This window comes from Apis cerana, linkage group LG16 (genome assembly GCF_029169275.1).
Source record: "Apis cerana isolate GH-2021 linkage group LG16, AcerK_1.0, whole genome shotgun sequence".
Classification (NCBI taxonomy): Eukaryota; Metazoa; Arthropoda; class Insecta; order Hymenoptera; family Apidae; genus Apis; species Apis cerana.
Window position 1 is genome coordinate 1 of NC_083867.1, and position 550000 is coordinate 550000.

Consider the following 550000-nt stretch of genomic DNA (forward strand, 5'->3'; position numbering starts at 1 on the left):
ATGTTATATCAGTATTGCAGTTTGTATCAACAAGTATTATTTTCGGTAATAAAATTTCTTAAAAGTACTTCAATTAAAAATATAATTCTAGCTTAACATGAAACATTTTTTTCATCAATTATTATTATTTGTCGTTTAGAAATGGAAATTAAATCTAAAATTTTTGACAAAATATATGCCAGATAAATATTATGTTAAAAGAAGTAAAAACAACTGTGATTTGCTACGAAAGTCAATACCAACAGCCCTGCATACTTAAATTAGATTGTGCCATGATTCTAATATTTGAAAAAGAGAGAAAATTGCAATTTTAGACATTCGCGTATTTCTCATATCGTAATATTAAAATATTTAATGCCGTCAGCTCTTCTACTTGTATTTATATAATGTCGTAGCTTTAGAATGTGAAACATCACCGCACAATTAATCAAGCACTAATCTCAATTGAATACCTTAAGGAATCGTGATTGAGTAGTGAAATATATCCATTAGTTCATTTAAAATTACTGAAAAGATATTCACGATCGTGACGACAATTTCGATCTCATGTAATACCATGATCTATATTTTGCTATAGGTAATCATTAATTTATTTTTATTTTTAAAAATCTAAATTTATTATTTTATATTATTTTATCAATCTTAATATAATAATGCATTAATTTTATAACTATGCAGACAATTTCCAATTTCGTTTGATTGACAAGGATAAAAGTATCTCGTACATATCAGATGAAAGCATAAAGAAAAAGAACAATTCTTCTTTTGATACAATATTTATTTTCAATTCAATATTTACTAATAATGTTAAAAATTAAAACCAATAAACTAATGATACCTCGCTGTTATTATATTCTTAGTATTTACTCTAAAATATAATATATCTTAAGAAATGATGTCTAATTCTGCAAAATTGAAATTTAAAATAATCAATTTCAATCATATCATTATACCAAACATAAGAAATGACGATAAATAATGCTATAAATAAAATCTATAAAAAGAATATATATAAATCATGTCAAATTTCATTCTATCACAATTTTTTTCATTACTTAAAAAGATAATGTTTAATTTCATAAAGGTTTAAACAGGAAATGTTAAAAGAAAATGAATAATAAATATTAAAATCATATTATAAACTGTATGAACACACTAGTAATTAATATAATAAACATACTTCCAAGATGCATTACATCAATATTACATCATGAAACAGTAAACAAAACAGGATAATCATAATTTCAATCATATCAAACGCAAGTAATACACAATTACTCTATTCTTGATAATTGAATTTGTTTCTGGACTGTATCATCAATACTTTTCATCATATTATTACTATGGATTTAAAGGACACTTAGATCAGTTGTTAAATTAGTTTCTCGTGGATTGAAACAGAAAATGAAACACAAATTTCATCAATATATTAAATAATGATAAATTGCTATAAACCAGCATTTATAATCAATAACTTTCTGTAAGATACACCACTAATACAAAAAGAGACTTTTTTTCTTTTCACTCTAGTTTCACTTTCTCCATCTAAAAATCTATTTTGTGCATTATTTGAAAGTGATCGCAATTTTTTTATTTTCGGTGATCTTGATTTCACAAAAGATAGCGATATCTTATCTTTCTTGTGCTAATATCAAGAAATTTTGCAGGACATTTGTGTACAAGTTCATCCAACTATTTCAACATATCGAATATTCTAAACAACATTCTGAGGATCCAGATAAAGACCATGTTTTGCAGAATCATAAATTATAATATATAAAATAATGATTATATAATTTATGAAATAATGTGCTATATCGTAATTGTTTTTTGATTCAAATATACATAGAGCAAATATCTCATTAATGATAATGATATGTATTAGCGAAGCATATTAAGTTTTTGGTGTCCATGTTAAAATTTCTGTCTTAAACGCCACAATTGTGTTCAAAAGCATATATTAAAATTAAATATAATAAACATATTTATAAAATAATAATTCTCAGAAATTTCTAAAAAATTATATAATTTTTATAATTTCATAAAAATAATTATATATAAATTTATTTAAATATTAATATAATATAATGTAATATAATAAATGAAGAATAATAAAATAATTTACGAAACTTTTTTATTGATTATATTACTTGATTTTTATAAATGTCTCAAATATTTTTACAAAATAACATAGTGAATAACATTAATAAACAAAATGAATGAATCAATGTAAACAATTTAGGACTTAGTGAGATGAACTTCTTTTACAAAAATAATATTTCTCTATTACTTCGTTATTTATTCATGTAAATAATTATATTTATTAATAAAAAAATTATATTTAATTAATTTTAAAAAATTCGTATTTCTTTCATAAATTATCAATTTCTTTTATTTTATGTTTTTTTTTTGCTATATAGAATTGCAAATTTTAAAATGAATAGGTTTATCTTTCGGCCTGTTTTTATAGTTTCCTTTGCATTTCATGATTATTGCGATACAAATAATCGTCGTATTATTCGAAATCGTATGTTTTCAACATAATTTTTCTTTAAGATCAATCGAATATCGCACGTGTCATTTCATTTACTTATTGACGAAGATACAAATTAATACGAAGAGTATAATTTTTTTTTTAAAAATATTTACTTCTAATTTTCTTTCAGATTAATTTTTCAAGCGTAATTAATTATGGATATTCTATATTATTAGATTAATAAAAATCAATACGTAAAATATTTCCCAGGTAAAATCTCTCATCAAAATGTCATGCATTGTAATAAGATTTATGAATGTTTTTTTGTTTATGAAGAATCGTGTTTTCTGTATGTTTTGATATTTTAATATTATGATTATGATATTTATTTTGATTAATATTTAAATGATATTTTAGGCATAAATTATTTTTCATATTCGCTTCATTTTTAATTTCTTTTATTTTAAAGATTTTGGATACAGTCATTTTTCTTATACAATAAGATTCTTTGAATTATGATAATGTTTTACTTTAATATTTTTATAGTATTACAGTTTTTAATTATGACTTTAATAACTTTATATTGATAAAAATTTTTGTTATTTTTATAGAAATTTTTTTCAAAGAAATTTTATATTATTTCATAAGAAAAATTATGATCATATATAGTACTAATTAATAATTAGTAATATTTTTTTTTTATATTTGGCGACTAATTCACGTCTCTTTTATTCTTTTTTATTTCACATCTAAATTTGAAAATATTCATCTTTAAATACTTTATATAACTATTCTATGATGTTACATCGTTATATTATATTATGATGTTATTATATTATTTTGATAGTAGATACTTTTTTTCTTGGTGTAAAATTTATATAATCTAATCTTATTGTGTATGATTTGATTAAATAATATTTTTCATTATACTTTATTTAGGGATATTTACTTATTTCATCGATTGCATTTTGAAATTTTTTTTTTTGCATTTTAGATGTTTGCATTATCGATTATTTATAGCGTGATTGAATTCTTGCAGTATTGCCATTGAATTTATTTTATTTTTTGTTTTAATGTCATTAATTTTGATTTATTTATTTCTTGGTTTCAATATGAAAAATTAAAAATAATTAAAAATAATTTTAAATATTTTTATATTTTTGCAGTATTTAAATAAAGTATTTACATATAGTGTAAAACTTGTAGAAATTGTAAGTATTACATAACAATTACAAAAATAATAAATATTACATAAAAATTGCAGAAATTATATGAATTTCTGAATTATCATATCATATCATAATTATAACAATTCATTAAATTTTTTAATCGAACAGAATGTTATCATGAGTTAAAGACATTTTATTCCACATTTCTGTAATGAATTTTTTATTTTTCATAGCTTGTTTTAGATTATCTTAATTTCATCATGTATGGATAGAATATAAATCTGGATTAGCTATAGTATTAATTATATTGATTTAAATATATATTGTAAATGTTCAAAAACAATGATTTTTAAAGGTATTTTTTTTATGGCAAATAAAAAAATATTTGATTTTTTTAATCTCCTATTCGTTTTCCTTTCCTATTAAAAAAAATAATAAATAATAATTTCGTTTGAGAATAAAAGATTGGGAATAGAAATATGATATTCACAATGATATTCATAATAATAAATTTTAAATAATTGCTTCACTTCTTTGTTACTTGCATTCAATTAATAATTGTCTTTCTTAAATTGTGTTTTTGTATTTGCTAGATATTTTTCAATTTACTTTTTAATTTAATTTTTTACCTTAATTGTTTGCAAAATATATTTTATTGATAAGATATTACAGATAAAACAAAATATTTTTTGTCTGATGACTAAATTATATTTGTAAAATTTATTTTCGTTGTTTGGGAATTTTTATGAGTATCTTCATTTTTATGTAAATACTTTTTAAATTAGTTTTTATTATCATGTATATGTTGCATAATGTTACATACATTAACACATACATACATTAATTGATAGTCATCCTAAATGTCACTTCTATATTTTTAACTAATATTATTAATAAATTTTCCCTTTCCTAGATATTAATTCATAATTTTTAATAAATTAATAAAAGGAAATATTTTTTTTCGAGTTATCTATATTCGAATTGTTTGCTCGAGTTGCTATATTGCATAATAACGTTATCTTGTTTGGGTACATTGTTGTTGTCTAGAGTTTCAAATTAAAGTGAAAGATTTGAATTGACATTTTTATGTAATTCTTTTGTATTTTAATATGAGAAATAGTGCTTTCGTTTTCTCATTGTATTTACTTTATATATTTACAGATTAATTTTATAACCTATATAATTCTTGACATTTTTAAAAAAGTTATTTTTCATTATTTATTTTACCTGGCAGTGAAGTCAAGAACATATTTGATATAACTTTTATCGAGATATTTTTGTTTCTAAAAATTTGAAAAGTTACTATCATATTTAATAATTTTTATTTATTTACTATTGTATTTATAATTGTTATTTCTTTATTGAAGGTTTTATTAGACATATTATTTTACCTTTTCTTTAAGATCAATTAAAAAAGAATTAAAAAAATATAATGATTGTTCTTTTTATATTTGATTATTTGTCCGTATTTATGATGATTAATTTTTGAATCTCTTAATTGTTTCATTAAATTTGTCTGAGAATATATTCCTCTTAATCAATTTAATTCTTTTTTAATTCTTTTTAATTGATAACTATGAAAATTTGCATTTTCTTTTAAGAATTAAAACTAATTTTGCTAAAAATCTTAGTGCTATTTACTGGAATTTTTATATGACTTTTTCTTTATTTGTTGTAAAGATTAAAATTTTTTGTTAATTATTTCTTTTTAATATTTCTATAAGAAATTTCAATAACCTAGACTTCAAATATATATAGATATTTTTCATTGTGAATTGTTTTTCTGATCTTTTCTTTCTGAAAGTTCTAAAAAGTTCATGGCCGGATCTCTCTCGTAACGTCGCAGAAGTTATCGGCCCGACACAGAGTGACGATATGTAAATACAAAGAACCGTGTCTATTTGTAGTCGATAGAACACGATCTCGCCTCATAACGAGAGTTGCTCTTTGCAGTGCTCCTTTCTCACCAATTGGGAGGATCATAGTTTTCTTTGTAGCACGATAATAACCAATAATATCGCAGTCAATGCCATATTCTGATACAATTCAAAGAATGACTTCTAGTGATAATAGGATGTTGCCGTTCAATTTTTCTTTCAGCCGTGCTCAAACCGAATATTATAAATAATTAATTCAGACTCGCCAATCGTACCAGCAGTAAATATTTGCGCAAAAATATGCTTTAATCTATAAGATTATAGATTGAAAGCGTTTAAATCTTTTGCAAAATAACACCATATGTATAAAGCATAAATTATAAAAACTTGTTGCTCAATTGTTTATAACAATATATTTTTCTAATCCTTACATTCATTTACATTCAATTAAAAATCTACAAAAATTAATCTCTAATGTATTAATAAAACAAAGCCGAATGGAGTTAGCAATCGTAACAAAGAAATAGATATAAAGCACCTTTACAAGAAAAAATTCATAAGGTAAATTATATTATCTAATCTCAATGCAATAATGATGGTACCAGATTATCTAATTTTTTTCTATTTCATTTAAAATTTCAAGTTATCTGGAAGTTAGTAATAATGTATATAGAAAAGGGTATTTTATCCTTCGCATTGTTATGATTTTTTTTTATTATTTTTACTGGATTTCATTTCTATCTTCAATCGAAGATAGAAGATAACAAAAAAAAGCTATATAATTTCCACTTGAAAATGAGATTATATGTCATACATAAAAAGATGGAAAAAACAATAACAAGCTTCAAAGAAGAATATCACTATTAAAATAAAATGAGAATTAATCAGTTTAGTATTAAATAATGAAATGTACGATTACACTAGACCACATTAGTAGCATTAGAAGATGCAAGAAAATATAAGAAACAAGCACCGTTGAAAGATCCAGGATTGCATATACAAGACAGCACACATATGGTATAAATAGTAGTCTGTAATTGTTCATAAACGGGGTGAAATTACATACGGCTCGAACATCATTTTTTGATTGAGCAATTTAAATTATACATTAACTTTGGATATTTATCGTAACAATTTATATCTTTTAGAATACATGTTACATTTGAGTTGTTAAAAATAAAAATTAATATGTTAAGTAGATTCTAGTGATAATAGTATCACTTTTCTTGTGAAGCCGTTCAATTTCTCTGAACAGCTATAACAAAAATATTACATAACATAATTAATTAATGCGTTCTGCCTAACAATAATAACAAATATTTATATTGACAAAATATTGATAATCAATTAATATTATACAGAATTATAGATTTCGAAAAATGTTTAAAATTCTAAAGTAATGATAAAGATCATAAGTATATTAAAAAGATAAATGGCATTGTTAACCACTGTTTAGAAAATATAATATGATAAAAAGTTTTCTCTTACATTCATTTGTACCAATTGTCTATAAATAATCTTCTATATCTTTCAAAATTATTAATAAAAACAAAAGATGAATTATGCAAATCAATCAACAAAAAGAAATAAAGGTGTGCCAATATAAATTATTTTTGGCCTGTCATAAGAAATGTTATAATTATGGTATTAATTATATTATTCAAAGATTTAACAATTGATAATGATAGCATATTACAATTTACAATTTAATTTTCAATATCTGAAGTAATAATGAATAATATTTCTGCATAATTATATTGTTATATTATAACTTTTTTATATCATATTTTTTAAACTTATTTATAATTATCTACTTCATTTCGTCATAATAATATTTAATCGATATAATAATATTTAATTTACATTTTCACAATATATATTTATTATATATATATATATATTCATATATATATAATATGATATTATACTTTCGTACATATACATAGTATAGTAAATAATAATGTACGTAGTTGTAATGATTTTGGATATAAGATAAATAGTTGATATTTGTATAATAAATAATATCCTTCGAAAATTCGTAATAAATGATATATTGTTCTTAAAATTGAATGGATTCTATAAGTAATTGTTCGCAGAGCGCGAGAGCAGGTCTGTTAAAAGTCTGTCTATTGGAGGACAGTCTTTCAGAATGTTGCAGCAACATAAATGTGCGTGTTCGACAATGAGAGCATGATGTATTCACAAACTACCTAATTGTCTGTCAATGTACGATTTGATCACAATAAAACTGTCTTTACAAATGAAGTTCATACCTCAGAAAATTCCTTCAATCTAGTTCAATTCAGTTTTCCAATGAGGTACGATAATAATATCGTGATTAGTGTCTGATTCGCCAGAATTCCAAGAGAGAAAATTCCTCGAATTTGGTTGGTGATCAGTATAGAAAAGATATCAAGATATCAAGATATTGATAATCAGTAATTAATTTTTTTTATAGATTTTCTCGAACTAGAATAATATTAATTGCCGTTGAGTTAACCGTATCTGGAATATATCACCATTAGGATCGATTCAATTGATTTAACATACGTCAGAAATATATAATTATAAATGTCGATTAAATTCACAAAGACAGTGTTCTCAAATAACATCATCCTTGGATTAGACTTAATAATGACCCGCGTGCGATAAGAACAAAAAGAGTTTTTATGTGAAAAATTTCTCCGAATAAATTGTTTATAAATTACACGATTAATAAATGTTGCAAACATTTATAATTATATATTATATATATATATATATATATATATACATATATATATATATATATATATATTATATAATGTATCTAAATGTCTTCTTTCAAGTTAAAATATTCGCATAATTTTATTTCTATAAATATTTTATATTCAAGAATTGAAGAATGTCGCTTTTTAAAAAAGATATATATATGTAGAAAAACTTAAAGATAAAACAATATAAAGAATATTACAAAATAAAAAAATTATTTTAAAAATTGATCTTTAAACATAAATAATAAGGTATAATATAATTGAAAATATTTCGACTCACTTCCAATACGAAAATAATAATAATTTTTTATTAATATAAGTTTTAATTTTAAAATATTAATTAATTAAAAATTAAAAATAGACTTCAAGTATAAGAACTATATTAAAAATAATAATAAATCATCATAAAATGAAAAATATATCTTTTGCTTTTAACAAAAAATAGTTAGAAATAGATAATATTTATGTGTCAATAAATTTTTCATAGCGAATGTACACACATGTATCAAAAAATTTTTAACATTAAACAAACCATTAGTATATTTTATATTTCTTTTATATATTTTTCGCTATTTTTAATATATATTTTATAATCTTCATACTTAAAAAATTATTCATAATTGTCAATTGTTAATTTTAAAAAAAAATATCTTACTTCCTAAAAAAAGTCCGAAAAAAAATAGAACTTGAGGTTTAAATTAAAAAGATTATAATTAAATTACCAGATGTACATACCAAAATCGTTATCATTATAACTTCGGTAATTTTAATTTTCATCATTTAAAAATTCTTTATTTTATTTTTATTTTATATTATATTATATAAATATATATATATATTTATATATATATTTATGTCTTTTAAAAGATCCATAGAATGAGCTTCTAATTCTTTCAAAGATCTTTCAAATTTAAAATAAATATAGTATAATATTGTTTTATAAATTAATTGTAAATTGTAAACTATCGTAATAAAATAAGTAAGTCATATAATAATTTTAATCTTAATAACAGCAAGAAAAATAGTCAGATTTATTTCTCGCATCAAAAATTTAATCCGTTCTTTTTCAATTTCGAATACAATTTTTCGTTATATAAAAATACATAGATTTTCGCGACTAACAACCTAATGTTTCCATTAAATGATTGCGATCACTTTTAAATATTGGTAGCTATTATTTTGATGATTGAGAATCACAATAAATAAAGTTAAGTTAGGACATAAGATGTAAAAAATAAAGATTGTATATATATTTAATACAAGTCTCAATTACAACATCAAAAATTATTTCTAAACTCCAAAATCTTCCAAAATTTCCAAATTTAAAAAATTTATAATCGCATGTCAAATATTTTTTCGTAATTGAACGTGAACTTTATTTACGATATTTTGAATTCTTTCCTTTTCAAATTTTTAGAATTGCAACAAAAATAAAATATTTTTTATATCTTGTTACTATTTTTCTTCTATTTTATTTCTGATTTTTCTCAATTGTAAACATTTTATTAAATAAGAAGAATCATCGATCTCAAAATTATTATTGTTTCGAATTTATGAGTGCTAAAGAAAAATTATTATATCGAAATAGATAGAAAGATAAAGATAGTAAATCTAATAAAATGAAAAAAAGTATATTTATATTAAATATTGAAATAATAATTTTAAACTTAAAATATTATATAAATAGATAAGAATTAATATTAAATTTTTTTTCCAACAATTTCTTTATTGGAATTATTATTTCTTTATTATATATACTTTGTTATTTATAAATTACAATTGATGTGTTATGAAATACAATAAGTAAATTATGATTTTAGCAATAATAAATCATAAAAGTAATCTTACAGGCTTTTGCTTAAAGGTTTCATTAAACTTGGCGACGAACTTATTTGTATTAATACAATCAAGTAAGAGATTATAGTACTAAAAAACTGAAAGAAAAATTTTTAAATTTTTAAATAATGAAATTATTAACATGACACTTGATTCACCATTATTGATAATCTATTGTTAAGAATATAACTATCAGCAGTAAATTTTAAGCGATGAAGAAAAAGTTGTAGTAAAATTGTTATACCTGAAATTATTGTTGTTATTAATTTTTATTCTGTAAACGTTTTTATAGTAACAAATTATAAATGGGGATTCAATGTTTTATATAAGTATAAAACATTTTATATAGTACATAAGAAAGAAAAAGTTTAAAAAAATATTCATATATCATATTCATATATTCACATTTCATAATATGTTTTAACATTTTAAAAAAGAAAAATGTTTAAATAAAATTAAAAAGATAAAAAAAGAAAAATAAATAAAAATTAAATTAGAAAAAAGAATTTGCTTGAAATAATTGTTATATTAATAATTAATAAATAATAAATATTATTATATAATAATTATTATTATATTATTACAGTACGGAAATATGTAAAGTGTAAAATCTGATATTTTCAATAATATTTGAATATGAACAATAGATTATTAGTAGAGAATAGTGGTGAAAAATGAAGGGAAATCTATATATACATATATATATATATATATATAGAATTATAAAAATATGAAACATCTTTAGACGATTCTACATATCAAAATAACAAAATAAATTTTATACATATGTTCTATAATAGTTTAAGTAATTAATTTTGGGTTAGATTGAATGAAATGATAATAGAATTAAAAACGCTTAAGTTGGTGACCTATATTTATCGTATCACAATATCGCTTTTATATTAACGAAATAATAATCTTATATTATTTTTTTAGATTATTTTTTTAATAAAATTTTAGTAATATAATATATATAATGTATGGTAGATAATTTATTATTTTTTTTATTTATTATTTATTTATATAATTTATATAAGAAAAATTTAATGCAAATAATTTATCGCAAATTGTATAATATTCAGTACAACATTGTACGTTATTTAAATTTATAAATTATGTACTATTTTATTTAAATCCATACATAATACTCAATCTATCTATTTGAAATTTATGGGATTCATATATACAATTCATATAATTTATTATATATTTCAAATTAAAAAATTGAATGTATTTTTTACAATTATTTGCTTCCTTTAATTATTTTCTAAAATTTTGCTCTAATACAAATTTGCTTGATTTATGTAATAAAAATCAATTGTACTTAAATCAGTTTCATAGATCATTAAATGTATCAGTGAATTAATTGAAGAGTGAAAAATGAAATATAATGAAACAATTATAATATATTAGTTTAATTTTATTTCTTTCATAAAAATTTTAGATATAAGATAGAGGTAAGTCTACATTATTTTCATGATATGATATGATATGATTTTTATGAAAGAAATAATAATCTGCATTTTTCTATTCCAGAATGATACAATTGAATATTCATTTTTTTTATAATATATTTTTTTATAATATCGACGGAATATCATTCATTGAATTTCTTTAAAAGATTTTAAATATAGGAATTAAAATTAAATTTCGAATGAATTATTATTATTCGATAAGCTATAAAAAATTATTATACTTTTACGAGAAAAAATTTGATTGTGATTTTTTTAAAATTTCATTGAAAATGATATATTGCAAGATACCATATATATAATATATTTTAAATAATCATATCTTGATATGAATCGTTTAAATTGCAAAAATAAAAAACTGTATAAACAACGATGTTATTCGGTGTTATCGGAAAGAATAAATGCAATAGTCATTTTTGTTATTCTCTTGTTTTTAATAAAAATCGATTTAGACCTATATACGCACTTACATACAAAAATATAGCGATTCATTTATTTTTCATTTTTCAAGCTTATGAATTAAGTAATCTATAAAATTTAATTAAGTTTCAGTTTCTTATATATTATATATTATATATATTATATATTATATATTATAAAAATATAGTTCAGAAAGAATGTACGTATATAAAAAATTGAACGTTATTTTCTAATGTTCTTATAGAACAAAGAGAAGAAAGAAATTTGCAAAAAGTTAATATTATTGGAAATATAGTAACTATATAAAGTAGCGGATACAGATACTGTTATTGTATAACATTTTTTATCTTTTTGATTATGATTATATATAATACATAAAGAAAAACAAAGTTATTTTTAATAACTAATATATTAAAAATAAAAAGATCTTGCTAAAATATATATGTATAAATTTCTTTCCTCTCTCTCTATTCTCATCTAATATATCAATCCAATATTTAATAAAAGATAAAAATGTATAATATAAATTTCTCTATTTGTAATTAAAAATTCAACAGAAATCAGCATCATTGAAAAAGTTTTATTTATTATTAAAAACGAACAATATTTATTTTGTTTTTTTATATCATGGCATAGTTATTTGATTAAAATTTTAGTTAAAAACAAATTTAAAAAATTATTAATTTTTATTTATAACTATTTTAAATACATAAATAATTAATAAATGTTTTACTAGGATTTACAATTATTCTTTTAAAATGAAATATTTGTTTGAATAATTTTTTCTATTTTTTATAATTTATAAGAAATAGTTATAATAAAGTCGAATTTAATAAAGATTGATTAATCATCTTTAAATGATTTTGGACAGCAAAATAAAAATTGCATAATACATACTTACATAAATATTACATATCTTTACAGTTTCATAGCTTTTTGAATTTCCGAGTTGAAGAACTTTTTTATAAATAATAAAAAATAAATTTCAAATAGGAAAATAAGTAAACAATTAATATGTGATATAAAATAAATAAATATTTATCAAATATATTTATTTATTGTAATGTACAATATTATATATGTACTGTAAATATAAAAACTAGAAAACTATTATTAAGTGCTTAATATATTTATTTCATTCATTTATAGGTTCATAAGATATAAAAAAAATTAGCAAATATATTTTAGTGTTACTGTATATTTTCTTGTTATTAATATAATATTGGAACAATGAATATTTATGATAGTTTTATTGAAATATATCTCGAAGAATATTATGTTTATTATGGTCTAAATTGTTGTAAATTGTTGTAAAGTATAACAAATTGTTGTATTTACAAAAAATTGTTACTATTACTAAATTGAATTTTGATCATCCGTCTATAATTAAAATAATATTACAATATATGCATATATATGCATAAATATATGATTGCTATCTATTTCTCTTATAAACATATAATCTACAATATTATCGTATCATCAAATATATAAATCGATAAATATATTGCACAAACATTATGACTATGTTAACAAATATATAAATATAAAATGTAAGATCATATTTTTTAATAAATATAAAATATTTTTAATAAATATAAAATAATATTTTAATAAAAATAAAATAAAAATAAATATATAATTTTAATAATTATTCTGTTAATTTCGGATAATACACTGTACTAATATATATATCACAACTAAAATATAATATTTCGAATCCTGTCTTTATTCCATTCACTTTAAAATTTCGATATATATATATATATATATATATATATATATATATATATAATGATTAAGTTATATCATCACAACTAAACTTGGGAGAGGGAAATTAGAGGAGTTGAATGATATCGTAATATCATTATAAGTTAATATCTATATTTGTAACATTATTTATTGCAATTTCAATTTTAAAATTGTTTTTATTTATTTTTGCATCCGAAGAATTCATTGAAATAAAATCTCTATGAACAGATACTAAGAATAATGATACATTTATATATACATTTGCATTTATATAAACAATTGAAATAGTGACAGAAATATTTTATTACATATATTCATAATCTATATTAAATTCTATAATCTTTACAATTTCATTTCGTAAAAAGTTATTTTATAAAAATGTATATTCTGTAAATAAAATAAATTTAAATAAATATTTTTTGTAAGAGAACAATACATTTGAAACTCATGATTTCTTTGAGACTGTTATTTTTCATGATGAATTTTACGACACAATTGTAAAATCGATTTTACAATCACTTTAAACAGATTTTTACCGATTCAAAGGTATGTAAAATCTTCTTTCAAAATCAATATTTATAATTAAAATTAATGACAATAATTTTCATATCCTGTATAAGAATAATTCAATAACACAATATATAATATTTTTATCAAAATAATTCAAAATTTTATTATTATAAATTTATTATTATGGATTAAAATTGATTACATATGAAAAATATTTAAAATGATAATTTTTAAATATGTTTTAAAATCATGAAAATCAATAAAAAGAGACTACATATATAGATATAATCTTTGGCAAAAATAAATCAAGGTAAATTTTAATTCAATTTATTATATTATATTAATGTGGATCTTACTTTCTCTCTAATAAAGTTATCTAAGTAGTAAATACCTAGTTTTTGAAACAAATATGCTGTTACATCTATCTATAAAATTTTAGCATCTGAATATTAATTCTTACATATTATATATATATTAATTCTATTATATAATTCTTCATTATAATGTACAAAAATATAATCTTACTCATGATAGAATTTAATACATTGATTATTTATATAAATAACTTTTGTATATAAGTAAATCCATAAAAAGAATATAAGTAAATCCATATTAAAATTTTATATTTTATTTATCTGATAACCCTTCTGAGAATATATATTTATTATAAAATTTATTACAATAATAATGAAAATTTTATTATTAACTCAAATAGAATTTGATAAATATATGCTTGATTAAGTTCAAGCGAAAGTTTTAAAATCTCAAAATAAACATATCTTTAATAGATAAAAAAAAATAAGTTAATAGAAAATAATATAATATTAATATTAATATAAATATAAAATAATATTAATATTATTTTATTTTCGTTATATTATCATATTTATTAATATAATCGTCATCAATAAGAGAAAGGAAATAATCAGATACTTAAAATACGCAAAAAAGAAGAAAAAAATTATACTTGTTAGACAATTCTAGATATAATTTTCAATTATCTTTTATGTATTCCTACATACATAAAATCATCACGATAATAATATAAATATGATACATAATATATAATACATAAATATGATATTTGCTTATCATTCATACGTCTAATCTTTTTAATTGTATAATATTTTAATTTTTATTTTATAATATTTTTATAACATTTCTTCACAAAAAAGGCATTGTATCTCATACTAAAAAAATTTTTAGTTTAAATTTTTATTTTATTATGACACTTTTTACATAAAATGGCAATTTCTTTTATAATAAGTTCATCCTTAACTGAAAAGATTAAAATTTCATTTTTGTAAATAAAATACAAAATTTTATTTTTAAAAATAATAGGTAAAAACAATATTTTAATTATTTCAATATTTTTATATCGCATGTTATATTGCTCGTTGACGCTATTGGATGTTTAAATAGAAATTCTATGGAAATATTGTAGAAAACTGTTCAGAAGAGAATTTATAGAAAACTAATCAATAAATTTTGATCTTGAATTATCACATGAAAAGAAAAAATTTATGAAAAGAACTATGATATCGCTTAATATATTACGATTTAAAAAACAAATTCATTTTGTGCTATTTCAAGTCTAATAAATTTAATAAATCTTTGAAAATATTTGATTTTGTCTTGTAACATGATATAGATTCTTAAAAATTCTGATTAATTAAATCTCACCCAATATCTTTGCTATTAATTTGTATAATATGAAAGAATATTAGTTTTATATTAAAAATTATAAAATATATGAATATATGAATTAAAATCATTAAAATATATAATAAATATAAAATCAATAATATATAAATATATATAATATAATTGATAAATATATTTAATAAACATTGATAAAAATTGATATCGGTAATATCAATTTCAATAAGAAAATAAATTAGTTTGATTAGTTTGATATGCATGTTACAATTATTTTGAAGAAATTAAAAATATCTAGATCCACTCTGAAGTTTCTCAATTCAATAATATTATAAAATTCCATACATTATTGTGATCTCATTTTGTAACTTGAAGGAAATGTTGAACAAAATATTGTAATAATAATTATATAAATTTATGCAATGTAATTGTGCAATATGTAATTGTATCTCATATCTTATATCAATATTTGTCGTATTTTATAGTTCATATATTTCTTTTATAACCTTGTTCATCTTATACAATTTGTCCTGTAAAATACTTTAAAAAATTTAAATAATATAATTTTTAAAATAATAATAATTGAATCATAATCTTAAAAATGATTAGTATTATAAAAAAATATAACTAATTTAAATTAATTCATATTTTTATAATTTTCAAGAATGAAACAAAAATTCTTATTTATTTCTAGAATATGATACAAAAGAAAATTAGAAAATAAAACGAAGGAACAAATTTTTTTTCATGTAAATTTAAAAACAAAATTTTTTTTAAATTATATTTTAGTGTATTAGTGTATATGAAAATATAACTTAAAAATATAATTTTAATATTTTTAGGTTTAGTATTTTTATATTTAATATTTATTATTAAATATAATTTTATTTTTATATATTGAATTTATATTGAAGAATAGAAATATCTATAATTAAATAATTTGAATTCAATTATTGATACATATTGATCCATTTTCGGTTAGATTACTTTTTTTTTTTTTTACGATTCTTTACATTAGCAACATGATAAAAGATAATACAGTAAAATTTTACTATAGTTACGATCTTGGTAGATTTTTTTATCTCTTTTATCATGCAAAAATTTTATATAATTATTGCTATTGTATAATATAGTCTATAAATTATACAAAACCAGTGTTATTTTCATTAATTCGAAGAATATTTTATTCAATAATAAAAATATTCATCATAAAAAAATATTTGTATTAAAATTTTATGTTATATATGTATTTATATATGATATTGAATGGAGATGATAGAAAAATTTAAATAATTTAATTATTAATATTTGTGATTATTTGATCATAAATTATGAAAAATAAAATAAAAAATTTAATGAATATTAAATGTAAAGATTAAAATTACATATTGATTTTATCACAATCTAAAATATAACAAAGAATATTTCTTTTTCATTTAAAAAAAAAAAAATTTTTTTCCATATTTCTTTTCCCCATTTTTTTTGTATCGAAATACAGAAACACATAAATAAGTTTTCTTTCATTTTTATAAAAATTGTAATAATATAAATAATTTCATAATTACTTATAGTACATTATGGAATATGTAAATAATAAATATAAAATACATTATAGCATTATTTTATATCTTTCGTAAAGATCTATAAACAGTACGTGAAAATGACTATCAAAATTATTTTCGCACGCATTTTTATTTATCAAATTCTTATTGATCCAAAGATATAAAAGTCAGATTATAATCATCACGTTCATTACACGTACTTTTTATATATTCTGTATATAAGAATATACAATTTTTGGGAAAAATACAAATAAACTTGTATTAATATAAAATACTAATAGTGAAGTTGTTCATGAAAATAAATATTTGTTAAATTTATCAGTTATATAATATGACAATTAATAATTACATTACCATAAGTTATGAGAAATTTAAAACATATCGTTACATACATTTGAAAAAAAAAAATATAATCTTAAATTCAGTAAAATATATATTTTTTTTATTCAATTATTTTTATTAGCACTTTTCTCTTATATATAATTTACCTTATAAATATTATGAAAGTAAAAATACATAGTTAACTTTATTATATAGCATATATGAGCGAATAGGTCGATTTAAATCGAATTTTTCTCTTTCTTCTTTGGAAATAATAAAACAAATTTAGTAAAATCATATTTATCATTAGCTGTGTTAGGATATAATTAATACTTCGTATTATTTGAAAGAATTTCGTAATCTTCACTCATGAATGATTTTTAAATATTGTCTATTTGTTCACATTTTGTAATAATTTGAACGCTACAATGAAAAGAGAAAAGGACAAAGAAATATAAAATTTAAGAAAGTTTAGAAATCAAAAATATAATATTAGAATCGAAAAGTGACATACAAATACATTAACATCTAATATTATATATTTTTTGATTTTCTAAACTTTTCTTAAATTTTTATATTTCTTTATCCTTTTCTCTTTTTTTCATTGTAGCGTTCAAGGAAAATTATTACAAAATGTGAACAAATAGACAATATTTTAAAATCATTCATAATTGAGAAAAATTACAAAAATTTCTTCCAAATAATACAAATATTAATTATATCTAACACAATAATGATAAATATGATTTTACTAAATTTGTTTTATTATTTCCAAAGAAGAAAGAGAAAAATTCGATTTAAGTATTCTCATATATATATATAATAAAAGCAACTATGTATTTTTACTTTCATAATATTTATAAGGTAAATTATATATAAGAGAAAAGTGCTAATAAAAATAATTGAATAAAAATATATATATTTCTGAATTTAAGATTATATTTTTTTCAAATGTATGTAACGATATGTTTTAAATTTCTCATAACTTATGGTAATGTAATTATTAATTGTCATATTATATAACTGATAAATTTAACAAATATTTATTTTTCATGAACAACTTCACTATTAGTATTTTATATTAATACAAGTTTATTTGTATTTTTTCCCCAAAAAATTGTATATTCTTATATACAGAATATATAAAAAGTACGTGTAATGAACGTGATGATTATAATCTGACTTTTTATATCTTTGGATCAATAAGAATTTGATAAATAAAAATGCGTGCGAAAATAATTTTGATAGTCATTTTCACGTACTGTTTATAGATCTTTACGAAAGATATAAAATAATGCTATAATGTATTTTATATTTATTATTTACATATTCCATAATGTACTATAAGTAATTATGAAATTATTTATATTATTACAATTTTTATAAAAATGAAAGAAAACTTATTTATGTGTTTCTGTATTTCGATACAAAAAAAATGGGGAAAAGAAATATGGAAAAAAATTTTTTTTTAAATGAAAAAGAAATATTCTTTGTTATATTTTAGATTGTGATAAAATCAATATGTAATTTTAATCTTTACATTTAATATTCATTAAATTTTTTATTTTATTTTTCATAATTTATGATCAAATAATCACAAATATTAATAATTAAATTATTTAAATTTTTCTATCATCTCCATTCAATATCATATATAAATACATATATAACATAAAATTTTAATACAAATATATTTTATGATGAATATTTTTATTATTGAATAAAATATTCTTCGAATTAATGAAAATAACACTGGTTTTGTATAATTTATAGACTATATTATACAATAGCAATAATTATATAAAAAAATTTTTGCATGATAAAAGAGATAAAAAAATCTACCAAGATCGTAACTATAGTAAAATTTTACTGTATTATCTTTTATCATGTTGCTAATGTAAAGAATCGTAAAAAAAAAAGTAATCTAACCGAAAATGGATCAATATGTATCAATAATTGAATTCAAATTATTTAATTATAGATATTTCTATTCTTCAATATAAATTCAATATATAAAAATAAAATTATATTTAATAATAAATATTAAATATAAAAATACTAAACCTAAAAATATTAAAATTATATTTTTAAGTTATATTTTCATATACACTAATACACTAAAATATAATTTAAAAAAAATTTTGTTTTTAAATTTACATGAAAAAAAATTTGTTCCTTCGTTTTATTTCCTAATTTTCTTTTGTATCATATTCTAGAAATAAATAAGAATTTTTTTTCATTCTTGAAAATTATAAAAATATGAATTAATTTAAATTAGTTATATTTTTTATAATACTAATCATTTTTAAGATTATGATTCAATTATTATTATTTTAAAAATTATATTATTTGAATTTTTTAAAGTATTTTACAGGACAAATTGTATAAGATGAACAAGGTTATAAAAGAAATATATGAACTATAAAATACGACAAATATTGATATAAGATATGAGATACAATTACATATTGCACAATTACATTGCATAAATTTATATAATTATTATTACAATATTTTGTTCAACATTTCCTTCAAGTTACAAAATGAGATCACAATAATGTATGGAATTTTATAATATTATTGAATTGAGAAACTTCAGAGTGGATCTAGATATTTTTAATTTCTTCAAAATAATTGTAACATGCATATCAAACTAATCAAACTAATTTATTTTCTTATTGAAATTGATATTACCGATATCAATTTTTATCAATGTTTATTAAATATATTTATCAATTATATTATATATATTTATATATTATTGATTTTATATTTATTATATATTTTAATGATTTTAATTCATATATTCATATATTTTATAATTTTTAATATAAAACTAATATTCTTTCATATTATACAAATTAATAGCAAAGATATTGGGTGAGATTTAATTAATCAGAATTTTTAAGAATCTATATCATGTTACAAGACAAAATCAAATATTTTCAAAGATTTATTAAATTTATTAGACTTGAAATAGCACAAAATGAATTTGTTTTTTAAATCGTAATATATTAAGCGATATCATAGTTCTTTTCATAAATTTTTTTCTTTTCATGTGATAATTCAAGATCAAAATTTATTGATTAGTTTTCTATAAATTCTCTTCTGAACAGTTTTCTACAATATTTCCATAGAATTTCTATTTAAACATCCAATAGCGTCAACGAGCAATATAACATGCGATATAAAAATATTGAAATAATTAAAATATTGTTTTTACCTATTATTTTTAAAAAATAAAATTTTGTATTTTATTTACAAAAAAATGAAATTTTAATCTTTTTCAGTTAAGGATGAACTTATTATAAAAGAAATTGCCATTTTATGTAAAAAGTGTCATAATAAAATAAAAATTTAAACTAAAAATTTTTTTAGTATGAGATACAATGCCTTTTTTGTGAAGAAATGTTATAAAAATATTATAAAATAAAAAATTAAAATATTATACAATTAAAAAGATTAGACGTATGAATGATAAGCAAATATCATATTTATGTATTATATATTATGTATCATATTTATATTATTATCGTGATGATTTTATGTATGTAGGAATACATAAAAGATAATTGAAAATTATATCTAGAATTGTCTAACAAGTATAATTTTTTTTTCTTCTTTTTTTTGCGTATTTTAAGTATCTGATTATTACCTTTCTCTTATTGATGACGATTATATTAATAAATATGATAATATAACGAAAATAAAATAATATTAATATTATTTTATATTTATATTAATATTAATATTATATTATTTTCTATTAACTTATTTTTTTTTTATCTATTAAAGATATGTTTATTTTGAGATTTTAAAACTTTCGCTTGAACTTAATCAAGCATATATTTATCAAATTCTATTTGAGTTAATAATAAAATTTTCATTATTATTGTAATAAATTTTATAATAAATATATATTCTCAGAAGGGTTATCAGATAAATAAAATATAAAATTTTTAATATGGATTTACTTATATTCTTTTTATGGATTTACTTATATACAAAAGTTATTTATATAAATAATCAATGTATTAAATTCTATCGCGAGGTAAGATTATATTTTTGTACATTATAATGAAGAATTATATAATAGAATTAATATATATATAATATGTAAGAATTAATATTCAGATGCTAAAATTTTATAGATAGATGTAACAGCATATTTGTTTCGAAAACTAGGTATTTACTACTTAGATAACTTTATTAGAGAGAAAGTAAGATCCACATTAATATAATATAATATAATAATATAATAATTAATATAATAAATTGAATTAAAATTTACCTTGATTTATTTTTGCCAAAGATTATATCTATATATGTAGTCTCTTTTATTGATTTTCATGATTTTAAAACATATTTAAAAATTATCATTTTAAATATTTTTTCATATGTAATCAATTTTAATCCATAATAATAAATTTATAATAATAAAATTTTGAATTATTTTGATAAAAATATTATATATTGTGTTATTGAATTATTCTTATACAGGATATGAAAAATTATTTGTCATTAACTTTGATTATAAATATTGATTTTGAAAGAAGATTTTACATACCTTTGAATCGGTAAAAATCTGTTTAAAAAGTGATTGTAAAATCGATTTTACAATTGTGTCGTAAAATTCATCATGAAAATAACAGTCTTAAAGATCATGAGTTTCAAATGTATTGTTCTCTTACAAAAATATTTATTTAAATTTATTTTATTTACAGAATATACATTTTTTATAAAATAACTTTTTTTACGAAATGAAATTGTAAAGATTATAGAATTTAATATAGATTATGAATATATGTAATAAAATATTTCTGTCACTATTTCAATTGTTTATATAAATGCAAATGTATATATAAATGTATCATTATTCTTAGTATCTGTTCATAGAGATTTTATTTCGTGAATTCTTCGGATGCAAAAATAAATAAAAACAATTTTTTAAAAATTGAAATTGCAATAAATAATGTTACAAATATAGATATTAACTTATAATGATATTACGATATCATTCAACTCCTCTAATTTCCCTCTCCCAAGGTTAGTTGTGATGATATAACTTAATCATTATATATATATATATATATATATATATATATATATATATATATCGAATTGAAATTTTAAAGTGAATGGAATAAAAGACAGGATTCGAAATATTATATTTTAGTTGTGATATATATATTAGTACAGTGTATTATCCAAGAAATTAACGAATAATTATTAAAATTATATATTTATTTTTATTTTATTTTTATTAAAAATATTATTTTATATTTATTAAAAATATTTTATATTTATTAAAAATATGATCTTACATTTTATATTTATATATTTGTTAACATAGTCATAATGTTTATTGCAATATATTTATCGATTTATATATTTGATGATACGATAATATTGTAGATTATATGTTTATAAGAGAAATAGATAGCAATCATATATTTATGCATATATATGCATATATTGTAATATTATTTTAATTATAGACGGATGATCAAAATTCAATTTAGTAATAGTAACAATTTTTGTAAATACAACAATTTGTTATACTTTACAACAATTTACAACAATTTAGACCATAATAAACATAATATTCTTCGAGATATATTTCAATAAAACTATCATAAATATTCATTGTTCCAATATTATATTAATAACAAAGAAAATATACAGTAACACTAAAATATATTTGCTAATTTTTTTTATATCTTATGAACCTATAAATGAATGAAATAAATATATTAAGCACTTAATAATAGTTTTTCTAGTTTTTATATTTACAGTACATATATAATATTGTACATTACAATAAATAAATATATTTGATAAATATTTATTTATTTTATATCACATATTAATTGTTTACTTATTTTCCTATTTGAAATTTATTTTTTATTATTTATAAAAAAGTTCTTCAACTCGGAAATTCAAAAGCTATGAAACTGTAAAGATATGTAATATTTATGTAAGTATGTATTATGCAATTTTTATTTTGCTGTCCAAAATCATTTAAAGATGATTAATCAATCTTTATTAAATTCGACTTTATGTTATAACTATTTCTTATAAATTATAAAAAATAGAAAAAATTATTCAGACAAATATTTCATTTTAAAAGAATTATTGTAAATCTAGCAAACATTTATTAATTATTTATGTATTTAAAATAGTTATAAATAAAAAATTAATAATTTTTTTAAATTTGTTTTTTAACTAAAGTTTTAATCAAATAACTATGCCATGATATAAAAACAAAATAAATATTGTTCGTTTTTAATAATGAATAAAACTTTTTTATGATGCTGATTTCTGTTGAATTTTTAAAAATAGAGAAATTTATATTATACATTTTTATCTTTTATTAAATATTGGATTGATATATTAGATGAGAATAGAGAGAGAGAGAGAAAAAAGAAATTTATACATATATATTTTATAAGATCTTTTTATTTTTAATATATTAGTTATTAAAAATAACTTTGTTTTTCTTTATGTATTATATATAATCATAATCAAAAAGATAAAAATGTTATACAATAACAGTATCTGTATCCGCTACTTTATATAGTTACTATATTTCCAATAATATTAACTTTTTGCAAATTTCTTTCTTCTCTTTGTTCTATAAGAACATTAGAAAATAACGTTCAATTTTTTATATACGTACATTCTTTCTGAACTATATTTTTATAATATAATATATATAATATATAATATATAAGAAACTGAAACTTAATTAAATTTTATAGATTACTTAATTCATAAGCTTGAAAAATGAAAAATAAATGAATCGCTATATTTTTGTATGTAAGTGCGTATATACGTCTAAATCGATTTTTATTAAAAACAAGAGAATAACAAAAATGACTATTGCATTTATTCTTTCCGATAACACCGAATAACATCGTTGTTTATACAGTTTTTTATTTTTGCAATTTAAACGATTCATATCAAGATATGATTATTTAAAATATATTATATATATGGTATCTTGCAATATATCATTTTCAATGAAATTTTAAAAAAATCACAATCAAATTTTTTCTCGTAAAAGTATAATAATTTTTATAGCTTATCGAATAATAATAATTCATTCGAAATTTAATTTTAATTCCTATATTTAAAATCTTTTAAAGAAATTCAATGAATGATATTCCGTCGATATTATAAAAAAATATATTATAAAAAAAATGAATATTCAATTGTATCATTCTGGAATAGAAAAATGCAGATTATTATTTCTTTCATAAAAATCATATCATATCATATCATGAAAATAATGTAGACTTACCTCTATCTTATATCTAAAATTTTTTATTAATGAAATAAAATTAAACTAATATATTTATAATTGTTTCATTTTATTTCATTTTTCACTCTTCAATTAATTCACTGATACATTTAATGATCTATGAAACTGATTTAAGTACAATTGATTTTTTATTACATAAATCAAGCAAATTTGTATTAGAGCAAAATTTTAGAAAATAATTAAAGGAAGCAAATAATTGTAAAAAAATACATTCAATTTTTTTAATTTGAAATATATAATAGAATTATATGAATTGTTCCCATAAATTTCAAATAGATAGATTGAGTATTATGTATGGATTTAAATAAAATAGTACATAATTTATAAATTTAAATAACGTACAATGTTGTACTGAATATTATACAATTTGCGATAAATTATTTGCATTAAATTTTTCTTATATAAATTATATAAATAAATAATAAATAAAAAAAATAATAAATTATCTACCATACATTATATATATTATATTACTAAAATTTTATTAAAAAAATAATCTAAAAAATAATATAAGATTATTATTTCGTTAATATAAAAGCGATATTGTGATACGATAAATATAGGTCACCAACTTAAGCGTTTTTAATTCTATTATCATTTCATTCAATCTAACCCAAAATTAATTACTTAAACTATTATAGAACATATGTATAAAATTTATTTTGTTATTTTGATATGTAGAATCGTCTAAAGATGTTTCATATTTTTATAATTCTATATATATATATATAGATATATAGATATGTATATATAGATTTCCCTTCATTTTTCACCACTATTCTCTACTAATAATCTATTGTTCATATTCAAATATTATTGAAAATATCAGATTTTACACTTTACATATTTCCGTACTGTAATAATATAATAATAATTATTATATAATAATATTTATTATTTAAATAAAAAATAAAAAATAATATTTATTATTTATTAATTATTAATATAACAATTATTTCAAGCAAATTCTTTTTTCTAATTTAATTTTTATTTTTCTTTTTTTTATCTTTTTAATTTTATTTAAACATTTTTCTTTTTTAAAATGTTAAAACATATTATGAAATGTGAATATATGAATATGATATATGAATATTTTTTTAAACTTTTTCTTTCTTATGTACTATATAAAATGTTTTATACTTATATAAAACATTGAATCCCCATTTATAATTTGTTACTATAAAAACGTTTACAGAATAAAAATTAATAACAACAATAATTTCAGGTATAACAATTTTTACTACAACATTTTCTTCATCCCTTAAAATTTACTGCTGATAGTTATATTCTTAACAATAGATTATCAATAATGGTGAATCAAGTGTCATGTTAATAATTTCATTATTTAAAAATTTAAAAATTTTTCTTTCAGTTTTTTAGTACTATAATCTCTTACTTGATTGTATTAATACAAATAAGTTCGTCGCCAAGTTTAATGAAATTTTTAAGCAAAAGCCTGTAAGATTACTTTTATGATTTATTATTGCTAAAATCATAATTTACTTATTGTATTTCATAACACATCAATTGTAATTTATAAATAACAAAGTATATATAATAAAGAAATAATAATTCCAATAAAGAAATTGTTGGAAAAAAAATTTAATATTAATTCTTATCTATTTATATAATATTTTAAGTTTAAAATTATTATTTCAATATTTAATATAAATATACTTTTTTTCATTTTATTAGATTTACTATCTTTATCTTTCTATCTATTTCGATATAATAATTTTTCTTTAGCACTCATAAATTCGAAACAATAATAATTTTGAGATCGATGATTCTTCTTATTTAATAAAATGTTTACAATTGAGAAAAATCAGAAATAAAATAGAAGAAAAATAGTAACAAGATATAAAAAATATTTTATTTTTGTTGCAATTCTAAAAATTTGAAAAGGAAAGAATTCAAAATATCGTAAATAAAGTTCACGTTCAATTACGAAAAAATATTTGACATGCGATTATAAATTTTTTAAATTTGGAAATTTTGGAAGATTTTGGAGTTTAGAAATAATTTTTTGATGTTGTAATTGAGACTTGTATTAAATATATATACAATCTTTATTTTTTACATCTTATGTCCTAACTTAACTTTATTTATTGTGATTCTCAATCATCAAAATAATAGCTACCAATATTTAAAAGTGATCGCAATCATTTAATGGAAACATTAGGTTGTTAGTCGCGAAAATCTATGTATTTTTATATAACGAAAAATTGTATTCGAAATTGAAAAAGAACGGATTAAATTTTTGATGCGAGAAATAAATCTGACTATTTTTTCTTGCTGTTATTAAGATTAAAATTATTATATGACTTACTTATTTTATTACGATAGTTTACAATTTACAATTAATTTATAAAACAATATTATACTATATTTATTTTAAATTTGAAAGATCTTTGAAAGAATTAGAAGCTCATTCTATGGATCTTTTAAAAGACATAAAATATATATATAAATATATATATATATTTATATAATATAATATAAAATAAAAATAAAATAAAGAATTTTTAAATGATGAAAATTAAAATTACCGAAGTTATAATGATAACGATTTTGGTATGTACATCTGGTAATTTAATTATAATCTTTTTAATTTAAACCTCAAGTTCTATTTTTTTTCGGACTTTTTTTAGGAAGTAAGATATTTTTTTTTAAAATTAACAATTGACAATTATGAATAATTTTTTAAGTATGAAGATTATAAAATATATATTAAAAATAGCGAAAAATATATAAAAGAAATATAAAATATACTAATGGTTTGTTTAATGTTAAAAATTTTTTTGATACATGTGTGTACATTCGCTATGAAAAATTTATTGACACATAAATATTATCTATTTCTAACTATTTTTTGTTAAAAGCAAAAGATATATTTTTTTCATTTTTATGATGATTTATTATTATTTTTTAATATAGTTCTTATACTTGAAGTCTATTTTTAATTTTTAATTAATTAATATTTTTAAAATTAAAACTTATATTAATAAAAAATTATTATTATTTTCGTATTGGAAGTGAGTCGAAATATTTTCAATTATATTATACCTTATTATTTATGTTTAAAGATCAATTTTTTAAATAATTTTTTTATTTTGTAATATTCTTTATATTGTTTTATCTTTAAGTTTTTCTACATATATATATCTTTTTTAAAAAGCGACATTCTTCAATTCTTGAATATAAAATATTTATAGAAATAAAATTATGCGAATATTTTAACTTGAAAGAAGACATTTAGATACATTATATAATATATATATATATATATATATATAATATATATATATATATATATATAATATATAATTATAAATGTTTGCAACATTTATTAATCGTGTAATTTATAAACAATTTATTCGGAGAAATTTTTCACATAAAAACTCTTTTTGTTCTTATCGCACGCGGGTCATTATTAAGTCTAATCCAAGGATGATGTTATTTGAGAACACTGTCTTTGTGAATTTAATCGACATTTATAATTATATATTTCTGACGTATGTTAAATCAATTGAATCGATCCTAATGGTGATATATTCCAGATACGGTTAACTCAACGGCAATTAATATTATTCTAGTTCGAGAAAATCTATAAAAAAAATTAATTACTGATTATCAATATCTTGATATCTTGATATCTTTTCCTATACTGATCACCAACCAAATTCGAGGAATTTTTCTCTAACTTGGAATTCTGGCGAATCAGACACTAATCACGATATTATTATCGTACCTCATTGGAAAACTGAGATTGAACTAGATTGAAGGAATTTTCTGAGGGTATGAACTTCATTTGTAAAGACAGTTTTATTGTGATCAAATCGTACATTGACAGACAATTAGGTAGTTTGTGAATACATCATGCTCTCATTGTCGAACACGCACATTTATGTTGCTGCAACATTCTGAAAGACTGTCCTCCAATAGACAGACTTTTAACAGACCTGCTCTCGCGCTCTGCACGAACAATTACTTATAGAATCCATTCAATTTTAAGAACGTATATCATTTATTACGAATTTTTCGAAGGATATTATTTATTATACAAATATCCAACTATTATCTTATATCCATTAAAATCATTACAACTACATTACATATTATTTACTATAATAAAAAAATATGTATATGTATAAAATATAATATATATATATAAATTTGTGAAAATCTTCTATCTTCGATTGAAGATAGAAATGAAATCCAAATAAATAATAAAAAAAATGATATAAAGAAAGGATAAGAAAAATATATATACGAAATACATTCATTAACTTCCAGATAATTGAAATTTAAATGAAAGAAAAATTGAATAATATGCTCTATCATTATCACATTGAGCTTGAGATAATATAATTTTACCATGTTATGAATTTCTTTCTAAATAATTTATATTAACTTTTTGCTATTTCTTTGTTGATTGGTTTTTTAATTCATCTTTTGTTTTTATTAATAATTAAGATTAAATTTTTTATAGATTTTTAATTGAATGTAAATGAATGTAAGGATTAGAAAAAGAAATATATTATTTATAAACAATTGAACAACAAGTGTTTATAATTTATGCTTTATATATACTTATGATCTTATTTTGCTAGAATTTAAACATTTTTTCAATCTATAATCTTAATATATATTAGATTAAATTATTTTTGATATAAATATTTAGTTATTATTGTTAAAACAGAACACATTAATTAATTATTTATAATATTTTTGTTTAGGAAACTGTTCAGGAAATTGAACAACTTCACACGTGATACTATTATCACTAGAATCACTTAACATATGTTTTATCCAATGTACTCGTATCGTAATTATTCTAAAATCTATAATACACGATAAATATCAGTTTTATAATCTGAAGCTAATCTAAAGTTGATATAATTTACGTACTATGAATTATTTACGTTTATGAATTACGTACTATTTAATTATATTATACATTATCTTTCAACAATTATATTATATAAATTCATCAATGCCAAAATTAAATATTGGTCTCTATCACTGATACATTTCATTGTTGGTTACAAATATTTCAAATTGAATATTTTTTTCTTCTTTAATTTTATTGTTTTTCCATCTTTTGTGTATGATTATATAATTTTTCCTTTTTTTTTTGATTATTTAATCATAACAATCTAAGTATATTTTCTATATACATTATAACTCTTATAACTTCTTTATTGAATAATTCTTCTGGTACCACTTATTGCGAGATTAACCGCAAAACAACTTACTCGCAGCTTATTCACAAAAATTCTTTATATGGAAAACTTTTTCTATTATTTTTGATTGCTAACTTCCATTCAGCCTAAACAAAGAATGGTGTTATTTAAAAAGATTGCCGTTTTAATCGACACTTATATATACATATATACACGTATATTTTTGACACACTTTAGTCTGATTGAAGCGGAGTCTGATTCCAAAGCTAATATATTCCAGACACGGCTGACTTAACAGCAACATCATTCTAATTTGAGGAATTTTCCTCTAACTTGGATGTATCGAGAATATGGCATTGACTGCGATATTATTGGTTATTATCGTGCCCTACCGGAAAACTGTGATCCTCCCAATTGAATTGAGAAAGAATTTTCTGAGAGCATTCACAAAGAGAACTCTCATTATGAACAGATCGTATTCTGATTATCGATACAAATAGACAGTTCTTTGTATTTACATATCGTGTTCTGATTGCGGATACGATTACCGTTGCGACGTTATGAGAGATCCAGCCATGAACTTTCAGAACTCTCAGAAAGAAAGAAAAAAAGATCAGAAAAGCAATTCACAATGAAAATATCTATATATATTGAAGTCTAAGTTATTAAATTTCTTATAGAAATATTAAAAGAAATAATTAACAAAAATTTTAATCTTACAACAAATAAAAGAAAATCATATAAAAATTCCAATAAATAGCACTAAGATTTTTAGCAAATTAGTTTTAATTCTTAAAAAGAAAAATACAAATTTTCATAGTTATCAATTAAAAAGAATTAAAAAAGAATTAAATTGTATTAAGAGGAATATATTTTCAGACAGATTTAATGAAACAATTAAGAGATTCAAAGAAATTAATCATCATAAATACGGACAAATAATCAAATATAAAAAGAACAATCATTATATTTTTTTTTAATTGCTATTTTTCATTGATCTTAAAGAAAAGGTAAAATAATATGTCTAATAAAACCTTCAATAAAGAAATAACAATTATAAAATACAATAGTAAATAAATAAAAATTATTAAATATGATAGTAACTTTTCAAATTTTTAGAAACAAAAGAAATATCTCGATAAAGGTTATATCAAATATGTTCTTGACTTCACTGCCAGGTAAAATAAATAATGAAAAATAACTTTTTTTTTAAAAATGTCAGAATTATATAGGTTATAAAATTAATCTGTAAATATATAAAGTAAATACAATGAGAAAACGAAAGCACTATTTCTCATATTAAAATACAAAAGAATTACATAAAAATGTCAATTCAAATCTTTCACTTTAATTTGAAACTCTAGACAACAACAATGTACCCAAACAAGATAACGTTATTATGCAATATAGCAACTCGAGCAAACAATTCGAATATGGATAACTCGAAAAAAAATATTTCCTTTATTAATTTATTAAAAATTATGAATTAATATCTAGGAAAGGGAAAATTTATTAATAATATTAGTTAAAAATATAGAAGTGACATTTAGGATGACTATCAATTAATGTATGTATGTGTTAATGTATGTAACATTATGCAACATATACATGATAATAGAAACTAATTTAAAAGTACTTACATAAAAAATGCAAGATACTCATAAAAATTCCCAAACAGCGAAAATAAATTTTACAAATATAATTTAGCCATCAGACAAACGTTAAAAAATATTTTTGTTTTATCTGTAATATCTTATCAATAAAATATATTTTGCAAACAATTAAGGTAAAAAATTAAATTAAAAAGTAAATTGAAAAATATCTAGCAAATACAAAAACACAATTTAAGAAAGACAATTATTAATTGAATGCAAGTAACAAAGAAGTGAAACAATTATTTAAAATTTATTATTATGAATATCATTGTGAATATCATATTTCTATTCCCAATCTTTTATTCTCAAACGAAATTATTATTTATTATTTTTTTTAATAGCAAAGAAAAACGAATGGGAGATTAAAAAAATCAAATATTTTTTTATTTGCCATAAAAAAAGTACCTTTAAAAATCATTGTTTTTGAACATTTACAATATATATTTAAATCCAATATAATTAATACTATAGCTAATCCAGATTTATATTCTATCCATACATGATGAAATTAAGATAATCTAAAACAAGCTATGAAAAATAAAAAATTCATTACAGAAATGTGGAATAAAATGTCTTTAACTCATGATAACATTCTGTTCGATTAAAAAATTTAATGAATTGTTATAATTATGATATGATATGATAATTCAGAAATTCATATAATTTCTGCAATTTTTATGTAATATTTATTATTTTTGTAATTGTTATGTAATACTTACAATTTCTACAAGTTTTACACTATATATAAATACTTTATTTAAATACTGCAAAAATATAAAAATATTTAAAATTATTTTTAATTATTTTTAATTTTTCATATTGAAACTAAGAAATAAATAAATCAAAATTAATGACATTAAAACAAAAAATAAAATAAATTCAATGGCAATACTGCAAGAATTCAATCACGCCATAAATAATCGATAATGCAAACATCTAAAATGCAAAAAAAAAAATTTCAAAATGCAATCGATGAAATAAGTAAATATCCCTAAATAAAGTATACTCAAAAATATTATTTAATCAAATCATACACAATAAGATTAGATTATATAAATTTTACACCAAGAAAAAAAAGTATCTACTACAAAATAATATAATAATACCATAATATAATATAACGATGTAACATCATAGAATAGTTATATCAAGTATTTAAAGATGAATATCTTCAAATTTAGATGTGAAATAAAAAAGAATAAAAGAGACGTGAATTAATCGCAAATATAAAAAAAAATATTACTAATTATTAATTAGTACTATATATGATCATAATTTTTCTTATGAAATAATATAAAATTTCTTTGAAAAAAAAATTTCTATAAAAAATAACAAAAATTTTTATCAATATAAAGCTATTAAAAATCATAATTAAAAACTGTAATACTATAAAAATATTAAAGTAAAACATTATGATAATTCAAAGAATCTTATTGTATAAGAAAAATGACTGTATCCAAAATCTTTAAAATAAAAGAAATTAAAAATGAAGCGAATATGAAAAATAATTTATGCCTAAAATATCATTTAAATATTAATCAAAATAAATATCATAATCATAATATTAAAATATCAAAACATACAGAAAACACGATTCTTCATAAACAAAAAAACATTCATAAATCTTATTACAATGCATGACATTTTGATTAGAGATTTTACCTGGGAAATATTTTACGTATTGATTTTTATTAATCTAATAATATAGAATATCCATAATTAATTACGCTTGAGAAATTAATCTGAAAGAAAATTAGAAGTAAACATTTTTTAAAAAAAAAATTATACTCTTCGTATTAATTTGTATCTTCGTCAATAAGCAAATGAAATGACACGTGCGATATTCGATTGATCTTAAAGAAAAATTATGTTGAAAACATACGATTTCGAATAATACGACGATTATTTGTATCGCAATAATCATGAAATGCAAAGGAAACTATAAAAACAGGCCGATAGATAAACCTATTCATTTTAAAATTTGCAATTCTATATAGCAAAAAAAACATAAAATAAAAGAAATTCATAATTTATAAAAAAAATAAGAATTTTTTAAAATTAATTAAATATAATTTTTTTATTAATAAATATAATTATTTACATGAATAAATAACGAAGTAATAGAGAAATATTATTTTTGTAAAAGAAGTTCATCTCACTGAGTCCTAAATTGTTTACATTGATTCATTCATTTTTGTTTATTAATGTTATTCACTATGTTATTTTGTAAAGATATTTGAGACATTTATAAAAATCAGTATTATAATCAATAAGAAAGTTTCGTAAATTATTTTATTATTCTTCATTTATTATATTACATTATATTATATTAATATTTAAATAAATTTATATACTATATAATTATTTTTATGAAATTATAAAAATTATATAATTTTTTAGAAATTTCTGAGAATTATTATTTTATAAATATGTTTATCAGAATTTTAATATATGCTTTTGAAAACAATTGTGGCGTTTAAGACAGAAATTTTAACATGGACAACAAAAACTTAGTATGCTTCGCTAATGCATATCATTATCATTAATGAGATATTTGCTCTATGTATATTTGAATCAAAAAAACAATTACGATATGGCTGGTACATTATTTCATAAATTATATAATCATTATTTTATATTATAATTTATGATTCTGCAAAACATGGTCTTTATCTGGATCCTCAGAATGTTGTTTAGAATATTTGATATGTTGAAATAGTTGGATGAACCTGTACACAAGTGTCCTGCAAAATTTCTTGATATTAGCACAAGAAAGATAAGATATCGCTATCTTTTGTGAAATCAAGATCACCGAAAATAAAAAAATTGCGATCACTTTCAAATAATGCACAAAATAGATTTTTAGATGGAGAAAGTGAAACTAGAGTGAAAAGAAAAAAAGTCTCTTTTTGTATTAGTGGTGTATCTTACAGAAAGTTATTGATTACAAATGCTGGTTTATAGCAATTTATCATTATTTAATATATTAATGAAATTTGTGTTTCATTTTCTGTTTCAATCCACGAGAAACTAATTTAACAACTGATCTAAGTGTCCTTTAAATCCATAGTAATAATGTGATGAAAAGTATTGATGATACACTCCAGAAATAAGTTCAATTATCAAGAATAGATTAATTGTGTATTATTTGCGTTTGATATGATTGAAATTACGATTATCCTGTTTTATTTACTGTTTCATGATGTAATATTGATGTAATGCATCTTGGAAGTATGTTTATTATATTAATTACTAGTGTGTTCATACAGTTTATAATATGATTTTAATATTTATTATTCATTTTTCTTTTAACATTTCCTGTTTAAACCTTATGGAATTAAACATTATCTTTTTAAGTAATGAGAAAAATTGTGATAGAATGAACTTTGACATGATTTATAGATATTTTTTTTATAGATTTTATTTATAGCATTGTTTATCGTCATTTTTTATGTTTGGTATAATGATATGATTGAAATTCGATTATTTTAAATTTCAATTTTGCAGAATTAGACATCATTTCTTAAGATATATTATATTTTAGAGTAAATACTAAAAATATAATAACAGCGAGGTATCATTAGTTTATTGATTTTAATTTTTAACATTATTAGTAAATATTGGAATTGAAAATAAATATTGTAACATATCAAAAGTTGAGCGTGATCGTAAAATAATAGTTATCGAAGAATTGTTCTTTTTATGCTTTCATCTGATATGTACGAGATACTTTTATCCTTGTCAATCAAACGAAATTGAATTATTGTCTGCATAGTTATAAAAATTCTCTAATGTAACATTATTATATTAAGATTGATAAAATAATATAAAATAATAAATTTAGATTTTTAAAAATAAAAATAAATTAATGATTACCCTAATATATGAGATATAGATCATGGTATTAATGAGATCGAAATTGTCGTCACGATCGTGAATATCTTTTCAATAATTTTAAATGAACTAATGGACCCTGTACTTATACTCAATCACGATTCTCAAGGTATTCAATTGAGATTAGTGCTTGATTAATTGTGCGGTGATGTTTCACATTCCAAAAACATTATATAACACAAGTAGAACTGACATTAAATATTTTAATATTACGATATGAAATACGAATATTACGAATGTCTAAAATTGCTTGAATTTTTTTTCTCTTTTTCAAATATTAGAATCGTAACATTAATTTAAATTATGCAAATTTGTTGAAAATTATTTGACTTTCATGTAAAAATCTAGATTCTGTTTTTTAGAATCATTTCTTAACATATATTTATCTCTGGCATATATTTTGTCGAAAATTTTTAAATTTAATTTCCATTTCTAAACGATAAAATTGAAATAATAATAATTGATGAAAAAAATTTTTCGTGATTCAAATCTAAATTATATTTTTAATTGAAATTATTTTTAAGAGAAATTTTATTACGAAAATGATACTTGTTTATTCTAAACTGGAATACTTTATTATAACATTAATATAATTATATGGCAATATAAACATATTGAAAAATTTATTGACTATTGTACTATTGTATCGATACTATTGTAGATTTCTTTAGAATCATTTCTTAGTGTCAGTTCTTAACACTTTCATTCCGCCAAATTAAACATTTAGAAAAAATTATATTTACAAAGTCTTATTAACATTTCTGCATTTTAAATTAGAACATTCCACAATCACAATTATATATATTCATAATTTAACATAATTTGCTAAATTTTTTGTTGGATGTCGCATTTCTGTTTTTTCGAATTCATTAATTTTTTTGTTTCTTGGAAAAGAATACAACTATGAATGAAGCTAATTATGCTTTAATTTTTATACGTTCTTGTTTTTCCTAATTTAATGAGCTTTTGTATTTCTTCTCTTTTTTATATTATTTTTTATATATTTATATAGTTTCTTAAGTATTATTATTTTATTGCGTCTTTAATTCTGTTTAATTTGATTACAATTTTTATTGGTAATTAATTTTTATGTTTATTTCTTATTATATTTTTTCATTAAGGGACATTCATAAGATCTCAATGTACAGAAAACTAAAATTAATATTAACTTATTTAATGTTTCAAGTTTCGCGCAGTTAAGAAAATTAAATTTACATCGTTTCAGCTAATCAAAAAGTCCTAAGTAATGAAACCTATAGCGTATAATGTGATTCTTTTTTTGTAGAAAATCATCGTGACAAGATATATTACCGGTGCAAATGATATCTCAATTACGCGGTAAATACTTCATTCCATTTATTCTTACATTATCGTGGAATTTATTAGTAGAACCTATTAAATATTGTGACAACAAAATTAATTAATATTTTGATTTTTTTATGTTTTTTCCTTCGATCGATAGTTTTATCGTTTAAGATTATTGTATTATTCGTATTGCAGATATTAGTTCTATAGTTAAGATTTCAATCAATATTTTTTATTTTAATATAATTTTAATTTATATATTTTAATATTATATATTTTAATAATTTATATAACAGTTATAATAATCTATTGCATATGAATAATCTATAATTGTTTTCCACGTAAAATGATATTTATTATTATTATTATTATTATTATTATTATTATTATTATATTATTATTATTATTACTATATTTTATATCAATTATTATATTGTATATATAATATTTACGCTTATCGTATTTCTAGTTATTATATTCTTCATTAATATATTTGAATAAAGAATATTATTTACATAATATTACATTATACAATTTATTACACTATAGATAATAATGCATGAAAGATATGAAAAAAACATTCTAAAAATATATGTAAATACTTATGAAAAATATATCCATTCTATGTACATATTATTATTTTTAGTAAAAATAATAAAAAAGTATCAGAAATAATAAAAATTTCACATGTAAGTTGTACGATATTAATAGGAACATATTGTAATGGTATTAAATTAAGTATTAATTTAAGTATTAATAATGGGATAACTTTGAATTATTCTATAAAATGGAAATTTTTTTTTACATTTTTTTTAAATTTTTAAATTTTTAAATGAAATTCTATTTTTTTATTATATATTTTTGTACTATATATTGAAACATATTCAAAATATTACTTACATTTTTTTTTGTTGATTTATTAATTTTCAAAATTTATATGTACGTTACATTTACATTTTACATATAAATTTTGCTGAATTGAAAATAGTTTAGTATGGTCAGTAATTTCTCCAGATTTTTGATCATACAATTTTTTTAAGATAAGATTACAATATACAATACAATATACAATATACAATGTATATATTGTATATACAATATACAAGAGTACAATATAAATAGTTTTTAATATAAATACTTTAGAAATACAATGAGATTAGAAAAATTAAAAAATAATTAATACATATGAAGAAATAATATTTAAAATGTTAAAGAAAATGAAAAGCAAATTAAAGATATATTTTCAATAATAGAGGACGTTGAAAAATAGTCTCTTTTGTTTCTCATCTATTAATATTTTTGTTTCTCATTTTTGTTACACAAAATTGATTTTTCAAAACTATCACGATATATAAATTCGATAAAGCAATCGAAGTGTAATATTAATGATAAAAGCACAAATGTTGCAGAAAATTTGAAAGTTAAATAATTTTTTAAAACGTTTCACATCAATATAAAGATACATAATAAAATATATAGAATTCTATTTAAAAATTTAAAGATGACTTTTACACGATAATTCAAATTCAAACATTTATTATCATAATACATGTCCATCGATATCATAATTTTGTCTCAAACATTTTATTGAATTTCTGATATTAACAAAAAAAATCGTATTTATATATCTAAAATATATCCGACATATTATATATTCGAAAAATATTTATGTATAATGTAATAATGTAGAACATAAATATTTTAATACAATGCATATTTATTATATATTTAGTCGAATCGTATGTAATTGATTAAATTTATAATCTCTATTGATCGGCGATTTTACGTGTATCACAGTATATTTAATTAAAAAATAAATATATTAAAATGTTATACATTATATGTAATAAGTATACATGTATTTCAACATATATGTTTCAATATATTAATATAAATGTTTTAATATATGTTTCTAATATATTGAAAAACACGAAAATATTAATTACATATGTATATTTTAGATTATGAATAAAATGGATATTAGAATTAAATGGAGCATAATTTATACTTGCGAACTATATTATAGTAGAAATCGTGAAATACAGAAAAATTCGTCTTGACTTATTTTAGAAAATATATAAAATGATCTATTCTTCTAATTCTTTTAAACAAATAAAAAGTCTTCTAAATTAATAAAATGAATCATAGTTTGCAAGCCGTCAGTTAACCAAATCTGTTGTATAGTTATATATATTTTTATAAATAATGTAAATTTTATAATGTAAATTGTGTAGTTTTATAAAGTATTTATTGCGTTTATGATGTCATTTTTCATATGTTTTGTATGATTTGCAAATATATTTATAATTATATATATATATATATTTACGCATAATGATATGAGCATATGTTTGAATTATAAGACATAGGCTGTTGTAATTCTTTGTGTTAAATGATCCGTAAAATGTAATCTTCTTTTTTTATTTCACAATTTGCAGTTATGAATTTAAGATAAATTTGGTATATCATCGTTTATAATATACCGTATACAATAATATATCCATTTAAAATAGTTTCAAAATTAATATACAAAAATATATTATATACAATATATTGAAATTTATTTATTAAATAATTAAAAGCAATTTAAATTTTCGTTGGATGAAAAAGCGAAAACAATATAAAATAAATACAAAGACAAATAAAAAAATCTAAAACAAATTTATATAATAAATAAGACTTAATAAACTTTTGTATATTTATGTCTAATTTGATTTTAATGTTTATTTTGATGTCATCTTAGTATATTTTTTGAGAGAATCATACAATAAATGTATAAAAGCGAATATCAAATCGATATTTTTTTCCAATTTCTTTATTATTTTTTTATTTGTAAATGTAACAGCGATGTATTATGAAATACATAATAGATAAACCATGATTTTAGCAGTGGTAAGTCATTAATCTTCAAAGCTTTCTAAAGGTTTCATTATATTTAACGATGAACTTATTTGTATTAATAAAGGGTGTCCCAAAATTCATTCAAGGTTTGAATTTTGCGCTATTTGTGCGATAGTGTTGCCAACGAAAGAAATAATATTATAATAAATATTGAATAATTCGAATAATTATTGAACAATTTACCTTCATATAAATTCGCATTCACAATTACTGTCTGATGCGAATTTTGAACTGGAAGCATCGAACCATTTTATATTCATCGAAAATGAGGCTGATCAAACAATAGTAGTTAATGGTGCTCGTTATCGCAACATAACAATCCAGTTTTTCAGCTTAAAATGCAAGATATGGAAATGAACGATATGGTTTCAATAAGACGATACAGCCCGAAAAACAATTACTACATGAGTTATTTCCTGGTCATAATTTCCCGTTTTTAATCAGAATTGGCCAGCCAAATCGTGCGATTTAACTTTTTTCTTGGGATTTTTGAAGTTTAAAGTTTATATTATGGCCGACAAGCCCACCTACTCCTTGAAGGAGAAAATTGAACGCTGTACCAATGAAATTCAGCCACATTTATACAAAACAATCATGGAAAATTTCAATAAAAGCGTGTGTATGTGCCAGCAAAATGTGCGTGAAGACCGTTTATCCGATATGCTATTCCATACATAATCCTATACTGTATATTTCATGGATCAATAAAAAATGTACAATTTTTATTACAAACCTCTTTTCTCAAAATTACTTCTTGCATGAATTTTGGGACGTCCTTTATAATCAAATAAGTTACAATTATAGTACTAAAAATTAAAAGATGAATTAAATTTTTAAATGAATAGTTTTATATTTGTTTGAGATAGCATTGATAATCTATTAAAAATATAATCACCAACATTAAATTTTAAAAAAGAAGTTATAATGAAAATTATTGAATTTGATATTATTATTATGTTTTTATGATAAATTATATTCAAATTATAGTAAATCGAATAAATGGAGATTATTTGTATTCGATATAGTTTTTGGAATGAAAAAAAAAAGTTTGAAAAAATTCATATATCATATATTTAGAAGAGACTGAAAATTGACATATAAGCAGATTTGAAACATTTTTATATTTCTTTTTACGTTAAAAATAAAAAGAAGCGTAGATTATATCATATCACTTTATATCTTATTATATATTTGTGTAGATTATATTAAGTTATGATTACTTTAAATAATTTTATTATCTAAAACTATCTTATTTTATTAAAGAAATTATTTTTAGTGCTGAAAAATATAAATATTTATTTTATTTATATAAGATTTTTATCATTATATAGCGATATATATAATGATTTTTATAAAATATTATTAATTTTATACGAAAATACAATATTATATGCCAACTTTTGTTAGTTTCAGTAAAATTAATTTCAGTAAAATTAAATATTGTTATAATTACTATTTTAAAATTCTGTATTTAGAGAGATATGAGGCATATAGTCAAGGAAAATTTGGTACATATATTATACCTTTCTAAAATAATTTAATTTTGCATAATCTATTCAATAAATATTCTTATATAAAGGAATAATGATAGAAATTTATATATTTTAATAAATGTCGTTTGAATTGAAATTTAAAAATTGTCGAATAAATTCACTTAATCATATATTAAAAATGCTATATTGAAAGTTATTAATGAAAATAAATTAATAAGAACAAAAAGCTTAAATATATAAAATTAATAGAATAACATTATCTGGATATATAATTAAATATAAAAATAATAGTTTCTTATTCAAATTTCATAAGATCTACGAACTGAAGAAGAAAAATTATTAACGAAATATTTATTAATTTCGATAAATCATAATTATGATATTTGTCATATTGTACGTTTCTGTTAAGATAAATGAAAATAATATAAGTATTGAGAGTATATATAGAAAATAAAAATCTTGCTTTAAAATTTTATATTCGAAACTAAAAGCATTGGATTTAATATCAAATATATTTCAAATAGTGGCTCATATAATGTGCTAGTATAAGCATTCGAACAAACATGTTTTATTATGAAATTTTTAGAAAATAAACTATTTTGTTTTTCATGCTTCTCACAAATTTATCGATCTTCTGATAAGTGAAAACGCTTGAGACATTTTACACTGTTTATGAAAAAATCTTTTTTAAACACATTTTTTGGTTAAATTTAAAAAGTTTATATTTGTTTTTATTAAAGAATAGAATATTAAATGTAAATGTGTAAAAAGATCAGAAAAATTTTATTTAATTTCTTTTATGCAATTTTTTTCAGAAATATTAATTCTTACCAATTTCTTTTATATATATATATATTCTTATTTATAGCATTTTCTTCAATATTTTATAAAAATGAAAAAAAAATTGAATAAAATCAAAATATAAAACGAACAATCTAAATAAGATCAAAATAGAAAAAATAATTTATTTTAATATATAATTATTATAGTGTACAAAATATCTGAGTTAAATGAAAAAAATCTAAATATATACATATACATATATACAATGTTTATAAAAAATATTCTTGGACGATAAATTCTAAATATCAAAATAATGGAAAAATTCCTATATGTTCCATAATGACTATATTTACCATAATGATTGACCATTATAACCATTTCAGATAGAATGAAATGACAGTAAAGCTTTTTAGTGTGATACATTTACATTATAATATTGCAATGTATCAATGAAATAATAATCTTGTATTTTTCATACATTATTTATATAAAATTTTTGTGAACTCTATTATAAAATATCTGTTACTTAACAATTTATTGCGAAAAATTACAGCAAACTTTATTATGTAATACGTTTTCTTTAATAAGCAAATTAAAAAAAAATTAATAGATAAATCTTTTATATCATTTTATTCAAATCCACAAATAAATCGTTGAATGACATTCAATCTGACTATATGAAATTTACAAAATCCTATATTTCAAATTAAAAAGTTGAATATATTTTTTTTACAATTATTTACTTGTTGGGTAGTGAAACTAAATAAATAATAATGTTTAGTATGAGCTAAATGAATATATTTAATTATAATAATTGCATAATATCTATCTACAAAACATTTGAAATAAATGTATTGAAAAAAAATAGGTATCAATTATGAAATTGTAATATTGCTGGCAATATTCAATAATAAAATCACAAATAAAATTTCAGTGAACTTTAAATTCTATAACAGTATATAATTATTTATTTAACTTATTTCTTCTTAATATTTTTACGAAAATGAAACAAATATTGAAAAATTGTTGGTATATATTTTATAATGTGATACAAAAAAAACAAGAAACAAAAATTTCTTTTTAAATAAAGATTGAGGAGTATTTTCTTAAATTTTGTACTTTTTGGACTGTGATTAATGTGTAATTTTAATATTCTTACATTTAGTATTTAATATATAATTATTTTCTTTTATTTTTGATTGTTTGTTATTAAGAAATCACAAATATTAGTAATTAGTTATTAAATTAATAATTACTAATACTAATAATTAAATTATTTTTATTATTTAATTCAAGAGAATTTTATGTATTTTTTTAATTTTACAATATGATTTCTAGCTTTTTCTGATTATAAATTTTTTTATAAGAAAAAAGATGAAATTTTCAATGTTATCAATAAGGATTTAATGTTTGTAATGACAATGAATTCACTCCAAATTTTTTAATCATTTAAATCATTTTTTTTTTGAGAATATATATTAATAATGATATCTCCTCAAAAAAGTAGTTTTCTCATTTTCTATCAGTATTATAAATAATATCAAATATTTTTATTACGTTATAGTTATCTTTATTTTGTCAATTTTATAAACAATATCAAATATATTATTGATTTAATTTGAAATGTGACTTTTGAGTGAATGCAGAGTCTGACAAATTAAATATCAGAAATTATTATAACATGACTTTTTATTTTCTTCTAAATCAATAATTATTATAATTGTTATGTTCATTTGATTAAATTTTTTCTTATCATTAACATAAAATATTGATACTACATAAATATCTAATGCTTCATTTTTCGATACAATTTTTAATAAATTTTAATTTTACTATGTTATGGTATTTAAATTTTTTAAAATAATAAGTTTTCTATTTTTTCATAGAATAATCATAGAAATGATTTGATTACAGTGATTCATATTAAATCATTTCATTTACAACTATTTGTTATCATTTATGACCTTAATAAAAAATAAAAGGATTCTTATTTAGCAAAATATATTTCTATATGTGCACTATCCTTAATATAAAATTATTTAAAGAGTTTGTAATTGATTTTTGAGATAAAAATATAATCTTATATTATAAATTTTTATATTAAATTATATTTTTATTTCAATATTGCATCAATAATCTAATATTCTGATAATCAAATTTTATAATTAGGAAAAATTAGAAATTCATAACGTTAAAAAATTATAGAATCTATTTAAACAGAAATGATAAATGAAACTTTGTCAGTAATGCTTCAATCTCACTTCAATTACATCCAAATAACGATTTTTGGAAATAATGTTTAATTGGAGCAAATTCGATGTTACAGATAATCACTTAGATAACAATATTCTTGTGATATTTTTGAAATTATGTAATATAATTATATCGTATTTTTTTGATGACTTCATTTTTCTTCGTGAATTCATATAAATCGTATTTTACTGTCACTAAATAAATGCATTGTTTTGCATTTTATTTTGCGAATTGTGTTTTGTTTTTCGAATGACTATGAATGAATTGAATTTGAAGTGTGAATTTGACGCTAATTTTAAATTTATCCAAAAAGAAAAGTTTTGACACATTTAAGATCTTTTGTCCATTTGTTCTATTCATTTCTTTATGTGTTATATTGAAAAGACAAGAAGATTTAATATGTGTAAATGATAATTCTATTTTTTCGAATTTTTTTTTTTTTTGAGAATGAATATTTTAATAGATAACAATCTGATACATTATCAATAAAATATTTTGGCAAGTTCAAGATTTATGGCACAGTGTAGAAACTATATCATTTAATTAAAATTATCCAAAATTCTGATGAATACAAATGAATGAATATTTCACAAAAATAACGATTGTTAACGTGTTAATAATAAACATGGTCTGACGACACTCGTAATATATAGTTTTCAATATTTAAACTTGCTCAAAACTAGACTGATAATAAATGAGTTTTCTGATATTGCCAAGAAATATTTATGAAAGTTAAGAAAGTTCTGAAATGTTAATTAAATATGATTAATAAAAATTATTAAAAATATGAAAAGTATGAAAAGATATATGTATATATTTCTATATACGAATATAGAAATATCGTCCAAATAACGATACTTGAAATTATTTTATAAGTTCGGACTTGTTGAAAAAAACTGAATATATATTATAATGTAATATAATATTATAAATATATATAATAATATAAATATATAATACATATAGTAATATTGTAATATATATACAAAGTAAACGTATCTCTCGATTTACTATTATAAAAAAAATGTATACAATGACAAGTAAATTATTAATATTTTTTTTAATTTTTACATTGATACATATATATATATTAATAAAATTTTAAATGAATTTTTTTATTTTTTAGATTCTCATCGAATTAATGAAAATCAACGATGGTTTGTGTCGCCGATGATTTGTAATCGCCGTTCTATAATGACAATAATTACAAAAAAAAATAGGATAGAAAAATTTCTGAAATAAAACCATAACTGTAATAAAATTTTATCATATTATCGTAATACAGAACTTATTAATGGATTAAAATCAATAAATAAATATATATATATATATAATAAGAAATATAAAAAAATATATATATAAGGATATTAAAATCACACATCGAATTTATATTTTTCTACATATAAAATGCTAAAATTCTTCTGAAAGAATTTTTTTTTCAACAAAATTTACAAGAAAAAAACTTTTGTTCTTTCATTTCTTTTTCTTATATTTTTTTTTTTTGCATATTATATTATGGAAATAGAATTTTTAAAATCTTTTTTATTCATATGAATTAGTTTATATTTACTCATAACAATGTATTTATTTTAAAACCATATTATTTTTTTAATCTTTGTTATCATTGAAGAATTTTTGAATAAGACAAATTGAATAAGATAAAAAAAATTATTAAAAGAAATACATCAATTATCAAGTACAGACGAAATTAATATATAACATAAAATGCAAACTTATAATTATAATGAATTCTTATAATAAAGACTATTTTTTTCAACATCAATATTTTTTTCTTCAAATTACAAGGTATTTGATACATAGCAATATATAGAATTCTGTAATTTTGTAAAATAATACTATATAATATAGAGAAGAAATATAGATCGTTTCATATAGTCGATAGCTATAGATATTATTAATATAATATAATCTAAAAGTAAATTTTGAAATAATTGCAAACAATTTCGTGAAAAAGTACAACATTTTAATCAAAACGAACAAGAAATACGATTATATTCGAGAAATATTTTTATGAATAATATAATACAATAAATATAAAAAATTGTAAATGTTAATGCATCAAGTTTATATTGGTATTATTTTAAGTATATGCGTATATAAAAGATGTCCCAAAATTCATGCAAGAAGTAATTTTGATTGAAAATATAGATTTACAATTAAAAATTGTAAATTTTTCATGTATTTTTCATTTATTGATTCATAAAGTGTACAGTATGGGATTATGTATGGAATAGCATATCGATAAATGATCTCCACGCTTTTGCTGGCACATATGCACTCTTCTGGTGAAATTTTCCATGATCGTTTTGTATAATGTTTGAATTTCATTGATACAGCATTCAATTTTCTCCTTCAAGATGTGGGTGATCGTGGGCTTGTCGATATAAATTTTAGACTTCAAAAAATCCTAAGAAAAAAGTTCAATCGTTAAGTCGCACGATCTGGATGGCTAATTTTGATTACCAAAACGGGAAATTACGATCAGAAAATGATTTTTACAGTAATTGAATTGTTTTTCGGATTGCTTGTTGAAACCATATGTCATCCATATCCATATCTTGCAATTTATATCAGGTACAAAAAAACTGGATTATCATGTCGCGATAACGAGCACCATTAACTGTTATTGCTTAATCAGCCGCATTTTCGAAGAAGAATGGTTCGATGATGTCTCTAGCCCAAAATCCGCACCAAATAGTGACAAGTTTTGAATGCATTTGTTTCTTAATAATTACTCGTGGATTTTTTGAACTCCAAATACGACAATTCTCTCATCATCAATCAAAAATGATTTTGTTCGAACTATAGCTGTCAAACCTTTATTATTTTTAAAATTTTTAAAATAATTTATAATTGCTCAACAATAAAAACGCGTTATTTTTTCGGATAATGTTTCATTTTTAATAATCCTAAACTATCAGCTGTCTCGCTGTCTTTTTCTTTTTCTGTCTTTTTGACAATACTTTACCGCACAAATGGCATAAAATTCAAATCTTGCGTGAATTTTGAAACACCCTTTATTAAAATATGATTAGCGTTATTATTATATGTTTGTATAAGCACAGAGTATAATATAGTACATGATATTTTTTCTCCAAATTTATTTAAGAAATATGTATTTCGTATTCATTTATAATAAATTAGAAACATCGTCAAACTTGTTAGAAGCGTCAAAGAAAACGTCAAATAAAAAAATTATAAGATATTTTATATAGGCTCTTTTATATTCTACAAAAATTATTTTTATAAATAACTACTATATTAACTTCTATCGTGAAATAAAATTATTATATTTTTTATATTATATATATAGATTATTATATATTATATATATAATATATATATTATATATATATATATATAATTTATATAGATATTTATATATTATATATATATACAGAATATATAGATTCATATGTAATATTAAGATTTTATAGTTAGAAATAATTATTATATTTGCTTCGAGAATTAGATATTTGCTACTTAAATAATTCCATTAGAAACGAGATAAGATCAATATTAATATATCAATTATGTTAAAATTTATTTTGATTTACTTTTATGAAAGATTATTTTTATATATTTTTTTTATATATTATTGAATTCTGCATATAAAGAAAAATTATGAAAAATTATTTGTCATTTTAATTGTTGATTTGACATTTGATCATTGGTCTTGCGACATAATATTGCATTTTCAGTGGAACAATCATTAAAAATCATTATCAAAATTGAATTGGAGCACAATTTTTAAAATCAAAATATTTTTTTATTCTATTATATAATATGCATTACGAAAAGATTAAAAAAAAATTGGGTCATAAACGTACTGTTTTTTAATTTTACGTTTATTTAAATTCATTTTATTTATAGAATATCTCTTTTTTTATAAATTGCTCATTTACAAAATAATTTTTTTATATTATATTTTATATTATATTATACATTTTTTTATATAAATATTATTTTTAATATATATTTTTTTTAAAACTATTTAATGATTTTTAGAATTTTCAAATCTATTTCTTAATATTATTTATAATTAAATATTCTATTGAAAAAAAATTTCTATGCTTATATTATAATACATTATAATATATATATATATATATATATATAATATAATATAATATATATATATATATATATATATATATAATATATATATATATATATAATATATATATATATATTATAATATAATATAATATATATATATATTTATTATATCTATGGTGACAAAATTTCTATATAATAAATTTTATGACAAAAATTAGAATATGTTCATGGATTTTCATCACAGATTTTAATCAAACAATAACATATAAATTTTTTAAAATGTGAACACAATCAATATAAAATGGCGATATTTTTTTTTAATGCGAAGCAAACTTGATATAAATAATTTGGTTATTAAAAATTGCATTGAACTGGTATTAAAAATCTTGTATATAACATGTTTCTTTTATTACGATATATATAATGAACTCAGGAAGTTCTCTTCTATCAATAGAACTAGATTTATCAATAGAACAGATTTTAAAATTAGAATTAAGAAAATTCATTTATTTTGTAAATACATATTTAATAAAAAAATCATCTTGTAAATTTGTAACATACAAAGAAATATATTCTATAAATATGTGTCTCACAATAAATCATTCTATAAACAAGAGTATTATTAAAATATAAGTATTCTCTTTTTTTTTAAAAAAACGACACATTTATAACTTATGATTCATTTTAGATTATTGTTTTTTGTAACAAAGAAAAACAAAAAATTGATATTAAAAATTACATATAAAATCAATTTTGTAATTATTTTCTTTAAGGGATCTCTACCGATCCGAAGAAATCATCTATAATCATCTATAATATATGCGATTATAATATTTTTTTTTCATAGTTTAATAAAGTATAAATAAAATGTTGAATTTCTCAATTTTTGAACATAGTTAAATATATTTTTTGATATTTTGATAATCTATTTTAATTTAATTTATTCAACTCAAATTCAGTAAAAAATCTAATAATTAAAATAATATAATGAAACAAAAATTTTTGTTTTATAGTCTTATGAATTAATTTTAATTAAATTAAATTAAAATTTGATTGCTTATACTGTAATAATTATTCATCTAATTATTTATTCAATTGTATTTACAAATTAAATTTATTAATTACTTTATTAATTTATTAATTATATTTAAAAATATGAACTTTACAATTTATATGTAATATAATATGTTTTATATTGTAGAAGAATATGCAATATAAGAAAAGATATTATTATATTCATATAAATGGGCAAAATTCAATTATACAATATCAAAATTTTTTGCGAATAATTTAAAAATAAAACTTTTCCAATTACATTAAAAAAAGGTTATTTAAAATAATTGTAGAAAAAGTATCTTCTCTTTAATTTCGATATTCTTATATATAGAGAACAAAATTTGGGATAATAATTTTTTGGTACAGTAATATAATAATACAAAGATTCTCATATCTATACTTTCTATTATCCGAATATTTTAATATACGGACGTTCTATTATCCGTATGTTTTCCATACAACGTTTTGTAGCAATGTTTAAATATAATATACTTAATTATACTTAAATTATAAACACAATAACACAATTACAAACATAATAACAAATATAAATATAATAAATATAATAAATATAATAAATACTTTCTTGTGTTCAACCAATTAAATGTAAACATATCAATTCTGAAGCAGAGAACGATATCACAATAGCAAGTAATCGAAAACGTAGTTTTAACTATTCAACAAAAGAAATACAAAATAATTAAAAATCTTGAAAGTGGTGAAAGTGCAACAAATTAGCAAGAATATATAATATTGGGAAATCTGGAATCACAGATATTAAAAAATAGAAAGGCAATATTGAAAATTATATACAGAATATAGATTCGATGGTTTGAGGCGCAACAGAAATGTAATTCCTTACGCAGCTGCTTGTAAAACATTTATGTGACTTGCCTGCTAAAAAGATATAGGATCCTTAGATGTTGAAAGAAACTATCAATTTTTTTCATTTCTATTTGAATAAATAATGTTTAATGCAAAAGAAAGTAATTGTTTTATTATACGAAAATTCCACTATCCGGTCTCTTTGCGATTACAGGAGTCTATTGTATACCGATATATATAATTATTTTCTGTATATATAGTTGGTATTCATTTTACAATAATTACAAAAATGATTGCTATTATTATATAGAAACCTGTTTATTTTATATATATATATATATAAAATATGTATTAAAATATTAACATTTCTTTTGTTTACATAATGGATCAATTAATATCATTTTCAATATTTATTAATAGAGACTAGATATTTTATAAATCCTTCGAAATTGCAATGAACAATGTAATAATATTAGTGAAATAAATAAATTAATATTGTTATTATTGGAAATTCAGTTATTATAATTTTGAACTTTTATACATTATTTTTGTATTTTATATATTTAAAAATTTCGCAAATAAAATGCACAAAATGTGATATTAGTTTTATTAACATATATTTAATATATATATATATATATATATATATTAAAGTACATATATATATATATATATATATAATTGCAAAGTATACGGACAGTAAATAAGCGATTATACATTAATATTATCACAAACGCACACACGGTCGTAAATAAATAGTCAAAATTCAATAATAACAATAATTTTATGTAAATATCTGAAAAAATGAATTTAAAATAATTATGATCACAATCATTATAATCATTAAAATTGAGACATAAACTTTCGATCAAACTATCACACATATTGTGCTATTATAATAATCAATTTCAAAAAAATGTAACACTAAAATATATTTGTTAGTAATATTCATCTATAAATTTATAATAAATGACGACATAAACATATTGAGGATATAATAATTTCCTTTCTAATTCTTATATTTAATTGCATAATATTTTATAAATATTTATTTGTTAATATATTCCAATTTGAAATTTGATTATTATTACTCAGTTAATACAAAATTTATAAAATTTTTTTTCTTTTTTTGCAATGGAAAATTAATATTTTCCATATCATTTCTATTAATAAATGCGTCATTTTTTACAAGAACGTTATTAAGCATGCTACTATTTTTTCATATTTCATTTTATAATATTCATTATATTCTAAAGTTATTATTGTCATTTTATATCTAATTATATTTCTATCCATATCATATTTTAATTTGAATGAAATATCCAAATAGTTTAGCTTTCGAAAGCTAATACTCTGTTATTTTCCACATTATTTTCCACAATTATTAGTAAGGAAAAGCATATTTTCATTTAATGCTTTAATAATATTACTTAATATTAACTTTAATAATACTTTAATAATATTAACTTTAATAATATTACATTCATTGATCTAGATTCGGTTACATTTTTGATACTTATCTATTGAATTTTAAAGATGTACGCTTTTGTTTATGTTCGCATCCGCAATAATAATATTGTAATGGTTTTAGTGAATGTAAACTAATAGTTGAAAATGCCTTTCGACAGATTTGCAACAAATATATATTTCTTAAAAATGAATGGACTGTATAAGTAGTTCTTGCGTCAATTAGAAAATTGGGTTTTTCATAAAATCGTAGCAAATAATTATATTCCAGGATCAGAGCACAGTGAAATGTTAGAATGAAACTAATGTAACTGTATCCGGCAGTCGGACTATGATGTGTTCACAATGAAATCTTCTTAACGAGACGTGCGTGCCTTCAGAAAAATCCTTTTTTAATTTAATTGGGTCAAAATTTCTCGGTAGAATACACCAATAACTAATAATATCGCTGCCGATTCGCAATTGATATCCATCAAATTCAAAGAAATTCCTCGCTTGCGCGGTGATCTGTATAAAAAGATTTTATGATAAACAGATCGGCGCATCTCTCTTATTAGATTCGCGGAATTAGAGCAATATTATTTGTTTTGTCTTTGAATCAGCCGTATTTGAAATATGCTATCGTTAGGATCGGTTCAGCTGGTCTGAAATATGTCAGAAATATACAATTATAAGTATTGGCTAAATTCTCAAAGACAATCTTCTCACATCACATCGTTCTTGTTTAAACTCAACAGAGACTCGTGCGCGGTAAAAACAAAAAGAATTTTTATATGAAAAATTTTTCCGAATGTAATGTTTATAAATCTCGTGAATAAGGCTCGCAAACAGTTTATATTTAGATGATTTCAGAATATTTTCATTTTCTTTATTCTATGCATTCTATTCAGTTATTTTATCACATGTTTTATCATTTCTAATTCTATATCTTTTTATTTTCATAATCATATTTTTTTCGAAATTCTTTTAATTTGCATTTTTATATTATTGAAAAAATAATACTCGATTCATTTTTATTTGTCTTTAAATCTATTAAGCGATTTTGAATCTCTCATTATATCCCAGTGTAATTTCTTAATTTTGTTATCTAATTTTCATTTACGTTCTTTTAAAATTTCTAAATATGTTTTATGCATAATTTAAATATATTTAAATGCATATAATTAAAATATGATTTTATCAAATATCAAATACATAAATATTCACGATATCTTATGATGTAATAAATAATTTGTTTTATAGAAAAATTGCCGTTATTATTGTTTCACCTCAATATTTTTGTCATTTTTTTTTTTTTTGCTGTTCCATTCTGTTACAGTGAATTCCACTTTTATTCCTTAATTCTTTAAATAATTTATTGATTCATCATTAATATACTTCTTTTCTTTATATTCTATAGCTAATTAAATGGCTTTTAATTAAATTAATTAAACTTTTTTTTAAACGCCATATATATTTTTTAACGTTTTTACATACTTTCGATTATATGCTAATAATTGAATTTCAATACATCCATTAAAATCATTAATGGATACGTATTTTTTTTATTGCTTGAATTTATTTGTATCGCATTATAATACATCAAAGTGCATTATATCGAGTAAAGTTCTTAAATTTATTTGATATTTTTATTCTTTTTTGAATGTCATATCATAGTTTTCAATTTCTGTTTAACATTAATCTTTTTAATTATTCTGCACATAATAATCCGAATTCTTTTTCTAATTTTCTGTACTATTAAGGAATGTATGCAATTGTTTTTGATTGTGCATTTAATATGTTAACGTTTTGTTCATTCATATATTTATAAATTATAAATTATTTGATCTAATTTATATAAATAGTTATTGCAATTATTATCACTAAACTTTATTTCGAAATGATCAATCATTTTTTTAACTGATAGTTAATTTTCGTATAATATTATACATAATGTTATATATTTTACTGTAATAATGTAATAATAATTCTTCCTACATTGAATTTATTTAAATATTTAATACTACTTATATCTTCTAATTGTGATCGTTTTAATACTTGTTGCACTATTTATAGAAAATAAAAAATTTTTTATTTTATTTGTCAGGTGACTTATTCTTTTGAATCAACATATTATTCATTTGACGATTATATACAAATTTGCATTGAAAGAAAATTCACTGTTATTATCTTTTTCTTTATTTCTTTATCTTTTCTTTCTTTTGCTTTCAGATTTTATATTTTCTCTTTTACAAAAATAATTTTAGCTCGAATGAATTTTCTTTTCTTGGATTAGAACTAATTTGTAATTTCTTTATACTATATAAAAATATGGTAACTTGTTTCAGATAATTCAATCTATGATATTCGTTCTTTATTTTTTCTTTAATTTAGCATTGAAAAAAATTTTAATTTTTGTTCGAGTTTGTTTTTAAAAATATTTATTAAATAATTATAAGATTCCGATAAATTATACAGCATTATCATGAAAAAAAGATATTGATAACTTCTTCAATTACTTCTAACTGATTATATAAGTCGATTATATTTTTTTATATTTCCGAGAGTTTTAGATTTTGAATATTTTTGAAGAAAATAACAAACCTTACTTTGATAGATTCTTAATGTAATTTTACAGTGCAATCTAAATCTCTTTTTCTTTATTGGTTATGAAAATATACAGAATATCTTTCATCAAGAAACTGTGGTTTTAATTGTTATTTTTAATTAGGATTCATTCATTTTAATATCTCTAATCGATTTTGATTAATAAAATCCTATACTTTTTTTTATTTAATAACAATTCTATTTTATAATCTATGATTGGTAATGATTGGCTATTTCCATTTTCTTTAAAGTTTATAATTTTTTATATACTTCTTGAATTGTATACTATATAATAATATTATAATATACAAGAAATTGAATTTTAATTAAACATTTTACCGAGTTCTATGGTAATCTCTTGAAAATTAAAGTTTTTTTTAGATTCTCTTTTAATATCTTTATTTTTGTTTTTGTACGTACATGTGTAGATCGACGAATGGTATTTACAAAAGCAAATAGAATAACAAAGATAGTTCTTTCACATTAATTTTTTTTTCATAATATCGGATGATATTGTCAATACATTTAATTCTTACTTTTAAATACATTAAAATGTGACCAATTAATATAAATAAATATTTGATATTTAAAAAAATTTTTAAATTATTATATTATAATCTATCTTGTAATTTTCCTATCATTTTTGATGATGAAATTTAAAATACAGAAATAAACAATGCTCTTTGTGCGCAATTTTAGTATAAATAAATAGCAATATAATAATAATACAATAGTCAATAATAATATTTTGAGAATATACCATGAATATTAATAACAATAACAAAAATATTAATTATTATATCTTTATAAAATTTGATTTGCTCATTTTTCTTTTTAGAAAATAAAGACTATTCTATTTTGTTTTTGATTTCATTTTCAACAATCAACATATTCTTTAAATTGCAAGGTATGTTTGATGATTTTACAGCAATATATAAAATTTTGTAATTTTGTAATATTACTTAATAAAGATACCTCAAATAATAGGTAACTCTCAATATTTTTAATATTTTCTATTATCTATAAAGAATTATATGTAATATCATATATATTAAGCAAATTGCATATAAAATTAAGTAAATTATAAATATAATAGTAATATTATTAATATACTCATATTAATTTTTATCAACGATTATTATTAAATGTTCTATTAATTTAAATAACAATTCAACATATTTTAAGACTTATAAACATCATTTGACAAATTTTTATTTATATTATATTGGCATAAAATTGACAAAAGATGAAATTAATATTTTTAGATATTTTTAAGAATCACAAAATAATTTTAAAAACATAAAATTAAATATCTTTTAAAATTAATAAATTTAATAAATCAATTAGATATAACATAAAATTTTAGTATTCCCGAATTTAAATTCTTTGATCCTGTGAATCGTGATTATATTTAGCGACATCGGTTCTTTATCGATCAATGATTGATATAGAAACAGAATTTACTTAATTTTTATATAAATACTTTAATATAATACTTCAATATAATCTTCTATTCGATTAATAATTTTAATAAGTAATCTTAATCTTAATACAATAAACTATTGCCATTTTTGCATCAATATTAAAAAAAAACATTTAATATTTTAATACGAAAAAGTGAAATTTTAATATCTATTTCAATTGATGATGAATTTTTATAAAAAAATTGCTACAAAAATATTTTGAAAAAAAATTATAAAATTTTTTTAATGGAAACGAATATTATAAAACACGATGTATTCTTTACGTAAAATATTTTCGAAAAATTTAGTATAATATAATACATATAAAAATGAACAATTGAGTGTACAAATATTGATATTTATATTATATCACATTATTCAGATATTTTTAAGTTATATTCGAATACGCAAAATTATGTATACGATATATATACGTTAAAAATTATGTTTAGGATTACCTATTTTTTGATTGTATGTATCATTTTCTGATTGTATAAAGATTTACACAATCTTTACACAATCAAATAAATTAGAAAGTTTTTTTATATATTTGTTTTCTGAAAGAAAAGTTTCATTATAGAAAGAAAATTTATAGATTTCTTTTTTGTGTCATTCAAATATTTAAAATTTTTCTCCTATTATTATCTATAAGTTATTGATAAAAATAATATTGATGTTATTTTATTTTTTTTTTTTATCTATTAAAGGCACATTCATTGTGAGATCATTAAACTTTCACATGAACTTAATCAAGCATATACTTATCAAATTCTATTAGACTCAATAGTGGAATTTTTATTAGTACTTTATAATTTATATTTTTATTTAAAATCATTCAACATATCAGAACCATTATCAAATAAGAAATTATAGGATGTTTAATATGGACTTTTCTCAATTTAACAAAAATTATTTTTAAATAAATAATCATTGTACTAATTTGTATCGTGAGGTAAAACTATACTTATTTACACTATATAAAGAAAAATTAATATAAAAATATGTATATAATACTAGAATTTTATAGGTATAAATAACAGCACATTTACTTCGACAATTGGAAATTTGCTATTTAGATTAATATTAATTCTATTAGAGATGAGATAAGATCCATTTATAAATATTAAACTTGAATTTAGTATGATTTACTTCTGCCAGAGTAATTTTATATTCCTCTCTTTTTATTAATTTTCATAATTTTGATATATATAAAAATAACCATTTTGAGTGTTTTCTTCACACATAATGAGTGAATAGCTTTAATTTTTTAATCATTTATCAAATACTTTTGATATTATATTATTGAGTTCTATTTATATTAGTTTATGTTAATAAATTATTTGTCGTTGACTTTACATTGGTTACATTACATTTATGCAGATGATTTATAAAATTAATTATAAGATCTATTTTCTGATATAATATAATCTAAAAACTATTTATCAATTAAAAATAAATTTGCTATAAATTTTGCATATAATAATCTTTTCATATATTGCAATATATTTCACGGGCAAAAGTTTCTTACATCAATAGCAACATTGAAGAAAATTTTATATCTTAAAAAAAAATATCAATTTGTAAATTAACATTCATTAAAAAAAGTCATTCTGTAGTATTCTAAAAAGGAATTATTTTGTAAATAAGTATTCTATTTAAAAAAAAGATGATATTCTCTATATAAATATTTTAAATAAAATGAATCAGAGAAAAATTTATTTATAATCTATGGTTTCTTTGAAATTTTTCTTTTTTGTAATGAATACTATATGAGATAAAAAAAAATTTGAAAATCATAAATCAATTCTGCAATTATTTCTTTAATCTTTTATCGATTTAGAACTATTTGAAGATAAGAAATTATTTTTCAAAGCTGTGACAAATAATTTTTAAACATTATTTGCATGATGCAGTTATGATAATTTATAATTGCACTAATAAATGTATAATAATAATAATAATAAATAATAATATATACAACATATATATGATAAATATATATATTTATAAAAATATAAGACATTTTGAAGATTGGATATCAAAATGAAGATAATTCATATATATCTAAGATTTAATTTAGTTGTAAGCATTTTAAGTTTACATTATATAAAATAAAATAGTTGAAGAACGAAAACTTTCATCTAGATGCAGTAGTAATGTCTCTCATATATATATGGCAATATCACTTACATAGAACTTCTTAAAAAAAAGTAAATATATATAATATAAATAACTCTTTTAAATGTATATAGAAATGAATATTTCTAAGTTTTAGTAAAATGTAATATACAATGATCATAATATACAATGATCATAAATATTATTATGAAATATATTTATCATTAAAAAAAATTTTATGATTTTTAATTATGCAATTTTACATAATTTGTTATTTAACTTATTTAAGATTTATTTCCAAAAAATATTCAGAATTCAGTACGATGATTATATAACTTCGTTTACTGAGTAAACAAAAATGTGATACGTTACTATTGCGCATCTTTTATTTTATCAGTATTCTATCTAACACAAAATTAAAATTAAGATTTCTAAAACCTTATGAAACATTTATAATTCATTAATTAAATTATTCTGGATCACTAATTTCGCCGTAACAGCGATTTTTCTGTCGAGAAGTTATAGTTTTTCATTTTTTCAATTCAACATTTTTCATCCAAATTGAATTTTCATGGAAAAATTTAATCATAATCAATGCGAATTTGTTGTGTTGGATTAACTAACGTCTCTCTGATCATTTTCTATCGCCAATTCGCCGTAACAGCGATTTTCTTATCGAAAAGTTTTAATCAAAATCAATTTTTCATGTCAGAATTTGACATAATTTGCTAAATTTTTTGTTGGATGTCTTTATTTTCGAATCCGAAATCGCTGTAACAGCGGTTTTTGCGTCGAAAAACTACAATTTTGATGAAAACCGAATTTTTATATCGGAATTCAACGTATCTATGAGAAATCGTTAGTCAATGATATCAAAGCAAAATACGTCTTCAAATTTCTTGTGCAAAAGCTGCGTGACTTACCGAAATTAATTTTTCGTTCCATAATTTGCTATAACTAGGCGTTTTTGTATTGGATAAAATTTCTTGGGTCATTTTCGATGAACAATTCTCCGTATTAACGGTTTTTGTGTCGAAACTTTGCAAATCCAATCAAAATCAATATCCGAAATCACTATAGCAGCGATTTTTACGTCGAAAATCTTCAATTTTGTTGAAAACCGAATTTTCATGTTGGAATTCAACATATCTGTGAGAAATCATCATTCTCAATTTTCATGTACGTAAGCTGCGTGACTTACTTATCGCAATCAATTCTTCGTTTAATTTGTTGTAACTGAGCGTTTTGTGTTGGATAACGTTTCTTGGATCATTTTCAATGGACATTTCTCCATAATATCGCTTTTCGTAACGAAATTTACAATTTCAATCAAAATCAATATTTCCAGACAGAATTTGACATAGTTTGGCTCGTTTTTGTACCATATCGTATTTCTGCTTACTTCGAATCGAAAATCATTGTAGCAGCATTTTTTACGCCGAAAAGCTATAATTTTGATGAAAACCGAATTTTCGTGTCGGAATTCAACGTATCTGCGAGAAATCGTTACTATCAACGAAATTAAAGCGGAATAAGCCAAGCCAACAGAAAAACACAGACGCCTACATCCACACACACACACACACACACACACACACACACACATGTATCTAAACAAAAAGAATATATACAAACCAAAACGCAATTTTATTGATTATTACACGTCAAGGTGTTTATAATGAAAGCGTATGAAGAAGAGGAAATTTTAAAATCTTTAGATTTGGGCACTATTGAACCGACTATAAAATATATATAAGAAGTAAATATAATAGTACATATATATGTAAGAAGTATATATAAGAATTTTCTTGGCTCATTCAAGCAGGAAATATTGCACATTACATTCAATTTTAGCTGATTACTTTTCTACAAGCGGTTCATACGCTATGGTCGAATAAAAAAGTGGAAATTTTAGAATATCTTGAATAGTGCAACATTGAAACAATTGTATCTCCGAAGATAACAGAGATACATATTGTTTCCTCCGCTCATTGCAAGCAGGAAACATTGCTCTTTATGTTCGATTATAGCTGGTTACTGTACGAAAAGTATTATATGCTATGATATATTTTTATGTTTTTTACGTTTCATTTGTGCATTTTCCAAATAAGATACAAAATTGTCAGAAGAATTTAGTTCCGAATATTAATTCAGATCAAAATGATTTAAGCGTATCAAAAGAACATTAACGTAACATGTAACAGGATGAACAAGATAAAATAATAAGCATTGGTAAGAAGATTGGTATTAATTTTTCATGAAATATTCATTTTACTTAAATAAAATTTTAGATCTCGACAATCTAACTACGGATGATGAAGATAGACATGCTTCGAAATGATACATTAACAATTGAAAGTTTAGATGGAAATAGATTATATTTGGATTCAACGACTCAATTCAGAATCTACAATTTTACCACACAATATAATATCTATATGATATATTTTTATATATTTAATATATATTCAATGATAGGCAATAATAGAGATTGACATGGTGAAATTAGATAGAAGTTTGAAAATGATAAACGATACGTAATTGAACAAATAAGATCATGGAAAAAAGTTGAAGATAAATTTGTGAGCGAAAATAAATATAAATTTAATGATATTTTCGTTAACATGCGTATTTCTACGCATTTAGAAGCATTGAAAAAAAAAGAAGGAAATGCAATATGGTAGTAACAATTTGAAAAGTAATTTGACAGATAAGAAAGAAAACAGATCAAAAAACTAAAAAAACTGATTGAAACAAACGTGTGTGTGTGTGTGTGTGTGTGTGTGTGTGTGTGTGTGTGTGTGTACACACACATTATTTATATATATTTATAACATTTATATATATATATATATATATATATATATATAAACGGGTAGTATACATTAAAACTGTCATATTTCACATAAAACAATAATAAAATAATAATATAAATTATTGGATTATCTAATAAATTAAATAAAAATATTACACACTTAGAATACTGATATTACTATTATTAGTTTGATTAATCGATTAATTTTACTTGTAATTTAATCTATAGTCACAAACCTTTTTTTACTATCTTAATAAAGAAATTGAATTATTATGAAAGATTTGTTTTCAATAAAAACTTATATATAGTAAAAGATTAAAATATTATATATAAAACAACTTATTTTTAAACAAAAAATTTCTTTGAGTATGTGAAATCAACTCTCATTTTTCCATGTTTTGCATTTCTTCTAGAAATATATTTTGTTCTATCTTCGATGATAGAGTTAGAATTCAATATTTCATAATTTGAAATTTTGTTTTATCTCGAATCATTACGAATTGAAGGTATGTAAAGAAAAAAAATAATATTGAAACTTGAAAAATTGATTTCACTACTTTGAAATGTTCCATAATAAAAAAAAATGGTTTCATATTATTATACTCACAATATTTCATAAAAAAATTATCGTCGATTTCCATTGAATTGAATTTGTATAAAGTATACGAAAACTTCTGCGACCAACTATATATATAATGTTTTTATTAACAAGTTAATAATGAAAAAGAAAAATAAATTTTACACGAAGTGGATTATCTTTAAATTAAAAAAAATATTTTATTTCGACATTTTATCTAAATTAATTTAAAAAAATTAAGGTTGATTTTATTTTCTGTGTTCATATATATATATATATATATATATTTAGTATCCTTTTACAAAACTGAAAATTCAAGAAAAATAAAGATTTTTGATACTATAACTAATTTATATATTCTTATGAAAAATAGTCATATATTTCGTCTGATAATATTAGTATTATTTGTTGATAAATAAATTCAAAATACCATATATTTGATAATTAATTAATTAAAATTGAATATATATCAAAATTATGTTAAATTAATATTGTTAACAGGTGTGATACATTATTAATTTATAACAATATGATCGATATGATGTAAATATATATATATATATATATATATATATATATATAATACTTTAAATCGAATGCTGTTGTAAAAGATGTAAAATATGTTTAGGTTATTTGATCTAAATATCGTTTTTTGCCGTCATGTTTAATTATTTTGTATTAGATATTCTGTGAATTTATATTTTGTAAATCATATGCGTATATATGCATATGTACACATATATTAATAATATATTTAAAAATACGATATAAAATATAAATTATAAATATATAAACATCAAATTTAATGCATCATTTTAAAAGATAGTTACGAATAATGCGAAATAACACGCAACCTTAACGATTATAACCTATACGAAAGTTGAAAATTTGACAGTAAAAAGAAATAAAAAAAGAAAATGATTGGTTTGAAATAATAAATATTTTAATAAATGCTTTACGTTGAAGTGTTTTAGTTTTCATTAGTTTTTTTTATTTATTTAATTTGAAAGTGTAAATAATTTAACTGTTTTCCTGTGGAATACTTTTACCAATTATAAAATTAACAATTATTTATATAATAGAATTTTAGAATATAAGTAAATATAAATCTCACATATATATTTCTCTCCAATCTTAATATTTATAGTTTTGTTATTTTGAAGATTATATTTTTTAAAATTGTACGATATAATTAGAAGAATTATAATAATGCAGAAATATTTAAATTCATAATAATTTTTGTGTTTAAATATATTTATAAACATTCGTAATAATAATAATAATAATCCATTTTAAATATCTTGTTCTATAATAAGATTTAATTGTCTATATTATTAATGTCTATATTAATGTTATTTAACTATATTACATGGAAATCGACAATATGGAATTTATAATGGTCTAATCTCGTGATTTGTGTTATAAAAACAAATTTTATGATGCAGTGTTTAAAGAATTTTGTGGAAAAAGAAAATTCATCAATTCGAAACACATGTAATCTTATTACGGGCACGATTGCTTGATTTTTTTCTGTAGAAGATGAAATCGAGATAAAGGTCCAAAGGTCCGATATGGTATGGATTTGTTAAATTCCTATTAATAAATGCAACAATTTGTAATGATAAAACAACACTGGTTTCATTAGAATCCACTGCATTGTGTTTTCTTGTGAAAGTGCTAAAGCAAGTTTTGACTCTAATGTTCTTAAATATCGTGTAAGTTTTCCTAAGATCATAAAATTAAAAATTAAACTCTATATATATTGAAATAAGACAAATATTAACGTCAATGACTTTTATGTAATATAATAAATATATCAATATTTCTTTGTTTTTTTTTATAAGGAAAAAATTCATCCAATATGCCTGTCAACGTACACAGTCATCCTTAAGATGTTATGCAGAAGCAGGATTCCTTATCATTGCTGATCTCTTCAGGAAAGAGAAACCTACATGATTCTGCAAAACATGGTCTTTATCTGGATCCTCAGAATGTTGTTTAGAATATTCGATATGTTGAAATAGTTGGATGAACCTGTACACAAGTGTTCTGCAAAATTCCTTGATATTAGCACAAGAAAGATAAGATATCTTTTGTGAAATCAAGATCACCGAAAATATAAAAATTGCGATCACTTTCAAATAATGCATAAAATAGATTTTTAGATGGAGAAAGTGAAACTAGAGTGAAAAGAAAAAAAGTCCCTTTTTGTATTAGTGGTGTATCTTACAGAAAGTTATTGATTATAAATGCTGGTTTATGGCAATTTATCATTATTTAATATATTGATGAAATTTGTGTTTCATTTTCTGTTTCAATCCACGAGAAACTAATTTAACAACTGATCTAAGTGTCCTTTAAATCCATAGTAATAGTGTGATGAAAAGTATTGATGATACACTTCAGAAACAAATTCAATTATCAAGAATAGAATATTATTTGTGTTTGATATGATTGAAATTATGATTATCCTGTTTTGTTTACTGTTTCATGATGTAGTATTGATGTAATGCATCTTGGAAGTATGTTTATTATATTAATTACTAGTATGTTCATAGCAGTTTGTAACATGATCTTAATATTTATTATTCATTTTTCTTTTAACATTTCCTGTTTAAACCTTATGGAATTAAACACTACCTTTTTAAGTAATAAGAAAAATTGTGGTAGAGTGAACTTTGACATGATTTATAGATATTTTTTTATAGATTTTATTTATAGCATTGTTTATCGTCATTTGTTGTATTTGGTATAATATACGATACGATTGAAATTCGATTATTTTAAATTTCAATTTTGCAGAATTAGACATCATTTCTTAAGATACATTATATTTTAAAGTAAATATTAAGAATATAATAACAGTGAGATATCATTAGTTTATTGGTTTTAATTTTTAACATTATTGGTAAATATTGGAATTGAAAATAAATATTGTAACATATCAAAAGTTGAGAATAATAGCTACCGTTCTATGAGGAATTGTTCTTTTTATGCTTTCATCTGATATATATGAGATATATATCTTTGTCAATCGAACGAAATTGAATTATTGTCTGCATAGTTATAAAAATTTTCTAATGTAACATTAAGATTATATTAAGATTGATAAAATAATATACAACTTTAGATTTTTAAAAATAAAAATAAATTAATGATTATACCCTAATATGTGAGATATAGATCATGGTATTAGTGAGATCGAAATTGTCACGATCGTGGATATCTTTTCACTAATTTTAAGTGGACCCTATGCTTATGCTCAATCACGATTCTCAAGGTATTCAATGGAGATTACTGCTTGATTAGTTATACGGTGACGTTTCACATTCCAAAAACATTATATAACACAAGTAGAGCTGACATTAAATATTTTAATATTACGATATGAAATACGAATATTACGAATGTCTAAAATTGCTTGAATTTTTTTTCTCTTTTTCAAATATTAGAATCGTAACATTAATTTGCATTAATTATGCAAATTTGTTGAAAATTATTTGACTTTCATGTAAATATAATTCTAAAAATCTAAATTCTGTTTTTTAGAATCATTTCTTAACGCTCCCTAACATATATTTTGTCGAAAATTTTTAAATTTAATTTTCATTTCTAAATTATACGATAAAATTGAAATAATAAATTGATGAAAAAAACTTGATTCAAATCTAAGTTATATTTTTAATTGAAATTATTTTCAAGATAAATTTTATTACGAAAATAATACTTGTTTATTCTAAATTGGAATATTTTATTATAACATTAATATAATTATTTTGCAATATAAACGTATTGAAAAATTTATTGGCTATTGTACTATTGTATTGATACTATTTATTGATACTATTGATACTAGATTTCTTTAGAATCATTTCTTAGTGCTTCTTAACATTTTTATTTCGCCAAACTAAACATTTAAAAAAAATTATATTTAAAAAAATTTAATTATAAAGTCTTATTAACATTTCTGCATTTTAAGATAGAACATTCCACAATCACAATTATATATACTCCACAAATTTGCTAAAAAATTTTTAAGCCATTGAAAATTATATACACAATATTCCCTAAAATTATCCTTTAGTGCTCTAGAATTCTTCATATAGAAACAACTTAATTAATCCTTTTTCTCTCTCTCTTTCGTAACCAATAAGAACCATGGAACTGATCGATCCACATTTCGTTTAGGATACGTATCCAAGACAGAAAGGTGTAGTCATCTACGTATTCGATACAGCCTCGAAAACCATCCTCGTCTACGGCATGACTTCCGGTCGAAGTCAGCGTGTCGTTCTATCTCAAATCGTCTGTATGAATTACATTAAGAGAAACGTCTTTTATCTTCTCGAACATTCAGATGGCAGTACTTGCCTAATTTTTACTTATTTAAGCAGATTATATTATAGCTCAAGATTATATTCTCGATAAGAACCTTGAAATGAATTCATAAGAAAGAAGATTCATGATTTCGGTATGAAACCGAAGAAAATGGTTATCTTGGCCGTGGACAACGGAAATATTCTCTTCTTCCAATATGAGGATGAGGCGGATATTTAGATGGAATGCGATCAATCCTTTCGATCCAAGGTGTTTCAAGCAGATGTTCACAAACTCAGAATGGAACATCATCACTTACGTTGCCGATTGTGCGAGGGAAAGTCACAAAAATCGAATTTCCCGGATTGTACATAAGATACAGTCGAATGCGGTGCCACTCAAATTTTGAACATTGTATGTGTGATGTTAGGATAGTGTTTTGGAATTGAATAAATTAATTAACGTGAAATAGTTTTTCTTTCACAAAAAAAGTTAACATAATTTAACAATAAATATTGTTGAAAAATTGAATATTTTAAATATTTAGAATACACATTACTTTTGTCGATAATTACTCGTAAAGTATTTCTATCTTTATAATTTTAGTTGCAAATTAAAAAATTATAAAATATAAATTTATTTTTAAACTACTGCAAGGCTATAATGCAGGAGCATAAATGATTTCATGAGGTTGGTCGTGTGTATTCTGTATCTCGAATATAATTTGGCAAAAACCTTTTTGTCTTACAATATCTTGTTCGTTACTTCGATTAATCTATAACAAATTGTTAAATCGATACAGATTGAATGAGGTAAATATGATAGGATTTATTTTATATCAATAAGTGCAAATGGAATTATCCGAGGTAGAATTTTAAGTAAATATTATATTTATATTTTAAATTACTTCTATATTTGGTATCTGCGACTTATTGCAATAAGATAATTCTTCGTGACAAGAATGACAAAAATTAAAATCGTATTCCGTTTTCTTTATGTCCGAAAAACAGGTTAAACAAATTAAACAAATCTATCGTGTATTGAGTTATTTAACATCGTAAAATCATTTTACGTTTAATTTATAACATAATTATCACATAATTATTATTTAAGATTCGCAAAATTTCGATACATTTCATTTATTAGTACAATATAATATTTAAATTTGAAGTAAAAATTTTAATGTTTAAATTATAATAAATAATCGGAGCGTTTTATTTATCAATCTTTTCTATTCTTTACTCTTTTTATAATTTTCAATAAGTATTTTTAATTCTCAAGTATATTTAATTATCTTGCAAAATTAAATTGTAGCTTTCTTTTATCTTTAGTAAATTTAATTTACTAACTATATCATATATAGTATATTCAATTTCACATTTCCAAAATTTTAAATTTCGATATATTATGTTTGAAATTTATATAATAATTTATATAATAATTTAAAAAATTAGACTTTTTAATTACTTATTTATTTTTAAGTACTCTCTCACTTCCTATTTTCTAATATTCCAATGAGAAAAAAGATATTTGGTTATAAATCCAAAAATTTAAATGGTGATTTTTCAAGTCAGAGTCAAACAAAAATCTCTAGATCCCTTGAAATAATTCTTTCCATTAATCCTGAAAGTAATCTTAAAAGTGCGATCTTCTTTTTTTACAATAGTGAATTAGTTTGTGTTAAATTATTCCATTATGAAAAACAAAATGTATTAAATATTACATACATTATCAATAATTTAATTAATCGTAACAATATTAAATTTGATTCCAAACAGTTTATAATTTTATAAAATATTCAAATAAAAGTTATTTATACCTTTAATAAATATTAAATCATTCTATAATCTTTCCCACAATAGTTTTAACAACTATCAGTTTTTTCCATTAATTAATCATGGAACATGTTTCTATTTATTAACACGTTCATTGATTTTCCCAAGAATGATAATTAAATGATATAAATAGGCATTTAATATCATAACACAGGAAATTTTAATAATAATAGTTGTATTCAATTAGCAATTATATGAAATTATATAATTTAATTTCTACTTATTTTCAGTTAGTTTAGTTCAATAAAATTACAAAAACTGAATATTGAGAATATCTGAAAAGCGGAAAAAATTAAAATGTTGAATTATAAATATATAAAATTATATTTTAAGCAAAGATTCATATTTTATTGCAATTAAATTTTATGATAAAAAAATATTTTACAGATTTATAGATTTTTATTATTGATAATTTACACGAATCAGATTATAAATAGTAATACGAAGAAGCCAAAGAATTTTAAATATGTAAGAATATATCAACCAAACTTTCATGAATCATTGCCAATCAAGAACTAAATTCAATACTGAATATTAGACGAAATTAATTGCCTTTCATATTTAAAAAAAAATTATAATGACCAAATATAAAATTTAATATATATTTTATGCTAAGTATAAAAGCGTAAATAATTGAACTACTTTTCTGTGGAATACTTTTACCAATTTATTATAAAATTATTTTAAAATTAACAATTGTTTATATAATAGAATTTTAAAACATGAATAAATATAAATCTCACATATAGTTTCTCTCCAATCTTAATTTTCATAGTTTCATTATTTTGAAGATTATACTTTTTAAAATTATACGATATAATTAGAAGAATTATAATAATGCAGAAATATTTAAATTTATAATAATTTTTGTATTTAATATATTGATAAACATTCATAATAATAATAATCCATTTTAAATATCATGTTCTATAATAAGATTTAATTGTCTATATTGCTAATTAAGAATAATATTATTTAACTATTACGTGGAAATCGATAATATAAATAATCGACAGTATAAATATTCAACAATGTGGAATTTATAATGGTCTGATCTCGTGGTTTGTGTTTAAATACTATTATGCATGTATTTAAAGAATCTTGTGGAAAAAGAAAATTCATCAATTCCGAAGCATATGTAATTTTATCGGCACGATTGCTTGATTTTTTTCTATAGAAGATAAAATCGAGATAAAGGTCCAAAGGTCCGATATGGTGTGGATTTGTTCAATTGCTATTAATAAATGCAACAATTTGTAATGATAAAACAACACTGGTTTCATTAGAATCCACTGCATTGTGTTTTCTTGTGAAAGTGAAGCAAGTTTTGACTCTAATGTTCTTAAATATCGTGTAAGTTTTCCTAAGATCATAAAATTAAAAATTAAACTCTATATATATTATTGGAATAAGACAAATATTAACGTCAATGATTTTTATGTAATATAATAAATATATCAATATTTTTTTGTTTTTTTTTATAAGGAAAAATTCATCCAATATGTCTGTCACTGCACACTGTTAACGTACACAGACATCCTTAAGATGTTATGCAGAAGCACGACTGTTAACTTATTCTATTTCATCATCTTTAAACGTAAGTAATGAAACGAAGCAAGAAATTTGGTTACTAGATATAGGAACTTTTGGTACAACTTTTGGTGTATCTAAAAATATAATGGCAGTAAAATAAAAAGCTTGGACTATATATATCCATTAAGTTAAAATATTCATCTTTCTCCTTCTGTTGTTAAAATTAAAATAGATAGAATCTAACATCGTTATTTTTGTTCTTTTTTTCTTTTTTTAAAATAAACGTGGAGATAAAAAACAATATTTATTTATAGTTAAAAATATTATTCGAAATGGAATTAAAATCATATTTAAATATTAAGGAATAAGTGTGAGAGAATATGTAAAAAAAAGCAATTTGTTTCACTACTATCATTATTATAGCTTATATCAATCGATTTATTTGACTCTTCAAACGAATGATATTCACGTAGACCAGCATGAAGTTATATCGGCATTGTAATCGAATGCACGATGTCTACAGGAAGGAGTTAGTAGTTAAAACACTACCAGAGTCGGATTACCATTTGCGTCGTCTTTCTAACGATACGCAAGAAGGAACTAGAAATCATTTTAGAACTACCGAGATTTAGAAGATCGCATTCGACATACAGAACCTATCTTAGATCAATTGGTATTCAAAAATATCAATCGATAAGAACGCGGAACTTTGATCGGAAATAGAGCACCAACCCGATAAATTCTTGCAATTGTTGCTTGACGATTGATGGACAGTGATTCGAATTAGATTTGAAGATATAAATTTTCAAATTAAATTAACGAATATTGCAGTTATATAAATATCCTCATATAAATAATTGAACTATCGAATGAATAAATAATACATATTGAAAAAAGTATCAAATTTAGAACAGAAATAAAGTATATTATTAATAAAAAATAATTTTTTATAAAAATAAATAAAATATTTTGTTTGTTTAAAATATATTATAAAACGAAGAAGATATCAATTTTTTGCAATATCCAATTTTAATTTTTTAAATTTCTAAATTTTCAAGTTTAGAAAAATTTAATACAAAACTAAATATATATTGTTTGGTTATATATAATTGAATGATAGAATTAACACGTTATTTGATTATTTATATTATATATTTGTATCATTGAAATATATTGATATAATATTATAATATCTTTATATTTAAAATCGACCAAAAGTGTTTGTTTACGAATATTTATTACTCACGAGATTTATAAATAGCTTATTCGGAGAAATTTTTCATATAAAAAACTCTTTTTGTTTTTATCGCGTGCGGATCTCTATTAAGTCTAAACGAAAGATGGTGTTATCTGAGAAGACTGTCTTTGAGAATTTAGCCGACACTTATATTGTATATTTCTAACGTACTTCACTAACTGAACCGATCCTAACGATGATATATTCCAGACGCGGCTAATTCAAAGACAAATAACATTGTTCTAGTTCGAAAAATGTATAAAAATAATTCTGTTCTTGTTTATAAGATTTTTGAATACAGATCACTAAGCGAGGAATTTCCTCGAATTTGGCGGGTATCGCGAACAGGCCGCGATATTATTGTTATTGGCCAACAAGAGTTATGTCCCAACAAGAAACTATTCCAATCGAATTAAAAAGGGATTTTTCTTTAAAAAGGGCACGAATGTCACTACTAAAAAAATCTTGTTGTGAACACGTCGTAGTCCGATCGCCAAAGATTATTAATTACAGTAGTTTTGTTTTAACACCTCATCGTACGATTATGCTTTGCTGCGATTTTGTGAGAAACCGTGCTCTTTAATAGACACGCTCTCCACGTGTGTAACTATTTATACCACTCATCATAATCCACTCATCTTTATGAAGTATACCATTTGTTGTCGAAGAGAATTTGACAAATATCCAGGTATTAGCTTATATTCATCAAAATCGTTACAATACTATTACTGTGGATACGAACAATCGTAAGTATATTAGTCCTTTGTACTTATTTTAATTTAACTTATTTTAATTTATTATTTTATTTTAATTTATTTAAATTAATATATCGTCAATTATAATAATTAATATTAATATTTCGTTATTTTAAACGATCATCCAATGTAAAACTGAATAACTATTAAGTTAAAATTTTAATTATCTCTATCAACATTATCGTTTAATACATAATGCACACAAAATAATTCCCCTACATTTGTGAAAATATCCCAGAAAGTCTAGAATGATACTGATTTTTATTTATTATTTGGCATTTATATTTTTGAAAGTTCATCTTGCAACATCTATTTTAAATTAATAAAATTCATACGATATATATTAATTTTTCAAATAACTAATCATAAAGAATATAATTTAATAACTGAAAATATATCCGTAAATTATTCATCAATAAATCTCGAATATCTGCATATGTTGATAACAGTTTGTTTACAGAATAATCATTGGCATTCGATGTAATATAATGTAAAGACATGAAAATATGTTTCGCGAATCAACAATCCCGAAAATAATAAAGTTAAGTATGAACAGAAGGTGTAACTTCCGTTGTATATTCGGTTTTTAAGAAGTTGATGAGAATCAATATTTCAAAAAAGTGATTTTCACATCTATGATGTGTGATTATAATTATCAAAATTAAGATTTTAAGATATGAATTTTAGAGAAAAGTATTATATTATTTTCTGTAATTAAATATTTAAAATAATTAATATTTTATTATAGAATATAATTATAGAATTATAAATAAATCTCATTTTTAATTTAAAAATTTAAATTTAATAATTTAATTAACATTCTAAAATAAAAAAATAAAATCAGTAGGATTCTCTATTGATTTTTTTAGAAGTATTCTAGATTTACCGAAAATATTAAAATCCTAATATCAATATCAAACACTTTTAATATTTTCTAATATTTAAAAGAACTTAATATAAAACAAATTTTAGTGAAATAATGAAATAATAATTTTATTGAATATTATGTAATTTTTGAGCATTCCAAATTATCTTATACAAAATTCTGTATAAAAAAGATTAATCAAAAATAATTAAAAAATTTAAAAAAAATAAAAAAATTTTTAAACTCAAAGTTATTTTTTTTTGTAAAAATTTTTTTAAAAACTATAATCAAACTTCATTCAATTAATATCCATTTTTCTTTAATATTCCGAAAATTAATTCTGTACATAAAATAGAATACGTTAATTGTTTATTCTTGAAAAAATAACACAATGGTAGGAAGATTATTTAGAATCATGCAAGAAGCAAAATTATTAAACAGTGGTATCTCGTGGCTACAGACCGGATTTTCCGGTAAGTAAATTCTATGAAGTCAGCATCTATACGCATACATGTAAATACAAGGTATGTCTAATGCATCGCGAACTACGTATTAAGATGCATAGTGAAAAATTATTTTATATAATTATTATATATAAAAATTATCTGTATCAAATGATCGCAACAATTTTCTAGATACGTGTGCACACATGATGAGCATTAATCCGTTGAAAAAATAATATTTAAAAATTTTTAAGTAATTATTTATTAAAATATTTAAATAACATTTATTCGTAGCTATTATTTGCGATTATTATTAATTTATTAAATTATTGAAATAATTTATCGAAATAACTTTATTCGTAAATATTATTTTTCAAATTGATTGTATTATCAATTAATACTGGTGAAATTTTTATGTTTTGATATCTCAATCTCAGTTTTTCATTAAACAGATTTTTAATATCTTAAGAAAAACTATAATATAAAATTGAATCCAGAAATCCAGAAGAAAAAGAAATTTTTAAAAATTTTAAATAAAAGTACATCTAAAAATATATAACGAAGTTAAAGAAAATTTTATCAGTCTTATATCATCATTTTTTTTATATAAAATATTAAATAATATCGTGTTGAGCAACCAATTTAGATATAATAATCAAATAAAATCAATTCTATATAATTTTAAAAGTGCATAATCTAAATAAATATAATTTACAAAAAAAATTTTAAATTTATCATAATCTATCACGAATCCATAACGAGAAAAGACGAAATTAGAATGTGACAAATCTAGTTTATATATTTTTTATATATTTTTATATTATATTTTATAATTGTATTTAAAATAGAATGTTATATAAATGTTTATTTTATAGCAACACAAAATAGAGGAAAAAAATGCAAAAATTGTAATGAAAAATTATGATTTCTTACTGAAAGTTCTCGTGATGGTACATTACATGGTATAGAAAAGTCACGAGATCATACGAGATCACGAGATCAATTACGATTTTCAAAATATTAATAAATAATTTATCTGGAAATATTATCATAACATTATTTTAAAACAGAGAACATGATTCAATTCTTTTGAATAGTACTAATTTCTTTCTTCGTCATAATTGATATTAACATGATTTTTGTAAATGAAGGTAAGATTTATTGTAAAGTAAAATGCATCCAAAATATGATTCTTTTCTCTCTTTCTAAGAGTTTTTTTTTATATTGCATATTATATAAAGAACTATATGAAATATAAAAAATAAATATAATTGCATACAATATATTAAAAAGAATATCAAATATTCTTGCCGTAAAACTTTAATGATTTTTTGTCAAATAAATTAGCGTGACTTTTTGTAATTGTATTTAAAATAAGTCAAACTTGTAAACTTGTTTGAAAAATTGTATAAATTAATTCTGTAAAAAAAGATCCAAATACATATATTATTTAATATATATGATTTGCTGAACTTTTTTTTTTACTGTATTTATGAAGAACTGGACTTCCATTCTTTAGTTTCAAATGATGATATAATGTAATTTCGATTTCACATAAATTTGTTATTATATACAATGAAAAATGTAAAATAAACATATTTTTATTTTTGAATATTGGTTGTTATTAATGATATAAAAAAAATCAAATTAAATTTGTAGAAAAACTTGAAGCATGAGGCTCTTGTGCGGCGAAGCGATCTATAGGGGGACGCTAGTGACCTATATGTATGGCTTTTGCTATGTGTACTTGTACGATTGAACATCAACTTTTAGCCTCGAGCGATCGGGCCTTTCTAACACCTAAGGATATATAAATCCCTAGGGCGTACGGGCGTGTCGAATAGTTCTTGGTGGCTTGCAATACGACACGTTTCGTATGATGAGCTTTGAGTTTGTAAAAGTGAGAGAAAGGAAACGACGTGCGATGTTATTGTAACACCACGTTGTTAAATAAAACACAATATTATATTATATTTTATATATATGATATTGTGAAGTATGATTCTTGAAATTATGAATGAATGATATATGATGGGGGGGGCATATTGTGGAAGTGCTGATTACATTGGGATATGCCTCAGCGTGAATTTATATTACGCGCTTTATGAAATTAAATTTTTTTCAAAAGGTTACCAAATGTTTAGCATACTTGATACGTGCTCGAATATTTATAAAGACCTATTGTAGTCGATCGGTGAGGGGGCACGGACGACGGAAAAATATATATATGTCAAAATTGGCAAAATATATTAATAATAAACTAAGATCCCTGGTTGATCCTGCCAGTAGTCATATGCTTGTCTCAAAGATTAAGCCATGCATGTCTCAGTACATGCCCAATTAAGGTGAAACCGCGAATGACTCATTAAATCAGTTATGGTTCATTAGATCGTGGACACATTTACTTGATAACTGTGATAATTCTAGAGCTAATACACGCAAACAGAATTCCTCTCAGAGATGGGAGGAATGCTTTTATTAGATCAAAACCAATCGGTGGCGGATGGCTCGTCCGTTCGTTCATCGTTTGTTTTGGTAACTCTAAATAACTTTGTGTTGATTGCATGGTCATTTAGCACCGGCGACGCATCTTTCAAATGTCTGCCTTATCAACTGTCGATGGTAGGTTCTGCGTCTACCATGGTTGTAATGGGTAACGGGGAATCAGGGTTCGATTCCGGAGAGAGAGCCTGAGAAACAGCTACCATATCCAAGGAAGGCAGCAGGCGCGCAAATTACCCATTCTCGACACGGGGAGTGACGAAAAATAACGATACGGGACTCATCCGAGGCCCCGTAATCAGAATGAGTACACTTTAAATCCTTTAACGAGGATCTTGGTGGTAGTAGCAAATACTCCAGCGAGGCCCTGGAGGACTGACGTGGAGAAGCGTTTCGTGTGAACAGCCGTTGCACACGAGTCAGTCGATCCTAAGCCCTAAGAGAAATCCTATGTAAATGAAGTGTCCTAAGATCATACACACAAACATATAAAAATTGAAATATGAAACCAGAAACATACCCATTGGGCGAAAGGGAATCCGATTCCTATTCCGGAACCCAGCAGCGGAACCGCATACCATTCGGGCCCTCGTAAGAGTGTTCGTCGAGATAATCCAAAATGACCTGGAGACACCATCGGGAGATCCGGGAAGAGTTTTCTTTTCTGTATAAGCGTTCGAGTTCCCTGGAAACCTCTAGCAGGGAGATAGGGTTTGGAACGCGAAGAGCACCGCAGTTGCAGCGGTGTCGGATCTTCTCCTCGGACCTTGAAAATCCAGGAGAAGGCCACGTGGAGGTGTCGCGCCGGTTCGTACCCATATCCGCAGCAGGTCTCCAAGGTAAAGAGCCTCTAGTCGATAGATTAATGTAAGTAAGGGAAATATAATAAATTAATGTAGGTAAGGGAAGTCGGCAAATTGGATCCGTAACTTCGGAATAAGGATTGGCTCTGAGGAGCGGGGCGTGTCGGGCTTGGTCGGGAAGCGGGTTTGGCTGACGTGCCGGGCCGTCCTCTGTTCCGAACATTTTCTTTCGAATGCAGAATTCGCCGTAGGAGCGTTTCTCGTGACGAAAAGCAACATTTTTCGTCCAAATTGATTTCTCGTGGAAGAATTTAATCATTCAACAATGCGAATTTGTTGTGTTGAATTAACTAACGTCTCTCTGATCATTTTCGATCCCCGATTCGCCGTAACAGCGATTTTCTTGTCGAAAAGTTACAGTTTTAATCAAGATGAATTTTTCATGCCAGAATTTCACATGATATGGCGAGTTTTTGTTCGATGTCGTATTTCTGTTCGCTTTCGAATCCGAATTCGCGGTTTTTAGCGTTTTTGGCGTCGAAAAGCTACAATTTTGATCAAAATCGAATTCTCGTGGCAGAATTCGACGTAACTCGCGTGTATCAGGTTGAAAACGTAACTCTCAATGATATGAAAGCAGAATTCGCCGAAACTGCGATTTTCGTGCCGAAATGCTATTACATTCTAACTTCTCAAATTAATTTTTTTTCTCATAAATTTGACGTAACAGTTCGTATTTGTGGTTTATAGCGTTTTTCTTATCTTTTTTCTTGTACAATTTTTCTTTATAATTGTGTTTGTAATTGCTTCATTTTTTTCATATTTGATTTTTCTTTTTGGAATTCTTCTAATCATTAGTAGTAATTATAGAACCTTATTCTCAATTATTTCGTAATGATAGTCGACCCTAATATTTGTACACTGGTTTTAATATTCTAATGATTTTACAATTTTTTCATGTTTATACGTTTTGTTCAATATTATGAAACCTATTGTTGAGAGACTCTATTATTATTCTATACAAGTGGTAAGAAAATTATGGTCCTCAGAGAAATGGAAGTGTTATAATCTTTAGAATTGTGCACTATTAAAATGACTATATCTTCGAAGATAAAAGAAATGCACATCATTTTCTGAATTTCTGCATGTTGGAAACATTGCTCTTTACACTCAATTTTATTCAAAAAGTTTTAGTAAACTCTTAATTCTATAATTCCTCTCATTATGTGTATATTATATATAAAAAAACATATTAGATAGATATCATATTTTCCTCTATATGGAACGATTATATCCAATTTCAAAATTTTCACCGATATTGAGTGGTAAAATTGTAAATTCTAAATTTGTCGTTGAATCCCAATATAATCTACTTCTATCTAAACTTTCAAATGTTAAACTATCATCTCGAAACATGTGTATCTCCATCATCCTTAATTAAATTGTCGAGATTTAAAATCTTATTTAAATAAAATGATTATTTCATGAGAAATTAATATCAATCTTATTATCAAAGCTTACTATTTTAACTTGTTCATCCTGTTATGTGATATGTTAATGTTAAAGTACTTTTGATACTCATAAATCATTTTAATCTAAATTAATATTCACAATTAAATTTTTCTGACAATCTTATATCTTATTTACCAAATTTAATAAATGAACCATAAAAAGCATAAAAATTTACAATAGCATATGAACCGCTAGTCATACAATAATCAGGAATAATACTACTTCATAGTTGGTATGTATTTTTTTTTCTTGGATACGAATACTTCAATTGTCTGTAAACAGATACACGGAATTACATATAATCAAATATTTAGCTAAATCCATACATTTTATATTTATTATTTTCATTGCCCAGTCAACAGGTTATGGCCTAGATTACGAAAGATACTATAAATAATTAAAAAAGTATAGTTAATTTTAAAAAGTACGTAGATCAAATGTGAAATATGATCCTAATAATGATGGAGTATGAATCTATTCGTATTAATAAGCTGAAAAGATTGGAAAATTGGACCTTATGGAAATTTTAAGTGTGCGTTACTTTGAAATCCTGTAGTGCACGGGAAATAGTTATAAGTGAATCATTTTTTTTGTAGCAGGAGATAATGCGGCAAATGCGCTGCCTGGATAAAACTCGACAGCATAATCGCTAAATCAGTGGATGAAAAGCCACTTTTGCATATTATCAACTGTGAATCGGCTAAGAATATGGAAAAAGTTGGAGTCTGTTTACGAACAAAAAACTTATGCTAGTGTGCACATAGTGTTGCAGAAATGATACCAGAAGGAACCGAAGATGTCTCTACTCACTTCGTAAAACTCGAGAATCTTATACATCGTTTATAAATTCTGGGCGAGAAACTTTCAAATCAAATAATTATTATTAAAATACTCATGACATTGCCTCTGTCATTCAAATACTTTATGTATCGGAATCTCAACTTAGTGAAAGAACTCTCACAAATCTTATTTCAAGACTCATTTTTGAGGAAACAAGGACGAAGAAAGGGCAGAGATCATTTCTTTTATTGCCAGTAAGTATAAATATAAAAAAAAAATTTAAAAAAGATTAAATTATTGCATTATTGCCATAAAAAAGGGCATTGGAACAAAGGATCTGAAAAGAAACTAAAAAGCAGCAACATTAAACGAAAAGTACACAGAAAGAAAAGTAAAAGCATTCATTGGAGCATTCATCTGCAGAATATAATTTAGAAATATCCAGTGATGCATGGCACATGGATTCGGGTGCGACTGAATCAAATCGTCGCGAGTGGTTCTCGTCATATAAAAAATTTAACACGGTAGAGATATTAAAATTATTACATAAGATAGGCGATGGAAAATGTATTCAAGCAATTGGATCAGGAGATATTCTGACATTCTTGTTTTCAATGGAAAAGAATGGGTGCAAAAATATTTTAGTAATGCTTTTCACGTATTAGAATTGCGTTTCAATCTTTTTTCGGCGGGTGCAGTTCTTGACAAGGGACTATACTGACAATACTCCGACGAAAAATGCATATTCATGAAGAATGGAAATATTGTTGCAGTGGAAGAAAGAAAAGTTATTCATAATAAGTTATTCATAATGAAATTTAGACGAGCATCAGGCAAATGTGGCAGGGTGGCAGGAATCTTTAAAAAATTCTTTTTTCTCCTGGCAGAAATAAATGGTTCATCAGAATGTGGATCAAGTGAAGAAAATTCTAAGATTCGAGAAAATCATTTTTAAGGATCAAAAGTTTTGTTCCGATCTGTCCTTGATATATAATAACAAAATTAATTTATTACAAAGTTCTATTTTAAAACGATCAAGAGCAAAGTTTATATGTTAATAAAGATTTATGTTTATTACTGAATTCTCAAGGTTCTATTCGTTCGAAATTACGAAATTCAAAAGTTCGAAAAATTGAGATACGTATATAATATAATATAAATAATTTTTTTTTCTATTTTTTCTTCTATTAAAATTGCTATAGAAAGATTGTTTTGATCTATCATTTAAGTATCACAGTATAAGATCGTATTTGAGATAATAGCATTTTAAATTTTAATATAAAACAAACATATTATATTTGTTTTATACTTAATCTTTTAATGATAAATTAGTTTTATCTGTTTTTTTATTATTATATATTAAAATCGTGTAAAATATTATTTATAAATTGCTTAATATAATAGTATTATATTAATATTATACATATAATATAAATAATATAAATAATATAAATAATTTTTTTTCTATTTTTTTTGTCTATTAAGACTGCTATAGAAAGATTATTTTGATCTATCATTTAAATATCATAGATAAGATTGTATTTGAGATATAATAGTATTATATTAATATTATACATATGTATAATATTTTTATACAAAATATTATGTTATATTATATTATATATTATTTATGTTTAGAAAAAGAACTTCGATTATTCGAATTGATTATTATCAGTTATCCAAATTACAAATTCAAATATAGAATGAATAATTTAATTTAGTGTATTTTACAATGTTTAAGATCCAGGATACATATCACCATATTAATTATTGTTTACTATATTTAAAATTTTTCTTTTATTAAATGAATATTTTTTTATGTAATATTTGAAAGTTATGTAATATTTGATTTCTAGTTATTTTACGATATGTTCACAAATTTGATAAAAATACTTCTTAACCGATTATTTGAAAATCTGCATATTTGAATGGATTTCTTTCTCAGTTAATCCGAATAATCGATATTTTATTGTTAATTTTCGATCGTGGGAATCATTATTTGATATTTGATACTATCATCAAATAAATATCGAATATATGAATATTTGTGCAATTTTTATATATCATATATATAAAATATAAACAAAATTTATTCAAAATAATATATTATGATACCAATAGAATATAACATATAACATAGAATAGTGTATAATATATATATAATATATAACATTATATTATATAATATTTATCACTACTATTTGTAATTTGCATTATAATATCTAATAATAATATTTTTTATGTTTCAACTATCAATTAATATATTTATTTAATTTTAAATACATTAATGTTGAAAATTTTCTCTCAATATCACAAACTTTTATTTTGAATTCAATATTTGAATCAATTAATTAAAGTATTATTAACTATTATTTAAATAAATATAAATATATTTAAATATATAATATACAAAAATATAATACATATATTTATAGATACTTTATAATAAAGTATATTTAGATAATTTAAATATATTTAGGTATATATTTAAATATATTTAGTTATAATAAAGTATTATTTAGATAATATTTCGAATTTTAAAATATATATTATATTATAATATATATAATATATAATATATATAAATATATTTTATAATATTTATAAATTAATATATTTATTTATTACACATTTTTTTATTGCAAATATATACAAGTATTATTTTCAAATATTTGTAATTTCAGATTTCATCATTTTTTATGATCACATACTTCTCACATAATGAACACTATTAATCAAACTATTCACTTGAATTTCATTTTATTACCAACAATCTTATGTAATTGAATATTGTATAATAATATTATATTAAAAAACAATATGATTTTGTATGAAATCAATTTCATGTATATATATATATTTCTTTTTAAAATTTATATATTTAAAATAATTTTTAAATGAATGTGCATGTGCGCGTGTGCGTGCGTACATATATGTTATGATTCACAATGATATCATGCAAAAATATGATAATCTAATAAAATTTTCTAAATGAGATAAATAAGTATTAAAAATTATTATTTAATTGTACTAAAAAATACATATTATGTAAAAAAAATACGCAAAATAAAAAATATATTTTTAGAATCTTAATCATAATGTAAATTCTTGTCTTGATCTCATTGATTTATCTTATACATATTTTGTCTATTAAAATACATATTTACATAAACATTCGCAGTATAGTAATATACTTTATAAACAAAATTTAATAAAATAATTTATTTAAGAATATGAATAATAGTAATTTATAGATCATTATTATTTATATTACATGTTAGATCAAATGACGGATAATTTTGTGATGTGATTGCTACAGGGTTTTTGGAATTTGTCAATTCGAAGATTTATTTTCAAAAAATTACCAATTTTAAATTTGAAAGTTTCCTAATTCATAAATTAGCAATATGTCACTATAAGATCAAATGACTAAGTCCAAATTACTTGTGAATCTTGGTAATTATTCATGTATGGCTAACCTCATATATTCCTTTTCCAAAATACATTCCATAATAATATTTCGTACAATAAATTTATTTAATGAATTTGATTCGTTTTTTTATTTCTTCAATCCTTCCAGCTAGTTATTAAAAAAATCTTAGTTACTCTATGTGTTAAATCAAATCTTTATAAGCCAATTTCAAAAAATCTATGGGATTGAAGAATTAACACTATATATAACATATATAGATTAATTGAATGAAGAATATTTTGTTGCTATTTATCGCTTATATATTCCAGACATTCAAATTTTATACATATAAAATGTAAATATAAGTACTATATGTACATAGAAAATATTTTTTCCTTTATAATAAAATAAGATTTGGTTAATATTTTTGTTAATTATTTAGAATAAAAGATTTTTGTCGATATAATAATTCTAATTTTAATAATTCTTGAATATATTGTAAAGAAGAAAATTTTGAATTTTTTTATAACTAGATATTAGTTTTCGATTTTAAAATACATTTGTTAAAAAGTATTATGCTAAAAAATATTCATAACTATTTATAATTATTAAATTGGATATTGCAAATATTTTTATAAAAAATAGATTTATGATAAATATTTATTTCGTGATTCAAAACTATATTTTTTATTTTGCATATTTAACATATTGTATATTATATTGTATATTTTTTTCATGTTGTGCGCATTTTTTGTATTTATTATATCAAGTATTAATAATATAATAATTTTTATTTATCTTATCGATTATAAAATAACTATCTCGCTTAGAAATTTAACCATTGTAAATGATAATATATATATATATTATAATATATAAATATATAAATAATATATAATATAATATATATATTATAATATATAAATATTGATATTTATAAGAAATATAAATATATGTTAAATATCAGTATATTTACTTTCATCGAAAACCTTTGCTACGCAAGCGACATTGTAATACGATACAGTTGCCCACCTGTGTTCTCGCTCTTTTACTGTCTCGCTCTATCTAATAAAAAATTTAAAATGCTTATAACTCGTTAATTAAGCCGTATCGGAAATATGTATATATATCGTTTCTTTTTTCATCGTTTTTATATCTAAAATCCAAAGGTGTCAAACATTTTTATTAACACCCTATATTTTATATTACATATCTAATATAAAATATATATAATATATTTGAATCAATAATTATAGAAGTTATTAATAAACGAGTTTATTAATAAAAAAAATATATATATACATATACACATATATTTAGATACATATATATTATACATAGATATTTATATATTATATATAAAGATTTCCATATTCTTCATATTTTTTCAAATTTCAAATTAAAAATATCTAATATTTAAAATGGAAAAAAATATCTGGATTATAATAAAATAGTCATTTGTTGATAATTTGTTACATTTAAAATAATATCTATTATATTTAAGTAATTGTTTGTTATATTCTAAGATGTTTAAATAAGATGTTTAAGAATTTCATATTTTTATTAGGTATTATTAATTTTCTTTATTCCCAGAATATAAAAGATAAAATATTAGAGAAAATTAAAATATTTTATCAAATTCTTTTTCATACAATAAATTTTAAAAAAGAAATGGTTTTTCATGAATAAATTTTGAATAATTGGAACTAAAAAAATTTGAACTAAAGTTAAAATCATTTGATTTATAATTATGTAAATTATAGAATGAGATATTATTTTTTTTTTAAACATGGGTTCCGTCACATTTTGCACAGTTGTACACAGACACCTTACGCAACCGATCGTGATATCTTGGTCTCTTGTTGCAATCTAATTATTTATCTTTCGCAATTGATCAATTTTTGAAAATTATTCAATTCACTTATAACTTGAAGAACGATAAGTGATGCAGTAACCATACTTTTCTCATTCGAAGAATTCTTATGAACATCTTGGTGTGTATTGGTTGCATGAAAATCTCTAAAGTACTATATAAAGGCATCTTAAGGGCATGTTGTCGAGACTGCATTAGAGAATTGATCTGCATTGATGAAATAATCTCTGATGTGAAACAATACGGTGCAAAATTATGACTTTTTAATGATTCGTAAATATTTATATTATTAGGATTATATCAAAATAATAAGGTTTATCCTACAGTATATAAAGAATTATTTCTTTTTAAATATGAAAAAGTAATGATATTGAAGATTGATTATATTTTATTTAATTATGATTGTCGATCATTATGAGATATTTTCGCTAAAATAAGAATATTTTTTTAATTTATAAATATTTGTGATATAGAATTTTTAATTAAAAAACGAATAATTAAACTTTTTACAATTTTAACATATCATTAATTAAAAATAAAATTATATATGCATATAAATATAAATAGATATTTTATTTATTAATATTATTTTATTTCATCTGATATTATAATAAAAAATAAAAAAAATAAAATAACGAATTATTTTTTATATTATTTTTATACATATTTTATTACTATTTAATATAACAAGAAATATTTTTCATATTCATTCACATTAATTTTTATTGTTATTATTATAATATCGAATATAATCACACACATACACACACATACACAAACTATAAAATATTGTAATCATTTTTAATAATTTTATTCAACATAATATTTCTATTCTCTACAAATATTAAGATATATTTTGATTATATTGATTTGATAAATATCATTATAAATATTTCTTCTCAATAAAATAAAAAAAAATCAATTCTCTCGAATTAAAAAGACGAAAAATTTCATTTGAATTTTCTTTTCCATAGCAAAGATAACTCGAAATTCATAAAATTCATTGACATAAAATGGATTGCGTAGATATATTAAGAAACAACAGCAGGTTACTAATCTCTTGGCAACTTCATTTCACGACTTTGCAAAATAATTCGTGCAACGGATAGAAGTTGATTATATTTAGTTAAACATGTGCAGGTATAATTTATGCAGGTATACACTTAACGTCTACGAAACAAAACAATCTGCATTTTATTTTTGCGATCTTTTGATGTCTCAAACAATATTCATAATTAAAACATAAATGTTGAAAAATTTTTAAAAAATTGATTTCGTAATTTAATGTAGAATAAAAGAATTTATTTAAAGCGATAATGTTTTAAAAATATACTTCAAATTACAAAAATTAATTTATGAATAAAAAATATTTTGTTTAAGATATTAAAAATAAAAAATAAAGATGAGGAGTGAATTCGTAAAATTGAAAGATGAATATCAAATATTTTCAATATTTTTTTTAAAATGATTATTAAATGAAATAAAAAAAAATATATACTATAAAGAAAATATATACTACATACAAAAATAAAGAAGAAATTTACGTATGTATATCAATCAAATGAAAATTAAAATGAAAATTAGAGATAGAATTATGTTAATAGAGAAAATATTTAAAAAAAAAATGATTTGGTAGTTTTATTTTTTAAAAAATTTGTAATAATAAAAAGTTATAATGACAAACAAATTGTTATTATTATTTTAATATCAAATATGTTAGTATTATTTTATTTATATTTCATGAATCAAAAATTTAATACAATATTTTTCTAAAATGTTAAATGATTATCATGTAATCTTTGTGTTTTCTTATTAGATATAATAAAGTTAAGTAATAATCACAATAAATTATACTTTTTATTTATATTCCAGAATAGCTTATTTAATTTAGCAATTAAATTTACTTCAAAGAGAGAGAATAATTTTGTAACTAACTTAAATTCAAGTGTCTAAATCTTAATATTAATAATAATTTTCATAAAAAATAAAAATATGATTATTTATCTCATATTATCAAAATATTTATTATATCAAAAAAAAATCGAAATTTCTTAATGAAGTTTATTATAATATGTATTAGCTATAAATTTTATTTTAAAATAAAAAAGAAAAATCGTTTTCGATCATTTTGCGATAATTCATGTAATTCATAAATTATAGATAATTGAATAAATAATCATTTAATTAATAATAACGATATGAATATAATACATAACGAAATTATATTGTCAACTAAAATATCATATTGTAAAATAATATATACTAATTAATAAACTCACCATGAATTTCCGCATGAATAAATCCTCAGCAATCTTGTTGCTGAATAAACATAAAACTGATAATTATAATCGATAGAATAGTTAGAAATATGCAAAATTTCTTTTGAAAAACTGGGAAAATCAAGACTAAGCAAAAATGAGTAAAACAATGAGTATCAGATGCGAGTATGAGATTTCTATATTTCACATAAAATTGATATTAAGATAAAATCACGGGGTTAATAAAGAAAAAAATATAACAAATGCAATTATTTTTGATAATTATAATAGATCATGATAAATTGTAATTATATTACAAAATAACAATAATAAAAGAAATATATAGAATTTATATTCGTAATCGAATTTTATAAAATAATATAATAGAAAACTTTTTCAAACTTTTACTAATAAGATATGGATCAGAAATTGAAAAAAATTATTTTTAAATATCATATACTTGATTTGAAATATTTTTTAATCAATAGTTTAAAAATATTTTAAACTAAAATATTTACGAAATAGATACAAACAATTTTTATTTCTTCAAAGTTATTGATAATTAATATATTTAATTATTTTACTTTTACTATTTCTCAATAAATCGATAAAAAAATAGAAATTAAACTCATTAGAAATATTAAATAAAGTTATAAAGATATCAAAAGATATATTGAAAAAAAATCAAAGTTTTGAAATCATCATGTTCGCAAGTATTTATTGCTCGCAAAATTTATAAACAGTTTACTGTTTTCTGCTATTATTACTCGCAGATTTATATTAAGATTTATATAAACAAAGGATGATATTATCTGAAAAAACGTTTTTGAAAATTTAGTCATATTTATAATTATATATTTTGACACACTTCAGCCTGGTTGGAGGAAATCCCGATTTCAAAGATGATATTCCAAACATGGTTGACTCAACAATAACCAACATTATTTTAATTTGTTTGAAAAATTTTCCTCTAATTTGAGATATCAGGTACTAATCACAATATTATTGGTTATTATATACATGGAGAAATTGAGATCTTTTTAATTGAACTAGGAAGGAGGACATAAGTTTCACTTCAAATAGAGTTTCATTGTGAACAAATCGTTTTCTGACTGTCAAATAATTAGATAATTTGTGAACACATCGTGCTCTATCTGTGATATGATTATCTATTATCTATTTATCCGATTATCGTCAATTATCGTCACATACATATTTACTGGACATTATGAGAGACTCAGCTCTTTTGCAGGCATATATATCGCATTTATAATCGCACTATATCATCATGAAAAAAATACATCGATAGTAAGCAATTTCTTCATATAACATAATCTCGGAAGAGTATTCGACATATGTATCCATGCAATATATATCCATGTATCTTAGCAATCCATTATAATTTTATTATTATTACTGCGGGGACGAACATATCACAAATCATATTGTTTAAGATTCTTTTAGAATCTTTTCTTCTTAAGAATTTATATATTTTCAGAGATTTTTTTCCAAACAAAATTTTAATATTTGCTAGAAATTTCAATATTTTTATGAATTTCAATATGATGTAAGTTCTATGATGTAAGTTATTGATTATCACGAATTATGTTTTCGTAAAGTTTTTCATTTTTAAAGCATTATGATTATTGATAGTTTGTTTGAAAAATTAAATTCTTATAAATTTTAATATCGTATCAATGTGAAAATTTATTAATATTATAGAATAATAATTAATAATAGTAAATTATTATAATAGAATAAAAATAAAACTTTTATGATTAAATCAAGACTAATGTAATTTGATATATTTCACTATATTTGATATATTTCTTTATTTAAAATTTTTTCAATTTGTTTTCAAAATAATTTATTTGTCAAAATTATCGTTTCTTATTTATCTAACAACTTATTTTCTAGAATTATTTTATCTTGATAAAATGTATTTTAAAATATTCAAAGCATGAATATGTATTAAAATTATAGATATATTTATAATTATAATATATTTCTATATTTTCTTTGTTTCACTTTCTAATATTCTATTCAAAAAATCTTTCTGCATATATTGTACGCTATATACAGAAAAAGATGCAAACATGCAAGAAATCGATGACTAATAAATAACCATCAATCGAAATATTATCAAAGTAATATATACAATTGATATTATGCTATCGTTTACCAGAACTATTTATTACATGAATTATCATACGATAGTATTTAATATTTAGTATTTAATATTTTCTCGGCTAATTAATTGTCTCTTGGCTTTCTAGACTTCAAATGAACTGATAAATTTGTGTATTAAAAGAAAATAATAATTCATGATAATAATTTTATGCTTTTGATTGTTTGTCTCATCGATTCTATAATAACGATAATCCGCTAAAGATGCGCGCAATGATGATATTTTATTATCATAATTACAATATTATCATAATATAGTATTGATTGAACTTTGCACCCTCGATTATCTCGAGTTATATTCACTTCATTTGAATCGCTTAGCAACAGTTAGATTATTGAATTTTTAAACAAGATAATGTTTTTCTTTTAAAATCAAAATTTCAAGTTATTTAAACGCAAAGAATAATATTTTTATATTATAATGAAAAATAAAAATTGGAGATTTATTCCATAAATATATATTAAATTTTTTGAAGAAAAAAATTAATAATAAAATATATAAAATAATTTTAAATAATTTTATATTATATATAATATAATATAATATATCAATAAATCTAAATATTGTTTGATAATAAAATTACAGCGCGATTGGAAACTTTTGCGATTGCTATATAACTTTCATATAACGATTCAATATTTAAATCATATCACATCATTCAATAAGAAAAATTAAAATATTTTTTAATATAAAGAATATTAGAATATATAAGTTTTAAAAATAAATCATTTTTACGAAAAATAATCTGATTAATAAATCTATTTTGAAATTAATGTTACTTTTTCATTTTTTACAATTTCGAATTTATTTTTAAAAATTTTTGTAAATAAATATTTAGAAAATGTATAAAAATTAAATTTGTTTTCTTAAATTATGTATTTTTTAATATACTAATTTTTAATATACTATTTTTTAATATACTAATCAATATTATAATGATATTACTGAGCTATTTAGTCAAAGATTATTTTAAAATATATTAATAAAAAATATAGTATATAACTTAAAATATATAATACATTTATAATTCGTATTTTTCATAAAAAATTCAAGCATGAAATCTTGGATTCTTTACATTTGGAAAGTATGTTAAACGGCATTTTTTAATTGCGCTTTTTTTTCTTCTTGTTTGTGATTTATCTTTGAGTTAATTATATATAGATCAATATCGAATCTACATCACAATGCATGCTTAATTTCATAATTTTTATAAATACTCGATTTTGTTTTTATTTCTTTCATAATTTTTTTTTCATTCGAAAATTGCGATAAATTATATATTACATTATATGATTATATACAACATTATATAAATTATATATAACATTAATAAATAATATTATCTATACGAAACTACTTGTTTCTCTTTTTAGTATTGATTGTAGTAATAATTTGATTTATTGTAATTCATTAAATATATATCAACAATTGTGGGATATGTATATGAATTTTAATTTTATGCCAAGATCCTAAATTTTTTTATATTTCAGTTTATAAGATTTATTTTTTATTTTTTTTTATTATATAAATTAAATAAAAACCGAATTTGTAAAAAGATATTTTATATTAAAAGAAAAATTAAATATATTGACAACTTTTTATATTTTTCTTTGTTTGAAATTTTGTATACTTTTTCTTTGTTAAAATATTTTTTAATGATGAAAAATATAATTATATATAATAATGTATATTTTTTCTTTATTAAAACATTTTTTAATGATAAAATATAATTAATATATATAATTATATATATTAATATAATTAATTTTTGAAATAGTTTAAAAGATAAAATATTGCTTAGATTAAAATTCCAATTTTTTTTTATTTTAATTCTATATTTTATAATCATTTCAAAAGAAATTTTTTTCTTTTTCATCTTCCTTTTTTTTCATTTTATTAGTAATATATAACATAATTATAACATAATAATTTAATTTAAAATTATTTCTTGTTTTGTATCTTTGAAATTGACGTTAAAGACCTATAAAATAACTAAAATTTAATTCCTTTTCTTCTTTTTATATATATATATTTTATATATATATATTATATTTTATATATATATATTTTATATATATATATATATATATATATATATATATATATATTTTATATATATATATATTGTTTCTCTAAATCTAATCTAAATTTAAAAAAAATTTAAAATTTAAAATAAATCGTGTTGAGATCATTGCACATTATTGATCGTTGTATGAATTTTTCGTTCATAATAATTTATATATAGTTTTTCACTTAGATAAGAATTTCGTATCATTAATCTATTTCTTCTTGTAATTATTTTTAATAAGTGCGGTAATCAGCATGAAACTGTATTAAATACGTTCTATAAATCAAAATCTTCTAATCTCTTCTTAGATTTCCTGTAATCCTTTTTTATATATATTTTTTACATATAATTTATTAAATATAAAATATAAAAATTATAAACATTATTGAAATTATAATTGTTTTTTATTGAAATTTGTTCTAAAATTTTTTAGTTTTATCTCTTTTTTTTTCAATTCTTTTTAACAAGAAAAAATCCCAAATTCGGTTGAAAAAATTATGAAACTTTGGAGATATATCCTTATATATAATTGAACAATTTTTTTCCTGCTTGAAATTACTTCAAGAAGGAAATGAACTTAAAAATTTTATTTTTAAATTATTTTTCGATTTTATCTTAAAATCAAACTATAAGATATACGAAAAAATATTTTCAAATAAAAGTTTTTTTTCATAAGAACATCTGATAAAAAAAGATTTTATACAATTGTTATTTTTTATTATACAATATTTTATTATACAATTAATTTAAAAAATTATAAACAAAAAAATTAATTTTTTTTAACTTGTTTTTCAATATAAAATTTTAATTAATAGCATAAATAATTGTGATAATATAAAAAAATATTTTTCTTTTTTAATAAGTATTTTGGCATGTTGATTTTTATTGCTAAATTTTTAAAAATAGAAAAATTTATATTATATACTTTTATCTTTTACTAAATATCGAATCAACATACTAGATAAATGTTAATAATTATTTTATGAGATCTTTTTATTCTTAATATAATCAGACTTCTTTATTTTTTTGTAGATAATAAAGGGATTCAATAACGAGTAAATAACAGTGAAGTGAATAACAATGAACATACAAGTAATATAAATAATATTATGAATTATTCTACATGAAAATAAAATTCTTTAGAAAAGTGTTGTAATAGAAATTTATTACCATGCACATCGTAATAACATGATCAGCGTATATTAAATAAAACGGTCATCCGAAATCTTGTTACAATGAATTCTAACGAATTTTTAAAATTATTTGATTTTTCATCATCATATGTTTAATCATGCGTAAGTAAATACTTTATAATATTTTTAAGACGATTAAATTGATTATAAATAAGAAACTATAACTTGATAATATTATTTCATGGATATAGATTTATGTTATAATTATATAATATAACAAGATAATAAAATTTCTATATAAAATTCTTCTATATGTATATAAGTTCTCTATATGCAAAACCGTATTAAGCATATTAAGCACATTACATATAATTTTTATAATTTTCTCGATATTATAAATATTTCTATATAGATACTATTTTGTAATGTAAATGGGCAAAAACCAAGAGTTTAATAATAAAACACTTTGAGATCCCGTATTTAAGATAGATAAACATTTGTTAATCATTTATTAAATAGTTTTTTAAAATTAATTATTAAAGATATAAAGACATATCATCTAACATAAATTTTCTATAATTGAAATAAAGATTGTCCTACGCATAAATCGAAATCAACATTTTGTTCTTTTAGAACAATAAAAAGTAAAAAGAGAAATTTGCAGGAAGGTTTATTGTAACACTTTCTGATAATATATGATATATAAAAAAAAAAAAATAAAGAAGTTAAGTATTAGGATGTCCCATAAGTTTCTTTCTTTTTCTAAAATTGTTGAGGTTTATTTGAAAAATATTCCTCGAGGTACATTTTTATTTTGCTTATGGAATCATTTATTATAGAGAGAATTTTTTTAATAACAAAAATAAGTAATATTCGGATAGAATAAGATCTAGAGTACAGAAGATGCAATAAAATATCAAACTGTAACAGCTTTTTTCTTACAGTTAATACAACATGCGGCTTTGTTATAATGACTTCGTTGATTCATTAATTTTGGCCGTTTTTCTGCTATAGAGTTTCAATTTATCAAGCTGATTGCAATATATTCCAAAATTGATAGTTTCACTTTGAGAAAGAAACTCAGTAGTAGAAACTCAATCCCACAAAATGAATAAAAGAACTTTTTTTAAGTGAAATCCAGGCTTCATAATAGTTAAAGGTCTATTGTCCTTAAATCAAGTACATTTTCGATGCATATTTTGATCTAAGTTTTCTAGTGACAAGTTTCTTTAAAAAAGAATTTCTTTCATGTCGGAAAAGGAAATTGTATGTAAAGACGCGGTCTCTGTCAATAGCTATGGAATTTCAGCTTCACATTGACATATCCCATCTTGATCAGGTAATTATCTACCGTTTACCTGAAAATGTTAATGACATCCACTATCTTTTGCACATTATATTGCAGATTTTCAGCGAGTATGGCTTTAAAGTATTCGTCGTTGCTAGGCAATCTTGTTGTAACCTGTTATTACAACCTTCATTTTTCAAGTCAAAATTGTCAATTCTAAACCTTTTAAACCAATTGCGAATGGTTGTAATAATTGTAGCATCACTTCCGTAAACAGTATAAATTTTGTCTGTATTATCATTTGCATTATTATCTTTTTTTAAAGTAATAAAGCATATACAGTTAAAATCATTCCTAGCGTGGTGCGAAAGAAACTTATGAAATATAATATATTAAAAATAAAAAGTATAATTAATATTTTTAATAGTATTTAATTAATATTTCTTATAAAAAATTTATATAAGTTTTTTTTTTTTCTATTTTTATGTAATATGTTGATCTAATATTTAATAAAAGACAAGAGTACATACTATATATAACTATATATACTACTACTATATATATATACTACTACTACTATATATAACTATATATATATAAACTATATATACTACATATTATATATAAATATATATTTATAATATATATAATATATAATATATAACATAAATTTCTTTATTTTCGAAAATTTACCAACGAAATACAGCAATAAATAAAGCTATTTATTAAAAACAAAATTATATTCAATATTTATATTTATATTCAATATTTCCATATATTATTACATAGTTATTTAAACTATTGATTAAAATTTTATATTAAAAAATTTAAAAAAATTTTTTATTTTTAATTTTTTGTTTATAATTTTTTTAATTAAATAAACAATTAAGAAATATTTTATCAGATAATAATTATTAATTATAATATTAATTATTAATTATTATAATAAAAGAAACTGTTTTTTTGTATGAAATTTTTTTTATATTTTTTTCGGAATTATAACATAAAATCGGAAAATTTTTGAGGATTGATTTTATCCTTTTAAAATGATTTTAAATTAAGTGATTGATTTTTTTCATTTCGACTTCATCAGCTTTTAAAACATTAAATAAATTAATAATTTTTTTAAAATTCATTAAACAAAAGAATATAACATAGAATCACTGATTAAAAAAAATTTTTTAATATATTAAAAATATTTAAAACGTGATGATAAATAAAAATTAAATATTCAATTTTAATATTATAAAATTTTTATAAAATTTATAATTAGATTATAATTACATTACTAAATATTTTTTTTAATTATTATTTTAATTTTTTAATTTAAATTTGTTAGTCTTTTGTTATTTTTAAAATAATATAAAAATAAAGTAAAAATTTCTTTTAATATTAAGCAATAGTATTGAGACAAATTTTTTGTTTTCTAGTATTTAAGGAATATAACAGTGTGATATTTGTGGAAAAGTTGATTGACTAAAATAAGCATAGATTAATAAAAAAAAATATTATTTATTAAGTTCTAAGCAATTTAAGTTTATATTAGATGAAGTGAGATGGAAATAGAAAAGAAGAAATCGAAAAAAGACTTTTTTATTTGAGACTTTTTTTCAAATACACAGAATTCAAAAAGTTATCAAGTACAAGCGAAATTAATTATTTCTATATGTGAATTAATTGATAGAAAACAATTCAATATGTGAAAATAAATAGAAAACATAAAATAAATTTTTTTCATTTTCAAAAATAAGTTTTCAAGAAAATTGACTTTGAAAATTTGTTAGTATGACTATAAATGTTCCATCTCGATTTTCACAAAAAGAAGATTTAACTTACTCATTCGTATTATTGAAAGTTTATTTGTATATGAAAAATTTTCGTACTTAATTTGCTCGAAAACAAAACCTCAAATTTATATTCTGCATTATTGAAATTACAAAAAAAAAAAACATATATGAAAAAGAAAAAAGAGGAATTATAAAAAAATTGATTAATTAAAATAAAAGGATATGTTGTATCGCCACAGCTAGTTCATTCAGCTTTGGAACCCAAAATACATGAAAGTTAATTTATAATATGACTGCGATAAAATTTTTTTTGAGTAAAAATTTTTTAAAATGTTTTTTAATAATAAACCAGATATCTCAAGATATCTCCGTTTCTATATTCTATATAAATTTGTAGGCTATATAAATTATATTAATAATTCTATATTAATTTTTAAATTGTCATGACGATTTCGAAATTTCGCGGATTTCATTTTGGACATTATCCCACTCTTTCCATTAGAAATATTCGACAAGGACCTCGAAAAGGACCTCGAAAAAAACCTCGAAAATAACTTTGATTGATTTTTAAAAAAAAATCAAGATCATCAATCAGGAATGCTATGAGACAAACGAAACGAACGAAATTTGCAATGCAAAAATAAAACATATTCAATTATCGCAAAAACAAAATCGATTAGTATCATTCGCAAAAAAACTCATTTCAATATCAACAGCACTTATTTCTTATTAATAGACTGCCATTATTTCAATAAAATTCAGCATCGCTAAGTTAAAATTGAATTATTAAAAGCGTTACATCAACATACATACAATTTGAACCTTTTTTAACAAAATATAAAAATTTTCTTTTTATATTTATTATTTTATATTTATTATTTTCGACTTAATTTTTCATATAAAATCATTTCTTTCATGATTGTATTACTATCCGTGGGATAGCTTTTATAATTAAATAGTAATAATAGCTTTTTTATTAAATAGTTTATAATAAATTACTTTTTTATTTTTGATATTTATATATTGTACGTTATATATATATTAATACGTTATAAAATATTTCTGTTGATTCATATATACTTAAGCATAGAAATCAAAATTATACCTGTGATTTATAGTTTTTCGTTATTCATTAATATTTATTAAGTTAAAAATCACATTAAATAATGTTTACTTTGAAACGAAATAAATTTTATTTAAAATCTTTTTTAATACGTTGTGAAATAATTAAATAAAAACTTTTTAGCTGATGGTTTGGAAGATAATTATAATTAAAAAGGAACAAATATTCTATAAGTATAATATTCTTTAAGTAGATAAGACATATTTTTCTTATTTGTTTAATAATATATTGTTCGACTAATTAAATATTCCATTAGCTTCTGTTATTAATTTATAGAAAATTGTGTAATCAATCGTTTCATTAATTATATTATCAGGATAATTCATCATTACTTCATATGACAATTTAAATAACTTTTTTAAAATTTTTTTTAATATTAGTAAAATTTATTTAACTAATATATATATATAAAGAATGGAAATATTAATACAGTTCTTCATGAGTATAGTAAAAAATATTCAGCAAATTGAATATAGCATATTAAATAATAACATTACAATATACAATACATATACAATAATAACATTAATATATATTCCATTTACATATATTCCAGAATTTTGAAGAAATATAAAATTTTCTGCTTTTATTCGTAAGTTCCGAATGTTGTTTGATATCGTAACAATTTATTTTGTGAAGAATCTATTATAATTCTTATGAAAGTATTTCTGTCTCTTGTTTCACAGAAGGCTTTAAGCAGGCCTCGAAGATATCTATCCATTTACATATTCAATTTACATATGAACCATTATCTATGTTTCTAAGCTAAAGAACTCATTTTTACATGAATCTTTTGCATAAACTCAATAAAACTTATGAATATACACTACATTTATGATTATAGAATATAATGATGCGTTAAGCAATGATTCATCTCATCAAATAAGATCGATCAAACGATATAAGTTAATTCAAACGTTTTACATAAATCGAGTTTTGTGATCATAAATGATTGCAAGTAATTTTTTTATTTTTCATTTTATATTTTGATATTTGCATATAATGATCTAATATATTAATTTAATAATAATATTATGGTTCAAAAAATATAAACTTATTAAAAAGAATGATGAAATCCTGAAAAAATTCAATGATATGCAAAAAATAATGATACAAGTTGAAAAAGAATGATTCTTTGTACAAAAAATATAATTTTAGTATAAAATTTTTTTTTTTAAAGAATGAAGTATGAAGTTAGTGTTATATATAATATTTTCAAATATTTATTTTATAAAAAAATATTATAGATTACTATATACATATGTATGATAATATAGTAATATAGTATATGTATATAATAATAACAGATCTTAGTGAGTGATTGCATTGTAATTATATGATTTGGATTTCTTTTGTTTTTATCCTGTCTTTAACGATGAATTGAATATATATTAGTACAAATATTTATTTTATCGTTTTTTTATAAAGACATTTTAAAGAAATATGTATGTAAGAAAGAATATTCTGATACATAAATAAATCACAATTACGTAAACGAATTATATATTCGATTGCTGACATAAAGTAAACTATTTTCTCTTGTAATTGACTTTCAGTGATTTGAATGATTTTATTATATATTTTTTATATCTTAAAGTGCTTTAACAAGTAAAAGATTATATCATTTTTAAAAAAAAAGGAAATTGATTTTTCTATGATCTACATATCTATCAAAAATTATTTATGTTAAATTATGTAATATTTAATATCATGTTTCAAGTTTTTCTTAAAGTTTGATTTGATTTTTTCCTATTATTAATAATAACCAATATTCAAAAATAAAAATATGTTTATTTTACATTTTTCATCGTATATAATAACAAATGTATGTGAAATCGAAATTATATTATATTATCATTTGAAAATAAAGAATGGAAATACAGTTCTTATAATAATATATAAATGAATATAAATAAATATAGTAAAAAAAATTCAGCAAATCATAATCATATTAAGTAATATATGTATTTAGATCTCTTTTTAGAGAATTAATTTATACAATTTTTCAAACAGGTTTATATTTACAAAGTTACCTTATTTTAAATACAATTTCAAAAACTCACACTAATTTACTTGACAAAAGATCATTAAAATCTTACGTCAAGAATATTTGATATTTTTTTTATATTGTATACTATAATTGTGTACTTATTTTTTATATTTCATATAAAACTCTTTGTATAATATACAATGTAAAAAAAAGATTTTTCTTAAAAAGAAAGAAAAGAGTTACATTTTGGATGCATTTTATTTTACAGTAAGACCATACCTTTATTTATGAAAATCATGTCGATTATGGCGAAAAAAAAATTAGTACTATTCATAAGAATTGAATTGTGTTCTCTGTTCTAAAATAACATTAAGATAATATTTCCAGATAAATTATTTATTAATATTTTGAGATTGATTATTAATATCGTGATTGTCTCGTATGATCTCGTGATTTCTCTATATCACGATATAATGTATCATCACAAGAAATCATAATCTTTTGTTACAATTTTTGCATTTTTTCCCTCTATTTTGTGTTTCTAGACATAATAAACATTTGTATAACATTATATTATAGATATTATTGATAATCCTAGCTATAAACTAGGTTTGTCTTATACTGATTTCATCTTTTCTCGTTATGAATTCATGATAGACTATGATTTAATTAAAAATTTTTTTTTATAAATTTATGTATTTAGATTATGCACATTTAAAATTATATGGAACTGATTTTATTTGATCGATATATATCTAAATTGATTATTTAACATAATATTTTATATAGAAAATTAATTTAATATAGAAAATTATATAGAAAATTAATTTAATATTATATAAAATTAATTTAATTAATTTAATATAATAATATAAAATTAATTTTATATAGAAGAAAATGATGATACAAGAATAATAAAATTTTTTTTTTAAAAGCTTCGTTATGTATTTTTAGATACTTTCATTTAAAATTTTAGGAAATTTCTTTTTTTCTGGATTTTTTGATTTAATTTTATACTAAAGTTTTTTTTAAAATATTAAAAATCTGTTTAATGAAAAACTGAGATTGAAATATGAAAACATAAAAATTCTATCAGCATTAATTGGTAAAGAATATAATAAAAATCAAAAATCTATTTTATTTAAAATTTCAATAATCTTTTGAAATCTTTTAACAAAAAAATTATCTTAAATTATATTTTCAATATTTACTCTTTTCCTTGTTATAGTATCTTTTATCTAATTTTCTCGATTCCAAAATCATGTAGAAAAGACAAGAATTTTAAGAATTTATAATTATGATTTATGGGTAGAAGAAAGATAATCACGTTTCTTTGAATTCAATTCAATTCATTATTGATCGGAACTGTAATAATTTCCCATCGTATCGTAATATGGAACACCGAATAATTCGTGAGCTAATAAATCGTAATAATCCTGATATGTCGGTGTAGACGTATAGAAAATATCGTTAATGTGAACATTAGATAGGAACAAAATACAAGGACTCGTGCTTATAATACAACACATCTGAATCTGCGTTCGTGTGTAGATTAATACACCTGGCATACCGAAAATCTCTTTGAATAGACTGATCCTTTTAAAATACGAATGCATATTCATACATATTCCAGCATCTAACTGATTATTTGTTTCACATACGAATTGTACTTTGCATGACATGTTTATCACAGTAAACGCAATATTTTAAAATTTTTCAAAATTCAAAATTACAAATTTATATTTAAAAAAATTGAAAATTTGAAAAAATTATTCAAACCAAAATTTAAATTTCGAATGAAAATTCGAAACTTGATAAAATCAAAATATCAAAAAATTTGAGATTTCGAAAATCTAAAAATTAAAGTACTTCAAAAATAAAAATTAAGTTAATTATTTAAAGAATATTTTAATTTCTTCAATTTTTTTTTAAATGCTTCATGATTAATAAATAGTTAATAACGAAAAATATCAATAGAAAATCAATTAATTGAAAAAAAGAATAATTAAGTATTATATAAATATTATCAAAACTGAATATTTCTTGATGAGATGATCTTGATGAGATGAAATGATGTTCAGAAACATAGTTTATTTAAATTATTATAATATAATGTGAAAAAATTAAAAATTAAAAAAAGAATAAAAATAGAATAAAAATAAAGATTAAAAAAATAACGCATCTAAAAGTTAATGATTAGAGTCGCTCAGTGATAGGCAAAATTTAATAATTGAAGTTAAATAATAAAATTATTTCGAATAAAATTACTTCAATAAATTACTTCAATAATTTAGTGTTCAAAACACATCAACTATAATAGTTACGAATAAATGTTACTTAAATATTTTAATAAGTAATTACTTAAATATTTTTAAATAATTATTTTTTCATTATGTGTACATATATTAGATTATCTAAAAAATTATTGCGATCATTTGATAAGTATAATTTTTATATATAATAATTATATATAATAATTTTTCACTATGCATCTTAATACGTGAAATAATCTGCAATGCATTAGATACATCCTGTATTTGCATGCATGCGTATAGATGCTGACTTTATGGAATGTGCTTACTGCCGAATATATGTAGCCACGGGACAGCACCGTTCAGTGATTTTGCTTGTGGCATGATTTCATATAACTTCCTAATGATCGTGTTATTTTTTCAAGAATAAATAATTAATTAATAAGAATAAATTAATTATTTTATTTTATGTACAGAATTAATTTTAGGAATATCAAAAAAAAATGGATATTAATTGAATGAACTTTGGTTATAGTTTTTAAAAAATTTTTTATAAAAAAAAATAACTTTAAGTTTAAAATTGCATAATATATAGTAAAACTTGTTTTATATTAAGTTTTTTAAATATTAAAAAATATTTAAAAAATTATTTGATATTGATATTAGGATTTTAATCTTTTCGGTAAATCTACAATGCTTTTAAAAAAATTAATAGAGAATCATCTAATGATTTCATTCAATAGTAACATTGTAACGATTTTGATGAATATGAGCTAATAGCTGGATATTTGTCAAATGTCCTTTGATTCCCAACGAATGATATATTTCATAAAGATGAATGGATTGTATAAGTGGTTACACATGCGAAGCGCGTATCTATTAGAGAGTACGATCTTTTACAAAATCGCAGCAAGTAATCGTGTCCACGATCAGATATGATGAGGTGTTAAAACAAAATTAATGTATTTATATCTAGCGATCGGACTATGATGTATTCATAACGAAATATTCTTAGCAAGTAATAATTTACGGATTAATTACGTGCCCTCAGAAAAATCCCTTTTTGATTCAATTATGAAATCATAATTTCTCGTTAGGATACCCCAATGATCAATAATATCGCGACCTATTTGCGATACTCACCAAATTCGAAAAAATTCCTCGCTTGGTGATTTCTATTCAAAGATCTAAAGATAAACAAAAACAGATCGGTGAATCTCTTTTGGATTCTTCGAACTAGATTAATATTATTTGTCTTTGAATTATCCGCGTTTGGAATATATCACCATTAGGATCGATTCAATTAGTCTGAAGTATATCAGAAATATATAAGTTGGCTAAATGCTCAAAGACAGTCTTCTCAGATAATATCATTCTTTGTTTAGGTTTAATAGAGATCCGCGCATGGTAAGAACAAAAAAAATTTCTTATATGAAAAATTTTTCCGAATAAGCTATTTATAAATTTGGCGAATAATAAATACTCGCGAACGGACACTTTTGATCGATTCTAAATGTACACAAAATAAACACAAAATTGATATAAAAATTGATATAAATTTTTAAGTTTATTTTTTTTGAGGTTTATTTATTAATGAATTAATAATTTAAATTCATTAATAATTTAAATGAATAGCGAAGCGGAAACAGAAAACAACAATCATAATACAATCTCTTATTATTTGTCTCTAAAGATCAATTTCTTGTAACTTAATAAATAAAGTTTGATATTTTTGTATTTATTTGGTTTCTGGAATTGACTCTTCAAAGTTTTGTAAATATAATTATATTAATATATTATATTAATATAATATTTTGTATTGTTAAATTTACCATTATAATAAAAATTAAAATTAAATATTGCAAAAAATCGATATCTTCTTCATTTTATAATATATTTTAAACAATCAAAATATTAAAAATTATTTTTAATAAAAATTATTTTTTATTAACTTTATATTTTATTTTTATTCTAGATGAATTTTATACTTTTCTCAATATATATTATTTATTTATTCGATAATTCAATTGTTTGTATGAGAATATTTATACAATTGCATATTCGTTAATTTAATTTGAAAATTTAAATTTACAATATATGAAGGCATACAAAGGCTCCAGATATTTTCTTTAATTTTTCTTTCAAAACAAAAGTTTTAGGAAATTTTTATTAATGCTATATATAAAAGGATACTATAAAAAAAATCTATGCTATTAAGTCAATGTTTATACGTGTTTATTTGGAGAATATATATATATTAACATTGCTGACCAGTTCCTATTATAGGTCTGTAAAAGACCAGTAAGTGTTTATATAATACATAATATATAATATATAATTATATAATATTACACAATATTATTATTTCAGTTGGTAATTAATTGCTAAATCGCAAAATAATTCAAAAGATATGCGTTGAAGCATGAAAAATTTTTATAAAATTATCTTTTACTTATCTTGTGAAATTATAAAATAAAAATCAATTGTGAATGCAAAAAAAATCTATCAATATTGAATTATAAATTATAGTAGGAAACTTTGTTAATATTACTAATAGAAGTATAGAGATAAAAAGGTTATATAAAATTATTCGCCAGAGTTAGTGTTAAAAAATCATTGATTAATAAGAAAAATAAAATAACTCGATTAATGTTTGTCAAAAAAAATGATACTTTTTTAAAATCTAAATTCAATATTTTTGGAAAGGATTATATATGATAAATATTATATACAACATCCAATTGACAAAAAACAATATTAAATCAGATACCACTTATTAACCATAGAGAATGGTTAATGATTTGGGCAGTTTTCTCCGTTGAAGAAGTTGATTTTATAAAAATTAAAGATATCATGAATAATATCATATATATATATATGGAGATTCTAGAAATTATTATATATGCTGAATTATTATATATTATTATATGCTGAAAGAAAAATGTCATAAAATTGAAACTTTCAGCAAGATAATGACTTTAAACATGCATTGAAAATTATAAAAAAAATAAAATAGAAGTTTTTGATTAATCTTTTTAATCTACAGATTTAAATCCAATAGAACGTTTTTGAGAAAAAATGAACATCGAAAGATTCTAATAATACAGAATGTTTTCAAAATTTAGTACAAAATGGAATAAAATATACACATATTATATTACTCGGTTAATTAAATTCATATTTTGTCACTATACTGCTATAATTATCATAAAAGACATAATTACAAAATATTAACAATAACTTTTGCCACTGTATGTATATAAAGTTCTCGGCCAGATAATTTCTTCAATTTTTTTTCCAAAATAAAAGCCTTGATAAAAATTTTTATCAATATCATATAGAAAAATATATTTCGTAAAAAGATATTGTAAAATAAATCATATTATTATTCATATATGTTTGTTTGAAAAATATATAGATAATATTTCTCGGCCTATTTAACAAGTAAAATATTTATTTTTCATTGTGTACATATGTACATATATGTATGTGTCAGGCACCTAATCTAACTTATAAAAAATCAACTCTACATTAACAAACATAATAAACTGAACAAATTATTAAAAGTAAATTAAACACAAAAATTAATACATTATTTTATATAAATATTATGTAATATTAAATTATATAAACACTATAATAAATTTCATATATAATTTTATTTATAATTTTTAATATTTCATTTTAAATAACAAATAACATAATAATAGTATAATAATTATACTTTAGCATAAAGAATATCATTCACATATTTCGCTATTATAAAACCGATAGAATAATATGTAATTTAAGCCATGAATTATATAATCGTTTAAGCGATTTCATAATGCAATGTAATTGAGAATAGATTAATGATTTTTAAAGTATATATATTCAATTGCTTGGATATCAATAAAATATATAAGATATAATATTAGTTTTTATATTTCAGAAAGTTATATTGAATATTTTAATTTGATATTATAAATAATATAATTGAAAATATATTAAATAAATAATTGGATAGATTATTTATTATTATTTAAATTAAAAATTAATTTATTAACAATTAATGATTTGAAGTATTTTTTTCATTGAAAAAAGTTTATAATTATATCAATTAAAATATAAAATTGACTCTTTGAGTAAAAATTTATCATATATATATATATATATATATATATATATATATATATATATATATATATCAATTTATAAAATTTATTTTCAATTATGATTAATAAAAATATTTATATTATAAATTAAAAAATGATTAATGCAAAATATATAAAATTTGAAAATAGAAAATTCAAATTCTTTTAGAATTTTATGAGTTTTGTATTTTTGAATTAAAATTATCAATAATAAATATACTAATAAATAGAGAATCAATAAACATTTCATTTGCACTTATATCTGTTTAAACTAATATATTTGTAAATGAAAATTATTTATGTAAATTTATATAAAATTTATATAAATGTAAATTTATATAAAATATATTTTCTTTCAAATTTTCATATCTAAATGTATATGTATATTATTTAATATCTTGATTGAATCTTCAATCTATATATGCTATATATAATATGCTATATATAATTTTATATTATATAGATACTTTTATACTATCACAAAATTATTAATTTTATAAACAAATCATAATTTAAATTTCATTGTTGTTATAGTTATATCTTTGTTATGCTTATGAAAATATCAATTAAAAAAAAATATTACTAATAATTAATATTAAAATCTTTTGATATTAGCCATTTTCATTTTCTTTTTGTTTTTTTAATTTTTATATTTCAGCATTTATAAAGTTAATCACTTTTTGTCCTAATATATCCAAATATATAACTAAAAATAGTTAATAAAACTTAACTCAAATCATTACATATGAAAAAATTCTTGAAATTCTAATATTAATCTTTATGAAATGAAACTTCTCCTCAATAAATATATATATTTATAGATATATATATTTATACATATATCTTTTTTAATTTCATATTATAAATCCATGACTAGTGATGGAATCAAATTACTATATAATATATAGTATGGATATAATAAATATAATCTATATATATAAACGTGTTTTAAATCCATATTATATGTTTGACCTCCTTAGAAGTACTCATAAAAACAAAGTGTATTAAGTTCTTGTTGACTCTATTTGAACTTATAACTTATATACTTTAACAAATATCTATATTCAAATAAAATAAAATTTGCATAAAATATATTTAAATTTCATTATAAGGACATTATTAATTCTTCTTATTAATAAAAAATATAATAAATTGATTGAAAAATAAAAAATTATTAAGTTAATGTATACAAAAGATGATATAATAATATAATGTTTTAATTGTTTCATATTTATGATTCATATTTGTTATATTATATATATATAATTATATAATTCAATAAAAATATATCTCGGATAATAATGGGATCAATATATACTTATAAAACCTAATCAAATCTAATAAAAAAAATATCTTACATTATCAAAACAAAGAAATTATTTGAATATCATACTAACATAATATCCACTGAGAGAATATTTTCAAAAACAACATGATAAAAACAAAAAGTAAAACAAATTAATAAAAAAAATTTATAAACAAATTATTTTTTTAAATAATTATATTATAATAGTTTTATATACATATATATTCATACATGCATTCAATTAGTTTGATAATATTTATATTTTATTTATATATATATATATATTATATATGTATTACATATATAATATATATAATATATATAAAATATTACTTGTTATTATTTTAAAATCTTTCTATCAGAAATATAGTATTTATTATAAATATATAATTTCAATATAATTTTCTAATAAAAAATTTTTCTAATAAATCATATAACGTTTATAGCAATTAGAATGCAATAGTAACAAATCGTCTCTCTATTTAATTTATAACTTTTATGTTTATAACTTAATTCTAGCGAAATTACGATCATTCCAAATTCAAATATTACTTTTGAAAAATTTAAACTATTCAAAGAAATATTAAAATATTTATAAATACAAGTACATTTATATTCTATAAAATAACCTTTTTTTATTAGATTTTATTAGATTTTATAAGTATATATTGATCCCATTATTATCTGAGATATATTTTTATTGAATTATTCAGGGAAATTCATCATTTGTAGTTGTTTCTATTTCACAAATTCAACAATAAATCAGGAAACATTTTTATAATTATGATGAAAACTTAAGCCTTATAATAAGCCTAAATAATAACTATTAGTACGGATATTTTCTACTGTACATATATAATTAGATATGACGTAAACGTATGAGAGCAGTAAGAAACCTCAATTATTAGATATTTCTGATTTCTAAAGATTTTACATAAATATAACAAGAAAAAATTTGAAATTTTATTTTCAAACTAAAATATGTTTAATGATTTCTCATTACGATACTTTTGTGAAGATTTCCTAATTGTGATAAAAATATTAAAATTTAAAAAATTCTCCTATCTGATTGATGTCACTGCCCAAATCTCGCGTACTTTTCATACTTTTGAATTGATCACCTCTTATATTCTTTATATTCAAGATATTCTTTAAATCATCATCCATGAAAGCTCCAACTGCTGTTGTTCCTTGCTTCTTCTTGTTTTTCTTTTTCTTTACTTTTCTTTACTTTTTATTAAACAGTTGTTTTTTTTTGCTCATCGTATTGCTCTTCTTTACTACCTTTTTCTCGTATTTCTTATCCGCACCTGACGGTAATTTCATGGTAACCGATTTTAATGTATCATTAGTATATTTATCATATTTTCGTTTCTTGAGAGGTTTTCAGTTTTATATTATTTTTCATGTTTGATAAATTGTCTTATAACAAAACTTTTGTCCTTAAATTCGATTTGTTCTCTTCTATCGATTTCTTACTAGTTTGTAAACATTTTCGATCCCGGAATCAGTTAAACGATCCTTTCGATTAAAGTTATTAAACTAAACGATGTTTGCGTTCAGTAAGCGTTTTGATGTCTTGCTAGATGTGTTTTGACTTATCATTATTGTGATAAGTTCTCGATTTTGTTGGATTTTTGTGGAATGGTTCTAATCGTCCAATAATCATTTTCACGCCTTAACTTATTCTGCGTTCAAATTGTCGAAATAATCCAATTGATTGCGGGATTTTCGTAAAGATTTCTTTGAATCTTCGTCCAATTTTCAATGTTCATAAAGTTTCGTCATATTGTCGTAATTAAGATTCTAGATGAGTTTCGTAATGGATCAAATGGTCGTAATATCGGAATTGTATTATTTATTTGTACTAAATCTACTTGAATTATATCCTCCGCAATCGATGCATATCCTCGACTGAGAACTATCATAATCATCGTGAATCAAATTCTTGCTATTCGTTGAGTCATGCGCGTTTCTTTGTAGTATTTTGATTCGAATTGGCTACTCGTCATTTGAGATATATCGGTAATCGTTGTTCTGTCCTTCGTATAATCGTTATTCTGTACAAGTATCTTTTCGTAAACGTTCTCTCCGCCCGTTCATAATGGGACTATCTAAAAAAGACCGACAAACATCTCTAGTTTATATAATTTATGTGCGATTTAGTTGTATATTCACTTTTTACAGCTTAGATTCGTGAATTCTCATTTCATGCAAACATTATATTTACTTATATCGGATCAATTCAAAATTCTTTTTCTTAGGGAGGTACTCATCTCTCGATTGAATATCTTTATTTGAAAAATCATTGCTTTTTATAAATTTTCTTTTCATCATGATGAATTTTTTTGCGATTATAGGCAAAGAAAGAAAATTGTTTTCCTTGGATTCGGTTCGAAAATGATAAATAACGATGATTTTTTCGGATTAGGTGGCTTATAAGAATTAACAAAAGTTCTACATAAATAATGATTTTCTGGATTGGTTTTATTTCTGTCATTAAGAAATGATTTGAAATCATCCGCATAATCTTCGTACGTTCACGTCTCAACAATATATCTTTTTCTATATTTATTAGTTCTCGTTTCGACTGTACTCATTTCGCGATTTGGTATGGGTATTCCATCTGATGGAATTTTATTGGTAATCTTTTTTTTGTATTCGTACGATTATTGTCTTCGTAGATCTTTTTTTCAAAAATATAGTTCTTTTCATTGTTGTTGCTGCGTGATGTACGTATTCATGCAATGTAATTAGACGAGACAACGTGATTTGGAGTGATCGAAAATGGAACGATCTTGTGCTCAGATTTCTTCGGCATGTTATTTTGTATGTTATTTCGTACTGTTATTTTGTCCGCGAGCTTCGACTTGAATCTAAATTTAAAAAGATTTCGTCTCGTGCTTAATTCGAATGTCTTACTTGATATTCTGCTCAGAATCATCTAGTAGAAAATTCGTTATTATTTTGTTGTCTATTCATTGTCTAACAGTTATACTATTGGCTCTACCGTGACCGAAAATATCTACAAATACTATGGATGTATACTTTTTCAGGTTTGTCATATGGACGCCTGTTATTTAATTCGTGGCGTCGTTTCGTGTGTTTCTATTCGCGTAATTTCTCATTCCAACGTAATGATTGATGAATTTATTTTTTTCATATTTAGATTTGAACATTAATTTCATTATTACATTGCAGTTCATTATTACAAGAGAAATTCCATTTTACAATATTCTTATTCGGAATATTTTCTTTCAAGATTAATCTTTTCTTTCAAGACCCTTGTCGTTATCCGAAATGACTTCTTTACGCCTTTTTTCTTGTCGATCTATACTTGAGCGTAAATCACATTTACGTTTTGCAAAGATGACATATTACATATTCGTTAATCGATGAATCATTTTACGTATCGTTGATTCTTCAGTAAATCGTTGTTGGAAATCGTATCAGTTGATATGCAACATGCTCTTCATATCGATTTTGTCTACTTCGTCGAATCCAGTATTTTTTACGATTGATAAAGGACCAGTTGTCTTTTCTTTTTCCTTTTGTTCTCTCTCCTCCTCTTTACTTTTCTTATCATTCACCTTCACTTGGATAAGTATATGTCGATTCTTTTATTTTTTTGACGATTTTATATTAGCTTTCCGATATTCATATCCTTCTCTTTGATCTTTTTTCTCGATATATTCCGTCATTTTTTCAGTATTCCTCTTGTTTCCTCTTCTTTGATTCCGATCTATTCTCATCGTTTTAAATCTTCAAATCGAAATGAAAAGATTGTTAATAAGGAATAATTGCTTCTTCACTCGATTATTCTTCAAATGCGATCTTTCGCTTTCGTTACTGCTCCTGTTGCGATGATCATAATTTGTTGGCCGCATCACTGACGACTAACTGACTTATGTTTCCTTTCTAACTTCAGAGAAAGAAACTTGAATGGACTTCTTAACTTTTTCATTTTATATCGAGCAGTAGTTCCGCCCTTTTTTTGTTACGATACAGTGGCAATTTACTGAAACAATCTAGCAATCATCTGTTGTCGTGGATAACACAATGAAGATTGCCCTCTTGTTGAAGCACTAACATCTCCTAGAATCCTTCTTGCTCCTTGATGCTATGTTCTGCTAATGGATCAAGATGATGATCAACCTGTCTTCGCCATCTCCTACCAGAGTCACGGTCATGCGGGATACTCCACGTCCTGAAACAATTTAATTAATAAGTAATTTAACCGAAGATTTGTAATAAGTATAAATAAGTATAATTAATATGGGAAAATAAATAAAGTTTTAAAATTATGAGTATAGTATAATATCATAAACTTTGTCATGATTTTGTAGAGTTCCACAGAAAAAGGAACATAACTATATTTTCCTCAATTATTGTTTCTCTTTTTACATTGTTTATTAATTTTTACTCATTAATAAAATTTTATTTATTAGTATAGAATTTTATAAAGAATTTTATAAAATTAAATAAAAAGAATAAAATTATTAAAAGTAATTTATTAATTTTTCAATTAATTTAATAATACTTGGTAATTTAATAATACTTACTATTTTGTATAATTTTGTATAATTTTATATCAACTTTATTTAATTAATTATCTATCAATGTGAAAAAAAGGAATCTATTATTTCTAGAAATTGTTTTGATATTACTATTAAATAATTTTTTGGCTAAATTTCATTTTTTTTAATATATTAAATGTATATATAATATATATAAATATATAATATATATATAATAATATAAATAATAATATATAATAATATATATAAAAAAATTTGTAGTAAAAATAAAAGTTCGAAAATTGTTTTCAATCGAATATTATATTATTTATAATATACACGTAAAATAATTAAATAATATTAGAATTAAATATCATATGTCTAAAATAATTAAGTAAAGTTCAAATAACAAAATAAACTTTCTAATTATGTTACATTAAATTATTAAAGAAATTTTCATGATTCTTACTAATTTAATTTTTTTAACATTATATGAATTACTAAAAGGAATCTTTTAGATTATTAAAAATAATAAATAATAATTTAAGCAACTAAAAAATTAATGCATTCCTTCATAGTTTTCTTTGTTAATCTAATAATTTTCATATTAACTTATAGAAAATCATTTAAATATTAATTGTCATTCTTATGAAAATATGTCAATGATTTCTATATCCATATAATCCTAATTATATTATGATTATGCATGATTTCATTAACAATCAAACGATAATGTTATGTTTATTTCAACATAATCAATTTATTAATAATCTATAATGAAATTTAAAGAACATCATTATAATTTCCATTAATGTATAATTAACATTTTTTCTTGTCAATTTATAGAAATTTTATTTTTGAACAATGAGTTCGAAATATATTTTATAGGATAATAAAATAAACATATTTATATAAATAATCTAAAATTTCTTTCAAAATATTAATTAATTTAAAAGTTTAAAATCATGAAAAAATTAATTAAAATAGATTCCAAAATACTGTAATATTTTTATAAAAGATTAAAAATTAGTAAATTTAACAAAATATTATATTTATTATAATTTTAAAATTATTAGAATATAAAAAAAATTGGAATTAAATTTCTACGAGTTTTGCGAACAATTCAAATCTATCATTTATGTAAAAAAAAATTCGTTCAAATATTAAATTAGATTTAGATTATTTATTAAATTAGATTAGAAAAAAACTTCATTATTTAGAAATTATTCTAAATGTAATCATAATAATAATTCAAATATGATGATTAATTTTCTTTTGTATTTTCTTTTTATTTCTTTTTTATCTCTAATGGATAAGATTAATCTTGCAAGAATTGTAATTTAACGAAAGAACTCTAAGTATAATTTTAATTAAATGACAATGATTGATTGAAGACAACGTTCATTAATAAATAAAAAAATAGCGTGAATTCTACTAAGAATAATGGATTATTACAGATTTATTATTAGATTATTAGATTTATAAATTAGTGATTTTATATTAAATAGATTGGACTGATTATTAACAATTAATTATTAAGTTTATTTAAGTGCTAGTTGCTATTAAAATAAATAAAATAATTCATTATTCGACAAAATATGTATTTTCTTTTTATTTCTTATTTATAAAACGATCGTTTCGTTAAATCGAAACAAATATTGTACTATAATAAAAATTGTTCTATCATTCTGTAATATTCAAAGAATATTTAGATATATAGATGAACTAAATAACATGTTCGTTTTTAATGATCTTGTTTTTTAAAAATATAATAATAGATCTTTTATTTATTATTTGATAATTTAAAATAAATATATGATCTATATGAAAATCACATTCAAGGTCACTTTAAATCAATTAAGATAAACATTTTTTAAATATAAATATATTCTTCGAATATATTTATATTTTTTTTTTGTTATTTTTTTTCTAATACAAAAGTTACAAAACAAATAATTTTAACATTTGATCACTACATTAGGAATAATATTCTTATAACAAATATTCTGCAGATTTGACATCTCTTATTTCTAAATAATTCATATAAAAACATGTAAAAAAAAAATTATTTTATAATATATTTAAATAAAATTTATCATATAATATTATCCATATAGTTTTATTTGCAATTGTTTTAAATCACATATCATTAATTTGAATACTTTTATTAATAATAGACCTATATTAATGAATATTTATATATTTTATATTTCGTATTGAAACTATCAAAGTATTAAAAAAATATCTTTTAAACAATATTATATTTTATTTTAATTTTTAATTGATTTTAAATGATTTTCATCTTTTATTTGTTTTGAACTGCATTATGCATATATAGAAAAACTATATCAAAGAAAATTGATCTTTATATCTTCTCCATGCTTATAAAATATATATATCATTATAAAATAAATATATCATTATAAAAATAATGATATTAGATTTTCCCTTATCTGTCAAAATTGCAACTTTGATTCATTCAATCTATTTTTTTTTATCAGCAAAAACTATCATCATCTAGCGAATTATTCAAATGATTTATTTTAAATTTCTATTCTATATAATCAATTGATTATTATTGTAATTACAAGTTTTAATTAAGAATCAATTATTAAAATCTGCATAATGATGTTTATTTCTTCTCTCTCATTCATTGTTTTATCTTATATTTTTTATTCCTCAATGAATAAGAACTTTAAATTTTTATATGATTTTTGAAATGTTTATATGAAATTTAAAAATGTTTTAAATATGTAGTACGATAATTTAATAATTTAATAATTATCTCTATATATGTATAAAAGAACAAATTTTTTGCTTGTAATTATATAAAAAATAAGAAGTCTTTTTTGACACAAAATGAATATAACTCTTTTTTTGGCATAAATAAAATATATAATAAAACATTTTACTTTCAAATGTTCATATATTCGTTTTCCAAGTTTTAAAAAATAAAAATAAATAAATATTAAATCTAATATTAAGATATTAATAAATATATATGAAAATTTTTATTGAATTAAAATGCATTTATACATTTATAAAACAAAGTATGAATAAATATATCTACATAATATAGCTATAATACTTATTATAATTTTTAATATCATATATCTACATAATTTTAAATATCATTTGCATGTGAAAATATTTTAATTTTTAATTATTATTATTAGTCGATTGATTTTTTAAATTAACTTTAATTCATTTGAATGATCTTATTAAATATATCATTCATAATTCATAAATAATAGGATTATTATATTTTTCGATTTTTTAAAATAGATAATAGAAATCATAGCTCAGTTTAAAATGTTATCAGTATATACATTTTAATACGCAATTTAATTTTTTCAATGTATATCTAAAAATTTGATTTTAATTCAAATTATTAATTAGATAGAAAGATTAGATAGAAAGAATATAAAATCACTTATAAAAACCTTTATATTTTGCTAAATAAAATCATATATTATTTTGGATAATGTTTTAATTAAAAATAAACTATTGTATCTTATATATTACATTTAGTTAATTTAGTTATTGTTTCAAATTTAAAAATTTAGATTTGAAAATTCAAAAATTTTAAAAATTCAAATTTTTTTATGAAAAATAAAAAATAAAAATAAAAAATAAGTTAGTTTAGAGTTTCTTTAAAAAATAAGTTAGCTTAGAGTTTTTAAAATTATCAATATTCAAAAACATTGAAGAGTACTTTTTTGAAATGAAAATTATCTATAAAAATTCATAAAATGTTTTCGAATTTCGTAAGATATAACTAAAGATAAAAGAAGTTCAAATTTGGTAAAATTGTTTAAATCAAAAATGCATGTTTAGTTGAATATTTCTTTTCATATTACATATTCACATAAAATATATAAGTAAGGAGAATCATTCGATTCTCCCAACAAATATTACTATTGACTTTTTTAAAATCAGATATCTTCTATATAAGTATAATATAATATGTAAGTATTCATTTATTAATGACAGCTTTTTTTATGATATTCACTTTAATGTATCAGACTATCGAATAATTTTCACATTATTTTAGTTTAATTTTAAATTTTCATGAAATTGTTAATTAAAATTCAAAAAATATGGTGCATAATAATATAGATTTATCATAAATAATGATTTTATCAATAATAATTTAAAAGTTTGAAAAAATATTAACAAAATATAATCAAAATTATAATAAATAAGATAAAAAACATTTAATACAATAATTTTGGATTTATCTTTTAAGAAACTTTAAATGAATAATCTGTTACTTCCTTATTTAAAAAAAAATATAATTTATTATTATTTTAATGCGAACATAAAAAATATATATATATAATGTAATATAATGTAATGTAATGTAATGTAATTTAATATAATAATATAATAATAAATATAAATAATAATAATAATAATATAATAATATAATATATAATAATAATATAATATAATAATAAATAAATATTCAAAAAATAATATAATATAATAATATAATAAATATAATAAATATAATAATAATATAATAAATATTCAAAATTTTTGCAAGATTTTCATTTCGATTTAGTTTTAATTTAGTTCTTCAAATGATTCAATTTTTTAACTATACTTTTATATACTATATACTATTCTATATACTATATACTATATACTTTTATATATTTTTTAACTATATATTATATATTTATTGATAATTTTTTAAAAGGAACTTGTTATAAAAATTCATTATTTTTTTTAGTTACTTGCTTTAGTTTTCATTGGTTATTTATTTTTTTAGCTTTTTATTTTTTGAAATAAGCTATATTTCTAAATTAAATTGATAAACGTTATTTAATTAAATAATAAAAATTCTTTCATTTATTTTCATTAATGATTTTAATTAATCAGATCGATCAAAATCTGTCTAATATAAATGCAGTCTTAAACCAACTCTACAAGTTAAAAAATCTAATTTGAATGCAATTTCAATTGCATAGTCAACAAATAAATACAATGTAAATAAAATCTTATAGAAGATAGTAAGAACTGTATTGAAATGGATTCAGTCTTTATTCAATAATATTTTTCCACTGACTGAGACCTGCTTATGGAATTGTTCATTTGTCATTAATAATGAATTATGAATGACTGTGAATCTTGTTGTGTACTGTATGATGAAGCGCTGAATCTACTTACAACAATCTATCTCAATTAGATTTTTTGTAAAATAAGATTATTAGAACTCAATGCAATTCATTCAAAATAGTTCTGCGCCGAATATCATGTCTATTCTATCGGATCTGTTGAAATGCGGATCTGCGAATTTTAATTCAGATGGCATTAATTTCTCATTTAATCGGAATGATGATCTTGATATATTTCCAATTATGTATGGTAAAATAAAATATGAAATGTTGCGACGAAAATCATTATAACTTTAAACGCATGCTATTGTATTGTACTTTGCTATTTTTACAATGGAATCCATTATTCCCACAACGCATATGTCCGATTCGGTGCAAGATAAGCCAAATTTCTTTACCATTGCACTATAGTTATAAAATTTAATTGAAAATCTGAACCCAATATTACTTTGCATTTGTATTTGAGTCTATATTGATCTTTTACGATTATTATTGCCGTGGACAAAATTATTATTCCAGCAGTAATAGCAAAAAATATGATAGGGCTATAGATATTTTGTCTTATATTGCTTCTTATTCATTGTTCCTTTGTCTGTTGTTGTCGGAGATACAATCAATGTTACAAAATCAATTAGTATTCTATTGTTCAATATGCAGAAGAATATTATGTTTCTTGCCGCAAGTTCTGCAAGAATCATGCATACATTCCTTGTTTCGGTTTCCATTACTCAATTAAAGCACGTGTCTATTTTTTGTATGTATTATGCGGCTATAGTAGTACTTTTATTGTATTTAGTAAAAGAAATGGATTAGTAAAGATAGATTAAAATGATCAAGACGATATCATTCAACTGATATGTCCGTTATATATTGCGTGAAAATATCCCAGAATTCGTTCATTTGCAGTTCAAGAGAAAGAAAGTGTCCTTGAAGTTGAATATCTGGCAGATACTGAGTAAGATGATGTACGGTAGTAATCTCAAAGATGTTGAAGTTTTTGAATTGCTCTAACAGCACAACAAATTTTTACAGTAAAAATTTTATACTTCACACCTTATAAATTCTCGGTTAATGTCTCAGTATTTGGCTCAAAGATTGAAAAAAATATTAATAATAAAATATTAGCTTCAATCCATTCTTAGAGATATGATATATAGTAATAAAAATTATTACAAAGTTCGCTTATAACAAGTTCAATTAATAAAATAATCAAAAGCAAAATCCATATGTTAATGACAGTTTATGTTATCACTAAGATTGCGAAATTACAAATGCGCAAAAAGTTCTTAAAGAGGATTCTAAAAGTTCAAAAGATTCAAAGATTCAGAAAGTTCCCAAAACGCTAGTATCTTCTAAAGCCTCCTATATTCATTTCGCTAGCTTGCGGGTCTTCAGTGGGATACACTATCCAATAACACAGTGGATCAACTCTCAATCCAAAGAAAATTCCTAAAATGAATTTGAGGGTTTTTCCAGCATATATTTCCTCTCAGATAGGATGATACTGATTATCGATGCTGTTTGAGATTGGCATGATTGAAAGTCTCAAACTCCAGGATTACATTGATATTCCAGCTATATTGAATTGTTTTTAAATATACAAAGCGAAAAATTATTAAATTTTTTTCTCAAAAATAGCATTGCCCTTGTAGTATTATCTTGTGCTACCTGTTCAATGTTTCAACAATTGTATGTATTCAATGTTTGAACAATTATTACTGTTTAAGATAAAGAGAAATGAAGAAAAAAATAACAACAAAATGCAATTGGATGATTTCTATATTTTTTTTATTTCTTTATTCCGTTTTTTTATTAATTTATCTATTTTGTCTAAAGTGTATAAACAATTATATTTTACATATGATTCTTATATATAATATTCTAAATTTAAATTTTATTCGTTTCTTTTAATTTTTATTTATAAAATTCGATATATGGCTAATATGATTAAAAATAATATTTCAATTTTAATATTTTGATATATTAATTAACACCATATGTAAGCTAATAAATAAAATAAAACGTTTTCTATTCCTATTTTATTCTATTATAATATATATATATATATATATATATATATATATATATATATATATATATCGATTATCGAATTGAACGAAGGAGAAGATATACATATAATTTAAAAAATCTTAAGAAATAAAAAGTAAAAAAGATGAAATTCTAAATTGATGAAAAATATTCAATGAAGATAATTACCTCTTCACGTAATCGATAATTGCATTAATTTTAATATATATTCGAAACGTAATCAAAAATATTCGAAATAAGAATGTAATTTGTTTAATCTTTTCTATTTTTATTATAATATTCTTAACAATTCATCTATATCTATTATGAGTTATTTATCAAATAAACATATATTGTTACAATAAAAAATAATAATGAAAAAAATAAAAATGTATATATTTTTCATATGAAAAATCAAATGTTACCGCTTATTTGATTAATCATCGTGTTGAACGATTGTTGAAACGACTATTCATATTGAAATTTCTTTTTAATAAATAGTAAACTACTAATAATAAACTAATAGTAAACTAATAATTTTCAGAATAAATAATAAAATTTTTAGAATAAATATATAAAATTTTTTTGGAAATATTTTAATATAATTGTGTTAAAATAAGCCAATAATGAAACTCAAATTTTATTTTAGAAATTGATAATATTTATTTCATGAATAATTTTAACAAGGTAATAATTTAATAAAAAAAATTGAATAAATTATTTTTTCTGAAAGAATTAACAATTATAATAATATAATATAATATAATAATAAATAACATTATAAATTATTTAATAAAATAAACAACAATATATAGGAAAAGTAAAATAGTCAGGGAATATAATAAAAAGAAATTACGTGATAAATTAATCATCTGAAACGAAGCATTACGATTTTTAGAAGAATGATATCTAGCACTGTAATTTCGATTATCGAATTGGACGAAGAGGAAGAAGATATACATTGACATCAAATCGAAATATATCGAACGATGTATAGTCATGAATCATCAATTATCTGAAAATAAAATATTTTCTATCTTGAACATAATATTAAAATAAATATAAAAACGATATATTTTATTCTCTAAACAGACAGAATTATTATAATTATTAAGAAACATTCTCAGCTTTAAATCGAATGCTAAATAGAAATTATTTTAATTATTTTATTATGAGCATATGTACGAAATTTTAGTATGAAAATATATATCAAATTGATTGATAACAATCTCGTCTTATTACTTTTATTTAATTATTTTATATATGATTAAAAAACAAGAGAAATTAATAATAATTATTATCTTCTATTAAAATAAATCAAATCTTATCATATTTACATTAAACTTGTGATGCATAACCTATTACATCTTTGAAATCATTCTATTAATTATTTAATTTTCATTATTTAATTAAACGATAATCTGCATAAATATAAATAAAAATTAGAACCGTAAAATCAATTTTAGATTAAATAATGTTAAAATAAAACAATAACTAAATTCAAATCCGACGTCGAATGTTTTTAGTATGGATTATTGATTACAACGAGAAAATCAATTCAATTTCGATGTAATAATACTTGTAAAAAATGATTTAAAATACATATTAATTTAAAAAATGCACTAATGATCTATAAATTATACCATTAAATCCAGTAAATATCATATATATATATATATCATTATATAATTCCTCTCTACGATTTTTGACAAATAGACTAATGCTATAAGTACTGATTTGTCTAAATGTTGAACTTTAGCGATTTCCTGATTAGCTGAGTGAGGATTCTTATTCACTTAAATCACGTGAAAATTGAAATATAATTCAATTAATAATAATAATGAATAATAAATATCAAAGTTTAAAAAAAAGATAAGAAATTCATCATTAGAATTAAATTCATAAGAAATAAAATTTAAAATATAGGATAAAAGTTCAAAATAAATTAAAAACAAAACAAATAAAGCAGAAGAAAAGCATAAAATTATATTGAATAAACTGAATAAAAATTATTATATATTAAAATAATATAAAAATTCAGTAGGCTTTAATATAGTAAAAATTAGAAATTTTATTTTATCATATTGTGATTATTTTCGTTTGGTTGGCGATTTTAATTTATGATTATAATTACTTTTAATATTAATAAATAATATTTAAAATATTTTAATGTAACTTATAAATTAAAAAAAATAATGTAAAATCATATTTAATTTATATTTGTAATGCGTAAAAATATTAATTTGAATAAGAATTTTATAATATTAATTTTTAAATGTATTATTGTAATAGAAATTAAAAACAAAAATCTAACAATAATTAAATTGAATTATAAAAGAAAATTCATTTTTTGAGCATGAATTACATGAGATAAAATACATTCAAATCCAATCATTATTATTTATGTATTTAGGTATTATTTAGGAATCACTTCCTCCATCAATTTTTGTACGAAATTTTTGTACGTTGAATTCAATTTTTATCTAAATTTAATTCTTAGTTTGTTTTAATTTTTAACTTTTAATTTTATTTCATTTTTAATTTTTAATTTATTGATTAACTTTTCATTTTATTTTTAAACTTCTTAATTACTTTAAATATTAATTTTATTTTAATTTATTCTTCAATTTTTAATTTATACTAATTTTTAATTTTTAATTTTATTTTAACTTGTTAATTAATTTCTAATTAAATTTAACTTTTAAATTTATTTTTATTTATTACTTAGATTTTAATTTAAATTTCAATGATTAATTTTTATCTTAATTTAATTCATAATATTTTTTTATTTAATTGTCAACTTTTAATTTTATTTCAATCTAATTTTTTATTTATAATAGCTTATTCGTAATTATTATAAAATTATTGTTCTATTTATAGGAAATTTTTTAATAAAAATGAATTTATAATTTTTGTAATCCCGAAGTAAATTTTATATTATATATTACATTTATATATTATAATTATTATTTCAGTATATATATATATATATATATATATATATATATATATATACATTAACTGAAAGGTGATTTTAGGATTTAGTAAAAAATCGAATGAAGATCTGAGGAAAATATAATATTAAAATCATGTTTAATCTCATCAGTCAATTACATGTAGATTGATACGAAAAGTAAATTTCATAAATGATTTAGATATTTCAGTAATAAAATAAATACTACATGATATTTGAATTTTAATTTAAATTCAATTGCAACTATTTTAGCAGAAATATTTATTAGCAAACAAAACAAGAATTATTCTATTATACTATTATACTATACTATTATACTATATCATTTACAATTCTTATTCACTAATTTTTATTTCATATTAAAATTCGTTATTTTCGATTGATCACTATCCATCATTTTAATTTATGGCTCATATAAATTATCTTTAATTAAAAATTCTCATATAAAATATCTAAATTTAAAATATCTTAATAAAATTATAATTGAATAATTATAATTATAATTGAATCGAAAACAATTTGAAATCTAAAATTTAGCTTTAGTTTATAAAAATATATCAATTATTACGTTTACAATTATTGTAATAAATTGTTAAAGGCGCGATAAAACGATAAAAATAGTAAAGATACATCAATTTTTTATTATAATAAATTATTACGATGTTATAAATTAGTAATAAAAGTTAAAAAATTGAATTATTCGTCAATGTACTCGATAAATCAAATTTGGAACAATCAGTAAAAACGTATGTTTTCGTCTAACTTCATGACAGTGGCAGCGATCTTCTACCTACGATGCGATATTGCGGTCATTTCTCAATGAACTTACGTGTCGAGAAGATCGATGATGTTTTAAGTAAATTTTTATAATATCGAGAACATTTTTTAATCATTTATCATAAATAATGAAATAAAATTTATTTAACATTATTGTCGTATATTATTTTATTTTTTAATTAATATTTATCGCTTCATTTATTCATTTGAACATTCATTTATTTAAACATTTATTTTATAATACATTTTCTAATTTATAATTTTCACACATTTATTCACTTATTCTTTTACCTATTTATTTTGACATTTACTTACTTTTTTTTTTAATTTATATTTTATTTTTTTAATTTATATTTTATTTAATTATTCATTTATTGTTTTATTTATTTATTTTTAAATTTATTTCTTGATTTATTTTTTAATTTATAGATATTCTCGAATTTATAGATATTTATAGATAAGTCTCGATATAATTACTTCTTCGCTGATAAAATTAATTAGCATCGATTATCAATTCTTTTTTTCAAAATTTTGTCCACGTAAAAAGAAAATATTTCATTAAAAAATTTCTAAAATACTTTAAACTTAAAAATATTTCATCATTTATTATAATGGCAAGCCAAGAACTACGCGTACATGCACTCCAATTTAAATCTTGCATGATTAATTATTTTTCTCAATTATTACACTGGATTGCATGTAAAATTTGTACATTATTTTGAGCTCGCTCTTACTAAGCATTCCAATTTTTGATAGAAATAAATTATATAATTTCTTTTTTTCGCTTTGTGAAATGAAATGAGAATATTCCGATTACGCGTTATAAATTCAAGATTTACATTACTATTAATTATAATAAATAAATTAAGATAGAAAATAATTGTTGATTGTAAATAATATTAAGATATAAATTAAGCCTCGTTGTTGTCACAACGTGGGATTAATTGCTAGCGATAAATTACTATTGTAAAACTTTAATTTAAATAATATTTCATTTCGAATTAATTTTTCTTTTCAGATTTAATTTTTATTTCTTATTTTTTCTTCTCCTATTTTTTTCATAATATTATTTAACATTAATTTTATTTAATATTAATTTTATTTAATATTAATTATTAATCATAATTCATTTCAATTATTTTATTATTTTTTTATTATTATCGATTATTCATTCAATTATTTTTATTTTACATTTATCTAATTCATTTATATTAATTATTAATTTTAACGTTTCGTATTTTATTTATGTGTTTTCAATATATTTAACTTTTGTTGCATTTAATTTTTTAGTGTTAGATGTGTTTCGATGCACTTCCTCGTGGTGAATTTTGATAATTGTTGGCATCATTTTCTAAAATTTCTCGTTTTAAAATTTTTTCTTAAAAAGAGTATATAAAAAATATTTTATTAGAAAGATTCAATAATTTTCATTAGTAATTTTTTTTTCTTTGGAAAAAGTGTTAAGGTAAGAATGCTTTGATCCATTTTTCTAGTTTTTAATGAGCTTTCGTATTTTTTATTACATTTTTTATATATTTATTTAATTTTTATCTTAAATTATTTTATTGTGTTTTTAACTCTTTCAAATTTGATTAATTTTTATCGGTAATTAATTTTTATGCTTAATTCTTATTATATTTTTTATAAATGAATATTCATATATGATATATATATATACATAACGCATGGTATCATTTCTTTTCTGTGGAAAATCATTGCGACAGAATGTATTTCCAGTGTAAATATTCTGTCAATTATGGGATAACTACTTAAATCTATCTATTCTCACTTTATTGTGGAATTTATACTCTATTAAATATTGTAATAACAAAATTATTTAAACTTCTATGTCTTTTTATGCTTTTTCTTTTAATCAATAATTTTAGGGTGTTAGATTGTTAAGGTTATTGTTATTATTCCTATTGCACGTATTATTAGAACTTTTCAGTCAAAATTTCAATCATCATTGTTTATTATAATATAATTTTAATTTATAAAACGGTTATAGAACATAACATACAAATAATTGTATTTTGTTTTTCATATAAAATGGCATTTAGAATATTTTAATACAATTATAGTTAAATAAATCGAATATTACAGAATTTAAAATTTAATTTTCGTTTATAAAAATATTATTACGTTTACTATTGTAATAAATTGTTAAAGACGCGATAAAACGATAAAAATAATAAAAATCAATTTTTTATCAAAATAAATTATTACGCTATTATAAATTAGTAATAAAAGTTAAAAAATTGTTGAATTATTCTTCATTGTACTCAATAAATGATTTAGCTTAATCCGTAAAAAACGTACATTTTCATCGAACTTTGTGATAGCAAATTTGTCAGTACGAGGAACGATGCGATGGAGTGGTCATTTCTTAACATATCTTAACATAAAATATTTGATAACATTAATAATTGTTCTGTATTTGTATATATTGTATATTTATATTGTATATTTTGTATATATAAATATGTAATAAGATATGTAAAATATGTGTAATATTAAAGTATAAAATTATCTCTCTTGGTCATTTTCATATAAAAACATACTAAATAAACTTTTGGTATCGATGAATCTGAGTAATACTGAAATTAACAGAAAGAATTAATAAAAGAAACGTGCTTCTCATTTTATCATTAAATATATAATTTTTCTGAAATTATATGTATTGTACGCTGAAATCGTTTCGGTAACCTACCATTTTCGAGTGATAAACACATGAAAAAACTTGGTAGAAGTTATAATAACACAATGGTATGATACTAAGTAAATAGTAGTTGCGTTAAATTTTTTGGAAATTGGAAAAATAGATGTCTGCAAAAGATAGGATAAAATTGAAAAGAAATATATTGCACTCGAATGACCAGAAGCTATTCGAGTTTACAATCAACATATGGGAGAGATCAAGATAGATTTTCTGATCACAATTTATCGCACATTCATCAGATTGCGAAAGAGAATACTTCATATACTTACTCATGCAATCAATATTGCATTTGTAAATGCTTGAATTATGTACAAGAAAAAAACATCGTAATTAGATTCCTAAAAATAACTTACTTAATTTGTTTCACTTTAGGTCAAGTATAATTGAAGTACTTTCAAAAATAAACAAATAAAATTTTTTGTGCAAAATGTAACATTCAAATATTTGTTTTGATAGAAATTGTTTTTTTGATTATCATACGTTTTCGAAAGTTCAATAATTTACTTTATATATAGTCAATAGCTAAACTTTTATAACACTTATATAATTTGATGAAATAAAATCCTTTTGAATTTGAATTTTTAACTTTTATTGCACCTATTTGAATATAATATCCTTACATGGAGACGCGTTACATTCCTTTTCCTTGGGGAATTTTTCGGAGATATTTTATACAACTGAAAAATCATAATTTAATTTAATGAACTGCTTAGCAAAGCCATGATTTTTTTCCGGATTAAATAATTTCTGAAAAGGTAAACTTGTTGGTGATTATGTTATTAATATATTAATATATGAGATTAGATATAGAGTATTCATTTTTATTCTAATAGGCGGTGTGAAAAGAAGAATAGTTTTTATAAAGTATTACTTTTTATTTATAATTATTTAATATTAATTTTTTTACTAATAAATTACAATAATATATTATGAAATATATATATAAATATATAAATATATATATAAATCATAATTCTGATAATTATAAACACTATTAATGACTTGAAATATGGGACAAGGATTGTATCAAATTAGGAGTTGAACTTATTTGTATTAATACGATCAAATAAGTTGCTATAGTACTAAAAAACTAAAACAAAAATTAAATTTTTTAAATAATTAAATCAAACATATTCATTTACTAATTAATGCTTACCAACATTGATAATTTATTGTTAAGAATATAACCTCCAGCAGTAAATTGTAACGGATGAAGAAGTAGTTGTAATGAAAATTGTTGTACCTGAAATTATTGTTGTTATTATTTTTTATTCTCTTTTTTATAGTAAACAGATTTTTATTGATTTGTGTACGTAATAAGAATACATTTTCAAACATTTCAAATAAGATTAGAATATAAAATTTAAGGAATAATTTATCTGAATATTATAGCAGATATGCAAAATTAAAAAAAAATAAATTTTTTTTAAAAAATATCTGAATATAAACAACATCTGTTTATAAATAAAAGATTAAAAATCAATTGGAAATATAGATATAAATTACGATTATTTCTTTATATTATTCTGTAATATGTAAATAAAAATCATCCTTCTGTGAGGAAGTTATGTGTAGCGAAGTGAAAGCGAACGAGAGATCCAGCATTCACCATTCGCAGTGGAGGAACGGAAAAAGAGGTGGTCCTTTCCCTTCTCCGAAATAATAAACAACACAGTGGATTGAATCACGGGCATCGGCTCGTGAAAGCGGTTCCCGAGAAGTCTTGCTCCACACTCATGTCAGCAAGGATTGCGGGACCATCATTGACACGGATGGGAGTTTCGATTGGATGCTGGTCCATGGAGGTAGCGGCCCCAATATGGCCTCGCCGAAAAGCATAATTCGGGCACTATGTGACCCCCCCCTCCCATCTCAAACCATGCCTTAACGAAATAGATGTCACGAGGAGAATAGTAGAAATGTTTGCTGAGGGTTCCTAATACTTCCCGGGAACATCAGAGAAGACCACTGTGGGAGTTTTGGCCGGCAAAAGTCTGGCTAGTTAGAGTTGGAATGTCTTATGAGAATTTCCTCCTCCATAAAAGAAATATATAGATAAATCAAATAGAAGAAGAAAATATTCAAAATTTTTATAACTTACATAAACATTGAAAATATAGTTTTAAATTGTGTGATATTTTTAGATGAATGAATATTTCTAATTCAATTATTAGAGTATTCAGTTTAAATAAATGAATATTATATTATTATATTTATTTTATTATTTCATGTTTATTATATCATAAACATGGCTTTGTGATATATAATTCAATAAATCAATAAAATATTATATTATCAATACTACACGATTTTAAGTTTATTCATAACTAAGTTTATTCATAAATTAAACTAATTGATAAGAGAAATATCTCATATGTTAATAGGACAAACAATAAATAAACACACTGATTTGGCTGAATACATGTTTAATAAAACGTAATTGAGCCTGGTTATTACAATAAATGAAAAATATAATTGTGAAAGAAAACTAATACAGATTAACTTAAACATGAAATAATGTCAATATTCAATAATTTAATAAATCATTGTTTTTCGATTAAAAAATGTTTCGAGACTATTCTAAACAAAATTAAAAATTGTGATAAAAGAAAAATGCTATTTCATATTTTCATGTCTATTAATTATCTATTGAATCATCTGAAAATCTTCGACTATGAGTATCTATTTCGAATACCTAAAGAAAGAAGGACCAATAAAAAATTTAGTGCAACAATGAAGAATAAATGTATCTTTATTGATTACGAAGAAATCTGAAGAAATTATTGGATTTGATTATCAATAGAAGTAAATAGCATAGAAGTAAGCAATATAGAATTTCGTAAAATTTTGATTTCAAAAATTCTGATAAAACTGAATTATGAAAAAATAGAAAAATATTTGCTATGGTGTAATAATGCAGTAATAACTTCTATTCAAAAATAGAAGAATATAATCGTTCAAAAAACAATAGAGATGATATATTGAGAAGAAATATTTTAGGATACGACTTGAAATAAAATTGAAATTTCAATAATATATGAATATTAAATGTTTGAATATAAGTCAAACTTCTATACGGAAAATATATGTTCTAGATTTTTCTTTCTAAAAGAAAAGCTAGATAATCATTCATTGCTTTAAAGCAATGAATGAAAAGATAAAGAATATTTTCTGACGAAAAATAAAATTTGGAAGCTAATCGAATTTGAAAAAAGAATATCTACGACTATTATTGCAAAATGATCTATTATATGAAGCTAAAGTCGGAGAAATAGGTTTAAGGCTTGTTCGAATTCGGATGAACTGAAGATTAATCAGTTCTGAATGAAATCTTAGAGAATATTATATTTTTTAATCTCAATAATGAATTCATATATATATATGCGAACTGGTTCGGTGTCTATATAAATTTAAATAAATGGAATCAGAAATTAAAAAATTATAGAATGTTTAAAATCCATAGAATTTAAATGCAGTGTTTATGATCTTTGCATATTCGTTAAGTGGTACAACAATAATATGATTATTGCTATTTATATCAACGATGAATTGATTTTTGACATAAGATTCAAAGACAAAATAAATTACTGGAGTGATTATAGCGTTAATTTGAAATTATTATTATGATGAAATCATTCATTTCCTAATATTTTTGGATAGATTGTTTAAAAAATGGAAAAATAGTCTATGTTATCAGAATTTGAATACTGACTAACGTACATAACGAAATATTCATATATTTAATTTAATGACAAAATCTAATTTCGCATTTGAAAAATTATTTTGGCTTTCAAAACCGATAATTGCTTTGGAAATTCATAAAACGCATAATAAGATATTTAAAAGAAACTATGAGTTAACATGAAAATAATTTACAGGATGTATGGCATATATATCAATGTTAGTTTAATAACAAAAATATGTAGCATAATGATACATATGCAGCGGTATCAATAACTATTAAGGAACTCTTTCTTAGAGAATTTTAATTCAGAATTTACTGGTGATATATATATATATATATAATTGAATTTCATTAATAATAAATAGTTAAAATAAGAACTTATTTAACATAAATAGTTTTTACATTAAAAACAAAGCATATATTAGCAATTATGATTCTATATATATGGAATTATTTAATAAAAATTCTGAAAATCATTTTATTATTAAGATACAATTAATTAAGAAATAGTCAATGATCTGTACGTTCTTTAGATTTAATATTTATGAATTTTTTTTGTCCAAAAATTTTATTTTTTAAAATTAAAATAAGTAGAGAACAAATTATTAACAAAGAAAATATGAAGGAGCATAAAGAGGAGCTTATTGAATCGAATAAAAATTATCATATAGTAGTCGCTACATCAATACTTTAAATCATATATGATTGTTCCAGATTCACATTTTGAACATTTTTAACATTAATTATAGAGTATAAAAACTAAAATAGTATAAAAAGTGTATTATAATATGATTCTAAATTTCTAGAAGATTTATAAATAAAGATGTATGTATGTAAAATTGATTTCGAAATTTTTTTTATTGCATTGTATTTTACATATTACAAAAATAAAAAGACTAAAAAAAAATCATAGATCACAATTTAATCGTTCTTTTGAAAAAAAAATACTATATTTTCATTAATTGATAATTTTCACGAATCTATTGATAATATAAAATCATATTATAATGTTCTTTATGTAATGCATTATGTATGTAAATATTATATATAAGTCAAATGACTTTTATAATTTTTAAAAGTAATTTATGTTTCATATATCATTATAGTAATTATTCTTAAACTCAAAGAAAATATAAAAGAATATATAAGAATAGCTTAAGCAAGAATTTTTTTTATTGTTATATTGTATATTGTATATATATTTATATATTGTATATACTATTTATCATGAAGAATAAAGGAAGAAACTATAGAACGCAAATATACTGTTTTCCTGAAAAAGAATGTTTAAGTTTTACGATTATTTAAATTTACTTTATTTATGGAATGCTTATAATTTTACAATGTTTTTTTTTGTTTTCTTTTTAATGCACATTTACAATATAATTTTTTAAAATATTTATTAATATATATATATTTTTTTACATATATTTTTACATTTATATTAAAATTTCTATTAGATATTCCATACAGGGAGGAAGTAAAATTTACAAAAGGAAACTTCATTTGAACTCAAAATGAAATGTATTGAAAATCGTTATGTCTAAGATCAATGCGATTTTTGATTGAACAGCAGTTTCGAGTCATATTACAAAAATAATAATTTAAGATATAAAAATAAACAAATAGTCATTTGCTTCTATTTGTTTCTTATATATCATATTAATTTTATTATCTGATCTTATCATATTATCTGATCTATATTAAATATTATATATTATATATATATATATATTTCATAGTATAATATTATATAGTAAATTGATACAACATTATTTTTAATTATTCAAATTATTCTTAGGAAAGTTTTCGATTATACAAAATTCAAACATTTCCTCTAAATGACAATATTGTTTGTTTAATATTTAACAAAATTTTAGATTGTGAGAAAATCTATCATAATATTTCACATATAATATGATTTCGAATTTCTCAAGAATTAAAAATTATATATTTTAACTATTAAAAATTACATTGATTTGGAAGCCAATCTTGAAAGTATTAATTATAGAATAAATTTTAATATATCTTATAAGTGCAGAAAATTTTCTCTTTTAATAGTCCTCTATTGGTGCACATATATAGTATTTAATGTAGATTTAAAAATTCTGTAAAAAATTTTTAAATAAAAAAAAATAATTTTGTAAATATTTATTTTATAAAAAAATGTCATTTTATAAATATTTTGTAAACTTACAATTATTTGCAATTTTGTAAATTTACAATTATTTTGTAAAACAGGTATTTTTTAAAAATATATTATAAAGAAATATTTTATAAATAAAATGAATGATCATACAAGATTAATATTTTTTTTTAAAAAAACGGTATATAATTTTTTTTATTCATTGTGAATATTATATTAGTATATTATATATAGTATTATATAGTATTATAAAAAAATTGATTTTAAAAATCATATTTAAAATCAAGTTTTATAGTTATTTTTTAAACAAATCACTGATGTGATGAAATCACAGAATTATCTCCCAAATTCATAATAAATAATTTATGACATTCATTTGATAATATGCTACACAATAAGTATAGATTGAATAGCAAAATTAATATTTTTCATTTAATTTTATTTTTATTATTTTTTAATTATAAAAATTAGTTATAAAATTATACTTTTAACGCGCATTTTTGCAATTCTATTTTTAAATACAATTCTTTTTTTAATAAAAAAAAATACATAATAGCACATTTTTGATACTATTATTAATTATAAATATTAATTTAATAATAAAGATTTTTTGTGAATACTTTTTATATGTTATATTCATATTAAGTAAAATTTAAAAAACTTATTGCGGTACTAATAATTGATAGAATATTTAGCTTATGTCATATCATTTATTTGATAGAAAATATAAAATATAAATTTAATAGAAAATATAATAACAAATGACTAATTAATTTCATTCCACATTTTTTTATCAAATTTTAACGCTAAAGATAAAATTTGTTCTATTAATAATTATAATAGTTTTATTAATGGATATCAACTTTTAAATTTAATATTAAATTAATTATAAATTAATAATAATAAATAATAAATTTATTATTGTTGAATTCATGAATTATGAATTATGAATTTCCTTATAGAGGAAAATATAATAGATATTTATTTATTTAAAATCTTATATAAATATAATTATGTGTATCAATAGTATATATCAAATATTTTTATATAATAGGTAGAATTGTGGTTTGTAAGAATTCAATCGGATTCAATTTATTTGTGGATCGGTTAAATGGATTCCACGTGTAAATTGCATAAAGATTTATATATTGGATTTTTGTACGTAATTATGCCATAAAAACATGATATACTAAGATATGTGTTTTTTCTATCACCCACAAATGCATTGTTAAAATTTAGAACACGAGAATCTGAATCAGATATTAAAAATGACAAAAGTAGTCTTATTGATATCCAATAAATGAAAAAAATTGAATGACTTTTTAAAATAAAGAAATTTACTAAATTGTTGAATTTGACTTGATTGTTTATAATCATTATTTTTATTAATTTTAGACATAACATTTAGTATATCAGTAAGTTAAGTTTTAGTAAACGAGGTAAATTTTAGATAAACGATTTTATCTATTTACAGTATAAAAGTAAATATTTATTATTTTATTATATTTATTATTTAATTATTTTTATATTAAATTATTTATATGAATATATCATATTTTGAATTTTAAAACAATTTTTGATTAAAATTTATTAAAATCAAATCATTCGATGTAGTTTACTGGATATAATTATTCAGAATAGAGAATTCTTCACTGATTTTAATAATTTTTGCATACGTTGTAAACAAGATTTTTTAATAAATTTTTCCTGCTGCATGCTGCTCTGCTTCAGATTCAGAAGCATTTATAAAAAAAAGATTGCTATTATTAAATAAAATTTTTTTTATATGTATATATGTCCATAATTGCGTATAAATCTGTGTCTATTATTTATTATCTATATATTGCAGCGGATGACATTCAAAATATATAATAAACTGTCAAAAATGGGCTTAAATCTCAAATCCAATTTTACACATTCTGCGAATCTTAAGGATTCTGAATCCTGCGAATTTTAAGAAATCTTAAGGATAATGAATTCTTTATGGATTATAACCATAAGAATATTAATAACCATAGGAAAACATCAAGAATGATGCTAATATTCATTATAACTTCGATTGTTTAAAAGTTGATCATATTATATTATGTTATTTTTAACAATTATATTATTATATTATTATATATTTATATTAATATATTATTATATATTTTTATCTTTATATTATATATTATTATATATTATTTTTATATTTTATTTATAGATCTCGGTATTGAATTTGACATATTTTAAACCGTAATTTATGAGCAAGTAGATTTTTGTCTAATTCCTATTATATGCTTAAGTGCTTGCTGCCGTATTTATTAATAGAGAATAAGAAATACGATTATATATGTATATAAAACCAGAAGTATAAATGAAATTTTATAATATAATAATATATAAGAATAAAATGAAATTTTATTTATACAATTTTTTGTATAATAATTTTTTGTTGCAAATATTTCAAAAATTAAAGTCGCGTGGTAATTATAAATAAAATTAGAAAAAAAATGATGAAAATGTTGATTTTTATAATATATTAAAAAATCATCCAGATTGGATATAAGGATTTTTCTATTTCGAATTTACCGATTATTGATATCTTACATCTGATTGATACATTTCTATTACAAATCTTGTTACTTGTAGAAAAAAAAATATTGAGATAAATACGCAAAGAAAAATTTACGAATACATTGATTTTATTGCAAAATTGCATCGTTCACATATATCATTTCATTCATTCATTTAGCCATTTAATATCGTATTAATTTAATAATGTCGTATTAATAAATAATATTTAATAATAACAATATGTAATTTATGACAATACGACAATATATAATAAGCATAGTTTATTTTTATGTTTTAATTTTAACATATTCGCTGTTATTTTTAACATATTAGAACTTAGTAATGATAATCTACGTATTATCTGTCGACAGTGCATGGATCGATGAATGAATTATTATTATAAACTTACAATTGCAAAATACTATTTTTTAAATATATTCACTATTATTATTGAAATATCATTGATGAATAACAGAGATTATCAAATGTTATATTTTGATAATGATGATGAATAATTTTATATCGAATAACGTAATTCTTATATAATTTATCTACAAATATAGAAATAAATACTTTTTTAATATTTTTTTGATTGCAAATGTGTTCATATATTGAAAATATGATGTTCAGATATTGAATAAACGGTATAGGATAATGCTTCAGAACTTTCTGAATTCCTGAACTATCAAAATTTTAAAAAGCTTTTTAAGTTTTAGAATTCTTCTGAACTTGTAATCTCGAACATTATGAATTCAGTGATAAATGTGAATCTTCATTAGCATATTAATTTTGATTTTGATCTTACATTTTGGGAGAATTTTTTAAACGATCAGAACTTCTAAAACATTAGAACTGCTAGAACTCGAAAATAACCAGAACGGTCAGAATTTTCAGAAATAAATCTTTTAGAATTTTCTAACCTTCAAGAACTTTTTGAATTTAGAACTTTATCGAATTTGTAACTCCGAATTTTAGTGATAACGTAAACTTTGCTTTTGATCGTCTTAATAGAATTTGTTAACAGTGAATTTTTTTTATAATTATTTTTATTACTATATTTTTATTACTATAGTTCCAGCAACAAATTAGAACTAACAAAATATTAAAATTCACTTGTCAAAATCATATTTAATCAATAACTCATTAGCATCATAGATTAAAGAATATAAGTAGAAATATCAAGATTTTGACCTGAATAGTATAGTATTAAAAGTTTAATTATAGATATAATGTATTATTATAATAATTATGGATCTATCACGATTATGTGGATCAAATATATGATATTGCAAAAAAAGTAAATTATTTGTTTAATTACGATTGTTTTATTAAAAATAACTTTGTCATATTATTATCCAAATTTGTATTTGTTAGATTTTATCTTTATTTAAAAGAAATAAAAAAATTCATAATATTTATGCATTATATTGTACGTGAAATTCTTCAAATTTTTTCACTTAATTTTTCTATTTATTACTATTTTGAAACTTTTTACATAAAACATTCAAATTCCTAGCAAAAAAATGTGATATCATGTTAAGTTATTGTTATTAAATAGATGCATTTCTATTAAAATTCATGTATTATAATTAATGTGAATAATGCTGCGATATACTGATTAATTATCTCTTAATTTAATGCTTTCAAATGAACAACAATTTATAATTCAAATAGTCATTTTTATGTTATCTAAGATATGATTTGTAATAGCATAAAAGAATAATTGCAAACAATTATTAGATTTTATATAATTTTTAATATTTTTCAACATTAAATTATAATAGATTAAAATTTATTATTAATTATAATAAATATATTATATCATAATAGATTTATCATAATAGATTTAAATTTAATTAATATATGAATGTAAATCTTACCTCGTCCTTAATAGAATTATCCAAATAACAAATTTCTAATTCTCGAAGCAAATGTGCTGTTATTTCTACCTATAAAATATGAGAATTATATATTATGTAATAATTTTTTACTTTTATATTAATTAATAATTTTATATGTTAAAAAATAATCTTACCTCATGATAGTAATTATTACAATGATTATTTAAAAAAATAGTTTTTGCTGAACTTATAAAAATCCATAATAGAAATAATAAATTTTCTTTATTTGTTAACAAATCTGTTAACTTTAATGTAAAGGAAAAATATATATTATAAAGTCCACACGTTATTAATGTAAAATGCACTGCTAAGTCTAACAAAATTTGATAAGTATAGGCACGATTAAGTTCATGTGAAAGTTTAAGAATCTCAAAATGCATATATCTTTAATATATAAAAAAAAATAAATTAATAATAATAATAATAATAATAATAAATATTTTATTTATATTATTGCGAAATTATTAAGTAAGTAATACCTCATAAGTTGGAGAAAATGCCGAGTAAAATGTTTTGTATTATGATAATCCATTACAAGTATAAACTTATATGCAATGTGTGATTGTATTTTATATCTTATTTTAATATCATTTATATTCGATAATTCATACACTTTTTTTATAATCACATTCATTTTGTGCAATTTATCTATTAAAATACTTAACAAAAATTTAAAAATATAAAAGATAAAAGAATTTACATAAATGAATATATAAGTTTAGAATAAAAAATATTTATGAATTATATATTTAGTTTTTTATGAGAATTATAATATATTTTTTGGATTTAATAGTAAGATACTAGAAATTATTATTATATCTATTAAATTATTATATATATTTTCCTGATCAATTTCATGATAATTCATGAATATTTTTTTTTGTATAATTTACCTTACGAATATAACAAAAGTAAAAATCTCCAAATAAATAATTGTAATTGGCATGTATATTAAAATATACGCATTTTCATATGTGAACCAATATATATTTAACAAACAAAGGCTTGACATCATTGTGCTCCATATAATTAATGATTGTGTGACAAAAAGAAAAGTTTTCCTATAATTTTTTTTAATACCGAATGATTCTAAAGTATTGTCTATTTCTTCACATCTCGCAATAATTATTCTTGAATGCTATAATAATCAGAAAAAAAGAAAGTAATAAAAACTGTACAAATTTTATAAAAATTTTATATATATATATATATATGTTATGTATATGTTTATTTATTTATTTGTTAAGTTTTAACTTTTATTTTTCTTTTATAATATTTTCAATTATAATATTTCGAAATAAATGATAAATTTACTTAAGTAAAATTTTATAAAATGAAATTATTTTTTTCTATGTTTTTATTAATAAAGATATACAATAACAAATAGCATTTGAATTTTGAATGAGATCTAAACTACTTTATATTTAAATTTATGAAAAGAACTGATATCTGTTACTTCATTTAAGAATATAATAATTGATTTTCTTATTAAAGAACTCGAAGTTAAAACCATAAAGCAATGAATTTTTGAAATTAAATTCAAGTTATTGGGATTTGTAAGTTCTTCTCCTGCATTTCCTTCTAATTACAGAAAATATAATTAATAAATAATTATAACAATAAATTAAATAATTAATTAAATATAATTATAATTAAATAAATTAAATAATTAATTAAATATAATTATAATTAAATAAATTAAATAATTAATTAAATATAATTATAATTAAATAAATTAAATAATTAATTAAATATAATTATAATTAAATATAATTATATACATAAAATCGTTTCTATAATAAATATTATATATATGTCTTTATTATATTTTATTTTTTATTTTCTTTATGATATTATTTTTAATAATAAAGATAATATTTAAAATATTCTTGATATTTAAAATTCTTTTCAATCATTCTCAATCTTCATTCTTAACCAAATTAGATAATAATGTAATATAATTATAATATATAATATAATATAAATGTAATGTAATATAATATAATATATAATAATATAATATAAAATAATTAACGTAAAAATCCACTCAAAATTGAATTTTTCACCTATATATATATTTTTTTATTAATATTTTTGGATATAATGAATACATCGATTATAAATCATTAAAATAATCAGTAAATACTCCTAATACATTTATATCTACTTTTTTATTAAATATTCGAATATTTAGATTATACATAAATAATTTATAATACATATAATTATACATTTTAGATGAAAATAAAAATTATGATTTTATGATTTTAATAACGTTAATAACGTTAAAAGACTTATAGTTCAAAGTAATTAATAAAAGTTTTGAGCAGTTTAAAATAACAACAAAATATTAGAGTAATAAAATGCTATAATATTATAACTTATTATATAAATATTGTATTATATATATTATTATATATTATATAAAAATATTATACGTTTTTCAAATATCTAAAAAAAAAGCTTGGTATAAGATATGCAAATAATGATAAATTTATAATCTGTGCGATGAAGAAACTATTAATGAATGTTCACATGCGAATAATTATTTAAAAAATAATCAAAAAGGATTTAAACATAAGGAATAATAGGATATATAAGAAATAAGGATTATATCGTTTTTAATGATTATACATATTCAAAAAAATTATGATTTCACAATTCACAAAACATTTTAAATTTGAATGAAATGACAATAAGATTCATTAATTTCCTGCTTCTTCGATCTACGATACAAAAATTTGTAATATGAGACATTCGATGTTAGAGAAGTAATTTATAAAGAAATAAAATATTTACTTATACTTGAATTTGAGGATTCATTTATACATTATATATTATTCTATAAAAAAACACAATAAAAATTACGTAAAAAAATTGCTCTTGAGTTTTCATAAGATAAAATATCATTCATTGAATAAAATCGAAATTTCCATATTGGAATTAAATATATTCGAAAATTTCTGAAATTTCCAAAAAATATTTAAGAATTCCAGTAATCTTGGCTATATCGAACAATGTGTTGAAAATATTATAACAAAAAAAATTATAAAATTAAAAATTAAAAAATTATAAAATTATTATTTTATTTTCTAAAAATGTTAATTTTATTTTTTTTCAAAAAAATCATTAATATTTTGTTTTTTTTTAAATTAATAATTAAATGTTAATAATTAAAATATCATAATATTTCTTATTTTTATCTGAAACTTAATAAATTATGTTTGTATCGAAAATTATTTACGTAAAATTTAAATTTAAATGTTAGGATATTTAATTAAAAAATAAAATATAAATATATAAGATATTGCACGTGAAAGTATTTATTTCTATACATGTGTACCTGTATATATTTCAACTACTCGTCTATTTGTGTATTAAAAAGTAGACGGATTAAAAAACATAAATATATTAACTACTACAATATTAACTATATAAGTATATTAACTATATATATTTTATATATATGAAATGAAGAAAAGAAAATGAAAATGATTAATGATTATTAAAAATAATAATTAAATTTTTCGATGTTTTTTTTTCAATGCAATGACTGAATAATAGATTGAATATTTAAGCTCTTAATTTTAATTTTAATCTTGTATTTTTAATTTATCTTTCTATTATTATCTTTTATTTATTTTTAAAATATTAAATATTGTCATAAAATATTATTAAATATATAATAAATATATATATAAATAATTATAATAAATATATTATAATTATAATAAATATATATATTAATAAATATATTATTTTCATAATAAACAAAAATAACAAAATATTATTATATATATAAAAATAAAAATATTATTATTTATTAAAATATTATTATATATATAAAAATAAAAATATTATTATGTATTAAAATATTATTATATATATAAAAATAAAAATATTTTTATGTATTAAAATATTATTATATATATAAAAATAAAAATATTATTATGTAATAATATAGATAGATTTTCTTTTTATTTTCACGATTATGAAATGATCGGATATGAAATGCAATTAAAATTTTTTCGATCTATAAAATATGCATATACAAGATTGAAAAAAAATAATATTGTCAATTTATCAATTGCTACAAGTCTTTTTGATATATCAATTTGATATATCAAGTATGTTTTTTTTTCATCTAGTTATAATACATCAAATATATTTTCTAATTTATATATATGAATATTATTGTACAAAAATTTTTTTTATTGAACTATATATACATATATATAGTACATCAAATACAATATAAAACAATACAGCAATAGATAATTTGCGAATATCGAAAATTATTAAAATTTAAAATAATTTCACGTCATAAAATAGATAAGACATCTCTATGACTAAATAATAATTGATCTGATATTATAAAATTATCTAAAAAATCATAATAAATAAAAATCATAATAAGTAAATTTGAATACTACCATCTTTTACAACGTGAGATTGGTTATTTGCTCTTTATTATTTATTATTAAATAATCTTTTATTAGTAATCATTGAACATTTTTTATCTATATTTATTATATATTATAAAAAAGAATTACTTTTATATTATTGTTTTTTTTTATTATAAAATTTTTATAGAGAAAATTTTTTCAGTTGTAAAAATAACATATTAATCTACTACCTAATAGTACTAACATAGGTAATCTAATATTATTCAAATATTTGCTTTATTTTATATAAAATTTATCTAGAAAAAGTTATATATAAAAAAAAAGAAATAAAATACATTGATTTTTATTTAATACAATCAAATCTTTATACGTAACTCAAAAACTTCTGTGAGATTACATTTTACTCTCTTCATTTATTTCTATTCATTTTCTTGAAAAATAAAAACTTATAAGTAAAAATATAAACTTTGATTCATTTGCTGTTTTATATATAGATTATTGATTATTGATTGAATTGAATCTCAAAAATGTAGGAACTGAAGATTCTTGATGTAATTTCAACATTTTTTTTTTGCAAAAACTTTCATTATGATTTCTTAATAAGTTATTAACAAAAAAAAAAAGTCTATTCGAGCCGTATTCGCTACGTCATATAGCGTCGTCTTAATCGATTGAACACAAACAAATCTGAGAAATATATCTAAGAAAATATGTTGAATATTATAATTTATTCATTATTATATGATACAATTCAATATAATTTTATTGATAAAGAAATATTTATTATATTCAGTTTCTTGTTAATAATTTATTAATGAAAGTTTTTGCAAAAGAAAATGTTGCTTGAAATTAGAAATTTTTAGATAATATTTTTGGAATATTGTGTATAATAAAATATATTATCTATAATAAAATTCAAAATATTTCGATTTCCACAAATTTAATCATATCTACAAATCAAATTAAATCAATTTTATCATCTACAATTGAAATCAATTATGCGTGACAACATATGAGTTTTCTATCTTGTATTATTTTGAATATTCGAAAATAAAAAAAATTAAAAGCTTTTCCTTCTTTAAATCTTTAAAATTAAAAAAAATCGTTTATATAATTTTATAATAATAATATAAAATAATATAATAATAATATCAAATTTTTATTTGTTAAATTGTTAGCCGAAAATTTTCTTATTATAATTTCTCTTATTATAATTTGAAAATCTTAGCTGTTTTTTTGAGATTCAAATTATCACACTGAATTATTGTACATATTACAACACAGTATATATTATGTAATATTTCAATAGAATACTATATAATGATTTAATAAAATAATTTAGAAAACAAGTGGAATTTTTATATTTGTTTGCCTCAAATATTCATCAAATCCTAGCTAACAATATCACCATATTTTTTTAAGAATAATTCAATATTTGTTTAAAAATCCAATTTTATTATCCGATTCATTACTAAAAATTATATATTGTTACATATTCTTTGTTTCACTTTCTATCATCAACAAAAATGAATTTAGAATAAATTTATTTTTCAATAAAAATTACATTTCCGTTTAAATTTTTATTTATTTTTTAACACGATTAGATAATTGAAAATTAATTATTCATTTTTTTGTTATTTTTTGTAGAAAAATGATTCTATAATATATTCGATATTCATCCGTTTTTTAAGAATGAATAATAATTAATAATTAATAATGAATATAGTCATTTCTATATAAACATCCTTTTATTTGCTTTAAAAAATATATTTATTAGAAAATTAAAGGATGATAAAAGATATTAATTATAAAAAAATAAAATGTATGTTTTTGAAAAAATTGTACCACATCCTTTCTTGGTTACATAAGTTTTGTCTATAATACCGAGTTAATCCTTTAGAATGTTTATAAAATCGTTAATTTTTATTTATTTCTATTTTTTTTCTGATTGACTTATGACTTCATGCTATATATCTTTCAATTAGAGTATAATGTTCAATTAATAAAGTTATTGGCAGTTTTATTAATATTTTTATCAATAAGATTGATTTATTTTTCAGCATATCTTCTGCAAGACCGCCTATAATAAGATATTTTTTATTCATTTTAATATAAACATTTTATTTTATTTACTATATTTGATTCAAACAATATTATTGCGAATTTATTTATTTATTTATTTATATAAATTTATTTTTATTGATTTTTATTTTCATTATAAATTAAATATCTACTAATAATTTTCCTTTTATATTTCTATTTGCTATGGAAATAAAATCTGATTTTTATTTATAATTTAATTCTTTTCATATTTATTTTTATTCAAAATACCTTGCTAATTATTGTTAAATATTGCTTATTATTATTATTATTATTATTTATTTATTTATTTATTTATTTATTTCTTTCTTTCTTTCTTTCTTTCTTTCTTATGAAGAAAATTTATGAGATTATGAAGAAAAAAGTTAGAAATGTCATAAATTAAAAAGTCATAAAATAATAAATTAAAACGACTTAAGAACGAATTAAAAATTAAATGTAATTACAAAAAAAAGATTATTATAATATATTTGCATTTGTTTAAAATTTAAGTCTCTTCATTATTGATGTATAAAGAAAAAATAATTAAATTTAATCGATATTTCTATGCATACAATTATATAACAAATATTAGTATTCTACTATAAGATCTTGTATAATAATTGCATCAATTTTAATATTTTCTTTATTAAGGTTAAATGTTTATCTGTAAAAAGCATTTTTTTAATAATGTGAAATCATTTAAAAAATCTGAATTTTCCATTCTTTAAAGATTGTTTTTCATTAGAAGTTAAAAAAATTTATATTAATAAGCAAGAATGTGAAAAACAATTCGTTCCGAGAATTTTCGAGAAGCAAAGATTGAGAATTATTCCATATATATATAAAATTGTACGATATATATATAAATCATTTTTATTAAAATCTAATATAAATCACAAATTTTAATTATATTAATATTACTTTTGGTTTTGTTAAAATAAGTAAATTTTAAATAGGAGTCAACTTTAAATAAATATTTGCTTTTTACTAGATTAAAATATTACTCATTATTAATTGTAATCATAAAGATTTCTTTTATATCTATAGTTACATTATATTTTTTTATATTTTTTTATTATTAGAATTATTTTATATAATACATTTATATAATAAATCAAATAAAATTAAAAATAATTATGTGCACATTATAATAATCGAAAAGTGAATATTTTCATATAGCATTTATATTTTGTTCAACAATCTTATAATATTCTTACTATATTTTATTATTATAACTTTAGACATACTTACTTTTGTATTCATCATTCCAAGAATTATAAAAATCATAACAACTGTGACAATAATGAATAAAAAAAATTTAAAAGTGATCTCTGCATATGCAGGCCAATCTTCGTAATTCCTTCTCAATGCTGTATAAAGATAAATAATACATAGAATGATGCCTATACCGGCATATATTATACTATAGCCATATCGTAAATTTCCTTTTGATTCAAATATACGTAAACTAAATATTTCATTGATTATAATCAAAGGTGCGAGCGAAGCATATTGAGTTCTTGGTGTCCATATTAAGATTTTTGTCATAATCTTATCAATTATTACGTCTAAAAGTACAACAAATTTTGGAATTATGATTAAAGGAATTATAACAAATAATTAGCGTGATAAGATGGATTTATAAGAATCGGAAATATAAATTATAAATATTTAATATAATTTTACAAGTATTCAATATTTTTTGTTTAAATTCATGAAATAAAATTTTTTTCAAAATTGTATAAATACAATCTATAAATTAATATGGAATAAATTAATATGAAAACAAAGAAATAAAATTTTGGATAAAATAAATCAATGTTTAAAACCGTCGAAGTAATTTATTTAAACATAATATTTTTTTATCATTATATTTCTTTATCATTATATATTTCATAATTAAAGATTAAATTTCATTGCATAAAAAGGAATTCCACATATATGATATTTGCTTACCTTTCATATTTTTCTTATTTCTGTTCATATAAATAATAATACTTAATTTATATATAATTATCTCTTTTTATATTATAATATTATAATTTTCTCTTTTTTACTAATTATCTATTTCGTTTTTTTATGTTTTTACTAAATTATATATTATTCCAAAATGAATAAATGCATCTATTTATATGCTCATTATAATATTTTTCTCATTTCATTTATGATTAATCTGATTAAAGATAATCATGTTATTTGGAGTTACAATATATTTATAATTATATATTTTCAAAATAATTCTTCTTTAAAAATAATCAAAGATCATATGTCATTTCATATTTATCGATAATAAAAATGATACAAATTAAAATGTAAAATATAATTTTTTTTTAAAGAAAATGTTAAGCTTAATCTAATCTTCTTTCAAGATTAAGTTATATAAGTTTTATATTATGAGTGATTAATGAGAATTAGAGTGTTTTCCATTAGAAATTCCTTGTAAATATTATGTTTTATTTATGATAAAATTTTAACGCATCAATTCTTTTTTATTGAACCATATCGTTGATTACTTTCATATGAGTAATAAAATAATAAACTATATAAAAAAATAATAAATAAAATACATATAACACGTAGAAATATAAAGATGAAAATATTTTTTAAATAATCTTTTAATTTATTGAATATATAACTAATGTTATAACTAATAATATATAAAAAAAAATTATTTACATTTGTAAAAAACATATAAGAAAAATGATGAAAATTAACATATATAATTAAATTAAATCAAATAGAAACAATTTATTAAAATAATAATACATGATATATTACTACAGAGTACTTCAAAAGTAATATATAATAATTTATAAACAATAATATGTCACTAGCCTAACGAGTCATATAAATGACTCAATTAATCAATCTTTCTATTTATTTTTTCAAAAAAATATATACGTTTTAGTTAAGTGATTTTTCTATGATAAACTAATCAGTATGATCAGTAAAACAAAATATATGAAATATAATTCTACGAGACAATTAAAAAGTTATTATACATATTATATAATTTTCATGGACAAATAAAGAGGGATAATTAGTTTGCAAGTTGACTAAATCTCAATATAAGTGATAAAATGTACTTCATATTGGAAATCAATATTTTTTTCTTTATAATATTCATGGAAACAACTCTTATGTTTTTATTCTATTATCTATAATAGAAGTTTATAAAATGCATATTTATTTAAATAAATAAAATAAAATATTAATAAGATAAGATATTAATAATTGTACATACATTTGATGTCGTTTTTTTTTCAATATGGCAAATGCGATATATTTTTCTTGTGAAATTATTATGGTGTCTTAAGTTTCTTTTGCATCACGCTAAGAATGACTTTAATTGGCTATTTTTATATAAACATGCAGGCTTATTTATTATGGCATCGGTTTCAGTCTTCCCAAATCTCTTTAAAGTTCGTTTCATTAGTGATACAGTTTCTTACGCTTAAAAAATTTTTTGAGTAAATCTTATTATAGTATCTCATTTGATGTGAATAATAAATACAATATTGTCTGCTTAAATTACAGATTCCCATTATTTAGAGAGATGTTCTTGGGTTGTTTAAAAAGTAGTTTCGTTTTTTTATGACAATAAAATATATTTTTTAATAGTATATATATATATATATATATATTTTATTTAATTACATATTGACTATTGTGGTCTAATACATGTCATCTTTTAGGTAGTAACATGATTCCATGCTCGTAAAACTTTTGATCTTTATTTGCAAAAAATTGATTCAAGTGATTTTTGACATTTAAAATATACTATCTGCTTTGCTATCTGAAAAATTCTGTAAAGATCGAAACAAATGGCAATCCGATGATGCCAGATCTGGCGAATATGATGGATACAGTAGCATCTCTTATCCAAGTTGTAACTTCTGGCGAATCATTAAACTCATGTGAGGTCTAGCATAATGAAATACCACATATTTTTTGTTAATTAATTCAAGTCTCTTTTGTTTGATGGAATCCTTTAATTTGTCCAATTAATTGCACTATACTTCCGAATTAATTGTACAATCATCAGATAGAAGCCCAAAAAAAAAAAAAACAATTCCCATCAAAGAGAGAGAGGATCACTTTTTTCTGATGAATATTAGCTTTGAGCTGGTTCATTTCTACTGATTCTTGATCATTTTTGTTTAACATTATCGTAAACAATTTACTTTTCATTTCCAATTATGATCCGCTTTAAAAATGAATCATTTTGTTTATGTTTAGTAAATCACAAATATCAATACGAAGAATATGTGGAACCTAAATATTCAGAATGAAACAAAGCCGTTTCATGTGATCATGAACAATCGAATTCAATAAATTCAATCTCATAACAATTTCTAATAAATATTATTCGTCGGTTTGTTTCAATTAGTATCTTTATTTTGTCTTCATAAGCTTCAATTGGTCTTCCAAAACACATCTTTAATGCCGAAATTATCGGCACGAAATTTTGAAAACCAGTTTTGATACTGATATACTGTTAATACATATATCTTCTCCATAGAGAAGATATCTTCACATAACTTTTTTCTTGTCTGAACACCATACTTATCTTTTCAGTAATAAAAAAATAAAATATGCCGAAAATGCTTTTTTTAGTTGTTACAACCAGAAAAACACAACCGCACAGAATTAAACGAATTTTTCTTATAAATAAACCATGAAATGGTTCAATGGTTTAGAATAAAGTTGGCTGGATAAATATTTATATAGCTAGCGATATTAGTGTAAAAAAATGAAATTACTTTCCAAACAATCCAGAATCATGTGATCAAAATTATATAGAACTATTATAAATATTTAAAGTTCATTGAAATCACATTACAATTTTATTTGTAGTTTTATTACTGAAATGTTACTAGCAGAACTATTTCATATTTAAGTTGGTAGTTAATTGGTTTTCACACATTGGTTTGAATATATTGTAAGTACGCGCAATTACGTTTTATTAAACACGTGTTTATTCAGTCAAATCAATGAGTTTATTTATAGTTTTATTTATATTTTTTTTTTGTTTTCATTGCTGTCAACAAGAATTATATATAATAATATAATTAATAATATATAAATCAAACGATTAAAACAATTAGCGTGAATTATAGAAGCTTAAACAATACTGTAATACTGTATTATTAAATGTATTATTAAATGAGATATGACAAGATTCACTCCAAAAAAATTTTTATACATTACTATGAATACGAAATAAAAAGAATAAAAATTGAAAATATTTGATTTCATAAGAAATAATGAATGATTTCATAAGAAAAATATATCGCATTTGCTACATTAAATAAAAGATTGATATTAAATATTAATGTTTAATTTTTGTCAATAGAAAAGAAAGACATTAGAAGAATGATTAGAAATTGGACTAAAAATATCCAAACATTAATGTATAGACCAACGAATATATTAGTATATAAAAACGAATATATTAATGAAAAAAATCATAGAAAAATGCCGAAAAAATACAATTTTTAAAAACTCGTTCCTTTCTATATGAAAATATAAATTTTTAATTGTGCGTTAATATTAGAGAAATAAGCATTAGGCAACCTATATTAGATTTTTTAAAAGAAAATATCATAGAAATTTGCGGTGTCGAATTTCATTACAAATCATAATTGACTTTGGAGATTTAAAAAAAGATATATGAATATTAATTGACAAATATATTTATATAAACAACTAATATTTTTTTTATTAATTATAATACATTTTATCTTTGTTTTTATTCTTTCTAAAAACATTTCCAAATATTAAGACGAAATTAATTAATTTATATAAATTTATATTATGATATAAAAAATTATATCAATTTAAATTCATTTCATAAAACTAATATAACAAAATTAAATATTTACAATTCGAAATTAGAAATTATATAGCAGAAATTATTTAAATCGTAGAGAGAAAGAATTTATATTGAAACCAGAAAAAATCGACAATATCATTTCGTTTATTTTAAATTTCGTTTATTTATATGGAATAATGTTCAATTTATTCCGTAAACATATATTTTAAGATATTCTTTACATTATTATAAAAATTATGCAATTATAACGTGTAAATGTAGTTGTAAAACTAAATTTGAATTAAAAAGAAATGTTTAATATTTTTTAAACTTCGAGGATTCTATTATAAATTTTGAAATTTATAATATGTCCTATCCTTTTGAATTTATTTTTATACGAATTCATTCTTACAAAAATTCCATATTTATAAATTTTCTAAGATTATTAAAAGTTTTACTATCTTTCTATAAAATTATTCTTTCATTGATAGATAAATATTTTCTAATTTATAAGTAGTCTGAAATTTATGTAAAATAAATTAGCTTTTGAATTTTGAACAATCTCTCTAAATTAAATATTTTTTTCTTAGAATTAGAAAAATGTAGATAAACAAATGTAAAAACACTTTATTGTTCCAATTTGATATATTATGAAAAAAATCGAATTATATTTATCACTGAATTCTTATATTAATAATAACTTTTTTTATATAGTCTATTATAAAAGCAAAAAATCTTTTCATTTTTTTAATTAACAGAAATAATTCGCAAATTGTTATATCGTTACATTTTCTTAATTTCCATCAAATATTGCTTTCTTTATTAATATCATCATTACTATACTCATAATATAATGGTAAAAAATTCTTTACATATTAAAATATATATTTTTGATATATTTGATGAATAATAATAGTAATCGTTTTTTCTAATAGCTGCCAATTATATTATCGCGATATATTAATCAATATTATACTATAATACCGTAATATCGTATAATATCTTACATTAATCAATATAGTAATAATATCGATTATGTCTTATATTTCGAGCACAGTTGTTATCACTATTTTATTTGTATTACTTGCGAATATAATCATCGAATTATTATCAAAAACATTCAAATTAAAAAAAATAACAATAATCGAATTATTTTTCTTTATTTTATATTCTATATTCTTTAATTAAATAGCATTAATTATAAAATATAACACTTCTATTGTTTATGAAGTTTATTAGATTATTAAGATAGTATGTAATGATGGATAATATTTGATGAAATAAATATTTTAAATATTTTAATATTTTTTAATATTTTAAATTTTATTCAATTTATTTCTATTTAAAAAATTATTTTAAATAGAATGTAAAATTTAAATAAATAAAATATTTTATTTTATTTTATTTTTATTAAAATATTGTAATCAACATAAAATAAAATACATTAATTTTGTTTAAAATATCCAGTCATCTTATAAGGATGCTGTTTTTTCAATTTTTGGATTGAAAGTTAAAAAATTTTATTGTTAAAATATTAAAAGAAATTAGTAGAAACAAATTATAAATAATGATAGTAAAAAATATTTTTGCACAAAAAATCATCTAGGCAATACTATAAATTTCAGTATAAAATATATAAAAAGAAATTTATAAACTTAAAAATATATTGAATATAAATCATATTTCCGGTAATAATATTTAAAATAAAGGAAATAAATTAAGATAAATAAAGTATTTAAAAAAAATTCAAATATTTTCAATAAATAAATTTCTTTAAATAAAATAATATTTCCAAATATTATTTTAAAAACTTGTTATATCAAATATTTTTTATAATATTCCATTTTCAAAATAATACATATATTTTAAAATAAATAAAATTGTTTACTATTTATTATTTAAAAATATTTTACCTTCTGATATTATGTCATAATAAAAAATATCATTTGATTATTATTGCTTATAATAAAAAATAATATGATCTTTTGCGCGATATCATCCATAACGGAAACCAAGTATATATATATTAATGTAGTATCTCATCATTCATCATTAAAAAGTAATATTTTTTCCATTTCAGTTTATAAAGATCTGCGTTTTCATAATATTTCATAGATAATCTTTTAGAATATTTAATTTATCTTTCATCGTTTTTATATACAAAGTTTTGTTAAATATAGTTATTTTCTTTTATAACATGAAACATTAATTATTATATTTTATTTTGAAATTTTTGTAATATTTAAAATTTAATTTATTTGTATGACTCCATAATTGTAAATCAGAAAATTATGTAAATTTTGACGTTTTATATAGAAATTTTTCTTTCATAGGGATTTTTATAAAAATATAAGTTTAGTATTTTTTTATATATAGAAAATATATAATATAATTAAATAATATATAATATATAATATATAATAAAAATATATTATATATCTCATAAAATATTATCATTTTGAATTATGTCATTATTATTATTTGCAGCGAGAAATGTTTTGATAAATATTAAATAGTTTTAAGAAATATATATATTGATATTATTATTATTTTTTTTATAAATAGACGCGTTAAAACATATATCAATTTTCATTTTTTAAATAGAACGGTATATTTTTTGATCAATCGATGCAATTTTACATTTGTTATAAAAACATTTAATCTAAATGTTTGACTGTTTTTAAACATTTTTAAGTGTTTAAAAAATTATCGTGAAAAAAATCTTTTCGATATAAGATCGATTTCGACAAATAAAAATGCAATTTTAAATAAAATGCAATAACTAAATGAAATTAAAGTTTTAACTGCGGTTATATTAAATCCATTTTTAAGTTATCGTAAAATTAAAAAACAATCAGAAATTAATCGAACGAATATTATACGCATTCTATTGTCAGTACAAATTCCATGTCATTTATTTAAAGTTCAAAAGTTGATTAATAATGATTTTCATTGTTCATATAGAATTTTGAGAATGGGTTCTCTAAAATTTTTTGATTTTCTTAAAAATGTTAAATTCATAGACGAAATTTAATAATTATGATTATATAAATTTACGGAATATTTTTGATCGCCATAAAATTTTTAGACGAATTGATCATCGATATTAATTTCTCGATCGGTATACTAAGTAATTATATTATATATATTTTATTGATTGTTGAAATCAAAATATATTAATTTTTTTACAAATATTAATTTTTTTCACAAATTTTTCCAATATTTGGAAAATGTATTACATATTTGATTTACGTGGATTGAACAGAATGCTCTATATATTATGCATTAACAAAAAAAATATTATACATCAGAACAACTTTATCCAAATCGGATATGTATAATATGGCAAATCTATTAATTTTCCGGCATCATCTTCTAATTTAATTCGATTTTCTTTTATGTAGTTGCTTAAAAAATAAAGTTTATTATACAAAAATTCTGATTACATTGCTCGATATGAAAGAATAGATATGAAGAATCATAAACATGAATATCATAAAATATTCTCTGACATGTTAGAAATATAAAACGATTATTGTATTATTTTCAAAAATATCGAAATATTAATGGACATTATTATATTAAATTCTTTTCATAAATAATTAATAAATAAATATACTTATTATTAATAATAAATACACTTATTAATTATTATATATTTATATACATTTATACACAATTTATATACTTATTTATATTATTAATAAGCGAATAAAATTTGTTTAATATTTACATCAAAATATTTTCTAAATTAATTATTTTTCGAGATACATAAGTTTCTATTTTTTTTATAGGGAATTAAAAATTGCATTGACTGATGTATAAAAAAAATATATTCTATTTCAAACATGAAAATTGAACTTTTGTATGTCCTTAACGCATTTATCTACAAAAAAATAGTCAATATATGCATTGATAATCAGTAGATGCATCTTTTAAAATCATTCAATGTCCATCAAAATATTTCTCGCTGCAAATAATAATAATGATATAATTTAAGATAATAACATTAAATGAAACATCTTGTATAAATTTCCCATTTCAATTTAGAGCTGATTCTAAGTAATTCTAAATAGTTTATTCTAAAGAATTGATATAAAATAATCATATAGTAATATAGTTTAATTAATATAAAATAATTATATAGTAATATAATTTAATAGTATAGTATATTTGCATCACTATTGTGTGTGTGTATTTGTATGCACGCGTATATATATTTTTATATTATTTAATATAATCAATTATTATTTTTTTTCTTTATAGTACAATTAGTTTTCATTTATGAATTTTAGATTTCTTTTTTTGTATTTTAGATTTTGTTTCTTGTCTTTATATTAAAAAATAATTGTATTAAAATAACAATATTAGCAAATATTGTTTTCTTTTTATTATATTTTATAAGAACAAGTTCATTATTTGAATATTCACAAAATAACAACATATATTATTATTATTAAAATGATGAATAATAGTTTGTCAAAACAAAATATTTAATAACGATAAATATACGATAATAATATAATATTTGATAACAATAAATATAATATTCATAATAATAGAAAATTAAATTGATGTAAGAATTTGATAACTGGAATTACTTTGAATCAAAATTGTATGCTATAATCTCTTTTTATCCTTCCATATAACACGAGAGAAAATTATTGCACATACTTTGCATAATAATATTAATTTATTTTTGTTCTTGAATATATAATAAAATCTCAATTTCAATAAAAAAAGAAATTGTCTAATTCTTATCGAATTCTTCAATTATTGTTTTGTTTTAGCATCGAAGCTCACTTTAAAGTTGATTTTTTAAGTTTTTAAAATATCAATATAATTCATCATCACATATACTCATCTATAAGTTAATTTATTTATAGATTTATAATTAATTCATGAATTAAATTTTTAATCTTTTATTAAAAAATAACTGTATACAATAATATATGTACCATTTCTTTTTAGAATTTTATTTGATTTTATGTTTAATATGTAAATTATTTTTCATTATTTTATATAACTTTTTTTCAGAATAATAATAACTTATTTTTTTTAATAAAATTAAAAAATTTTGTATATTTTATTATTATATATTACTATATTATAATATTATATTGTATTAATTAATTCCAATTTTTTATGAACTAAAAAAATTAATTTCTCAATTTATTTAATTGATTTTCAATTAATGGAAAATAACTTTTTGTTAAAAAAATCTTAATAATTCTGTTAATAAAATTTTTCTTTTTGTTAATAAAATATAGCTTTAGCATTATTTTTCAATATGTTTTAAAATACAAACAAAAACAAAAAATATCTCTAATTTATTTTATCTATTTCTATGAAATATTTCTAACATTATTGTAGCTATAATTAAATTTTTTCAACAATAATAAATCGTTAAATTATTCATTAATATTATTATTAGTATTATTAAATAATGGCAAACTTGAACTTTTAGAGATAAATATGTAATAGATTTCAATTATTATCTAATTATTATCTAATATAAAAAAAGATAGAGTAGATAATTAATTGATATATTTATAAAAGTATGTAGCCAGTAGTATCAATACTGTTAATATATTGTTTTCATATGTTGTTGTCATACATAACATAAAATATTTCACAAAAATATTAAAAAATATCTAATTTTTTTGTTTTCGTTGTTGGATACCATTTCTTATTTTAAAATAAAGCAAATTTACAATTTTTAATGATATTGAGAAGTTTTTTGTATTTGAACGAAACAAATGAATATCGATAATAATTTGGATAACATAATGGCAAGAATAACTCTCGATTTTTGCAAATATTAAAATAACTAAAACATTATGGATCGTTATAATCTTTAATCTTTTCAATTTCTTCCATTTTATTGCAGTAATATATGTTAGCTTCTTGAAATTAAAATTTTATTGTATAATAAAAATATAATGATAATATGATTCTTTTACATAATTTTGATACAAATCATTAGACTTTTCAATATAAAGTTTATATATTTCATGCTTATTTAAATCCAAAAATAAATATTTTTTGTTCAAATTATATTATTTAATGTAAGAACAATTGAATTTTGGAAAATTATCAATATTTTCATTTGTTTTTTAAAAAAATTAATGCAATTACAGAAGTTTTATTGTTCAATTTATCTGTTTATTGTAGCAATGTTGATTGTTTTTTCTTCATCAGAGTATTATTATTGACATTAATCATTTGACATTAATATAGTATAAGAATTAACAATAAAAATAAATAATTCGCAAACACAATGATTTTTTAAACTAATATTTGAAAAAACACAAATCAATCTAAGAATTAGATTTTATGAAGAATTTATGAGAATACGGAAAATCAAAAAATTTTTTTGTTTAGATATGTTAAATTCAATATAAGAATTTAAATATGATTATCTAAAATTATGCGATTCCTAATTATATATAAAATATATTTATATATTTTATTCAAAAATATTTTTTTGGCTTCTATATTGATAAGAATGCTTATAGATAAATACAAAGCTTAGCTTTTTTTTCTTTTTCAGGACAATTAATATTACAGTTTTCAGATTTTCGTAATTTTTTATGTTTATTTTTTTGCGACTATTTAGTACCAATTTCTTGAAATAATTTATGGCTTCATTATTATTAATTTTAAATGATTTTTTAAGTATATCATTTAATTCGCTTTACTTTACTATTATTATAAATATATTATTATAAAATACTTTTATTATTACTACTATTATTATAAAATACTTTATTATTATAAAAATAAAAAAGCATAACATTTTATTTTCAAAAATAAAATCCTTATAATTTCTCGTTTTCAAAAAACTATTTGTATTAAAAAATCGTTGATATCACATTATATGAAGGAAATTTTGAAATCAAAAAAATTATTTAACTTATTTTTTTATTTCAATTTTAAAAGGCGAATGATGGATTGTTTGTTCTATTCGTTTTATATTCACTCTATACTTTAACAATTTATTTTATATAAATTATTATGTAATCTTGAAATTGATTTTAAGTATAGTTTAATACTCATTACAAGAAATAAAAGTATCACATAAATTGCAAATATACAATTTCTTTAAAAAAATTTACAATTAATGTATAATAAATTTATATTAAAATTTTATAATTTTCTCAATTCACTTTATTTATAAAATGCTTTTTTATAGAATACTTAGAATTTTTTTATAAAATATATATTATGTAAATATATTTTTATATTTAATTATATTCAAATATAATTTTTTGAATAGTTGATACATGAATACTTAATTATAAACTAATTTTAAAAATATCAGTAATTTTAAAAATTTTAAAGTTTGTATCAAATATTACGTGTTATTTACAAAAGGAAATTTTATCTGAATTTATGAAATATATTAAAAATCGCTATGTTGAAAAGTGATACAATTTTTAATAATTGGAGAGCAGTTTCAGCATCATATTAAATTAAAATATCAGAAAATATTTTATCAGAGAAATCAATTTCATAATTGAAGTATAAATAGAATAATTTTTATATCTTATATATTATCATATATTAAATATTGCTATATAATATATAATATTATGATTATATATTATTATGATATATAAATGCAATGTTATTTATTGAATTTGAAAGCTTTCGATTAATATAAATATTAACAAATTTAAACACTTTAATCAAACAATTATATAATAATAATATATATAATAATTATATAATAATTATTTATTATATAATTAATGTTAAATAAATTGTTGAATGTTAAATAAATGAAACTCACAATATTTTAGATATAACTTGATCTTCAAATTTTGCCAACTATTAAAAATTTCTTAAAAAATTAATTACATGCAATTTGAAGATTAGTTTTGAAAATAATTTTTAATATATTTCATGAACTTGAAAAGTTTTCTTTTCTATCAATATATTTAATGTAGATTTAAAATTCTGTAAAAAATTATTTTATAAATAAATATTAAATAAAAAAAATCATTTTTAAAATGTGTATTTTATAAAAATTTTATAAAAATATTTTTTTTATAAAAATTTTTTTATAGAATGTTTATTTATAGAATAATATTTATAGAATAATATATATAAACAAATATTTTATAAAATAAATTTAAATGAATTTTACAACTTAATTATAAAACTTTAACATTTTTTTTAAAAGTATGATACATTTGAATTTTTTCAAAATTTTTATTCATTTATATATATATGATTTATATATATTATATATATAATATATATTATTCATTCATTCATTCATATATATAATATATATTATTCATATATATATTATGTAGTATAATATAAAAATTGATTATAAAAGTCATCATATTGATAATAAAATTATTTTTTTAACAAATCTTTTCCGATAAAAACATTTTCCAATGATAAATAATTTTTAATATCTTATTAAACATTCATTTCATAATTTTTATTGCGCTACACAATAAATGTAGATCAGATAGCAAAATTAATATTTTTCCTTTAATATTATTTTTCTACTATTTTATAATTATAGATTTATATTTTTGACATACATTCTTATACTATTTTTAAATAGTGCACAAACATATAAATATATGTTTATATATAAATATATGTTTATAGATTATTATATAATTTATAATTAAATCGTAATTTAATAATAATAAAAATTTTTTGTGAATTTTTTTTTATATTATTTCATATAAGAAATTAAATAAAATAAAGAAAATTATTGCAGCCCTAAATTGATGACATAAAACTTGTACTATGTCATTTATTTGATAATTTTTTTGATAAAAAAAATAAGAAATAATAGAACTCGTTATACATCTCGTTATACATCTACTAAATTTTTACAATAAAACTTATCTATCCTACTAATAATAATAATTACAGATACCAACTTTTTAGCGGATCTTATAAACATCTTATAAAATTTATATTATAAAATAGATTTTTATTTAAAACCTCACAAATATAATCACATGTATCAATCCCATTTTTTTGGAATTGTGAGCAATATTATTATGATTTATAAAAAGTCAGATATTAATACATACAGCTTATAGGAGCAGACTTTATATGTTGCGAATTGCAAAAATTTATACTCACGTCTGTGGCATCATGAGTCTAAAACAGAGAAACACATTTTTGCTATCGCTTGCAAATATATTCCCAAAAGCTAGAACAAGCTAGAACAAAAGAATTTGAATTGAATATCAAAAGTAGTGAGAAATATGATCTTTTCATTGTTCAATAAATAAAGAAATCGAAAAAATTTTTAAAATGAAAAAATCCGCCAACTAAATATCGTAATTTTAATCATAGCATTGAATGTATTATAAATTATATTTTAATTAATGAATTTATTCAGCAGCATGAAATTAATATAATAAATTAATATAAATATAATATAAAATTAATATAAATATAATAAAACTAATATCAAATTAGTATCAAATATAATATATTATATTAAATAAATATAATATATATTATATTATATAATATAATAATATATCATCTTATTTTGAATGTAAATATTTTATATACTTTTCGACATAAAATCAGACTATTCATATATCTATTATCCGATTGATACGTTTCTATCAAAAAAATGATAGCCATTTGAAAAAAAATTAACAAAGAAAAATTTACAATTGGCTTAACTTAATTACAAAAAATGCTAGATATGTCTCCCTTTCTTTTTCTTTCTCTCATGTACACTTATTAAAATTTTCTATAATATTGTATTATTAGATTAATAATATGATATATGAAATATGTAATAAGCATAGTAAAGCATAAGAGTTGTTTTTGCATCTTAACTTTAATTCATTGTTATTTTTAATATGTTAGAGCTTAGCTAACTGGTGGTAACTTATCCATTAATAATAATTCAACAATGCATTGATAAAGATTATCATTATATACTCATAACTATGAAAGAAATATGAAAGAAATAGCTATTTTTTTATACTCATAACTATGAAAGAAATATGAAAGAAATAGCTATTTTTTTATATATCTATTATTATTATCAAAATAATATAGTAGTCATCAAATGCTCTATCGACAATATTGCTTTGATAATGACAACAATTATAATTTTATATCATCTTCTATGACATCATAACCATTACTGATGAGATTGTATGTAAATACATGTTGTTATTTGATATTTAAATAATTGATTAAATAAAATGAAAGAATGGGAAATAAATTAAAAAAAGAAAAAATAAATCATTTTCTTGTAAAAAATGATTTATTCTTTTCTTTTTTCTTTTTTTAATTTATTTTTATTCATATTCATATTTATTCATCTAAAAAAAGAAGCAATTTTTTAAAATAATGTTCCTCTAAAATATATTTCTGTATTATTTAATTTAAAATCCGAATTAAAATAAATATAATAGATTTTAAAATAAATGTAACTAAGTTATAGATTTATCGAACAAGATATATGTGAAGAGTAAAATTTTTTTATGGAATAAAGTACAAATTCGATTGTATATTGTTTTGAAGTAGAAAATTGTAAAAAATTAAATTGCAAAATATTGAACTTGTGTTGTCTAATTAATAAAAAACTGTAATATATTTAATTATAATATATAATTCTAAATAATGAAAATCAAGATGAAACTAATAACTAATAATTCAAGATAAACTAAGATGAACACACTTTATAAACTATGAGATTCGACCGATGAACATTATAATTAAAGAAGAAAATTGAAGATATCTAATGAGACGATATTAATTTTATTAAAAAAGTAACATTAAGACAATTTTTAAATTTGAAATCTGAAAAAACTCTTAAATGTATCAAATAAGTAGACATAAACTATGAATAATGAAATGAATATTTTGCGGCACCAGAATGAATCATTGATTGAACCTTCAAAAATAGAAATGTTACTGATACAAAATATATCAATATTTAAAATTAAACTAATATAAAGCTAGATCGGTAGTACATTTTAAAAAATATGAAATAGATTATTATCAAATTTTCAATTATTCAATTTTATTAAAACAATTCTTGCAGTTACAATATCTAAGAAAATGATACTGCACCATGATAATATAAATAATATAAAATATGATATAAAAACAATATTCCATTGTTATTAAACTTAACTAAATAGTTTATATAAAAAAATTTATATTTTAGAAATAATGTTTGCAAATTAAATCATAGCGTAAAATATTGGACAAAATACTTTAAAATGCTTTTATTTTAACTTAACTTTTGAAAAATTTAACTTAAAAAAACTGTTGCAAGTTTAGATATTTACGAATTCAAACAAAAATTTGCAAGTTATTCTAATCATATGTATTATTGATAATTGAAAGTAAAAAGAAGAAATTTTAGAATTAAAAAAATCAAAATTTTGATTATCATGATCAGTAAATCTAATTATTTTCTGGATTTACAAAGAGAACAATATAGGAATGATTCAATTTTTTTACATCAAGAATTTTATAATCGAATTTTATAACTATTAAATCCATTTAATAGATAACAAATTGCATTAGCATTTCTAATAATAACAAGCAATGGATTATCAAGAAAAGGAAGAAAAAGTTATCAAAGCTATCATATCATAAGTAACAATTTATATTTATTTATTAAAACAAAATCTGATATTTATTTACAATAAATCATGCAGAACAATATATGCAAAAAATCTTCTGGAAATTTATTGAATGCTATATAACGAATTCTCAAATATTTAGGGATATAAAAGAAAAAAACATAATAAAGACATAATATCTTGTTACTTTTCAAATTGTAAAGTAACTTAAACTAATAATAAATAAAAAATTTTATAATCTTTTGAATTTTGATCTTAGCAATTTAATTGATGATTAAAATGATATTAGATTTATAAAGAATTTCATCAAAAGATTAAATATATTGATATTATTTTATATACGTGTATAAAGAAAAAATATGATGCTGAGATTTTTGTTCTGCATGTCGTCTCAGAGAAACAAAAGACAAATTTACTAACAAAACTATTATCAAAGATAGCAATTATTCAACATTAAAGAAAAATGTTCTAAATATATAGAGTTGTTTTATTTTATTCATTTGATCAAAATGGAAATATTAAATATTAAAACATTCAAATAAATCGGATCAAATAAAATAAAAAAATAAAAGGAAAATATTAAAAAAAAAAAGAAGGGATTAAATATTAATGATAATTTTAACTCTGATGAACAATTACTAAGAAACACTTTTCTCAATGAAATATAAAGAAATATATATATAAATAATTATTATAAATATTATATATATATATTATATATATAATATATTTATATATATATATATATAATTAAAATTTACTTTTATAGCAACAAATAATTATCTTTTTTTTATTTAATGATCAATTATAATGAAAAATTTTTAAGCATCCTTATTTAATGAAATTTACTTTAGTTTATTTATTTTTTATTATAGTTATCTTTTAATGAAACAGAAAAGATGAGTTTATTATATTATCATAATTATAATATTATCATAATTATATATCATATTTAATATATTAATTTATAGTGTTTTTGACTGATTAATAAAAACAGGTAAAATAATTTGATAGAAAATATGAAATACGTAAATAATAGTATAACTAAAAAGATTTTAATTTTTTTATTATGTTATATTATAATTATAATGTATCAAAATCATTAATTATGAACTTATTATGATTATACGAGTCAAAATTTGCATATTATGAGAACACAATTACATATATAATGCTAAACTTTGCTTTACTGTAAAATAAAATAAATTGTTTGCCTAATTCTAATATATTTTTGCTATATTTGATATTATTTATTATGCTTTGATAAAATTTTATATTAATAAAATTTTTTCATTATTGCCTTAATACAATTTATTTCAATTAATTCATAAACTCTCAAAAGCAATTTCATATTATTCTCAGAAGTAATATTGTATTATTATTATATGTATTGTATTATTATTATATGTATTATTATATTATATTATATTATTATATAGTATTATTATATGTATTGTTATTGTATTATATGTATATTATTATCCGAATTCATGTTCGAATTTTATATTCATTTAGAAAAATTAAAAAATTCGAAATTCTATAATAGACTTATAATATTTTTGTAATATATATTGCATATAGAATTTTTTAAATTCTTTCTCTTGATTTTTTTATCCATAGTTCTATCTTATATATTTTCTCTTCTATTCATTATTAAGGTTTGTTGAATTAACATGACAACAATAATAAATAATAATTTTCAATTGTTTACATATTATTAAAACATCACAAATATTGTATCGAAATAATCATAATATTGTACAAAGAAATGCTTAATACAAATCAGATATTCTATTTAATTTCTTTTTGTTTTTGAATAAAACGAGAGAAAACGTAAAATATAAGGTACTTTAAATAAGACCAAATCATAAAATTACTACTCGAATAATAATATTATTTTAAAGATTATTATTCTATTATAATATATAATCTTATTCTTACTTTAAATGTTTTTCCAAACTGTATAAAGATTCACGATTTTCATAGGCTTCTCATTTGTTTTCCGATCTATCTCTTTACAACTAATTTCAAACAAAGTGAACAATGCAATAAAGTAAAAAATATATTTATTTCAAGCAAAATTGCTATTACTCATTTCGGAACAATATTATTTCATAATAAGTTAAAGTAAATATATATTTATGTTATTACGCAAACAAGCGATTCATGAGCAAAATATTCAAATTGCCAATGAAAAAATGCGCTATCATAATGTATCATATAATTGTACAAAATACCTAAATGAATGCATATTAAAATATATATATAAGTTAATGCAAATATTCCGATCAATTACTGATCAATTGTTTAAATATGATTTTTATACAATTGAAACAAGTTTTTGTGTTATTTATGATTTGCAATAATATAAAAAAAATAAAAAAACACGTATACTAAATTTAGTGATTTTAATATTTTTTAAATATTTTTAACAAAATTAAATCATAATAAATATATTATATCATAATAGATATAAATTTAATTATTATATTATATTATAAATGTAAATCTTACCTTTTCTTTAATGGAATTATCCAAATAGCAAATTTCTAATTCTCGAAGCAAATGTGCTGTTATTTTTACCTATAAAATAGGATAATTACACATATCTATATATTATGTAGTTTTTTATTATATTTATATATTTTAGTTATATAACTTTATGTTAGAAAATAATTTTCTTACCTTCTGATAGAAATTATTACAATGATTATTTAAGAAAATAATTTTTGAAGAAGATATGAAAATCCACAATAAAGCTAATAAATTATTTTTATTTGTCAACGAATTTGTCGATTTTAATATTATAAAAGAAAAATATATGTTATAAAATGAGTATATTATTAATATAAAATTCACCATTAAGTTTAATAAAATTTGACAAGTATAAGCCTGGTTAAGTTCACGTGAAATTTTAAGAATCTCAAAATGGATATGCCTTCGATAAATAAATAGGAAAAAATTAATTAATGATGATAATAATAAACATTTTATATATATTGTTATGAAATTATTAATTATACCTCGTTATTTGGAGAAAATGCTCGATAAAATATTTTCTGTTATAATAATCCATTATAAGTATAAATTTACGTGCAATATATGATTGCATTTTGTATCTTATTTTAATATCATTTATATTCGATAACTCGTTCACTTCTTTTATAATCACGTTCATCTTATGCAACTTATCTATTAAAATACTTAAAAAAAATTTAAAAATAAAAAATTAAAAATATAAAAGATAAAAGAATTTACGCAAATGAATATTTAAGTTTAAAAATATAAAAATATTTATAAATTATATGTTTAATTTTTTGTAAGAATTATAAAATTTTTTTCGATTTAATAATAACAAGAAATTGAAAATTATCATATCTATTTTTATCATTTCGTTTATTGTTAGTTAATATCATCGTTAATATTGTTAGTTAACATTCAGTTTATAAATATTTTTATTTTTATTTATTTTTATAATTTACCTTACGAATGTAATAAAAGTAAGAATCCCCAAATAAATAATTGTAATTGATATATGCATTAGGAGATATGTATTTTCATATGTGAACCAATATATATTTAATCCAAAAAGACTTAACATCACTATACTCCATATGATTAATAATTGTGTGATAAAGAAAAAAATTTTCTTATAATTTTTTTCAACGCCAAACGATTCTAAAATATTATCTATTTCTTCACATCTTGCAATAATTTTCTTTATACGCTATAAAAAAATTTAAGAATTGTAAAAATTTTTTTTTAAAAGATAAATAAAAATAAAGAAAATTGTATAATTTATATATATATTATATATATCGTATATACATATATATACGAAAGAATAATGTAGAAATTATTTTTAATGTAGTATTTATTTTTATTTATTTATTTGTTATTGATTTTAACTTTATATTTTATATTATAGTAATTTTATATTTTTTTAATGTTATAGAATATTATGATGCAAATATTTTATTTTAAATATATATTATTAAGTTCTATAAGTATAAAAATGTTTTTATTTTTGCATGATTAAAAGTATGAAATGCTATTATATAGAAATTATCATTTTTTTTATTCATATAGTATATAATATCTGAGTAAATGTTTCGACAATGTATTTTTTTAAAGTAATTTTATAACATAAAATAAAGAAGAAGTCACTATGATATAATAAAATTATTTTAGAAATCAACAAATATAAATTTCAGCGATCCAATGATTCCGATATTGCATGAATACAAAAGACTTTTAATATCATGTTGAATATTTACTACAATTATATGATTAAATATTTGCTCTTATCAAATAATTATCAAATAATCTTCTTTAGGGATCTTAGGGATTATTGACAATTTTGCATTTATATATAATATAAATTATAAAAAAGGATTATTCATTATCATATTATACTATTATAAACATAACTATTATAAACAAAGTTTCTTCAAAACTTTAAAAATAACATGTATCATGTAATCAAAATTGTTGCTTTATTCTGCGAACAACTTAAAACAATTTAATAGTTTTTATTAACTATTTGATGTTTATATTATTATTTACGAATGCTTAATAAATTATATGATATTGCATAAATATACAATATAACAAATATGAGCTTATCTCGTTCGAAAATACATAATATGATTTTATTTATATTATTGAATCATTGTCCACAAAGATTAAAATTAAATAATTTTATAACGAATATGGAAACATCATCTGACACTACAGTAACAACTAATAAATATGAATAAATATGAACAAAAAAGCAATTATTATAGCTGAGAATATAATTGAAGTCATAACTGATTGTCTGTTATCTATCTGTAGAGCAAAAACAAATCATCCAATTTATATTTTCAATTCTTACTTTATTTTGAAAGTAAATCGTTCAATTCTTAATGCTTAACTATGTAAATTATGTATGGCAGTTAAGAATCGCAATAAAATTAGAACCCTAATAAGATCATTAGTTATTTCGTCCCAAAAAATAATTTTTTTATATATCTAACGAATTGAATTGAAAAAAATTTGTCTAAAGAAAATGACTTTCAAATTAAAATCTGCGATTGAAGAATTAAGATTTAATCATGATATGAATGTCAGAAGACAAATTTATGTAAACTCTAAAGGTGCACCAAAAATTCTTTTAATTACATAATAAATAATGTGCATATTTACATCTGTAGGAAACATGAAACGCTGTATTAATAAGCAAAAAAAAGATGCAATAATATATTATAAAAAATGATTTTCCAAATACAGCCACTATAAATCCAAATACAGGAAAAAATTCGGAAACTAACAAAATAATAAATTTAAATTATAAGTAAAAATCTTTGCTGAATTAAACATGCAACTTTCCAGCCATTTCAAAACCATAGGAGTTACATAACAAATTATTTTTAGATAATAAATAATATGTTACAATTCATTTCTTTAAATTTTTTTGGATAACAATATTCATATCATATTATAACAATATATACAAGCATTCCAACAAACATATATATATTAATTAATATATTAGACACAATAAAAGCAGATACTGAAAAATAATATAACTAGAATATCATGACAATATAAAATAGGATATATAAAATCATAATAAATTCAATAAAAGATAAATAATCCATTAATAGATAAATTCATAATAGATAAATAATCCATTTACAAAATATCCACTAAATTGAATATAATTAACAAATTTTTAAAAAAAAATACTATCGTTCCAAAAAACTCTATAAATATAGCATAAAATTATAAATAATTGGACATTGTTAATTATATGTTAATCATAATCCGTATCTCTAAACGAAAGAAATATAAAAAATAGAATCAGTAAAATAATTAAAAAATTAAATATCAATGTACCATTTTAGTTCACAATAGCAGATAACATATCTCAAAATCATTCCAAATACATTGGATTAAAATGAACGATAACGAAGGAAATAATTATTGTTTCAATTTTATAGTGATTAAATTTAAATAATTTTTTTTCTTGATGACAAGTATCATTAGACATATATTAATTAAAAAGTATTATTAAATGTAGTATATCTCCAAGAAACAAATCTAAAATTTTAATAGATGAAATTTAAAATTTATAGAAATTTAAAACTTAAAAAAGCTACGGTATTAATAGATATTAACGATATTAATTCCTAATACTTAAATGAAGAAGTAATATTAATTAATTTATAAAATAAACATTAATAGTTATACAATTAATATTATATAAAGATCTTAATTTCATCCAATATGCAAAATTAACTTACATATCATCTTATAAAAATATACTAGAAATATACTAGAAAAAAATCTTAAAGAAAACAATATTAAATTATAAAAAATATTTTTCAACAATTGATGCCAACTTATTTCAGTGTAGCAAATAAAATAAATATAATAGATATTATGTACAATTTTAACATAGCATACAAGTGTAAGTGTCATATTAAAATATTAATTAATTATAACAAATTATAACGATATTTAAATATTTGAATTTATATAATATATATTTATATAAAATATACTATATACTATTTATATATATTCTAAATAAATATAACAATGATTATTCTCTAATATTAATAATAAATAAATATTAATTATTGTATTAATTGTCTCAAACTCAAATAATAATGTATCAATTGAATATTAGAAAATGCAAGCTTAAGAATTGATTTATATATTCACATTCAAAAAAAAGAAACATAAAAACTTATAAAATATTTCCTCCAAATGTATAAGAATTAAATTTAAAAACATTCAGAATCTTGATTATCGAAAACAATATTTCAAGGCTTGTACTAAGTATCATCTTATTTTTGTTATTATATTTTTGTTATCAATAAATGGAATTGACATAATTATCGATAATTAGTAATTCAATCAAAATCTGTTTTTTTGATGATCTTATATGTATATATATTTCTTATAGGATATTCTAAATAAATTGCATAATTGGAAAATGAAAAATTTGGAAAATCAAATTAAGCTTCAAATTTTTAGAAACGAAAACTGAATACATAAGTTTTTTCAAAAAATAAAAACTACTAAAAATAAAATTTTATTTTAAAAACTCAAACTTGAAAAAATGAAATGTATCAAAATCTTAAGCATGATATGAAGACTTACAGCAAACACAGCAATTACAAGCCATTAAAAACAACATACAATATAATATAATATATTTTTATAAATATACTAAAAGTAAAAGACATAAAAACATAAACACATTAATAAATCCATCATTAAAGTTAAAAGAGCTCAATAATTTATTATCAGTTGGCAAAACTATTTTCAAGAAATTAATTTCAATATAACGCAACGTATTATAATTATATAACGAAGTCGTTTAAGACTAGTTTCAGCTTTATATTTTCCTCATCCATATTTCCTCAGCATCAATTATGTAAAATAAAATAAAAAAATACCAATTATTCCGAAAAAACATATATACTTAATCTTTGATACATAAAAAATATACTGCACTAACACAGAAAGACTTTATATTAATTTATAATTCAAAATAAGTATGCAAAATTGAATTTAGAATTATAAAATATTATCCCAAAGAAATCTCAAGTCCCGTCCCGGAAAATTTACTCTATTGAAATAAATAAATCTAATATTATACCTAAAAGCTAATCCAGAAATTTTGACAACTAATTGTTAATCATTGTTAAAGATTAAGGCTCTATTCACATTTTCACAAATAACTCAAAATCTATTTTTGTAATAAGATATGCAGTCATTATTCCATATTACATTGTTGAAATTAAAACCATCGTCAATTTTTCCAATCGAATTAATAATCGTTAATAAAATTTCTCAAAAATTAATAAGCAGTTTATAATACCAACAAATAAATAAATAACTATAATAAGTTTACAAGATGAACATAAAGGGGGTTTTAATGTATCAATTTCAACAAAAACTTCGAGAACTACAAAACTGCGAGAACTGTTCAAATTCTTAAACTTTCAAGAATCTTTGAACTTAAAATTTTTTTCGAACTTTTAACTTTTAGTAAACTATCATTAATATATGGACTTATTTTTGATCGTCTTAAACGAACTTGTTAACAGCGAACTGTAATAATTATTTTTATTACTATATACTACAGCTCCAAAAACGGATTGGAGCTAATACTTCTTATCTTGAAGCTATTCTATCTTCTATTCAAGAGATGAATATATAGAATTAAATGCGGTCTTATTCAAATGCGGTTGATTTTTTCTGAATCGTTTTGTACCATGTGATCTGTGAATGTTTTTTGCTTATATTTAATATAAGATAGACAGTGTATAGTAAATAATAGTGTATAATTTTTATTCAGTTTCCCATTATAATATTAACCTTTTTTCGTTTGTCATATCGATATAGTTACATATAATGGAATTTGTAGTTTTTCTCGCAGCTTCGTTTGATTTTACAATTCTCTTTTATTCTCATGAATCCATGTGATTTTCATATTATTTTTTTTTTTAATTATTTTTTCATATTATGTTTATGATTTGTTGAATATTATATGATGAATAATTGCTTATCGCTGCTATTGCATTCTTTGAGTCAATGAATATTGTGGATTAGACCCCTAATTGAACAATATCCTCAATTTGAAGAAAATTTCTTAGAATAAGTTTGAGAGACTACGCCATTCACAAATCCGTTATTTTTCCAGGAAGTTATTCTACACGTGTTTGCAGTAATTCTTAAATTAGGTAGGATGATCCTGATGAAATTAGCATGGCTGGAAGTGTCGTCTCAGGCCCCAGGACTGTATTGACACTCCAGCCACGTCAAATGTATAAAGCGAAAGGTTACAAATTTTTCTCTTAAAAATGGCAGTCTTCTTGCAGCATCACCTTGTGCCATTTATTCATGACTAGACACCATCTTGTTTAATGTCTGAACAAGAAGAATGTAATATGTCAATATTTATTTATGTTAAACTATTTTTTTGCATTACCTAAAATACGAAGTTTCTTGATTGAAATACACATTGAAACTTTTCATCGAAGAATTAAGAAAATATGAAATCTTTTTGTTAAAGTTTCTAAAGAACCAACTATTCAGAATATTATAAATTAACTCCCAATAAATTTTCTAATAATTGTATCTTTATCATCTTAATGCGATTTTAAATTTTAAAAGAAAGGAAAAACTTATTAAAAAAAAAAAATTCTAATTAAAATTTAAAATTTTTTATAAATTATATAAATTAAATTTCTCTATATCAATTTTTTATTAATCGGAATTTTTTATGATACGAAATGTTCATAATTCAAAGATCTTAAAATATAATAATATAATATAAACTATTCTTAAAATTTGAATTACTATGAATTATTCATTATATATACTGTATATATTACATAATTAAATGAAATAATATGATTTAATAAAATAATTTAAAAAACAGAATTCCCACATTTTTGTGTATTTATTATCTATCGATATTCAAATTCAATTATTACTTGTAATATTTTATCATAGATATTTCACTATTTATCTACAAAATTAATATTCATTATTAAAAATTTCTTATTGTTTATTTTATTTTCTGCCATTAATAAAAGTGAATTTAGAATTTAGATATTTTTAAATAAGAGTAAACTTTTATTTAAATTTTTATTTATTAACTCGATTTGATGCTGAAAATTGTTTCTTCATTATTTTTTTATAGAAAAAATTAATTTTATATTCAAAAACGACTTAATATAAAATAATTCTACTGTAATAATTTATTATAATAATTAATAATTTGCAATTAATATTACAAATTTTTTGAAATATCTATATTTTTATTCTTTTATCTATTTTAAAATTAGAATAGACATTTATGAGAAATTTAAACAGTAAAATTTAAATTGAACGGTATTAATTATAAAAAAATAAAATATATATTTTTAAAAAACTTATATTGTATTCATTTTATAAATATTTTTTGTTACGCTCTTAATAACTATTAAACATTTATCACTCCTAATTTTTATTAATCTTTATTTCTCTTTTTACATGATTTATGTTCTTATTTTATCGTTCAATTAAAGTCTTATGTTTAATTAATAAAAATTTTAATGATTTATATTTTTTTAATTTTTAATAAGATTAATTTATTTTTCGCCAGCGCTAGGAGACCACTTATAATAAGTTATTTTTCTAGTCTTACTAAATATATTCATTTTGTTTTATTTGTTATTTGATTTTTAGTTATAATAACTTGATTTTATTTTTTCATATTTATTTATTTCTATTTTTTAAATTGAATATTTATCGCTTTTCCTTTTATATTTTTTATAAAAAAAATTTATAAGATTAAAAACAAAACAAAAATTAATCTCATAAATTAAAGTCATAATTAAATATACAAAAGTGATAATTGATAATTATAAAAAAAGTTTTTGATATATATGTTCAATCAGGTTTGAATTTTTTTATTATTAAATATTATTAAATTTTTTTATTATAAAATAAGAATATTTGATTTTTTCGATATTTGTAAATACGTAACAATATATAGATATGAGATTCTATGAGATTTCTTATAATAATTTTTTAAGTTTTAACACTTATAATTAAGAATAAAAAATTCATCGGTATACAGAATTTTATTAATAACGCAAACTAAAAAGATTTGGTTTTTTGAGGAATACTATTTTTTATTTAAAAATTAATAAAAATGCGAAAAATAGCTCAATTTTTAATAAGCAAATATTGAGAATCATTACATACTTGTATATCACATTACTATTAAATTTTAAGTCTCAAAATAATCAAAATTATTAAAATTATCAAATTATTAAATTATATTGCTTTTCATTTCATCAAAATAGCTTAATTTTCAAAATAGATAAATATTAATTATTTTATTTTTTTTAACTATAAAATATTGTTTACTATATACAATTATATAAAATAAAAATTTCTTATTATTTAAAATATTAATATTTTTTTATTTGATTAATTATTTTGATTCAAATGTGTTAATTGATATGAATATTAAAAATATTTATATTCATCAAGTAAATAATTTTCTTATAGTACTTATATTTCATTTAACATTCTTATAATTTTTTTATTATATTATTATAGTTTTAGAAATACTTACTTCTGTATTTATGATTCCAAGAATTATAAAAATTATAATAACTATGACACCAATAGATAAATAGAATTTAAAAGTGATCTCTGCGTATACAAACCAAGCGTAATCTTTTCTCAGTATTTTATAAAAATGGATAACATATAGAACGATGCATATGCCGGCATATATTATTTTGCATCTATATCGTAATGTTTCTTTTAATTCAAATATATATAAACTAAATATCTCATTAATTGCAATGAGAAATATTAGTGAAGCATATTGAGTTTTTGGTGTCCATGTTAATATTTTTGTTTTTTTTTTGTTTTCATGTATTATGTCTACAATATATAATAATATTAGAATTATTATAAACTGTAATAATAATTTCGAATGAAATGGAACAAATTTTTAAAAATAAAAAATATATAAATTCTACAAATCTACAAATTTAATATATTTGTATAATAAAGTTCTTTTCTAAATTATGATATGATCTCTATAAATTAATATGAAAATAAAGAAATAAAATTTTAAATAAAATAAATGAATATTTAAATAATTAATGAATCATTTCAATAACAATCATATTTCTCTATCTATTATTTTCGAAAAAATTATTTTATTATATAAAAATATAATATATTTGTTTACCTTTCATATTCTTCTTAATTTTATTCGTATAAATAATTATATTAATTCACTTATTCTAATTTTTATTTTTTATTTTTCTATGTTTTTTTAAATTTATTATATACTGTTGTAAATTATAAAATGAATAAAACTAATCTAATTTGAAAATAGTCATATTGTCTAAAACTACTATATGCACTTATAATTATATATTTTCAGCATTATTATCTTTTTTAAGATTAATCGAAGATAACACGTTATTCATTTATTAATGAAAATGTGAATTAAAATGGAAAATATAATTTTTTTTATGAAAATATTACATATAACATATAATATATATAATTTAATCTTCTTTCAAACAACAATTCTATTTTCTACATTATAAACGATTAATGAAAATTAAAATATTTTCTATTGGAAGTTTCATTAAATGTTATGCATTATTTGTGATAAGATCTTAACATGTCAACTCCTTTTTATCAAGTCATATAATAAAGAATAATCCATTAATAATAAATAAAATACATATAATACATATCTAAAAATGTGCTCTGACATTATTTTTTTAAATAGAAGGATGCAATATATGATTAGTTCTAAAAAAAGATTATTGTTCATAATATAAATGGTAAAAAATCTATCTTTTTTCAATAATTTGAAATTTTACATGATATTAACTTTAAAATATAATATTTGGAATTAAATTGTATTTTTCTAATTATTTCATGAAAATGCATACTCAAAATACAAATCAATTAAAAAACTAATATCATATGCTTAACATTATAAATTCAATAGAAATCATTCGTCATTCATTTCTTAAGATTCGAATGAAATTTTTAATTTTACTATTTTTTATAATATTAGCCATAATTCATATTTATATAGACAACTACATTTAAAAGTATAACAAAGTACAAAACTTTTTGACACTTCATATTGAGTTCATATATGTAAAAATGAGACTCACGTCTTATATATTTGTAATATTATATAAAATAATAATATAAAATATTTTATTATGTATTTATTATATATATAAATTATCATTGGACGACAGCGATCGCTGTTTCGAAACAAGATTTTATTTTTTTCCCTTTTTAAATCGCCATATGAATGCAACATTGTGAACTCAAAATAGTAGAACAAAGATATCTATATAATATAGTTTATTTTATTTCCTTTATTAAATATATTTAATTGCTGTATATTTTTTATTTTATTTAAATCATTTCATAAACTCTTCCTTAATAGATTATGAATCCAGTATTTTCTGTTATCCTGATTTGAAAGAATAATAAGAATTATACTGCTGAAGTTTTGAAATTTAGTGTGAAGGTGTGTTTTATGTCTGTTAAAATTAAAATTAAAAATAAATTAAAAATAGGTGAAGCAAAACTGTATCATGAGAAAAATTATCTCCTATAGAAACGACAAAAAAAAATTTACATGATGAAGTATAAATTGAAAATATATATCGATAATTTGATTCTTGAAAATGAAGCGGATATTGCATTATGGATTCAAAAGGATGCTGAAGCTCAAGCCTTTTTGATGAAAAAGAAATAAGTTAATTAAAACATTGGACTGTTCTATTGCTGCACAAATGCGGACAAGATTGCGAACTATATACATTGAGAAAAATGATCAATTGGTACAAGAATTTTTGGATTAATTTGTGAATGCTAAAATGGATCCGAAAAAACCATTGCAAACCACATTTCGAAAATAGTCGCTGATACAAAAACCTAAAGATATGGATATGAAACAAAAAAATTTTATTATTATCGCAAATTAATCAAGTTTCTTTTAACAACAAAATATGATAATGTTCGCATAGTCTGGTATGGTATATCATGAGCGGAATTGAATTATTAATATCATTTAATAAACAAAAAAATACTTCAAAATGCGAAATACAAAAATGCGAGTAAAAAAATCTATTAAATAGACTACGATATTGAAAGAATTATATTTACCATGATTCTCCTGCTTCCCACGATTCTCATGATTCTGAAAGTGAACAAACACACACAAAAAAAACAAATGTTATTTCTGTAGAAAATTTGGATATTGGGCTCGTGATTATACATATACATTAAAAGAAAAAGATAATTTTTAATAACTCAAAAGAATGAAAAAGAAGATAAAAATATTAAACATTTTAGTTCAACTGAATTGTTTAATATATAAAATATTCCATAAATGAAATATGAAGATATATGATTTGTTGATTCGAATACACATATCTTTAAGAAAAGAATGATTCAAAAATATATTTAAAAAATATATATATGATTCATGATGGAAATACATTAAAGATAAAAAATTACAGTATTGATGATAAAAAAAAACATTGATGAAAGTAGTAAATACTGACAGAATATATATGCGTCACACAATTGATAGAATATTACATATATCATAATTAAAGAAGAATTTGTTGTCAATCAGATATGTTTCTAAAAAAAGAATGAAAATTTTTTTTTGAAAACGATGAACAAAATGCATATTTTTACAAAAACAATAAATTAATTGGTAAAGAAAGTAAATTTAATAATAGATTATATAAATTAAATTTCACATCTTGTGGCAGAAACAAATGTTAATAACTATTACATTTACATTACTATTAGAATAGTGGCATGAAAGATTAGAACACGTAAATTTTAAAATTTGTGACATATTCAACAAATTCAAATTATGCAATAAATTCAGAAGATTTAAAAATTGACGTAAAAGATGATATGTTTTATGAAGAATATGTCAAGCAGCAATATCTTTTTAAAAGGACAATTTGCCAGAACCAAGTATGCTGTTTCGTAACGATCTATAATGATAAGCTAACTATCTATTAGAGGATTGTATTATTTCTTATCATTGAAAGACGATTACTCAAAGTATTGCTATTTTTATTTCTTAAAAGAGAAAACAGAAGTTCTCAATTATTTAAAACAGTTTTATGCTAACGTAGAGCGAACATAATATAAAAAGATTATGGTAACAAATTTTGTAATAAAACGATCAAAAATTATTTACTTTCAAAAAATATTAAATATGAGACAACAGCACGTGCACTGGAACAAAACGGATTTATCAAGAACTAAAATAGAACAATTGTTGACTCAACGAAATTTGTGTCGCGTGCAAAAAGTTATCACTGTATTTGTGAATTGAAACGACTTCGGATTTTTACATTAAAAATCAGATAGTTATGGAAACCGCCAAAGATCAATTGCCTTATATAAAATATAATATATAAATAAAAATTTGAAAAGCGATCTTACAAATTTACAAATACAGCGTATTTACAAATTTTTAAAAGTAATGTGATACCCATATCCCAAAAATCAAAGAAATAAGTGAAAGATAAATTCAGAAAAATATTTGATGATAGCACATAGCGAAGAAATAAAAATAAAATATATCGTTTATTCAATCTTGCTAAGAAATATTACATTTATAAAAATGTTTTTAATAAAAAAATCTAAATATGAATCTATAGAGACAATTAAGTTTATGAATAATGAGATAAATAAAATAGTGCAGAGAGATAGTGACATCGATAAAGAATTAATGGATATTATTATTAAAGAAAGAAAACGAAAAAATTCTTAGCAGCCGATTCAAAGATAGATCCATATCTGCTTCGTGCAAAATATTCAACAGAAACTCATTTTGATATAGCTTAAACATTCCTTGTCATTTGCGAACTACAAACAGTTGAAGAAGTATTAGAAATAGAATATTCGAGTAAATGGATAGAAATGACCAATGAACAATTTGAATTTCTTGAAAATAGAACATGAGTTTCTAGTTCCAAAATCAAACGATGTTAATATTGTTTAAATCGCTAGATTTTCAAAAAAAGAAATATATTAAACGAATTTTCAAAAAAATATATATTGAACGAATGAGATAATTTGTAAATACAAGGCTAGGCTCGTTATAAAAGATCATGTATAGAAAGATTACAAAAAAAAAATTTTTTTCCGGTCATGAAATATGGCATTATTAAATTAATATTATCAGTCGCTGCTATAATGAATCTGGAATTAATATAATTTAAAGGCTGCATTTCTGTATGATGATTTAGAAGATAATATTATATTATTTACATGAAACAATTAGTTTTGAACTAGCTTTGAACTGATGATTGTGTATAATAATCATTTAAAAATGAATGATTTACTTTCAAATCTCAATGTTAAAAATAAAATATTCTAAAATTGAATATTTTATTGGAATGCAAATAGAAAGAAATATAGAATTGTGAATTGTGAAAGTATTTTATAAAAAAACTTATGCAGAAAAAATACTAATAAATTTAATCATATAGACTATTCTTTAGTTGTAATGATGTGCTGATTCCAATGTTAAGTTCATTAAGACCATTGATACAAATGAAAAAGACGTTGAATTATTTTCTTATGAGACGCTATCAATTTATTAATGTTTTTAATGTATAAGATCTAGCATTCATTGTAAGAATATTGAATTAATTTGCAGAAAAACCAAATAAAAATCATTGGAATGAAGTTAAACAAGTATTTAAATATTTATAAGAGACGATAAATTATGGTTTAGTTTATGGTCAAGTGTCAAAAAATTCAATTTTAATTATTGTGATTCTAATTGGACAAACGACATAGATATCAGAAAAAGCCCCATTGGATGGATTTAAATGGTGATCCTGTAGCGTGATTGTTATATCAACAATCAATGATTGCTGCCTTAGTAATTGAAACGGAATTTATAATTTTCTATTCGGCAACGATATAAATAACACAGTTGAGACGAATTAAATTATATTTAAAATTTATCAACAATTTATTGTAATAATTAAACTACAATTATTTTGATAAAGAATCTTGAGTCATGTAAAAGATCTAAATGTAAATATAGTACTCATTTTACTTGCGAAAAAATATAAAATATTTTAGAGAAATAAGAATTAAATATATTAAAACTAATAATTAATCGATCCATTTATGAAAACATTATCAAAGCAAAAATTTCAAAGTTTATTATATCTCAAAATAATATTAAAAAAATTAAATATAGTATTAAATATGATTTGTCCGATACGAATGTATAATTTCACAAAGATATTTATCAAATGAGAATGTTGAGTTTATATATGTAAACATGCGACTTATATCTTGTATATTTATGTGTGAATTGAATATCATCGACATTTATTTCGATTCTGTTTTGTCTTTTCTTCTTTTTAAACCATCGCAGCTGCAAATCGTGGAAACAAAAAGGCAATTCTTTTTTGATGTGAACAATAACTTAGCAATATGAACAATCATAATATGGAATTATTTTTTAAATAAAATTTATTTTAAAATAAAAACAAATTGAATATTGAATAACTTATTATATACACATAAAAATATTTATTTTATTATAATTATTATTATTATTATTATTATTTTTTTTACATAGTTATTATTGACTTAATTACATTTTTCATAGCACTTTTTTCACTTCTTTAACATTATTTTTTAATTCGTTATCACTTATGATTTTTGTGATTTAAGTCTAAATAATTACAAAAGTTCTAAATTTTTCATGAATTGTTCATCCACTTTTTCAATCAAATCATAAATATCGATAGGCAATCTCTATACTTTTTATTATGAATGTTCATTTATTTTTAAAATAAAAAGTACCACTATTTTCGTTTATTGTCATTTATAAAAATCTATCTAAATTTTACTATTAACAACTAATTCATTATTAATAATATTATAATTTACATAATAGAGCTATGCAAGCAATTTAAAAATGGATCTTATTTAAAAAAAGTTATACTTTGTAATTGTACTTTCTAATATAATATTATTTTTAAAAGTTATTTAATATTCACATTTTTATTATTTAAAATTTAAAATCATTACAATATCTTTATGAGCAATGATATATCAATACAATATATCGTTCAATTAGTTTTTTTAGTGGGAGAATTACATATTGTATTATCGAATGAAATAATGCAAGAAAACATTAATTATGATACAAATTTAAATATAATAAAATAACAGCTTCGTTTTGGAAATGTTGATGTTTTATAGAAGATTATTAAAAAAAATATATAATAATTGATTGATTATAGTAAGTGATTAATTCATGATATAAACACAATAAGATTATAAAAACATCGATATAACATCAACTTGTCATTTAATCATTGAAAACTTAATTATAATATTAATAAAACATTGAAATGAAATGTCTATTGGATTGGTCTAATTTAAAACTGAAGTAATCAAATTAAAATCTGAAATCTGTAAGAAATGTATTTGATAAAATATATTCATAAAATATATTGTAAATTTCACATAAAATTTACTTATATATTTACTTATATTATTTATAAAATAATAATTTTTTATAAAATATGAGATATGAATTTAGCAAAATAAATATTTTCTATAAAAATATTTCTATATTAAAAATATCTACATTTTTCTAATATTTTTACAATTTTTTTTCTTTTTGTATTATAGTGTTCAGAAAAAATTATTAGAAGATATAAAAAAATAATATCATAGATAATATCATTTGATGCCGAAAAAAATTATAGAAAAATTTTTCTCCAAATTATAAAAATATTAATTATATGGAGAATAGTAATGATGCGCAATTTCGCATTCAATTGTTATTAGTTCATAAATAATGGTGTACAAATCTTTTATTTAAATATGCTAATATTATTCCAATAATAATTATATATTTAACAAATCTTACCATCATTATATTTATAAGGTTTATTTATAAATTATAGAGAAAAATTCAGAAAAAATTAAAATAAATTAAATTAATTGAACAAGATAAAAAACAAAGATGGATATTATATTTCTTTATTTAAATCAAGTTTTTTTTAAAAATATATAATAACATATTTCTGTATTTTTTATAATTTCATAATTATTAATAATTAATTAATTCAATAATTAAATTATAAAAGATATATCTGATGTTCATATCTTGATGTTCTTACTATTATTATTATAATTATTTTTTTTTTAGGTTTATATTATGAATTTCTTATTCGTATTATATTATAATTTCTATACTCGTAGTAAATATGTTTCAAATGAAAATTGAATTATTGAGAAGAATATATTATGATGGTTTATTAGTTTATTTATTTAGTTTATTAGTTTATTATTTTATTTTATTAGTTTATTATTAGTTTATTAGTTTATGATAGTTTATTATTATTTTTACATGAATAGATATATAAAAGTCATATGAAAATTTACTTTTTTTTAAATAGATATTATATATATATATTGATTATATATTTTTGATATATTAATCAATGCAATTTGATATTCTTTATATCTATCTATCTATATAATCTACCTAATATATATATATATATATATTATATCTATTATATATATTATATATATATATTATATTATATTATTTATATTATATCTATTATATATATTATATATATATTATATTATATATTATATATATATATTATATTATATATATTATATCTATCTATACAAAAAAAAATATTATGTTATGTATGTGTAAAAATTAGTTCAGAAAATATTTTGATTTGAATTTTGTAAAATTTATTATATGAAAGACAAAGAATATGTAAAATGATATTTATCTGTTAATTGATTTTCTTTTTCTTTTAATTTCAGTAAGTGTTATAAAATACAAATTCAAAATTCAAATATCTTTAATTTTATAAATAATAATTTTTAGGTATATATGAATTAATATTTTTTTATACAGAATATCGAGCTGTATCGATCAATATATTAAAAAATATATAATTTCTTTCAAAAAAATAAATGAATTTCATTTTCATATGACATTTAAGCATGCATTTTTAAAAGAAATAATAAGAATTCAATTTAATTTTAATCTGAAACTTTAACTATTTAATTTTAATTTAAAAATTTTCGTTACGAATAATAATATTGAGAAAATTAAGATATCAAAATAAGATAAAATATTCTCTTTATATATTAAAAATTAAAATTTTTTCACAAAAAGTTAATCAAAATAATGTAATGTTATATTTTTGTAAATTTTTATAATATTTATATTATTATAATATATTTATAATATTTATATTATTTTAGTTAACTTTTGCTAGTTTACATATACTATAATATTTCTTTTTGAATTATGAATATTATTTGAATCTTTGTTAATCTTTGTTATTTAAATATTTTACAGAATAAGTTGCGTAATGAATGAAATTATAAGGAAGTATATTAATTATTAAGAGTAAATAATATAAGATATAAAATGCAATCACATACGTTTATAGTTATGATAAATTTTTATAACAAAGAACATTCAACATTTTTTTCAAGTTACAAAATATAAATTTTGATAATTTCACTAAAATTATTTACTATATTAATGATAATTCTTAAATTTAGAATTCTAAAAAATCTTAAATTTAAAATTTAAGAAATGCAAAAATAATATTACTATTTTATTTATTTATTTTAAAATTTTCAAATTTTCACGTGAACTTAATCAAACATATACTTATTAAATTTTATTAAACTTAATAATGCATTTTATATTACTAAGAGATTCTATTACACTATTATTTATATTTCAATGTAATGTAATTGAATTTGTCAAAATTGTTGTTAATAGATAATGAAGATAATGAAATTTTATTTTAATATGACTTTTTTTGAATTTTGCAAAAATTATTATTGCAAATCATCATTGTAATAAGTTATAGGTTAAAAATTTTATAAATAAAAATAATAGCACAATTACTTCAAGAATTAAATATTTGTTATTTAAATAATTATAATAGAGATAATGTAAAATTTGTGTTTATACATTCACTATATGTATATAATTAAATTTAAATTTATGATTCACTTATATCAAAATGTCTATTTAGATGTAAAAAATCTATTGTAAAAAAATTTGTCGATATGCTTTTTCTTCATTTTTATTATTTTAAAAAATATAACAAAGCTTATCATTTTAGTCTTATAAAAACACTTCATTTATATATAATATAATATATATAATATATATAAGCTTTAATTTTCGAGTAATTCGTAAAATAATTCATTTATATAATTATGTTTATAAATTAAATTATATAAATAAATAAAAAAATAAATTGTTAATCCATTACTATTAAGTGAAGAAATTTTTATTTTGTTATTTTAATTTATTTTTTTAATTTAGTCTATTTCAATTTATTCTAATGAATTCATTCAATAAAACTAACATTCATTCAATAAAACTAAATCTAATTATAAGATTTAAAAAAAAGATTTTCTATCTCATTGTTTTATGAATTAGTTTTATTTAAGCTAAATCAAAATACCATTATTTATATCATTTTAGTGATAGTGAGGAATATCATTGGCATATAAACTTTATCATCTAATGAATCGAATTTGTCAACAGCGAACTTCGTAATAATTATTTTTATTACTATATTCTATAGTTCCAGAATGGAACGGACTGGAACTAATAAGTTATAAAATATGAAGAAATGATCTTAATATGATATAAATGATATAATAAAAATAATTTTATTACATTTAATTACATAATTTACATAATTTTATTATATTATTACATTCACATTGATTTTTACATTGATTTTATTTTTATTTATATGATTCTTATTATCTCTATTAATCTTTATTTTGTAAAAAGATGTTATTCATATTTAAACATTTTTGATAATATCAAATTTTGTATTTTATATATTTATATAATAAAGTACTATAATAATTATATATTTAAATTCTTTTTTTTATTCTGATCTTATTTAGAAAATTTGTTTTATTATTTGATTTTATTTGAATGTTTTCTTTTCTATTTATTTAAAATATTAAAAGATAAATATGAATATATGAACATATAATATCAATTTTTTTAGATTTTTTTAGATTTTTTTTTTATATTAAAAAACATATCGAATATAAATAATTCCCATAATTTGGAATTTTATATATATTATAAAAACGTTTAGAGAATAAAAGTATATTTATTAATAACAAGTATATTTATTAATAATTTTAGATACAACAATTTTTATTACAATTTCTTTTTCATTTTATAAAATTTATATTCTTAACAATACATTATCAACAAAGGTAACTTAAATATGTAACGTAAACTTAAATAAATGAATAATTTTTTTTAATAATAATTAATTTATTTTAACAATAAATATTATTATAATTTAATTCACTTAAAATTTTAAAATATATAATTCACTTAAAATTATAATATCACTCTCTTTCAGTTTCTCTCTTTTAGTAATATAATCTTATTTAGTTGTATTAATATAAATAAGTTCAGTGTCTAGTATATAACTATTATATAATTTTTCAAATTTTGGAAAATTGTTTATTATTATTAAAATTATAATTGGTGATTATCTATTTTATCTTATAACATTATTGTAATTTAGAAATAAGGAAATAATGAAAAATTAAAATATACATGGAAGATTTTAAAATTATAAAATAAAATAAAAGAAAATAAAATTAAGATGCACATAGTGTATATTAATATTTAATGAATTATATGAATGCATATTTATTGTATATTTATATGCGTATTTATTGTATATGTATGCATATCTTATTTATTTTTATTGAATCAGAAAAAGATTCAATTTCATTAACCGTTTTAATTTTATTGCATTTCCCAAATAATTTTTCAATATTTCTATTGTTCAAATTTGTATTCTTATTTTGTTTTTCTTTTTTCTTTTTTTTTTCTTCTCTCTTTAACTTAAGCTAATCTTATTTTTCATTATTTCTTTTCTACTTATTATTATTATTTTCTATTTATTTTTTATTTTTTTGATTATTATTATTATTATTATATATTTTCATATCATTTTATTTCTTCTAAATCTAAAATATTTAATTTTATTTGCAATATTATTTTAATGAATAAAATATTAAAAAAAGAAAGTATGTAAAAAAAAATGAAATTAAAAATATGAATTAAATAAAAAGATCAGAATTGATTTATAAACTGTACAACAATAGCTTTCTCAATAACTTCAGAATACTTAAGAATTTTTCTAAAATTCCAATTTCTTAACAATAATTTATAAATATAAATTCCTATATTGTTCTAAAATTACCAATAATATTTGATAATTAAACAATAATATTTGAAAAATTAAAATATAATATCAATGATCCTTTCATAACTCACTTCTCCATTAGACACTAAATATCTTACATTCAATTAATGGAGAAACAATCTTAACCTTTATAAAACGCAATTCTATAAAAGTCCATTAAAAAATATTGTCTAATATAAGCATTTTTTTTTCATTTCTGTTCAATTACATTTTTTTTAAAAATAATTGATTTGGTGCAAGAATCAAGAATTTGCTATGGTTTTACAAAATCAATTAATACAGAAAATAATTAAAAATCATTCAACTATTATTTAACAAGAAAACAATTAAATTTTAATTAGTTATTAAAGAACTTACTCAGAAGTTAATTAATTATCAGTTTTTTAATTATATCAATAAGAAATCAGATATCAGAAAATCTTCATGCAAAAATGCAGAATAAATATAATAATTAGACCTACAATAATGCATAGTTTTTCGAGCGATAGTAATGAATTTAAATATTCCTTTTGTATCGTAATCAAATAAATTTTAATAAATAGCACTTATTATTTGTTTAAAATGGAGAACAATTTGAAAACATGCTATGAATCAATAAAAAAAATTAAATGAAATGAAAAAAACTCTTTAGAAATCGTATCATAAATAAAATATAAACATAAGGAAAATACTAGAATTAAAAATTATTAATAGAAAATAATCTAACATCATCATTAATCTTATTATAACACGAAAATAATAATACAGAAAGTATATAATTGCTTTATTATTAAAAGACAATTAGACTAAAATTAATATTTTCTTTAAAAAGAATATCTACTCTTCATTTTAATTTATATTTTCAATAAATAAAAGAAATAATATTCGCTTATTATGTGTATTTTAAGAATATGTATATATAAGTGCATTATATTTCCAGATAATATGCTGATTATTTTTAATTATATTCATAAATAAGATAAGAAAAAAATTATGATAGATACAAATAAATGCAATTATTTATTTCATAATTTGCATTTATTATATAGCAATTTAAAAAAAAACATAGAAAAACGTTTAAATAATAAAAAATGATAAAATAATAAAAAAAGTGACAATTATATTTTTATTAATATAATATATTTTAATATAATATATAATTATAATATAAATGAAATAAATAAACTGAAAATAATTATTTATATAATTATTTATTTAAAATTAAAAAGAATATGAAAAATAAGCGATTTATATATATATAATATATATATAAAATCTTTTCTCTAGTAAAATAATTTTTTTGATAAAAATTTTTGTTAAAACGATCCATTTTCTAAAAATTTTATTTTTTTCTTTTTAATTAATTATGAAAATATCATGTCATAACTTATAGATTTAAAAAAGAATTACAATTTAGGAAAAAATTTCTCTATATGAATTATTATATGAATGAAAAGTAAAATTAAATACTTTTAAAATTCAAATGTATTTATGTTTGAGACATTTTAAAAGATATTTTCTACATTTCTTAGAATTTACTTTATTTGTTATAGTTCTATTCATCATAATTTTAATATGTATTATATTGCTTTTAAATATAATTGCAATAATTAAAGAAAAAAAATCAATATACTTCGCTAATACTTTTCATTACAATTAATGAGATATTTAGTTTACAAGCATTTGTATCAAAAGGAAATTTAGGATATAGTTGAAGTATAATATACAACGGCACATTTATTGTATACATTATTTTTTTTGATGAACTATTAAGAAAGGATTATAAAAATTGATCTATATATTTAAAGATTAGTTTTAAATGTTATTTATATATATTACTGTCACGGTTGTTATGATTTTTATAATTGTTGGAATCATGAATACAAAAATAAATATTTTTAAAATTAATTTAATAATGTAATAATTTTAATAATATCTATTTTAATATAATAATAAATTCTATAAAAAAATATTTATTTTAATGATTAAATATATAAATAATTATTTTCAATAATGAGTTTTACATTAACATTTTTGAAAATAATATAAAAATAATTAAAAAATTAACATTACTAATGAAATTTATTATAATTACTAATAAAATTTTTATTTTATAGTTATAATTGATGACAAATAATGTATTATAATCTAACAAAAAAAGAATTAATAACATATTTTACATACAACATATTGAAATTTTTGCGATAAAAAACAATATACAAATAATAATATAATTCAATTTAATTTAGAATTTAGTAACAATCGTTTCATAAAAAAATAAATAATCCTTTCTATTTGTCGTATTCTTTAACTTAATTCGAATTTGTTCTTAATTTGTAATAATCAAAATATTATTTATATTACAAAATTTTTTAACAATAAATAAACATATTTAATTTTTTTCAATTAATATCTCTTGTTTAATTTTTTAATTTGTTTAATTTCTATTTTAAAATAAATAAAAAAATTGATTGTAAATAATTACGAATATATTTTTTAAATCATTTTATTAAGTCATTACATACTATTTTTGAATTATTATGTGTATAACATGCAACCGATAATTCGGCAATTCGAATCTAAAGAGAAGAGTTAAAATTTCCAAAAATTATTATAAAGACTATTATGAAAAATCTTATGAAGATTCTATACATTTTATTAAATTTACTATATTTAAATCTTATTTAATTTATTAAAATTTAACAAAGGTTTAACAAAAGAATTAATTTAAAGGAAAATTAGAAAAAATATATATAATTATATATACATATATATAAAAGCATCATGCAAATAATTGTATTTTTTTAATTTTAAAGATTTTAAAAAAAAATTTGTAAATTTGTATTCGAGATTTCTATGATTCGAAAGAAAGAAGACAGTATAAAATAATCGATTATTCACAAATTATGATATAATTGTTTTCAACTGTCAAAGATAATAAAAGTTTGATTTAATTTGAATTGTTTTAAAATTGTTTGAAAATTGGAATATTCTGAATTTTATTTACAAATATATCTCTGTCTAATATAACAGTGCTTTATGATGTTAGAAATTCTTATATATAAATTCGTCAAAGAAATTGAGCTACTTTTAATAGAGAACATAAAAATATGTCGTTTTTAATCAGCAGTTCTGTCATAAATTAAAAAAATAGATGGATTATGTATGATTTGTCAAGAAAACGATTAGAGAATTAGAGAATTACTAAAATATAGTTCTCGAAAAAAAAATAAATTCCAGAAACTCGATGATGAACAAATATATAAATATATAAAAAGAAATTAAATTTTATATTAATAATAAATTAAATAATAAATTAATTTTTAAATTTAAATGTTTTGGATATATTTATATATTCATATATAAATATTATATAAAAATTTATATATTTTCTAAATATTACACATTTTTTTCATATCTTTCATATATATGCAATATAATTATAAGTCTAAAAACTTTTTTGCTAAAAATTAATACATATTATTTACATGAATATTAAAAATATAATAAATATAAATGCTACTTTCATAATATTTATACATAATAATATTTATATTCTTAAAAAATAATAAATTTATAAATTATTAATGTTGGTAAGTTAAATAAATATAACATTTGATTAATTATGTAAAAATTTAATCTTTATTTTAGTTTTCTTATAGTATAGTGACTTATATCATCTAATAATATACAATTCTTGTCCCACACTTTAACAAACAAACAATTCATAATATATTTAGTTTAAAACTGTCACAATTACAATTTGTGTTTATCTATATATTTCATAGCATAGCACTGTAATTTATAAGAAAGTAATAAGAAGATGTTATAAAAAAAATTATGTAATTTATAATAAATTATAATAATATATAATAATATATAATAAATTTAATTTTTTTTCATCATCTATGAAAATAAATATGTAATCTATGTAATCTATTTTTTTAATCTATGTACAAATATGTTTTAAATATAATACTCACTTAATCTAAATATTATCGTGGAATTTTTCTTTAGAAAAAAGATGTTTTCTTTAAAAAATTAAAGAAAATGATTAAATATTATATTATATGAATATTTCCAAATATAAATGTTAGATTATTACACATTGTAACATGAATGACAAAAATATAAAAAAAAAATTTTAAATGAAACGTAATAATAGCTTGTTTGAAAATTTATTGTAAATATTTAAAATAAAATGAAGTTTAAGAAAAAATTTTATCGATCTTTTATTAATAATATATAAAATCATATATCTATAAGAAAATGTACAATAGTTTCATACAGTATGCAGAAACAATCGTAAGAAAAGAAAAAATAAAAAAGAAAAAATAAATATCAAGTATGTTGAATAAAATGAAATATAATTAAATTTGATTATTTAATTTTTTCCAATTCATAGATAACTTTTTTTTCTTTTCTTTTTTTTTTTTGAGATAAATTTATAAAAGTCGTCCAAATTTTCGACTCAAACTACAATTATTTGAACAACATATATTACAGCAACTACTATTATAATTATTTTTAATTGCAATATATAATATATAATTTAATTGCAAGTTACTATATTAACATATTTAGATCAATTTTAATAATATAATATATAATATTATAAAGAGAAATGTTTAAAATAAATTGTTTAGAAAGTAATTTTGTTTTTTTAGAATGTTGCTAGTTGTTCAACTGTCTAGCCAATGTCTAACCAACTTCATTTTAAACTGTTATTATATATTTTATATGATTGAGAGTTAACATTTCTAACGTGGTTTATTTATAAGAAAAATTTAATTCTGTGCAGTATGTGTGATAACAAAGATGCAAGATCAAAAGAAGCATTTTCGGCATATTTTATTTCTTTATTATTGAAAAAATAAGAATGCTGTTCAAACAAAAAGAAGTTATGTCTATGAATTAATAGTACACCAATGTCAAAACTGGTTTTTAAAATTTCGTTTCAATTCGTTTTAATTTCGACATTAAAAATATCGAAATTGGAAGATCAGTTGAAGTTGATGAAGATATTGTAAATTAAAGATATCGAGTTGAAGCAAATCGATGAATAACATCTCGAGAAATTGTTATGAGATTGAATTTATCGAATTCGATATGTTCATGATCATATGAAACTTTGTTTCGTTTCATATGAAGCTCGATATTTGGATTTCACATATTTTCAAAGAAAGAGATTTGCTCTGTCTCATTGATATTTGTGATTTACTGTTCAAACAAAGAAAAATAATCCATTTTTAAAAATCATAACTGGAAATGAAAAGTGGATCGTTTACGATAATATTAAATGAAAATGATCAAGAATCAGTAGAGAAAAACTAACGCAAAGCACTTTAAAAGCTAATATTCATCAGAAAAAAGTGATGTTTTCTATTTGGTGGGATTTCAAGTAAGTTGTTTTTTTTTTTGAACTTCTACCTGACAATTGTATAATTAATTTATCATTTGGAAGTGTACTATAATTAATTGGAAAAATTAAAGGATTCAATTAAAGGATCAAACTAAAGGATCAAATTAAAGGATCAAACAAAAAAGACTTCAATTAATTAATAGGAAACGTATGATGTTTTATTATTATCACGCTAGATTTCATACGAGTTTAATGATTCATTAAAAGTTGTGATAATTTGGATGGGAGGTGCTACTGCACGCACTATATTCACCAGATCTGGCATCATCTGATTACCATCTGTTTTGATCTTTACAGAATTCTTTAGATGGCAAAAAATTTATTTCAAATGAAGATGTCAAAAATCACTTTTTGATCAATTTTTTGCAAACAAAGATCAAAAGTTCTACATAGAATCATGCTAAAAGACAAAATGTATTAGACCACAATGATTAATATATAATTAAATAAAATACACATATACTATTAAAAAATTTTATTACCATAAAAAAAGAATGAAATTACTTTTTTTTATTGGAACAATCCAATAGTACCTATTATATTGTTAAAGTATCATCAAATATTTATTTCATAAAAAATATATTAAAATTACAAATGATGTTGATAATACATAATACTTTTACTACATAATTATTTTATGTCTTTTTAAAATAAAAAAAACGCGAAATAGAAAAATTGCACGATATTTAAATTATTATAATTCTGTAAAAATCATCTTATAACAGTCTCCTCAATTCATTTTAAAAAGTCTATTTGCATTTTTTTATATATTTGAGCTTAATTTTTTCGATAATTCTTTTTAATTGTAAAAAGAAGCGCAAAACAAAAATTACTTTTTTCTTCTTAAATTTTGAAAATTGAAAAATTGAAAATTTTTAATTCTATATTTAAATTTTTTATTGGGATTTGTTTTTTAGTAATGATTAATCATTAAAATGATATTTTCCTTAACAAAACTACTTTTAAATACTTGATATTTTTTTTTCATTATTTTATATATATCTGAAAAGTAAAAATTAAGCAATAGTTTATCCTATATTATAAGAATTTATGAGCTATAATTACAACATTAATATATGCTGTATATACATTAAATATATATACAATTATTTCTGTAAATATCAAAAAGTAGTTATTTCTGAAAATATCATAAGATAGTTTCAAAAGTTATTTATAATATTAAGATAATATATATATATAATAATGATAAGTTTGAAATTTTAACTTGGAATAATTTTAAAATGTATTCTGTGATTCAGATTTAAATTTTGAAATTGAATAAAATCTTATATTTTGTACTATATATCTTTGTAAACTTATACCGAAATGTTTTCAAAATATTATTTATTTTATTTTATACTATTATTTTTATTATTATATATTTATTTATTTTATACATGTATATTTTTAAGATATTATTGAGTTAATAATTTTCAAAATTTATTATTGATTCTTTCAGTTTATTAACTAATTAGTTTTCTTAATTTTAAATCGAATATGGCCAATTGACTATTATCATTGTGATTTTCTATCATATGATTTCTTCTATATAAAACAATAATTTTCTTGGTTGAAAATAGAATTACATCAAAAAAATAACTAATAATAATACAGAAAAATAATAAAATGTGAAATATTATTTTTCTATAGGTAAAGAAATAGATAAGTAATTTTAATACAAATTATAAAAATGTATTTTCAATAATGATCTTTAATAATAATATCTTTAATAATAATTGAAAGATATTTCTGTAATCTGCATTGAAATCTTTTTCTCTTTTTTCTTGTCTCTCTCTCTCTCTCTCTCTCTCTCTCTCTCTCTCTCTCTCTCTCTCTCTCTCTCTCTCTCTCTCTCTCTCTCTCTCTCTCTCTTACATACATACATACAAAATCGTTTTTTTTTAAATTATCATGATGTACAAAATTCGATTGAATAACTTTTTTGTGATAAATAATAATATAATAATATATATAATGTTAATGCTGGCAACATGTAAAATTTGAAAGATAAAAATTAAATAAAAGTATAAAAAGATATAATACATTTTGAAAACATCTTAAATTAAAAAAATATAGGAAAAAAGAAATATAATAAAAAATATAGGATTTCGTTTAAAAATTTGAACATCATATAAAATTCAAAATTATCCTTATATATAAATAAATATTATAAATAATATATAAGTTCTTATCATTATAATAAATAATGTGCTTTAATAAATAGATTTAAGAAATTTAAGAAATGCATAATATAAAATAAATAAATAGATAAAATAGACATATAATCACAGAAATATAATAATACAAAACATAAAAAAGTTATTCATTTGCATCAATATTTCCTAAATAACTAGCTATAGTCTACAATGTAGCTTTAAATGATATTATTGAAATCAATTCTAACTTATTATCAATTATAACACATCGATGATTAAAAAATATAATAATTAATTAAAAAAAAACTTCCTTAGAATTTTTTAATATTATAAAAAACAAGATTTTGAACTTTTTCCCATATAATTGTTATTTGTCCTTAGTTTTTTAATTTCATTCTATTTTGGATAATTACTATACTAAAATATAAAAGTTAATACAAAAAAATATCAAATGAGATTTATTTATTAAATTCTAACAATTTATAAATTTACCTTAAATAAAATAAAATGTCGAACTGAAAGTGTTTTGTTTTTAAAATTACAGTTTTCATACTTCGTGATCACAGTTCCTCATTTCATCTAACATAAACTTGAAATATTTATAACTTAAAGCTTTAATTAACATTTTTGTATACCAATTTTTGTTTATTTTAATTTCTAAAATTAAAGAGTTATAAATTTATTTCTATAAATATTTTTATTTTATTTTTTTTTTTATATTTTATTTTTTAAACATTTTTATATTTTTCATATTTTTTTTTACATTATAGTGTTCTAGGAAAATTATTGCAAGATGTAAATAAATAAGCAATACCTTGAATTCATTTGGTATTGAGAAAAATTATAGAAAAATTTGTTTTCAAGTTGCACAAAAATTAATTACTTATAACACAATAATAATAATAATTATATTTCATTGTTATTGGTATATTAATATATATGAACAAAATTTCTATTTGAGTATTTTTACATATATCAATATATACCAATAACGATTATATATTGAGGAATTTTTACTTTCACCATATTTATAAAATAAATTTAAAAAAAATGCTTATTTGGTGAATTTATAATTTTATGAATTTAAAATTAATAAAAAGATAGATATTTATAGATAAATTTAAAATCAAGTTTTTTTAATAATATATTTTTGATTTTCTTAAATATTTTAATTTATAATATTAATACTAAATTTATAATAATTAATACTAGATTACGTAATTAATAAATTTAAGAAATATAAATTTTCATAAATAACTTAAAATTCATGAGTATTATTTTACTTCAAATTTACGTATATAATAATTATAATTATGAATAATTATAATCATTTATATTTTTACAATTTTTAAATAAACAAAAAATAAAATAAAAATAAAACAAAAATAAAACAAAGAAAAATTATATAGTTCCATTATCTGATATAAAAAATGAAAGGAAACAAGAAACAAAAAATTTTGTGTCAAAAATTTGATGAAAAAAGGAATATTAAAATTATATTTTAGAGCATCATTATCTTCATCAATTTTCTTCTTTTACTTTTGACTACATGTGATCAATAATGAACAACAATAATAAACATTAATAATTAAATTATTTAAATTTTTTCTAATTAAATAATTTCTATTTTTCAATTTTTATCTTCAATGAATTTATAATTGTCCGAGTGTTGAATAATAATAAAAATAAATATATGATAAATGTTAAAATTATAAAAAAGATATATATATATATATATATCGATATATACCATTATATAATGATAAATTTTTATATAAATAAATTAAATTATTAATATTATGTTCTTAATTTTTATATTAAATATTATATTAAGAATTTAAATATTTCATATTTTTATATATTATAAAAATTATTATATTATAAAATATTATAAAAATTTTAATGTGATATTTTTTTTTAATTTTTAAAAAAATATTCATTAATAAAAGTCAATGATAACTGTATAATTATCATTGTATAATGAAAGAGTTATAAAAGAACAATCAAAATGGTAATTATAGTAAAATTTTATTGCATTAAATTTTATTATATTATCACAAAAAATTCATAGAATGTATTAATGAATCAAAAGAGATAAAACTAAAAACGAAGTATGAACGAACTAAGGGTTGATATGGATCGAATCATATTAAAATAAAAATAAGACGAAGTGTGTTATAAATTCATCAACATATCCTTGAGTAGTTTGGAAAAAAACTAAATAGTTTTTTTATCTTATGGTTACATTTTTGTGATACTTCTAAAATTTTTACTTATCTTAGACTTTATTATTGCTAAACCATATAATATTAAGAATCTTTTGAAATAGAATCTTTATCGCTGAATCAGACTATATTAGCCGTAAATTTTGTATTTTATTTAGAAAATTTAATTATTTTGGCATCTTACCGATGTATCGCCATTCATATCAATATTATCATAGTTTATTATTTAAAAGCAAATTTAATCTTCTTTAAATCATAAGGAAGTCTTCTTATTTTTTTTCAAGATAATGAACAGCAAGATAATAGTGCTTCAATATAGAATCGCATCTGAAATCAGAAAATATTTTTTATAATTAATACAGAATGAAGTTGAAAATCTTATTTTTGTTTTTCAACAATTAATTGTAAATTAATAGAGAATGAACATCATTTCAAACACAACTATTTTATCCCAAGAGATCATTAGCATCTATCTTATAATAAATAAAATGCGACAAGTCAAAGTCTAGCTTTTATCATTTTATAATTGATTAATGATCAATCAGGTTCGAACAATAGTGGTGTACATTACAAGAGATCATCAACACTCAACATCAATAAATAATTCAGAATCTATTCTTTCCTAGATCATGGATAGTTGTTTATTTGTATAGACAATACTAAGTATATTTCTAAGACACAACGGGATGCAAAGAATAATAACAGTAGCATTCTTAAATCACAATGTGAATATAATTGAATATGAAATATTTGATCGATTTAAGAGATTGATAATTTGAATCAAATACAAATTATTCAATTACTAATCAATTGCAATTTCTATTAATAAAAAATAAAGAAAAATTGAAAAAAAAATTAAATACAAAGATATTAAAATTGAATTTATATTTTTTTTCACATTCTAAAATGCTATTTTAAGAAAACATTTTTTTTTCAGATTTATGAAAAAAGAAATTTTTGTTCTTTCATTTCTTTTTATTTTTGCATGTATGTTATATTATAGAAATACATAAGATTTTCTTAAAATCTTTATTTCATTCTTATAGAAAATAAAAATATGAATAAGTTTATAATCATTCATAACATTTTTTTTTGAATGATAATATTTGGATTTTTGTTAAGTATTTTACAGGACAAATTGCATAAAATGAACAATATTATAAAAGAAATACATCAACTTTCAAATATAAATGACATTAATATAAGATATTGCAGATAAATAATATATAATTATAAAGAAATATTATAACAAAAAATATTTTGTTCAATATCTTTTATATATAATTATATATAATTATATATAATAAATAATATATAATAAAATATATAAAATATAAAATATAAAATATATAATAATTATATATAATAAATAATTATATATAATTATAAAGAATAATAAAGATATAAGATATTGCAGATAAATAATATATAATTATAAAGAAATATTATAACAAAAAATATTTTGTTCAATATCTTTTTCATATTACAAGATATGTTTAATAATTTTTCAATATGTGTAGAATTTTGTAATTTTATATAGTATAGGAGAAAAGTAATCAGTCGCAAATCGTGAATAGCTCCGTACATTTATATATATATATTATATATATTATATATCTTGACTAAGTTTTAAGTTTAGTTGTGTTTAAAAACAATTGCAAATTAGTAATAGCATACATATTAAATATTATAATTTTGTTATAACTTGTGAAGCCATCAGATAATTTGAATTTTATTTTCAACAGTTCGAGTATTTTCAATAGTCTAACAGTAATTTATTTATAATTTATATTAGTAGATATAGTTCCTATTTAGATCTTTAATTTAAAAAGAGATATAGTTATAATTTAAAAAAGACAATAGCTAGCAATAGTAGCTCATAAGTCACACTTGCGCATTTAGTGTCTTGCAACGAAAATGAATGTAAAGATCTTGATCCCATATGTTGCGACGCGATTCCATCCAATGGAATTCCTCTAATTTCCTCTTAGTTCGCATTTTCATGGAAAATAATAATTGGAAAAAAAATTAAAGTCCATGACAGTCTTTTAAAATCATCAATTAGAATAAAATAAAATTCAAATCAAATAGAATGCAGCAATATAATTCATATTCAAAGTACAAATACAAGTACAAGTCAATTAGCAAATTAAAGTAAAACACCATTTTAACATCATTCAAAACATAATATAAACAATTGTAAAATCCTACAACAGTAAGTGAGCCTTTGAATAATACCATCAGTTCAGGCACATTCATCATATTCAATTGCAATATTTAAAATAATTCAATTTTAGAAGAAATTTTCTTCTCATTGAAAATGACATTACTGAGAAAAAAAAATTTTAATCAAATTTCATCAATGTTTATTGTTATTATATTAAATTCATTTTAATATTAACAATTCAATATATTTTAAAATTTTTCAGTATTTAATTAATTTTTTTTCATATTCATACAAATATATATTGATAACAAAAATATTAAATAAAGTTAATCAGAAAATACTTCTATAAACTCAAATCTGAGAAATCATAAAATTAAATATTTTTTAAAATAAAAAAAAAAATTTCTTTAAAATTTTATTATTGATTATTCTTCCTTTTTTTATTTTATTTAAGTGTTCGGAGCTATTTCTTTTTTCCTATATGATGATATTAACGATAATATTGTTTTTGAATTTATAGAAATAGTAATATAATATATATCCAATTATCATATTATTATTATTTTATTTTATAAAAAAATTATTAAAGGCATATTCATTTTAAGATTCTTAAACTTTCACGTGAACGTAATCAAACATATACTTATCAAATTCTATTAGATATAATTTTACAATTTTTATTATTATTATGTATATTTTATAACACATATTTTTATTTAATATCATTAAATTTGTCAGAAATATTTTTAGATAAAGAAATTTCAATATCTATTATATGGATTTTTCTGCTTTTGGCAAAAATTATTCTTATAAATAGTCATTGTACTAACTTTTATCGCAAAAAATGTAATATCATAAAATTTAAAAAAAACGAAAAAAAACACGAAAAATTAATAATATAATAAAAATTAATACACATACATAAGTATATATATAATATTAAAGTTTTACAGATAGAAATAACAGCACATTTGTTTCGAGAATTAGATATTTGCTATTTAGATGATTCCATTAAAGATGAGGTAAGTTCCATATTTATGTAATTAAATTTAAATTCACTATGATTCATTTTTGCTAAAAATATTAAAAATAAAATCTAGAAAATCTAGATTGAACTTCTTTATATGTTCTCTTTTCAATTTTAATGATCTTAAAATATATTACAAAGAACTATTACTTTAAGTAAATATTTCCTTCCATATATATATAATTTTAATTTTTGAATTATTCGCAAAAAATTTTTATTGTATTATTGAATTCTGTTTGTATAAAGTATTGAAAAATTATTGTTATGATTTTAAAAAATAATTGTACGTTTTTTGGATTAATAATCATATATTAAATAAAATACAAAATTGATCTTGATCATGATTTTCAAGATCAAATTATTTTTTTAATGCATTTTATATAATATTCGTGACAAAAAAAAATATTTTCATAGATTATAAATATACTGTTCTCTTAGAAAAAAATATTTAAATTTTATATTTAAATTCATTTTATTTAGGAAATTATTATATCAATATTTAAAAAATGATTATATTTAATAACTTAAAAAAAGTTTCTTTATAAAATCTATCAGAATAGTTCTTTATAAGATCTCGTTTCTTTTACAAAATGCATGTTTAGAAAATGAACTTTTTATAGAATGATTATTTATAAGCTAATTATTTTATAAAATTTTACATTATCTACATCTACATCAAATACTGCGTAATTAAATACTATAGCGAATATGGAATATATTAAAGAATATTTCCAAGATTAATTTCAAATCAATATAATTTTTAATAGATAGAATATATATAATTTTAAGATTATGTTATATTTGAAATATTATTGTGGAAATGTGGAATTTCTTTGCAATTTATTTAACTATATTTATTTATCTATCTCTAAAATTTTCAATGAATAAAATCATTTGCTTAAACATATTCAATTTTATATAATCATAGATCTTTTTCGCAGATTTTATCTCGATAAGTAAAATTGTTTAATCGTTTTGAAGAATAAGCAAAGTCATAGATAATATCTTGTTTTTTTATTGTATCTTAATTACGAACTTTACTTGGTTTTTATTAAATTATAAATCTCGAAATTATTTATTCAATTATGGAATTTCTTTTGAAAATACTATTAATCATTATCAATCTTGTGTGTAGCGCAATCTTTTAATATATTGTGATATATTTATATTATGATCTTACTTAATTGTTTTCTATATTATATAATAATATTTATAATTATATAATATTATATAATTATCCCCAGAATTTGGAACAGATTTTAGTATTCTATTAAAAAATGAGCTTGAAAGCATTTCATAAAAAAAATCATTTTTTATACATTAAAAAAAAATAATTTCTTTTTAATTAAATATTCAATAAATAAATTCAATAAATAAAAAAAAAAATAATTGCATTTTATAAATAAAATAAATTTAAATAAACATAAAAATGATTTACTTATTTTTTGTGATGAGTATTATACAATATAGAAAATAAAAGAATAATTTAAATTGAAAATCGATATCCAAAATCATTTTTTTACCAAATTTCTACCAATTCAAAAGCACTTCCTTAAAATATAATAAATAATAATATTTTATAATAATATTCAAAAATATATAATATATATGCCCTTATGATACTATGACTATATGATATTGTATAAGCATTTTTTTATATGATTTATATAAATTATATAAAAAATTCCTAATCTCTAGACATAATTCAATGTATAAATTATGTTTTAAAATTTTAATATAGTCTTAATTTTAATCTAGTTTCATCCAATATAAAAAAACATATAATATAACTAATAAAAGATCTCATTATAAATAAAAAGCAAGCAAAAACTTTTGTTTCTTCTTTTAATGAATAAATTATAGTTAAGTTAATTATAAATATGATTATTCACATTGCAACAGAAAAATTTCTTCTTTTAATTGTATTTAAAAATTCAAAATCTTATCTATTTTATAATTTATATAAATATCATAGAAGAATATATAGCATAATGAAATATCATATTATTTTTTATTCAATATTTATATATATTTATTTATTTTTATTTAAATATATTTTTTTATACTTGTATTGTAATCTTATTTTTTTGTCTTAAAAAACAATCTTTTTTGGCATTATATTTTTATATTCTCTTTAAAAAAATATTAATAATCTTAGATGATTTTAAAATAGATTATATTTAAAAATTATAAAGTTTATTCTAAATATTTATAAATCTCTATCCATTCAATGGATTTTTCTATAAATTATATTTGCATTCTTTTTAACAAATGACTTAATTTCAAAAAAAAAATAACACATTAAAGCACAATGAGAATCTTTTATTTTAATTTATTAAAAATCTTACATTACAAAATCTTACAAAAAGAAAAAATTTTTAAAATTCACAATACATAATAGAAAGAATTGCTTAGATTTTCAAAATCATAATTCAAACTTAAAGATTAATGGTTTAAATAGAAGTAATATGTAATAAATAGTATTCAAATGTAATAATGCGAAGAATTAAGAAAAATTAAATTTAATTTTCGACAAAATTAAATTCAACGAGCAACAAATATATTATATTGTTTTTTTATGTATTATTTTTCAGTAATGTTTTTAATTAATTTATTTTCAATTAATTTCATGTTAAATATTAATTAAAATCATAATTTATGATTATCTTTGACATATTATTATAGTTTATGAATAAGAAAAAAAATTATAATATTCGCCATAATAAATTTATTGTACAATCAAATAATATATTTCTTTTAAACAAGAATTTTATAGTAAATAAATTTTTATAATATATAAGAATGCCTCTCTGTTCTCTTCTTCCTTTAATTATTTATGCATTAATATATTTGTAAATTAATTAGAAGATTTCAGAAATCAATACAAATAAAAATTAATAAATGTTATTGACTAATTTATTAAATTAAATTAAAAGCAATTTAAGTTTTCATTAAATCTTTATCTCCGTTTTTATTCCTTTTTATCCTGATCATATTATTAGTTAAAATTGTCCCTAATGAAAAATTTTAAGTAATTATAAGATAATAAATAAAATAAATTTGATATTAATTTTAACTTGAGAAAATAGAATTGATTATTTAATTATATCATTTCGAACAATAATCCATAATCAAATTCATGATCCATGAACAAATTGAAATGAAAGAAATAGAAATAAGCGATCACATTACTGACATCGACGCAAAATCCTGTAAATTAAAGCAAATAATATATAAGCAAATAATTCAATGTAACAATTATAAATACATTTATAAATTCTAAAATGACATTATAAATAAAATTATTTCAATATAAAGATATAAGAATATAAATATACCATATACTTCTGAATTGCGAAAACATTACTGTATAAAAACAAGATTTTGAATTTAATTTCATTCTTATATTTATTTCGTCTAAGTATCGAGATAATATCGGAATTTGAATCATTCTTTTCTTTTTTTTTTTAGCAATAATGTGTATATAGATATCGATAAAGCATAAAAATATATAATTATGATTTTTTTATATTAATTATTATTATTATTATTTGTAATAATATTTAATTATTTTAAAACATGGGCAAATAAATGTCGAAATTTATAAATATTTACAAATTATATTAAATCGATATTAAAACGATATAGGGAACGAAGAAACGGCGAAATCTGTATAAATATAAAGGAATTAGTTGATATATGAATCGGAATCCAATTGTTTATTCTCATTAAATTATTATTATTTTCTTTAATTCTTTTCCATTATTTTATCTTTAATTATTTTAATTAATTTTATTTATATGTTTTAATAGTTTAAATTGTATAATTAGTGTAATTTACGTTTTAAATAGTTCGATAACGAAAGGTATTATGACTTAATCCGATTACATGTCTTAAATTAGACATTAGATTAAATCTTAATTAATCTAAATAATTAAATTTTTGATTAATTATTTTAATTTCATCGTTCACACGTTTTAATAATCAAATTAATTTAATTTTTATACATTAATTACTCGATTGATTGAACTAATTGTTTTTGTTAGTCAACAACAAATTATATTAATTCGATCTTTTGTGGATCACAAAGTTACGAATATTTTTCGAGGTCAATTTCCATTTGACCAAATGGTCAATTCTGTTTCCATTTGCTTTAACGCCGACACTCTTCTTCTATTACCACCTTTTTGAACTCGACACCTTTCTGGGCTATTAAGCTATTATATTATTGTGAAAGTACCAGAATTTATACGTTAACCGTGCTCCAAAAAAAAGAAAAATATTAATCGATTTAATTATTTTAATTCCCACACATTCATTAGTGCAATTAGTTTTTAATTCGAATTATTCCGCTAAATAAGTTTAATTAATTTTCGATTTGTTAATTTTAATTACTTTAATCAATTCGTTTCGATCATTTTAATTAATTCGAATTACTTGTCTTAATCAATTCAATTATTTTAATTAATTATATTAATCAATTCGAATTATTGGTCTTAATTGGTTTAATTATTTTAATCAATAAATCTTGATTAGTTTAATTATTTTAATTGGCATAATTAGTATAATTAATTCCAGTTATTCGACTTTCATAAACATCAATTTTAATAATTTAATATCTTAATAGTTTAATTATTTTCATTCGCGTGTTAATTATTTAATTAGTTAAATTACCTTTTTATTTATCAGTCTTAATTAGTTTAATTATTTCGAATTATTCTTCTTGATTGTATTATTTATTTTAATTAACTCGTCTCGATTAGTATAATTAATTTTAATTCATTAATGTTAATTTATGTAAGTAATATGAAAATAAAGATATATTAATTTAATCGCTTTCATTAACGCATCCTAATAATTCTCGATTGACTTAATTAGTTTAATTAATTTTTAGGATTAAGTTTCATAGGTTAGGTGCGCGCTTCCCACAGGAGTTGTAATTGATTAACTACAGTATGGATTTGACGTATCCGGGCGTATTTGAACTCTATTATACTTAAGCTTATGGTCATATTTCGCAGGCACAAGATTCTTGCCTTAACTTGCGTTGGATTGCGAGAACAACTTCTATAAAATATCCCTAACCCCAAGATATGGGGCGTAGCGAAGACACTATTGAATCGAGAACATTGAAGGATCGGTGTACCAATCGTTGCACTAGTCAATCCGGAAGTATCTGGCACATCCTTCCGCGATGTATTTAGCCTTGTCTGAGTAGAATAGCTCTGCCCAGGTGGACATGTTTTTTGATCATCTTGTGTGATCCATTATGCTGAGTCCAGTTTCAATAAATCCAATTTTAACGAAGGAAAGAAAAAAGGGGCGTTGGAAAAGAGAGAAGAAAAATAGAATCATAATCCCGCTTTGTGCCGGAATGTATTGCAAATCGATACAGCATGCCTAGACTCCTTGAGAGGATTTTTTGAGAAGATGACACTCACATCGTCAATATCTGGTATATAAAGACGAAGCCAATGCTTCTTTGGTATCAATGTTTCGTCTACGATGGCGACATATATGTAGACTAGAAGTAAACGATTATAAAAAAAAGAGTGATGGATCCATTAGATCCCTCGAGATTAAAACAAGAACACCACATCTAGCAAAAACACGGCCTTGACAAATGTTAAGTATCACTTAATAGAATCAAACTGGAGATAGAGGCTATGAACAAACTAGCAATCACTGAATACATTGGTAATCGGAAACCGCCATCCTGTTCGAGTCTTACTCTACCAAATGAACGATTTGTATTGATTCTACTATAAAATTGGAGTTGGCAAATGCAGAATAAGATCCAAAATGGAGGATCTCAGATACGAACTTGTAATTCTGAGATTGCAGAATTCAGCTGTGAAAAAGATTGTAAAAATGTAAAAATGATCTGCACTTCTGCCGCCGTGACTTTGAAATCGCCATTTTGCGAGTACGAAGAAAATCGCGTATCACCTCGCCATAATCTCATAGATAGCAGATTTTAAAAGACAGTTCACTAATTTGGATAATGGGTAATGGTTGCGGGAACTGATAGATGATATTGGGAGAGAAAAAATGGCGGAAGCTATTCGAATTCCTTTACTAAAAAGACTTATCTACTCCACCGCGTCGACGGACGACAATGGCAAATGAATCCGTCCAAAAAAAAGCCTGAATTAAAATCCTAAATAGGAAAGATAGGGAAAAAATTAATGGCTCTAATAGGACTTTCTCGAAAAGATGAAGCAAGAAAAGTGAAATCTGCGAAAAGTCTAAGAAGATGATACGATGGCATCCAGCCATGATGAATCGAAGAAAAAGCTAAAACCAAAGGAATAAGAAGAAAAAGGAAAAGAAAAATTTAGAAAAATGCCGCAAAGAAAATCGCAGTAGTTAGTAGAATCAAAAGAATGGATCTCAATGAGAATGAAGGTACTGTAACGATAATTCCAATATATTCCAATTGCTGTTTAGGAAAGGATCACGTTAATGCAAATTGCACGAATAGTATTCACTGCCTTTATGAGCAGATTGTGAGGTGCATGCTTTTATATAGTGTTCTTCTGCGGGAAAATCAAAGTTTTATGAGAATTTCTCCCATAACCACAGTCGAATTACCTATCCAAGACCGACAAAATCATCCGTTGACGCGCTGACAAAATTGTAAAGCTTATCTTCCCACTTTGCTCTCGCCGCGAGTTGGGTTTGACGCTTTGCAACTTGTATCAAGTCAAATATTTTGACAGGATTGCTGCTTTCCGCCAATAGATAGAAAGACAGTGATCCTGCCAATATCATCGCCGCCGCATATAAGACCGTACGATATTTCCTTATAAATCTGATGGCGAGCCAATGCTTGTCGACTCTTCGCCACAGGTCAGTCGCTCACACAAGGACATCATATAAAGTCATATTCCACACGATCCCCACGTAGAGGCGATAAACGTTCACCTCGGATTTCTCTATGTTTGGTAATAAGTGGTCGCTATCTTCTTGAATCGGAGGATCAAATGGCCAAAATGAAACTTGGACATCAAAAGGACTGTCTAGGTAGAGACCAAAATATTTCAGTATATCCTTAGATCCGTAATCACGATTGGAACGGGCATAACTTGATATCTTCTCGAATAAAACCATATGGTTTTCGTTTTCTAAAGCACCACATTGAATCCCAGTCGATGGATAGCGGAGATTACTCCCAGTTTTGCAAGACAGATAGTTTTCTTAGTGTCCTCGTTGGCGACGCTTCCGAAGCATGGCCATGTTACAAACGTCATAGCATCCCGAAACCGAAAGGTTTCGTTTTCCGTATTTCTGACTTCCTTCTTGCTGATATCTGGTACAACATTCTCCGGCACAAGATCTTTTTTCTTCCATCTGATCCATTTTCTTCGCTGAATCGTTGCTGATCTTCTTTGCTTTCGTTGTCTTTCGTTGGTTCTTATTTCTATTTCTGTTTCTTTTTGGTGTCTACATTTTTGGTGTCTACAGGAAGTTTACATTTTTGAACATCAATTCATAATATTGTCAAAAAGTAACATTTATGATATACAAATTTTACGATAAATGACTAATGATTTTTTATATTAACACATCGTAATAAAATCTTATTTTTTTCTTTAATATAACTTTAACATAACGATTTTAATGTAACAATTGAATCGCGAATTATAATTAATATCGATATCGTTGAACAATTATTCAAAATAGATGAAACGAGCAATGAATTCTTTGATGTAAGAAATGACATATTCTCGGAATATAGGACGTCAACAACGAGATACGAGTTACACGTAGACGGATCATTAAATTTCTTTATTGCACATTTATCTGCTCATAATGATGAAATTCTCGAGTCACAATAAATGAACCGTAGATATCATTTGAAACAGATAAGTGATTTAACTTGATAACAACTTTGATAATTCTTTGTACAACGTCAATATTTCTTCGTTAGTGGATTACCTTGAAGTTAAAATATTTGTAATTGAAAGAATTTTTTTAATTTATATGGTAATATTTGGAATAATTTTAATTTGATAATAATGATGATGATAATGACGATGATGATGATGATGACGATGACGATGACGACAATATCGATAATAATAATAATAATAACTGTGATTCTTGTATTTGAAAACTACATTTTTAGAAAAAATTCCATTTTTCGAACTAAAATTCTACATTGCACGTCAAAATTGGACTTAAAAACGAAATTCCTGTTGTTTAGAAATAAATATATAGTTATAATAGCGCTTTTTTTTTATTTAGAAACCATAATTTTGATCAAAATCGGTTATACTAGTCAAAATTTGACATAATTCGGCATATCTATGCATAAAATATTAATAATATAAGTATGTATAAAATCTTTTTAATTATATTATATTATATATAATATAATTATATTATATATATATATTATATTATATTATTTATATTATATTATATATATATTAATTATATTATATTGATATAAATAAAATATTATTCAACAATATTGTTTTTTGTAGCAATATAGGAAAGATTTCAGCATAATGTGAGATAAAATCAGATTTTTAAAGCTTTAGATGTATAAGGTATCAGTGACATCAAATATATATAATCCAAAAATATAAGAATATCTAAAAATTTCTGAGATAATTTTAAACTTTAATTTTAAATTTTCATTTGCAAAAATTTTTGTTATAATTTTTATTAACAAGTTATTAATAAAAAAAACTGGCCAATCACAAAGCACATAGTTTGGATGGCTAATTCTTATCCAAGAAAATTTAGTAATGTTGTCACATTTTTGGAACACTTTGTGAATACATATAATGTATAAAAATCTTGAAAAGTATTTATAAAATTCATATTTTAAAAAATGGGAGATATTAATATTCTATTTTCATTTCACGGTTTTTTATTAATAATAAAAAAATTACTAATAAACTTATTAATATAATAAGTTAATAATAACTTATTAATATAATAAAATATTTGAAATTTCACAGTTGCTTTTTATATAGCAGCTATTAAAAAATTAAATCTGTTTCTAATGCATTTGATTTGAATGATTAGGAACAGTCCTGAAGAAGTTGATGCAAGTCGATCTAAAATCGGTTATAGTTATTCTATGTATTTTTAATCTATTAATTTATTATTAAAAAGAATTATATTTTGATTTCTTATAAATTTTTTTTAGAGATATCTATAATCCCTTATTTATGCAAATTCCAAAAATCGATATAAAATAATATATATCAGTAGAAAAGTAGATTTACAAAGATTATTTACATCTCAATTTATCAAAATTTACTAAAAAGAAAGAAATTTTGTCGTAAAAAATAACATATAATTTGATTATTATAATATAAAATATCCAATATACAATTTCAAGTAAATAAATTAAAGCGATTATTCTTCTATATAGAACAAAAAATACTTAATTATACAAATTTTGTAAATATTTAATAATTTATCTACTAAATAAAATTTCTTAGTTAATATTCCTGTGAATTCAATTTTATCAAAATCATTTAAAAGTCATAATGTTACAGATTAATCTTGACATTAACTATCATATGGTGAAATCAAAAATACATTTATTTAAAGAAATAAAAGTGACTTTGGTTTTTGAGAGAATTTTTTGCCAATTATAAATATTGCAATTTGTAACTTGATCATCAACTTATTGAAAATATTTTTTTTTTTACATTAGAAATTCTTGAAGTATTAGAAATATTTAAAAAATCTTACGTTATTACATTGTTAGATATTTGATTTTATGTGCTATTAATTTAAAATATATGAATCGTCATACTAATATATATATATATATTATGTACTATACATTTTTACTATATATATTTATTATTTTATATCGTTTATAGAAACTTTCAATGCTTAAATTAAATGAATTTAATTATATGAAATTATTTAAAACTTATAATTTAAAACAATTTTTTTATTTATTTCTTTTACTAATACTGATTTTTATTTATTAGAAACTTACAATTCAGAGTTCGCATTTTTGAGTTATCAATAAAACATATAAAAAAAATTCAAATCAGGAACGAAATTATAATTCCTAATTTAAAATCCAATGAAGTCTATTTTTTTAAATGCATCCAAAGTACATAAATATTTATTCGTCATATCTTGTACTAAAAATGATATATCTTCCACTTTTTATTTTTCAAAACATTAAAAATAAATCAATGTTAACGTGTAATTATCAATTAAATGAATGAATTAATTAATTAATTAATATACTTAAAGTATATTAATTAATTCATTCATTCAATATACTTTATCTTACTTTAAATAAAATGATTAATAATGATAAATAATGAATAATGATGAAAATTACTTATGTACTTCAAATTTCAATATTAAAAATAAAATTAAGAATTATCAAAAAATAATGAAAATTCAAATTTATGAGCAGATAATAAAATAAATTTTGTTATTTATACAAATTTATATTTTACTTATAAGTAAATGTACTATACTTTTATGTTTCTTTTTCTTGTCAATATATTAAAAAAAAAATTATTATTATACATAAATTATGTAAGTTTTATTAAGAATATATCCTAAAATCTGTATAAAAATTCATTATTAAAAAAATTCAAATATATCAAAATTGTCAATGGTTATTATTTTCTATATCCCTCACAAAAAAGTACAAAATTATTTCATTTACATTTTTAATAAAACTTAAATATATTCAAATATAATAAATTAATATTTAATAAATTTTTACCTTTTCCCAAAGGTAGTTTGATATTTGTAGCTTTTCTTTTATAATTTATGCCTCTTCCTCCTATGTAAAATAATGAAAAATAATTTTAATAAAAAATAAAATGTAAAAAAAAATTAGAAATTTAATCATTATATACACTTCCTTTATCAAAAATATAAGATATAAAAAAAGAAAAGTAATTATAATTATTAAAAATATACAAATTTTATTACAAGATTATGAATCTTTAAAAAATATTAAATAACATTTATTTAAAGTTAAATGATAATTAATGCTTACTGTTAAATGAAAAATTCATTTAAAATTATTTTTCTACTTAATTATTCTTTTTTTAATATATATAATATAGTTTGAAATATATTTAAAATTAATTTTAAAAAATAAATACCTTACCAATTGGTGGGAAATCAATACATGGATCAATATTTTCTTGCACCCCAATAAGAGTTTGGGCTGAAATAATTACAAAATAATTTTTATTTAATCTTATTAATTATTATTTTTTTAAATTTATTATTGATCTTATTAATAATTATATTAATTATTAATAAAAATTTTATATATTAATTTATATTAATTATATATTACATATAATATTGTTTTAGATATATAATATAAATTTAAATATAAATATTTATAAACATATGTATAATGCTTACGTATTGTGTTTGGTATTCGCATTGAACATGTTGATATATTTAACTAAAAATTTATTTTCTTATTATTTCGAAATTAATTCAAAATTAGTATAATAATAATTAATGCTTACTGTTAAATTATGCGAAGTAGATGTACTAGCTTTACAATGATCAATTATGTCTAATGGTTTAATCTCATTACATTGTCGTTGATCATTAATATAATTTTGTTTAGATGTATTGTTCTTGTATTCTTTAGATATCTATAAATTATAATTAGAAAATATTCAGTAAAATATGAAGTAATATTACCTAGATAATTTTATGTGATAAAAATCAATAATTTCTAATTTATTTCATTCATTTCAGAAACCTTGTCATTGATGTTCAAGTGTTTTATATGAATGTCAATATTAGTAATTTCTTGTATACTCGTATCTTGATCAGTAGATTGTAGAAATGATGTTTCTTTTGGACAGTGCACACCTTCAATCAATTCTATATTCAGATATTGACAACAATAATCACATATTGTGAAACCCCATCTTTTTACTATAGATTTGCTACAGTATTGAGACATATCTATAATTTTATGAAACTATACCAAAACATATATAAAAAAAATTATTATATTATTGAATTATTATATTAAAAAAAGATTAAAAAAAGATATAATTTATTAAAATATTTTTCTTCTTTTTCTTCTTACATCACACTCGAAGCCACGTATATTACATAAAAAGTCTTTTGAAAATTCATTTTCAGCAACAATGAGAGGAATACTACGATTGTCTACTTTTTGTACTGCAGCATTTCGCAGTGCTCCAAATAAAGCTTCTATTGAGTAGATTAAAAAGTCATTAACCGATCCATCTGAAATATAAATACAAAATATTAATAATATTTCTTATATCTTTTTAAAATATCTTAAAATAATGTTTATTCTTACTATTAACTTCAACCATTTTTATTAATAGTGATTCCACGACAGGAATTAAATTTTTTGTAGTGAATAATGGAGGAAATTTATTTCCAGTCTTGTTTGTTTCTAAAAATTTAATTAATTCGTTAAACATATATGAAAAATCACTTTGTCCCTCTTCTAATTCTATGGGAATTTGATGTGTTTGTTGACTAATTTCAATCGCATCTCTTTTCCATCCTAATGGTATTTTCATTTTTAATACTTCATGATAAATGTCTTCAATACCATTTTTAAGACTAAATTGTGCAACTGCAAATTCCGCTGGACAAAATTCACATTTGTTAATTCCTATTTCCTTTTTATAGAACCAATTTACATGTATAAATATAAATTTTAATTTTTGTAAATCTGTAATAAATAATAATTATTTAATAATCAAATATTTATATAGTATTTAATAATTATTTAATTATTAAATGAATTAATCAAAATCTTTCGAAAAAATAATTTAAAAAATTTAATATAAAATATATACTATTATGTAATAAACCCATAGATATGACAGAGTTTATGTATTCTAGCATTTTTTGTTGGAATTCTTGTTCTCTTTTTGCATTTAATTCCATTTCAGACAGATCTTCTCCAATTGTAGTTTTTTTACATCCTTGAGCTTTAATCTTGCTATCTTTTGCTTTGGCAATATAAATTTCTTTATCTTGTGGTGAAATATTCTATATAGAAAATTATAAAAAATGACTATAATTTAATTAAATTATTAAAAAATTATCATAAAAATTATAAATTTAATATATATTTTTTAATTCTATTTTAAAATTTATATTTAATAAGACAAAAATCTTAATTTCTTATTCAGTATTTTACAGTTGCAATAAATTTATAAAAATATCGATATGTTAATATAATATTAAAAGTTTTAATAATAAAATACATAAATATATAATTTTTTAGAGTAATCACTATTCTAAATAAATAATCGAATTAAATTAAAAATTATTTAAAATTATATTAAAAAAAAATTATATAAACTCTTACCTTCCATTCTTCACTACATTTTGGATCCGCTGCAACATCTTTTAAACTCTTGAAAGTTTTACCACGCCATTGTTGTCGCTTTTGCCAATCGAGCATAAAGAAATAAAATGCGGTTTTTGACATATTGTATAAATTATTGTAGATTGTTGAGGTTGACCATATGACTGTTGACTCTTTTGAATTTAATCGACTTTTATAGCCATATATCACTTAATACTTATTAATAGTGCCATCTTCAATTCGAAGAAACAAATATTTTCGAATTCAAATTTTAAATTATGGTTTTAATTTTGAAAAATATATTAATAGCAAGATAAACTTTCATACATATGTATATTATGAATAAAAATTTTGTGTAATTTTTAAATATGAATAAAAAGAATAAAGTATAAAAAACATAATATATTATATAAAACTAAAAAATAAAAACATAATTAATGGAACGCCATAAAAATAATGAGAATACTTTTATTTCTCTTCTACTTCTTCATTGGCTGTAGAAACATATAACGTAATATTTTACTTGAAAATATATCAAAAATAAGTTAAATTTAGATTTATTTGTTTAGACAATCTTTACATTAGACAATTTTTACATTATAAATGATCTAAGAAAATAAAATAATTGATGGAAAAAAAATACATATTTTATTTCTGCAAGTGTGTTTTTAACCTAATTAGTTAAGTGAAATCGAGAAGCATAATTCCTGTAATCTTTTTATGAGTTTTTAATGTCTTATAACATTAATTTGTATATATAATTTTTCATATAAAACAGATTTATTATTTTATTGCAGATATTTCTTTTAAAAAAATTGAATATAAATATTTTTCAAGAATGTTATTTTAAATATCATTTCATTAAATAATTTTTTTTTAATTTGTATTTCTTTTCCATTCTTATGATGATTTTTTTTCATTTTAATCAATATATTTCCATTATTGTTAAAGAATGATCAAAAATATAAATTATAAAAATATTCTTTTCTACTAAAAATATTTTTATGTATTTTGTTTTTTTATGTGATATCGTATTTTATAAGGTTATATAATATATATATATATTATATATATATTATATAAGGATATGTAATATTGAAAAAATATTAATTAATTATTTAATTTAATATAAATTTCAATTATTAGTAGATTTACATAAGATAGTAAGATTAAAGCTCAAAGAAATATGATTAAAAAAAAAGATTATAATTGAAAAAAATTTGAAAACGATCTGAAATGAAATTAAATGCAAAAAAAGAAAAGTTTTCAAAAGTTTTAAGAAAAAAATGTTATAATATATAGAATTTATTACATAATAGTATATAATATATTTTATATTAAATTTTTTAAATTATTTTTTTTAAAAATAGTAATTAATTATTTGATAACATTGCTATTCATTATAAAAATTAAAATTTATATTTATGTAGATTGGCTCTATAAAAGGAAAATAACAATTAACAAATATGAATTTTATTAAAATTTGCAATTTAGTCTTGAAAATGATATTGAGAATATCATGAAATGCTGAAACTGGAAATAAAGTTGAAAACAGATATAATTAAAGATAAAATAATGTATCAAATCTTTAAAGCACGAATTAGAATTAGAATTAAAAGAAGAATAAAGTGACTTTGTATATATATGTTTGAATTGATTAAATTTTTAGAATTAAAAAGATTGAAAATAAAAGACTTGTTAACAACAATTTCATAGAAACTGCTATTAAAAATAATAAAAATTGGAAAAAGAGTAAATATCTTTAATTGATATGAAAAATATCAGTATTTCTAATTATTAATATTTTTAAATTGCAATTATTTATTATATTTTATGGATTATTATAAGAATTTATTTGAATGAAATTACAATAATGTAAGAAGTTACAGCAAAGATTATGTAACTAATCTAAAATTAGAAATTAACAATAAAATCAGTATATCTAATTGAACAATTAAATATTAATATTATATTAATATATTAATTATAATAATTTTAATATGATATAAAAATAAATTCTTAATTAAATGTGTCAATATTTATTGTGTATATTAAATCTATTTTTTTATATTTTTAGTAACTTTAGTAGATATTATACTTATTAGCATCATTATTGAAATCAATCTATCAACAAATATCAATTCAATATTATTCATATTATCTGCATAAAATAAAAAATAAGAAAATATTAATAGCTTTATTGCAAATAGATAATTTCTCAGCAAATTATATATTCCTTCTATTATTAGAGTTTTCTTTATTAAGAGTTTTTAAATTTATTTAATAAAAATAAATTTAAAAAAAGATTATAATTATATTTAATAATTAAAATTGTGGAGTTTTCAATGTAAATAGTAACTTTTTTTTTTGTTAAAGTATTATCACTTTACTATACTTTACTATACTTTATCAAAGTTGATAAAGTATTATCAACTCTCACAATTTTATAACCAGAACTAAAAAAATATATTAGATGAAGCTAAGTTTTTATAATAAAAACATTAACTTAATTGATGTTTTGCAGTAACCAGAATTAATTTGGTTTTAAGAAACAAACCTGAATTCCATAATAATATTTTATTAATTTCCATTCTAAGTTTATCAAAAAGTATTCAAAATGAAAATTGATTATCTTCAAAAAAATTTGTAATTTCTCTAATTAACAACATTCTTATATTCTCTTTGTTTGCACAAAATATTTAATTGTATCAAACAAGTTTATTCATTCATTTTTATAAAAGATCAAGATTCTTGAAAATCATAAAAAAATGAATTTCAATATTTTTGTTGCTCATGTTATAAAAGTGACATGTAAATATACATTTATGTATATATATAAAGTTTTCTATTTATGAAATTTTTAACATAAAAAATCTTATCTGAAAGGAAATGAAAATTATATAAATTAATAAATAATAATGAATAATAATAAAAATAAATTATATAATTACAATAGAGCAAATAAATTAATTAAAGCTTGTTATTTATCGTATATCATAGCTCTATATGTTTTTGGAATTATTTTAATTGTGATATATTATATGAAATAGTATGTATAGAATACATGAAAATTTCGAATCTTTATAACTTCGCTGTTACTAAATATGAAGTGTAATTATTAACGCACTGATTCAAATTTAAAATAAAATCAAATTGTTTTTTATACATAAGTAAGTAATACATAAATTTAATAATACATAATAATATATAATAATAATACAAATTTTTCGGTTGTCATTTTTTTAATAATAATAAATGAGAAAAATATTTATTTTACGTATTCCAATATTCTGTTTTTGATAACATTATATATCATTTCTTTATATCAGTATCTCGAATAGTTAACTTACAATTAAAGATACATCTACAATTTAAATTGTTATAGAAAAATTACTAACCTTCGATTATTTGAAATTAATTAAATTTAATTTAAAGTTGAAAAACTCTTAAAATCTTAAATTTTTTTAAACAATAAAAACACATTAATAAAATTTATTAATAACAATATTTTTTAAATTTGAAAAATTATTTAAATTATTTTTTAAAAAATGTAATTTCTAATGTATCAATTTTTTTAAAATTTTAAATAAATTTATAATACTTATTATGCTTTGTAATCCTAAATATCAATCGATATCAATAGATTCGTTTAATTGTTTAATTGTTTATTTGTTTAAAAGAAAAATATTATGTTTAAGTTCTATATCTATATTCTTCTACGATGTTGTTTCAATATCAGTTAGAATAATTTCGATTTTTCTTTGTTATTGTTGTTTTCTCTGTTATTGTTTTAAGATCTCTATTGGATTGTATTTATTCTTGTTACTGTTTTTTATTTTTATATTTATTATTATTATTAATAATATATTTATTATATTTATTATTATATTTATTAAAAATGGTTCAAAAATTATTAACATGGTTAACTTTTTACTAAATTATTTTCTAAAAACAATTTTCTTTTTGCTAATAAATGAAAAGTTTTAAAATATTAACTTAAAATATTAAAAAATTTTCTTTGGTCATGAAATTGACTAAATTTTGTTGTTTAATTAAGTTTATTTTAAGTTCACAAATCCTCTTCTTTCTAATTATAGATAGATAGATATAATAATTTAATTATAAATATAATAATTTATTCAAAAATTTATATTAAAGTTTTTATAAATAATATTAAAGTCTATTTATATTAGATTTTGTAGGAATTGCAATTTTTACATCGTATGATAATTTCTCTTTAAATAAGTATAATCAAATTCTTCTTCTCACACAATGTTAAAATTATATATATTTGTCTTTTTATTTATATAATTTATTATGCATAAATAATATAATAAAAATTACAATAAAATCATTAGAAATAAAATAAACAATGATAATCATTATAGATAAGAATTTAAGCTACTGTAAAAATCAGATTCTTTATTTCGATCTTTTTTATTAATTTTTATTGCAGATCAAATTATTGCAGATCAGAATTTCATAAACCCTTAACCGTATTATTATTGTTTAAGTTTTCACGGGATATCGAAGTGTTTGTTTCTTTTACTTTATTTTGATTTATCTTTGTTTTATTTTTGTTTATTATATTTATTGCAATAAAAACATAATTTAGTATAACTGATAATATAATTATTGATAATATAATTATGAAAATGATAATATAATTATTGATAAAGTTTTATTTTTTTCTTATTTTCTCATAAGAAATTATTTTTCAATCATTTGATACATTATTTGGTCACACATTGCTTAAATTTATCTGCTTGCATCATAGAATTTATAAACCATATATTAATAATTGATTTAGAAATTGCAAATAAGAATTTATCCTAGATTAACAATTGTACAAGTAATTAGCAATAAACTTAATAGATCGAATATTTTGGTAAGATAAAATTGTTTATTTTGCAATTTTTGTTTCAATATTAAGATTTAGCAAATTATTTCATATTAATTATGTCAAAAAATTTGACTTGATTTGATTGAATCTATGAAATATTTTATGTAGATTAAATTTTTCAATTAGAAGTTATGGTTCGTTTATCAAATATGTAATTCATCAAATTTCGTTCATGTTAATTCATCATTTAATTTTATAAATCTATTTTTGATAAATTTTTATTCATCGGATTTAATAATTATATATATATTATACCATATATATGGAATTTTATAAAAGAATAGTTTTTTGGGAAAAATACATTCATGAAAAAATATGAAAGATTAAAAATGCTTTAATACTCAAAAATATGGAATACAAAATATAAAAAATAATTTCTTGATAAAAATAAATTTTGAACAGCATTAAATGACTTCAAATTATCCTGAAAGATTATATAGTATATAAATCAATGAATCAATGAATTTCAGAATATGGCTATAGATTAACCTAAATAAAATTTTTAATATAAAATATATACTATAAATAATATAAATTTAAATAAAATAATATAAACTCTTAATATATTTTTATATAAAATAAGCATCATCTTGAAAATTTCGAAGCAGAAAAATGATATATTATTATCATAAGATATCTTTCAAATAGAATAAGTTTTATTTGAAATATTTTTTATAAATAATAATGAAATTATAATATATTAAATAAATAAAATATTAAATAAATTATAGTTTGAAAAATAATTGTATACGAAATTTTAAATATATATGTGAATATATTATTTTTATACATTTGTTATATTATGAATTATTATTATAAAAAGAGAAGTAAATAAAATATTGATATTGAGTTTATATTTAAATCTTGATTTAAAAATAAAATAAGAAATTTTATTGATAGAATAAAAATTAATTACTATAACTAAGAAATTATCGACAAAATTGAAATTAATTTACAATATACTTATAAGTATTTCATCAGAAACTTAGAATATTCCATAGAATTTTTATTGTCATTTAAAAAATAAAAGAACAAAATAGTTGGTAGAAAAATCATGATTGGAAATTAAATGTCCGCAAAATTTAAAAAAATATTATGTTTATATTTTAGGACTAGCATTTATTTATAAATATAAATAATAATATTTGTAAATTTGTAAAAATGAGAGAGATTGATGAAAAAGAATGAAATCTAAGAAGATTGAATTTTTATTATAACTAATTTTAGATAATTATAAATTATTAAATTAAAAATCTTAAATTAATTATTACGTTTTATAAATAAAATTTTTATATGAATTTTATTCTGTGATATTAATAAAAAAAAATAATTAAAACACATTACGATTCAATAGTATCAAAAAAAATGTAACTAATTTTTAGTAAATAAATGAATTCAATATTTTTTTCCTAACAATGTAATTCGATATTTGCGAATAAAACATGTAAAAATATCATATTTGTAAATAAAATTTGCAAAATTATTACATTTTTAAATAAACGTACATATCTAAAACAGTTAAGAATAAAAAATATATATTTCAAACATGATATTTATGCATAAATTAAATAAATGTTCTCAACTTTGATATATTCATACTTTACAACGATTAAATACTTATATGATATCATAGCTTGACTAGTAAAATTAAATGCAATAACATATTAGTAATGGCATAGGTAAATAAATAGTTATTTACAATATTTTTTCATTTTATTTTAAAATTTAAATTCATCGATATTTTTTTCTATATTGTAATTTTTTTTATAATCCGTTTCTGATGCTTTTAAAATGTTAAGTTCTTTCTTTCACTCAGTGTTTTCTGTATATATTGAATAGCGAAAAGATACTATACCTATAGAATCTAATATTATATAATATTAAATTGTAATATAAATTCATTGAATAAAGAAAAAACAAATTATGATTTTTGTGTTAATTGAAAACAATCAAATATAGTGTTGATTCACGAAAATATGGGTAGGAAGAAAAGTATTAATGTATATGCCATTATCTGATATGTCTATTTTATCATATGTATTTTCATATTAACTGAAACTGTCTATCTATAATATAATATAATATAAATCGAAAAGTTTGACAAAAAAAAAAGAAAAATAAATAATGAATATGACTGAAACAAAATAAGACGTGATGATTTTAAAATATTGTTATAGATTTATTACATAATTACATATTAGTGTTAACAATTAATAAAATATAATCTCATAATTTATAAGAATCTTACTAATATGCCAATATAAAGATTATGTTAGTTTAATAGTATAATCAGATAAACCAAACGGAGATTTTCTGCTTGTTTTCATTTTCGTTAGCCATTGTAATTTCGATAGCGACATTTTTTTCATAAACGAACAATATCTATATTTCCTCAATTCATTTATTTTCTCTTTATTTTTCAGTGTATAATATAAAAAATATGTGGAAAAAAAAAAAGAAAAAACTATTGGTACTATTATAGGTAAAGATATATTGCTTAACAATTTAATACATATCTATAATTATTTCATATTATTACATATAGATAATCTTGATATTTTATAAATTGTATTCTATGAATTGTATTCTATGAATGTTTTGATATTTTTTTATTAAAAAAAAAATATATAGTTTTATATTATTTAATAAACTAGAGAAAAAAATTAAATAAAAAAATAAGTATAAAACATAAAACTGTATTAGAAAATTATATTTTAAGAAATAAAATATTTAATAACATGTCACAATGTTTGTAATAATTCATGTCTAATAATGAATTTTGTAATAATTTATATTTTTGTAAGCTATTTAACAGAATAACTTTTTGGAAGTCTAATAAGAGACATTACTATATTTCTAAATCTTCGTAAACACAATCACATCTTGAATTGTTATTTTATTTGCTTCCAAATAAAAAAATAGCAAGATGATAATGATTTGTTCTATTTGTTCTATTGGTTAATAATAATAATTATGAATTCATGTATAAGTTCTTTGTACATTAAAATTACATTAAAATACATTAAAATTTACTGTTATTTTTATAAAATAATATCGAAAAAAAATTTTCATATTTATTTATCTCCGAAATTTCTATAATTTTTTTTTATTTAAATTATATTTGTATTTAAACACTTCGCAATAACTATTAATAAGACGAATCTATCCTTTACATCTATATTTGAACTTAAGAATTTAAGATCGGGACATTGATCGTTTGATTTTTTAGGATTATAATAGATCAGATATGAATATTTTATGCTAAGAAGATTTATTGAATATAATATTTTGTATTCGAATATTTTACATTAACTACAATCTAAAAAATGTATTTTTGTTTTTTCAAGCAACAATATATATCAACAAGACTTAAGATATAATTTGCAAGATTTCTGCAACAGTCAATGCATTTTATTTGTTTATTTTTATCTTTATATTTGCAAATCATGGAAAGATGATTACATATCTTAGTGTTATAGGACGGCACTTTTTTGTATAATTATACTTTTGACATATTTTGCATTTAGCTATTTCTTTTTTAATGATGGTTTAATAAAGATTTTAGTGTTTTTATGTTTCGCAAATAATTAAATGTAATGTATACATAAATTTGAAGATAATGCGATATGTTTAACTATATGAAACCATTGTCTTTCATAATAATTCACAATGATCATATTTAATGATAAGGATTTACATAATATTATATACTATCATATCAATATAATAAATATTGTCAGTACAAATTTTCAATTCAAATTCTTCAAAATCATATTATCAAAAATTAATATCCAAAGAAAATATTCAATTTAAAAAATTCATGAGATATATAGTATCAATAATATTATGAATATTTTACAATAACTCTTTAAGTAATTATGAAACTTAATTCACTTAATATCTTTATATTTTTTTGGCGAGTATCATACAAAAATATGTATTCAGGATCAGATCCATGCGTGTTTATCTGTTATCTTAGTAACTTGATTATTAATTATAAACTCATATACAAAATTAAAGAATCGTAATTAGATTCCGAATGTTTATGCATGATATATCAAAATAAGCAAATATATGCAAATACAATATTTAAAAATATATATAATATATATCTATATATTTAAAAACATAAAAAAAAAACATAGAATATAAAAAAAAATTTATATATATATTATATTAAGATTGTAAAGATATATGAATTATTTTAATATTACTATTTATCATTTATTATAATCTACATATAACTATAATTTTTTATTTAATTTTAGCAATAAATTTTTTATTACTACTATTTAGCAATGATTAATTTATTATTAATTTCAGCAATGAATTATTTTATTATTTATCATTTATTATAATCTATATATAACTATTTTTTATTTAACTATTTTTATTCTATTAACTATTAACTCTTCTATTTAACTATTTTTTATTTACTATTTCAGCAATAAATTTTTGTTCAGAAAAATTAATTTATAGCCAGAAAATTTTCATTCAACAAAACATGCATATATATATTTGTTTCAATATTATTGTTCAATTTTGTTTGATTAATAATTGCTTTTCAAATCATATAACGTAATTTATCTAATTTTTTGTGCATATATTTATATTTTGTTGTTTTTTTTATTATACTCATTGGATACCAGTTGTTTAAAATTTTCATTTATATCTGTAACTAATTTAATAATATTTGTAATAATATTTAATGATAATATTTTTATCTTTAATTTTTTTAATTCTTTTCTTTAAATTGAGAATGAAATATTTAATAATTTGTTATATATTATATGTTATATAATATTTAGTATTATGTGAAACTTTCAATATTTCGTTTATTTTATAGAAGATCTAATATATAATATATTAATATATTAATTTATAATTAATATATAATTTATTAATATATTAATTTAGGATATAATATATTAATTAAAAAAATTACAATTATTTCCTCTAATATTCTATGTTATACATGTTATACATAACATATTATTAATGGATAAAATTTTAGTTTTTTCCAGTTTTTATCGTAAACGACATAGTACCGGTTATTAATTATATTTTTTCATTAAATAGCAAGCATTTTTCTTAAAAGTAAAAATATATCGCTTGAACTTATTCGGTTGATAATACATAACTAATGATATTGTCATGGTTTGGTTAGGCTATGCGTCTCATGATTAATCACAATATTTTTTGTTAATAACTCATTAAAAAAACCGTAACGAAAGTTTCTGCAAAAAAAAAAATGTTGCTTAAAATTACTTCAGGAATCTTTAATTTACGGATGTTCCAATTTTTAGAACACTCTAGTATACACTCTATTGCATACTTAACATCCACAGTCAGGAATAAATACAGTATGAGGAAGTGAATAAGATATCAATATTCGCAATACAATATTAATATGTTAAAATGATTAATGATTACTCTCAAGTTTCATTTAAAATGCTCGAAGCTCATTCTAAGATAATAATAATAATCATTATATTCAAGAATTAGTGAAGATAGCCATAAATTTTATACGAACAAAAATAATTTAAAAGATACTTAAATGAACAATAATGTATAAATATATTTATTTATTTAATATTTGTATATTTATAAAGGAATGGTTTTTTGAATCTTAATCTCAAGTATTTTAAAATAAAAATTTTAATTTAACATATAATCTTATATTGAAAATAAATAGCAATATTATAAAAAAACGAAATGCATAATTTCAAAAATACAATATAATACAAAAATTTAATACAAAATATTAATATATAAATAATATTAATATATAATATATTAATATATAAATGTAACTAAACTAAAAAAATAAAAATTTTTTTTTTTTATTTAATTTCTTGCTCTATATTTAAATAAGATATTTTTCTATATTCTATATTCTATTGTTAAATAAATTATATTAACTTTACTCTAACTATATATATGTACTATAAAAATCAAGAATGAATATAGACTAAAATATAATAAAATAATATGAAAGAAAATAAAAATGAAATAGAGTGAAATAAAGTAGTATATATTAGAATAAAATAAAATAAAAATAAATCACCACATTAAATCATTAAAATAATCACAATTCAACAATATATATATATTATAAAAAAGTTTTAAATGAAATTCAAACATTGCTCTTTTTTTATAGAATGTGTATGGTTTAATTCCAAAATATATTTGGAAAAGAATTATGAATTACATAAAAAATAAAAAAATATTTAAAAAAAAAATTATATGATATTAAGAGGAGCATATTATGTTTCTATTTGATCTTGTATAAATACGAAATATTTTGTTTATTATGTGAAAATGATATTAATAATGATATTAATTTTCAATTGAATTCTCTTTTTTTTATTTTATATTGTAGCTAGATATCTTTAAAACAGTACCAATTTGTATCTTTTACATTACTGAAATATGAAAAATAAATTCAATATGTTGCCAATATTAGTATTGTTGAAGATACACAATGCAGAAGTTGATTAATAAAAAGAATCATTTATTTTTGATTTGCTGTGACTTTATTTATGTGCTTGTATACGTATGTATATTAATTATATCACGATCTACAATTTCTTCTATATTATACATTATCGAAATTATACATAACTTTATTATATTTGAAAATTGATAATTATTTACTTCAAAGAATAGATTTCATAAAAAACTATTTATAAAAAATATCTGATAAAGTATTTATTAATTATTTATACAATTAAAAATAAGTTATAAATGAAAGAATTAATAATTTTTTTAAATTTATTTTCTAATATAAAGTTTTAATCAGCAGTCTAAATACTATATGATGATACATTAAAAAACGGAATGAGTATTTTTTGTTTTTAATAAATATAGTTTCATGTTGTTGAATTTTTACAAGTTGGAAAATTTATATTATGTATTTTATTAAACTTATATTATATTTTTTATCAAACATTATGTTCCAAATGTAAATAGAGAGAAAAAAAAACTTATACATATAATTATTTTATATTAAGGTCTTTTTATTTTTAATGTAATCATTAAGCTTCTTTATTTTTTTATATATCATTTTATATATCATATTGTCAAAAGGACAATAAATACAATAATACAATTTGTAACTATTTCTATACATAAACTACACTATATTTTCAATAATATTAGTTTTTGATAAACTTCTTTCTTCTCACTTTTCATTTCTAAAGGAACAATTTTTATTTTAAACGAAATGTTTATATAGCAGTTTTCACATTTAAAAGTTAATTAAAGAATTGTTTAGAATGATAATAAATAATTATCTATTGAATATTGGATCTTTAAATTTTATTATTAAATTTTTAGACTGATTATTGCCCATTATAAAATAGCATATTCTAATCAATATGTTATTAGAAATATTTATCGAAAAAAATTACAGGAATGATATCACGTATACGTATATGGTAATAATATATGATATTTTTTATATGGAAAAACAGAAATTTTCCAATCTTGTTATATTATATAATTATAACAATAATCTGTAATCAAAATAATATCATTAAATTCTTATTCATGATTAATTTCTTCATCAAAGTATTACGATATATTGCATGAAAATGCATCAATTGATAAAAAATTTCAAATTTTAATAAAATTTTTGACATAGATATCACTGACATGAATCTATAAATTATATTTTTAAAAATTTTTTATTAAAATTATTTAAAAAAGTTAAAAAATGTTAAAAATAATTTTTATTATTTTCTTTGTGATTCCAACTAACTTTTCTTATATTTAATAAATTAATTCTTTCAATTTCTCAAAATAATTATGGATGTTGAATCTAATTTTAGAAAAATTTTCATGTTTTAAGTGAAACATTTTTGATTATGTATTAGATTTTTGAATACCTATTTCTTATAAAAATATGCATTGAATAAACATCAATAATCTAAATAATTTTTTGCGAATAATATTTAAATCTATAATATATGTTCATAAATATTTTTTTATTACAATGGAATCTTTTTAGAAAATTCAAAAAAAAATTTTTTTTTTGAGACAAATATTTTTTTAATTAGAATGGAATATTTTTGGGAATATTTAATAGTTATATAAAAAAATTTCTGAAAATAACTTATAATAATAAATGTTTTACATCTAATGAATGTCAAATTAAAAAATTTTTAGTATTTTTAGTATATAAATTTTTTCATATTTAAGAATAATCTAATTTTCATTAAATATTTCCACGCTACTGATAGTTATGAACTACATTTAGATGTTTCTCATAAGTAAAAATGCAAAGGATTTAAAATAGAAGACGTGCAGGAAAAACATTTAGTATTCTTCTATGAATCAATCAATTATGGTAATTTTTATCAAAATATTTCTATACTTTAGAAAATAAGAATTATCGAATCTATGTTTATATAATATTTTTTCAGCGAAAATACAATACCGAATTTTGACTATTTGTTTCTTTGTTATCTTATATAGGTATATATTTAATAATATACATTTGAACTTATATTCATTATAATTTCGTAAAAAAATCATACTATTTGGTGGATTTATTCCAGTGGTAAAAGCCTTCTTTTTTACATTTTGTTCTTTTATTGTTTTATTTTGTGCTTAATTTTATTTCTTCATTTTTTTCAAATATGTTTTTATTTTAATTAATAGATAAAAAATAAAACAATTTTTTTCAAATTTTGCGTTTTTAAATGAAAAAAGAAACAATTTTTTTTAGAATTTATATCTTCATTAAAGCAAAGTCTTTTTATAACGATTTGAAGAAACTTAATATATGATTTTTTCTGTTATTTTATGTAATTTTATATAACAAATATCATCGATATTACAATAATTTAAAGAAAATTATATTTAAATCAATATTTATATGTCACGTATAATGTTTAATATACATTATGTAACATATGTTTAATATATGTAATATGAATAGTATATGTAATAATATATGTAATAATATATGTAAAATATTATATGTAATATAGTTAGAAAATAAATATATCATATCATAAATATATATGAAATAAATATATCAATATAGGAAATTATTATGAATCTTAAAAATAAAAAGAAAAACATCAATTGCAGACAACTGTTCAGATATGTAGAAATTACATTCAGTTAAATTAAATAAATAGTTCGGACAAAATAAAAAGATACATGTTAAAAATTGTATTTGTTCTTGAAGATAGCTATTTAATCTACAAAAATCTATTTCAATTTGAATTTTAGCAAAAAAGTCTGACTTTCGCCAATTATTTGGAAATAATTATTCGTGTATGTAGATTCAAGAAAGAAAGATTGGACAAAGATTTATTAATAAATTTGTCAAAATGGCAAATACAATCATTTCAGATAATGATTTATACTAAAATCATTACAAAGCCAAGCGTAACAATAAGATAATAAATTATGCTAAAATTTTAACAGTAAAGAATATGTATTGAGATTGTAACTATTGTTGCAAACTGTTAGATTTTTTCTGTAATTTCAATAATTTTAAAATATAAAATATTATAAAATGTTTTTTTCAAAAATTTTATATTTTAACTTTAACTATTATTTTACTTTACTTAACTTAACTTTTATTTTTTACTTTTTACACAATTGCAACAATTATATATTATAAAAGTACTATTAGTAATTTCAATAATTGTATATGATTCAACAATTCCCAAATGAAACTTCACACAATAATATTTAGTTAAAAAAAAATTCAATTGTAATTACGAATGTGTCTCTTAATACAATCTATTTTTCATGAATATTATTGAAATTTTTATTTTGTAATGACAATTAGTATTGGTTTGAATGAGATATTTATATGGATGGAATAATATAAACATAATGTAAACAAAATATATAAACATAATATAAATAATATAAATAATATAAATAATATGAATTAAAATTTATAAAATAAATGTATTTTAAATATTAGCTATACAATATTTGAATGAATGTTGTGCAAGGGAATTAATGTCGAATAATTCCATAATTTGGTTATAAATTTCAATAGAGAATTATTATAATATATAATAATTTTGATATAATTATAAGTTATATCAAAAATGATAAAAAAGCGAATAAAAAATAGATGTATCTTACGTGATAGTTCAAATAAAATTATCATCAATGTTATCAAAAAAAAAAAAATAATTTATATGGATTGTAAAAGTGATAATAATTGTTATTATTCCAATAATTAGTAGTGAAGAAAATAATAATCTCAATAATATTAATAATAATATTAATAGTAATGTAAATGATAATAATGAAGATTGAATAAATATATAATAGATATATAATAGATAAATATAAATATCATTTCTATCACATCTGCTTATAGATAAATAATATTAAAATAAATATGACATTCGATTTTTTAATACAAGATTTGCTTTTTCTATTATTTGATGATATAATATAATAAAATATATTTGATGATATAATATAATATAATATAATAAAAAAAATGTTAAATTAGATAAATACATGACATTCTCATTCTATCTTTTTGACTATTATTCAACGAATTGAATATTTTAGAAATTATAGAAAAAAAATTGAAAATGATTTTGATTGTGCATAGGAAATGTTCAATATGTACAAATTATATATGTGAATAATTTTTATAGTACTATTTGATTAACTTTCAATTTTTATACAAATAAAACGTATTTTTCAGGAATATTAACATTGTATAATATTTAATAAATAATAATAAATAAAATCATAAGGAATTGTAATTGAAATGAAGAAAATTTATTCTTAGAAAAAAAAATATTTAATGGAATGAAAAAATAAATGAGATTTTTCATAAAACGTTATTCACATATATCACGAAGTTTTCATAAAAATTAGAAAAACAATAAAATCAAATTTTAATTATTAAGTTAATAATTATAGATTGCAACATATTAATATTATAGAAGTAATGAAATGATCTCATTGTATTATATACTCATATTATATTATATTATATAGTATGAAAATTGATGGAAAAATTTTATTCATTTATTTGATATAGAAAATATAATATGAAAAAATTGCGGACTAGACTAGATTGCTATATAATAAATATAACATTTTTAATAATATTTATTAATAATATTTTTTACTTACAATATTAAAATGGTAATTATAAAATTATTAAATTTAAATAAAGATATATTTTTACATATACATATTTTATACATAATATAAATATATAAATATAATTCGTTAATAAAATTATATAAAAAACTATATAACGAAAGTTTTTGCAAAAGAAAATGTTGTTTAAAATTACTTTAGAAATCTTCAATTAAAATAGATGTTCTTACATTTTTAAAATATTCTAATAATACATATAATATAAAACAAATCGATATTTGGAAAAAAATAAAAAATTAAGACGCTATATCAATATTCAAAAAAATAGAGAAAAGTGAAATTTATAAATTAAAAAATAATAAATTAATTTGTGTATAGATGAATGTTTTAAATAATATCATTGTACAATGATCATCACATAAAAATATTATATATATCTTCAAAAAAATTTCTTTTTTATCCTCTTTATTATTTGAATTTAATTCATTTTTTTTATTTTAGTGCATACGCTATAGTGTTACACTATATGTATAACGTATAGTCCACAACAAAAAATAGTCTATTCACAGTCTATTACACATGCAACATAAAAATCATTAATTATTTATTACATTTGTAAAAATAATTGCAATATTCAAAAACAAGTACGATATTAATTTTATATTTTATTTCTGATAAATAACTATTTTTTTTTAAGCAATAATAGTGAATGTGTTAAGTAAATTTTTGAGTTGAATATTTTATATTTATTGCAACTACTGCAATATCTCATTAATTTTATGGTTTCTTAAGTGCACTTGTGGTCAAAATACAATATCAAAAATGATCATTAATATTTTTAGTATAAATTTTTTTAGTTTTTTTTATATTAAATCTTTTCTTAATATTTTTATTTAATTGTATGTACAATTACATTGAAAGTAAATTTTCAATGTTTTGTTTTATTGTGTTTAATATGGAAATAACGATTAGTATAATTTTATTTTTCAAAACTCAATCATTTATATAAACTTCAAGTCTCTTCGTATTCATATTCTGAGCAATGAGATTTTTGTTCATTTCTTCTATTGTTAAAATAAATTCTTTATACATATAGAAATTTTAGGATGAGTAATTCATTTTAGTGCAAGCATATATCAGATGATTTATAATCAAAATATAATAAATGATTATACAATAAAATTGAATACTTAGAATATTTGATTACAAAAGATATTATATCAAAATTGATGTTGAGTTTATTATGAATTTTTTAATAGCTAAAAATATACATATAACTGTTCATATTTTTGGAAGTTTATTGAAAATTTTATTATTATTATTTTGTTATTACAAAATTTTTATATGATTTACTTAAAAAAAAATCAGAATTTAAATTTATTCAAAATGATTTGAAATATTAAAATCAAAGTACCAATTTTAGTCATTTATAAAATATTTATAAATAATATATATTTGTGATCCGAATTACATTATAGTATCAGTTCAATGGATTTAGATGCTATTCTTTTCCAACATAAAAATGATTTAAAGTTTCATTTATTAATATATTGTTTTAAACATTAGAAATAAATATCATAACTTTAAACTAAAAATTTATAATATTTATAATGATTAATATTGTATAAATATTGAATTGATTTCATATTTACTTACAGTTAAGTTTTTAAAAGAATTATTGAATGTAAATCTTTGAAGATTAAATAAAAAAGATATAAATCTGAGAATTATCAGATGTGTATTATAATAACAATAATTATGTATGGAAACATCGAAGTGATATGTGAATGAAGCATATGAGCTTAAATCTATGTGTGATTAATATTGTCGTCATTGAAAATAATCCTTTTAAGATATATATTTATCATTATCGGAAAATCAAGAAATTAAAAAATTATAAAAATAATTTGAAAAACAGAAATATGTTTGAGATACGTAATGCTTTAATATATATATATATATATTAAATATTTAAAATATATTCTTTTTTTATCTATAATATTGATAAGTTCTCTAAATAGTATTTATGAACATTATCGTTCACAACTTTGCACATTTTTTTTTGTAAACCTATTGATCAATGTAAAAAAAATATATATATATTTTTATAATAATATTTATATAATATTATTTATAATAATGTTTTTATTTAATGTTATTATTTTTAATTATTATTTATTATCATAGTGTTATTATTTATAAAAATTTCTCAAGTTATATACTATCAAAATAATTTCTATTAAAAAAATGATTAATTTAAATTAATTTTTTCATATTTGTTTTAAGCTAAAGCTTGTTATTTTAAATGAATTTAATATATTTTAGTAATATTTTAAGGATTCAAAAAATTTTAAAAATTTCTTAAATGATGTATAATATTTATTAATTAAATTGTTATTGGTTTATCGCAAAAAAGTGATAAAATTAAATTATAAAAGGTTATTATATCTATAATTACCTGTAATAAAGAATAATAATATTAATTAACAAAATTATTATCTGATGTCAAATATCTATTCAATAATATAAAACAACTGATGAAATTTTTTTTAAATTGTTATTTGATTTGAAAAATTATCTGATCAAAGAATACATCGAAGAATATTATTGAAAGATTAATAGGAATTTGAAAACTAATAGAGATTAAGTGAATATATTAATAATGTAATGTAATGTATTATAATGAAATTTAAATATAAATGTGAAAAAAAAAAACAAAAAAAAAAAAAGAAAACATTATAATAAGGTATATTTTTTCATCATTAAGTTTATTTCAATATCTATAGTGTATATATGTATATTATATTTTATGTATATTCAAGATTACACTAATATCAAAATTGATCTATAAGATACAAAGTTAATACTAATTGTATAATAGCTAATAGAGTGTCAGGAAAAAAGACATTAAGATATCAAAACATTAAGAGACACATTGAATATACAAATTTTTACAATATTCGATTAATATTAAAAAAAAAATTGAAAATTCTGAATTAATCAGATAATAGAAAAAGTATTCAATATTTATGAAAAATTATAAATGATAATGAAAAGTATTTAAAAAAGAAGATATAAATAAATAAAGATATAAATTATTTTATTTAATTTAGATAGAAATAATATAATGCACAATAATGATTGCTAATTATCGATTGATATTGACATTTTGAAAATTTGATTATTAAAGACGAAATCGAAAATCATAATGACAAACAAAATGCATGGGAATGAATGTATAGGAAAAGTTTAATGAACATTAACATTTTCCTATATTAGAAAAAGACATATTAAAATATTTATTTAATAATAATCTATAAATAGAATATTTTTTCTTTTATATGATATATTATATATATTATATTTTATATGACAAAGAAATAATAAATCTATTTGTATTTGAAACAAATAGATATGCAAAACAAAAATGAAAAAATCCAAACTAATTATAACTTGATATATAAATTGATTAATTAATTTAAAAAAATTTGTTCTTCAATTTTTTGAAAATTGTTCAAAATGCAGATATAAATTTTATAATTTTTTAATTTTAAAAATGATCAAGAATTTCGCGTTAAGAAAAATAATAAGAAAATCAATCTAATATTTTATTGTATAAAAATAAATATACAATTATTTATAAATATTATATATATATATATTTATTGATAATATTATATTATCAATATATATATTAATGATCATTTGTATTGTATATATATAGAATATTTATAAATAATTGTATATTTATATATAATATATAATATATAATATATATAATATAATATATATATATATATATATATATATATATATATATATATATATATATACTTAAACATTAACATATGCTTAATTTTATATTGCAAATTTATATTATATTATATATTAAAGTATCAAAGTAAATTAACAAATATTATGTGCATAAATTTATAATATTCTCATATAAATAATTGAATTATCGAACAAAAAAATAACAATTTATATTAAAAAAAATAAATTCTAAAATAAAATCTAAAATATAAATAATAAATATATAATAAATATAATAAATTGTTAATAAAAAATAATATTTAATATCTTAAACTAATCAAAATATATTATAGAATAAAGAAAATATTATATATAAAATATTAAAATCATTCAAAACTAATACTTAATTTTTATAAAAAATTGATATTTTAATTATTTTAAATTATAAATTTTTAAATAATTCGAATATTTTTGTGATGAAAAATGATTGTTATTAGGGAATAAATTTAATTAATTAATAATAATAATAATTAAAATAAAAAAAGAATACATTTAATAAAAGAAATAAGAATAAACTACATTATATAGATGTGGGTTGTGCCGATGTATTTATTTTACTGAGCTCACTATATCACATCGTTTTACAGCAATTCAAAAAGGAATAGCAATCACGGTCTAATGACACGTAAATATGCAAGATTTGCATATTGCATTTTTATACATATAAACTCAATTCGATGAACAATTTCTTCTTTAATTATAATTTTAAAATTATATTCCTGTCATATCTATATTTTTTTAATATTATTCTGAGATAAATTCTGAAATTTTTGTTTTGGTAATACTTCTATAAACGGATATATTAATTATGTATCAATTTTAATATATCTAATATCTATTTCATTTATTCTAAATTTATTTAGAATAAGAAAAATAATATTATGTATTTATATGTTTAGTTCTTTTACACGAATATGGATTTTTTACCAAAATAATTATATAATTAAAAATAATTATCACAATAAATCGATGTTGGCAAATTTTAAAAGCAATTAAACTCTGCAAGAATTCATTTCAACCATATTACTTTTTTTATTACCAAATACAAAACTATTAAAATTCTATCTCAATTGATATAGCAATCGTTGATTATTTACATAATAATCACAGTACAAAACTATTGTTTAAATGATAAATCCATTATCCATTATTACATCCAAGTGATGTTCTTTCTGATATTTATGTTGCCTGCAATTAAAATTGAATTTTTTGACTAAAATTGAATAATTTACCTTTTCTTTAAATATTTAAATATTTGTTTAATTCTATTTCAATGATTTCTATTTGATTTTACAAATTGACTTAATACAATGAATAGATCAGATTTCATCATTAAACATATTAATAATCATTCTTAAAAATATTAATGAATTGATAGTTTTTTTGTAAGGAAATGATTCAATATTCTTTTCATTTGTATTGTATTATAATCTTAATAAATTTAACATTGGGATCTGCAGGCAACCGGAAAATATCTATACAATTAGATTTATTTAATACTTTTTTTGGATAAATCTTTTGAAATATTTTCAGAATTCGCAATTCACTATTTCTTTCTATTCGCATTCCAACAAAATATTCAAAATATTTTACTTTGAACATTCAATTGAGATTTGAAAATGAATCATTCCTTTTAGTCTTTTTTAATGACTATTAAAATAGATTATATCATTAACATATAATATTACATAATTAAAGTTTATGAAATCATATAATACATATAGGCATCAGTTTTAAATTGTGTCATACTCACATATAAATTCATTAATTCTTTTATTTCACTGTTTTGCACTTTTTTTTATTTCGTGTAAGTTTTTTCGTAATACACAAACATATTCGAAATCAATTAGTTGTTATATATAAATAGTTTCTCTTAAATTACCATACAGAAATGCAATTTTTATGTTATATCATTTTTAGATCTATCTACAGCAGTGAAAACATCAATCTAATAATATCATATTTCACGACTGCAGAAAATGTTTCTTTATAATCTTTTTCTACATAGTCTTTCATGATGAGTTTGATTGTCTTATCAAATTGTCTTATTATTTTATATTTTCTTTTGAAAATTCAGCGATAGGAAATAATATTAACATTATTTGATTTCGGAACTAGAACTCATATTTCATTTTCTTCAAGAGATTTAAGTTCTTCATTGATTGTAGATATCCATTTATTTGAATCTTCTACTTCATAGATTATTTGTGAATCGCAAACAGCAAGGAATATTTCTATTATTTCACGATGAACGATTGATTCTTAGGGTGCTAGCATCAGTTCAATTATCATTGATACCGAATATCTTCCACAAAACAGATAAGAATTTTATTGAATCAGTCGAAGATTTTTTGTTTTCTTTAATAGCGATATCGATTTATTCTTATCGATTTCACTATTCGCTTTCATATTTGTTTTATTTATCTCATTATTAATAAACTTAGTTAACTCTGTTAATTAATTATTAATTAACTCTGTTGATTAAATTTATTAACTGATATCTAGATTTCATGTTAAAATTAACATCTCTACGAATATAATATATTTTTACAACAAATTCAATCGATTGAATAATCGATAAAGTTATTATTTATCTGAATTTATATCCCATTTGCTCCTTTAATCATAAACATGAACGTAATAGTTACTTTCGAAAATTCATACTATTATTCTGGTGTAACATTCATTAATATATTTGTTTCTGTCATAAATAAAATTTGACGTAAACTTTAATATATTCTAATCACATATTTATATCAAGAATCATGAGATTCCTGGGAAATATGAGAATTAGGAGAAATATAATTCTTTCGATATTCTTTCGCACAATATTTCTCCTATCTTTTCATAGGATATTTGTATTTTGCATATTTAACAACATTTTTATATAATATAATTAAATATAATAATATAATATAATTATTATATAGTAATATAATATGTTCTACAACAATAGATTCTTAGGATATTAACATCAGTTCAATTATTACATTTGTGCAATATTCAAAGTTATTTAGTTTAAACTCTAACAGAATATAAGAAATATATTAAATATCTTAAGAATAACACCTAAAAGAATATATCAAAAAAGTTGATTCATGAATTTTCTTAAATCCGTACATATGAAAAGATATGTATACGTATATGCTAATAATGTTTATTTGTTATTGATATAAGATGTTATGCGAGCATTAGATTAATTATAATGAACATTGCAAATTCGAAAAAAAATTTAGTATGACTTACAATTATTATACGATTATTAAATATTTTAATACGATTATTAAATATTTTACGAATTATGAATTATTTATGATTTGAAGTGATGAGCTGTAATATTTTTTTTCAAATATTTGTTAACATTTCTACAATTAGATGTAATTCCTACAAATCTAGCGTAATTAATAAATTCTAAGAAATGAAGTTTTCTTCATTTTTGTAAAAAGATTAAAAGTTTAAAAAAATAAAGAAATATTAATGTAGTGGGATTGGAATTCAAATTTTATTATTGAAATTGATCCAACAATAGAAAAATAAAATGTAGAAAAATATGAAAACTAATATATTATATTAGATGTAAAATCGTATATTTAATGGTATTAAAATATTTAAATGTATAAAGTGCGCATTGCAGAAACAACTTACTTGTATAAAAAATGTAATTATATGAAAAATTATATGAAATGAGTAATTTTGAAATTCAAACAATGAAAAAGAAAATTAATTCTATGCAGATTTATGAATTAAATATGAATGATATATGAATGATAATCATTGATATATCTTAGAAAATATTAATACATGAATGAATTAAATGAATTAATGAATTTAACAAAATATATGAATCAATATACAAATAAATCAATGCTTTAAAAGAATTATTTAAAAGAGTGCTATAATTTAAATTAAAAAAATTAAATAAAGATCTTTTACAAATTTAATAATAAAAGATATAATTATAGAGATTAGAGAAGATTATATAATAATGATATAATAAAATCGCATTTATTTTATTCTGAGGATTAAAAAGAATTATTAAAAAGTATATGATCATTAATTCTTCTATATATATTTTATTGCATATTAATAAAAAAAAATATTTTTACTAATAAAAAAAATGAATAATATATATAATTAAAACAAGAAAATATTGAAACTATTTTATAAAAACGATTCATATAATTTGTAATTTATTGATTATATAAAAATACACATTATTATGATAAATCAGTTAATATTCTCTATCAAACAATTTTTTTAAAAATTGAAATAAACAAAAAAGTTAAAAAATATGTACCATTGGAATTTGTGTCAACAATACAAAACACATGGTTTAAAGTAATATAATTCTATGTTAAATATTTCTGAATTATATATGATTTGATTAAATTAAAGATGTTATTAAGAAATGTATCGATTATATATTACCGATGACGCCTTAATTTTGTTTCAAATTAATTAAATTAATGATACAGTGTTCGCGCCTGAAATAATAATATTATAATGATGATGGTGGACGTAATAGCTGAATGTTTTTAGAATGCTTTTCAACAAATATCGAAACAAATGATGTATTTCTTAAAGATGAATGGACTGTATTATTGATTATATACAATATGCGTATCTATAAGAGAATTGGATCTCTCACAATTTTATATATAGCTAAACGTGTCCTTTGTTAGAATACAATATATTCACAAACTATTTAATTGTTGTATTCGGCGGTCAGATGTGATCCGATCAGATGATTACGATGTGATCACCATGAGATTCTCGTCATCAGTAAAGTTTGTATTTTTAGAAAATTCTTTTTCAGTTAAAATCGGAGGATCACAATTTTTCGCCCACAATCTATAATATCGCAATCAATTATCATCCAACCCGCGACATTCCCAAGTTAGAAAAAAATTTCTAGCGTGGTATAGTGATCTCTACATAAAGATCTCAAGAACAATTAAAAACAGTACATATCTCTTTTACAATTTTCCTCGAATTAAAATGATGCTAGTTGCGAGTCAACCATTTCTGGAATATGTTTCCACTAGGATAGATCCAGCCAGATATGAGTTATATCAAAATATACAATTACAAGAGTCGAATAAATTCTTAAAAACGATAGATTTCCCAGCTAATTATTCCTTATTCAGGCCCAAGAAAGTGTCTGCGTGCGATAATAATAGAAAGAAATTTCTATAATATAATAAACTGTTTATAAATTTTACAAGCAACAAGTGCTCGCGAACACAAAGTTTTATTAAAATATTTGCAATTAATTAATATAAAGAATTTTTTTACTATTTTGTTACTATTTATTGATGATGGATATCTTGCTTTTAGTCGTTTTGATTTTGATTTTCGGAATTTTTTCGCTTTGTTTCACTATCAAAATATTATTATTTAATAAATTAATATTTTTTGAAATAATTAATGGACACATTCATGTATGATCTTGTATTTCAAAATCTTTTTTCGAATAAAGACTTCAATTAAAAAAAATTCTTTAAAAAAAAAAGTTCGATTAAGAAAAAACTAGTTATTCTTTAAAAAAATCTAATTTAAAATATATTTTCGATTATTGAACGTAAAAAAAATAAATTTTAAATTATAAACATTTATTATTATTAATTTTTTAAAAATCTTTTTTAAAAACTAACTAAACTACTAAAAAATTTTTAACTCAAAAATAATCTTATTATATTATGAATTTTACGAATTCTATTGAATAATTTTTGAATGCAGTGATAAAAACAACAATAAAAATATATATACAATATTTGTCTATAGTAAATCATCTTAAATGTAGATTCTAAAAGAATAATCATAATTAATTTCTATATATAATGATAATGTTTGCTTATATGCATATATATATATATATACTATATTCTAGTAAGAATATGATTGTTTATGATTGTTTTATGATTGTGTTCTATCTATAATGATAGATTTTACCAAGATTTGTATTCACCTATGCTGTTTTTATTATCACTATGGATAATATGATCTATAGATTGCAATTTATAGATTTCATGGATTGTTGCAATATGAATGGCATATTGTTTTAATTAAGTTTTAATTATAGTATATGGAAGATTGTTCTTTTGTTATTATTGTTATATTATTTGTTATATATTCATAACAATATCATATAAAAATCAAATTTTTATATATCGCAAGTTTTTATAAAATATGATTTCTTTCAGGAAAATAGCATTTTATATCCTTCTAAGAACAATTAAACCGAAATGTGGCTGAATATAAAAAGTAATGATAGATTTCGAATACATTGGATTTTACGATTTTTGATTTGTATGGATAAGAAACTTGTTAAGAATCTTAAAAAAGTACATCAAAAAAATTGATATTTGTGAATTTTCCTGAATCGTTAAGATGTATGAATGAATATGTTCCAATACAACATTTGTCATCCAAACATTTGTTTACTATTAGTATAATCGAAAAAATATTAGCATTGGTTATATTTATATATTATATATATAAGCATCAGAAACAATTATATGTTATAAATTTTAAAAAAAGAAATTTGAAAAATTTGATTCAAAATTAATGAAAACGGACTTTCAATGGACAAAATATATACGAACACAGGTGAGTAATTTACGACTAATAAATTGATTGACAAATTTAACTAATCAAGATTCGTATAAATATAGTAAGTAGTAAGTACCACTGATAAAATTTTGAAAATGTCGATGAATGAAAATTTCCAGTGCATGTAGATATCTTGAGCGTCGAATTCATTGGTGTGATTCACAAGCACATTTATAATTTATTTTTATCTATTTTTATTTTCATTGTCAAAGAAAATTAAGTCAATGATAAGCCGTAACGAATTTTTCATATCATTTCTCATATTTCAACATCGAGAGATTTGAAATTTGCATTGTTTGAAATTTGTATTGAAAGTAACTGCCTATATTTTGAAGTTGCTGGCAATTACTATAAAGTTGAAAATTAAATACAAGAATATTAATAAGAATATTAAACCAATATGAGTATATTATTCGAATTATTTCAGATAATTATCGATAGATGCAGTGAATATATTGAGGAATTGATAAATAACTTCATTATTTATATATAATATTTATATATATTATTAAGGACAAGACTTGTGAAATGATCAAATAACTTAATTTATATTTCCAACAGTTCAAATACCGTTAATAGCCTGACAATAATTTATGAGCGGATATAGTTTTCCTAACGTTTTCCAGATCTTTAATTTAAATAAAGGTATCATAGCAACGGCCATCTCACAAGCCACGTTTGGACGCCATGCGATGAACCATCGTGGAAGCGAATGCGAAGATTCTGACCCCCACGCGCTGCAATGCGATCCCGCGACAGCCCATTCTTCAAGGCTGTCCTTTAGCGCGACTGGTTCCTCCAATCCTTTCTTTGTGTGCATTTTTCCCGAAAAGCAAGAATTAAAGAAACCAAGAAACCAAAGCTCGCAACAGTCTTGCAATAGAATTGATATAGAAATAGAAATCAGATAGAATTCGACGATGACACAATACACATTAAAATACAGTTAGAATCATAACAGTTAGCTGCAAAGAATCAAAATATCACTATTTTTCACTCAGAACTCATAATATAAACGAATATACAGTCCTACGGTAGTAGATGATCTTTCGAGCAGTAATATCAGTTTAAGCACCTTATTTGTGTAATATTCAAAGTTTAAAATCATTTCAGGAACCTCTTAATTAATGAGATATTTTTTAAATCCATTTACTCATATTTATAATAGATCATTTAAGGAATATCGTAATATCATGTATCGAATATCGTAAAAGGAATAATATTGTAAATTTTCATCTAATATATTAACAGTAACAATGAATCATATATTCAAAAATTATATTTATCCATTATATATTATGATCTTTGAGTCATATCACAGTGCTAGGAATGACTTTATCTGGTTAATTTTATATGAACATGCAAATTTATCTATTAATCATTTATGACATCAGTTTTAGTCATTCCAGAGCTCTTTTAAAGTACGCTGATAACGCAATCTCTTTTTTGTACACTATTCAATGAATAAGCAAAGGAAAGCTAATATTTTTTCGATTTGTGGCATGTTATGCTTTATTGCTTTAAAAAATATGATAATGCAAATAATATTGCAGACGAGATTTATATTGTTTACGGAAAAGGTACTACAACGATCTAGGTGTTACTACGATCATTCGCAATTAGTTTAAGAGATTTAGAACTGGCAATTTTGACTTGAAAGTTGAAGATTGTAGCGACCGCTCAGCAATAACGAATACGGACTTTATCAAGGCCATATTTGTTGAAATTCGCGATATAATGTGCAAAAGATAATAGACTAATATTTCCAGGAAAACGATAGATAATCATTTAATTAAGATAAGATATGTCAATCGATATGAAGTTGAGTTCTATAATTATTGATTTTATGAATCGCGTCTCTACATGTGATTTTCTTTTCCAACAACATAAAAGAGATCCTTTTTTAAAGAGACTTGTCACTGGAGATGAGATTTGGATTTTGTATTAAAATATGCATCGAAAACGCATATGTTTTAAAGACAATAGATCTTCAACTGTCGCAAAGCTTAGACTTCATCCGAAGAAAATTCTATTATCTATTTAATGGGATTGGAAAAATGTAATTTACTATAAGCTCGTTTCTCAAGGTGAAACCATCAATTTTGGAAAATACTACAATCAGTTAGATAAATTAAAAGATGCCATAACAGAAAAACGGTCAAAATTGTCGAGACCACGACAATATAAAACTGCATGTTGCATTAATTGTAAGAGAAAAGATGTTTGATTGATATTCTATCGCATCTTCTGTACTCTTAGATTTTGCTCTATCCTATTACTTGTTCCTGTTATTAAAAAAATTCTCTCCATGATAAACGATTCCAATCCGTAAGCGAAATAAAAAGGCACTTCAAACAATATTTTGTAAATAAACTCCAACAATTTTGGAAAAAGGGAATAATAAAGCTTCCTGAGAGATGAAAGAAAATAGTGATAGATATACAGATAGAGCAAAATTTCATATATGACGTAATAAATTAACCTTAAACAACAAATATTATGTATTCATTTCGTATCAAAAAGAGAAAGAAATTTATGAGACACTCTAATAGAATTATGTAAAGAAGTTAAAAATATAATTCGAACGAAATATGCGACTAAAATTAACAATTTATATTATCAATACCATCAATACCATTTTCTATAGATATTACATATATTAGATATTACATATAGATAAACAAAACAATATTGCAGAGAATTATAGAATTTATGGAAGGATTTAGATCACTCACCTGTGTAATTCTCACATATTGTACAAAGGAGCTAGAGTGCATCATGTTTTTAACAGCTATCGTGTATATATCAATGACATGAATAAAGAACATTACTATATATATTACAATAACAAAAATAAATATTATAAAGACTTTTTTCGCAAGACGATAAAACTTTTCTAGATTATCGTGTCAACTTACTACATTAAAAATTTACGCTTGAAAAAAGTCTGAAAATTTTTTTCAAATATCGAGACCGCTGACATGAACAGTATAAAAAATAAAATCCGCATTGATGATTTCTCAATACATTATCATTTTTTTATATCTATTAACAATTAAAATCATTCTCAACTTTAGGATTTTGCTAACTTATATTATATTAGCAAATCTGCAATTTCCGATATTTTCCGTGAATGATTCACACGATATAGGAAAGAGTTAATTTTGTAATTTAGAACGAAAATTCTTTAAATCATATGCAAAGAATAGACTATCTTCATATGATATAATTGTAAGTTTTTATCTATCATAATGAAGAGATTAATCACTTATGATCGTCAAACTTATGCATTTTTTTGTTAAAGAGCCATAAAAAAATATGTGTAAATGTGCACAAGAAATATAAAATATGCAATAATTAAAATGATGCCTCTTACATTTACAAAATCTAATTTGCATCAATAAATTTGAAATAATATGAAAGCTAAATTATAAATATGCTTAGGAACAAATCTATTTATATACATAGGAAAACTTTAAAATATGATATTAAATATGATGCGTTGCAAGTTAGAATATTGCTCCTATAAATTAAATTAGAATGGATGTATTACGATCAATGGATTTTCTGCAGACTAATCGAGGTAGAAATAGTAGTTTAACTAGAAATAGTATTCAGCAGAATATATATAACCTCTATCTTCTCTGATATTTGTTTGATATCATTAATATTTGTTGTTACATATTTAATGTGCGAAAATCCTTCGATCTTAATGAATGAAATTAATCTGAATTGAAATCATATATAAAAGATTATCTGGCCAATATTTATACTTTATACTTTAGGAAAGAAAAGAGTAATCATTACTCAATCTAAAGTTTGGATTAATCCTGGATCGGATTATTCAGATATTCATTCAATAAAGATGACATAAATATTTCAACATTATTTATAATGTGATACTTGGATTATCCTGTTTGTTTAAAATTCAATGTTGAATGAATTTAAAAGATTATTTTTCAGTTCCAATATCAGCTTGGATTTCTTTTTGAAAGACATATCCGAGAAAGTAATCCCATTAATGTAATGTCCGAACTATATATAATATTGTTAATACGGAATTTAATAATACTATTATATATATATTTTTTTATTTAAAAAAGTATATCTGGCAGAAAATATGAAGCATTCTATCATCTAAATTGAATAGAACAATTTCTAATATTGACAAAAAAGACCATTTTTCTTTAGTATTAACAATAATGAAAAGGAAGTCATTTCTAAGTTTAGAAATGAAGACTTTAGATTTTATATAGTATTTCCAGAAGGATTTATTGCACGCGTTGGCAAGAGACCATAATATACTAATCTCCTTATAGATTTTTCCCATCAAAAACTCTCGAACATGAAATTAATGAACATACAAGGTGACACTGGATTAAAAAGATTAATAAACGAAATGAAATTTAGAATACTGAAAAATATAAAAAGCATATTTTATCATCTGATAAACTAGACCAATATATTAATAATCTTTTTTTTGAAATATATTAATAATCTTTTTAAATTTAAAAGAAAGATTAAAAGTATATAAATCTTCTTGGAAAGAATATTGAATACTTCTAGTTAAATTGATTGGAAAAACAAGAAAAACAATTTCTCACCAAAAAATTTAATTTAATTATTCTAATATTATATATATTATATATATAATATTAATATATATTATAAAAAATTATTCAGAAATTATAAATGATAAAAGCATATAGATAGAATTAATGAGAAAGAAAAGAAAAGATAATAAATGTTCCGAGATATTTCTTGAAATATTCTGTGGTGCAGTTCTTTTTAGAATGTTCTTAAAATAAAAAAAGATAATAAATAAGATTCTGATTCAGACAATCTAAACAACTCTAGTAAGCGACAACGATATCTCAATATCTAATAAAAAAAAATAATATCTTTTGTATAAATCGTAAAGTACATAAATCTCAAAAAAGAAAATAATATAAATTTTATAAAAAAACTATTTCAAAATATGCTGAAATAATGAAAAAAAATAATTGAGATCCTTTAATAAGAAAAACAAGAAGAGGAAAATTATTGTATTACAAAATTATATCATTTCATCGTATAATGAATCTTCTAGAATATCAGGTAATGATAAGAATAGGGCAAGATGCCAGAAAAGAAAGAAAAAGAAGATGATTTCTAATACAATATTATCAGACAAAAGTTCGATTAAAAAAATCCAAACTATCTAAATTAATGATAAATTAAATTTATATTATTAATTATAATATTATTAATTAAATATATATCAAAAAATAACTAGATGTTTTTAATAGAGATATCAAAGAAATATTATTATTTTATCTTTTATAAATAGATAATGGATAAAATATGAAGTAATGAAGTACAGAATATCCAAAGTATGAAAATCGAACATATCTTTTTTGAATTAAATAAATTTGAGAAATGACTATTATGGCACAAAATAATTAGAAATAATCTCTAATCACCTCTGTTGAATTCTAAAATCCAAAATAATTCTGGACAATTAGAAATATTGATCCAATTATAAAGAAACCGGGATTAATAAAAAAAATTTATATAAATTTTAAAATAATTTAAAAATAATTTATATAAATTAAGATAAATATGCAAAGTACATTAAGGTACAGTAAAAATGACACTGATTAAAATATAATATACAATAATATTAAAAATATTAAAAATGATGTCATCTCAAAAAATATGTTAGAGTTAATCTTAAAATATTCTCTAATATTATTAATAATAATTATTTATTATTAATATTATCGATGTTAAAGTTATTACGATGCACTTAGTCCTAGTGATGTCGTCTCAAAAAATATGTTAGAGTTAATTTTAAAATATTCTCTAATATTAGTAATAATAATTATTTATTATTAATATTATCGATGTTAAAGTTATTATGACGCACTTAGTCCTAGTTGTAAAATTAAGAAAAGAAATATAGTTTCTTCGAACAATATATATAAAATTAGAATAAGAAATGTAAATATTATATTTACATGCTGCAAAACAGTATTGTTTGTTGAAAAAATATCTCGTGGGCAATATAAGGTTAGGAAAGATTCTTTCTATCTCCATTTAATTTATTGATGTTAAAATCAAATGTTAAAATTTTAAATAATCATGAATAAAGAGATTTTCTTATATAAATAAAATATAATTTTAATTAGATATTCAATTATGAAATAATCTCGTTATTTGTCTTTCTCTGTCATATAATCAGATTAATATATTATATGTATTACATATACCTACATTAACAAAAGCAGAAACAGAAATGTGTGTGAAAATAAATTTCCATTATGATCAATCAGATCCGCATTTTTTCCTCAGAATTTTTTTCCAACAATAATCGCGTCTTTTTATCTCATATGTAAAGAGAGAGAATAAAGGCGGCAAGAACGAAAATATAAATTTAACTATCTTATAATTAATTTATCTTATAAATTAAATTATTTAATTAAACTCTTTTTAATTATTTAAGTTATAATGCATCGTGAAAATTTGTTATTACAAAAAACTTTTGAAGGCCAATAAAGTAATTGTTTCTATACTCATGATTCTGTAATTTAACAGAATTACATAACGAGCAAATAACGAGCTTCAATAACTTAGACCGCATCTATAGTATCTCTATGTTACTATGGATTTAATGAGTAGGATCATTATTAATAATTATTGTTTCATTGCAGCTTTATTTTTATACGTGAAAGATTTCGAAAAAGAAATAAATAAGAGCATATTTCTAAAAGAATTCGTTATATTTGACGATTTTAATCTTTAAATCCTTAATTTAGAGAGGTATTAAAATATCTGAAGAAAATACCATTCTTTAAGAAATATGCATAAAAAAAAATTTGACTCCAGAATAATTTTCAGAAAAATTTATAAATATTATATGATATTATAAATTATATATAGATATTGTACGCTGAGAAATACATTGATAAAGAGTACATATTATTCATAAATTGTACTATTTTTGATTATTTGTATGTTTAATATAAGATTTTCAGATGAGAAAAAAGATTAAAATAATGATAAATATCCATATTAGGAATTTCGATGAAAAAGAAATTTTAAATACATATAACAATTTGTAAATCTCTTTAAAATAGTGATTTAAAAATCTATCTGAAAATATTGACAATTATTTTGATTTATTATTTATGCAATTTTTTCTTTAAAAAAATACAACACTTTAAAGAATAGAATATCAGGCTATTGATGAAATATTGTAGATTGAAAGAAAAATTTTTAAAATAAGAAAAAAAACAATCAAGCTCAAAAAAATATTGTTAAAATTCTCTTCTTACATAAATTTAAGATAATATGTATTATTCAAAGATATGCACCATGTTTAAAAATGACCAGCTAAGGAATAATTATTGTCAATTTTTAAATAAATTAATAATTTCTAATAAATCATCTTTTTTGTTAATTATATAAATATTTAATTTTCCAATCTATAGATTTGATTTGCTAACATATTTCTTCGAAGAGAATTTTATTTTTTTTCAAAAAGATTTATTCTTATTGCAACAGCGAAAATAAACGGTTCTAACATTCCAAATAATAACATGCAACAAAATTTATATTAAAACTATATATTTAAAACTTAAATTTCCTGAAACAAGTTCAACTTTATTATTAATATTCTTAATATTCTTAAGATTCTTAATATTCTAGCGGACTTAATGTGAAATTTTAGCACAAATTCACAACATTGATAAAAATCTTTACAAAAATTTACAACTTTTTTAATTATATCTTAATCATATTAAAAAAAAAACATTTATAATATTTAGGTGCTATCAGTTTACAGATCCAGTTTACAGATATGTGATAATAAATGATAAAATATTTGTATAAAATAATTACATATATAAAAAATAATATTAATTGAATTTGTGTTAAATCAAAATGAGCATGATCTAAAAACAGAAAATATATAACTCAAGAAATTGCTTTTAAAGATAAAAATGCTTTGATTTCGCAACTTATATTCTATCATTTAACTAGTAAAATTTAAATTGAAATTTTAGAATGAAACATATTTTATTGACATTGTTTTGTAAAATCTGGATATATTTTCCAACGAGATAATAAATAATTGATAAACATATGTTCTGTATGAAAACAATAAATTAAAAATAAAATAATATTTTTTGATTTTATGTTTTGTTTTTAAAATTAAAATTGTTTTAAAAATATCCAATTAGACAATTCATAAATTATATACTTTTAGTCATTATTAGAATTATTGTGACTATTGAAAAAATATCGATATTTTTTATTTTCAAATGCAATTTTTTTAAAAATGAGATTTCAAATGGGAAAAATTTATTCTATATTTTTCCATAAATTTTTGCATATAATTTATAATAATTTTTTAATCTTTTAGAGACATATATAATAATATTATTATTGCGGAAATAATATTTAAATATTAAATATATTAATATTTTTATTATTTATATGCATGGATAATATTTTTATTACTTATTATATATAAAATATAAAATAAATATTTTTTTTTAAAGAATAATTGAATAATTGAATATTATCTATTTAATCAATTATCTAAACAAATTTAAGAAATAACCAATAATTTTCAGTTTCCTTTTCTTCAAAAACGAAAACCTAATCGTAAAAAAAATCTTTATTTAATCTTAAATTACTTTTTCTCAAGTTCGTCAGATATAATAGAATATTTCTATTATCATAAGTAAAATTAATCGAATTAAAAATGAACATGAACATAAACATGAACATAAAAAATGAACATAAATTAAGCATTTATTAAGGTTTTTATGGAATATTTGTCATATTTAACGATTAAAGTTACAGATTGTTCTTGATTTGTGATAGAAATAACTAACCTATGGATAATGATAATTATATTGATAATTATATTTCAAAATCCTTCAAATTCATTTAATCGTTAAATACAACGAATATTTCATAAAAATGATATGGATGAACATGGATTAATAAAAACAAAATATTTAATATCGATTACAAAATATTTTAATAATTAACAATTAAAAAAATTTAAATTTAATCTCCATAGATGGACAAAATTAAATTTTTTTTTAAAATTAAAAAAAAAGTTACTTTAATAAATTTCAATAATTTAAAGACACAAAGAAAACAACTGTTCAAAATATCGAATAATGAATTACTGTAATATTACAAAGTTGAAATTGTATCACTAGAAATGGATCAACTATAATATTTATGAATAAATATTATTCAAACATTTTAATAAATAATTATTTAAAATAACTTTTGTGAAATTTTTAAATAGTTATTTTTTGGATTATATAATGGATTAATGCTTTTTGTTAAGCTTTTAATTAATTACACATATAATACATTATAATATTATAGAAAATTAATATTATAGAAAATTTCCCTAAAATCATAAATAAAGGAATTCTATTATATAAATAAAGTACGCTAGTTTGAGATATATTTCACTGTTTCAAACTTTATTATTCTTTTCGCACAATTAGATTAGTATATGTGTCTATAAATTTATCCATGTATGTTACAAATAACTTAAAGCAAAATGTCTGAAATGCAATTTTATCATGTTTGTTTTTAAAATTAAAAATCATTTCAATGTCATGATTCAAACCTATATTTATATTTTTTCATATAATAAGATGCAATAAAAAATACATATTTTTATGTAAAAAATATCAAAGATCTTAAAAAAAAATTAAAAAAAATTACTTGATAAAAATTTCTTTTCTTTTAAATTATTTTTTTTCAAAACTATTAATAAAATAAAACTATTAGTATTTTAATAATGTTAAATTAAATTAGCATTTTGATATAATAAAATACAAATTTTTTTATATCAAAAAACGAAATATATTTAAATGATCTGGAATATCTTATATATAGATTACGTAGTTTTATTATGGATTACATTTATAATATAATATATATATATATATATATATATATATATATTATTTATTTGTATTATATTTTCGTTTTTATTTGTAGTATATATTTGTTAATTCCATTTTTGTTTTTTTATAATATACATATTTTATTTTATTTTTAAAAAAATTTATAGTTTATATTACTTTTGTTCATTATTGATTTACGATAACAATAGCGATTTTTATATGCATGGATAATATTAACAAATAATTTTTGGCATCATGTAATGATAATTTCAAATATGATGAAAAAATCAATGTACTTTTGTATCTAAAAGAATTGAAAAAAATTAAGAAATTAAAAAAGACATATTATGACTAGAGATTATACAAAGATTATTATGTAAAGAAAAATTATTAATATCAAGATTTAGTATTCCAATTTATATCTCTCAGAAAGGAAAAAAATATTCTTCTATAATTGATCAAATCCTTTTAGAATTAATAATATATTAAATAAATATCTATCAAATTATTCTACTTGACTTACAAATTCGAACGAATAAATAAAATATATAAATAGCTAAAGTAAACTAAAAATTTTTTTAAAAAATAATATTGTTAACTAAGATAATATTCCTGTTTCAAAATCAAACAAGAAAACAAATCTATATATTACTATTCATTTCGCAATAGCAGAAAATTTTAAAACAGCAGAATATACAAAATAAAATATACAATATAGAAATTTTATATAATAAATTTTTTATATTTCAAGAAAATTAATATTTTATTGACAAACTCTAGTAAAAATAGTAACAATATAATAAAATATAATAAAAAATTAAAATTTTTTTTAAAATATATAAATTTTAATAAATTATTTTTTTATTATTAGATTAAAATAAATAAATTTTAATAAATTACATTAAATAAATTACTTTTTTATTATTAGATTAATTTTTTATTTCTTAAAGTCGAAGAAAGATAATAAATATTAGACGATTTTTCATTCTTATATTGAATGAATGAATTATTTTTATATCTTCTTGTAAATTTCGTAAAATATAATATACGTTCTTTTACTATATATATATATTAACTTCTTATATATATATTAACTATATATAACAGACTATATCCGAATAAAACAAAATCAATTTTATATTTTATATTTTCATGAAAAATTAGTCATTGTTTATTAAATACATACGAATAAAAAAGAAAAAAGAAATATATCATTTATTTTTTAGTTTTAAATTAACTTTAAAAAACTATAAAAAATATTTTCTATCCAGAATTAAACGAATATCTAATGCATGAGATATAAGAAAATATTAAAAATACTATAAGGATCTTTGAAATAATGAAATTAATTGAATTATTACAAAAAGAAACGTAAAGGTTCTTCAATAAATAAATAAAATAAATAAATTCTCTCTCCGCTCCTCCGTAATTTTTGTTTTGAAAAAGATAAAAAAGATTACTGCTCGTTGACAATTATAAAAAAAAAAAATAATAATAATATTAATATATTGTAAGTTTCAATTTAATTACATAGAACAATATTACATAGAAAACATGGCATATTCTATATATGCATCTAAATTTGAAATTCGTTTTGTGGATTTTTATAAATAAAGCATTATTCTTTACATGCAATTCATAAGAATGTAATTTCTATAGTTTTGTTTCAAAGACAAAAAAATTATTCAAACTATATCAGAACAAGAATTAATTGTCACATAATACAATATGGCATTGGCTTCGAAAAATTGACTAAAAATCTTTTTAAAAATTTATTCTTAAATAGTATGGCATATAATTAAGCATATAATTATAAATCATTATATTTTTTTTTGCCATTCAATTAGAAAAATGTATATTTAAACTTATATATATAAAAATAAAAATAAAAAATCATTCAAGTATATTTTTATAATTATTATAAAATGAATGTTTATGGTATATTTTACTTTCACTTTGCATCGAAATAAATACATCGCAATTTCAAATACAACAAATATATAATCGCATAAAAAAATATTGACACATTCTTAAAACATGATACCTTTTTAAAATTGAATATAATGATTTGAATTTTTTTGAAAAGTTAGACGAATTATTTTAGAAAATGATAAAATGTAAAATAATTTTGAAAAAATTATAATTTATCGGAATCGCAAAGAAAATAATGAAAAAAAATTTTTTTCAATTTTTTCTTAATCTGATGAAAATTTAAGTACTATATTATGTTCTTCAGTTAAAATTGATTCATAAAAAAATAAGCAAATATGGAAAGATGTAAAAATCTTCAGATATTAGACTAAAGTCATAAAAATCTACAATTTTTACTTTAATTGTACATTTGTAACTCATAAACATTAATTGATTTCAATAAAGTTTTCGAATTAAGTATATATTGATATTTATAACAATGTGGGACATCTTTGGAGATTGGATTTTAGATATCAAAACGATAAAAAAAATTCATATACACATATGTCCGATAAGTCTTAATTAACGAGTTATAAGCATTTTAATATTAGATAAAGCGAGATGAGAAAGAACGAGAATGTTCAGCACGATAATACCGTATTGCAATGTCGCTTTTATAGCGGAGCCCTTCAAAGAAAATAAATATATTGATATTTTTTTTATATACAATTGATTATTTCATATAAATTTCAATATAAGATAATATACAATGTACAAAATAAATATCGTATAATGTAATTATGCAATTATATCATTTAAAAAAATTCTTTAATTATGTAAATTAAAATCTAATAATTATTTAACAAAAATTATTTAACAAATTATTTAACAAAACTTAAAACTTATCTCAAACAAATTCCACAATATTTGGAGTTATATGATGATTATACAATAATTTTTTTAAAATCGTAGATGAATCATTGTATTTCATTCAATCTGTCGTACTTATCAAAATCCAAAAAGTAAATCAAAACATTTCTATAAAATTTCGAATTAGAAAGATTCAATGCATGTGTTCTTCTATACACAATTGTTTTTTAAATTATTTCACATGTACAAGAAAGTCCGAAATACTAATGATATTTGAATCAATTTGAATTTCAAATTATTAAATTATTTAATCAAATCACTGATAAATATTTATCTTTATTTCTTACACTAAATATTTTTCATTTTTATGCAGAGAGAAATAATAATCAATTTGATATTATTTATAATATGAATCAATATTACATATCCATTACATTAATATTACATATCCATAAAAATGCATACATATCGCAATTGCATTTTTTTATATATGCTTGAATGAATATTATAAATTTATCAATTTTTTTTCAATTGATATTTCAATAAGTCTATAAATTTCAAATTGATTCAAATTTGATGAAAAAATATCACTAGTGATTTTCTTATAAATATAGGATAAGCAAGTTCATGTGTAAAAAAATATATTCAACTTTTCTAATCTGAAATCTTATGAGAGTATGTTTTAATTTACTCCTATAAATTTCGGTAAGTAAGCAGATTGAATACATCATACAATTATGTATGATTTAAATAATATATTTATACCATAAAATAATTTATCTATGAATTTATATAAAATGGTGTATTGTTAATTTTCTGTTATATTAATTTACTAAAATTTATCCAATTTTTGTTAAACAAGAATTTACATAATAATATTACATTATATTACATTATACTGAAAGTCATTTGAAATAATCAATATTATATAAAAAAGTATCAATATATTTACTTTCATTGAGGAGCTCCATTATGCAAACAATATTGCAATACGATACCGCGCATCCAGCTCTAATGTAAAAAATAAAAATAACTAATCCATTCTTGTTTTATCTAATATAAACTTAAAATGCTTATAACTCATTACTTAAGCCTTATCGAATATATGTGTACATGAACTTTTATTGTTTTGATGTCTAGAATCCACCTTCCAAAAGCGTCCCACATTTTTATAAACACCCTAGAGATCCAGTTCTCCCGTTATAATCGAATCTGGTTTTGCCCAAGATAAAGGATTTACAGGAGAAATTACAAGCAAAAACCAATATTTGACATCAGTGCAATGATTTTTAATATTATAAAAGAAGTCGAGATCGTGGTTTTTCGTGAGCAAAACATCTCTAGGAGTCATGCATGCGTCTCCAAATGGCAGCTCTCACTTGAAACGACGACAATCTCAACTGCAATAAAGGATAGCAACATGAATCCTATTAATTCGAAGAAAGCTTGGACTGGCGCGGCTTCATCTTTAAAGGCTGGAACTGTACCATGGGCGAGCAGAACGAAAACTAAGAACGAAAGAGAAGTCCGCATTGGAAGAACACCTCGATATCGATTATGGCTGATCCTAGCAACAGGATATATCGTATGTTCAAGCTTTCTTGCCAGATCCAAAATAAAGAACGAAAATCAAAATGGAAAAGATCTATCTGTTGTACTCCATAATGGGCAACAACGGATATTATTCTTGAGATTTCTGGAATCAGATGAATGTTTTAGGAAGGCCCTCAAAGAGATGGAAATGAAAATTACGCCCAACAAAAAGATGGAATTTCATCTGTATGAATCTGTCACCGTCGCCAAAGTCATGGCAGTGATAAGAAACAAGAAATATTTCGAATAGACCGGAAAAATTAAATCCACCAAGAAGAAGCTGGAAACCATTTGAGATCCTCAATTTCTTCCGCTAAAACAATAGCTACTTTTGAGCGGTAGTTACTGCAACTCATGTGATCCATGCAATTGGCAATAACATGATTTCTCGCCAAGCAATAGAAACATTGGAAACAATACCTTTGGTATATCCATTCCACCTTTTCATTACTACATTACTTCATTACTAGCCTTTACGGCGGCTGTCAGAGAGCGCACTTATTAGACTTATATTAGACAGTACCAAGTTTTCTCTCTATTATCTTAATTAGTCTAATCTGAACTTCGGTGAAGTTTTCCACTTTGGTTACCGTTGATACGATGTTCGGCACGATAACAGTGTCATTTAGATCATTCAATATAGTTATCAATCATAGTTCTGTTGTTTTGATGGGCAATTCCGATCCCGGAGTCCCGTAACATGTTTCTTAAGTGACCGGCCAAGGCATCTGCTTTTGTGCCGGCCTGAAGATTTGGGATTTCTAAAATGATACTCTTTTTGAATATATCTCTTGAACTCTAATTTTAGCCACTTCGATTTTTTTTTGATTTTCTTTACAAAATGTCTTTTTGCTTTAGCTAAAATATATAGTTCCTCAATAATAAGGGATTTTCCCCTCTTTCTCGTCAAAATTCGATAGATTTTGTCGAGATTAGCGAGCTATCATTTTTGACATTTTAATCATTGATTCCCAACATGCTTGATATTGTCGCAATTGACCCATCTGCTTCTTCGAAGCACTAATTACATTGTAGCAGATGAAACGGCTCACTCCAATAACACAACTGGCTAGTTGAAACAATAAGCGGGTTTTCTTTGCATAAAAGGATTAAGTCTCGACTCCTCGCTTAGTTCTTTTACTGTCCCTGTCCCTTTTTCTTGGTTTTTCTATATTTGAATTTAAAATATTTATATCAGATCCCATCTGAACAGATCAAGCTGAACAACAAAAAGTCCATCCGAGCAGAACCGTTTTAATCCGATGGAACTCGTACATTGAAAGCAGAGGAACAGATATACAGATTGGCCTCTTGCAATCTGTGTAATTTCCAATATAATTTCCAGAGTTCTCGATTGGAAAGTGCCCTCTTCGCCGCGCGCCATAGCTTGGAACTAAGAATCTTTTCTAAAGGTTGCCATCCTTGAGATCCGACCAATTGACACAAGAATCCGTTCCTGCAAAACATGACCACAGGCTTATGATATGCTGGAACTCGGATATCTTGGATACGCTAAACCCATATTGTTGTTTTTGGGAAGAAAAGAATAATTTAAAACTTATGAAATTTTATACTTATATAACTTATTTATATTCTTTTTTTCATAAGGAAATGACAATAAAATATAAATTCTATAATAGACAAGTATAATATTATAATATAATATTATTAATATAATATTATTAATAAAATAATATTATAAAATTATATATAAAATTATAATATAATATTATTAATAAAATAATAATAGACAATAATTCTATAATAGACAATAAAGTTTGTAATATACTTACTTATAATAACAAATTCAATGATGAAATATTATACTTACAAATTCAAAATATATGAATAGTGAACTAGTTCAAAAAAATATAAATATCGAAAACTAACATTTTGATTTATTAGGTATATTTATGGATTAAAACATTTGAATGCTTATTTTACATTAGTTGCTGCTTAAATATTTAAAAAATAGCAAACAAGAAATAAAAAAGAAAAAACAGATTTAAAGCAAAGAAAAATTATATAATAAAAATAAAAAAATAATTTAAAAAAAATAGGGTTAATTATCAAAATCAGATTTTGGTTTAATTAATGAGAGGAATACAGCGCGTAAATTTTTAATAACAATGAATTATATAATAATAATATAATAATAATTTATTACAAATTTTATTACAAATTTTATTGCCTAATCATAATATTAATATAGAAAAATTTATAAAATTTTGTTATAGCACAAGAAATTTATATTTACATTTGTACATATATATAATATGCCAGTAACATTGCACAATTTATTTTATCATGCAAAAAGTATTGTTCAATTTTTTATATTTCTGATTGATCAAATATCGGAAGAAATACAAGAAGTGAAATACATAATGATTTTCATAGATTTCGAGAAAAAATATTATTTATAAAATGACAAAATTATATACAAATTTGATTCAACAATATTACTAGTAATTTCTGATCCATTAATAAATAATTTTTGACAATTACCAAAAAAGAAAAAAAATTAAATTCGTTAAATCAAGATCAGAAATTCATTAAAAAGAAATATAGATAAAGAAAAAAAATTAATATATATTGATGAAGATGATAAGAAATTATCGGATTTAAATTCAAATAAGGAATAAAATTTTTCATTGTATACATATTTTTAATGTTATAATCCATATTTAAAAAATTATAATTTTGTTTTGTTCTTTTCATTTTTGTTTAATATTTACTAATTTTTTTCTATTTTATTTTGAATTATATTATATTTTTTATTTTTCTATATATTTTTATATTTGTATTTTTTGTATATTTGTGTATTTATATATTTATATATTTTTATTATTTTTTATATATTGATTATGACGTATTTTTTTATTATTCTATATTAATAAAATGTAATGTTAATTTTTTATATATTTAGTTATATTTTTGTTATTTATATATTTTTAATGAAATGATAAATTATAATAAAAATTAAATCACCATATAAACTTAAAATTGGAAAAAAATAATTTTTTTCAGATAGTTTCTATTATTCGTCACTATGGCGAATTGTGTATCATTGAGAGAATTTAAAAAATTCTTTAAATAAAAAATGATAATCAATAATAAAAATTTTTTGTTGGAATATTTAAAAAAGGATAAGAGGCATAAGATGCTTTGTATGATAAATATATACATATATACGAAAATTTAGAATAAATTGTTGCAAACATTGAATAAGAATAATGCAGTTCATCGCTATGATTTGTTAACTTTCCAACTAACCAAATGTGGACACCGTTACATTCTATGATCGAAATAAAGATTGTTTTATACATTGAAATTAACAAATGTTTCTTTAAAACAATAAAAAAAAACAAAAAAAATATACAGAAAGTTCATATTAGAAGAATAATATAATTATATATAGTAACATGTAAGATTGTAATATTGCTGAAACATTTTTTGTTCTTTTGTTAATATATATATTACATAAAAAAATTTAGTAACTATTAAAAATAATTTTATAAAATAATTACATGTATTTTTTTCTTTCTCTTTATTTTCATTTGATATTGATCCAATGTTTAATAACAAACAAAAATATATAATACAAACTTTCTTACTTTTGAAAATTGCAACAAAAACCCACAAGAAATTATATTTATTAAAAACAAAAAATGTTTTTTATATTATAATTATTTAAATTGTTGAGTAAAATTTTACAATGAAAAATAAATTTTTAAAAAATTACTAACTATATTTATAACTTTCTTTAATTATATAAACAATTTATCTTTAATTATTAATTATTAATAATATATTATTATTTAATCTTTAATTATTAAATTTTTATTAGATAATTATTAAATTATTAGATAATACTAGTCGATATAAAAAGAATTTTTGTCTGAAGATTTGTTATATTTCTTATATTTTGTTAAACTACATAACGTAAAATCGAAAAATAGCCGAATTTTCAAGAATTGATTTCGTTCTCTTTCGGTTAATAAAAAAATTTCATAATATATTCCTACATAAGCATTACATTTTCTATCAAAATTTCATAATTTTTTGAATTTCTAATTAAGAATTTTTCCTTGTAAGTAATGATTTCGCAATCCATTATGAAATACATATATTATTGTATTAAATTTTTATCTCTATTTTTAATTTAATTTAATTATTCTTAATTTAGTGCTGCATATTGTTATTAGTATATTAGGGTGCCCCATAAATTTTTTTCGCAGCACACTAAGAATGATTTTAATTGGCTATTTTTATATAAGTACGCAGGCTTATCTATTAGCTGTTTATAGCATCAGTTTCAGAGCTCTTTTGAAGTACGTTCTGTTGGTGATACAATCTCTTGTAAAACTTTTTTCTATGCCGTTTTAGTGAATAGTTCAAAAGGACTCATTTACATGTCATGCTTCATTGCTTTAAAAAAAGATAATAACATGCAAATATAAATAATATTGCAGATGAGATTTGTACTTTATGGGAATGGTGCTACGATTCTTACGATCAATCCGCAATTGGTTTAAGAGATTTAAAGCTGGGAATTTTGACTTGTAAGATGAAGGCTGCTCAATAGCGACGGATCTTATTAAAGTCATGCTCGATGAGAATGTTAATGGATGCCATTAACATTCCCAGAACAAAGATACATAATTATCTGACCAGGATGGGATATATCAATTGATGTGAAGTTTAGATCCACACTTATTGATGGAGACTGCCTTATGAACTGCGTCTCTACATGCAATTTGCTTCTCTAGCGACATGAAAAAGATTTTTTCTTAAAGAGGCTTGTCATTGGAAATTAGATTTGTATTTTGTATCAAAATGCACTTCCAAAATGCATTAAAAATGCACTTGATTTAAGGACAAATACCTCCAACTGTTGCAAAGCCTGGACTTCACTCGAAAATTCTTTTGTCCATTTGGTGAAATTGGACAATCTATTATAAATTCCTTCCTCAAGATAAAATTAATCAACCAAATTATCATCAATTTTACGTAATATTGCAATCAGCTTGATAAATTGAAAGCTGCCATAGCAGAAAAATGGCCAAAATTGGCGAATCGACGAAACCACGATAATGCAAAACTGCATTATGTTGCATTATGTTGCATTATATGTTGCATTAACTGTAAGAGAAAAGGTGTTACAGTTTGATTGACATTTTATCGCATCTTTTGTATTCCCAGATTTTGTTCTATCCGACTATTACTTGTTCCTGTTATTAAAAAAATTCTCTCCATGATAAACGATTCCAATCCGTAAGCGAAATAAAAAGACACCTCGAGCAATATTTTGCAAATAAATCCCAACAATTTTGGAAAAAGAAAATAATAAAGCTTCCTGAGAGATGAAAGAAGGTAGAGATAGATATATATAGATAGAGCAGAACAGTTCACATATAACGTAATAAATTAACCTTAAACAATAAATATTCACATATTAATATATTCATTTCGTATCAAAAAGAGAAAGAAACTTATGGGATATTTTAATACATATATTAAAATATAAATTTAACTTAATATTTTTTAATTATTATGTACTTAGTGTTTATTTTAATTTGTTTTATTATAATTAATATTAATATTAATGTTTTATTATAATTAATATTAATAAAATGAAAATATATTTATACATGAATTTTTTATTATCAATAGTGAAAAAAATATATACAAAATTTATAAAATGCAACATTTTAAAGAATATATAAGATATTCCATGATAAATATCATTAAATCAAATTATTAAATGATAAATAATAGGATAAAAACATAATGTGACTTTTAATATAGAATGACATATTTAAAATGATACTTTGAAAGAAATTTTTGTTATCTCCATTTTTTTTAAAGTCATACTAAGATCATTTTGTATTTTGTATTTAAATAGAATTTTTATTTGGTATTATGAAAGTAAAATAGAAAAATTTAGAAAGTACAGAACAAATTTAGCTTATATTTTTATAAATGAACTTGAAGCAATTTAAAAGGACAGAAAAGATTTTAAATAAATCAGAATTGATATCTGTGTTACATAAACACAATTGTAACTTATTGTTTTAATGAATTTGATTGCAAAAATAATTGTAATATTATAAACCGTTTATGAAAATTTACGTAAATTAACGACTTTTTTCAGTCGTCTATTCATTTTATCATCAATTTGTCAATCGATTATTGTAAAGTATCAAATATTCATTAAACTATAATTAGTAAGAGAAAAATGATGATACTATTCTAATATTTCAACACTATAATGAGAATATTTATACAAAAGCAAAACTATGCGAAATATATTTAAATAGGAATGTACTATCAACAAGAACAATTGAACGAATTTCTATAGGAATTTTCCATAGGAGATAGAATTTTTCTTGCCTATAGAATTCTTATAAAAACATTCTCTGAAAAAAATAAAATAATTGTGTTAGAAATAGCAAAACCTTAGATATAGATAATAAGAGATAATGAGAACAATAGAGATTTATTGAAATATAATTCACAGTGTCTTACAATCATCATAAATTTCATCTTTATAATAATAATCTATATATAATAAAATTTATTATATAATAAATATATATATATATATATAATAAAATTTATTATATAGTTTATATAAATATATATATATAATATATATATATATAATAATAATCTATATAATAAAATTTATTATATAGTTTATATAAAGATTTACAATAACATGATTTTATTATAATTAAATATAATTGAGCTAATAAGAAAATTATTAAAAACTTGCTATTTTTTAACAACATTCTATTCTCCGATATAACAATTTTTAAAAGCGAAAACAGTATTAATCCAATGATGACTTTCTAATATTACTTGGGTTAATGCCATAACTCGAAAAGTAACTTTTTGGCATCACGTAGATTAATGCGGCAACTTGAACGACTACAATATTTATTTATATTTGACTTTTTTAGAATATCGTTTCATAAATATATTATTAAGCTCTTTATCTATAATCCTATGAAATGTAAAATAAAATATTGTCGAATGGCTAGATTTTTTTATTTCAAATTAAATTGTGATTATGAGTCGGACTTCTTTGGCGTTAATCCGAGTTTGACAGTCGTAACAAATATTATTTTTAAGTTTTTGAGTTTTGTAAGCATGGAATTAATTCAAATGAAAATAAGTTTGATTTTTCGTTATTGAATGACGAAATTATTTCTATTCATAAAGAAATTAACAATAGAGAAAGCAATGATGAAAATGGAGATGAAATAAGAGGTATAATAAGGGGAAAAATAAGAATAATGGATAGAATGAATGCGAGAATTGATGTTCAAATGAAAATATTCCAAAAGACATAGAAAATTTCAAATGTATAATATGCATAGAATCAAAAGATATACTGCAAAGAATATAATTTGTATCCAGCAAAAAATCCGCAAGTATCTTCGAATATAAATGAACTATTAAATTTTTAAAAATTTTTTTCACTAATGAACTTATTAATGAAATAGTGCATGAAATAAATAATTATACAATAAAAAAGTTAGAAAGAAAAGTACTATCATTGCATTGGAATGAATGCATATGGCGAACTTGACATATGATTATCAAAGAATTTTTGAGATTTATTGAAGTTATAATAACTATGCTTTTGGCAGATTAACAAGAATATTAGTCACGAAATAACATTAGTTATATCCCTTTTTATTCAAATATATTTATGAGAAATAGATTCAGATTTTTTGAATGCTTCATTTGAAAACAATTTCAACACAATATACAAATCCAAGAATATGTTTGCAGTTAAATTGCTTATTTTTTATAAAATTACATAAATTCAAAATTTTTAAATTATTTTATAGAGCAAATTTATATAGATGAATCCATTATTAAATTCAAAAATCGGATATCATTTATTAGCTATAATTCAAAAAACCAATCAAATGGGATTATAAGGATGTATACGATGGCAAATTCGAATACTGGCTATAATTGTGGTATTCTATTCTATTACGGATATTTACAACAGAAAAATTAATAAGACCATTTTTGGTTTTAACCAAAATTCCATCATATCTTTACAGAATGTTAGATAAAATTCCTAGCGCTCCTAGGACATCATATGTTTACAGATCGATATTACACAAGTTATATATTTTAACTGAAGAATTACGCAAATTGAAATGCCACTTAACAGGAACGATTTTAACAAATAGAAAGAACTTGCCAAATCTAATAAAAAAATTGAAATTCAACAAGAAATCCACGTAGCATATCGCAAAAATGATATTTTAATTGTAACATGGAAAATAGAAGGATTGTCATACTTTTGACAACTTGAGATAATACAGGAATAATACCTGTAAAAACGATGTTACAAAATTGTTGAAATTATTATAAAAAAACCTAATATCTTTATAAATTATATAAAATATATGGAAGATGTTGATTGAAGAGATCAGTATGCTTCAACATATTGTATATAAGGAACTCATTGAAATAATGAAAACTGTTCTTTTGGGATTTAGAAATATGCTTGATCAACTCATATATTTTACTCGTAAAATAAATCAGTAAAAAGCAGAGAAATGAATAGTCATTTATTCATTTATAAAAACTTATATATTCAATATATAAAAACTTTAGTTAAAAAAATTGATGAAATTCTTTTGAATAGGAAATTGTATGTTAATTGTTATGTTAATAGGAATTAAGAAAGATTATAAAGTTTGTTTCCAATGAAATAAGAAAGGTAAAAGACATCAAATTTTATTATAGAGATTTTATTATAATACTTTTCCTGATAAACCGAGGATATATCTTGTTAATGGCTTTATAAAATATCACACAAAACAAAAATATAGATTTTAATATTCAATAAATTTTCTTTCTTTATATCTAAAGATATATAAAGAAAGAAAGAAAGAAAGTGGACCAATAAATTGTCCGGCAAGGTTACAAGATTCATAGATTAGTTCTTCTGAAATACATAAAAAAAAAAATAGTTTATAAAATACAACAAAAATACGAGAAGAAATGATTGTATTTATAATCAATCATTCATTTCGCAACAAACTATAGCAATATTTAAGAAATGGAAGTAGATATTTTGATCAAATAAAAAACACATAAATAAACAGAAACATTAATTCTGGTCTATTTTAAAACTTTTTTGTTTTCACCACTTTAAATTGCGTCAAGATCATTTTAAAGACATACATTGAATTGTATTTTTTTTTGTTCATAATAACAAAATAAAAATATAGAATTCCATTTAAAAAACATGATACACATTTCAAAAAATGAAGATAAAAAATTTTGACAGTGTTATTCTATTTTATCATGTCATTTATCATGAGATATATATTATAATTTAAAAAATGAATGGCACATAAACTTTATGAAGAAAAAAACTTTTTTAATTATTTTAATTATTTTTAATTATTAATTTAAATTTTTTATTAGAAGTAAAATAAAATAAAAAATCTTTATTAGAAAAAATAATGAATACTTACATTGAATCATTTGTAATAAATGATTTTTAATTTTTCTCATTATTTCATTCTTTTAAATTTATTTCATTTATTTCATTCTTTATTTCATTTTTTTAAATTTATTATATATGATTTCGATTACATTGTAAAATATAATGACTTATATTACTGAGAAATATTTACTTATGAAAAATGAAATAAACAAATTGAGAAAGGAAGGATGATTGAGAAAGGATGAATAATCTTTTTAAAAATGAACATAACTACAAAGTATAATAAATCACTTTTAAATATAAATATATATAATATGTATAAAAATCTAAATATATGCAATACAATATTATATAATATATGCAATATAAAACAAAAATTTTATTACATTTATTTATTTATTATATAATTTTTATACAATACATTTTTATTACAATATAAAATGAATAAATTTTTGTACATACATATTTTTATACATACATTACTTATCAATCTCAAAAGAAAAAATTCAATCAATCAACGAATCAATCTGAAAAAAAATTGAAACTATTTTAAAGAAAGAAAATTTGAATTAAGAAAAATCAAATTTATATTACAATAATAGATAATGGACGGAATATTTTAAAAACTATATAAATATTTCCAAACATATTTTTTATAGAAATTGATAAAGCAAAAGAATAATTCAATATTAATTAGTAACTATAATAACAACAAAATGAAGATATCATACAAAAATAGAAAATATCAAATAAAAATTTGGTATATTAAAATTTTATTGCATTTGATAGACATTTGATTTTCTATAATTTTATTTTCTTTATTTATATATTTCTTATTTATTTAATTTTTATTTAATTTTTTAATTTAGAAAAAATGAAAAAATTTTAGTTCGTGTTTCGAAAGCAATTTCATTAAAATCAATTTCAAATATTAATCACACAATCGATACTGTCGTTTCTTATTTATGATTGGCATTGACCATAATGTTCTACATTAGCTTTTACATTAATATTTGTAACATTATTATTTTAATCAAATATTTAGTTATTACAAGTAAAATTATTATTATTTATAATTTTAAGGATTATTTAGTGAAAAATAAAATTGAATTAATATGTTATGTTTGTCAAATTCTTAAAATATTAAGAATATCATTTAATAAAAAATAAAAAGAATAAAAAAAAATAAAACAAAAAGTTTATTATTATTAATAATTACTTCATTTATATGGTATTACTTTTTTAAATATTTTTTACAAGAGAAAATCATAAATAAATGTTTTAACTTACTAGAATTCGATATTTGAAATATTATAAAGACTCTTAAAACATAAAAATTTTTACAAAAAATTTTTAAAGATTTTTTAAAGAAGAATGAAATGAAATTCAAAAGCTAATATCAATATTAATATTTTTGAATGAGACATCTATAAAAATGCAATTCAATTTTTGATTTTTAATTATAAATATTAATTGAATTTGAAAATAAAATTACAAAAATAAAATCGATACCGTATGAAATTTTTGGTAAAGTTAGATGATAAATCGCAGTTACATTAATTAGATAATAACGGATAATAACGGATTAAATATCAAAATATTGATATCATAAAATGTATTAAATTAAAATATTTATTAAAAATTCTAATTTTAAGTTGTACATATACTGTGAGATATATTATTTATAAATTATGAATCAAGTATTCTTATATATATTATATACAAGATATTATATACATATTCATAAAAATATGGGATACTTTTGGAACATGGATTCTAAACATCAAAACAATAATATACATTATGATTAATTAAGCTTAACGACTTATAAGCATTTTAAGTTTGTATTATATAGAATGAGACAATGAAAGAGTGAAAACGTTCAGATGAATGCACAACAATATACAGCAATATCGCTTGCATAGGAATCATAGGAGTCTCAATAAAAGTAAATACATCGTTTTTTTATACACAATTAATAATAAATTTCAAATAAATTTATAAATAATATACAATGTTCATATTATATAACTTTTTGTTTAATAAAAATGATTTACTGTCAATGAATTTCAGAACCGAATTTTTATTTAAATTCACAGATATTGTTCACTACTGAAAAGAATCTCGCGGAATGACACAGGAGCAAAAGGAGCATTGTTAAAACTATCTATTCCCACTCGAGACACCTTATTAATACTGACAATTATATATACTATATAGTAAAAAAGATATAATTTGAATATTCAAAATCGTAAAAATTATTTTCATTTATGAAATAATGTTAATTATTTAAAATTGGAAGCTAAAATATTTTCGAAATTAATTTTGATATGATACTAATATATCTATAATATGTTTAATTTATTTGTATATATTATCTTAACTAATTTTTTGGAAAGTAATTTTTCATAATAATGAAATACATATTTTAATAGCATATATATATTTTATTTAACTATATATTGATCATTGCGGTCCAATACATATTTTAAGTAGTACTATAATTTCAAACTCGTAGAATTTGAAATTGAAGAAATGAAAGGTCAAAAATTTGATCTTTGTTTGCAAAAAACTAATTCAAAATAATTTTTAACATCTTCATTTGAAGTAAATATAGTTTGAAGTAAAAATAGTTTTGCTATTTAAAAAATTCTGTAAAGATCGAAACAGATGGTAATTCAGATCTGGCAAATATGGTAGTGGGCATGGTAGTATCTCCACTTCTGACGAATCATTAAACTCACGTAAGATCTAGCATGATAGTAATGAAACGTTATATGTTTCCTATTAATTAATTCAAGTCTTTTTTGTTTGATGGAATCCTTTAATTTTTCCAATTAAATCTCCAAATTAATTGTGTAAAGTATAAAATTAATTGTCTAGTAGAAGTTCAAAAAAAAAAAAAAAACAATTTATTTGAGCAGTAAATCACAAATATCAATGAGACGGAGTAAATTTCTTTGAAAATATGTGGAATTCAAATATCGAGTTTCGAAACGAAACAAAATCGTTTCATATGATCATGAACAATCGAATTCGATAAATTCAATCTCATAACAATTTCTCGAAATGTTATTTGTCGATTTGCCTTCAATCAAAGCCTTTATTTTGTCTTCAACTGATCTTCCAGTTTCAACATTTTTGATATCAAAATTATTGGAACAAAATTTTGAAAACCAGTTTTGACATTGATGTACTGTTAATATACCTTCTCCATAGACATAACTTTTTTACATTTTTTTACAACTTTTTTACAACTTTTTTCTTGCCTGAACAACATTCTTATCTTTTCAATGATAAAAAAATAAAATATGCCGAAAATGCTCCTTTTGATCTTTGTTATCAAAAAACATGATTATATAGAATTAAATTTTTCTTAACAAATTTTTTTATAAATAAATAATGAAATGTTAATTCTCAATAATATAAAATATATAATAACAAAATGATTTAAAGTGAAATTGGCTATAAACATCCAGCTAGCGATATTCATCTAAAAAAACTACTTTCCGAACAATCTAATATATATCTCTAATAAAGATTATTTTATATAAATTTGATCTTGAAAAATAATCTTGATAATAATTTCTTGAATCGATTATATACACAAAACAATAATAGTCAGTCAAAAAAATATAGATGACTTTTAATATGTTCTCAATGTATCTTTTTATACAAGAAATATTTATACAACATAATATTTTTTCCATACCAAACAAAATATATTTGTTAGCTCCAAGCCGTTCCTGGAGTTATGAAATATAGTAATAGAAATAATTATTATGAAGTTCACTGTTGACAAGTTCAATTTACCAGACGATTAAAGACAAAGTCCATGACGTTTCACACTATTATTAAAGTTCAAAGTTCAAAGAGTTTTGAAGGTTTTTGTTGTTTTTGATAGTTCTTGCTTTTATAATTCTGCCGTTTTTGAAATTCTCGCACATTTTTAAGGGTTCTCCCCAAGATGGGTACTCTGAAGCCCCCGCTATATTCAATTCGTGAGCTTATAAATCTTCAATAAGCTACACAAATGAGTTACAATAACGCTGCAGATCAATCACTTGAGCGACATCTCGGTTCAAAGAAAATTCTCTAGAATGAGTCTGAGAGGCCATTCACAAATCCGTTGTTTTCTCAAGCTGTTCTGCACGTGTCTGCAATAATTCTTTTCAAGTAGGATGATGCTGACTGCCATTGAGACTAGCATGTTGTTTCAGATCCCAATATCAGATCCCATATCGAATTGTTTTTAAATGTACAAAGCAAATAATTATCAAATTTTTCTCTCAAAAACGGCATTGTTCTTATAGCATTATCCTAAGTCATTTGTTCCTGTTTGGACACTATCTATTTAGTGTCTGAACATGTCACCTGCCTTGAATGCGTTCAATCACATATATAATGCAAATTGACAGTTCGATAATAAATACGCGAAATCAATTCATACAATATGTTGTAAATTATAACACATAATTCTAAAACTAAATAGTTTTAGAATTAGTACATTGATTATATTAACAAATATTATAAACCTATTGAGTTAATTCTTATGTTTTTTTGTTTGTGCATTCTGAAGTAGTTACAGCATCTTTGTCTATAGGTAAAATACAGACCTTGGTCATCGATCTTTTAATTATCCCCTTAGCTGTTTTGATTGTTATTATCCTGCCGATTTTGTCCTTTCCAAAATGCAATTCCAAGATTTGTCCTAATCGTCATTGCAATGGTAGAAGATTAGTGCAGTATTATCGTCCTGGTAACCTAGTAGTACCGGTACTATAGTACTATAAGTCCGAATTTATTAGCTGACATCGCACGCTATTTGTTGCATTGTTATAGTTAGTGCAAATATTCATTTTGTCAACCCAAAATTGTCCTCCAAAATTATTGTATGCTTTTTTTAATGATCTGTCCGGTCTGTTCATTATATTTTATAAATTATATTATGTTATATTATGTAGATAATATATATGTATTTTGTAAATAAGGTGCAAGAACGACGGAGCGACCAAAAAATGACCAAGTATCAGGGAAGTTAGATCAGGGGCCATTATCATCGGGATCGGATACATTATCTTTCGGTAACTTTTTGATAGGAATCTATTTGTGGCCATTGCATGTAGTCCTGCAACAGCTATGTTGGTCTATTCCATCACAGCATTGTCATATGCAATTCTGATGGGAGAAGACGAGAATTTATATCAGCTGAGTTTTGACTCGTTGGAACATAATTCTAAATAATACATTTTAATTGCATTGTTACAATTTTATTTACGAATGAAAGATCCTTCATCGTAATGGTGATGACTTAATGCAGAAATATGCATATTACAATCATATAATCAGCTTAGCAGAATTTTTGATTCCAATCCAGCACGTTTTCCATAAGTTGAGCAAGTAACAAAACATGGTAAAGTTCCAAGCACGGTAGTTTTCCTTAATGCCACTTTCAATTTGATACACAAGAGTTATACATACCATTGCCTATTGTCATTGTAACTATAGATAAATGCAGGCATTACATATCTTTTTTAATTATAAAATTCATGTAATTCGACGATTCTGTGGTCAATTGTGGTTCGTCTAAAGATTTCAATATTACTAATTAAGTTTAATTCAATCTGAAAATTTATCCGTGAAGTATGAATATCTTGAGGAAGAGATTTTTAATTAATTTTTAATTTTTAATTGCCATAATTATTGTAATAACAATTTCGCGTGTAGAATAACTGCTTCCAATAAACCTAATGGATCAAATATTTGTGATATATCAGAGAAGATGGTACTTTTTATTATGTGAAATCTATTGAAGGGTCTTACAAAATAATATAATTTATCTTGATGCGCATTCCAAAAAAAGTCTCAATGTTTTTGCTTCCTTTTTCGATTTTAACTTTGACAACTGATCTTTTACCATAATTCAATGATTTAGTGTTATTGATAGTCCACTTTCGAAGTGCATAAAATCTGCAATACATAAAACTGTGATCCTTATTCGTTCTTATTCATCCTTAAGAGTTTGTACACGTATTAGAGAGTCTATTCCTGTTAGCAAGTCATCGACATAAAAATCTCGAATAATAACCTGATTGCTATTAGGCAAGTTATGATTTTCATCCAGTTATCGCAGAATTCAAGTCGCTAAAAAAAAGGTATCGATATAGTTCCATAAGTTACAATGTTCAATTTCTTAAGTATTTTTGTTTTGTGTGATCTCCAAAATATGCATTGGAAATGGCGGTCTTCTTTATTGATAAGTATTTATTGATGCATTTTTTCAATATTAGCCGACAAGATATAATTATGTTTACGAAACTTAACTATTATTGAAAATAAATTCTGTTGTATTGTTGGTCCATATATATTGAGCGTCATTAATAGATAGACCTAATGTGGTCTTAGCAAAATCATCAATACAATACAATGTAATTTAAAAGTAATAGTAATTTTAGTAGTACTAAATTGCTTAAATATGATTTGGCAAAAAGTATATTAATTTATGGAGTTCAGAATTCCTGATTTCAGACATATGTCATTATTTCGTATTCTACCATGAATTCTGTGTACTGTTTTCAGTTCCGGATGTTTGCTGAATTTTTATTCAAGTAAGAATTTTTTGTGTGTCTGGTTTTGAGAATCCCCTAATTTATTTATTGTTTTTTTAAATGAAATTTTTAACAAAGTGTCCGTTACTATCACGAATAGTACTCTGTACCAAATATTCTTCAGTTAAATTATTTACAAATGAATTTACTCGATATGCTATTTTCTATATCCCAAAATTTGACCTGCTTATGGAGTTGTTCATTTATCACCAATAATGAGTTGCATAATGACTGTGAATCTTGTTGTGTACTGTATAATAGAACGCTGAATCTGTAATAATCTATTCCAATTTGATTTTTTTAAAATAGAATTATTAGGATCCAATGAGAGCTTACTAATACATTAGAGATCCCAGAATAGTTCTGCGCCAATTATCATGTACATTCTATTGGATTTTATTCTATTGGATTGAAATCCAGATCTGCGAATTTTAATCTAGACGGTATTAATTTCTCGTTTAAGCGAAATGTTTTTGGTATATTTCTAATTATGTTTGATAAAATGAGACGAGAAAATATTAAGAAAACATTATATTTCGATGCTATTTTTAAATACATGCTGTATTGTATTTCGCATATGGAACCTCTAATTCTCAACATATGTATCTGACTTGGCATAAGTTAGATCAAGTTTTTTTGTCAGTTTATGGTGCTTATAAAATTTTTCAATATTTGTCAATGCGTCGTTATAGTGTATCAATAATTCGAACGTATTTCTAAACTTTATGTAAAGATTATAATTTCCGTCAAAGATCGGTAATTTTATTGTTGATAATTTTATTCTAGAATGTATGTTAAAATTATTGTTTGAGATTGTAGGTATAAGTACGGCAGACATAATCTGAACAGGAAGTTCTCGTCATTAGACTATAAAAAATAATAAAAATAAAAAATAATTTCTCGTGGCAGCATCAATCTCGCAGTTTTCAAATTCATCTCATATTACAGTATAAATTGCTTCAAATTCTATATTATCTATTTTTTTATGGGCCTTTGAATTGCATCAAGACTTTAAAGATTAGAACTATTTTGTTTAATCGAATAAAAGTATGAAAACATCTAAAATTTGATTGTAAGTTTTGAAATATGACCTGAAGTCAATACAGATTTGTATAAAGCACATTCTCTAATGAAAAATTTCAATGCAGCCTTTATATTGTCTTACTAAAAGAGACATAAAGATGGATTAAAATGATCAAGACGATGTCACTCAACTGGTACATTTCTTGTATATTGTGTGAAGATATTCCAAAGTTCGTTCATTTGTAGTTTGGCAGAAGACAAGCAAATCCTTGCAGGTAAAGTATCTAATAGGTATCAGGCAGAGTAATGTAATTGATTACGGTAATTGTTGTTACAGTAGTTTTTAAAATTCCTATGTTGCAATAACAGTACGACAACTTTTACAAATTTTACACTTCACAAGTTATAAATTCATAAATCGCTGATTCAAATTCGAAAGACTAAAATGTTATCTCCAAACCGTTCGTGGAGCTATGGAATATAATAATGAAAATAATTATTATGAAGTTCGCTGTTAATAAATTCAATTCACCAAACAATCAAAGGCAAAGTCCATATGTCAATGACGTATCACACTATCATTAAAGTTCGAAATTCAAAAAGTTCTTATTTTTTAATAGTTATTGCTGTTTTTGTAATTCTGCTGTTCTTGATGTTTTTAAAGGTTCTTCCTAAAAACCCTTTGAAGCTATCCCGCTGAAGTTTAATTGAGTTTAACTGAGCTTGAAGGTCTTCAATAGGGTACATAAGTAGCCAATAACGCTGCAAATCAACCTCCTGATTGAGTGGCACCCCGGTTCAAAAAAAGATCCCTAGAACGAGGAGTTTCATCACTCATAAGTCTGTTGTTTTCCCAGGAAATTTTCCATACGTATTTACAATATTTCCTTTCAGATTGAATAATGCTGATTGCTGTTGAGACTGGCATGGCTAGAAATGTTATCTTAGGTTCCAACACCATATTGACACTTTAGTCTTGTCAAATTGTTTCTAAATGTGCAAAGCAAATGATTAAAAAAATTTTCTCTCAAAAACGATAGTTTTTATAGCACTATTTTAAGCTATCTGTTCATGTTTGGACACCATCTGTTCAATGTCTGAACAGGCAACAATAGAACAAAACATTGAAGTGATAAATATGAAATTTATCCAGAGACAGAATAAAACAATTGTTAAATTAATCTATATTGCATGTAAATAAATTACCACTATATTTATGGGCTGAGGCGATGGTTACAATTATTTATGTTAAAAATCGAATAGATACGGAAATCGTAGAAGGATTAACGGTGTATGAAAAATGATATAGCGAAAAGCTATTTATAGCGCATTTATGCATTTTCATAAGTGATTGTTATATTTATATACCAAAAGATCAAAGAATAAATGGGAGATAAATTAAGAGAAATATTTAATGATAGATTAAATACGATGAAAAATCGATATTTATATAATTAATACGATAATTACGATGAAAAAAACAAGTTACCAGTTATTCGGTCTATTGCGAAAAAATGTTATATTCGTTATTTTCAACGAAAAACCTAGATGACAATGATTACAGAGACAATTGCAGATAATTTAATTATAATAAGACAAATAAAACAAATATTGAAGCAAATATCTATGAATTAATATTGTTATTGAAAAAAATGAAAAATCCTCGACAGTTGATTCAACGAAATCCTTATCTGTTTCGTGGAAGGTATTCATTGTTAAGAAATTTCTAAAATAACTGAAATTATTTACTACTTGCAAGTCACAAACATTTCAGGAAGCAGAAGATTCGAGTAATGGATAAAATCAATGAAGAATTTGAATCTTTTAAAGAAAATAACATGAGTTTTAATTTCAAAATCAAGCAATGTTAATATTACTTTAAATTATTGAATTTTCAAAAGAAAATATAAAACGGATGGGATAATTTGTAATTACAACTTGTTATAAATCAAACTTGTTATAAGAAGTTATAAGAAGTTATACACAAAAAAATGGAATTGATTACAAAAAAATATTCTCTGCAGTCGTGAAATACGACTTTATTAGATTAGTATTGTTGCTGTAATAGATTCGAAATTGATACAATTCAACATAAAAACATGGTGATTTAGAAAAACTATTTACATGGAGTAACTGGCTTTGAATTAAATGATTATATGTGTTTGTTATAAAAAGAGTTTTATGGATTAAACAAATATAAAAACAATGAAATCAATAAATTTATGTGTAAACATAGTTTGATATAATCTAAAAATGATGCCTGTATGTATTATTTGATTTCAGAAACTTTAATTATGTATGTAGTACTCTATGATGATGATGTATATGTATATAATTTATTGTAATAGTTGTTTAAAAATGAATGATTTACTTTCAAATCTCAGTTGAGTATTTAAAACGAAGATATTCATCGAGTAGAAACATTGAGTTTAGAGATGTGAAGATGTGATTTATATATGAATTGAGTGTTATTAAACGCTGTTTAGATTCTATTTTATCTATTCCCTTTTTGAATTGCCATGCAATATATAATGAATTCAATAGAATAATATAAAAAAGCCGTTTTTTTTATATTGGAGAAAAAACAATTACAGATGATTTTTATTGGAATAATGCAAATGAAATAACTTAAAGAAATTTACAATTTTTTTTTTCGAAATTTGTATCGAAATTTGAAATAAAAATTATCAACTCATATAAAATTAATATATTTATATTTTTTTTTACATTCGTAAATTATCGTAATTTAAAAATCAATAAATTTTCAATTATATAATAATAAAATATAATAATAAAATATAATGATTTTGATTAAAATTTAATATCAATGTATTTGCAAATTCAATTCAAATTCATGCAATCGCGAATTAAAAACAAATGAAAATCAATAATTTATCACGAGAGATGATTTATCTATAATAATTTACGTATATATATATATCTACGTAATTATATATCTACATAATTATATATCTAAATGTTAAATTGCTAAAATATTAAATTAAAAATTAATTGCACATATGATACCATTAGATTTTTAACATTTTAATATTTAGTTAAATATTCCAGTTTTTATGATGAATGAAAGAAAATTAAAAAAAAATTATGAATGTACAATTTTTATTTCATGAGATTTTATTTTATTTTTTTTTTTTTAATTAATCGTTATGGATTTCGCTATTTTATTGATATCATACTACAAACTATTAATTTATTTTTCAATACTTAGATATCCAAATATCATTATACTTTCAATTTTCGTTCATAATAATATTATATTATATAAAATCAAAATATAAGATTCTGTTTCGATCTATCTTCTCAAAAAATTTAATATCACAAATATATCAATATCGATTTAAAGATTGGTGAAAAATATATGAAGAAGTAATAACTTTTATTATATTAAGTTATTATATTGTTTTGCTTCTTTATACTTTATTAAGGATAGCATTTGTAAAACGATAATCTGGTTTTTATTTTCAACAGTTCGAATAATAACCTGATAATAATTTATGAGAAGGCATGGTTTTCTTAACACTTTCCAGATTTTTAGTTTAAACAAAAATACCATAACAATGGCCATTTCACTTGCATGCTATGCGATGAACTATCGTGGAAGCGAACGCAAAGGTCTTGACCTCCATGTTGCGACGCAATCCCGTGAGAGCCCTTCGAAATCGCCCTCCAACGCGACGATTGTTTTCTTCAATTCTCTCTCAAGTGTGCATTTTCCCTGAAAAGCAAGAATTAGAGAAAAAACCAAGACTCGCGACAATCTTGCAATTGAGTTAGAATAAAAAACTAGATAGAATTCAGCAACAATACAGTTTACATCAAAATACAGTTAGAATTATTACACTTAGTCGCAAAGACTTAAAGTACTATCACTCAGAGCTCATAATATAAATGAATATGTAATCCTACGATAATAGATGGTCTTTTAGTAGCATAAGTAGCATAAGTTTAGATATTTCGAATATTTCGATTTTCATAATAGACTTTTATTAATCCTAAGAATTTCGAATCACGAGATATTTTTAGAAATTTAATAAGATCCTAATGAATTTTTAACTTAATTCGATTCGACATTTTCGGATTCTCACACATTTAATAAATTATTTTGCAATTATTTCGGCATATATTGTATCTTTCAATTTTATAGAATTAGCATTTTAGTTTATTCTTGTATTTAATTTAATATCTTCTGCATTGATTTCGCAATTATGTATATTTTACATTCATTATTGTTCAATGTTTCAATCTTATATATATGTACACATTTTCGATTTTTTTATCTATCTTTATCAACAATTGTAATTATTGCATTATATTTACAGAATATACTTTTGTATATTAATCTATCACATTTAATACATTCTTTTTGATAATAATTCACTTTTATTGGTATTTTAGTTTAATTTTTTGCAATTACTATTAGTTTTATTTTAATTCTAACAGATATGTTATTTATTAATAAAATTTATTTCAAAGTTTTAATATTCTAGATAAAAAGTTCAAATGTAGAGTTCGTGATTAAATGAAATATATGAATTTACTGAAGTTTCAAATTCTAAGTTCGTTAAGTTCAAAATTTGAAACTCCGATTTGTTCGAGATTAGCAAACTTTAGTTCGAAATTTAATAAAATAACAAGTTCTAATTAATTCAAAAATTAAAAAGACAGAATTTAATAATAAAATTCGAAGTGTAAAAATATTTCCGATTGGTCTGAAATTTAACATTTTTCTGATTTTTCTTAAATTTATAAGAATATTTGTATTTTTTGAATTTTTTTCTACGTTCATCTTGAAGGATTATGCTTTCTACATAACAGACAATGAAACTACCAATTAGTCCTTTAATAATACTATTCTTCTAAATTAAAAAAAATTCTTTAAATTAAATTAGAGAATAATACTGCATAGAATATTGTTTTGAAAAAAGCCGATCTGTGAATATTTGTATACTGACTATATGATGATGCTAATTATCATTAAAATTGACATAATTAGAAAATATTATTTTAAATATTATTTTAATTTAAATATTAAGATCGTTTTTTATTCCAGCTATACCGAAATTTTTCGTCGAACTATAAATTTTTTAAATATTTTTCTTAAAAACAACATTGCCTTGTTATCTTAAATATCTTAACAATTTCTTTATTTTGCTTCTTTTTCTTTCAATTTAATTTTAAGTTTATCAAATAATAGCATTATCATTATTGTATTACTATTCTCTATAGTTATATTAAATATTAAATGTTTTGTCAATAAAAATAGTAACATGATAAATGATAATTTTTCCAAAAGCTTGATCAATTTTCTCGGTTTGTAAATTCAATTTATTATATAATATATTTATTATATAATATATATTATATATTATATGCTGCTTTTTTTTATTGTTTTGTGCCAATTCGAAAACTTTTTTTTAATTCATTTTTCATTTAAATTTTTATCCTCATATTTAAAATTTATTGATTAATCTATAATTAATCAAATAATTAATTAATTAAACATCAAATTTTTATTTTTCTATATTTGCTTGTTCCATTTTTACTTACTTGTTATCAATATATTCAAAAATCATAAATTATAATAAGATTTTTTCTAATTATCCTCTTTTTTCTTTTTTAAGATTTCGAAATTGTTTGTAATAGCTTATACACTTTTACTTTTATTTTTCTTTTATTATTTTATAATAAATTCATTTTTAGTGAATACAAGAACTTAGAATATTTTTAGTGAATCTGAACTTGTTAGATTTGGATGATTAGAATTCTTATGTATTTATTTTGAAATGAATTTACATATAAAATATTAACACTATTACTAATCAACATTTTTTTTGTAAATAATATTTTTTGTAGATAATTAATTAAAATAAAATATAAGAAAGAGATTTGTTTTGTATCATAACATTGTATATATTAATTACTTCAATATCTGCAATATTTTTCAAGAAACAAAGGTAATTATAAATGCTTTTATATTCTGTAAACAATATTTCAAAATAAATTTATTTATGTTCATAATCATAATTTTCAATCAAGAAATGAGATTTCAAGAAAATTTAAAAATAAAAGAAATATTTTGAATAATACTAAAAATAATAATATCTTTGTACGTATAAAGTGCATAAAAAAAATTAAATAAAAGGTACATCATCAATAAGAATTTATAAATAAATCGTGCAAAAGTAACCACTTACAAGAATATAAACAAATTATAAATAAAATGAATTCAAATCTTTTAAAAAATGAAATTTTAATATTTTTTTTTCAAAAGGACGATTGAATCTGATTCAGTATAAGAATAGAATAAATAATGAAATAATAAATAATAATAATAATGAAATAAAAAAATTTTGATTTTGAATTTCATTTTTACGTGAATTTTTATTTACACGTATATGAATATTTATTTATAATTTTTATTTATCTTCCAAAGAAAAAACTGTAATACTTTTCACATTAATTTTTTATATATTCAATATATGTATTTCTTAGTGGAAAGATTTACCTCGTTCGATTACTTTTTTTTCTTTATTGATTCATGATCAAAACTATTTGAGAATTATATATTTATTGTTGATTTTATTGTTATAAAATAATATAACTTCATAAATAGTAATTGTGATAAATATATAACTTCATAAACTAGTAAAGTATTCAATTCAGTGATATTCTAAAATAATATTCTACTTTTATCACTATTCCATATAAGGAAACCAAATATGATGTAAATTTATTATAAATGAAAATAAAAAACAAAAAATGAAATATTGAAAAAAATTCGGATATTCAATTAAATGAAATTATTTTATTTTATTTGCAAAGTATTCAAAAGAAACAGGGTTTTTGCAAAATCAATTTCATCATAGAAAATTTTTTCTAAAGAAAGAAGTTAGAAGTTCTTTTATATTTTTTAAAAAACCCGCACGATTAAAGGATAAATTTATTTATGTAATAATATTTTACATAGATAAGTGTCATTTTCTTAACCATTGAATAACAGAAATCATCGAGAGATCAAAAAGAAAATACAAAACATGCCATGCCTTTAATTAAGGATCACAATCCGAAATACAATCATTATTTCTAATCGATTAGAATCGATTTTTTCCTATATTGATATTCTGGATCAATGGTTTTCCACAATTTTCATAAAATCGTTAACAATCAATTGTTGAATTGATTTCTGTCTCTAATCATACACCAATATATTAACTTGATCTTTTTTAAAATATTGATTTAATCTTATTTAAAATAGCATACTTATTCAAATATAAATACAATCTACATAATATTTAAAATATATTGATTTATTACTTAATATCAGAATGCAAATTTAAATCACAAAAGTTTTTTAAATCTATATTTGCTATAATAATTGCATGAACTATCTATAAATATATATCAGTATTCTTTTAAATAATATAATTACAGCATAGTATCAGTATGTTCAATCTTTATACTGAAAAATTAAACACAATTTTGTTATTATATTTTGCAAATAAAATACCTTATGCAATTTCTGTATACATATCATCAATTATTGGAAATTATTACAAATTTGTAAACTGAAAAATTCTTTTTTCGAGTATTATCACTTTTATCAAATTTGTTTATTATTATATTTATTATTATATTATTGAAAACATTTAAAACTATTATTTTTTTCTATGTTTAATAATTAAAAGTATTTAAAAACAGCTACTCAAATTTATTGCTTGAATCTTAATAAATATATGATGATTTGAATTATAATAATCGATAATTAATACATTTCACATGAAATTATAATTATTCAAACTATTTTAAATATTTTTTAATGGTTAATGTATAAGAAAAAAGATAATTCCCTTGTTATTGTTTATAACTTCATGCATCACATAAACATATAATATAAAATCATAAAGTCAAAATTTCTAATTTGTTATAAATATATTTAACAATATTGCTTCTACTTAGATTTTGTATAGAGAAAATAATTGTCTTTTCTTTTTTTTCCAAACTTTTTAGTTTAGAATGATATCTCAAAAGTGATGTTTTGAAAGTGATATTTCAATTATATTAATTTGTTCAAAAAATTACAAATTTTCGGTTCCATAACATCAATAACTTCAATACAAAAAATTGTTATCATGTTATGATATTTTGTTATTCATTCAAAAAATCTCTATCACTATTTCATATCGTAAAATTAAAAGATATTGCGATATAGCAACGCAAAACAATAAATATTCTAAATTTTACTAAGCTTTGACAAATTTTCGATTTAAAATTGAAAAGTTTTCACATTTAGTAATTCTCACAGTTTCAAAAAATTAAAACTTACAGATTTATAAGAATTCATCATATCTATCATGAGAAAAAATGCTCACATATTAACAAAAAAAATTTGCAATTAACTAATATACAATTCTTGTGAAAATAGAATTGATAAAAATTTCGAAAATTCTATACAAATGATACAAATGATAGATTTCCATAACATAAAGAAATTGTAATAACATAATTATATTATATTTTATAATATTATATATTATATTTATAAATTATAAAAACATATAAGTTATTTATATAGCAAAAACATTATTTGATGTTATCAATTCTACAGATAGACAAATGTAAATAAATAAAGTGAATTTTTAAAAAAAACAAAAAAAATTTTTTAATTTGCAATCGTAAAACAAACATAAATAATAAATGTAAATATTAAATTATACAATATCTATTATTAATATAAATCATAATTAATAATGTTACTAAATTCAACTAAGAAAATCCGAAATCTATTTTTTTAAGAAATAATAAACAAAAATCATCAGATAACAATAAAAAAATATTTTGTAATAATAATAAATGTAATACACGTGATCTTATTAATTCGCAAAATCTTTTAAATTTCATTATTAATTTAAAAAAAATTAGTCTAAATTCAATTGTAATTTCTCTAATTCAAATTAGAGTTTATTTAAATGCAGTTGCATAATTATTATTAGGTTAAATTTTTCATTTTCTTTAGAAAATCTATTCATATATTATATGAATAGATTTAACTGCAGAGTATATTAGGAAATCAGTTATAAAAATCCCATTTTTAAATGTTAAACATTACATAATATTAAACAACATATTCTCTTGCAACAAATTTTAATAAAATCATTTTTATACATATATATATTAAATACATATTTAGAAACAATAGAATTTTGTGAAAATAGATTTATTAATTGAAGATTATATATTCAACATAAAAGATATGGAAAAATATAAAAAAACAATCATACATATATTTATAAATTTTTATACCACTTTATAAAACAATTCCTAATCATATAAAATTCAATTGTATATTAAATCAATTTAAAATTTCAAAAATTGCGATTTATTTATATTATTTATAATTATAATTATAATATTAATAGATATATTGATACAATTACAACATTCTGATATATAACATCGATACAATTAATTATATAACTTATATACATTATAACACATCACAATTTAAAATTTTGAAATAATTTCAACAGCAAAATAAAATAAATATTTTAAAGAAATGCTTAAAGAATAAGTAATAAAGTTTAAGTAATAAAACAAAAATTATTTACTTGCAGAAAACTTAACAATAAATTTTTCTGTAAAATTGAATTTATCATAATTAAAAAATATAGAATAGCTTAAATTAGATTTATAAAAAACTTATATATCTTCAAGCATAAATTATGATTCGATATACAGAAATTATCATTGCGGATTATATCATCTATAATATCGACAAAATATCTTTAATTATTAATCATCTAATATTCATCTAATATAAATAATATAAATATATTATACATCATAAAAACAAAATTCACGATGAAAATAAATTGAAATTGAAATAAAAAAAATTCTAAAAAAAAAAATAAAAACAAATTCGAATATATTGCAGCAAAAAATAAAAATCTCTGTGAGGCTATGTTTTTATTATGTTATACTTGTTCTATATAAAAATTTTATAGTTTATTAGATTATAATAAATTATAATAAAATTATTATTAGTTTTTAATTTATAATTTATATTATAATTTATTAATAAATTTATAGTTTATATATTATTTTATATTATTAAATTTACATATTTTGTACTTATATATGTAAAAAGAAACAAATATTGTAATCTAAAAACATTGTAATTAATAGTTTTAATTTTAATAAACAAGAATAAAAAGAGAGAAAATGTATGAAATCAATAAGTAAATATTATGTCTGTGATCGTGCAATTGAAATATATAAGATATTATAAATTTTATAAAAAATAATAAAATTTTAAGTAATGATTTGGAAGCAAATCTCATTTGGAATTAAATCTCTTAGAGTTTCTGAAACAGAGAGGCATAAAACAATATAATATTCACATTTAAGAAAGTTTACAATACAATATAAAATTTCTTGTTAAGATAACTCAAACGATCGAATTTTGATTTTCTTCCTTGAAATTGAAAAATTATCTTCTTGAAATCTTCAAATTATGTTCTAAAAATAAATACAAATTTAATTCCAGAGGAAGAATAATATTATGTGATACAACTAATAAAAATATTGTAAAAAAAATAAATCATTTTCTTTATAAATATTCTCGAAAATATAGAAAAAAATCGATATTTTTCATCCATTTAATTACTAATGTGATAGACAAATTTTATAATTAGATTCAATGAATATTTTACGATACAATAATATTATTAAATGTTTATTTAAATTTAAAGAAATAATTAATTTCGTAAAATTGAAAGATATATTGTATGTAGATATATTTTTCCCGATTTGCGCAATAATTTTGTATCAGTATTAAAAGTACAAATAATAATTACATTTAATAAGCAATAATTCGATAATAAGATAATTCAATAACAAAATATAAAGATTTATGTAATTGAGAAACAAAAATGCGCTTACGAATAAAAATTATAATGTGAATTCAGAAATTTGGGCATATAAATATTATTGTTTAATAATTTAAAAAATATGAAAAATAATTATATGATTAATATGAATTTTAAATTGAAAATAAACAAAATTAATATTATCAGATTATTCTTACAAAATATAAAATGCATGTTTTGCCATTTAAATCAATAACTCAACATGAGAAGAAATTAATATTTTTAATAAACATTTTTATTTCCGATAAATCGCTCGGCGATACAAAATATTTTGTTATTTTTATTTACTTCCGAATTTTTCAATAGTATAAAATACATTTATTTTGAAAAAGATTCTAATAAGTTTCAAAATTTAAAAATTTATAAAAGAAAATTTAACAGTCAAACCAGTAAAGAAATTATACGGAATAGAATATTTATAAAAAAATTTTAATAATTTTCTTAAAGAAGAACAGATTTTATATTAATTAATAAATATTAAATAAATTTCTGAAAAAAAGCGAAAGATATAAATCACTGATGAAAATAGCAGAAAGCAAATTTTCCTGTAACCTGAAACATTAATATATATTCAAAAAATATTAGATTCTTTAAAACTATTAAAACTATTGAATAATAAGATAAATTTAAACCTAAAAAAGATAAGTATAGGGAATATTATTCAAAATCCAAAGCGGTTTTAGAAATTAAAACAGTTATTAAAATTCATAAAGATTTATATTTAAAAAGAAGATTAGATGTCCTGAAAAATAATCGAAGAATATTTTACCGTCCTTGTTCTCTTAGTTATATTTTTATTTCAATTATTACAATATTAAACGAAAAGAAGAATGAAAAAATGAAAAGAGTTGAAAAAATGAAAAAAAAAAAAAGATGATTTATGCAATCTATGAGAAAAAGAATTCGAAATAGAAATTGAAACGATTCTGAAAATTATTATTTTAAATTGTTACATATTTTGTTTTCATTGAAATAATTTCAAAAATTATAATATATTATAACTGTTATAAATAAAACAATTATTTCCTATATCGATTTCAATTCCAATTAAGATTGATATATCGATCAAATCTTTTAACTATTATTTTTCAATTCTTTGTTTACGATTTAAAAAATATATGATTTTTTTTAAAACTGTATGTCGAAACCAACTTACGTAATATAATACACATAAATCAATAATAGAAACCAATAGAATTAATAGCATTTTTATGATAATATATAGTAGTATATTGTGTTCGCAAAAAAAAGTAGAATTTTACAATATTATAATATTATATTTTAATATAATTATATTTATATATAATATTTATATATAAATAATATTAATTATATATAATATTTATATATAATAATAAATATTAATAAATAATAATTATATATAATAATATATAATAATAAATTATATTTATATATAATTATAATATAAAACATCGAGATATGTGATTTTAATAATGTTATAATGTTAATAATGTTACATGTACATATAAATATAAATATATATATATAACAATACTGCATTTATATTAATGATTTAATATAAATATTGAAATATATTTTTTTATATAGTTTTGATTAAAAAATATATTTTTTTAATCGATAGTTTAGTTAGCATTGTTCATAATTAATTTTAAAAATTTATTGCTTATAACAAACGGATCCTTATTTAGATATAATATGTAAGAATATAATATATTAAAATATTCAAGATGTATGTAAATATATGTAATAAATATATGCAAAGTATATATAAAATAAATATGAAATATATACAAAATTTCTTATAATTTAAATTATAGTTTTAAATTTAAAAAAATTTAAAAAAATTTAACTTAAAAAAAATTTTAATTTAAGAAAATTAATTAATTAAATTTTAAAAAATTGTGCTGTTTGTAGATTTTAGAAAGAACCGATTTTTTTATGATAAGTAAAGTTCAATAATTATCCTTTACTGTAATACAAATTTCTTCTCATGTACAATATCTTTTTAAATATTGTAACATTCCAATGTTAATATTGGATATAGTAACATATATTTTTTAATTATTTCCTCTACTGATGTTGATGAATAGCGATATACCTCATTTTTTTAAATATCGCCAGAAAAAATCTAAGAGATTCCGTTGTTCTAATGAGAATCACACTATACAAATTGCCGCGGCTATTTAATTTATTTAAAAAAATTTTATTTAAATAGGTCTAGATATTTCTTGCGTCATATAACTAGTACTCATTATGTTTGAAGAGAATATTTTTTTGGATTTCTAATGGAATTTCTTCCAAAAGTTTTTAGAAGAATATTTTCCAAAAATACTGGATATGTGAACCATCTAACTTATCAAGATATCTATCTATAAACAATCCAATGAGCTAAACAAAATCAGCAAACTTGTATTCTAACAAAACACGAATCTAAACGAATTTTCTTCGCTCAAAAAATTATAGCGATTATAGTACTCTTCTCGCATAAAAAACGCTTTATCTTCATGATATATATATATATATGCAGAACAAAAGATTCCATTCCATTTTCTATTGTTCAATAGCCATCTTGAATATATAAGTCGTTGAACATAATAAAAACGCAAAATTTGCACCAAAATTTGTACAAGTACCACTTATTATGCTTTCTGAGAATGCAATATACTATTAACTCTAGAACAAAATGAAGACATTTATTATTAAATAAATATTTTTTAAATTAATTAATAATTAATTAATAATTAATTAATAATTAATCATTTAATTCGAATAGTTGAATTCAAATAATTCAAAAATGTTGTGAATGCTAATGATATTTAATCTAATGATATTTAATACTCTTCTTTTACTGTCGACAAAACATTGTTAACGATCCATGATGACCGCACATCCATCTTGTATCTATGAGCATTAAATTTTGTGTTGTATGCACAGAAAATTAATGCTCGAAATTCCTTACTATTAATATAGTGATTTGAATATAATTCTTGATATTATTGAGCTGCAGTTGTTGCGTTTCCGTCGCATTGAGCTAATATCCATATAATTTAAAATATTTCATATAAATTTATTGAATTTATGAGAAAATTCATTTTTGAAAATTTTATTTGATTTAAATAATTCTAAAGATTCAAAGACTAAGCTTCTGATTTTTTTTATTTTTCTAAATTTATAAAAAATTAATGTCATTATGAATTCTCCTATGTTTATCTCGGTAAATCGCGATTTTTTGATAGGAAACATGATCAATCAACATCCCGGAGCTCTCTTGTTGTATGATATCCTAATATATTTATACATATATATTTAGAAATATATTTTATAAATTTGGTCGCAAATAATTATTTCTATCTGATAAAAATTTTGAGTTTTTCTTTGAAATAAGCCAATTTTTCTTTTCATAGTTAAGATATTTAATAAAAGATGTAAAATGATGCTATGTGAGATCATTTTTCGATAGAATTATTTAGAAAATTGGCAAAATTCTACATTTCTTAAAAACATTTCATCTCTGTTGGAGTATGAATGAAATCTTGGCACTTAAGATGATGTTTTACAATCATACTAATCTCAACAGTATTTATATCATTCTACATTTGAGGAAATTTATTACAAACATTTACGGATGAATTTTTTTGAAAATAAGGAATTCTGCAAATTTCTTCCTATTTTTTTCATTCGTTTTTCTATATTCCACATTATAAATAAAATAAAAAATACTACCAATTATCTTCATGATACAAACAAAAAAGAAAATTTAAATTTAATACTAGACTCATCGAATATATCATTTTAATCTGTATCTGTATCTCAAATTTCATAAAAAAAAAATTACAAAAACCGTTTATATTTCTTTTCTATCATGCTAACTTTTATCCAATTAACAAAATAAATATATTTCCGAATTTTCTTTTAAGCTTTTTAATTTTGAAAATCTATATGTATTACTTATCTTCGTGTTTCATTTTTTGACATTAATAACCGTTCCCAAACAGTCAGATCTTTCAATCTTACGCTCGCTACATTCTTTCTCCTCAATTCTGATATCTTTTTCAATGTTTCGAACCTCGTTTTTTCTCAAAATCTTCGTTCGTTATTTATGACAGTGTCTTGTTATCTGTTCTAAAATTTTATCCGGCGACAGATCTCTAATCATTTTTCGGACATTCAAGTAATCCAGAACAGAAACTCCGTGTCCAATTCCGGGAGAATTACTTACATGTTTTTACTGATAACTTGAAGATGAAGTCCATGTCAATAGTTTCAAACGATTCGTAGAAAGCACTTGAAAAACTTCATATCCCTTTCATTGGAAATTCATTATTGATGATTATCTGAAGAAAATTTGATGCTTATATATGGTGACTGCAATGACGCTTACATACTCTAGATAGAAATAAACGGGAACACATATTCGATCATTCGACTAATCATTCAGTTTTAATATTAAGTTTTAATATTAATAATATCCGCGTATTTATTTATAGCTAATTTAAATAGATAGATTGTTTTCGTAGACGTTCCAGATAGATATACATTATTGTGAAATTAGAAATAGAATAAATAATAATTATTTATTTCTTAGAAAACAATTAATTATTGATATTTTTTCAAAAATATAGATTCAATTTTACATAAATTTTTTTCATATAATGAATATTTCTGATTTGCAGTTAATATATGTTACATTATTAATATTTAATAATTTAATATTTAATAACAAAATGTTTTATATATTTAAAAAAATTTTTTATATATAATATATTAAAATATATATTTAAATAAATATATATTATAAAAAAATCATAAAATAAAATTTTTTTGTATATAAAATATATTTAAAAAGTTGAATGTATAGTTAAAAATAATGAAAAATATTAAAATTAAAAATATAATGAAATTTTTTTAACAAAAACATTGACTAACATTTATTCATATTTAAATATTATATTTAAATATTATCCACATTTTAATTTCAAATACATTGACTTGTTATATGGTTATTATTTTTCCATTTAATTTATTTTATTTTGAAATCATAGATACATATTCTGACTTTTCTGATTTTTTTGACTTCAAATGTTCGGGTATTAATATGTCCTTTAATTACAGGCAGAATTTGTACAATATTGACTATTATCACTAGAAACATCTTTGATTTATTTACTTATATTATTATAAGTACTTATATTATTATATATAGGTTTGATAATGATAGAAGTAATTAGATCTATAGGAAGTTTTTTTGAATTTTTGATAAAATTTATATAGTTATCTTTGTTTTAGGATTTATATACCAATTGTTTTCTTTTAATGTGTTTTTGTAAATTTCTTAATTTTGACGATGGATCTACTTCTTATTGTTCCTTATATATATATTGTTGAAAGATTTAATTTTTTTTATTCAACTTTATTATATATTTCATATGTATAATATATATTATATTATATATATTATATTATATATTATTAACTTTATTATATATTATATATTCCAATCTTTCATTATTATTATCCCATATATTCAAATTGGTTTTATTATTGTCTTAATTCTTATCTTAATTATTATTTTCTTAGATTAATATTTTATTATCTATATTTAATTTTTTTCTATAATCTTGTATATAAATTTTTTCATCTTCTCATATTAATTTTTTTCTTATATATGATTTTTTCAATTCAATTTATGATCTGATCCAAAATAGTTAATATAATAAATTTTTCTTTAAAATTTTCTTACGTTTAACAACTTAATTTTATACATTTTTAGAACAAAATAATGCGAATAGTTATTTAACTTTTTTGTTTATTTGAATTTTTTATCTAGTTCTCTATATTATATAAATAGTTCTGTAAATTTTTTATTGCTATTTCAATATACATGAATACTATGAATTTATAGATGTATCATCTATGAAGGTGTGTTTCTAGCGTTTTTATTGTCTACAGAATTAGATGTCTACATATTTAGATAGAAATAAAATTCTAGTATGAATTTCTTTGAGTAAACATATTACTTTTCAAATTTTAAGATAGAAATATTTGTTTGTAATATAAAATAAAATATATCTAATTTTCTTATATTTTAAAACGAATAATTTGTTTTATTTGTTCTTTTATATTATAAAGTTATTATTGCTTAATTTTTGCACTTTTGTTTTAATTTTGTTTTGTTTATTAATTTGATATTTGCATTGTGTTTTTTATCATTTTAATGATATAGTATTTACATGTTTGTTCCTGAATAGATTGTCTTAAATTACACAAAAAAATAACGTAAAAGATGAAGTAACTTAATCATAAAACAAATCTTTGTATATTCGAAAATAATATATAGTTTCTTAATCACGACAATAATTGAATATATTAAATAAAAGATTTGCATTAAATTTTATTAATAATTTGGATATTTGTTCCGAAATTATTAATATGATTTACAAAGTATAATGATTCCATATAACATACTTCCTTACGTCTTTTATTGAGAATATATGCTTTTGAAATCTCTAAAACTTTTTCTTGTTTTCTACTAATAATCAATTTCTTTGTCTACTATGAAGATATATTTCTAAGATATCGATTATAATAAATGTATACATATTTATTTTTTATATTGTCTTTTTTTATTTTTAAAGATAACTTATTGAATATTTTTTCTTCTATTATTATATATTTATTGAATGTTTTGTTCTATGAATCCATGGATAAGCATTTGGCGAGATATATTGATTAATTTTTTATCTTCTAATTTGCTGCATAATTGCTTTCTATTTTGTAAAATATTATTAGGTATTATAAAGAATTGCTATTCACATTGTATAATTTTATTATATATATTTAAAAATTTTTCAAATATATTTATGTCATTTATATTTTCTGGTGTTTTAAATTTTAATTTTAAATTCATTTTGTCTTCTATCTAAATTGATCCCAATTATTTGTTTATTTATTATATTTTTTTTTTTGTTAGTATTGTGTGTAGTCTTATTTTATTTATTATCATGGTGCTTATTATAATTATAAATGGAATATAATCTGACTTATATATATTATTCAATAAAATTGTCTATTCTATATGAAATAATATTCTTTTTAATTCTTTTATAATGAAGACGTCCAAGATGTCAATTTTGTTTCTGCATATTGACAAGTGAATTTTAAATCATCAAGCATTAGCATTTCAGTCATTTCTTTCTATGAATTTTGGTCTTAACGATGTAAGAAATGCATTATTCTTAATTTCATTATTAGATTTATTTATAAATCTTATTTATTTATAATAAATCGCAGAAACTGTAAATTTATTTGATCTGATAGCAACTTGTAAGTAATCTTTCTTCCTTTCTTGTGATGCTTAATTTGTTCTTATGTAAGAATTGCACTTTCTCTGTGGATTGTGCCATTTAAATATTTTATAAATATGTAATATTATATTACATAATAATAAATACATAATATTATTAAGTTTTACAAATACATAATATAACCATGAATTTTAAAATTAATTTTTGAATAAAATTTGCTTTTGATATAAACATTATATTTACTTTTTGTTAATAAAAATTGTTATATTAGAATAATTCCATTAATACAATATTGTCATTCCATTAATATAATAATTAGACTATTAATTTTAATTTTTCTTTTGAGTCTTTAGAAGAAATAATCTTTTATTATTTTTTTAAATATTTCTACTATATTCTTAATAAATTTATTCTTCTTTTTAATATTTGTTTTTAATCTATGGATATCTCCATTTTTGTAGGTTTTCTAATTATTATTTGCGAAAACAATAATTCATTAGATAACAAATGTAGTTCTATTTTTCTATTTTTTGATGGAGATTTTATATTTACGTAGTATTTTTATAACTTTTTGTAGAATATATGTATTTCATAATTTGTTAAGTAATTTTCATAGTTTATATATTTTTTTATTAGCGTATCTTTGAATTTTTGGTTTTTAATTTTGTTTCTATACATACTTATGCATTTATTCTAATTACAATATGCGATTATTCTTAGCACTTTTTGCAATAAAAAATTTTTAAATTTTTTGTAAGAATTCTATTTATGTATTTATTTATTAATATTTTTACTTATTTTTTTACTTATTTAACAATTTTTATATATTTCTTACTTCTTTTATATTTTGGCTCTAAATATACGAAAAATAAATTCAGCTTTTTATTCAAAATATTTATAATTTTTCTTACAAAGAATTCTTCTAATGCCTCCTTAATATCACGCTTTTCTACTGTATGGATGTGTCATAATACTGCTTTTAAAAAATAGAATATTGAGGAAAGTTAAGGATTTTTATTCTCATGCTTTTTCATCTTATTTCTGTTTTTTTATTATATATTTTATTACATTTTTGTTCATATTATTCTTGACTTTTCTTCTTAATATTTTATGATCTTAGTTCTTCTTCTTCATCAATATTTATATTCTAATAGGAAGCAATAAAGAATATAGCTTATTGCATTTTAATTTATTATTGATAAAATTAATTATTGATAAAATTATCTGTAAAATATGATTTAATATATAATATTACGTAAGAAAGTAAAATTACGATTAGAATTTTTTTAATCTTTAATTATTCTGTATATCATTCTTTATTGAATGCCAGAAATACGTCCAACAATATGATAAAATAATATCTTTTATCATTCACATTACTGGTTATTTTCTATACTTATTCAATATGTTTATTATATGTTATTAAACCTAAATTGATCTTCTGAAAATAATTTTCTCGTTTATTATGGATTTCATTCTGTGAAATAATAATTTTTCAAACTTTGATTGGTGTAAATTTATTATAGAAAATTCTGATTTGTAGATTTTGTGATTAATATTATTTGAACTATTTTCACAAAAATTGGAAAATAGTTTAATTCAAGTATTACATTTCACGCATTTAGAAGTTTTAATTCAATATTTTTACCGTATATATTATATCTACATTTTTAATATCTTTTTTTAACATTGTATTATTTCTATTTTCTATCCATATTCTATTACTATTTTGATATTTTAAAATTTCTCTATAAAATATATTTTTTTTATGTATTAGATTTATATAGAAAATTGATAGATTTTTTGTGGTTGTATATTTAAAACATTATATAATAGTTTCGAGATTTAATTACATTGTTTTTCTTTTGTTATTGCTTTATTCGGGTTTATTATAGGATATAGATTTCTGATTAATATTTTGAATAGTTTGTCTTTTTTTAGTTTCTTCTAATGTATTGTATTCTACGTAATTGTTAATGTTTGTCTTATTCTTTTATGTCCACATTATCATGATGTATTCTAACGATATTATTTTCTTTAATTTTATATGTTATAATTAAGTTCTGATAACATTTCAAATAATGTTTTAATATTGTTAATGTTAAATATTATAATCGATTATAGTTTTCACAGACTTCAATTTTATATACATCATATTATGATCTATTATATTTCATAGAATTTCAAATTTATATGTGTAGAACATAAAATATCTTTTGTCGTCGTAGAGATATTTGAGTTATCAATTGTAACAATATTTCTGAATCGTCGAAGATTACTTCGGTGATTGCTTTTCTTAAATTTTATTTTTGATAAAACATATTTCTTTGATAAAATTGTCTTTTCTCTTAAATTTAATATTTTTCTAATTATTATTTAAAAATCTTTTTTTTAAATATTAACTAAATGTAAAAATAAAGATAATATATAATGTATATCGATGGAATTATTGTTTGACTAGTTACAGCTGATAAAGGAATACTGAACATAGATATAGATTTTATATTGCATTGAATTTGTAATAATTAATTTTTTCTTTATGTGAAAATGAAATTATAAATGCTGATATTGGCTTAGAAATAGAATTGACTCAAAAATTAATGATTGAGTTTATATATAATGTCTACATGAACATACTTTTTGCCACTAGCTAATAAATAATTTTTTTGTACATAATTGCCATTATGATCGACTATATTTCGTAAATAATGTTTCGTAATGTTAATACTTAGCAATTTAACAAACTTCAATTATAAATCTATATTTAATATTAAATTTGCAAAATTATTTGAAAAAATTATCTTTAAATTAATATTTATTATCAGGAATTTCATACTGGTATAAAATTTCATACTATATTATAACATGAATTTCTATTTACAAAAATCTACATTATTATTAATTTATTAATTATCAATTATTATTTATTAATTCAAATATTTAATAGTTTATATTAATTTATATTGATTCTAAATTTTATATCGTCACGTTAATATTGTAAACAAATTAAAAAGCTTTTAATCATTCTTTATTCATTAAACTGCATAATTTTGGCTTCTAAAATGTTTTATTTTTATTTTACGATTTTTATTTTATACCATTAATTAATAATATTACATTTATGTTAGAATTAAACATAAATTATTTGAAGATAAAGCATAATGTTCACAATATGATATGTGCTATTCATATTTTAATAATAATAATAAGATTAATAAAATTTATTAATAAGATTTATAATAAAATTTATTAATAAGATTAATAAAGTTTATAAGTCCTTAGGATTTATTTTTATTTTAAAGATTTTAAAAATTTCTGTATTCTTACAACTCTTTTTAATTTTTTAGTTCTTTCATATTTAGATATTATGCTAAATTAATATGATCTTCTTCATCAAAATATATATATCCAATAGATAAAAGAAACTAAATATAAATTCCTACAATTTCTTTTGCGTGTAGTTAAGTTGAACAATCTATATTCAACTGCATAAAATGAGTGATGCTATGAATAAAAATTCCAATGTTAAGAATCTTGCAAACAAGGATCATCTTGGAAATTAAATCGATATAACTTTGGAAAAATCCGAGCTAAACAAGGATTTTTGCAAAGTTAGGAATCAAAATGAAAAAAAAAAATTTTACAAAATTAAAATTTAAAAGTAACATATTTCAATTTCTATATTTACGAAAGAGAATAAGAGAATAAGATGATATGAAATGATATGAAATTGGATTTGATCTATATAATATCTATAAAGATATTACCCGACATAAATATTATTGATATTAAAATATATTTATATAAGCTATACTAAATTAAAATCTGATCAAAAATAAAAAATGTGGCATACTTGAACATGTCATACAAAATTGTTATCCTATGACTTGTTTTCGCAGAAGGTTTTTGAATTAAAAGCAAACATTGTAACGATCTCTGAGTCATATTTCAGTTTCATGTAAATTTTAAATCTATACGAATTTTAACAAATAGAAAATCAAAATATTATATCATTCATAACATATAAGATAAATAAATATTGCTTAAATCAACAATGAAAAGATTTCGATCTAAAAAGATTTTTAATTGAGAAAACTTCTGTTAATATTAATTCTAATAAATATTAATTCTAATAAATACTAGTTTCATTCCTTCAGTTCTGTTTTAATTTCTTAATTAAAACAAATCATCTTTTATAATGAAAAAAAATGTGAATTTTATAGATTATGATTTTTATTTTTATTTTTAATTAATATATATATTTAATCATAATAGTTGCAAGTATATATCATAGCATAAATGTATTGTAATATATATATTATTACATATGTATTATAATATGAATATTTCAATAATTTTATAATTGTGGAATTGCAATTACATTGTACATTACATTTTCTTCTTTTAATCAAATAATCTTATTCGCAAAGATTCTTTTTGTGCATTTTTCTATTTATTTTTATATGATTATTATATAATTATTTATTTAAAAAAAGTAAAGTCATATAAAAAAAGTTTTTAATGTATACTTTAATAAAAAAAATTTTAAAAAAGAAATTAAAAATATTTCCAATTCTTATTTTTAATAAGTAAAAAAAACCTGATATTCCTGAAAAATATAAAAAATTAATTAAAAAAAAATTCGTCTATTCTGAATTAATTTATTTACTAATGAGAAAAATTACCATATTGCATAAATTTAAAATAAAATATTTTAAATGATTGAAACCAAACTTTATAATTTCAAAATATTTATACATTGATTTTGAAATCTCTACAGAAAATTTTGAAAATTTTATAATAATATTTTTTTATTAATTTAATTAATATATTAATTATATATTAATATTTGTATTATTTATATGCATCTATAGCACTTTTATTAATTATTATATATAAAATTATTTACAAAATACAAAATGAAATGATTTCTTTTAAAATGAAAATTCTTTTTAGAAATGAAATACCTATATAATATATAATTGTTTTTCTTCAAGTTCGTCAGATATAATGAGATATCCCTATCATAAATAAGAATAGTTAAAAGAAAAAATTAATAGTAACAGAAAATTAAACATTTGTTAAGATATCTGTTATTTCTTGATAAGTTTCAATTTGTAGTAGAAATAAATAATGCAAATAATGCAATCTGCAAGATTTTTTATGATTCACACTGATTTTTAAAATTCTTCAATTTTATTCGATCATCAAATAATAAATATTCGCTACGAAAATAGGAACATAAATAGTGAAAATAATCAATTATATAATATTGAAAATTTCAATAATAGATAATTATTAAAAATATTTAAATTATTAAAATATTAGAAAATTAACTAAATAAAATCAAATTTTACTAAGTATAATAAATTAAATATCAAATCATAATTTTGTAAATTCAAATTCTATTTAATATATAAAACACAAAATATATATTACAACATTATTTAACATTGTTTAACGAATTCTATATTGTATTTCAATATTGTATTATCATAATTAAAAGACACGTTTCTAGACCCTTTTTAATTTAAATTTTTATAATCAATTTGAAACACAAAGAATTGATAATATTTAAGAAAACAATTACAACAAATAATTATCAAATATATGTCTCAAACAAAGACGACGCATTGAATAGTTGAGATGAAAAAGATATTTTTTCTCTAATAAAAGTATACAATTGCATATATAGCTATTTTACGATTTTAAAATGAATCTAAAGTGAATTGCAACTGGATTTGCCAGAAAAAGCAATTGTATTTATACTCTTATTTTGAAAATTTGCAACGCATTTTACACATTACGTATATATATTATAGATGCAACATTTATCGTGTACATATTTATATTACATTACATCTGACTATCGTCAGAATTTTTTCTTTCATGTATTTTCGTCTATATTTTATTTTTTTATATTTTTATATCTTTGGTGTTTATGTTTATATATTTTTATATTTTTATTTTTATAAGTTTTCTTAATTTTTTAATTAAATAAAGATCAAGAAATTATAATTCTTTAAAATAATCTTATGAAGATATTTGTTTTCTACTTAACATCAATTAGCCAAAGCAAATTTTAAATTTTAAATTTCCTTTCTTTATGTTTTTTTTATTTCACATATGCATATTTTGACTCAAGATATTTCGTAAGAATTATTATTTATTTCAATTGTTAGAAAAGATCAGAATTATGTGTTATTTAAAAATTTCGATATACAAAATACTTCAAAAGCGATTGTTAATTTAGGAATGATGATTATTAATTTATAAATATGGAAAAACCAATTATAATATATCTGATAAAGTATCTTTCAAGTAAATTCTATAAATATTTTATTAATTCGCTCATGTTAATCTACTATTTTTTTCAATGTAGCTAAATTTAATCTTTTTTCGAAGAATAATACTCTCAATCTAATGAATCCATACAAATACGCTCCATTATATATCTTAAAACGAATTCTAATATTTTTAAATTCCAATTTCCAAATTCTATAAATTTTTATATTTTTGATTATCAATCAGCAAGAATATTTTTATTTAACTTTATCATTAACTTTATAATATCATCCATGATACTTCAATTTTATTATTATAGAATTTTATCGCAAATCACGGCATTAATAATCGTAAAATCATATCGAAAATTTATATCCTTATATCTTTATCCATTCTACATTTCTTATAATTCTAATATATTTCGATATTTTTATTCTAATTGCATAATGGAAAGATATAAGATATAAATTGCAATATTACATTATTTACATGCATTGCTATGAAAAAGCAATTTTTAATAAAATCTTGTTATCAAAGTAAAATATTGAAGCAATTCATTACTGGAAAAATATTTAACCTACATAAGTTACGATGAATTGAAAATAATTCAATAATATAAAGAAAAGAGAATTATAAATAAATCGCTGCATTACATTGTTTTTCCTATTTATCAAAATCCATAAGAAAGTTGGAGATCATTGATATCAATTCCTTTTTCCAATGCATGCAATTAGTCCAGAAGATAAATATTGCCAAAATTTATATAAGATAGCAGTATAATATAAAATAAGGCGAAAATTATCGAACGAATTTTCTTTCTCCATTTAAATTACAATGTTTCATTAACGCAGCAGAAATTGAATAAACAGAAAAAAATTATCTTAAAATTCGAAACAAAAATTTAATTTTCATTGCATTGATTAAATATATATTGACTAATATTTTCGTATCAATTAGAATAAAAAAATCTCATATAAAAATTATAATAAAAATGAAAATTTTTTAGAAGTTTACAAAATATTCTAATTATATATTATAATTATTATTTATTCCAATTTTTTACACAGATAATTTATATATTTATATTATATAATTATTATGTAATTATGTAATTATGTAAATTATTATGTAATTTATATCTTCAAATTATAGTACTATTATTAAGTACTAATATACTACTATTAAAAACTAAATCAAATAATAAATATTCTATCTGAAAATCTGAAAAAATATAAATTTTATTTTGAAGCAATGAGGATAATTGTATATATTCATATATATAATTTTCTGAAGTAAGCAATCGCTGCAAATCGACTATATTAGATATTATATTCAATTAGAAAATTTCGTTTTCGAATGAGATGAAAGATTTAAAATAATACTAAAATAAATTATTAAATTGTAAACGAAACAACAATGTTATTCTTCAGAAAAGAATAGAAAATCAATATTTTCTTTCACTCTATCTGTTTTTTTTTCTCTCAAATAGATATAAAAATTATAATTTATATATTTATTTATAATTATTTTATTATATTATTTATAATTATAATTATTTTATTTATATTATTTATATTTATTTATAATTTCTCATTTTTACGGATTTTTTATTTACTATATTTATTTATTATAAATAGAAAAATATAGCAATTTTTTATTTCGAAACGGAAGATAAATGTTTACTACGAATTGTATAACATATTTTTTAAATTATTCATGCATTTAGCTTATGTTAAATCTTTTTCCTATTTATAGTTAGTATAATATATGTATTTTTTTAAAGGAATCAATTAGGACTAATTTTTCAATCATAAATATCTCATGTTTTATTTATTATCAAATTAATATTTGTATTATGCATTGTTTATATATTTTATATAGATAGTTTTAATTTTTGAAAATTTTTATTTATAAATTTTTCAAGTTAGGAAGTCTCAAGTCTCAATAAAATCTCAAGATCTAAAAATCTATCATTATTTAAAAAAATTACCATATAAAACAAAATACTATATATAATCTTATAAGCCATTGTCATTTGTCAGAAATAATTAGAAAAATAAAATCTATCATTGCATCAAACAAGAAACATGCTAGAAATATAATCATCAAGAATGGTATTGATTTTGAGAATATTTTAAATCAATAGTTTTTCAAGTTAAGTGAACAGAAAATAATGATTAATTATCCAACACTTAAAAAAAGCTAGCGATTATATATTTAAAACAATGATTGATTTTTGGTAGAAATATAGTAATAATATCAAATTCAAAAAAGAATGACAAAAAAATAATACTGATAAAAACAGAAGAATGACACTTCAATCTACCTATTTTATTTCAAATATTTTGTGCGAATGATATCTACATTATATTGAATATAAAATATCTAATATTAATAAAATATTTTTTTATCTATGCTAAATGATTCTCTACTATTTTGTTACTTACAATTATATCACTGATGCAATGGAAAAACAATGGATTACATTATTGTATTACATGTATAGAATCAATATAAATAATAAATTTCTTTTCCACTACGAGTCAATTACTTTCTCAATTTGTTCTTTCTTTCATCAAAGAAATTAGTTTCTTTTTTGTCCATCTTCTCTTTTCGAATTTGTCATAACTATGTGAATTATATCTATCTTTCTTCAACGTAGCAGTTAAAGTGAAGCTAACAATGCATATATATATACACATAAAACAAAATTTTATCGCAATTATATGTGAATTGAAATTTTACTTGTTATTTTAGCAAGTATAATATCAATGTCGACTGATATTTGATAATTTTCATTATAAAAAATATATTGCCATTAAGAATGTCATAATTTCTGTTATAATTTCAAACATAGAATATAATTTCTATAATTTCTAAAAATAATAATAAATATTTTTCTAAAAATAATAATTTTTTAATTTTAATTAATTTTTACTAAGAAAAGATTTTCGTAAATTCAAAAAACTTTGGATATATATAGAATATATGTAGATATATATTTCACAATTTTTTCTTTCTTTTTCTTTTTTTTTCTATTATTTCATTTACTGTTATAAATTTTGAAAAGACAAAATTTGACTAATTTTGAATTCTGTATTATAACTCCCGAATTTTAAAAGTAAAGAAAAAATTTTCGGATAAAAATTATTTCTTTTAATAAAAACTATCTATAAATTGTTTTTTTAAATATTATAAGTTTAATAAAAAAATTTATTAATTATTTATATAATTAGAAAAAAATTATGAACAAAAAATTTAATTTTTTTTTAATTCATTTTTCACGCGAAATTTTAACCAATAGTTCTAATAATTATAAAACAATATAAAAAAAATTATTTTATTTTCTATTTTAAATACAAGTAAATACAAGTTTTGTTGTATTGCTATATTTTATTTCATGACAATCTTGAAGAATTTTAGATCTTATCATTATATATAATATATCTGTTGTATAACAATCTTCTTTTAATATGATATTACATAAAATAATTTATATTAGAAATGAAAAATATGGAGAGTTGTTTGATATAACTGATCTTTACCAAATTTTTATTTTTATCGTTTTTATTTTCGAAATAAGTCAAATTATATAGAAATATAATAAATGATAAATTTAGTTATATATAGTTATATATAGTTATAAATAATTTTGAAAATATACGTATATTATCCTTTACAATGATGAAATTTTGCAAAGAAATGTTAAAGCTAAAATGTTAAATGTTAAAAATTTATCACATCATATACATTATATAATAGCATGATTCACATGTGAAAATGTATTTAAAATTTTATTATAAAAAAATAAAATCTACCGGATTTTTAAAATTATTTTATTTTTTCAGAATTTATCCATATAAATATTTTTATCATTTTATCATTTAACAAATACATAATAATTTTGATGAAAATTAATTATGATTAAAGAAAATAATTTAATGATATTGCTATCATATCTATATAAAATTAAATCTCAAGAAATTTTATATAAAATTTTTCCATGTATAAAATTATATATATAGAAATATATATATATATTCCTGTAATCAGTAATCATTCTTATAATTTTTTTCATAATTATGAATATTTCAAGATATCGATTATACTTGTTTATATAGCTAGACTTATTAATATAGCTAAACAATGATTAATTCACAAGTTCAATATTAAAATGTTCTTCTATATTTAGTAAAAACGTATTTGTTAAAACATAATTCTTGATTAACTTTTCAGACATACATATTGCATGACACAAACAGATTTTTATACAGATTTATATAGATTTATATGAAAAATAAACAAAATAATCAATCTGTACGTAAGAATATGATTCAAAAATTTTTTCATAATAATAATATAATAAAGCTTGTATTTGAAATAAAAAGAAAAATATTCGTTATATTTCATAATTATTAATTAAATTATTAATTAAAATTTTGCGCGAAAAAATAAATTTAAAAAAACAGATTATAAATTTTTTGTTTTTTTAATTCTACATCTCTTTTTTCTAATTATACAAATAATTGATAAAATTTTTACTTTTTTACTTTTTTAAACAATAGTTTTTATTTAGTAAATGAATTAAATTTTGTTTCTGATATTTCTTACTGATTTGCCATCACCAAAACGCATCGATTCGCTCGAAGTTCTGTTGATTCCTTGAATTCGTCTTCTATTTTGTAATATGTTTGATATATCATGCTAAAGAATTATTACTAAATACTTCATCAATCACACAAAATATAGATATTAATATATTTTGGCATTATTCTAAACAATTTAACTGAATTGAATATTAAATATTACTACAGAATACTAAAGCTTTCGAAAGATAAATACGGAACGTTGAACACAGCAAAATAAACAAAATTATAGTAATAAAGAATAATCCGAACAGTATTTTATAACGTTCGAGTGATTTGTTTATATTCTTGTTCTGGACTATAAGGTCATATTGAAGCAAACAACACAAACACAATTATTACGATTAACATTCATCGGTTTAGAAGAAAGATTAAAACAAGAAATAAAGAATGAATATTTTCCATCATTATCAAAGTAATATTAATTATATTAATATATTGATTATGTTTGATATTAATATTTTTATATTATGTTTCGCTAATATTATCGATAACTAAATTGACAACTTTGATTTAAAATTTTAAAGTGGATGAAAAAATAATTAAATGATTATTAACTTTATTCGAAATATAAACATTATGCAAATAAAATAAAAAAAAACAGTAATAAAATTTTCTTTTTATTATTCATTTTCCACAAGAATAGATTATTTATAATCCGTAAAAATTTTTGAAACTTTTTATCTTTGTCAGTATCACACGTAATCAGTAAAATACGATAAGAATAAAAAAATTTGACTTTGAAATTCAAAGTGATAATTTTTATCAACAAATTCAAAGGTACAGAACATTAATGATAATCAAATCTTTCTTTTTATTTTGTACACTAATACAAATATTTTTGTAAACTCATTACAAGAAAACTAATGAAGTTTTCTCTGTATCTTCAAAATGAAATAAAATACAAAACATTTTACTTATAAATGTATTTCTTTTTTATAAACATATCAAATATAAATTTCCTGCATATAATTGTCAATATTATTTCGAACGAAATTTGAAACTTGATATCATCAATAATATTCGATCAAACACAACTCTTGATGTTCTTGTGAATTCAAAATTTGAGATTGTTCTCTACTAGCTTCAGATTTGGTCTTTTCAGATTTTTTTTTTTTTAAATTGAAGAAAATATTCAAAAGTATTTATTTTACAGATGAAATTAAGGTAGCATTTTCAAAAACATTAGGAAGAGGCCAGAATTTTTCATTAATAGGATAGGAAAATTTATCAAATCTTTGAAAAAATATATTGAAATCAATAACAATCTCGTTTCGAATGATAATAAATAAAACGTATTATAAAAAATAATTAATTAATTAATTATTGTAAGTAAGTTCTATGTATAGGTTAATGATTATTAAAATTACAATAAAAAAAATAGATAACCATAGAAGACAACAATTATTATTCCGCATGAATATTATTAAATACTTCGAATGAAAATATTCAAATTTGGAGAAAAAATAAAAAAAGACAAGAAAAATAATAAAAATAACGGAAACTTTCAAAATAAAAAAAAATATCCCAACACAAAACCAATTTGATATTTGATGTACAGACAAAACATGAGCAATAAATACAAATATCAAGAATTTCTATCAATCTATTACAAAGATTATCTATTACAAAGATGCATTATATTTATCAATGCAAATATTATTATGCCTCTTATTAAAACATTTAACAAAACAATCATTAATCAATTAAAAAATTTAAAAATAATGAAAATCAAATTAAAATTCATTCATTCTCTTCGGAAACGTATAGAAACATAATAAAAAATTGAAATTCAAATTATTACATATTCCAATATAGAAATGGATATAAAAATTTAAAACTATAGTCAAAAGATTATATTATTTACTATTTACAGAAATTATAAAAACTAAAATTAGAATTAGAATCATTTAATCACAAAATACTCAGTATAATCTAATAAATAAAAATAATCTAATTAATAATCTAATTAATAAAATAATTATATATAAATATATATATATATATTTCGAATAAAATATCAAATTTGGAGAAAAAATAAAGAAAGACAAGAAATATAATAAAAATAATGAAAACTTTCAAAATAATTAATAAAAAAAGATATTTCAACACAAAACCAATTTGATATATATACTAATAAAGTTTTTCAAAATCATGAACAAAAATAAATGCTAAAATATATTATATATGCAACTATAGTAATAAATATTATAGATATTTATTAAATGTATTCAATACAATTTAATTGTACAAATTGTATACAAATGTATTGAATACAATATATTCATACGATGCAACAGAATTCAAAAATTCATTTATATCAAATTGTAAAAATTGTACAAAGCATATTCGATTAATAAATAAAACTAAATCTTAAGTGAAGGTCAACCTCCCAAATAGTAGACTCAAATTAACAAATGGAGATCTTATCTTTAAGATCTTATTCTTTTTCAAAAGAATCTAATAAGGAGACACAAATGATGTAAACACAAACTTTGAAATAATTAATAATATATTTTTTATATATAAATAAACTAACCAACAAACTGCTTTTTATGAAACAAATAACGAATCAAATAAATATATTAATTATTCTTAAAAAATATAATTAAATTTATAGAAATTATAATTACAATTAAATTATAATTAAATTTGTTTCCTATGAATAAATTAAAAATTATGATAAAATAATAAAGAATTACAAATAAAAATTAAAAAATTATAAACATTTCTAAATATTCATAATATAAGTATATAAGTATATAATTTAAGAAATATACGAAACAAAAACAAAAGATAGATGGTAATTAAAAATCAAATTACACATATCCTGTTTTAAGATATTAGTAAAGAAAAATACAATTAAAACAAAAAGACCAGAAATTTATTACAACCATCTCGTATTATATTTCTCCATTATTTTTATTGAATAAAAATATTTTTCATTCTCTTATTTAAAAAGAAAAAAAAATAATTTTAAACTTTAATGCAAAGTATTCTTAAAATTTTAGAATAACAACAACAAAAAAATAATTAGAAAAATAATCCAGATTTATAATTTACAAATTATTTTATAGCAATTCAGAACAACTTTATAAACATTAGATATACAACTATATATTTATTATCAAATAAAAGTAGATGATCAATTTTCTGATCATCTACTTCTATTCAATTTTCTGATTTCAATAAGTTTAATCATAAAAAGCATATAAATATCAATAGCATTAATATAAACATAAATTCTAATTGAAAAATTTTTCAGAAAATAAATAATAATTATAATTAAAAACTATATTCATAAGAAATTGCTTTAGAAGATTTTGTAATTCAATCAACAGCTATATTCCAGTCAATAAAAAATTAGCCTACTAAATAAAATTTTAAAAGAGTTATTAAATATACCATATAGATGCAAAATGAACTATTAGAAAGTGAAAAAGAATTAGATACAGAAAAAATAAAATATGTATCAATCAATTAGCTCATCAAATAAAAAAAGTTCTCGATCACAAGAACAAAAAATTTTTCGCATTTATAAAGCATATAAATATTATAATAATATAAAGGATAATTTAAAAAATTAGGAGACCAAAGAATCATTGTATTTTCTTATTCCAAATTTTTTCTAAAATATTTGAAAAAAATTATATTAAATATATATACTCGATTGTTTCAGAATATATAAGATATAATTTCAATTTGATTTTAATTTAATTTCCAAAAACAATTTGGAATTATTGAACAAATAAATCATATGAACTGGTATATAATCAAATTTCAAAAACTTACAATAATAAATATTATGTATTTCTAAAAATTAAAAATATTTTATCAAGAAAAATGTTTTTTGACAAAATTATACAAATTTAAAAGAAAAAAATTTCTTTGCATATGCTTTCAATCCTTATTAATTATTTAATTGAACATTTCGCAAAACAAAAATTATTATAAAATAGAAATTTTCCAAAAGATTAATTTTATTCAATATTTACATGACAAATTTTTCTTAATAAGAAATAATTTAACTGATTATATTTATATATTCTAGTTTAGATGAAAAAAATTTTTTAAAATTAAAATATAAGTTATCAAAATAAATTGATGGCGAAATAATTCATCTTTAAATTTAAAAAATTGTATGTTACTAAAACTTGTATAAGATCATGGTTAAGCCCATTTGGATTTATAATATTATCCTGTATATTACATTAGTATTGCCACTAAATCAAAGGTAATTTAAAATAAAGAAAAGCAATGAAAATAATATTAAATGCATAATGATATTCGAAATGAAGAAAACATTTGAACTAAAATCCGTAAAACAAAAATTAAAGATTTAAAAAAATTAAAAATATCTATTAGAAGAAACATCAACTATAATAGAAATTCAAATTTAATTATATAAATTTTTAGAAATTCTTTAATAAAAAAAAAGTCAATCAACGTGAAGTTTAAACAAATTTCGACATGTTATAGGAAATACAATTGAAACAAAAATCTATTTAACTTTTACACATAAGATATATTTTACACAATAAATCGAAACTATATAACAAATATGAAAATCTTATAACAGAAATAATATAAATAAAATAGTAAAATAAAAAAATTGATATCAAATTATTATATTGAATTATATTGAAAAATAATGGGGTTATGTTGAAAAATAAATATCCTGTTTTTTAAAAATCATATTTTTATTTTTATTTCGTTTCATTTCCATAACTTCTTTTATTATACAAATACAAATTCATTTTCAACCAGTTCTCGTATTTACCATTTGTATAGATTAAAATTGGTTATTAATTTGTTATTAATTTTGTTATTAATTTAATTTTGTTAAGTTTTAGTTTAAATGAATTTTATATATTCATTTATAGTAACAAATTTATTTAAAAAATCTTAAATGTTTCGAGAAATTACTTTCACTAATTTCAACATCTCCAGTCAAGTTTTTTTGAGATAAATTATTAGATTGACTGTACATGTTATAAAAACTCATAAAAACTTGAGCAGATTTACAATATACAATTATTATTTAGCAAATCTGTTATTTTTTATTTATAATCTGGATTTTTTAATTTTTAGAATTAAATCTATTAAAATTTTCGTTGCTGATATATTCTAATTAGACATTAATTTATTAATAACAACAAATTGATATCTTGAGTTTTTTTCAAAAAACCTTATTAGAACATTCCTTCATTCTTCATCTTAAAAACTAAACATTCAAAGCGAATATCAATTATTTCTTCGGATATAGAATTTTTTTTCCATCAATTAAAATTTTGATTAACGAGAAAAACAAAGAAATCAAAAAACATTGTAGAACAAAATTTAAATCAAATCTCATTAGAGAAATATATTTTCAACCAATATATCTCAAAATTTTATTTTGTTTTCATATATTTAAATAAAATTTAAAAATAAAATTTGAATTATTTTTTAGCAAATAAGAATTTCATATTTTTCTTACATATTTCTTATATGTCACATTCTATATATAGCACATATTGAACTTGCAATTTTAAGTTGTATACTTAAAAAAAGTAAGAGCAGCTCTGTCCTTCCAATGTTACAGAAAAATCTTTTGTATTTCAAATAATCAATTGTTTTAAAATCATTGAAACATAAAGAAAAAGTTAGATAATATTATTAAAGTTTCTAGGAAAATAACTTGTGTCATTTTACGCAGAATATGTATAATACATATACAAATAATACATATACAATTATGCAATTCCGTAATATTCAATTTCAATTTTCATAAAAAAAAACAAATAACAAAAATTTTATTCTATATTTTTTGTTTATTTTTATAAATAAAATAATCATCAATAATGTATTTGAATTAAGAATTTGTAAAAATAGAATAAAAAATTTTCAAATTTAAATTAATGAAAAACAAAGTTACAAATAAAAAATTTTATTCTACAGTTTTCATTTATTTTTTTCATATAAAATTATTCCTTTCACGATTATATTAGTATCTATGAGATATCCTGTATACTATATACAGAATGTTAATATATTTATATCCATAATAATTATTTGAAAAGTGAATTCTAAAAGCAAAAATAAATATAAAAATGTACATAAATATATAAATATATAAAAATTTTGATTAAAATTTATTAAATTATAATCAATTGAAATTTGCAAGTTTAAAATGTTATTAAATAATGAGACGAAAAGAAAATAAAATAGATTTGTTTCAGGTTACTGTTCCTTATTATTTTATTTAATTTAAATTGTTTATATTTTAATAAATAAGTCTTGATATTTTTATATTAAATATTATATTATTTTTATATTTTTATATAATTTTTTTATTTATTTTGAATTCTAAAAACGATTCCCGAAAAGTATTGTATGAATATATTAATATTCTCATTATATGTATTATAAACTGTATAAATTATATATATAATGTATAAAAACATTATGTACACTACATAACATTAAATATCATATTGAAGATATTTATATAAATATGAAATATTTTTAAAAAGTAGATTCTAAACAAATCTACATCAAAACAAATTGAAATACTCGTCGCGTCGCAATGATAAAGTAAGAACGTTTAGCAATAATGCATATATCATAGTTACTTGTGTAGCGGAAAAAATTATAAATATATTTTTAAATAAAAATTTATCGAAACTATAAGCATGAAACTATAGCATAATATAATATATAACATATATATTATATAATTTCTATATTTATTGTTTAACAAAAACTTATTTTGAATGACAAATTCCCGCAGTTTTAGCATTATTTAGTATTATATAATATCTTATTATTAATATTTAAATCCATAAATGAACCATTGTATGAATTATTTATTTTCTGAAATCTATAGAAGCAGAACAAGATTTCAAATTAAAAAAATTAAATGTATTTTTTAATAAATTTGCTTTTTTAATTATTTTCATATATATTACATAAAAAAATCTAATAATATTTAAATCAATTCCATGGGTAAGTATATCAGCTTTTTTAAAAAAAAGCTTTGTTATTTATTTACTTGCGATAAATACTTTCTATTCTGATATAAGATTACTAAACCGAAAATAAATAATTGAAATTCAATATTTATATTTTGATTATATCATATTAAAACATATCTTATGTCCATTAAAAATCCGTATGAGAATAATATTTTCGTTCTTACGTTATTATACGTTATTATAATACATTATTATAATATTACATTATTATAATATTTTTATTTAGTATTTTCTTCGAATAAAATTATTTTAATGATCAAATATTATTCATTTATTTTTTTATAAAGATTACTCAATTAAAACTTTATTTTAAATGTGTACTCGAAATTATTTTATATATATATTTTTATATTATATTATTTTATCAGAATCTGAACTAGAGAATTATACAATTCAATGTGTTATTGAATTATTATATACATAATATATATTATTATTACTGAACCAATTGAATGCTAATCGAGAGAAAATAAATGTAGATAAAAAGAAAAAATATAATTATAAAACAAAATTCAATCTTATATTTATACTAGATATAATAATGCAAAAAGTTTATTCAATATTTCTAGTTATCAAAACACCCTTATTTTATCTTTGTTTAAATTCATTTATGGATATGTATCAAAAATAAAAATGTAAAAAAAAAAATTAATAGATTTATAATGTGCATTCAAGATATTTATAAAAAAAACAATTGCAATGTATATTTCTAATGTCATATCAAAATACTGATTCATTATTATTAAAATATATAGTATTGAGTACATTTTTCTTTGATTGAATATATAATATATATAATAAAATAAGAAATACTGAATAAAATAAAAATAAAAATTCATCAATTAATTTATTAACTTATATTTAATAATTAATAGAATTCAAATTGATTAAAATATCTATAATTTTTTTTATATGTATGGAAATAATTTAAAAAAAGCAAATTTATATTAAAAATATTTCTTAAATATAATTCAGCAAAATCATTAATAAAATCATTACTAAACTAATGTTTCTTTTATATCATAATAATATTTCAATGTTTCATAAAATTTTAAGAAAAGTAATCTTTAAGGAAAGTATATAATATTGAAAGAAAATTTAAAGAAATTAATTAAATAAATAAATATTTTATATAAATTTTAATTTACGTATATAATTTATTCTTTAAATTATTATTACATTTATTTCTTTACTCATATTTTCAATTTATTTCAATTCTATGTTAATGTAATAATTATATTATAAATTGCGTTGTATATAAAAATATTTAAATAACTAATAATTTTTATATATCATATTTTATTATCAGAAATATAAAAGTCATTCTTACATTTGAAAAATTAAATCATAAATACAATAGTAACAAATATATTTGATTTATTTGTGAATAAGATACAAATTAAATTACTTTTAACTAATTAAATTTAGCCGTTATTATTTCATTCATAACTGTGATATTCTGTATTAGATGAGTTAAATTGACAATTAAATACATTACATGTTTCTATACATTCTTGATAGTGCAAAATAATTAAAAAAAATACATGTTGTTCATAATTCATAGAAGTTTTTTGAAAAAAAATACGGATCTGATTTCGATAATGTATTCATAAAAATAAAAACATATGTTAGTTAAAAATATCACATTTATAAATAAAACTACATAATACCATGTATCATTCAAAAAAACGAAGGAGAAACAGATAAACAAAATTTTTCTTATTTCTGTGCCACAAAAGATTACTCATCAATAACAAACGAAAACATTTATTGGACATTTACTGGACTAAGTAATATTTATTAAATTATTTAAATATATATATAAAGATACAAATAAATAAAGTAAGAAATATAGTAATATAAGAAAAAAAATGATTTTAATATTAAAAAATTAAATAAACAAGAAATAAATATCAAAAAAAAATAAAATTTCACAGAAGAAATTACTAAAAAGATTCCTGATATCATACTTATAAAAGATACTTATAAAAGATAAATTATAATTTCAAAATATAAAAAAAGACTAACTAATCTTATAAAAATAACTGACTCCTAATATTATTATAAAAATTTATAAATTTTTATTCTAATATCATGAAGTATATCCATTTGATTTTTAATATAATCAAATCATTCTAATAATCAGTTATAGAAAAATTTTTTTTTCTTTGTAAAAAATTATATTATTCCAGTTTATAAAATAAAATTATAAAATAAATTCTAAAAGTCTGAAAACAATAAACAATTTTAAATAAAAACAAGAAAAATCATATGTAAAACTTATTTATTAACTTATTTATTGATAATTTATTGATATTGACTTATTTATTAATAAACAAATATATTGAAACAAAAACAAGAATGAAATCTTAAATGTTTACAATATTCAAAATCATCTTTAAAAAAAAAATTTTTGCTATATTACAAAAATTATCTTTAGTTTTGTTTACTAATAAATTTGCTTTAAACAAATTTTATATATCATATTTATTAACTTCTTATCTATAATATTCTTATCTATAATAGTTGTCAAGAATATTATCGATAACAATTGTTTTCATAATTACAATAATAATTCTTTAATTAATCTAAAAATAAGATTATTTTCATACTTTTGAATATATAACAAAATATGTAAATAACAAAATATATAACGAAAATATATCATATTTTAATTAAATATTTTATATAAAATATCATATTTTATATAAAACAAAATAGATTTCGGACTTCAGACTAGTAAAAGAATAAATTATTAATTTTTGAAATAATAATAATAAGATAAATAAACTTTTAATTATTTTAAATTTTATGATTAAAATATTGAAAGTTTTTAATTTAAGAATTTTAGAAAAAAATATTTTTTCAAGTGATTATCATATATATTATCTTTATATTTCTTGAAATTTACTGAAATTTGAAAAAAAAATATTAATTAAATATAAATAATATAATTATATATGGATAAATCAATATTATACATATATATATATTTCCAAAAATGATAGTTTAAATTAAATTGCATGCTTTTATAAAATTTTTTGATAATTTTTCTGAATTATAAAAATTGAAAAGACAAATGAAAATAAATTAGTATGATTTATTATGATTCTGATATAATGGGATAATTATAAATATAATTAAATAAATATCATTGAAAATAAAAAGCTTTTATCTTTGCAAAAAATTACATTATACATCTATTACAATTTTACCTTTATCTTTTATAATCAATGATTTACAAACATTATAATTTAATATTCTAAAAATAGAATAATGTATTTTGAATGAAATATATTTCATAATCAGATACAATTTATTATTTTTAAGAACTTATTTATATTATTTATTAAGGTTTTTACAAAAGATTTAAAGTCACACAGAAATCTATTATTAAATATAAAAAAAAATCTTTTCTAAAAAAAACATTTTCTATAAATTTTGGACCTTAAAATAAAGCATTTTTAATTAATTCACCAGAAATTATAATTTTCTTCTAATATTATTATGAATGAAATACTATACATAAAATATATATACTATATACAGAATATTTTGCAAGAAATAAACTTTTTGCAAGTTTTCATTTCTTATATTAAAATACAAAAATAGTAATATAATTGATCAATAATTTTAAAATGTTTTTATAATTTCATCTGCAATAAAGGATAGAACAATACGATATCATTATTAATTTGAATAATTAAAAAAATTAGATATTGCGTATGTACATATTTGTGCGTATGTATATATGTATTTGTACATATTAAATAATAATTAATTTATAATTAATAAGTAATAATTATAATAATAATAATAGCAAACTAAATAATTACTCGAAATAAATATTCACCGATTTTTATGTGTATTATAAAAGATAAGATTTTAAACAACTTTTTTCTTTGGATGTATTGCTAGTCGGCTTTGTTTTCAAACATTTGCAAAAAAAAATTACTACTATTTATAAAAATTTTTGTTATATGTTTGGCATAACATAAGATCGCCACTTATCTATGTTTTTAAATACATCGTAGCAGACTATGTAAATATAACGAATAAATGGATAAAAAATATTTTTCTTTATGAATTATGATGACTAAATGCACAGAGGCAAAACATTAGCAGTTAAAGTCAAGAATAAAGATTCAATAATTTATTATTCAAAATATCAAATAATATAACCATTTATTATGCCTTCCTCTCAAATCATTCCGAATAATTATTGTAAATTAAATTAGTTAATACATGTTAGTAGATGTAAAAAGTTTAAACCAAAAATTAAAAATAATAATTAATAAATAAATAAAACTAAAAATAAAAATAATAATTTTTTGTTTTTTAAAAAAAAATTTTATTTTAATCTTTATTACAAGCAATTATACTATACATAAAAAAAATAAATAAATATTTAATATAAATAATATTTACATACATTATTATTACATTATTATTATAATAAATTGATTAATTAAAATGATTAATTAAATTGATTAATTAAATCATATCAATTTATACTTATGTATGTTTGATTTATCATAAAATAATTAATTGTTAATTATAATAAAATGTTAATGAAATATATTATTATTAATAACAAACATTTAATAAAACTATAGATTAATAATCTTTAATAATTTGTTGATCACGCGAAGATTAAAATTAAAATTCATTAACAGATAATATTAATTAAACTAGATTTATTATTATATCTTATGGTTAAAAAACATTTATTTTACGATTACATTTTTTTAACATTCAATTTTTACATAAAATAATATCTAATTTCTATTTCTATATAATATTATATAATTTTTTTATATAATATTTAATATTTTTATATAATATATAATATTTTTTATATAACATTATATAATTTGTTTTTTAAACGTCATAAATTCTACTAAGAATTTCTTATTTCTTTCTCTTCTTATTCGTGCCTAATTATGCGCATTAATATCACATGTAGATAGGTATATGATATATAATTATATGAAAAATAACAATGATATATTGATATTTTAGAAACAACGAATATATTTTTAATCGATATATTAATATTTTTATTATTAAGTATCAAAAAAAAATTCACGCACAGCGAATATTGCTTATTTATATATGTTTATACACGTTTATATATGTTTATTTATATATATATTTATAATATTACATTTCAATTAATATATAAAAGAATTTATTTATGACTATATATTTCATTTTGAATCTATTCAAAATCGACTTACATGTGATATGTATATATGTATGTACATGTATATGTATATATGTACATGTAAGATATATAAACATATACTTATAAATTCAAATCAACTAATTGATAATAATTAATAAATGTAATATATAAAATTGTATTTTTTTAAAAATTTATTGAAATCTTAAAAAATTCATTTGATTACTAATTGATTGATAATATAAATATGAATATATAATACAATATATATAAAAAAATATATACAAAAAAATATATATTTTTGTAGAATCAAATAATAATAATTTAGACGATAAATAAAAAATTGATGATTTAATCTTAGAGTTATAATCATCAACAACATTATCATTATTATTATCAATAACATGGAAAAAAAAAACATAACAAAATAACCAAAGTATTTAAAGATACAAAGAATTAAACTCTTTTTATATGTTAAAAAAATAAATTTTTTTAATATATTTTTCTTTCTACAAAAAATTTTTTAATTATAATTTTATAAATAAAAAATTTACAATAGAAAAATTGAATCACTACTATATTTTATTTATAAAGACTCAATGCCATTTACATTAATGAAAGTCAAATAATTTAAAATTTTTAAAAAATATTACTCTTTTGTATATTTGTCTTTCTTGCAATATATTATTATTAAAATGTTACCAAAATATAAAATTTTGTTATATATTTTGAAAAAAAACTTAAAAAAATAATATTTCAGAATAAATTAATATTTGGATTGATATATTTCAAACAAAAAGTTTCGTGAGTTTTCATTTTAGATGCTATTATATCAGAGTTGATATCATTAGATATTATTGAAATAATATAGCAATATATACAGCATTACATAGAGAAGATTAACATTAAAAGATTACAAATTTTATTTTATTCTGTATATTGCAAGAAAGACAAATATAGAGCAACATTTTTGAAAAATCTTTTAAACTGTTTGATTTCCATTGAAATGAAAATGGCATTGAAAATTTTTGTTTTTCTGTTTCTTTTTCTTTAGATTTGGCTTACAAAATGGAAAATTGAACAGTTGATAATTTGAAATAATAACTATAAATAATGAATAAAATATGTGAATAAAATATTAAATAATATAATAATTAATCATTTATTTCAAAATGATAAACATATTTTCTATTTTGTTTATACTCTATATTTAGCAAAAAGTATTACAAAAAATACAAAATTCAATAAATTTTCTAAAAAAAAAAATAAATTTTAGTGATGAATTAGAAAGATAATAAAAGTTATAGAAAAAATATGAAAATTAATGAAAGTTAGATAAAAAATTTATATTAGATAAAATAAACTTATTAATAATTAATTATTTTAATAGATAAGACTTTGAATTTTTTGAGCTTGTAGTAACAAGATTTTAATTTTGAACCTGATTTTTTAAAAAAATTAATAGATTTATGAAATCATCATAATAATTTTGTTAAAAAATTTGTAAGTAAACAAATATAATTTTCAATTCTAATTAAGTGTGGTAATAAAATAATTATTAAATTATCATAAAATTTAATAAAATATATCAAATTATTTATCATTGAAAGTAGCAAATTGCTTTTTTTTTAGAAAATAGTTAGAAAATATTTTCTTTTTATTCATATCTTAAATAAAAATCTATTTGAATTGTAAGAAATTAAATTAGTTTGTATATATTTTGTATATATATTGTATTTTATTTATGTATATTTTGTTTTTTCTCTGATCATATGAAGCTGATCATATGCCAGCTGAAAGATTATTTTTAAAAGCTGGATTAACAATGAATATTGATTATAATAATATATTATAATGAATTAATAAAGAAATCAAAAATAATTACATAATGTAATAATACATTAGCTGATAAATATTATATAAATAATGATAAATAATAAATATTAAGTAATTTTTAAAAAATTTATATATAAATTTATATATATTATTTATTTATCTTTTTTTTTTGAAAACAATAATGATATCGATGATGAACATATTTAACTGCCAATATATCAATGACCATTGATGATAATAAATTGATATTAATTATATTGATATATTATTATACAATAAAGAAACATCAGTAATTAAAATACTTCAATTTTATAAAATTTGGCACAAATGTTAGTCTTATGTAAAAAGTCAAAGATAAAGATAATTTTTAAATAAGGTAACATTTATGTGAAATTAATATAAGTTAATTTATTCATTTTTTAAGATTATAAAAGATTATAAAAGATTATAAAAGAAAAATCAATTCGTTTAAAAATTTTTTTAAGATCTTTGAGATTAATCTAATTAAAAACTTTTATGAAAAAATGATTTTTTTTACAAAATGATTTTTTTTAGATTTGCCTTTTTTTAAAATTTTAATTACATTGTGCAAGATTTAAGTTTAAAGTACTAAATTTATCTATATATTTTATATATTAAATAAAAACAAAGTATGAATATATATTGTTTTATTAAAAAGTTATAAACAAATATACGAAATTCAAAGAAAAACAGTTAATATTTACATGTAATTTTATATGAGTTATGAATTATCTATAATTATTAAATTAATATTAAATTTTTTAATATTATTATTGCTATTAAATGTAATAATGTTACAATTATTCTATTTTAAATATAGTCACCATTCTTAATATAATATTGATAGCAATTCAAAATAAAATTTATTTCTATAAATTCATTTCTATTTTGTTTTATTAAATGAATCATTAATATTAAAGTCGAAAACTGATGAACGACGAATATTGCATAAATGCCTAAACTAATGTTACTGCTTGAAGGACCACTTATTAGGACTATATATTCTTTATATTTTGAGCTCTAAGTGAACGAATGGTAATGATGACTCTTTGAGTCTTTGCGGCTAATTGTCTAATTCTAATTGTATTTTGATGTACACTATATCGTCGTCAAATTCTATCTGCCCTCTTTTCTATTTTTATATCAACTCTATTACAAAATGTCACGATCTGATTTTTCCTCCAATCCTTGCTTTTTAAGAAAAATGCAAAAGAGGGGATTGGAAAGACCAATGGTCGCGCTGGAGGACGGATGAATCCTCGCGAGATCGCGTTGCAGCGCGTGGGGATTAGGATCTTCGCGCTAGCTTCCCATCGTATGGCGTATAAATATGGCTCGTGAAGTAGCCGTTGCTGTAATACTTTTGTTTAAATTAGAAATCTGGGAAACATTAGGAAAACTATGTCCGCTCATAAATTATTGTCAGGCTATTAACAGTACTCGAATTATTGAAAACACAGACCAAGTTTCTCGACCGCTTCGGTAGCCCTGTCCTAATAATTAAATCTTTATAAACAATTAATAATGCTTACCATTAAGTAGTTTATTATGAAGACTTAATTTATTTATAATGAATATAAATAAATTTAGCTAAATAAAAACAATAAGTGACATATAATAGTTGATAACTTGCAATTGAATGTAAGAAGGAAATAATTGAATGATTAGAAAATGGAAAAATATCCGACATTACATTATATTACTAAAATGAATAATATTATATTTGAAAAATTTTTGTCTTGAAGAAGGAAAAATTAAATTATTTTGTAAAAAAATTGTATCGAAGTACATTTATTGCAAATTTTTTGTATTTTTATAATTATTTTCTGATTTCTAAAAAAAATTTCGATTTATTATATACAGTAGAACTTTCATTATTTAAATAATTAATATGAGAGAGACCATTCAGATAAAGAAATTTTCGGATAATGAAATTCTTATATGAATTTTTTCATATTTTAAAAATTACATGTTTCTTTAAAACGAAATAATAGTATTAAAAAAAATAGTTATTATAAAATTAGAGATCTCAGTTTTTTAATTGCCAAATTGCACAAAGTTTTTTAATATGTATATTAATTTTAATTAATGGAATGTGTATCTTAAATAATTTCATCTTTATATTTTTTAATTTTTTATATTATTTCCCAATATTATATATTTTTATTAATTTTTGTAGTATTCTCATTTTTTTTTAATTTTTAATTATTTCTAATTTTAATTAAATAAATTTAGTTAATACATTATATAATATACAAATATCATATGCTCAATATTAATTTTAAATTAAATTTTTTTTTCTGATAAGGAAGGCTATCTATTTAAATTGTTATTAAGAGATTGTATATTGAGTTCGAATAACGAAATGTTCAATCAAAGCAAAAAATTTGATATTAAGATATTTAAATAATGAAATTCTATTGTATTTAAATTTTTTAAAAAAATCATTTATTATTTCTATATTAAAATTAATTATAATTTTTCAAAGATATTAATTGTTCTTAATCATATCTTATTTTTTTTTTAAATAGTTAAAACTATAATGATGATCTCTTCATTTTTAAAACATGATAGGTTTAAAAAGTTAATAATAAATCGATTTTATATAATATGATCTTATTCGATTCTCCAAAATCATAAATTTAAAAAAAAAATCACTAATCTTTTTTCATCCACTTTTTCTTTAACTATTCTATAATTTCTAAAAATAGCACATAATAACAATAAGCTCATAAAGTTTACAAATATGATATAAATTGTATTTTTTAATTAAAAAATATTAATTAAAAAATTTCTTGATTTTCATTTTTATTTTTTTTAATTTTAATACAAAAATTCATTAATTTTATTGTTGTGTAATCCATTGCATTATCTCTTATTTCTGACTTCTATTTTTATTTTTTATCTAATTTCTATATTCTTTCTTCTTAAAAAATATTATATTCATAACATTTTTAAAAAACCATGTAAAAGAATATTTTTACCTATTTTTCCATTCTTTCATTATTTAAAAACTTTATATCTGCTAATAATCATAATATTTTTGCCAAAGTACTATCTTTGAATTTTTTTATTATTGTAATGGAAGGCTAAAAGTAAGCGATACATTAAATAAATAATGAATACATACGTGCATCTACATATATATATGTATGCATGTATATGTCATATTTTTTATCTATCGAATTTCGCTTCATCATATAATGTTTAATTTTAAATTCTAAATTTATGTATCTTAAAAAATTTCTTTTCAAACCAATTTTTTAATATTAGAAGAACAATCATTTTGAAATTGTATCATGTATTTTTATAATTCAAAAAGAATTATCTCTATAAAAAATATATTATCTCTATAAAAAAATGATTTCTCAAAATTTATAAAAAAAAAAGTTTTATAAAAATCAGAACATTATATTGCATATTATTACTTTTTCTGTATTATAATTATTATTAACTTTTATGAATTAGTATTAATTTTTTTTAATTATTATAAAGACAATTAACGGATAATAATTCAAATAATACCTTCTATAATACGATAGAGAGAGGGGTTATGTTTCAAAAACTTAATAAAAACATTTTTTTTTAATTCCATATAAACAACTTAATTTTTATTAAAAATATAAATGTATGCATAACACAAAATAAAAAGAAATAAAAAATATTATTTTCATTTGCGATTTTAATTTAATAAATTTCTTTTTCATCACTGCTCAGTACAATCAAACGAGAACATTTTATCGGAACGATATCACCTTCATTTTCAGAATCTTTTTCTTCATTTATATTTTTTCTTTTATTCTTTTTAAAAAATCTGTAATTTTGGTTTGTTTGCTAGTTCTTAGAAAATCATAGTAGATTTTACGGTATGAAGATAGACAATTTTACAGCTCGTATTTGAATTTTCAGCTTCTTTCGCGGAAAGATTTACGTTCAAGAAAAATGATTCAAAATTTTCAGCTAAATTTAGATCTTCTTGTAATTTTTTTAATGTTAAATTATTAACTTCACAATCTTCATCAGTGTTATTATCCTCAGAATCGATTTGATTTACAGCTTCGGTTTCCGTTTCCATCATACGCTTCGTCAATTTTTTCTTCCACTAATAAATCCTGAACGTTAATAGTCACGTTCTCAATAGTCACAAAAATATCCACAAAAATCTTCGCTTCCAATTGATTTAACAATTATGCCATCAATTTCATTTTCTGATTCAAACTCGTTTTCTATTTTAACTGAAGATGACTATATCTTCTTTCAACATATATTTAACGTTGATGTTTTTAGTTCTTTCAGCGATAAAAATGTCGATAAGAAGTGCTTGAAAATTGAAAATTGCTTCCAAACTTCCATTACATTAATTGATTTCGAATTGGTTACGTCTAAAATCCACTGTAATGTTTTTCTTATGTAATAAGTTTTAAAGATATAAATAATAGCTTAATCTAATAATTGGAGCAATGAAGTAATGTTAAGTAGTAAGAACAGAATTTTGACGTTGGGATGATTCAAATTTTAGGTGATATGAACATTATCTAATAGTAATAGCGTCTTAAAACTCAAATTTTTTACTTTAAATAATTTTCAATATTTAGCACAAAACAATTTAAAAAACCAATCTTTAAATAAATTTCCAATTACCCAGTTGCTCTTGGATTTACTTTCCAATATACCGATAATGTTTTTATTTACACCTTTAAGTGCACGAGGATTTAAAGATCTATAAACTAGCAAGAGTTTTATCATAAAATCCTCCGATCCACTACTGCACAAAAGCGTTATACGTATATATTTAGACATTTTAAATCCGGATTTTTCCTTTTTTCGATATAAAAATTCTATTGGGCATTTTTTCCCACCAAAACCCAGTTTCGGCATTGAAAACTTGATTTGCTCTTTTATATCTTTGCTCTTCTATAATGTTTTGAATTTTTTTTGGATACGTTCTGATTCGTTTGGATTCAATTTCATGATCAATCGATTCTCCTTGAATTCTTATGCTATGAATTGCAAAACACTTTTTGAATTTTTCGAATCCACCTTTACTTGTCACAAAATTTGAATTGACAGAGGATTCATGTTCTTTAAACTGTTTGTAAATTTTAAATGCTTTTTTAATTTTATCATCCAATGGGATTCTTTTTGACAGTTATCATCAATCTAAATGCTGAATGCCTTTTCCATTTTTTCAATTATTAGCGCCCGCGGACGAGGATTTTGCAGATATCGAAGATTCTACAATTATTTCTTTTTCTTTTTTTTTAATAGTCCAGTCATGTTGCTTCATTTAAATTAAGACTTTTCCCAATGTGAGATGCTTTTTCTTCTTTTAAAAGATGATTCAAGATTTGTGTCTTTACTTTTAAAGAAATTTCCTCTTAAACATTGTTTTTTATTATTATCAGACATGGTTTGAGATTGAAAATTAATTTTCCAAAAATTAGTCTTCCAAAAAGATGAAAAAGTCATTCTTTAACACATCGTAGTTCAACGCAGACTGCTGACCAGTCATTTGAGATTTTTATCTCCAGACCTTCCGTCCGTGGAAATAAAAATAAAAAAAAAAAAAGAAAGATGTTTCGTCCGTAGATCCTCGGTAGCAATTGCATTTTACAACAGATCGAATGATATGACGATATTGCATTGCACTTTATCCTTTTAGATACGGTGGCACTTTGCGCAACATTATTTCTGAAACGATAAATCTCGCCGCAGATGGCGTGTAAATTGTGCATGATGCTTTCCATTACGACATCGGAATAGAGTTATAAATGAACAAATTATAATTTGTTTATATATTTTCATATAAAGCCACTATAGTTCATTATTCCTTCCTCGTCATTATTTTAAGATAATTTAATTTTTAAATATGTTAAACAAAAATCATGTTATTTAGTGCTATAGAAGTACAGTGCTATAGAAGTACAAAAGTTTTAACAATTTTTTTTCGTATTAGAACAAAATCGTATTACAGATTGCAGTGTTATAGTTTTATTTTATCCTGTTATCGTGTTTTATCGTGTTAGAACGAAACTATGTTGTAATATATTGTGCTAAAAGACTACATGTATATGATAATATTTTCATCATTTTAATGTTTCATCAATTAAAATATTTATTCATTATATTTAAAATATTAGTTAAAATTTATATTCATTAATGAATTTATTATATTTTAAAATTTATATATATATATATATATATACTTATACATTTAAAAATTCATACGTTATTTTTTCCACTTCTTTATTTAAAAAAATTTAAATATTTTATGAAAATCAATTTAATTAATAATATAAAAATTATTATAATATATAAAGTAATATATAATTAAGATTATAAAAATCTTGAAATATATAATTACAATGAAGAAACATTTACAAATAGAAAAAAGATTGAATTGATAAATAATATTGTTAAAATAATATTGTATAAATAATATTATAAAATTTAATTGAGCTATGTACACAAATATTATGTGTGTGCATAAAATTGTAACAGAAATTAATATTTGACAATAAAATATAATTCATTTTATCCATTTTTTTGTTAAAAATGAAAAAAGATTTGAAATAAATTTCTATAATACCGTAAGAATATTATACATTAGAAGACTCGTTATTGTTCATTGAACAATAATACTGACAATAATAATGTTAAAAGCATAATGTTAAAATATAAAGAAAAAATTATCTACTGAAAAAATAGAAAAAAAGAGATTTTCGAAGACTGTTCAGAAAAAGTTTAATAAGTTAAAAAGTCGATTTTATTTTATTTTAATTGAGAGAAAAAAATAAATAAAGAAACTTATTTCGACAAGTTCGGACAATTTCAGAAAAAACAATATAAAAATTTATTTAAAATTTAAAAACATACACATATTTAATATTAATATTAGAAGGAATAAAAAATAATTATTCATAATATATTAAGATATAAAACGATAAGTCGTAATCGAAGAATAAATTTAAAAAACTTTCATATATTATGAAAATTTAAACATAATTATAACATATTATCAAGAAAAACAACAAAACTTCTTATTCTGCACCATACTAATAATAGTTCAAAATTTTGTATCAATATTTAAACAATATTTTGAAATTCATAGAAAAAATAATACTAATATTTTATAATAATGATTTCTAATAATGATTGGAAATATATATTGGTAGAATACTATCATGCAAAAATGAAAAAAAAATTAGTATTCCCTATTTTAATCATATAATTTCTTTATTATTATTATTTATAGATATCTACAATTATACAATTTAATTCATATTCAATTTCAATAAATCATCAATTATTTTTATTATTTTTTATTGTTTTTAAAAGAAGCGAATAGTTGAATATTCAATAAAATATATTCATATAAATAAAAATGACAAAACTTAGAAGAAAAATTTATAAAAGTTGTTCAGAACATAGCCATAAAATTTTTTCCAATGTTTGTAATAAAGTAATTTTATTATTATTTAATTCCTAATAAATATAGCAAAAAGATTATATAATGATAAACAATTAATATTAATATATTAAAATGAAGTAATAATATTATAAAATATTAACAAAACATACAATGCTATTTATTTAATTAATAAATTATGCAATTTATATTCTTGATGTATATCTTCATTTGTAAAAATTTTGCTCGCCAATTATCAGATCTAATCATTAAATATTATTTTTCAATATTATAATTAAATATACTGATTTACATTCGATAAATATGATTAAAATGAAATTATTAATTCATAATCAATTATTAATAATAATCATTAACAATAATGTTTATTAATTTTTATTAATATTAATAATAATTATTATATAGAATGTATCGTTATATTTATCATTCATGAATAATCATACAGAAAAGTATAGAATTCTGTTTCATAAATTTCCTATAAATTTAATCCTTTGATATACACATTGTATTTTTCTTTCATATATTTTTAAATGTTCTTGATTTAAAAAATATTTATATTTTATAAATTTTTTTTTTAAATTTTCATTAATACGAACATTATATATTACTGATAAAATCTATAATGTTGGTGAAACTCAAAGATATATATTTTTTATGAAAATATTGTATGATGTAGTTTTTATGAAGATATTTTTTTATCGGTAATTGTAAAAATTAAAAGAATAAAAATTATTCGTAAAATTGACGATAAAATTAACATTTTTTGGTCAGTATCGGAAAATTTTATTATTAATAGAATAGTTATATAAATTAATAAAATTAATGTTTTTGAATAATGAATTTGTATAAACTATTTTGCAAAAATCAATTTGCTTAAATAATACATTCTTAATTTTAAATTAAATTTTCTTAATTTTAAATTAATTTTTTAAATTAAATTTTATTAACTTTTGTTTAATATTTATCTATTAGAATCGTATTAAATATAAAATGATCAATATATAGATATATATTATGAATTCTAAATATATATAACATATTCGAAAAATAGGAACACTGATTGAAAATTTTTGAGATAATTTTAAGTAACATTTTTCTTTACAGAAAATTGCTATGACTTTATTAACGAATTATCAGTAAGTTATAAATTAAGTTATATATTATAAATTAAATTATAAGTTATAAATTAAGTTGAGCGATAGTAGCATTATCTGAGGCTGACCGAACACGAATATAAACAACACATATTTGCTGAAAACATGTATAAATATATTAATAATAAAACAATGATCACAAATAATGAATAAATTAATTATTATTTATATAAGAAGAATAAATCGAATTTATGCGTCATTCAAAATGAATATCATCATTCATATTAAATTTAAAAATTTTAAAAATTAAATAAATAAAACTTTTAACAAATGAATTATAAATATATATATTTAATATAGAAAAAAACTATATATTAAATTCTATAATAAATTTAAAAAAAAATTGATCAAATAAATAAATAAAATCAGTCATCAAAAATTTAACTTGAGGTTTGGAGGAATTATTTCTTCTAGATTTTTTTTTTAAATTAACAGCTTCCATTATTAATTTTTGACAGATTTACATGTAATATTAAACTATTAGAGATTAGAGATAAAATATTGAAAAATAACATATGAAGACTAGATATTTTCAAATCAATCTATCTATTATTCACTTTACTGCATAATCAAAGCTACAATCATTTGAAAATTGAAACTATAATCCAAAATGAGAATTGAATTTAATTTTTTCTTAATTTTTTTTCTATATATATAGTATTAAACATTTTTATTTAAATCTTTGTGTTTACGAAATTCGATGAATGATAGAATATGAATACATGCGTAAACTAGATTGTCTGACTGAAATTGAATAAATGAAAAGATAGAATATTTTTCGATCTTATAAACAGAAATACTATTTTGATGAGTGATTATGAGATTTAGGCGTGATTATAAATTTATTTAATACTATCTAGGACGATTAAGTATTGACAAATTTCAAATTCATATCTAAGTAATACCCATGAAAAACCCTCCATAAATTTGGGAGATTTATTGCATAGCACATTATATAATTAGTTTTCTAATAAAACCAAGAAGAGTTCCTCAAATTAAACGAGATGAGTATTGCGAAGACACAGTGCTGATTCGCATGTGTTTATCATAAATTTCGGTAAAGATAGAGTTATGTTAATAATCATTGAAGTTGCCGTGACTGCAATATATCTTCACGTTACTCTATATAGAAATAAAAAATATTTAATTTCAAATGTTACCTAAATAGTATTCATAAAAACAATACAACATTCTAAACTTTGATCTCAGACCAACGAAACTAACCTTTCATTGTAAGTTTAATAGGAACTGATAATAGGAAAAGATTTCTGTGGAATAGATAAGTCATAAATTTTACAATTATATCATTAATCATATCATATTTTTCGCAAATACTTTGAATTTTAACTTTGGAAAGTTTTATTTAAAAAATATTAAAATGATTTCAATTTTTTATTCGAATTATTATCACAGTTCGACTAGTTTATGTTGCCCCATGAGTGTTCTTTTTATTAACAACTCATTAAGAAAGTTTTTATAAAGGAAAATATTACTTGAAAGTATCCCTAGTTAACGATTATGATATATATTGATTATATTTGAAATTTTTTCACTTCATGTTTCTTATTTATAAAAATCATGAAAAAAATTAATTATAATTGTAATTTACTTTATTTTATTTACTTTTAGTAGTAAATAGTAATAAAGTAATTTTATTTACTTTAATTTTCGAAGTAGACATTAGTATTTAATATAATGTTTAAAATAAATAATATTCCTAAAAAATTATTTTCGATTCCTTTGAAAGTTAGATTATTTATGGCAAATTAATAACGTTCTTCTGATCTTCTATTACTCGACTATTATTTATAAAAGAAATTTTTATTTTCAATGTACGAAGAAATTTTTTATTACATCAAATCAGTTATTTATTTAAAAAATTATAAGTTTCGATCAATTAAAAGAAAAGAATCAATTTTATGTTTAATTGTTTAAAACTAAGTAAAACAAATAGAAAATCTTCATAGAAATTTAGATCATAAATCACAATTCTATATGTTTGATAGAATGAATAATATTTTTAACAATTTCTATATAATAAAACAATAAAATATCGCGAATTAATATTTTGTTTTATTTTCAATTAGCATGTAACTAACTAACTAGCATGTAACTATTCTTTTTTATTTTTAACTAGTATAATATAAATGCTAAAAGAGTAGGATAAAACGAGATACATTATGTCAAGACAATAAATGCAAATCTTAATAAAATAATTTTATTTTATATTTTTAATTTATTTTTAATTAAAATCACTCTCTTTCCAGTATCATTATTCAATTATCGATCACATTATATTTGCATAACATTTTTCACATCTAGGAGAAAATAATTGATTAATGATTTGCATTTTTATATAATATTTATATAACATTATTTTGTAACAATAATATTATTTTTTACATTAATTGTTAAATCTAATATCTTTTTTGCAAAGTTTTTTTGTAGAACTCATAGAAATTTAATGATTATATCAATGATGTTATGTTTTTTTGATTGTTTTAAAGATTCTAACGTTTTTTTTTTTTAAATTGCATTCTTTATCAATTTTTCTTCCAAATCATTTCAATTAAAATCAGAAGAAATAAGAAAATTTAAGTTTTAATTTTATGGTTTAGAAAGAAATATACTTATACTATACTATACTAATTAACCATTTCCTTAGCAATTTTTTATTTAATTTTCTCAATTTAATGAAATTTTCAAAGCTCCAATGATGAAATTAAGAAAGTTTTATTTTGATTCTTGTTTCTTTTAATATATTAAAGAGAAAAGAAAGTAATTTATTTGCTGATACAATCTGTTAATGAATTATGTATTATTAATATTAATGTTGATTCAATTATTGCACATATCTCTCTTTCGCTATCTTCTATGAGAAACATTTATAAGTTTTAAAGATAATACTCATTAAAAATATCCAATCAACATAGACCATATAATAAATTCTTCCGACTTAAAATCGATTTTTATTATTAACATTCTATATCGTAAATAAGTTTTTTTATAATACATTGAATATAAAGAGAAAAATTGATTCAAAACAATATTAATTTAAAATTTTCAATTATTACTAATATTAATAAAGATTACTTGCGATATTCGTGAATAAATTAAAAATTTAAATTATTAAAATCAGACATAAAATATATATTTGTTATTTTCACATTCGATAATAATAATAAACAAATGTAAATTGACAGAATATATCTCTCCTTAATATTTAATATTAAATGAATATTTCATTTATGTATACAAAATGATAACAATTTTGCAATAAAAAAATTCTTGACAAATTGTAAATACAATTATATTATAGTAAATACAATTAAACTTCTTAATTAAGAAACATTATTCGGAATTTATATTTTGTTCTAATTTTATTTGGATTTGTTTTCATTACGGTTCTTGCAACAATATATCCCAAATATCTTATTTCTTTTAAAGAAAATGCATTTTTTCAAAATTATGAATGGATTCTCTATTTGGCATAAGCAGAGGAATCCTTTTTTCAATCCTTTTTTATTACTTCTTTTTCAAAGATAATTACATTATTTATATATAACAAACAGATTTTTCAAATGAGATTTGCCAACACATTATATATTAAATATTCAAATGTAAGGGCATTACAGAATCTCAATATTTTATTTGCTATAATCCAGTTCTCATATAAAAAACAATTTTTCTCTTTATCCTTTTTGATGAACGACAACATCGAGATTTGCCAATAATTATTTTAGAGATTAATGATAAAAAATTGGGCAAAATTAAATACGCATAAGCAATTTTTTCTAATTTAGAAGATGAATAAAAATAATTAAGAAGATGAATAAGATTCTTTTTTAATAATTCTACAAGTAATCAACAAAATCTTATACTATATCCTTTTTTTAATAAACTATCGAAGAAGATCAAAAACAATTTACTTTTTCTATTGCTTCAATATCTTCTTTAAAAGTTCATTACTTTCTTGCAATGATTAAAGAACAATTGTCATGATGCTTGTTTTTCAATCATGATTTTATATGATTATAACGATGTCGTATTTCGCAATTTTTTCTAAGTTCTTTTCGTAACTCAAATTTCAAAATTCAATTTTTTACATTTTATCAATTCTTTTGCACATCGATTATACATTTTTTTAAACATTTAAAAACCTTTTCTTTATTCTGATTTTTTTCTTTTTTGAAAAATAATGTTTTTTTCATCAAAAAATATATTTTCTTAAAAAAAATTGATTAAAAAATCAATTAATGAACATTTGTATTTCTTAAGAAAATTAATGTTTCAAAACATAAAGAAAAGGATAAGATCTTTCACAAATAAAAATAGAGCTGCAATTAGTGAACAATAATTATTAATGATAATCCTATTCATTAAATCCATAGCAACGTAGAGACAGTACAGATCCGTATGATCTAGGTTAAGAAAAACAAAAACTCGCGGTGATTAATTACAAGTAGAATTACGAATATAGAAATAATTACTTTATTGGTCCTCAAAAACAAATTTTCAACATGCATCATAACTTAAACAATTTAAGAGAATTTAATTAAATAATTTAATTTATAAGATAATTAAATTCATATTCTCATACCGCTTTTATTCTTTTTCTTTATATATAAAATAAAAAGACTATTGTTAGAAAAAAATTCTGCGGAATATTATATAGAATTTAAAATCCTTTCCAATATTCTTTCTAAGCTTAAAAAGGACTTCACCTTCATTGTTGCTAATATTTAAAGAAAAGTGGTCTCTTTGTCGGTATCAGAAATTGTTTTATTCAATTTAGAGAGTAGAATATATGCTCCATATTCTTTTGCTAAATGTTCTTTTTTTAATAAAAAAATTATATATATAATAGTATTATTTCGTATTAACACTATTATATATCATTGGTTTGAGCATTATATTAATGAGGCTACTTTTTCGGATATGTCATTCTTCAAAAAAAAAATCCAAGCTATTGATGTAGAAACTGAAAAACAGTTTATCATGTAATTAATTCTACAATCAATTCAATATTGAATCATTTTAAATAAATATGATAGCTTATGTACCACATCATAGATGATGTTGAATTTTTACACCATCTCTATCGAGTAAATATTTAAGTAATTCGATTCGGGATTTATTCAAACTTCAAAATAATAATTATTTTTTACTAAAATATAAGTATAAATATTGACCAGATAATTCTCCATATACAATTTCAATTCAGATTAATTAAGATCGAAAGATTTTCCTACATTAAACATGCAATCTAACAAAACCATAACCTAATCTACCAGAGAAATATCAAGAAAGAGAGAGATCAAATACATCACATTTTATTGAGGAGTACTATTTTTAATCAAGGCTATTATTTCTACTTCAATTAGTCTTCAGGAAATATCCATTGACCGTAATCCATCCATTCCAGTTTGATCTATAGAAGCAAAGCAACTTACAATGCATCATATTTAATATCACCGTTTGAAGTTTTCCTATATGTCTTTATGCATTTTTCCTATATGTCTAAATAGGTTCGTTTCTAAACGTACTTATAATTTGGTTTTCATATTATTTCAAATTTGTTGATGCAAATTAAATTTTGTAAGTGATAGAAGATATCATTTTAATTATTATATACTTCATATTTCTATATATTTACATATATTTTTTATGTGTAAATATACTTTTCAACAAAAAAATGCATAAATTTAATGATCATTGATTTATTCATTATGATCCGAATTTACAATTCATTATATAGCGTGATTATATATTCTATATGAAATTAATCTATTCTTTGTATATGATTTAAAGAATTTTTGTTCTAAATTACAAAATTGATTTTTTCCTATCTATTTTTTCCTACAAATCATCCAGTCCAAACATCCAGGAAAATATCAAAAATTGTCGATTTGCTAATATATTTAATAACCTAGAATATATTTAATAACCTAGAAATCCTAAAATCGAAAATGATTTTAATCGTTAATAGATATAAAAAAATGATGTATTGAGAAATCATGAATGCGGATTTTACTTTTGATACTACTCATGTCAGCGATGTTTCAATATTTGAGAGAAATTTTCAGATTTTTTTCAAGCAATAAATTTTATTTGTCATAAATTTTTAATGTACTAAATTAACACGATAATATATAGAAAAGTTTTGTCATCTTGCGAAAAAAGTTTTTATAATATTTTTTTATATTTATTTTTTTTTGGTATAGTAATGTTCTTTATTGATGTTTTGTTTTTTATGTTATTGATATATGCAGGACAACCATTAAAAATATGATGCATTTTAATTCATTCGTACAATATGAAAGAATTACGATGACCGATTTTTCTTGCACAATTGTTTGTAATATTGTCTTTGTAATATATATTGTTTCAAGGAAGTAGATTTAAATTGACGAATTCTTGAAATGATTTTAAAAATTATTAATGAAATTATTTATCATTTGCCGAATCTATATATATAAATACTGGGAATAATCCAAATAATATATTTATATTGGTTTATTAATATTTTCGTATCATTCAGTTTTCGTGATAGTTACCAGCGATTTTAAAAAATAGGCAGTTTTTCCTTTCGGATGCAAATAATAGGTTTCAGATAATAGAATCTCTCAATATTGATATGAAATATAAGAGATTCGTTATGATTTATCATCGATTCAATTTTCTTTAACAATGAAAATAAGAATAAATAGATAGATTTCTCAGATATTGGAGATTTTCAAATCTTACCAATAAATTCGACACTCAAGATGTTTGTGCGCGATAAATTTTCTTTAATCATCATCAATAATCCTTGCTATGTTTATACGACTCTTGATTTGTTGCAAACTTGTCAATCGTAATAAATCATATTCGTTTGCGTTCACATATATTCTGTCCGTTTCTTGAACATCCGCTTTTATTAATTTTGAATCAAATATTCCAAATATTTTTTTGAATTTGCAACATACAATCGTAGCCTAATATTTTTATAATGAAATTAGTCATGAGTCATTAAAAATGATCAGATGCTAATATTTTTTCGATATTAACAATAAATAAATATCATCGGCATATTCGTATATCTTAACGAATTCAGAAAAATTCAGGAATATCTATCAATTTTTTTGATATTCCTTTAAAATTTTTAATAAATTTCTTATATATGTAAATCAAAAACCATGAAATCGAATATATTCAAATGTTCTAATTCTTATTCATTTTCTAAATTGATAGTCACATTTCAATTCAATTGTTTCTTAAAATGCTAAAATTTCTGAAAAAAATCTTTATAAAAACTTGCGATACATGAGACTTTGATGTCTTAATATTAACTAATTCAATAATCATAATCTTTTCATGAATTTTGTTTTTTTTAATTATTTTTTAATTATTGTTATCATTTTTGACTCGAATATAATGATTTTCATCCGAATATAATGATTTCCTCGAAATATGTATTATTTTTTTCTAATCTTTCCCTATTTTAAATAAACATTCATGGAAATCTTTTTCTTAATCAATTAGGAGCATCGCGATTTTCTAATAAAAAAATATGAGAATAATCTATAAATCAGATCTTTGATTTGGGATATTCTTATACTTAAGAAAAATTCTTGAATTAGATTAGTATCGCACATACAATATAACATAATATAATACAAAGTGTTATATTTAGGAACTGATTCATATTTTCTAATTTTCGAATTAAGAATGAGCTTGCTGCGTTATTGGGCTATATTACATTAATAAGATAAAATGTTCTAAAAATTATATAATTCAAAATCACTTCTTTCAAAAATAGTATTATCTAGCAATATAATTCTAGACGTTTTATTTTAAACTTAAAAATCAGCATTCAATAATAATGATAAAATGTTTATGCACTGCGAAAAAAGCATGATATGTCAAATTCATTTCGTATTAATTCATATATTTTGTTAGAAAATTTATTTATGTATTATTATTTAATGTTTTTCAAAATATACCAATGACCATCATAATTCATAAATCTAAAATTAATTTTTCTTTTCATAACTTGAATTCCAAAATTACTTATTTCATATAAGTTATATTTCGTATAAGTTAGCTGTTTCTGCAATGCACACTTTATAAATACATGTAAGAATGATGATGAGAGCCGTTGCATATAGTGGTTGATTGTACATAATGCGAGAAAGGCAAGGTGAAAGAAAAACGTTCCATGCCTCTAAACAAATGAATATAGAAAGGATGGAATACGTCCTGATCAGAAAAAAGATAAGTCGGAGTGCGATATGTGTCGAAGAATGTCTGATATGCGACCATATTTTATATTTCCTATATTATTGAACACATTTGATACTAAATTTTAATATTTTATGTAAAAAAACAAAGAAGAACCAATCTACTATGTCTTAATCCATACATCTAAATATTTACATATATATATATATATATATATATATATATATATACATAATTTTATATATTATATATTATATATTATATATTATGTAATATATTACATATTTTATATTATTTTATATTATATATATATATTTATTACTTTTCATTTTTATCTTTTTATTGTTGAATTAATTTAATTTAACGAAATTTGAATTTCAATCTAATTGCATTAATGCTTCTTTATTTTTTTGAATTTTTAGCATTTTTAAAAAATAAAGAAAACTTCATTTTTTATTTACTTATAATTTATTTATAATTATATTATTATATTAGATTTATAGGAATTACATACATCCAATTGTAGAAATATTATAGGATGTTAAGAAGAATTTATTCTCTGAGTAAAAATACGAAGTATTACAGCTGATTTGAAGATCCATATGTCAAACAGCACCGAATACTTTTTCTGAATGACGATCTTCAAGTATGTATAAAAATTTTTCATACCAATGGGGTAATGTGAGACAACTATTTATCAAAAGTTTATATTATTTCTTATTATTGAAGAATGATTACTCGAAATATTTACATGTTTATTTCTTAAAAAAAAAAGTTCTCAATTCTTTAATACAGTTTTGATATACATGCAAATACATCAAAGATTGAGAACTTTGGTAAAGAATTTATATTAGAGCAATTAAAAATTATTTATTTTCGAGAAACATTAAATAGAAAAACAACATCGCATATACCAAAACAATATAGATTTATCAAGAAACAAACAATCGTTGAATAAACAAAATCTATGTTACATACAAAAAAATTATTTGTATTTATGTCAAAACTGACTAAAACAGGCTACAAGTGTTTACATTGTAAAATTATACAATTATAAAAATTATACAACTAGAAGGATAGAAGGATTAAAGCCATATGAAAGTAGTATTACAAAAAGCCATCCGTAGTATACTTACGAACTTTTGGAAGAGATTATTATGTTTATGTACCAAAAAATTAAAAGACCAAATTGTAAATAAATTTAGAAAAATATTTTATGTATTATAATAGGTTATAGCAAAGGAAACAAAATTTATCAGTTATTCAATCCTGATATAAAGAAATGTTACATTCAAATAATTAAGTTTATTGATAATGAGATAAATAAAAAAAATGTATAGGCGAATAATTAGTGAGATCCTGCTTCATGGAAGATTTTCAGTGTCGACAAAAGCTCATTGTAAAATAATAGAAAACAAAATAACATTTTTTGGTTCTTGTAATCCACAAACAGTCCAAGAAGTAGAAGATTTAAATAAATTGATAAAAGCAATCAATGAAAAATCTTGAAAAAAATAATAATATGGAGATTCTAGTACCGAAACCAAGTAATGTTAACATTATTTCCAATCACTGTATTTTCAAAAAAAAAATATAAAACGGATGAGACAGTTTATAAACATAAGACCAGATTTGTCGTAAGAGACTATGCATAGAAAAATGATATTGACTACAAAGAAAAGTTTTCGGTTGTGAAATATGATAGTTAGATTGGTATTTTCGATCGCTACTATAATGGATCTGAAATTGATACATTTCAATATGAAGACTGCATTTCTGATTTAAAATTAAAATTCTTCCCAATTTAAAATTAAACTAAAATTAAACCAATTTTAAATTAACAGACTATTATTTATGTAAAACAATTAATTGATTTCTATTTGTTTGTATATTATGAAGAAACTTATATGAATTAAAGTAAGCACCAATGGAATAAAAAAATAAATGAACTTATATATGATACAATATAAAATTGATATGTATTATTTGATTATTTAATTTGATAAAAAACTTTAATTATGTATACTTAATATTATATATTCATAATAGTATAATCTATTGTAATAATTATTTAAAAATGAATTATTCATTTTCAAAATTCATTCGAGTGGTTAAAATAAAATATTCTGAATATTTTTTTCGAAAAATATATGTATATAAAATAGAGAATAAAAAAAATAGAGAATTGCGAATTCTGAAAGTTCAAAAAGCTTATAATGCCTGTAGATTCTATTTAAATTTACTAAAATTGTTGATGCAAATGAAAAGAATATTGAATCATTTCAATTACAAAACAGCTATCGATTCATTAATATTTTTAATAGTAACACGATTTGATATATTCATTGTAAGAGTGTTAAGTTAATTTTCAAGAAAACCAAATAAAAATAACTGAAATAGAATTAAACGAATATTTAAATATATAAAAGAAATGATAGGTTTAGTTTATGATTAATGGTTTAATTTATGATTTTCAGAAAAAGCAAATAAAAATAACTGAAATAGAATTAAACGAATATTTAAATATATAAAAGAAATGGTAGATTTAGTTTATGATTAAGCATCAAAAGATTCAATTTTAATTATATGTTATAACTTGAACAGACGATATAAATAACAGAAAAAACACTTGATGCATTTGTCATTTATATAGTGATTCTGTAGTGTAATTATTATGTAAATAATTAATTATTGTTATTCCAGCAATTGAGAATTTATAATCTTATGTTTGATAAAAAATAATATGGTTGGAAGGAATTTTTACGGAGTTTTTTATTTTTAAAATTTGTCAACGATTTATTGTGATATTCAACTGTAATTATTTCGATAATCCCGAGTCTTGTAAAAGATTTAAATATACATATAGATACATAATATTATTTTCATTATAAAAAATTTAGAATAATAAAAGTAGATATTAAATATGTCAAAATTAATATACAATTAAGCTATATGTTTACAAAAATATTAGCAAAGAAAAAAATTCAAAATTTATATAATTTGTTATGTCAGAATAATATTAAACAAATGTAAATATGACCAACAGAAATGAAAAATTTTACAAAGATATTCGTCGAGTGAAAATGAGTTTATATGTATAAGAATAAGATATCTTGTGAGATATCATATCTTACATATTTATTCTTGTGTCTTTATCCGATTCTTCTTTATTAATTTCATTTTTATCGATTTTTTATCTTTTCTCTCTTTTTTGAATTGTCTTGAAACGATACGACATAATGAGCTCAGATAATAAAATAAGATAATAGAATGAAAATATCGGCATGACCTATATCTATATAATATAATTTATTCTTATTTCTTTTATAAATATATTCCTTTTTATTGTTTATATTCATTATAAATAATTAATATTTATTATTAATCAAATTATTCCACAATCTATTTCCTAATGACTATTTTTCGTCATAAAACTATTCGAATTATTTAAAAATTTATAATAATTTAAAATAACTAATATAATAACTAATATAATAATAATATAATAATATAATAATTTAAAATAACTAAAATAAGAATTTTTTATAAAAAAATTAAAATAAAATAAAAATTATTGATTTTGATACTTTTTTTATTTTAACATATTTTGAATAATTTAAGATATTAAATTTATTTAAGATATTTAAGATATTATTTTTTGTTAACAATTTTTATTATATTTATTATATATTTTTTATATTTTTGTTTTAGACAAATTTATTATTTTTTTATATATATATTACTGTTTTTTATTCGATGATTATTTTGCAGAATGTTCATAAAATTATATATATATTTGTTAATTTAGTTTGATAATTTAATATATAATATATAATCAATATTCAAATATTCAAATATTTTTGGATTATTGTATATTTATTTTTATAAAATAAAATGTTAGATTGATTTTCTTGTTTTTTTTTCTGGCATGAAATTTTCGGTTATTTCTAAAAAATTATAAAATTTATACTTGTATTTTGAACTATCTTCGACGACCAGATTTTTTTTAAATTAAGTATCTATATTTATCAAGTCGTAATTTATTTGGATTTTTTTAATTTTTGCTTTGCATATCTATTTGTTTCAAATACAAACAGATCTATTATTTCTTTGTGAATTAAAAAAGAAAATATTTTACTATGGACTATCATTAGTAAGTATTTTAATATGTCTCTTATTCCTGTTCATAGAATAAATTTCATTTCCAATATATAAAAATTTTTTTTGACAAAAATGAATATTAATGTTCATTAAACTTCTTTCATATATTCAATTACATTTTGTTTGTCATTATGATTTTTGATTTTCTCTTTAATAATCAAATTTTCAAAAAATCGATATCAACTATTTTATATTGTATTATTCACATATGAATCAAATAAAACAATTCTATTTATATCTTTTTTTTTTGAAACGTAAAATTTATTATTATTATCATTTATTTACAATTCATCATTTACAATTTATTATTATCATTTTATAAATAATGAACATTACTTTTTCTCTGTTGTTTGATTCATTAAAAATTTTCAATTTTTTTTCAATATTATATTTAATATCAATTCATTCATCAATATTGTAAAAGTTTTTATGCACAATCTGTCTCTTGATGTCTTAATCGTAAGTTATTTCATGACGCTTTACTAACAATTATTGTATCTAAACTTATATTATATCTACTTATTATATCTATAATTAGCATCAACTTTACATTTTACAGATCAATTCCAATATTAGTCTGATCTCAGATATAAAATATAAATATAATATAGATACAATCAAATCAAACAAACTTAATGATGAACAAATATACCTTATTATAAAGTTTTCTTTTTTTTTTTAAACATTCATATTTAATTTATCTATTATGTATTATTAATATATTATATTATTCATTCACTTATAGTTTATATATTAGTTTTTAAATTTCTATTGATCTTCCAATAATATTCATCAATGTATTCTTTCATAAGGCAATTCCACTTTACAGATCAAATAACAATTTGAAAGAAATTTCAACATTTATATAAAATTGTACAATATATATTCGACATAACATCAGATAATAATTTCAATAAGTATTATTTTAATTATTTTCAAAAATAATTATAAATATAATAACCTTTTGTAATTTAATTTGATCATTTATTTATGATAAACCAGTAACAATTTAATGTTATATTCTATTATTTAACAAATTTTTAAAATCTTTTGAATGTAAAATATTTTATTTAAAATAATAAGCTTAAAACAAATATGAAAAAATTCATTTAAATTAATTATTTTTAATAAAAATTATTTTATGTATATAATTTGAGAAATTTAAAACATTATTATAAATAATATATATTTCTTGCAATGTTGATCAATAAGCCGATAATAAAAAATGTGCAAAATTACGAACGATAATGTTACCTTCAAATATACTATTCAGAAAACTTTCAACTTTATAGACAAAAAAGAAAAATATTTTAAATATTTAATAATTGTCTGTGTGTGTGTGTGTGTGTGTGTGTGTGTGTTATATAATATAAATTCTGATCAATTTTGTGATATATTAGCATTACAAATATACTCCTGTTTTTTAAATTATTTTTGTAATTTTTTAATTTTCTGATTCTTTGAAATGATAAATGTATTTCAGAAAGATTATTTTCAATGATAAAAATATCATACGATTTAAGGCATCTATATGATTTATTCACATATTATTTCCATGTTTCCATATATAATTTTAATTTTAATTATTACTATAATGCGCATCTAACAATTCTCGGATTTATGTCTTTTTATCTAATGTCATCTTCAAATTAGATTAGAATTATAATTAATAATTATTTCAAGAATTATACTCTGTAAGTAAATATGAAATTGTTTTAACAGTTATACAATAACTAACATTAGTAATTCAAAATTGTGATATTTATTTTCTATTTCTTATGTATACTTAGAAAAGTATTGGATAAAACTTTAATGAAACTTTATTCTTGTATTGAAGAAAAAAAGTCACTGAACTAGCATTATAATGTAATTCAAATAATAGAGATTATAAATGGCTAAAAGTAGAGATATTAATTTTGATTTTAACGAAAGTCATGCAAGTCATTTTGATTAAATTTAAATTCTGAATTTTTTCTAAGTAAATCATATAAAATTTTTGCAATAATAAAGCAACAATAACAACGATAACAACAATACCAACGATAACAACAATACCAACGATAACAATAATAACAAAATTTTCAGTAAATTTCCGAAGATATTAACAACTTTATTTTTTAAGCTAATGGAAAATTCATAATAAACTCAACCATTCTTGATATAAGCCTAATATTTTCTCTGAATATTCTAAATAGTCAATATTCTTGTATAATTATTTATTTTTTGATTATAGATCTGATACTTGTACAAGATGAACCATAAAATTCCTGTATCTATAAAAAATTTATTTTAATAATAAAAAAAATGAACAAAAATCTGATTGCTCAGAATATAACAAATAGATTTGAAACTATATAAATAATTAAGTTTTGAAAAATAAAATCATAATCACGATATTGCTATTTTTATAATTAATGCAGTAAACATGTTAAAACAAAATAAGTATTCTTTGTATTTACATACAATAAATAAAAATATTAAGAAAGTATTTAATATAAAAGAAACTAAAAAAATTTGTATTAATAATTATAATATATAATTTGTATTAATAATAATGAATTATTTTTAACATTGTATTTTAATCACAATTACACTTAAAAAACTACACTTCAAATTAATAAGATATTGAATAATGGCAATTAATATAAAATTGTTTAATTCGAAATAGAAACTTTTTATATGAAAATTTATTTAACACCTTCGTTGTTTAAGTAAAGAATAGCTATTAAAATATAAAATTAATATTGTATTTGTGTTTACATATGAATTATCAAATGTAATAAAGAATTTTTATGGTGTGTATTGGATTATAATTATTTTTTATTATAAACTATATGTTATACATATAGTATGTATTAGAATAAAGAAAATAAATTATGTTCAAATAATGAAGAAGAAAATTTAAAAATGTATATAATATTTTTATTCTTAAAATATTTATCTATACATAAATCTATTGATTTATTATTTTTTAATTTATAAATTTCACTGTATTAGATAACTTTTTTCTATTTTCTTGAGCAATGCAGCATTTTAATTTTTTATTTACTTTTTCAAAATATCGATTTATATTATATTATATATGTTATTAGGATATCCTAAAAATGTAAGAACATTCATTAATTGGAGATTGGTGAGATAATTTTTTAAGGAACATTTTTTATTAGAATTTTATTAGAATCTTAAAAAGAATTGATTTCTTGACTATGGAACTATTGATAGTATTCATGTCAATTATTATAAGTTTATTTATTTCTTCATAATTTATGAAGAAATCTTATAAAAGATCTTCTTTATGAAGATCTTATAAAAAGTATAAAATCAATGTCTTTTCTATTTGACTTACAATTATAAGAATCTTATTATAAATATAAATAATATAATATAATATCAAAGAAATATTACAACTAAATTCTATTTCAGACAAATAAAAGTATTCTTGATATCTAGTATTATTAAATCTTATTTGAAAATTTGTTTATCATGGCAATTATGTCCATGATTTTTTACCTTTTCTGAAATTAAATTTGTCCTAGTGAAAAGAATCACTATCAATTTTGCTTGTCATTCATTATTTTTATTGTAATTTATTAATTATAAATTTTATATTTTATTTTTTAATTAATAGATTATTAATAGAACTTTATAAACAGAAACTTAAACTTATACATATAAAACCGAAAAATTATTAAAATTTTTTTCAGGCTTCAAAATTATTTTCCAACTCGGAGATACTTTATCTAAAATATAATAAATAGATTTTATATATTCATTTTTATTAATTATGAGATTTTTTATTATTTAAGATAATTTATACATAATATTAGATTTAGAATCGGAGTTTTATTCAGTTTTTCTAATTACTATAAATATGGCTTGTTTCTAGAGATATAATGTACAAGTAATGTAGTAATTGAATTAATGTAGTTTTGAATTAACAGAGTTTATCAACAAAAATATCTTTTAATTAAGTTTTGCAAAAATTCGTCCTATTTCATTAAAAATCATTAAAATTCTAATATTTCTCTAGTTTTTTCTTGTTTTCCGAACTGAAGATTTAACTTAATTTAAATCTGTAGCCAAAAAAATCTTTTCTTAATAAGAGTTATCTTCATTTATTAAATCTTGTTTGAAAATTCAGATTCTGATTTTGAATAAAATAAATTTTAACAATTCTAACATAAATTCTAACAACGATCAATAATAGCCTTTTCCAAAAATATATTGGAAGAAATGGACCATTCGAGCAGTTTTATATCATGTTAAAAATGTTGAGAGTTAAGTTGAAGAGTTGAGAGTTGAAATCATTGTTTTATTGTAATATAATTAAAGCTTAATATAATTAAAGCTATACTTAACTATAATACTTAACTATTTTCAATTTATATAGCAAATTAAAACTAAAAATTGAAATAGATAATACTTCATCCAGCAAGTAAATTTGATTCATTTTGATGAATTGACTTTTTATCTTCGCGAGAATATTTTGAAGTGTTTTTCTAAAAGTGCATTGATTTATTAAAAAGAATAATTTATTAATCAACTTTGGAAAATTATATACTTTTCCGTATATTTACTTTTGAAAAAAGACTGCTGAAAAAGATCTACCGAGATATCTGAAATTACATGAGATCGAATTTTTCGAAAAAGTCATAATGTTTTTTCAGGAAAGGTTTGTTTCAAGGTTTAGCATCCAATGTTATTATAAATTATTACCACATAACTTTTCGGAAGTATACAAGTAATAATATAATATTTTTGCCATCGATTGCTTTCATCTTTTAAACATAGCTCTAAGATAAAATTCCAATATAATTACGAAGTCAAAGTAAAGGATTTTTAATTAATGAAAAAATGATTGGATATTGGATTATTTAGATCGATTTAGGCAGAAACAGAAATTAAAGATTGGAAAGTTAGTAGCTTTTATCTGATTAATGAAAATGAAAAAGATTTCATATGAAAACAATTTTCTATTAATTATCCTATTAATAATATTTGATAAATTTGATCATTGTTTTTTAGTTAGCTTCAAAATGAAAGAATCAAGGAATATTAATATCATAAATATCAATTAATAGTTACCCGATTAATAATGACTATTTAATTACATTTAAATATTTTGCGTGAAAAAGACGAATAGTTTCTTCAATTTTTTCTTAGCATTTACTATGTGTTATTATTGAATAGAGATTTATCTATATATCAGTTATATTGTATAAAAAATAATCTGTATAATCACTGTATAGTGATTAAAAATATATAATGTAATCAAGTTATATTACTTCAATATGCACTGCGCGCGTCTCAAAACATACAAAGCATATAAATAATCTTAATTTTTGTGCGACTTCGGTGTAATATTTTTTTAATAAATATCAGATCACAAAAATTAATATCGATGAAGAATCAATTTTGTATAACGCATTGATCAGATCGATCATTCATTACATCTTTATCAGTTTATTGAAATATTTATATACCTAAATAAGTATTTTATGCATTTATGCAATATTGCAAATTATATTTCGTTTTTTTAAATCCAAAATTTTTGCCATACAATATTAAACATTGTGTGCTTTTGAAAATTATTAACATTACATATATCTGACGTTTGTTCTTCCATTTTATTTTTGATACATTAATTACAACTAATTAATTTATAATTATTCACACAATATTAATTAATTTATTATACAATATAATACAATACAATATTCTTGAGAAAACCAAAGAACAATACATTCGTTTCATTTCATGACAAGATACAAGACTGTTAAATTGATGTTTTTAATTTCAATTGATAATATATGTTCTGTCATCTTGTGTTTTCCACATTCGTATTATGTTCATGTTTTACATAATTTAGTAATAGTCCAGTGACATTTTGAATAATATAAGATGTTTGGAAATTTAATAAAATTTTAATTCGATAATCTACTTTATACTCGCAATATTCTATTGCTGTTATTAAAAAGACACAAGATTTCTTATCAATTGTTTTAATTTCCTATCAATTGTTTTAATTCTTGAATTTCATATTTATATTTTTTTCTCTGAATTATATTACTTGCTCAACTTTATAAATTTTTGCATTTTTAATAGCCCAGATTGCTTTTCTTTGGTATTATATTTAAAACGCAATATGTAAAGCTGTTATATACATTAAGGATTATAAAAGGAATTATAAAAGGATTATAAAAGGAAAATCAATCATCTATTCATTTGTAGCAATGCAAATAAATAAATTCATTGCCAGTTCAGATTTCAGTCAATCAATATCATAGAGAAATTTCATGCTTAGTCAATTATTAAAAAACTATATATATCCGGAAAACTATAATTTTATATAATTTTATATAAATTATGATATCAAATTTGCATTATATATGACATATCTTCCTGTTCATATTCACCGATTGAATGTTAGCGATTCAATGGAAAAGACTTTAAATATGTTAAGAGAAATTCAGATTTAATAAAGTATTATTATTGAATCAGATCAAAAAATAATATATATTGATGGTTAATGTAATTTGTCTTAATGCAAACATCATATTATTAAATAATTTAAATAAGTAAATAAGTAGAGCTAAATTTAATTATGGGAGTAACTGATTTTAATAAAGCAATATAAGATTTTGATACGATTTATATATGACAATTGTCGTGTTCATCAGAGTAAATATATGTCTATGTCGTTTCTATTATAAAAACCGTACAATTAAATGGATATAGATAGTTTTATATATAATGTTTACTTGAATATCTCTAGAGTATATAATAGATGATGACAATATGTGAGTCATTCAATATATATTTTCATTGATAGTCATTGATTTATATCATCATGTTATTTTCAATTTTTACAATTCTTTTGAGATTGAATTATAAATTTAAATAAATCAAAAAAATCGAAAATGCTATCTGGAATAGAATTATGTGTTTAAAAATATCTGATATCTTTGATGATATATATTATAAATAAATAAGGAATTCTTCAATATTAATCATAACATAGTTTCATTAAGATGATCTCGTTTCAAACATATTATAAAGAATCATATTTCAATATGCCATGTTAAATTCTTTAAATATGCTGTTATTTTATTAAATTATATATCATGATTTTATTTTATAATTTTACAATTTTTCAAATGCATAAGTTAAAAAACAGAAGAAGTTAAAAATAAAATATTCATTCAAATTGATACCATTGACATGCATCATTGCATAAGATTCGGCAGTAATTTCCTTGCACGTTCAATCGATATTCAAAATATATTTATTTTATGAATTTTAATTTATATTATTTGTTTATATTATATCTAATATATTATTCCATATATTATTCCATATAAATGTCTCATTTAAACCAATACTAATTGTCGTTACAAAATAATAATTTCAATAATACTTGCCAAAAACAGATTCTATTATATACAGGACGCCATCACGATACATCCGTTTTTATTTATACAATTGAACTCCTTACCTTTGAATACTAAATTTTATTGTGTGAAATTTTATTTGAAAATTGTTAAATCTATATATGCAATTCCTAAAACTACTAATAGTATTTTTGATCATTGTTGCAGCATAAAATATAGAACTTAAAGTTAAAATATAAAATCTTTAAAATAGCAATATTTTGCCTTAAACAAGTATTATTGTATATAGTATACTATGTTTGCATTAAACAAGTATTATATTTCTCGAATATTAAAATTACAGACAAAATCCAGCAATTTGCAACAATAGTTACAACTCAATACATATTTTTTAATGTTAAAACTTAGCGTGATTTATTATTTTATTGTTACGCTTGTCTTTATAATTATTTTATTTTTAATCACTATCTGATATAATGATTATATTTGCCATTTTTCTAATTTTTAATAATTTTTTAATCTCTGTCCAATTTTTCTTCCTCAAATTAACAACAATAATTTCCGAATGATTGGTTACAGTCAGACTTTTTTGGCTAAAATTCAAATTGTAATAAATTGGAATGAATATCTATTTTCAACAATAAACACAACTTTTAATACGCGTCTTCTTACTTTTTCCGAACTATCTATTCAATTTCAAAGAAGTTCAACCGTATTAATTTATAAATTAAATCGAATTGGATCAAAAATCGTGTTGTTTTTATATTATGAAAGTTTTGATTTCTTCACAATGAATTAGTTTGATTGCCTCGAATTTTATTCATTGATTTATTATCAATAATTTCTATAAAAGTTTGTTCATAATTTGATGCTTTTCCTTTTATTCTTAAGATTCATAATAATTTCTTGCTGTTTCAATATAATTATTTTCTAATTATAAACTTATATTAAGTATATTAAATATACATTATATAGTATATTAACATTAAACATATATTATATATATTATCGATGACATACAAGCATTGACTGTGTAATTTTCTTTGAATTATTGTAATGCCATACTTTTTATGTAAAATGAGATAAAATGACGAAAAAATAAAATCATATATTATGTTTTTTCAAATCATTGTAAAAAGATTTTTCGAAGCTTTACGAAAACACAAATCCTAAAAGATTGTTTTTTTTATTTATAAATGCAATTTTAAAAAATTTTTTTTTATTTTTCATTTGTTAATTAAAATAAAAATATATCTGAAAAAAATTATAGTGAAAAAGAAAGCTTCAAGCATTCGAATGAACAATTTTTTTCACGAAATTATAATATATATATTATAACATATATAATATAATATTTTGATAAAAATTACACTAATAGATGGATTGATAGAATACTAAATGTCTTCTATTTTAATCCTTCTTTACGTATAAGAAATATTTATAGTACTATTATCTAAATGTTTATAATATTATTAGTAACGTGGAAACATTAAAAATTAAATTATTAAATATGAAAAAATTCATATAGTACAAATTTTTTAATATTTTTGATATTTATTATTTTGATGATTGCATTATCGATCTAAAATATATATTATTACAAGTCATTTTCAGATTTTTTTTTAATGAAAATATTAAATATTTCTAAAAAAATCTATCTTAATAAAAAAAATATTTATGTTTCAAAAAAAAAATTTTTTTGAATTTCCTAAAAAGATTTTATTTTAATAAAAAAATGTTTATCTTATAAAAAGAAAAATTTATAAACTTATATAATATTTTTTTTATCTTAGAAACAATAGAAAATAGTTTTTTTTTAATTTAACCAAAATTTAGTTATCAATTTCCATGATATTTTGTATAAATATTAAAATTGTATAATTATTAAATTTGAATATAAATTATAGATTTGAATAGCGATTATTATTTCGCTATATTATTATTAATTATTATGCTTAGATCACTAATGTTTATACAATGTATATTTTTATAAGAAATGGATATTCAAAAATGAAAATTCAAAAATCTAATAAATAATCAAAAATGTTGACTTATTTAAAATGTGATAACTTTTCTAAAATTAGATACAATGTTTATAATAAATTATTTTAAAAAATTAAAAGAATTATTTTAATAGATATAAAAAAAATTAGAATCGCAAAGAAAGTAATAAAATCATTTTTGATAACTTTTTAACTTTTGACAACTTTTCTTGACACTTTTAATGAAAATTTTAAAAAAATATAGTTTATAGATTGATATTCATGCTAAAAATTTTACTAAAATTGATTAATTATTGGTTAATTATATGTTATATATAATATAGTTATATATAATATATATAATTAATTAAAGATGGTGAAAATTATTTTTCACGACTTTCGATATAAAATTTTGATATCTTTCGATGCCTATTTTTTGTTTCAAGATATTTGAATGAAGATTTCAATTTATATAATATATATATTTATAAATATTTATAAATACCATATATTTATAAAAATGTGAGATACTTTTAAATGATAGATTTTAGATATCAAAATATATAAAAAAAATTCATATACATATATTATATTCTGTTATCGAAGTATTACACGATGTATATAGACATAAATGATCAAACTCCGCGTAATTCACAAACTCACATTAATGTATTTTCACATCAATTAAACGATACAAAAATATAAATGGAATTTATTTTTTCTATTTTTAAAATATATCTGTGGAAAATTTGTGTTCTCAGACTACAAACAAATTCCAAGTTTTTTGTTTAGTTATTCTGAATTTGGAAATAGTTAACTCAATGGCGAAGAAAAAATATCAATTATATACTATTGTGCAAAATTTTTATCAAAACAATTTACATGAAAAAGAGATCAATCTTTTCATAATATCATCGAAATTTAAATAATGATTAATTTTTTTTTAGAAAAATAAATATAAACTATTGTAAAGAAAAATGAATATAAATTAAAAATAAATAAAAATAATCAAATAAAAATTTTATTCTTTAATTCAGACAAATTTCTAGGAAATTAAAAATATCTTTAAAAGTATTTTAGTATATTATACTGTTTGTATTGTAAATTTAAAAGAATCATACCTTATCTTTACTTCTTTATATTACAATTGTAATTATAGAATTAATTATATATATATTAACATATATTAACAATTTCAATAAAATAAACTAAAAATGAATAATAATTCCAAGAACATTTAAATACACAATAAAAATACACAAATTACAATATTTTAAAAATAATATTAAATTACATTTAAAACTTACTATTAACATTATCTAATCTGAATATCTAACTATAAAACAATTGATACATATAATACGTTTCAATCTAAAGTACACAAAGCAAATAAAGTATTTTTTATATTTTTCTTTCTATTCTATATTGAGAAACGAATATATATATACATATATTAATATGTAATATATCTACATATAGAACTAACAAAGAAACATAAGAAAAAAATTCTTATTTTCCACAGAATTAAAAATTATTGTCTTAGAATTGAAATAAATTCTATAGATTGTACTTGCAATTTTAATATTACCAATAATAGACCCTTACCCTCTTATAATTAAATTATAGCTGTTGTCCATCACTTGTCACGCGATATATCAATATTATTACTTTTTGATTTTCATAACGATCGAGCATATAGAAAATATTGAAGAATAGAAAAAATTATGGGAATAGCGTTCAGTTGTCTGGCTGCCGTTCAAATTTCATAAAAGAATGGACTTCGAAGGTAGTCAATATTATAATATTAATCGAATTCTTATGATCTGTGTTGGTCTTTGGCCATTCGAAAGAACAATATATTCGAAATTGATAAATATTTTCATTTTTTTACTTTTGAGTACTGCGATATTTATACAGGTATTTCCTTTAATTGTTATAATTATTAATAATTATGTAATTGTAAATTAATTACTTTATTTTATTTAAATTAAAATATTAATTTAAATTTTTCGAGAAAAAAAATTCTATTTTAATTTTAGACAATGTCATTCATAACGTTAAAAATGGACATGAATCTAATATTGACTTCATTATTCTATACCTTATGTACTTGTATTTGCATTATGAAATATTTCAGTTTTTTATTTCATATTAAAGATGTGAGTATAGAAAAAACATAAATGAATATTAGTTATTATATTGCTGTCAAAATTTTGATTTGTTTTGTATTGAAATTTTCATTTGAACTTTTTATTTTAAAAATCTTAAGATTCTATTTTTCATAAATATAGGTAAAAGCTCTTTTAGATGAAATTAAAAAAGATTGGAATTCGTTAAAAAATACAGAAGAACTCCGAATCATTCATGAATACTCTAAAACCATAAAAGGAATAACAATATGTTTCATTAGTAAGCGAAAATTTTTTATTTTCTCTATGATCATTTCATAATTTCATATAATTGAAAAAAGAAAATTGTTGTGTTATTCGAATTATCGTATCATTCAAATTCTTATTATATCATAAATATTAAAATATAAAATATTTTTTATTAAATTATCCGAACACATATTATATCGATTGAATCAAACAAGAAATAATATTAATCGTTCAAGCAGAAATAACGAAATACTAATTATCTGTAAATTTATATCGATTGCGCACACAGTAATAATTATGAAGAATTGATCGAACGTTCGCAACATATTAGTCGTATTATACATTCATTTATAAAACGTATTCTCATAAACATCATTGTTTTCTTATCTAACATTATTTTTATCTAATGTCACTATGAAAAAGTAATGTACAATTTATTTTTATAATTATTAATAATTAATTGATAGTTTTATTTATATTTTCACCAAATACATAAAAAGTGACATAATACTTTTTTATTTAATATTTTTATATACATAACATTTTTTTTATAACATTATGATATTATGATTTATGATTTTTGTATTTTGTATTTTGTATTTTTGTAGATATTTTTAAATATAATAATTGGTTAACGCGTAATATTATTACAGTTATTATCGTGCCATTACAATTGGTATTCTTTTTGAGTATATTCGGTAACGATATCCTAGATATTTTGATTCCTTTAAATCACACTCGCTTGCGGACAGTTCCAATTGTAATTGATTATTTCGGCGATCAACAAAAATTTTTCTATATTTTTGGTATGCATTTGAACCTTATTATCAGTTTCGGAGGATTAGGAATTATAGCTACTGAAACAACATCTATGGCTATAATGCAACATCTTTGTGGATTGTTAAAGATTGTTAGGTAAAAAAATTAAATAATATAAATCTTACTAAATTAAAAAGTGAATTATTTATTTTAAACATAATATAGATAAGACATAAATATTATTATTTTTATAATATTATATATTATATAATATTATATAATATATAATATATGATATATAATATATAATATATAATAATATATATTAATTATAATAATATATTTTATATTAGTTAGAATAATATATGAGTTAAAAATTTAATAATTATTCAATATTTATGAATTAACATTTTTACTAAGCATTGAATTGTTTAAAAATCGTCTTTCGATTAAAATATATTCAATTAATATATATATAATATATTTATATAATATATAATATATATAATATTTAATTAATATATAATTTAATATAATATATAATATATTTAATTAATCATTAAATACTATTTCATATTTTCGGTTATTATATATTTGTTTAATTTCAATTATTTGATTTATCTATTGTAGATGTGATTTCTCTTAGTTTTTTTACAGCTTTCGTATAACTAATACATTTGTTGCAAACATACCAAGAGTATCTTTTACAGAAAGAAATATAATAATTCGCAAAAAAGTGATATCAATCGTATATTTACATGTAAAAATCAAAAGGTTAGTATTCTAATATCAAATGATAATCATAAACAAGTTTCCTAAAACATAATAAAACTTTTTTATAATAATATTAAATTTTTCATTTATTTCCTTTTATAATTATTTTCATTAAAATCTTTAGAGATTAATTTTGTACAATTAATGAAGTTGTTTTTTTTTGTTAAAGTTATATCAATTGGATTCAAGAAACGATAATAATATCCTATAACTTTTTAATGTTATTTGGTTTGATTCAATTTAGTATTTCTATGTATGAAGTAAGTATCAATGATACAAGTGATTAGTCACAATAATTGATAATCTTAATTATTTTCTGTCTTAGCTTACTAAATCAATAATATCTAATAATACAAATGAATTAATTTCATCTCTATTCTTCATAATTTGCATTGCTATTTATGGATTTATTCCCAATCATTTTGCGCAAAAGATAATAAATCACAGTTCTAATATTTTTATAAATGCGTGAGTATCTTTAACTCATCCATATGTTGAAAAAAGATTTCAATAATAATATATTAATAATTTCTTAATCATTCATTTTAGTAATGAATTAATTTTAGATACAATACAGAATGGTACGAACTCCCAGTGATAGAACAAAAATTAATATTGTTTATCATGCAGAACAATTTAAAAAATTTTCATTTCGTGTTATTGGGTTCTATGGTTGCATCTTATGATGTATACGTAACAGTAATGAAAATGATTAAAATAATAATAGTTAGTTTCATTATATGTAGCCGTTTATTAAAACAAAATCATTTCAGATACTACGTACGGCATTTTCGTATTTTATGGTCATTTATACTATTGATTCTACTAATTGAATTTGACAAAACTGATGAATAATCACAACTGATTATAAATAAATATTTGAAAAAATTTCTCTTATTCTATTCTCTTATTATATAAGTTTCAAGATATTGATCACATCTTAGCAAAAAAGAAAATAAATGAAATATTAATAAAATATTAAAACATAGTAAAATATTTTTTATTTAATATATATTTATAATCAATATTTTTTCCAGCCAATAATTGTAATTTTTTAATTTAATAATTGTGATTTTATTTTTTTTTTTTATTTTAAGATTCATTTTAATATTTTAATATTCAAGATAAATTTTTGATTATGTATTTTACGGAAGAAGTAAGTTTAATCACTTTGACTTTGATGTAACGATCATCAATCATAACATTATTTTGAATAACTTTTCCTTATAATTTAATTGATAGTATTTTATATTTTTTGCAAAAAATAATTGTTATTAAGTTAAATTTCCATGATATAATACATCATAACTTATTTAATTCAATATCAATTTCATATTTATTTTTAAATTGTACATATATAATTTATGTAAAATATTATATTTTTATGATTAGAATTAAAAAAATTAATATATAAAATATTAATATACATATAAACGTAGAAAATATTAAATAATGTGAAGATAATATTTAAAAAAATTAAAAGTTTTTAATGAACTATAAAATCAATTATATCAGCAAGTAAAAAATATATATATATATATAAATTCTAATAAAAAAGAAAATTGTATCCAAGAATGATGAAAACATAAAATTAATAATTGTAAAACAGAAGAATTTAATAATTAAAATATTGAAAATTACATATTACATTTGTTTTCTTTATTTTAAATAAAAAATATATTGATTCATAAATTAATATTTTTTATTGTATACAATACTTTTTGCAAATATATTAAATTTATTTTATTTTTTCGAAATTTTCATTAACAAATAAAATCATTTTATATTATTATATATTCATACCATGTATATATATGTGTATATACAAATCTAGATCTATCTTATAGTATATTATATATCGTTTTTTGAAAAACTGGTAATTCAATTTCGTAACTCGCTCATTGTTATAAAGGAATTATAAAAACTATATCAGAAAAATAAAAAAACGCAAGATGGAGAAATGTCATAAATTAACATTGTTATTTGGAGCTGATTTTGTAAAATTGTATGAAACAAAGTTTATTAGAACGATATCTTATAACGCATTTATTTTTGATATAAAAAACATATTGCAATAAAATACATAATATATTTTTTTGTAAAATTTTCATCACTTATCTTTTTAAAAATATAAGTCTTATAAATAATAACACATTTGTGTAATATTTTTGAAGAATTAATCCAAAAGACATAAGATAGTATGCAAAAATATTGATTAAAACGTTTAAAAAATTTTAAGATATTTAATAATATTAGTATTAACTTATTTAGTTATAATTTATTTTATTTAATTATAATTGAAATTTGCGTTAAACAAAACAATAAATATTTCTATTTCTATTTGCTATTTAGCTTTTATTTTGCTTCATTTTCAATTATTAATTATGATTTAATAATACTGACATTTTTGTAAATCAAATTTTGTGTATCTATTGACTGGGTAGTGAAAACAATAAATAAAATGTATGGGTTTAGCTGAATGAATATATTTAATTATATATAATATATTTAACATATTGCGCATATCTGTTTACAAAACATTTGAAGTATGTGTATGAAAGAAAAACTAATAAATACCAACTAATAGTGGTGTTGCTGGCAATATTCAATAAAAAAACTACAAATGAAATTTCAGTGAACTTCAAATTCTATAACATTCCCACTAAAAGTAAACTAAAATTTGTTTAGTGTGTATATTTATTATGTTTTTTTATTATGAGTGTCATAGTTCTGTGTGCTTACTGTCTTTGATATTCTTGATATTCAAAGATTTAGTTAATTTCTTTGTACTTCAAATACTGTTTTTCTCAAAGATTTTGTTAGGTCTTCCTATTGATCCTCCGATGCTATATTTTGCAGCAGAAATTCTTTCTCGTTGAATTTGTTTTGTATGAAGTGATAACATACGTTAATGTACTTACTTCTTCGATGAAATTCTGGGTTTTTAATAATCTTGATTGCGCTCAAATCCAAATAAAGAATCGTAAGGTTCTTGAACATAGCTAGATCATTGATCATATTTTTCATCCATAATTTTTTTCATAGTTTGACTTGCTGCTATGTACTCGGCTTCAGTAGTCGATAGAGCTACTGTTCATTGTCGTGTTGATCCCAAGCAATTGCAGAATTTCCTAATTTTAATACAAAACTAGTAGTGAACTTGCTGGTTTTAATTAATTAATCATCAATTCAAATATTTTGACAATTGGTGCTTTCGTGAGATAAATCGGCATCTCAGAATATTTGTAATGAGTCTAAGAAACATTAATCGAATTTAGAATTTTTACAATATATTGCCGACGGAAGTATGATGAAATAGATTTTACGATGTTTTTCAATGGACTTCGCATATATAAATACATACATATATATATATACTTAAAAGACATAATGATCTGCCTAATATATATATCGCATATCGTATTATCTAGATGATTAGTCTGGACATTTAAAGGTATGTGTAACGAATTATGTTGGCAGAATTGATAAGCAAGATATAGTTAGCATATTACTTTTGCGATCGAAGTAACTTTTGAACTAATATAGTTATATTCACATGGATAATCAATGAAAAATATTCATATTAAATATAAAAGACTTTATGAATTAGTGTGCCTGCTCCGAAGAAAAACCTAATAATCTCTTGTCGTGAACAGTGCTTTACAAGAAGAATGCTTTACAAGAATTTGCTTTACAAGATTCACGTCTTTGATGAAATGATTATTGGAATTATATATTATCGCAATGAATGGCCTGTCAATTCAATGCCATTAAGCTTACTGAGGAACGAACTTCAATTTACATTAACAAGACAAAATTCGTCGCCTTCAACAAACATTCAAATTATATGCAATTATATAACTAATACAGATAATCGTATATTGCTTAAAGTTTTATTGCCTGAATTAAGTCAATAAAAATCGCAAAACTTTACAGTATTATCGATTTGATCAAATCTCAACTTCTTCAGTATGCTTGACTTTGATTTCGCGAAGAACTATTTTATGATAGGATCGTCTAGATTCGCGCAGATGATTGTGAATATAAGAATGCAAAAAAAGAAATTACACGTTTAAGCATGTTATGATGTTTAAATATCATAAACAAGCAAGAACTTCTCAGGAACGAGCTTAATAGAAGAAATATGATGTATGATTAGCTGCATCTTATTATATTGCAGAAAAAAATTTTATTACTAAATTATATTACTTATTTAAATTTTATTATTTATTATACGTTGCATGAAAATTGTTGTACGTCAATTGCGAAATGACTATCTATACTATCATCAATATTGATCACTTGTTATTAGGAGCATATACTGTATATTTGCTTTATATAATGCAGATAGTATATAAACATATATATAAAATCTGTCTGCATTATACAAGGCAAATATATATAACTGGACAGAATTCAAAAATACAATTTATTTAAAGACAGCTAGAATCTGAGTTCAAATAATTAATTTTATAACATATTTCTTTTAGCATTGAATATGCCATATTATTTCTCATCAAGAAGTGAACAAGTATATAATAAGATAACGACAAAAGTCTATTTTATGTTTGTTTACTTGTTTACTAACTACCAAGGAAATTCAGTTTAAGTTAATAATGGCTCATAACGAAGTTTTTTTTTAAGTTATTTGAATAGATTTCTTTCGCGTTCTAGTCAGTACCGCGAAATTTATTCGAATTATGGAACAAATTTCATAAATATGAAATAAATTGCAAAGAGTTCGCAAATTTTTTTAGAGAAATCAATAAATCAATTATTTTATCGCTGAAAATATTGATTACAATTCATATATATTTTTATAGATCGCGAGAAACTGCCAACATCCATGATAGATCCATTATAGACGAAAAACTCATTTTTGTGCAACTGTTCACAATATTGAAGGAAAAGATTTATATGAATTCTCGATTATTATATCCTGTCTCATCTGATCTCAAAAATTTCAATCTATTGATTCCCAAATATTTTTTATTTGCAGATTAAATAACCAATAAAACAAATAAAGATATTGTATTTGAAATATTTAAATATAATAATAAATAATGAAAATTATTGCGATTAATTATGCACTGTGAAAATTCATGCGAGAAAAGAATAGTGTGACATGAATAGCGTCAATCAAAATATATACTTTCATCAGAACTTTCACCAGAAAAATGCATATTAAAAATTTGCATTTTATCGATAGAAAATTCGAGTTTACCTTATAGAAATCAAAAGCGAATTAATTCACTCAGAAAATAGTAATGTGATTCAAAAATTACAATCATTAATGTTATTAAAATATTAAATAAGTTAAATAGTATAATTATTAATTATAAACGTTCATTATTGAAAATCCAATATAAAGCCAAACGGAAGAATATTCTAGATACAACTAATTCAACATCATCCTGTAATCCAAAAAATTTATACAAACATATACTGATTATCATTCAATTCCTGATTATCATTGAATCTTTGTGTGATATTTTATTGAAGAATTATTGAAGAATACCAGTTATTTGAAAAATTTTCTCAAATTTGAGAGTATCAAGTAAAGAAATTGATTATTTTAATATTGTATTCCATTAGGAATTCGCGGTTCTTACCATTAAACTATAAAGAGGATTTCCGTTAAATACAATTTTTCATTAAAAATTAAGAAAATTAATTAATAATTAATTCTTCATTGTGAAAATATTGTAAACGACAAATAGATTTTCTTTGTAATTATACAATGTACTTTGATCAACCGACACTTCACTCACTGACATTAGATTATTTATTATAGAGAATTTAATTGCCATATAAATATGCATACTGCATACATAATACATATAATACAACTGGTGTCGGCCATGCATCGCCGGAACGATATCGCCGCTCTCGAGGTTATATCAACTTAGCCCGCTTGAATGTTGTTATATTTCCAATTGCATTCCTGCGAGGGGAAGCAGATATCTTGTCTAAAGACTCAGAAAAACCCTGTCCTCTTTCGTTAAGCAATACGGAGCAAGTTGGATCTATCTTTCAGCGAAATGACTCGTTTAATTAGCTGGGTTCGACCACTACTATGTAACAGAGACCACGAAAATAAAGCCATCACGCGATGCAGATTAATTTTTACTATTGAACCTCAATCAATACTTGTATATTACCTGCTAGCACATATAATACAATCCATTTATTGTTAAGAAAATATCACTTGCTATATCTGAAAGATCATTGAATTTCTACTCATCGCCAATATTAAAAAAGTTAATGTTAAAATTACATCATATTCTATTCAAATTACTAGATACAGAAAAGAATAAATATCTACTTTCGATTACTTGTATGTAGTGTGCAAATAAAATCTTTGAAATCATCTTTTATAAATAGAATCTTTGAAATATTACGCATAAATTTCTGATTTATGGGAATTCTCAGAACGAAGGAGATAATATTGCATAATTGAAAAATAACTAAGAAATAAGCTTTTTCATTTTCAATTTACATTCTTATATTTCTAAATATTAATAAATATTGGAAAAAAAAGACTTATATATATTTATATAGACTTATATATAGACTTATATATATAAAAGACAATATAATGTCCATTAAATGATTTATAAAGATTCTTATGATCTTAAAACTTGAGAGAATTGAAATATCACTTTCAATGTAAATATAGATTTAAAAAAAATAATTTATAAAAAAATAAATAATTAGCATAATATTAAATATAAAATTATAAATATGAAATATTTTTTGAAGAGCAAAAAATATTTTATTTTAAGAAAATTTTATTATTAGAAAATAAAAAAAAAACACTCAATCTTATGACATAATAACAAATCTTATAGACATAAATTATTCAAAAAAATTATTATAATATATTATTATAAAAACATTCTTATTTTATGAACATTATAACTTAAATATTATTTATTTATTTTACTTGAATTCTTGAAATAATTATATAAGTTTAAATATCCAATGATAAATGTATGTAATTATTATCTTATTCAAAAAAATATAACTTTTGTTTTTGGAAATTTTTTTAAAATGTTTAATTACTACAATTCACAAGAATGATTTTTTAGAGTTAAAAAATGAAGAAAAGAACGTGTTCATAAATATTATTTTTTTTATACACAAACTTAATTAACAAAATACTAACTAACCATGTTCAATTTTTTTCCTAAAAGATATACTTTTTTTAAATTCTCAATGGCAAAGAGTATACGATATATAATTCATAAACTTTTTGAAAAAATTATTAAAGATAAGAATTAAATTCCATTAAAATAGATATTTTATTAGATAAAAATATATAAATTTGTTTGTCATTTTATAATATATAAATTTCTAAATCTCTAATTTATAAATTTCTTTTAATTAATTAATTAATTAATTAAATTAATAATTTACTTAAATAATTACTTAAAAAAGTATATTCAAATAATTGATTAAACATATATATATCATATTTTTTTCAGAATATCTTTCTTAATCACTAAGAGTTTCTAAACTCTTTAATAATGCTCTCTAATAATTTTTTTTATTTTAATAATAATTCTTTGGTTTATTAACTTTATAAATTGCTTATAATGTCAATCATAATTAAAACAGTAAATAACAATTATGAAATTAATTATATATATATATCATATTTTTTTCAGAATATCTTTCTTAATCTCTAAGAGTTTCTAAACTCTTTAATAATTAAGCTCTCTAATAATTTTTTTTATTTTAATAATAACTCTTTGGTTTATTAATTTTATAAATTGCTTATAATGTCAATCATAATTAAAACAGTAAATAACAATTATGAAATTAATTAACGAAAATTTCTAAAAATTTTCTATCGATTTATGCATATATATTTATTCATATATGTTATTAATTAAAATAATATTAATGTATTTCTATCTTCATCTATATATATTCATAATAATTTTATTCTGTATAATTTAATTTGCTGATCAATAATATTTATCTTATTTTTTATAATTGCAAATGGATGTTGAATTTTTTTTACTAAGTAATAAAGGAATAAAAAACAAACTTTAAATTTAAATATTAAAGTTTTAAAATTTCATAAAATGAAATCATCTTTTATAAAAGAGATTATTGAAAAGATAAATGAAATTAATAAATGAGCTATTTATCAAATATTATGCATATATATCTCACATAATATTCAATATCTGATGTCTATACGAATGATCAAACATTGTTTAGAGTTTATGTATGTAAAAAATAACTTTATGAAAATTATATTCAATTTCTATCATAAATTAATTAAAAGTAAAACTTTTATATATATTAGGCTTAACTAGTCACTTTCGATGTTTTTTAAAAATACTCTAATCATTTATATATTTAGATATTAATAATTATATTTATATATTAATAAGATTGTAAAAACAATTGATATCAAATCTTTTTATCTTCTGTTCTCCAGAGCACCAATTTTTTTTAAGTAAATATAACAATATAATATAACAACATCGAATGATTTCAAAATAATTTTATAATATATGTAATATAATATATGTAATATATGCATAATTTCATTTATAATATTTATATAATATAATTTATAATATTTTATCTCTATTTTTAATATTTATAATTTATTATTTGATATTATTTAAAATCAATCATTTATATATAATTTTAATTTTATTTACTTTATTATTCAGAATATTTTGTATTAAAATTTATTGTAATTTTGTTATTATTAAGAAAGAATGTATATAATTTATGTACAAATAGAATTAGTAATATACATAGTTTTACATATAGTATGTATTAATGATTAAACGCCATATAACATTGTGGGAGGAAAAAAAGAAATATGATTAATTTTATTCGTTGACCAATATTCTTGAATATTTGTTAATGGTATATTCATAATAATTTCAGAAATGTACATAATTCTTTTTGAATCATGTCATTTATTACATTGATGATTTAAATTTTTTCTTCACATAATTATTTGTTTTTATATATTTTTAAATTTTTTCATCAAAACGAAACCATTTTTTTTTTCTATTTTGATCTCTAATATTTTATCTATATTACATATTACATAACCTATATCTTATCTATATTTTCTTCTGTTTCAGTTTCATTTTCACTATCATAAATTTCACTGTCACTATTTATTATTCTGATTTTCCATCTTTTTGAAATAATTATTTCATCCGATCTTTGCTGCTAATATTCTTATAATTATATTACTATACTATGTTTCATTTTGAATATTATCAGGTTATTCTGTAAACATTAAAAAATCAAATTAATCTTTAAATTCGCTAAACTCATTATATAGTTATTGTTATATTTATTGTTTTTTTCATTATGGTTTTATTGTTATAACATTACATTACATTTCTAAAATAATTCTTAGCATTGTTTTTATTCCAAAATATTCATCTTGACTTTTGTTTGTCATGCATTAAAATCCAATATAAAGTGCATGAGCCAAGCATGCTCCATAAATAGATACCGATAAATAAAATCACTCAAATTATTATGTAGAAACGAATGGAAATTTTTAAATGAAAATTCTTAATGAGAATTTTCAAATGCAAAAATATTTTAAAATCATATTTATATTAATTTTTCTTATTTAATATATTGTTTAAAGTTAATATGATCTCGAAATAATATTATTGATTTTTTAAAATTTGTTGATTTGCAAATATTTCATTAACTACATTAATATATTGAATTTATATATACAAGAATGTGGGGTCATATATTGTATATTTGCATAAATTAGATGTCACTGGACGCAATCCTTGTTTTAATTGTTTCATCTTTTTAAACCATCATATAATATAACAACGAATTTAGTATATAGAATAATAGTATAGTACAGTATGTAAAATAGTAGTATAATATAGAAAAATAGTATATAGAACAAAGAATATATCGACACAACTTACATATATATGATATAATTTATTTCTATTTCATTAAATATATTCTTTTCTAATATATATTTCTTTATTATTAATCAATTCTATTTCCTAATAGTTATGGACTTAATATTTTCTATTATTATATTGTGAATAATTTGATACTGAAAGAATAATAAGAAGTGAATTGCTATGAAATTTTATTATTCAATGTTAAAATTAAAAATAGAAATAGCTGTTAAATAGAAATAAAATTGTATTATCTTCATTATTTTAACGGACAAAACTATTAGTTGGAAACGATAAATAGAAATTTACATAGTTGAGAATAAAATTGAAAATGTATATGATAGTTCGATTTCCAGACTTGAAAGTGAAGCAAATGCTATCATGGATTCAAAAAAATCCAAGAAGCTTAACCTATTTTTGATGACAGTTCTAAATTAGATCAATTTAAACATTTATCAGATTGTTCTACATCAGACTATTGCACAAATGTAGACGAGATTGCATATCATATATGCTGAGAAAAAGTGATCAATCAGTATTTTTGGATCAATTTATAAATACAAAAATAAATAAGAAAGAATCCATCGCAAATCACATTTCAAAAATAGTTTCACTAGCACAACAACTAAAGACTAAAATTATGAATATGGAACAAGAAGATTATTGCAAAAATTTTATCAAATTTAATAGCAATAATGTTCGCATAGTTTGATATATTGTATCACGTGGAACAAACTATTAAGCAGATAGCAATTAACACATTATTTAAATAAAGAAATGATGTTAAAGATACGAAACATGCAAATATCTTGTGAATAAATAAAAAATAACCTATCATACAAAAGAACTTCGAAAAAATTATATTAATTCTTATATTTCTCTTAATTCTTATTCTCGTTCTGATATAAATATTTTTATATAAAAAAAAAATAATATATAATTTTTATAGAAAATCTGGAAATTGAGCTCATTAAAAAAGAAATATGGAAAAGGAAAATCATTGATAGCTCAAAAAAAACAAAAAGAAAATAAAAATATTAAATATTCTGATTCTGCTGACTCGAATGCTATGGAATATCTTTCAGAAAGAAATTATTCAAAAATATGAAAATATACGTAGAAAACACAGTTCGTATGGTAATATATTGTGTTAAAGGTAAAAAATATCAATATTGAAGTGGTAAATACTGATGAAACATATAGGCATCATACAATCGATAACAAAATATACTGCAATTAAAGAAGAATTTATCTTTTGAAAAAAGCATGAGAATTACTTTTAAAAATAATTAAGTTTATTTATTATAATGAAACAAATAAAATAAATAAACATATGAATAATGAGATCGATAAGAATGAATCGATATCATTATTGAAAAAAACAAAAAATATCGATAGTCAATTCAATTATTATCTATTTATTTTATGAAAGATGCTTAATATCACAAAAATTTGTTTTGAAATTACAGAACAGAATTATTCCTTGCTGTTTGCGAGCTACAAAACAGTCTAAGAAGCATTAGAAACAAAAGATTCAATTAAATGAAAAGAAGTAATTTTTAAAAAATTATTTATTTAAGAAATTATTTTGAAAAAAATAAAATTTGGTTTTTCGTTTCAAGAATAAATAATATTATGATATCTTATTCAGTGGTCAATATGGGCATTATAATCGATATGGCCAAATGAACTTTTTAAAAGAGCAACATTCATCTCCATCGAGAATAAATCTCAATGAGGCAAGATACAGGAAATACCAGAGATCTTTGTCAAGAATTCTCGTTACTCTCTGAAATGGAAAGCCACTATGAACGTTTTAATAGATAAAAATCCGGCAAAATTCTGGCTTCCTCCCTTCAACTTAAATGTTTTATGAGGATTTTTCCTACGTTAAAAAAAAAAGAAGCAATGTAATTATTTCAAATTGCTGAAATTTCAAAAGGACATACAAAGCAGATGGCACAATTTGTAAAAAAACAGATCAAATTCATCATAAAAGCCTAAGTACAGAAAAATAAGATTGATTACAAAGAAATATCTTCGATCATGAAATAAGACACTATTAGATTGATGTTGCGATATTATGAATATATCACTGTTATAATGGATTTAAAAATTATATAATTCATGAAAATTGTATTTCTATATGATTTAGAAGATTATATATGGAGCAACTAGGAGATAGATTGTATTTATTTGTTACGAAAAAGCTTGGATGGATTAAAACAAACACTAAGAAATAAAAAGCTTGTATGGACTAAAACAAATACTAAGAAAATGGAATAAAAAAATCAATAAATTTATATATAAATAAACTTTGATACAATTTAAAATTATATGTGATGCCTGTATTATTTGATTTCAGAAACTTTAATTATCTCTTTGAGTGTTATAGATGCATATATGCGTACAGCGAAAATTATTTGTGACGTTATAGATGCATATATGCATTTATTAATTTTGTTGATTTCTATCGTGTTTAAGATTATTTTATTAGTATGAGATGATATATTTGCATTTCTTAGCAAAGACAATAAACAAAAAAAATAAAATTTAAAAAATTCAATTCAAATTCATGATCTGATATTGATATCAGATCTAAAATATTAGTCTTTTTAATATTATATTATTATTTGTATCATTTCCATCTATCACTATATATTATATAATATTATTAATATAATATTACTAATATATAAGATTTATGCTTAATTAATTTTATTGAGCATAATTTTTATTTCTTATTTTTTCGCAAATATTATTTCGCTTCACTCTGAAGTAATAATCTAGATATAAGTAATAAACTAGATTTAAATTGGGCAAGCAAATAGGAAATGAAATTTCCATGATCTACAATTTTAAGCATTCGAATATCCTTTAAAATTTATAAATTTTCACATCTTTCAATAATTATTTTCATCATTGCTTATTTTTGCGTCAATTGATTTTAATAAAATTTTTAATATACATATAATTGACATAAATCTACAAAATGTATAGCTTAATATTTTATTATTCAGGCTTAGATAAAAAAGTTATAAAAAGCGATTTCACGATTCTAATCAATTGAATTTTTTCAAAAATTTTTTTTTCATATCATCTAATAAAGTTTATAATTTCTCAAGAAAAGTGAAATAGTTAATTCAATTTTGTTATATTTTAAAGGATGATTAAATACTTTTCAAAAGATGATTGACTACTTTCAGGAATTGTATTCATTTATTTATAAAAAGTTCAAAAACTAGATTTGCAATTCAATTAAAGTATAGTACTGTATTATTCTATATAAACGTATGACATTAAATGAGATATTTGTCAACATTAAATTTAAATCTATATATAAGAAATTTATTTAGAATTAATAATTTCTTAATCTTATAAGAAGAAAGAAAAATATGATTAAATTATCACTTATTGTTCTCGCCTATACATTTAGACTAAATTGTTATTGATACTTCAAAAAAATGATCGTATATGGATTTTTTTCAAATCAATTATGAAAATTATGAATTTCGTCTCTAGCTTCAGTTTTTTTTTTAAATAAATAGTATATTGGATAAAAAATTTTGATGTTAATTAAGCATTTTGAAGAAATTAAATATAAAAAATTATTTATAAATAATTCAAAATAAATATATGTAGTTCCAAATTTAAATATAAAAATAAATTTCCAAAAATCCATACCAACTACATGTAATATGAATATAATTGCTATTTTCTTAATGTTTTCGATATACACATTTGTTTTTTATTATTGTTGTTGGAATGTGTTATTTTCATTATTTCTTTCAATGATTAAAGATTTGTTTTTCTAAATCTGTTCATTTCCAATATTTCTCTTCCATAAAGATTCAAAACAAACATCATAAATGATGTATTCTTCTGTTTCATTAGTCTAAAAATTCACATGAGAAATATCAATAAAGGAGAACTTACAAAATAAAATTTATATAATATATTAAAATTTATTTTATATTTATTAGTATTATTAGTAAATAATACTAGATAATATTAGATAGTAAATAATAATAATATTAGATGTAGTAAATAATACTAGTAAATATTATTAGCAAATATTAGTATTATTATTAATTTATTAGTAAATAAATGAATGGAATGAGTTCAATTATTTTCATTATTCGATAGACTTATACTAAAATAAAAAATAAGGCCGAATTTTTTGTTCATAAATCAACAGATAATTGAATCATGCTAAAAATTAAATCATACTAATATTTAAATTATTATAACTTTATGAAAATTTATAATAATCCATCTGGATTATTGAATGAAACTTCTTCAGAATCTTTTTTTTCTATGTTTTTTTCTATGAATATATATATATATATATATTCTGTTTATATATCATAATGAAGGAGAGCAAAAGAGAAAGATTGAAGCTTTTTCTTCGAAAAATTGAGTCAAAGATATAATTTCTTTAATCATTCTATTGAATTTTGAAAATTATGCCATAAATTCGATCATCTTATATCTATAATACATAATTACTTATATCAATACGATCACGATTACTAAATTGACTTGCGATGATTTGCAGGGAGACTGATATCATTATTTTACTCATCATTATTTTCTTCAAACAAAATATTTTGATATATATCTAAACAGACCAATTAAAATGATACCATAGATTTGAAAAATCTTTCTTTTGTTTCCTTTTCAAAACTAAGTATATACGATCATAATGAATATTCGAAAAATGAATATTCGAAAAAAAAAATTATTTATTCGTTTTAATATTATTATTCATACAAAAGAAGAATATTTTTTTAATGTAATTACATTAAAAACTGAAATTTTGAAATCAACAATCTATCTTAGTCAAAAACATTTAATAAATAAATAAATTATTTATTATTATTATAATATATTATAAACTGAATAAATTGAATTTATTCATCATTCAAAATGATATCAAATTCAAATTGTGGTAAAAAAGAATCAATATAAAACTTTTCTAATAAATGAATAATAAATAATATATATTTGGAATAAAAAAAATAAACAGTACATTATAATCTATTACAGACGATAATTAAATTAAAAAACAATTCATTAAATAAGTAAATGAAAATTCAACTCGAGCTTTGAAATCATTGGACCATTTTTCATCCTTCCTTAACATTATTAAAGATATTCTGATATCTTTTCTTAACATTAAACTAATTTTTAATAAATTTCCATCTAACATTAAACTGATTATAAATAAAATCATCGAAATATAATACACATGAAAACAATATATCATCAAATTATGTATTTGTCTGTTTTAGTTCGATATAAGTCACATTGTAACACTGATCAATTATAATTATTTGTTCAAGTAATTCGGGTATTGAGAATGTTTGAGATTATTCGGAAATGTTCAAAGTTTGTAAAAATTTTGCAAATTTTATTACTATTATTTGTTTTAAAATCAATCGAAAGATGATATTTTAATTCTCAAAAATTAGATTATAAAATTTATTCCTTTATTTTTGTATTTTATTTATTTAATTTATTAATATAAAGTTAGAAAATGAAGAGAAAATAATACAGTAAATAATAAGTAGTAATAAATAATAAGTAATAATTTATTATTTATTTATATTATATTAAATATTAATATAATATAAATAATATTATAAATATTAATTATATTAAATAGGAATATGTTATTTTGAGTTTTAAAAATTTTTCTAGATTTTTAGATAATAGTCTTATGCTATTCGATATGATTATATTTTCGATTTTGAAAAACAATTTTTCAATTTGTTATTGGCAAGAATAACTTTGCTGTTTTTACTAACACAAAAAATTTTTTATCAATTTGTTTACTTTTCAGCATTTTTAATACTACTTTCAATATATTATCTTCTAAATATATTCATATTTCTTTATCTTTATAAAATAATAAAATAATTTATAAAATAAAATAAATATAAAATAATAAAATAATTTTAATAAAATAATATTTTTCTTGCTATTTATACTTTATTATTTCTTCTTTATTAATATATTCTATATTATTATTTTTTTAATTTCAAGTTTATCTTAAAAAATATTAAACAATTTTGATTTTTTCCTATAAAAGAAAATATTTAAATAAATGCATTTTAAAATTTCTAAAATTATTTTTACATTTTCAAAAAAATACTATTATAACCATCATTTTGCTAATATATATTCATTAATATTAGTATTATTAAGACATTGAAGAAATCTTTTCCCATCAGAATTGCATATAATAACTATAGAATATATATATATATTCTATATATATATAAAATGGATTAACATGGCTGTTGCAAGATTACATGCAACGACTATGAACAGATATATTGACGAGCTTCCAGAAAAAAAATAATATAGCCATAACTTTTCGATTGAAGATAAAAAGATAGAACTTTTTTAAAATTTTCATCTTATAATCAACGGTTATACGTATATAGCTATATACGGTTATACGTATATAGCTTACTTCAACGCTTATTATTTCCAATTGATTGAAAACATACAAAATAGACTAAGGAAAATCCATTCATGAATGATTCGATACATTTATGTCATTAACTCTGTACATATGAATTCATATATGTGAAACACTGATCAAGATAATAATCACAATAAATACATTTTAAAACAAAAATTCAGAACTTAAAAAATAATTTTAAAATTCTGAAAGGCAATGCATTGCACTCGTTAAATCTATTTTTAAATACTTTTGAATTTTTCAAAATAAAGGCAATAAGTAATATTCCAATTAATTTTGAATAAAAATATCGGATTATTATTCATCTAGAATATAAACTAGATTATTTATTGTCCACAAACATTTGGTTGCGGATTATTAAACTGTAATTTTTTCGTTGCGCAAAAAATTTTAGATGCCATTTAATAAGATTTATATACCATTTAATAAAAAACATCATTCGGAAATGCTGAAGATGTTTTCAAGTGAAGTCCAACGCAATAACACAAATAATGGGTAATTTATCTACCACTAGATTTATTTAGCCGATGAGATTAAAAAATCCATAACCAAGGCTTATTCTAATTAGATGTGAATGTCGCAATGCGTCCAAAATATACAAATCGCAAGGATCGAAAACTTAGCTCAAAACTAGACTCATAACATTTTTTTAATATGATTAATATAAAAAATTTATTCATTTATATTTATATATACTTATAAGTATATTTATATATACTTATATTTTATCAATTTTACTATATTGGATTATAATTTTCTGTGATCTTGTCATAGTAATTATTTATGTAGTGATTATTTTATGTATATTAATAAATTTTTATTAATCTAGTCGTAAATTACTTAATTTTAGAATTATGTATTTACTGTAATTTATATTGTATTATATTTATTGTATTTATTTGTATTATATTTATATAAATACAAATATAATTTGAATTATATAAAATAAATTGAATTTATGTATCTTTTGGTACAAATTGTTTGATTATTGTTATGCACAATACTCCTTCTCTTGAATAAATAATCTATAGTATATAATCATGAATAAATTATATTTCTATTAATGATCTACTAAAAATCTTATGATCAAAATTATGATAAAATAATTGAATAATGAATGTTACTTATCTAAAATAATAGGAATGATGGGATATTATTCTCCTGTAATTTTCTTCCTGTAATTCCAGAATTTTTCTTAATGTGAATGAGAGAATACAAAATACATAATTCAAAAAACTGTGAAAAGTTTTCTGCAAAATTTTATAAATTCAAATTTATTTCTTACAAATACATATATTTATATAATGAATTAAATCTAAAAAAATCTTTCTGCATTCCAATCTGAATTAATCAATTTTATTTCGAAGGAATTTGACAAATTTTAAGAGAGAATTAGATCATGGATGAAATATTCATCATTAAATATCAAAAACAAAAATATAATCGAACACTAAATTGAATATGATAAATCAGTTCTGAAAAAAAATCAATAAAAAATTAATTTAGAAAAAAAAACAGTAATTCAGCATTATAAAGAGATAACCTAACCCAGGAGTCGAATCTGTATACAAAAATAAAAAGATTAAATTAAATAATGTAGTTCAATAGAAACCATATTGCGAGTTCAATAGAAAAATGTTTAGGAATATATGAAGATGAATTTTGAAGAAAATGAAAAAAAAATATTAAATTATTTGGATAAATATGAATATTGGAAATCTTTAATTTAAAAATATGCAATTATGTTAATCGAGAGTGTATAATCATTGTAATTTTAAAATTTTAATGATCGATTTAGTAAAATGAAAGTTACATTATATTATTTTTATATATTAAAATTATAATAAAATAAAAATAAAAATAATAAAATATAATATAATATAATAAAAGAAATTATGTAAAAAATTTTTATTACAAATATGTATTAAATTATAATGATCACTCTTATTAATAGATTATACATTGTTAATTATAACATTAATTATAAACTGCATCATCGAATTCATGAAAAAAAAATCATAAAAAAAATATATTTTTTTTAAAATCAACATTATTGTATTTTCTTAATCAAATTTAATGTATATTAATATTAATATCGTATATCTTAATCTAATTTATTACCATATATACACAAAATGAAAAGTATAGAAAGAAAAATAAATGATATTTTTTTATTTTTATAAATTAGTTGGGAAGTTAAACTTGTTGAATCATTGTCTATATTTAAAATGATTGTTTTAAAATTATTAAACTTTCTATATTTTTAACTTTGACATATTAAAACACTTTTATAAAATATTAAAGTATTAAACAATTTAAAAAATGCAAAAATCAATAAAAATTTTAATTTTTAACCCTATCCTTGTATTTTTTCAAATATATTTTTTTTAAATATATTAAATATATTTATATATTTTTAATATATTGATTTATATATATGTCATATTTCTTTGTTTGATTTCTCTTTTTTTGATTTTTCTCTTTTTAGAATCAATTTTTCAAAAATGTCTTACGAATGTAATATTATTATTTATAATATATTATATTGCACTATGTATATAAAAGATTTAATCAATTATTTACGAATTATTTTTTATATTGATTTTTATAACATTTTTGAGATTTTTATTAATATAATATATTAAATTATCTATTTAATATATTAAATAACTATTTTATTATTATTACAGATTTTTAAAAAACTTTAAAAAAAATATATTTTATAAAAAAAAATATGAGTAAATATAATTTGAATGCCTTTTTAAAAGTAGAAAATAAAATATTGTCTTGTTGATATCTAAAGATTATGCTTTTATAAAATTTACAGAAATTGTTTCATTTTTTTAAAAATATATTATCCAGTATACAAATATAAATCTTTAATTAAATTATTATTATTATATTTATTATTAATAATATATATAGAAAAATTAAAAAAAAAAGAAAATATTTTTTTTAATAGATTTATGTTTAAAATTTGTTTAGCTGCAAAAAATTATATTAAAAAATATTATTTTTGTTCTTTGAAATATGAAAAAACATCATATTTTGCAAAGATATAAAAAAACATATTTTAATTTTAATAAAAAAAAGAATTATACTTTGTCATTTGATCACAAAAATATTGACATATATTTCTTTCTTATGTAATGAATAATGTATGTAATGTATATGTATGTAATGAATAAATTATATATATATTAACATGATAATATAATATTAATACGATTACTAATATTAATAAATATAATAAATTTTATCGCTATTTGAATAATATAAAAAAAAATTTTCTCAAATTAAGAAATAATATTGTAGCTAATATTTAATGTATGAATATTTAACTACTTTGTTAACTATTATATTTTTTTATTTAATTTCAAATAAATACCTATCTTAGGATTTTTCAATTTAAATTTTTTTTTTATTTTCTATTCCTTATTATACAATTTGATTCTTATCTTACAAGTATTTTTCAGTATACTAATTCCACAATCACAATAAACTATAAGATTATTTTAAAATTATTTATTGTGAAATTTTCATAAAGCTAACAAATATCTATCTTATAATATTAATGAATACTGAACATGATATATTACAGATTGATATTGAGGATTATTACACATCATATATATATTTATCTTTAATAAATTGCAAATCAATTGAATTTAATTATCATCATTTATAGTAATATATTTAAGCTGATTTACTTGTTTAAATTGTATTTTAGCTTTTCATTATATACAATTTAATAATAACTTTTAAAATTTTTATATTTTCATCTTAAATTATATTAGATAAACCAAATTAATAATTATAAAATTTTTGATTACAAAATAAAATTTATTAGGAGTTTCGATGATCGTAATATTATTATTAAAGAGTTTTCAAGTATTATTTGGCTAATGATATTATAACAAATGAATGGCATTCACATATCAAAAACTCGGCGATTTAACGATTCTTTTATCGATTCAAATACATTTTCAATAATCTGTTGTTAATCTATTATATTATCAATAATTTAATTTATTTTCAAGATTGAAAATTAATTATTGTGATTATATAAAAAATTATTCATTATTTATTCATTCAACATTTATTCATTTCATTATTACAAAATCGACAATAATGTGGATATTTTCATTTTTTCGTAATTTCATTATATCAGATCAAAATAACTTTATATAATACATTAATTTTTTTTATTTAAGCTCATTTAAATCTTCATTATTTATTACATTTTTAAATTTATTAGTAAAAAATATATAGAATCTGGAGAAAATCTATAATATATCTAAAATAATGAAACAAAAAATAAATTATCCGATTATTCTGTGACTGTTTTTATTATTCTGTTTACGATAAATATAAAGTTACTAATATTTATTTAAAGAATATTATTTTATACAAGATGAAATAGTCATTACGAAAGTAAACGTACAACAATCTTAGTATTCAGTCAAATACATCAAAATATCTGTATATGATAAACTATTAAGATTTTTTAAATAATAATCCATCTTTATCATATTTATCTAATTTGTTTATATAGATTCATATTCTTCAATTATTCTCTTCAATTATTCTATTGTTTTTCTATTGATTCCTTATCATTTATATAATCAAGTTAAATCTCAAGTTAAATTATATAAGAATTTATTACATTTATGACATTCCAACAGAATGTATCGATTATTTTTTGTCTTTTATATGTACAAAGTGGACATTATAATGAATACCATCTTGAGCATAAAATTAATAACTACATTATTCTCATTAAACTAATCATATTTGTAATAATTTTATTTTGGATTTTATTTGTAATAATTTTATTCTCATATGAAAGATCAGAAAATTTGATATAATGATAAGATTTTATCTTCTTGAAAGAAGATAAATAACAACCCAATATTGATGAAGTTCTAGCGATTTCTAAAAATAATGCGTGTCTTTTTTATTAAATTATAAAGTAGCCAAAATAAACTAAATATTAATTTTGATATTTAATTCATTTGATGCATATTTTACTTCCTATTTAGTAATATTATTTTTCTTGCAAATAATAATTATTTTATAATAATTTTATATTTAAATAATAATAATAATAATAATTACATTCTTAGTTTTTAATAGGATCCGTATAAATCTATATATATTTATAAATATAGCTATAGATTCCTTACATTTAACATGATTAATTATATAATGAAATTTAATTTTGTGCTTCTCATAATATGTAACGTTATCAAATTTGTTGACCATTAAAATTTTACAACTATAAATATTTGACAATAATATATTTATTTCATAATTCACATATATTAAGAATTAAATTTATTGATAACATATTTAATCATTAATTTTAAAAATAATATTAAATATATTTATTACATTATTTGTGCTTATGATTATTTTAAATAATCATAATAATTAAAAAATTTTAAAAGAAGCATCAATTTTTAATATAAATGTATCAATTAACAATACACATTTCATCTTCATATGAAATACCACATAAAGATATAAATATATTTTGAAAGCTCAAGATTAAATATTATAATAATATAATATTTATTCATATTATTTATTTTAATATTTTTATGAATATATTTCTTATGAATATATCAATTTATTACTTAATGATATAATTCAAAAATTTAATCTTATATTATTAATATAAAAATAATTCTCTTTTTCTTTATATTTGTATATATATATATATATATATATATATATATATATATATATATATATATTTCAAAATGAAAACTCCATATATACATATATATATATATAATAATAATAATATATGGAGTTTTCATTTTGAAATTTTAATATATTTTTATAAGATTTCAAAACATTTAAATTTATTAAAAATTTGATTTTTGCGTTATTTTTTATTTTTATAGTAAATGAGCTTCCGAAATTTTTCCTCCAATTCTTTAAATTCTCAATAAAATAAATAATATAATAAAAATAAGAATAATAATATAATATAAATAATATAAATAATAAAAATAATAATTATAATACAGGATATCACTGATTTGATATAAACTGTATATATAATACTTATCGCAAGGAAGTAAATCAACATGTAAAAGTAAATATTCAGATATAAACATAAGTAAGGTCATATGAAAACATATACACATTTCAACAAAAATATACAAGTCTTCAATGATTTATTCGGAAACTAAATCTTTTTTTTTTGTATCATAAAACGATACTCATCATTTTTCATCCGCTATTAGACCACTACATGCGAATTTTGTTGTGGATATATACTTTTTCGAATCCGAATTTAAAAAAGACATCTCAGCGAAAGAATCCGATTTTCTCATTGAAGCTATTTTTTTTATAATCGAAAAGAAATCATCATCAATAATGAGAAATATATTTTAATATATACCCTAATCTTCTGTGAAGAAGCGATTCTCTTCTTAAATAAGATCTATTTCTGTCAAGTCAAATTGTCAAATCCTCTTTTTATTTTTAATTTTCATATTTTATCGATTAATGTGAATAAGTTTACATCTTGTCGAATATCAAATGCGATGAATTATATCGTTTATTTTATCTATAATTATATAAAATCTTTTCAAATCCAATTATAACTTCGTACATTTTTCTTTCATTTGTAATTGATGCAGTCATATCTTCTTTTCTGAATTAAATTTGTAGCATAAACACAGCAGTTATACTATATTTTTATTTTCACTGAAATTTCAAGAAATTGTTAATTTCTTCCTTATAAATTAATGAATCTATTTTTTATTTTCCATTTTTTTTCTTATTTTTTCCATATATTATGGCCTTTTTTTTTATAAGAAGAAATTTCTCTCTATAAATATATGAACAAACATAATATATATATACGTCTTGATCCCATATTTTCTAATAATATTTCGCAATAGACGAAAATTATATTATATTTTGCCAGATTCTTATTTTGTTCTTTCTTTTGAAAAATGAATTTTATTTCTTCATCTTTCAATTGAGTCAATTTTCAATTTTCTAAATTTTGAACTTACAAAGTAGCTCGAAACAATTCTTTTCTTCTATGAACTTGTCTTTTGCTTCCTAACATAAACATTTCTTGTGATTTATTTCGGATCAACGTTCTTTTGATGTTGCGTCGGCTTTCTCTATTCAATATTAAATTTCGAAATTTTATTTTTATAAATGTTTTATTCAATAAGTTACTTGTTCCACAGGATTTTTATTCTTGAAAGACATTTACAAAGTAAAACTGTGTAGTCTGTTTTACAAAAACTTTGTCTAACAAAAACTTTTCATTCATAAAGATAATAAAAATTAATAATCCTTTACAAATTATATAGTAATTGATTTGTTTTTTATAGGGATTTTTAAAAAATAGGCAATGATCATTTCCTGCCTGTTTTTGGGATAGAATCGTTCCGCAAAATTTGATGCATCTGTATTCAAAATAAATTTTCTTTCTTCTGAAGAATACACTAAAATTATACTAATTTTATCTTTATTTCTTGAAATGCCTTTTGACAATTATTGATTCAATTTATATTAAATCTTATTTTCAATTAAATAATATAAAGATTTTACAATCAATGAAAAATTCGTAACAAACTTTCTGTAATAAATACAAAAGTCCAAAAAACTTCTTAATGAGAGACATTTTTCGGAATTTTCCATTTCCAAATCTTATCTAATTTTATTTATTTTTTTTTTTTTTTTGTAATTTCTGCGATTATGTTTCAAGTTTTTTATTTGTTTTGTAAAAGTACATTTCTTTGGATTCATAAATAAATTTATTTGATAAGAAAAATATTTTTTTAAAATTATTATCTCTTTATCTCTTTTTCAAATATTTTTCCATAGATAGTTACATTATACAAACAGATTTTCCAAATAAGATTTGTCAACATAGTATCTATTAAACGTTCAAATGTAAAGAAAAAAGAATAGTACAAAGTCCGGATGACATTATTTAAATTGCCATAATTCAGTTTTTTCTATGCAAAAAATAGTTTTTTTTATCTTTTTCATCCATTTACTAATAACCACTTTGAAAATCAATAAAACCAAACAGAATCAAATAAAATATCAAGAATTTCTTTAATCTTTGATAATGGATAGAAATTTTTTTTAGTAATTTCTGTACTCGTCTGTAATCGATGATATAAATTCTTGTGCTACCATCCTTCTTTTTAATAAATGAGAAAGATCAAGAATTCAATTTTTCTATTATTCTTTTTTTTAATATTTTCTTTAACAATTCATTCATTTATTCGCGACGATTATAAGACAACCGTCGCAGTGTTTGTAATAAAAATAAGACGATATTCTTCATTATAAATTTTATGCAAAAACATTACATTTTCCAACTTCTTCTGAATTTTTGCAAATATATCATGGAACTCAATAAATAACTTTAAAAATTCAACTTTTTACTATTCTATCAATTCTTCTTCACATCGATTATAAAATTTCTGTATGCTCAGAAATTTTTTTTTTATTCTCGTTTTTTTTTTCTTCTTTTTATTTTAAAATTTTTCTTTTTTTTTTCTTTTCGGAAAATAATTTTTTTCTATCAATCAACATATTTCCAATTAAAATATCTAATCAATATTTATATTTTTTGAGAAAATTAATATTTAAAAAACTTTTTCAGATCGACTAGTAGGAACTTTTTTTTATTATTAAAATTTTCTATTTTTAATGAAAATAATAAAAGAAAAAATGACGTCTTCCATAATTTCGTAACTTTTTTCTAAGAAAACATTTTCGATTTTAATTCCACTGCCAAAATTTTTTTGAAACATGATCTGTATATATATTTTTCAAGATATAAATTTGAGTCCGTGTTACTAATTATTTTGATTTTCTTATTGTTAGTGGTTCAATCGATTTCATTATATCTTCAACAATCTAAAGATTTTCAATATAATGGACAATAGAAATCGAAGATTTTTTTCTTTTTCTTCATTTTACAAAATTTTTTTTAGAATATTTTTTTCATAATATTTCTAGAAATATCTTTATTTGCTGCATATCCAATATAGCTTATTCCTTTTTCATTTCTTCTTTTTATCTTGTTTTCAGAAAGAAAAATGTATTTTGATTTTGGTTTATTTCTCTCAGAGACATAGTCTATTTTTAAAACTCTATAAACAATAAAATCTAAAAGATATGAAATCTAAAAGATATGAAACCAAAAATAAAATACTTTTTAATTAATATACTGAATATATAATTTGAATATCAAAAAAAAAAAATAATATATAAATTTTTTTACAAGAAATCGTATATTTAATGGTCAATCAAATAAGCAACATTGATTTATAAAAATCTGTCTCTATTTTATTTCAATGAAACGTTCTTAAAAAAAAATAATCTTTAAGAATTTCAATAGATTTATAAAAATATAGATTATAAAAAATTATAGCAATTAGAAAATTGAAAAATAACGCAATCAAATACAATATGAATATGCATCCAATACTATTTTTTTCTGTTATTTTTTTGAAAACAGGGTTGTTTTAAAAAATAACATTTAATGTATAAACTATTAAATAAAGTATTAAACTTTTTTTTATGTCTTTATAATTTTATTTTTTCGCAAAATAAAAAATTGTAAAAATATATATTTAGTTTTATTAAAAATTGTTATGATTTTTTAATTAGATATATGCATTTATAATATATATATATATTTGAATATATATTTGAAATATTTATATACTTGAAATTGAAATTTTAAATATGTGGAGCGAAGAAACGTAAAATATGTGTCGATTCTTAAATTTACGAATCTCAAGTTTCAAATTCGGAAAATAAACGAAAGTTTTCGAAAGTATAATTGTAAAGAAAATTAAGATTCCAAAATTATCCAATTGTATTTGAATGAAGCAAAATCCCGAAAATTACTACATAACGATGATTATATCAGTTCATATATGTGATTTCATGATATAATAAATATCAAGATCCTAAAATCTTTTATTTTATTATTAATATATAAATATGTATATAATATATATAATATATATATATAGATTATGTATAAAAATGTATGTATATAAAATCATATAAAAATTATATATGTATATATATATATATATATATTAAATTTATAATTTAAATTATAATGAAAAAAAAATAATAATTTTTGAACATGTTACAATATAGCAAAATAAACATATACTTAAAATTTGTTTGCTGAAATAGACAGAAAATTTCTAAATATATATTTTAATTAAAAAAGAAAACAGCTTAATCAATTTTCACCAATTTATAATATTAATTTTTCCTAGTTCTTTCGTTTCGTTTGACATACACTTATATTTTTAGATATATTATTTTCGTGATATTATTTATTTTCTGTAATTTTTAATTTTGTTTTAAAATATTGTTTCAATTTTAAGAAACATCTAGAAAAAAGCAATATATAACAACAATAATAAGAACAATAGTTATAATTTATTATATAATAATAATATTTATTATTTTATAATTCATTACTTACTTTTATTATTATTTAATGAACATGATATAAATAAATTATTTTTATTTTGATTTGATTTCATTAAATTTTTCAATTTTTCTAACACTACAATCCATTCATTTTCTATTAAAAAACCGTTGGGCACGCTGGATAAAATTAACAACGAAATAAAACAGATAATCAAACAAATACTGCACCTCCATCCGTCCACAACGGACGGAGTAATATATAGCGAAAAGAGCCACGGAGGTCTGAGTGTCCAACGAGTGGCCAACATAGTAAAATTGGCCAAACTAAGAAATAATCTGCAAATGATATCGCCACTAAGAGAGCATTCGACGGGCAAGAGGTGATTACAAGGAAATACGCTGCGTCGATGGGCCTATCCTGGCTATGCGAAATCGAGGAAATCGAGGCTACGCGCAAAAAATTAAAGAAGGCGGATACAAGCAGATGGAAGTCCTTCGCCTCGCAAGGACAAGGAGTAGAAGAGTTCTTCGGGGACAAAATCGGGAACACTTGGCTATATAACCCCGAATTACTGAAGCCGTCCCGATACTTGGACGCACTAAAATTAAGAACTAACACATATGGAACGAGAGCAGCACTCCGCAGAGCTAAAAAAGACGTAGATATAAACTGCCGAAGGTGCGGCGTCCAGGTTGAAACTCTAGAACATATTCTGGGACTTTGCACACATATTAAAAATAAAAGGATGAAACGACATGACGAAGTATGCGAGCTCATCGCAAACAATGTATCAAAAGAGTACGTAATATTCAAGGAGCCGGAGATAGAGATCAACGGTGACAGACGGAAACCCGATATGGTCATAAAAGACCATGAAAAGGTTTACGTCGTCGACGTCACCGTTAAATACGAAAACAAAACGACTCCCTGAGGAAGGCATACAAGGAGAAATGTAAGAAGTATGAAAAAACGGCCGAAACTCTCAAGCAGAAGTTTAAGGCCAAAGAGAGCTGCGTTATACCAGTGGTTATCGGGTGCAGAGGGGCAGTGCCCCGGGCAACTGTGGAAAGTCTCAGAATCCTGGAGCTTCAGACGAAACACGCCCTGACGGTCTCACTAATTGCCCTCCGATCGTCGATCGAAATGGCGAACGAATTCTTGGACTACGATCTCATAGCGTGATCGTTTAAAACTTATTTATAAATTTATTTATTGACTCTTATTTATTTATTTATAATCTTTTAAAAACTGACGAAGCCGCAAGGCAAATACTACAATTTCTAAAAGCGAACGAGACTACTGGTCGATACACGAAAAGACGAAGCAGTTGCCAGTTGACGAACAATTTAGCCCGTCTCGGCCTTTTACACCGAGCGGTGCGAGTCCTGACGCACTATTGTACGTCGAGGGCGCGGGGCAGATTCCACTATGTTCGCATAGTGGAATCTGGGGCAACGCCTCCGCGAGGCACTCCCTGGACAACGCACGCTACGGCGCACGGCTAAGTGCGCCTCCCGAAAGGGTCCCTGTTCCTAATTTTTCCAAGCTCGCGGGCAGATTCCTTGGCAACACCGCTAGGTGTTTTTAATTTTAAAATTTAATCTCATTGCAATAAATCGTTTTTTATAAAAAATATAAAATATTATATATATAAATAATATAAATTTTTTACTACAAATAAATATATTCATTCTTTTGTTTTTGTGTAAAATTAAAATTAAAATAAGAAATTTAAATTGTTTTTAAAAAAATTGAAATCTGTCAAATATCTTTGAAAATATTGATTATTTTATTTTGTATATTTAATATATTAATAATTCCGAAATATAATAGTAGATATATTAAAATTTAATACGTATATAAAATTAAATAAATCTATTATACTTATTATATTTGTTTAATTGATTCTAATAATTAATAAAATTAATTATTTTTTCTACAAGATTCGATTCATTTTTATTTAAATTTTATAGCACATTATTATCTTGTAAAATTATATTTAAAGATTTACATAATAAATAATAAATAATTTTTCAAGCATGTATAGAATTCCATTTATGAAATTATTTAGTTATTTTCTCTTATGATATTAAATAATATTAATAATTAATTAAGAATAAGTAATTTTGTTACAAATTGAAAACACACTATTAATGTTTTATATAACATGTTCTACTATATAAAATGACAATTTCTTTTATGTATAAAAAAATAATGTATATTGTTTATCAAAAATAATCAATTTTCTAACATTCCTAGAAAATATATGGCGAGTTTCGCAATTGCAGATTTTTCAATCTATTATTTACAGAACATTACAAACTGATAGTAAATAGCTATACCACTATATATCTATATAGGAATTTTTGCCAGTTGACTTTCAGAAACGATTACAATTTTGTGAATAATACATTCAAACAAGAAGATGTTTCCTTTGCATTAAAAATAATATAGACAAAACTATCTTTAGGAGAGTTTTTAATTTCCGTAACAGTATATTTAGACATGAGAAAATCCATATATTTTGTGATAAACAACTTTTCAATATCAGTTTCGATGTAATATCTGCGCGGGAATTTATATGATATATGATATATTCGGATCTTATATTTTATCAGAAAGACTAAATGCATCTTCGTTTTAAAATTTTTTAAATAACATTTTACCAGTTCTTTTAGAAAAAGTTCTGCTCTCTTATCGTTAATATATATAATTCCAATTAAATGGCTGTCCGACACATTACGTGAAATCTTTGAGAGAATGATTAAATGAACATTTTCATGAAAAATAGATTGATCGAGAGAGATACATTGCACGACTCTCAAGATCGCCAGATTTTTACTATGGGGAACAGTGAAAATAATTGTGTATCGTTTAAACATCAATTCGTAGCAAAAACTAATAGGAAGAATAATAATAGTATATTCACTGAACTAAAGCAAGATAAAGATAAAATTCGGAAAGTGATAAATTCAAATTTCTCTAAGATGTCAAGGTTGTATTCGTAATGGAGAACGGTATTTTGAAATAGAAATATAAATTTCTTTTTAATGTAATATAGAGTGATAATAAAACGTTTGCAAACTTATATTTATTATTAACATTATTTTCTTATTTTTACTAAAACATATTGGTGCAGTTTGATCATTTAATCGAGGGACACTATATCAAGTCAAAGATCCAGGACAATTTTCTATATATTTTAAAAATATATTATGCTTTTACAAATACCTAATTACGATGACATCGAAAAAAATATAATTTCTTGTGTCCATAAAAAATTAAAATTCTATTTTCTGATATGATATAAATAATCAAATTCAAAAATATATAAAGTATCAATAGTAGCATTTAGATTATAAACTATATATCTTGCTATTTGTTATTTTAATCAATTAGTTCAGGAAAAACATCGATTTTTACATGCCATTAAAATAGTTAAATGCACAATTTCTAATAGATAATATTCTCACAGGAACAACGTGAAAACATTATGGAATAATTTGATATAAATTCTCAAACTAGCCAATTTAAATTAGACAATGGACTTCAAATGACAAACAAATATTATATATATTAACTATAAGAATCAAATTAACAATACTCAATGAATCATTTATAATAAAAACTCTCGATATCATTTAAAATTTTGCAACTGCAAAATATCAATTAAAACGTTATAAATGAATAGAAATTGACTATAAATTTTATATAAAATATATATATTGCTGATTCAAATAAAATAATATTTAAATTCTTAAATCTAATATTTAATTCTTAAAATCTATTGCTTTCCTTATCCTATTATATTATTAAACTTCTTCCCTTATTTCTAATCATTTTTTAATTAGTATTCTCATTATCGAATCAATTTAACTGATATCCAAATTAATCAGCTCAATTGACATTAATTCAGCAAATATTCTAGTATTTCTAGCAACAACAGCAAAAGAAGTATATACATTTTTTGTACCAAAAATACAATTGTTAGTGTTCTGAGAAAATAGCGAAAGCGTTGATCATTATTAAGAAATAACTTTCTCTTCCTCCTCCTTTCCTAATGGAATCTAAGCATAATTGTGGTATTATATTCCGGAGGAAATAATATCAAAATAATAATTGTAAATATCAGAATAATAATATTTATCAAATTTATCAAATGATGTTCAAATGTCTCAAAATTTTATTACCTATAGATCATAATACAGATTCCGCATAAAATACAGATTCCGCTCTTTTAAGCTTACAATCAATGCATTAGTTTATTTTAGAATAGAATTTTAGAATTGTTAGGAATATCTGTAGATCAATTAATTCATAGACTCAACACAACTTTGTTTTTAGCATTTATTTAATTTTTTTCTCCGAGAGCATCAATATTTATTAAATAAAAGATTTATTATAAAATTTTGAATGATTTATGATACTATATCAAAATATTACCTAAGTTTTTATTGTTATCAATAATGAAAGCTAATGAAAATGAAAGTTAATAAGATGAAATCATAAAAACTTAAATTTCGATGTAATATCGTTGTAAATTTATTAGAACAAAATTTATATGAACAAAAAGTATCATATATTCTTTAACAATTATTTTAATATATTATTGCTTTAATTAAAAATTTATATTTTAAATGCACACATTTAACGAAAACTGTAAGAAAGAAAAACATATCTAATGATTTAGAAAAGTTATTACTATTGAAAAATATTAGTGAAAATATTTTTGAAACAAAGAAATATTTTTGTATGAGGATGTGAAAAAAACAACAACAAACCTTGTATATTCTATTAATCAAACGCTAAATGAAAATATAATTGTTTTATTTTTATTAATAAATAAAAAACATAAATCAAATTATGTATTATTAATTTTATATTTTATAGGGAGAGCTAGTGAATGTGATAAAATGTATATAAGAAAAAAATTATATTTACAAAAATTATATAACATAATTTCTATAACATATGTATATATAACACAGAATTTAATTAATATCCAATTTTTTTTATAAGGAAAATATTGAAACAATGAATTTAGAACGCATTTAGAATTTATGTTAAATATTTTTTTTGAAATAAAACATGAATAAATCTAAAAAAAAGCAAAAAACAATTTATTATTAATGAAAAAAGAACATTTGATTTCATGAAATTATTAGAACATAATCTAAAATAATATAAGATTTATAGCAATAGGAAAGGAATGACGGTATTAAAAAATCAATTTACATATAATAAAAAAGTAAAAAAGTAAATAGTAAAAAATTCGTCCATTGACAAATAAAAATATTAAATAACAATAATAAATGGTTTTTTATCCCTTATATATTTACATTTATTAAATACAAGTAAATATAAAAATAAATAAAAATTAAAATATAGCATGAATTAAAATGGAGATTCGATATCGTACTGATTCGATATCGTAGTGATTCGATTTATTAATATAATTTGTAAACAGTGCAATCGCATTAAAATAGCTAAAATATTATAGAAATTGACATTTCTAATAACTTTTTTTTATATAAATTTTTTATATAAATTTTTTAAAATATTTGCAAAAAAAATCAATTTGTAAATTAATTATTATTATACATATTCCGTCAATGTATAAATCAGTATGTAATTTTATCAACTATATTTTTAAATTTTTAATTCACAAATAGAGGAAAATGAGAAAAAAATGCAATTAAGCTGAAAATATTAAGTTTATGAAAATATTTAGATTATTTAGATTATTTAAATTATAAATTTCCATATTATTGTAAAAAGTAAAAATGGACATTACAAAATTAAATTATATAAATTTTTAAATATATATAATGATTACTATGAATTAATAAATTGATTTAAATGAAATTAGTAGATTGAATATAATTAATAAAGTGATTCGAAATATGGAAATGAAATAAAACTTTGTAATTCTTTAAAATTCACTATAGAAATTTTATATTATGAACAAAAATATAAAATGTATTAAATAAAATTTTAATTCTAATATTAGTACATATTCTAATATTTGGTTATAAATATTCACTATCTTCTTTGAATTATTTGTTGTTACAAGATATATCACATTATTTTAACAATCAAGTCGATACAATTTTTGCACAATAAAATGACGCGTAGTTATAGAATAAGTTGCTTATTCTTTTGGTAATATTTGTTTCTTTCACTATTTGTTTACTTTATATTACAATTTAGTTTTACTACTTAATTTATCACAGACAGTGAATATACAAATAAAACTTTGTTTAATTGAAATTAAATTGAATTATGAAATTATTTCTAGATACAATTCTATTTATAATTTTTGAAATATATAAATAAACTATTTTAATTAACGTATCATATGAATATTTAGTAATAATAGTAGTTTTTGCAACCACTTTTGGTTATCTCAACATAAACATAGTTTCTATCAGTATTAGTATTAATGTCATACATTTATAATATAAATTATTAGAATGAATTCACAGATAAACCAACACCAAATAGATCTCTACAAGAATATCTCGATTTCAACCTAATTGAAAGAAATTCAACTTAAAAAGAACTTAACAACAATAAATAAAAAATAAGTCATAAAAACAAGTCATAATAATAATCCAAGTAATTAACAATATGAATATCAAAAAGAATATTGCAATAGAAAAAATTGCGGGTATGAAATAGAAAAAATATCTGAACAGAAAACAATAAAATCTATCTTAAGAATATTGAATAATAAAATATACATATGTTTAGACAATAAATCGCAAAATAATAATTATTAATAAAAAATAAAAATAAGACCCATGTTAACATTGCAATCCTCCAATGACTCCAATGCAATCCTACCGAATGTTTTCTCAATTATATCAAATATAGAAATTGAAAATATATTTACAAAAATATTCGATTATACTCAAAAATATCCCCATTAAAAGGAAGAATGATGAACTCAAAATACATTCACATCCTAAGTTTTAGAAGGCAGATGTATGAATCTGAGAATGCCAAAAAAAATCACATTCATTTATTTAGAATAGAAAGCACATCTTAATTCATCACCAACTAAATTGTTTCATATGTAAACAAGAGAAACATAGATTGCCTCAAAACAAATTTAATCAGAAACAATAAAAATTCAGTCAAAGTTCTATCCAAATATTCAAACTGAAATATTCAAACTATCATTAAATAAAAAATTCATTGAAATAGATACAAGAGAGATCTCAAGCTATGGACATAATTATCAAAAGAACATTATCTCAAGCATCAGATAACTTTAATAATAATTTCAAATCAAATTATATAAGAAAAAAAAATAAAAGATATCAAATTCTATATTCCTATATTAGCAAACTTTCCTAAAAAAGCTATTAACTAGAAAGAAAAAAAAATAATTCAAGCGATATCTTCAGTGATAAATCATAAAAAACTCGAAGAAATGCTAATTCCAGTCCAAAAAAAGCTTGAAGTATAAAATCCAAATTCAAATTATATACTAAATTATACACAATTAAAGAAGCTTTTTAAAAAATTCCTTTGAATCCATACTTAACTAAAATAAATAAAAACTACAATTATATATCTGTTCTCAATGCTTAAAAAAATCTATCTCCTTCTGAAAGATGAGATATAAAAAACAAAATCCACAGATTCTGTAAAATGTTATAAAAACGTTAGTCATGTTTTTTAACATGTTTTAATGAAAAAAAGGATGTCATAGGATGACACAGAAAAAAAGATGACAAAAAAAAACCTTTGCAAGAAAGAATCGTATATCCCCACTTTAGACGCTGTTAATACACATACTACATAGAAAAGTTCTATAATTTGAGTATTCAAAATTGTAAAAATTATTATCATTTATGAAGTTATATTAAGCTAATCATCTAAGACTGGAAGCTGAAATATTTTCGAAATTACTAATTATTTTGATATAATATTAATATATGTCTAGCTTATTTGTATACATACAGTTATTATTTTAATTTGAATACAAAATTATATTTATAAATTAAATTATTGTTAGAAGTAATAATTAGCCTATACGTATAAAAAATGCACATATTATAAAAAATAAAAAAATTTTTATATTATATTGATAAGAAATATTTTGGATTCTATGCCTACGCTAATATAATGAAGTTTAAATACAGATCATTATTTTGGTAGACTTTTTCTGTCACAATCAGTATACAGATTAGTATATGTAACAAATACCGTGGTAGAAACAAAAATGCATTTAAAAATAGATGTTTCCTTCCACATTAATAGATAATTAGACCTACATTTTTTTCCACAAAATATGTTTCTAATAGTGAACAGTATATATAACTCTCCGAAAAACTGGATATTAAATATAGATATTACATAATTAGTGTATCAAATTAATGTATCAAATACCACAAATTATAATATATACATTATGCATACCCATTATGAAAATATTAATAATTCAATGAAACATAAATTACGCACATTATGAACAATTATAAATTATCTAAAAATTACATAATTCTATGCTTACAAGAAATAAACTTCAAATAGATCTTAATTAATGTAAAAATATATATGTGAATATTCAATTATAGAGTTGGACTACGATATGATTTGGAAGCTTAAAATTATTAAAATATTTTTCAAATCAAATGGTACTAGATATATATATGCTAACTTTCATAATAAACTTCCTACAGATAAGTCCGCCTAAGTTAAAATAAACGGAACATTCTTGATCCTAAAATAAAAATAGAAAATTATATAATTATATAATATAAAATATAAAATTATAAATTATTATATTATATTGGAGTTACCCAAGAGTCAGTTATGAGTATTTTATTCCTATTTAGAATCAATGACATTATAAATAAAAGCCCTAATTAAAATCGAGTATTCGCAGACGACAATCTATAATGGAAACAACTTAAATTTCTTAAGGAATCATCTATAATCATCTATAAATCATTTCCAAGAATAGCCAAATAAGGCCTAAAATTCTCTCTCTAAAAAACCAAATGCATTCTATTTACAAGAAAAAGAAAAACCTGCTAGATCTTGGCTGGACGGATCAAAACTACAAATCATAAACAGCATTAGATCTTTAGAATTTCATAGATAATAAATTAATTTGGATCACACATATGAAATATTTGAAAAAATCTTGCATTAAGAGATTAAATATATTAAACATACTAATCAATAATAATTCAAAACATTCTACTTGAGACATATATAACAATAATACAAAAATTGAACTAGAATTCAACAAAACATCATACCTTAAAAATAATAAAACTAATACAAAACACAGCTTTAAGAATATACATCACAGATGCCCAATAAATGGAATTTTCAAAGAAGTAAAAAGAAAATTCCTAAACTTAAAATATGTTATGAAAATCTTTATTTTATTTTAACCAATTCTATCTTCAAATATATCTTCTTAAACAGATACAGAATATTGTACAACAAGAAACTTAAGCTACCAATCTATTTTATCAGATTCTAATTTTAATTTCATTCATAATTGAAATCATCCCCAGAACGAAAACAAACAGAAATAGTCTCCTATAATAAAAGAAAACCACAAATACTAATCTGGAAGATTTCCTAAAAAAATTCGCAAAACAAAATAGAATACAGCATGAGATTCGTATAATTAAATAACTATTATATCGATTTTAAAAATAGTTTTTACAGACATCAAAATCAGATTTGAGGATTAGGATATATCATAGCAAATAATAAAAAGAACTTTACACAGAATGGCATTTTCACTGCCTATGCTATTTTAAAATACGCGAAATAGTAGCACGAAATAATAACAAATATAAGAGACTTATACAGAATTATTCGAATTAAAACATAGATACAATTATCATTTGGATATATCAAAGAATATCGGAAAATAAAACAACTTTCAAAGAATTACCAAAAAAACCATTAACTTTCCATTGAATGAAATAGTTATTCTATTTTCTTATCAAGATAATTGTTAACTATATAAAAACAATCGCAAAAAATGAATGGAATATAATATGCAAAATCACTAGAATTATCTAAATAGAAAAGAATATTATCCAGATTGAGAACAGGCCATATTAAAATAAATCATGAATATTTAATAAAAAAAAATAGAATCACTCCTCTGTAAGTTATGCCAAAGTCAAATATAATTAATCATATATTGTATGAATGCAACAAAGCAAAAATACAACGTAAAACCAGATTTAGTAACAAACGAGAACCACATATGAAACACAATAAATTATCTTAAAGAAATAAATTTTTTAAAGATATAAATCACCTAAATCAAATTATCACTCATAATTTCGTAGTAAATGCGACAAAAAAAATAATACATTCAATTGAATATAATTTTTGGTAAGTTTATTTTTAAATTTTAAAAATTATTGTTATTTTTTATTATTCATATTAAAGAATTCGCTTTTTTGTATAATTAAACTAATGTGAAATTTTGGAAGGAAATAATGAAATTTTTTAAATTAAAAATGGATATTATTATTTCATCTCTTGTCATAATTTATATTTAGATGTAATTTTAATAGAATTAAAATTATGCTTTTAAAAATAATTAGACATATAAAAAAATCATCACCGAATGATGACATAATGAAAAGTAAATCATTTGTAATTCGTATTATTAGATAAAAATATAACTTATGAATCATTAATGATCGACTCGTAACGTGTTAAAATAAAATTGAAAATTATTATGATTTTGCTTCTTGAAGTTTATGAAAAACGTTTATTCTAAATAATTGTATTATGAAAAAAACTTCAGATATCAGTTATATCTTAAATTAATATCAGTTTTTATATCAATTTTTATACCAATTCTTGAATTAATAACTATTAATACAATGAAAACTTTACATTCATCAAAAAATAAATCGAAAATGTTAAATAAAATATTTTCATATAAGACTTTCGAGAAAATATTCATTAAATGAATATAAATATTTAATTATTTCGAATTGCTATAGTTTGTTACTTTGATTTAGATTTATATATAAATTATATATAATTGTTGTGTCAAAATTATTAGAAGATATATCTTTTCTAATAAAAAGAAATTTAATTTTTACAAAATCAGCACATTTTATTTATCAAATGAAAAATTTTTTGAATAAAAATTATTAAAATTAAATTGAATATTATGCTCTCTTGATTTCACACTATTTCGAATTTTATTTATGGAATCACATCAAACCGATTGTTTATTCATAAGAAATTAGGAAGTTTTGATCAATAAAAGAAAGAATCAATTTTGCGTTTAATATAAGATGGAAAATATAAAAATTAAAAAATATTCAAAAATTTAATATCATTATAGAGAATAATTGTGTATTTGACAGAATATATCGTATATGTTGTCAAAATTATCTAATTAATTTATTTATTATAATTCTATATAATCTTACTTCATGAAAAAGTTCAATAATTATGTTAAAAATAAAAAATTCTAAAATGAAAACATTAAACAGTTTTTTTTATTTCTTTCATTCTTTATACTATAAATCTTTTTATCAATAAATACTAAAAAAAATTATCATGTATGTGTAACATACATGTTATAAAATGAAATTTAGAAGTTTTTTTTTTAGATTATCGCAAAACAAAATACAATAAAATATAATAAAGTTTCTATTTGAAATAAAAGAAAAAATTTATTTTCTTTTTTATTCTGTTTCATAATTGAAACTATTGATTAAAATTTCACATGAAATATTGGATTAAAACAAGAAAAATTATAAATTTCTTGTTTAAAATAAAAAAAACAATTTATTTGAAAACTTTTTCTTTCTTACATTTTTATGAAAATGTGAATTATAACATAAAATTAAAAAAAATAATCAAATTTTCATAGATTAATTTTATCACTTTAAAAAGAATTTAGATATCAAAAACAAAAAATTATAATATACATATTCTCAAATTTCAAAAATTTTTGAATTTGATTAAAAATATTTCCTTCTATATTTTTTTTCTAAATATGATATTAATATTGCTATCATTATTTTCATCATTATCATTTTCATATTTTCATATTATTTTTACGTCATGATTTAGATTTTATGAATCTTATTACGTACACTTTTAAATAATTAATATTATAATAATTAATGATATAAAAAAAATTAATAATATAAAAAAAGAGCATTTCTTACTCTTCTCTAAATAATAATATTTTCTATATCAAAAAAAAAAATAATTTTAAAGAAATTTTTTTATTTTTATGAAATATAAAATTATTATCAATTTTTATTTTAATAGTTAAAATATCTTTTGCATCTTTAACACTGAGTGCCAATATATTTTCTGCGAATCCAAATATTAACATGCATTTGAAGAACATTTTATAAATTTTTAATTTTTATAATACCTATAGTCTACAACATATTTTATATGAAAAAATAATACCTATAGTTTAATTTTTTTATTTTATATTTTATATAACTTTATAAAATATTGAAAAGACAGAGAATAAATATAATTAGAAATATCGAATGTAAAAATGTATTCAATGAGAATAATGATGAAAACAATGTAATTCCAATAAAACAGAAATACAAAAACAGCATTATATTAGATTTAAATTCTGATCAGAATGGATTTGGAGAACATAAACTAAGAAAACTATAAAACAACATTCAAGAGCTTTTGGATACGCTTGAATTAGATAAGAAAGCAGAAATAACAAACAATATAATGAAATAATATTAATTGGAAAAATTTGAAAAAAATAAAAAATCATTTTCTCTTATAGAAATCAGTAAATTAGAAAACTTACTGGCTATCATACAAAAACAATGTTTTTTTTGTTTATAAACTTCTTTATAAATAAAAGAAAGTAATAAATCTCTTCATAAACAAAATAAATAAATATATCGAAATTAGAAATTAAAAATTAAAAAAGAATAATTTTTTGCAACTTTTCAGTTATAAATCAATGGATAAATCAATCGATAAATAAATAAATCAAGAAAAAAATAAAGATATTTTTATAATTGATTATATGGATATGATTTACTTATCTTGTTTATCAAAATATTAGTCACAAAATGCATTGTATAATAATATAAATTTAAATTTAATTATGTCACGTAATGGATTTCAATTTTTATTAAATAATATGCATATTACTAATAATGAATATTGATAATATTACAGATTTATCAAGATATTATCTTAATCCAAATCTATCATTTCAATAGATCTCTAACAAAGTTATGACTCCAGAAAAAGATTTTGTAATTAAGGAAATACTGATTTTATGACAAGGCAAATTTATTTTGACAGTACATCACAAATAAAGCACACAAATATAGTATTAAAATTTTTTAAATTAAGTACAAGAGATATACATAAACTATGAAAATTTATTCAGAAAAATCGGCAAATGATATAAAAGAAATCGGATTATCACGCATATTTATTAACTAATTAATTTATTTATTAATGTATTAATAATTAATTTATTAATTTATTATTTATATAAAAATTATTAGATACGGAATAATATAGACATTTTTATACAAGTTAGTTATTCTTGAATCGTAAAACTCATTCCGTTAATATTAAAAGAACGATAAGAAATTTTTACACACAGAAATTACAAAGCATCAATATAAGAAAGATGAAATGATATTTAGAGAAAACAACAAAAATATTATTTTTAAATATCGAGATATTTAAAATATAATTGTGTGACATATTATAATTTTTATATTCTCAACTAAAAAATTCATATTGCCAATTCAAAATAAAATATCTTGTTTTCTTATCCTTTTATATATTTAAATATGCATATTATTTCATTTTTTATTTTTTTTATCTTCTCAATATTTGTAATTATTAAAATATTATTTATAAAAATGAATAATAAATAAATATATTTAAAATTGAAATTGATAATTTCAATTTTCTATACATTATATATTTCTATTTCTATATTTTAATATTTTATATGAATGAAGAATAATTGAATAAATATAATAAAAATATTAATATATTGAATATTCATTAAGTTCTCAAAAGGTTCAAGATATTCAAGATATTCAAAATTTTTAAAATGATTAAGATTTTGAAGACTTCCAAGATTTTCAAATTAATCAAGAATTTCAAAAATTTTTAATTTTCAAATCATATACAAAATGATTTAAATAAAAGATAATAATTGTAAAAATATAAAAATTATAAAAATATATTGTAGATATAATTGTAATTAAAATTTATAAAATACATTAATTCAACTACTTAATTCAAATATTAATTTTTATTCTCATTTAGCTTTACAATAATGAATATGAAAATATTACTAACATTATTCCTTTAAGCAATATTATAAAAATTAAATTTAAATATATTTTCCAAAATTTTATTTAAAAATAAAATATATAAATTTCAAAATAACAACTATTATTATTATTACTATTGAATATAAAGTCTTAAATGTTATAAATGATTATTAATTTTTTTATAAATTTATATTTATAATATCAAAAAATTTTATACTATATAAATTAGTACATTGTATAAATTCACAATTTTGGCATTTTTGTATAATTAATTTATTTAATTTTCTTAAATGGATATTATTTATATCAGAATTCAATTCACAATTCCACTATTCTAATATTTCAAAATATAATATAAATATATAAAGAAATTAAAATATAATGAAGATATATATTAATTTTATTAAATTTAAAATATAGTAAACAATCCTTTCTAAAAATAATTATTATATATTTGAAATGTAGACAATATTAAAAAAAATGAATCTATATTTTCATTATACAATTCATAATATTTTATTTAAACTATTTTGTAATTATTTAAAAATATTGCAACTTTTTAACAATTGAATATAAAATAAAACTAAAAAATATATATATATACATATATATATACATATTATACATTTTTATATATATATAATTTATAAATAATAAAAAACATAATAACATAAATTAATACATTTTATAATATATAATAATACAATTTAATTTAATATAAGTTTATATTATTTTGAATATTAAAATATTTAATCGAAATTTAATAAAATACAATTAATAGAAATATATATAAAATAGAACATATTTTATATTATATTTAGCATTTAGCATTTAAATATCTTTAACATTTACTATAAAATATAAAATTATTATAAAATGTGAATATGTGAATATTAATATTTATTAAGAAAAAAATATAATGTAATTTCATATAATTCAGATTTTAATATCATAAGTGGCAAAGATTTGAATTTATTATTATTATAATATAAAAAGAAACTTATTGAATATTTGAATGTTATTGAATCAATTTTATTCGTACAAGAAATTTATACTATAAAATAAACAGAATTATTTGTATTCTAACAATAAAAGTAATAATGTATAATATTTTAACAATCAAAAAAAAGAACAATTATTTAACATTTATTTTATATTATTTTATATATTTTCAATCAGGATTTAATGAAAGAAAAATGATTAATATCAAATTTTATTCATGCATGTAAAAAAATTAAGTTATATATAAATTGAAAAAATATTTAAAAAAATAAAAAATAATAATTTGAAATTGTAAGAATACAAACAAAGAAAAATTTTTAAATATAAAAATTTACTATTTTACGATGTTTTATCTGCAATTGATTATTTTTATATTACATATTATATATATTATTAAATAAAGTACTTTACCATTAATTCCATACGATTAAACATATAATATATATTTAGCAAACTATCACATATTTGTTTACATGGAATATTTTTGTATGGAATATTAGAAGATTATTACTTTTTCACTAAATAATTTCCTTTATTTAAAATAAGTTAATAATTTATTTCAAACTTTTCACTAAATATTTTATTTATAAGATTACAAATTAAAGTTTTTTAATATTATATCACAACTCATTAATTTTACAATTTTTAATAATAAACATGATCAAAGAAAATTCTATATTCAACATCACATTCACATTAAAAGAAAAAAAAAAACAAGAACCTAGAGAGGAAATAAGATGACATAATTATACACTGCCTATTAGAATGTTAAGATACGTTTTCATGTAACAATTGTGAATTTTATTATTTAGAATCACAACATTAAATTTTATAATTTTTGAAATCAATTAAATTTGATCATGACATATAATGTATTATACGATGTTACAACAAGAAAAATCATACATACATTTAATACAAATTTATTGAAATTATCAAAAAATAATAACAAATACAGAAAAAAATTAGATTGATAAAATCTTATTCATATAATTGCTATTATATATAGATATTATTTATAATGATAAGATAAAATTATTAGTACAACATTATTAGAAATGCAACTTGGTACACAATAGCAACTTATGTTTACGTTATGCTAATATAACTGAAATATATATAATAGAAAAATTAAAAATTCTAAAAATATTAAATATTATTTATTATAACTGAATGCAAAAATACATACTTCTTATTAAATTAAAAAGTTTGATGAATATTCTGAGGATATTTGTACTTCAATTTTAAGAGAAAATAAATGCTTTAGATTGTTAATAATTTAAACTATCTTAATTTTATAATTACACGGAATTGATGAAATATCCGGAATAAGCGAAGATTTTCTTTTATAAAAACTGTATGAAAAAAATAATGAAATTTAATAATAAAATTATAAATATAAAATTAGCTCAAAATATATTGTCGAATTTTTTTCTTAAAAAACATTGATATGTTATATAAAATTTTATATAAAAAATATTAATATATTTTATATATTTTATATATATAATATAAACTTTGAAAATTGTTATTCTATTTTTCATATCGCATCACAAACAAAATATAAATGGATTTAAAAAAATGAATTTAAAAAAATGGATTAAAAAAATATAATAAATTATTATAATTTTAAAAAGAATGAATGTTCTATATAAACTGTCATAAAGATACTCATAAATTTATTTCATCCGTCATTAATATCAATAATATCATTATCTATACATAAATATACATATATATATATATTTATTATATGACAAATAAAAAATCCTACAGAAGATAAAAATACAAATGAGAAGAAAAATATTTTTAAGAGTTAGGAAATTGACAAAAATATAAATAAGTAACTATAAAAACAACTAAAAAAAAAATTGTGAAAGAATTAGAATTGATAGGTCAAAAATGTGTTCGATTTTGAAATAATACTAAATATGTTAATGCAGATAATTATGAAAAATTTAAAATGAAATTATATTTGTAACATTCATTTTATATAAAATCTTACAATTACATGTAATATAGAATAAATATTTTTTTTTATGATTCATAATTTTTTTAGAAATATAACGAAAATCTAAGTATATATAATTTAAAATCAATAGATTATATAATAGGAATTACATGCCTCAACTTGAGTAGTCATCAATATGTAGTATATTGATATATATACAATAGTATAATATCGATTAAGAAATCATGAATATATATTAATGAAATAACAATATAAGTCAAAAATAACTTTGACACAAGACTCTGGAATTGCAGAATTTGAAAAATTATTTTATTATTCTTTTAAATTTTAAGTAAAAACATGAAAATGTTGAAAAATATGAATTTTTAATTTTTGAATGAAGTTTTTAATTTTTTTATCACAGACTATATTTTACTTTAATTTAATTTATTTTAATTTTTTAATTATTAATTTTTGTTTTAAAGATATTCTTTTTTTATTTATTTATTATTTTTTTAGTACTTTCATAATTATTAATTGATAATATAATTGAAAATAATTCTATCTCATAAAATAGGTTAAATAGGTTAAAAAAAATAAGAAAATATAGAATAAAATTTTTTTGCATAAAATTTTGTTTTCAAGAAAATCGATTTTAATTAAATATTCATCGATAATATTTGATATTCGATTTAATATATCTAACTATAGCTCTTTCAAATTTATTTATGAATATTTTTAGTATCCCGTTTTATAACATTGAACATTGAGAGATTTTTTAAATGAAAAATATTAAAGTTTAATTAAGTGGAAGATTAATAATTAGACATTAAGTTTTTTAGATCTCATATCACTTGACTTTTATTTACAAAATCATATTAAATCAATTTTACATTTAATTAATTAAAACAGCAAAACATATTCATAGAAATTTTTTTTGTAAAATATAATTATATATTTACTATGATTATGATCATTTCTCTAAATTTATTGTAAATTTAATATTTTGTTTTATTATATATTCTTCATTATTTATAACAAAATTAGAAAAAATAAACTATAAGATTATTACATACATTAATATACATTAAATCATAGTCAAGTATATCTGACGATTTAAAATCGATTTTAAAATCGAAAACAAAATCTACGAAAAAAATTTATTCTATATTTTCGACTTATTTTTTTATATAAAATAACTTTTCTAATTGTAAGAGATTCTATATTAAAATCTAATAATAATATTTTTTTTATAATTTTTATAAAAAAATTATAAAAAAATCATAGTTCTGCTGTTTTTTGCCATAATCTAAATTTTATGGAATTGAATAATATATAAATATATAAAATCAATGTTTTACAACAATATTTTTTTTTTGTTTTTAAACAAAACTGACAGATGGTGATACCAGATAATGAGTATTTTTAGCAATCCAACAAAATCAATGTTGAGAACAATATGTGTTTGCTATTGTAAAAGTTTATTTTATGTGTTATAAATATATTATTTTATTATTTATTATTTTTGTATCTTTATAATAAGTTTTCTAGATTTACAATAGATTATGGATCCAAATCTCGATATATAATGACTAACAATAAAAACATTGTAAAGTGACAAAGGGAATTGAAATAACGATAAAAGTGCACATTTTGCAATTCAAAAATTAAATAATGACAATTATATTATAAATTGAACTTTTTATTGATTAAAGAAAAATTATAAAATATATAAAAGAATATGATAAAAGATGAAATATCTGATCCAATGATTTCCTTATGATTGCAAAAGGATAATAAAGTACATGTTACTATTAGATTATTATGGAAGACAATTAAAAATTACAATACAGGAAAAGCAAGGAAAATAACACAAGAGGAAATTCTTTGAAAAATTATTAACAAAAAACTACATTAACACACAATGTTAAAATGTTTATATAGAACATTATATAGAACAAAATGCTGCAAAAAATAGTGATATGGAAGAATACATTATTAGAATAATTTTATTTTGAAGAATTGGCGACTCTTGAAAGTACCAGATAAATTTATGGCAATAATGTTACTATTTTTTATTATAATTTAAATTAAATTAAATATTATTAAAATTCTATAAAAATGTATAATGTATAATGTATATCATTGTGCATTGAATGATCAAGAACTATAATGAAGAAGAAAAAGTTAACTTCTTCGTGGCATTCAACAAATTAATATTCGTGTAACAGATTATATTGGTTTATTCATTAAATTAATTAATAGAATTTAAAAGAAAAATTCTAAATTCTGTAGATGAAAAGTTAATATCTCTAGGAAATAAAAACCAAGAAAATGAAAGAAAAAAGTATTACATTGTTCTAAGAGATAAAATCACAATAAGGAATATTCTTTATAATTTTTACAAAAATGAACCAAAAAATTGTTTTCATTTAAATAAAAAATGAATAGAAAGATAATATTTTTATAAAACAATAATAAAAAAAATTATTTTTTATTTTTAAAAAATTATGTACTAATTTTTTCATATCATATCAATTTATTTTCATTAAACATTATTTTTTTATAATCTGTTTATGAAAAAATATTTTTTCGGAATCTTTTTTTTTTTTAATTTCTTTACAGTAAATTCTTTTCTTCACAGCTTTTTCATAACTTCATAACTTTTTTTTGTTTCAGAAACAAATAGAAAAAAAATTAATGTCAAATGTGAACTATACGATTTCAAGAAAATGACTTTATCATAAACAGATATAAGTAAGTAAATATAACAAAATATATAAACTATATTGATGGTGATCATATAAAAAAATAAGTATGTAATTTTAAAAATAAAGAATAAAGAATTTTTCTTATTTTTTTTTCAAAATATATCTTATTAATTGTGTATATATATATTTATATTTTACTTATTTTAATATACTAAAAAATCAAAAAAATGTACTGTCATATAATAAAAATGGCATAAATGTTTTAAAAAATATAAATCTCTCGCATCGTTATATAATTATCCATGTTAAATGACAAAATCAATCAAAGGAATCTAATTAATTTTCAAGGCAAATTCCCTAACTGATTACCAGATGAATGCAAACTTTCAAAAATTCATCTCAAACATTTTAAAAATTTTTGTGAAAAAATCATCTGTGATAGATATATAATGCACTGTATTAGTCTATTTTCGTAAATGAAACATCTTTGAAATATAAAAAAAAAAATAATTTTTTCATTTGGAAAATATAAGAAATATGAACAATTCAACTTAATTAAATGAAATAAAATATGAGAAAAAACATTTTAATTCAATGAAATATTAAAATTGTGATATATTAATTACATGATATATTAAAATTGTTATTTCCATATATATATGAGCTAAATCTTATTAAATGGATATAATTAAAATGAAAAATAACAAAATCCTTTCATATTAATTATATATTTCTACATTAATTTATGTAATGAAATAAATCACAAAAATTAACTGAAAAAATTACTTCTATGATATATAAAAAAGAAATCATGTAATATTTGTACTAATAGAAATATCCTAATAGAAGTATAAAAGTAATATAATAAAAGCATCCTAATTAAAAAATGTCCTAATAGAAAATAAAAATAAAATACTAGAAAATAAAAAAGTCTAAATAAATAGTAACTTAACAATAAAAGAAAATAAATTTATAATAATATATATAATGCCAAAGTGAAAAAGTGCATATTAAAATTAAATATGAATTAATACAAAAATTGTTTATAATTAAAGTTAATATGATGAGATAAATATATATAAATATAAATGTAATTTTTTTTATTTTCTAATATAGTATGGTTGCATTAAATTGTTACAAATGAAATAATGATTGATTTCACAAATCTATTAAAATAATTAAAATTTAAGATATAATAAAATATAAAATATAAAAATAATATAAAATAATAATATAAAAATATAAAAATAATATAAAAATATAAAATATAAAAATACAAACTATAATTAAAATATCATAGAATAATATTTGTTCCATATTAATTTAAAATTTGAAACTATATAAATAGAATTTTAATATTATTATTTTATCAATTGTCTTATTATAAAGAAGTAAATTGTTCATTTTAAAGAATGATGTACTTCAGAATCAAATTGAAATGTTTTCTTATGTATTAATAATATAAGTATTTTCTATATATTTAAAATGTAAATAATATAACATATAATAATAATAACATATAAAAAATCATTTTGAATGTTAATAGTTCTGAAAAAAATTACATTAAAGGAAAAAATAAATGAATCAAAGTTTAATAACAATCAATTAAATTAATTAAAACAAGTAATATAATTAATAATTTATATAATAATATTAAATAATTTTATATAATTTTGATCTTTTTATAGGCAAGAAGTATTGAGTCAAATTTTAATCAATATTATTTTTAATAAAATTATAAATGTCAATAATCTTATTAAAAATTATTTCATAATTTTATTACTTCATTTAAGATTATTTCATCAACATTTGAATATATTATAATATATTATAAATTCAATTAATTATAATTCAATAATAATTCAATATAAGTACAATTAATTATTTGTTATAAAAATCAATTAAATAACTATATATTTTATGTTCAATAGAATATATTAGAATATATAGAATGTAATATAATATATAAGTATTAAAAATCAGATATGTAATAAAATGTAATAATCAGAAATGTAATGAAGATATGAGTACATATATTAAGAACAATAATGAATCAAAGTATATTACAAGAAAAATAAAGTGAAATATTAATAAGAACATTAAAAATACTAAATAAAATTGAAAAAAATTATATATCTATGACTCTAAGAGATTGAAAGAGAAATTATGACAATAATAATTAAACACATTAAACAATAAAATGAATCAAATATAAAAAATAACAAAGAATTCAAAAAATTACTATGTATTTTGCTTAAAAAAATAATGAAAAATGAATAATTTATACAACTTAATGTAATTTATAAATATAAAAAATCAATATAATTTATGATTATAATAGATAATTTAAATTTATTTATAAATAATACTTATTATGTATATAGTAAGTTTTATTATATATATGTATAACTATTTATATAAAAGAATTTTAATAAAAATTATTAATGTAACAGTATTGAATTATAATTCATAAAAATGTATACAATGTAATTATATACATATATACATATAATAATAACATTAACAAATTAATACCAAAATAAGAAAAAGTTCTAATTCATGTCAAAGAGAAAATTTATATCAAAAAATTACTAATAAAAAAATGGTATTTTTTAAATTTATTTTTATTTGTAAAATATCTTTGTCTGATTGCATTATTGCATTCGGTATAAGAAATTTCTTATATATTTCAATATATATTTATTTTATAATATTTTTTATTGTAAAAATATAAAATGTAATATAAAATATTATAAAATGAATAATGAAATGTTTTTTGTCAAATAATAAATTATTCAATTAGAATATTAAATTACATTTTATTATATGTTATTACATTTGATATTATTATAATTTTATTATTATATTCACATAAATAAAATCTGATATATTTTCTAAAACTATCAATATCATTTTGCGCATATATATTTAAATTATAAATATATATCAAATTATTTGTATCAAATATAAAATATATAAAATAAAATAACATATTTTAAAATAAATTAGATTGAATTTCATTTTGGGATATCAAAAATTGTTGATTTTCATACTTCTAATATTTGACAAATAGGATCCAAAAATCTAATTTAAAGATTTAAAAGTAATTTAAATACTTTTAATTTTAAATATTTACAAAATTTCATTTACATATTAAAACGTTTGATTTTTATTTATTACACGAATAAAACTTATTTGCAATAAAGATTATTTAAATATGATAAATTCGATTATAAATATAATACATATTGTTTTATACATATTTGATATAAATCGATTTGATAATGTAATAAAAAACAACTTGAAATAAAATATCGAAGTAATAGTCATATATTAGCATTACTAATAATATATTGTGATCGGGAAAAAAATCTATTTCAATAATATTTTAAAAATATTATTTAATATATTTTAAATATCCATCATTCACGTCCAAACTTTGCTCAGTATAGAAGTATAGATAAATATAATATTCTTAACCTATTAAATAAACTGCTTAAAATTATTAACTTTACTTTTTTATTATTTCAATAACTTAATCAATTTGACTTTTTGATAGATTTCTGAATTTAAAATTAAAATTTTTAGATTTCATACATTGAAAATTTTTAGACAATAAAATTATTAAAATAATTGTTTTCTTTATATATATACTATATATATATTTCAATAATTTTTAGTAGTTAAAATTAATATTAATCTTAAATTATCAAGACAAATTATAAATTATTAATTGTTAATCAAATCGTTAATTATTAATAAAGAAATATAGAATAGATATCTTATAAAATTTGACTTGATTCAGTAATTTTATGCATTAATAACTCATTCAGTAATTATATGAGCACTAGGTTTTATTTTAATTACAAACTTTTTAAAAAGACGATTTAATTCAATAAGTTACTAAAACGATTAATTTAATAAGTTACTAAAATGATTTAATTGAATAAATTTATTTTGTAAGATTTTTTTTAGTAGAATAGGCTTTTTATACTACTTGCTAATAATTTAGTAATAATTAAATTTATTCAAACGTATTTTTTTATTATAATTCAATTTCAACTTTTATTTGAAATATATTTTTTTATACTATTAGAAATAATTAGAAAGAATATACATTATTATGCTAAACATTCATATGTATATATATTAGACATTTGATTTTATATTATGACATAAGATATTATTAATTTAAAATGTATGAATCGTCATATGTTATATGTATATTTACATTATATGTTTAATATGTTCTATATTTATAATGTATATTTATTATCAATACATCGTTTATAGAAACTTTCAATACTTAAATAAAATTCAATTTAAAATTATTTAAAATTTATAACTTAAAAACAATTTTTCTATTTACTTTTTTTATCAATTTTGATTTTTATTTATTTAGTAAGAACTTATAGTTTAATGTTTGCACTTTCAAATTATTAAACAAAAAAATATACGCAAAAAAAAATTCAAATTAGAAACAAAATTATAATTTCTAATTTAAAGTATAATAAAAACTATTTTTTTAGGGACATCCAAATATATGAACATCTATTTTTTGTATATATTTTCTATAAATAATATTATATTTTATAAAAAATAATGTATCTATCTTTCACTTTTTATTTTTCAGAATATTAAAAATAAATATTCAATGTTAATGTGTAATTATCAATTAAATGAATTATATCGATTAATTCGATACATTTTATCTTATTTTAAATAAAATGATTAATGATGAAAGTTATTTATGTATTTTTCAATATTAAAAATGAATAAAATATTGACAGGACAGTAAAAACAATAAATAAAATGTTAATCTTAAACGGATATAGCTGAATGAATATATTTAATTATAATTGCGCGTATCTATTTACAAAACATTTGAAGTATGTGTATCGAAGAAAAACAAATAAATACCAATTAGTGTTGTTGTTGATAACATTCAATAATAAAACCACAAATAAAATTTCAGTGAATTTCAAATTCTATAATATAAAATTAAGGATTATTAAGAAGTAAAACTCAAATTTAAATATAAATAAATTTTATTATTCATATAAACTTATATTTTATTATATAAATATATATAATATTTTTTTGTTTCTATTTCTTAACAATATAATAATAATAAAAAAAAGAGAAAAATATTGTAGTTTCTTATTAAAATTATTATACATAAATTTTATCTATAAGAACATATCTATATAAAATCTACATAAAAATTGTTATATTAAAAAAATTTAAATATATTAAAATTGTCATTGCTTACTTTCTATCTTCCACAAGAAAAATATTTCATTTATATTTTTAATAAAATTTAAATATATTTATATAAAATTTAAAATTTAAATATAATGAATTGATATTTGATAAATTTTTATCTTTTCCCAAAGATGAATTTTTATAATTTTTTTTTTATAGTTTATTCCTTTTCCTCCTATAATGAAAAATAAAATATAAAGAAAAAATCTAACCATTATATATCCTTTTTTCTTTATCAAAATCAAAAATATAAAATATAAAAAAAGAAAATTATTGAAATTATTGAATTCAATTATTGAAATAATATAAATTAGATAAATCATGAAATCCTTAAAAAATTAAAAATATTAAATAATATTTTCTTAAAAGTTAACTAAAAAACTAAATTAAAATTATTTTCTACTTAATTATTCTTTTTTTGAAATTAATTTTTAGAAATTGAAAACTAATTTTTACAAATAAATATCTTATTAATTGGTAATTGATATTAACATGGATTAATGGATCAATATTTTCTTGCACTCTAATAAGAGTTTGGGAAATATGAAATATTACAAAATAATTATTTATTAATTTCATTAATATAATTATTAATCTTTTTAATCTATTATTAATTTCATTAATAATTACATTAATTATTAATAAAATTATTTTATATTAATTATATATTACATATAATATTATTTTATTTTTATATAACATAAACATAAATATAAATATATGTATTTACGTATTGCTTGATGTTCGCAATGGACGCAATTGATATATTTAACTAAAAATTATTTATTTTCATATTATTTCGAGATTAATTAAAATTAGTATAGTAATATTAATACTTACTATTGAATTATGTGAAGTAGATGTATTAGCTTTAAAATAGTCAATTATGCCTAATAGTTTATATTCGTTACGTCGTCGTTGATCGATAATTTTATTTAGATGTATTGCTCCTGTATGTTTAGATATCTATAAATTAAAATTAGAAAATATTAAGCAAAATATAAAGCAATATAAGTTAGATAATTTTGTATGACAAAAATCAATGATTTGTAATTTATTCTATTTATTTCAAAAAACCTTGTCTAATGTTCAAATGTTTTATATTAATGTCAATATTAATGACTTATTGTATATTTGTGTTTTGATCAATAGATTCTAGAAATGATGTTTCTTTTGGACAATACACATTTTCAATAAATTCAGATATTGACAATAATCATATATTGTGAAATCTCATCTTTTTATTATAGATTTGTTACAATATTGATATATATCTATAATTTTATGAAACTATACCAAATCTATAAAAAAAATTATTAAAAGAAAATAAATAAAAAGATATAATTAAAATATATAAAATATTAAAATATGTTTTTGTTTTTACATTACATTCAAAGCTATGTATATTGCATAACTAGTCTTTTGAAAATTCATTTTCAGGAATAATAAAAGGAATACTATTATGATCATTTATTTTTTGCACATTTTGCAATGCTCTAAATAAAGCTTATCGAATAGATTAAAAAATCATCAACTGAAATATAAATGCAAAATAGTAATAATATTTTTTATATCATTTTAAAATATATATATATATATATTAATCTTTATTCTTACTGTCAACTTTAATCATTTTTATTAACAACAGGAATTAAATTTGTTCTAATAAATAATGATGGAAACTTACTTGTTTGTTTCTAAAACTTTAATTCATTTGTTAAACATATATGAAAAATCATTTTATTCATTTTCTAATTCTATGAGGATTTGTTGAATGTATTTGTTGAATAGTTTCAATTGCATCATTTTTCTATACCTAATACTATTTTCACCTTTAGCACTTCATGATAAATATTTTCAATATTATTTTTAAGATTAAATTATGTAACTGTAAATTCTGCTGAAACAAAATTCACATTTGTTAATTCCTATTTTCTTTTTGTGAAATCAATTTACATGTATAATAAATGTAATACATGTAATAAAAATAAATTTTAATTTTTGTAAATCTGTAATAAATAATAATTATTTAGTTATTAGGTAAATTAAATAAATCAAGTTCATAAATCAAATCATTTTTTCGAAAAAGTAAATTATTATAAAAATTATAGATTTTTTAATATTAAATTAAAATTTATATTTAATAAGACAAAAATCTTATTTTGTTAATTTCTTATTTAATATTTTACAATTATAATAATTTTATGAAAATATTGATATACTGATATAATATTAAAAGTTACAAAATATTTTAATAATAAAATACATAAATATATAACCTTTTAGAGTAGTGACTTTAAAAAATAATCAAATAATCGAATTAAACTATAAAAAATTATCTAAAATTATATTTAAAAAAAATTATATAAATTCTTACTTTCCATTTTACATTTTGAATTTGCTGTAACATCTTTTAAACTATTGAAAGGTTATCATGTTATTGCTTTTGCTAATCGACCATAAAGAAATAAAATGCAGTTTTTAACATATTGTATAAATTATTATAGATTGTTGATTCTTTTGAATTTAATTTATAAACTTTTATAGTACCCATAGTCACTTGATATTTATTAATAATGCCATTTTCAATTAAAAAAAATTAATATTTTTGAATTCCAATTTTAAATGATTTTAATTTTGAAAAATATATTAGCAATATATTTTATAAAATATAGTAGCAAGGTAAATTTTTATACATATACATACTATAAATAAAAATTTTGTATAATTCTTCTCTAAATTTGAATTAAAAAAATAAAATATAAAAATTATAATATATTATATAAAACCAAAGAAATAAAAACAAATGGAACGTCATAGAGATAATGAAAATGTATTTCTCATTCAGGACATATGTGTCTGTATATATATATATATATACATATTACGTTCATAGCATATAACATAATATTTTATTTGAAAATTTATCAAAAATAAGATTTAAATAAATCAGATTTAGATTTATTTGTTTAGCTAATTTTTCATTTTTTACATTATAAATGATCTAAGAGAATGAAGTAATTGATAGAAGAAATAAATATTTATTTTATTTCTTCAAGTATGTTTTTAACCTAATTAAGTGAAATCCAGAAGTTTTGTAACCTTTTTATGAATTTTTAATGTCTTATAATATATTGATTTATATACAATTTTTCATATAAAACATATTTATTATTTTATTGCAGATATTTTTTTTTTCAAAAAATTGTATATGAATAATTTTCAAGAATGTTGTTTTGAATGTCATTTTATTAAATAATTTATTTGCATTCTATTTTATTTTTTAATATTTTTTTATTCTTTTTTATTCTTATAACAATTTTTTTTCACTTTAATATATTCATATATTTCCATTATCGTTAAAGATTGATTGAAAATTGTAAAAACATTCTTTTCTATTAAAATTAAAAATATTTTTATGTATTTTGTTTTTTTATGTAGTATTTTATATGATTTATATGATATATTTTATATTGGATATATGATATATAATGTTGAAAAGATATTAATTAATTATGCAATTTAATATAAATTATTAGATAGTAAAAGTTAGTATTCAATTATAAGATAGTAAAATTAAAACTCAAGAAAATATGATTTAAAAAAAGATATAATTGGAAAATATTTGTTTTTTCTGAAATAGAATTAAATGAAAAAAGTTTTAACAAAAAATTACAATATATAGAATTTGTTATATAATAATATATATATATATATTTCATAGATATACTAAATTATTTAGTATATTTTATAAATATATTAAATTTTTTTAAATTATTTATTTGAAAAACAGTAATTAATTACTTAATCATATTGTTATTTGTTATAAAAATTAAAATTTATATTTATAAAAATTATTAGCTCTACAAAAAAAATAGCAATTAATAAATGTAAATTTTATTCAATAAAATTTGCATATGCATAATTTAGTTTTGAAGATAATATTGAGAATATATATTATGAAATGTTGAAATTGAAAATACTATTAAGATTAAATATAGATGCAATTAAAATTAAAACAATATATAAAATCTCTAAATCAAATAGAATTAAAAAAGAAATAAAGTGATATATTTGATTTATTAAAATTTTAAAAATTAAAAAGACTGGAAATAAAAGATACTAGCAATTTTACAAACTAATAAAAATAGTGGAAATTGGAAAAAGAATATTTTTAAATGACATGAAAAAATATCATTAATATTTCTAAATTACAATATTATTTATTATATTTTAAATGAACTGTCTGTATATGAATATGTAAACTTGAATGATATGATATGATATGATATATGAATTACAATAATGAATGTGAGAAGTTACTGAGACTATATAACTATGTAATGTAAAGTATTAGAAATTAATTATAATAAAATAAATATATCTAATTAGATAATTAATTAGATATTATAATAATTTTAATCTCAAAATAATATAAAAATAAATTTTTAATTAAATACAAAAACATATTCATTGTACACATCAAAATTTTTTTTTATATTTTTAGTAACTTTAGTAAATATTACATTTATTGGTATAGAATCAATCTTTCAAAACTTAAGAGCTTTTAATTTAATAAGAATAAATTTAAAAAAAATTATAATTATATTTAATAATTAGAATTATAAAGTTTCCAATGTAAATGATAACTTCATTTTTTGTTGAAATATTATATCAACTCTTATAATTTTATAATCAGAAATAAAAAAAAAATATTAAAATTAATTTTTGTAATAAGAAAATTAAACTGATGCTTAGCAATAGTTAAAATCAATTTGTTTTTGTTTTTTTAAGAAACCAGAATTTCATAATAATATTCTATTAATCTTCAATATAAATTTATCAAAAAGTATTCAAAATCAAAATTGGTTATCTTCAAAAAAATTTATAATTTCTCAATTATACTATTCTTACAATTTTATTTATATAGAATCTTTAAGTATATCAAATATGTAGTTTATCTTTTCTATTAGAATCTTTATTTTTATAGAAGATCAAGATTCTTGAAAATCACTAATAAATCATTCAGTCTAGTATAGTATAACAAAATAAATTTTTTTGTTGCTCATATCATAAAAACAATATTTAAATATATATTTATATATTTATATTATTATATTAAATATATATTTATACATACAAAATTTTTTATTAAGAAAATTTTTAATATAAAAAATTTTACCTGAAAGAAGATAATTTACGTAGATAAATGTTACGTAGATAAATAAATAATAAATAAAATGAATAATAATGAAAATTGATTATGAAATTACTATTTCACTAGAAATTATATAAAATAATTCCAAAAATATGCAGAATTATATAGATATGCGATAAATAAATACCAAGCTTTAATTAATTTATTCTAACATATTCTAGTGAAATAGTATATGAAAATTTTGAATCTTTATAACTTCGTTTTACTACTTGATACTTGAATATCAAAATTTAGTTATTAACACACTGAATCAAATTTAAAATAAAATCTTAATTGTTATTTATATCATTACATTATATTATTTAAATCATATTTATAAATAATATTTATACTATTATCTCGAATAATTAGTTTATGTTAAAAAAGATTTGTTATGAAAACTATAAAGGATTGTTACTAAGGATTGAAAACTAACCTTCAGTTTTGAAATTTATTAAATTCAATTTAAAGTTGAAAAATTCTTAAAATTTAACGCTAAAATATTTTTAAGCAATAAAAAACATTAAATTAATAAAACTTATTAACAATATTTTTTAAATTTGAAAAATTGCTCAAATTATTTTATAAAAAATATAATTTCTAATGTATCAATTTTTCTTTAAATAAATTTATTATATTTATTATTCAAGAAATATACTTATCATCTATCTTGTAATTTTAGATATCAATCGATATGTCAATAGATTCATCTAATTGTAAAGAAAAATAAATATTATGTTTAAGTTCTTCTATATTAACTTCAAATTCAATATCAGTTAGATAGAATAATTTCGATTTTTTTCTATTTTTGGATCTCTATTGAATTGGATATTTTATTTTTATATTTATTAAAAATGGTTCAGCAGTTATTAATGTTTCTTTTAAATTATTCTCTAAGGACGATTTCTTTTTCTTTGCTAATAAATGAACAATTTTTAAACTTAAAATAATAAAAAATTTTTTTTCGTTATGAAGTTGACTGAATTTTATTATGTTATGAATTTTATTTAATTAAATTCATTTTCAGTCCACAAATCGTCTTCTTTCTAATAATAGAATTTATTCCAAACTTGTATTAATATTTTTATAAATAATATTAAAGTTTATCTACATTAGATTTTATAAGCACTGCAATTTTTTATTTTTTTACAACAAACACATTTTTTCTTAAAAAAAATATAATCAAATTCTTCTTCTCATTCAATCTTAACATTATATATCTTTGTTTTCTTATTTATATAATTCATCACGCATATAAATGTAAAAAAATTACAATGAAATTATTAGAAATAAAATAAACAATTAATTGTTAATTTTATCTTTTTAAAGAAGAATTTAAACTACTATTGTAAAATTTAGAATTTTTTATTTTTGCGTTGCGTTCTTTTGCTTGCATTAGGATTTGTAAAGTTAGATATCAGAAATGTTATTGATTATGGTTGTTTGATTAAAAAGTTGAAGTTTTAAGTAATAATTCTTCTATTTAGTATTTTATTGGTAATGACTATCATTTCAATCAATCTGCAAATTTTTGAATTGATTAAATGTTTGATGATGTGAAACAAGACAAATTTGTGAGTAGAATTTAGAAGTTGTATTCCATACAATTTTTAAAATTTTAAAAATAGAGAATTTATCAAAATGAAATTTTTTGAGCTTGTTTTTTTAAGATTTTCATTAAGAAATCCCATCAATAAATTACAATCATTGTCACGTTAAAATGAGTTAAGTTGAGCAATTGTATAAAATCGTTTCGAATTGCAACCATTCCTTCTTTAATTAAAGATGTAAAATCTTTTAGAGAGAAACCAGCTGTTTCATCTTATGTTAAATTAGATGCATTTGATTGTATGGAGTAACAGCTAATTCAAATATGAGTATTTAATTGATAAGTTAATTTTGCGCTTAAAATTATTTGATATGTTATATTCTATAGATGAACGAAAAATTATCGATCTTTTCCATATTTCCAGCAACGAAGTGATGGATCTGAAATCGGAGAAGATATTTTTTTAATTTATTTATATTATATAATATTTTTGGATCTATTTATAAAAATATCAAAAGTCTATTTTGCAAATTTTTGTGATTTGCATAGATATTTTTGGAAATTTCCATAGTATATAGATAAAAATATAAATAATAAATAATCTAAGATTCATTGGTAACCTTAAATATGGAAGTTCGAGATCGAAGTATTTTTTGATGATGCTATGGGAGTTTGAGTTTTAGATTTCTATATAATTTTTATTTTAATGCAATAAGAAAAATCTTCAATGCCAGATTGATTTAAATTCAACTGAATAATCTTTGGATTAAAAGAGAAAGCGACGATGTATTTCATTGTACTTCTCATTTGCTTACGTTTTTTGCAACTCTTTTTAACAATTTGAAATTTGGATCTTCAACGATTTCGAATCGAAATTGAATAAAATTGAAATATAGTTACTGTTTGATTCAATACTACTTTGATTTTGATCGCGAAAATCCAATGATTTATCCGAATCTTTTTTTGAAAACAGAAATCTGAATCTTAGAGGAGATAGGATAATTTATATAAAAGTGAGAACAATTTTAGAACTAAATCAAATATTGACAAATGCTGAGATATGGAAATTTTTGGGTTTACACAGCTTAATATTTGTTGAAATTCTTATTTCTTCTTGATTTATATATATTATTCTATTCTATATTGAATGATGTAATATTACAAATGATAAGAAAAATCAGTATCTATTTATAATTTGATTGATTCTGATCATATTGTGTGTTTGACACAATGTTTGACACACAATATGATCAGAATCACAATCAAAGATGAATGATTTGTTCAGATTTGTCTTAGATAGTGGTATGTAAATTTGTCGGAATGATCAGATGTTACAGTGATCGTACTTCTCCGCAACCTTCCTTCTGATGTGACATAAGTAAGAGGCGAAGCGTGACCGTAGTCGAGCAATTCATCGAAGGTTAACAAGACCTCGACTGAGAGGAACAGTTGCGAAGTTCATTGTTGTCATACATTTCGCTAGTTGGACCGTCTTCGTTAGCAGGTCACTACCGCTTTAACGGAGAACCTGCACCAAATCATATACTTTAGAGTACACTTCCGCCAAGAGATGGAAGGCAGTCGCCAACGGCCTCGGTTCTAAGTACTCTTCTTAACACGTTGATTGCCGACATATTCGGGTGATAGCAAAAGTTCTCATCGGGCCGCGTCATCCATATTCGAGTGACATTTATTTGACTACTTATGAAGGATCTTCGTACGTATTTGGAAAGATATTCCAAATAAAACTATTAAAAAATTATAAAAATAATAAAAAAATAATTTATTAAAAACATTATTTATAAAAATAATAAAAAATAATTTATTAAAAATATTATTTATAAAAATAAAAAATAATTTATTAAAAATATTATTTATAAAAATAAAAAATAATTTATTAAAAATATTATTTATACAAATAATAAAAAATAATTTATTAAAAAGATTATCTATAAAAATAATAAAAAATAATCTTTTAAAAAAATTATTTTGAATGTAAAATTTTAAAACATTCTACAAAGTTGAGTTCAGACAATTTGGGCAAAATGTTGTTGTTTTTTTAAATTCCTTCGTGCATTTGATCGGCTTGTCTTTTATTTGTATAACATAATTTGTATGCACGTCTAATACTTATATGAGAATTATTTTTCCGAATGACAATTATGTCGATTTCGTTGAAGATTTTGATAAGGTTTTGTTGTTTTTTCAAGTAATCCTAATAATTTTTCAGTTAATAATTCTCTTGTAATTTTATATCTTGTAATAAATCTTGTAATTTTTATGTTTTTTTTGTTGTAATTTTGTAAATTATTAAAGCATTTATAACTGAAATCTCTAGAAGAAGTTGAATACCAAGTTTTCGATACCATTTAATTTCTTTTCTAATTGTATTAGCATAGGAAACCATTTGAATGAATAGTCTATACCACACTTTCCTTTATTATATTCAAGAACTGCTAGGGGTTTCAGTTTTGTAGATGACTGTTGGCTTGTAGAAGTAGTACAAATTTTGTGACTGTTTCTTTTACTTGATACCATGATGGGAGCGTATTTTGTAGATAAAATTCTTATATCTCGCATATCTCTCTATTTAAGTACGAAATCCTCCATCATCTTCTTTGGATATCCTCTTTTTAATTTGTGATGAAGAATTATTTTTGGGATGAATTTTTTATTATTTTTTAATGTTCCAACTATATGAGTTTTGCGGTTTAAACATGATATAGCTAAATCATAACTAGTATAAAAATTGTCAATATATAATGTTTGTCCTTGATAAAAAAGTTTCTCTGCAAGTTGTACATTGTGTGACAATCCTGTTTCTCTAACTCCGTCAGCTGATCTATCAAAGTAAATTTTAATTGCCCCTCATTGCTTGAACATAATTTAAATAATTTGATCCCGTATTTGTATGCTTTATTTGATATATACTGTTTGAAAATAAGTCTTCTGCGCCATGGAATCAATGTTTCATCAATAATAATATGTTCTCCAGGTGTGAATATTTCTTGATACTTTCTCTATAGTTTGTCAAAAAATGGAAGGATTTTTCTAAATCGATCATTACAGGCAATAGACATATCGACAAAATGAAAATTACCCAGTAATAATTCAAATCTATTTCGAGACATAATGCTACATTGTAGTTGAAAGTTATATAATGAGTTTTTGGACCAATAATTAGTTATAGGATTTGCTTTTACAAATCCCATCTACAATATCAATCCTAAGAATTTTTTTATTTCGTTAGGATTAGTTGGTGTCCATTTATGCATCTGTGAACATGGGATTAATTTCGATTTACTTAATTTTTGTTGTGCATATCTACTTGTTTCTAATGCAAGCAAGTTTATTATGTCATGTGCACACACTGACTCACTTAATATTCTTGATTGGAGAATGGCCTTTTCACCGCTCGCCATTGAGATTAGATTATTTTTTATAGAAGTTGTCATCCTCGCGGTCCAATTAGTTAAGGTAAGACTCCGATGGCGAGAACATCGAGAGGATTAGTCGCCTCGCAGAATTGGGAATAACCTTCATGGCTTTTACCACCCGTTAACTGGAGCTCGACGCCTTAGAAAACGGAAGCCATATGGTTTTATCCAAGAAAACGCCAAATCGTCCTGATCATGGTTACAGATCGATGAATGATATGAGAAAATATATGAAGTATCTTGGTCTTCATCTGGTTGGCGTTTTGACATTTCGGTTATCTGGTTCCTCGATTCGAGAAGATAGCGATCGCTCTTTACCGAATATAGAGACTAAAAGAAAAGAATATTTGCCGTCTTTACATATGCACAACATAATCTTATACGGTGCCCTCGGTGTAGACGGCCGACCTTGTTTGTGCGCCAGGGAAGGCCAGCTTGAGAATTTTAGCCGATAAAAATCTACCTAGATATTACCCAGACCTTCCTCTTGCTCTTGGGTGGAAGTGTCTTATAAGGAATTCTCCTAAATAAAAAAAAAAAAAAAGGCTGTGAAAAAAATTGATTAAAAATAACAACAAGAAAGAATATATTTAATAAAAGAAATAGTAATAAAGTATGTTATATGGATGTGGATCGTTATATAGATCGTTCTGATGTCTTTATTTTACTCTGCTGAGTTTACTATATCATGTACGGCGGTTCAAAAAAAGAAACAGACAAAACAGAATCGAAATAACGTCTAGTGACATTCAATTCATATATAAATAAGATAGTCGTATATATATAAACTCAACAATAAATAATATAAAGAAATTTTCAGATAAAAGTTATTTCTTTTCATAAAACATTTATCAATTGTTTATATAAAAAATTAAAAAAAATTATAAATTAATAAATTATAAACGAAAAAATTAATAATTTTTAAAAAGTTTTAATTATCTTAAGTAAATATGCGGCGACATAAAAAAACAAAATAAATATTTTTTATTTTTATATCTTTGTTATATTGCTAACTTTTATTGCTGAATTTTTAAAAGTAATCTAAAATTTTTATTATATACTTTTGTCTTTTATTGGATTCAGATAAAAATAGAGAAAAAAAAATTACATATAAAATTACATATAATTATTTCATAAAATCTCTTTATTTTTAATATAGTTACCATACTTCTTTATTTTTTTATATATCAGATAATACGAATATAACGAATTCAATAAAGGATAAGTGAATAATCCTGCATTCGATAGATAAACATTTGTTAATTGTAATTATTAACGATTTTTTAATTAACTTTCCAGATGTGGAGACTATTAAAATGTTTCATAGTTGAAATAAAGATTGTTCCATATATGGACTAAAATCCAGCAATAAAAGCATTTTATTACTTTAAGAACAATAAAAAGTATAGAAAGAAATTTATAAAAAACTAATATTATTGAAAATTTAGTATATTAATTATATATATCGGTTCAGGTTGTGTTATTATTAATATTATTTATTTTTTTGGTAATATATAATACATAAAAAGATAAAAAAATTTGAAATATATTATCATTATATTAAAAATAAAAAAATAAAAAGTTATAAAATAGTTATGTGCATAAATTTCTTTTTCTTTTTTTCTATTCTCTGTTAATCCAATATTAACAATGTATAAAAGATAATATAATTTGGATTTTACTATTTTTGAAAATTCAGAAACAAAAATCAGCAATCTAACAAAGCTATATTTGTTAAAAAGAAAAAATATTTATTATTTTTTTTATATTATCACATAATTATTTAAATAGTTGATTAAAATATTATGTTGAAAATTAAATATAGAAATATTATGAAAATGATAAATTAATGATTACTTTTAAAATTATTTCTTAATTTTTCTTTTATTTATGGATAATTTAATAATATTTCTTATGATTTTGATTTATAATATAATTGTAAATTTTTTATTTTATATAATTATAATTATAAATCTTTCATCATTTTTATCATCAGTAATCTCGTAAAAGATAATATCATTTATTTGAATTCCTTATACGAGGATAGTTTATAAATGGATAGCACTTTAATCATATTATTAAACGTAAATGTATAAATATTAGTTTGCAATATGTTGTCAGTAATTTGTGTTTATAATTTATAAAATAATTTTAAATTATTATTTATAATAATATTCCAAAATAATTTATACATTAATCAAAAATATTTAAATAAAAATTAATAATAGAAATTTATTATTCTTCTATTTAAATTAATATTAAAGAAAAAACTAAATTTTTATAATTTTAACAAATTCGAATTATGAACAATATTGTTGCAGCAATATTGGCTATTTATTTATTATTATTTATTCTTTGTATATTTATTCTTAGTATATTTTATAACAATATTTTTAATATTTTGATTCCTTTAAATTACATTTGACCATAGATGATTTCAATTCCTACAAAATATTTCAATTATCAATAAAAATTTTTTTATCATAGCTATATATTCTTGTGCAACAAATCTTTGTTGTTTATTTTGGAATACTAACTATAGTTTCCACTGAAATAATATATTTGTGGATTATTTAAAATTTTAAGATAAAAGATTATAATATTATAAATTTAGCAAATTTAGCAATAGTTATTAATTAGAATTTTATCATTCATATTATTTCATCGACATTTTCTTTCTTTATTATTGATTCTTTATTGAATTAACATTAAATGTAGATAATTGTAAGTATAATAGTTTAATTTTTATATATATTTTTTATTTCATTATTATTTATATATACGTAAAATATATAATACATATAATTTATATATATGTAGAATAGGTATATCTTTAATTGGAACAATCATTGATTTTTTATTAAACAAGAAATTGTTTCAAATCATTAGTTGTGGTATAAATTTTTTCTTATTGCTTTTAATATTTTATAATAAATAAATATCAAATATTATATAATTTATGTACATAATATATATTTATATGTATATAGATTCAATGATATTATACATCATTTTTTTTAAATTTAAAATTTTTCTAATTATCATATAAACAATACATTTTCAAACATTTCAAGGATATCTTCTAATATACTAGGAAAGAAGTATAATCCATAGAAAAATAATTTTGATCATCAAATCAAGACACAAAAATCAAAGAATTTATGAATTTTACAAAGTATATGAATTTTAATATGAATTTAAGAAATAATCTTGAAATATATATATATATATAATATTTTAATTAATTTTATTTTTTAATTTAATTTTTTTGTCATTTATAATATTTTTTATCATTCATGTAATTCTTAATCTTTTTTTCCGTATTATTCTCTGCAATAATTTTCAATGAATTTATTTTTTTTTCAAATTATATAAGTTTCATACAAAAAAAAAATAATGCTATGTATTTTATAATTTTTATAATTTTTTAATTTTATAATTACAATATTGTTCTCTTTTAAAAGAAATCTTTGAATATTAAATAAATCATTTCGACAAAAAGAAAGATAAATAATAATTAGTAAAAAATAAATTATTTTCTATTCTAATTCATTAAAATTACTTAAAATTTAAAATAAAATAAAATAAATTAAAATAAAAATTTAAAAATAAAATAATATCCTAGAAAATTATAAAATATTTTTGTATTCATTTATATAATTTATATATACCATTACAATTATTTCACTCAAGAATTGATAATTTTAAATCATAGTTTCAATATTTTCTTATATAAATAATTTGTATTTAAAAATTGTGAATTTTCGAATTTTTTAAATATAATTAAATATAATAAATTTTATATAAATAATACTCTAACTATAAATATAATCTATCATTAATCTGTTACAATAGTTCATATAAAGAAAAAATAAAGAAAATAAAAATTTAATTTTTTGTAAACTAAAAAGAATTTGATTTCAAAATTCGAAAAATTATGTTATAAATAAAAAAATTTGTTAAAAATTTTAATTTTTTGTATAATAGGTATTTCTTAGAATAAAATGGAATATAAATTATTTGGAATATAAATCTGTTTTACATTTCGAGAATTCCAAGAATTAATAACAAATTTCAAGTTTCATTTTCGTAAATTTGAAAATTAAATTTTGATCTATATCTAAAAACGAGTAATATTTAAATTTATAAATATGATACAAAATAGTATGAGAAATGACAACTATTCATGTAAAGGCTTAATAGAAGCTCACGAACGGTAAGGACAAAAAAAGTTTTTTATGAAAAATTTCTCCGAATATATTGTTTATAAATCTAAATAAGCAACTAATAAATGATCGCGAACAATTATATTATATATCTCGTTTTCGATGATAACAGGTGTAATTTTTTAAAGTTTACGATAACTCGATCAGTTTGAGATAATTCGCAAGGAATCATTTATTTTAACTCAAACTGTAAAAAACAAAAAAATTGCAAAGTTAAACTTATTGTATTTTAATATTACTGAAACAAATGAATTTTTTGAAGATAGAATAAGTCTATTGTAAAATTTTGCAAAGATACCTCGAGTCCTCAGAGGCCATCTTTCAGTATTACATCAATATTTGCTGTCTTCTTGAGGACAGCAAAGAGAGACAGCTGCATGTTTAGTATACTGAAAAAATTTTAGTACTAATTCCTGCCTTTGACAATAAAGATCCAATGACTGATTGCTTGAGCCATTGCATTCTGAAAGGGTTTAATCATTGAAATCAAAAGTCTTTCATTTTTATTAATTCTTAGCTCTTTAGTGATCAAATATTCAGTAATAGCAGAAGCGATACATAAACCTGGACTTTCTCTAAATCAGGAAAATATTAATTTTGGTTGATATCTTTAAATATCTAAATGTCTTTATGAGATCAGATTTTTTGATTTTTATCTGAGTCTTAACTCTCTATATTATCTATATTGTCTAATTGCTGACAATCTGCAGCCTGTAGGCGATGGTAAGAGCTAAAAGTTGCTATTTTCTCTTCTGGCAATCTTAAGATTGTGCTAAGATTGTGTAAGTAGGTGAATTTTCCTTAGAAAAAAAAAGTGAGAACTGGAAACGTATCTCACGTGAAATCATATCTTAGTCGGATCGGTCGTACCGTTATATATGCCCTTTACTAAACGAGAGAACATTGCTATTAATATCTTTTATTAAAATTAAGAAAATCGCTGTATAACATTAAGAGAACTCTATGATGCCCTCTTATGAAATCTTTTTGATAAGAAATTGTTACGATTGCAGCATAAGCGTTTATTTTTTATTCATTAGTAAAGATTTGCCAGAATTTCCTGATATTGTTTGAAGGTAGATTTCGCTATAGAGTTAAGCATGATATTCGCTAATTCGCTGATGCCATTTTTCATAAATGCAGATTTGATAAAAACTCTATCATCAAATACAGATTGTTGGCTAATCTGTGGATCTTCTTGCAAGAAGATAATAAGAGATTATTCTGGAAATCCAGAACTAATAGAAAATCAACTACGAGAGAAAAAAATAACGGATACCAAGATTGTGTTAGTCACTTAAGTATCACTACAATCAATTTTGCTTTGTCCAAAAATATTTTTTACAATATTTTTTGCAATCAAAAAAAAAAAAAAAACGAGAGAAAAACGTAAAAATATTCTTTCTTTCAGGAAATAGTAAACGCGTCAACTGCAGGGGATTTCAGTTGGGAAATCTCGAGTAAAATTTGTTGCACTTTTTATTAATACAAGAGGCGAAAAAAATCAATTGAAAATGACCTAAATTTTTTATAAACAGTTCTAAAAGTTTCCTCATTTAATCCCCATTCTGTATCAGCATTAATAATCTTAGAAATCAAATCAGTTTCAGAATTTTCTTTCGACGGTATATAAGTAATAAAAATTCACAGAATTTTTCTCTTATACTTTTACTTCTGAATTATTAATATAAACAATTGTTGATGTGTTATCCAGCCTCAATAAAATTTCACAATTTATTAAATGTGATGCAAAGCACTTCATGCGAAAAATGCTGTCAGAAGTTCGAGATAATTTATACTGAATTTTTTTTCATCAATAATTCATGAGCATTTTTATCTTAACAATAAGCGCTCCACCCTATAAGAGACGCATTACAAAAAATTTCAATTTAAATTTATTTTTTTTAATAGAATTTATCTTATTTTATGCTACGATCTCATCTTTTTTTCACATTATATTATTAGATTGCCACCAATCTAAGTCAGTCCTCACGATTCTGTTAATACAAATATATAATTTCATAATTATTATCATTAATAATTAGAATTAAAAATTTTTGTTTTTCTAATCGTTTACAATGTATCGAACCATAAGTGATCACAGGACGTGGCAAATAATTTTGTATACTTTTTCCTGTTCAAACTGTATATGCAGATTATAAATCTTTTTTTTTCTTTCTCTTAACTCAAGAGAATAATAAAATTTTCAGTTTATTACAACCCTAAATGTACGTCTCTGCTCAGAGATAAGCTGACTCTTTTTATAGTTTATTATGAAGCCTAAACTTTTTAATTAATTAATTCCTTCTGTATATTTTTAGCGCATACTTTCTGTGATTATCTTATGAAAATCATCGATATAAATCACAAACAATATCCTTGAAAGTCTGAGCTTGTTCATGATCGATTTCATAATTTTTGTATAAATATACAGGGAAGTGCACAAACTAAATAGTAGACAAGTAAATTGAAATAATTTATTTTTAAATTTAAATCTCAAAACTTTCGAAATTCCTCATAAATTGATAATAAAAAATATGCATTTTGCAAATCTATATTCATATAATTACCCTGTTGTAACAATTTTTTTGAGCAGATATCTTTAAAATGGTTTTGATGGATAAATTTGTTTAAACTCTTAAGTTAATAATTAATCTATTGGATTCACCTGGTTTGAACACCAAAAAATATGAGGATAAAAATTGATTCTCGCAATCGATGCATTGTTCTATTGCCTGTTTATAAATTAATTTATTAATTTTAGCTTTCAAACTCATTAAAGTTTCCAGCAGACTACTGCTTTTCATGAAATATGACATATCGAACTGGGGAAAATTTAAAAGAGATTTTATATTTTATATTTCTCTGAATATTATACACTGAAATTATAATATTATATTTTACATTATTATAAACCTATCGATAATTTTCTCTAATTATTCTGGAAAATTTTTAAATGATCAGCAATAGTATTTACTTAGATTATTTTTTCCGTGTTTGACTCAATCCCTGAATTGACGTTTTTAAGAAGTTTTGATGAGAGACTTTTTGAATCCTTGGTCTAAACTTTAGAATTAGTCTTTTTCAATCCTGATCCTAGCTGGTTGTATTTGATAGATGGGTTTTTCACATTTCCTTGGTTTATGGAATTCTGTGTAATAGATTTTAAGACTTTTTCGGCTGACTTGATATTTGTATTCCTTCCGAAAGTCTTCCCGAGTCTATTTTAATTCAAAATAAAAATCGACTTCATTCGTGACATTAGGATTTTCTCCCAAAAACATAACAGTGGAAATAGAAATGAGTTCTGTAGAGCTTGTTACTGTTATGATTTCCTCACTACGTTTCATTAAATTAATTTTTTTGTCAGTTTGAGACTTATCTGAAAACTGTAGAAAATTCTATTGAGAATGAGATTCGCTAAAAAGCATACTCATTGTTTTTATTAGTTTTTATTTAAATTAGTGAGATTAAAATTCTTGTTAAATTTTCTTATTATTAATTGCTTTGCCAATATCGTATGAATCTGATTTGCTATATAGCATTTGTATGGAAGGATTATTGTTTTCCTCTCGTTACATGGTAAGCAAGATTAGTACAAGATTATATTTATATTAAATCAATCGTAAAACACTCTAGAAGTTTTTACTTACCATTTTCCAAACTAACGATCCCATCGATATTGCCATCAAACTTTGATGTATCATCGAATTTATCAATCTGAATAGCCTCTCAGATGTTTGTATTGCAGAATTATGGATCTATTTGATATATCTATTTGGTTCTGGAGTCGTTATATTTAATTTATTAGGATATCCAATTGATTCTGCATTTTTCTCAGTTTGTCATCCGTTTTATCTTTGCTCCTATTACAATTTCATGATCTGGAACGTGAATAATTTTTCTTTTCTCTTTTATATTATTTGTGACTTTTTGATAACTATTGATAAATAAATTTGCTGTGAAAATTTTCTCACGTTGCGATGCATAACAAACAATAATGATAATAGAGCGCAGTGGCAGTCATTAAGCGAAACTTAATATATTTGCAATACTTATTTTTTTCTAAATATATTATTTCTCATATAAGAAAAAATTTTTATTATTTATTTGAAAATTAAAAAAGAATCAATTATATAATAATTTTTAACAACAAATAATGTTAATGATTTATGTTATCTACGAATTATCTACGTTTCTATGCTTGTTATAAGTTAAAATGTTTTTTAATAATGATCATTTGTAATTTATAAAATTTATTTTACAAAATTTTACTTGTTACATACAACTAAATTTAATATCATTATGTAATAGAATGTTTTAGTATTTATATTTAATGATTTGTGAAATTTCATTGAGATCATTAAAGCAAAGAGACAAAAAATAAATATAATTTTTATTAACATTTTCTATTATCATATTGCTATTATACACTGCATATATAAAAAAATCCTAAAATTATTATTCATTTTTAGCTTTATCAATTATAGTTTTCATTATCATATGGTTATTAATATATTGTTATTGCAAAAATTACATAAAATTTTTTTTATAAATTTTGTAGTTTTTAATTTTTTAATAATTTGAATAAAATAAAGAATATATAAGATATATATAATAATATAATATTATAAGAATGAATAACAACTTTAAGAATGTTTACAAAAAGTAAATTTACAAAACATTTACGAAATATCAAAAATCAGAATATCCTAAAAATAATACTAAATTACATTTAAAATTTTTAAAACTATTATATTATTTAGTTATTTGATATTATTAAGTTTGATTGTCTAAAAGTCAATAAAATATTAATTAACACAAGTAATACGTTTCGATCAAAGATATATAAAACAAATAAAACCTAAAATATTTCTTGTGTCTTTTTTTTCAGCCTTTCATATTAGAAAACGAATATATACATACGTATATTAATATTCGATAATTATAAAAGAATTATAGAACGAAGAATACATAAGAAAGAAATTCTTATTTTCCTCAGAATTAAAAATTATCTTAGAATTGAAATAAATTCTATAGATTGCATTTAAATTCTTGTGACGTTTATATCCTGAAATTACCAATAACAAATTCCTAACTCTACAATTAAACTATAGCCGTTGTCCATCACTTGTCACGCGATATATCAATATTATTACTTTTTGATTTTCATAACGGTCGGGCATATGGAAAATATTCAAGAATAGGAAAAATTGTGGGAATAGTGTTCAGTTGTGTGACTGTTGTTTAAATTTCATAAAAGAATGGACTTCGAAGGTAGTCAATATTATAACATTAATCGAATTCTCATGATTTGTGTTGGTCTTTGGCCATACGAAAGAACAATATATTCGAAAATGTTAAATATTTTTATTTTTTTTTTTTTAAGTACTTGGTTATTTATACAGGTATTTTATTCTTTAATTGTTATTAATTCTTTAATTATTATTAATAATATTGTAATTGTAAATTTACTATTTTATAGATTGAAATATTAATTTAATTTTTTCGAAAAAAAGATTTTATTTTAATTTTAGGCAATGTCATTCATAATGTTAAAAATGGATATAAATTTAACATTGACTTTGTTATCCTATATCTCGTGTACATGTATTTGCATTATGAAATATTTTAATTATTTGCTAAACATTAAAGATGTGAGTATAGAAAAATATAAATGGATATTATTATTATATTATTATTGTTATATTATGATTGTTATATTATTATTGAAATTTTGAATATTTTTATTTTGAACTTGTACTTTAAGAATATTATATTAAGATATTATTTTTCATAATTATAGATAAAAAACTTCCTAGATGAAATTAAAAATGATTGGAATTCATTAATGAATATAGAAGAGCTCCGAATCATTCATGAATATTCTAAAGTCATAAGAAGAATAACAATATGTTTCGTTAGTAAGTGGAAATTTTTTAGTTTCTTTATGATCATTTCATAATTTCATATACATCTGTTATTTCATAACAACTGTCGTGTTATTCAAATTATCATTCAAATTCCTATTACTATAAATGTTAAAATATAAAATATTTTTCTTCGTTTAAATTATACGAATACAGATCGAACAGAAATTATATCGATTGCAACAAAAAATAATATTGGCTGTTCGGACAGGAATAATGAAACATTCAGTCTATAGGTCTGTAGGTATCAATAGGTAGGCACATAGTAATTACGAAGAATCGATCGAGTATTCACAACATGTTATTAGTCATTTATTTATAAATGGTATTTTCGCAGACATTGTTTTCAATTTCTTATCAAACACATTATTATGAAAAAATAATATATTATTCATATTTATAATTAGTAATAATTAATAGTTTTATTTATATTTTTATTACATGCATGAAAAGTGACATAATGTTTTTTTACATAAATGTTATTATTATACGTGAGATTTCTTAAAATTATTTATGATTTTTGTGTTTTATTGTAGATATTTTTAAATATAACAATTAATTAACAAGTAATATTATTACAGTTATTATCGTGCCACTACAATTGGTATTCTTTTTGAATATATTTGGTAATGATATCCTAGATATTTTGATTCCTTTAAATCACACTCGCCCACGGACAGTTCCAATTGAAATTTACTATTTCATCGATCAACAAAAATTTTTCTATTTTTTTGGCATGCATTTGAACATTATTACCAGTTTCGGAGGATTAGTATATATCGCCATTGAAACAATATCTATGGCTATGATAATACATCTTTGTGGATTGTTAAAAATTACTAGGTAAAAAAATTAAAAAATATAAATTTTATTAAATTAAAAAAAATTAAAAATTATTTATTTTAAATTTTTATATAATTATAATATATTTTATATTAGTTGAATATTTTAATATAATTATTCAATATTTATTGATTAACATTTTTTATCAAGCATTGATATCATCATTGAATTGTTTTAAATTCGTTTCTTGATTGGAATATATATTAATTATGAAGTATTTCATATTTTTATTATATAATATTTGCTTAATTTCAATTATTTCATTTATCTATTGTACATGTGATTTCTCTTAGTTTTTTTACAGCTTTCGTATAACTAATACATTTGTTGCAAACATACCAAAAGTATCTTCTACAGAAAGAAGTATAATAATCCGCAAAAAAGTCATGTCAATTGTATATTTACATGTAAAAATCAAAAAGTTAGTATCTCATTATCAAGCGATAATCATAAACAAGTTTCTTAAAGCATAATAATATTTTTTTTAATAATTTCTTTATAATAATATTAAATTTTTCATTTATTTCTTTTTATATTTATTTTCATTAAAATCTTTAAAGATTAATATTTCGTACAATTAATGAAATTATTTTTTTCTTTTGTTAAAGTTATATCAATTGGATTCAAGAAAAGATAATCATAACCTATGATTTATTAATATTATTAGGTTTAATTGCATTTAGTATTTTCATTTTCGAAGTGAGTATCAAATATCTGGACGATATAAATAATAATTAATCACGATAATTGATAATTATAATTATTTTTTATCTTAGCTTGCCAAATCAGTAACATCCAGAACTAATACGAACGAAATATTTTCATCTTTAATTTTTGTAATTTGCATTACTATTTACGGATTTATTCCAAATCATTTTGCGCAAGAGATAATTAATCATAGTTCTAATATTTTTATAGATACGTAAGTATTTTTAATTCATGAATACATTAAAGAAAGATTTTAATAATAATAAAATAATAATAATTCATTAGTTATGAACTAATTCTAGATACAACACAGAATGGTACAAACTCCCAATAATAGAACAAAAATTATTATTGTTCATCATGCAGAATAATTTGAAAAGTCTTAATTTCGTGTTATTGGGTTCTATGATTGCATCTTATAATGTATATGCAACGGTAATAAAAATGATTGAATTAATATTTAATCTTATTATGTGTGTCTGTTTATCGAAACTGAATTATTTCAGATACTACGTACGGCATTTTCGTATTTCATGGTTATATATTCTATGGATTAAAAAATTGATGAATAATCGTACAAATGATTGTAAATGACTATTTAGAAAAATCTATCTTATTCAAATTTTAAGATATTGATCATATTTTAGCAAAAAGAAAAGAAATGAAACATTAATAAATTGATATTAAAAAGTAATAAAATTAGATTTTTATGTAATATATTTACTTGAAATCAATCAATTTTTTTTTCACCCAATTGCGATTTTATTTTTTTTTTTTTTATTTATTCTAAAGATAAATTTTAATTATGAAATAAAATTTATGAAAAAATGATTATGAAATATAAATTTATAAGAGAATATTATTTTGAATAACTTTTTCTTATAGATTAATTAATAGTCTTTTACACTTTTTGAGATATTTTGCAAAAAATAATTGGTATTATATTAAATTTCTATGTGATATGCGTTATTTCTTTAATTTAATATTAATTTCAAATTTATATCTAAATTATGAATATATAATTTATGTAAATTTATATTTTTATATAACTGAAGAAATTATGAATTACTATAAATTTATATAAGTTTAAAAAGTATTAAATAATGTGAAGATAATAATTAAAAAATTAAAAATTTTTCATAAATCAATTATATCAATAAGTAAAAAAAAAATTTTAATAAAAAAGAAAGTTATATTATAATAGTTATATTATATTATATTATAATTATATTAGGAATGACAAAAACATAATATTGATAGTTGTAAAATAGGAATTTAAGGACTAACTAAAAGATTAAACAAATTAAACAACATATTTCAAAAGATGTATTGATTCATAAATTAATATATCTATTTTTTATCATATGAGCACTTTTTGTAACTATATCTATTTTTTTAAAATTTATTAAACATAATAAAATTATTTTATATTATTGTTATGAATAATGAATAATTATAAAAACCTTATCAATAAAAAATAAATATTATATATTTCTCAATCTTTATTTATAAACTTATAGTGGTTCTCTTTGCTATTCAGAAATAATTTAAACATTGATAAACAAAATTAAAATTTGTTGTTATTGATGTTATCTTTATGTTATTATGTTATTATGATGTATACTGGTAAAAAGAAAAAACGATCAATGCTATTATCAATGGATTTAAAATACAAAAATATTTTAACTTATGAATAAACTTATGAATATACTTCTTTAGAAATTATTATGAGATTAACGACATACATTCCAATGATATACATACAGATAGCGTGGCCAAGCAATCAGCAAGGTTTCTCAAATGTGATTCTATATTAAAGTTAAGACGTTGTCTTTTTAAGTGATACAATAAAAAAAAACCAAACAAATTTTAAAATTGAGAATGAAAAAAAAAATTTAATAATATATAATAATTCCAAAAATATATTACATATTGCTACTTATGAAGTTTTATTTAAAAATTATTTCTTGGATCAAATTGTTTTTTTTTTCTGTTTTAATTTGAAAGATTAAAATTTTTTTTTATATTGAAAAATTAATTTTTTTATGAAAATATGTGATAAATTTATTGAAAATATATTATAAATACAGTAAAACACAGTAAAAATTATATTTAAAAATAATAAAATCAATCAAAACATAGCCTTAAGCCATAGGTACTTATTGCACTTATCCAATAAGTAGAATTTTATTTAAAAAAATGAAACAAGGAAAAGATGTGAAAATTTCCATTTCAAGCAATTCTATTTTCAAATACATCTTTTCAAACAAATATAGGATATTAAACATTGAACTAAATAAGAAACTTGAGTTATTAATTATTTTATATTAGATTCTACAAATTCATTCTAAATTCACCTATAATTGAAATTCTCATCATGGAACAAAAATAAACAAAAATAATCTCCAAACAAAAATAACAATAAAAGTCATAAACTAATAGTCTAACTGATTTTCCAAAAAGTTCGAAAAACAAATCAGAACATAATATTCATAATATATATATAAATTATATAATTCATAAATTAATATTAATTCAATATAAAATTCATAAAACTAAATAACTAAATAAAGTTGAAATTATGCTAATTTCAACTTTACAGATTTATCAAAATCAAAATCGAGATTTTGATGAGATTCAAATCAGATAAGATATGTTATCACGGCAAATAATAAATCAATAAAAATAATTCTAAACAAACATTAGTCTTTTGTCATTAATCTTTATCTCGCAAAATATAATAGAAATCTTAGAATTCTAGAATAATCTATATACTTGTCAACAACTTACAAAATTTGGTTAGTTTCTATGAGTATAATTTATAAGCTCTAAATTATAAGCTCTAAACATAATAAATAACAAAACATACAATCATAATAAATAATAAAAATACGAAATAATAATTTACATATAAGAGATTTATACAAAACTTTCAAAGTAAAATGTGAATATAACGATTATAATTATTACATCAAGGAATATTGAGAAATGAAAGAGCTAAATGCAGCCAAAAAAATTATAACCCTTTCACTAATTAAAAACTCACTTACCCTAATTTCTTATCAAGATATTAAGATGTTAATCACATAAAAATAGTTACAAAATGAATAGAATAAAAAATGGATCCAAAAAGAAGAACAAAAATTTAAAATCAAATTCTTCTAGCAACAAATATTATGTAACAACTTAAATAGAAAAGAAAAGATGATATGATATCCAGATTGAAAAGGGGCCACATAAAAATAATTCATGAACGTCTGCAACTTATGCCAAAACCAAACAATAATGATTGACAATTTTATACGAATGCAAAATAGCAATCGAACAAAGACAGAAATACAATATAAAACAAGTATTAACAGATACAATATAATATAATACAACAATATTAATAGATTAGAACTATGTATGAAATAAAATATTCTCCAAGATATAAATCATCTAAACCAAGCCTTTGCTAATGATTTTATAGATAACAAAAAAAAAATGCTTTCCAAAGACAAGACCAAAGACAAAGAAAATGATCTAGAATATAAGTCAAATTTGATTCCTTCATATGTGAATGGAATATTCAAATATATATTATATTATATATTTTATAAACAATTATTAATGAATCATTATCAGTATACATAGTTTGTAAATTAATACGATATAAATTAATATCACATTATATAAATTTATATTATATAAATTAATATGATGTAAATTAATATTAGAAAAAAGTTATATTTAATGTGATTAGCCGAATAATGTTAATATACAATATATATATAATACAATATATATATATAATAGTGCATTATATACAAAAAAATTGTTGGCAAAAAAATAATATTTTGTTTAGAATTGACTTTTAAAAATTTAAGAAATTGAATTTAAATGAATAGAAAAGAAAAAACAATATTTTCAAATGATTGATAACGAAAAAAAGAAAAAAGAAAACTTAGAAAATTAGGATATAATTTATGATATAAAATGCATAGTATTATACTAATAAAACCAATAGTATAAAAAGATTTTATTTAATTTGTATATAATGAAAAAGAATTCATCTATTATGTTTTGATAACATATATGAGCCGTTTATTTTGAATATATCCACTTAGTTTAAAATCGAGATTTTTAAAAGTTTGGGTTTTAATAAATTTGAAAATATTGCTAATTGATAACATGATAGTATAACATTTTTGTGTTTTTAAGAGTGTTTAATTTACTAATCCAATTAGTATAATAAACGTTTAAAAAAGAATTTTTTTAATGACTAGAAATATTATTAATTGAGTATGATATAGTATAATTGAAGAAATTTTATCTTTATTTTTAAATTTATCTCTCAAAAGATAAATGCATCATGCTTAAAATGACAAAAAATATGATTTAGTTACAAAAATATTATTCTAAACAAAATTAAATATGCTTCTTGTTAAATCAATAAAATTATCAACCTTTCTGTTTTAATTTTCTTTAAAAAATTGCTCGATTATATAATAAAAAGAACTTTACAAAATATAAAATACAATAGAACATAAGTAACACTAATTTACTTAGTAAATGTGAATATGATAGTATCTCGGATAGTATGTGAATTATGACAAAAAATTAAATAACATAATAATAAAATAATTTAACAAATAGTAATTTATTTATACCATTAGTTCTTCTTTACCTAAAAGACAGTATGAACAAGAACAATTTTTTATAATCTAAAAATCCACAATCATCATTAGCATATTTTTGTAAGCTTAAGTTTTAGTATTTGAAAGAAACAAAAAATTATTAAAACCGGAAACACATTTATAAAAAAATTAAATTAATTCATTAATATCTAAAAGAATATATAATTGAAATATTGTATTAATAAAATCTCACTTGTCCAAAAATATAAATGTTTTAAAAATTACTCGTGCTTATTTTTTTTCATTTTTCTTCACTTATTAAGTACCTGCATCAAAGGAAAATAATAGAAATAATAAGATTTAGTGAAATATATTACTTTTTAATTTAAACACATATTAACTGAATTTCATATTATTTTTAGATATATGTATGTATGAGCTTTGCAAATTGTGTTAAATCATAAGCACGTTTTAAAATCATTCGATCCTGAAACTTTTAACGAAACTTATGAGATTCAGTTTATAATATGAGTACAATAACGTTATTTTTAAATTGAAAATTTTTTAGAGATTTATAAATGTTCATGCTTTAAATTTATAGTCAAGATTTATTTATTTTTTTCCAATAACCAAAAACATAACCTAATTTTGTAATACCCAATTTTCCGAAGAATAATTAAGAATAACTTAATGGGAAATAATAATTAATTCCTTAATCGAAGCTTGAAAAAAAACTTTGAGATTTTTCTTTATCACTTTCTTCTTTCATTTTGCAAATATGGAATGAGATCATCAATGTGTTCCTTGATAATTTCAAATAATGAAAACTAATTAGTAATACTTTAACAAGAAGCAACTCCCAAAAAAATAGAATCATGTCACCTGACAACATCAACATCAAGCATTCATCAGTAACAATTTTTTTTGTATGAACAAATTGTAATCATTTCAAATAGACTGTGTAATTAAATAAAATTATTATTATCGATAATGTATAATTAATAAAATTAGCATAAATTAAAAAAATGATTTTGATAATAAAAAAAACCATATTATTAGAAGAATGATTAAAAATTAAAAATTATGAAGATAGTTCTAATATTAATTTGGTCAACGAGTATAATGTTGATAACTATGGTATTAATAATAGGTTAACAAGTATGGTATTAATAATAGGTTAACAAATATGATATTAATAAAAAATAGAGAGAAAAAAATATCAATATGACAATTTTCAGAAAGCAATTTTCAGGAAGTATTCAAAAATAAAACGAAATTGTTCTTTTCTAGATAAAGATATTTGTGTTTATGGATATAGAAGAAACAAGTATTAGTCAACATTATAATAGATAATTTATTAAAAATACAAAATTAAGATATTGAACAAATAATATTAAAAACAGTGCCGTTTTATAGAGAAGAATTTAAAAGATCCTTGGAATTATTGGAATTATTTTTTAAAAATTTACTTCGGTCTTGAGACTTGAGACGATATTTTTTTAACCATGCCAATCAATCAGCATCATCTTACTTGAGAAAAATTATTACAAATATTCACAGATTTTTTTGGGAATAATTAGACTGAGAGATGCTGTTCAAAGGCTGATTCACTGTGTTTATTTATTTTTATGGAAAATTCGCGGGATGAGTATACAGAAAGTTTCAGAGAGCACAAGTACTTAATAAAATAGAGAAAAAATCAGAATTTTTCAAATATTTGAACAGATTAAGAAAACGTTTTTACCTATTAAATTTAAATCTTTAAATTTTAAATTATTAAAATAATTCGAACTGTTGAATTATTAATCGTTAAAATGTGTTTGAATTTTTGAACTTTTGTAACCTTGAACTAAAAAAACTTTTAGAAACTTGTAAATTCATTTAGGATAAAAACTTTCTTGGACATATAAACTTTGCTCTTGATCATTTAAAAAGAAACTTTATTAATAGCGAACTTTATAATAATTTTATTATTATATACATAGCTTTATGAACGAAAGATAATAGAAAAAGCGGTTTATGAAGAAATCAGTAATCCATTCAATTTCAAATCATAGTTATTTTCAGATATTTATGAAGAGATATAATATCCATCAACTAACTTTTCTTGGGGAACAAACTAATGCAGATCAAAATATGCAGAATCATTTATTCTTTATATTTTAAATTTTTTATTTTATATTCTTATTTTATTATTATATATTTTATATTATTATGTTATATTCTTTTTATATTTTTTACTTCAAAAATTTAATAATAAAAAAACATCGACGAAAATAATTATAGAAAATTATTTAACAAAAGATATTATATTTATGAAGGTAAATCTCGAATGGAAAATAAAAAGGAAGATCAAGTCACTATTTGTTGCATTTTGTATTAATTCTATTGAGACATATAAATTATTTCTACTTTTTATTTATAAATATGCTATTCTTCGTTTAAAACATTACAACATTATAGAGAAACATTTTAAAACATTATAGAGAAAATTTATTCGTTACATAGAAATATTAGAAAAACGCATAGGTTAAAAAAAATTAATAGGAAAAATGATTCATGATTTCAATAATTTTCAAAAACAATATTACAAAATTATTCTATTAAAATAAAGAAAATGCTTTTTGTAATCAATACAAAACTCGTTTAAAAATTCAGAAGATATAATGAAAAATGAATATTAAATTGTTATTATTATTTTTATCTCTAAATGCAGTCGATATAAGAAGATTGTAAGATAATTGTAAAATATGAAATTTTCACGTACAAGTTATTTCAGCAGATACATTTATATAAAATAAATGTTATATAATAAATTTTATATATTTATATAAACATTTAACATTATTTTTTTATTAATTATAATGCATTTTATCTTCCTTTTCTATTAGTACTCTAATATTAAAGAAAAATTAAATAATTTCATACAAATTATATTTAATTTATATGAATTTAATTAATTAATATGAATTTATGAATTTAATTTATATGAAATATTGATCAAACTCTATCAAATATTTATAATTCATGGAAAAAATTTTCAAATCATGAAAACAAAAAATCTATTTCTAAAATTTTATTATTGAAATCGGAATTTTTAAACTATTTCTTTTAAAAATTATTATTATTTATTTTTTTTTTTAAAATAATAATATGTAGAAAATAAATTTTATTTGAGAATATAAATGATGACAAAAGCGAATTCAATGGAAAAGTAAATAAATGATTTTTTATATAAATATTTTATATAAATTAAATAAACTGAAAAATATTATTTGTATAAAATTATTTAATACAATATATTAAAATAATAATAAATTATTAAATAATTAAGATATTATATAAAAAATTATTTTTCTTTATTATTTCTTTATTATTATTTTATTATCATTATTATTATTATTAAATTATTAGATTATTATTTTATTATTTACATATATTATTATATTATATTACAAAAATATAATTTTGTTTAACTTATTTTTAATTATACAAACAATTAATAAATGTTATTTTTATTAGACAATAGTTTTTATGAAATGTTATTCCTTAAAGCAAATAATTATTTTTCAAATAAAATAAAGATATATATAATTATATAATATGTATGTTATGTAATATATAAATATATTATATAAATATTATATAATAATAATTATTATTATAATATATAATAAATTATATAATAATAATAATAAATATTATATAAATATCATATAAATATTTTATATAATATATAAAATAATATAGATTTATATAATTTATATAATATAAAAAAATAAAATATTGGCATATAAGCATATCGAAGAAATTATAGATTATTAATATACATATTATACATATACAATTATAGATTATTAATGTACACGCGCACATAAATGAAGTAAGAGGCAATCAAGAATAAATGATTTTTTTAAAGTGAATCTCTGCGCAATGTATCTTGAATAATTGAATTTATTTTTCATATATCTAATGTAAAAGACAAATTGTTTTAATGATGTTTGTATGTTAGTTACAAGAATATAAAATAGAATATAAGGATATTCATTTGAAAATTATTAGTACAAGTGTTTCGTATTCATTACAAAATTTATATCCTAATTATATCCTATGCATTATTGATATCATATAATTTTTATTTGAAATATTTTTTTATATAATTCATAATTCTTTTATTTGAACATTTTAAATTAAACACTATATAAAAAAAAAGGAATGTCTGAATTCACTTTTATAATATATATTATTGAAACATATTTATTTTCGTAGTAAGCTATTATTATTTGTCTTTTATTTTATTTTATTTTATTCAATTTTACTCTATTCCATTCTATTCCATTCTTCCATTTTCTTTCATTTTATTTCATTATATTCTGCATTTATTTATGATTTATAATACATGTATATAGATAGGATAAAGTTAATTTAATTTATTATGTAACTATATAGAAATATATTTTATTTAAATGTAGAGCAATATGAAATTAAAAAAAAAGACTATCATTTTTTACTTTTTGTTACATTTACATTTGTTACATTTGTTATATTTGTTATTATTGATATATTATATATTAGCATTTTATATTATATTTTTGAAATTGTGTATTTGGTTTTAGTTTTATTTATTGTTGCTATTTATTTTCAATTAAAGATTATATGTTAAATTAAAATTTTAATTTTAAGATATAGTTTAAAATGCATAAAAAATATTCCCTTATAAATATACATGTATCATATAAATAAATGTATATCTATCTATTAATATTATTGATCTCCTAAATATCTCTTAAATAAGCATTTTTTTTATATTGTCTCTATTTTCAGCAATTTTTAGAAATAGAAAAAATAGAAAATCGCCAAATGAGAGCATTTCAAATAATCTAAATAAATGAGATTTAATACTAATCATTAATTGTTTTAGCATATTATATTTTATTGTGAATATCGGTATCTTACTATCGGTATATTTTTTCATTTAAGCATCTATATTCAGTTTTGACTATAGATGTTTAAGTATACAATATTATGTGCAGATGCCTAAAAATATCATAAAAATGTAGGAACATTCGTAAACTGAAAATTTCTAAGGTAATTTTAAGCAATATTTTCTTTTGCAGAAACTTTTATTATGATTTTATTATTAAGTTATTAAGAAAAAAACATTGTAGTTAATGAAGCAGGCCTAATCGAATTGTCATTATGTAATGTCGATAAAATACGAACAAGTATTAAAGAAATAAGCAATATTTTTATTTTCAAGAAAAATTATTTATAAAACTATTGTAACAATACTATAATTCAAAATATATAAATTAACATTGTAACAATATATATAATATATATAATATATATAACAATATATATAATATCGATAAAATACGAACAAGTATTAAAGAAGCAACATATTTTTATTTTCAAGAAAAATTATTTATAAAACTATTGTAACAATACTATAATTTAAAATATATAAATTAATATTGGCAATAAATGTATCAGATAGAACCATTAATAAAATTAGTCATTACGTAGCTATTGAAAAAATGTATGAAAGAAAATCACCAACACCTTATTTATTTGCAATTAAATAATTAAAGAAAAATGAATGTTATAAGAATATTACAGTTTAATAATAACGATGAAAAAATATAATTAGTAAGCGGTATTATCTCGTTTAAATTCCGGATTAAAAGCTGAGAAAAACTAAAATTTTATCTCAATATGTTATGTATAACACTGAATACTGGAAGAAACATAGTTATATTTTTCTTATTAATATAATTAATATAGAAATTAAAGTTTTTATGAAATAAGAATAATAATTTTTGAAAGTTTCACATCGTATCAAATATATTTAAATATATTTAATCAATTAATTTATATAATATATAATATACTATCAAATATTTAATTCCCAATTTATTCTAAGAAATATGAAAGCAACATTATTTTATATTAAATATGCATGCAATCAAAAGAATATTATTTTAAAATATTTTAGTGAAATGGAATATGGCTGAATCATTAAGTTTATTTAAAATCATAATGAATTCATTATAATTTATTTCCAGATTGTTAAATCATTTAAGAAAGAATATCAAATTGACATATCAAATTGATATAAAAAAATGCAAAAGATAAAAATCTTATTGACGATCTAAAATTTATTGAAATTAATTTTTAAATTTTGTTGAAAATTTTAATAAAAGAATTGAAAATAAAAATTTTATCAATGAACTCAAATGAATATTATTAAATTATTGCAAATATAAGATGTTTTGAAGAATTTGTACTTGATGAATATAATGAAAAAAAAAATGTAAATATGTACATAAAAAAAATTAAATAATAGATAAATTAGATAAATTATGAAAAAAATAAATAAATTATATAATTATATGTTATATTATAAAAAGTAGTATTCGTTATTAATCAAACGAAATTGAATAATAATATTGAAATAAATATATATATGTATGTTTTGTTGATTGAACATTTTTTATGTAATTAATTTTTCTAGATAAAAATATAAAAATCTAATGCTGAAAGTATACAAAAAATTACAATTATATGCAAACTATAATAAATAATAAATAATAATAATAAAATAATTGATATATCTTACATATATTTTGTTTATATTTTGTATATGTTTTAAATACATGGATATATTTTTTAAGTATTATGTTTAAATATATTTAAATATGCATATATGTGTATTAATATAATAATACCGCAATATTGGTATTGTAATGATTTGGATATAAGCTAATGACTATCGAATGCCTTCAACTAGTTGTAACTAGTTTAATTTAGGATTAACTTAAGATTTTTATTTCGTATTTATGCACTACATATAAGTTACTCGTGCGTTGTCTATTAAAGAGCAGGTCTCTTTCATAATTGCGGATGAAATCATGTCTAATAGTCAGAATATGATATATTGACAAGCTAATTGTCGTATTCGATGATAGAAATATGCAATTATATGTGCTGACCAGATACTCAAAATAGTCTTCCAACAAATTACTTATTGTTCAGGTTTAACTGAGGACTGTTAGCCATAAAAACAGGAAGGGATTTTTTTGAGAATTTTCCCAAACAAACTACTCATAAATCACGAGAGCAATTAGTGCTCGCGAACATGCCGTCTATTTTAAACATTTTCAATCTTATAATATCTACCGATGCACGATTAGATTATGCTTATAAACTATTGTATAATACTATATACGTAATACTAAACTATTGTGGTTACATAATGAATTTACATATATAATTTTACTTATATATATAAATTTACTTATATAAATTTTCAATTACGACAATAATAACAATTAGTGATTACAGTTCTTATATGCTATAAATGCATAACTAATGATTGCAATCTTCAATTATTGTTGATCCTCATTGGTGATCTTGATGAGTTGATTCCCCTTTGATCTTTGTGAAGTGAACTCGATTCTTCTACTAGATAAGATGCAAATCTTCGATACGAGTTTGATAAGAACGCCATTAATTGTTTTAATTGACATTACATGTGTCACATCATCCTGGATGCATTTCCATAATGCGACTCAATTTCCATCGTAGCGATGCCAGATTTTTTTCCTTTATTACCATCATTGTGTTCATTCCAAAGATCTCTGATACTATTTGTCTTCATTGTTTCGCTAAAGTTGGTGCAAATAGTCGCATTACCATCGTTTCTAGAACTGTTGGTATTGCCTGCAGCAGCTGAAAACAAGTCAGACGATTCACCTTGATGTCAGTGATGTTAGGATAGGTTAAATTATTGGACTTCTAATTAGGAAATATCCAAAAGTCAATGGATTAAGAACTTTGGGATCGGACAAGATGAGAGATTAAGAATTCATATTCCATTCGTGTCAATATTGTGGACATTTCCTCAAATGTGAGACGTATTGTATATATGTGTCGTTTAGCCGATTTAACAACGCTTTCCCATAAGCCACCGAAATATGCATGTATAACATTGTGATGGTATAAATCGCCAATCAATGCCTTTTGCGATTGCAAAGTTGTAAATTGGACTGATGACAAGACTTACAACAGATGCTCATGTTCGCAATGCATAATTCAGATGAATTCTTTGATAAAATATAATAGAATGTTGCTGATTATACAGCATATCCGCTCAGCCGAGCCTTTCGCCTACCTCCCTGATCGTTAAAGAAGGGATTCAGATACCGTAATATGTTACATTATGCTATTTCTCTATCTGCATTTATATCCGCGATCTCCGCGATTTATATTCGTGTAAATGTGCACGATTGTATCCACTCTAAAATGGCGTTCTCTACAAACTCGAATTTGGACATACTGAGAGACTAGTTTGGTTGACTTTTAGATATTGTAGGAGTTTATGAATTTGTCGATCCGAAAGTTGTGCACGAACGGCTCAATAGAATTTTAGACAATGACTCATATCAAACGCGTATAATTAGAATACTCGTGGAAAGTCAAATTCTGGATCACATTGTATCATTAGTATCATACAAATTGGGGCTCGTTCCTCGAGTAATTGCATTGTTAATGATTTAGTGACTATTCATTGCGATCCTGTAATAACCAATAGGGACCATTCCAAGAAGGGCATTCTGTAAGACAGATGGACACACTTCTCGCGATAGAAGATCAACAGGATTTTCTTCGGATATAACGTGGCGCCATTCATCTCGTGAAGCATATTTACGAGATGCGATTAAGAATGTTTTCCAATGATTCAAGTAATCTTTAATCCATGCAATTAGTTATGGAATCAGTTTAATAGATTTCACTCGCAAACATAGTGTGAGAAGATATTCGAACTTTACTTATCAATTCTGATAGCAATAAGGTCCCAAACACAATTCCAAACGTAACAAATTTATTATTTTGAAGAAGGCAACGCACAATTTTGCGCATAGTAAGCGATTTCTGAATTCATGATTTAAAATTCATGATTTCTGAAGCGTCGGAAACTCTTAAGTATATACATGCACCATAGGCTCTTTCTGAAGGGTCTCAAAATTTATGTAATTCCATTATAGAATTGTTGCCTAGCGCAAAATCGTGGAATGGTAGTGATTTAAAATCAAATATATGTTCCTTGAATTCGGTATAAATACTTTGGAATACTTATTCGTCCTATGACAATCTAATTGTCAGAGTGTTTGAAGGTTTTGCGCAGAACACCACAAGATTCACTAAACACAAATATTCATGCAGTCTCTGATAGAATAGTCATTTTATAATTTGACAAACTAATGGATCGTTAATCTCAATAATTAGATGATCCAGAGCTGGTTCCCAATGTAGACCGAGCATTCAGGAATTCTTCTCGTTTTAAGAGTCAATGAATATGGCCTTGCAGAATTCTTAATGATTTTGAGCTCAAACGAGTTCTCGTTTATTCAGATGATCACAGGAGAGTATCTATCTTTTTCTTGATTGTTACTTCCTCCATGATGTTCGCGTCATTAAAAGATCAACATAAAAATCGCGCAATATTGCCTGATTCCCCACTGGATGAATTGCACTGTTATCTAATCTTATTTGACGCAGTATGTGCATGGCTAAATAATGGATTCTTCAATGGTATTTCTCTCCATAGTATACATTGCAAGGGATGCTGCTGAAACGCGATAAGTATTTGTCGAAACATTTTCTCAATATTGGCGGTTATGATGACGCGATATATGCGAAAGTGAATTAAAATGGACAAAAGATCATCCTCGATTATCATCCCAATTTGCTGCACACATCGTTCAAGGAAATGTCAATCGACAATTTCGCAGAACCATCGAAAATTACTCGTACCTTGATGGTCGTACTCGTGGTCTTGACAACAATATGGTGCGGCAAATAAAAATTAAGGTTGTATTTAGCTGAGCACGCTTTTGGTGAAGGGAATATTAACAATATAACGCCCGTTCAAATCCTGTTTTATTGTCTTCAAAAAATGATCTTCGCATAGATTTCCTGTATATTTTCTAACTCTCAAAATTGTATTAATTGTTCACTGAATTGCTCATTTGTGATAACACTGTAAATATGTGATTAAAAATTTTGAGTTGTCTTGAACCGTTCACTGAAAACTTAATCTAATTTACTTATAAGTTCTTCTCCAATCTATGTTGTTCCATGCACATAATATCCCACAATTGATCATTGTCAATTATAAGATCTATGTCGCGAGGAACCCAAAATTGAAGATCTGCTAAGGTGATGATGAGATAATATGGGATGAGACGCGAATAGCTGATTCTGAGATTTGGAAATTAGAGACATTAGAGATAATCTTATCTATTAATAGATATGATAGAGAGGAGTGCGAAACTCGGTGCACTTGGATGCTAATTCGGATGTCGAACCGCTTACGTTAGCGATATCAATACCTGAAATGACTACTCAATAGTAGTATTAAATAAATTAGAAAATTAGGTAAATTAGGAAATCTTAGGCGCTGAGCTAACGATGTCCTTATGGTATTCACTTGCGAGCCTTGATTTAATAATGCTTGACATTTATATTTTCTTTCCCTGTTGTCAATAGTATGGATAATTGCAATTGAGAGCATAATGTGCTCCGACTCGTCGATACAATACGCAGAATATGATTCTGAAATGACAGAAGCATCCTCCACATCTTTTCAGTGACCTGAGCCGATTTGACTCTTCGATATGTAGAAAAATATGTCTAACTTGACATTGCCCATACGAGTCACTGCTACACGCTTAGCTTATGTCCGGAGATAATTAAAATAGAGCTTCAACTTTTTGCGATTCGGTCACCGATCGCGAAAACCTTAAACTCTTTACATTGTACGAGTATATGATTTGAGGAACACAAGGGCTGTTGATTTTTCGGTAGTCGGTAGCAACGGTTCGCGAACGCGATTTTTTAATATGGGATCTCGTCGATTTCGGTGCAATCGTGATACGTGGAATGATTTTGGATAAAAATTTGCATTATTGTTCGAGAAAGATTTGGAAATCGTTTATAGTTTTGTGCTCAAACTAGGCCGCAATTTAAATTTTGCGAATTTAAAAGTAAGACCTATCTCTCATATTTTTATCTTTTATCTAATTCATAATTCATAAAAGAATTCAGATTAAAAATAAAAATTTATAAAAAGTAAAAAGATAGAATTTTTCTGAATTTATATTGATATTCAAAAATTTATTTACTTGGCGAAAATAATATATTTGGAATATATTAATTAAACTATATTAAGTTTATAAAATTTAATATAAACTTATATATAACTTTTAAAAATTTTTTTTAAATTTTTTGAACTTAAAAAAAATCAAAATATTCATCAATTTATGTATAATATATTATATATATACGTAATATATATATGTTATAATATATATGTAATATATATAATAATATGTATAATGTGCAATAATATGAAATAGTTATAAATCTCATCAAGTCAAATTGCTATGCAATGCATCCTCATTTAATCTCAATGGTTTTTTTTCTCTTTCTTTTTCCATATATTTTCATTATATACTGGAAAGTAGAGAGAATAAATTAATTGAGACATAGGTATTATTTGTCTATGAAAAAAAATTACTAACAAAATGATGAAGGAAAACGAAAAATTTCTGTTACCTGATTAGATTCTTAAACTATTTTTAAACAGGCATAATTCTCACATACTGGCATAATAAAAAAATTCTTATAAAAAAAAAAACTATGAAAATATATTTTATTAATTAACACAATGCTTATGCGATGAGTCTATATCATTATTTTAAAATCATTATCACATCTTATTTTGTTTCAATCACACTCATATGTTAATATTCTTTCTTTATCAAATTTTTTATAGATTTATAAATATGACTATTTCAGCTAATTACAAAAATACATAGAAATAAGAATATTAGATAACAGCAATATTTTTCTAGCTATCTTTTCATGGATAAACATTTGACAATTTTCAATTAATATAAAAATCACAATGTTTTTTTTTTATTATTATTACTCAGTGAATTTATATTAGAATTTAACATTATATGACATTACATTAAACATTACGTTATATTATGCGCGTAGCATCTTTTTATTGTTTGACGTACAAAAAAAAAGAAAAAAGATTGGAGACGGATTATAAAAAAAATTTCAATATAAAGAACAGAAAAATTATATTGATGAGTTTGAATTTTGAAATAAATTTTAAATTATTAGTAAATATATTTTATCATATTTGTCATTTTATATAAATTAATAGTAAATAGTATATAAAATATAAAATCACTACGAAAAAAACATTATAAATAACTATTTACTTACTTATGTCGTTGTCAATATATTATCACATTCAGTTTTGTTAATCGGTATTTTTATTATCAGTATTATCTGTATTTTTATTATCGGTATTATCGGTATTTTTAATATGGTAGAATAATATATAAAAATATATATATCGCAGAATATTTATATAAAAATTTTGTTTATAAAATATAATTTAAGATTAATTTAAGATTTTTAATATAATTATTTAGTTTATTTAATTATCTAAAATTATTTATAAAATACAAAAATTCAACTTTGTTAGATTTTATTCTTCTTGATCAATCTCTCCTGTCGTATAAATATTATTATTTATATTTATAAGTAAATACTATTAATATTGCAAAAAAAAATTGGTTTTATAAAAATGGTAGTTCTATAAAAAAATTTAAAAATTTTATAGACATTTAATTTCCAATTTGATTTTTCTATCGACTATTTCGTTCTTTTATTTTTTTTACCAATGATAATTCTACGTAATATGATCAAAGTTTCTAATAGGATGAAAATACTTATAAGTATAGTTGTCAATTAATTTCAATTTTATCAGCGATTTGTTAATTATATTAATTAATTTTTATTCAGTTAAAATTTCTTATTTTAATTTTATATTACAAAATTAAGATATACTCTTTCTTTTAGAAATAATATTTATAATATGGCAATATTTATAAGAACAATATATTTACATATACATATATGCGATGAGTCCGTGCACATGTGTATATTATAGTAATAGTTCATATATATTAAATAGTTTATATTGTTCGTGAGCATTACTCGCGACATTTATAAACAACTTATTCGGAAAAATTTTTTATATAAAAAACTCTTTTAATTATTATCGCACGCAGGCGTTATCTGAGAAGACTGTCTTTGAGAATTTAGCCAACATTTATAATTGTATATTTCTGACATATTTCAATCTGCTGAATGAATCTTAAAGGTTACATATTTCGAACGTGGCTAATTCAAATAATATTGTTCTAGTTTGAGAAATCTATAAGAAAGATATGCCGGCCTATGTTCTTGTTTATCAGAAAGAGCACGAATTTCACTTGCAAATAATCTCATGATGATCATCATAATCTGACTGTCGTATATGACAATTAGATAATTTGAAAACACATTATTAGACATAATTATTTGCTATGAAAGACTTTGTTCTCTGATAAATCACATTTACACGTTATACAATCATTGTGGAAACGAGCGGACGGATCCTGACCTCTACACTGCGGCGCGATCCCATAAGGACCCATTCAAAGCCCAGCCAGTATGACGATTAATCTTCAATGTACATCTCTTTCAGTGTGCATTTTCACGAAGAACAAGAATTGGAGGAAAAATTAAGGCTCGTGACAATTTTCCAATTGAATTGGAATAAAAATAGAAAACTAAATAGATAAAATTTAGCGATGATATAGTTTATATGAAAATATAATTAGAATCATTAAAGTTAGTCGCAAAGAGTTAAAAGTACCATCATTCGTTCACTCAGAGCTCTTAATATAAACAATTATATAATCCTATGATAGTAAACGATTCTAAATAGTAGCATCAATTTAAACATCCCATTTGTGCAATATCCAAAATCGTTCACCTTTCAACTTTAACATTTGATCCTACGAGCCAATATCTGGATACAGCTAGAATCAAAGAGTGAATATTTAAAATGAACTTAATTCAGTAATCAATGAACAGTAATAAACAGCAAACAAGAATCCTTGTTATCAAGAAAGGATTCACTTCAGCATCAGAGAACCATCAGTACTTTTCTGATGCTTGAAAAAAAGATCAATGCAGTCATTAGAACAGAAAGTTTGAAGAATTGAAAGAAAGTATATCGAACTCCTGATCCTGCGGCAGTCAGTATTGGACGGTCCCGCAGCAGTCAACATTTTAATTACAGTCAATTCAGCATCGTCAATTTAATCTTTCATCTAATTCCAGTAAGCAAATTCTTGTTTTTATATTAGCATAAAAGCTCAATTAAAACTCATTAATCAATGACATTCGATCAAGATCTCATTGATGAAATTTAAAAAGTTTTTCGAAGAATCTAGTTAGTTATGGTTACGGAAATCAAAAAACGATATGAGGCATATAGTTATTTATACTACAAATACGTCTATGTTCAAAAAAGCATGGAAGAAATTATTGAAGGAACCGAAGTAAAATCATTGCATGCAATTCACTTTGTTGAGTTTGAAAACATGTATTATATTTCAATATAATATCCATAGTTGAAGATTTTATAGAAAACGCATGTGCACATCAAAAATGGTTAACATTTCTTCTGCATATAACAATTTTAGCATTATCATCTCTTTTAGCCATAGATAAAATCACTATAGATTTGCCAAATTTCTCACTGGCGAAAGAAAATTTAAAAATACCATACATTAACTGTGCATTAGGCAATCCTGAAATCAATGAGTGCAGGAAAATAGATATGTCAGGATAGACATATTCTGGGCATTGCTATGTATAGATCAGTATCGAACAGGTTCTTGCTTATTGGAATAAAGGACTAAACTCGGTTAAATGCTCGACAACACTTTAACGTGACATAACCAACAGAATCCGACATGTGTACTTGGCTAGAAATAATGATTTAGATAAACAGCAGTCAAATTTTGGAAAATAGATGTCGGAAGAAAAGATATCGTGGAAATTCATGCAAGAAAAAAGTTATTGTGAAACACACTTTTTGAAAAATATGCAATAGACGACAGACGGGCATTACATAATTAGAATATCATTTCGAAATAATATACTTCAATTAGATAATTCGCGCGAACAGGTATAAAACCCTGTATTCACTTGAGAAAAAATTATCCAAGCAATCGGAATTGCAAACACAATATCAGGATTTTATGTCAAAAATTAGGATACATGACTCGATTAACTGTCTTTCAACATGAAGAAAATCATTCATTATTACTTATCCCATCATGTCGTCTCCAAGATTAACAGCACGACGACGAAAGTATCGTTTAATGAATCGGTAAAAACTTCATCGAGCCTATTATTGATAGGCTCAGAGAGTAGGATCAATTGTTCAGAACGATTTATTTTCTATTTTATTTCGATTTCACTTCAATATAAAAATGTCATATCAGCGGATATAGAAAAGATATATCATTAAATAATGAAAAAAGTCGAGAATCGCAAATTCCAACGCATTTTGTGGAGATCGAATCGGAATGTACCAGTTAGCATATACAAATTAAATACAGTCACTCACAATACTCTGTCTGCAATATTTCTAGTTACAGAATATTATAAGAAATAGAAATAGAAACATATCAAAATTTTCCAAAGAGCACTCAAATTATAATGAAAGACTTTTATATCGATCTATGGAAGCGGACAGTGTTTCGAAATTTTTACACAGACGGCGGGAGATTTCGGGTATTTTAGCACAAACCATATTTCCTCTGCGAAAATAGGCTTCCAATTGTTTAACAGTCATAATTGATTCCCATAACATTGTCTTTCAGTTAGAAATAGCGACCGAAAAGGATTTTAAAACACTGGGTTTATTATGATCAATGATGCGCTTCAATTTTGTCACTTTAGCCACACATTCGCAACTTAAACGAATTCGATTAAACGAACGATACTATTCCATATAACACAGATTTACGATCTGTTAGAACTCATAATTATCCAAACAAAGATTTTGATGCAAAGTTTGTGGAAGGTCTAGTTAGGATGAGATGAATCAATCTACTCTGATTGGATTATTCGGTTGTTTCGATCAGATTTAGAGCAATTAGCAATCCTGAAAATACCGCGTCGCCCATTAACAAAGAGCACAAAAAATACAGAATAGTTTCTTCAACACCTTCGAGAAAGCTTATAGCATGCATTTACCGGCGCTCGCTAATAGGAACTATTCTGCGAAATTTAAAGTGACTCCTCCCAATTTCTTTTCCGCGATTAGTATTTTGTGATGTTACTATCTCAATTGATATCAAAGGTTAAAACTCACTTTAGATACTGTTCGCAAATATTATTGATCAGATTGCACCATCGTGCAATGATAAATGACGTTGCATAGATAAATGATTCAGCAAATGGAAGACTTTTGTAGTTAATAGGATTGTAGAAATAAAAAGCACTTGCAATCATCAGGCATGGAGTCACATAATGTCACGCGATAATTACGACCGAATATAAATCTTGCAGCAAATGTTAATGATGTATTGTAATATATTAATATATTAAAATATATGTGATAAAATAATAAAAATAATAAAGATATGTCAATTTCTTATCGTAATAAATTAATAATAAAAGTTAAAAAATTGCTGAATTATTCGTCATTGTATTCGAAAAATCGAATTGTATTTGATATGGCGCAATCGATAAAAAATGTTTTCGTTGAATTTCGTGATAGCAGCGATTTCCTATATATGATGCGATAGACCGATCATTTCTTAACGAACTTATGTGAAGATCAATGATATTTTTAACTAAATTTTTATAATATTGATAACATTTTTTAATCATTTATTGTAAATAAATAAAATTTATTTAACATTACTGTCATATATTATATATGTATTATTTATACATTTTATTTTTTAATTAATATTTACATTTTGTTTTATTTATTTAATCATTTACACATTTACATTTCTTAATTTATAAATTTCTTTCTTATTTATTTATTTATTCTTTTATTTATTTATTTCAACATTTATTTCTTTTTTTTTAATTTATATTTTCATTTGTTTATTTATTCATTTATTCTTTTATCTATTCTTTTTTAAATTTATTTCTTGATTTATTCTTTTATTTACAGTTTCACTATAAAAGAAACTAAATATAAAATAGATAAAAGAATAAATAAATTTTTTATTTATTCTTTTATCTATTCTATATTTATTTCTTGATTAATTTTTTAATTTATAGTTTAATGTGAGCGTCGATATAGTTATCTCCTCGCTGGTGAGACTTAACATCAGTTTCCAATTTTTTTTTTTCAAAATTTAGTCTATGTAAAAAGAAAATATTTTATTAAAAAATTTATAAAATATTTTAAACTTAAAAATATTTCATTATTTATTATGATGAAATTATTAAAACTGATGGCAAACCAAGAATTACGCATATATATATTCCAATTTAAATTTGCATGATTAATTATTCTGAATTATTTTTCTTAATTATTAGATTGTATAAAATTTGTATAATACAATATTTTAAACTTTCTTTTAATTAAATACTGAAATTCTTGATATAAATTAATTATAATTTCTTTTTTCTGAAATTCTTGATATAAATTAATTATAATTTCTTTTTTCACTTTAAGTCAAATGAGAATATTTTTGTTATTATGCGTTATAAATTTAAGATTTATATTACTATTAAAGTATAAATTAAGCTTTATTGTTGTCACATTGATGTGGAATTAATTGCGAGCGATAATAAATTACTATTGTAAAACACTAATTTAAATAATCAATTTATTTCAAATTAATTTTTCTTTTCAGAATTTTTATATTTATTTAACTTTTATTTTTTATTTTTTTTTCTTTTGTTTTTTTCATAATTTATTTAACATTAATTATTAATTATAATTTATTTCAATTATCAATTATTTATATTTTACATTTTTCTAATTCATTTATATTAATTATTAATTTTAATGTTTCGTATTTTATTTATATGTTTTTAATTTATTTAATCCTTTGGATTCCGGTCTGTTTCGCTCGGTCGAACCAGCAACAGATAATTCGACGCATGTGGTGCATTCGGTGCGTTCGGTGGAATTTCTTATCTAATTTCAACTAATTTATAATGATTTCACATATATAACGTATAAAACTTTTATATTTTAATATTTTATATATCTTTACATATAAAAAAAATTTATTAAATATAAAAATCTATATTTTGTATGATATTTTATAAAGCATTTATCAAGATATATTATCAAGATGTATCATAATAATATGTCTTGTCTCTATTTGATGTTTTTTCTTATTTTGTTGGGAACACACTTTGCAATCTTTCTTTATTCCTGTTAACATAATGCAGTTTTCTATTCAAACGAATTTCATCAAATTTGGAAGAAGAAATAGAAGTCTATCGAAAATATCTGTCAATTGATTAACTAAAGTTTTTATATATTGTAAATGAGTAAGTGGCCATTCATTTCTCTGTTTTTTCACTGATTTATATAAAATATATGAATTGATCAAGCATATTTCTAAATCTCAAAAGAATAGTTTTCGCCATTTCAATGATTTCTTTAAAAAGCAATATATTGAAGTATATTGATTCGTTCGATCAACACCTCCCATATATTTTATATAATTTAATATGACATTAGGTTTTTTCATAACAATTTGAACACTAGTTCATAAGGTTTTTTTTACGGGTATAATTCCTACATTATCTTACATTATCAAAGTGGTGATAATTCTTTTATCTTTCCATGCTAGAACTAAAATATTATTTTTACGATATGCTATCAGATTTCTTGTTGAATTTCGATTTTTTTTTAAATTTGACAAGTTCTTTCTATTAAAATTAAAAGTTAAAATTGTTCCAGTTAAGTGACATTTCAATTTACGTAATTCTTCAGCTAAAGTATAACTTGTGTAATATCTATCTGTAAATATATGGTGTCCTTGAACGCCAGGAATTTTATCCAATAACATTCTATAAAAATGTAACAGAATTCTGGTTGGTATCGAAAAATCTTATTAATTTTTCTATTGTAAAAGATCCATAAGGTAGAATTCCACAAATATAGCCAGTGTTCTGCCACTGTATAAACTCTTATATCCCATTTGGTTGGTTTCTTCGGGTTGTAAGTAATAAATGATATCCGACCTTTAAATTTGATAATGGATTCATCCACACAAATTTATTCTCCCGGTATGAAATAATTTAAAAATTTGGAATTTATATAATCGAGGAAACAACTTACTAACTGCAAACGTATTTTTGAATTTGCTTGTTGTATTATATTGAAATTATTTGAAATTGTTGTTTTAAATGAAGCATCCAAAAAATCTGATTGAATCTATTTCTTATAAATATATTTGAATAAAAAGGAATATAACTAATGTTATTTTGTGACTAATATTCTTGTAAATCTGCCAAAAGCATAGTTATTATAACTCCAATAAATCTCAAAAATTCTTTGATAGTCATATATCAAATTCGCTATATGCACTCATTCCAATGCAATGATAGTACTTTTCCTTCTAACTTTTTTATTGCATAATTATTTGTTTCAATATTTTATTATTAATAAATTAATATTTTATTATTAATATTTTATTATTAATAATTCATTATTAATAATTCGCACTATTTCATTAATAAGTTCATTAGTAAAAAACAGTTTAAAAAAATTTAATAATTCATTTATATTCAAAGATACTCGCAGATTTTTTGCTGGATACAAATTATATTCTTTGCGATATATTTTTTGATTCTATGCAATTTTCTTTATGAATAGAAGTAATTTCGTTATTCAATAACGAAAAATCAAATTCGTCTTCACTTGAATTAATTCATTGCCGTATTCCATGCTTAAATAAAAACTTTGAAAATAGTATTTCTATTGCCAATCGATATTCTATCGATTATCAAATTCGGACTAACGCCGAAGATACAGTTCGATCCGCGATCATGATCTAATTTGAGATAAAATCCAGCCATTTGACAATATATTAATCAGCATCTTATAAGATAATATGTAAACAGCTTAGGAATCTATTTTTGAAGCGATATTCTAAAAAAATCAAACATAAATAAATATTATTGCTGTTCAAGTTGCATCAATCCAAGTGGTGCCAAAGAATTACCGTTGGAATGCAAAGGGTTAATTTTTTTTTTTAGTTTTTTTTTAGTATTTAATTTTTTAGTTTTAGTGGATCTCGATGCGTAGTTATATATAGCTCATCGGATGAGACTTAATAAATGATATCGATTTTCATGGATTATTCCTTGAAAAAAATTTCCAAAGATAAATTTTTTAAAAATCGATAGCAAGCTAAGAACTATATAGTCCAGTCTAGATTTGTGCCAATTTTCCTTTATTGGACTGCAAATGGACTGTAAGATTATCATGGGATCGTCGTGAGATTATAGCTGAATCATCGTCATGAAATCATTATTGAATCATCATGGAATGCGTGCATCCAAATTTTAAATTAAGATCATAAGATACATAAATTAAGTTTATTGCGAACACATTTCATAAAAACACACCATCTCACTTCAAGAAATATAAAATTTTCTATATTTCTTAATTTATCGATTTTATACAGCTAGTTACATTTGCTTTCTTTTTATTTATTATTCACCAAATTCAATTTGAGTCATTATTCGTCAACGATTGCAAGAATTCATCGGACTGGTATTTTCCAATAACCTATCGAAATGCTCTCAAAATTCAATGGCAAATCAAAACACATTTCTATAAGATTTTGAATGAGAAAGATTGAATATATTTTTATTATTTATTTAAATAATTCTTCCATGAAGGAGATATACATCATACAAATATTGTATATAATATTCATAAGAGCTTTATGCACATTGAAATTAAAAAAAAATAAATTTTGTATATCTTGGATTAAATTTTTCTAAAAAAAAAATAAAAATGGAAATACGAAATATAATGATAATTTAAAGTAATTTGAATCGTATTCACAATTAATAAATATAGATCAATAAACGTTGGCCAGTAAATTAGTTAGTTATTTGTTATTTTTAATCAAAATTAATTTCCTTTAATCTTAAATTATTGCATTGAAGAAAAATAATAAAAGAAATTGAAAAATTGTAATTGATTCATAAATTTATTTCATTCATTTGCTTTATTATATATAAAATTATATAAAATAAAATACACTATCAGAAATTTCTTTTAAAAAGTTTAATTTTATAATTATTATTTAAGATATTTCCATTTTTCTGTTTATAAAAATTAAATTAGTATAATATATACTGTATACAATGTATACTGATGAATTTTTTCTTTTTATTTTATTTTTCTTCAATTTTTTTTACTACCGTTCTTAGTACATGCAAAATAAACTAATTGTTTAATAGCATCGAATTGAAATTAAAACTTATAAAATATATACATATTTTCATTTTTATCATTTCACACCTTATAAAATTTAAACAAAATCTATAATCATATATCTATATAATTCGAAAATAATTTTTTGTACAAATTCATTTTTAATAGCAATTTTATTTTGAAGGACAAATTAACTAAAAAAATTATATTAAAATATTATAATTTAAAGAATAATGCTAGTGAATAAATGATTTGAATGAAATAAAATTTAATAAAAAAAAAAAATACATAATAATAAAACTTACGAAGTTTTTTGAAACTGTTTGTTGAAACCGTTCCAGAATTTCTCGTGTAATATATATTTTCGTTCTTACATTGTTTCTCTATTTATATCCCGTACATTGTTGTATCATTTTCATTATAATAATTCTTTCCATATAAAATAATTTTTCAATTACTAATTTTTTATTATTATTTTTTTATTATTAATAATTTTTTACATGATATTTTATATATAAATATGATTTATAATTATTTATATAATAATAATTATTATTTATAATTATAATAATATTATAATTTTTAAGAATTCATAGTTATATTTATTTATTTTTTGACATATTTGTAATTGTTAGTTAACTACATTATTTATTGTTATAACAATTATTTATAATTATGCATATATTCAATATGTATCGTAAATAATACATTTTATTTCGCGTAAGGAATAAATCAAATAAACATTTATAGGGATTTTTAAAAAAAGAAAATTTATAAAATATTTTATAGAATGCTTAATGCTGAATTAATGCTGAAATAATTTTGATAAAAAAAGTTTAATAAAAAATAAATAAAAAAAATAGAATGTATCGAATTACTAAAATATTTAAAATATTCAACTATATTTTTACATATGTTTTCATATTTCATATATATTCTTATTTCTTATAAAAATAAAAAACTATTTTTAAAGAATTCAAATAACGTTGATATAAATTTAGAACAGAAAATGGAAATAATATATCATAAAAAGCATTATTTATTTATTTATTTATAAATAATTTATGATTTTTACTAAATATAAGAAAATATATAAAAATCTTTTATTTTTATGAGTATTACTGTTTATTAGTTTTATATTTTTTATTTTATATATAATTTGTATTTTGTTATTCATATAAGTATATTTCTATGAAGAAATAATCGACATAGTCGAAATTTATGGAAAAGCAGAGGGAAACCGTTATGAAAAAGAAGAATATATTTCAATCTCATAGAATATTCCAATGAATTACGAACGCATGAAATTTTCATCAAGCATACTATTAATGTAGGAAAATCAAGAATATCGAAAATTTCTGCCACAGAGGAAATGCTTTAAGATATAAAAAATGATTTTGATTTCAACAGAAGAAAAGTAAGAAAAAATAAAAAATTTTATCATATTTCCAAATATCACGATCAATCAGTAATCGAGCAATATTATTCTCAACAGATTAATGAATAGCATGAGAAATATATGGACGATATATTGAATATAACAATATAAGGTGACAGTAGGACCATTCTATATATTAAATTATTAGCAATCTAACAATGGAAATATTTTTAGCAATACTGAACCGATTTTTCGCATGACGCGGAACAATCAGTCGTATATACTCCCAAAAACAATTATAGGTACAACATTAATTACAAGATATGGTAAGAATAATAAACTCAACAATGAATTTCACGATTCGTAATTATGAAATTTCTACTTTTTCTATTGAAGATAAGAATAAAATTATTTCGATAATAATTTGTTATTCTAAGCATTAAATAATTGCGGCTTATTAATTGAGATTAATCAATAATTAATTAGAAATTATTTGAAAAGAAATCAATTGTAAATAAAAGTTGGTCATATCATTTTAATTTAATTTTAATTTTCGAATGAATTAGAAAGAAAATTTTATTTATATCATAAATAATAAATAAAATTAATATTTTAATTGTAAGTAAATAATTTTTATTTACATAAAAATTTTCTAATAATCTAAATATTTTGATAAAACTTATGAAAAATAACTTATTTTCTATTTCATGTTTGCAAATAATGAAAAATAAATAATAAACTAAATAATTTTTAGATCTTTTTTGTTGTCGACAATATCGATCATCGTCTTTGATCAAGATCTGAAATTGCTCAAATTTTTATATTAATATAAATATCATTTAAATAATTTAAAAAATAATTTATTTTTTTATATACAAATAAAATATTATGATAATTATTTGAAATAGGAAGAGTTTCACAATTTTAATGATTTTTGGTTATGTTCAAAAATTAATATTTTGAATAACTTTTTTTTGTGGCTACGTATTAAATAATTTTTGACAAAAATTATAACCCAAATTACAATGAATATTAATATGATTTTTAATATTTATTATTAAAATTTCTTTGTAACTTCGGACGCTCAAGGATTGTTTTATATTTTATTTTTGCATTTCATACATTAACATTTTTATCTGTGTAAATTCGTTAGAATTAAGATATTTTAAATCTCCCATAATCTATGAAGAAATAATCATTCATTTTTGTTTGATTAATTCTTCTGTTTTAATATTACAATAAAAGAATAAAACGTTCGTATGTTTATGAAACATATAAATATAAAAAAAATAATATGTAATAGTAGAAATTTTTTTTAGCAAATATCTTGAAATTTAAAACCACATAGTAATATGCAAAAGAAAAAATTCTTCATAAATAATGATTTTTACAATATATTCAAAAATTATCAAAATCAGTAAAAATCTCTTATTAATTATCTATTATTATTATTATTATCTATTATTATCTATTATTAACTATTATCACTTCTTTAAATTTACGTGAAAAATAATTAATAAACAAAATGCATTTTCAAAAATTATACATATATAAGACAAGTCTAATAAAGATAGTTATATAAATGAGATATATTTTGTATAATGACAAAACTATCCTATTTACTGATTATATATACACTGATTCTATTGGCAAAATTATAAATAATTTTCTATTTTCCATAGATTTTTAATTTCTTTTTTGTAATATTTTTTTATTGAGATATTATTTTTCAAATTATATTTGGTTTGTGTTGAATTTATGCTCGACAATTATTTTAATTTTATCGTGATTCTCTTCTTTTTTTTCCTCAAATAAAAAAAAAGATTCTCTATTTCATTCTTTTCTTTTAATTCTTGTACTTATAAACATATACAAATATACGTATATAGAAGTTTTTCATTCGTAGAACATTATTATTAACATTATTACAGAATTATACACAGAATTATACACAGAATTATAATAATGATTAGATTGCTCATGATGGGAGAATCGATTGATTGAGGAAGAAAATCATACAATTTTTAGAAGCAAAATATTTTTTTTGAAGAAAAAGAAATAAAAAATCAATTGAAAAAAAAGATTAGATATCTCTGAGTTAAAATTAAATCAATATTGAATTATAAATATTTATAATTTTTGGTAAAATGATTTTAAATTTTTAACATTATAATATGTTATTACTATTAAATTATTAAATAACGTTATAAATATTAATTATATCTCTAAAATTTAAAATAAAATATGTTTTCTAAAAATGTGAGAACATTGATTAAGTAAAACATTGATTCCTGAAATAATTTCAAGTAATATTTTTCTTTGCAAAAATTTTTATTGTTAATAAAAAAACACTGGTCAAAGATATATAATATGCAGAAACTAGCCAAACTGCAATATTAATGTTGATTACGTATCATCAATCGAGAACGGACAGATTCAAATAATAAATGTCGAAAAAAGTATATTAAATATTATAAATATTTTTTTATCAATAGAAAAAAATATATTAAATTACATCTTCAGGAATAATGAATAATTAATTGTTATTCGTTATAAGACAAATAAATAGAATTAAGTTTTTATTTAGAATAAATAATATCAAATTGTAATATAAAAAGACAAATATAAAATTTTTCTAACAAATGAACGACAAATAAAAAATAAAAAATAAAAAAAATAAATGATACATTAAAGAGTCTATATTATAAAAAATATAAATTAAAAAACAATTATCTAAATAAAATCAGTCTCTTATCAATTCCTTTTGAATAAAACATAACAAAGTTTTAAGAAATTTCAAATTCATATTAAAATGCAAAAAATTAATGTTTTCTTTACTATAAATTAGAAAATTTATGAAGCACATCGTAGCCAATGACACCGCGAATCAGCCCATTATATTCTTAAAATTAAGAAAATTATAAATCTTACTGAAAATATGGTAATGTTTTGCTATTGAAACAGTCATGGGATATTTTCAAAGTTGTATGTTATACCAAGAATTTTTGAAATGTCTTAAAATATATAACTTTAAATGTCATTTATATAATAGTTACTTTACTATATTCAAAATGATCCAAATAAATACAATTAATTAAAACATTGCATGGTAACCGAAATTATACAAAATGCTGATAGACATTAAATGATTTCAAAAGATGCATATATTGAAGTTATTAGTTTTTTTTTAAATGAATGTATTAATATACACATGTATAGGTCAATTTTTATTTCTTTAATAGAACCATATATTTTTTTATGCATCAATTGATATCATTTTTAATTTTCTATATAAAAAATTTTTCTATATAAAAAAATAACTAATTTAGGAAATATTTTGATTATAAAAAATATTATTACAAAAACTTCAGTTATTAATAATATTCAGTTATAATAATAATTTCGTTTATTAATAATAACTTTATTTATTTATTAATTATTTAAAAAAAGAATTTTCGTATAATATACATTTATATTTTTGAAATTTCAATATTTTTGAAATCGATAAAATAATGATTGTCTCACATCTTACGATATTTTATAATTCATTTATGTCCTTTCATATCGAGTAATGAAATCAGAGTTTTTGCATAAACTTTATTTTTCAAGTAATTCCATTAAAAAAAGTCGAAGAATGTTAAATCAGATAATTGTGTCGAAAAATTAATAAATTCATTATGTTATTGTATCCAATTTATTATATTATATATTATTTATATATATATCTAACGATTTGGATAAATTTGATCCAATGTATTTCTTGCTATTAACAATGCGTTGGGCATCTATCTTATTAAATCTACATTAATCGACAAATATACAATATATATTTTCCAATAATGTTAATAAAATTTATGATAAAAAATTATCATATTTTGATTCAGTTAGTGCATTATTGATAAAATATAGATTAATAATATATTTTCTAGTATATTGATTCACACTATCATTGATTTGAAAAATGGATTTTACAGCGATCAATAATGAATATTTCGTAAATTTCTTCATAAATGTAATCTCATTCGTGAATATAATATTTTTTAAAAAATTATTATCAATATAACTCTTAAACTTTAGATAAGTGATATGTGTGGAATTTGTGCTTATAAAATGCTATAATCGTCCGATTAATCCAAATTGTTTTTTCACAACAATTCAAAGATGGGTTTAGTGTAACATCTAAAATTCAATTATGCAATTTTATTTAGATTGTTTGTTGTTATCTTATGTTGGAGAAATACTTCAATAACTCTCTAAGTTATTGAAAAAATTTAAAAACATTACTTAAAACACTACTTTAAAAATTCGAAATTTAAAAACATTATTTTAAAAACGATATGAATGATTTCTATCAAGAAACTTTTCCACATATCGTTCTGCATGTGATGCATTTTTTTGAATCTTGAAATAAATTTATAATATATCTAATTTCTCTTCTTTTGTATATATTAATTTCACAATTATTTATCAAATACAATTAAATATCTAATAGAAACTATCAAGACAATATCTATATCAAGACAGCAATATCGAATTTCTTAAATGTTTACAACGCATTATAAGTCATAACATTTTTGTTGCGATAGTATTGGTATAAAAAATTATTATTAGTAAGAAAGAGAAATTTCCTTAACAATATTTATATTAGAATATCGTCTAATCATTTTTCGACAAATATTTAATACTTTTTCTTATATAGAGTATTTAAAAAAAAATTTCGATTGGTGCATATAAAAATACGGTTCTATTTAATAAATAAAAATTAACATTTATATTTAACATGTTTACCTATAAAAAAAACTAATAATATCAATATGCGCATTTCTTAAAACTATTTAATGTCCATTAAAATCACACTTCTCGCTGCAAATAGAAATAAGAATATGATTAAAATTAATAATATTTAATAAGATATCTTATATTTATATATATTTTTATTTATTTATTTACAATTGGTATATATTTTTATAACATTTTTATGTTATATTTTATTTACAATTTAATTTTTTTTTATTCTGATATTTTCTTTTATCTCATCATATTTTATCCTATTTTTTTCAAAAGTAGACTTCTCGGTTACAGAACATTTCTTTTTTTATATTATAGTGAATAAAGTATGATTTAATATAATGAACATATAATGAATTTTTTAATATTTCAAAACAAAATATTAAATATATGAAAAATTAATATGAAATCTATATCACTAATATCTATTCTTTTATTATTATTTTATTTTTTTTTCACAATTATTATCTTCATTTTTCTTTCTCATATTCTCTATTATCTTCTTTTTAGTTTCTTCCATCCTTTTCTTTAAAATCTCTTTTGAAGTTGTGCAATGTATTTTCGTCAGTTTTTATATAAAAAAAATATATAATTTAATATTAAGAAAAATATACTAAATTATTAAAATTAATATGAAATCTATATCATCAATATCTATTGTTTTTCTATTTTATCAAAAATTTTCTTTTTTTCCATTTCCATTCATATTACAATATTTTTTAATTTATATTGGCTTTTAAAACGACACATTTTTCGAACAAAGTCTATTTTTTGAAAATATATTTATTATTACTATAAAAGAAAAATCCACTAATTGAGGGCAACAATAATGTATAATATAATAATATAAAAGTTTTTTTTCCATCTTCAAATTTTTTGGAGCATCAATGTTTTAATTAATGTTTTAATCAATCTAAGATAATATATTATGTAAATAATATAAATGTAAATAAAATGTTAAAAAATGAAAAATTAGAAATATAAATGAAAATATATAAAATTCATTAAACAAGAAATCATTTATTAATCTCTAATGTCGCAATCTTCGATGTTGGTCTGATGAATCTTTCCAAAAATCGAAAAAATTTTTTTAACTTGTCGATAGAATCCTTCTCACTTCTTTTTTTATAATTCTTAAATTATTTTTCTCTTAAATTTTTTTCATCAATTTATTCTCTTGTGCAGATACAGTTTCATACCTGAACCATTTATTTTTAAATCGAGGATATGATAATACTATTGTTGCAACATTTATTATCTTGTTTCCAAAGTAAAAAATTCTTCAAACTGTTTCTCTATGTTTTGTAAAAAGAATTATTGAATTAATTCATAATATATTCAATTTTCTTTAATTAATTCTTTAAATTTTCGTTAATTTCTTTCTCACTATTAAAATAAATAGTAATGATAGATAAAGTATCTTTCTTGCCTTGCAATATTTAATGGTTCTTCGATTATTTCGGTACTGCATATTAATTAATATTCTTTAATATATGATTATATCATTATTTTGATTTTTAATAAGTTTAAATAATAATCCAATCTTTTTTTTCACATGTATAATATTTGATGTAGCGAGTTAAACATTAAAAATTCCATTATATCTTTTTAAGCATAATCAATAAATTTTTTTAAACTTTAGTCCTTCTGCTGCTTTTCATGATATATTACACAACTCCATTATATTTAGAAAAGTATTTCATTTGTTTGGATGCATATTCAAACTTACATTCAAATTTAATATATAAATTGAAAAATTTATTTATTATAAAGATGAAGTGATAATATCCTCTTTTTCCATTTCTTCCATTATTTTTTCATTTCTTTTTTTTCTTCATTCACTCTCTTCATCAGATATACCTCTTATTTTATTTATTGATCTACTGTGAATTTTAATATTAATTTTAATATTTTGATTGCCTTCAAGAAATTTATCGTATATCATAATATTATTATTATATCATTATAATGGTAATAATTTTTTGAGTTTAAAAAAATAAAATTTTCTATACTTTGAATATATAATAATATATAATAATATATAATAATATATAATAATAGAATATATAATAATATAATAATTCAACAATTCTATTAAAGAATGCGTTCCTGCAATAAGATATATGCAAATATTATTTACATTCAAAATTATATGTATTGTTATTACCGAAAAAGCTTCTTTTTCTTCCTGATCAAATATCTACAAATACATTCTATGTTCTTTAAATTTCCTTTTATAATATAAATTTTATCTCAATCTTGACTTTCATTTCTTAATTCAGTTTTTTCTAATTATTGTTGTATTATCCAATCTTTTAATAATATCTTGGAAGTTTTGATTTGGCATTGATGATAATGATATAATTATTGATTTAATAACAATTAACAATTACATATTTACATATATCATTTTCAATTTTTAAGAAGCACATCAGGATTTATTTCTATGTTGATGGTCTTCTTTTTTTTTATTTTATCTCATTTTATATATATATATTATACTCTTAGAATTCTTTTGAATTTGTTTAATGCGACTGAAAATTATACATTGATATTATATATTCTCTAATTTCTTTAATTTATATTCTCTATTTTCACATATGTTGCGTATTTCCATAATTACTTTTCTATTGGTTTCTCATATTTGGAGAATATAATGGAGAAAAATAAATAAATTATTTTTTTCATTTATTCACATATTTTATTAAATATCATGTAAACACAAATTACAAAAAAAATTATTTTAAAATAGCTTATTTATTATAATGTAACTGAGATAAACTCTTTCTTAATTCATTAAATGCATGTACATTATTAGAAAGTGTATTCGAATTAATGTGACAAAATATTCGAATAATGTTTTACATCGATAAATTGTAAACAAATCGTAACAAAATAAAAATGCAAATCTTTATAAAAATCTTTAATAAAAAATAGAAGAAAATAAGGATAAAAATAAAAAAGATAGAAACAGAATGGAACAAAACGAGAAATGACAAGAAAAAAGATATAAAAAAGATTTTAAAAAAAGTAAAAGTGTAGATATTCGCTAAACTATAATAATTTCCAAGTAAAAGTTAAAAGAATAAAAAATACATTTTTTATGAAAGAACATATAAAAAATATTGAAGTTACTTTCGTCTTAAAAAAATTGTGGACTTTTTTATTTTTTGAATATTTTTTAAATAAAATCATTTCCTAATTGGATCTTAAGCTTAAAACAAAAAATTTAAAATGTGAGAATGATATTGTTTTCGTATTTTGAATAATATAATAGTTAAAATTTAAAATTTTATTTGAAATTTTAACTATTTAATGTTTTAACATGTTAATGCTCAATATAACACAAAAACAAATATTTCATATCTCTATGTATGCCAAATTTAACGGCATTTGGAAAATAACTATAAAATGAGTCAAATAATATTTAATAAAAATAATCAGAAAAATAATACTGATTTAAAGCCATTTATCTCACGGGGATTGAGGCTATTTTTAATTTTCATCTTATCTCTTTCATTATCTTTCTAAAGTCTCCACCTACTCTCCATTTAGTTGGCAATATAATAATAAGCATATCTGAATTGGATGTTATAAGAATCATCACAACAAATTATATGTGGCAGCATAAAGAATGCAACATTTTTGGACAGGATGGCATATATACTAAAATATATAAATTTAAAAATAAATGCTTTGGTGATTGTTAAGGATTATTTGTCTTTTACAAAAAAATCATAACATTACAAAATAGAGATGATCAAATTATATAGATAATGATGATGAAGATAATAAATGGCGACTATAAACAGTCTGATATTTATTAATACTGTCAAGAATTTCAAACGAGCAAAATCATTGAAAAATACTAGAATTTAAAATAATAAATAAGAATAAAAGTCATATATATAATTTTATCATTATAATTCTATATATTAAAATAAATATTAATAAAATAAATTATATATATTAAATTAAAAAAAAATTTATATTTATCAATTACTATAAATACTAACATATTGTAAATAACATATCATTTATATCATAACATTAAAAATATTATCCAAACGGATTTTACTAATGTTAAAAATCATATTTTGTAAAAAAAAAAGAAGTAAGAATCTTTATTCACTTTATGCGCTTAAAAAACATCTATTATAATCATACAGTCTCTCTCTCAATGTTCCAATCATCAGTTTTTTTTAATTCTACCAAGTTATCTCGCAATTAATAGTATATCTTATAAATCGACCAATTTTAATCATTAGCCATCTTATATAAAATACACAATATATATATAACTTAATCATAATTTGAATACCAAAAAAACAAAAGTTTTTTTTACATCTAATTTAACTTATTGTACATCATTGATATATTCATTTCGAAAAATTTTTAATTCAAATTGATATACATGATATGATTTTTGAGTAATCTAAATTTATCTCGTATATTTATTTTGTAGTTTCTTAACAATATTATTTATAGAAATTTTTAAAGAATCATCAAATTTTCTAGAAACATCCAGAATGTTCTCAAAATTTTACAATGTTACATAATATTACTAATATTCAAGCGAAATTTTTTTTCTCATCTATAATATATTCGTTATTATATTTCTAATTTTTTATATATTATCAGATGCATTTTTCCTATTAGTTTCCAAATTTCTATTAATTTTCCAATGAAGAATCAATGCATTTTTTAAAAATAATTTAAAACTTTTTTATACTAAATAATAATTTGAAAAAAGTTTCATCATTTATTTTATATATAGAATTAAATTTTATATAGAATTTAATATCGGATATTAAACAACAATTTATATCGATTAAGTATTATTAATTTTAATTAACATAGATATACAGATTTATTTTATAGATATAAAGATTAATTTATTCTAATTTTATTTGAAACAGTGGCAATGTTGCAGTATAGTATACATCACAATCATTTAAGAAAATTTTAGAAATGAAAGTACTATTTCTATCTGATATATTTCTACCTAAATAATAATTTTAGATTTAAAAAAATATATAAATAAAAAAATATTCATTTGAATTATTAAATCCATTTTTTTTTATTAGAAATTATTCTATATAACTTAATAACTTCAAAAAAAACGATTTATTACAAGAAATATATATTTTTTTAATTTGTAATATTGGTTAATAAAACATAATAATCAATGTGCAAAATTGTTTTTAAATACATTGTTCATTTTTTTTTGCAGTAGGAAAATTTTAAATAATTTTAAATAATTCTGTACTTTTCTTTCATTTTTGTAAATCAGTAATTATGTTTTATAAATCAAATTGTCTTATCAATATTTATAATCCATTGCATTATGATATTTATAAATAATATTATTAAATATATTTTTTGGAACATAATTAATGCTCAATTTTGCACTAAACTTATTATGACATACCTTAAACATATTATGTTTCCCTTTCTCACAAGTTATTCTCACAATTTTTCAATTTCCGAATCATTATTCTGTGATAATGATAAATCTATTTAAAAAAATGTTCGAGAATATCTTTATTCGCGAAATTTATAAACATCGGAGAAATTTTTCATATAAAAAATTCTTTCTGTTACTATTATTAAGCTTAAGGATATTATCTGAGAAGAGTGTCCTTGAGAATTTAATCAATACTTATATTTGTATACAGTAGAGATTCTCATATCTGAACTAATAGGGAGAAAAAGTAGCCAGATAGTGGAATTTTCGAATAATAGAACAATTACTTTCTTTTGCATTAAACTTCATTTATTCAAATAAAAATGAACGAAATTGGTAGTTTTTTTCAACATCTAAGGATCCTATATCTTTTTAGCTAAATCACATAAATTTTTTATTTTACTTTCATTAAATAACGAAATTATATTAATTTATTATGTATTCACTACTATGACCTATTATGTATAACCTTTTTTCATCTTCCTGGCAACTTATTAATTCCTTTTTTGTAAAATGTAGTTTGGAATAGAAGAAATTTTCAACATCCTGAGTGATTTGTTCTTCAGAATTGAAGATTTTTCCATTCAAAAATACAAGAAATAGAAAAAATGATAATCCATTAAGATAAGATCCGGGTATTAAAGTAGATATAATAAAATGATCAAGTTCAAGAATTTTTTCTTGAATCGCCCTTGCTGTATGTGGTCGCACATTGTCATATTAAAGAATGATATTTTTTGGATTAACGAGTATAGGACGCTTTTCATAGAGTTTTTCTTTCATTCTTTACAGTTGTTGTATGTATCCGCAATAATTGTTAAATTTGACTTTAAAAATGATGAATATGTCTTGATAATCCCATATACCATATACACTATAAAATCTTTTTTCCATGGTTTGCTTTCGGATCTGGTAGGGGTGGTTGATCCTTATCAAGCCATTGTCTCTTATGAACGATATTGTCATAGATTTTTCATTTTTCATTGCCTATTATAATTCTGTGTAAAAAAAAGCTCGATTTTTATCCGTGATAACAGACTTGTGGCGATTAATGTGATCTTTTTTTATTCCATTCACTCAGATGACCGATATTCCTAACTTGCTGATTTTCCCTAATTTCTCTTGATAGCAGCAAACAATTGATTGTAATGTATTCAACTATATCTCTTGTAATGTATTCCTGCTATATCTCTTCTTGATTGATGTAGATTTTTCTTCAATATTATCTTTAAAAGATTGTCATCAAGGTCGGAAAAACGTTCTGTTTCCGGTTCGTCTTTTAAATTCGTATCTTCAAGATGGAATTAGGAAAACCAATTTTTAACCCAATCACTTATTAAACATTCACCGTATACACTACATATTTTTTCAGGCTGGCGCCTTAGCACTATTGCCTCGTTTAAATTCCCAAAGCATCACATAACGAATATGCATTTTTTCACTCTCCATTTTAAGGGAACAATTTAATGAAATATGCATAAAACAATTGTCAGAAGACTAACTTTTATTCTTATCTATTTCTTTATGTATGAATTTAAATTCTATTATTATTTTTTGATCTATTTCTAATTATATTATTACATTATATTACATTCTTATTTTTCTCAATCATTACTCCCGCTCTATTATATACATTATCAATTTTTTTAGTTTTCATATATTCTTTTTATAATCATTTTATCAATTCTAGTATATATATATTAATTATACAAGAAATCAATAAACGCAACGATTTTAACATTTAATAATTAATAAATTTTTCAATTGCAATAAAAAATCAGATTCATAATTTCACATAGAATTAAATCAATATTATCATAATAATATAATTCTATTAATTCAATATTATTTCTGAAATTATAAAAATTTTCATACCATGTACTTATTATAAAAAAAAATCCAATTATATTTTCTGATCATCAGTTTTTTCTAATGATCTATTACATAAGTATAAATTTTTGCATATTTTATATAAGCAGCATTCATATACTTTAATACTGTTTTAAATACTGTTGATCAATAAAAAAGACATATTTCGAATCGAAAAAAAAAATATCTTATATTAATAACAATTAAAAGATTAATTTAAAAAGAAAGAAATATACTACTAGTTAATGTGATCAAAGCTCTCAAAATATGATCATTATGTTTTATTATATATATTATTACTGACCAATCAGAATTCAACTTTCTTATATGTTTCTTCTTATATGTTTACATTTTGAATTGATATTTCTTCAATCTATTTACGTATCTATTAATATAATATTTGAAGATCGACTTCAATTATAGTCATCCACAGATAAGAGCGTCAATATATATTTTTTCAAATAGACAGATAGTTCATAATCTAATATTAGTCTCAAATTAGTTTATCTAAAATATTAATCAAAATTTCAGTCAGTTTTATTTACCTCGAAAAAGAGTTAAAGCTTAATTACTGATCTATTATTAATAAAAATATAAATGAATAGAAGATGATTGCAAATATTCAAAATATTTAAAAAAATCACAAAGTCAGAACATTCTATTAAACATAAAATACTTTAATGCGTCCAAAATGTATATAGTTTAGATTATTTTTTTGCAAATATTTTGAAAAATATAAAGTTTGCCAATTATATGTAGAATAAAAAATTGTTTAAAATGATGATTTTGATAATATTTCAAAATCATTGAAATCAAAGATGGTTTTATTTTGTTAAATTTGTTTATTTTGTCTAATTACTATATTTAATTTATTTCATTAAAATAAATAATGGATTAAGAAACTTCTACGATAAAGATAAAGATTATAAAAAAATAAATTAAGATATATTAAAGCGTCATATAATTTTCCTTTATTTTATTTAATTTTTCTTTTTTTTCATTATTATTTAGAAAAATATCTAGAAAATACTCTAAAAATTCTTCTTGTTATTCAATAGTAATAAATGAATAAAAGTATGAATAAAATGATCTGAAAAAAATGAAAATCTTATTTCAAATTCTATTATCTATTATTAGATATATTATATAACATATAAATATATATTTTTATATTTTTTTAAAATTTTAAAATAAATAAATAAATAAATAAACATTTATGAATTATAAATCCCTTCAGTTTTTTTTTTACTTTTTTTCATTACTCAAAACTCATGAAAGATATCTTTTAAAAAAGAATTTTGTCATTGATTATAATTACTGATTTATATCATTCAATGCGTTCAAAAAAGATAGTTGATATGAATAGCTATTAGAATGATATTCATTATATTTATTAGAAGGAAAATCCTTTTAAGAAAAATCATTTGACTATTGTTCGTGAAAGATGAAATTACAGAGAATGCAAGCATGGATTGATCATTTAATAACATTCATCATATATGTAATCATTTAAACAGTTTAATATCAAAATTTATTTCATAAATATGAATTATGAATATGAATAATATATATTTCATGAATATGAATAATAATATGAATTATATTTTGAGCATTCGCAATATATATAAAAAAAATTTCATTGTATTATTAGTATATAGTATCATCATCACATTAATATATATCATGAGGTGAGCCGAATATTTCAAACGAATAGAATATTATTCACCAATATAGTTTATTTTGACTAAATTTTATTTGGCTAAAATTTAAATGTTTAGTTCTTATTTTTTAAATATCTCATAAAAATAACAAATTTTTTCTATATGCATAAATTAACAGTAGGATAAATGATAGAATGAAATAAATTCGCAAATAAATTTTGAATAATTCTTTGATTTAAATAATATATAAGTATATGTACATATAAGTATAATATATACTTATATGTATACATATAATATATTCTATATAATATTCTAATATTCTATTTTGAATAGTTTATAAAATTATATAATTATTATAAAATAAAAAAAATTTTACTTTCAACTATAGTATTCGAATCTAAACTAACATTCGAAATAGATTCAAATTTTTTTAAAAATACTTGAAGAAGTAAAAAAACTACTTACAAATAGATTCAAACATTGATCAAATAGATTTGAAACTTGTAAGAATATCTTATAAAAATTTTCTGCTTTTCCAAATTATTGTATCTTTGTTACTTTTACAATTAATTATTTATATTATAATATCAATTATTATTTCTTATATATAATTTAGTTACAGATAATAACTATAAAAAATTATAAGGATATGATTTTCATAGGTAAAATACTTTTTGTAAAATAGAAATAATTTTTAGTTTCCTTGAAAAGATTATTTTCACATGATTAATATGATAATTAGATTCTCAATGTATTTATGAGATATTGTATTTAACAAATTTAAATATACTTAAAAATATATTATGTACTTAAATATATATTATGTAAATATGTTTTATGTGTATATAAATATTTTAAATGTGCTTACAAATATTTAAAAAAAAATTATTATTCGCATTGAATTAGAGATATTACTACTATCTATTACTACTATCACTATATTATTAAAAATATATAGACTATTGTTAAGTCTTCTAATATATAAATTTAAAAGCTACAGCAAATATATTTAAATGATCTTGAGTTTAGTAATATTCTTCTGACTTACAAAATTCTTATGTAACATGCAAAACATACGAAAAAAATTCAAATATGATAAATAAACAATTAATTTTAATTATTTTTCAATATATAATTGAATTACATAAAATTTCCTAATCTTTTAATTGATCTCTTTTAGAGAGTATGAGATAATGTGTAATGATAATGTGAGAAAAAAAATTCTTAAAAATATGAAATAATAAAAAAAGTAATAGTTTAAAAATTGTAAATGAAATATTATTTCCAAATAATTATAAATTTAATGAATAAAATGCATTATAATCATGTATTACTTAAATTTATTATAGAATTCTTATTTTCAATTCTTATATTCAAAATTCGAATACTATTTGTGAAAAATTCGATTCTTTCTAATATCGAATTTAAGTATATTTCCAAAACTTATTTTAATTTAAAATTAACTTATAATCAATATAATCAATTAATTACGTTCGACATGTATACAATATCAATTTAAAATTTTTTATTGATTCGATGTAAAATAAAAAAATCATTTATAAAAATTTCAAATTTCAGAAAGAAGTAATAAAAATATTATTTGGTATATAGTATATAGTATATTTTTTTATATTATTTATAAAACTATATATTTTATAAAAAAAATTTGGTTATTCTTTTTGGTCTATCAATTATTTCTCAATTCAATATATTGCTTTTCACAAACTGAATTGATTATTTTTCCTAATATATCTATAATGTATTCCCTAATTATTTTGTATATTTTATTATGTATATATATCAAATATATACATAAATTGTAATATAATTATACATAAATATATACATAATTGTACATAAAACAATTGAAAAAATAATATAAACAAGATGTACGAACTATAAAAGCTTTTAATAATTTTTGGTTTATTGGAAAGAAGTGATATTTATAAGATTCAAAAAAAGTTTGGATTTTTTATCTACTTTCTGAGTTATTAACAATATATCAGATAAAATGATATAAAAATTAGCTAAAAAAATAATTCATTATCGCTAAATTTTGTCAAATGAGTAATTCAGAAAAGGATTTTTCTAGTGCAAATGAATTTGAACATGATCTTTACAGTAATAGTAGAGAAGAAAAAGAGATAAGAAAAAGAGAAGTTTTAGTTTAAACTTCTTAATGAGATACGCAAGAAAATAGTTTCATTCGATTTTTGTGGAAATTCTAATCAACAATTTAATATTTCTAAATTATCAAGAAAAAAATGTTTGTTTTGATAAAATCTTAATTTAGAATTAGTATCCATAATTATAAAACAAACGAATGTTTGAAGAGATCAAGAATGAAGAAATGGTATCCGATAAACGATGTAGAAATGAAATGTTTTATCGCAATGTTAGTATTGCAAGACATAGTTAAGTCAAAAAACCAATACTTTAAATGTATTTCTCGAAAAGAGAAAATATATTCACTCCTTTCTTCAGCAAAATATTGCCTGCAGAAAGATTTTTATTATTTTGCAAATTTATATATTTTAAAGAATAATAGAAATGTGAGAGAAAAATTTCTAAAATTGAAAATATCATGAAAAATGTCTAAATATAAACATTTATATGTATCAATTCAAGATATTTGTATTGATGAAACTTATTGTTATGAAAAGAATGCTTCTTATCTTACTATTTTTGACAATTCTTAAATTTTTAATAACAATAATCTTTTCAACAATAAAATGTTAATTATTAATCAAATAAAAATCCAATCCTTCCTTGTTTTGTTTTACCCTTGTTTTGTCATAAAAACTTTTTTTTATAATAGAAACATTCGTCCATATAGAAGCATTTGATATATAAATTTATTTGATTTTAAATAATTACGTATGCAATGAAAGATTTTTAAAACTAAATTTCACAGTTAAGTTAGATAAAACAATTATATTGCAAATATAATCATTAAAAGTTTATTCTTTATAAGTAATTGAAATGTATGAAATGAAATTTGATTATTAAAATTGATTCTGATTTGATATAAATATTGAATTTTTAATATTCCTAATTAATATTAATATTAATGATTTAGATTATGTATTTTATATATATTTGATCATTTAAACTAAATCTTAGGAATGCATTGAACTTATAGAAAATAAATAAAATGTTTTAATTTATATGTTTTAATCAACTTTATCAAAATCATAATAAACGAGATTATGAAATATGAAAATAACAAAATAAACTGATGCGAGTTCAAATTTCTGCGAAAATAATATTCGAGGATAATTCAATGAATTGTAAAATGCATGTCGCGTGTATCATAAGATTTTTCTTCAACAAAATATTCTTTATATGTACAATTCACAATTTTAACATTCTTTGTTATGTTTGTTAACGTGCTTAACTAATAAATTTAAACTTGAAATATTCTTCGAAGCTTCAAATCTTATTTTTTTATATTTTGTCATGTTATAATTTTTATTATAAATAAGAAAAAACTATTCTTTATTCTTTCTACGATAAATATATTTAAATATAAATTCTTTATGTATGAACTATTTAAATATAGTTATATAAGTTAAATATAGTTATACATATACAAAATTTTATGATAATACAAAAAGTATATATTATAAAATTAACTTATTTTTTCCATTTTTAATTTTAATATTAGAGAAAAAGTTGTGGAATGATTTTATATTGAATTAATAATAAAGAATATAATAAGAAAGAATATATTTAATAAAAGAGATAAGACTATTTAATAAAACTATATTATATAGATGTGAGTATCTAGAGTGAGTATTTTTGTTCTACCGAGCATTATGTCGCGGCAGTTCAAAAAGAAGAAAAAATAAAGAATGGAATCAACGATCGTGTTTATGACAGTTAATTAAAAAAAAATATGTATACAAGATACGAATCGCATTCTTATAAGTATAAATTTAATACTCCTACTCGCAAGTAAAATGATACTATGTATCTATATATTTAGATCTTTTATACGATTTTCAATTCTTTAAAATAATTAATTATCATAATAAATCAGTATTGGCAAATCTTGAAAATAATTTAACTATATTATAATTCGTCTCAACTATATTATTTTTTTATTACCAAATACAAGGCTATAAATTCAGTCTCAATTGCTGAATTAACAACCGTTGTTAGCTTCAACTTGTTCCTGAAGCTAATATAGTAATAAAATTAATTATTACGAAGTCCGTTGTTATTAACTTCGATTCTAGATTAGAGGCAAAATCCAGATGCTATTGATAGATGATAAGTTCAATTCAATCGATGAGAGGCAAAATCTAAATGCCACTAACAGATAAGTTCCATTTATTAGCCGATCAAGAGCAAAGTCCATATGCCAATGACAGTCACTAGAGTTCAATTGTGATTCTTGATGTGATAGTTCTTGCAGTTCTGATGTTCTTGTAATTTTGTTTTTATTCTCACGGTATTCTTATAATTCTGTGTTTTGTAATTCTTCAGATCTTGTAATTCTGGCAAGCTTTTAAAAGTTCCCCTTCATACTGATGCCCTCTGAATTTCCTGGCATATTCCACTCGTGAGCTTGCGGATTTTCAGTGAAGGTACAAAAGTATCCAATTATACTAAGGACTCTTGATATGAGTGACATCCTCGATTAGAGAAAGTTGCCTAGAATAAGTCCGAAAGTTACGCCACTGACAAATCCTTTATTTTTCGAAAGGCTGTTCTGCACATGTTTGAAATAATTCCTTTCAAGTAGAATGATGCTAATTATATCTGCTAATTGCATTGGGAATGATATGACTATAAAGGTCATCTCAAGTAATAAGACTATATTGCCATTCTAGCTAAGTCGAATTATTCCAAAATATACAAAGCAAATAGTTAGCAATATTTCTTATAAAAAACGGTATTGTCCTTACAGCATCATCCTAAGTCAGTTGTACAGATCAGAATACCATCTGTTCAATGTCTGAACATGTCGCCTGTCTTGAACGCGTTGCGTTTAATTGCACATGTGATGTAAATTGATCAGTTAATAAATGTGCGTAATCAATTCATATAATTCTGAAACTAAATGACTTATAACTATATTATATTAATTATGTTAACAAATATTATTGAGTTAGCTCTTGTTTCTTTGTTTGTGCATTCTGAAATGGCATCTACATCCATAGATAAAATACTTAGTCATCGGTCGTTTAATTATCTCCTTAGCTGTTTTGATTGTTACTCCTGACGATTTTATCTTTTCCAGGATGTAGTTCCAGGATTCGTCCTAATTGCCATTACAGTGGGAGATTATAGTTCTTGATAACAATCATAATACCGAAATTGTCCGAAATTGTGAATTGAATCGCTTGCTATTTGTTGCATTGTTATAATTGGTGCAGATATTTACTATGATAACATCTCCAGAATTATTGTACACTTTTTTGAATGATCTGGAATCTATCCTATTAATTGCAATATTTTGTAGATCAGGTGCAGGGGAGGGGGGAGAGTGAATCACAGACTAAAAACTGATCAGTATGTCAGAATTAAGTCATCGGGATCAAATAACAGAAGACTTAATGAGAAAACTTAGCGAAAATTTGAAATGAAGTGCACGAGAAGAGATCATGTGTCATTATATTTCATTTTTTAAAAGAAATTGTAGTAAAGTATTATTTCTGAATTTCTTTTCTTATTTGAGATGAGTTCTTCAAATTCAAGTAGTTCGTTTCGTGCGCCAACAAAGTTTGTTTCATTATTTGAGTAAATGTTGTGGCATAATCCTTGACGTGCAATGAATCTTTTTAAATAGTTCAGAAATGAATTTATAGAAAGATCAATGACTAGTTTAATATGAATTACTTTTGTAAAACATACGAATAAGCAGATATAGCTCTTAGTATTGATTTTACTAGATTTTAGTGTACTATTTTTAACTAGTGTACTATTTTTAAATATAGATAGTTATATGCATAGTTCATCTCGCAAGTAGCAAAGAACATAGGTAGCATAAGTAGCATAAGCAAGGCAGTAGATTAATTATTCGTGTTATTGCCCTTTTAGTTCTAGATGTCTGTCGGTTCAAGTTTTTGTTCAAGTGATGAGAATCCTTTGCATGCCTGAAAGTCCCATAATATATCTGTGGTTTCCTTAAATAGAATTCTTAAATACTAAATCGCCCGTCATACAAATAGTGTTTTGTACGAAATATTCTTCAACTGAGTCATTTTTTCAAATTAAGTTTGAGTTGCTGGATATGCCATTTTTTATATTTCAAAATTATTCGATCTGTTTATGTAGTTGTTCATTTGTCTAATAATGAATTGGATAGTGACTGTGAATCTTGTGTACTACACAGTGGAACGCTCAGCCTGCCTGCGATAATCCATCCCAATTGAATTTTTTGTAAAATAGGATTATTAGGACTGCAATGAATGCCTACTAATACATTGAAAATTTCAGAATAGTCCTGCGCCGATTATTATGTCTATTCTATCAAATTTGTTGAAGTACGGATCTGCGAGTTTTCTACACGATATTAGTTTCTCGTTTAATCTGAATGATGTTTTTGGTATGTTTCCAGTTATTTTCGATAATGTGAGACACGAAATGATGCGACGAAAATCATTATATCTCGGTGCTATTTCTAAAACATGTTATATTATATCTCGCATATAGAACCTTCAATTCCTATATGTATTCGATTCAGTACAAAGTAAATCAAGTTTCTTTACCATTGTATTAGTTATAAAATTTGATTGAGAATCTGAATCCAATAATATTCGTGTTTGATTCCGTATTGATTCTTTACGATCACTATTGTCGTGAATAAAATTACTATTTCGTTGTTTCTTTGTCTGTTATTATCAAAAGTGCAGTTAATGTTGCAGAGCCATTTCATATTTGATTGGAACTAGTGTGTTCAAAAAGATATTGTGTTTTCTGCCGCAATGTCTACAAAAACCGTGCGTATATTTTTTGTTTCCATGTCCAGTATTCAGACATTTAAAACATGCATCTATTTTTTGTATATATATTCGTGCGTTTAGACATAATTTTTTAAATTTAACACATTGCGGAAAATTGTGTGATTTGCATAAGGAGCAAGGAATTTGTGGGGTTGCAGTACATGTGACTATCTGTCCCAGGTTCGAATACTTGCATTTACGATTTATAACTTGAAAAGTTACAGCACTAGTTTTTCTGCTGTTAGCCTTTCTAGGTATCTACTGGGTTTCTAGAAATTTTGTTAAATCTGATAATTTGATTTTCCCAGTTATTTGAAGATTGAATTCTTTCCCATTCTCTTTTTGTCACTGTAGTTTAGTCATCAAATAAATAATGATGGTGTCCCAAGAGTTTACAAACTTTCCCAAAGCTTTTAATACTAGTAAATTATTATTTGTGTCATTTAATAACGTCTCAGTCCATAAAATGATTCTTTATTCAATACAGATATGTCTCAAAGAATACGCATGTGATTCTATTTCAAGAGTTTTTTGTCCTGAAATTTGTTTTTTAGTGCTGTCCATGTAATCGTGTAGTTACCTTCTGAAACACTAAGACTATATAATTCTTACTGCAGCGTCTTTGAAAAATTAGTTCAAATAGTGAAACTTTTCAATATTTATTAATGTGTTAATTATTGTATATTAATGATTCGAAAGTATCTCTGAACTTCATCAAAAGATTGTAAGATTGTAAAATTTCCGTCGAAGATTAAATTTTATTATTGATAATTTTATTCTAGAATATATATCAAAATTACTGTTTGAAATATGTGTAAATATAGTAGATACTGTATCAAAGTACAATCCGAATTAGGTTCTTGTCATTGGGCTATAAAGTCTTTGGCAGCATTCACGATCAGTTTTCAAATTCATCTCGTGCGGCGTGAGCTGCTTCAAATTCTGTATCTTCTACTTCTTCTATAGCTTTTGAACTATAACTAGAAAGACTTCAAAGATTGAGACTATTTTGTTTAATCAAACTTTAAGTGCGGAAACACTTAAGGTTCAATATGTTTCGAACTAGACTAGATCAGAGTCAAAGTCCAAATGCCACTGACAGATGATAAGTTTCATTTACTAGACGATCAAGGGCAAAGTCTATATTATATACAATTAATGGTCCATTATCACTAAAGTTCGAAGTTTCCGAGTTGTGATTCTTAATGTTGTGATAGTTCTTGCAATTTCGATATTCTTATTATTCTTATAGTTCTGTTTTTTATTCTCACGGTGTTCTTATAATTCTGTATTTTGCAATTGATTTGCAATCCAGATCTTGTGGTTTTGACAAACTTTTAAAAGTTCTCCCCCAGACTGATACCCTCTGAAGTTCTCGCCATGTTTCACTCGTGAAGATCTTCAATGGGGGTACACAATAATCAATACAAATATCCAATAATGCTAAGGACTAACCTCCTGATTGGTCAGCTCAGATCAGAGAAAGCTGCCTAGAAATCCGAAAATTACGCCATTGACATGTCCCTTATTTTTCCAAAGGTTATTCTGCACATTTGAAATAATTCAGGAAAAATAATGCTAATTGCCGTTGAAAATGACTTGGCTATAAAAATCGTCTCAAGTAATAAGACTATATTGGTATTCCAACTATACAGAATTGTTCCAAAATGTGCAAATGGTTAGCAATATCTCATAAAAAATGGTATTGTCCTAAGTCAGTTGTGCAAGATACCATCTGTTTAGTGTCTGAAGAATCGTTTTCATGACAAACATGCTATAAAATCATAATTTAAATGATAAATACATTCAATGATGCTCTTTCTCATATTTATATCATCTGCTTAATTAGAGAATCACAATATGCAATTAAAATTGAATCTTCTGACATAAAGTATCTGAATCTTGACCATAAAGTAAGTCATAATTTATCGTTTCTTTAAATATTTATTTAAATCTCTTTCACTAATTTCTACTTAGTTTTTTAACAAATTGACTTAACACATTTACAATGAACACCAGATTAGATTTTCTAATCACTACTTAAAAATATTAAACCAATAGTTTCGTTGAAATGATTCAACATTCTTGTTATTTGTATTAATTTTAGTGAATTAAGATTTGCCACTGGAAAAATTTGTGATTACGATTTAAATTTAATTAATAATTTTTCTACATAAGTCTTTTGAAACATTTTCAGATTTTTTTATTCTTTATTTCTTTTTATTTGTAACAAAATATTCAGTTTCAAAATATCTTATTTTGAACGCTCAAATCAAATTTGAAAGTAAATCATTCTTTTTTAAATGGCTATTACAATAAATGATAATAAGTTGGTGCATAATTACTATTTTTTTCGTGACTTCTTTTTCTTTAAAAATTGGCGTTTTATTTAATTTATTTCATAAAAATAATCCTCTTTTTTCAATTAGAAAATGCATATTGAATCATATTCGGCATATTATGCTCTATCACTTCGAAAAAGGAACAATTAAAAATCAAGTTGAAAGATGGTTCAAAAAGTTCAAATTGGACAATACAAATTTTGCAAATGAAGAAGAAAGAGAACAAATGAATCATCAAATTTCGATTAGGCACTTTTGGTTTTTACCGATTGTTCTTTCGCCAAAAAGTTCGCGAGAAATAACTGTGTTACATTCCAACTTTTCTCGAAGGTAGAGCGAATATGGATATGATTTTCATGATATGATTTTCATAATATATACAGGCATCAATTTTAGATTGTGCCAACCGATACTTATATATAAATTCATTGATTCTTTTATTCTATTGCTTGATGTCTATTTTAATCTATATAAACTTTCCGCTATTTTATATACGTATAAGCTTCTAATTGATAATGAACATCTTTTATAAAATAAAAAAATCTTGTTGAATCGAATGCAAAGTATTTTTTGTTTTCTTCAATTGATATATGATTCATATCGATTTCACTACGTCTCTGCTAATTTATTTTATTTATTTCATCAATAAACTTAATCATCTCTAGACTTACATCTAAGTTTTTCATTGAAAATAATATCTACGAATGTAATATTTTTTCACAACAGGATTGAATAACCAATAGATCTTACTTTTATCGCTAAAATCTATCATAAAAAATTTTTCTGAATTTATTTCCCATTTGTTTCTTTGATTTTTTGATAAGCATAATGATTACTTCACCATTTTTCATATCGCATAATTCTTCTAAAGTTTTATCCGTAGTTATCCGATTTTTATGTCAAACAGTCTTTCGCTTCATAAATACAATGATAACTTCTTTGTATACAAGATTTGGCTAATTCAACAAATGTTCTATTCATGTTTTTCGATAAAACCATTTTATTCTAATATACACAATGTTAATTATGTATTATATATTTAATGTTTTTTGAAAGTAAATAATTTTTTTTTCGTTCTCTTATAAAATTTTATATCACAATCAGTTCTTAGTCTTTTTATCTTATGTTCATCCCTTTGTATATATATCTCATTATAAAAAACTGTTTTGAATAATTGACATTGTTTGTTTTCTGTTTTAAGAAATAAATATAGCAATACTCTGAATAATCATTCAATAATAAAAAATAATTTTCCAATAGATATTTAGCTTATCTTAGTGCATAGATCGGTATGAAATAGTTCTCCTGCAAATTATCTTTTTTGAAAAATGTTCGATGCCGTTTGGCATATATACATCCTTCATAATATTATCTTTTATGAACAACGTTATCAATTTTTAAATCTTTTACAATTTCAATTTGTTATTATATATCGAAAATGTCTTTATGAAATTTATGTGTTTTAATTTTATACTTTTCTGATGTAACAACATTTATCAACACATTTATTTCTGCCACAAATATCCATGTAAAATTTAATATATACAGTTTATTATAAAGTTTATTTCTTTTAAAAATTAATTGTTTTTTTAGAAATATACATTTTATCCATTATTTTTAAAATAATTCTCATGCCTTTTTCAAAAGCACTTTCGATCGACAATAAATTTTTCTTTAATTGCAATATTCTATCAATTTTACCGTATTTTTCACATATATTTTTAAACTTTTCTGAAAAACTGCGTTCCGTAGTACATGAGTCGGCAAATCAAAATATTTAGTATTTTTGTTTTCTTTTTCGTTCTGAATTACTAAGAAAAGATTGTCTTTTTCTACGTTTTTTTTCAATACAACACAATCACAATTCCAATATCCGGACAAAAAATGACATATGTTATATCTTTTCATGTTTATTAGATCAACAGGAATTATGAGAGTCGTACGAATTCTTTCAATGTTCCCTCTGTCTCTTCACAGAATATTTTGCAATTTTCATATCTTTAACTGTTTTTTTTCTTTATTAAATAATTTGTTATTAATTCGTTCTGCTCGTCGAACATTATCATTTTGTGGTTTTGATAAAATTTTGCGATGATAACAGCATTATTCTGTTCCATATTTTTAAATCATTGTATCAATGAAATTATTTTTGAAATGTGATTTGCAATAGATTTTTTTGGATTCATTTTTGTATTTATGAATTGATAATTTTTCTCAATATCATTATAATCTTGCTCATACAGCAGTAGTAAATATAAATAAATACCATAGTTGATCTAAATAAAGACTTTTCATCAAAAAAATTGAGCTTCATCAGCCTTCTGAATCCAGTATCTGTTTCATTTTTTGAAAATCAAATCATTGATACATATTTTCAGTTTCCATTATGTAAATTTCCATTTGTCATTTCACAATTGATAGTTTTGTCTATTGAAATAATAAAGATAATACAGTTTTACTTCAGTCATTTTTATTTTCATTTTATTATTCTTTTAATTTTAACAAGCATAAAATCTTCACATTGAATTATGAAACTTCTTATTATTTCTTTCAATATTAAATCATTTACAAAACAATAACAGAAAACTGAGCCTATAACTTATTGAAAAATAACTTATGGAACGATTAATAGTAAACAATAGTAAGAAAAAATATATTTAATACAGGAAATAAAATTAAACTTCCTTTGCGTTCCAGGTCTTTTTCTCTCGATTGAACCAACAATTCCAATCACTCGTTCGATGAATTTCTTAGTTTATTTAAAATGATTTCACACACAAATTAATGTATGAAACTTTTATATTTTAATATTTTATGTATGTAATAATGATAATGAGAGTGAGAACTGCTGTAGTGGTTGGAACGCACGTGCGAAAAAAACAAAGTGGGAGAAGGGGATTTCCATGCCTCTAACAAACGAATGTATTGTGTGTGAGGAGGGATGAGATGCGTTCGAAAAAAAGACAAGTTAGTGTGTGATGCGTGCCGGAAAGCGTCTCGATACGCGATCACATTTCGTAATTCCCATGTTATTGAATCCATTAATATTAAATTCTAAAATTTTATATAAAAAAGAAAAGAAGTATTAACCTTGCTACATCTCAATCTATATATATCTTTATATATAAAAAAAGAAAATTTCTTGAATATTAAAGTCTATTGTTGTTTTATGCGATATTTTAATAGTAGCAATTAAATTTTAATAATAAAGCAATTACCAAGATGCATCCTCGGTCAAGGTAAATATCACAATAAAATATTATTTGATATCTTTCATCTTTCTTATTTCCTGAAGAATAAACCTTATAATCTCAATAATATGCTCTCACATTCATTATTTATTATCTTATTTTTTATCTTCTCTTAGTACATCTCTATTTTTATCGCCATTTTCTTTCTCTCTATCGTCAATTCTTAATGAATAGAAGTAATTTCAATATTATTGAATAATTTATTTAAATAAATTATTAAATAATTTATTGTTGAATAATATTATTCAATAACGAAAAATCAAACTCATCTTCACAGACACACACACCTTACAAAACTCAAAAATTTTGAAAATAACATTTCTATTGTCATAATTATCAAATTCGGACTAATGCCGAAGATATAGTCTAATTTGAGATAAAAAAAATCTAGCCATTTAATAGTATGTTATTCTACATTTTATAAAATTACGTAAAATGCTTAGGAATCTATTCATGAAGAGATATTTTTAAAAAATCAAACATAAATAAATATTGTCGCCGTTCGAATTGCGCATCAATCCAAATGATGCCTGAGAATCACTATTGGAACCACAAAGGTATATATATATATGTGCATTGTACAATTGTTTTATTATGTTCAATTCACTATATCGTGTTATAAAGCGAATCAAAAAAGAGGAAAAATTCTAATTATTATCTGATTAAAGAGAAAACATGTAGTTTGTAAAAAATTAAAAAAACATATATTAGTGCAAATGAAAAAAATATGATTTTAAATATTTAGAGAAAAAATGAAAATGATTTTATTATATCAATTGATAATATAATAATAACAACTGCTCGTATTACAGAAGTTTCTAAGAAAATTACATACATATGCATTTTAACAAAATGTAATATATATATTTTATACAAATGTAATATACAAATATATTTTAAGAAAAATATTATAATACTGTTAGAGTATGTAATACTGTTAAATTATTAGTATTTTATAACATTGTTAAATTAATCTATCATATACAAAATTAGTCTATCATATAAAAAATATATGTCAGAAATATCATTTTCAAAGAGAACAAAAAAGCATCAAAAAATTTCTGAAAAAGTAGACAATTTTGACAAGAATATTATTAGAATAATTCATCAATTTTTTTCACCGGAATAAACTATCGATAATAAAATTTTTTAAATTGTAAGTGCCGATACATTAAATACATTAATTTAAAAAAAATTCATTTCATAAATTATTAAAAAGCATCAATTTTAAATTAATTTGACAAAAGCGGAACAGTTTTTTAAATGATAGAGAAAAAATTATTATTGAAGAAAATTTTGAAGAAAAAGTTATTTTCAACAATTAAAATAATTGAGGAAAACCAATCGTCATATCTATTATTTCGATGAAATTTGGATCATTATAGGATATACAAGAATTCAATATGGAAAGATTTGATTGTAATATCAGCTTAAACTACATATTTCAGTAGTTTTTTAACTAGTTTGAGAGTTTGAGAAATTCTACTGAAAAAAGAAAATTGTTGTTTAATAATTACACATATTGGAATTGGTTTTGTGAATGATGCATTTAATAAAAAAAAATTGTAAATTACCGAAGAAATGAATGCAGTAAAATTTAAGAAATGGTTTTCCTTAAAATAATTGAAATAATTGAAAAACATTCAGTGATTATAATAGATAATGGATAAATATATTTCGCATCATTGCCATAAAATTGAAAAAATTCCCAATAATATTTTGGAAAAAGAAAATATTCAAAAATAATTGCAGACAAAATTTTAATTTTTTTGATATAAAAAATTTATTTTACGAAGCATAAATACAATCATGATGGAAAATTGAAAAAAATGCATAAAACACGTTATTACAAATTTTGAAGATAAATTTTGTTACATAGAACTGCAATAAAACCATTTATTACATATTATTTATTATAACATGATACGGAATCAAATAATTCTAATTCTGAATGAAAAATATTAATTAAATATAACTTCTTTTGTATTATATCTTTATTTATTTTGTTAGATATATATTTATATTAATGAGTATTTCATGATATATATCATGAATGATATATGATATATGAGTAAATAAAATATAATAAAAAAAATAGCCTTTAATTATGTAAAGATTGTGTTGAGCTGACTTAGTTTAATTCATTGTTCACGTGCACGTGTTTATTTTTGATTTATCTCATTAGAAGTGTAATTATTATCTTCATTATTTTACATTTCTTTTGCAGAGTCTATTTCAATTCCAATTTTTTTACACTCTTTTAAGTAACATTTGTCATTCATGCTTGTGGTACATATTATATTTATTAATCATTAATTTTTTGTAGCCAACACAAATTTTATTTTCTTGCATTGATTGATCAAATGCCAATACAAATCTTTAAATTTCAGATTAAGTTGAAATATTCAAATTTATATTTCTTAATTTCTCAATATTTTCAAAATTTTTTTTGGTATTTTTTGATATTTCAACATAATCCAATATTCAATATTCTCTATCTTTATTTTTAATGAAAAACTTGTTATTTTTTAAAAAGACTTTTTTATAATTTGTTTAATAATTAATGAAATAGAAAAATAACAATTTTTGTTAGAATTGAAGAAACAAAGAGAAAATTGTTTGTATCCTTTCTGAAATAAATATATAAATATCTTTAAATATTATCTTTAATCTTTAGTAATAAAAAAAATATATATCTCAAAATGCTTAATTTTTCATTTTTAATCGTTTTCTTTTTTTTCTTAAATTAATCTATTTCATTTCTCAGAATCATATTGCACGCATATTTTTCATATATTATAATTTTCTTATTAATAGTGAAAAAACGATCTTTTATCACAATAGAAATTATTGTAATAATTATTACGTATAAATTATAGATTTAAATGGATTTAAATTTAATTAAAAATTATTTTATTTAAAAAAAATATATCGAATGCGCACGCCGATTTCAATAAAATTTATAAGAGAGTTGATTTTAATTCTCAAAAAAATTTATTGATATTTATATTTTATCAGCTGGCATTCATTTCGAAAAGATGAAATCGAATTTGAAACGCTTCTAATATAATGCGTAATATTTTCATTCAAAAGATAATATTCCACGAAAGAAAAAATTGCAAACGTGTTAAGTTATCATTTGGTCAGACAAATGAACATTAATTTTTTATTTTATTAACGTTGTATAAAATTTATATAAAGATATATGTTTATATGTACAAACAGTATACTTTATATATTTTTGAGAAAATGCCACAATCTAATCGATTAATAACAATATTAAAATGTAGCTTTATCAGAAATAAGAATTGTATTATATAATTATTTAAATAATCTTGATTCTGAATACTTTGGAAATTTTAGAAGAATATTTGTATGATTGTCCATTTTCAATATTGTTCTTGATCACATCTTTTCTGAGAAAATTGCACTCTAAATGCGTGTCTTTTGAAGAGAGTAAAACAATATAATATAAAAATTTTGATATTTCTTTTCAGATTTTTTTTAGCTCGATAATTTTTTATTAAAATTATTATAAAATATCAAAATTTCAACCAAATCCTTGTATATTGCATTTCATTTAAAAGAACATGTTTCTCCTATTAATTCATCATATTACTTAAAATTCGAATGTCTGGATAATAAAGATATATTTCGCAAAGAAAGAGGAAAAGAAAGAGGAAAAGAAAATATTTTTCTTTCAAAAGATCTTCAATTGCCTCACGTTGTATTTGTTCGTTTATCTTTTCAATTCATTCAAGATAATGTAATAATGGAAGATTATGATTCGATTTTTGTATTTCTACTATGTTCTACAGATAGATAAAATCTTTATTATTTCATTTAAATGATTATTTACTTTAAAAATCTCGCTTGACTTTTTAGATATGTTTTTTTGTTATGTCTAATTTGACAATTAATTACAATAAATATTGTTGAAATCTGTCCTACAGATATGCATTAGAAGTGCAAATTAGGAAATGAATAGAAGTTAACACGAAAGAATCGAATAATGAAAGAGAAATCATCAAATTGAAATTAAAAAATTTCAATTTATATGGTAATCTTATATATCGTATCTTTGAATATAAATAATTCAACTGTATATTTAATAATTTAACGGTTGCTTCTCATGTCGAAATTAGAAAAATACTAACACGAAATACTATATTTTTTAACTGTAAAGAAATATTTATTTAAAGAATTTAGTAAAATTCCGATCTTGTTATTCGCACTTTCAAAATTCGCACTGAATAATTATCCGATATAATTGTTCATGAAAGTCTTTATTCGAATTAGATTACGTTTATATTAAATTATAAAATTTAGTCTACGAATTCATATTTACAATGCGCATAACAAATGAAATTAATGCGACAGTTGTAAGACAGAATCAGCACTTTATCTATTATAAGTACCCATCCTGTACTTATGATTTGTAGAGTTAAATGATATTAAATGATAATAAATAATTTCACTTTTGGTCAATTTATTAAAATCGTTAAATTGCACATTAAATTATATAACGTGATATCTATATAATGATTTTCTAAGTATAATTAAATAAAAATATAAGATCAAATTCATAATATCTATTTTTCAGAAATGGATATTTCTATTCGATTGCCATGATTATATTTTGATATGAAAGACAACTGACACGAAATATTTTTGTATCATCCAAGAATGATTGCAATGAAAGCATTTTTTAAACTATGATTTTAATCGAAAATTAAGATCAAGATATATTTGATTTGTATTTTTTTGTTAATAGTCTTTCATTTTAATGATATTTTTTTTTAAATATGCAATAATTTTTTTTAACTTCACAACACTAAAATATCTTTAAAATTTTGTTTTTGCAAATTGTTACATGCGAAACAAGATCTATAAATGAGAATGAATCATGATTTTGATCAATCTATCATATCGTTAATATCCATTTTAGTCCAACTCATACTAACTGAAATTATTTAAAAATTCTGTAGGTGATATCAAATTTTTTGATATCAAAATGGTCAAGAATTGTTAAGTGACTTAACATATTATTTATTTTCACCTATATTTGGGATACAATTTGCTATGAACGTTTTTTATATACATAATTATTTAATCAGTTCAAAACTATCGAATTTTTTTAAAATTTTATATAGAATATAGAATAAATATAGAATAAATTTAACAAATTTTAGTTGGAAAATCAATATAAAATAATAATTCTAATAAAATAATTTCAATTGATACAATCAAATGATACGCAAAATTTTGCATATAATAATTTTATGTAACATGATTATCGATTAAATATAAAGATACACTCGGTAAATCTATTTGTTTATATTATTGAACTCATGAAATTCTATTGTGCGAATTATATATTGACAGACATGATATTCGAATAATATTAGCAAATTAACACTTAACAACTGTAACTCTGGTGTAAATGATTCATTCAATGTTAATATTATCTAATAAGAACTCGTCCCATCTTAACTGTAATTTTCACGTTTTATAATTTCGTGATTACAGATATTATAAATCGATTTTTCATAATAGACAAGATTGTTCGTGATTCTTGTTTCAATTTTTGAATCTAATATAGATGATGTAATCGTTGAACACATGCCATGAAATGTTGAGAGTTTTGATATATCTCTAAATATATCTTTGAAATATTTCATGTAGATTTGATTTCTTGGAAATCGAATCAGAATTTGAATTTATTTAAAGCTCATTACCGAATATATAGTTAATCAATTTAATTAATTAAAGTTAATTAAATTTGAATAAGTTGATGGTTTAATTTATTTTTTTTATTCTCCGCCAATTCTTTTTAATTTGTTTTTGATTATCTATTTTTTTTTTATTATTCATTATAATATTTTGTTATTCTTTATAATATTATAATTTTAATATGTGTTTTATAATAATAATAATAATTTCTAAATAATTGCTAGCAGAGCGTGATTAATATGGAAAAATAATGTATAAACAGAAAAAAATCATATGAAAGTAAAAAATAATGATGATTGAAAAAGTATATATCGATTAAATATAATTAAATAACAGAAATTATAATAATATGTTATATATGGTCCAGAAGATAAAAACGTGTAAAAAATTGTATCGAGACTAATAGAAAATGAATCTTTGCCAGAGATAATCCTGAATTATGCAAGAAAAAACGTAGAGCCATATGGCAAATCGAAAATAACAAGATATTCGGAATAATAATTATCTCATCGAATGAACAGATGGGACAATTTCTGATAAAAAAACTCGGTAAGCAAAATATGGAATGAACCAAGGCAGATATATACCATAAACTATCAATCAGTATATCGGTATAGAATTAGAATTAAAAAATATAAATATGGATATCAAAGAAGTGATAAATAATTATATTACAAGTATAAGTATATAATATCCCATTGAGAAAAGAAAAGTGATGTGCATATAACACAATATACAACAAACATATAACATATAACAACAAAGAATGTGCATATAAAATTTAATCAAAGAGTGAAAAGCATTAAATAATTAAATAATTAAAATCACAAAGAATATGATAATAAATGATAGATACTTTATATGGCCAAATAGTGCTACTATAATAAAAAGAAATCTGTTATAGAAATAAATATAATATATAATATATAATCATAATAACATATTCATATCACATATTGTGACTTCAATAATATAATAATAATAAAAGAAAGGAACAAACAATATAATTATTAATAACAAAGACGGAACATAGAATAGAATACATTTCTGACATCAATGGAAATTGAAGAAAAATATAAAATTGAAGAATAGACTTTTGATTTTGGCTCAATAATATACATGTTATTTAATGACAAATATACGAAACAATTTCAAAATATGATATAAAGCAATAGAAAATATAAAAATTATGATGAAAATAAATAATTAACAAAAAGCAATTAAGATCAAGATGTATTATATGTATCTTATTAGAAAATTAATTTATTATTATTATTACTAAATTAAATTTAATCATGAAAACATTAAATTAATAACGAAATGTCTATAATAATTGATTTAACAAATAAAGTAAAAGATTTCAAAGAATCTGAAAAGAATATATTTGTAGAAATTTATCATAAAATAAATACAATTAGAAAAAAATAAGATAGAGAACTATATCAGTATAGATATTTGAGTATGAAAAGTATATGCGTAAGAATATATATTATATTAATAGTTCTATTAGAAATTTTAGTTACCAGAATGAGTCGAGTTATATGAATCATGAATGAGAAAAGATAAAGTACATCTAAGCGAAAGGCTTATTGAAATTACATATTAACATTTGTAGTTCGATTCGCCAAATAATAAATAATTATAATAAATATAAGCCATATCCTACATAAAAAAGATAGAAACACAATTATTTCATAAAATACAGATAAATGTAAAAATGAACTATGAACTAAAAAAGTTCAAATAATGAAAAAGAGTTTATTAATAATATTTTTGATAATAAAATTAATTTTTTGATTAGAAAGGACATAACCTATTAAAAAACTATTCTACAATTCATAAAGTTAGAAGAAACAAATAAAAATTTAAAAAAAAAGTATGCAGTGTATTGATAGATATGGACTTACTCAAGAAAATTTTTGAGCAGAAATAGCGACAATGAGAACCTATGTAAAGAATTTGATCGTACATGAATAAAATATGAGGAGACAAGAGAAATAGAATGGTAAATAAATATTTAAACGTATTAAATATACCATTAATCAACAATATTTAAAGACATTCAAATATTTAGCATATTATCATATCGCAAATAAACATATTGAAACTATATCACATTAAATAATAGAAAATAATAAATAACAATATTATTTTAAATAATGTAACAAATTTGATAGCCGATTCATTAATAATCGATCAAAAAAAAATATATGCTTGATTTATATTTTTATAAAATCATAATAACGTTAAAATCGTTAACTTATCGTATTTCAATTATATTAAATTGACAGCATTTATAAATCATTTCATTTTTACATATACTCATTTTTAGGATATGTTAACTAGACGTTAACAAGTACTAATAAAAATAGTTTCTTTTTAATTTATTCTTTATTGTATCCATTATAATAATGTAATAAATATATGTTTTATATTAACTTCCATGTAATAATTATAATAAACGTGTTTTTATTTAGACATTCATTTCTATATTTATAAAAAAAAATAATAAATCAATTTTAAAAGTTATTTTTCATAACTTTATTTGATTCAATTGATGATTATACATATAAGTATATCATAATTTGTATTATAAAAACATATATGTCAGTGCTTTTATAAAATTAACTTCCGTATATATCTGACGATTATGTTATTATTAAATTTATTATTATTGAATTTGTATTATTCGTTAAATTTTTCTTCTCATTTTTTTTCTGGTTTATATAGTGATAATTGTTGTATTACAACCTGTTTTTTCTAATTATTTTCTTAATTTCATAACTTTGAATATTTCATAATTTCTTAATTTTAATAATGAATCACTAAAACTCTTATTAATTATACACCAAACTTCTAAAGAGTTTTGAATAGAAAATTGTGTGAATTATTATCATAAATCGATTACATTTTCAAATGAAAAAATTGAAGACTGAATCACTAATGTTTCACTATTATGACATTTATCTAATATTTAAATCATTTTACAATGCTATTACTTTCAGAAGAAAGTAAAGTTTTTAAATCATTAAATGTATTTAGAATTTTTGTGGGACTTCAAAATGGTATACATCTTAGTAATGCATTTCATCTACTTCGTTATTGTTTATTTAATTTTTCTATATACATTTTGGCATAAATAAAAAAAAATTTTGTTAATGAAAATTCGAATTTGACTGCATTTATACTAACTTTTTCAAAATCCATAATAATAAATAGTTTTAACAAAATGCTTTCAAAAGCTAGAATGGAAATTTTATTTAATAATAATTAATAATTATTTTCGTCGATGACAAAAATGCAAAGAAATATACTAAAGAAATAGCCTTATTTTCTTATTCATTACTATATATTGCTTATAAAATCTTATAAATTGTTTATAAAATCTAAAAATTAATTTAAATATGCTATTTATCAAATTTTTATTTTTCTTAAAATTTTTAGATTGTCACTCATCGTAAATATTATATTTCTACTTGTTCTCATGCTTAATCTCTATAAAATATTTCCCATTTAAGATTTTTGATTATTTTTTGGTATTTTAGGCTTATTTTTTCTTCTATAAAATAATTCTACTTTAAAATATTATTAATAAAAATATATGTTTAAATAATATTTTTTGATTTCTACAATTATATTAAGAATTTTGCAAGGTTTATTTATTAGATAATTTTCTAAATTTTATTACAATATTTTGTGATTTTAGATCTTGATGTTTTCAGTATAATTATAATTTAAAATATTATGGGTGCGAATTATATGCTATCCATTTATATAAAATATATTTGTATTTATGCACTCATTATTTTTTTTATCGCATATCCAATAATATAAATCATTCCTTTCTTGATTTATTGAATACAAAAATTTATTGAATACCATCAATAAATTTTTAATTTATTGAGAAAAAACTTTTCGAAATTTTAATTTCTTTCTAATGAATTCATTTCATCTATTTTATAAGAATTAACTTATTAGTCCATATATATGTCCTAAAAATCAAACATATACTAATCAAATAAACAAATTATAAGAATTATATTAACATTAGAATTTAAAATCCATATTATGTTGTTAATAATTAATTAATGATTATTAGCAATTTTAATATGTCAACTCATGATTTAAAAATAATCTGATCAATTTTATGATAATATTAAACATTTTATGAAGCAAGCAAAATTTTATATGGTTCTATTTTATATGTGGTTTTATATTGACATTGTCTTTAATGATTGGAATTATTTGATTGAGTCAATGAAGGAAAAAGAACAATTCAAAATATATATTTAAATTCCTCAATCGCTTTAACTTTTAATGAGATAATTAAAATTTAAAATAAATTGATTTTGACACATAAAAAAATCATGTATATTTCTATGTTTAGCAATACAACTATTACTCATTAATTAATGTATATCAATTATTAATTGTTAGCTGTTCATTTTCCTTATATTTTTGAAAAGATTTTATTTTATTATAATATATATATATATATATATGGCTGAATGTATCAAATTGTTTTCCAATATTTTTTCAATTTTCCAATATTCAATTTATTTTCAATTTGACATATTTTTTCGCGGAATTCATATAAGTTTTTATCCGAAATTTCCGAATATTGCGATTTAACCCTTGAGAGATCATCGCTTGAGTTTCAAATATGCACAAATTTGCATGCCATCAGATTACATTTACATTAGCAGTCTCTATTTTTTAAAGATGAGTAAAAACGAGTATTTTGTTATCATTCTGATAAAATGATAGCGGATTGCATGATTTTCAATTGCAAAATGCAAAATTTGAGTATATTATGTAAATCATGAGAAATAGTAAAAATTATAGTTGCAAAAAAATTCAATGGCAATTCGTAATAAAAAATAAAAAATCTATCTTTGACTGAATTTGTACTATTCGTCTATAAGTCTATTATTTTTGATAAAATTGATGTATAGGCAAAACTGAATCTGAAAGAACCTGCAATAACAATGACTTCTTTCAGGAAATGAAAAATAAGATGACAAATTCATCCTGTCTTTTGATTTCTAGCTAATATTTGATTCGAGAACAAGAAAATTGTAGCTAGAAATAATTGTCATATTTTTAATTATATTTATTATAATTGTATTTCAAAATGATTATCGATTATAATTACTCTATTTTATTAAATGTTCCAATTTTTTTATTAAAATAATAATTAAAAAAAAATCTATTCAAATTGATATCTGTTCAAATTGATCTGTTACAAATTTTTGTAATAAATTGTAATAATTTGTAATTTTTATTTTCTGAATAAAGAAATTCGTGTTGATTTTGAATTTATAGTTGTTAATGTTATATTCATAAAATATTCATATTATTATTTCTCTTTTTTAAAATATTTTTTTCTTTACTTATATTGAATTTTTTAGTTTGTTTTAATTTGATTAAATTTTAGAGATTTTTTTTTAAATTGTCATATTTTATTGCTATTTTTATATTACTTTTTAAATCTCTTTCTGATTCTGATTTAAAATTATGAATTTGTTATTTTCTTTTTCAAGAACAAACTTTTAAATAGTTATTTTGAATTACTTTTTTAATAATTTTTAATTTTTTATTAAATATTTAAATGAATAGTTCAAAAATTTATATTATATTATATTTATTTATATTAAAATATGATTGCCAATAAAAATATGAAGAACAATAAAATCTTTATATTTCATTTCTTAATAAATTTATGATTTAATATTTATATACTTTAATTTATTGAAAACATAACAATTTTTTTTCTGCAAATAAATTTTTTATAAAATTAGTAATTATTAAATTAGTTCTTGAATTATTAATATTGATTTTAGAGATTTTAGAATAATTAATAAAAAAAGGAAAGGAAAAAAAAATTGCAAAAAAATAAAAAAGTTGAAATGTTCTTTCTTTATCAACAATTAAAATAAATAGACTATATTTTTTGCAGATTTTTTGTTAATGAAAAACACTTAGATTTATCATTTATATTTTAGAATAATATATTCATACATAAGTATTATTGAAACAAACATATTGTATTAGGATACAATAATTGTATTAGGATATTTTTATCTGAATTCAGCGTATCAGATTTTGAAAATATTTTATGCGAAAATAAAATTTTTCAAATTGTATTGGATAGAAAACATATTCATATAATCCACAAAATAATTGAAAATATAAGCTTTTTTTTTTAATTTGAAATTTAATTTTGAGAATCTGTGAAATTTTTTATGAGAATTTAATTTATCTCTAATTATCAATTTAAAAAAAATTTTATATTTATAAGTACAGATATATGTACTGATTCAAATGTTTTCATTAATTTAGATATTTTAAATTAAGGAGTTGAAAATAAGTCGGTTTTAATTCCTGAAACTTATGAAAAGTAAAAAAAAATAATTATTACAAATATAACAATTATTATCCATTATGATTTCGGTTTCGATTTTTTAAAATTGATATTATATCGGTTCTATATTTTTATTGCTTTTATAACTATTATTTTTCATCATGTATTATTATGATTACTCAAATTTATATACTAATAATATATGTTAAAAATGTTAATATTGTAATAAATGTTAAAACTATTTATATAAAAATGTAGAATCGTATACACATTTGTATATATATATCCGATTAGTTAATGAATTATCATATTGATTGCCGGGCATATTTTTAACGAAATCTCGTTCAGGCCACACGCGCCGCTGTATCAAGTGTAAGTATTCCCCCAGTATTTCTACCAATATTTTAATAATGCGAGTCGCGCTGATGGTTGCAAGAATGATGTCTGGTATCATTTATTTCTATCATTACTATTCGCATCCGCAATAGAAATATCGATAATAGTAATTGCATTGATAATAGTTTCTTATGCTAATACAATTAGAAACAGGTTCAAATAGTATCGAAAACTTGATATTCAACTTTTTATAGAAATTTCAGTTGTAAATGCTTTAATAATTTACAAAATTGCAACAAAAAAAATATAAAAATTAGAAGATTTTAGAGAATTATTAGCTACAAAATTATTAGGATTGTCTGAAAATACAAAACTTTGTCAAAATTTTCACAACATAATATCGTCGTTCGGAAAAATAATTCTGGTATAATTTTATATTTTATTTAATCTAAGTATTATATGTAATCTAAGTATTAAATGTGCATGCAAATTATGTTATTCAGATAAAAGGACAAACGGACTGATTAAACGCACGAAGGAATTTAAAAAAGACAATAATTTTTATTTAAATTATCCAGATCAATTTCAGATTTATATAAAATGTTCTAAAATTTTACATTCAAAATAATTTTTTTAATAAATTATTTTTTATTATTTTTATAATAAATAATAAATAATAAATAATTTAATAGTTTTAATATATCCTATGGAATCTTTTCATATATCTTTTCAAATACTTATAAAGATTATTCATAAGAAGTAAAATAAGCGTCACTTGAATATGGGTGATGCGGCCTGACGAGAACTTTTGTTGTCACCCGAATATAGGTGACGCGGCCTGATGAGAACTTTTGTTGTCACCCGAATATAAGTGACGTGGCAGTTAACGTATTATAAACATTTTAATATTGCTTTATATAGAACAAGATATATGGAACGTGATATATAGAGCGAAAACACTTAATTGAATACAATATCATTATATGGAGCTTATGTAAAGTTTTTTAACGAAAGAACAACAAACTCGTATACTTTTTAATAAATAGTTAACTATTTTAAAATCTTAGTTTATATATTATGTAATTCTATATGTTAACAAAAACTTATCTCGAATAAGTTTCTATAAATTTCAGGATATTCGTAATATTATTTTAAATACATAGATAACTTGTTAAATAAATATTTTATTTAAATTCATAATAAATCGTTATAACAATATTCAATCTATTTTGATGGATTCTATATAGAAAAACAAATCAAAATACACTTTTATAAGATTTTATATTAAAAAAGTTGTTTTTCACATAAATTTGTTTTCTTCTAATTATGTTTACATATACGAGGAAATGATATCATTAGTGATATTTGAATCAATTTGAATTTCACAAATCAGTGAATTAGTCTTAAAAAATCTTCATCTGTATTTCATTTTTTTTTTCATATTGCTGTTGACGATACTTTTTTGAATAAAATTATTTTAATAATCAATTATTTATTATTTATTATCGATATAATTTAGTTCTGCATCAAAATTATTCAATTGAAACTTCATTTTAAACATATATTTCAATATGTCATCATTTCATCAAAAACTTTATTCTGCAACATATGTGTTTACTATAATTACTATAATTAAATATATTGGTAATAATTAAATACTGATTGTAGGCGTTAAAAAAAAGGTTAAATAGAAAAAATGAAATAATAATATTCAAAACTGACTTATATTTATCAATAATTAAATTGTATATATTATATTATATACAGAATGTAAAAACTTAGATCAATGCAATCTTTGCCATTGTCAATGTAGTTTGTTCTATTCTATTCTTGTCTCATTCTTCAATAACATATCAGAAATAAAAGCAAAACAAAAATTAATAAATTTGTAATATATATTTGTAATATATATTTGAAACATACATAAAGAATAATATTGAAATGAACGAATGATTTACTTTAACTATTTGCGGTTGACTATAATGTTGTTCTGATTCTAACTGTATGATTCTAATATAAACTATATCGTTGCTATTTTATCTATCCTGAATTCTATTTTATTCTAACTGATCTGATCTAGAAAATTGTCACTTAATTTTTCCTTTAATTTGTTATTATTATTTTTAGCAAAAATATAAACTAAAAGGGAATTAGAGAAACTAATACGCATTAGAGAATGGTCGCATTCCTTTTGAAGGATGAGCTTTCGTGGAATCACGTCCCAGCACATAGATCAAAATTCTTGCAATCGTTTCCGTGATGATCCGTCGAAAGACATAAGTAAGATTTGTAAAATAACCATTGCTATTAATTTTCGTTTGGATTAATGCTGAAGAGTCCAATCATGGTCTAATTTGAGATAAAAAAAATCTAGCTATTTAACGATATATTATTCCACATTTTATAAGATTATAGGTAAGGAAACTAAGGAATTTATTCGTGAAGCGATATTTTTAAAAAATCAAACATAAATAAATATTGTCGCCGTTAGAATTACTGCATCAATGCAAATAGTGCCGGAAAGTCACCTTTGGAATTATCGCATCAAACTGAGTCGTCGTTGGATGGCAAAAAATTAAACTATTGAAACTGCTTAAACCTTTAAAAAAATAAATCCAAGCTAACCACTTCAGAAGTCTCAATAGATTTTTTTATATGTAATAATAATTTAAAAAAAAAACAAATTTACATATATATAAAAAAAATCTTTCTTATCCGAAATTTTATGAAAGTATATTTTAATTTGTTTCTAAAAATTTTGGCAGATTGAATATAATACAATAATACAATTTAATGTATGATTTTAAATAAAATATTGTATAATCATCATACAACGCTAAATAATATAATTTTCGAGATTGTTATTAAATAAAAAATTATAAATTAAATTATCTTTCAATTTACATAATTAAAAGGTAAATTTTTTTAAATAGTTAATATAAATATAAGTTTAGATATGTATATTATACAATATTTATATAAATATTGTATTTTATAATAAAATTAAAAAATAGTATTTGTATATAAAAAAAATATTAATATATTTATTTTTCTTCATTAAAGAACTTTATTGTATAAAGCACTGTGAAGTGCTACTGCCGAACAATTAAGTGCTTTCATTTTATCATTCTATTTAATGCAAACATAAAATATAATTTATTAACTTATCAGATATATATATATTATTTTGAACTTTTATTAATAATCTAAAATATAACTTCTAAAACATATTCTATATTTTTATAAACATTCTACTATTGTATTGTATTGAGTATATAAAATATATTATACATATATACAGAATATCTCAAAAATATTGAAATAATCTCCATAAACTGAAGATTCCTAAGCTCTAATTTCAAGTTTACATTTTTTTTTTATAAAAAACTTTCATTTAAACTTTTTTAACGTATTATTAACAAAAAATACTAATTATAAAATGCATAACTTAATTGAATCGTAACAGCAATGTTTATATGCTGTCGAAAAACAAATCGAAACAAAATATCTCGAAATAAGTATTGAATATTATATTTATTTATTTATTTATTCATGATATAATTAGATATAATTTTTTATCAATAAAAAAAATATTCATTATATTTAATTTAACATTTTCTTCTTTATATATATATTCTTTTTTTCTTTTTTTTTTTTCGTAATGAACGATAGTCATACATTATTATCAAATTCTACATCTTCTATATCTAGATCTTTAAATAATTTTTCGATTTCTAATCATTTTATAGAAATGTGCAAATCTTATTATATTCAATTATTTTTATTCATTGTAATTGTGATATAGATTGTGCAATTCAGATCATTTTAAATTTGTTCACAATATTCTTTTAATTCCAGTCTCTCTAACAATATAGATTATAGATCGTCATTGCGTAATTTTTGCATGTGCAATTTATAAAACTGATTTCAATTTATATTTATAATTTAATATTTCAGAAATTTTTATTGTTCTTAACATATTTTACCGTAATTTTAAAATTACATATTCTAATAATACTAGAATTGTTATGACAAAAAGATGAATTTCTTTAAAATTATTAACATTGTACTAATATAATTGTAATAATTTATGATTATTAATAAAATGAAATTATTTTTCAATACAAATAATTTTTTTACTTTGTATTACTTTCATTTCTTTTATAATTTTTTATATATTTCTTTTATAATAAATAATTAAATAGTAATATCCAATTTGGTAGGTTTCTTGTAAAATATTAGGTTATGAATAACCAATGTTTTGTTAATTCTCCTTTTCTTATTCGGCAACTTCTTCGGCCAATTGAAAAAAAATTCTATCTTTGATAACTTTGATCCGGTATATATTCTTTGTAAAATATTGTATTTATTATTGTTAAATTCAAAATGTTGAAGAATGTTGAAAAACATTGGAGAGGCCATTGAAAAGATATATTTGCTGCTTTGACGATATATTTCACTCGTTTGATTTATTTCGTCTACTCAATTATTGTAATATGATTTGTTTCTAGGATACGTTATCTTTTAATCTAATGTTTTTATAGTTCATATACTTAATGCTTAAATAACAATATCATTAACTTTATTTTATTTTTACAGATGATAAATATAGTTTTCCAATTTTTAATATTCTGAGGAATATAATTCTTTGTCTTTCCTGTTTTTTTACTAGTTTTGGGAATTCCTTTTTTGATTCAGATGTTTCAATTAAACTGATTTTTTTTACAATTAATTTTTTCGCAAGAAAAATACTAATAAAAAAATAATCATTATATTTTTATCTTGATGTAAATATGATTTACGAATTTTTAAATTACATATTTATCCCTTGATATTATTTATGCCTTGATATTATTTGATATATATTACGTGAATCTATATTGAATTTTTATAAGGAATAATTACTCGTCTATTGAAATATTTTCGTTAAATTTATTGAATCTTGAGATTGACTTTTGCTTATTTGTTTTTATTTCAAATATCAATGCAAATTTGTCTATATAAATATATATAAATTGATTTCTAATTTTTGCACTTATTGTAATAAAACTAAAAACTTGATGATTCAAATCATCCAATCACTTTTTAAAACACTATGTATCTCTCTTTTGATATAACATTTTATATATTCTAACATGTTTTTGCTGATTATTAAATAGAAGACACTGCTTGCTCTACCTACTATTATATTTTTTTTTGCGTAGCCAGTAGGATCATTGATGTCTTTGAATATTGTATGGATGATCTATCGCTAGATTTGCCTATTTCGAATAATTTCTTTTAAATTATTCCATTCAAATTATTCTTTCAAATTATTCTATCGAATTTCTGTATCAGATTCATTCAAATTTGGGAATTCTAGAAATATTTTTATCGTTTTCGACTCAGAATTAGATGACATGTATGCTTTTTCCTGCTATAATGAAAATTCCGGAAACTTTCCTCTTCATTATATGACGATTTCTTCGTCTAGTTTCATTTAATATGAGAATCTTAATTTTATCTTCATTTTGAGATAGTTCGTTTTTAATTCTCACTTACTATCTGTGAAAACTAAAATTAAATTTCATAATAATATTACTGATACTCGAAATGCACTATTACTTTACTCCATTACTTCTTAAATACATAGATTAACAATAATTGAAATTTTAGAAGTTTTAATTATAGTAGTTTCTAAAATTATTTTACGCTATGTTACAATTCATACATTGAGTTTTGTTTATTCTTTTGATGCTTATTTTTTTTCTGCATCAGGATTTTCTAAGGAAAACATACAAATACCAACATACAAACATAAATATATAGAACAGTTTCAGATTTGAGATATCGGATTCGAAGCATCGCCGCTGTGTTGTTTATATTTTCTTTTAATGTTTAATTTCTTGAAGAACTAATTCTTTTATTATATTTATATTTATTACAGTAGTAATGTTTTCACGAGTAAAACAAATTTACTATCATTAATGCTTATTTAACGATTGATGCGTATATCCATAAAGATAGATATGTCACATAAAGAATTTCAATATTGGAAAACTCTGAAGAAAATGAATTTCAATATATATTTGTCTATTTGTTAAATGGATAAGTACAAATAATAAAACAAAAATGTAAACGATTTTTATAATTTTTTCATGAAATTCAAAATGATGTATCTCGTAAATCTAATATTAAAAACATTGCAAAGATATTATACTCTTCGAAAGGAAGACTTAACTAAAATAATTAAAAATTAACATCTTCAACGAAACATAAAGTTATATGTTATATTCAAAAGACAAAATTTGCAATCATGATAGGAGAAATATTGAAATTAGAAGAAAATGTAATATAAATAAATCTGTAAATAAAGAACATTGAAAAAAAAATAAAAAGCCGATGCTATATATTGAAGAAAAATATTAAATTATATTTAATAATTATATATAATAATTAGCATTTGCAAAGAAATATGAAAACTGATTTCTTTTGATTATCTCGAACGAGATAAAAATTAATTATAATTTAATAATGACAGACATTTTTGATTGGAACTGAATTGGAACAAAAGAAATATACATAAGACACATAGAGTAAACATGAAGGAAATTTTGTATGCATTAAGAGTTCATGACCGCATTCGGCATTGCATATTGATTTATTACATAGAATAGAAAATATAAGGAATCAATATAAATTTATTTAAAAAACATTTAAAAAAAAATTTATTAAATACTATGGAAAACATACTATTTCCTCAAAAAAGTATATTTCTAACACGATAAAGATTCTAAATATATCGCTAAAAATATATAAAAAATTGATTAACCCTTTCGTTACAGCAATCCGCTCCGCCAGAATAATGTTACTAAACGAAACAATGACGAAAAGTGTATATGTTGTAATGTCAGTATTCGAATTTCAATGCTCTCTTGCATATATACTTTTTAAGTGTTATATAACAACTGTTTCATCGTATTATATGAATATGAAAATAAGTACTTTATGCATATCAGTTATTTGCATATTTACAAATTTTGCAAATTTTATAAATTATTATAAATAAAAATACAATTAATAAAAAATAAAAATACAATTTACAAGTACATTATAAGGATAATTAATATATTAAATTATAATTCTTAGTAATTTAATTGAAAATGATAAATTTTGTACCGTACAAATATTCCAATATTCTCGAATAGAAAAAATAGAAGAAACTTATTTTGATGTCCAGAATATATTACGTGCATTCAAAATATATTTTTAGTAAGATTAATCTAATATGAATCAATAGAATCAAGAAGTATTCTATAAATACAGTGGAATCTTTTTGCCGTCTATAGTCGGTACTTGTATATATACATAGATCGTCGCGTGGATGCCGATTATCGTAATAAAAAAATTAAGTATAAAATAAAATTTTTGATTTGTAAGAGCCGAAACAAAATTCGAATTTCAATGAGAATCTATGAACATTTTACAGAATTTTTATGAATTCTTACTTCAGTTTGAACTTTGAAAAACTAAAGGACTTTGGATAAAATTAAAATTACTTTATGAAAAAATAAATAAAAATTGATAAAAATAACAATGCAAAACAGAATTAATGAATATTCTTTGTTAGAAATAAATAATAATTAAAAAAATTGAAAACTCTAAAAAATTGTTTATGTTAGTTTAAACTATTTAATATTATTATAATTTTTATTTTCTCTAATAATTATTATTTATGATAAAAAATAAAAATAAAGATTTATATAAAATTTTTTAATTATTGCTTTAGTTTTGATTATATATCAATTATCACAGAAATATATATAAAACAAAAAGTTATGGAAGAAGAAAGTTCTCCAGTAACATTAAATTTTGGAGTAAAACGTATGAAAATGAAAAAGAAATAATAATAAGATATTGTTCGCGCTCACAATAATAATATTGTATTGCTTTGGTGCTATATAAGCTAATATAAGCTAATAGCTGAATATTTGTCGAATGTCCTTCGACAGATGTAACAAGTGCTATATTTCTTAAAAACGAGTGGACTGTATAAGTGGTTACACGTGCAGAGCATGTATCTATTAAAGAACAGTCTCTCACATAATCACAGCAAATAATCATATCCGACAATCAAAGCATGATATGTTAGAACAAAACTAATATAATTATATCCAGTAGTCGAATTACAACATACAATGAGACTTTCTTAACAAACAATGATAAATAATCGTGTCCGACAATCAGAACATGGTATGTTCACAAATTATTTAATTGTTATATCCGGCGATCAGACTACGATCACCATGAGACTCTATTTGCAAATGAAATCTGTGCTCTCAGAAAAATCTCTTTCTGGTTCAATTGGGAGGATCATAGTTTCTCGGACACGCTAATAACCAATAATATCGTGATCAGTGTTCAGTTTGCAATATTCCCTAAGTTCGAGAAAATTCCTCGCTTGAATGGTGATCTGTATACAATCTCACGATAAACAGATAAGCAATTTCTCTTATAGATTTTTCGAACTAGAACAATGTTATTTATCTTTGAATCAGCCACATTTGAAATATGTCACTGTAGGATCGATTCAGCAAGTTGAAATATGTCAGAAATACACAACTATAAGTGTCGGTTAAATTCTCAAAAGACAGTCTTCTCAGATAACATCGTCCTTTATTAGGCTTTAGGCTTAATGATGCCCGCACGCGGTAAGAACAAAAAGAGTTTTTTTGTTGAAATGAAAAATTTATCTGAATAAGCTGTTTATAAATCTTGAGAATAACAAGAAATATACTGAAATATTTTTTATGGAATGAAAAGAAAAAATTCATGTATCTTTACACAAAAATATGATACTTATGTGTCATATTAGTGAAAAAATAATAAAATTATAAAAAATTGTAAAAATATTTTATATTTCTTCAATATTAAGATTATTGTTAAAACATTTTTTGAAATATATTTCTAGTTTATTGATATTTAATAATGAAGTTTTAATTCAATACAAGATAAATAAATATAAATAAGTAGTGAAAAATTTATATCAAAAATAAAAGTTTTCTATCAAAATTCCGAAAAATTAGAAAAAAAAGGAGAAAATCGATCATTTATACTGATATTTACGCAAAAAAAGAGCATAATTTGAAGAAAAATATAGAAAAAAAAGTGAATAAAAAGTTTTTAAGAAATTTTAAGAAATGAAAAAAATATAAAAACAAAAAGAATAAAATCTAATAACAAAAAAGATAAAATAATATTATGATTGTCACAATTATAAAACCAAATAATTATGTAAAATTATTGTAATTTATCAAAGAATTTTATTTATATTTATTTATTATTTATATTTATATTTATACATCTTTTCTTATATTCTAGTAAATTTTAATTAAAGAAAATGTGTTATTATTGATACCAACTGATTACAACTATTCTTAGGTATGGAACTTATGAATATATTTTTCATTTTTTATCATATAAAATATTTAGTACTTGCATTTGTGCATTTTGAATACTTTTTATTAAAATTTCTTAAAAGAATAATTATTTGATAATTATCATTATATAATTAACGAATTATGTTTCAAAACATAATATTCATCAATAATTTTATTATCCAATAATATAAAGCCACAAATAAAAAATGCGATTATTATAAAATAAATGCAAATTTTTGCTTCAATACATATTTAATGTTGAATATTATTGTTATACTATTATATTCTTATGTGTTTTAATTTAAAATTCCAATTGAAATTAATGCAAACGAATTTTCAATAGTGGCCTATAGTCTAAAATCGATATCTTATAGGTATTTATATTTAATAAATATTAAATATATTATTATTTAATTATATTATATTATATATTATATTATTATTTAATAAATAAAATTTATATTATTTATTATATAATAGTTTTGATTCTATAAATCAATAAATTAGTGTCAGAAAAATTCAGAAAAATTATTTATTTAAAATTCTAATCCAGTAATTATTATACTTTTATAAATACGTGTAAAATAATGTTGTGATGTGTTTATTTACTCACATGACATTTAATTATATTTTGAGCATAATACATGGGGATTCTCGAAATAAATCGATCAGATACAGAAATTTGGTTTAATTTTGTTCGACTTTTAGGGTGATTGCGGAACGCAAAGAAATCACATTTTCTATAATTTATTAATATTATAAATCTATTTGACAAATTGCATTTTTTTTACATTCAAATTCAAGATGGCAAAACAAAAAATTAAGCCATTATGAAATTTGATTGATCACAATGATACATTTCAAATTGTCAAATCAATAACGAAATTGGCATTCTTACATTAAACGAAAAAATCATTTAATTAAAAATATCAATTGTGATATCAAAGTGATTCATTTTAATAAATTAGATTAAGAAAATAATACTTTCTTCAACATTCATTTAGTTTCAGCAATCCAAGTTATTAAATAACATTGATATACTAATAAATATATTCATTCTGATATTATTATAAAATCACTAAATATTATTCCCTTTGCTAAATATATATTGCTAAATATATATTCACCATATATATTGTAATAAAAATATTTCTTCAGATAGATATTTTTCGCAATAGATATTTCATAACATTACTTGCAATATATTGATTTTATTTTCTAATGAGAAGCATCAAATAGCTTTTTTTTTTGAATATGTCATGGAAAATAAAAATTTTCATTCACCTTATAAATTGTATAAATATTCATTAACTGACAGGTTACAGACTTTTACAGAAATTTCCTAGTAGCTGCATATTTTTGTTTGTTGTTTTAAATCTCGTTTATTAGCGAGGTACTTTTATTGTTTTTTCATCATCTTTCCAATCAAAAGTGTTAAGTTAATGATTTCGAATTTTTCTTGTTTCTTTGAATTGAAACAATTGCAAATAAATTGTAGTTTCTATATAGAATAAATTGAAGTTTCTATTTGCAAATTTTTCAATAATTAAATTAAATAAATAATGTTTGCATTTTAAAACAAAGTTGATTAATATAGATTTCAATAAAGAAAAAATGATAATTGAAATATGTATATATATATATAAAATAACAATTCTTTCATTAAATTGATAAAATATATTAAAAAAACTGTTCCATATAGAATTTTTTAGATTAATTTTTTTACTATCAATAGATGCGAAAAACAAAAAAATTCTTTAAACTTATGATAAACAATTTCTCATTTCTATGATGATCACATATTTCTAGAAAGTTTTAAAATAGCATGTTGAAAAGTTCAGCGTTAGCACTAACACTATGATATACACTATGATCACATGAAATGGAATACATGAAGAGTTAAAAATTATTTTTTCTGATACTACAAATATTCATATGCTTTTTTTTTAATTGTTGTGACTAATAAGAATTAATAACATTCAATAATTTTTTTTAAATGATTGGAAATTTTCTTTTTAATTTTTTTTAAATATAATTACTTACTAAATTTTTATTATTTAAATTGAAATAAAATCTAACTATAATTATTTGAAACATTTTGTTCTATTCGGAATAGATAGAGAATTATAACATGTATGACATAATTTATTCATGACACATATAGTCAACAATGTAAATTATAATAAATAAGTTTTCTTATTAAAATTATTAATCTGAATCAAAAAAATCAATTATATTTGAATAAATAATAATAATAAAAAAAATTATATATAATTCATATTCATAAAAAATAAATTAAATAAACAATAATAATTACTTTTTTTAATTATTGTTTTAAAATTAATTTTAAAATAAATTTACTTTATTTTAATTAAAATTATTGTTTAAAATAATTGAATTAATGATTTATATAAAAAATTTATAAATATTAAAATTTTATATTAGTTAGTAATTAATTTTATAGTAAAAATAATAAAATTAATAAAAATTAAATTAATTCGGAAATTAAATCAAATAAAGATAAATTTAAGTACCAGTAATAACGGTTAAACTTAATTTATAAATTAATTTATTTTGATAAATTAATATAAAAATATTTATTAATAATTAAATTAACTAATTTCGAAATTTTTAATTATTTTAATAGTTATTAATTTATTTAATTATTTAATTAAATAGTTTATTTAAAAATAATTAGATTAGATTAGATATTCTATTATTTAAAAAATTAAAAAATTTATTCAATTATTATATGTTAAATTATTAAAATTAAATTGTATAGCAGCTTTTTATTCTAATTAGAGAAATTTGTTCATTAATTTGATAATCTGATAAGAAATACTTAAGTTATATTTATGTATTGTTTTTTTATTTATTTTAATAGTTTAAAGTTAATAATATTTGATTAAATATAAATTCAAATTAAAATGTAATATATATAAGATTAAAATTTTGATGAAATAAATTTTTGAATAATTTAATTTTAAAATAAATTTAAAAGATGATTTAAAAATAAATTAAAATAATTTTTAATTGAAAATAGTTTTAAAAAGTGTACGAACCTGTCAATTTCATTTAAATTGATATAAGTTGTAACATAGTAAAAATACTGATAAGTGTTTTTAGATTAAAATTTTATAATAAAAATTTTTAATTTAATAAAAATTTACTTTTACATTAAGAAATTAAATAATTAATTTTATTTATTTAAAAAATAAATATTTTTATTAGGATTTAAAATTATAATAATTAAATATTTGATGTAATATTAAATGAATAAGTTTAAATTTAAAAAAATAGAAATTTAAATTAATATTTTTTATATTAGAGTTAATTAAAATTTTTTTAATAATAATTAATGATCTCAAAAATAAATGAGATAAATTTATATCATTTTCTTTGTTTCAATAAAATTATTAATATAAATTTAAAAATTAAATTAGATTTACAAATTAAACGGATTTATTATTTTATTATTATATTTAGCTTTTTAAAAAAAAATTTAATTTAGATATAAAATTATTTAATAAAATTTATTTAAATAATTTTAAAATTAATTAGAATTAATTAAAATAATTTTATTAAATTTTATATTAATTTTAAATTAAAAATTGTATATTAAAAATTTATGCGATAAACTATGAATTTTATAATAAAAATTTAATTTTTAAATTATATTTAATTGTTATAAAGATAATATTTTTTTTAGTTTAAAAAATTTAATAATTTAATTTAATTAATTTTTAATAAAAAAGTTTAGATTGAATTTTATAAAAATATTATTATATATAATAAAATATTCTTTTAATTATTTAAAATATAGTAATAATGATTAAATTAGTAATAAAAAAATATATTTAATATATAATTATTAAAGTAGATAATTTAAAAATAACTTGACAAATATTCACTTGTTTATCAAAAAAATGTTTTATAGGATATAATTTTAGATCAATCTCATTTGTGAATTTAAATTTTAAATAATTGTATACAAAGGTAATATAATAAAATGTCTTTTAATTGAAGAATTGAATGAATGAACTAATGAAATAATTTAATAATTAATTAACAGACTTTAAATTAATTTAAATGAATTTAAATTTTTAATTAAAATTTTAACTATAGGATGATAAGGAAAAAATTTAATTTATTTAATTATTTAATTTATTAATTAATAAATATATAATTAAATTTAATTGAGAGAATTAATAAATTAAATAAACTTTATTTTAATTTTAATTTTGATTTAAAGATAAATATTGACTTATAATTTATAAATGAAAAAATAAATTACCTTAAGGATAACAGCATAATATCTTTTGAAACATCTTATTGATGATTGTGATTTCAATATTAAATTAAGATAAAAATTAAATATAAAAATTTATAATTTCCTTTTTTCTTTTTTCTCTAATTTTTTATACGATTGATTCTTAGATTTATTTTATTTTTTTCTCTCACCTATAGAATTCTATCTACTATTTCTTTTATTCTCATTAATACTCATATATATTCTTTTATATTTTCTCTTATATTTTTCAGTTCCAGATTTTTATTATCCAGAATTATTAATCTTATTTTTTCTTATTTTCTTCTATCTCCTTTTTTTCGTTTCCTAATTTTATATTTTTAATCTATTATTTTTTGATCTTCTCCATCTTTTCAATCTTCTTTTTTAATATTTCTATATTTCTGTTTTTATTTTTCTTATTTCTTTTTTTATCTTTTTAAATACTGATTCTTATCTCTTTTCTTTTCTAATTTAACCTCTAATTCTCCAATTTTTTTCTATAATTGTATTTACATCATAATTTTTTTCTTTTTTCTAATTTATCTTCTTTTTTTTACATTTTTTTATAAAACCACAACAATTTTAATCATTGATCATTTTTACTTAACTTTTTTCTAGTGTTTTTTATTTTCTTATTTTCCACATGCTTAGATTTTACGTGCTCTCCCGTTTTTCCTTCTTTGATGGTATAACTTTTTCAACCGACCACAAGGCGCACCATCTATCCGATAAGAAAATAAAAAAATTTTTTCTCCTATTTAAATAATCTCCTATTAAATAAGCAAAAATTAGAAAAAAAAAGAACAATTAAATCTATTAAACAAAGAGTTTGAAAAACGAGTTTTGATTTTATAATAAAAGTATTATAATAGTTATTTTATAGTATTTGATTATTATTTATTTTGATAACAATAAGACTTCTTTTTCTAAAAAATAAAAGAAAATAATATGAAGATAATAAAAGAAAATAATGAAAGAAAAAAAAATAAAAGAATAGTGTGAATTCCCCTTGATTTTTTAAATAAACAAATAGAGATAGGAATCATAATAATCAAATTGACTCACGAGTTTAGCTTAAAATTTGCCTTGATATAAAAACAAGATTCAAAACAATAAAAAATAGGACAGTAAAAGAACATAGATTTTAAAAAAAAAACCATTAAGAAGCATAATATTCTTAAATTTAATAATATATATACAATCAAATACAATCAAATTAATTATTTTTATTTTTTGTGTATTTCATTGAGCGTTGTAGCACTTCACGAATATAAAATCATTTTTCTTTTTCTTAAAATTATTAGAAGAAATTATTGCAACAATATATTAACAAAAATTTAAAATTAAAATTAAATATAGATAAATTAAATATTAATAAATTAAATATTAATTAAATATTAAATTAAATATTTTTACATAAATATTTACTTTTGAATATTTGTAAGAATTAATTAGACATAATTATGACTGCATAGCTGAATAGAATAAAATCGATATGCATGTACAACAATCAGATGGAAAAAAAAATTTTTTTCCCAAAAAATGAGAAAAATATCGATTGTCTTTTTCGCTAAAAATGATGTCATTATTAATTTTTTTTTATCAAAAATGCAATTTTTGGCGGAACGGCTGAACGGATATAGAGATCGCTAAATATTATGACTCTCTACCTGAATTTATTAATAAAATTCTTCGTATAGCTATATATCGAACAGTAACTTTTTTGGCAGAAGAATTTTATTGAGTCTTTAAATAGTTAACATATATGTTATTGTATATATTATTTTCACATTATAAACTTGTATTGTGAATCTATTGTTAATATATTTTATATCGCAATTTACAATGCAATTCAATTTGAATTAATTTAATAATAACGTAGTAAATAATTTGAGATAGCTATCATGGAGAAAATTGAAAAATTTTTCATTTCTGAAAATCTGTATTTATTATTATTAGGTATTGCTTTTATTTTAAATTTGTTTCATGACCTAAAGATAAGAGGAAGAAATGGATTAATAATGTATCTAAAAATTGACTGAATTTATACATATAATATGTATAATAATGCGATTTTACATTAAAAAAAAGAAATTAAAAAAAAAAGATTGGTTGACTTAAGATACCGATATTATATTAAATAACATTCGACTATTATATAATTCGTTATGATAACTTACAGATTCATTACATAATTATTCAAATTCTCAAGTGTAATTATAATTGTTCGAAAGAATTCGTACTTTTCTCCAGTCTTTATATTTCCATTTATAGAAATTACAAATATTTAATTTTTTTATAATCATTAATGCATACATTTTCATGAAAAAAACCGTGCCAGTCTTTATAACAATCACTGATATTGGATATCGTATTTTTAATAAATTAATATTAAATTTTAAATTTTACCTCCGCAATAAGAATAAATTTAAGCTATAAATTTAAGCGACATGATATACAGAAATTTTTTTTTATAGTTTCATTCATAAATGCCGACTTTTCAATTAAAATTTGTTTAGATCAGAGTCAGTATAATTGAAAAATGCAATATGCCAAGAATATGCAAGAATATAAGACATTTTTAAAAAATTATATTGGAATATAATTGAAAATATAAAAATGTTATAAAAATTATTCAATTATAAATATAAAATGGACGAAAATATTAAGAATAAAAAGACTTATAGGAAAAGCATATTCCTAAAAAGAAGGCATCAAAACTTTAATCAGGCATTAAGACTTTATTTTTTTCAATTGCGTATGAGTTCCATACATGCAATGATGGTATTAGCACTGAAAAAAGGGCTTCGTATACAACAATTAAATGTATCTACTGTCTTTTTGAATGAAGAATTAAATGAAACTATTTTTATGGAGTTACTATAACCACCAAATCTTAAAAAAAACTTCAAAGTATACTGATCATAATAATGATAGTTAATTAAGCTGAGATTCAAAAAACTTAAAACTTTGAATAAAGACAAAGAGAAGGTATACCTACTAAAAAAGAGTATCTACGATTTACGACATTTACGATTTGGACATCAATAATAAATAAGATTTTTGGAATAAGATTTTTGATCAAGCTCTGAGATAAATGGAAATGGTATCAAAATTGAATCCCTATTATTATGTTGCCAAGAGAGATAATAATATAATGATTATAATGATATATATTGATGTTATTCTTATATCAAAATTTAAATTGGATATCAGAGATAAAAAGAAATTCTGATGAATAAATTTGATAATAATGAGTGGACAGGACAGAATCAACTGCTGTTTGGGTATTGATTTTATTTAAACGTCAAGAAAGATAACGATGTCTCAAAAAGCATATTGAAAAGTTATTGAATTGTTTTGATATGCAAGAGTCAAATCCTATATCTATATATTGAACAAGAGTAAAAGATTAGATAAACCGAAGGAGATTGATATTGCTACAATAAAAAGATATCCATATAGGATCTTTGATGTGCATCCGGCCGAATATCGCATTTTTCAATAATTTCAATAAGTATGCTGAACCAGTTTAATGATTGATTAATCATTGATCAGCAGCCAAATGAGTTCTCAGATATTTTAAGAGCACAATTGAGAATGGTTTAATCTTTAAAAAGAATATCAAAAGTCTTCAGGATTACTTTGACTGAATTCATCATTAATTCATATAATTCATCGCTAATTAGAATGTACTATAATTTGAAAGTAATCCTGTATATCATGGAAGAACAAAACATATTGATTAAACATTAAACATCATTTTGTTCGGAAAATTCTACGTGAATTGATATTGTGAAATTAGAGTATGTTTTAACTAATAATATGTTATCAGACGTTTTCATGAAAAGTCTAGGTAGTCCCAAATATTTATATATTTGCTTAAAAAGTTTAGGAATAAGGTCAATTTAATATACCATTGCTTTCTCTGATATAATACACTTATATTTTTAGGTATTTTATGATTTTATGTTAATTTTGATATTCGGATTAAGAGCGTTGAAAATGCTTTTTTTGTTTAATATAATTCGCACATATATAGTGCAGATGATGTTGTCATATGTACTTTCTTATTGTATTTATTCCTTTGTTTAAAACGATGCGAATATATGTAAGCTTCCGCTTGTTATTTGTTCTAATAAAATATTTTCATTAATTGATTAACTATGTATATATTATAAATATCTTCTATATGTTCTTTACATTTTAATATTCTAATTATTTATGTTCGTTTAATTACAACTATTAATTATATATTTTAATTATCTATAATATAATTTCTTTCTTTATATTTATTATATATTTTAAATATAGTATGATATGATAAAATATAAAATTCTTTTTTTTCAAATATATGATGTCTTATACTTTTATCGAGTATTATCTTATAATCTTATAATTATCTTACTAATAGAAGACCTTTTTTTATTTCTTTTTATTTCCTTGGCCTGAAGACAAAAGTGTCTCAAACGATCGGCAGTTTGTATTGAGCTATAATGTGTTAAAGAATGACTTTTTCGTTTTTAAGACTAATTTTTGAAAAATTAATTTTCAATCTCAAGCCATGTCTGATAAAGATAAAAAAACAACATATTATTTTAAGACGAAATTTATTTCTTTAGAAATAGAGATATAAATCTTGGATCGTTTTCTAAAAGGAGAAAAAGCTTACATTACATCAGAAAAAGTCTTAATTTAAATGAAACAACAGTCCAGACTATTAAAAAAAATGGAAAAAAATAAGAGCAATTGCTGTAGAATCTTTGGCATTCGCAAAATCTTCGTTCTCAGGCGCTAATAATTGAGAAAATGGAAAAGGCACTCAAAATTTAGATTGATGATAGCTCAAAAAAGAATTCTATTGTATGATAATATCATTAAAAAGCATTTAAAATTTACAAACATTTTAAAAAATATTAGACTTAAAAACTTAAAGAAATATCAATGTTGCATGCAAACAAATGCATGTTAGAAAGAGATATGATCATCTTTAATTGAAATAGAAAACGTATTTGAATCGTCAGAAAATGAAATTGGTTGCATATTAAAACTTTTTAAATCAATTGTAGGCGAAGATTTCGTAGATATGGCTACTGAGGAGGTTCAAGATTTATTATTGGAAAAAAAATTTGATGAAGCGGAATTAATAAAAATGGAATTCGAAGTAAATCAAATCAATTCTGAAACAATAGCATTGATAAAGAATGTGAAGTGAATAATTTAACACTAAAAAAATTACAAGAAGGCCTAAGCTTAGCTGAAAATTTTGAATCATTTGTTTTTCTTAAATGCAAATCCTTCCGTTGAAAGAAGCCGAAAATTCAAAAGAAAGTTGTAAAATTATCTATCTCCATACCATGACATCTACAATGATCTTGTAAGAACCAGCAAACAAACCAAAATTACAGAAAGAGGATAGAAGGTGCGAAAAATTTAAAAGAAAGGTAAGAAAAAGGCTATGAAAATGAAGGTGATATTGTTCAATCGAAAAATTCTTCTTTGATTATACTGAATAATGATGAGAAAGAAATTTATTAAATTAAGATTGCAGTAAATGAAAATAATATTTTTTTTTTGTTTTGTATTATACATACATTTAGATTTTTATATAATAAAAATATAATAAAAATAAATATATAATAAAAATATATAAAAATAATAATAATTAAGTTGCTTATATGAAATTAAAAAAAATGTTTTTAAAAAATTTGTTTTAATAAGTTTAAAATTTAAAATAATTTAAAATAAGTTTAAAATTTGTTTTTAATAAGTTTTCGGAGCGTAACCTCCCTTTTTTTAATGTCTCAACATAGTTTCACACAACACGGCATTTTCTAGGAACCTATCTATCGTGTTATAAGAGAGCTACTTGTATAACATAATTTACTTAGAAGAACAAACAAACAAACGATTATTAGAATATATGTTCATTAGAATTGAATTCATTTTCAAAAGTCTAGTTAAAATTACTTTGCTGAGATTTGTCACTTTTCATTATAATTTGAAGTTATTGATATATTAAAATTAATGACTTATATCTTCGTTTAAACTTGCACATTTGAAAATCAATAAATGTATAATATATATTATATAGTATAATTATATAATATAATAATATATAAATAATTAAATATAATATATAATATAATTAAGTTTTGGAGATTTGTTTCAACGCAAATCAATATTATATAATATGAATAATTTTTCTAGATAGCAATTTCTTTTTCTTTTAATAATATGTTGTAGAATATTTAATATAATAAAACATTTTATTAGAACTTCTTATAATTAAATATTGATGTTTTAAAAGATCAATTTTAACCAACATTTTTAATGATATTTTTTTCATTATTTTTTTTTAAATAAGAAGTCTTATATATGTTTTGGCTCATTTAAGAAAATATAATTGATTTCCTTAAATAATATTGACTTCTTTTTCTCAAAAATTGGAATTTCATTTGAGCAACAAAAACTATTTCGTCTATATTTAATAGTTTTAAATTCTGCTGTTTTTCTTTTCTTTGTAATTTTACTTGGTTTGTTAAATGATTTTCATGATCGATCTGATTATAATTTTTGGTAATTCAAACATACTATTTAATCAATTATTATTTTTCTAAAATTGATTAGTTTTATTTTAAAGCTGAACTTTATTTAGATTTCTTTTAAAATCTAATATGAAAATGTGTGCTTAATATTAAATTTGAATTTAAATGACTTGTAGTTCGATGATATATTTTCCATATGATTAAATGAAAATTTTTTTGAAATATTAAGTACTTTTTGTTGAATGTACAAATAAATTCTACAATTTACATGTATTTTAAAAGAACTATTTGAAAAATTCAAAAGTATAAGATAAAAATAATAACATAATAATAAAAATATAATAAAAATAAAAATAATAATAATAATAAAAAAAAGAAAAAAATAAAAGATTTTATAATTGTAAATTCTAATAATTTACATTTTTATAAATTTTAAATTAATATATTATTAATATATTACATATGTATATAATCCTACATACTATAATATATTTACGTATTATAATATACTAAATTCTAATTAAAACTACATACTAAAATATGTTAATTTCTTCACTATATTATACATCAAGAATAAAAAAAGAAAAATATAATAATTATTTAAGAATAGCCTTTTTAATTCAATTTTCTTTGATTTCAATGATCTTAAAATATCATTAAGATTCATCAAGATTATTATTCTGAACAACTTTTCCTTACATATACTTTCCTCCATTAATAAGGTTTTAATTTATTAAAAAGTTATTAACAAAAAAAATCGTTTAGATCCTTCTAATACAAAAATATAATAACACATTTCTTGGAAATTATAATGCTCGATGTACAATAATAAATATTAAATAAATATAGAAATATTATCAATAATGTTATCGTAATTTCAATTGTCTAAAGAATATTTTATATTATATTATATTTATATCCTTCCTAATTTTTGGAATGTTGAAGCTCTCTAAATTAGAGATAATTAATAGAGATAATTTTCGTATTAATAACACAATTGAATAATATGATAATAATATGAATAATAACAATTGAGTATGTGTTATTATATATCCAGTGTGAATTATAACGAAAATTAAAACAAAACTGTAAATTTAAGAATCTTATAAATATTTATATATAATACATTTATCTTAGATCAATTTATCAATTCTATATCAATCAGTTAAATTTCAAGATCTAAAAGATTTAAATTTTCAACATAAATTTATATAAATTTATTAATTTAACATATGATTTTATGGATTTTTTTTATGTGAAAGAAAAGTCGTTTATAATAAAATAATATATTTAAGATGCCAAAATGAATTGATACTAATAACAGTTAATAGTTGATAGTTCTGAAAATTATTTATTTTATCGTATAAAAATCTATATAAATTGAACGAAAATTTGTACGAAAATTATAAGTTGTAATTGTTAATTATATTATAAGTTGTAAAAGAAGCGAAATAAGATTATCATGTATTGTTATTGTCTTTTATCAAACATGATTTAAAAAAACTTATATGAATAATACAAAAATTTCTCATTTTATTGCTTATTTTTTGTTACTATGATGAGATGTTTGATAAATTTGAATTGAAATTAAATGCTAAACATATAATTGATATAGTCAAATTTTTGTTAAGAAATAAGCAACATACTACATATAGTTATTATTTTATTTTATGTTCATTTATATTTGCTTTTATGTTATTAAATATTATTTGCTATGATTATTTGCTAAATTACTTTCATTTAGTTCAAAAATAGATTAAAAATCAATCTGTGAAAAAATTGTTAAAATAAAGCTAAATTAGACAAAATAAAATATAATTAAGAATACGTAATACATAATCAATGAATTTTCGATATTGAGTGATAAAAATCTTTATTTTATTTTATTCTGTATTAAATAAAAATATTATAACACTTTTGCCTATTATTAGAAAATACGTTGTTCTTGATTATTGGCATGTATAATGCTCTCTACAATGAAAATTATGAATATTGAAAAATAAATAATTTCGGCTAGATCCTGAGATTGATATTTATACATAAAACAGAAAAATTGTGGAGAAATAAAAATATATCTCGCTATTATCATGATTATTATTTCACAAATTATTTGGCATAATTTTTATTTATGAGATTTACGACTATTATGAACGCATAAATGATTTTTTTCTAATAACTTTACTTTGTATCCATTAAATCATTCAAATACTGATTAAAATTCTTATTTCGCATATTTGTCAATAATATATTCTTATATCATAATCCTTTATACATAATCTTTTGTTAATAATATTTTAATGAAAAAACGTAATTGCTTTATATAAACATGTTTTTATGTAAACTCAAGACAATGTTTTTAACAATATCAAAATCAGAGCAATTGAAGTATGTTCTCCTTAACATAACATTTATATAACAAATATAATATTTTATTATTAATTATAATTATTGCATCTGTCTGAAATTCGTTCTTCCATAATTAATTTATATTAATTACAATTTAATATTGATTTATGATTTACCATAACAATTAGTCTATATAACAATATATCATACGATATAATATTCTTGAGAATAGCAAAAAGCAACATCTCGCTATTCCGTAACTGATTTAAATCAATATTTTTAATTTTGATGTCATCTTCTATACCGCGAATTATATTGATCATGATGCTCCATATTGTAGTTGTCACGTTCGTAATTATTATATAATATAATATAAATAAGTATATTATATAATTATAATTATAATATTATTACGTTTGATAGAAATTTTCTATCGAATTTATTTATTTACAAATTTTTATACTTTAGTAATTTATTTATAATTATTTATTTCGTTATTTATAAAGCGATATAATATTTTCTCAGGGAAAGAGCACATGTTCGTATTCAGAAAATAATTTCATTTAATTTATAACAATAAAAATGTTGTCATTTCCCATGCCATAATTTATATTGACTAATATTATCTATAATATATAATATATCTATAATATGATATATCTATATAATATTATCTTCTCTAAAAAAGAAAAGAAGCGAAAATCTCGTTACGACAAGCTTCATTCTTTACTGTACTATAAAATATTTCTATCTGAGAAAAAAATTTATATATACATCTGGTCTTTTTCAGACAACGAATCTCAGTATTCATTCTTTAGCGAAAATCACACCAAAATCCCAAGCAAGACATTTATATTCAAATATTCGTTCTTTTGTTTATGTTTACCAAATCTATATTCTCGTCCTTCATTTAAATATTTTATTTTGTATTCTTCTTTCTTGACATCTTTTCAGGTTTCAAATCTTAGTGATGAAATTCTCCAAGATGCGCTTCCAATTCATAAGAAAGATTCCTCTTATATCAAAGAAATTTGAAATATTTTTAAAATAGGAATTTAAGTATTTTTTTGCGTGAAATGGTACTTATTGTTATTAGATCACTATTAGTTATAGCGGATCCTATTGTGAAAATATAATTTTTCTGAATCTGAATTCAAGAAGAAGATATGCTTTAAAAAAACTCGATTTCCTTATCGAAATCTTCCGTATCATTTCTTTTATGATCGAAAAGAAACATCGATAATAATGAATTTATTTTAATTAATTGCTCTAATATTCTGCAATGAAGAACATCTTTTCTTAAAAGAGGATTACATCGTGAATCCAATTTTTTTTTATTTTATTTATGAACTTTGTATCTTGTCAATCAATTTACATTGACGACTTTATTTTGTTTTTGATGAAAGTCAGATTCGATAAGTTATATCTTTACCTTACGAATTGATAGATTTTTTTTCTTTTCTTTATTTTTTCAATACGCATTGTAACATGCTTTTCTTTAATAGGAGAAAATATTCTTCACAATTGTATAATATTTGCTAGTAATATTTGTGTCAACTCATATAATGAAATACAATAAGCAAAAAGTAATAAAAAATCTAATTATATGTTTTTTGCGATAAATATTGCTAACTATTGAGGCAATGTTTTGATTAGACGTTTTAATAATCCATCCGATTAGAAGTAATGGAATCATTTTTGACTTCTTAATTCCAAACAATTTCATTAGTTCTTAATCTCTTAGCTTGAAATTTGCTTTTTGATCGCAATGAATTTCAAGAAACATTCTGTAATAGCTTATAATGTATTAAATATATAAATTATTATCAATAAATGTTCAAAATTTTAACAATTGTGAGTTATTTATTGCTTTGAGATTAACTCAAGCTATTTTGTAAAATACACAATTAACATGTATCGATTTCCGATTTGGAATTTTTAGAAATAGATTCAATAAATCAAACATTAGAAACATTCAGTAAATCATACTCTTTCAAGGAGAACTATAATGTTATAAATCTTTAGAATTTCTGCTCTTTTTTTAAAAAAAGAGGTTTTTTTTTCGCTTGCAATTTCTATTATAACTCATTTCAACACTAATTTTTTACATCTTGTCAAGAAGAGATCTAATAAAACTGCTGATGTATTTTGAATAATTTTTTTATTCGTTCCAAAATATCTGATTTCTGCTGAATCATAATCAACCCTTTAAAACTTGTGGCATCTTCTTTTCAGATAGCATTTATAACTGTCAACTTTTCGCCATTTTTCGATTCCGATTTTTGAAGTAATTCTTTTTCAGAAAATTTCACATATTTTAAAAAATAGTATTTTATAACAGGCGAAAATTGCGCCATGTCTTGTTAGGTTAGTTTTTTATTTTTCTCCTTCTTTTTAAAAATTTCATCAGAATACGCATGTCTATATGAGAATTGGATCTCATAATATCATAGTAAATTTCTATTCTAGATGATCGTGTCAGAACACAATGCGTATATAGAGAAACTATCTATTTGTAGTTAATTAGACTCTTCTCACTTTTTAATGAAGTATTAAGTTTATCAAAGCATTTCAATTGAATCAGCTTTCAATTTTTTAAATCTGGAATTTTACAAATCATCCACAGCATAATCAAGAAAACGTTTTCTTTTTTTTTATATTTATTTCCTTTTTTTTCTGACATAGACAATTTTTATAATTTAATGTAAAGTCTTCTTAATATCATCATTAATATTTTTTCTTTTTAATGCTATATTTTTAAAATCAAATAATCAGTGAATTCTTGAAGGATAGCAATCAATATAAAGTTGTATGGTTTATTTTAAATAAGAATTTCTATATGTAAAGATATAGTAAAAATATTCTAGCAGCCATTGTTAGGAATTCTTTATATTTATTTATATTAATAATTAATCTATGTCTTTCCTAATATTTTCGAGAAGTAAAAAATTTTTCTTATTCTTCTTTTGAAATTGCAAAATAATTTGACATCCACATTTAAAATAAATTTCTTATGAAGAATATATTAAAATAAAAGATTGTGTTTTTAAATCTTTAAATATTTAAATATTGATCCAGGTATATTATATTCTATTTTTAACTATTTTTAACTAAGCACAGATTTTGCAATCAATAAAAAACCTATAATAAAATATCTATAATAAATAGAAATAAATTCTAAATAGCTTTAATTCTATTTTCATTCTAATTTCTGCAATAACATGTTTCAAGTATTTTATTTCTTTTGAAATGAAGTATGTTTCTATCGACAAAATGAGAGAAATAAACTCTAAAGCTTCGTTAATCAGTACATCATCGGGAAGATTCTTTCAGTGTTGGAGAAATTGTTGAATGAACAAGGGATAAGAAATTCGCGCAAAGGATACTCATCTTTTATGCGATACAAACTTTAACCGGATGCTTTGGATATCACATCAGAATCTATATAAACTTATGCAAGCTTATCACTGCGCAATTGAAAGAGTGTTCTGAGATGAGAAATGCCAAGAAAATTAAAATAGATCTCTCGTCGTCATAAAATCCACATTGGTAAGATGTTCGTCCTCATGATAATGTTAATATCTGAATAGAGGATCATTAGATGCAATATACAATTCCTTCAAAGTGTTATATTTTTGTATATATATAAAGACTAATCCTTGTAACTTGCTTGATATATTTTCTGAATAACAAGTGAACTATATTACAAATACAGTACGCATGTCTATATGAGAATTGGATTTCTCGTATCATAATATATTTCTATTCTAGGTGATCGTGTCAGAGCATGTAATTCACGACATCCTTAAGGAATTGACTTGGTAATCAATATATTAAGATATCAAGATGTTAATAAGGGATTGATCAATCCATATTTATTACAGATTTCCTCGAAACAAAATGTTGCTTGCTGTTGAGTCAACCGTATCTGAAATATGCCACTCTTGGAATGAGGTTTCGTTGAAATAAGTTAAAAATATACAATTGCAAATACGTTGATTTAACGTATTCTCTTCTTAAAAACGATAATCTTCTCAAACTATATTATTCTTTCTTTAGATGAAGGCCGATAATAATAAAAAGATTTCTATTTTAGAAACTTCTTCAAATAAGCTTGTTATAAATCTCACGAGCAATAAGTGCTAGAAATAGAAATGAAATACAGTGATTTTCTTTTATAATATAATGATGGTGCAAAAAGAAATAGTGGAACGAAAGGCAAAAGAGGCAAAAGAAAAATATGCCACCTCCACCAACTTGAAAGCGGTATAAAATTTATTTAAATACTCGATTATAGAGGCTTATAGTAATATATTATGCTAGCCTGTAATAATGGTTTCAGTGATGCTATACCTTGTATAATCTCATAATTATCTCAGCCAAAATCGCAAAATCATCATCGGTAACAGATAAACGTTTATGTCGATAAGAAAAGCGATTCGAAGAAATAACAGTCATGTAATCTCAACATCAAAAGAGTATAAATAAAGGAGATTATAAGAAGAGATCATTATTCTAAAAGAATAGATAAACTTCGGAATCGATTAGCTTTGTATTCGATTGTCGATAAGTGCTGATAAGTGGTATATTTAAGAAAATTATGAAAAAAGAAAACTCGTCATCTTGTATCCTCAAGATATTATCATAACCAATGATGGAATTAACAAAACTAAAGTTATTATTTCTTCGAATAAATCAGAATCAACATCAACATCAATAAACGAAACTCATCCAATTATTAAAATATATTAAAATAAAGTTTGAAAAAAAGTCTAAAAAACAATGTGTAAAATTAACACAAACAATAACATATTTTGGAGATTTGAATCACTAATAATATCCGAATAGAATCAAATTGACAATTGGAAACAGAGAGCAGAATGCAACATCCAGTAACCAGTAAAATAAATGTTATTAATTTCTAAATCTCTTTTTAAAATAAATCTGTTCATTTACATATACTTTAATTTGAATTTCAAAAAAATTCACGATAGAAGACAAATTAAAATCCTTATAATTAATATCATTAATAAAACATGAAATCAAGGATTTCAAACGATTTTATAAAAAATTTACTAGTCTGGTACTAGTCATTGGTACATCAGTGACTGCTGATGCATTTATAATCGGATACATAATAAAAATTTAACGCGATCAAAGATAGATTAAATTAATGATTAATACTATTACTTAGGATTAGGCAGCGAGATAGAATATTTAAAATATTTAAAAATATATATTATGTAATGAAAGATTATATTAAAAAAATAAGAAATTTGTACAAATTTGTAAGAAAAAAATTTCGCATCAATAAGTTCTGTTTTTATTCAGATAATCAGCGTAAGTAGATATTGAATTATTCGTAGTTGATTTTAAAATTCAATGAATCATTAGAGTTTTAAGACATTTTTCAAGACTCATTTATATTATCAAAATAAATTATTATTCGTATGTAGAAATATATCCGTATATAGAATATGTAGAAATATTATTGCCTATTATAAATTCTGTAATAAGAATAAAAAAGACATTAAATTTTTTAAAAAGCAATCGAAACAATATTAAATCATTGTCAAAATCGTATTATATAAATACCATATGAATGCATTTTTAAATTTACCGCCCATTCAAAACGATTAAACAAAATTTCATCATTGAAATCATTTGTCCGTATTATAAAAACTTTAAGGAAACTGGTTGAAATTTCTGGATTTCATAATTATTTCATTATTCATTCAAAAATTGGATAGAAACAAATAAACAATGAAAAAATCAAATAATAAATCAAAAAAAGATCATATTCAAATACTTTATAAATTTTATTGAAGAAAGATAGAGGTCAATAAGAATAATGTTTAACTGAGAACACAAACTGAGAAAGCAATACTGTAGATCGACCAACAGTAAATAACACATACTAATACAATATGTGCTGTTATGATAATCGCGCATAAATGAATATAAAAAACGTCAGAATAAAAATTTAATTGATTGCCAATAGAAAAAACATAAAGTTCAAAATGATATTTACACATAAACGATATGATAGATTATTTATTGCATCCCTTGACGAATCCATCTTTGGTTAAACATCAGAGGATCACAATTGAAAATAGACAAAAAGTATCATGAAAGTGAAAAATAGAACGAAATAGTAATCTACGATAAGCATGAAATTGAAATTTTGTGTTTTATTGAATTTCAGATACATTTATTTTCAAAAAAATTTAGATACTGAACAAATGGTATCCACATATGAACAGAAAACTTAGAATGATTTTGCCGGTTTTTAAGAGAAAATTTTGGTAATAATTTGCTTTGTATATTTAAAAACAATTCGATATAGCTGGAATGTCAATATGATTTTGGTATCTGAAATGATATTTCAACGGCAATCAGTGTTCGTCTGAAAGGAATTACTGCAAATATGTGCAAAATAGCTTTTTGAGAACACAACTTACTTGGGAGTAAGTAACTTGGCGTAATCCCTTAGACACATTCTAGAGAACTTCCTTTGCTGCTCAATTAAGGATTTTCAAGGATTATTAAGGAAATTCAAAGATGAGAATTACAAAAACAGCAAGAACTATCAAAGACAACAAGAATTCTTTGAACTTCGAATTTTAGTGATACGTGTGAAACATTATTGACATATGAACTTTGTCTTTTATCATCTGGTGAATTAAATTTGTTAATAGCAAATTTCATAGGGATTTGATATAGCAGAAAAACCAATTCCAATTAAATAATTGAATCACTATTTCGAAGGAAATAATTATCAAATCATCACAAATACAAAGTTATCTGATCAAATGAAGCAATTTTAAAGAGTGAGAAATTTTATTTATAACAAAAATAAGAATTTGAATATATATGAAAATATATGAATATATGATTCAGGTTCTATTCAAGCAAAATACAAATGAATCATTTAAGATCGAGAGTGGATTATAATCATTAGAGAAAGGAAAATAATTGATTTTTACAAAATGACATAAAATAAGGCATTTTCAAAGAAATTTGTGGTGAAAACAAAAAACAAAGGCACAATCAAATTAAGTTCATTGACATCATTAAATTCGTTTGTAAATAAAGAATTAATCAAGATGAGCGATAGATTATTAAAAGTATTCTTTCTTTTTCATTTTTTTTATTCGTGTAAAGGCATTCTATGATATCCAAATAAACATCCATTCATCGACTTAATAAATTATAAATATAACATGTTGTTGTTGCATAAATGTTATTTTTGACCAATTTCAGTAAATATAAATAAATATAATGTTTAGTGAACATTGTATAGGTAAGATGTTTCCTTTGTAGTGGAACATAACACCTTTGTAGTGGAAAATATCAAACAGGTAAATTATAGCTCGGATATCATCGATTCTATTATTTTACACGATTGATTACACGGATTCTTTTCTTAAAAGAAAAGTTTCTGAAATAAAGTAATTAAGAAGACATTTATGTCTATTTATATATTTTGCAACAAAATCAGTACATTTTGAATTGATCATTGATCTTTAATACAAAAGCGTCTTCAAATTATTTAAATTCATTGCGTAGAGAATGATGTTTACATATAGAGAAACAAATTTTATTTGTGAAAAGAGCGTAAACGAAATAGGAATATTGTCATATATAATATCTTAATTCTTAAACAAAAATATATAAAATTATGTACTTAAACATAAAATTCCTCTCATGCTCATTTTGATGAGTTATAAAAGGATATCAAATCAGCAAAATATTTATGTAGAATCATTAAGGAACAGTACCTATTTCAAGAGTTGTATACTATTTGAAATGTATTATTTATTTATAATTCTATATCTTTTCAACTCGAACTTTTTTCTTCCAATTAATTTCTGATTGATAATCTTTGTTTACCTTAAAACATTATTTTCAGAACATTAATAAATTAAGCAGATAATTTTTGATCCAGCAGATGATCCAGCATTTCTGACAAAGATGAAGCAAATTTGAATGATAGCATCAAATATAACAAAAAATAAACTGGCGAAAACTCTGTTCGTTTCACTATTAATCATAATCAAGAACAATTGTCATTCTTATGAAAGAATAAAAATTGAACATCTTAGAATTATATCTAGGAACAGATGGCATAATAAGAGTGATGTCAATGAAGACAGAAAATGTTGTATTCAAACAATCAATCGATCGAATTGTATATTAATCATTGAAGAAAATGAAAAACCAAAAAAAATGAAAATTGCGAGATAAATGATGAATATAAATAATTTAATAGTATTAAATATATATTAGTATCTAATATTTAATGTAAGATACAGATATCTTGTAAATAATCTTATTCAATGTAAATAATAGTAATTTTTTAATAATAATTTAGTTCATTTGCTTATATATATATATAAAATGAATATATTGAAACGGAAGATGAACAAAATGTTGGAATTTCGATTTTCGAAATTTGAGGACAAGATTTCGAAAGTCATTACGTTAAACAGATAATATATTAATAATGTATTTAATAAACGGTAGATTAATAAATTTATTACAATTAATAAATAATTAAAAAAAAATATATTTCTTAGTTTTCTAGAACCTCAAAAATTAGAGATTTCCATGACGCCAAATTCTCATCCATCCACAAAATTTCATTCCCTATCTTCGAGTTATTATCATAAGTAATAAAAATGTAAGGAATTACTTAAAAGAAAAAATTGCGAAAAACGGAAAAGTAAAAAACTAAAAGTAAAAAACTAAAATTTATAAGCGCTGATAGAACTATTTCGAAAAATATTATTGTGCGTTATTGCATAAGTATCCGAAAAATATAGAGTCTAGCAAGATAAGCCAATCTAGACAAACATAGTCGAATTCTTATAATTGAAATTCATCACATATATTAACTATTATCAAATATATATCAATGTGGCAGAGAAAATGTTTAGCATTCTCCTTCAAAACTTACCAACAGTGCATTATACATTTAGCTTTGATTGAAAATTAAAAAACTTTAATCCTCGATTAACATCAGGAAGCTCACAAGTTCTAATATTATGATTTATCAAAAGCACATTACTTTGAACATTATCATTTTTCAAAAAATACTTGTCGCCTTAATTCTTACAAATAAAGAATTTTGTACATTACGAATCCAAAATTACGATTATTTTTTTGGTTCTTATCATGCGCAAAAATATAAGCGAGTGCGAGACATATCATTAAATATGGCAGGAACGTTAAAAAATCCAAATGGCATTATTAAATTATCAATTCCTAAAAAAAATTTGCTCTTTATTTTTTTCAATAAATATTTTAAAGATTAACGATAAAAAATCAGAAATAAAATAAAATATCAATTTCTTCTATTTTTGAGAATGGATAAGAATCTTTTTTATATTTTATTATATTCGTTGTTTTTTTTATTTATATATATATATATATATATGTATATGTATTATTATAGTTTCTTTTAACATATACAATCAGATAAAATCAGGAACTATTCAATTTTTCTATTAATTTTTAATTGTTATTTTTTATTTCAATATCTTTTTTGATATTCATCTATTTCTTCACGAAGATAAGGCAACTGTTGCAGTACTTGCTTAATAAATTAATGTTCTTTAATATTGATTTTATCCTGAACGATGGCATATTTTCCAATTTCATCTGAATTCTTTAAGAACACATTTTGAAACTCAATAACTAATTTTGAAAATTCAATCTTTTGTTATTTTATCAATCGTTCTACATAATGTTGATAAAATTCCTGTAAATGTTTAGAAATCTTTCCTTTATTCTTGTCTTCTCTCTCATTTTTTGCTCTTTGTTTTTGAATACTTTTTTTTTCTTTTTTGAAAATAATTTCTTTAATTTAATTTAATTTCTTTTTTATTCACAAATATTTTTAAAAAATTGAAAAATTTAATTGAATTTTTCTCAAGAAAATTAGTACTTAAAATAATCTTCATTCATATTAATTAGCAGAAAATCTTCAAATTGAAATTAAAATTTTAATTTTAAAATTTTTTATCTTTAACAAAAAATTATATCGATCATAATTACATAATTTTTTTCCAGAGATCGAAAGAATATTTTTAATCTTCTGTATCAAAATTTATTGGGAAAATGATCTATTCTCAAAATTAAAATTGAGTTTCATCATCATAATATATAGTTTTAATAATTATAATATAATTATTTTAATTTTTCAATCATTGACGGTTTTTCTAACAACAAAGATGAATTCATTTTTAGCATAAAGAAAACAGTAGGAATCGAAATCGTTTCTCCCTCTATATCGATTTCTTGTTTTCCTTTTTTCTCTTCTTACAATATATTTTTTTATAAATAATTTTATTTGTTACAAATCCAACAAGTTTTTGTATTATATTGTTGTAGGTTATTTTTCTTTTTGATTCTCTTTTTTGTGGAATTAATGGAAACAAAAATTAATTTCTATTTTTATTCCGATTTATTCGTTCAAAATCTCGACAACCTCAATAACTTGCATCTCTAGAACTTTAGTGATGGTAACCCTTAAAGATATAATCCATCGAAATGCGAAGATTTTTTGATTTCTTCTAACAAATTAAAAAATGGCTAACTCGTTTCATGTTTCTGAAATAATCTGAAGACAAATTATTGGTATCAACCTCTCAATCTTGACTGCCAAAACATTGAGATTTCTTCTTTGCTATTGATAATTTTAGAACAAAATAATTTTTTTTTATTTTTTTTTGGTATAAATTAAAATAATAATGTTTGAAGGTATATTCTCATTTCTTTTAATAATTTATAATTTGTTCATGAGAACATTTGATAAATTAGTATAAGTTATATAGTAATAGAAAGCATATTCCAGTTAAATACATTTGTTTGTTATTGAATATCTTAATCAGATTTGAGATATTTTTTGTTCAATTTTGAACAAGATGAATATAACATAAATCGTTTAGCTATTCTAATCAAGATTTAATATTCATTTATATTAATTTTTGAATAATTTCTAAAAACTTCATAGTTTTTATCTTCTTTGAATTAGTATTTTTTTCTTTTAAAACTTGGATAATATCTTGTACTAATTTAAATTTTTATTTTGTTGTTACGTAATTATTAAAATGTTATGTATTTATTAAAAACAACTGCATCTAAAAGTTTTCTTAAAGATTCTATTATTCTATTTAAAGAATAATATTATAATATTGTTAAGAATTGTTGTATATCTTATCTAATATTTGACATTTTATCATCAAAAGAAAGAATCATACAAATTTGAAAGAGAAATACTCCTTAATTACATTCAATGAATAATTTATGCAATTGGATATATATATATATATATATATATTCTTCCACTTTTGAATACTATGAAATATTAATATATTTCTATAGTATTATTGATATTAATCGCTATATCTATATCCATTTTTGTTAGCATACATTTGGATATAAATACTGCAATGATTTTTTTTTTTTACATAAACTTTTATTAATGAGATAGTAAACACCTTTCTTTATCTAATAAAGAAACTAATTTTTATAAATACTATTTTTTTTTAGTTGATTTTTTAAAATCAGTCATGGTCTATTGGAAAATGAATTACCAATAATGGTCTTTAATGGTCTTTTGTAGATATATCTTTTGTAGATATATATAGATATTATTACTATATTACTATGAAAATTAATTCACATAACACATCCTATCAGTACGCTTAAACAAGATTTAAAACATAATTTAAATTTGAATGATTTTCGCAATGAAATCTAACTGAAGTTTTGAAAAATAGAATTTTTAATTTATTACACGAAGCAATGGAATAACTTATAAAATAATCTATAAAATAATCAACAGAGAAAAAGGTCAACGCATTAATGTCGATCTTTCTAATAAGGTAATCAAAATTATAGTCTTAGATTTTACCAATCAAAGATAGAACATACTATATTTCAGCTTATCCAATATGTAGTCTAACAGTTTTAAAAGCAATATCTACATAGTAAATATCTATGGATTGCAATAGCAACATAAAAGGCATTAGATATCACCAAACTTAATTACTATTGAAAAAAAGCGACAATTTTATAAAAAAAAACTATGCTGAAAGAAAGCTTATGATCTGAATATATATCTGAAAGTATATCTAACATATATTAGTATGGTCTCTGTACTTATGACAGATGAAATCTTCAAAAAAAAATATTCCCTTAATATCCTTTCACCAAAATACATTTAACATTCTAGAAAATGACTCTTCTATCTAATTATATATTATATATGTTATTATATATGTTATATTATATAACATTATATATATTATATAATCCAATTATATATGTTATGTATTTATTTATTAAACGATTTAAACAATAAATTAGACATAAGTCTTTTTTTCAACATTCTAGAAAATGATCCTCCTATCTAATTATATATTATATATGTTATATATGTTAATATATATATATGTTATATTATATAATATAATTATATATATATGTATTTATTTATTAAACAATTTAAACAATAAATTAGACATAAGTCTTTTTTTTATTATGATACTTCATATGTATAATTTAGAATTATTTATCAAAATGGATGATATTACACGAGGCAATGGAATGACTTTATTCATGGAAATTTTTCTTAATATCTAAATCTGTAAGATATATAAAAAAAATTCGAAAATTTTTTTAAGAATTTTTTGTAGAACGACAATATCATTAACTTATATTCTAATGATAGTATCTATATTCTAATGATAGAATCTTAGTAATTACTTTTAATAAATCTCTGGTCTAAAAACCTGTACCAAATTACTTCCACTGATGACCATAGTAATTTTGTCTCAGGAATACATAGAAAATGCATTAAAAAAAATGACTTCAGATTGTCATTTCCTAAGAAATAAATTCATTTTTAACTCTATTCTTAATTTTTTAAAAAGTAGAAAGAAATTATGACTCAAAATAGTTATTTCTCAGAAAATATTCAAAACATTTTTAAAGTTTTATAGAATACATTTTTTATATAGAATACATTATTTATATTTTCGCTTCTTCATAAAACATTTTTCAATTTTTAATTCTTAATAATCATATCAAAATTAATTTATCTTATTTCTCTATAAAAGTGATCTTTCAAGAGTTAATTTATTTAATCGTTTATTAATTACAAATGAAACATCATTGGTAAATGATGTTGATTACAAATTTATATAAAATTTATTTAAAAAGCAAATTATATGCATTATTATTGATTTATAAGTAAATATTTATATGTATAATGAAATTTTAAAAAATATAAAATTTAAATTTAAAAAATATAAATTTTAAAAAATAAATTAAATTCCACTTTTTACATATTATTTCTCTAAATGTGCTACATGTCAATTAAATAATAATAATTAAATAATTAATTTAATAACGTCTATTTTTTAGATAATTTCATAATAAAAAAAATTCAAAATTTCAATAATTTAAAATTTAAATACAAAATTTAAAAAATTATTGAAAATATTAATGATTATTGAAAATAAAACATGAGATATGATGTAAAAGTACTATTATTAATATATTATTTATTACATATATTTTCTCATAATTTAAAAATATTGTTCGAATATGCAATTATTGAACAAACATGATATATTTAGAAATACTATAAATTATATTTCTAAAATGAGATTCGCATTTATTTACGATAATGAAATTTCTTTCATTAATAAAAAATTAATATTAAAAGAATTTATAAAGTAAGATATAAAAAGTTATTTATTCAAAATTTTGACCTATAATAATATAATAACGAAATAAATATTCAAGCGTTTACTCACTTACTCGATTATGTGTATACATTACATATGTTTTTGAATTCCATTTTTATTCATATTTTCCAATGCTCGATACTTTTTTATTAATTTTTCAAAAAGGGATCATATTATTTCTTTTGAAAATAATTTATCATTAATTTAACATTTAAGACATCAAATGAACATAAACTCGAAATTTTATAGTTTTTGGCATCCTCGTTGGAATCAATCCATAAAGAACTTAAATATTTCTCAAATTCTTCTCAAATGGCGATCAGATATTCACACACATGCAACATTTTTTTGTTGATAAAAGCTGTAAAATAAAATAAATATATATATATATATATATATAAATCATACATGAAAAATATGTTTCTCTTTTCTATAATATAAAATAATAAAAATATATGTAATTTTTTAATTATAAACAGATATATTTATGATAAATCAAAATTTTGAATTTTTAAAAATATTTAATTATATCAATAATTAATATTAATTAATATATCGTTGACATTGTTTCATCAAAATTAATAATAATATCTGTAATGTATAAAATATTGAAGAATAAATATGAAGATTTTCAAGATATATTAAAATTTAAATAAATTGTAATTTAATTTTAAGTCTATAATATTCTATTTTATCTAACCATTTCGTTATTAACTATGCATTATTTTATTTTATATTTTTTATTTTCATCAATGTTTATAATTTTTAATATATATTACAAATTATAAACTAAATGTACATATATTTGGAATGGATATAACTTCAATATATTTAATAAATAGTAAATTAATTTTAATTTTCTATACTAATTTTATAATAATTTGATTAAATTAAAATAGAATTTTTTAATTTTCTATATTGACTTCAATATATTAATGATAGTGTTTGAATAAAAATAATAAAAATGTTTGTAAGTTATTGAATATTTGTTTCCCAGACTTTCAAGATGATAAAATGATAATTTAAAAATGATCTTTTCACCGATTTTATAACCTAATTAACTAATTCAATAAGCTTAAGTCAAACTGTTGTCAAGTTCATCATTTTGAACAACTTTCCGCTATATATATTTTTTTTCCTTTTTTGAAATACAAAAAATTTTTGATAAACTTAATTTAAAATTTTTGATAAACTTAACAATATATTAATTTATATATTAGATTTATAATTAATAATTTATAAATTAGATTTATAATTAATAATATATATTATACCCCACAATTAATATATATTATACTCCGCAATTAATATATATTATATATATTATTAATTGCTTGTATTTGAATATTTGATATATATTTCTCTAATATTTTTATTAGTAATTTACATACATACATGTATAAAGTAATGAATGAAATCATTAAAGAATTAAGAAATATAATTATGATAAAATTATATAAATTTTTAAATATGTATAATAATTAATATAAATTGATACTATTTTTAATCAAACGGAAAATAATTTATGCCATGATGAATTATATAAATTGTAAATAATCTAATATAATATAATCTAATCTAATCTAATATAATATAATCTAATCTAATCTAATCTAATTTAATCTACAACTCATTTATTTTTCTGCTTTATTATTATATTCAAGTTATTATAATATTATAAATTACTATATAATGTAGTCGCCATTAAGCAAACCTATAAAACTTAATTTAAATATAATCCATTAATATTTTTCTTCGTAATTAATCAGATTAGATTAGATTATATAAAATTATATATTACATTATATTTAAGTATAGATTAAGTTATATAAAAATATTATCTATATGCATTATCTATACCTGAATTTATATTAAAATGAAGATATAAAACTTAATTTAAATATAATCCATTAATATTTTTCTTCGTAATTAATCAGATTAGATTAGATTATATAAAATTATATATTACATTATATTTAAGTATAGATTAAGTTATATAAAAATATTATCTATATGCATTATCTATACCTGAATTTATATTAAAATGAAGATATTTATGAGTAAATATGTTCAAGAAAAATTTTTTGCAAATATTTCGAAAACTAAAATCGAGCGGAAATTATATATACAGAGAAAAATTATTCAGAATGATAATATTGATAACATATTTCAAGGACATTAAACGTTACGTTTCTAAATAATTACAAATAAAATATAGAAATTTCACAATGACAATTATTATTATATTTATAAATTTAAAATAAATATATATTGTATTTTAATAATAATACCAATTTTAATAATATTAAATATAATACTTTTTTTTTAAACATACAAATTTTGAATACAAAAAATTTATTATCATAAATCAATATATTATACCATTATGAGCATATTAATAAATTATTGTAACAATATCAAACAAATTATTGAATAGAAAATCTTAAATATTATAATCCCAATTATTGATTTATGATTACTCATCAATTATAATGATAAAACAATATTAAGAAATTATATAATACATAATATCAATTAATATATTACACAAATTTACAATAATATTTTATCATCAACTAATATGAATTAAACAATAATGGAATTTCTTTCAGAAATCATCTTTCAAAAATACATATCATTAAAATCAAAATTTAAAAATTTCAATATTATCAAAATATCAAATGGACATAAAGAAATTAAATTATAATGATAATGTTCTATAATTTTATTAAATTTATAATAGTTCTAATAATCATTTTTAAAAATATTTTAGAAAATAATCTTACTATATAATATAAAAAAATGAAATTTTTTTTAATAGATTATAATATATTGAATTATGATATAGTTAATTACACTGAACTGTGTAATTAATAGAAATTGAAGTTTTAAATGAAGAAATTTTATAAATCATTTATATACCATTAGATACTAATAATATATTTACTATAATCTCTGATTTAGATAAACATATATATAATATTATATATATATGAATAAGTCTAAACATATATTTAAAAGTAATATAAGAAATATAATAATATAAATATTAATGAAAAAATATTAATATATATTAATATAATTTAATATAAGTTTAACATTGAAAAAATAGATAAAAATTTATTATATAAAATACTATACTTTACTATATTAAATCTATTAAATAAAATGAATAGAAATACATAAATTTTAGATTATATTTAATATTTAAATATATTTAGTATTTATTGTGTATAAATGTATATAGTATTTAGTATTTAGATTATAAATAAATTATAATCTAAAAGTATTATAAAATATGAATAAATATAATAATAAATATAATCAAATGCTTATTAAATAATATATATATAAAATATATTATTACAAGTAACAAAAGATTCAAATATTTGTTAATATATAAAATATTTGTTAATGTAATATAAAAACATAAAAAAATATATTTCAATATATTTTACTACATAAGAAATTAACTATAAAATTTATATACTATAAAATAAATATAATTATGCTTGTATGTTAGCAAAATTGGTAGTATACATTTTTAGAGAAAAAAATTATTGTGCTCTTTCAATTAAAAATTAATAAAATTTTAATTAAATGAAAAAAATTATTAAGATAACTTAAAACATTCTTCTCATATATGTAAAAAAAAATTAATTAATAATATATAGATTGATATACATATAATGATTAAATATATGTGATAAATATATTTAAGAAAAGTAAAATAGATTCTGAAAACATCTTGAATAAAAGAATAGTTAAAAATGTATTATTTCGAAATATTTTATCAACAATTATTTATTTTTAAACTATATGATATATATTATTAAATAAAATACTTACCATTAATTCCATACAATTGGATACATGATATATTTTTAGCAAAGCCATGTTTCAAATTATTATAATTTTGTTTATTTCTATAATTTTTATAAAATATACGAGAAAATTATTATAAAATATATTTTTTTTATAAAACAAATTATTTTTTAAAAATAATTTAATTATTTTGAATTTTTTACTGAATATTTTACTTATAAAATTCAGATTGAATTTTTTCTTTAGTATATCACAAGTTTATTCCAGATTTTAGTTAGCAGTAAATTCTATTGCCTTATATTCTTATTTGGGAGTAATAGAAGAAGAAAAATTAACTAGACATGAAATAACAATACGATTGTTACGCCGCCTATTGAGACACATGTCTTAAGTTACGTTTTCATGCGATAATAAATTGTAATTTTTATAGTTATATAAAAATATATTATATAGTTATATAATATTAAATATGATTTTCATTGTTATTTTATTATCATGGATTTTTTTTTATCACTGTAGAATATAGTATTACGCTACAATGAAAGTCACAAGAATTTAATATTTAATGTCATTTAATATACATGTAAAAATGTACCTTAACATATAATTCTTAGTTGGCGTAATAATTGAATTATATATTATTTTATATATATTATTTTATATTTATTTATATTATATATATTATTTTCTTTTTAATTAAATTTTTTCTTTTACTATTTGCAAATAAAAATATAACATAAAATTCTGAAAATCTAGAATCTTATTTTGATAAAACATTTTTTGTCCAATTAATTTTGAGTGGAAGTATTTTTATAGTATTATCTATATGTATGAAAAGAGTGCGCTGCTATTATATTTTGAACGTAATGGACTTATCTAGAAATAAATATTCATTGATAAATATTTTCATAAAAAGTTCTCACGAATCTATCAGTGAACATTTTAATAACTACAATTTTTCTTGATTTTTATATCTTACAATAAATACATAATATAAAAAATATTAATATTAAAATTATAATATTCGTAATATATATATATATATATATATATATATATATATATATATATATATATATATATATATATATATATATATATATCACTTTCCAATAGATTTGAATCATTTAAAAATTCAATAGATTTTTACAATAGAAAATTCATATATGCAACATATACTTCTAAACAAATAAATTGAAATTTTGTGATTAAAAAAGGAGAGAAAAAAAAATATAAAATTTTTGTTTAGAATTTTTATTAATTTTTGAAACATTGATAAAATCTTTATATTATAATATAATATAATATATTGAATTTTGCTTACGTGTGAACACATATGTTAATATGATGCAGATCTGTTATTATTATAAATATCTTTATAGTATAAACGTATTACAGTAAGTGGTATTTAAAATCTATTTCTTTATTATTATTATGGATTATCTTAGGAATTCCTTATAAATTATAATTATAATATTCATTATAATTTCGATCATTATTTTTAATTTTAGTCAATGATTTTTTTTGTTTGATTTTAGATTTGAAATATTTTCGTGTAATTATTAATTGTATAAAAAAATTATTTATATAATATAGATTATAATTATCCTCGTCATATAGAATGAATTATATCACACTATATCCTATGTTTATGACAGTATAATGTATTGGCTATATTAGATTAGATAAAATAGAGATAATTTTTTAATAGGAATCGCCAACATATGAGATTTGCACATTTATCTATTATAGAAATTGTTTATAGGTTAGTTATCTTTATATTAACAATAAATAAGTAGTTGCATTGTGCTAACATATACATTATCAAGAACATATATGTAATTCAGTATATTGTATCAAAAATTTTTTATCAATATTTTAGAAATTAATAAAATTCGAAATTAAAATTTTATATCCAAGATTTTTTTTACTTCTCTTCTATCACTTAAAAATTTCAGCTTATTTGATCATGAGATGTATTTTGTTTCATATTATAAATAATTCCCTTGATGAAAATTGATAATTTAAGTATTTGAAAACCATTATGAAAACAAAATCTATTGTATTCCTCTTTGAGATAATTTCTCAAGTTCTATTAAAGCATATGCAATTTGTGTGTAGATGTTATGAAATTATTTATGTGAATATTTACAATTCTTTAAGTTATTTTCTAGTCACTTTTATAACATCTGTAAAACTGAAATGTTTCAATATTAAATACAATATCTTCAAATTTAGAAGATACTCAAAATCTCATATTAAAAATTTGTGATCAATTAAAATAAAAATATTGAATTTTAATATCAAAATAAATTAATCATTCAAAATCTCAACATAAAAAAAAAGATCTGGCCAACAAAATATACTAAAATACTTTCAAAAAAGAGAATAGTAAAAATAATTTGGAGATAGTGTATAATCAGTATGATTATTATTGACAAAAGCACAGTTTAGATTTGGCAATAATCAATTATATTTTAATTATTATTGTGATTACAAAAAATTATTATATAAATCATAATAATTATAATTATTAATTAAATAACTATAGAGAATAATCAATAAACAATTTTATAATATTAATAATCTGTAATCAGTAATCAGTAATGATTACAATATATACAAAACTGAAATTTATTGAAAATTGAATTTACATAAAAACAAAAAGTATTGCAATAATAACTAATTAGCAATAATAAATAATTATAATAAATTACTCAAATAAATCCAAAAATTGATTTGTTTTATACAATAATAAGTTTTACCGATTATGAGAATATCAAACCATTTACATATATACAATTTACAGTTTAAAAATAATAATAATAAATTGTATATTAATAAATATCTTTTAATAGAAAAAGTTGTTTCTTTTATATAATACTTCTCTGTTATTTTTAACTTCTATCAAGATATTATCATATAATAATAATAAATATAGCAAAAATACATAGATTATTAAATAAAATGATAGTCAATTATTTCAATAATGTTATTTTTACTTAGCATTCCCATATTTTACCTTATATACATTTTAGTTTTTCAAATTATTTTCAATTTTTTATAATAATAATTTTCTAATAATTTTTCTTCATTGTGTAACATCTTTTGAATTTTTTTACTTAACAATTTTCCTATCATTCTTATTATATATCTTATTATTCAATTGAAATATATTCAATCTATACAAAACTATATATTCAAATTATTCAAAATTTTAATTTTGGATAAAACAATAACTCATATATATTATTTTTAAATTCTTGAAATTTAACTTGAAAATTAGTTTCGATAAACAAATATTAAAAAAAAATTCTAGTATTAAGTCAAACAAATTGTTTCAAAGATAAAATGCAAAATAAACATTAAACAAAAAGAGAATATTTAAGCTAAATAGGGTATTATTCAATTTTGTAAATATTGTGAATGTTACACTTAACTCGCGGTATGGATATGTTATCTATCAACCGAAGAATATTTGCTGATCACGTGTGTGAAATATATGAACGTATATTTGTAATGTAACATAGATCATGCACAATTAATTTCTAACATTTTTTGTATAATGTACTAAATATATAAATCCGAAATACAAATTTCATTCCATACACAACAATGAGTGACGAAAAAAATAGCATGCTTAAATTAAATTTAAGATATTCAATATTTTATGAGCCAGAAGTAAACAAAAAATAGTGTTTTATGTTACAAATTTTGATGATCAAAATAAATTAAATGATAAAGAAATTGCAAAAATTATAGAATTGAAAAAGTCCTAAATCATTTCTAAAATCTCACAAATGCTAAAAAAAAGTTATAAAATTATTTATAATTAATTAAAAAATAAATTACGAAAAAGAAGAATTTATAATAAACTAAAAATTTTATCAGATCGCGAAAAATGAGAAATCATTCGTGCAGTTTAAATTCAATATTAATAGCAACACAAATTATTCATAAAACCAATATCAACAACAGTCAATATTTACATTTTCTATCAAAATTTTATACATGAAATAATCAAATTTAAAAGATTATAATAAATTTAGGAAAAAATCGAGATAAAATTTGGTAAATAATATTTTCCGAAAAGCTTATATATATATATATATAAATTTTCTTTTTAATCAATTGTTTAATACATATAACATTTTTACAATTATGATTTGCGATAAAAAAAAGAAAGATACAAATACTTTTTATTAAAAATAGTAAGAGAATAGTAAGAAATAGGCGATAAATCAAATGAAAACAATATAAATTTTTTTTTTTTTTTTTTAACTAGAAGAAAATCCTCATAGGACACTCTTTTACTGACTAAAACCTTCACGGTGATTTTCTATTGACACCTCCGGAAAATTTTTGATTAATATTTCCTTATCTCATTGATGTTCATTCCCAGAGGTGGCGGATATCGATGTCTCATCGAACAGTTCGTTGGTGCTTCGTATAGTAGTATTTATCTCTCAAAAGCGAAAAAATTCCTTTTTCATAAATATCTGAAAAAATTTTTATATAGATAATTAATGGAACATTTCTATAGTATAATATATTCTTTTTTTCATATTTTTTAAAGTAATCAGTTTCCAAATTGCTGAAAAATAAAATTACTATTTATAATATTTATTTATAATATTATTATTTATAATTTTATTTTTTTAATTTCATTAATTTTTGATTGAAATAAGTATGAATATTAAATATGTATTTGATTGTGTCTTAGATATATTGTATCAAATTTCATTTTGATCTAATTGATATTGTTGGAATTATATATTTTTTAATATTTTTTATTTTCAATCTTAATTTTAAAAAGGAATTTAATAGAGTTAATATTCTTTCTACTATTATAAAAGACAAAGCCTTAGCTTAAAAATAAAAATAAAAAATTGTTCAATAGCAATATTAACTCATGAGCTTAATAGCTATAAATTGATCGAAATTTTCGTGTAAAATTATTGTGGTTTAATATATTAATTTTTCAAACAATAAACTTTAAAAATTCACTTTTTTATTACTCTTTAAGTCACTTTATCTTTAAGTCTTTAAGTCACATATCAGAAAAAAGTTTCCTAAAATATACAAAATAAAGTGATTCGCGTTCAATCAGTCTGGGAACTTCAAACAGTCTGTCATATACAATGACAGTGAAAAATCTATAAACAATGACAATTCGTACTTGAAGATGTGAAAACTTTTTAAAGATAGATCTTTTCTTACATAAATAAATATATTTTCGAGTCAGGGCAAGACACACGAACAAAAAACTCGTTAGTTATTAGTCGTTAGACAGATTAGTTGATTGCAAGTTTTGTCTAAATTAGAAAGTTAATTTAATCATTATAGATTATTATAGTGTAAAAATAAGAATATAATATATAATATTATGTAATAATAATATAGTTATTAGTCATTAGACAGATTAGTTGATTGCAAGTTTTGTCTAAATTAGAAAGTTAATTTAATCATTGTAGATTATTATAGTGTAAAAATAATAATATAATATGTAATACTATGTAATAATAATATAGTTATTAGTCGTTAGACAGATTAGTTGATTGCAAGTTTTGTCTAAATTAGAAAGTTAATTTAATCATTATAGATTATTATAGTGTAAAAATAATAATATAATATATAATACTATGTAATAATAATATAGTTATTAGTCATTAGACAGATTAGTTGATTGCAAGTTTTGTCTAAATTAGAAAGTTAATTTAATCATTGTAGATTATTATAGTGTAAAAATAATAATATAATATATAATACTATGTAATAATAATATAGTTATTAGTCGTTAGACAGATTAGTTGATTGCAAGTTTTGTTTAAATTAAAAAGTTAATTTAATCATTATAGATTATTATAGTGTAAAAATAATAATATAATATATAATACTATGTAATAGTAATATAATAATAATATTAGAATAAGAATATAATAACATATAATATGATATAAAATATATTACGTTTAATAGTTTATATTTGTTATAATTATTATAAATAATATTTATATATATTATAATATTAATAATTTAATTTAATTTATAATTGTTATAATTAATATTTAATTTAAATTAAAATTAATTATTTTGTGAAATTTTATGAAATTTTGTGAAGTAAACTGAACAATGGAATTAAATGAACTAGGTAAGTAATTAAATTATAAAATCATGATATTATATCAATTATTGTTATATATATTATTGAATATTTTATACTTTCTTTACATAGTTTTCTTCATATTTCATTTTAAAAATTTGTTTATATTGTTTATAATGTCAAGTCTATCAGATATTAAAATTATGACAATGATGCAGTTATATCAAATCATGCAACAACATGAAAATGGAACATTCAATGAAAAATTTTTTGAAAAGTACAAAATTCCAAAAAATATTCAGAAAATTTAAAAATCAAATTAAAAAATTTGAGATATTGCTTTAACAACAAATAGGCAATAGACAATATGATTTATTTGTAAACGTATTCAAAATCAAAATCACCTTACACAACTACAAACTACAGATTTACCAATGTTGACAAATAATGAAGGACGGCCAAAAAATCTTTTAATACATTAACCGAATATAGAAAAAGAAGGACAAAAGAAATGTGAGAAACTTTAGATTATGAAGTTTTATTATAGATTCTAAATTACATGAAACAATTCGATAAGACATTTTTAATTGATGCATAATCTCTAAAGGAAGCAAAAAAATTGAAGAATGCATACATAAAAAATTAAAAAAATAAAAGAGAAAAATTATTATTATTAAAAATTCTTGCAATATGTGTAGATGCTGACTTATCTCAAATATGAAATATGAAATAATTCGTACAAGTAATAAAAAGTTTTTTCCTTATTACTCAAAAATTCAAACAACAAAAAGAGATTGATTGTTACTCAATTAAAGAAGCATTTCATGTGACAACTATTTCTACTAAAATGAAATTACAAGACTTATTAAAAAATATATAAAGACATATAACCAAATTATTGGCATATTTAGGTAAAATTAACGAAAATTTGCATGAAAATAAATACATTTTATTAGAAATGATATTAAAATGGGAATGCGATAATTCGCAACAAAAAGAATACAAACAGAAATTTAATTTTGAAATAGATTCTGATTCACAAGTTATCTAAAGTTCAATAAAAGTTCAATGATTCTTATACGATTAAATGCTGATTATAATTCTATCTTTTATTTTTCAAAATTTTTGTAACTTTTTATAACTTTTTGTAATAAGCTTTTTAAACATTCTTATAATTTTTACACAAAAAAATTATATGGGAAAATCCTCGCTTTGCTATTATTACTTTATTAGACTTCGATTTGCAAAAAAAAATAGTAAAAAGTATTCAAAAGGAAATAAATTACATTTAAGAACAAATTAATAATTTATATATTAGTAAAATTGAAGATAATAAAAAACAATTTCAATATCTTCTAAATTAAATTTCATTTATAAAAAATTTTTAATTTTTTTAAATTGAAGAATTAAAATAAAATATATGATGGTAATAATTATGATGCAAAGTTAGTTTAATTAATTAGATAAAAAAGTTTGCAATGCTATTACCAATATAGTATCAACGATGAAATGTTATATTTGTAGGGCTACTTTAAAATATTTTAATAATTTATTAGAAAAAGGAAATTGATGCATTAAAATTTCGTTTATTAAGAATAAACTTTTTTGAAAGTTTGTTACATTTAGCATTTAGTACTTAGAATAAATTGCCCGTTAAAAAAGACCGAAATGGATAAAAATATAATAAATTAAAAAAAAGAGATTCAGGACAAATTTAAAAAAGAACTTAATTGATGTATCAAAACAAGAATACGGTAGATACGTTATTTATATTAAATATATAAAAATATATTTTACATTAAAATAATTTTATAAAATATAATTTATAATATTTAGGATATACAAATGATGATAATACGAGTCATTGATTTTTCACAAATTATAAATTGTCGGCTGAAATAATAGATGCTGGTTTACGCTTAACAAGAAGGTATTGTATTAACTGAAGTCAATAACAAATCGAAATTTTTTTCAAAAACTATTTTCAAATTATTTATCAATTTTTCAATTAAAAATTTTATCTCTATTTTAAAATAATTCCTCTCATTAAAGATTTATTTTGAAAGCTCATATCAAGTGATTATAATATTGATGAAAAGATAAATTTAAAATCTACACAAATAGCAAAGTTGTATATTTATAATATATATATATTATATCCATGGTATTCAATAACATCAATGCATAAAATACTGATTCCAGTAATAATGCAAAATACAATTGGATAATTATTTGAAAAAGCAGCAAAAGTGAAAAACAAATATGTCCATTTGTTTCGTTTATATTATGCAAGGAAATTTTCTAGAAAATAATGATGTTTTATGCAGGTAAGATTATATATCAATACTTGAATTTTTATTGTTTGAATTTAAATTTGATTAAAATTCAATTATTATTTATTTTATTATAAATAGTTGTTTTATTATATTTTATTATAAATTATAAATAATTTATTTTATTTATAAATAGGTTTCTACTTACATTGGATCCATATATTTCAAGTATGTAAAAATAGTAAGTAAAAATCATTAGATTTTTCATAGAAGACAATGGAATTACTTATTCCGGCGCAAATTTCTGAAGATGAAGACAACACAGATATATTGGATGAAGAATATTAGAGTAATTAAAAAAAAATTAATATATAAATTGAACTAATTGAAGTACAAAATAAAATGAGATATTCAATATCGAATCTATAATTATCAAGTTTATAAGTTAATATGTTTTAAATTTTATTTTCTTTTGCAATTATTAAAAAACATTAATTTTTTTTCTTTTTTTAATTTATAATGTTACAGGGAAGAATTGTACAATATCAATCATTTTCTTAAAAATACTAGAGAGAATAAAAAAATATTTCTTTAATAAAAAATAAATATATTATATTATTTAAAAAAAACAATATTATCAGGTTATTTAAGTTTGTTGTTGTTGGTAGTTGATTTTTCTTCTTTTAGAAATATTTCCAGTGCAATTAAAAAATAATAAAAGAAAGAAATAATAGAAAGATATAATAGAAATAGATATAATATAATAGAAATAATAGAAAGAAATAAGAAAATAAACAAAAATATGTTCATATAATACATAAATTATAAAGTATATGTAAAAGAATAAGTAAAATTATAAATTGAAATAAATTTTTATTTATCTTTTTAAATAATTAAAATAGATGTTAAACTAAAATTATATTTTAATAAATATAAAGTATAAATAATATTTTTAAATTATAAAATATATTTATAATTTTTAATATTCGCGATATTTATATTTATTATTCGCAAAATTTATAAACTTATTCGGAGAAATTTTTCACATAAAAAACTTTTTGTTCTTACCGCGCGGCTGGGCGCCTCTATTAAACCTAAACAAAGGACGATGTTATCTGAGAAGATTGCCTTTGAGAATTTAGCCGACACTTACAATTGTATATTTCTAACATATTTTAGACTAGCTAAACCGATCCTAACAATGACGTATTTTAAACGCGGCTGATTCAAAGATAAATAACATTGTTTTAGTTCGAGAAATCTATAAAAGAGATTGCCGATTTGTTCTTGTTTATCGTGAGATTCTTTATATTTAATATACAGATCATCACCCAAGCGAGGAATTTCCTCAAATTTGATGAGTATCGCGAATCGAGTATCAGTCGTGATATTATTGATTATTAGCGTGCTCCACCGGAAAACTATGACCCTCTTAATTGAATCAAGAAGGGATTTTTCTGAGGGCACAAGTTTCACTTGCAAATAGAGTCTCATGGTGATTACGTTTGACCGCGATACGATAATGATAATTGATAAATGATACGATAATTAGATACTCTGTGAATACATCGGGTTCTGAACGTCGGATATGATTACCTGCTGCAACATGGTAAGAGACCTTACTCTTTAATAGACATGCGTTCCGCACGAGTAACTACTTACACAATCCACTCTAAGAAGTATACCATTTGCTACAAATCTATCGAAGGATATTCGACGGGCAACCAGCTATTTGCTTATATCAAACCACTACAATATTATTATTGCGAACGAGAATAGTTAAATAATTGCATATTATAATTATATTAAATTTTATACGAATTAAAAAGCATTTTTATTATCTCTATTTTTAAAAATTTATTTATAAATGATCTTAAAAAAATAAATTTTATTAATTATTTATATATATTCATAAGATCACAAATATAATATTTAATAGAAAATATAAAAAAAACGTAAAAACATTTAAAAAAATTAGAAATAAATATACGATTTTATTCAAAAAATAGTTTTTTCTTGTTGAGAGATAAATATTCCAGTGTACGTTGGTTAAACTTTATGTCGATTATTGTCATTTACAATTATCATCGTGAAATTTACAAATTGATAAAGTCTAATATCGATAAATTGTTGTCAATAAAATAATATTCAAGCAATTTTATCTTAAAAAAGTAACATAATTAAATAATTATTTATTTATTTACTTCTTAATTGTTTTGCAATTAGAATCGATAAATGAAAAATATCATGTATTTATACGAGTTCTTGTTTGTTTATAATGATCATAGCGCTCTTATAAAATTTTTTATTATGATTTTTATAGATAAAAAAAATATGGATCGTATAAATTCAATCCAAAATTTTATTAATTTATAATATACATCTCACTGTTACATAATATTTATAAGCAAATTCGCAATAAAAAATGCAAAATATAATGTGATTTTAAAGTAAATGTTTTTGATTGGAATATAAATTATTTAATTAGTTTTCAATAATAAAGCTAGATTTCAATACTTAATGTTTTATAAATTATTTTCTTATGATTTATATTCATTGATTTTTAATAAAAATATTTTTTAATAAAAATTTCCTTACGCACAAATTGGAGTTATTTTTATCAAAAAGTATATTTGTTACATATTTATGTTTCTTTTTTTTCCAGTTATATATTATATTGATATAGCTTGAGTAGATAAATAAATAAGGTTTAGGTATCGAAATTGATAAATATAAAATATCTGCTATTTTAAAAGACATATAATTATCAGTAGATCTTTGGTAATTTTAAGAAGAAATATTTATATATTAAATCGTATATTTATTATTGAAAATTGATTAGCAAATTGTTAAATGTTATAAAGTAAACAACAATATTATAAGATTGCTAGAAAATATATAATTGCTTGGAAGCTTGTAACATGTTATTTAATCATAAATATTAAAACTACAACTTCATAAATTCTGACATAAACATACACATATTTAATATAAAATATAGTGATTAATATTCTATGATATGATTCAAGAAATATCATATATTATATTATATTATTAGTTTTAAATGAAAAAATATATTTCTCGAATATATCGAATATATTTTTTTAAAATTATGATAAAATTTATTGTATCTATCAACATACATATAATATATGTACAATTAAAAAAATATAATATATAAAGTTCATATAATATTTTATTTTTTATATTCTCTATTCATTATTAACAATTTGAGAGATAATTAGTTTGTTAATGATAATTGCATTTAATTTTTTTTTTTTTTTGATTTAATAATTCAACCATGGAGGAAAATTTTCAGAAATCCAATTCTCTTCCAGCGTTTTTTTTCAACTCGACTGAAGATTATCCCGACCTCTGGTACAATGGCAACTTTATGACTATTTCAATCCAGTTAAGGATAGATTACACTGGTCGTTGATGCAGTGATCGAGGCAATTTTGTGGCATATCCGCATATTATTGTTCTTCTGATTTTTCAGATTGATTTAATTCAGCGGTAGGGAACCTCCACTGAGATTTCGTTTGCATGTAACGGAGTTGAGTGAAGGAAGGATAGTAGGACTATTATTGACATAGTGCTTGTTACTACTGTTATTATTATTGCTGGTAATGGAGGTTAGAGTTAGAGCCTCGGGTAAGACAGCTAATGAAAATTTGATCATATAGGAGTTTATTCCTGCTGAAGTTCAAGATATTCGGCAGCAAGAAATTTCGATGGCCTTAAATTTAATATTTAGCTAGGGAATCTAGGGTCCTGGATAGATATGGCATATTAGGTTTGCAGTGAGTCTTTCAAATAGGATGATCTGATACCAGATTGAATATTATCTTTGAAGGCCTTGAAAAAATTTTACACTCTCTAAAAATTCAACAGGTGCGTTTTGGAAGCAATGGATCGCAAATATATTCCGTAGGTCATTACAGACTTGATGTACATTTTGTATATTAGTAATTTAAGCTCTTGGTTCAAGACTGAACGCTGACTTATAAGAACATGGGAGACAATAATCGCCGCCAAGGCTTTCTTTCGTCTATCCAGTATTGCTGGATTCATCGTAATCAAATATTATATCCAGATACCTAACTTCCCTAGTCCACGGCATACACACTGGTTGTTTATAATTAGAAGAATTGATTTCTTTAAGTGTTTCTTTCTGATGAATAGTATTGTCCGAGTTTTGCAATTGTTATCTTTTTTGAACAATCTTGTTATGAAATTGAGATAGTTTTTCAGATATTTTGCTAGTTTTAAGTACTTATAGGATAAGTATTATCAGCAAATAGAGCCAATGAAGTTCAATGCAGGATGGAATGAATTGATATATAATAGGAATAGTAATGGCCCCAGAAATAAGTTTTGGGAAATATCAATCCTTATTACTTTTAAATCAGATGTGTATTTTATGTATTTACATAAAAAATAATCTGTCATGTAGATAAATAAGAATTTAAGTAGTCTGGGATAAAATTTGAATTTGATTAGTTTATATATTAATCCATAATATATTTATATATTATTGAATTTATATATTAAGTCTTGTTTAAGAGGACCATATCTAAGAATCTATTTGTATTCATATTATGACAGTGATATTAAATCGTTCTATTGAATCATTCTATCAACTGGTGGAATGATTCTCTCTGAAATCGAACTATTCGTTAATGATAATATTATTTTTATTCATTACTATTATGTATACTATTTTTCCAGGATTTTTAATATCATCAATAGTAGACTAATTGGGCTGTAACTTTCGGAAAGTTTGTGATTTTTTTCTGTTTAAAGATGAAAATCATTTTGGCAATCTTCCATATCCAGAGGAAAATAGGCAGGTCCTGAAAATGTAATACAACTGAAAATTTATCCTGAATGATGCTTTTTTCAGCATTTCCGGGAAAATTTTATCCCAACCGTTTGCTTTATGGGGTTTGAGCCTGGTGATGTGTTTGTAAATGCAGGCGATAAGTATTTAAGAAATTCCTCATTGATAGATTGAAATGTTCTTTAGTGTGGAAGTGGAAGGTTTTTAATCTTTCATTGATTTCTGTCTGTAGTGATGATATTGAATTGTAAGCTAAGTCATATACTATACTGAATTGATTCGTTATAAGGGAAATTTTTTTTTCATTACTGGTGTGATTGGTGTCTAGACTATCTTTTATTTTTTTGTAGCATTGTATTAAATTATCTTTCTGTAAATAGATCATTTTTTTCTGTAAATTCATATCTTTCTGTAAATGTCCTTCATTTTTACTTTAACTACTTGATCATGAGTCCTTCTATTTAAAATGGATTATCCTATTTTTAATGCTTTTATTTAATAGCTATTGGTCATAGTATGAATGAATTCTAATGCGTTGCCGGGATATTTGGCTGCCAAGATGTTTTTTTTTAGGTTGAAGCTCTGAATCCAGGGAGATGAATCGAGCATTAATACTGGAGCATTAATACTAAACCTGCTTCTACCGATCAAATTGATCGTTTTCAAATTTTTTACATATATTTAAACATATTTAAACGTTATCATATCGCTATCAAACTTTATATTTTCCTAAAATACGCATACAATATATTCTTAGTATTTACTTCTAATTTTTTTTTTCTAAGAAATATTGTGTCTGTCTTGTCTATTCGGCCAGCCAATAAAATATTTTATTTACTCTTTTAAATATATACAATCAGTACAAAGAAAAGGCTATCTGAAGATTGGATTGAAGACAATTGAAAGTAGTAATAACAAATAATAGCAACAGTAAAGTACAAGAAGAAAGCATTGCAGAGCGTTTCATGTGCAAATGTTGAAAAAGAAAAATAATAAAACTTTGATGTGAATTTTGTATTCTATACATGGAATATGTGTTATTCTGTGATGAATATTTACTATAAAAATGTTAAGACATTTCAAAATTATTAAAAAAAATAGGAGTTATTAAAAAAAATAACGGACATAGAAGATGATTCAGTGCAATGAACAAAAAATTTCCGTAAACTGAAAACAACATGGAAACAACTATTTATTACATGAAGAGCAATTTACTACAAGCGAATTAGAATTAGACAGCGATAATAAAGAGGAGAATATTATAAATAAGCGTCCAGAGAAAAAAGAAAGAGATTATTGTTGACATCCGAAAGGTTGATGTAGAGGATCAATATCGAAATTGCGTTTGATGGAACAGTTTGAGAAGAAATAAGTGAAAGTTCCAAACCTGGCAGGATACTAGTTCATAATATTTTTAGGAATATATCAAATCCGATAAGATATGATAAAGAACATATAAAGAAAGGAAAGTAATATGAAGAAGTAAAAACAACTTTTTTCTTATTATTGATCACCGTATAATGAATCATGTAATAAAATGTACAGAAAAAAAAGCATTTAGAGTATAGGGGAGTAAGTGGAAGCTAAATACAACAAAATTAGATGCATTTATTGTTTTGCTATATGTTTTTCCGCGGTGCATATCGAACAAAAAAGATGTCTCATATTTGCGGAATAAAATTTGAGAATATTTTTTTCAAAAACAATGAGCAGAAATTAAAATTTAAAAAAAAATTTTAGCTGAAATTATAAGGTTTATATGATTGAAAAGCAAATAATTAAGGAGAGCGAAAGAAGCCAGCGTTTACAAATTAATAAATTTGCTATGATATCTATAATATGGGATCGATTTATTGAGAATTCAAAATTGTTATAAATCTGGTGAAATCTGGTAAAATACATTACTGTTGATGAACAGTTGTTTCCATCGAAGACTAGATGTAGATTTACCCGGTATATGCCGAAAAATAAAAAATAAACCGGACAAATTTGATATAAAATTTTGATTGGCGTGTAACGTCAATATATAACGACAATATATGACGACAAGTATATAATAAATAGATTTCCCTATTTGAGAAAGGAAGAGAATATTCAATTCTATTTGGAAAGTTATGAAATTGTTTTGAAACTGATGAAACATTATTCCCATTCACAGAATGCGGAAAGAACGTAACAACAGATAATTTTTTCGCAAGTATCACAAAACCACTTGCAAAAAATATTAAATAATTATTAGAACAATCCGTGGAAATAAATGATAAAGTTAACCAAAGAATAAAAAGACAAAATGATTGTTTTCAAACAGATCGTATTTCTTTTATTGTATAAAAATAAAAAACCAAAAAAAAAGTGTTTGTACTTCCATGCATAAATCAATAAAAATCGAAAAAAGTAACAGACGTATACAGGAAACGATTAGCTTTTATAATAATAAAAAATTCGATGTAGATGTAGTGGAACAGATGGCAAGGAAATATAATAGAAGTTGAAATCTTATAGGTGGATATTTTTCAACATTTTGGACTAACTGGAATAAATGCCTAGGTTTTGTATAAAGAAACAATGGATAAAAATATTTCAAGGCAGGAATTTTTATTCCAATTAACTACAAAACTCGGCGCTGAGTATCAAGAATCGCGGGAAGAAAACTAATGTACTAAATGTACTAAAACTATCAATAGTTCAGATTCGTACATATGAAAAACTTGTCAAGTAAAATATTGTAAAGGTTACAAAACTACGAAAATCTGTTCGAAATGCAAAAAATATGTATGTAGCAAATGTACATTTGATATAATTATTAATAAAATAAAATAAAATAATATAAAAATTAATATAAAAAATAAAATAAAATAATATAAAATAAAATAAAATAATTTATAAAGAAATGCAGCAAAACTGAAGATATTTCTCTTACTAAATAAAAGTTTAATTTTATTCTTTTTCATAAATAATTTTAGATATGCATAATATAAAATCTGATTTATTAATTAAAAACATTGAATTATTAATTAATTATTAATTAGAATTATTAATTAGAAACATTGAAAACTAATCTTTCAGAAATATGTTGGGAAAAATGAAGTTTTTTTAAATTTATAATGAAATTATATAAAATATTGAAATTATATAAAATTAGACGAAATTTTATAAAATTTTTTTATTTTATATAATATATTTTAGTAATAAATTAACCATTATCATAAAAACAATAACTTTTTTAATTACCGATCATTTTCAACGCAGTATACAAGAATAGGTATATAACAACTATCGTTATATAGTATAGATTTAGTGTTAAATCACTATTCTGATCATATTTTGTCGATCATAATTGCGAATTATAGTTGCCAAACTTCATTATTTTTAAAATAATGCTCAACAATGAAAACACGTTGTACTTTTGCGTAGCGCTTCATTTTTAATAATCCTGAACTCAGCTGTTATATACTGTCTTTTTTTTTTTCGTTGGCAACACTTTACTACACAAATGGCGCAAAATTCAAATCTTGCATGAATTTTGGGACATCTTTTATGAATACTTCAATTTTATCGAAGAGAGATCGACACTTCGAGTTTTAGAAATTTTATAACTGGAAAAACTTTTTTAGTGAATGATGCTGTTTTTGAATAAATCATTTATACGTTACTATTAGAAATATTTGAATCAAAATTTGCTGTTGAATTTTTTCAAATCTCGAGGGGAGAGAAAGGAGGAGAGGAGAAGGAGAAGGAGGAAGAAGAATAGTTCACTTAAGAGTTCTTCTTGAGACATCGCTATATGATTTTAACGTGTATATGAAAATGTTATCAGACATATTCACTGTCGTTCTGTAAATTCAAGAGGAGCATATTTATTAACGTGGGTTTCAAAGGTTTCGATTTTCTTCCTGATGTATGTCAATAATCTTGAGCATTCATTGTAGTTTATCGTATGTTCATCACCACAGTTAGTGTATTTGGGAGCCACATAGGAAAGTTTACTGCACGGTCTAGTGGGATATGCTGCACTTGATACCTTGTGTGAGTTCTTGAAGCATTGCTCAAGACCAAATGCCTGACAGTTATAACACTGAATGTAATCCAATACAGATAATCCAAATCGGAACTGGAACAAATAATCCTTTTCTAAATGGTTTAAACTTTTTCTAGTGGTCTAAACTTAGTACTTGGTGAAAAAAAAAAAAATTTTTATAGAATTGAATGAATTATTACCTGTTATTTTCGGAGAAATACAACTACCTGGATTTAAATTCGTTTTCTTTCTTCTTCTTTTCTGGGTTTAAGTTCGTCCATGATTTTAGGGTTGATACTTGATAGGCCTTTTAAAATAACGAAAATAGATTTTTCAATATTTTTCAATTTTGAATAGTGGATATGTGTGAAATTTGATTCCTGCCTTTATAGAAAATTCCTTAGCCTCGGAGAAGCTAAGCTTTTTACAGCCTCAAAGTGGAATCGAATTTGATCGCCAAGAAATTTGAGATAGAAATATTTTCCGATTGAAGATTCCTTGTTAAAATTAACTATACGTTATCTCTTTGGCAGCAATTTTGATATATAGCTGGTGGCTGAATCGATTTCAGAATTTTTATTAATGTTAGTGATGCTTCCTGAATTATTTGAATCTAGTTTCATATTGATTTGTCGCTATTCTTATTATTATTAATCCTTAATTTATAATATCGTGTGAGAGATGTGATATGTCAATTGGGCCAAATTTAAACAACCCATATGAGATACATGGTTGGCTACACTCAACAAACTTGCTAATTTTCTTGGCATTCGGACGTACAGATATATTTTCTTGAAAAATATTAAAAAAATATCTTTAAAAAAAATAAAATTAAACGTTGTTAATGATAATGAAAGTTTTGTTAATCGTAAAAACTGATTTTATAAATATTTTAAATAATATATTAAATAGTGATAATAATAGCGATAATGATATTTTTCTTCCTCTACGAAAATGTTGTAAGTTATAGAAGATTATACCGATGATGAAGATCATAATAATCATCAACAATCTGAGCTATGGATTTGGAAAGAGAAAACTAATGAAGTAATGGAACTATATGAAAATTCCTGCCATAAAAGTAGCAACTTTAAGTCAACTATGTAAAAACAAAAAAGAATTAGACTTTTTTAATATAATATTTGATAATATATTTTGGAAAAATATTGTCACGGAGACAAATCGATATCACGGAGACAAAGCAAATAATGAATAATAAAAATAAAAGATTAAAAATAGACGAAACTTGGTTTTCTATAGATTGTAGTGAAATATATTTTGCATTATGTATAATAATGGTTGAACTTAAGAAACCGACAATTCAAATGAATTGGTCTAAGAGAGCAGTTGTAGAAATTCCATTTTCAGAAAAAAATTTTCAGAAAAACGATGCTGTTTAAAAGATTTCTGTAAATAAGTAAATGTTTGCAGATAAAGATTCGGCTAATAATACAGATACATTATGTAAAATAAAACCTGTGATAAATTTTTAGAAGTATATATAAAAATTTAAAGGAGTATATATGATGCAAAAAGACAATATTATCGATGAATTAATGAAAAATAAGGGACGCTTATCCTATAATCAATTTAATCCATCGAAAAGGATGAAATTCGATATAAAATTTTATAAATTATGTGAATCAAAATCAAGCTACAATTTTAAAATAATATATAATAAACATGGTAATGATAAAATAAATTCTAGTGACAATGCATTCGAAAGTATGGTCAAAGAATTATTACAGTCAATATTATATAAAAAATATATTTTATATTTGGACAACTGGTATTCTTTACCAAAATTATTTAAAACTTTAATTAATAATAAAATAAATGTTGTTGCAACAGTGTGCTCGAATATATAAATAATATATAAATAATATGCCAAATGATTTTTGTAAAATAAAATTAAAAAAGGATGAATGTAGAATAAGAAGCTGCAATGGCATACTGGCATTGAAATGAAAGATATAATGAAACGAGACGTTTATATTCTGTTTTAACACGAAACAGCTGAAATGTCAGAACTATTATGAACAAACAAAAATCAATTCAATTATACTTTAAAACTAAAATATATCATTGAATACAAAAAAATGTTTAAAACTAAATGTTAAATGATTAGTAAGACTAAATGTTAGCGTGCTTCTTTGCATGATGAGAAAATGAAAAGATACCGAAAAATTTTCTTTTATCTGTTTGATATTGCTTTGTTTAATTTCTACATTTTATTTAACAGAATAAATACTAACAAAAAATAAACTTATGATACTGTTATAGAATTAAAATAGTGGAATCATTAATAAAAAATATATCGTTATCAGAGTATAAACGAAAAGAATGATTATTGAACGGAGATTTACCAAAAAAAACCGCACGCGAATCATTTTCCCAAACAAATAGATCCATCGAAATCAGAGCCAGCAAGATCCTGTAAAAATGCAGCAAAACAACAGAGTGTGAGAGTGCCAAACATACATTATATGTTCTAATAAGCTTTGAAAAATATTAGATGATCGAAAATTATTAAATTTTTCTACATTTTATAAAGACATTAATAATAATTTAAAATATGTATTTATTTAGAAATTGTATTAAAAATATTATTTTATTATTCATTTTAAAATAATCTTTCTTGTTCAATGATCATTTGATAATAATTATTTATTAATTCTTGTCCTATAATAACGAGTGAGATTCGTGCTAAGAAATTTGAGGCAAAAACAATAAGCACTGACGTGATATTTCGTTCAGACTAAACGTAAACAAATCATGAGCCTAGCTCATGGTATTTTATTCGGGACAAACGTAAATAACACGAGTCAGATTCGTGATTCAGTTGTTCTCGATATTTTTTTTATCTTAATTATGTGTAATTCTTCATTATATTCACATGTTTAGATTATAATTTCTAAAAAAAATTAAATAAACCTTATATCTATCATGTCAGTAAAAAGAAAATTTAATATGGATAATAGTAATGAGAAGTTATTATCGCGAATAGTGATTCGGTAGATCTTTCTGATAATGATAACGATGATAGCGATATTGTGTTTCCTATACGAAAACGTGTAAGAAAATTAATCACTGAAGATGACATCAATGATAAAGACAGTATCAATCATTAATTATTGGAGGAGTGGATTTGGAAAGAAGAAAATAACAAGTCAAAAATCTGAAAGTGTATGCAGACTTCTGACATAAGAATAACAATTTTAGATCAGGTACAAGTAAAAGAAAATTAAACTTTTTTTATAAAATATTTGACAATATATTTTGGGATAATATTGTCACGGAAACAAATTGCTACACAGGATAATAATAATCAATGAATATAAAAGAAAGAAAAAATTGATGATATTTGGATTCGTGTAAATTCAAGTTAGAAAACCAAAAATTCAGATGAAATGGTCTAAAAGAGCCATCATAGAAAAATAACGATACGATTGACAAGACAGATAAATTATATAAAATCAAATCTGTGGTAAATTATTTTAACAAAAAATTCAAAGAAATATATGTAATTGAAGAGATTTTAACGATTCGTTTACTTTTCGAGTTATAAAACGGATTATTCTTTCGGAAAGAGCACGACTTTTTTATCTCTCTCTCGATCTAATAAATCCCATGGTGCTCCGTGCAAAACTATTAATCCAGACACTCTGGCAATTAAGTCTTTCGTGGGACGCATCCAGAGTATTTATAACGAATTCAAAAAGCATCAATCAGATTTTGAATCTTTGCAACATATTACTACCATAATGTATATTAGTATTACATTATTATTATTATTACATTATATTAATGGTAACATAATGAAGTTATACAGATTTCATATACAGTTATACAGATTCAAAATATTTCTTAGTAATATTCATTTTGTTAATAACTCCATCATAAAATGATGGTTTTGGAAAAATATTTTCATTGTTCAACTAAAAAATGTTCATACCACGAGGAAACATCGTTATTGACAAAATATGGAAGATTCGTATTCAAACAGAATATATTAAATAAAAACTACAAATAAAAATATTCAATAGTATAAAAATATTTAATTATGCCCTTTTGAAGGATATACACAGTCATTAAGAATTTATTGTAAAAAATTAGTCAATGAAATCAGAAAAATAAGATTGGTGCACAATGTATGCCAATAACTTGGAAATAAATTTTTCAACCAGAATATATATATATATATAGCTGGTATAAATATATATATATTGATAATTTTTATACCAGCTATGAACTGGCTATTTCATATTTAAAGCAGAAGAATCATATATAATTGGAATAGTAAGAAACAACAAAAATTTCATTTCGAAAGAAATTTTTCAGAATAGGTTAAAAAAGGAGAGATATTGTATTCAAATGAAAAAATTCTAAAGATGTGAGAATTTTATCAATAAAATGCTCCCAGCTCACGATAGCAAGTATAAAAAATACAAACATCGATGCAGATTTTATTAATTCACAATTATAACAAATTATAGATATACTTAGACATACTTAGAAAAATAATGAAATAATATCAAAAGTTAAGTATACAGTTTCTTAAAATTTCGCTCGTAAACGCTTTCTTAATATTACATTATTATAACGAAAATTGAACACATATTTTTTGTAGATTCTATAAATTCTATAATCTTGTAGATTAAAATTCTATAATGATTATGCAATAAAAATAAAAAAAATCTATATTTTATCAATTTAACTTACACATTATGTGAAACACAATTACGAAGCTTTCTTTTGTTTGAATTTCTTTTTTTTTCAAAAAAAATCGTGATCAGTTTCCAGTCCTATGCAACAATCGTCATTTGCGTCATTGTTTTTTGTATTCCAGTTTAAGAAATCAGCTATTGAAGCTACTGAAATGGTTTGTGCACTGAAAGAGAATCTTAGCTGTATCTTATAAAATATGTAAAAAGATTTAAAGGTGGAAAATGACTGTTCAAGTAAATCGAGAAAGTTTAATGACAATGAGTTATAGAAATTGCTCAATGAAAATTCGATCCAGACGCCAATTGGCAGAAAAATTGGGAATCACAAGCAGTATTTATCCAACTGAAACAATTAGGTAAGATCCAGAAATTAGGGTAATAAGTTCCACATGAATTAAGCGAAATGAATAAGAAAAACAGATTCGAGATTTCTGCTGCTTTATTTTCATGGCATAAAAGAATAAGTTTTCTGCGCAAAATTGTACTAGTGATGAAAAATAGGTCTTATATAACAATCCCAAACGAAATCATGGATTAATCCCGGGAAACCGTCGATTTCGATGGCAAAAGTGAATTTGCATTGCAAAAAAGTTTTGCAAAAAAAACTCTCTATGATAGAATTTCTAAAGAATCATTCATTATGAACTGCTTCTATTGCCGAATATTATCAAAATCAATTAATAATACCAATTTATACCAATTATATCAATTACAGCAGAAACAGTCGTTTACTGGATAAAAAATAAGACACATGATTTTGCAATACAACAATATTCGACCATACGTTGCAAGAAAAGGAACAAAGAATACAATTTATGCATTGAGAAGTCCTGCCATATGCGGCATACTTTTCAGCCTCATCAGACTGTCATCTTTTTCTGCAACATCAATTGTTGGAGAAGCATTTCAATTTGAAAAAAGATATCGAAAAAGTGTATTAATGACTTCATAAGCATTAGCAAGTATTTTTTCATCATTCTTTAAGGATGGAATTTATAATTTACCTACCAGATGGGAAAAGAGAATGAAGGTAAATATTTTAAGACATGATCTTGTACCTAATTTATGATTTAAAATCTTGAATTTAGAAAAAAGGGGAAAGAACTTATTTGCATATCTAATATAATAGTGTAAATATTGATCTAAAACGATTCTGAATTTATTTATTCTTAATATTGTCACCATTCCAATAAATTCTTAATAAAATTTATATTCAATCATATTTCTATTATTCTCCTTTTACAAAAATCGACGCTTAGAAATATTAATCATTGAATTAAGAGTATTTACATTTCTCCAACTCAATTCTTATTAATATATACTTATAATTAATTGAATTAATTATTGGTTTAACAATTTTCTTGTTTAACCTAGAATTCAAGTGAATAAATCTTCAATTTTTAACAAATCCTCACGAATTTCCTCATAATATTATCTCAGTAGCATCATCCTATGATCAAAAAGATTTATAATATATGATTAATTCCTGACAATCATCAGTTCTTTGTATTTGTTTCTTCATATTAAGGAATTTTCTCGAATTTGAGGATATTGAAAGTAGGGAGACTGACTATTTTACTTCATTTACTATTTTACTTCGATCTTATTTTACTTCATTGAGAACTTGTGATTAAATTGATCCTTCCTGATTAAACTGGAAGGAGTTTTCCAACGGCATGATCCTTCATCAAAAATTTAAAAAAAATCATTTAACTCTTCTGTTGTAAACTAATCACTGGATACAACAAATAGATAATTTTGTTATAATAAATTATATTCTGATCGCCGAACATGATCAATTAACTTGATATTATGAGAAATCCAATTTTCGTATAGACATGCATATCACCATTAATACAACTTATCGTTAATAAAATATAGCTTCTTTACACATAAATGTACACTATTCAAGTTTTTTAATTTTTCTAATATGTAAAAAAGTATAAATAATTTATTTAATTAAAGAACAGTTTATTAATTTATCATTTAGTTATATTATAAATAAATTAACTTAAAATAAATTTTTATTTTATTCATTTTTCATTTTACCAGAATGTATTCTCTAATTAGCATTAAATGAAAAAAGTGATATATTATAATACCACTTATTATAAATGGTAAATATTTTTCTATTGTGAATTTTTTAGAGATGAAATCAATAATAAAAAATAGTACTAGTAGTATGTATCATTAACATTCAATTTTCATTCTCATTTAAAACAAATTCATTTAAAAGAATTTGAAGAATATGAAATTTAAGTTCGAAAAGAAAAGAAGCTAATGATATTAAAAGTCCTAATATATTAAAGAATAAATAAAAAAATGAAATATATGGGTACATTATTGAAACAGTGATATTATTCTCGTCGATAGAAAATTAGAATTATAAAAAATAAGAAAATATAGAAAATAATATGAATACTTCGAGACGTAACCTTGTATCTGATTTATGTTATAAAATTTTGAATTGAAAAAAATTGAATTGAATGGAAAAAAATGAAGGAAAGAATTTGTTTACTCACCTAATATTTGGAAGATAAAGAATATACAGAAAACGATTAACTCTTCTTTAACAGAACAACTTGAGACGATTTTTCGAATGTTCAAAGAATTTTTTATAGTAACTAAAAATGATTTCACACACAAATAATAATGTATAATCTTTATATATCTTTACATATAAAAAAAGAAAATTTGTTGAGTATTAAATTCTATATTATTGTTTTATTTTATGCAATATTTTATAAAGCAATCGCTAAGATGCATCCTCATGCATTCCTTGTCAAGGCAAATATCACAGTAAAATGTCGTTTGATGTTTTTTACCTTTTTTATTTCATTGAGAACAAATCTTACGATTCTTCGTAACTTCTGTTATCCTTTTGTGCTCAGTTGTTATGGCGTTTCATGAGACAATCTTTATTTTTAAATTTCATTATCTCTAATTAATAAGACAGCAATACTGATCTGTAAATAGATTAGCTCTTTATTTCTTTATTAAGAAATATTGTAAACTTACACTTTAAAATGGAGATAAAATATTTAATCTCAAATTCCTTCAAAACTATGATCCTGGCAATTCTAGCAATCTTCAATGTTAGTTTACACTTCGTGCCAAAAGTTTTATAGTTTCATAAAGTTTTGAAACCCTAAAAAATAGAAATGAAATTAGCTTAAATGAAAGTGATTGAGGAAATGAAAGAAGTGATAGAGACAGTATTGGGTGTAAGAAATCAAAAAATAAAAAAGTAATAATGAATTCAAAAGTGATAACGACGCCCCATAAAATTCTAATAATGAAGAATGGACTTTATGAAGAATTTGTGAAATACCACCAAGAATAAAATTTTGAAAATAACTGGAGAAAAAGCTGCAGGGGCTATAGATATCCTTAAATATTGAATATTTGGATTTTTTAAAAATTAAAAGTATTTTTTTTCGATGAGCTAATAAAATAAATAATAATTGAAACAAACATTATTCCACAAAAAATTAGAAGAGAGAACGTTATCGTCACATTCAATTTGGCAAACATGGTATAATATCACCAAGAAAGAATTTTTGGCAATCATCCTAATTATTAAAAAGGGGACGATGCCACTGGCCAATATACAAGAATATTGGTAAAAAAAAAAATCAAGCAAGTCCAATTTTTCCAAATATATTTACAAAAAATAGATTTACATAAATTTTTTAGATGTTACATGTGAAGATAGTTTCGACACAAGGTACTAAAATCTACAACACATTTATAACAATTAATAAGCAGCTTTTTTGATTATATAAATTCAAGATTTTTGAATTATTTTATATCGAGTCAACAAATTTATGTAAACGAGTCTATTGTAAAACTCAAAGGTCGAGTTTCGTTTATGGCGTATAAAAATTTAATAAGAGTAACGAAATGGATTATTCCAATCTATATATTAACATTCTAATATAGGTTATATTTATGTAATTCTGTCCATGATAGTCTTATATACAAACGTTGATAAGATCTTCCAATATTCGTTAGAATTCCATTACACAATGAATGAAATTCCTGGTGCAGAAGGATCACATGTTTACAGACTGTTATTACACTAGTTATATTTTAACTAATGAAAATATTATTGATAATGCAATACTGAAAAATACAAAAGAGTTGCCAGATACAATAATAAAACCAAAACTTAAAAAAAAATCAATGATAGTATATCGCAAAAATAATAATTTGGTTTTAGCCTGCAAGAATAAAAGAATCGTCATATTATTGACAAATTGAGATAATGTAGAGATGAATATCGTGGAAAAAACTCTTCGCCATAAATTCATGGACTGGTCAGTATATCTCAACATATTGCTTTATAAGGAAGTCACTCAAATTATTTTTTTGGAGAATGAAAATTTGTTTGATTAATTCTTTATAAATCAGTAAAAAAAACAGAAGAACGAAAAGTCACTTATCTACTTACAATTTATAAAAATTTTAGTGGATCAGTTGAGAGAAGATTTTCGACAATCGCGAGATCGAACTTCGACGACGATCACTAATTATGAGGAGATTCGATTAAATAGAAAGTTTCATGTGATTTTAACGGGAATAGGAAAATATTGTAAAGTTTTTGCTTATATAAACCAGATATTTGTGTAGATAAACAAAAAATGCTTCATAAATTATTACAAAAAAAACAGAAAATCATATTTTTAAAGATGTAAATATATGTAATTATTAAAATACAATTAATTTCTATAATTAATTTGTATAATTTATATTATGTTTTAATTTGTATAATTGTATAAAATCATTTTATGTTATTTAATTAATTTGTATAATTGTATAAAATCATTTTATGTTATCGTAGACATATTTACAAAATCATTTCAATTTGTTATTTCGCCCGATTAAAAAAATCGAGCGCAAAGTTAATATTACCTGCTCTCATATTCATTATCTATTATTCTTACTTTTAGTTTTCTTACATCTTTCATACTTTCATCTCTATCTTCATCACTGCTTTATGAATAGAATTTCATTATTCAATAACGAAAAATCAATTTTAGCTTTACTTGAACTTTAATTTCATTATCACGTTCTATATTTTCTTAAAAACTTAAAAACTTTGAAAATAATATTTCTATTATCACAACTAACTAACTAATGTTGAAGATACAGTCTGATCCGCGATCATAATCGAGATAATTTAATTTGAGATAAAAAAATCTAGCCATTTGACAGTATATTATTCTACACTTTATAAAATTATAAAAACGTGAAAAGCTTAAGAATTTATTCATAAAGCAATACTCTAAAAAAAATCAAAAAATAAATAAATATTGTAGCCATTCGAGCCAAATCAATCCAAATGGTATCTAAGAGTCACTATAGTGCAAATAGTTAATATTTCTTGCCATATTATTTATTTAAAATTGAATTTAAATAAATAAATAAAACGATAAATACATCCATTGTTTCAACCAAAATGAAGATATTGTTTTTAATATTTCTGCAATTGTCTTCAACGTATTTACAGTTTACATTTTCTTCATATTCAAAAAATAGTCTAACCGGATGCATTGAAAACTGACAGGAATGCAAGAAAGAGATTTTTTAATATTTTTGTAACATTTTTAAAAATATATATTACCAACAAAAGATAAAAAAGTGCAATTATTAGATAATCACTCTCGTATTTATTCTTTTGATTACATGTTCCAGAAATGATATATGTAATATTATTGTTTCCATCTTTTTGTTTATATAAATTATAACTATTGCTGGAAAAAAGTATCGCAGGATAGGGCAAAAGAGGTCGGTCCTTCGTTAGAAAGGCCCACTTTAGATGTTTCATAAACCATTT

The 550000-nt window shown here is 20.4% G+C and overlaps 4 protein-coding genes and 7 long non-coding RNA genes across 36 annotated transcripts in view; 4 read left to right on the forward strand and 7 right to left on the reverse strand.

Moving 5' to 3' along the window:
• The first annotated feature begins 62200 nt into the window (after positions 1–62200).
• LOC133667451 (uncharacterized) lies at positions 62201–64739 on the forward strand. The gene is made up of 2 exons (XR_009832972.1): positions 62201–63303; positions 63433–64739. It is a non-coding gene; the product is annotated as an uncharacterized LOC133667451 (long non-coding RNA).
• A 41336-nt stretch (positions 64740–106075) lies between these two features.
• LOC107995580 (protein maelstrom homolog) lies at positions 106076–384778 on the reverse strand. Of its 18 annotated transcripts, XR_009832973.1 has the most exons (12): positions 206530–207164; positions 206012–206207; positions 205501–205884; positions 205261–205424; positions 204925–205149; positions 204683–204814; positions 204573–204615; positions 204307–204366; positions 203914–203973; positions 190175–190317; positions 160343–160522; positions 160153–160257 (listed from the first exon to the last, which is right to left on the reverse strand). XR_009832973.1 is itself a non-coding variant. In XM_062086226.1 (11 exons), exons 2-11 carry the CDS (start codon positions 206650–206652, stop codon positions 190301–190303), a joined length of 1404 nt encoding a protein of 467 aa, XP_061942210.1. In that variant the 5' UTR covers positions 206653–206762; positions 384469–384778; the 3' UTR covers positions 189778–190300. The 18 variants fall into 18 exon arrangements, 17 of the variants coding, with proteins under 17 accessions (XP_061942207.1, XP_061942214.1, XP_061942222.1 ...); XM_062086226.1 differs by lacking the exons at positions 160153–160257; positions 160343–160522 and adding an exon at positions 384469–384778 and having other exon boundaries at positions 189778–190317; positions 206530–206762; XM_062086223.1 differs by lacking the exons at positions 160153–160257; positions 160343–160522; positions 190175–190317 and adding an exon at positions 106076–109188.
• On the reverse strand, positions 124101–142008 carry LOC108004211 (uncharacterized). Of its 3 annotated transcripts, none has more exons than XM_062086240.1 (8): positions 141852–142008; positions 141147–141463; positions 134301–134545; positions 133887–134066; positions 133542–133791; positions 133387–133455; positions 124280–124362; positions 124101–124209 (listed from the first exon to the last, which is right to left on the reverse strand). In XM_062086240.1, exons 1-8 carry the CDS (start codon positions 141877–141879, stop codon positions 124194–124196), a joined length of 1188 nt encoding a protein of 395 aa, XP_061942224.1. In that variant the 5' UTR covers positions 141880–142008; the 3' UTR covers positions 124101–124193. The 3 variants fall into 3 exon arrangements, with proteins under 3 accessions (XP_061942224.1, XP_061942223.1, XP_061942225.1); XM_062086239.1 differs by having other exon boundaries at positions 124276–124362; XM_062086241.1 differs by lacking the exons at positions 124101–124209; positions 124280–124362 and adding an exon at positions 128801–128912.
• Positions 226822–229358, reverse strand: LOC133667495 (uncharacterized). Its single transcript, XR_009833153.1, has 2 exons — positions 228105–229358; positions 226822–227539 (listed from the first exon to the last, which is right to left on the reverse strand). It is a non-coding gene; the product is annotated as an uncharacterized LOC133667495 (long non-coding RNA).
• Positions 339714–341239, forward strand: LOC133667496 (uncharacterized). Its single transcript, XM_062086532.1, has 3 exons — positions 339714–339859; positions 340234–340351; positions 340974–341239. Exons 1-3 carry the CDS (start codon positions 339716–339718, stop codon positions 341237–341239), a joined length of 528 nt encoding a protein of 175 aa, XP_061942516.1. The 5' UTR covers positions 339714–339715.
• An 8971-nt stretch (positions 384779–393749) lies between the features above and the next one.
• Positions 393750–396824, reverse strand: LOC108004213 (uncharacterized). Of its 2 annotated transcripts, none has more exons than XR_009832974.1 (4): positions 396362–396824; positions 395672–395881; positions 394825–394950; positions 393750–394159 (listed from the first exon to the last, which is right to left on the reverse strand). It is a non-coding gene; the product is annotated as an uncharacterized LOC108004213 (long non-coding RNA). The 2 variants fall into 2 exon arrangements; XR_009832975.1 differs by having other exon boundaries at positions 393750–394756.
• A 17715-nt stretch (positions 396825–414539) lies between these two features.
• LOC108004216 (odorant receptor 4-like) lies at positions 414540–416639 on the forward strand. Its single transcript, XM_062086221.1, has 7 exons — positions 414540–414567; positions 414905–415166; positions 415471–415587; positions 415775–415865; positions 415943–416088; positions 416177–416309; positions 416381–416639. Exons 1-7 carry the CDS (start codon positions 414540–414542, stop codon positions 416429–416431), a joined length of 828 nt encoding a protein of 275 aa, XP_061942205.1. The 3' UTR covers positions 416432–416639.
• Positions 416640–428086: 11447 nt separating this feature from the next.
• On the reverse strand, positions 428087–522607 carry LOC133665611 (uncharacterized). 3 transcript variants are annotated; one of them, XR_009832982.1, is made up of 4 exons: positions 522222–522558; positions 518446–518733; positions 495722–496439; positions 428088–428227 (listed from the first exon to the last, which is right to left on the reverse strand). It is a non-coding gene; the product is annotated as an uncharacterized LOC133665611 (long non-coding RNA). The 3 variants fall into 3 exon arrangements; XR_009832981.1 differs by lacking the exon at positions 495722–496439 and having other exon boundaries at positions 428087–428227; positions 522222–522542; XR_009832980.1 differs by lacking the exons at positions 428088–428227; positions 495722–496439 and having other exon boundaries at positions 518362–518733; positions 522222–522607.
• On the forward strand, positions 507984–509762 carry LOC133667492 (uncharacterized). Its single transcript, XR_009833147.1, has 4 exons — positions 507984–508161; positions 508384–508433; positions 508497–508878; positions 508955–509762. It is a non-coding gene; the product is annotated as an uncharacterized LOC133667492 (long non-coding RNA).
• A 3689-nt stretch (positions 522608–526296) lies between the features above and the next one.
• On the reverse strand, positions 526297–527688 carry LOC133667453 (uncharacterized). The gene is made up of 2 exons (XR_009832988.1): positions 527216–527688; positions 526297–526696 (listed from the first exon to the last, which is right to left on the reverse strand). It is a non-coding gene; the product is annotated as an uncharacterized LOC133667453 (long non-coding RNA).
• Positions 527689–539185: 11497 nt separating this feature from the next.
• LOC108004215 (uncharacterized) overlaps positions 539186–550000 on the reverse strand; it is a 132461-nt gene continuing 121646 nt past the window's right edge. Inside the window, exons 11-14 of one of the 4 annotated variants that reach the window (XR_009832976.1) lie at positions 546987–547309; positions 546684–546785; positions 539635–540248; positions 539186–539527 (exon numbers count right to left, since the gene is read on the reverse strand). This is a non-coding gene — a long non-coding RNA (uncharacterized LOC108004215). The remainder of the gene's footprint in view (positions 539528–539634; positions 540249–546683; positions 546786–546986; positions 547310–550000) is intronic. The other 3 variants (XR_009832979.1, XR_009832977.1, XR_009832978.1) reach the window with 3 other exon arrangements.

What these genes read in the sequence shown, in the direction of transcription:
- LOC108004211 (XM_062086239.1), bottom strand. Translation starts at nt 141,879, where the DNA reads ATGAACAGAAATAAGAAAAATATGAAAG. An exon ending in TTGGAATGATGAATACAAAA is followed by an intron (nt 134,546 to 141,146) that starts GTAAGTATGTCT and finishes TGATTATTATAG; the next exon opens with CATTCAAGAATAATTATTGC. An exon ending in ACTTTTGTTATATTCGTAAG is followed by an intron (nt 134,067 to 134,300) that starts GTAAATTATACA and finishes ATTTTTGTTAAG; the next exon opens with TATTTTAATAGATAAATTGC.
- LOC107995580 (XM_062086222.1), bottom strand. Translation starts at nt 206,652, where the DNA reads ATGTCAAAAACCGCATTTTATTTCTTTATGCTCGATTGGCAAAAGCGA. An exon ending in AATGTAGTGAAGAATGGAAG is followed by an intron (nt 206,208 to 206,529) that starts GTAAGAGTTTAT and finishes TTTTCTATATAG; the next exon opens with AATATTTCACCACAAGATAA. An exon ending in TACGTGGCTTCGAGTGTGAT is followed by an intron (nt 205,150 to 205,260) that starts GTAAGAAGAAAA and finishes GTTTTGGTATAG; the next exon opens with TTTCATAAAATTATAGATAT.
- LOC133667496 (XM_062086532.1), top strand. Translation starts at nt 339,716, where the DNA reads ATGGACTTCGAAGGTAGTCAATATTATAATATTAATCGAATTCTTATG. An exon ending in GTACTGCGATATTTATACAG is followed by an intron (nt 339,860 to 340,233) that starts GTATTTCCTTTA and finishes TCATAAATATAG; the next exon opens with GTAAAAGCTCTTTTAGATGA. An exon ending in AATAACAATATGTTTCATTA is followed by an intron (nt 340,352 to 340,973) that starts GTAAGCGAAAAT and finishes ATATTATTACAG; the next exon opens with TTATTATCGTGCCATTACAA.
- LOC108004216 (XM_062086221.1), top strand. Translation starts at nt 414,540, where the DNA reads ATGAAACATTCAGTCTATAGGTCTGTAG. An exon ending in GGATTGTTAAAAATTACTAG is followed by an intron (nt 415,167 to 415,470) that starts GTAAAAAAATTA and finishes GTTTTTTTACAG; the next exon opens with CTTTCGTATAACTAATACAT. An exon ending in TTAGTATTTTCATTTTCGAA is followed by an intron (nt 415,866 to 415,942) that starts GTGAGTATCAAA and finishes TTTTTATCTTAG; the next exon opens with CTTGCCAAATCAGTAACATC.